Genomic DNA, 539,152 nt, shown 5'->3' on the forward strand with positions numbered 1-539,152 from the left:
TGAAATCCATTAACGATTCACCATGGTAAACCATTTACTATGTTTACCATGGTGAACTATTTAGTGGTAAACCTGTTCACCATGGTAAAATCAAAATTACCATGATGAAAGTTGACTGACAATTAGGTGGATGCAAAAGACAGGCCGTTTCCGCAGTAAAACTGATTTACATAATGAATTGGAAAGCTGCAAAATTTGAACTTACTTCTCAGAACGATAGGACTCATCGCAGGCTTTGAACTGTTCTCCCCCAGTAAGGCTCATGTTAGCCATCGTTGATCGTGGGAAAATGGCGGCGAGAAGATTACTAAGGTATTTTCGCCACTTCTGGCCACTGGCTTTGCGGATGTTCTCTCTCGTTTTATCATTGATGAGATCTGATAAGGACTGGGCATCTGAGAATTCCTGCAAGAAACAAACATCAACAATAACCGAGAATCTAATGCGATATCACAGGGGCCATATCAAAGAGACAAATTAAACCAACTAATTGTCCACAGACCCGGACCCTGTGCTGTTGCTTGCATATAAAAGTATTCAATTGGTCCGATAGAGATGGTGAGGCAATGTCAACATGCCTAATTCCTTAGTCGGCAACCCCTTTTTATACGGAGGAGGAGAAGGACATGAAGGAGAACTCAGGTAGGCCTTCACATGTCACGTCGGCTGCCCAATATGGCTCGAACCAATTAAAATATCACTTTAGAATGCGGCAAGGCACTATAAAGTCGACAGGCAAGCTGAGAGGGTAACCGGAAAAACGCCGACCGACCGACCGACCGACCGACCGACCGACCTACTCGCCGACTCTCACAACCTCACTTACGGCATCCCATTCGCGCCTCATAGCCCGGTAACCGGAAAAACGCCGACCGACCGACCGACCGACCGACCGACCTGCCAACCTACCATCATAGTGCAGTATCCCTTTCGCTTCTCTATAGCACATGTATCTGTGTAGTGCCCAGCGCAATGGACGTGATGGAGTCCGACGTGTCTGACAGCAGCATCTCCAGTCAATTATACCGGGAAAACGAGCCCACGCGGTAAGGAACTGATAACGATAATCTAAAGATATGCTTTGTCTACATGGTCGGTGGATGTAAAAACATGATTTGGGCCTAATCTATGCACTGTAGTTTTTCTACTCGAGTGTCTCGACCGATGCAATGCATGAACTGCAACGCGCAACATGCATTTGTTGTCATTTGACCAGCGCACGTGCGCTTGTTTACAATTTCATTTCACGTGACCTGCTATCGTGGATTGGATAGATCACATTGACTTATGAGACCTGTGACTCAACTACGAAACTCCTTGGGTTGGTAGGTCGGAAGGTTGGTCGGTCAGTCGGTCGGTCGGTCGGTCGGTCGGCGTTTTTCCGGTTACCAGCTGAGAGGTTCAGCAGCGTGAGCAGCTCCTTGATAGGCCATGCCAAGAGTGCCTCTTCAGATAAATCAAGTATCAAAAGCTGTGTAGAGCACTTTTAGACAGACCATGGTCACCTTCATTTGGAAATCGATCATAATAAGTGCTAGCTCTGGCTGACACAGCACCAATACCTGCTGTACTAAGAATGGGTTCTCAATCTCTCCAAAAATAGATCTATGGGCTATTCATATATAGTCACAACACATCTAGATTACTAGACCTTATTTTGCTGTGTGCAAAGAGGCGTATTTGTGGGCGTGTAGAAATATTTGCATATGGTGTAGCCATTATATAGTCTCGATCCGCTACGCTGTACATCGAGCCTATGTGCTACTTCGAAAAAAGCCCAATTCCAGCCCAAACGCATTTAGCTTAAGCCATGATGAAAAACAGGAAAACCCCTCGGTGTAAAAATAGTTTGACGTCACAAGGCTAGCAAACCAATCAGGCCATTGTTTCGTACAAATCATTTTCGCAATAGGCACCTCGCACTTCGTCCCTTTTTGGGACGAACTACTGGTCTACATATGGTGAAGATCACATGCAAAGTCATCAACTGGTCAGAGGGTGACCCAATTAGGATGACACAATCGGCTGCCCAGGTAGTCTAACCGGAGTATGAGCGGACAATCCCTAAATGCTAATACCCGATATCGAAGGTGATTAACGTTACACCGAAACCGTTTTGTAAAGTTAAATAAGCCTACCCTCTTTTCCGTAAGTCGTCCCCCCCCCCCCCCCCCCGAGATAATGAAAATGATACGGTGGCTGGGAAAGGACATCGGAAAAAAAAAATTCTCGGCGGGACGACTTAGTGTTATGTTGGGATCGTCAACAGAATTCGAATGGACTAAGAATATCCTCTTATCATGTTATAAGTTTATTCACTATAATGTCCTAGACAAGAAGCCACATCTGAGGGCAAGAGTCGGATGACCAGCAATAGACGTGACCTATAGAGACGGAGGTCCGCGCACTTCTGATCGCTTGACCCAGTTTATACCTGGAGATCAGCCTCCTTCCACGTGGTCACATGACGGAGGGTCCTAACGCTGAGGCTCCTCATGGAAGGGTCTAAACTATATGTAACATCCCCCTTGTTCAAATTACGAACTTGATTAAGAAAATAATAGTTTAGACTTAAAGCAAGAACAAGTTGTTTTAAAATCTTTGGAAGTGTTTATACATTCCGACAACTTGGGCATTTAAACTTCCAAAGCGTTTATACAGACAATCGGAAACAGGGATACCTTGCTAGTAGGTTACGTAATAAAATTGAAGAGGCTGAACTAATCTCAGCTAAGTTTAACAAAGTCAGAGAGTGCAGTTCCACAGTGGAACATAATTAAACTGGTCATCCGAATACATGAAGATAGTAGACATAAAAGCACAAGAAAGTGAGCACAGCTAGCCTGAAATGAAATGGTTAGTTATGCAGGGCTTAATATCACTACTATAATCCTAAAAGGATTGGCCTTGTTCCAAAAAAAAAATTTGACAACAGTCATTGCCAAAAGATGAGAAATATCTACTAAAAACTTCTCAAAAGTTTGTACAAATTTACCAATAATTGCACAAAGTTAAATTTTAAACATAGTTCTGCATGAGAACAACAACAATAATAATCAAAGAATGCACTATCATATTGTAATGTTTATGCATCAGCGTAACCATAGTGACTGTACACATGTATGGTGGCTATGGCTAATGTACACAATGTACTTTAAGGAATGTCAATATTGACATCACATGACTTTCCTGGAACTGAATCCTGGACACAGCATTGAGTGCATTTTTAGACAGAATATTTGGCACGTAGCCCAAATGATGCAATGAAAAAAATTACTAAAACACTTTAATCCAAAAATGTTACACACATATACTCATAAATCCACAAACACGCTTTATAGTGAGGCGATATGATGCTACGTACTCAAATTACCGTTAAAAATTGGCCATCTATTTTTAATGCAGTAATGATGATATTTTTATTCAGTAGTTGGAGCACACCTGTGTGTACTTTCGATTCTCATCTATGATCGAGCAAAGCTTTGTATACGCACAAGTATCAAGGCATTGACTTGAAAAGTTATGACTCCATTGTTCACTAATAAAACTACTTTTTAGTACTGAACTCTGAATAATGAGCACTGCTCGCACACAATTGTGGAAGAAGAACAACACTATAACCACAAAAGGCAAATTTATACCTCACTAATGACTTCAAAAAGTCTACATGAAAACTAACAAAAACCTGATGGTTTTCTCACCGATATGAATACCTTGAGATTATACACATGCGTGGTTTCACATTGTATCACTTACAAAGAATACAAGTGCTTGATCAAGTTTTGAGGCGATCCAAGACATCTGACTCGATTGTCTGGATCCAGGATGGTTTCAACTACTTGTGGGCAGTTGATATCACACTGCGGATCCCACCAAAACCTGTATGGCTTATCACGCAACGGGACAGACAATAAGAGCTGTATGTTGGCTCCTTTGAACCTAGCCCTTTCAACAGTATACACAGCCTCAGAAGATGGGGCATTTTCTAAGACCTTTAACAATGTTTGTTGTTGCTGATCAGAGAGTTTGCACGGTGCAGCAAAACCATTGTTGTGTTCCAAACATTCCGCATAAGACTCCAAATCCAAAGGATTTGCCTTAGCATAGAATATCATTTCACAATCCGGAGCGGAGGGGAGCTGTTGACCAAGCTCATCAATGAACTTGTACTCAGTAGTACAGTTTGTCGACTTGACTTCAGTGTTTTCACTGGACCTCAAAGCCTGTCGCAATTTCTGCAAATTGCTGATGTTCTCATGATCCGTAGCTTTTAACAATGCTGGTTTTAACCGGTTGAAGTTAAAAACATCCTTCAAAATTCTACCATATAAGTCTGACAAGATGTAGTGGGTGCGATCAAGAACCTGATGAATGACAAAAGGACCTACCCAAGACGCAGTGAATTTCTTTGCGTTGGCAGTCAAGGAGGAGCTGGATGGTTTATGCAGATAAACCAGTTGACCTTGTTCATAAACCTGACACTTATGAAGCTTTTGAGCAACCTTCTGATTCCGAGTTTGTTGTTGATGCTCTTGCAGCTGTAACATTAGCTTAGAGACATTCTGAAATTTGTCTTTCAGATGTTCAACATACTCAGATTGCGAGTGTGACAATCCCAAGACTGGTTTGAAATTTAGTCCGGTAATGTCAGTGGGCTCACGCATGAAGACAAGGTAGAATAGGCAATGACCACCGAGGTAACTAGAGCAGAATGAATTGAACGAATACTGAGCAACACTGTAATAGCGAACCCAATCTTGTCCATATTGGCTGAGATTCACCTTGATCAAATTGGCGACGGACTGAATTTGACGCTCGACATGAAGAGAGCCGTGATTCCAGACTGAAATGATTTTCTGAGAGATGTTAAGAGTTTCACACAACAGAGTAATGATCTTGCCGGTCAATGATGTCGCTGCATCACAGATAATGACTTCGGGAATACCAAAATCACACAGAACACGCTGAATGAGAACTTCCGCTATTGTCGCTGCCTCTAAATTCTTTAGGGGCACACAGACAATAAAACGAGTTGCTGCACAACTTACTACCATCAAGTGACGGTAACCTGATCTGGACGGAACCATTGTTTTGAAATCAAGTGAGATTGTCTCAAATGGACAATATCTCGCAGGAATCCGCTCATGGTATGGTCTGTCCTTGTCGACTTTTCCTTTGAATTGCCGACAATTGCTACATGATTGAATATATGATACAATCCTCTGGTACATTGACGGAAAGTAATATGACTTGCGCAGTGTCAGAAATGTGCGTACACAACCTTGGTGATTGGCGGTAACGGAGTCATGATATCGGCTAATGAGTGGATCAATAAACTTTTCAGGGACAGCGAGTTGAAAACAGTAATTACCATCACTATTTGCTGGGAAGAATAACCGAAACAAGATATTGTTGCATAACAAATACTGTTCAGACCTAAGCATGATGGACCTAGCGGATTTCTTGTCGGCTGGGAGAATGTTGTGAGCAAGATAGTTGAAGATAGGCTAGAAGAATGGTGACGTCTGTTGGGCAATGCGAAACTGCTGACCGTCAAATGGCAAATTGTAATCCCGAATGACCTTACGCTTGATGACTTTTAGCACTTTGTTCAGTTCAGCTTGATTAGGTATGTGGCTTGCAGTCATGTGATCAATCTGTGGTACTAATGGCTCAGGTGTTAGCAAAAATTCTGGTGGACACTGTTTGATGTGTTCTTCCTGAACTTGATCATTCTTGTTTATCACTCTGTCAACCAATCTTGGCTCTGGTACTGTAATATCAGCTGGCTGGGCCTGTTGTTGGACGGCTGGTGGTGGCATCCTTAGTCTCGGGGTCCTGGCAGGACTGGCTTGGCGTCTAGGTGGCCTGGGTGCAGGAACAGGTCTTGGTTGAGGGACGGGCCTGGGAGGCGGTGGCACAGTATTATCGATCCTTTGTTGTTGGACTTGGGGTGGCCTTACAGCTGGACGTCCGTCTTTGAACAATGGTGCAATGGGTAATGCATTTTGTCGCGCAAATGACCTGGTTACGGGTCTTGTAGGAGCACTTACAGTAGGATAGGCACAATCTAGGCAACCAAAATGACAACTGTCTGAACTACAGAATTCAAGATGCTGAGACCTGGGTACATGCCATTCTTGGGCTGGGAATGCAATGGGCATGATGCGATCAAATTGATCATCATCATCCAGTGGTGCTCTTGACAAGAAATCACTGACAACTAGATCTGTGCCTTTTTTATAGGCCAACTCAAATGAATAACTAGAATTGTCAGTTGAGTCTTTGCAGACTCTGGAGTCTCCGCCTCATAAGCACACAGCCATGCATGTTTACAAAAACAAAACAAAAACATCGCACTTTCACTTCAGCGAAGCGATGGTTTATTTGCGAAATACGACTGATCAAGGCAACATAAAGTGTCCAGAAGGGAAGAACACATTCTTGAAACTCAGCTGCTTTAATTCACTGCCGTTTTTTCATATTTCATAGCCCATAAACTCCAAATATTAGGTTTTATAGAAAAATGCTTCGATGGTGTAGACTAGTCCCTGGTCTTTATCCGTTACGTTCCTCCATATGTGCAGCCAATATGTAATACACATAACGCGGGGCACCAGTCATCGTGCCGGTATGGCGAGGTTTATTGGTTAAAGATTTACATGTATTGCGCTATGCATGCCCATAGCACTTTCCCGGCTGTTACCCAGATTGACTTCTTAGTTCATGGACACCCTCGTTTTATCGATGTTTTGCAATGCATTGCCATGTTCATGTACATATGAAGCTTTCACCTGGGGACGAGAGTTTGCTGGAATAATTTCTCGAGGAGAATAATACCCTAATACAAAAGTCTCAGCCGATGGCGGAGACTAATGAGACAATCTCTCAAGAAGCTTTTGTAAGCGTAGTGTGCATGGCTCACTCTTACTCTTCACGATTTGAACGAGACTACTGTGATCAACATATGCTAAGAAGGAATGTGACTGCAAAAGATAACGAAAAGCTGTAACATTGATGTACAGTCCAAATAACTCAAGTTCACTGACTGAATATGCTGCTGCAGCTGGAGGAAGACGCTTTGAATAGTAAGCAATGATACGTTCTTTGCCTTGAACCCTTTGTGCCAAATATGAGCCTGTGGCTATACGCGATGTGTCTGAATACAGAACAAACTGACCTTCCGGTGCTGGGGCACACAGAGGCTTCTTCGTGCTCAGCTTGCCAGCTGAAAGTGGCATTGCGTTTGGTTAACTCATGAAGGGGTTTAACCAATTCTTGGAGGCGTGGCAAATAGAGACTGAGAAATCCAACAGCTCCAATAAACCATTTGACCTGTTTTGGGGTCCGAGGCTGTGGCATGTTACGAATTGCTGAACATTTATCGTTCATAGCCTGCACCTGAACTACGCCTTCAGCATTGATGCTGATTATGTGGCCAAGAAATGTGACTCGTTGTCGAAACAGTTTACACTTTTGTGTAGACAATTTGAGTCCATGCTTTTTCAATGCCAAGAGTATGCTTTCTAAATGCCTTGCATGCTCTGCATTACTTTCACTGAACACCAAGAAATCATCATGAATGGGAATGACAAATGTGTCCGAATCAGGAATCTCAGCAAGGATTGAGTTGCATTTTTCAGCAAAGATACCACTTGATACAGTGAGACCCATTGGTAATCTACGATACATGTAATTGGGAGAGCCAGGATAAGGAAAAATGCCAGTGTAAGATTGAGATTTTTCCGAGAGGGGCAGACTGTGAAAAGCACTTTTGAGATCAATCACTGATAATACTTTACAGTTTGAACGCCCTAAACGAGCTAGAACACTTTGTAGGCTGACAAAATTTTGATTGACAGTTCTACAACGACTATTCAAATACCTGAAATCGCTGACTATCCCCTTGTCAGTTGTACCCTTTTTGCCAATCAGCATGACCGGGCTGCTGTAGGCAGAACAGCCTTTCTTCAAGATATCAAGATTTACCAGCTTATTGAACTCTTTGTCAATTTGCTTGCGATTTTCCTCTGGGATAGGATATGGGCGGACGAAAAATGGACTGTCATCCTTCAATTGGATGTCCACTTCAAAATTGGGGCACGTGCCAATTTCCCCGTAGAGGCTGAATGCCTCTTTGTTCCGTAGAAGTAGCTCATACAAGTGCTGCTTCTCATCCGCACTAAGAGTGCTACCTTGCAGCGAGATTTGCTGCTCAATTATATCCTGGGGTGACAACTTGGAGATAGGATCATCGATATCCAGGTGAGGGTACCTGAGCAGATTTTTATAATGAAGGTCAGATACGCACTGTTCACGTGTGACCCTATTATTCAAGGAGCCACTAGGGACTAAGTGGGTAGCATGAATATGATCTGACAAATCAGTGAACGCAACAGGACGATTATCACTGAAAGTGACATTTTTCTTTGAATTGTTCGTAACCCGGAGAATGGCTGCACTTTTCCTGAGCTTTACCAACATGTATGATGGACAATATTTACTGAATTGCTCAGTAGGCTGCAGCAAAACCTCAGTATGCTTGAGCAACTTAGGAACTTTGCCTTTGACTACAATACTCCTAGTCTGACCTGGTCTCAAAGTCACTATCTGTACAGGGGTGAACTGGATACGCCTGGGTCTGACAGTTAAGGTACTGGTTGAAAAGTCAAGTGTACTATTCAATTCCGACAGGGTCCGAGCACCCAAAAGCAAATCTGGTCCGGTAAGGTTGTCTGCAACAACAGCATGAATGCGGAGCTTATGACCTTGGATAAGAAGCTCAGTATTTATAGCCTTTGTGGCATGCAAGAATTCACCGTTTCCTATGCGAAAATGTATTGGATCAATGTCCATCTTGGGCAATTTTGAAAGATAAGGAGACTTGTTGACAGATTAACCAGAAACTAAAGTGCGTGTTGCACCTGAGTCAACAACAATTACTAATCCCTGCTTATCTGGGAGGTAGCCTTTTACATAATTTTGTGTAGCGAGTTTTAGATCAATTGGCTCTGGGCCCAAGTATTCAGATTCATGGGATGAAGAATGTACAGGATTATTATTTAACCCTTTCGCTGCGGATGTACGCATTTTTGCGACCAAAAAAAATTTCCGATCTGTGCGGATGTACGCAGAACTGCGACTTGGGAGAGACCTGAATCAGACGATGTTTTCAATAGCAAATTAGTACAGTAACTTGTCGCTAGGTGTCCAGCCATGTTGTTTACCGCTAGAACTTCCGATTTCTTGGTGAAAACTTCGGTGTTTTTATTCAAAGTTTAGGCGATATTTTGAGTCCAAAGTTTTGTAAACAAATTTAAATGCCTCAGTCACGTGTTCGACGAACTGCAGAATTAATAATTGATGAAATAGTGAATTCGAGGCGTTAGAAGACGAGTCTGATTAGTGATTATGATTCTGAACATAATGCCGATGTACACAGCGTGCATGGGGATGGAAAGTGTGCATGATTCAGGGTCCGAGGGGGATGATAGTGATAGCCTGGGTCAAGATGAAAAATGGTGTTTTTCTCCTCGTTGATTATTACTAATTAGCGTTATTTAGTTAATTAACATAATTTCAGGTGATTGACAAATGCATAATTTGAAAGTCAATGCTGTCCCCAACAACCTTTTCCAATAGTCCAAAGCTCTATCTCTTCTCCTTCAGGCTGTATATTGGCCTCAAAGTTACCTATGTTAAAATTGGCTTTTACAGTATTTTGGGGGCAGCAAGGAATCAATATTGAAATAATTTTGAGCGGCGCAGCGAAAGGGTTAAAACATTATTACAACTAGGGGGCGACACAATATGGCCTGTTGACCGTCCCCTATCTAAAAATGTGGCTGATAACTAGTATAGTTGGTCGTCTGTTGTTGTCCTTGATTGTTGTTAGCAGAAGGGTCCCAGTAGTTTTGCTGTTGATATGGCTGCTGCTCAGACGGGCTATATGTAGGCTGGTGCTGATAATTGTAGCGTGGTGGACGTGGTCGTTGAAACCTGGTATTTGGGACAACACCGGTGATTATTTGCAATGCATTTTCTATTAAACTTAACAATCTGCCAAAAATAGGAAACCGTATTTTTTTACAAACCGCCACAAGGGGTTAATATCCAAGGTCTGGGACATCCCTCACTGCAATGGCGTATAAGGTTCACCACGAAAATCTAGAGAAAATCCTATTTTTGTAAAACAGTTCTCAGATTCTCACTTTCCAAGCTGCTTGTCTCCAGAAATGAAGCCCTTACTGGTGCTGCCCTCCTGAAAATACCCGGGGGACCATAGAACTGAAATCAATATTTTATGAAAGATTGAATACTACTCTATAATTCAAATCAATATTTATCTTGATTACCTTGGTATTAACCCACGCCATCCCAGGGTCAACTTTTTGTTTTTATTCTTCAATAATTTGACGCCCATACCGATGTAGGTGTCACTGGTGTTGTGCCTAATAGGAAGGGGTTAATAGCGGATGGGTTAAAAGTGGGCATATTCTGAAAGGGTTAGACCTCCCATCCAACAGGCATAGGGAAGAAATTTGATCAAGGCCCTGCATGGCCTATGAGATCAAATTGTCTATTGTACTTACCATTGCAACTTCAAACGGAGTTCACAGGGCGGTCCCTTATATTCAACAGGTGCTGTCTTCAACAAACACAGGGTTAAAGCAATCAATCACTATCAGTCAATGACTCTGAGAGGCCCTCTTCTGAAATACAAGAATGAAATCATTACACATGCAGTTTGTCACATTAATTCATTGCATAACATGGCCACACCCATATATGGGCGGTAACCGCCTAATATTACGTAATCGTACGCAATAGCCGGGGACCCTTTTTCTGCAAATTTTAGTATTTTTGATTTCAAGGATCCTACCCTTCAAGATGCATCAAAAAGTTTAGTAGGCCATCTCAAGATGCAAAACATATCAAGCGTCAAAGATGTTGTCACCCCACAAGGAGTTCATCCAGCAACAGGCAGAAGGTTAAGAGGACAATAGAAATCATTGTTTATTGATGCTTCATGACAGTTTGATGACAGAGAAATGAATTAATTATGTTAGATATTAGTTACAAACAGGTGTCCAGGTGTCAAGATTAAATTTTTTTTAAATCCCCCATCTTTCTCACAGGTTATTGGCCGAAGTTAAGAAGAATCAGTATGTGTTGGGGCTACCAAGCCAGCAGGATGGTGCTCACTAGGCGGCGTCGCTATGACTGTCAAAAACCAGGGATTACTAAACGAAGGGATACATTTTTCAAAAAGGGACACGTTCCGTACAAGTCCAAAGTGGATTTTCGAGCCTCGGACCCTGGGGAGTGGTTACGTCTTCCACTGGATCTTTACAATCAAGTGACTACAAAGGGACCGGGTGGTACAAGGATTGTTCCGGACATTCACAACAGGCCTTCAGGTAGGACCAGACTTTTGAGACCCATTAAGCCGCCATCAGATCAAGATGTACAAAATCATTTCGAACCCTCATCATATAACCCTTCATGTAGCATGACCGATGAGAACTATGTAATCTCTGTAGAAAAAATGATGGACTTAATGAACTCTGTAGCTGTGTCACACAATATGACAGGTTGTGTTCGTCCGGAGTTTCAATATGAAGATAAAGTAAAAAAGGGTCTTTGCGTGACCGTGAGGGTCAAATGCAAAAATTGCAAGTACATTTCTGACAAAAATAAGTTGTATTCAGAGTTGGCATCGGCTAAGGCAGGGGGTAAAAGTGCCATACCCAACATTTCCTTACAGTGCGCACTGTTGGATTCATCAATAGGAAACTTCAAGGGGAGCCAGATCCTGAACACAATAGGTTTGCCGACGCCCTGTCTGAGTAGCATGCAGGAACAAGCAAACCGGGTAGGGAAAAAGATTGTTGAACTCAATGTGGAAGACATGGCCAATATCAGAGGTTCCTTGAGAGAGGTTAATCGACTGAGGGGTCAGGAAGACGTGAATGCATTCACAGCTTCAATGGACGGTCGTTACAACAGCCAACGAATCACCACAAGGGGCAAACTTGGCCAGGCTGCATCCCAGGTTGTAGAAATAGCCACAGAAAATTTAACCGATTCGAAGAAAGTTATTGATGTTGCATTTTTCAATAAGCTATGCTGGAGGGGTGCATACTGCCGTGCACGTGGGTTACCTATTCATTGTGGGAGCGCTCCCTCAAAGTCAAATTCTAAGTCAAGTAAGGCGAGTAGGCCTACCACAAGGAGTTCTGCTAGGGAGTCAAATGAGGGAGCCGAACAGTTTCATAAGAATTGCACTGCAAATTTTCCAGAGGTACTCCCTTTTTCTGAATATGAGTTGGCCAGAACTATCACTGCAAACCTTGCCAAGGAGGGCATTCATCTTGAATATGTCTGCACAGATGGGGACAGTTCTGCTTATCGTGGTGTCAGGGATGCAACAGATATGATTTTTGGGACCCTGTTCAATGTAAAGCCTCAAACAGACTCTATTCATTTAGGCCAGGCAATGTTTCGTGCTGGTTTAAAGACTGATTTCAGTAAGAATTGTTTTCCTGGGAGAACAGCAGATGATCAAAAAACATTTCAAAAACTGTTTATGTTAGATGTAAAGTCACGCTCCAGCAGGGCATTGAAACTACTCAGGAATGATGTGGGTGGGGACGTGGTGAAAATGTCAAAGAAACTGGTACCCTTGGTGCAATGTTTGATCGATTGCTACTCAGGTGATTGCTCCAAATGTAGAAATAACAAATACAACCTGTGCAGCGGTGGAATCACCAATTCTTGGAGGAAGAAATCAGAATACTTTAAGGCCTATGGTAAAAAGTCCCTTGACATTTCATTCAATGAAACTGACAGAAAGCTGCTCCAAATCCTGTTAGAAGTTCGCCTTGGGGAATCTGCATTGGAGTCTTTGAAAACAGGGGTTACAACTAACAAACCTGAAGCCACAAACCGTGGCATTTCAAGCAGCCTACCCAAGAATATTACTTTCTCCAGAAATGCATTGCCAAGGGTACACAGTGCAATCCATCGCGTGAACAATTCATTGGCAAAGAGTACAATGACCAAGCTTGATAAGGGTCTCAATGTACCGCTGAACCCCCAGTCTCATGCTATGAAGAACTTAGGACGGCTCCAGAATAGGAAGGCATACAATGTGGCTTACAAAGAGTCTCCGGAGTTCAAGAAGCAAAACAAACGGCAAAGAATTAAACGCATGGGAGACTTCCTCACAGATAAAAGGGCCAGAAAGGAGGGGGACTACCAAAAGTTCAGCCAGCTACTGATTCCAATACCCGGAGTAGCAGCAGGGTCATCTAAATCACGGGGTCGCGGTATGCCTACACCAACCAACATCACCAAACCAAAAGGCAAGAAAGACAAAAAAATCCACAAGGAGCACCCATACAGTCAGGCGCCATCTAACGAGTCACGGTCCATGTGCAGTCGGAGGGTATGTCGGAGGGGAGGACCGTCGCCGCAGGGACCACACATACTCCAGTGATCCAGTCCAATCAACGTCGTCACAGGGACCAACTGTCAGGAAAAAGGGACCAAAGAAATATCAAACAAAAAAGTAAGTTGGTTTAAAATGTATGCATCAGCCAGGAAGGGGTTAATTCGTTAAAAATTAGCATGGGGTGGGATTAGCTTAATAAGCCTGGGTCTTTTGAACATTTTGTAACACAACAGTAGCATGTGCCTACCTTGACTAGCCCCCATATGCAAATTAAGTATACATGCAGGGTATGATGTGTGCCCAATACACAGTCCTCTGGCCAGGCAACGCTGCCGACTCTTGTTTATGGCACTGGGCTCCAGGGTCAAATGTTCCAAATTCACACACAGCGAATTGTGACAAAGATGTGAGACATCACCCTGGGGGTCAGTGACCCCAGTATTCAAAATGTACATCAACCTGTGTACACGAAACTTATTAGACTTCTTTGCATTTGGCAGTTTGGCACTCATTTCTCCATATATCATACACCCCAGCTTCCGTTTGGCCCCCCCAAGTCCATATCCGGCATTCACGATTCTTACCAACCTGGCTACGGGCCTTTATTCTTTCCTTGTACGTGTGTTTCCAAGCTTCATCGGCCATTTTAGCTACTGTTGTGTCACTGTGGGAGACAAAATTCATGGGTGTACGGTCCAACTGAATGTACCTAATAGGGACAACACCGGTGATTATTTGCAATGCATTTTCTATTAAACTTAAAAATCTGCCAAAAATAGGAAACCGTGTTTTTTTACAAACCGCCACAAGGGGTTAATATCCAAGGTCTGGGACATCCCTCACTGCAATGGCGTATAGGGTTCACCACGAAAATCTAGAGAAAATCCTATTTTTGTAAAACAGTTCTCAGATTCTCACTTTCCAAGCTGCTTGTCTCCAGAAATGAAGCCCTTACTGGTGCTGCCCTCCTGAAAATACCCGGGGGACCATAGAACTGAAATCAATATTTTATGAAAGATTGAATACTACTCTATAATTCAAATCAATATTTATCTTGATTACCTTGGTATTAACCCACGCCATCCCAGGGTCAACTTTTTGTTTTTATTCTTCAATAATTTGACGCCCATACCGATGTAGGTGTCACTGGTGTTGTGCCATTTGCTGCTCGGGCTGCTGGTGGGACGAAGTCAGAGGGGAGCTCTCCTCGGGCGACTTGAGCCTGGAAGCGGTGGCAATAACGCCAGAAATGACCAGTGCGGCCGCAAAAATGGCAGGGGTGGCTTTCACGGGTTCGTGGACGGCTTGGGGATTGCGACCGTTTCCGCTGCTTGTGGGCGTAGTCGTCGCTTCGAGACGGGCGGCTGGATCGTGGGTATGGCGATGTGGGTCTTGGACTGCGTGGTGCGTCTATGTCCTGGCTTTGGAAAGCTGCATGGGCCTGCGGTGGCGAAGCTTTGTCCATCTTCAGGTCGTCCAACTTGGCTAGGATGGCATGGAGGACGTGGTCTGTGGCATTGGTGGCGTGAACTTGGTCCGCTGCTGTTGAGAAATGTACGCGCTGTGGCGTGATATCAAGGAACCGCTGTGCACATTCGGCGATGGCGTTTGAATCGTCGTCTGCATCCATTGCCATGATAACGGCTTTCTGACAATCAGGAGGCAAGGTTTGTAGCAGTTTGTTTTTGATCTGGTTATCATCATACCCAATGCGGAGTGCAGCCAGCCTAATTTTACTTAGGTGCTGTTGTGCAGTCTGGTTTGCGGTGTAAGTAATCGACTCAAACTGCTGTACATTGGCAAAGTGAGAGTGGGTCGGGGAAAACCTACTCAGAAAGAAATTGTGCCTTGAGGTCATGCAAGTCCTCAAATTCTTGGTCCTCGGCCCAAAGGCGAGCATGTTTAGACAGGCGACACTTGAGAAGGCGCACAACATTGTTCATAGCATCGTCATCACCTGGTTCATGCAGGTTATGTGCCTGAAGATAGTCATGGAATGACAGCCACCAAGATGTGGAGAGTTCATGAATACTTCACCATCAAAGTATGGAGGCAATAAATCAGTGGGGCGCAACGCCATTTTGGTTTATGTTGTCAATCTATTATATTATGGGAAAAAGATAATTCTCTATTGGAGGATGGGGTGGTGATACTGTTCAGTTGGCTGGAAGAAAATGCTGAAATGGCGGTGAAAACTTAGTTACATCAGGATGTTGCATGTACTGGAATGGGCGGAAAAGTTAGTTACAATATATTTCAATGGCGAGGGGCGAAGGGGCTGTCTTGGTGAACTGAAACAGGGCAAGAAATTTTATCACAGCATGGTAATCATAAGGCAAATCAACAATCACATGCAAGTCTATTAAGGAACAGTTGAACCATAGTCTCTGCTGGAATGTCACTTGGTGATGTCACAATCACTAACAGTCAGCAAAGTCTTGAATGAAGATTATGATGAAACACAGTCTTGACTAACGGAGGAGACACAGTCTTGGAATCTGGATGAAGATTACGAGGAAACACAGTCTTGGATGATGATCATGAGGAAACAGACGAAGTCTTGGAGAATACTTGGTACTGGCATATCATGGTACGTGTACACATCAGGGTCAGCTGATAGACAGATAGTGACGGCTGTCAAAACAATTTTTACAGTGTCTCGGAAACGGGGATCACAGAGTTGAATCCACGGCGATGAAACACGTTTGCGTATAAATTTGCATGGTAATTAGTTACGGTAGAGCCAATCAGAGGCGGCGCTCACAATCACGTGGTGCTGTGACGTTTTAACAATCCATCGAGCAAGGCGCTCAATATGGCGTCAAGAAATCGGCACGACCAGTTTCTAAAATGATGAGTTCGGGACGGAATTGGTGATATACAACCTGGCGGCCTGTTGAAGTTGAAAATCGGTCCTACAGTAGAGAGTAGTCCGTTATAAGATGTTCCGCTTGAATATATTTGCCATTAGAGGGCATTTTGAAGGATGATGGAATATCCTAAAGTCGGAAGATAGCACATGAGCACGTGTGAGAGGATTCACGAAGTCCCGATCAGAGAAAATTTACGATAAAGCCGGTTCTCCACCATGTCATGTTGGGATCGTCAACAGAATTCGAATGGACTAAGAATATCCTCTTATCATGTTATAAGTTTATTCACTATAATGTCCTAGACAAGAAGCCACATCAGGGCAAGAGTCGGATGACCAGCAATAGACGTGACCTATAGAGACGGAGGTCCGCGCACTTCTGATCGCTTGACCCAGTTTATACGTGGAGATCAGCCTCCTTCCACGTGGTCACATGACGGAGGGTCCTAACGCTGAGGCTCCTCATGGAAGGGTCTAAACTATATATAACATTAGTCAGTCGGGGACGACTTAGTAAGTCGGGGGGACGACTTATTAGAGAGGTTTGGCTGGGACGTTCCGAGATCGGGATCGGGATATGAATTCAGGTCGTACCGTGACACATCTTTGTAATGTGACATGCGTTGTGATCACTATATAAATGGCCATTGTGACCAAGCTGTTGACCCTGTTGCAGATTTCACATAAACAGTTTTTGGCATGACCAGAAAACGTAACCGACATGAATAGGTATGGTTAATTTCACTAGCCAAAGATGTGACGTCATAATTCCCTGCGACAATTCGGCTGTCCCGATCCCGTCTGCCGGTCCACATCATTGATATTCACCTGCTGTGAACCAACGTTATAGTTTTCTTTCTTGTTGATTGAAGTCCCGCGAGAGGGGGTGTCTATAAAACCAAGACCCAAGACCCAAGACCCAAGACCTACAAAACCAAGACCCCCATCTACAAAACCAAGACCTACAAAACCAAGACCCCCATCTACAAAACCAAGACCTACAAAACCAAGACCCCATCTACATCTCTCCTTTTTTCAGCAGGAAGTTGCAATTTATCAATAAAACAGAAGCTCCTATATAAACAAGCTCTTTGATGCTTTGTACTCAGATTCTGTTCAGAACATTTAACACTGGTTAAGCTTTTCCAAGAAAATAAGGATCTCGGGGTAAGGATATAATACAAAAGCTAAAATACCTTAAATAGTCCTCTCGAGGGTATTCGTGATAATACAGCCTAGCTTTCTAAAGGGTTAGGGTGAATGAAAAAAAAAAGAACAATGTAATTACTTCTTGGGCAGGTACTATGGTACTAGGTACTAGTTTTTGGAGTAGGTTTGTTGATGGATCTTGGTTTTGTAGATCTTGGTTTTGTAGGTTGGGGGTCTTGGTTTTGTAGGTCTTGGTTTTGTAGACACCCGTGTGGGTGTCTACAAAACCAAGACCCAAGACCCAAGACCTACAAAACCAAGACCCCCACCTACAAAACCAAGACCCATCAACATCTTGGGTCTTGGGTCTTGGTTTTGTAGACACCCACACATGGTGAGAGAGATGAGGAAGTCACAGCCAGGCCAAATCAGTCCTGGCTGCTCCACCGTGTTGACAACATGATGAGAGTGATGAGACAGTCACAGCCTGGCCGCATCAGTCTTCGCCGCACTGCCTATAGTTATTGATATGGCGAGAGAGATGAGACAGTCACAAGCCAGGCCAAATCAGTCTTGGCTGCTCTGCCAAGTTGTCTACATGGTGAGAGAGATGAGACAGTCACAGCCAGGCCTCGCCCTCGCTTTCATAAGTCGTCCCCCCGACTTAATAAGTCGTCCCCCCGACATAATAAGTCGTCCCCCCCCCCCCGAGATAATAAGTCGTCCCGCCGAGAATTTTTTTTTTCGATGTCCTTTCCCAGCCACCGTAAAATGACGGCAAAATGCAAGAAAAACAATTTCTTGAAATTTCTTTCTTCTTCTTTGTTTTTAGCTCACCTTTCAGGAGAGCTTATACGATACCGTGGCGTCCGTCGTCTGTCGTCGTCTTTTGACAAAAGAGCGGTAATCTTACCCACTCGACCTAGAAGGTTCATACTTGGTGTGTTGGTAAGACTTTCTTTCAAAATGAAAATAAGCGCAATTTGACTGCTTTGTCCGCCAGGTGGCGCTCTTTGAAAACCTGTTTTTGCATTTTGAAGCTAATGATTAAAGCTAGAGCGATGAAAATTTTATGGTGGATGTCACTAATAAGGCTACATCACACATCACACGGGTTTTTTATTCAACCTACTTTTCAAGGTCACAGAGGTCAAGCTCTAAAATTGCACGTTTCTTCGCTACTGGTCATAGACACTTTAGATTTGATATGTAGACACCCATTAGGCATCATTACATGATGACAACGATTTAGGTCAGTGTGACCTACTTTTCAGGTGTAAAGAGGTCATAACATTTTATGTGGTAAAAGCACTCATCATGTCCGAGTCCAATTTTGCCCACCATAACCATACCATATGCACAACTATTGCACGATTTGTCCCCTGACATTTTTCATGATTAGTTGTTCTTCAGGTTCTCCCTTCCATGTCGACAGGTGAGCACTTGCCGTTTTATTTGTTTGTTTATGTCGTCCCCGCCCCCGAGCTAATAAGTCGTCCCGCTGAGAAAAAAAATTATTTTTATGTCCTTTCCCAGCCATCGTAGTATCAATATCGACTCTCAGGAGAAATTTCGTCGTCATCACATCGAAACTGACGGAGGAGTTAGATTACAAACTATTACTCCTCTACGTCCATTATTGGGATGAGCCAAACCAAACGAGTGGTAAATAGCCTTTCCCAAAAATTTCAAAATGTTTAACAACTAATATTCCAATTTCAAGAATTTACAAACTTTGAGCAATATTATGCTTATTATAACTATTTTGTTTGCACTATTTGCGCAAGGCTCAATGATTCGCGGCAGGCGACAATAGTGAAGCGGCTATATGAAACTACACGTTCGCTGTTCCGGCTGATCCCGGCTGATTTTCGACTCACATTTTAGAATAACCGGTCAAACGAACCACTCAGCGCGTAGCCTTGGAGGGTGGCGTAACTAATGACGTAACCATTAGTGACGTAGTCATTAGTGCATACATGTAGTTGGAGAAGTATAATTAGAGGCAATTAGTGCAATATATGAACTTCCTATTCATTTCAAGGAGATATTTTACTAACACACACAGTAATTTTTAGGTTTCACTGAATCGATTTTGTTACAGACGAGAGGTATCCCTTTACCTGGAATAGTTTTTTACCGCGTGTGGAGGCAAAGTCAGTAATGTGCGCCGCTGACTTTGCATGGAAATTGAGGTTGGAGACGATCTACCACGCATGCGCTCATCAGGATTTCGAGGCGACTTTTCCCAACGAAAGCATACTACATTTAAATTTGGCAATTTTGCATGTTTTTCTTTGATATTTTTCTTAAAATGTCAGATGTTAATGTGGAACAGTAAGCGGACAGACCTCTACAATATATTTCGAAGACAAAGACGATAGTGAACCGTTTCCTTTGCCACTGTGTTGAAATACAGTACGAAGTAACGATTGAAATTCTTGCCTGGATTTTTGCGCAAATTTTGGCTGACGTCTTCATTTTGTTTTTTTCTGAGCTGTGACTGTGTGGGGCTGGTGGTGGACTGAACTTGGAAGTGCATTGCACCTGAGAGTGCGGAGTTGACGCTGTTCAGTGCATTTCCCTTTCTTCATTGCACTCGCTACCTTACAGCGCTTATCAAATAACTCTTAACTGGTAAATATATTTATGACAAAATATGAGGCAGATCAGTACTTCTGGAGTGGCCGTGAATGAAGATGGATTTGGCCATCATACTCAAAGGCCAGGGGCCATCCATACACTATGTACGCATCAAACTGGGGATTTGAGCCCCCCCCCCCCCTCCCCCTGTACGCACATTTTGGGCAAAAGGTGTAGCCTACCCATTTTCTCCAAAATTCCTACTCCCCCATCTGTGCGTATATGTACTAAATCATGGGATAGCCCGCTACATAGATCGATAGATCATTCTAACAATCAACATTGATAATAATGATGCACAATATTGTGTCGTCATGAGAAGATTGTGCACAATATTGTGTCGTCATGAGAAGATTGTACACAATATTGTGTCGTCATAAGAAGATTGTGCGTAATATCGCCACTTTTTTAAGGCAATTAACATTGTGATGTAAATGGCGATACAAATTTACAATGCAGAAGTGGCCACATAATAGACCATATGCGAAATAGATTTTGGCCATTTTCAAATGACCCTTTACACTGGCAGCGTAAGTTTACCATGACATAAAAGTCATGTTTCAAATCAAATCATCACCAAGAGCATTCAAAATATCACGAACATTGAAAGGCATGAACAACTTTAAGTAAATTGCTTGAATAAGCTTATATATTTGTACTTTTCTGCCATGGTAAACAAACGTTGCCTGTGAAAAGGGTTGTTTCAAAATGGCCGAAATTTATTTTTGCAGGGTGTATATCGTGCAACATTAGGCCTATATTATAGGCCTACATACATGAGTTTCACGATGCAATCTCTGGGAATGTTGTCTAAGCTACTCTTGGCATGCGCACTCGAACTGGTTAGAAGAATGCGTTTTTTTAACTTATATATATTCGCTTCAAATCTGAGTTTTGCTACAGTTTGAACAAAACTACATTTGGGGATCACTTCTTACAGGTTTTAAGGCCACATGATACATTGACACACATGCAATGCATGCTACATTGGGATTGACTAACTTTTAGTGTTTCAGTTCACTTCCCTACTAAATTCATGTTCACTACCATCAACTCCAACCATACATGTACTTTGACTGATGTGCTCAATTTATCTGCTCTGGTCTGTAGATGACTTGCATGACGTAATGGCGGGCGATGTCTGAAAACGTAGCAGATACGTCGCTTGTGACGTCTGGTGGAATGCAGATGTCACAAGCGGCGCAGCTCTGTTACGTTTTCTGACAATGAGATCGGCCGCCATTCCACGGGATGGCACAAGCAACGTAGCCCTGTTACGTTTTCTGACGTCCATCGTTGCGTCATTCAAATCATATCATCAATATGTAAGTACATCAGCTTTTGCAGGCCAGTACCACATTCCCCTTTTTCAAGTATGATTCATCACAGTCACTTCAACATCATTTCCATTGCCAGAGACAGAGATTCTTTCAGCCAATGTCATTGGCTGCAGCTGGGGCTTCCAACCTGAAAAGATAAAGATGAGCTGAGAAAATGTAATTTGGTTGAGGAAATCAGGTGAAAATAGTTGCAACTGTGTAAACTGCATTGAACCAGTAGGAAATTGGGAAATGCGTAATTTTGGAAACTCATCTGAAATGCATAGCATCCTCTTTAAACTTTGATGTCGAGGTGCATTGCTTCCTTTCAGCGAGTGTGTTATAATGAACACTAAGCTATGATTTAGTAGCTTCAGACCTGGACTTTGCAACAACTTGAAATGAGCTTTTGATTTTTGATTCGCTTTGTAAGTGTCGTAAGTTGTAAGTGTCGGAGGCGGGGACAGAAATAGATTTTTTTTTCTTGGTTTTTTGGTAGGGGGGTCTATACAACACCGCTGTGTCCGTCGTTGTCTGTATCCTGTATCCTGTTTCAAAAACAGTGGCACGTTTCTTAGCAGCTAGAGCTATGAACTTGAAACTTTGTACACAGAACCCCCTAGATCAGGTGATCTCTGACAGTGAATTTCGGTCCGATTCGATTCTGGACTTGGCCAATGGGGGCCAAAACTAAAAAAGGTAAAAAGTGTAAAATCTCGCTTATTAGTGACTTGTTTTCGATGATATTTTTATGGTAGGTTCTTCCAGCAAGGATACATCTTATTCATACCGATTTTGATTTGACCTATATACTATGCATATAGCATGTTTCTTAACCAGCATGAATTCCTAACCTCCAAATATCTATACGGTGAGCACAATGCCCCTGGCCTTTTCATTAGCTCACCTCTGGGGAGCTTATAAATACGACACCGTGGCGTCCGTTAGCGGAGCACGTTTCGTCACCGCTAGGGCTAGATGGCTAAAACTTGGTGTGATGGTAGCTTTGGGCAATATGCCCAGAAGTATTTTTCTTTTTCACGATATGACATACTTTCTGGCCTCCATGCGGCCATCTTGGAAATTGGTTTTTGCCTTTTTGAAACTATTGGTTGTACGTAGAGTGACAACATTTTTATGGTGGGTGTATGTAATAAGGTTAAATGACATATCACCCAGGTTTTTGATTTGACCTACTTTTCAAGGTCACAGAGGTCAAAGTTAACTAAATCACCGATTGGTGGCACGTTTCGTGTCTATTTGAGCTAGAAGGTTCTAAACTTGTGAGGACATATCTCTAGGGACCCTCTCTATTCTACCCCAAAATGTGTCCCGCCGGCCATCTTGAAAATTAAACAAAGTCGGATTCATTGAAACCAAATTTCATATGATTGTATATCTAGTACTCTTATCAATATCCCTAATTCTCAGTCAAATCCCATGATAAATATGGCCGCCAGGCCGCCATCTTGAAAATCCAACGAAGTCCTATTACTCCGAAACTAATGATCGGATGTCAACCAATTTGCATGTGACATGTACAGTCTTCAAAAACCCTGGAATTCAGTCAACTTTATAACCAAAATGCTATACTTAGATGGTACCAGTAATTTTCTTTTGTGCCATTGAGCCAAGAATAATAATATTATTCAGTGGAATCAAAACTGTTGAAACTAGCCAGAAACTGTTCTCCCCATATCCACTGCAAATGACATGCATTACATTACCCGAGGTGAGCACATGGTCCCTGGACCAGTTCATTTTTAAATTACCTTGCTGAATGGTACCTCTAATTAACATATCAAATATATCTGAGTATGTACGACACCCTGATTCATTTTGCCTGTTCTTCGAGGTTATAGGAGAACACCTTACTCAATGATTCCTTTTGGTTAAGTCCCCCTAAATATCTCACTCTAGTATTCTGTCAGACCTACTTGTTAAGTCCACCTAGATACATGTATTTAGGACACCCTGCTCGATCAGACCTCATTGTGAAGTCGAACTATGTATAAAAAAGTTCATGGAAGCAACTATAACAAAGCCATTGCTTGGAATTTGTACAGGATACCTTATCAAATATCATTATTAAACTATTTGTGACTCGACATCGTACAGCTGCACACCAAGTCCGGGCCTAGACATAGAATATGTTGAAAGCTGTACACAACCCCACGCATTTAGTGTACAATTTGCAATAATTTTGCCAAAGAAATGGTGCGTTCTGTAAAAAATTGCAGGTGTACTTCTTGTTGACCATTGATTGATTGAACGTATTGAGCAGATTTAGTATATTTTGGTATTTTTTCTCAATGCAGAATGATGGACAGAGGTGACCAAGATGATCCCAACTTGGAAGCTGAGAAGGAGAATATCCCTGTTGATGATGGGGGGGTAGAAAAGGCAGGTACACTTCTGCCCCAGCACTTTTATACTAAGGTGGGTTGCTGAATATAGTATAGTATATTTGTTTAACAATTTCACTGCCTGTAGCTTCTAATTTTTAGCTACCTCACCTGCCGGTAGGTTTCTTTGTTTTAACATGATTTTGAGTATGGATATTTCTCCACCCTGTAGAAAGAAAGCCTCTGGAGATAGAGCAAAACAATGTATATAAAAGTTGTTCAGTGTTGCCTACTCTTCAAAATGGGACCATAATTTGCCCTAATTTGCATACCGCCATCTTGAATTTATAATGAGGACGAAAATTTTTTGGAAAAAACTATGTAATTGGCAAAACACAATATACACACTCTCATTATCGCTAATTTGTTCATCATTTACATCAAAGTCAGGATCTAAATCATCGTCATCGACGAACTCCTCACCAGAGTCCGAATCGTTCACTATATCCAGCTCATCAAGGACCTCAGACACAGTCAGTTTCTTGGTCATTTTGGCTTCAAATTACTCGACAAACTTCCAAACATCGAAATATAAAACCATCCGCCATGTTTTGCTGAACCATCTATACTACCGCGCCATCTATCAAACTTTACGCTAACCACGCTCAATAACGAAATTTCAATGGTTTTATAGTGTATGGATAATTGTCGCAGAAGTGCGCCTCCGGCAGTATAGGGAATAATATTGATTGTCGCAGAAGTGCTCCTCCGGCAGTGAAAGGGTTAATAAAGTGTCATCTGTTACAAAATTGCAGCCAGCCTATGCTAGGCTTACAAGACACGCTCTGTTATTTACAAAATTGCAGCCAGCCTATGCTAGGCTTACAAGACACGCTCTGTTATTTACATAAGTTTTGCAAATGATCGGGCCGAAAGTTAACTTTATATATTAGCTATATATATAAACTTTCTTCTAGTTCTACCTACAATTTTTTAATGCAGGGATCAAAGTTCACTTTCTTTACCATGTCGCATTGTTTGACCTTTTGTCATCATCGTAGTCGCATTTTGCAAACCCAAGTCGCAAATATTTTCCCTCCATTTCGGTATTTTTGAGCGGTTTTTTTACGCCTTTTTCACTACGGAAAAGACAACCGATCATCATCAAACTCATCATGCACGGTCTATTTTACGCTCCTCGCGATATTGGAATAGTCTTCTATTGACCGATATCGGGGGAACAAGGTTTGAGTGGCGGAAATATCCAGACCAATGAAATGACCAGAAAATAGCAGTCAATGAATTTGCGTTGCATGCTGGACTACTATGAAGGGTATGGGCGCATGAATTATCATTTATCAGCCGTGGCCGCGCTGTCATTTATCTGTCGAATAAAGTGAGATGATGTAAGACAGTGCACTTTCCAAGAAAACCCATTAGGTTACTTCTTAAAGGCCATAACTCAAGGTATTTTGCCATTTCCTGCTGTAAGACGATTTCAAAAGTGCACCTAACAATTTATATAATACAGAAAACCCCATGCAATTTGCTCTATCCATTTTGAAGATATAGCCTTTCAGGTGTTTGACAACTAGATCACCTAATCAGGCTAGCAACTGGCTTGTTAGAGCCAGGCGGCGGGTTCACCAAAGTTGTGATGTAGTTCAGGCTAATGCCCTACTTGGGAGGACACATATAATGCTCTTAAAATTGATATATGAAGTCTGTTTTTCATTGACATTTTCAATGTTCAAGTATGAAAGCATACTTTTGCCCATGTTTATTGTATTCCAAAAAATATTTTAATTAAATATTTTAATTTTTTGGGAAAACCGGTTACATTTATTTTAGAAGTCAAATCTCACATCTAGAAAGTGTTATTTGAGCTTATTCATGAAGTGGGGAAACAGGATCAATGCCAAAAAAAACATAGACCCCACAAATATGTCATCATCAAAAAACAGTTCAAAGTACTGCACTGGATCATCCTTATCGGCAGCATTAGCCTTCAACCCTGGTACAGCAGTAAACTGAAACCTGTCACGACGCTGTCCATTTTCTGCCCAAGGAGGTTGATTTTGAATTACCCGCGCTTGAACTTGGTTGCCACGGCGACCACCTAACACATGCCCGATATTACCATCACTGCCACTGTCAGAGCTTGCATTGTCAGGCATATCATCCCCACTCTGACTTGTTGCATCTAAAATCGGAAGCATTCTGGGCATAAGGTTCATCATCATAGTTAGAAGATACATAATCGGACAATTCATTGTCAGAATCGAGTATCTGTTCCAAAAGATTGTCATCCAGAACACGCCTCCCCATTTTTGGTGCTGCCATTTCCGAGAAATCGCCGACAGTGCTGCCACACCTCAATAAAACTTGAGACTAAACATCGACGAACTTCGGGGAATCCCCATTTACGATCATGGTATTGCATAGAACTGATATGACTACTAGAAAAGAAGGTATAACAGTATGACGAGATATCTCGTCGTACCCAGTAGCAGTGCACACGTGCATGACGAGATATCTCGTCCTGCACAGTTAAGTGGTTAAGAACACACCCAGGACTGACAAATTCTGTCCTTAATAGAAATGTGTCCTGATTAGAGAGGTCAAATTGAATGGAAACGCCCAATTTGGGGCCAAAACTAGTGTCCTTAATAGAGAGGGTGTCCTTCATTGAGAGGTGTCCGCTAAGGAAGGTTCTACTGTACTAGGTTTCAGCAAATTTGCATGCATTATAACTGCACTACTTTATTGTGTGTAAACTGTGCATTTGGATTTTCCTGACATGTTAGCAAATAGGAATGGTGTGGTGTCAGTGTTCCATTTATGGTGCTGAAATCTAAGATCTGTATTGTCCTACTCTTTTAGGATGAACTGTTTGAGATGGCGGAGAACCCTGCGTCAAAGAAGCGCCCCACAGCCCTGTTGAAAGACTTTGATACGTGAGTATTTGTCTTATTGTAAATATCATGTGGATAATGAAAATTGTTTAAATTGAATTCTTGAGGAAGGCTAATATCATACATTGAATGTTTAGGTTACCAGAGAGGAAGAGTAACCCACAACATTTTATGTATTACGATGATGTAAAATGGGAGACCGAATAGTGAGTAGGGCTTTCAATTTGTTTTTGAGTGGAGGGGAGGGGGAGGCGGGGGCTTTGGCTTTAGTAACAAGCACTAAGAGGCATATCAATTACATCGACCCCCCCCTCAGACTGTGACTGTGGAGCTCGTCATAGCCCTGACGCAGCCAGCTTTTCAGTGGGGTGTATGGGGGCCCTCCCCCAGAAAAATTGAATTCGAGGTGCCCTAAGATGAGATTTCCTGGCAATTTAAGTATTTTTTGAAATTTCCGACATAAATAAACAAATATTTGTTCGAGGAAACTTACATGAGACTTTTCTGTTCTTCTTTTCTGTATTTCAAAGTAGCAAATGTCAATACGAGGCCAGTTCTCTTTTAAGAAAAGCATTCATATCAGCAACCTGTAAGAAAAAAATTCATGTCGCAGCCCTTCCTGGCACCTCTTTGGATCACCGTAGGGGAGGCTATACAACACCGCTGTGTCCCTCGTCATTGTTTGTATCCTGTTTCAAAAACAGTGGCGCGTTTCTTAACAGCTAGAGCTATGAACTTGACACTTTGTGGACAGACCCCCCCCTACCCAGGTCAGGTGACCTCCGACAAAAAGGTAAAAAGTGCAAAATCTCGCTTATTAGACCATATCCACAACTCCGTGGATATGGTCTATTGTTTTTACTGAGCCGATCGCCAGGACCCGAGGGATGTGGTTTTCGACACGTATCTCCGAAACTGCCACACGGAACGACCTGAAATTTGGTTAGGTTACGTTTCATAACCTGCTAACGAACAACGTGTACTTTATTTTTGCAGCCGTTGCTTACTTTCTTAGTTTTCGGGTGATTTTTGATGAAAATCGCCGGTTCTGAACCGTTCCGGTAATAGCACTGCCTCCCGCGTTTTTACCGATTAGGCAAGTTGCTCAACGTTGATCTGTCCCGACCTGAACAGGTGGGAGGATACCCGCTACATGGAAGAGCCAACAGACATTTCGTCTGCGCATTCCAGACTGGGTGAGTGTGATTTTTTCGTGATTGTAATCGCCCTCAAATTTGTGTTGAAACACTGCATCAGACAAAATTAACTCATCAGAGGTCAAGAAAAGGATCTTAAGAATATATATTCGCTGTTAGTTTGGGTGATTATAGGGAGCACGTCCATCTTTTGAGGCAAACTTGTCATCCGAAAGTTTCCAGATCCCCGCAATGGCGGATATACATTCATCAAAAAAATTACGAATTCGGGCAAGTTTCATCAAACTGTGCGCCTTAAACACCTAAGAATGTCTCAAAATCACCCAGACTCTACACATGAGATATACCTTCACTGAAAATAATTGCTAAAACCTCGCTTAACGTGTCGCGAGTGCTGAAAGCAACAGTTTTGGAGATCGTTTTTCTGTACATCCTGCTCACTCCTGTAGAAATGTACAGTAAAGCACGTATACACGTGCAGTGTAAATGGACACACGAATGTACACACCTTCTGAAAATATTGTCAGCAAAGGTGATAAGTGTTTGTTCTGAATTATGACAATGAAATTCATAGACTATTAGCAGGTAGTCAGTGTGTGTTGGTCTGAATAATGAATGATAAAACTTCTGGTGAAGTTAAAATATTTCCTCGCTCTGTTTTACAGCCTGACGCAGTGACGGGGATGATCAGCATCTGTTCTGTTCTGCGACCGCATCAGTCACGGATATAGGAGCCTTGACCACGAGGAGCTGATGAGGCAAAGTCGTATAACCGTCTTAACCTTGACATCGGTGCAGTGCTGAATTTGCCGTCCGCAGACAAACCAGTATAATATTCCAGCCGTATTTCGTTCTTTTCACTGTAATACTTTTACTTCAAAAAGACTGAATAAATAAACCTACTGTGGCAGTTAGTTTAAAAAGATATTATTGCATTTTACGTTTTTACTCTTAGTGCTGATCGGTCATACCCCTTGGGCCTGGCCGTAACCTTGCATACTGGTTGTCTCGATGCCGTATGCTATGACCATGTAAATATCTACTGGACTGGTTTGTTGCACCATGTCGAAGGAATTTTATGTAGAGATCAAGACACTTCCCTCACATCACAATCTACACCTCAAAAGAATGGTTGTAAAAATCCTTGCCATGATTCCTATGTTGTGACCATGCATGCATCAATGGCCTGGGATGTTGCAACCTACACTTCAAAGGAATGCGAAGTCTAAATCACATTTATTTTTTGTCCCCAGGTTGTGACTTTCCTAACAGCAATTGCAGACCATATCCCTGGTGATAGTGTTTTGTCATCTTAAAAATGAGCACCAGGACAAAGCACCAAAAACCTGCCACTTACGATCAGATCAGAAGTTACCTACGTGGTGCCAGTACCCACAAGTACATGATTGACACCTAGATCATTTGAAGAAAAAATTGGCAGCAGAACCATGTGTGCATGGAGGGAGGTATTATAATATAAATACTGTGGAGACGCAATGTATTATTGGTCGTCCCAACATTGGGAGCTTTCATCCCCACCAGCCATATCAGATGGCCAACTGGTTTCCCTCACTCGACCAGAAAACTCATCAAAAGATACGAAAGATGTTGAGATTCAGATTACATTTGCTTGTTGTCTGCTGGATTCTGACCATCCATATGCCGAGTTGTTGCAGTCCCAGAACCATCGCTAATTCTAGTATTTATGATGCACCTACTGTCACAACCTAATTCAGCTGGTTATTCAGGGTTATTTGCCTCTGATTTATCTGGTTATATCCTGGTGCAAACCTAATTTCTCAACATGACAAAATACTTTCACCAGGGATATGGTCTGCAATTTGCTGTTAGGCGAATTGCCCAATACTAGTTATTGAGTTGTTTTTGATGATATTTTTATGGTAGGTTCTCCCAGCAAGGATACATCACATATCCTACGGGTTTTTGATTTGACCTAATTTTCAAGGTCACTGAGGTCAATTGGTGTAAATTGGCTGCTTGAGTGTATATGACGTTTCTTAACCGCTAAAGCTATGAACTTGATATTTGGTACACATGACTCCCTATCACATGTCACCTCTGCCACCAAATTTTGACCGATCTGATTCTCAACTTGGCAACCAGGAGGCCAAAACTAAAAAAGGTGAAAAGGGCAATATCTTGCTTATTAGTTTTCGATGATTTTTTTATGGTAGGTACTCCAAGCAAGGATAAATCACATGTTATATCGACTTTGGTTTGACCTATATACTATGTACATGTAGCATGTTTCTCAACCAGGATGAATTCCTAAAAATCAAATATTTATACGTTGTGCACAATGTCCATTGGCCGTTTCATATCAGCTCACATGGGTGAGCTTATGTCATCACTGCTTGTCCGTCGTCTGTTCGTCTGTCGGGCCGTCCGTTGTCCGTCATCAATAGGGTCTCGTTTGACCTACTTTTGAAGGTCACAGAGGTCAAACTCTAAAATTTCAGCGAAGGTAGCACGTTTTGTCATTAATTGTCCTAGACCCTTCAAATTTGAAATGTAGACACCTATTGGGCATCTGTACATATTTACAAAAACTCAGGTCAATGTAAGGTACTTTTCAGGTGTAAATAGGTCAGGTCATAACACTCAATGTCAGTTATATCAAGAAACCTTCACTTTGTGATCTTCAAAGGTGAATTATTGATTGATATGATCAAGATTGACATGGAGCTTTTAACATTTTAACCTTGACCTAGTTTCCAAGGTCAGAAAGGTCAAACTATATAATTCCACTTAAAGTTGATATATTCACTACTATTTCAGTATTTGTCTTGAGATCATTCAAATTTTATATGGATACACCTGATGGGATCTATACAAGTTGACCCAATTTAGGTCAATTGTGACCTAGTTTATCAAGTTGAAGCAAGTCAAACTCTAAAAGTGTCATTGACGTGCCACATTTTTTAGCTCAGCTGACTAAGTCATAATATTAATATTATTATTTATATATTATTAATATTAATATATTTATATTATTATTAATATATATTATTATATATTAATATATTTATATTAAGTCTAATATTAAGATAAAATTCTTGAAAATCTATTTTATTGAGAAAAAGTTCAAAATTTTAACAGGAGAGGGCGCTACCTGCCTTTTAATTATTTCTGCCGATTCAAATTCCCGCCCGATGACGTCAGCCATCAATGAAGTCTCCTATTTGCCAGTTCTCAAAACATGGCAGCACACAACAAAAGCAGTAGCTCCAGGAATAAATCACTGTTCACTTCAGCTTCGTAATCGATTGTACCCCCACTTTATTGTGTTTTGTGTGGTGTTCCTATTCAATCAACGATGTAAGGCCTTATTATGTTGGTTTTAATTGAGAAGGTGCATTATAAGCGGCGTACGAAATACCGAAGCGGAGACAAAATGGCGGCATGTTGTTTACGCCTGGAGCTCAATGACACTCAAGTACCCAATTTTCTGCTTAAAAAGTAGTCTGGTAGGCGATATTATCACTAGTTCGTTTCAGTGGTAGTCATAAGGTCTTTAGGGACTACTACTTTCAGAAATTAGTTCTTGAAAATTTGGCCACATTTCTGTGAAAACGATATCGGAAGTGCATGCTCTGTTCGCGATGACATCGCCGATGTATTTTGAAGTGGAGAATTCCCACAGTATGTGCAGTGAATCGGCATGATTCTGTTCGCCTATTAAGTTTTAGTTCTACGATTCTTTCATGAGTAAAAAGTAGACATTCTAAGCAATACAATAATGTCACTCCCATAAAAATTGATTGGAAATTGAGGGAGCTATGGCATTCTGTTCGGCAACTGGCAGCGCTGAAAAAATACATTGCATACTTTACAATACCAAATGGCACATTTTAAAAAGCGCTCATTGGTAGGGAGTTCAGTGAAAAAAATCATTTTTCTAATTTAAGTTTTTAACTGCACTCACTGGAAAGAGCCTGCTCCAAAAAAGAAAATGCTGCAAACATTTTGAAAATCGGACTACCGGTTCACATTCTATGAAGATTTGCAGATACGGCTTTAGGCCTAATAGACCATGAAGTCAATGGAATAATGAGTAGCCTTTTGTCTCAGGAATGGCACCACTTTTTATGTGAAAAAATGATTTTTTTTCACTGAAAATGCGTTAACTTTTTTATCTAAGGACAGATCACCATAAATCTTGGCCTGGGTACTAAATAGAATATCGGGAACACAACTAAATTGACGGCACCCCAATATTTTGAATATTAATGAGCTCATTTGCATAATAAAATCAACATATACTAATCATATGTATATTTTCTTCACTTTATTCTGCAATATTCACTAGGAAGGACCCAGATATTTGAAAACTTGACAACGGATCATGGAAATACCGCGACTACATTCGAAGATCCTTCAAAATGGCCGCCATCAATATTAAGATAGCCGCCATTAATCCAAGATGGCCACCATTAATTTAAGATGGCCGCCCACTAGTTACACCAAAGTGTGCCTTATTGTGGCTTCAAATTAAAGGGCTGTACCTGGAGACAATTAATTATGGTCCTAACATTCAATAAAAACAACTCCGGATGCAGTGGCGGCCATATTTGAGAATGGCGGCCATCTTGGAAAATCACAAAAACGTGACGACATTGCAGTTGCTGCACCAAAGTGTACCATGTTTGGTATCAAAATAAAGGGCAGTGCCGGTAGATCTTGAATATGGTCTGCACCCTGTTTGTACCCTGTAAGAAAAATGGAACAGAATTAGGGGACACATCATACATACTTTTTGCTTAGAAATTGTTCACACAACGATAGGCCTATCAATTTTAACTTCAGAACATTTTGATTTAATTGATAAGGTAATTAAATTAGGTACCAATGCAACCAACTGGCTTCATCCATATTTCACTGCCAACTAGGAAGTGGTGTCATTGCCTGCACTAACATTGCAGAACAAAGACTCCATGCACCTTCAAAAAAGATCCATTCAAAACTATTATTTTTTCAAGTAAACAAATGCTTAGCACCAATCAGCTGATTCACCTTCAGCGGGAGCACAACTGGTGAAGAGAACGGCTCTAACTGCTAGTGCGCATGCGCAGAAAGAAAACCTTACAGCGTAGAACGTTGTGCACTAATTGAGAGTGGCTTTACCGTTACATGCACGCACCCCCGGCTGATCAGAACACTCGCAGATTCTGTGCAGTATTACGGTCTCGGTGCCATTTATTTCATATTTAACATGTTCATGCATATGATATTGATATGTATGACATCTTTAGCAACATTAACCGTCGGCAGCTCCGTCGGGACTGGCGTAATTTTCATGCTTTGGCAAGGAATTCGTCGAACCGTCAAACCGGCTTTTAAAAACGCCGCCATTTTGAAAACATTCTCGGAATCGGAGGGACATGCTCCAGCAAAATCAGATTCTACATCTGATTTCGATTTATTCATTTAAAGTCATATATCTATTCGGAATCAGCGTATTTTTCTCTGTCTTACCGTATACGCGGATTTTCAGACGGAGCTTCCATTTGGGAGAAATCCACCAACTTCCCTGGGAAAAACAGTTTCTTCTTTGGCTGTCAGATATGTTAATTTTCCGTACCTATGACGTATATATATGGGAATCCCCCGATCTTTTGAGGATGTTTCCATTGCCGTAGCCAATCAAGATCAACTGTTAATATAGCTTTAGCGGTGGGGGATGCCCAAATGAAGATGTAAACAATGGCGCCGTCGAAGAGTTTGTTAACGAAGCTCGCGCACTTTGGATGAAGTTTTTTGACAGAAAGTGGTGAGAATAGGCGTTTAATTCACTATAGAATAATAAAATGAAATATATTTATAACGTTTATTAGCTCACCTCTTAGCAGAGGTGAGCTTATCCCATACCGTGGCGTCCGTCGTCCGTCGTCGTCGTCGTCGTCGTCGTCGTCCGTCGTCCGTCGTCCGTTAGCAGGGCACGTTTCGTAACTGTTAGAGCTATTGAGTTGAAACTTGGTACACATGTACCCTTATGTAATGACACCTTGGAGACCAAGTTTCTGTCCGATTCGTTTCATGGTTTGGCCACCAGGGGGCCAAACGTTAAAAGTGAAAATATGCAATATCTCCCTTAATAGTAGTCAGGAAATTTTGAAAAAAATATGGTAGGTACTTCTAGCAAAGGTGCATCATATATCCTCCGGGTTTTTGATTTGACCTCCTTTTCAAGGTCACAGAGGTCAAATGGTGTAAATTGGCCATTGGGATGTAACGATGGCACGTTTCTAAACTGCAATGACTATTGATACCAAATTTGGTACACATTTACCCCTTAGTCAGGTGATCTCAGGGACCGAAGTTTGGTCCAATATGATTCACCACTTGACCACCAGGTGGCAAAATCCAAAAACCTTAAAAATGTGATTATTCCTTAACTTCTTGCCCGATTGCCACCAATTTGATATCATGGGTACATCTAACCACCATACAGTATATGTCACACAGGTTTTTAATTTGACCTTCTTGTCAAGGTCACAGAGGTCAAATGGCGTAAATTCGCCGTCAGGCCGTAACTATGGCACGTTTCTTAACTGCAATGACTATTGATCACAAATTAAGTACACATGTACCCCTTGGTCAGGTGATCGCAGGTACCGAAGTTTGGTGCGATCTGATTTGCCGTTTGGCCTCCAGGGAGGGGGCCAAATCCGAAATTCTTCAAAATGCCATTATTTCTAGTAATGACTTGCCCGATTGGCACCAATTTTATATCATAGGTACATCTAGTTCTAACAACCATTCAATGTGTCACCCGGGTCTTCTTTGATTTGACCTACTTTTCAAGGTCACATAGGTCGAATGTACTGTAAATTGGCCATTTTGGGGAAATTGTAATTGCTTGGACCTACATCAAACCTAATACTACATGACACAATACCATGCTCTTTATCCATCTTTCCTCCACATGAGGTGAGCACAATGGCCCTGGCCATTTCATTGATATGACAACAATGTGATGAAGATTTTTTATTAGTTAGTGAGTCTTGAAAATTGACATTCCAGGCCAAAATTTTCGGTGTTCGCCGGCGATATTCGCTATCTGATGACGTCATCTGAACTCCCTATCATTGGACAACGTAGGGAATCACCAGAAATGACGTCATCGCTGGTCTAAATAGAAAACTACGGTGGCGCAGTAGAGCACAAGAAAAGGTTTAGCATTAACTTCGTCATGCAAGCTTCAGCAACAAAACGATTTCTCATGAATGATTTATTTGATCATCATCAGCTTGTTTCCCCGGCTTGACTGCAGGATCCCTTACAAAACATTTTAATTCAGTGAAACCATCATGTCAAGGGTTAGGGTTAGGGTTAGGGTTATACTTTCTGTAAGGGATCCTGCAGTAGTGCCGGCTTGACTGCAGGATCCCTTACAAAACATTTTTAGCTCAGCTGACAAAGTCAGCGGAGCTAGTAGAATAGCTGTTCAAATGGTGTCCGTCCTGCAATCCATCCATCCATCCATCCATCCATCCATCTAGGGACCCATCTGTGGACAAAATTGGACATTTCTGACCGGAAAGGCCGAGCCACTTCGTTGACGGTGCTAAATTAGGAGTTGCCCAAGGTGAACTCAGAAACGAAAAATCAGCGCGATCCGACCTGTATTAAGAGAATGAGGTCATTTCGTGTTTAGATTTCTTTCCCTTTTTACCTCGGTCCACAGAGCAAATATTGTTTTCAAATGTGGCTGAATATTTTTAAATATTTTTTCATTTTTTACTTTTAATAGAATTAATATAGTTTTCACCGCCAGTTGGCGCTGCAGGCACATTGACTGAATTTTGGCGATTTCAAATTTGGCGGTGGCTCAACTTTTTGCAAGCAGTGCCGCTGATTGGCCGATCGACAGAAGAGATGCCACCATTTCAAAATGGCGGTAGTCGCTGCTTCAATGAAGGTGAGTGAAATTTCTCATGTTCAATCGGTTGATACTCTTTTATTCAACATGACCATATACCTGAAATTTGTTTAGGTACTGAAAAGAGTCTATATAATTCAGATTTATCAATAGTTTTTTATAGTATTGCGGAAATTTTGTGCACAAATTAGCGAAAGTTGGTGCTCGTCTCATGTCATTTTAGAGCGAGAAATTTGTTTCCGTCGATCTCTACCAGTGAAAAATCGCTTGCATAGCTTCGAATTTTTGTGAAAATAAGTATCTGAACTTGGTTTCAAATAGTCTAGAGAGTTACCTTTGTGGTGATACATATGGTATGTGATAAATATTTGTGGAATTTGTGAAATTCGGGTTTTCAAACGTGCCGATGATGCAAGCGATCTCGCGTGTCGCCTAAATTCAATTCAAAGATCGAAAATAATATCTGAACTTAGTTTCAAATAGCCAACGCAATTATCATTTCGGTGATGTATAATGCATGCATGTAATAATTGATTAATCTGCCTAAAACGCGCAATTAAAACGGCGAAAGATCTTGATAAACACTCTGGTGGCGGTCACACTAAATAACGACCGGTAGGGCCCGGAGTCTGGCGGAGAAAAAAAGGTAGCGCCCGGAGGTTGAATCGGGATTTTTATGCACTTTTAACTGTATATATATGTTGTTAAGATGTATTTCTAACAGTTTTGTAACTTTGATGACCAAGCTTGCACCCAAAGTTGGTGGAATTGATGCTTGTTTATGGACTGCGCTAGCGACCGGAGAATTCGCCGTCGGTCATTTTGGCTACGGTCCCTGAGTAAAAAATAAATAGTCGCTGAGTTGTTGTGGTTGGCAATTTTGCAACAAATCTCGCCATTTACGTTTGTTTTCTCCCTGTCTGGTCATTGGCCGTGACAACAATTATTCTGAAAGTCACATTTTGACATCGTTGAATTCACTGCAGTTTGGTTACGCAGCAATGCTCATGTTTTTAATTTGCAATCCTGTACTGTCTGTACACTGCGCTGTGCATGGCTGTGCTGTAGGCTGTAAAAAAGACAAAAACGATAGCCTAGCCCTATCTGCCTATAGGATAGGCTTAGAGTATAACTCAACAGGCCCTCATGATTCATTTGATGGACACCTTATTTGATAGTACCTCATCATTAAGTCCACTAGATCCTGTTCTGTCACATGTCGTAGACGATAGACAATTTTCAAAATGTAGTACACCACTCGCTCATCTTTAAGCCCAGCTCTCGGCTCACATCATGTGGGCACGGTTGGCTGTTTAGTGTTATGGTTCAGTCTGTGAGACTAATTTAAAGTCACAATAAAGAGGTTACACTTTTATTTTGAATTGGAAAACAGCCCACAGGACTGACTTTTCACTGAGTAATAAGTGTGCCCTTCGAAGGTTAAGTCTCTTTTTGGATTTGCTTCCATAGATCATAGATGCCTTGTTCAGGATATCATCTGACAAATGCCTGATCAAGCACAGACTGCATCCGGTGGTGTACATTTCCCCGTCTATGTGATGTCACCCTTCTTTATTCAGTCCGTGTTAATTTCTCTTCTCTTTTTACAGATTAACTGTTGTTGGTTATTGCAAGAGGAGTCGTTGGCACATTTCAAGTCCAGGAAAGCACTTGCTGTTCCCACATTCAGAGTAAGGTGTGCTTACTCGTTTTACTGCTTTCCATTCCCGGAGAGCGTTATCAAATATCTGCCGCAAGGCAACAAATATATGGCGCAAGGCGCTTCAAATATCTGCCGAAAGGCATCAAATATCTGCCGCACCAATAAAGTTCATTTTGTTAACCAACTCTTTATCTTCTTTTCTTCACATACAAAAAAGACCATCCCAGACATTTGGCTGCATCCACTTCATCAATGTCCTGACAACAGTCGGTTCATTTGACCATTCACCTCACAAAATACACTGTAATAATTATGTACCTTGAGTCAATGTGCATGTTATTAGTTCCACCTACGCTGCATGAAGACAAGGACTCCACTCTTTGACGTCACCACACAACTCCTTGACGTCATCACACACCCCACTACTGCAACGGCAATAGAAATGACTTTACGTCATAATAGCAGGGTGACGTCAACTCAGTACTTCAGCATGCACTGATATAGCAAGAAGGTCTTTCGCACCAGCACTTCTGCGTGCTAGACGTTACAGCTTCACGTTGCCTCATAATAACGGTACCAACACACACTTGGCCCTTGCCTTCAGCTATCCATTTCAGCTGAGCGCCAGGCCCTTGGACCTCTTGTTATTCAGTGAAACCATCATGTCAAGGGTTAGGGTTAGGGTTAGGGTTATACTTTTTGTAAGGGATCCTGCAGTAGTGCCGTTTCCCCTGATAGATAAAAAAATGATTTACAATTTCCATCAAAGTTTTCTATTTTGTATATAGTCACATGTTATTTAACTGGCAAGGAGCCAAGCAGTTTTGAATATTCGCGGGAAAATACTTCGTACTTGTAAACAAGGCTATGACAATGAGTATCCTCATTCATGGCATAAACTTCATGTTTCAGTAAATATTTTCATACGATGATTTCACCCGAATTATGGTCAGGATTGAGGAATGAACAGTGGCATAATTATGTCAACCAAAAACATTGGTACCGTAGTGAACGCAAAAGGATATCAAATACCATGGAGCATGCCATTTTCATGCATAATGAACTGAACACCGGGAAGATATTAATGATATTAACTCAGCTGAGCGCCAGGCCCTTGGACCTCTTGTTCATATCTAAAAGTCAATTTAACCTCCATATGTCATTTCATCTGCAATTTAATGATTCCCAGGTGAGCACAATGTCCCCAGGACATTTAATTAACTCTTAAATTGAAGTAGCTTGATATAAAAGGTGCTAGTTACTTCATTTGTTCATCCCATTCTGTCCCCTGATGATGGAGGGGCGGACTTGACCCTCAATCTTCATCTCTGACTCTGGCCCTACACTACAGTACACCATCCTTGGTCCTCTCATCGATCATGATGAGGACTGGTCATTCATGCTCAACTGTGTTGGAAATGCTAAGTCCAGTGTTGTCATGACCTGGCAAGGCCGGCCGAGTATGCATGTCAATTGTCGTGCATTGATTGTGTGTAGGCGCAGCCTTATAGGCTAAATCATGAAATTGCATGAAACCCTACTGCACGTCCTTGATAACATGGTTATGGCGAATTAACTTGACACACCGACACCCTGGAAACCTTGTTGGCCTTGGCTACGTGTAAAAATATAGGCATACCATTCTCCCAAACGATCAGTGTCCAGTCGCCATCTCTGATCATCCGCATCTTCGGCCATGTCCACTTCGACTGCGCCTTCATCGGCCTCAACTAGCGGCTCAAACATATATGGTCCAAAATGAATAGGTTCTGCTTGTTCTTCACCATCTCCGACGTCACGGGGCTATTAATAGATTCGCAGCTTGGATCGAGTGCGTTTTGCGAGGTACTTACAAAAAAGGCCTAATAAATCATTGTGCGCATTGTTTTTATGCATAAAACTGGTAAGGACGCATTCTAGTGGAACTTATATACAAAAGAAAGTCAATTATAGCTATTTTGTTGGCAAACTGACAGTTCACCTTTAATTCTTCTCATTTGTCCACTTTTGCTTTGGATTATGACATCTAAATCACCCAGTTGTTGTCCTGGCATTAAAACAGCGAATTCACTGCCAGTCGGTAGGTTATATCGTCGTGCATGTTTGGCGGATGGTTTTTTGTCTGCATTCAAAATTAGCTGCACATCTGCATGTGCATTTGAGAAGTCGAGGGCTCCTTTCAGGGACTGCACATAAGGATTGCAAACATGAAGTGCGTCTTGGAGAATGGATAATGTAGTCCGTGTTAGGTGCGGGTTATATCTCAGTTTGTTATCTATCTCATGTTCCGTGTCATGGAAATATATTTGTGCGAACTTTGGGTGGTCATCACCTGTTGGTAATAGGGAGCCAATAAGATGGAATACCTTGCCTTGAATTTTAAATGTTGGGTTGAAACCTGGTAGATAGTGTTCATTGCAGCCGATTGAAGTTAGTGCGAGGGAGTTGTTGTACGATCGTATGTTATTGAGAAAGTGTTCGTTTTCGTATAGTTTCTGAATTTGAGGGGGGGGGGGGGGCATTGGGTATTGGAGTTAAATGGACTTTTCCTTTCTCACAACAGAATCCTGGGCGTTCTTCCTGCCAACGATATGCGTAGCAGTGTGGACACACATTGTTTGCATTATATAATGATGGAAGCGTGTGGGATCTCAGTTGTTTTGGGATGTCATTTTCCTTGAAAAAATCTATATCATTTATTGTCCCTAACCGTCTTTTTAACTGAACAGCTTCTGCAGTGTGACGTTGGGAGTCCTGGACACTTTGTATGAGCGTACATGATCGTGGCTCCTGATGTTGTTGTTTGTGGTACTGTTTCATTCGAACCGGACGGTTCCTGACTGGTCTGTTGATGTCTATTTTTGCTTATTTCTGGTGGTACGGGTTCATTTGAGACGGATGGTTCCTGACTCGTCTTGGCATATGAATGTTCAGTTGTTTGTGGTAAAATGGCTTCGTTGTGAGAGTCCTGGCTGGTCCGTTGCTCTCTGAAAGTGCGTTGGCGAATCCTTTGTGAAGCTCGACGTTCATTTGTTTCCTCAGGAGCCTCGTTTAACCTGCGTCTCTTGACCGACAGTGTCTTGGATGATCTCCTTGAGATGTTGCTCTTACGTTTTGTTCTGGTCATTGTCTTCTAATCAACAGTCCTGGAAAGAGTGCGAAGTTGTTTAAAGGTATCAGTAAAGTGTAGCCTATGGTTTTTTTCTTGAGGGGTGGGGGTTGCAACTGTTAACATCTAAGTAGACTATTTATCTCCGATTGCAACGGATGAAGTGAATGTTAGAATCTACTTGTCAGCTGTTCCTGGTAGTATGATGTAGAGGAACAAACTGCATTTTGACAATGGAGTCCTGTTTGGGGAAATTGACATGTGCTGGACCATCCATTCAATCTGTGCATTCAATCTTCAATCTGCAGGCTTTTAATGTCAGTTATGTTGTTGACATGTAGATGGCAGCACTGTCTTGTATGAGAATTGAAAGCTGCAGGGTGGTGGTAAAACTGGCCCTTCCAATGTTCTCGAGTGTGTGAAAAGAGAACAATGGTAGCCAGGGCGAGTTTAACCACGGGGCAGGTTTACCACACACTGCTGAACATTAGACGGGGCGTTTACTTGAATAGATTGAAAGTAACTCTCAGGATTTGGAATTATTTAATTTTATTTGGAAACGAATCGAATCTCACTTTATACATTGGTAAAAATGACTACTTTGCAAAGTAGTGTCTGTTGAACATATGTCTTACAGGCCTATCTGACAAATCTGTTCTGTAGTAAAGCATTTCAGCAGCATTTTCTTATATGGATACATGTATTATGTTTTAGCCATGATTTATTTTCCTGAGTTTTGTCTTCATAAATATGAGCAGAAGAATGTAATGATGCTTGAAGTGAAAGAACTTTGATATGATGCATGAATTTCTAGTCTTAATTGTTTACAATAGCTAGAGCTTCCTCCTCCGTGATATCATCTTGATTTTCTGGTTGCAAGTTACTTGTGGGAGAGGGCAGCGGTTGATCAGAATTTGTGGCTTCCTCTCTTTCGGTCGTACTGTCACTTTTTTCAGCTGTCTCTTTCTCTGGTGTGGCATCCTGTTCTTCCTGAGCTGCAGGTGCCGCTGGTTCGGCCTTTGACCCTTCTTGAGGTGCAGTGGCAATATCATCAGCTGGGCCTTTCTTCGGGGTTGACGTCATTGAGACATCTAAGCTGCTGTCGAACGACGATTGGGCAAGTGCCTCATCATCCAAGTCTAAGTCTTGGAAGAAGTCAGTTGGTTTCATCTTCTTCTTCAGAGGTTCTTGAGAGAATGCCAATCGTGCTCGTGGGTTGGTGGTGTTGGATGACCTTTGGAAACTTGGGGTGGCAGAAGACGGGTACTTTGTAGCTGGAGACGTACTGGTCTTTTGAGCATTCATTTTTATGGCGTGGTCGAGGCAAAGCGCACTTTTGAGAGTTTCTGCCTTGCTGATGATTGTAGCAATATTAGCATTTAAGCCATGACAGAAGTTTTTAATAGCAGCTTCAGTGAGGACCTGGCCATTGGAGACATTTACCTGGAGGCATGAAAGTTCTGTGGTGACATTTCTTTTGAGGTTGTTTAAGTCTTTCAGGAGACTTTGGGCTTGTCCGTGGGTTGGAATTTTCGACATCTAAAAGGGGAAAAGAGGATGATCAGTACCTGGATTTTAATATAAATGTTAAATTTCTCATTTGTGTGTTGGTACATGGAGCTGTGTGAGTTGTTTTAATTTATGATACAGAAGTAGTTATAGAATGTGTACGAATTTCTTTTTACTTCATTTTCTATTTATTGTTTGAAGTGGTTTTAATCATTCCTGATGACATCAGGTGATGGGAAATGATATTGATATGACATAACATTCTGAAGGTGGGTATATATAGTTACCTCTTGAGGTTGCTGGGATTTGATGATACTATGTTGTCCAACTATCACATGACACAACTGTTGTTTTGTATACTTCCTGTAATGCAAGTATCAATGCGTATCTTTCCCCCCCCCCCCCTCCTCAAGGGTTCGACACCTTTACGACAATATACCCAATGCACTTCACCTAAGCTACGGCAGGTGTTCATTAGACACTTATGGAAAATCGTCAGGTTATCACTTGCTATTATCCAATGATGTGGAAAGATTTCGACACCTAACCACCTTTTCCTAAGATGTTCAACATGCTATCACCTTTTTAGGTCAGAAATCACCAAAGATGTTCGACCACCACAACTCGGCACTGCACTAGCAGCACAGCAGAGATAGGGTCGCAGGGGCTAAAAATCTAGGCCATTATATCGATAACCTCAGGGCTTCAGCGAGTCCTTGGTCTCCAAATCTTACGATGATATGATACAAAGAAAATGAAACACGAATTACCTGCAAAGTATGCCCGAAAGTATGCGAGAACACACGACACACGCGTTCACTACAACAGCATGAAAAGCCAATCTTGACACTAGAGGCGCTGATGTCGTTCCTAAACAACGGCTCTAGCACTGCTAAATTGCCACCATCTTGAAAAGCAGTACCGCGCATGTGGAAATGTAAAGAATCTTTACAATTGCAAAGAGGCTATCGCATCACCACTACGCCCGAGAACACGATGACTGCACTACGCTGCATTGATAGTTTGCAATAAATTCACGTAAAAACACACCAGAACATCTCGGGTTTTATTTACAAAGATCATATTTTGTTATTTATTTATAAAACAAGCCATTTTATGAAAGAAGGTGGCACTTACTAGGCCTGGATAAGACTTTGGAGTTTGAAGTGGTGGTGACGCAGTGTTGAAAACACCTGAATCTCAGGATGCCGATATCCAAGATGGCGGAATTTTACCAATTCCAGTGTCTGAAATTGAATTTTAATTTCGGCACTGTGCGAGTTTGCATGAAAAGCGTGACAGCGTCGAAAAATTGCGTACCACGCATGCGCAAGGGGGAATCCCCAATCCGCAAGATTACGACGATGACCCCGCCGGGTCTTCGCCAAGATTACGGCAAACAAAACACGGCTGATCCAATCTTGTCGTTAAGCTTTCGGCGCAATATCACAACGACCTCGCACTTCATCGCCAAGAATACGACAATTCCAGGAAGAAAATACCTCAAGCTTCGGCAGAGAAACGGCGTCGAATCTTGTCGACCCTTGAGGAGGGGGGGGGGAAAAGATACGCATTGATACTTGCATAAGAGGAGAGGATGAAATGATATTAGATACGACAGAGATGAGAGTGAGCTTAACGATCAGGATTTCGCTAGAGTGTCATCATAATCATTATCACTGATGGTTGAGGCGGCTCCTGTCTGAGTTTACAGTAAAACACATGATGGCTGTTTATAATTTATACCGAGAAGTTGATGTTTATGTCATCGAAACTTGGGATGGCTCTTGGCTGAGTATTATTTGTAGGCTAATAGGAAGTGTTGATCTCATCCTCATCATCCTCATCACTATCGTCGTCGTCGTCGTCGTTGTCGTCGTCCTTCCATGATTGATGATTGGTAAGATGGCGAAATGATTTCTAGGTGGATGTTTGTGTAATATTTTTACCTTGTGCCAACAGCTGGGACCTTTGAGTATTCTGGCTAGTATAGGAGCTGTGGTGGTGTTGTAGGTAATTTAATCTGGAAGGAAAAGGGAGGTGTTAAGTATGACGGGTAGGCCTACACGCAGTGTGAAATATTGTTCATGGTATAATATCGTTCATGGTATAGCCCTGCATTTCATGGCAAAGTCCTGTATCTCCCATTCCTATTATTGATGGTTGAGACGTCTCCTGTCTGAGTTTACAGCACAACACACTGTGAAGTTGATTGAAAGTTGGGACGGCTCTTGGCTGGGTGTACAGTAATATTTGTAGGCTAATAGGAAGTGTTGATCTCTTAGTTTAGTCACAGTCATTTGGGATTATTGGTCTCTATAGCCATGGTCATTGGTTTCTTTAGTCATGTTTATTGAGAATGCCAGCCTCGAAGGAATGCCGGGGCTGTCACATCTGTTGTAGGCCTACCGGAAGTTGATATTGTTGTTGGCTCCTGGCTGAAATGCCGATAAGTAGGCATTCACTAACACAATCTGAAGCGGTTGTGCAGACGGTACAGCTACATCACGACACTATAGGCCTATACGCCTGTTGTACAACCAGGAATCGTTATGAGAGTTTACAGCTCCTAAGAGTTTAGGCCTACAGCTCCTTGTAAGGATAGCTGCTGAGTTTACAGCACTACACTTTGTCTGTTGTACAACCGGGAAGCGTTTGCTGACCTTTCAGGTTAATTTAGGCTATTGCAGTTCAGGTCTGAAGTGTGTACATTTTCGGATCAGGCACTGTGCATATCAATATATCATTTGATGATGACCATTGATGGATGCAGTAGTTCCAGTTGTTTTTCCAGTCGTTTTATGTAACTTTGTATTTTTAATGAGATAAACAACATCAGTGTAACATCAGTGTGGAAATTGAATGATTGATGGGGCTTTTTCTGTTGTTCTAGTGCAAGATATTTACCTTTCTGTTGGATCTTGGCTGCAGTCTTGTTTGTAAACATGGATGATGGGGGTGTATCTGCCTGGTGCTGTCTCCTGCTGACCTAGTGTACATTACATTTTCTTTGTCTGGGTATCGGGCTATTGCATCTTTAGGTTCAGGCCAGGTCAGTTATTTATAGATGATGAAGCTATGCCGTGAAATTTCTGATTAAAGTGGAGAGTATTAAAATGAAATGTATAGCCGAGGTCACTGACTGGTAGGTAAAATTGCCGGTGGCGTGCTTTTAAAGGCTGTTCTCCATGCGAGAACGACGATACCTGGCAACAAACCAAAAGTAGCCTGACCTAGATAACCTCGATAAAACTAAACTTATAGTAGGATATTGTGTGCTATAGGCTTAATTACTCGACACTGTTAACAATGAAATTGAGTATGTTATATAGGCAACATTTACACTGCGGTCCCGATACACTAAGAGCTTAAAGAGCTTTGAATCCTTGAAATAAAATAGGCAACCTTATTCTGGTAGATGATTGATAACTTAATCCCTATCACGAACCCTTCAATGAATAAATATACTACATTTGTCGGAAAACGGCACTTTATACCGCTATCTAGCCGGCCTATCCGAAAACAAAAAAATCTTGTCCGAATTACTTAAGGATATGGTAATGAGGCTGTGACGTAGGCTCCGGAACAAAATCTTGACCCAGTTAAAAACAATGGCGGACACATGCGAATTTGACAGCGATTCATCGTAAAATATCTCAGATTTTTCTTGGGATAGCAACTCAGGATCAGTCATTATCAAAGAAGAAGATTTCGGTGAAGATGAGGAAGGGATTGTTCCTGGGTTCGAAGGGATTGAGCCGTATCGGTTCGAGCCAGAGGCCCCTGAAGATGAGGCGCAAGATCGGGCCGGCGATATCGACAACATGGCCATGGAGTCGGACGATGATGAAGAGATCGACATTGTCGACTGCAGCATTGTTGAAAATTGGTAAGTTATCTCACAGCAGGCATGGACGATGTCCATGAAGGTTTCGAGCTAAATGGGGCTGATTAAAAACCTATCCAAATAATCCGTGCACATTTTCTAGCTGGTCTCGGTCGCCGTGGCGTAGATCAGCTGATCTGCCATTCTGATCAGCTGATCGATGTAAACAGAGAGATGAGCCTGAGGGATGGCGAACAAACTTTCAACATGAATTCAATCATAGAGATTTAACTGGGACCCCATACCACAGAAAACCAGAGTTTTCGGAACAAGCTGGGTTTGGTTATTTGAGCTTATTTAGTAAGGAGCAGTGAGTTTGGCCATATGGAGGGTGTTCTCGACTTGTAGGGTTGTATTTGTGGGTTTGGGGTGGCAATGGTGGATGGTTTTTTCTCCTGTGGTGATCATAGGGCTTTAATGATGTGGAAGCTCTCACACGATACTGCACATGTAAAGTGATTTAAGGTTATATGAGTTGATTAGGAGCTGTTTATACTGACATTCAGTTTTGTTGTAGAGTTTGTAAAAAGGGAAAGTTTTATTTGGACAGTTTGAGGTTTGGAGGTGAGAGGTGAGAGGATGCATTGCTTATGAAGGCAATGCGTCCTCTCACATTGTGCTGCAGATGTTAAATGGATGAAGCGGATACAAGTTGATTGGTTCTGTTTGTACTCACATTCAGATAGAAATGTCGTGGAATATCGGACAGTTGTGGTTGACGAGAAGAAGGATGCATTGATGTGATTTTGTCCCTGCTGCATTTGGGCACTGGAATGTGCTGTATGCACTGACTTCATAATTGCAAGAAGTTTGGTGCATGTCATGTTGTGGAACTTTCTGGCATGAAACATTGCACTTGTGAATGTTTTTGGGTATGATACGGCTGCTTGAAATCGTTGACCAAATCATGAAATGAGCAGAGTGAATGCCGGTCGGGCCTAGGCCCACACTAGTACTACTTACTTGACTTCAAGCTCGGTGTCATTAATTACTTCAAGCCGCCCAAAGAATACACACGCATTCCTAATGGCTTATGTCACTTGAAACATGGCTCTTTCCACAAACTTACCAGTTACAAGGCGCAAACACCGAAAGTACCGGCCGCTGTGGCTGTCATATTTTACCGCACGATGACATGAGCATACACGTGCATACACGAGGTGTACAACGTCATAAAATCGTGTGTAGTGCAACGTCACAAAATTGTGCAATGTCTGCCTCGTCATCGGATCTTGCTAAAAATTATCAGTTCACAATTTCGGACGCGTCATCAGTTTTGATATTCACAGATAAAATCCTTTTTTTCTTCTAAGTCAAATTTCGTCCGCGCTCCTTTTCACCGTAAACTACCTTGAAAATTATTTTGCTAACTATTCCATGCGGTTAAACCGATTGGAGCGGGTTCTATCATAGATAACTGGAGGTCGAAATCCACAACCAGGAATATGACTTATGAAACCATTTGAAGCGGTCCGCAAAAGCCTTCGTCGTGAGGTGGTGCCGCCTGTCGGCGGTTCCGGGACCATTGCGTCAAGGCAACAATATTTTGTTCGTATTGAGCATCCATATGTATTTGTAGGTAACATAGGGGCCTACTGCATGTACAGTATGTATACCCTTACTCATGTAGGCCACGTCTTTGCAGGTGCACATGTAACCACTGCCAAGTGATGCCCAAGAGGGAAAAATGCGTTTGCTGTCAGACGAAGGACCAGTATCTGGCCAAGTGGGAGGGGGAGGTGGCTGAACCGCGGTGCATTACCAAACACGAGGGTTTTGACCCTGTATGCATAAACAAGTTCGTTTTGGAGACAGCTTGGTATCAATATCGCCAACAGTACGGGGGGAAGGCATTCGACGGGCCAGAACATAAGAAAATGCGCCACATTGCCTACAGACAATTGGTACGATGGATTTATGGATTCATTGGGAAGGATATTCGTGTAGTAATCCCATCTTGTGCTGTGTCAAAAATTAGGGCCTTTTACCCACCACCTGAACTCGAGGATGATGCTGAATTCGTTGGATATATGGATGTCGAAGCGACGGAATAAAAGACTGGGGACTAATAAATTCAGATAAAGGAAAGGACTGCAGTCAAGTGAAATTATCATGGAAATAATTTGTTTATTAAAATGTTTCATTTTTTGATGTACACAAGTCTTACTCTTATAACTTTTTCTTCACTTTCTACAATCACATTGAGCTAAGTTCAAGACTGGAGAAATGGTTCAAGACAAGATAACAACTTAATAATATCTGAACATACATATACCAGTACCTACAGTTTACTGTGCCCAGATGAACCCTCCAAATCCCCCCCCCCCCCCCCCCCCAATCCAATTGTAAAGAAAACATGGGTAGCTTGCTCATGGGTTCAAGCGAACACCATCATTACACCATACAGTTGGCACTGGCATCTAAGAACCAAAAAACAGCTATATCCTCTGCATGACATAGTTGCATGCACAAGTTCATTATCATGCTGCCAATAGGGTCCTCTGAAGATGTATGATTGTCAGGTAAGGTTTTAATGCAGTCCGTATCCTTGGTCCTCGATGTTCAATTTGACTTTCCTGAAGTCCTCTCACTTCTCACCTCTCACCGACTTGAATCGAGCATGGGCTTTGTGCTCCTCAACTGCTTTGGCCTTTGATTCAGGTTGCTCATACAGTGAACACAGAAGTGGTGGTTGATAACTGGTTACCTCAAATGTCTCGCCAGTTGTCACGAGACGGACAACGTCCTTTCTCACCCTGCCAGCATAACCTGAAAGAAAAGTGGAAGTTATAGTAACAATCTTCACCCTTCATTCCCGAGTTCTCAAACATCACTGTCCGACGGACAGACAGTTCAAGCCAGTGATTTGTCAGGCACCAACCACAAGTTATTACAATAATAATTCATAACATGACAGACAGCTAACTCCAAGATGTCAGGCACCAAATGAACACTGCCGACACTTTGTCTAATACCAATCAAAACAGGTTAAGGTTTGCAGTATCCCAATTAAAATTTTTGACTCACCATTGCCTTTTTCATCACAGGGACCACAATGTATTGTCCTTCACGGCTTTTTAGGTACCTTATGTTGAAGGCAAGACTTCCATCCCCACTTTTCCTCTGTGGTCTTTAGCTGTTTTCATTAAAATGGAGCGCAGCGAATTCCACCCTGCGAAATACAAAAACATCCAAAATTAATTAAATCATAAATATTGTTAGATTACTTAACCCTAAATTTTGACTCCATCATTTCATACAATATTTCATTTGCAAACATTTTTTGCAACACAATACTGCGGAAAATAAACTCCCTTTAGTACAAGTGGATCCCTACCTGCTCTGCATGCCTTGGTACCCGAAGTGATACATTTTAGGGGCGAACTGGTTGACGGTGCTATGGAAGCCTTCTAGCCCCGAAGTCTGGGCATCGGAACTGAGCTTGGCCACGTACTTGATGACGTCCCTGTTATTGATGATGATCCGGCATACTATATCATATGCCACTGAAGCTGAAACAGAACAAAAGAGATCTTTAGCTATTCATTGAATGATGAATAATTACTGAGAAATGACTTTAAGCCATATCATTTCCAATGTTATGTCATCTTTGATCATAGAAAGTTTCAATTACCTGGGTCAAACCATAGTCTTTTGCCGATACATTGGCACATTGGCTTGTAGATTTACAAATTCGTGGCTCACCAATATGCACTGCGATTTCACTGACCGGTGTGGTGGCCTCTTTTCTTTGAAATTGACTTGGCATCCTGAATTCGTCACTTCAATTACACAGGGAGGTATATCGACAACTCCAACTGGAAAAGACACAAGCACGAATAATGATAACATGAAAAATAATTAAAACTCACCGTTAAAACAAAGCGTTGAACAGTAAGAGTCAGAGTCAAAAATCAGCCACAATAACTGCACAGAATTGGAATAAATCAACTTGCTTGCTTGAGATTTACAAAAGCGAAAGTGCGGTCCTTAAAAAAAAGAACACCTGAAGTACTAACCTATAGCTTGCACAAAATTTATAGATCTTCTAGTCCAACCATCACATTCCTGCGTCTCAGGAATGGCAAAGGAAGTCGATTGGATGGGGTCGTCGCTGTCACTCGTGCCAAGTGGTACAGAATCATCGACATCGTTTTGTTGATGCTCAACAATTGCCTCTTCAACAAGCTGAAAAATAAAATGAAACTGCCATTGGACACCATAGACTTTAAAATGTTTCAAGCCATAAAGTGACAAACTAAGTCTATAAATCAGCTTTATGCTACACGGTTGATTGAAGCAGACCTATGAAATAGAATATAATCGAGGATGGAACCAATTGAGCGTATTGATCCCACTCCAACCCACCCCCTGAACAATCACAACGTTTTGCTAAGTCTCAATTTACATACTTACCCTCTTTCTCTCCCTTTTCCCCTCATAAACGGAATCCCCCCTTGCCCTTGGTTTTCTTTTCCGCGCTGTAGTTGCTTCTGATGCTGCTAGTATTGTTGTTGGTGGTGGTGGTGGCCCACACTCCTCCTTCGAACGTGTCGGGTCCAATATTGTTGGAACTGCATTGTCCTTTTTCTGCCAAACTCTGCAACGCAAATATCATTATCAAGGTAGTATTGGCTTTACTAGGTCTGACCAATCCATTTATCACATCAGTGGACTTGTTTTGACCAGGCAACAACTAGGGCCTACTGCATGCATGTACTATAACTGTGACAACTGACAACTGTGCATGACAAGGGTAAAGTAAATATTCCTATTTTCGGACAAGTGATGCGGTGAGAAATCGCCAACATGGTCTATGTTTACATTTATTTAGACTTGAATCGATGATGACTATAATTATAATGGCTTTGTGATGAAAAAGCACTCCCCTTTCAGCATTTCAACAATGAATGACTATGACCAGCATCCTCCAGTCATTCCCGCCAGCCCTTGTGGAGAATGACAAAATCCGACAATAGGTAGGCCTGGTACTGCCGTCCGGCATCCAGAATAAATAGGCCTAATTATGTCACTCGTAGGCCGCATATTTAGCAAACAATCTTGTTTATCCAATGATTAGGGTATCAAAAACTAACCTTTCTTCACGATATCCACATTCCACGCTTTTATCGGTCACCAGACACGTTTTTTCTTCGTAACAATTTCTCACGAAATGATGCGACCACAGCAATTTTGTTCTTGAGTGAGATGCCGCCGTGAAGTCTCTTCGCTTAAACTGCACAAATCGAATCCACTGGCCTCGAATACTTTAATCAGACGGAAACCGATGGACCTTTATCCCTTTCTCTTTGTCAGCAACGTTACCACAACCACCAGCAACGCAACGATCAGGCATTTCAACTCAAAAAATATTCTCAATCTATCTCATCTGCAGCACGCTTTTGTAATGTTTGTTGTATTGAAATCAATGGCGGATTCCGACCGCGTTCCTGAGGCTACGTCACAAACGAAGATTGCCGAAGGTTTCCGAAGATTACAGGAGGCATTGATTTTTTCTTGCAGACGCTAATTCTGGGATCTCAAAAACACTTATAACTGGCGATGAGGATCTTTATTCAAAAAAGGGTTACATGAAACGTTCTTAGTAAAGTACTAACTTTGCATATATGAAGCAATTTAGTCGAGTCTCATAGCCCTTTAAGAGTCAAAATAGACAGTAAAAAATTTTCTTTGAAAAAAATTCTTCACTCGCCTAAATATTCTGCCACGAATATGTCAATTGTGAGGCTTTCGCAAAATTTTATGCCGCAAATATTTTCTGTTCCACAGTAACAACTTAACGCGGCAAGAGAAGGTGGTCTGGATGCGCAAAACACTGCGACTTGCTCGAGGGGGGGGTTTGCTAACTGATCGGCAAAGCCGCGATCGACAAAAATGCCTTACTTTTCATAGCTCTAAAATCGTTATTCTTCGATCAATTTCAAAATTTAAAAGGACTATTTGTGATAGAGGTATATTTTTTGGCCAATTGTTCTGTTCCCTACAGCGACGCTGCCCTTATACCGTGGCGTCCGTCGTCCGTCGTCGTCGTCGTCGTCGTCGTCGTCGTCGTCCGTCGTCCGTTAGCAGGGCACGTTTCGTAACTGTTAGAGCTATTGAGTTGAAACTTGGTACACATGTACCCTTATGTAATGACACCTGGGAGACCAAGTTTCGGTCCGATTCGTGTCATGGTTTGGCCACCAGGGGGCCAAACGTTAAAAGTGAAAATATGCAATATCTCCCTTAATAGTAGTCGGGAAATTTTGAAAAAAATATGGTAGGTACTTCTAGCAAAGGTGCATCATATATCCTCCAGGTTTTTGATTTGACCTCCTTTTCAAGGTCACAGAGGTCAAATGGTGTAAATTGGCCGTTAGGATGTAACGATGGCACGTTTCTAAACTGCAATGACTATTGATACCAAATTTGGTACACATTTACCCCTTAGTCAGGTGATCTCAGGGACCGAAGTTTGGTCCAATATGATTCACCACTTGACCACCAGGGGGCAAAATCCAAAAACCTTAAAAATGTGATTATTCCTTAACTTCTTGCCCGATTGCCACCAATTTGATATCATGGGTACATCTAACCACCATACAGTATATGTCACACAGGTTTTTAATTTGACCTTCTTGTCAAGGTCACAGAGGTCAGATGGCGTAAATTCGCCGTCGGGCCGTAAACTATGGCACGTTTCTTAACTGCAATGACTATTGATCACAAATTAAGTACACATGTACCCCTTGGTCAGGTGATCTCAGGTACCGAAGTTTGGTGCGATCTGATTTGCCGTTTGGCCTCCAGGGAGGGGGCCAAATCCTAAATTCTTCAAAATGCCATTATTCCTAGTAATGACTTGCCCGATTGGCACCAATTTTATATCATAGGTACATCTAATTCTAACAACCATTCAATGTGTCACCCGGGTCTTCTTTGATTTGACCTACTTTTCAAGGTCACAGAGGTCGAATGTACTGTAAATTGGCCATTTTGGGGAAATTGTAATTGCTTGGACCTACATCAAACCTAACACTACATGACACAAGACCATGCTCTTTATCCATCTTTCCTCCACATGAGGTGAGCACAATGGCCCTGGCCATTTCATTTATAGTGGGGAGGAAATATTCCCGAGATACAGAAAATGAACGGTTCATACCTAGGGTAATCAAGCCAATCCTGATAAAATGGACCCACCAAAACGGCTAAAAGGGGGGTCCTTACGGAAAAATCATCGAGGGCAGAGAAACGTAAGGGCTTTAATGAGTAACTAGGTTTGAATCAGTGCTCATACTTTGTTTCACAATGGCACAGCATCTTTGCCAGTTTTTGGAAATCAGGACTGGTTCAAGGAAGCGATACTAAATTTTGATATCTTGGTGCTTCATCATCAGACAAAAAATTGTATAGAATTTGCTAAAAAAATTATTGTGATTGGGGAATATACTTTTGTTTGTTTCAGAGCTGAGGGGTACTGGGACCCAGAGAAATGGATCAAGTCTTTTGATAACTCCAGGAGTAATTCACCCATGTTTGGTGGCGAATTGAGAAAAAGGCGCTCTGACTTGGAAAGGGATGGGTGCTCGAAGAGATCATCATCAGGTAATTGTTTTTGGCTGAATTGTCTTGACCATTCCGTGCACTGATCTAAACAAAAACAGTGCCTTGTTGCTTTACTATTAACCACTAATGCCTTCGTTGCATCCTCGCTAACCTCACGATGTCGATGGTAGCGTCATGAAGACGTAATTTCCTTGATGTTCGGATCATTAGTGTTAGTTAAAGATTTACCAATAACGCCCACCTATACATTAGTCTTATAAGCTCACCTCTTAGCAGAGGTGAGCTTATCCCATACCGTGGCGTCCGTCCGTCCGTCGTCGTCGTCGTCGTCGTCGTCGACGTCCGTCGTCTGTTAGCAGGGCACGTTTCGTAACTGTTAGAGCTATTGAGTTGAAACTTGGTACACATGTACCCTTATGTAATGACACCTTGGAGACCAAGTTTCGGTCCGATTCGTTTCATGGTTACGCCACCAGGGGGCCAAACATTAAAAGTAAAAATATATGCAATATCTCCCTTAATAGTAGTCGGGAAATTTTGAAAAAAATATGGTAGGTACTTCTAGCAAAGGTGCATCATATATCCTCCGGGTTTTTGATTTGACCTCCTTTTCAAGGTCACAGAGGTCAAAGTTTGCTGATTCACTGAACAGTAGCATGTTTCCTATGTATTTTAGCTAGAAGGTTTTAAACCAGTGTGGACATGTTTCTGGGGATTCTCTATTCCACCCCTAAAATTTCGGCCGTTCGGACATCAAATATGGCCGCCAGGCAGCCATCTTGAAAAATAAACACAGTACTATTACTCCGAAACTAATGATCGGATTGCAAACAAATTTAATCTGGATGTATATCTATGTACTCTCTACTAAATCCTTGATTTTAGCTCACCTGTCAGGTGAGCTAATACGATACCGCGGCGTCTGACGTCCGTCGTCGTCGTCCGTCGTTAACTTTTGACAAAATCGTGGCACGTTTCTTAACCGCTTGAACCAGAAAGTTCATACTTGGTGTGTGGGTACCCCTAGGCAAGACCTTCCTTTAGAATGAAAATCAGCGCAATTTGACTGCTGGTCTGCCATATAGGGGGTGCTCTTTGAAAACCTATTTTTGTCATTTTGAAGCTTATGGTTAAAGCTAGAGCGATGAAAATTTTATGGTGGGTGTATCTAATAAAGGTACATCACATATCACACGGGTTTTTGATTTGACCTTCATTTCAAGGTCACAGAGGTCGAACTCTAAAATTTCTTTGATCATGGCACGTTTTTTTGCTATTGGTCATAGACTCTCTAAATTTGATATGTAGACACCTATTGGGCATCTGTACATGTTGACACAGATTTAGGTCAGTGTGACCTACTATTCAGGTATAAGTAGGTCAAGGTTAAAAAAGCCCATTTTCTTTATTCCAGAAGATTGAAGTTTGAAATGAAGTTTTAGAGGTCGGCCTGATATAGAGGTTTCGATATTAAATAGATTAATTTCTTTTCATATCACTAGGTGGCGGTATTGTGCAAAAATGTCAGTTGGCACATTGCCAGCAGTTTTGAATTTCGCGGTTCGAGGCAATCCGTCGGGGTATCCCAGATGCGCAGTGTTGTACTGCGCCACTAGATCTGCATACTACAAGTATGGAAGACAGCCATTTTATGAATTTGAAGCGGAACGAAGAAGGAATTAAATCACCTTGAATCAATGCTAAAACTTAATCATCCGCTCTTCGGATGAGGTCATATGTGTTGATTACATTCTTGTGATTGGTTTGAGATGATTAGTTTGTCCTCATTGCCGGTTGTTTTAGAAAATTTTGACTGTGATTGGAAGGTAAAATGAGAAACTTGTCACACTGTTCTTCGGCTTGGAATGGGGATAGTCAATGCAGAGCCAGTTGGTACAAGCTGCCTTGCGAATCGGGGTGGCGCAATAATACTGTGAAAGAACAATAAAATGATGAATTGTAGCAGTGTGTGTGAGAAATTATGTGATTTCCATTGCATTTGACGATTCCAAAGTTTTGAGAGTATGGGAAAATGGCCGCTGCCGTCATTGGAGATTAGCGTCAAGCCGGAACCTTTCGTTACAATGTGGGCTTTTAAACACAAGTTAATTGTTTATAATCACCCAGATGCTACTCATTAGGTAAACCTCTACTAAAAACACTTGCTTTAATTTTTGTAAAAATGTCACGAGTGCTTAAAAAGAACCATTTTTGTGATCGTTTTTCGTCGCTGCAGAAATGTACACAGTCAGAGTCAGTCAGTGTGTCAACACAACAACGGTGTTAGTATACACATGAATCCATGATACGTAAACATTTGCCTGTTGGGTTGGAAGGAGTTCACCGTTACCGATCACTGCCCCAAGAAAGGTCATCTGAGCTGGTTGACTAAAGTAGATGATGATAATGATGAAAATGTAGCACAGCTGTCATCAGTGCTTTTATAGTTAGGCCTAAGTAGTATTGTCGGATTCATTAGTAAATGTCACTGACTGCCCTTTTAGGTCGCTGTGCAAAAACTATTGGGCCGATTTCTTCAAAGTTTGGTTTTTCTTGAATCTAATTTCGGGACCCAACACAATTTCCAGGTTAGAGATTTGCAAATTATAAAGAAAAAAATTGTCGACTTTGGAGCCCTTTGGCCATATTTGGGGAATCTAGTGGAGGGCCCGATTTTTTTTGATGGATAGTTCTAAATGAAACTTGGCAGCTTTAAAGATACACACGAAAAAAAATTAACCTGAACATTTTAGCAAAATGCATCCAGAAATAAGCAGTACAGAGGAGAAAATGTCAAAATCAATACACTACGTCAATGTAGGCCTACACACGCAATTCCACAGGTACATCCCATTCATTTGAAATTTCGGCCAATGACAGCAGGTTTTACAAAATGTAAATGCGCTGTTTATTTTCAATAGTCACTGAATAGCTAAGACACATGTAAACCCGTCTTAATTGGCCAGAAAACATCTCTCAGCTTCTCCCACAAATAACGATTCACTTATTCCAACATCAGTAACATGTGCACGCGGAAAACAATACGACTAACTCCACTTTTTCAAGACAAACCACACCATCCCACAACTATTGCATGATTAACCCCTAACAATGACAAGTTCTTCCTCATACTCTCCCTTTTTATATCGACAGGTGGGCACAATGGCCCTGGCCATTTCATTTTTGATATATTTGAAGGCCTACCAATTTAGCATTACAGTATGCAACCATGGCCTTATTGGTGTTACTGGGACGCAGATAATTGTTTGAGTATACCAGTAGTATTACCACATCAACATTTAGAATACCCTAAATGTTGTTTGTTCCACTTTTTCATGAAAGAGTGAGGTGCAAAAGAGAAAAAAGTTTTCGAATTTTGAAAATCGGTCCACAACTTGTCGAGTAATAGGGGAAACAAGTTGGCCGCCGGCCCCTCTCTTATTTTCCTAGAGTGAAATAGTGAGGGCGCAACACGTCATTCAAATTGGCCTATTTAAGGCAAAACAGCTATTTATTTCACTGTCAGACAACTTTGGCCTTGACTGACCAAAAATATTGCTGTTTACCTACCTAGCCTAAAATCTTTGGCCAAATCCAAATTTTTCATCGTCGAAGTCATTCGAGCGCTTTTGAAGCGGCCATCTTGGATTTTCAGACCATGGGAACAACTACACGCCAACTATGGTAAGTAACATCTTGAGGAGCAAATAAGGAGTATCACATTAGTTATGTCCTAATTATGAATTCAGCAAGGTAGTTGAAGGACAAAACAAGGTCATTGGTGGCCATTTTGAATCCAAGATGGCTGACAAAGGAATTTGCGACTACCACGCCATGGTATTTACAATAGGATTCCAAAGTATATGTTGTAAGTTATCAAAATAAAGGTCTTGAAGAGAACAATGCAGTAATGATCATTAATACAGGTTTATTCTTAACAGGAAAACAATATTGTCAAAAACATCATTTTAGAATAGAAGGATATGAAGTGAACAGTTGGACAGCACGGCATCTTTGGCACTATTTGTCTTCTTCTTTTTTGACACCCTTCGCATTACCAGTACCTGAAAATAGATGATGAAATAAATGTCACAGTGTTAAATACATTTATTACTGTGTACTATCTCTAAGGCCTACAAGTAGAAATAACTGAATAACTTTACTAACCGTTCCTTGAAGATCTTGTACGCACTCTCGCACTACATTGCCTGTGGCAGAGAATAGAGATGCCTGCCACTAGTTGGAACCGAAGGAAGCAGGGGTCCGCCAAAAACATAGATCTTCTGGACTTCTTCCTCGTCTTTGGAACCAGCAGGATGATGGTATTGGCCTGGAAGACTGGTTGGATGCAGGAAATCTACCTTGACTAGGTCCTCACTGATAACTTGTGTCACCAGACCTGAAAGATATGAAGATACAAATACATTACATATCGATTTCATAGGGCTCCTCTGCAAACAAGAGAAAGGGACACTGGTTGACTAGTCCAAATTTGTTTTAAAACTTCATTTTAGCATTGTAAGTTTTAGAGGCTTATAATATAGTAGGAATGTCTTACCTGGGTACCAGTCATTATCAAATGCAACAGCAACCCAATTATCTTTGTCTATAACAAGACCATCGGGAAGTGGAGGACCATCATCTTCCTCCTCGCTCTCATTATCAGTTATGTTAGCATCAACCTCTGAGATTTCCGTGACACCTTTGGCTCTATTGGTCTTCTGCTTCCTTTTTGACCCCTTCTTCTCGTCACGTTTACGTTTCTTGGCAAATTCATCCTGTGTGCTATTTTCTTTGCAGGTATTGGCTTCAAACTGACGTGCTGACTTACGAATGTTCTATTCTCCTTTGCGTGCCCTTCTGAAGAGATTTTGCCGTTCAGCAGGCAACTTTCCATCAATCTACTCCTTGAAACGACTACGATTTGACGTAAGGGGAAGCAGGCTGGTGTGGAAATGAAGCGCGGCATTACGTCTTCCAAAGTTTCTTTCGCTAGAAATGTTGTGACATGGTGCTGCTGCCATCAGGCTTTTGGCGTGATCCTCTGCTGGCTTGCTTAGTGGTCCAGTGATGAAATCAGACAACTGCTTTTCACAACAATCTTTCATACTCTCTAGGATCGCCTTGGCACATTTTGAAAAGTAGTCCATGTCTTCTGGTGGTGTCATTGCAGCCTTGAACATCTGGGAATCTCGTTTTCCAGGAAAGTCTGTGAAAATGGGGACATCATCTGGCATGAGGATTGAATCTGGTGCTTCAACCCAGGCACTGATGCGTCGGTACATTGGCTGCACTTACTGATGAAGATCGAGGTAATTGCAATGTCCAGTATGGGCCTGTCCCTTTGTGGTAAATGGCTGCTAGTACTGTGATGATTGCAATAATCCTGTTGTCTTGCAGATCCAAATAGGCAGATTTGACTTTCCTGTTGCTTGATTCGAGTTGAGTAAGGAAGTCGAGCAGATCTTGAAGATGTACCAGGACCTGGCCAGATGTTACAAATAAGCAGTTGAAACGGTTATCCTTGTAGCTGCAAATGACTGACTTTATTCGTTTTGTCCTACAGTATGCCAAGGAGGATACCGCGGTGACGTTATATCACGTGATCACATCCCATATTACTGATCGCCATGGCCAATCAGATTCAGTCTACTGACAGCACCAGCACTGAACACATCTCCACGTCTCACTGTCTGGTGCGCTCCTGTACACAAAAACACCAATAGACATGAAATATTGCAATACCTAGTATGGATTCTTTCTGTTAAAAATAAAATTTACAGAGCAGATTAACTTCCACGAATAAAAAAGACGTTTGGCGTGGCCAAAGTGCGGAAATAATGTCTCCGCTAAAATACACTACGAAATGCACTAGGCAATGCACTACGCGATACACGGTAGAGATGCAGTTGAGTTTGTTATTGTTTTGACTTAGAAGCCCGCCCATATCATGATATATTCATGTATTCATGAAGTATGAACTCCTTTCCCATACAACTCTAAGAACAGTCAATTTCTCCTTAAATCATCATCAAAACCGCGATATCCGCAGGAAGATTTCGTTCTAGTGTCTGAAAATGCATGATCTTACAGGGGCGCTAACTCGACAAATAGAGGGGATCTATGCGAGTTTTAGGTCCTACAGGTCTGAAACTTGTAAAATCTGTAAACATGCCTCCAAATCCCATTATGATAATGAAGAAATTGCCCCATATCTGGGAGACTGTTTTGAAACCATCGCTAATTTTGGAAGATCGGTGCCCGGCTACTCTGTTTTAAAAACCCTATTTTTCCCAATCAAAACAGCACTTTTCATTATTCAAATGACAACTTATTGTCTGAAGACTTATTTCATAGCAGAAAAGTACTAATAACTCTGATTTGATGCGAAAAATCTAACTTTATTTGATGACTTCATTTTCCCTTGGCCGTGGATCGAGTTTGTTTACAATATGCAGCGCCATCTTGGAAAAGCCGTGACGTCACCGCGGTATCCTCCTTGACAGTATGCCAACCATCTGTCATGTTGACCACTTTTTTCATCTTGGACTGGACCAAGAAGACTAGCTATCCATTGAACTGTTCTTTTTCCTGCAACTTCACGACTGTATGGGATCTTGCTCTCCCTCCTAACTTTGAACCGGTAGTCTCACATTCCTTCTGTAAAACATCAAGCTTCTTGACACCATAGGAGTGGAATCCAAGAACAACATGGATCATGCAGTAAAAGGCCTGGACAGTGGTATGCTCCTCGGGGTTGTCAAAGTCTGCCATCAGCTCGTCTTTCCATGCACCGATTTGTTGATTTAAAAGTTTCTCGTTTGCTGCAAGGTCTGTCATCAAATAAGTCAATTTTCTTGACAATTTCAGTAACAACAGTGTGGCTGCATTCTGCTACCTGCATAAGCTCCGATTTAGCTGTGGATGTTATATTGGCAACTGTCTCTGTAGCAACTGGGCGGAACCCAAGCAGACAAATTATTGTTGGCAGAGTAAGAGAGTTGCCTAGGATAGACCGTTTCTGTCTCGACGTGCCATCCTTGTGCAAACCAAATGCTTCCTTTATGAAATCACCATACATCTGTTTCACTAGGTACTGCCCTTCATCTGTGATGTTTAGAACTGTCTGTCGCTGGGGAATTTCTCTCTTCTTTAAGCTATGGTGAAAGATGTGAGTAGAAATATTTGTTGATGACTGGGCCTACTTTGTCAGTTGCCACCTCAAAACGGACAAGTTCCATGATACACTGGCATGTGTCATCTGTAAAGGTACAATTTGACACAAGTGTTGGCACAGTCATGGTTTTCACATCAGCACTATCATCCATCATGGCTGCCTTCTGATTCAACGACACAATCTCAGATTCTAAGTCCTTGATTTTCTGCTTGCGAGTAACATCTGATCAATCCTTAGCTTTCCCTTTCCAATAAGTGAACTTCGACCTTAACTTCAGAACAAGCATTTCAAGATCTTCTAGCCTGGTTTGCAGCAGATCAGACTTGGATTTAAGATCTCTGATTGCCTTGTTTTTTCTATTTTTACGCTCCCTCAAATTCCTAGGCTTGTAAAAACTTCCTCATTCAAGGGTTGTTTCCTGAATGATAGGTATTTCAGCCGTAATTTCTTCAGCTGGCTTAATCTATCTTGAATATCCTGGTCTAAAGTCTCATTATCCCGTTTCCGAGTAGGGCTTGTCCGAGTAGATGTCAGACAATCATCCACGCTAAACACGGTAGCATCTAGTGTGTGCTTGTCATTATCCAAACGTTTCCTCCGGAGTTCATCCCCAGTAGAATGCAATGTATCAATGACTCGAGAAATGTCATCATCACTAACGTCAGGATGAATGCCTACAACGCTACGATACCACTTCGAACAACTATACGGAAAAGGCCTATCATATCTCTGTTGCTTAAGAACTTTCCTGTGAATGTGTAGAATAAGCCCGTTAGTGGCAGCATTGACAAAGGGAACTTCATCGTTTTCCTGGTTGTCCAATGTGATCCCAGCGGCGCTTGCATATTCACCAAGATAGGAGGCCCCTCGTTTACCAGGTCGTTTTTTGCTCATCGTGGAGTGTGACTCTTGGGGTTGGACCATTTATCTCATTGATCATCCTAGAAGAAATGTAGAAAACACTTTAACTCAATTGAGAGTTTAGATCTCATGCGTTGGCCATGTCATAACTGATAGTAATACAGCAGAAAATTCAAGGTGGCATCACAACTTCACGCTTCAAAATGTTTATTTCACCACTAAACGAACTAGGTGTGCATGTTCTGTATGATTTCAAAAATGTACTTACTATGTTTATTTTCCAACCGCAGGACGCATTTTGCAAAATTTGAACCATTATTTATGTCCGGACGATCGTAGCTCGGCATTCCCTGAAGCCATTTTCATTGCGCTTGTGGCGGCATCTTGCAGATTTTTTTTTCTCTAATCGGTTAAGAAGAGCCTATGACGTATCTCATGGAATTCCGTGGTTATTTTTAGTTCCAGTTGAGCAGGGGAGCCCCGAAGACATCGGATTTTTTGTGCGACAATGAAGAATGCCACAAACGCAACGTTGACGGCGCTTTTTGAAAATTGCGTCATTTGCACGGCTCTTTGAGGAGTATCGTCTTTTAATCATGGTTAAACTATGGATTATCGTACAATTTTCTATGACATGTCTTACATCACTGGAAAGGTCTCTTTCTCAGCTTAATAAACATGGAACTCCTTATTTTTTCCCGTGGACTTCAAGATAGTGCAGGTGATTTTAGTGATAGGCATAGATGAAAAGATCGTCACTATCCAATGCATACAGTGTTGGATTGGTGACGTCGCGATAAGACTGAATGCGGGCGCAATGTGGTAATGCTAATACCAGTGCCTCTATGGTTGCTGTGATCAGTTTTGCGGTACATTGTGGACGGGATTGGGTCTATACCTTCGCTATATTTTACTCTACGCAACATTTTAAGATGGTATATTAGATAAAAAGTTTGAATTTTGGCTCACGTTAGGGGTGTCTACATATATACTAGATACTAGTGCTGTGGTGTCGTCCGTCGTCTGTATCCTTTTTTAAACTGTGGCATGTTTCTTAACCGTTAAAGCTATGAATTTAAAACTTTCCACACAGGACCCCGCTGCCTTTCAATTTCCGTCTGATCTGATCTCAACTTGGCCACTCGGGGCCAAAAGTGAAAACGAAAAAAGTGTGATATATATCTCGCTTTCGATAAAATCTTTATGGAAGGTATTCCTAGACATCACATTTCATACAGTTTTTTAGGCTCACGAGGTGAGCCTATGCGATGACGTGGCGTCCGTCGTTGGCGTATGTTGGCGTGGCATGTTTTGTTACTGCTTGAGGTCTGGACTTAAAATTTGGTACACATGTATCTTTGGGCCCTGGGGCGTTTAACACCAAATTTCGTTCCAAAATTATTCTTGGTTTGGCCACCAGGGAGCGTAATGCAAAAACACAAAACATGCAATAGGACCCTTGACTTTGGTCTGATTTTCATGAAATGTGTTTGGTAGATGCTCCTAGGAAGGATACATCCCATATCATACGGGTTTTCGATTCAACCTTCTTTTCAAGGTTACAGAGGTCAAAGTTCACTAAATCACCGCTTGGTGGCACCTTTCGTTTCTATTTGAGCTAGAAGGTTCTAAACTTGTGTGGACATGTATCTAGAGACTCTCTGTTATACCCCAAAAAAATGGCCCGCTTGGACATGAAATATGGCATCTTGACAATTTAACAAAGTCCTATCACTCTGAAACTTATGATTTGAATGCAACCATATTTTATGTGATTGTATATCTATGTACTCTCTACAACATCCCAGATTACCAATATGGCCGCCAGGGGGCCATCTAGGAAAATAAACAAAATCCTATTATTAGTATTACTCTGAAACTAATGATCAGATTGCAACCAAATTTCAGGGGATTATGTTTCTGTGTACTCTCTACAATATCCCAAGTTTTCAGTCAAATCCGTGTACCAATTTGGTTGCCAGGCAGCCATCTTGAAAAATTAAACAAAGTCCTTTTACTCCGAAACTAATGATTGAATTGCAACCAAATTTTATGTGGTTATGTATCTATGTACTCTCAACAATATCTGTATCTGTATCTGTATCAGTCTAATCTAATGACAAATATGGCCGCTAGGCGGCCATACTTTAAACAAAGTCCTATTACTCCTTAACTGTTGGAACAGATGTCTACCAATTTCCATGTGACATGTACAGTCTATCATAACCCTTAATCTAATAAACAATATGGCCACCAGGTGGCCATCTTGAAAATTTGATTAAAATCTGATTATGCCTGAACTAATGATTGGATTTCACCCAATTTTCATGTGACAATATATCCATTTTACTCTCTACGATTATTCCTGAAATTCTGTCAACTTTATAACCGAAATGCTATTCTTCGATGGTACCAGTGTCCGTCGTCCGTCGTCTTTCCCAGGGTGATGTTTTGTATGGAAGTGCCAGGTGAAGAAATTAGCCAGCTCGTTTGTATAAGGACCTATTGGCACTAATGTAGCACCATCATTTGCATAATTTATGCTAATTAGCCACCCCAAGTATGGAAATATTGCGGTGAAAATACCATATTTGAATTGTCTCAAAAAGTTTGTGCCGCATGCAAAATTTCATCCCCATAATAACCAAAAATAGAGTAACTACCACCTTAAATGTGGATTATTAGTCTCCGCCATCGGCTGAGACTTTTGTATTAGGGTATTATTCTCCTCAAGAAATTATTCCAGCAAACTCTCGTCCCCAGGTGAAAGCTTCATATGTACATGAACACGGCAATGCATTGCAAAACAAAGATAAAACGAGGGTGTCCATGAACTAAGAAGTCAATCTGGGTAACAGCCGGGAAAGTGCTATGGGCATGAATAGCGCAATACATGTAAATTTTTAACCAATAAACCTCGCCATACCGGCACGATGACTGGTGCCCCGCGTTATGTGTATTACATATTGGCTGCACATGGAGGAACGTAACGGATAAAGACCAGGGACTAGTCTACACCATCGAAGCATTTTTCTATAAAACCCAAGGTGTATAAAACCTAATATTTGGAGTTTATGGGCTATGAAATAAGAAAAAACGGCAGTGAATTAAAGCAGCTAAGTTTCAAGAATGTGTTCTTCCCTTCTGGACTCTTTATGTTGCCTTGATCAGTCGTATTTCGCACATAAACCATCGCTTCGCTGAAGTGAAAGTGCGATGTTTTTGTTTTGTTTTTGTCAACATGCATGGCTCTGTACATATGAGGCGGAGACTCCAGAGTCTGCAAAGACTCAACTGACAATTCTAGTTTTCTGTCAAAATTGCCAGATTTTGGTGCCATAGGCTTGGTCAGAGAGAATGCTAATTCCCTTTTGTTTACACCACGGCTTTTCTCCAAAACTGTCGTTTTAGTCCTTCTTTAAAAGTTTATGGAGAAGGAACCACTGGACCGATATTGATCAAATTTGTTTTATTTTTCTCCTCATTACCTAGACTTTCAATATATTTTTCTTCTGATCTAATTTGTGCAATTAGCCACAACAAACCATACATATTTTTAAAGGGAATAATGTTTTCTCTTTGTTCATCGTGCATTAAAAAGCATGTTATTCACCTGCCTTGAGTAAAGTCCCTTTTTCTGGTTACCTATGTTAACGAATATTATGTAATAGTCCCTTTATGCAAAATCCCTGAAACACTTCCCCATCATTATCCAGTGTGTACACCCACTGGCAGTGTAACTACAACTAACTTTGTGGTTCACTGTTTGTAGCAACCAGGTCACACACAGTTAACCTTGGGGGTCGCCTGATTTGGGTTTTAACAACTTTCTCTCACATTCTCACGTGCCTCAGCTTGCTCTCGATCCTTAGTGTTGCTTCTGTCTCTAGCTGTTTCACTTTCATGTTTGCAATACTTATTGTGTGGCACGTTTTTGGGATGCCCCCTAAAAACCAAGCCTGAAGAAATCAACATATGACCACAATACAAACGCTTTCTAAAGGAAAAGCAGTCAAGAACTTTCTTGCTTGGCACTCCATAGAATGCCGAAGCAGATCAGGATCACCGGCACAGCCCGAACACGAAAAAACAGCCTTTAAAATGTTACCATATGAGACTACTACAACGATGTTATGTGTAGCAGTTGGGAAATCCCTAACCACTATCGGTCAACTATTGGTAACACACATTCCAATCATGACACTGTCAATCCTTTCATGATCAATCTAACTGATGTAAAACCAATACAATGATCATGGTCGCCATCGTCTTGCCGGCCACACAATCAACTCATCAAGTCGGGAGAAACCCTGAACTGCACAACGCAAAAAATAAATCACTTTTTATGGTTTCGAATGACCATTATGTATAAACGAAGAACTTCAATAGCTCCAAATTACAAAATTACAAACTTTTATATGCAATATGGGCAGCTTTATAAACTTTCACACAGCTCAAAAATGCCGAGGCCATTTGCACCGTCGCTCTCTTCTTCGATTCTATCTGTCACCTCTAGACGGCGCTAAGAAAGCAAGTCACTGGATCATACAGTGTGTTCCTAAAAAACGATGCTTCACAAATTTGGGGGCTTGCCCTAACATCTACATGTACCAAATCATGCTGTTGCTTGACCATTGCCATCGTATGTTCCTGAAGGATTTCCAAATCCTCAGTGGTCGCAGTGCCAATTAGGCCTTTTGAAATTTGCCCAAGTCAGGGTAGCAGCGCTCTTTTGGTCAGAAGCTGTAGGAGAATTTGAGATGTGTTGACTGATTTTCCGTGCCATTCACATACTTGAACAGTGACCTTTGAATACTTGCCAAATGCGCCCTCAAGGTTTGTTTGTGCGTACATTTCAGTAAATCGTTCATATTGATATAACCATTGCAAGTTGTTGATGTCACTGGGATATCATCCTGCTGAGGAATTGTCACCTGGAAGGTGTGATACCAGTGTTGTTGGGCGTTATTGATCTGTCCTGCTTTTACAAAGACCAGACCATATTTACCCTCTTTATAACTTGCGGTTCTATTTGTCCAAGACAACCGGTTGGGCATAATGTAAACCATATCAGCATGACTGGTAATCGGACCGGACCTGAAATTGATAGGCGTGTCTTAATTTGGAGAAGATAAACATCAGTATTTGAGAAAAGTCGTAAAGCAATGAACCTCTGACCAGAGTTATAAAGAATTCTCGTAAAATTCAGTTGGCTGTTGACTGCTGCCCTCTCCCAGATTCACTCACTCACCCACTCACACTCCCCACACATTCCCTCGTGCACCCATTCATAAAACAATCGGCCAATTGATATCCACTCTGATACCTCAAACCTCATATGATACAAAACTCCAATATCAACCATGGACTGTTGTGGTTTAGTACAGATTTTTAACTAGGTTTTCGAAGAAATACCTGGTTATTGAATTACCGAAAGTGCCGGGCGGTCGGGCGGTTGGGCGGTCGGGCGGTCGCTGTTCTCTTGTGACACTGATTACTTTAAAATGACTGGAGATTTTCTGTTGAATCTTTTTTGTATACTGCTGGTAAGTAGACGTTGGTTCCTTTCGAAATCCAACTCGATTTGATTCATGGTTTAGCCACCAGAGGGCGCTTTGTGAAAAAACAAAATCTACCATAAGTCCCTTTGTAAGGGTGGGTTTCTCACCAGATTTTTATGGTAGGCTTTACGGGTGATGGCACACGATATATCACACAATTTTTTTATTTCATCAATTTTTTAGTCTTATAGGTGGCGTGTTATGAAAAACTCGTATTGATTCTCGTCACACTGATTACTTTGAAACGACTGGAGATTTTCTTTTGATTTTCCCTTTTAGCCATTGACACCCTTTAGAACTCCTGAACAGACCAAGTGTGGGTTCCGCAGGATGAGCGGTTTGGCCACTAGGTGGCACAGAGCGAAATTTTCCAAAAACTGTTCCAGAAGCTGATTTCTCCCAATTCTTTAAGTTGGGGATCATGAAACAAATCTGATCATAGAGAGCAAAGCTTTCTCTTTCATTATCAATAAGCGTAGTTCATGAATTTTGCACCAGGTGGTGTTACTAGCGCAATTTAGTGAGCACCCCATCGGGGGTCATTTTAAATTTTGCGCGAGTTATCCCACGTGCAGTCCCACGTGAAGCCAACGTCACGTCTCGGAGTCTGCGCAGTTCAGAAGCAAGGAGACAGTGCCGGAGAACGCTTCATGTCTAGCTATTATACGCAGATACAAGAGGTAAGTTCTCATCGAATTCACAACTTCATGGGCGATTTTGGCTGCCTGTGTTATTGCAGGTATTGATGAAACATTAGGGAAAGCTTGGATTGTTCAATTGATTGAGATTGATTTGAGAAATAGTTTGTCGACGATCGTTGAAAGATGATCCAAAATGCAGCTTGGTCTAACGACGTACGGTAACTCAACTGCGTAGTTGCATTCCGGCTTTTTAGGTGGTCAAAACTTGGGTCCTGAGACTTGTGGAGATCTGCAATTTAAAATCTAGGGGATGGGGGGAGGTGGGGGCGAGATGGGTCTTAAGTTCATGTCTTCTCAGTTCCTAGAAGTGTCAGATTTCATAGAAATCGCGGCTTAAATTGACGCCGCCGATCCAGAGTTGTAGAACGCTTTTCACGGGTCTCGATGAATAATTTATGCGTCATACTTCTTTAAACCAATGAAATAAAAGCCCGCGTAAAAATGTTGTCAATGGGATTCCTTATTTGGTCACGCTACTCATTTATGTAGGAAGACAGTTGCCGGCTTGAACCGAGATCGTATGGTAGGCCTACCCGTTCTTTGTTTTTACTGTTCCGTTAGCACCTATTTTCACGCGAATAAAAGTAAGATATGGATTAAATCTGGACATCATATAAAGGCCATACCAATGACTTTTTTCAATGTTTCTTGTCACAGTCAGTTACAAGGCCATACCAATGATATTTTTGGCTCACCGTAGGGCAGTCTATACGATACTGCAGTGTCCGTCGTCCGTCGTCGTCGTCGTCGTCCGTCGTATCCTAGTTCAAAAACATTGGCACGTTTTTTAACCGCTAGGCCTATGAACTTAAAACTTTGTACACATGACCCCCTAGGTCAGATGACCCGTGACACTAAATTTCTGTCCGATCTGATTCTCTACTTGGCCACCAGGGGGCCAAATGTGGATATCTAAAAAGTGTGATATCTCGCTTATTAGTGACTTGTTTTCGATAAAACTTTTGTGGTAGGTACTCATAGCAAGGATACATCATATATCTTACGGGTTTTTAATTTGATCTACTTTTCAAGGTCGCAGAGGTCAAATGGCGTGAATTGGCCGTTTGAGTGTAACTATGGCACGTTTCTCAACCACCAAAGCTATGAGCTTGAAACTTGGTACATATAACCCCCTATATCAGATAACCTCTGGTGCTGAATTTCAGCCTGATCTGATTCTTGACTTTGCCACCAGGGGGCCAAAACAGAAAAAGTAAGAAATGCAATAGCCTGCTTATTAGCAAATTGTTTTTGATGAAATTTTTATGGCAGGGACCCCTAGCAAGGTTACCTCAGATGTTGCACGATTTTTCGGATGTGACCAATTTTTTAAGGTCGCAGAGGTCAAATGGCGTAAATTTGCCGTTTGAGTGTAACTATGGCACGTTTCTCAACCGCAACAGTTATGAACTTGAAACTTTGAACAAATGACCCCCTAGGTCAGTTGACCTTTTACACTGAATTTTGGTTCGGTCTGATTATTGACTTGGCCACCAGGGGGCACAAACTCAAAACTCAAAAAGTGTGATTTCTCGCTTATTACTGATTTGTTTTTGATAAAAGTTTCATGGTAGGTACTCCCAGCAAGGATACATCACATATCTTACGGGTTTTTGATTTGACCCACCTTTCAAGTTCACAGAGGTCAAAGTTGAAAACTTTACCGTTCTTGGTACGTTTTGTCGTTGTTCAATGTAAAGAGTTTTAATTTTGTGTAATGATGCATCTAAGAAGCCACTATTTGTATGCCAAGTTTCAGCCAGATCGGAATTCAAATATGGCCGAAATTGCATGTTTTGTGGGTTTTTCCTCGTATTGTGGCAATCCAAAGGTCGTGAGTTCTAACCCCGGTCAAGGACAGCCAAAAATATTTTTATTTTTCATCTTTTCCTTTTTTCTTCTCTGAGTTCTATCTTACATTTTCTTCATTTTTTGATTTATTTGGTGCCATAGATTTAATTAGGCGGCCATCTTGGAAATCGTTTTTTGCCGATTGCTGTAGTGTAACGAGTGATGAAATTGTTATGGTCAGGTGGATGTGTCTACATCACATATCACCCTGGTTTGTTATTTGACCTACCTGTCAGGGTCACTGAGGTCAAAGTTAAAAATATATTCACCATTGTCATGGAGTGGCACGTTTCTTCACTATCATTTTCACCTAGACTCTACAAGCTTGGAACCACAAGTCTCGGATTCACCACTTGGCCAGGGCCGGCTCTGAACTGGTCACAGATGCATGTATAAATTATGAGAGGCCTACATACTGTAGCACTTTCTGTAACTGTCTACTAAAAATACTTACGGTGAGCACAATGGCCCCTGGCCGTTTCATTTATTATTTCTTGTCCCAGTCATGTTAGAATCCATGGCCCTTGGGCACAGCAATAGATATTGGTGTTTTAATCTTACCATTGCACATAAGGCCATACCAATGAATGTGTTTTATTGTTTCTTGTCCCAGTCAGTTAGAATCCATTAGTCCTTTGGTCACATCAATGGATATTGGTTTCTTGTCCCTACCATAGCAGATAAGGCCATACCAATGATATTTTTTATTGTTTCTTGTCCCAGTCATGTTAGAATCCATGGCCCTTGGGCACAGCAATAGATATTGGTACACTTTAACTCCTTTCTTTAGATGTATAATCATGCCAAAACTGAAGAAAACATCAAATACTATGAAAGCACACCGTCATGCCATTTATATAGCTGAAAAGAGACAGGTCAGTTCATTCATTTCAAATCATAACTATGACATGACTCATCCTTACAATATTTCATTCTCAACTTCATCTTTAAACACAAAAATGAGATGATGATATAGATGACAGCTTAAAGTCCTTTTTTTCCAACCATCCACTTCCTCAACTCCTCTTCCACCAATAGCACTGTCAACCATTTTTAGCTCACCTCTTAGCAGAGGTGAGCTTATCCCATACCGTGGCGTCCGTCGTCCGTCGTCGTCGTCGTCGTCGTCCGTCGTCCGTTACCAGGGCACGTTTCGTAACTGTTAGAGCTATTAAGTTGAAACTTGGTACACATGTACCCTTATGTAATGACACCTTGGAGACCAAGTTTCGGTTCGATTCGTTTCATGGTTTGGCCACCAGGGGGCCAAACGTTAAAAGTGAAAATATGCAATATCTCCCTTAATAGTAGTCGGGAAATTTTGAAAAAAATATGGTAGGTACTTCTAGCAAAGGTGCATCATATATCCTCCGGGTTTTTGATTTGACCTCCTTTTCAAGGTCACAGAGGTCAAATGGTGTAAATTGGCCGTTAGGATGTAACGATGGCACGTTTCTAAACTGCAATGACTATTGATACCAAATTTGGTACACATTTACCCCTTAGTCAGGTGATCTCAGGGACTGAAGTTTGGTCCAATATGATTCACCACTTGACCACCAGGGGGCAAAATCCAAAAACCTTAAAAATGTGATTATTCCTTAACTTCTTGCCCGATTGCCACCAATTTGATATCATGGGTACATCTAACCACCATACAGTATATGTCACACAGGTTTTTAATTTGACCTTCTTGTCAAGGTCACAGAGGTCAAATGGCGTAAATTCGCCGTCAGGCCGTAACTATGGCACGTTTCTTAACTGCAATGACTATTGATCACAAATTAAGTACACATGTACCCCTTGGTCAGGTGATCTCAGGTACCGTAGTTTGGTGCGATCTGATTTGCCGTTTGGCCTCCAGGGAGGGGGCCAATTCCTAAATTCTTCAAAATGCCATTATTCCTAGTAATGACTTGCCCGATTGGCACCAATTTTATATCATAGGTACATCTAATTCTAACAACCATTCAATGTGTCACCCGGGTCTTCTTTGATTTGACCTACTTTTCATGTCACAGAAGTCGAATGTACTGTAAATTGGCCATTTTGGGGAAATTGTAATTGCTTGGACCTACATCAAACCTAACACTACATGACACAATACAATGCTCTTTAGCCATCTTTCCTCCACATGAGGTGAGCACAATGGCCCTGGCCATTTCATTTCCAAGACAATTCACTATCATCCCTGACCTCGCACACACCTTCATCAAATCCATTGTACAATTTCTTTTTTCTTTCCAGAACTACAAGAAAATTGAATATTTTGTAGGCAACACTGATATCACTGATGATGTCATCATGGCAGCCATGAACCTTATGCATCTTTATGCAAATCGCCTCAAATACGAAGGACATATCGGTTACTATTCTCCAGCAGAGTTGCACTTTCTATCTCAAGGTGAAGATTCAAACAAACGTCCACCACCAATACCAGCAGACAAGGACTCAATATTAATCCATCCTCTAAAAAACCATTGGAGTACATCATACTATCATTCTACGTCTAAAAGAATTTACATCTACGATGTCCTCGGAACATTTGCAACAAACATTCCTCCAGTTATGCCTTGTCTACAACCAGATAAACAATGATAATGTGGAATATGTTGATGTGACGCAACAATCAAGTGACCCTATTTGTGGCATCATGGCCATAGCCTTTGCATTCTCATGTCTACTTGGATTGAACCCGAAAAAAATAACTTATGATATTGGAAATACTAACAGTCGTTCATTCACGGGATGCCACCTCCTGAAACTTCTGTGCTGTGATGACCTAGTGTAGCGAAGGTTCCCTATGGATTTTGGGCTTATCATTGCCACAAATTGTTTTTTTGACATTCCGCTCCACAACTCCGAACTGGTTGAATCACACTCACGAATCTTATGTGGTGTGATGACCTAGTGTAGGGGAGATTCTATATGGCTGCCAGGTCGCCATCTTTGTTATTTCGCATTCTGCCCCATAACTCCAGAACTGAGTGAGTGAAACACCTGAAACTTCTGTGTTGTGATCGCCTAGTGTAGGGGAGTTTTCCTATAGATGTATGACCTGACACCATATCCAATATGGCTGCCAGGCTGCCATCTTTCCTTCAAAACCAGTTAAGTGACGGGCCTGTGGACTCTGGTACCCACGGAGTGGGGGCATACATTACGATTCACTTCGATCACGTTATATCTCGTTTTTCCATGGACTTGTTCCTATTTCTCAGTGGAAATCAGTACAGCAAAGAGATGATAGGCAGTTGAAATACATGTACATGTAATTAGCTAAAGTAGTTACAGGCAGTATAAATTCAGTTGCTGGTGTCAAAGAGTGTAAAGCTTGTGTGTATTAATCCATGGGGCCACAATAAACTGTGATGTGCGGGATTAATTGTTAACGTGTCGAAAAAGTTTTCATAATTCCGATTCATATTCCAATTTTCTTTGGGTTGGACTTTGTCGGTTGACTACAAAACACAAGAAAAGCCATGGTCAACGAACAGTTTGAAATAAAAGATAGAGGAAAAAGCCCATTAAAAATGTATTGGCGAAATAAGCAAAATATTGTGACTCACCAATTTTGGCCCCCTTATGCCCATGTGACCAAGTGTCTAATTCTAGACAATTGATGTTGGTGCTGTTTTTTTCAAGTTTTATGGGTATAATTCACTTTTCCAGATCCAAGGGAACGCCTGAAGGAAGAGAGGGATGGCATTGTTTTGAGTCCTCAGAGAAAGAGTTTCATGACTGGATGTCATGTCAGCCAAGCACAACAGCAGAAAAGAGCAGGCAGCCCTACTGAGCATAGAGACCAAACTGACAGGTTAGGAACTACATCTTATGTGGTGGAGGCAATATTGAAGGCCAAAACTGTTTCGAAATTTACTATCGAAATTGCCATCAAAACAAAGATTTATAGGAAATTGTAAAAGATGTAATGAAAGCTTTTAATCCATTAGTTGGCGATGAAGTATACATGCCATGCAGAGTACTTGTGTTTTGATTGCACTTGTCAGAAAATCACTCACAAACTGAAGAGGATATTGTTCAGAATCCGTAGCGGTCGGTCATTGAGACAAGTCGTTCGAACCTCACCTCTAGGTTGATTCAGCTTTTAGCAGTGCAACCCACTGCATGTGAATTCTGATGCTGATTGCCAATGAGACGTGATGCCATAGCTGCCAACAACTATGGATTGTGTGTAATGTTTTACAGTTTGGACTCCCTGAAAAGGATTAAACAGTCATGCTTACTAAAACTACGAAAAAATCAAAACTGTGAAGAAAGTATACTGCTGGGCGGGACTAAACTATGCTTAGTAATTACCAAGGTGCATGAAGATTTGTACTTTACATATGTCCTGTATTTTTCATGGCTTTTTGTGCGCCTGAATATCTCAAAAATGGTGGCAGTACTTCTTAGCTCACCTCCAGAGATGTGATCCAATGGTTCTCCTGGATTTATCAAGAGAGATTTCGACCCATTTCTAATGGATCTTCTCTGAGTTCAATTTCACTCATTTTTTCTGTTCAGCTTTGGAAACATTTGCGATAAAGAGTCCCAAATTGCGTAGTCCATTGGGATTAAGACCAGGGGTTTTCGGTGGCTACTCATCTTTTTTAATGAAGTGTGTGGTTACCTGTTCCAGATGTGCCGTGGTAGCATGACTTGTGTGGCTTTTATAGGGGAGTCTCTACAAGACCGCAGTGTTCGTCATCCGTCGTCATCCATTGTCTGTATCCTGTTTCAAAAACAGTGGCACGTTTCTTAACTGATAGGACTATAGTATTAGCATGGGAGCTGAGCGTCTTTTATTTTACATGCAAGCTACAAATAATTTGAATGTGTTGAGGAATAGAGTACTCATCGTTGTTAATAAAGTGTGTGGTTACCTTTTTGGCTCACCGTAGGGGAGTCTATACAATACCGCAGTGTCCGTCGTCCGTCGTCGTCTGTCGTCGTCGTCGTCCGTCGTCCGTCGTCGTCCTATCCTGTTTCAAAAACAGTGGCACGTTTCTTAACCGCTAAGCCTATGAACTTGTAACTTTGTACCCAGGACTCCCTTGGACAAATGACCTGTGACACTAAATTTCGGTCCGATCTGATTCTTAATTTGGCCACCAGGGGGCCGAATGTAGATATCTAAAAAGTGTGATATCTCGCTTATTAATGACTTGTTTGGAATGAAATTTTTGTGGTAGGTACTCATAGCAAGGATACATCATATATCATACGGGTTTTTAATTTGACGTACTTTTCAAGGTCACAGAGGTCAAATGGCGTAAATTGGCTGTTTCAGTGTAACTATGACACGTTTTTCAACCTCCACAGCTATGAACTTGAAACTTAGTACATATAATCCCCTATACCAGATAACCTCTGGTGCTGAATTTTGGTCAGATCTGATTCTCAACTTGGCCACCAGGGGGCCGAATGTGGATACCTAAAAAGTGTGATAATTCGCTTATCAATAACTTGTTTTCAATAAAACTTTCGTGGTGGGTACTCATAGCAAGGATACATCATATATCGTACGAATAAATATCGTATGAACTTGAAAGTTGGTACATGTAACCCCCTACATCAGATAATCTCTGACACCGAATTTTGGCCTGATCTGATTCTTGATTTGGCCACCAGGGGGTCAAAACTGAAAAAGTAGGACGTGCAATATCTCGCTTATTAATGACTTTTTTTCGATGAATTTTTTATTGCAGGGACTCTTAGCAATCACACGATATTGATCTTGTTGATGTCATAGACAATTATTGGTTGGATCATAAACTCATATATACTGCCCTGTCTTATTACTTGACATCAATACACATCTAAAAAAAGTCTTAATGCCTGATTGTGTTCACCATATTCACCTCTAAACTAAGCATGATCCTGCCTACTAAAAGATGTATATGGTGAGCACAATGGCCCCTGGCCGTTTTATCCAGATGTACCATGGTGGCATGACTTGTGTGACTTGAAGCGCCAACTTGTTGGCTCACCATAGGGGAGTCTCTATAATACCGCAGTGTCCGTCATCGGTTGTCGTCCATCGTCTGTATCCTGTTTCAAAAACAGTGGCAAGTTTCTTAACTGATAGGACTATTAGTCCGGGAGTTGAGCGACTTTTATTTTGCATGCAAGCTACAAATTATTTGAATGTGTTTAGGGATAGAGTTCTCATCTTTGTCAATAAAGTGTGTGGTGACCTTTTCCAGATGTGCCGCGGTGGCATGACTTGTGTGACTTGAAGCACCAACCTTTTGGCTCACCATGTGTCGAGGGATTGAGTATGGCTACCTGACCATAGAAACCCAATTCTTAAGTTTTTCCAGTGGTGGGGGTTGGAGATGGAGGGGTTCGAATTTTCATCATTGGACCATAAATGGAAGCTCTGTACAGGAGCACAAGCATCAATCTTCACGTAAATCTTGAATGGTTGGATTTAGACCCTATAAACGTATTACCAATTGATGAAAACATGGTGCCTCTGAGTTAGATCAGCATGTTTGAAAAAGCCTCCTTGGCACACCTCGTGAGCCTATTCAATGTCATGGTGTCCGTTGTCGTCCTTGTTGTCGTCCACTGGCGGCGTATGTTAGTGCGTCACGTTTCGTAACTGCTTGAGGTATGGATTTAAAACTAGGTACACATGTACCCTTGGGCCCTGGGGCGATTCACACCAATTTTCGTTCCAAGATTATTCTTGGTTTGGCCACCAGGGCCATAATGTGAAAACATAAAACATGCAATAGGACCCACAATTTTGATCGGATTTTCATGTAATTTTTTTGGTAGGATACATTATATGTCATACAGGTTTTCGATTTGACCTACTTCTGAAGGTCACAGAGGTCAAAGTTCGCTAAATCAACGATAGGTAGCATGTTTTGTTTCTATTTGAGCTAGAAGGTTCTAAACAAGTGTGGACATGTATCTAGGGACCCTCTATTCTACCCAAAGAATTTGACCCGCTCGAACATCATATCTCGAAGAAATACGCGTCTCAGCCCCGAGATTTCAAATGAATCCAATCTTCCAACTTTTGAAAAAGATTGGATGTCAAGATGTATACAAAAATTTAATTATTACTGATTTGCGCCTAACGTTGGCGCTAGGGGTAACCGAATGATTGTGTAATTTGAAATTGAATTCCTGATGACATTACTTCCTGCATGCCTGTCAGCCGTGTTCACACGCCCCCCTGAAAAGCCTTGAAAAAAAGTTGCTCTGCGAATACCCTCAGATTCTATGTTGTTCCTAAAGAAACCCTTGAATATCCTTAAATATTAAGAAACACGATTTTCAAAATAATCTCTTTGGATTTTCCCATTCTACGGTAAAAAATGCCTGACTTTATCTATTTTTATCATTTTGGAAAGTCGCTTGCATGAAATCAGGGAGTGTTGACCCCGTAGCCGTAGTGAGCCATGCTTAAGGCAGATTAAAATTCAATACATAACGATCCACATAAACTTAATTCTGGTCATGTGCAGAGATTGCCCCATAGTAGTTTGGCCTTTATTGGAGATCCTTGCTTCCAATATTGTCCAATCCTTGACCAGCAAGTTGCTGTCTACTTGCACACCATGTGCCTCTTTGCATATATTGGGGATTCCCCGAATGGTAATTTCATCTGGAAAAAGTAAGTACATGGAATGCATGGGCATCATTCCATTTGTCCCATTTGCAAGCATTGTCATTTTTATCATTGGCCTATTTGGCCAATATGTTAAAAGGGAGAGGGGAAAGTATGAAAACCTCTCTGGCCAACTGAAATCCCCATTTCATACACATTTATTTCGTAATCCATCTGATCACACGAGCTAGAACTTTGCCAAAGCATGCGGCTGACAATTCTTTTCCGACTTCAAGATATTATCTACCTAGAGATCATTTTGATATACAGCTCATATTTCTAAAATCGGCAGCTTATTTTACATCATTTTTATTTATTTGTTTCCCAGACAGAAGACTCTTTCAAATGAAATACAGTAGTAGAATTAATTCCTTCTCACTAAGGAGATATTTACTGAGACATCAGGAATATTTGGTAACATTTCCAGACTGCATGGTCAATCCATCGGCGGGCAGAAAATGCATGCTGCATACCGTCTGCTGACTGGGGGTTTTCTCATGAGTCAATAGAATCTAAGGTCTGGAATTAGGGGACCATATCAGCAGTTGCTTTCAGCCAACTTCTGTATTAAAATTAAGATCTGGAATTATGGGACCATCTGAACAGTTGCCATGTGATTTTCACACTAAAAAATAAGAGGCCATTTCAGGTATATGCCAAACGGTAGAACAAAGATTATCTAGGCCGTTGTGCAAACAGGCTTTGCGATACACCACGAGTTGGGGTGTAGGCCTAAATTCCTTTAACTGTGAACCAAGTGCATCCACTGGCACGCTACATGTATGTGTGACTCGCACGGATTTAGCACGTAGGGCCTACATGATGCTAATCAGCTAGGATGTATCTTGTGACCAAGACTGTAGTAATAAACATTTGCCTGAAAACATTTTTTACTTGGCCTAACAACACCTGTTTAGAATGTCAAAGAGGCCGGTATTTTCACTTAACATCAAGAGACAGAGGAGAACTGTCAAGGTGGGTGTTTGATATACAATGGTTTTCTGTTCCCTGGGTTTCTTCATTCTGTTATCTTTAATTATATTTACCCATGTCATTCAGCACTTTTTATCATGAAATGCTGCCTTTGAAACAAACCCAACCTTGCCGGCCAATCAACCAGGCGCACGAGGCACAACAGGCCGATACAATATACATGTTCTGTATTAAGTACGTCATCTGTCATGCACGCCCAAAAAAAATCTTCCTGCAAGATGATTCACAGGTAATTCAAATATAAGAACTACTGATATGGTCCCCTAATTCCAAACCTTAGATTCTATTGACTCATGAGAAAACCCCCAGTCTGCAGACGGTATGCAGCATGCATTCTCTGCCCGCCGGTCAATCCATGATCATTTCCTGCTACAAAGTTGCATTGGGTGACTATTTATAGCCCTGTGAGGCAGGTCAGTTATGTCTAAAAATAGCACAGCATGGCTCTTCCTGTTGTTGAATGCAACCCACTGTGTTGATGTAGTCTCACATTATCAGAAACAGATGCCAGTTGTTTTTCTAGAAATGTTGAAATCTCATTGTCAAAAAACTTCAATTGGGAGCAGACAATTTTCCACACAGCTGCTGCTGTAGGCCCTACCTTGGGGCCAGTGGTTGATGACTTTACCTAGTAAAAGAAAGATTTTTAACTCCCTGCTCTTGGTAAGCTGGTTGTCCTTTGGCTGGCATTTGAAGATGAAGCTGTCTTTCCCAGTGTCCCATTTCAGGCCCAATGTGTGCTGTATGTTACCTGACTCTTTTGCTGCAAAATCAAGGTCCTGGATTGAACGCTCCGACTCTTCAATGTGCTGTAGAAATTCCAAGCTATTGGAGATCATTTATGCAGCCTGAAGCCTCCCCCTTTTAGTATACTGATTACTACACTGGCGAGTTGTACGGCTATTGGTACAGATTCAACAGACTTGTCTTGGTCATCGACATAAACGAGCGAAGGACTGGGTCTACTACTTAAAGGCTGTAATTTTTTGTCCTCGGCACATCTCTGCAGAGCATAGGTCACACAGGTTGGAGAATCAGTGACTACAAAAATATGGACAAGCATCTTGTAGGTGTCTGGCGGTTCTGGCGCATCAACATCCCACTTCCACAGGAATATCCGGGCATCTGAGTCGGGCATCTCCGTCACTCGAACCATATGGAACATCGCCTCCTCGTCTTCACACACTGCTATCTGGTTTGAAGTAAACCTTTGAAGTACTCCAAAGAGACTGTTTAGCAGATCTGGCCCTGTCATTAGGCTCCGATTCAGAGATTTCCCTTGACAGGTCGCATCGAACACCACTCTCATCTTGCCAGGCTTATTTGGATTTATGACGCCATGATGTGGAATGTACCATGTTTTTGGTGAACTCCTTTTAGCCTCGATGACCGACGGCGATGGCGAATCGATATAACCATTCAGCGTATCAAAGTAAAGAGCCTTGAATTCAGAGTCTTTTTTAAGGTGCTTTTCTAAAAGATGGTATCGATGGGCAGCGACATGTTTGTTGACTGGCAGAATGACATTAGAATTGTGATGGCTCTCTTGTCTTCAGCAGAATGTGGATTATCATTGGTACATGAGACGCCAAAGGATTCAGTCAGCCAAAAGCGTTAAACATCTTGATGTAATTGCTAATCTTCACTAGCGATGAAGTTAATATTGGCGACTGCATTTTCTGAATCATGAGTCTCTGACAGCCCCATCGGCATCCACCCAGGCGGAGTCCTCACAGCAATGGGTGCGGTTTCATCTCCTATCTTCGTGTCAATCTGGACGTGCACCAAGGGAACGCGGAACCCGATCAGTAGTTGTACTTCTGAGGCATCTATATCAGTGAGACCTAGTCCATGGATGTGATCCCAAGCTGTCGATATTTGCTGTGGTGGGCATTGAAAAACATCAATATCAACTGTCTATGCATCACAGACATGCAGTTCTCTAGCGGATTCCTCACCAGCAGGCTTCATGCTGAATGACACGGTTTGCAATTTAAATGACGATTCCCCATTTAGGGTTTTGATCGTAAGATCCTTAGGTCTTCCTTTCAAACCGAGATCCCTCGCCAATTACTCCGTATGACAGTTATCTCGCTGTCGGAGTCTAGCATAGCTACGGTAGGGATGCATCTTCCATTTTTTCCGCTTAAGTTAAGCCTAACAAGTTGAAAATATGCGCGTGCCAGACCTTTTCGATTATCCTTGGTGGCAATATTTTCGTAGTTCCTCGCAGTTTCCTTTTTAGCTCAGCTGAGTAAGTCAGCCGAGCTTGTCAAATAAGTTGTTCAGTGGCGTCCGTCTGTCCATCCATCCATCCATCCATCCATCCATCCATCCATCCATCCATCCATCCATCCGTCCATCCGTAAAAACCCATGGTGCACATTTTGTAACCGTAAGACCTAGAGACTTCAATTTTGCATTTCTGGATACTTCTGGTCAAACTCTACTTTCAAAACAAAATTTGTCGCCATTCGACCTACTTCCTGCGAGCGAGAGTGCATGAAGGAAACTGGCCTATATCGGCCTAGGAGCAGCAGAATTAGTCGAAATATGCTCTAATATTGAGATAAAATTCTTGAAAATCTATTTTATTGAGAAAAAGTTCAAAATTTTAACAGGAGAGGGCGCTACCTGCCTTTTAATTATTTCTGCCGATTCAAATTCCCGCCCGATGACGTCAGCCATCAATGAAGTCTCCTATTTGCCAGTTCTCAAAACATGGCAGCTACACAACAATTAAACAAAAGCAGTAGCGCCAGGAATAAATCACTGTTCACTTCAGCTTCGTAATCGATTGTACCCCCACTTTATTGTGTTTTGTGTGGTGTTCCTATTCAATCAACGATGTAAGGCCTTATTATGTTGGTTTTAATTGAGAAGGTGCATTATAAGCGGCCTACGAAATACCGAAGCGGAGACAAAATGGCGGCATGTTGTTTAGGCTTGGAGCTCAATGACACTCAAGTACCCAATTTTCTGCTTAAAAAGTAGTCTGGTAGGCGATATTATCACCAGTTCGTTTCAGTGGTAGTCATAAGGTCTTTAGGGACTACTACTTTCAGAAATTAGTTCTTGAAAATTTGGCCACATTTCTGTGAAAACGATATCAGAAGTGCATGCTCTGTTCGCGATGACATCGCCGATGTATTTTGAAGTGGAGAATTCCCACAGTATGTGCAGTGAATCAGCATGATTCTGTTCGCCTATTAAGTTTTAGTTCTACGATTCTTTCATGAGTAAAAAGCAGACATTCTAAGCAATACAATAATGTCACTCCCATAAAAATTGATGGGAAGTTGAGGGAGCTACGGCATTCTGTTCGGCAACTGGCAGCGCTGAAAAAATACATTGCATACTGTACAATATCAAATGGCACATTTTAAAAAGTGCTCATTGGACAACGTAGGGAATCACCAGAAATGACGTCATCGCTGGTCTAAATAGAAAACTACGGTGGCGCAGTAGAGCACAAGAAAAGGTTTAGCATTAACTTGGTCATGCAAACGATTTCTCATGAATGATTTATTTGATCATCATCAGCTTGTTTCCCCTGATAGATAAAAAAATGATTTACAATTTCCATCAGGCAAGGAGCCAAGCAGTTTTGAATATTTGCGGGAAAATACTTCGTACTTGTAAACGAGGCTATGACAATGAGTATCCTCATTCATGGCATAAACTTCATGTTTCGGTAAATATTTTCATACGATGATTTCACCCGAATTATGGTCAGGATTGAGGAATGAACAGTGGCATAATTATGTCAACCAAAAACATTGGTACCGTAGTGAACGCAAAAAGATATCAAATACCATGGAGCATGCCATTTTCATGCATAATGAACTTAACACTGGGAAGATATTAATGATATTAACTCAGCTGAGCGCCAGGCCCTTGGGCCTCTTGTTATCTGTATGAAGGACAGTGTGGTGTTTTTGTTGACAGCCTGGCTCGCGGCAACGTAGGTTCGTTTGGCATCCTTGTTGTGGGTAGACCTCTGTAACTCTCAAGCTTGACTAAAGCTGCCAGCATATGATCTTCAGGTTGAGTTGACGTTGTCTGCTTGGGAACACAGTCTCCTGTCCACACAACAGTTCATCAATCCATTCATCAATTGGCGGCCGCATCCCCCAATTAGGTGATTCAGGATCCAAAACATAACAGTTTGCATCAGCTTGAGAGTCTTCACCTGGTAACACATGATTCACCAAGCCTGGTGTGACTAAGTGTTGAGTAAATGGCGCAGTTTCAGTTCTACTGACTGGCGATTTGTACGGAATACTTGTTGTTGTAGTACGATGAACTACCTCGGGCTTGTCCTTAAACATTACGCGAGGTTCTGCGGTTGCTCCAAGTGTAGTCCTAGGCTGCTCAGTTTTCTTAGGCCTTAACTCTTGAGGTACTTTGCTTGACTTCAGCCAGTCTTCGATTTCTAATTATTTCTTCCTTCCCTTCTTCACCTCTTCATGTAGTCTTGATGCGTTCACTTCAGCTTTGACGGATGCCTGTTTTTGTTCCACTTTTAAGTCATTTTGTAGTTGATCTGTAGTTGGATACATTGCAGCAGGTTTGTGATCGGACAATATTGATTCTGTTTCTGACAACACACCACAAAAATGTTCCAAAACTCATCAAACAGGAAAAGAGCTAGAAAATGACGTAAATTGGCCGTTTGAGTGTAACTATGGCACGTTTCTTAACTGCTAGAGCTATGTAGTTGAAATTTGGTACACAAGACCACCTATGTCATGTTGCCTCTTGACACTGAATTTTGGTCCGTTCTGTTTCTTGACCTAGCCACCACGCCATCTGTGGAAACCTAAAAAGTGTGATATCTCTCTGAGTACCTCGTTTTTGATAACATTTTTATGGTAGGTTCTCCTAGCAAGGATGCATCACATATCATATGGGTTTTGGACTTGACCTAATTTTCAAGGTCACGAAGGTCAAATGGTGTAAATTGGCTGTTTGAGTGTAACTATGGCACGTTTCTTAACCGCTAAAGTTATGAACTTGAGCAATTTGTTACACATGACACCCTACGTCATGTAACTTCTGATACTGAATTTCGGTCTGATTTGATTCTGGAATTGGCCACCAGGGGGCCAAAACTAAAAAAAGGTAAAAAGTGCAATATCTCGCTTATTAGTGACTTGTTCACAGTTGTTTGGAATGCACATATCTACCATGACAACATATTTCCCTTGCTTGGTCTAATACCCCCTATTCATTGGTTCTACACACACCAACAGCGTCAGCTTACTTATAATAATTATACCTATCAGTATATCTATAAATAGTGCTTGCTTGTAGTCCATACCAATGTGCAGTGTCGAGTTCTGGATATGTATTAAGCATGTAGTGATGTACAAGGGAGTTTGGTCAAGTTAGAAATATACCTTAATTTGGGTTGCTAGGTGAGACATCTTGATTCTGATTAGCTGATTTCAATCAGCTGACCATAGGCAAGTCACGTGCTAGTTCAACAATGAAGTCTCCATCTTGTATGGATCCTGAAATAAATATTTGTGATATCTCTGTTTCACCCGTTTTTTCTCCCAGAAATTTGTTTCATCTTGGAACATGAATGTTAGGTGAGAAGGTTATTTTCTCAGTATTTGGTATGTACTCCAAGCAAGGATACATCACGTATCGCATGACTTTTTCATTTGACCTACTTTTCAAGGTCAAAGAGGTCAAATGATTAATATTGGCCAGTTGAGTGTAACAATGGCACATTTCTTAAGGGCTTAAGCTAAGAGCTTGAATCTTGGTACACATGACCCTCTGATAACTTCTGATGCCGAATCAGTGTAAATTGGCTGTTTGAGTGTAACTATGGCACGTTTCTTAACCGCTAAAGTTATGAACTTGAGCAATTTGTTACACATGACACCCTACGTCATGTAACTTCTGATACTGAATTTCGGTCTGATTTGATTCTGGAATTGGCCACCAGGGGGCCAAAACTAAAAAAAGGTAAAAAGTGCAATATCTCGCTTATTAGTGACTTGTTCACAGTTGTTTGGAATGCACATATCTACCATGACAACATATTTCCCTTGCTTGGTCTAATACCCCCTATTCATTGGTTCTACACACACCAACAGCGTCAGCTTACTTATAATAATTATACCTATCAGTATATCTATAAATAGTGCTTGCTTGTAGTCCATACCAATGTGCAGTGTCGAGTTCTGGATATGTATTAAGCATGTAGTGATGTACAAGGGAGTTTGGTCAAGTTAGAAATATACCTTAATTTTGGTTGCTAGGTGAGACATCTTGATTCTGATTAGCTGATTTCAATCAGCTGACCATAGGCAAGTCACGTGCTAGTTCAACAATGAAGTCTCCATCTTGTATGGATCCTGAAATAAATATTTGTGATATCTCTGTTTCACCCGTTTTTTCTCCCAGAAATTTGTTTCATCTTGGAACATGAATGTTAGGTGAGAAGGTTATTTTCTCAGTATTTGGTATGTACTCCAAGCAAGGATACATCACGTATCGCATGACTTTTTCATTTGACCTACTTTTCAAGGTCAAAGAGGTCAAATGATTAATATTGGCCAGTTGAGTGTAACAATGGCACATTTCTTAAGGGCTTAAGCTAAGAGCTTGAATCTTGGTACACATGACCCTCTGATAACTTCTGATGCCGAATCTCGATCCAATATGATCCTTGAATTGGCCAGCAGGGAGCTAAATCTGAAAAAGTGAGAAGTGTAATGTGTCTTTTATTAGACCATATCCACAACTCCGTGGATATGGTCTATTGTTTTTACTGAGCCGATCGCCAGGACCCGAGGGATGTGGTTTTCGACACGTATCTCCGAAACTGCCGCACGGAACGACCTGAAATGTGGTTCGGTTACGTTTCATAACCTGCTAACGAACAACGTGTACTTTATTTTCGCAGCCGTTGCTTACTTTTTTAGTTTTCGGGTGATTTTTGATGAAAATCGCCGGTTCTGAACCGTTCCGGTAATAGCACTGCCTCCCGCGTTTTTACCGATTAGGCAAGTTGCTCAACGTTGATCTGTCCCGACCTGAACAGGTGGGAGGATACCCGCTACATGGAAGAGCCAACAGACATTTCGTCTACGCTTTCTAGACTGGGTGAGTGTGAATTTTTCGTGATTGTAATCGCCCTCAAATATGTGTTGAAACACTGCATCAGACAAAATTAACTCATCAGAGGTCAAGAAAAGGATCTTAAGAATATATATTCGCTGTTAGTTTGGGTGATTATAGGGAGCACGTCCATCTTTTGAGGCAAACTTGTCATCCAAAAGTTTCCAGATCCCCGCAACGGCGGATATACATTCATCAAAAAAATTACGAATTCGGGCAAGTTTCATCAAACTGTGCGCCTTAAACACCTAAGAATGTCTCAAAATCACCCAGACTCTACACATGAGATATACCTTCACTGAAAATAATTGCTGAAACCTCGCTTAACGTGTCGCGAGTGCTGAAAGCAACAGTTTTGGAGATCGTTTTTCTGTACATCCTGCTCACTCCTGTAGAAATGTACAGTAAAGCACGTATACACGTGCAGTGTAAATGGACACACGAATGTATACACACCTTCTGAAAATATTGTCAGCAAAGGTGATAAGTGTTTGTTCTGAATTATGACAATGAAATTCATAGACTATTAGCAGGTAGTCAGTGTCTGTTGGTCTGAATAATGAATGATAAAACTTCTGGTGAAGTTAAAATATTTCCTCGCTCTGTTTTACAGCCTGACGCAGTGACGGGGATGATCAGCATCTGTTCTGTTCTGCGACCGCATCAGTCACGGATATAGGAGCCTTGACCACGAGGAGATGATGAGGCAAAGTCGTATAACCGTCTTAACCTTGACATCGGTGCAGTGCTGAATTTGCCGTCCGAAGACAAACCAGTATAATATTCCAGCCGTATTTCGTTCTTTTTCACTGTAATACTTTTACTTCAAAAAGACTGAATAAATAAACCTACTGTGGCAGTTCGTTTAAAAAGATATTATTGCATGTTACGTTTTTACTCTTAGTGCTGATCGGTCATACCCCTTGGGCCTGGCTGTAACCTTGCATACTGGTTGTCTCGATGCCGTATGCTATGACCATGTATATATCTACTGGACTGGTTTGTCGCACCATACCGAAGGAATTAATTGAAATATCAAGACTATTCCCTCACAATCTACACTAAAAAAGGATTGTTGCAACTAGTTACCCCTATGTTGTAATCATGCACAAACTGGCCTGACTCGTCACAACCTACACTTCAAAGGAATTCAATGTTTAACTCTCATTTATTGGTCGTCCCAACATTGGGAGCTTTCATCCCCACCAGCCATATCAGATGGCCAACTGGTTTCCCTCACTCGACCAGAAAACTCATCAAAAGATACGAAAGATGTTGAGATTCAGATTACATTTGCTTGTTGTCTGCTGGATTCTGACCATCCATATGCTGAGTTGTTGCAGTCCCAGAACCATCGCTAATTCTAGTATTTATGATGCACCTACTGTCACAACCTAATTCAGCTGGTTATTCAGGGTTATTTGCCTCTGATTTATCTGGTTATATCCTGGTGCAAACCTAATTTCTCAACATGACAAAATACTTTCACCAGGGATATGGTCTGCAATTTGCTGTTAGGCGAATTGCCCAATACTAGTTAGTGACTTGTTTTCAATAGTATTTTCACGGTCATGCTAATTCCCGACCTACCCCGACTTTTCCTGACATTTCCCGACTCGCGGAAAATGCTGCCAAAATATAGTGTATTAATCATCAGAATATTTATATTTGTACTGTTTACATACATATACAGCACGTCTGTTAATTTCAGGACTTTTGAACGATGCTAAGTTGAGCAAATCAACTCCAATAATTAATTTATGCTGGGTTCAGACAAGGCCGTATGCATGTACAGTTTACAAGAAGCGACAACCACAACAAACCAAGATTACCGACCTGCAGAAAAATTGCGGTCGGTTGGGTAGATGTAACTTGCTTTGCTCAACTTAGCATCGTTCAAAAGTCTTGAAATTAACAGACGTGCTGTATATGTATGTAAACAGTACAAATATAAATATTCTGATGATTAATACACTATATTTTGGCAGCATTTTCGCAAGTCGGGAAATGTCGGGAAAAGTCGGGGTAGGTCGGGAATTAGCATGACCCGTATTTTCATGGTAGGTACTCCAGTACTCCGGTACTTTTGATTTGACCTATACTATACTTGTAGCATGTTTCTTAACCAGGATGAATTCCTAACAACCAAATATCTATACGGTGAGCACAGTTACCCCTGGCCTTTTCATTATCTTCATGTGCCTGTAGTTTGGGTCATTATAGAAATCAACAGGTTGTGGATTTACACTCTGTTTGTTACTTGGCACCCCAACAATCCAAGAGAGTTGACAAAGGGATCTTTTTACTGCAAGCTGTACCAATTCATCTCATTTATGAATGAATTCCTGACATTAATCTGACAGCCAGCAGTATGGCGAGCCATTTCATCTTGTTCATTTGCATCAGCAATGCAATCTGATGGCTTCATTTGTTTTCCAGGGAGAGACGAGACGTTCAGCGTCGAATTGGTAGTGGTCGCATTCCTCATGATAGGGATCGGGAACATCACGACTATAGGAATGACAGGTTTGATGAGAGGGATAGGAGATTTGAAAGGAATGATCGCTTTCGCCGTGAAGAGGACAGAGATCGTGACAACCGAGAACGAGACAGTAACAGGGTCAGTATTCAAAAACCATTTAAAGAGAGCAGCAGCAGGCATCTGGTCATCCTGAATTTTAAAAAAGTCACAGAGGATGCTCTTAGGTCAAACATTGACTTCTAAAAGTATTAAGGTCCAAACGATGTTGTTATCCGTAAGTTTTTACTTATCATCCCACCGAAAGAGTTCAGCAGGGATATAGGTTTGCCCTTCGTGCGTGTGTCAGTACGTGCGTGCGTCTGTACATGCGTGCGTCTGTATGTGCGTGCGTCAGTACGTGTGTGCGTCCAAGGGAGACAAGTACGCAGAGATTTTTCGTCGGATTGGTTTAATAAAGCTGCGGTGTGGGTGCTTGGTAGGTGCCAAGCTATTTTCCGGACCATCAAACATCTGGTACAGCCGCTAGGCAGGCATCTTAGATTTTGCATTCCGAACGCTTTAAGTGCTGAATGAGTCATGAAGGGCTTTGAATGTTTTGTAGTATGCTGGGCAGGGGTCGGTGAGGTGCCCTATTGATTTTGTTCTGATTTCATAACCAATTTGTCTGTCAAGCGGCAACCTTGGATTTTGCACCCGATGGGCTTTAACTTGTTGGGGCTAGTGGATTCAGTGACCCTACAAACAGGTGCCCCTGGTGGTCCTCTTTCAGCAAACAAGTTCAAGAGATCTACCATTGTCAGGCTTGCCAACTAGTATTTTTGCATATAATTAGATTTTTCATCGAAAATCAAGGTCAAATATGATAATACGATCTTGGTTCATTAAAATACGACTTTGGTCAAAAGGTGTTGCTTTTTTTCTTTCACCCGGTTTGATTCGCGATGCTGTGTTTTTCCCTATCTGATCTAATCTAACCACTTACTCGAGTTAAAAGAGTAACTAAATTGACTTGCCATTGGTGTGTCATCAATGAACTACACACCTGTTTGAATTTTTAGCTCAGCTGACAAGGTCAGTGTAGCTGGTAATATTACTGAGGGAATGGTGTCTGTCCTTCCTTCCGTGTCACTTTTGGGCATTTCGTAACCGCAAGTCCTAGACACTTCGTTGACGCTGCTAAATTAGGCGTAACCCAAGATGAACTCAGAAACCAAAAATCAGCGTGATCCGACCTACAATAAGCGAATGAGGTCATCGGGAAGTTTAAACTTCATTCCCTTTATACCTTGGTCCACAGAGGAAATATTGTTTTCACATCTGGCCGAATATTTTTTGAAAATTTTTCGTTTTTACTTGTAATGGAATTAGTTTAGTTTTCACCGCCAGTTGGTGCTACAGGCACATTTAACTTAATTTTTGACGATTCAGAAGCCCGGGCTATGACGTATAGTTGCGCAGTTGTATTCTGCGCATGGAATTGGCCAAGGAACTAGGCTATATTTCAGCATACCCACTGTGACCAGTCTAAAGATGGCAGATCGATTTTGCAACACAGTAACAAATTTTCTGCTAGAAAGAAGTCAAGTAGGCGATATTATCACTAGTTCCTTTCAGTGGGTAGTCATAAGGTCTTTAGGGACGACTTTCAGAAATTGGTTCTTGAAAATTTGGCCACAATTCTGTGAAAACGATAATAGAAGTGCACGCTCTGTTCGCGATGTATTTTGAATTGGAGAATTCCCACAGTATGTGCACTGAATCGGCATGATTCTGTTTGCATTTTAGTTTTTAGTACTACGATTCTTACATGAGTAAGAGTAGACATTCCAAGCAACACAAAAATGTTACTCCCATAAAATTAATTCAAAATTGACGGAGCTACGTCATTCTGTTCGGCAATTGGCAGCGCTGATAAAATACATTGCATGCTAATGCATGCCAAATGGCACACTTTAAAAAGCGCTCATTGGACAACGTAGGGAATCACCAGAAATGACGTCATCGCTGGTCTAAATCTATATAATTATACTGGAAGGGGGACGAATGAAGTCACACTTAGAGGTGTTGGATCGCCTTGAAATTTTGCATGAATGATGGTGACACCTTACCCTGATGCAACGTCTTGGTTTTGTTCAAAAATTTACTTCAGCGGAGCAGTAATGAGGGATTTTCAATCGGACACTGTCAATTCTCCTTACCACTCACAGAAGCCAAGCCATTGCTGTTAAGTTATGCAGGGGCTTAATCAATTACCTGCACTCCCTGTGGGGTGAATAACATTACCTTTTGAACAGCTGGCTGTAGGGGGATGATTGGAACAGCACGTATACCTGCTGACCTGAACCCAGGTTAATGTTTTTTTCAATCCACGATTGCAGGTCACCTGATTTTCGAGATTTCGCGGGAAATGAAATTGTAAACAGACGCATGTGTGCAGTTCAAATGTTAACAAAAATGTATTTTTGGTACTTTTGGTTGCTGGACTTGGGTTTTCCCGCAGTTAGGAGCTGGGGTCAAATTGGTGGTCTATTGTTTACGGGTGTTGTTTTAGTCAGAGCTAGCCCTTGATTATGAAGGGATTTTCAAATTAAGGTGACCATGGTCTTTTTATGTGCTCACCACAACTTTCAATACTTGAAGTTGATGTATCTGAAGAGGCGCGCTGAACCTGACATGGCCTTAACAAGGAGCTGCTCACGGTGCTGAACTTCTAAAATCCAAGATCAATCCGTGTGTTGGCATTCTCATATAAAACAGTTAACTCGGCTTATAACTCGACTTACTCGGTTCATGCATGCGCATTTGAAGCCAAGGCAGACCATTGATAGATTGGTTCCCGATCAACTCACTAGGGCGTATGAGACTCCCTGTAGTCCTAGTAGTCCTTATATCAATGTGTTTGGTCGTATGACACTTGTAGCGAGTAGTGTTTTGGGGTTTCTAACGTTAGTGCATTTCTATAGACTATAGTATAGGCCTAGTACATGCCCCTTGACGTCGGACCTCTAGGCTTCGTAAAAATGATATAGTTTCGATTGTCGGATGATCTATATCCGTACATAGTAATTTCTCTGCTCTCGTCGTATCCCCCTCCCCTTTATGCATATGGATACCCATCATCAGGTACCACTGCTTCCTCCACAATTCTGGGGCCCACCAAATTTGCTGGTAGGCAAATTTCTCAGTCTAGTTCTGTTGTTGTTTTTTACGATCACATTTCTAATAGGTAAATAGCTTCCTCTATCACCTGCTGGCCAGGCCAATCATTCAGTGCAATAAATAAATATTACATTAACAATATCTCTTCATTTCGATTTAGTTCTTCAAAAGGCCTGCTCATGAATACCCATCCCTTTATGTACAATCAGGTGACTCTTGATATCAATTGGCTCTCATCAAAATACAGAGACGACAGTTTGTATTCATGAGCAAACCTCTTTTTACAGTCACCTAAGTACCAGCTCGCTCCATTTTAGAAGCCAACTGATGAAATGGAATAGAACACCTCCAACATTCACATCAACTCAGATTCTCATTTGGTAACAATTCAACACAGAGATGGATGGTCCCTTACAAATCGAATAAAATCTTCCCACATTTCTATCCTTGACCTCTTCACTGAACTTTCCCTTTCCATGTGGAGACCATCAAATTTGTTGTCAAGCAAATTTCACAAGTCTAGTTAGTGACTTGTTTTCGATGATTATTTCTATGGTAGGTACTTCAAGCAAGGACACTGGACATATCCTATGGGTTTTTGATTTGACGTCATCTTCAATGTCACAGAGGTGAAATGGTGTAAATTGGCCGCTTGAGTGTAACTATGGCACGTTTCATAGCTGCTAAAGCTATGAAATTGAAATTTGACACACGTGACTCCCTTCGTTATGTCACTTCTGAGATCGAATTTCGTTTCAATCTGATTCTTGACTTGGCCACCAGGGAGTCAGAAGTGGAAACCTAAAAAGTGTGATATCTCTTTGAGTAACTCGTTTTCGATAAATTTTTTATGGTAGGTTCTCCTACCAAGGATACATCACATATCATATGTGTTTTTGATATGATCATTTAACCACTATACAATATATGTGACACAGGTTTTCAATTTTACCTTCTCTTCATGGTCACAGAGGTGAAAAGGTGTAAATTGGCCGTTGGGCTGTAACTATGGCAAGCTTCTTAACCGCACTGACTAGGCCTATTCATCACAAATTGAGTACACATGTACGTTATAGATTGACCTACATCAGACTGAAGGGTTGAACACAGGTACTGCCATTTTGGCTAGACCTCTAAATCCGAAAGCAATTAGAACTCTTTCGAAACCGGATATATCTTGTCTTCGTTTCTTCCAATTGGTCTTTGATAGACCAATTGGAAGAAACGAAGATAGACCAATTGGAAGAAACGAAGACAAGATATCCAAAATGAAAAGTTCCGCTGCAGAGTCATGACTACTCCGCCATTACCATTTATGACGATTACGTTGTTGACCCTTGAATAGATATCCTACCACTTTTATGGCTGCTAAAGGCCTACTATTATGTTCGGCTTTTTAGACTCATCCCAGCGTACAAATCGGGTATTGTCCGGTTTGGGATCTTATTGGTGAGTGGATCCAGTAATTAAAGAACTGGCTCTTGTTTTAGGTTAGGCAGTTTAAGGGCTGAACGAAAGACAATTTTTACGAGAAATTTAATATATTTATTTAGTGACGGGTGGGTGATAATGGTTGATTGATATGCTAATAGTTATCGGCCACAGTTAGTTTGCATTGTTTATTTCAAGAATTCATAGCACTTTAATAAGTGTTCAGAATGTTGAGAATATTTTGGCTGCACTGTCTTTCCACCGTATTTGACTCTGTTTTCTTGGCAATGACAAAAAAAACTGCCTCAACTCTCATTCATAAGACTTTTAGAGTAGTTTCCTGTCAAGTGATATGTAAGCAACTTGGAGATTTGTAATAATCGTAGATTTTTTTTGAATAGGTGACACCCTGCTGGTTGGATTTTAATGGATTTATGAAGTGCCTCATGTAGCCTTAAGATTTTGAAAACAGTTTCTGATTATCAGTTTTGAAAAAAATGGTTAAAGAGGTTGAATAGCGCCTCCAGAAGCAAGCAACAGCGCCACCCGCAGCAGAAATAAGCACTGCTTAGTGACGTCATAGTTTCCATATACGGCATCTCATTTGCATATTTTTACAACCTTATTTACTACGAGTTATAAATATGCCAGTAGCACGTGTATCATGCCGGGCGGCGATGTCAGGTGTTTCCACTATGGGTTACATAATCGGCTACAAAGAGGCCAGTGTTCTAGTAAATGAAGTTAGCAATGATAGCGAAAGAATGTTACGCAGTCAATAGCGATAGTAGTGAGTTGGAGAGAGGAGAAAATGGAAAATGGAGAGAATAGTAGTATGGATTTCGAGTCGCCGGTGGATTCTGGGCCGGTGGAGAGCGAGGCCCCTGATCCGAACAGTACAGAAGAAATGGAGCAGCATATTATCCAAGACTTGTTTGACAACGATGACGACTCAAGATATTTGCCAGAATTGCCGGCAATGAATATGAGTGAAGAGGAGATGGGGCCATTCCAGCCAAGTGATCTAGCTGTCACTCCTCATGGCAAATGTCGGAGCCTGTAGAGACGCTGGACTCGTCAGTACGCCAACGGCATTGCGGTGTTCCCCAAGGGTGGTGCAGACGCCAAGACGTGAGACTAACACCGGCCGGTGACAGCTGTAGCAGATGGAGCCACGCCACTAAAATTTTTCAAGCATCCGAATGGTACCTTACAGATCCACAAGGGGCGCGTTACCGAAAATGTTGCAAAAATCAATAACGTGATCGTAAATATTGTCATATTTTTCAAGATGAGAGTATGTGAATGATACGCAAACGGTAAACCAATGAAAGGCCAGTATCTACTGAACCTTTCAAGTAATTTGGGGGCCTTGAAACTCCTTATATTTATCAATGAAACCTTATTCCCGCCTAAGGTTTTGACCGGGCCGTCCAAAACTCCCCATTTTTTGGCGGGCCCTTCCCTTTAACTATGATAACCCATACGTTTATTCTAACTTGGCATGAACTCACCTCTGTGTAATATTAGGTACCAACAAGCCCAGGTAAACATGGCTGGAAACAATGGCTGTGTCTGAGATACACCAAGCTTGCCTAAATTCGCATCACATTTATTGTCAATAAACTTCAGCCAAAAATAACCATCTTTTGATCATCAAAAAGATCGTTTCATTCTCTTTCTGGTGATACCAACATCATGTTAGTTTGTAAACTGTTTGGTGTTGAAAATAAAGATTAAAAACAACCATTGTTTACTCACTTTCTTAATTACGCACTGCTAATTAGCATCAGAAACTCGGCTGATCACAGCCTGTGCTGGGAAATCCCCCGTTGCGGCAACACCCTTGACCTAAGCGAATATTTACAAATCTCACATTCATCTACAGATCAGCAGCTTTTGATTCGTACCCAATTTGCATATTAGAAAAATTCCAGAACATCTCATAAAATTAAATCGAAGTTGAGCCTTGATTTCGCCATGAATATACTACAAGAATCATAAAAAAAACTCCCCACAAATCTCGTATCGAAGGAAAGTGCAAAAAATAATTCAAAATGAACTTTGTATTGAGAAACTTGAATCAACGGCGACGTAGCGCCCTCGTTTTCAAAAGTAGATCCCCGTAATCCACATTGACTCATCGAACCAAGATGGCTGCTCCCATGTCGCCGATGGCTACGAGACAATACCACCATTGAATATTCATAGGTTGGAGGGTCTAGGCCTGTCAATTAGACGAGTGCATGTTTTTAACTCACAAGTACATGTTTGGAGAGGTATTGAAAAAATATTTGTTGTGGCAAGTCTACAGATATAAAGAAATTGTTTGATGAAAAAATTAATTTTGAATTTTGCTAATTTGGTGTTTTGAGATTTTTCTGCCAGTTGGCTGAAAAGAGTGGAAATTTTAATGTCTGTCTAATTTGTCGATTATCAAAACATTTCCGTGGTCAACTACCAGTTTACTTTTCACTATGTTCTTGCCCGACTGTCCGGAATATCATATCAAAATTTCAGATTCTCAACCCCACGCAGTATTTGATGTGTCGCGGTCAAACATTGACAATTGAACTGCTAAAAGGCTTAAGAAATCAATGGTGGTCTTGACTCTACACACCACTAATAGATTTTAAGCCATTTTTCTTTAGACATAAACTCATATAACTTTTTCCCAATATCTCACTCGAACCTAATATTTGCTGGGCAGAAAGACCACCGCCAGGGCATAAATCCATAGAATTTTGTCCGGTCATGACCATGATATTTTCTGGGTTTGGGGGTCTGAAGATTTTGGGGTCTTTTTTATCTTAATTTCATGCGTCCACCATATTTCACGGCTCAGCGGGTTATTTCTTTTCCGTTATCCATGCCGGTGAACATATGAGCCTCAAAGTTCATCAGAATGTTCGCCAGAAACAATTTGATTCATAATAACGGAGAAACTGCATTCTGATTGCGCAGATAGCACCCCTACTGGACAGTGAGACTACGCATTGATTTTTTCAAGTACTACTTTCCTATGCGATCTACGCTGATTGGTCAATTAGTGATGTGGAGCCAGACTGGCGTTCAGGAGGATGCCAACTTTTTGGAGGCTATTTCGCCACTTTACGTGAGTAAACCTTTTTATTTTAATAAGAAGAATGTTATTGGAAGAATAGGTTGAATAGATATTTCTTATGTCCAGATGTTGAATTCATTTTGATGCCTTTTGAAGATATTTGATGATTTTACCGGCAGTCTCCTATCAGCAATTGAGATTGCTTGGATCCCCCACTTTGCAACAAATTTAATTCATTTCACGGCAAGATCGTCAAACATAAGGCAGATTATGTCAATTTTTGAATAATTATTTTCCATTCAGGCAAGTATCTCCCCATTCAACCCAGTAGTTCGAGAGAAAACCCTTCAAAACTCTGGTCATGTTTGACCTACTTTCAACCCCTTTGAACTAACGAGCAGCTGGGCCAGTGACGGTTCGTCACATGACCAAATTCTTTGCTCTGATTAGTCAATTGGTCTGGTTGTTGGTAAACAGAGCCACGTGCTCTATTCCTCTTGATGAGTTTTAATGGGAATTTCTGTAGTTTAGGAGAAGAACCCTTCAAAACTTCGTTGGCAAAACAAGCCAAAAGACAACAGAGCAAGACTGAATTTGAAATAATACGCTATTTTATCAGAAAGTATCATCAATAACATTACTTATCCTTTGGATAAGTAATGTTAGCATGGTGTGAATTCTTTCAGTTTCATAGCCATCAAGCTCACAATATAGCTTTCTTACTCTTTTCACTTTCTCACTTCAGGTGATGACCAGTTTGATGTGATCAAATGCCATTTTGAAGCCACTGGTCGTGGACAGAGAGTAACACCTCCTGCTGCTGTCAGCTGCAACAACAGACTTCCTCCAGTTCTTCTTACTCCGAAGCACTTGTGGAAAGTCCTGGAACGAGTTAACGGAGGATCTTAGCAAACTGTTACCAACAATACAGCAATCGAAATTGCGCAATCAAGCCGAGATGTGTGTCAAAGCAGCATAGCAAATAGTGACAAAGGGTGGCAATCTTTGTTTCATTTTTGGATACCCCACGGATGTTAGCCTCTCTAGGACCATGCTGTGATACCTTGAGCATTTTTGAGGGTGATCCTTTACTTGATTTAAATAGTGCAATCTCAGAACATGGTGAAAGATTGGTGGAGACGGAAATTGTTCTTACCTATCGATAAGATGTGGACCTTGCTCAATTCTGCAAAAAGAAAAAAATGAATTTTGGTCAATAGCAATTGATAGTGTATTGTTTTGGTGCCAGTACTCGCAGTGAAAGAGACCTCAAAATGAGCCTGAAAGCAATTTTGGATAGATATTCAAAAACTAATGAATCAAATTCAAAGAACAGAGAGTGCAGATAGGAAAAGTGACTATGATCGTTTCAGGGAGAGTTTATCTGAGTTGGTTGTGGTGAATGTATGGGAAACAGTCAATGGCTGATCCTGAACCTGTTGGTGTTACAGTTAATCTACAAGGCACTGACAAGTATTGAAGGCAACATTCAAAGTGATACACCTCAGCGGCCTCCCACTGCCAGTCCAGTTGCCAACATTGAGTCTGACCCTGGGAAAAATTTGGCAGCAATGAACCAGGTACGTGACCTCCGTACACTCAGGGGAAGACCTGAGGACAGCAAAAAGGAAAACTCTAGAGTTGAAGGAACAACTTAGGGTGTGTTTAGAGGAAAGTTTGTCCCTTGCAAATCAGGCTGATCTCTTAAGCAGAGAAATATTGCAAAAAAATGTGGAGTTGAAAGCCTTGCTAAAAGAACATAATAAACTTCAGACTGATGTTTAGGACAATTCCTCTGAACGCCTACAATATTGAAAAATGATAGAAAGGGACGAAAACTTCGAGAACAAGGAAAAACTGTAACTGAAAATGAGAAAATTATAGGGCAACACATGGAAAATGGCTGTCAATTTGTTATATGTTTTTTGAAGGACCAAATAAAGAGGTCGCAAACAGAGTGCAGTACGCATCGTGAAGCGCTATCCGATCTTCACTCAACAAATAGCTGACTTAAGGGTGAAATGAAAACCGAGTGTGATTCCTACCTTGTTGAGATTGAGGATATTTAACACTGCTGGGCTACATCGGAAACTTGTCACAAAATCTGGAAATATACATTGAGATGTTGTCAAATGAACATTCCTGCTGGAAGTTGTGCATCAGCCATTAAATAAATGCAATGCTAGTTGTTTGTTTGACTGTGAAGTTGACTTAAAGGACTTGCCATCCATCTGAAGCATTTGGCGCTTTGCCGACAGAGACCACGTACTAGCCAAATATCACTTGGCAGACTCAATACTACAAAATGAGAGATACAATGTGCGAAATGCATTCAGATGGTAGCAGCAGGGACCACAGAAAGTATCTCGGGAATCAGGTTACCCTGTTGGGGTTGTCCTTAGTTTGGGATATATGATGATGCACACAGAAGATGCCTCTACACTCCTTTATGCTGCCATAGGTATTTTAAGAGAACTTTCAAATGTCTACCAGTTTGAAGCAAATGTAAAGGAAACGGAGGTTACTTTCATAGAGCTGATCCAGAAACTGATTGCCCTAATGTCACACAGAGCTAGTGTCAATAAAGTATACAATCGGGAGTTCGACAAAAAGCGTAAAGAAGTCCTTGGTGATGAAACCGTGCGACTTGATTTCATCTACTGCAATTCTCCTTTTCTGCTGGGACTCCACCATGAGAGTAAGAAGGTATTGAAACAGCTGCTGCAGGAAATTGGAGATGGAAAGCTAGGAAGGGACAAACTGAACCAATTCAAGAATTTTTCTTCCCCTGGGGAGTCAGCCATTTTGAGGTTCATCAGAGCTGCATGCGACGTGTCAGGGCCACGGGGAGATGACAAATCAGGACGCAGAGATGCGTGGGAAGCTTACTGCCACTAGCAGGGTGAGTCATCCCGGATGAAAAGCTACAGAAGCAACAGATTCAACAACTTTTGAAATTTGTTCCGTTCTCAATGGATGCTTCATGTGTTTTGGACTCTGTGATTCCCCAATTTGCCGTTGAAGGTTGAGAGATCATGGCATGCTGTACTCAAACTGTGAAGAAACCAGAACTTTTTTTGAAAACGCTACATAATTTGTTTGCTGGATTCGTGGCTGTATCAGACCGTCAACTTCACGATTTTCTCCCAGGTGGGAGGTCCTATGATGTTTATGACCAAGCCATCCATGAGAAAATGAAACACTGCCAACTCACCGATCTAACTGTGGAACAAAACCTGGGGGACCTTGACTATAGTCTGTTTATGAGACGTCATGTGTCACTCCATTACAGGTGCTTTATCAACATAATGAAGCGAAATCGAACCTTGTCTTCTTGGTTTCTTGAGAAGAGCAAAACAGAACACAGTCACCTTTTGTCACTCTCAGCTAAGAAACCCGCTCCCATTGAGATGCAGAAGTAGAGGTCATTGCTAAGAGGAAGTAGCATCTCGCATCAGTCCAGAGAAAGATTGAAGAGAAAAGGGCCAAAGCAGTCAAACGGAAGGCTGACCTCACTGAGAAGGTGAATAATCATGGTGACATTGCCTCACACCTCAGGATCTCAACAGGACTTTCAAACCAGATAATTTAAAGACCATCACAGTACAGATAGCAGCCCTGAATGCCGAAATACAGTACATCCTCTGTTGAAGTCATTCAAGCTGAACTGTGAAAAGATCAAAAAGAATCCGAAGACTTACCTGGCAACCTTGGCTGGTACCACAGCAGCTGGTGAGTTGACATTCATTCCATGAATAAGTAACCTTCATAAATAATAACAAGAATTCATTCATTCAAAATGCTACACTAATGTTAAAACATTAAAAATTGATCGCCTTATAATCCTTCTTTTTCAGACAACGAAAATGAACCCGCATCTGACTTGTCTAATGTTTTTGGGAATGATTGGGGGTGTAATATTGATTATTATAGGAACCCTTTCATCTTTGCCTACATTTGAATAAGAAACTTAAATGTTTTAATTTTCACTCCCAGGCTCTTCCCGAACTGATGGCAGTGCCAATGCTGATGAAGATGCAGAACCTGAAGCTAATACCAGTAGTAGCCGCATGGACGATGACGAATACTTTTCTTCAGACTACAAAGGCAATGGTAATGATTATGACAGCTCTGCTGGTTCAGATGAGGATCAATTATCTGAAAATGAAGATGAGACTAATAGTGAGTTTGAAAGTAAATCAGAAAACTTACACTCATTCACTCTTCATCGTACCAGTGCAGCAAATAGAAACCAACCTTAAACATGTTCAACTGTCATGACACTGACAGTATGATATGATGATGATGATGACAGTAGCCCATTAGGGTACATCGACAAGCAATTGCTAACTTACAGCAGTATCAGTCTCACAACACACTCACAGATGAATCATGCAACAGATTGCATTTATAGTACATGTGTACACTGAAGGAGTCATGGTATCTTTTAAATTTTCAGACCGTGAACCTGGAACGAAGCAGAAGTGTGTTGACACCACAGTTGATGAGTCAAAGTTTTGATCCTTCAAGTTTACTGTCCAAGGTACCAGGGTCGCAGAGTACTACGAGGATAACCGTCCTTGGAAAGACGGAATGTGCCATCGGAGAGGTTGTGAAGGTTATCTCCCCAGAAAGTGCTGTGGTGAACTTCATGGAGTGTGTACGGAGGAACTTGTACCACTGACCTGGATCTCCATATATAGCCACTGTCGCCAGTAAATTTGTAGTGGATACGAACTTTCTCATGACAACTGCAACCTGCAGAATGTGGAATGTTTCCAATCACAAAGCATTAGCTAAAACATTCTCTGCATATTGAAGAAGTACATTACTGTTTAGTAGTAGTATGCTTACTACATGTACACCCTTGTCGGAAAGTTTGAGGACACCAGTTTTTTACAATTTTCTCAAAAGCTACTGTGCCAACTGGAACCAAAGTTTTATGATATCTGGATCAACTTCTTGGTTATCATTTACAATAGGTTTGGTTTTTATTGTCAATTAGGTAAAAACGTTATGACCGATTTTCCAGAGGCATGGTTTTTTTACTTTTTTGTATGCAGATTTTTCAGCCGTTTTTTTGCAACGTTATCTGGACACTTTAACTAAAAGCAATTTCTAGCAAAAATTGGTAAGTTTGGTCAAAGGTTTTTCGGAAAAAATACAGTTTTTTGCCATTTTCTCAATGATATTTTGCTGGCCATGATGACACCTTTTGACACTGGCCCAATTATCATTACAGTGGTTATTGGTCACAATGATTGATGTGCACTCCAGCCAAATCCTCACCCCATGTCAGATTACCAGACCACATCAAACAATATGATGTGCACTTGGGCCAGGGCCTTAACCCATGTCAGATTACCTGACCACAGACAACAGGCCAAACCAATTGCAGTGCTGTTTCTTTCTTCTGTAAACATTCCTTTTAAGCCATCCACTACAGGAAAGACGTTTTTCTAAAACTAGGCACTTAAAATCACCGAAGCCCAGAAACAAATCATTACTTTTAACTGTTAAGGCATGGATAGGGTTTAGTGACCTAGCTTGTTGCTGAAATACACAGGACATGAGTTCACTTGCGATTGAGTGGATGGCTCAGACTAGCATTTACAGTAGGGGCGTGTGTCATTTTTTTTGTATTCCACATAAATATGTGATGGTCATTGGCTGAGGCCACTTAAAAAGATTAATTTGGTTCTCGTCCCCGCCCGTCCCTGAAATACGACCCGCCTCAAATGTTTTTTTATTTTTCAAAAAAAAATTTTTGCTCTTCAAAAACAAAAATGTTATATTTTATTTCCAAAACAAACACCAAAAAACGCATACATAGGGGATTTATATGTCCGGTACCGCCACCTATAGTATCCCAATGGTTCCTGATAGCTTCTCAGTATACAATCACCTGTTTTGTATCTGCAAATTATTATACATCATTAAAGTTCTTTGATATGAGTACTAAAAGTTTCTATCTTTTGACAATCTTGCCAAGTTCTGAATATTCCACTAAAAAACCCCTCTTCCCTGATTTTTTTTGTTGTGGAAAAGGACGGGAACCAACTTTTTTGTTAGATGGCCTTACTGATACTGCAAAACAAAATAATGTTTCTCCAAGTTGTTCTGTATATGAGACCATTCTGATTTATGTCTCCATGAAGCATAGGGGAGACAACCAGTTAACAGACTTGCAAAAAAATCGCATATGAGAACTCAGAGAACATGTAGCGACCACTTAGGATGCAGTAAGACTGCTGTGTCCACATGGGTAAAGCGACAAGAAACAGATGGCAACACAAGAGTGAGCGAGAGAGCAGGAAGGCCAATATCCACAACTGAGAGGCAAGATCGGACTGGTTCGTCCAGTCCAACAAGACCCCTTTCTCCGCCCAACGTAGCTCCAGGCTGAGCTGCAACAGCATTGGACAAGAATCAGCCGGGGGAAATAAGAGAGTGGCTGCAACAGGCAAACTTGATTGGACGTATTGCTGCCAAGAAGGATGTCCTAACTGATGCCCATAGAAGACAGCGCTTGCAATTTGCCCAAGTAAGATGATTTATACAAAGTGTAATTTCTAAAATTATGCTATAACATTTGTTTCAATTTGACACCAAAATTGTTTTATTAGAGTCATCAAAGATACAGGGTTTGAAATGACTGAAAAAATACAATGAGACGGACTTGGAAATCTGGCATTTCCTCTCCCCTGTGGTTCAAGATGAAATTATCTCCATGTTCTTGCAAACACCGAATTCCCCAAATCAATACATAATCAGTGGCATATTTTCTTTTCAGAATCATCTTAATTGGACAATAGAACAATGGAGGAGAGTAGTTTTTATAGACGAAAATTCATTTGTGGTTAGAAGACATGGTGCTGTCGGCTTCAGGGTAAACACTACAATGCTAACAACATCAAGACATGCCAGCGGAGTGGGAGGATCACAGTATTAATCTAGGGCTGGATGAATGACCGAGGCAACAGAACTCTTCAAAGGATACGGGGACGGTTCAACCAGAGACAGCATCGTGAGATCCTCGACAGATGTCTCCCATGTATGCACCATCACTTCCCAGATGGATTCATTTATCAGCATGATAGGTAGGCCTTATAAAAATCAGCTCTGATGAGTTTGAACAAGCTGCAGGCTAGATGTTCAATTCTCCCAAGGTCAAACACAAAAGCTGAGCTAACCCACTTTTTGATTCCTTTTTGTAATTTGTATGGCAGGAGTAATTTCAGTCAACCAAGCAGGTTATAAAAGTTTCCCATGAGTTTGTGGTTTACCATGCTGTTCTCCCATTCATAGCATATTGGGACAACCTGCATTCTTAACATATATAATAAATGATTTTACTTCCTTACAACATTCATTTTCAGGTCACATGACAGCCAGACCCTGTTAGCGAAAGATGAGCAAAATAGGTGGAATGCCTCTCAGCTGGATGTTTATAATAGGGCAGATAAGCTAATTGATTGCACTCCACGGCCTTCATCCTAGACATCTGCTATTGCACTACAGACACCACCTGCTGTGTTAGGTTTACCTGTCTTACTGGGTTCATTACATGATGTTATATAATGATGTGTCATAGATTGGTCAAGGAACAGTTGCTATATATCTTCAATGATTTTGATGCAGAGAAGCAGTGTATGCTTCTGCATTGGTTTCTATCTGATGTCCATGAAATTTCGTTCAAATATTGTAAGCTGAGGTAGAGATGATGATATTCATGAAGGAGTCTGTCATGAATGAACTGAAAACCTGATAGTGATAGTGGCTTCAAGGTGACCGAGGATGACTATCATAAGGCCAGAGTTTTCACTCCCGTCTACCCTTGGCCTTCTACCGGCTTGTGGTATTCGACTCGATGACTCGACGACGCGATGGCTCGATGACGCGATCGTTGCTATGGATTTTGCTAAAATACGGAATCCCATGATCCTGGTCTCCGGGCTACCGCTGCAACAGCAGAGGTTTTAGCTCGGCCTTTCCCATACCCAGCTACGGTATGTGGAAGGATGTGCCCCCCCCCTCCCAGCCATGGCCACTGAAGATTGGTCCCCGCGATTGATTTTGATATTTAAAGGACTCGCGGAAGTTTCATAGCATGCAAAATGACCGGAGATTTAATTGACAAACAAGCTTCTTTCTAGTGGCCAATGTCAGATGTCATGTGGTAGTCTGTCAACAATCGGAATTTCGCATATGTGCAGTTTTTTAGACTCAGTCACTCAGTCTCTCTTCCGTCCCTTGACATCTGCCCCCCCCCCCCATACATCAGCCCCTCTACATGCTTTCCGAAATTGGTGGCTTGCATTGGAACTAGCCTAACTTTTTCCCCATTGTCCGTCATTAAAGGCATTCAAGTGTGTTGGTCAACCATGACTATCTCCTTTGTCCCTCCACCACAGGCCTAGTTTCCCCTTATGACATCACTATTTCGGACACTCAGCGCCCCATTTCTGGAAAGGTGTATAGGACATTTAATATTGCCGTGCTGAACGGATATCCAGAGCCAACCTTGTCTCCAGGAACTCGCGTGTCATTTTAACATTGTAACTTCTGCTCGTAAAGAACCTGGGTAGGAGGTTGATCTGAACCAGCTATATTTAGGTGTATTCAGCTGTATTGACGGTAAAGATACCAGTGGCTTGCATAGCAACATGGCGCATGGTTTTATCAAAAATGCGAACTTGTAGGAAACGAAAAATGGTCGGATTAGATACGGTGAAAACAGCTGGAAAGGGGTTGGTAATGATCGGTTCTTTTTTATTTTCCTCCACTTATGATTCTATGTATAAATTACAGTCCAAGCAGTGATATTCTTTAAAAAGATTCCAACTTGATCACGTCATCGAGTCATCGCGTCGTCGAGTCATTGAGTCGAATACCACAAGCCCCTTCTACCCACTTTCAACCCTCAGGAGTCACATTTTGCCTTCTTTATTCCTTGATCGTACTTGTAAACGCATGGACTGCACTGCCATATCTATAGGTCATTCACTGCAGATCCTCATAGAAAATCTCCACTGTATTCTGATCATAATTGCGCCACAGTTACACACCATTGCGTCACCAGTGGTTGTGGCCTGATCACTGCCCCAGGGAGGACTATTAGGATTAGCATGGATGAGTATAAATCTGTGTAAACATCAGTCATATGGCACAGTTAGAAAACGGAGGGCCGAGTTGACCACATCTTGACCCCCAAGCTTTTGAGATCGCTAAGTCACTCCACAAACCCTTGGCAGATTTGAAGTAATATTCCTGTTTGTCACTGTTAAAGTTCACCTTGGGATTTCACCCCAGACTGACCATAAAATTCCTAGGCCAAGGTCTGCATGGTCTGTGTGTTAACAGAACAGGTAAAGATGAAACAGCATGCTTCATGCTAAACTGGACATCACATGATGATAGGCAGTATATCCACACCTGATGCATTGGAATTTTTTTAGCTTCAGTTGAAATTGGACGGATAGTTCTGACCTGGCTACAGGGAGTCTGTGTCAGTAAGTAGGCCACGCAATAGCATACATTATATAGGCTGTAGGGATGTGTTCTATTTGTAAGTTAGGTCGAGATAGAGGCAAGGCTGTAATATTGGCTCTAATTTTAGTTTTTAAAGTAACCCGCAAAAACCAAAAATTTTAATCTCGTTCATAATCGCTGCTTAGAGATATTCCCTTTAACAACACCACATTCTAAGCAGTAGCATGACATGACCCCCTAAGAAGAATGGTCCTAAGGGGTAAAAAGTTGTTTCAAAAGTTCAGCCAACATAACCACAAAGCAAACACATAAAAGTTACACCGTTGACCATTACTAAAGTCAATATCTTGTCAGCATATAAATAGGTAACACCTGCTGTGGCAAGCAGTCAGCCAGATATGCCAGAGGCGTTTAGACTATCTGTGATTACACCTCATTACCCTAATACCAAAATCATCGGGCAACTCAAAGAGAAACGCCAAGGCATCAATGCATTTGCCTTTGCAACCTAACGGGATCTGGCTGTAATGACCTATCCACAGGGCAAGAAATATTACAGTGTGCCTGCAAGAGCAGCCCTATTCTGTCATCGACTGGCCTCCCAAGGGCTGTGATATGAACCCGATTGAAAATGCTTGGGGAATAATGTCCAGAATTTTAATTATGAAGAAGTGCTTAATAATGATAATCTGTTGGAACGAATTAGGGAAATATGGAACTCGCTTGGGGTAGAGTATTTGGATGGGTTAGTGCAGTCGATGCCAAGACGGATGCAAGCAGTCGTTGATGCTGAAGGAGGTCGGACCCGCTACTGACTGTTCTGAGTGAATGGAATATTACGTGCTGATCTGGAAGTTGTTTGAGCTGTAGTTTAGGTGATAAAAATAAAAACAGTTGTGTGCTGCATCATTATCTTTTTATCTTATTTTGCTCATCAAAGTCACAGTGCAGTGTTCGCAATGAAATTCCAAGGCCACAGTCATCCATATATAGCCCCACCCTCCCCACACTTTGAAAATAATTTGATCACAATAACAGAGAGAAAAATGCAGAAGCAGAACGAGACGGTAAACACTGGAGTATGTGGGGGTCTATAACCTCCCATACACATTAGAAATTTAAGTTGAACCTAATGTGCACCAGTTGAGTTAGCTTTTAGAATTTGGTGTAGCAACGAAAAATTCTTCAGTATGACAAGAACTCCATCATGTAAAACATTTTTTGAATCGTTCCTACTGCCTTGTCCTGACTTGTTCAGCCTACACACTGTGGTAGGACACTGTTCAGTTACAGTCTGATTCATTCAAGTGGAGAAAGTTCCTGACCAGAGTGTGTATACCATATCAATAGGAGTTACAAAACTCACAGGCAGACGATGCCAGTAAGCAAGTTGGTCTGAGGGGTTATTATGTTGCTGAAAAGTCATGGTAATTGGGAGTATATTTTGGGCAAAAACCTCAAAAAGTGGTGCTTTCCAACAATTTTCTAACAACAAATCTGTGCTTAAAGTTGCTTTGGTTATTGTGTCCAGATGATGTTGCAAAAAAACGGCAGACACAATCTGCAGAGAAAAAAGTTTTAAAAACATGCCTCTGGAAAAAGGGTCATAACGTTTTTACCTAATTTACTATAGAAACCAATCCTATTGTAAATGATACGCAAGAAGTTTATCCGGATATGATAAAACTTTGGTTCCAGTTGGCTCAGTAGTTTTTGAGAAAATTGTAAAAAAGCTGGTGTCCTTAAACTTTCTTGCAAGGGTGTACATGGCCAAACAGACACCAGTTGGTATCACTACTTGTACCCTAGTTCGAAATTAATGGACTTGGATTCTGAAGTTTGGTTAACAAGTCATGACTATCCTGATTGTTTTATTTGTTTGCAATGGACTTCTTGAGAGCAGAAATGATTGCATGGGAAATGACAGTACCAGAGTTTTTTGATGATTCAATGTGTTTTCAGGCTTATTTAGCTTGAAGGTTATGCTTATATGTGATTTGTTGAAAGGGAAGCTATGGGAATAAATTGATGCAGCAAAATCAAATATTTTTTAAAACAAATTCATACCAAGTTACATGACAAACAAATACTCGACAGCAAGGATATGATGAATATTCCTAGATAGTGCAGAAAATTGCATTTAATAAGCAGTTTGCGGGGGTAGCCATGTTTGTTCAAATCTCCCGGGCGAATGACGTCATGGATGCAGTGGGGTTTTTTCATCAAGGCGAGTACTACTCGTTTCCACTAAGTTTCCAGACTTTTTTCTGCCCAGGTACCTTGGCTCAAACACATAGGGAACTAGACCTGCGCGTTCTTCTGCTGATGCACGGTTGTAATAGAAGGATTCATCGCCGGACGTCGATGAAGAACCCGAAGAAATTGAAGAACTGTCATCTGTCATTCCAAGCATTTGCTATTGTTCGAACAGCTGATTGTCACAATGGCTGCATCCATGACGTCATTGGCTCTCCGTTTGGAGGAGAGACCAGATTAAAATACTTGATTGAAATATAAGCAATTAAAATCATCCATGTCACTCATTAATGTTTGTTTATTTATAAAACCAAGAGCCACAGTTGTTTTTAAGAATACGCAGTTTACGTAGATGTTAGGGTTGTAACTGTTGGTCGAATGGGGAATCATTCTCATAGCTTCCCTTTAAAAAATGTGCGGTCAGTGGAAACCAGAGCAACGTCAACTTTCAAATTTTTAGAAATTTCACTACTTTTAAATTTCACCATATCATATGATGACTTTGAAAATTTGGCTGCTGGTGCCTAGTAATATAATATCTTTTCATATTCAGATTCAGAGGGAATACGGGTGCAGGAGATTTTCTGGAAGTAAGTATTCAGGTCTAATTTTGACTCCTGGTCCAGATGACCTTCTGGTCTGTTTATGGGGCCGTTTTCAATTTCCACACCCTGCACCAAAGCAGATTTGACTTTTTTGGCATTATCAGACCAACTGTATCATTCTTGGCATCAAAGATAAGCTACTTTTATACTCCCTGTTGCTTAGTGTACATGAGAATATCCTCTTGACAGTAATAATATATTTTGTTCCCCCCCCCCATTCCAACCTTAAGAGTTGTATCATCCAGCATTAGATGCTGTCACAAGGTTAGTGAAATGATGCCATCCTGATGTTCCTTTGATTATGTTTCTATCCTAACTTCACTGTCTTGTATCATTCCCTCTAGCTCGTCGTCCCAATCGTGCCTCCATTGAAGAAGAGCCCGAGTGGTTCACTGGGGGACCTCACTCGCAGTCGGACACCATCGAACTGCGTGGCTTTGAGGATGAATCTTCCCAGGATGGTGATGATTACCGTGAGGATGATCATGGAGAAACAAACCGTCAGAGTAAGTTTTTGCAGGATATCTGTCGATATCATCATCACTTGCCAGTATCGGCTAAGCCCAGATTATAATGAGTTCATTTAATATATTACATTATTAGGTTTGCGAAATATGTGCCAATCTGCATTGTCAGGCGTCAGGCGTCGGATGTCAGGCATCTGTAAACTTTTCGTTCCCACTTATATTAAGGAGAGCACTTTTAGCAATAACCACGAAACTTTTTTTGTTGGTTGACCTTTACTAAAGGAAGGTTCCTTTGTAAAACGGGCTCGTTCTCATTATGGCCTCCAGGCGGCGTGCTTGAAATTGGTTTGCGTCAATTTCGAGGAGAACTGTTTGTCCGATCAAATTCATTTTTTGTATGTACGTTGGGGGTGACTAGAGGAAGGTTCCTTTCCAAAACAGGCTCATTGTGATTCTCATTATGGCCACCAGGGTGGCGTGCTTGAAATTGGTTTCCGTCAATTTCGAGGAGAACTGTTTGTCCGATGAAATTTATTTTTGTTATGTACGTTGTGGGTGACTAGAGGAAAGTTCCTAACAAAACAGGCTCGTCCAGATTGTCAATATGGCCACCAGGGCAGCGTGCTTGAAATTGGTTTCCGTCAATTTCGAGGAGAACTGTTTGTCCGATCAAATTTATTTTTGTTATGTACGTTGTGGGTGACGAGAGGAAGGTTCCTTTCCAAAACAGGCTCGTCCAGATTGTCAATATGGCCACCAGGGCGGCGTGCTTGAAATCGGTTTCCATCAATTTCGAGGAGAACCGTTCGTCGGATCAAATTCATTTTTAACCAGGTTTTCGAAGAAAATTCTGGCGGTCGGGCGTCCGGGCGTCACACTGATAACTTTAAAACGACTTGAGATTTTCTTTTGAAATTTTTTGGACATGTTGCTTGTAAGAAGACGTTGTTTCCTTTCGATATTCAGCATGGTTTGATTCTTGATTTGGCCACCAGGGGGCAAAAACAGAAAACACAAATAGTGCAATATGTTTATTAATAATGATCCGTTTTCAATAAAAATGTTTATGGTAGGTACTCCTAGCAAGGATACATCACATATCGTACAGGTTTTGATTTGACCTTCTTTTCAAGGTCACAGAGGTCAAATGGCGTAAATTGGTTGTTAGGCTGTAACTATGGCATGTTTCTAAACTGCAATGACTATTGATCTCAAATTTCATATACATGTATCCCTAGGTCAGGTAATCTCAGGGACCGAAGTTCGTTCCAGTCTGATTCACCACTTGGCCACCAGGGGACAAAATCCAAAAACCTTAAAAATGCGATTGTTGCTTATCCACTCACCAGATTGCCACCAATTTGATATCATGGGTACATCTAACCACCATACAGTATATGCCACACAGCTTTTTGATTTGACCTAATATTTTAAGGTCACAGAGGTCAATGTTCGGCAGGGTTACGAACTTGGCACGGTTTGTTGTTACTTCAGCTACCAACTTCATACCTTGCATAAACGTGTACTAGATGAATGCCTTCTAAACTCCCAATTTTCAGGCTGATCGGACATCCAATATGGCCACCAGTCAGTGTGACCCCAAAGTCATCGAAGTGTTCTGTGGGTCACTTACACCGATCCAGAAATTGGTGAAGCTGCTAGGCATAGAAACAAACATTTGTATGCTCCAAATACTGTCATCAATCGACGCTGGACTCCACTATTTCAAGTCAGGCGGCAGTTTCAAGTTGGAAAGTACAAAAATGTTAAGAGTAATGCGCTGACAATTTCCCATCAAACCAGCTGCATCAATCACCATTCACAAATCCCAAGGTGTGTCTCTCACAGAAGTGATCATCTCGTTTGAAGGGAAAATACTCCAAGGTCTACATCTTTTGAACTTTCCCACATCAAAAATCAAAGTTGACGAAAGAGTCAAAAAAGAAATAAAGCTTCTCCGAACAGACAGACAACTCAGCATTGCCACATTCCCTCCAATAACAGATGACACACTGCTGATAGTGTGTCATAATGCACGGTCACTGCATAAACATATCAGAGACTTAAACTCTGATCACAGAATCAAGAGTACAGATGTCCTCATCATTCAGGAAACATGGGCACTTGACACTGATTCAATGGATGAGTACAACATTCCATAATTTTTGCCCCCTCTCCCAGTTTACCACTGTACACAAAAGGATCATCGCCCACACTGTGGGATCTTCATCTACCTAAAGCCACATGTGTCTATCAACCCATCTCACCAATATGTTTCATCAGGTTAAGAAGCCATCCATCTTACAATCACTCATCCCCAACAGAACATAGACCTTGTGACAATTTACTGCCACTCTCCAGGCAGTGTTACCAAAGTCAAGCAAGCAATGGCAAACCTTCCACTCTCAACACCCAACATGATATTATTAGGAGACTTCGACATGGACCACTTAAAATGTGCCAATGTAAACACTCTTCAACAATACCTACATGCAAATTTCAATGCAAAATCAACAGGGTTACAAGAAACAACTGATTATCACTCAGGACTAGATCATATATATACCTCAATGAAAGAATATCAGTCGGGCGTCCTAGAAACATATTGGAGTGACCACAAAATGATATGGTTACAACTCTAAACTGTTACTGATGCCAACCATATATACCAGGTAATTAAACTTCATTTCCTCTCCTTCATTCTAACCCATCAGGTAACTACATATAAATCATTTTTTACACTTCCATATCCCGGGCTGCGCGCATCCCTCTGCCTGCTCTGTTTTCACCAAACCACAGCCGGAGGGACACCCATGGAGTTCACCTCGTGACCAGGCTACCATATTACAAGTCAGATCAAACCACCTTGCTACCATATTGGAAGCCACATTAAACCAAATATTCCCATTCAGGTAGAAATCATCAAGAACGACCAACATATCAAATATGAGCATGCTCGGTTAAGTCTTTCCCGAAATCTAATTTACTAAAAACACTTCTTCATTTTAGCCTCCACCTCACTTTATTCACAATTTCACTTCAAAAACCTGGTTATTTGCCACGCCCGGCGTGCTTCTTGTTGGTATGTACGTTGGGGGTGACTAGAGGAAGGTTCCTTTCGAAAACAGGCTTGTTTCAATTGTCAATATGGCCACCAGGGTGACGTGCTTGAAATCGGTTTCCGTCAATTGCGAGAAACATTTTTCTGATCAAATTCTTTTTATGCCCCGCCAATTCGTAATGCATTGCGGAAGCATTATGTTTTACTGATGTCCGTTCGTCCTGTCCGTGCGTCGGGCCGTCTGTGCATCCATTAGCCGTCTGTAATCTTTTCGTTTCCGCCCATTTTAATGAGAACGCTTTAAGTAATAACAATGTAACTTTTTAATTGGGTAGAAAAAGAAAACGTGTACAGCGGACATTACAGACCAATAACTCTTTCACGATGTCAACTAAACCAGTCAGCTATGACACCAGCTGCCCGGGGTTGTCTGAAAAACACTTCACTTACCTAATACACCAACTCAATGTGCTCACGGGGGCATATGCCATGCCTTCCGTTGCTCTTGTTCAAATTTGATTACCGTAGAATAGAAAATTTTTGTGGCATAAAATTTTCACGATTGTCCAACGATGGAGATGTATTCGCAGCTGAATATTTTCGTGAAATAAGGGAATTCATTTTTGGAAAAAAACAAACCGATCGACCTTAAGGTCACAATTGGATTGGGTTGAGTGTTATTTTCGCGAATGGCTAATGAGAATGAAGTGACTGCATTCTGCCTAGCTAAGATGGCTTAGAATGTGCAGAATCCTTTTAAACATTAGGAACTGGACGCAATTTTGTTGGGAGGAGTTGATGCTTATCAAAACACAACCAGCACTTCAATGGAGAAAGGCAGATCTGCACTCATATGGAAGTATATTGGAAGTTTTACGAAAATCAATAACGCAATTCTAAGAATAAATTTCCCGACATCGAAATTATCCTCAAAACTAAGAAATAAATTGCAATAAATATATAAAACGTACACACATGAATTTTGGCGAAAAACGCCATATTTGTCAATAACGTTCTATAATTTTACAATTTGGCTTTCTCATGGGGAAGGGTGAGCTTATAAATACAACTTTTCTAATTGACGGGTTATTTCCACGACTGCCGTGTACCGAGTAGGGAAAATGACCTTGTGTCCATTTTTGGCTCACCGTAGGGGAGTCTATACAATTCCGCAGTGTCCGTCGTTGATGTCTGTATCCTGTTTCAAGAATTATGGCATGATCTTTGTCCGCTATGGCTATGAATTTGAAACTTTGTACACAGTCCCCCCCCCCCCCCGCCCTGGCCAGGAGTCGACACTGAATTTTGGTCAGATCTGATTCTTGACTTGGCCACCAGGGTGCCAAGAGTGGAAATATAAAAAGTGTGATAAAAATTGGCTGTTGAGTGTAACTATGGCACGTTTCTTAACCGCTAAAGCTAAGAATTTGAAATTTAGTACGCATGACTCCCTACGCCATATAATTACGGTCTGCTCTGATTCTCTCGACTTGGCCACCAGGGGACCAAAACTAGAAAAAAGGTGAAAAGTTCAATATCTCGCTTAATAGTGACTTGCTTTCAATGATATTTTTATTGTTGGTACTCAGAGCAAGGATACATCATATATCCTTTGGGTTTTTGATTTGACCTAAATTTCAATTTGCCATTTGAGTGTAACTGTTGCCCGTTTGTCGTTTCTTACCCGCTAAAACTATGAACTTGAAATTCATTTCACCTGACTCCCTATGTCTTGTCACCCCTCTTGACACCAAATTTCGGTCTGATCTGATTCTTGACTTGGTAACCAGGGGCCAAATATAAAAAAGGTAAAAAGTGCAATATCTTTCTTATCAGTGACTAGTTTTCGATGATATTTTTATTTTAGGTACTCCGAGGAAGGATACATCACATATCTGATGGGGTTTTGATTTGACCTAGTTTTCAAGGTCACAGAGGTCAAATGGTGTTAATTGTCCGTTTGAGTGTAACTATGGTACGTTTCTTAACCGCTAGAGCTATGAACATGAAACTTTGTGCACCGGATCCCCAGGTCATATTACCTTTGACAACGAATTTCAGTCCAAACTGATTCTCGACTTGGCCTCCAGTGACCGTTTTCATGAAGGTACGTAAGTCAAAATGGGGCACCTAAAATGCATCTTGCGTTCAGGTGGGTACTTACTTAAGATAAGTCATATTCATAAACATGTTTAAGTCATGTGGACCACTCAAATTGAATCTTAGATTTGAGACACCTCCGGGGCAGTCATAACTCTAAGTGGACTGGTTCTTTCAGTTCATTTTGAGCATTGCGGTCGTCGGAAATTATTTTATTGGTGTTGGCTTGGCAACATGAAATTGCACACAGGCGTGCAATTCGCAGGGAAAGGTTTTTTTTCATGATCACCTTCATCCACTGGACTTCTAAAACGACTTTATATCAGCGATATCGGTTGGATCAGGAAGGTGCTTGCGACTCTTCGGTTTTACAATTTTTACGCTTGCGGATCATTCCAACAGGTTACTTGTGATACTGTCCACATTCCCTAACCAACCATGAGTCGAGTAACTGCGGAGGTAAGAACCTCACTAATCCAAATTTCCGAAACAAGATGACATTCCTCAATTATATGTTTTTATTGCCAGATTCCTCGATTTCACTATGTTATCGGTGTGGTCGATCGTATGCATACAAGGTATTTGGATTCTAGGACCGTCGTTTCACGGATAGAGATATATGTAAACAGAGGAAGCTGGTATTCTATCAATGTGCAGGTTGTTTTTGATGCACATTTTGGGTTCATCAATGTTGAAGCTAGATGGCCATGTTGCACCCACAACTCCGTTGTGCTCTGATAAAATGCAGCAACAGATATTTTTGAACCATAACATCCTGGGCAACGATGATACAATTGTGTACAGATAATGCTTTATAATTTGCATATTTGAATGCCCACGATCAATGAATAATAAATTAATTTATTGCAGATATGAACAAGAAATATGACACGGGTACCTGATGATTGACCTCCTCTCGACTTTGCGTCCCTTTTCGTACCCTTGATCGACAAATTTCGTTCCCGAATTCTCTCCTGGAGGAGGTCTGGAAGTTCTGGGGGTCCGGTACGGAGCTCCTCCGCGGAGTGCAGCTCAGTCCTCTGTCCCCTTCGATGTCCCTGTTCACGGACGCCTCCCGCTATGGCTGGGGCGCCCATCTGAACGAAGGGGACATGACCACCAAGGGCACCATTAAGGAATTGGTGATTTTCTGCCATTTGACCTAGTTTTCCCTTAACACAAGGCCAAATCAAAAACCTGTATTATATATAATGTATCCTCAATAGATGTACCTGTGATAAAAATTGGAGCCCCCTAGCTCAAAGCATGAGTAACAAACAGCTATTTTAATTTTTGGCTCACCGAGTCTATACAATAGCCCTGTGTCCGTCGTCCGTCTTCGTCGTCATCGTCCGTCGTATCCCGTGGTACGTTTCATAACTGCTAGTGCTTATGAACTTGAAACTTTGTACACATGACCCCCTAGGTCAGAGGTACTCTGACACTGAATTTCGGTCGGTCTGGTTTATTACTTGGCCACCAGGTGGCCAAAACTGAAAACATAAAAAGTGTGATATGTCTCTTATTAATGATCCGTTTACAATAAATTATTTATGGTAGGTACTCCTAGCAAGGATACATCACATATCATATGTGTTTTTGATTTGACCTACTACAAGGTCACAGAGGTCAAATGGCGTAAATTGGCCGTTAGGATGTAACTATGGCACTTTTTTAACCGCAATGACTATTGATCACAAATTAAGTACACATGTTCAGGTGATCTCAGGTACCGATATTTGGTCCGATCTGATTTTCCATTTGGCCTCCAGGGAGGGGGCCAAATCCAAAATTCTTCAAAATTCTTCAAAATGCTATTATTCCTTAATTACTTGCCCGATTGGCACCTATTTTATATCATGGGTACATCGAATTCTAACAAGCATTCAATGTGTCATCCGGGTTTTTTTTGATTTGACCTACTTTTCAAGGCCACAGAGGTCAAATGTACTGTAAATTGGCCATTTTGGGGAAATTGTAATTGTAATAACTACACCAAACCTAATACTACATGACACAATACCATGCTCTTCATCCATCTTTCCTCCACATGAGGTGAGCACAATGGCCCTGGCCATTTCATTTACAAAAAGCCCCCTGGTGGGCAAATTAAGAATCGAAATTGCGTTAAAAATGGAACATGGCCTATATCTTGGGCCCGTATATGCACATATGGAAGATGAATATATTCAGTGATATATGCATCACATATCCTACAGGTTTTTGATTTGACCAGCTTTTCATGGTCACAGAGGGACATATCAACGCAGGCTCGACTCCAGGTAATATAGCTAGCGAAACCTTCCGCAGAAATCCTATATATTTCACTGAAATGCATGTTTTTGTGTTGGCTTAGGGGCCGTTTACAATTATGAAGATTTACAAACCGTACGCGGGGGGGGGGGGGGGTCAATGGCCTGCGTACGCTTTCTAGAGAAACACAAAAATGTCGATTTAATTTCGGTGCAAAATTAATTGATTTGTACCGAAACATGCAGTTGTGAATTGAATACCACTCATTTACCTCATTCCCCGATACCATGTCAGGCCCCATTGTATTATCCGTCCATACATTATCAGCTATTGCGGGCCTAGTCACTAATCGACAGTGCGCATGCGCTAAATAAGCTCTCAACGGACTACTGCAAAATGCGTTAGCCAACTCAGTCAATCAATATTCTCGAGGGGGGGGGGGGCAGGCAAAAATCATTATCTCCCGACTTCTGGCAAGATTCTATATATACATATAAGCACCAGCAGACGAAAAATCAAACAATTTGGAAGAAAATTCGATGTTTCCATCTATAGATCGAAGATTTGTAATGCTTAGCCAAAATTTTGTAGTGTAAATTTGAGAAAATTTGTGTTTTGGGGCTTTTCCAGCTTGGATAGCTTGAAAAGCGCAGTAGTGCGGTCAGTTCCCGACTTATAAGATGGCAGCACTGTTGACTACTGCCAGGAGAAATTTGAGGTTGATTGGAAGAACATTTATAGTGTGCATGGGGGTGTCTTTGTGAGGGAATATCAGCCAGGAGTGAAGTAATTGCTACTCATGCATATTTATTGGAAATGGAGAAATAGAAGCCAACTTCTTCTTCGAATTAAATGATGTTAGTGATATATGTTGCAGTCACTTTCATAACCTTAAATTGGTCATTGCCTCCTTAGAAATGTATTTTGGGTGGGGTTTCCTCAGGCCTTGCCTGCTGCTTCAGTATATGGACTGAGCTCATAACAAAACTTGTGTCAAGCAATATGCAAATTTCATCATTATGCTTTCAGTGCTTCTTGGCCATATAGCCATATATCATTAAAATTAAGTAATATTTATTGGTGCATGGTGGGTCAGTGTCATGGGTATGAGGCAAAGGGGGGGGGGGGGGGCAGCTGCATCCACTTCCTCGAGGAAGTGTGCTGTCCAACACAATCATATCACATCCCTGAGTACCTGTACTTGGAATTACATTTACATCAGAGAACAATCACTGAGCTGTCCTTTACTGAGGATATTGGTATTTCAGGCCTATTTAAAGTTGTTGTTTGTAATCTACAATTCGACCGCGCTTCCTTGGTGCTGATGTCACCATTGTTCAAATCTGATTGGTCGATCTCAGTCACGTGGTATTCGACAGTAGCGCTGTCTGAGGAGTGGTTATTCCCGCAATAGCTGATAATGATATGCATTATACCTCACATCGAGATTTGTTGTGTAGCAAACACTATGCCACTAAAGCTGTTCAGTGGGATTATTTGCATTCATTATGCTCCCGCTAAAGTGGGGGCATTATGTACTTGGGTGGTTTCTTGGCACTGAATTCCAGACTATAACTCAAGAACCCCTTGTTCGGCTGACTTGAAATGTTTAGGGGGTGTAGGCCTAGTGTGTCAAAGGGTCCCCTATTGTTTTTTGGCGCGTTCCAAAATCCAATATGGCCGCCAGCCGCCATCTTAGATTTTCGCATTCCGCTTGTTTACTAGAGAACCAGAGGTCCAACAGTCTTCAAACTTTTGTGGTGTGATGGTCTATGGTAGGGGAGGTTCCCTATCGATTTTGGGCCTGACCCGAAATCAAAGATGGCCACCAGCCACCATCTTAGATTTTCGCATTCGGCTCGTTAACTGGAGAACCGGAGATCCAACAGCCTTCAAACTTTTGTGGCGTAATGGTCTATGGTAGGGGAGGTTCCCTATCGATTTTGGGCCCGACCCGAAATCAAAGATGGCCGCCAGCCACCATCTTAGATTTTGGCATTCCGCTCGTTAACTGGAGAACCAGAGGTCCAACAGTCTTCAAACTTTTGTGGTGTAATGGTCTATGGTAGGGGAGGTTCCCTATCAATTTTGGGCCAGACCTGAAATCAATGATGGCCACCAGGTCCCCGACTTGGTGATTTGTATTCCGCCCCGTAAATTAAGAACCGAGTGAGTGACAGACCTGAAACGTATGTGGTGTTATTACCTAGTGTAGGGGAGGTTCCCTATCCATTTTGGGCCCGATCTGAAATCGAAGATGGCTGCCAGGCCCGACTTGGTTTTTCGCATTCCGACCTGTAACTCAAGAACCAAGTGAGTGACAGACCTGAAACTTATGTGGTGTGATGAGGTTGTGTAGGGGAGGTTCCCTGTCGATTTTGGGCCTGACCCAAAATTCAATATGGCTGCCAGAGGCCAACTCAGATTTTGGTATTCCGATTGTTAACTGAAGAACTAGAGGTTTGACACACTTCAAACTTTTGTGGTGCAGTGGTCATTCAGGGGATGCTCTCTATCAATTTTGGGCGTGTTCCAAAATCCAATATGGCTGCCAGCAGCCAACTTAGATTTTGGTATTCCGATTGTTAACTGAAGAACTAGAGGTTTGACACACTTCAAACTTTTGTGGTGTGAGCGGGGGCATACATTCGCAATTTGCTCCAATTGCGTTATATATTTCTAGTTTGTAAAATGCAGCCAGCAGCGGTGTACAGACCGCCATAAAATGACTATTGTCATTTTCTAAATATCCACACGTTTACCAATGGTAAACATAGTGAATAGGATTAGGACACTTGTCAGAAGGACTTTATATGATAGTTTATCAGTGGCACAATTTTATCTGACCTGGCCATTTATCAAAACAACAACTAACTTGTTTGTATAGCTTGTTCACTTTATTTTTGAATAAAATCTTTGTTGAATAAAATCAATATTTTATTTTGTACATTCTCAATGGAGGGGGGGGGGGGGGTCTCAATAAGTGTACTCACTGTACACTTGTGAAAATGTTGATAATTGTGACCACCCCAAAGTTTAAACTTGGTATTCATTAGTGTGTAGCGGAAGAGATACAAGCCTTGCGGAATATGAATAATTCCCCGACCAAGAGATTAACCTTTTCAGTCCCAGGGGTATACCATGCCCCCGGTATTTTTAACAAAAGTCAGTGGCTTCTCATTCTTGGATGCGGCCATGTTTTTAAGTGCAAATTGATGGATCATTAAGTTGATGACCACTGGAAACACTAGTATATTGGTTTAATTTTCAAAAAAAGGTGGCAGCACCTGTTAAGATAACAAACATACAAGGCATGGTGCGCGGGATGGCATTCCGCCGTGGGCAAATATAGTAGTAACTTATGCGTGATGCTGTCCTGCCTTGGGACTCAATTAATAGGTTAAGGTACTAATTCAGCGTAGTACTGATTCGAGGTTGTGACTGTTAAGCCGCCATGATGACAGATTCTACCGCTCATGTAAGTAGTTCGTAGGACTGGCATAAAATATTTAGTTCTATTGTATTTTTACGTGTTTTCTTGCATTGCAATAATACTCATAAGATATACCTCCACTGAAAATAATTGCTGAAACCTCGATAAACATGTTAGGAGTGCTGAAATTTACCATTTTAAAGATCGTTTTCCGCTCCCTCAATCTCCCCTGCAGAAATGTACTGTACAGCACGAATAGATACACGCCCAGTGTAAATGTACACGAACGCATACAAGGTAACAATCCTGCTAAATCATCATCAAAGGTATTGAATCTATATTCTCAATCATATCAATGAATTTCCTTGATCATTAGCACCTAACTAGTGTCTGTAAGTCTTATATAACTTGGTTAGCAAAATTAAAGTGTTTTCTCAATGTTTTACCAGTACATGATCCACAGCTGCATTTCAGACACAGATGACCAAGAGAGAAGAGATGAATATCACTCATAGAACCAACACTTTGCACCTCGAATGGCTTTTCAACATCAGTGCTCACATGTATGGGCGGTTATTACCGCAAATAAAGACAAACCAAAGCAGACACTTGTGTAGCATTTCAAGGACACGTAGATTGATACTCCTATGTGTGCCACATCAAAGACATCTGGAATGCATGTTTTGTTTTTGTTTGATGAGCCATACACAGCACAGATAAGACATGACCGCAATACCTCTCTGGACCATACACCACGTCAAAGATAACGATGCGAAGTCAACAGACGGCACCACCGTCTTGGGAAAAGTAAAAACGACATCGACAACTTCAGGTTTTTGTTGATATAAGCGACTAGCGGGAAAATGCACATGTGTTGTTATGTCACTATTGCATCAATTCGTAGTAGACTGTCGTATTTTGAGATCCCCTTTCTTTTCAACATCATCAATCATACTAGTATATCATAACCATGGATAGAGATAAGTTAGAAAACTGTGTCAACCTCCTTCAACAAGTTGTTGAAATAATCATGGGGAGAGAGGTGGCGGATAACTCTACGAATAGATGCAATAGTGACATAACAACACATGTGCATTTTCCCGCTAGTCGCTTATATCAACAAAAACCTGAAGTTGTCGATGTCGTTTTTACATTTCCCAAGACGGTGGCGCCGTCTGTTGACTTCGCATCGTTATCTTTGACGTGGTGTATGGTCCAGAGAGGTATTGCGGTCATGTCTTATCTGTGCTGTGTATGACTCATGAAAACAACTGTCTATCCCAGAGAGGTTGCGGTCTAGTTTTATCTATGCTGTATCAAACAAAAACAAAACATGCATTCCAGATGTCTTTGATGTGGCACACATAGGAGTATCAATCTACGTGTCCTTGATATGCTACACAAGTGTCTTTGCTTTGGTTTGTCTTTATTTGCGGTAACCTTGCTCTTACTAGTTGGTTGTCTCTGATGTAAAGACTGCCCCCGACCTAGGCTGGGCCTTGTTCACTGGACTAGTTCGTCACAACCAACGTACGCTTCAAAGGAATTGATGTAAAGCCCTAGACTGTTACTGGTTGTCCCTAGGTTGTGACTATGCATCTGAGCTGCTTGGTCTCAACCTGCACTTTATAAATGATTGATCATCAATTTGATGTAAACTTCAAAGGATTTGATGTAAATGCCCAGACTGCTTAACTGCCTGCCTCAAAGTGGTGATCATGAATGGACTTGACTGCATTGTACTTGACTTGACTGGACTCAAAGGAAATCATATATAAATGGTCCAGACAGCATTTACTGGCTGTCCCTATGTTGTGACTGGACTAGTTTGTCTCTGGCTGAACTTCAACGGATTTGGTGCAATGGTCCTAGTTACTGGTTGTGACCGTTCATCTACTGGGTTGTGACAGTCCATGGTTTACCATCACAACTAGTAAGATTAACCTACTGTTACAACCCTCAATTCGTAATCATGCTCTTTATATGATGAAGTTATATGTACAACTAAATGGACCAAGCGAAGCTCTCTGGCCGTAGGCCTCTAGTCAAAGAGATATTCTGTCTTCTGTTTTCTCTGTTGTGCTGTCACGCATAGAAAATATTTTTCATCCTGGTAGATAGTAAAATATACACCTTGCATGTTTGGTATGAATCTCGCTTTGCTACCTAGAGTGGACCCAGAGCAATTAAACTAGTTTTTTGAAGCTATAAGGCTACCTGCTGCGTTAGATTCATGCGTGATCATTCATAATCTGTATAGTCAATAAGCATTTGGCTTCAAACACTTTGAGGAAAGCATGTGGGGTTGACCTTTTGATATTGGCTGACAGGATCTGCACAGCACGTCAAGGTCATAACATCCTATTTGCGTCATATCACAAGGAACATTCACTGTGTGTGATCTTGGAATGTATGTTGTCAATCGATCTCGTCAAGCAGGTGGACATTGCTTAAAACTACAGTTACGGTATGTAGTTTTACCTCCACTATTCTGGTCTAATCAAGCTGAACATAGTGCATTATTTGTATGTAATTTTGATACATTTAATGTTTTGGTTACTCTTCCTCTTCGTTTTTTACTAGGACATTTATTCCAGTGTTTCCCAGGCCTTAACATAGTGGTTGAAGGATTGAATAGAAGCAGACATTTGCTTCAATTCATTTAATGATTTTCGGCTCACCTTATGACCTATGCGATGATGTGGCGTCCGTTGACATCGTCATCGTCCATCGACGGTGTATGTTAGTGCGCCTGTTTCTTAACCGCTTGAGGTCTGGACTTGGTACACATGTACCCTTGGGCCCTGGGGCGATACACACCAAATTTTGTTCCAAAGTTATTCTTTGTTTGGCCACCAGGTGTCGTAATGCTTAAACATAAAACATGCAATACCACCTGTGATTTTGGTCGGATTTTCATGAAATTGTTTTGGTGGGTACTGAAAGCAAGTATACATCAGATGTCATGCGGGTTTTTGATTTGACCTACTTTTAAAGGCCACAGAGGTCAAAGTTTGCTAAATGAAGGTTCTAATGTTGTGTGGATAAGTATCCATTCTACCCCAAAATTTGGCCCACTCGGACATCAAATATGGCTTCCAGGCGGCTGTCTTGAAAAAATAAAGAAAGTCCTATTTCTCTGAAACTAATGATCAGATTGCATCGAAATTTCATGTGATTGTATATCTATGTAATCTCTATCGCATCCCTGATCCATCAACCAATATGGCCGTAGGCGGCCATCTTGAAAATTAAACAAAGTCCTACTACTCCAAAACTAATGATTGGATTGCAATCAAATTTCATGTGATCATGTATCTATGTACTGTTAACAATATCCCCAATTTTGAGTCTAATCCGATAGCAAGTATGGCGGCAAGGCCGCCATCTTAAAAAATCAACGAAATCTTATTACTTATTACTCTGAAAATAATGATCGGATTGCATCCAAATTTCAGGTGATTATGTATCTATGTACTCTTTACATTGTTACAAATTAACAGCCAAATCTATCAACCAATATGGCCGCCAGGCGGCCATCTTGAAAATGAAACAAAGTCCTATCATTCTGAAACTAATGATCGGATTGCAACCAAACTTCATGTGACTATGCATCTATGTACTCTGATCAATATCCCTAATTTTCAGGCTCATTTCATGAGAAATATGGCCGCCAGGCCGCCATCTTGAAAATCCAATGAAGTGCTATTACTCCTAAACTGTTGAGCAGATTTCTATGTGACATGTACACTCTTCAATAACCCTGAAATTATGTCAACTTTATAACCAAAATGCTATACTTGGATGGTATCAGTAAATTTCTTTTGTGCCATTGAGCCGAGAAGGATAATATTATTCAATGGAATTCAAACTGGCGAAAACAAGTCAAAAATTGTTCTCACTATATCCACTGCAAATGACATGCATTAACATTACCTGAGGTGAACACATGGTCCCTGGACTATTTCATTGGCTAATAATTAAGAGAATAAATCTGCTGGTCATTTGCTTGTCATTTTAATTGTTATTTCAGGAGCGTCATGTGTTCACTTAGAGCAAAGCGACATGCAGGAAGACCAGGAGACACTTCAATCTGCCCCGAGACAACTTTTGCAAAGAGCACACACGATTCAGCAACAACCGCCACCGCTGGCACTCCGGTCATATCCTGCTCACTATCCTGGTCAACAGCAAGCTCAACCCCCTCAGCTGTACCCTCCAGTGATTGTGGAAGCACCGAGTCAACATTCTCCACAAACACAGGAGTTCAATTTTGACGAATTCTTCAACATCGACACTATTCCTGGACTTGATGTGGTAAGTTCAGTGATGTCACCATGTACAGTAGTATATCCTCTTTCACGGACATTTCCCTTTTATGGAGTCCGTACAAAACTTCTCAAACCCATTCTACAATAAAGTGCAACCAATGGACATTGTAATATAGCCAACATAGCAACACAGTTGACGTGTGATCCTCTTTTAAAAAATCTATGACATATGAGGATAAGCCTTCTTTGTAAATCCACTCTTCCAGAACATTTGAAATTCCATATAAAGTATAAACACTGTAAATTTTACAAATAAATTCAATTTTACAGTTCCAAAATATTGTGCACTATATACTGTAGAATGGAAAAATTTCGTGTGTGGATAATTTTTGCGAATTTGGGAGTAGGTCAGGCTCACGAAAATATTCTGCAGCGAAAAAACTCTTGCTTTTAGCATGAAATCCATGTCATTGTTGCCATGTTTCCACAGAGGCATTACAAACAACTTGGCCCAACGAAGGCCGGCGTGTATACCCCACGCAATTAGCACTAGTCATAATTAGACCTAACTTAAACAATTTTTGCTTAATTATTGCGGCATTACTAAAACACGGATTTCTGCGGATTACGGAACCAAGCTCCTGGGAGATATTGCACACACGACCTGATTACTATCGAGTCTCGGGATCTGATCCGGTGTCTTTGTCTCCTCTTAAGGACGATATTCAACTCACCGGGCTGGTACCCCCAAAGTCCTCGTGTCTCCATCCGGCAAGGAAGAACGATGAGGCCCTGGCCAAAGAGGCTCAGGCGGTGTTGACGTACACCGACCTGTCCCTCTGTGCCCTGTCCAGGTCGTTGGCAGCCGATGTGTCAGAGGACTAGCGCATTCTTGTCCTGTCCCTCCAACAGTCTCTGCAGCACGCCAGTGGTCTGGTCGCGAAGCAGACTGGTAACGCGGTGCTTAAGCGCCGGGACCTGCTTATTGAGTGGTTAAGCATGGTCTGTGCCCGGTTTTTGCAGTAGGCATTAAGGACCGCCCCTTTCTTATTCCATGACTCCATCCCGGACACCTTAGGTGCCCAGATGCAGTCGGACTGCCTTACGGAGACTACTTCGGCTCCTTAGGCCGCCCCCCGCCCGCGGTCCTCTTCTTGGTCCGCGGGCAGGTATCATCTTTCTAGTCTGTCCTCCTGCACCTACAGGTGGCGCCCACACAGATGTCGCCCTTCGGGGGCAGGCTGCGCCATTTCGCGGCCTTTTGGGATCAGTGGTGTCAAAAGGACTCCCCCGTGCCGGACATGCTCCGCCACGGTGTCGGCTTTGACTTTTCTCATCCCCCCGACGACGACGACAATCCCATGCCCGGTCGTCCCCCTCCCAGACCCTGCCAGGGCTCTAGCCCTGCACACAGAGGTTCTCTCCCTCCTCCAGAAGGAGGCTGTGAGGGTGGTGAACAATTATTCCTTCCCAGGCTTTCACAGCCACATCTTCTTGGTTCCCAAGAGGTCGGGGAAGTGGAGACTGGTCATCAATCTGACCAGCTTGAACCGGCTCCTTCGGGTGCCCAGCTTCAAGATGGAGACATACAGGTCGGTAGCAGCTGCGGTGCAGCCCAACGATTGGGCAATCTCGCTGGATCTCCAGGACGCAAATTTTCACGTTCCTATCCATCCAGATTTTCAACCCTTCCTTCGGTTTTTTTTCTTCAAGGGAAAGGTCTATCAGTTCCAGGCCCTTCCTTTCGGCCTGGTTTCCGCGCCACTTATTTTCACTACAGTCGTCAAGGCGTTCGCCGCGCCTTTTCACACCATGGGCTTCAAGCTCCATTGCTATCTCGACGACTGGCTGCTTCGTTACCAGGCTCTTTGCCGTCTGGGAAAGCAGGCAAAGTTCCTGCTTCAGACAACCAGGCGAGCAGGGTGGCTCTTAAATTTAGACAAGTCCGAGCTAGATCCATCTCAGGACTATGTCTTTCTGGGTGTGCGCTTTCGCACACGATAGGGGCCTCATGTCCCCTCCGCCGGACTGGATTCTCAAGATCCAATCCCTGGTCAGGGTATTTCGCCGTCAAGACAGCGTCTCAGCTCGACAGTTTCTGTCTCTGCTGGGCCTGCTCAATTTCGCGGCGAACCAGGTCCCTCTCGGCCGCCTGTACATGCGCTCCCTCCAGCTTCTCCTCCTCTCGACTTTGCGTCCCTTTTCGTACCCTCGATCGACAAATTTCGTTCCCGAATTCTCTCCTGGAGGAGGTCTGGAGGTCCGGAACGGAGCTCCTCTGCTGAGTGCAGCTCAGTCCTCTGTCCCCTCGGATGTCCCTGTTCACGGACGCCTTGCTCTATAGCTGGGGCGCCCATCTGAACGAAGGGGACCTGACCACCAAGGGCACGTGGTCAGTGGAGGATTCGCGCCTCTCGATCAATATCTCGAGATGCAGGCTGTCATCCTGGCGGTGAGGGCCTTCACGTCTCGGTTAAGGGGTCACAGGGTTTCTCTTTTCTCAGACAATTCGACAATGGTCGCTTTTATCTGGAGACAAGGGGGACGAGGTCTGACACTTTGTGTCACCTCACTTGCGAGCTCCTCCAGCTCTTTCGTTGCTTGGACATCCCAGGCAAGAGGAACATCCTTGCCGACGTCCTTTGCAGGGCGGATCATCTGGTCCAGACGGAATGGACCCTTCACCGCGAAGTGGTCTCCCGCCAAGCGGGGATGGGGGACGTCCCGGTTGTGGACTTGTTATCGACTCCCCTAAAGAAGAGATTCGCCCTGTATTATTCGCCTCTTCCAGACAAGGAGGCCTTGGGAGTGGACAGCCTGTCGGCCTCCTGGGACGGCTTGAAAGTTTATGTATTCCCGCCGACCCCTCTGTTGCTTCCGGTACTAAACAAAGTGGCCACTTCTCTGGTCAGAGTTTGTCTGATAGCCCCGTGCTGGCCAGACCAGGCTTGGTTCCCGGTCCTGCTGGAGTTCCTGACAGACCACCCCCGCTGTCTGCCGGGATGGGACCGTCTGTTTTATCACGCGATCAGCTGGGTCTGTCATCAAGACCCTTCTTTCTACAGGCTTCAAGCATGGAGACTATCGGGTGGTTCCTCCGAGAGGCTTTTTGGAAGACGTTATCCGTAAAGTCGCTCAGCCTCAGAGAAGGTCTTCCCTTGCTTCATATGACAGCAAGTGGGATGTTTTTCAAAACTGGTGTAGGGAGCACGGAGTTTCTCCGGTCGCTCCCTCTCTTCCCAACTTCCTGGACTTCTTGAATTTCTTATTCAGTCCGGAAGTTTCGGTTCAGGGGGTGAAGTGCTATCGCTCTGCCATTTCGGATGCTTTAAAGTTAACCAATTCCTGACAACGGTCTTGGGATGATGCTGTCTCATCTTTGCTTCGCAATATGTCTCTGGAGCGTCCTCGTTCCATTCAGCGTAACCCCAAATGGGATCTCTCGCTGGTGCTTAGGGCTCTCATGAAGTTCCCGTTTGAGCCTATGCACCAGGCAGATTTTAAACATCTGACTTTTAAGACCGTTTTTTCTCGTGGCTTCGGCCACGGCCCAGAGACGGTCCGAGCTCCATGCCTAGCCTAGATAAATTGGCTTTTAATGAGAGGGGCGCGGTCCTAGAATTTGTCCCAGGTTTTCTTGCAAAGAACCAGGCGCTATACACCTTCAGGCGGCCGGTTTTCATCCCCTCCTTGTCCGCTACGGTCTCTAGGGATCTCCAGTCCAGAACTCTCTGTCGGGTTCGGGCATTGAAGTGCTATGTTGATAAGACGAAGGAACCTGCCGTTCGCCTCGGCAGGAAGCGCCTCTTTGTGTCTTATCGAGAGGGGTTTACTTGGCCTCTGCTACAGTCGCTAGGTGGTTAGTGGCCACCATCCGGCTGGCCTATTCTATTACTCCCGTTTCTCCGGAGCTTCGCTGCCTGGGCGCAATAACGCCTCACGAGGTTCGTGCCATCTCTACTTCTTGGGCCGAGTATAAGGGAGTGGCGCTAAACGAGGTTTTAGATGCGGCTAAGTGGAGTTCCCACATCACCTTCTCCCAGTATTATATGCGCGATTGTTCTGCGTTAACAGATGGTAAGCTGTCTTTTGGTCCAATTATCGCAGCTCAGCACATGGTCCAGGTGTTTCCCTGCCTAGTCCACTCGTCGAATTTCTCTCTCCCAGTTCTTCCTCCCACCTGAGTCTCAGAAGAGCGGGGGGGGGGGGGGACATAGATATTTGTCCGGGCTGTCATGCCCTCGCATACCCCCCGTCCGGGTGTCTTAGGGTTAAGCCGACTCTTGGGGAGTTATTCCGAGGTTCCCTTTTTTGGGTTCCCCTTATTTTGAATCGCAGTGGAAATGTCATTTTATTAGTTCATACCCACCCAGGTCAGACTACCCGCCCTGCCTGTCCCCACAGCAACGGGACTTTCTCTGGCGCTCGAGTAATAAGTACTGAGTAATGGCGGCTTTCACGAGGCAGAGGCTTTATTGGGGCGCCGCCTTGTTGTAGCTACGTGAACTAGCTAATCATTTTTCTATTATGAATAGATTAATTTTTCCTCAGGTGTGTCTGATAAGAGTACACATGCAAAAGTCTGACCTGGGTAGGTATGAACTAATAAAATGACATTTCCACAGGAAATGGAAATTCCAGAGATACACAAACTGAACGTCTGATCCCTCATAATCCCCAGGCAAGCTTGATAAAATGGACCCATCAAATTGGCTACAAAGAGGGGGTTCTTACGGAAGAAATATCCAGGGTAGAAAAACGTACTGGACTGTGTCTGAGGTCCTTGATGAGCTGGATATAGTGAACGATTCGGACTCTGGTGAGGAGTTCGGCGATGATGATGATTTAGATCCTGACTTTGATGTATATGATGGAACAAATTAGCGATAATGAGAGTGTGTATAGTGACACACAGGATATACATAGTTTTTTCAAAAAAATTGTCGTCCTCATTATAAATTCAAGATGGCGGTATGGAAGTTAGGGCAAACTATGGTCCAATTTCGAAGAGTAGGCAACACTGAACAACTTCTATATACATTGTTTTTCTCTATCTCCAGAGGCTTTCTCTCTACAGGGTGGAGAAATATCCATACTCAAAATCATGTTAAAACAAAGAAACCTACCTGCAGGTGAGGTAGCTAAAAATTAGAAGCTACTGGCAGTGAAAGGGTTAACTTCTTGTGAAATTTTGGTCCTGAGATAAATTTTTGTATTGTTTCTCAATTGGCCGTTAGGATGTAACTATGGAACGTTTCTAAACTGCAATGACTATTGATCCCAAATTTGGTACACATGTACCTTCTAGTCAGGTGATCTCAGGGACTGAAGTTCGGTCCAATATGATTCACCACTTGACCACTAGGGGGCAAAATCCAAAAACCTTAAAAATGTGATTATTCCTTAACTTCTTTCCCGATTACCACCAATTTGATATCATAGTTACATCTAACCACCATACAGTATATGTCGCACAGGTTTTTATTTGACCTACTTTTCAAGGTCACAGAGGTCAAATGGCGTAAATAGGCTGTCGGGCCGTAACTATTGCACGTTTCTTAACCGCAATGACTATTGATCAGAAATTAAGTACACATGTACCCCTTGGTCAGGTGATCTCAGGTACCAAAGTTTGGTCCGATCTGATTTGCCTTTTGGCCGCCAGGGAGGGGACAAAATTTAAAATTCTTCAAAATGCTATTATTCCTTAGTTACCTGCCTGATTGACACCAATTTTATCATCTAATACTAACATCTAATTCTAACAACCATTCAATGTGTCACCCGGGTCTTTTTTGATTTGACGTACTTTTCAAGGTCACAGAGGTCGAATGTACTGTAAATTGGCCATTTTGGGAAAATTGTAATTGCTTGGACCTTCATCAAACCTAACACTACATGACACAATACCATGCTCTTCATCCATCTTTCCTCCACATGAGGTGAGCACAATGGCCCTGGCCATTTCATTTCACTGTATTATCTACTGTCTCAAAGTGCTTTACAATCGCAAACTTTATCACCTAGCCTAATCTGAAGCATTTCTCGAGAACCAATGGCAGCCACAATCTAGCGCACACAAGGACTTTTCGACCAGTTGAATGTTAGAAAGGGGCACTGGCTGGGTATCGAACCCCGGACCTCTTGATCACAAGGCCGACGGGCAACCGTTGTGCCACTGAGCTATATTAATTAGGCCTAGCTCATTTAAGAGGTGTGAAATTCACTTTTGTTAAGTGGGTGTTGCACCCATCGATGCTAATTGGCTGGGTATTCACGCAATCTCTTTTATCACATGGATTTCCAGTAGCTGAAAAGTGAGAGTTTTTCACAGTAAAACATTTTTGTGAGCAGGACCTTTACTGGTATAATTGGCGAAAATATTCTGCAGATGAAATTTTTCTGTTCAGCTCTCAATTTTCAAATGGAAGGTTTGATTCAGTTTCGAAATCTCAAGTGATATGCTTTGTAATTTGTCGTATCATTTTTAGAGTGCCATTGCTCCCGAGGATGAAGCCCTGCAACCGATTGGTAGTCGCTTCAGTCGTTGGTTCTGTAGCCAGACTTCTAGTGGTGGTGCAGGAAGTCGCCACAGCAGCAGAAATGCAAGTCGCCGCTCTTCGATAACTGAGGACTTCAACTTCCTTAATGGTGAGTACATATGGCTAGACATTTTCATCAAATCTTTGATACTGACTTATCTCCTTTGTGTCCTGCTTACAAGCTAGATCTACTGCATTTGGAATACCCTAGGCCATCTAAAACTCCCACCAAGAGCTTTCTTTCACCTTCCCATCCACAGGGCCACAGGAGATATCTTAACCTCTTGAATCCCAAAACTTGAAAATCCCTGGATATCAGGGAGGTCATGGGGTTGCGGAATTGGGTCTGACTTTCACGATGTATAGCATCCGCATACAACTGTCAAAGTCCGGTACTGAGGCGCCATCTACCCAGGATTGCTGTAACTGACCCTACTGTACAGCAAACCCGCTAAAACAAGCAATAAACTAGCGTCCCAACTCAAGGGAATAAAAATATCACTGAGACCGACCTGTCGGTCGTTTGGAAAAAAAAACTTAAATTTCAAAATGACCGACCAGTCGGTTGGTCACCGGGATTCAAGAGGTTAAGTTTTTATTTTGAAAATCACGATTACCAGTTCAGAGCCCTCCCTCTTTGACCTATTTTCTGCGCCCTTCGTCTTCACACTCATGGCAAATGTGGTCCTCTCTATCCTGAGGAGACCGAGCATTTTAAGTCCATGCCTACCTGGACAATTGGGGCATCTTGGCTTCCTCTCCAGCTGCACTGATCAAAGCAAGGGACAGAACCCTGAAGCGGATTGAAGAGGAGGGCTTCCTTATAAAGTTTGAGTAGTTGGATCCAGCACTTAGAATTCCTGGAGGTCCAGATAGATCTGAAAGGAGGGATAATCTTTTCCTGCTACCATGAGAATGGGGAACATTGTCTTTCTGATTGTAGTGTTTTTTCAAGAACGTCTAGTCAGATCATTGAAAGGCCTCTGTGTTATCAACCTCGGGACATCATCAATTGGTGTCGCACCAGAGGGATCTTGATCCACATTCCATGCAAGAAAAATGAGATTGCCAACATGTTGAGTTGCAGAGACAAGGTATTTCCCGCTGAGTTGACTCTCTTGCACAGGATGAACTCTTATCTCTTATCTTCCACTATTCATCTCTCCAGTTCCAGGCCCCAGGCTTGGACGAAAGATGCTTTGGCAATATACAGGTCTGGAATCTTTCCCTTAATTTCACTCCTTCCCAGAAAGTTTCAGAAGGCAGCTTCTTCCAGGTGCACCATGATTCTTATTGCCCCCAATTGGCCCTCCAGCCCATGGTTTCCAACTCTGATGGAGATCAAGAGGGAGGGGCCATATATAGTTATGTCTCGCTCCTATTTCCCAAGTCAGCCCCCAACAAATGGCTTCACCTCAACCTAGCTGCATGCAGATTGGCCTTGTCAATGAAGTTTCTCTAACACAATGTTCTTCAGGGTTTCTTAAGCCAAATGGTCTTCTACTCGTAGAAGTTATGACAGTAAGGTAAAAGCTTTTTATTTCTGGATGTAAGACAGGGGGTCCTGTCTTCTCTCTGCATCCTGAGCCCAGTTGGAAGAGATTCTCAATCATCTCTTTGTCTTTGAGCATTCAGCTTCAAGAACCATCATGTCATACAGGAGTGTCATCTCTGCGGTACATGAGTGGTGGGCTGGCGCTCCTGTTGGCATTAACAATATCATCTCTCAGATGATGAAGTCTTTCGTCATTAGATATTCCAAATAGCTGGTAAGTATGACACTCGGAGATAACATTTTCCTGAGAAATGTGTTATCTCAATTTGTTTACCTTGCCCAGAGTCTCTCTATAAATAGTCGGGCCACCAGGGAATGTGCGATTTGACATCAAAGCCACTGCCCATTCGGAAAGACAAGTGTTTGGACAGAGCCCTCGCTGGTCTAGCATTGACCAAAGCCAATTCCGCACAACTGAAACTGAAATTTGCAAAGTGTCTCGAGCTTTGTGGTCAAATGTTAATATGCTTAGATATCATATTTCTCTGTTATCAAAACTTTTCTAATTCATTGTAACTGTTATTTAATGGGATATCCGACAGTTTTGAGCTTGTTTTGCAAACATGCTCAAAGTGGTTTAAGGTATACGGTATACCAACATAATTGTCGGAAACGCCATTTTAAATTTGAATATATTTTATGATATGTACATTAATTTTGAGTCAGCTCTTTAGATACAACAGTCACACGTTTACTATTTATTACAACCCAATAACAGTGAGTGGAGGCTAATTAATTGTGGTTCGATTAGTGTTTTGGTTCAGTATTAAGCAGCTTATCAAAATTTACTGACAAAACTGCCTCGATTGTTCGCTCGTTCACATCAATATAATAGTAGGTTAACAATTGATACTTTTAAGACTGCCCACCTCGTAGTGTGCAGTCTTTCTTGTTTTCACTGCTTTTCTCTTGCTGAACCTTTGGAATTGGCTTGTCTGAAGTTTAACTGTAAAACTATTATGAGTTTTGCGATCAAATTATCAGAATCTGTGGGAAATTACTATGGCAAGAAGACTATTTATTTCTGGCTTCATCTAAAACACATGAACAGTTTTTTTGATGATTTCTTTGCGCTTTTGAGGAGGTATTCTCTGTGACTGATAAAAGATCAGTTAAAAATTATTAGGGCAGTTATTTTAAAGCCAGTTTGGCGTTAGGTATGGGAAAATGTGATAGAAGATTGAGAGGGCAAGAAGGCCATTTGGGGATGACCGACTGCCATGGCAGCTGTGGCAGTGGTTAAATTCATGCCCTGTGATTGCATTAGGATTTTTCAAAGAAATATGTAAATTTGAGGCATGTCTTCATATTTCAATTCTGATTTGATGAACGGTGGTGGAAATTCCCCTCTACAACCAAGGAAATGAAATCCTTGTGCAGGATCAGATGTGCAGTCGCCAATTGATTTATAACCGGTCTATTACAATTCTTGTTTTCTTGCTGGAATTCCATCTAAATTGACCGGTAATAAATATAATTCGATGTTGATGAAATAAATGCTATTGATGCGCATTATTTTGAAATAAGGGTACAATACTGCTTAGATTAAAAAAAAAAAATGCTGTCTTTAATTTCAAGCGCTTGCTGATTTTTCCCCCAGACAGAAAAAAATTACAACAGAAGATCATGGTTTTTATGCCCCTGCCAATGCATCAAGCATTGCGGAGGGATTATGTTTTACCGATGTCCGTCAGGCGTCAGGTGTCAGGCGTCTGTAAACTTTTCGTTTCCACTCATGTTAAGGAGAACGCTTTTAGCGATAACCACGAAACTTTTTTGGGGGGTTGACTTTTACTAGAGAAAGGTTCCTTTCGAAAACAGGTTCATTCCGATTGTCAATATGGCCACCAGGGACGCGTGCTTGAAATTCGTTTCCGTCAATTTTGAGGAGAACCGTTCATCATATCAAAGTCATTTTTGGTATGTACGTTGGGGGTGACCAAAGGAAGGTTCCTTTCGAAAACAGGCTCGTCCCGATTGTCAATATGGCCACCAGGGACGCGTGCTTGAGATTCGTTTCCGTCAATTTCGAGGAGAACCGTTCATCAGATCAAATTCATTTTTGGTATGTACGTTGGGGGTGACTAGAGGAAGGTTCCTTCTGAAAACAGCCTCGTTCCGATTGACGATATGGCCACCAGGGCGTCGTGCTTGAAATCAGTTTCCGTCAATTTCGAGGAGAACCGTTCGTCCGATCAAATTTATTTTTGATATGTACGTTGGGGATGACTGGAGGAAGGTTCCTTTTGAAAACAGGCTCGTTCTGATTGTCAATATGGCCACCAGGGTGGTGTGTTCCGTCGATTTCGAGGAAAACCGTTCGTCCGATCAAATTAATTTTTATACACCCACTCCGGAGGGTATTATGGTATGGCGCTCGGTGTTTGTCTGTCCGTCTGTCGGGCCGTCCGTCTGTCCGTTAAATTTTCATTGTCCACGCGATTACTGAAATTCTACATCATGTATAGTCATCAAACCTGGTTTGCAGGGCACTAGTATAGGCCCTAAGAAGCCTATTGATTTGGAGGTCAAAAGGTCAAAGGTCAAGGTCACCAAGACCTGTTTCCATCTTCCGCTTACCTTTCATTGTCCGCGCGATTACTGAAATTCTATATCATGTGTAGTCACCAAACCTGGTTTGCAGGACACTGGTACAGGCCCCAAAAAGCCTATTGATTTGGGGTCAAAAGGTCAGAGGTCAAGGTCACGAAGACCTGTATCCAGTTTCCGCTTACCTTTCATTGTCGCGCAATTACTGAAATTCTATATCTTGTATAGTCACTGTTTGCGCACCATCGATCCACCAAACCTGCTTTGCAGGTCACTAATATGGGCCCAAAAAGCATCTTCATTAAGTTTCGAGTGTGATAACTCAATTTCTTTTCTTTTCCATGTACTGCAGTGCATTTTCCCGGTACAATTGCAAACACACTTTTCACCCTGACCAACCACCCTTTACTCTTATGGCGGGCGTATGATGTGCTCTCTCGGCGTAGCTCTTGTTGGCTCACCGTAAGGGGAGTCTATACGATAGCGCTGTGTCCGGCGGCGGCGGCGACGTCGTCCGTCGTATCCTGTTTCAGAAACAGTGGCACGTATCTTAACCGCTAGGGCTATGAACTTGAAACTTGATACATATAACCCCCTATATCACATAGCCTCTGGTGCTGAATTTCAGTTTGATCTGATTCTCAACATTGCCACCAGGGGGCCAAAAGTGGAAATCTAAAAAGTGTGATATCTCGCTTATAAATGACTTGTTTTCGATAAAATGGTAGGTACTCTTAGGAAGAATACATCACATATCGTACGGGTTTTCAATTTGACCTACTTTTCAAGGTCACAGAGGTCATATGGTGTAAATTGGCCGTTAGAGTGTAAATTATGGCACGTTTCTTAACCAGTAAAGCTATGAACTTGAAACTTGGTGCATATAACCCCCTAAATCAGATAACCTCTGATGCCGAATTTTGGCCCGATCTGATTCTTTATTCGGCCACCAGGGGGCCATAATGGAAAAAGTAAGAAGTGCAATATCTTGCTTATTTGAGTGAATTGTTTTCGATAAAATTTTTATGGCAGGGACTTCTAGCAAGGATACACCACATGTCCTACGATTTTTGGATTTGACCTCCTTTTCTTGGTCACAGAGGTCAAATGGCGTAAATTGGCCATTAGAGTGTAACTATGGCACGTTTCTTAACTGCTGAAGCTATGGCCCGATCTGATTCTTTATTCGGCCACCAGGGGGCCATAATGGAAAAAGTAAGAGGTGCAATATCTTGCTTATTTGAGTGAATTGTTTTCGATAAAATTTTTATGGCAGGGACTTCTAGCAAGGATACACCACATGTCCTACGATTTTTGGATTTGACCTCCTTTTCTTGGTCACAGAGGTCAAATGGCGTAAATTGGCCATTAGAGTGTAACTATGGCACGTTTCTTAACTGCTGAAGCTATGAACTTGAAAGTTGGTACATGTAACCCCCTTTATCAGATAATCTCTGACACCGAATTTTGGCCTGATCTGATTCTTGATTTGGCCACCAGTGGGTCAAAACAGAAAAAGTAGGACGTGCAATATCTCGCTTATTAATGACTTTTTTTTTCGCTGAAATTTTTATTGCAGGGACTCTTAGCAAGGATACATCATGTGTCTTATGATTTTTGGATTTGATCTTCTTTTTAAGGTCACCGAGATCAAATTGCAAAAATTGGGTGTTAGAGTGTAACTTTGGCAAGTTTTTATGGTGGTTACCCCTAGCAAGGATGCATCCATTAGCCGTCTGTAAACTTTTCGTTTTCCGCTCATTTTAACGAAAACGCTTTGAGTAGTAACAATGTAACTTTTTATGTGGGTAGAAAAAGATAACGTGTACAGCGGGCATTACAGACCAATAACTCTTTCACGATGTCTACTAAACCTAGTCAGCTATGACACCAGCTGCCCGGGGTTGTCTGAAAACACTTCATTTTCGTAATATACCAACTCATTGTGCTCGCCCCCGGGCATATGCCACGCCTTGCATTGCTCTTGTTCTCTTTGATTTTGTTGACACTGGTTGCCTATATGACAGTTGAAGAGGCTTTAGATGAGTTATTCACTAAAGATGATTCTGGGGACGAGGATTGATTTTGTGATTTAGAGGACGAAAGAGAGGAAGACAGTCCTCGTCCTTGAACTTTTGCAGGTGAGGAAAAAAGTGCTCACCTTAATTTTCTCTTGGCTTGCTAAGCGAGCACTTTTTCCCACCATCAAACGCAAAAAAAGTGCCCTGATTATGTCGACAAAAGCGCATGGCAAGCTACTGTGCTCTCCGCCTATCACAATAAACTAACTCACAGGTCTCCAACCATTTTGCATGCGAATAGCCTGTTCTATGAACAGAAAACCACACAAAAATCAATAGTAATTTATGCAGCAGTATTTGGCGAAGTCTTCTTGGTGTTCTTCCAGTAGCCAGGCTTGTAAGGGGGAGGGGGCAACCCCATTCAAGGAGGGATGCAGCACCCAGCAGAGGACGTTATGCAGGCATGGATGTTGGTGACTCTGATAGTTTTTCTGATGCAGCAGAGGTTGATTTTCATTCGGATGTGGAATACATAGCTGACCCCCTCAAAGTGATTCTGAACCTGAGGACTTGTCAATGTCAGATAGGGACAATGGAAGTGACGAGAATGTTGATGATGATCAAGGTCCAGCTAGGGGTGCAGTAGAGGCAGGGGGCAGCGTGGCCGGGGGAGGGGGCAGCGTGGTCAAGGACAGCAAGGGAGAGGCAGGGGACAGCAAAGGAGCGGTCACGGAAGAGAAGAGCAGCTGGCACGAGCCCCTCCACCATAGGCTGGCCTTGACTCAAAGATGATAACAATGAAGCCCCCAATTGGCTTCGTCAATATCAGTGCCCTGACCGTGGCAAACCCGCTATAGATACCACTAACTTCAACCATTAGATTTTAAGATACGTATCTGCCCAATGCACATGTGCAACGGGAGATGAATCTCATGTGTTGACTTGAGGTTACAGATCGACACAGGCTCGGCTCCAGGTTTAGGATGGTATGGACTACGCTCTGCATCGGCATAGACTGAATCACTTGGTATTATCAGGAGCGAAACCTTGCGCAAAATTTGTATTGTTTTATTTTATTTGTATTTTATTTATTAATTTTATGTATTTTGACAAAATGCGTGTTTTCTTGTCGGCTATGTCCAAATTTTGTCTTTATTAATGAGTAATGGTAGAGATATAATGGTAGAGATATATCTTTGGAGAGATAACGGTAGACCGAGGAACGGGGTAATTGCAGATATAAGACGCACAACGAGGGCACGGTACCACCTAGCGGTTAAAAAAGTTAAAAAGGATAGAAAAAGGACCTCGGCTAACAAACTTGGTAGGGCTGTGGGTAATAAAAATGACACTGCTTCCTGGAAGGAAATTCAACAAGTCACCAGGAAGGCAACTGACCTCCCAAATATCATTGATGGGACAACTGGGGGTGAAGAAATAAGTGAACTATTTGCGAATAAGTTTAATGCATTGTATGATTCTGTTTCATACTCTGAAAATGACATGGAAGAACTTAACCGTGACATTAATGAAGGTATTCTACATAAATGTAGGTACGAGCGCTGTCTCACGTGACAATTTGCGCAGGTAGGATTTTAGAACTCTCCTCTTGGCTCCCCCAAGGAGTCCAATCAACAACAACAACAACATCGATATATATACAACAGGATGCCGCAGTCGTTAACACCGTCGTTACTCTGCTGATGCCGCAGCCTTTATTAACACCTTTGTTACTCAATCGTTACTATACATGTACTCCGCAGCCAAACTGAACCGGACAACGCACCTTGCGCCTAAAAGAGACCAAGAAAAAGCTCTGAATATAATGAAACAGAAGCCGTCTTCCAGCCTAACAGCCAAGCCAAGATGAACAGCCTGCCACCTAACCCTTACTCCCTTTTTATTTTTTATTTTTTACTTATTTTAAGGGAGGGGAGGTGGAGCAATACAATGCATGTCCATAGGCGATTGTCACACCTCTCGGCTGCTCTGCAAAGACAACCAAATACAAATTTGCCATTTTTTAGGGCAAAAATGGAAATATGAATTGATTAAACAAGAACATTTGTCCGGAGCAACATAAACTGTAGCAAAAACTTACTAACACTAGTATAGTATTATGGCTATAACAACAAACAAGGCAAATTGTCCAAATGCTATAAACATATCACTGAAGAAACTTGGTTGTGACTACGACGGCTGCTGCGAAAAAACTGGCGCCACTGCACCACTCACCAGCACTGATCATGTGCCACATGCGCCTCCAAGGAAACCGCCCCGCGGAGACAACTATTTTCCGCTCCATGCTGTGCCGCGGGAAACATCAAGTCTCCTCTTGTCTCCCCCAAGGAGGCCAATCAACAAGAAAAAGATCAATTTGATTCCTCAGGATGCCGCAGCCTTTATTAACAGCGCCGTTACTCTGCTGCCCAAGAAGGATTGTATGGTAGCAAAAGTAACACTGAAAATAAACTCACATGCATTTAAATGCCCAAAGACGAAGACAACTCCAAGCGGTGCTCTAGACTCTCCTGAACATACATGTTCTTAGAACTTTCCATCTTCCAATGGCCGTGCCTCTGCATTAACCTGTCTGGCACTCCCGCCCCTGCTGCTGCAGAGGCACCAACGGCCCTGAGTGAGTGCGACCCCAGTTTGGCCCCTGGCTTCATGAAGGGCTTGTCAGCTGGCACCACAGCCTGCCTAACTGCCAAATAACTCAATGCCTTATTGGTGGACACTAACTTTTTAACACCTTTGCTTGCACAGATTTGTCTAAAAATATAAAAATTACCTTGGGAGAGATCGTCTGGATCCAACCTCGCCAACTTGAGATATTTAAGCAACCAACCAACTGGGCAAGCAACCAACCCAGTGCGGGCGATATCAACGTGGTCACCTTGCCTAAACTGGTTCGTTTTGGGCTGTTTTATGATGATTGTCAAAAACTGATTATGTACAAAAACATCCTCAACTTGAAATTTTCTCAATTCGTCCGACCTTAAAAAACCAGCAAAAGCCAGCACCGACATAGCAACAGTGCGTTCTTCAGTAAGATGTACACTATCTGAAAATTTTTCACACATTCTTACCAACGCATCAGCTTGGACAGGTTCTGACGGGTTCCTCTTCTTGGACAGCCTTCTCTTGGCTGCCTCGAATGCATTCTTAACACAAGCTGAATCTGAAGGAACTGACTTAATCCTGGGATTCTTGGCTAGTTTATATTTTAAAAACATAGTTGGACCAAGACACAAGTCTAGAGTGGAAATGGCATGTCTCTACCAATGATAACCAAAGTTTTCTGAAATGGTGAATTTTCTAAATGAGTTCGCTTACGCTATGGAATTATTGGAAAAAATGTCATTAAAGAGTATACGACCCGGCATGGAAAATGCGTCCCGTTCGAGTGAAAATACAATCAGGCATATGTCATTTTCTAACATCATTCAAAAGATCAGTGATTTCTTTGTGGTAAGGTACACCGATTGCTCCAATGCGAGTAGTTTCTGGCGTTGTCAAACGAGGAGAAAAAACAAATTTTTGTGATTTATGATTGTGCCTCAATTGCTTTTCTCAAAAGCGTTTCTTAGCAACTTGTCCGAGACCAGCCAGTTGCAGTCAGTGTAACAGAAAGCATCATCAAACATTATATTTTAATTCTCGTGGACATGGAAGTTTTAACAAGGAGTCACATTTTGCATTTTCAATTCAGGACAACATGGAAGTTCTTTTGTCCACAGCATTAGTGAATGTGCACACTGCTGGTGGTCATTTACCGTGTCGAGCATTGATAGATTCAGGATCGCAAATCAGCTTTGTGACATCTGCTTTTGTGCAATGCGCACATTTGAGAAAGGTCCGGGCAAAATATGACATTCAAATTAGGGGTATTGGTGGCTGTTCTAATATAAATCTAAATCACCCAGTGTGTTGCATTGAGGCCATATGTGGTGGACAGGGTTACAAGTGGAAACTTGCCCCATGATAAGGTGAACATTGGTGATTGGCCCATGCTTCGAGGTTTGACATTGTGATACACCAGGTCCTATTGACATGCTCATTGGTTCTGATTCTTACCGAGCTATTTTTGGCTCACCCCGTGAGCCTATGCGATGACGTGGCGTCTGTCGTCGTCATCGTCCACTGGCGGCGTATGTTAGCACGGTAAGTCTCGTAACCGCTTCAGGTCTCAACTTCAAACTTGGTACACATGTATCCTTGGGCCCTTGGGCAATTCACACCAAATTTCGTTCCAAAATTATTCTTGGTTTCGCCACTAAGGGGCAAAATGCAAAAACAGAAAACATGCAATAGGACTTGTGATTTTGGTCGGATTTTCATGAAATTTTTTTGGAGGTACTCCTAGCAAGGATTCATCATATATCATACTGGTTTTTGATTTGACCTACTTTTCAAGGTCACAGTGGTGAAAGTTTGCTAAATCACCGATCGGTGGCGCGTTTCGTTTCTATTTGAGCTGGAAGGTTCTAAACCAGTGTGGACATGTATCTTGGGACTCTCTATGCTACCCTGAAAATTTGGACCGCTCTGACATCATTTCTTGGAGAAATAAGCAGTTTTTTTATTTCTGTGATCTCGCCCTTGAGACTTCAAATTAATCCAATCTGCCAATTTTTTTAAAAGATTGGATGTCAAGATGATCAGAAAAATTGAATTAGTACTGCTTTGCGCCACACGGTGGTGCTAGTGGCCGCTGAATGATAATTGAATTCCAGCTACCACCAGATGACATCACTTCCTGCGCGCATGTTACGGATGGGATCCCTTGGCATACATGGCTGCCCATTTTGAAGATTTTCCTGGAGAGGACTGCTTTATAAAATCCAGAAAAATCTTCAAGATGCCAATAAAAATATCATTAGCTGATACTATTCAACATGAATTGGAAGTCAATAAAGCTTTCTGGGTAATTATTTTTGTTTGATATATTGTATTTCCTCGAGAAAAATGCTAGAAATCAGCGAATTTTGAACTGAGGATATCAGCACTTTGACAGCTGCTGGCAGGGAAACGACAAACTAACAGGGACAAAGATAGTTCGATTAACCAGGTATGTTTGTTTTCTTTAATATTTAGATCATTGCTTGAACTCTGTTTATTTCTGGCCTGATCAGTTCAGTACATGTAGGTTTTAGATAAGTTTGTTAACTGGTAGTTCACGGCCCGAGTTCACATTGCATTACACATTGTTACATGAGATAGCATGAGTTGGCCACTTGGTTTTGAGGTTGATGTGTTTATTTTCATATATTTTACATGTACTTCATCCATCAACTCCTCTTTTTGGATAAAAGTGTAACTGTAAAATGAAAGGATTTCGGGAATTGATTTCATCATGAGCACATGAGGTTTACTATTTTATCGCTGGTTATGTCCGTCGTCCGTCGTATCCTATTTCAAAAACAGTGGCATGTTTCTTTACCCCTTGGGCTATGAACTTTAAACTTTGTATGCATGACCCCCTAGGTCGGATGACCTTTCACACTGAATTTTGGGGCCCTCATTCGCATCCTGATGGGCTTATATAGTGAAGAGTTGCTGCCCCCCCCCCCCCCCCCCCCCCCCGTCTGGATTCTGTTATGTTTTATGTTGATAGGCTAACTCATATTGCTCCCAAAGTCTCACCAGGTCACGGTAAGTGCTTGGCGATGTTGGATAGTTCATCTTAGGTCTACCCATAAACAAACAGAACAGGTTTTTAGCTCACCTCTTAGCAGAGGTGAGCTTAACCCATACCGTGGCGTCCGTCGTCCGTCGTCGTCGTCGTCGTCGTCGTCGTCGTCCGTCGTCCGTTAGCAGGGCACGTTTCGTAACTGTTAGAGCTATTGAGTTGAAACTTGGTACACATGTACCCTTATGTAATGACACCTGGGAGACCAAGTTTCGGTCCGATTCGTTTCATGGTTTGGCCACCAGGGGGCCAAACGTTAAAAGTGAAAATATGCAATATCTCCCTTAATAGTAGTTGGGAAATTTTGAAAAAAATATGGTAGGTACTTCTAGCAAAGGTGCATCATATATCCTCCGGGTTTTTGATTTGACCTCCTTTTCAAGGTCACAGAGGTCAAATGGTGTAAATTGGCCGTTAGGATGTAACGATGGCACGTTTCTAAACTGCAATGACTATTGATACCAAATTTGGTACACATTTACCCCTTAGTCAGGTGATCTCAGGGATCGAAGTTCGGTCCAATATGATTCACCACTTGACCACCAGGGGGCAAAATCCAAAAACCTTAAAAATGTGATTATTCCTTAACTTCTTGCCCGATTGCCACCAATTTGATATCATGGGTACATCTAACCACCATACAGTATATGTCATACAGGTTTTTAATTTGACCTTCTTGTCAAGGTCACAGAGGTCAAATGGCCTAAATTCGCCGTCAGGCCGTAACTATGGCACGTTTCTTAACTGCAATGACTATTGATCACAAATTAAGTACACATGTACCCCTTGGTCAGGTGATCTCAGGTACCGAAGTTTGGTGCGATCTGATTTGCCGTTTGGCCTCCAGGGAGGGGGCCAAATCCTAAATTCTTCAAAATGCCATTATTCCTAGTTAATGACTTGCCCGATTGGCACCAATTTTATATCATAGGTACATCTAATTCTAACAACCATTCAATGTGTCACCCGGGTCTTCTTTGATTTGACCTACTTTTCAAGGTCACAGAGGTCGAATGTACTGTAAATTGGCCATTTTGGGGAAATTGTAATTGCTTGGACCTACATCAAACCTAACACTACATGACACAAGACCATGCTCTTTATCCATCTTTCCTCCACATGAGGTGAGCACAATGGCCCTGGCCATTTCATTTCAATGTGTGGCATGATGATTGAGCAGAATTTGCTCTGTCTTTGAAATCTCACAAACCAAAATGACAGCTGATCACTCCGACGGTATAAGATCTGGAATTCTGCACAAGTACTCAGAAAATATTGAATGAATTCGGTGAAAGGCAGCTCAGAATCATTGTCAGGGTTATAATTCATTGATCTGAAGCAAAAGAATTCTCAGGGTTGGGGTGAGAACTGTAAAAATTGATGTTGACTCTGTCCGAAAAATGGTCATCGTACTTTTGAAATGTACATGCAGCATCATGCATCCTTGATGTTTACAAATGCACATTCCTAGGATTGTCAATGTGTTGAAAAAATGGTTCTACCCCTAACCAAAACTATTCCTTTTGCCCTAGATTGATCAGTGATAGAGGCCCCTGCACACCAGGCGGAGGAAGCCAATGCTAGCCACAACAAACAGGAATAAACCGGCACAGCAGCAAACAATTGTTGAAAAGGCCGCATGGTCACACACCACATGTTCTTTTGTTAATTGTGCCTATATTGAGGTTTGTTTGGGCCAGCAGTGGCTTCTCCCGCCTGGTGTAAAGGGGTCTATTCAGAGCCAGACTATCAATGTCAAAATCCCCCCCTTCCCAAAGATATTTTGAAAATGTTGAGTTGCCTGACATGAAATAGGAAAATTGACCAAGGAATTCTATGATTAGCGTATTCAGACCTGAACCTTTCGTCACAATGTGCGCTTTAAACACATGTTATCATGTTTTACAGGGATGATCGACAGCTATTGCATTTCAACGTTTCGGTGACCACCTAACAAATGACGGAGAGAGGAGTGGAGCTACTTTCATAGAACCAAACAAACACCTCACACTTCCCATCTAACATCAGCGCTCACTGCGCAGTCATCAGAAGAACCAGTCGATTTTAGTATTTCATTTTTGTTCACTGTAACACTTAACTCAAAATGAAAAGAAATAAACAGTATAAGGCAGTTGGTTTACAAAAAAACCAGTTGGTTTTTTGTCCCTGATGTAAAGCTGACGGCAATTACTGCATTGCTGCTTGGCTTAGACTGGACCATGACCACTGGACTAGTTTGTCACAGCCAACCCATACTAAAAAGGAATTGATGTAAAGGTCCAGATGTTTCTGGTTGTGACCATGCATCTACTGGGCAGGTGTGTCTCAAACTGTCCTTCAAAGGATATGATGTAAAGGTCCATACTGCCTTAACCCAATAGAGCCAGTGCCGCCCTGAACCGCCTTGCTACGAGCCGCCACGTCCGCCCTGAACCGCCATATCGACGATGTCCTTTAAAACCGCTGGAAAACCCCACTTGGGAATCTCCGGCTATGTCATCATATTCATATCATCAAGGGAATGCCCTTAGGTATCCAAATATGGAATAATATATGCGCATTCCTATTCTAGGTTTCGCGGAATCACATGGGGAATCCCCAAATTGCGAGGCGGGCTCCTCCTTCTGTTTTTGTGTAACAACACCGATATTGCATGTATTGATTGAGAGTTCTCTGAAATGGCCAAGAATTTGCGTCGTTTGGAGGAAATACTGAATGAATTTGACGATTCAGGAGATGATTCAGGACCCCTCGATGATGGAGAGTCGGACATCGATGTCCACATCACAGTAGAATCGGTGAGATTTGCATCACAATAATCAGCTGATTTCATTGTTTGCATTACCATGGCGCCAATGTAAACAATAACAGATGCACGTGTGATCGAGGTATGGTTTGGGAGATGTTTTATGCCTCGGGTGTTCATTCAAAGCATCTATCAGCTATGTTTCCTCTTATTTTATTCAGGTCACAAGGTAACACTGACAACAGTTACACATTTATGCAGTTTGAATGTGGCTGAAAAAGAGGATTTTTCATCAAAGGTCAAAAGGTCAAGGTCAAAGGTCACGAAAAAATGACCCCCCCACCAAAATGTTTGAAAATCTTAATTCTTTAGTTCATGACCTTTCATATAAATATAACTTGTAATATATGGTTTTGAAGTCGAACAATACATAAAAATCATTTTAAAAATTCATGTCTGAATTTGTGAAACCCTTAAAAAAATAGGTGGTTATAGATGGAAAGTGCAAAAAAAAAGGTGGCTCTATTGGTTTAAATATTTGCCCCCAGTTTGTGACCATGCATCGCCTGAACTGGTTTTTCACAACCTTCACTTGCAAGGAATTGATACAAAGGTTCAGATTGCATTTACTAGTTGGCCTAGGGTGTGACCATGCATCTAATGGACTGGTTCTTCTCAAGCGAACTTCAACAGTTATGATGTAAAAGTCTAGACTACAGTAACTGGCTGTCTACTGGGTTGCAACTGTTGAGTTACTCTCTGTAACAATCTTCAACTTGTAATCACACTCATTATATGAAGTTATATGTACAATCAGATGGAACGAGGAAAGCTCAACTTTTTTTTAAGTTGGCAAGCGGCCATCTTGGAAACCATTTTTAGCTCTGGTTTGTGACGGAATATTGATATAAACTGCCCCAGGAAGGAAAGCTGCACTACTACACCACTTCCTGTAAGATTACAAAATTGATGTCAATGAGCGAAACTGTTCTCCCCATTTCCAGTGCAAATGACATGCATTAACATTATTACCCGAGTTGAGCACGTGGTCCCTGGACTGTTTCATTCACCTATCACTTTGGTTATGGAAGAGATTTCTGAGAATTCACAAAAAATCACAAAAATCGGCCTTAATCTTGTAATGGCGCCTCTTCCAGTAATATTGCCTGTAATTCGGAGCGTTTTATCTAAAACAATGCTTCTGAGAGCAATACAAGACTTGTGATCAGGGGCTACAACTACCCTGTGGCTTTAGGATAATTGTAGCCCCTGATTGAGTATTATTACAATCTAGGTGTACGACATGATTTTGCTGGTATCAAACGGTATTTTTCGAACACATTAAGTAATGTTCGATGCAATCACTTACCAACAATTTCAACAATATCGTCGCAAATCAGACTGATTTTAAACTGGTGTAAAAACAGAATGTTCTATTCATCACCTCTGTTGTACATTTCACCTTGTGTCAGACAACAGCTTGTGATATTCTGAATTGACTTCAGTCTAGGCGTGTGCCGTTAAAAACTTTAGTTCAAGGGATGGGTCATGTATCAACCCCAATTATAACTGGCATCACTTAGTGGTAATGCAATGTACATGTACTATGAGTACATGTACATGTACCATCTAGTTAATGGTTTTGCTAGAGTTACCACTACCAGCAAATTTGAAAATATTTTATTTTAAAATAATGTTAGCTAAACTAGTATGAAACCTCAAATGTATCATTTTTGGTGTATAAAGGGTTACCATTGCATCTGTTGTATCTGAATCAGATAGATTGATGATCAATTAATATAATTCAGGTATAAGAATAAAGAAATCTAGCAATTTCATGATTCATGACAGGATATATTGAGCTATTTATAGGGGCTACAAATACCCCGAACCAACGGGCTACTAATACCCTTGAGGGTACCTTGGTCAGGAAGTGTCTCTGAAAAATTTAGTTTTAATAATGACATCAAATGCCGCATACAACATTCTCTACACCTAATAATGATCCCCTGAACCAAGTTTCAAATATATTTATTTTAGCAAGATGATATCATCACTCCAAAATCCACAATTAATGGACACAACCGAAGGAGCTCTTCTGTAACCTGCAAAATGCACTCCATATCAATACAGTAGAACCTCTCTATTTAGGACACCCTCTGGACTGACAAGTGCTCTCCTTAATAGAGAGGTGTCCTGATTAGAGAGGCCAAATTGAATGGAAACAACCAATTTGGCCCCATAACTAGTGTCCTTAATAGAGAGGTGTCCGCTAAGGGAGGTTCCACTCTATATCCCATTCTTCATCTTATCACGCACCTCAACTTGGTGTTCGGCTCTGGCATATCGGGTGTAATGTTAAGCACAGTGTTTTTTCTGCTATTCTTCAAAACAGAAATCCTTGGTGGACAGAAGAGTCCTGGTGTACCTTCCCCCAATGATGGCATTCTGGACCCACAGCATATGTTCTCACCTATTCCCACATCCGCAGATAGGAAACAACAGACCATCCTTGACATGTTGCAGCAGTCACGTGTGAATGTACAACCTCTACTAAACTCGGTGGTTAACAATAATAAGGTGGACAATCAGCTGCAGCGCAAGGATATAGGTAAGTTGGCACAGTTCAAACAGGACAGGACAGCTCACCTGTTGGGACCATATATGATAGTGATACGATATTTTATCTCAATTGTTATATCAATTTTGTAGATCAATTCACCGCAAATAGGGAAAAGGCAGCTGAAGCTAGAGTAATGACATTTTGATTGTGGGTGTAGCTATTTATGGCTACATAACTTATCAACCTCGTTTTTGGCTCTCACCTCAGGGGAGTCTATACAACATCGCTGTTCTGTCGTCTGTTGCCGTCGTCATCGTCGTTGTTGTCTGTATCCTGTTTCAAAAACAGTGGCCTGTTTCTTAACCAATTGAGCTATGAACTTGAAACTTTGTACACAGGACCCCTCAGGTCAGGTGACCTCTGACAATGATTTTCGTTCTGATCTGATTCTTGACTTGGCCAACAGTGAGTGTAACTCTGGCACGTTTTTAACCGCTATAGCAATGAACTTGAAATTTGGTACACATGACTCCCTACAAGGCTAGATCATATCGTCACCGTTTTCACCAACCGTCCAATCAACATTTTTTTGATTTTGAATAATCAGCATATTCAAGTTATCACATTTTTGTTGACTCGCCAAACTTAATTGGTAGTATGTTCTAAACGACTTCATGTACAGGTCTAGAAATTTCAGTGAAGAACCATTGACCTACATGATAAGGTTTGGTGGCAAAACCTCGAAATGAAAACTTGTTGATTGGTCACTTCGTGAAAACAGCGACGATATAACCTCTTGACACCGAATTTCGGTGTGATCTGATTCTCGACTTGGCCACAAAGAGGCCAAAACTAAAAAAGGTAAAATGTGCTAGATCTCGCTTATTAGTGTCTTGTTTTCAATGATACTTTTCTTGTAGGTACTCCAAGCAAGGATGCATCACATGTCATCATACCGACTTTGGTTTGACCTATGTACTAGACTTGTAGCATGTTTCTTAACAAGGAAGAATTCCTAACCACCAAATATCTATACGGTGAGCACAATGACCCGTGGCTGTTTCTTTCACTTGACCCACTGTTCATGGTCACTGGGGTCAAATAGCCTAAATTAACCGTTATTGGTTTCTGGAGTATGTCTCCATAACTATTGATGCTGGAATTATATTGTGGTCTTATGGTGCTATTGTGTACTTTTGCACTTTTGCTCATCAGCCCAAAGCACTTGCCTGCAACTTTCAGCTATATCTCATGAGTGATGCACGTAGTCCACTACGCCAACTTTACTATCAAGAGCGCAACAGGGGGCTTTTTGTTAAAAACTAAAAATGGTTGTTTGTTACTCCTGCTTTGAGCTAGGGTGCATCTATTGAGGATACATCATATATAATACAGGGTTTTGATTTGACCCTGTTTTAACTATTTCACTGTCACAGCTATTTTTAATTAATACTGGGGGGTATTTGCAGAGATTTCACTCTTTTCACCAGATTTTCAATAATTTTTAGAAGAAAAACAAGCAGACATTTATTCTTGGAACCTGTTTTTTGCTATGTCTCAGCTTACACTTTCACCTACATATCTGTTGTACTGCTTTTTACCATGGTAGTCATTGAAACAATCACTATTGCAGAGGGGTACTTTTCAGGTTTTGCTTTGATCAGCAGGAAACATGCGGTTTTTCCCGCCATTTTCACTTGATGAAGTCACAAAATGCATGCATAGAATGGCATGGAAGCCTAATACATGAAACCATTCCCTGGTTCAGTACCAAGATGACCTCAGGTGTTATGTCGGAGAACTAACCATTTCTTTCTGGAACGAGTTTGGCAGGAAACGGATGGGAAGTTACGGTCGTTCTAGAACGAGTTTGGCAGGCAAAGAATAAAGGGAAAACTAGGTCAAATGGAGAAAAATTGCCGATTCCTTGTTGGTGTCATTGTCAGCGCTGTAGCGTCTTCCGCTTTTGACAGATTCTTTTAATTTTTCATATATATGTATACTACCCTAAAATCTAGGTCAAGTTCAATTTTGGGTGCGGTGCGATTCTTAGTTTGCCCACTAGGTGGTTTTTTCTAAAAAACTTAAACTGGGCTAGCTCCCATATTTTTTGGGCTATATATCTTTTGAGCTAAGATGCTCATATTTCTATGGTAGGTGCATCTACTAAAGGTACATCATATATAATACAAGGCAGACTTGTCACAGTGACCCTCGGCTTGGAATATTGGTTGGTGCAAATGCAAAGCGCAGTTTGTTGTGTTGAAACTACCCAACAAATATCTGCGTTGGCTTCAATTATAGCTGAAGACCAATAAAATGATCATTTTAAGCAGAGTTTGTCAGAAATTATGAGATATCCATTCCATTTGACGATCCCAAAGTTTCCAGAATCGGGGAAAAAAATGGCGGATTGCCTGAGATCAGCATAGTCAGGCCAGAACCTTTTGTCACAATGTGCGCTGTAAACACATGTTAAGGGTTAATCATAGGTACTGCTGTTTTGTCTAGAACTTAAAATCCTAAAGCAATTAGAGCTTTTTCAAAACATAATGAATGCTCATTTCAAGGGCAAGAGTCTGTTCTTTATTTTCCAGAGGAAAGCCTCCTGGGTTTTAAATTAGCATTCAATTCATTTGGAAAGAGTTTGATTTCTTTAGGATTTTGAGGTCCAGCCGACAGCTTTGACAATCAATTCAATTTTTGACTTGTAGATTTGGGGTGACTAGAGGAAGATTCCTTTCGAAAACGGGCTTGTTCTGATTATCTATATGGCCACCAGGGCGGTGTGTTTGAAATTGGTTTCCGTCAATTTCGAGGAGAACCGTTCGTCCGATCAAATTCATTTTTAGCTCAGCTGACTAAGTCAGCCGAGCCTGTCAAATAAGTTGTTCAGTGGCGTCCGTCTGTCCATCCATCCATCCATCCATCCGTCCGTTAAACCCATGGTGCACATTTTGTAACCGTAAGACCTAGAGACTTCAATTTTGCATTTCTGGGTACTTCTGTTCAAACTCTACTTTCAAAACAAAATTTGTCGCCATTCGACCTACTTCCTGCGAGCGAGAGTGCATGAAGGAAACTGGCCTATATCGGCCTAGGAGCAGCAGAATTAGTCAAAATATGCTCTAATATTAAGATAAAATTCTTGAAAATCTATTTTATTGAGAAAAAGTTCAAAATTTTAACAGGAGAGGGCGCTACCTGCCTTTTAATTATTTCTGCGGATTCAAATTCCCGCCCGATGACGTCAGCCATCAATGAAGTCTCCTATTTGCCAGTTCTCAAAACATGGCAGCTACACAACAAAAGCAGTTGCTCCAGGAATAAATCACTGTTCACTTCAGCTTCGTAATCGATTGTACCCCACTTTATTGTGTTTTGTGTGGTGTTCCTATTCAATCAACGATGTAAGGCCTTATTATGTTGGTTTTAATTGAGAAGGTGCATTATAAGGGGCGTACGAAATACCAAAGCGGAGACAAAATGGCGGCATGTTGTTTACGCCATGTGCAATAATCTTGGAGCTCAATGACACTCAAGTACCCAATTTTCTGCTTAAAAAGTAGTCTGGTGGGCGATATTATCACTAGATCGTTTCAGTGGTAGTCATAAGGTCTTTAGGGACTAAATTCAGAAATTAGTTCTTGAAAATTTGGCCACATTTCTGTGAAAACGATATCGTAAGTGCATGCTCTGTTCGCGATGACATCGCCGATGTATTTTGAAGTATTTTGATTCTGTTCGCCTATTATGTTTTAGTTCTACAATTCTTTCATGCGTAAAAAGTAGACATTCTAAGCAATACAATAATGTCACTCCCATAAAAATTGATTGGAAATTGAGGGAGCTACGGCATTTTGTTCGGCAACTGGCAGCGCTGAAAAAATACATTGCATACTGTACAATACCAAATGGCACATTTTAAAAAGCGCTCATTGGACAACGTAGGGAATCACCAGAAATGACGTCATCGCTGGTCTAAATAGAAAACTACGGTGGCGCAGTAGAGCACAAGAAAAGGTTTAGCATTAACTTCGTCATGCAAGCTTCAGCAACAAAACGATTTCTCATGAATGATGTATTTGATCATCATCAGCTTGTTTCCCCTGATAGATAAAAAAATGATTTACAATTTCCATCAAAGTTTTCTATTTTGTGTATAGTCACATGTTATTTAACTGGCAAGGAGCCAAGCAGTTCAGAATATTCGCCGGAAAATACTTCGTACTTGTAAACGAGGCTATGACAATGAGTATCCTCATTCATGGCATAAACTTCATGTTTCGGTAAATATTTTCATACGATGATTTTACCCGAATTATGGTCAGGATTGAGGAATGAACAGTGGCATAATTATGTCAACCAAAAACATTGGTACCGTAGTGAACGCAAAAGGATATCAAATACCATGGAGCATGCCATTTTCATGCATGCATAATGAACTAAACACCGGGAAGATATTAATGATATTAACTCACCTGAGCGCCAGGCCCTTGGGCCTCTTGTTGGTATGTACGTTAGGGGAGACTAGAAGAGGTTCCTTTCGAAAACCGGCTTGTTCTGATTATCTATATGGCCACCAGGGGGGTGTGTTTGAAATCAGTTTCCGTCAATTTCGAGGAGAACTGTTTGTCTGATTAAATTCTGTTTTGGTATGTACGTTTTGGGTGACTAGAGCGAGGTTCCTTTCCAAAACGGGCTCGTTCCAATTATCAATATTGTCATATCTGACCGATTCTTCTTCTGTGGGCGGGTCTCTACAAGAACCCCTCTAAAACATAGATTAACTTAATAAACGCAAATGTCTGAATATAATAACTTTGTTCACACGAACTGCCTCCTGATGCGATCCTGCATCCACGGCAAACCATTTACAACTCTCCGGCTCGTACTACAAGTGCTACAATTTACAAACAAACCAACGTCACCTGCGCCTCGGCCAATCAGGATGCGAGGAAGCAGATGGCGCGACGTTACAACAAAATATAAACATTGATCCGAGGTGACGAACAGCCGTAAAATATGATTCAGAAAACCGATGTTTAAACTATAAAGACAGGGAAATATAATGAAATGAACACACAGGTTTGATTCTGCATTGCAACACGAATCAAACATGATGCTTAGTTTAGAAAGAGCTTAAGGAGGAAGGTCGTAATCATCAACAAAAGACGGGGCAAAAGGCCAAATTTCGGCGAGAATACACAGTGAAATATTCACGCAGAAACCACGCTACAAGAAAGCTCTGAATCATATATACGAGGAGGTAAATACTTAAACATTATACCAAAACCTAATCAGAGGGTACAAATAAATATCTCCAACAAGTTTCCATTACTATACTTATTTCAAACCGTAGTTAACAGAGAAAATAGAAGTGCGTCTGTACAGTTTACTTACATAAATTATCTCATGGAAGAATCGCTTCCAAATTTCAGCAAACGTCGCCATAACAACAGAAACAACTGGTTTTCCCCAGAATAGGCGTGGTACTCTGGCATTAGAATATGTCCACTAGGGCGGCGTGCTTGAAATCGGTTTCCGTCAATTTCGTGGAGAACCGTTCGTCCGATCAAATTTATTTTTGGTATGTACGTTGGGAGTGACTAGAGGAAGTTTCCTTTCGAAAACCGGCTTGTTCTGATTCTGAATATGGTCACCAGGGCAAGGTGAGTTTTCCCTCTATTTTCTCTTGATTTGCTAGGTACAATTGGCCATGACAACAGTTATTTGAAAAGTCATAGTATAGAATGACTCCCGTATCTTGTTTACATAGGAAGTGTTACCGTTTTTGGCTTCCTGTCTTGTTAAATTTGCTCAGTCAATGAGTCGAAGTGGAAGATCAAAACATACATGAACGCCATGTACATTGTAAACACAAAGCGGTGTTGCAAAAACTTCTTCCCAATCAGCAGAATGAAGTAATCGTAATACTTCACAATTATCTATTACACATTAAAATAAAAATAACTTGAGAATAATTTGAAAACCAGACAAAAATTTTTTATGAGAATAGCCTCTTTGTATTTGTAAACATCATCAACGTAATCAAAATAAACCCGAGTTATGACTTGAACGCTAGATGAACATGTATTTTCAACGAACAATAACACTGCCATTCTCAGTATATGCTGATACGCAAAACCACGAGGGAGCTGCATGAACTTGGCCTACATTATTTATCATACATTACACACCCGATACCGCGACATGATCAAATGCAATGCACTGCAGCATATGTGCAGGGAAGTAAAGTATGCATTGCAAGCCATGTGTCCAAACTCTACCAACTGAACTTTAGTAAATAAGGGTGAACTTTTTCAAATCTAACTTTTGTAAGTTCTTCTATGATTTAGGTCTTGGCCAATATTATTTGATTCCCCCCCGTTCACTGGTTTTTCACAGAAGTTTTGATATTTTTTGTGCATTTATGTTTACCATACCACCAACATGAACAGCGAGCCATATAGGATCCTCTCATGGTTTCGCGTATTAGCACTGACTACTCAACATAATCCGGAATGTTAATAATAAATGTCAACAGGGAGTGGACAGTCTTATGTTATTTTGATGGTGTTTTTTTCAAAGTACTATCTTTCTCATTTTTACAGGATGATGCAGTCTATTATCTTTGAGTCATTCCGGTGGTCTCCACAGGCAAAGTGGTGTTGCTGTGCATGCTGTGGAACTGGTGACAGGAAACCAGTCAACCAGCAGCTGTAAGATTGACAGTATCGGGAAAGAAAACGCTGTATCTTAACTGATCTGTTTTGGTCTTGTTTTACTGGATTATATAAGTTGATTGAATAAAGAAGCCCTGAAATTGAAAATGCATCTCTGAATTTTTATTTATGATAATGATAATAACTAAAGCTTGCCTATTAAACCCAAACTCTTGAGCATGCAACCTTTAATTGAAAGCTCAATGAAATGTAACCCTACATGTAGATGAGAGTGTGTTTGGATGTAATGCTATGAAACATTGGCATTCTTCTTATTACATTGCCATATTTATATTGTCGCCACATCAGCGCCATCCATATGCATGTGTTGGATTGGCCACTGCCTTCACTGGATTGTTGCTTACATGTATAATGGACTGGTCTCCCCTGAAGGACCGTGTACCTAAACCGTCGGTAATGTGTAGAATGGAGTTCTGGAGAGCTGGACCAGTTGATTCCTGTATGGAGTGCTTTCACGACCAGCCATATTGGAGGGTAGGACAATGATTAATCTAGTACCACATTTTCCCCTTGAAATTCGTCCCATATCAAAGCTTCTATACGATGTAGCGGTGAACTATGATGCAACAAAGTTTTTTTTCGCTTTCATCAGAAAATTGTTGCTAAATTCTTCATTTTGAAGATAATTTTAGGTTGCTGCATGTGATTGTTTATTTCAGACAGTTGGTGACCTTTGAGACCTCACCTCAGGGTCAGCAATGCAGTCAGTTAGGGTCTTAATGAATAGGACAATTCCACTCAATTGATGGTTCAATTACAATAATCAGCAGAGGGTTGTTCAAGGGCTGTCTGTTGCAACTGCTTCCCAAACGATGGTCACAAAAAACTTTGAAACCCATTGAATATATATGTCTTTACCGCCTCTGGTAACATGATGTGTTTTTGGGGCTTCAGTCTTCGGGGAGTAACACCGTACACGATGTCCTGCCCAATCGATTCCACTAATCTCTGTACCCTATCTGAGGTGCTGCTAGATTCCCAGCTGAAAAGATTTCTCAAGAAGGCATTTAATGAAGTGGGAATGAATTCAGATGCAGGAGGCCAAGGCATTTTGGTTTCTTGCATTTCGATATCATTTCTAAGCATGAGAGATGCAGTTTTGGCTAGGTTTCATTGTTGCATGTGTTCTCTTTGAAAACACGCAATTCTTCGTTCAACCTGATATTTCCCTGAACAACCTCACCTAGTGAAAGATTATTTGGGTACACCAAGATTTTACCTTCAGTGTTCTCGCCAGGATTTCAATCAAACGGGGCGCAGCTGGCCGGAGGCTAGCTCCTATATGCGCCGCAGGCGCATTTTTGGCCCCCGGAAAAATTTTGAAACCTAGATTATCTGACGTGCAATTTCAGGCCTAATTCTGATGATATAAAACGACATTGCTGCGTTAGTATCGTAGGCAAAACATTTTGCTTCGCGGCAATTTGCGACGTTACGTCGGTCGGCGGGAGGGACGCATGGCGGGGTATCCTCGTAAATACTATAGTATTCAAACCGTTACATGCGCAGGGCTGTTTACTTGTACGTTTCAACCGTATTTTGTGCGTTTTCCGATGTTTGTGCACCGCTGTACGGTCGGGTACACTATATTATACGGAGAGATAAAAAGTTGTGTTTGTACGGGCACTCAACATAAAATAACCACCTGAAGACAGTTTATACGATAAAAAAGTGAAGTTGTACGAATAAAAAGTTCACTGGTTCCAAAAAAAGTCGATTTTTGATCCCCCTTGCCCTCCCCGCTTGCTCCCCAGACCCCGACTGTCAAAGCACATGGTATTTTGTAACCAGATAGCGGCGCCAAATATAGATGCGCAGTAGCCAACTGCGCATCCCCCAGCCCGCGGATGCGCAGTAACCAACTGCGCAAGCCATGTGCTTCTTCAATCATGATGACATGACGATGATCGATGCTTCTATACATGAACAATGTTTACTTTATTAAAAATTTGTAGAGGCCTTCTTCTCATTTGATCCTGTGTACCCTGTGTATCAATTGAAAGAGACTGCTGATGTTACGCCGACAGCTATTATCATCCACCTGCGGCACACCTGCAAGCACTCTTTTGACATAATTAAAAACAGCCGCCCCGCTCTGCCGCTAGCCGATCGTACAGGTGCGCTTTTGTCCACTCCCTTGACCTCGTTGCCAAGGCTACGGGTGATTGTTATTGGCCGACCGTCGTCTGCCGGAACACGTTGATAGTAATGGTATAGTAGGCCCTACTGCTGTACCGGGCAATTGAGATGGCTGGCAGTCGTGTTGCGGTGGGATAATGATTGTTGAGTGACGGCGGAATGTTTATGTAACTATTGGCTTGGATTTAAGCATAGCGGAGGTGAATTGAAAGAGGGCGGCTGCAAATTTAACAGGGCGGGCTAATTTAAGACGGGGCACATTTTCACTGCTCAAATTTAAACGGGGCGCGGCCTGGCGAGAACACTGACCTTTCTGATCAGGAATCATGTGTAGGGTTTCACCAAACTCAGCAACAAGTTTTCTCTGAATATGTTTTTTGGTAGAGCTTTTGACCTCTGTTACACCCAAAGATAACAAAGTATCCGTCAGTTTCTAAGTCAGTTCAGTAAGTCTAACAACATTAGGTGTTTGAAACATATCATTCTTAATCGACCCGAACAGTTCTTCATAACTCCTTTTTTCAGCTCGGGCATAAATTACATCTGGATCAGGTTCTGTTTCGATTGACGTACGATTGCTAATGTCATTTGTTGTATTCTTGGCTGGCCTTGTGAACAAATGATAGCACTGCCAATGATAATGGCCTTCAGCTGCCACTAACTCCCTTGAAAGAATGACCACTATTCGATCATTTTTATTCCACAGAGCTGCTTCTCTGATTGTCCTGTAGGCACGAAGATCTACACATTTGATTAGTTGGTCACTAGTATTTGTACCTTTTATATTGGTCGTCGCGAGAGCAGACCCTTATTGTCAGGTTCTGTCATTATGTTTGTGGCAGCATGTGCCTAGCAACCATGGCTAGCAACGGGCATTTTACACTAAAAAATATCTTTAAAATCATTTTTTTTTAAATTTGGTTACGAGGAATTGTTTGCAGTACATTCAGCCTCTTTGTCACCAATTTTGAGACAAATCGGAGTAAAAGTGTAGACGCTGAATCGATTTGTTTCAGGTCCGTTTAGCTAAATGGCGAGATTGACTATGAATGAAGATAGTTTTAGCCCTAGGATGCTCGGCAGTTGTTGAATTGAAATGCAAATTGCGTTGCCAGTATTTGTCCTATTGTAATAAAACTTAAGTTTTCATTAAAGTTCGTTATCTTGTTCATTAAGTCCTTCGTCTCATGTAAAATGCGAAATGAATAAAATTATTAATTGGGAGCTCAAAATTGATGAGCGTGTATACGTAGCATGCAGGAATGTTGTGCTGGCCAGCGAGCAGTATGGTGAGTTTCTTCACAAAGCTACGTGTCTTTATCGATGATGTATGAAGAAACTACGAAGACCCAATGTAAGCAGTAATCTAATCTGTGATACTCTCAAATTTCAACGAAATCAATCAAGTATTTGCCGAGAAATTAGAAATTACGCACAACTTTACAGGATCGCGTCAGCCATAATAATGACATTAATGTACATGCAAATGAGGACTGTCACTTGCTCGTCAATACCGAGCAGCTAATCACGTGGGCATAATTATGATAATAAGGTACAGCGGTGGAAAAATTCAAATTCAAATTCAAATTCTTTATTACTCTAAAACGCTAAATAGTCTGGTTCTGTGACCTCGATCTCCGGGCTTTTGGCAAGGAGGATACCGCGGTGACGTCACGGCTTTTCCAAGATGGCGCTTCATATTGTAAACAAACTCGATCCACGGCCAAGGGAAAATCAAGTAATCAAAAAAGTTAGATTTTTCGCATCAAATCAGAGTTATTAGTACTTTTCTGCTATGAAATAAGTCTTCAGACAATAAGCTATCATTTGAATAATGAAAAGTGCTGTTTTGATGGGGAAAAATAGGGTTTTTTAAACCAAATAGCCGGCACCGATCTTCCAAAATTAGCGATGGTTTCAAAACAGTCTCCCAGATATGGGGCAATCTCTTCATTATCATAATGGGATTTGGAGGTATGTTTACAGATTTTACAAGTTCGAGACCTGTAATACCTAAAACTCGCATAGATCCCCATAGATCCCCTCTATTTGTCGAGTTAGCCCCCCTGTAAGATCATGCATTTTCGGACACTAGAACGAAATCTTCCTGCGGATATCGCGGTTTCGGTGATGATTTAAGGAGAAATTGACTGTTCTTAGAGTTGTATGGGACAGAAATGAGTTCATACTTCATGAATACATGAATATATTATGATATGGGCGGGCTTCTAAGTCAAAACAATAATGAACTCAACTGCATCTCTACCGTGTATCGCGTAGTGCATTGCCTAGTGTATTTCGTAGTGTATTTTAGCGGAGACATTATTTCCCATTATTTCCGCACTTTGGCCACGCCAAACGTCTTTTTTATTCGTGGAAGTTAATCTGCTCTGTAAATTTTATTCTACACAGGAAGAATCCATACTAGGTATTGCAATATTTCATGTCTATTGGTGTTTTTGTGTACAGGAGCGCACCAGACAGTGAGCCGTGGAGATGTGTTCAGTGCTGGTGCTGTCAGTAGACTGAATCTGATTGGCCATAGCGATCACTAATATGGGTCGGGATCACGTGATGTGACGTCATCGCGGTATCCTCCTTGGGCTTTTGGTAGGGTTTAGGATCGGGTCAGGTAACAACAACCGTCTACAAATAGGCAGAAAAGAGGAGTGTTATTTTTAGATTCAGCCATTGTTGTAATTTCCCGAGCCAATTATCGTTTTATGGTCGAATTGAGCGCTGTATCTGTCCTAGGATTATGCACTAGTATTGAACACATCATTCTACACTGTAGAAATACCGGAATTACTCTTAAAATGCGCGATTACGGTTATTTTATGTTTCAGACAAAGGGGTTTCCCCATATAATGACGTCACTTTTAGCGATATTGTCATTTTCGCAAAAGTACGATTTGGGACGCTAAACCTTGACCGATAGCGTTGGTTTTTGCAGGATAGGTTGTTTATAATATTAAAAAAAATTAGGCATAAGAATTTTTGTGGAAATGGTGGTTTAAGCTATTGTTCTATTTATAGATTTTTGTTATTGCCTGACTACGACAGCGAGAGTGAGGTCAGGAGCCCAGACTATAAAACGCCCACTAGGGGCCAACGGTTACATAAAATAATTACAAAATATACAATATAAAGTTACAGGGTATACAAAATAAGATCACAAATATTTAAAGACAAAAACATAATAATGGAAATCAGGACAATATAGAGTTACGCAGTTTAAAGAACTCGTTGATAATCGCAGCAGAGGGAGGTGAAGGATTTTTCAGAAAAATTGTAGTCAGATCCGACAGAGACAGAAAATGGAGATCACTTCTATTACAACTGCAATGAGTTTTGCTGTTTTGACGCATATTTAGGGCACACCGCAAGGAAGTGAAAAATCATCCTCAACCTCCCCTGACTTGCAAACCTCACACTTTCTTAGACTGCAGTGTCTCCCAGTTTTGATTCTTAGACAATGGGCTTCCAGCATTAATTTTGTGATACAAGCCCTGTGTTTCACTGATTTAATATCATTTAAATATGTTTGAAGTTCAAATGAAAACATAAGATTACTCTACATCGAGTTTTTTATTTGTTGCGATTTCACCAAAAATTTCATGTTGACAAATATCTCTAATCCTTTACTGGGCATTAGAGTATAATATTTTCCAGTTATCCACATTAATATTCATTTGATCAAGCCATAGGTACCCCAACCCGGAGGAATTAAGAACAACATTTCCAAACTTTGGGGACGTTCTGGCATCAACGCGACGACCCATATTCGCCTATAGGCTTGTAATTACTACACTTTAGACAGAAGATACAGATGGGCTTGTACATGGTAGATGCAAATGGGGCAGACGATTCTCTCCTACAGAAGGTCTTTGGTTTACCAGTCGCTTCAGATGAATCCCCCGAATTCTCTTTCCGACTCTCAAGAATTGAATCTAAGTCTCTTTTTTATGAATCGATTTTGACACTGCCTTTGGTAGAATACCTGTGGGACGAGACCTGACACTTCATTTTTGGCCGAGATCCTAAGAATGTCTTGATTGCCCCTTATTTCAGCAGCTTGGACAAGTTAATTCCAGGACTTCCAGTCCTTCGGGGAATTGAGATCTGGGTCGTCATGATCACTGCAATTGAAAATACACTTCCGCAGTTTTTTCTCTGGCAATGTCACCCTGGCCATGGTCGTCAGCTTGCTTATCAGTATCCATCATTTATGATAGGGACCGGCCGATACTCTGGAAAAACATTAGCAGTGATAGTTCAATTTCAAACGACAATGGAAGCTTGTTTTAGATTTAGAGATTAATCATCTAGCCGCAAAGGGCTTGGGTAGGCTACCCATCACCACTAATGAAGGCCTATCATCGTAGACCTATCATCCCCGAATAACATTCATGGCCATCTGAACTGATTGATATCGAAACTGGTCACCCACAACACTCCCCCCCCCCCCTCACTGGCACTGGCTACGGACAGAGTGGGTGAGTATCCAGTGATATGTTGCAATGCAATTCCAATGGGCGAAGGGGAAGCAGGAGTCTCTTTCAGGGGTAGGGAGTGCTGAAGAGAGATCCTTACACACATGGCCAGGAAGATCAAGATTGTATATGATATAGGCCCTAATATTCCACAGCCCGGCCAAGGGCAAACTTGGGAAGAAAATTATAGGGGACAGCATCTGTGACCATGGGGCCCGGGGGGGGGGGGCGGGGTACCTAGGCCTACACCATATCAGCATCACGGCCTAGCTGAGCTCAACGTGTTTTCCTGCTTTATGTTATAAAATTGCATTATTGATACTAACCTTCCTCATAAAGCCATCTCATATTATAATGTGTTACCTGTCAAACATGTCAATGTCGTAGTTCGCTAACAAGTCCTTGTTCTCCCTCGGAACGATAGAAGATCGGAGGTGAACATCAGTAGTAATATATCATACTTCCGATATCAAGGTCACTTTAATAGACGATTCGGGAATTGAGTTGGTACACTAGGCCTCATGGACGGGATTCTGATCCGTTAGCCTAGCTAACGCTCTCCATACTCCCTTTTAACATACATTGCAATATTGCAAATCGCCCAGGCCAACCTGATAAACAATATCATTCGATATTCAAAGTCTACATTATCAAACCTTACACAAGTCAAAATGCAGGTCTCGGTGATATAATGATTAAGGCCTATGATCACTTCTTATCCGAGCTGGGCTCTACAACATCAACATGATGCATGCATGATCAAAGTCGAAATGTCATGAATGTCAAAATGGTTTCTTTTGCTAATGATCTATAAACAAAAGTACCAATTATCTCACTAAGAAATCTGTAGATGGAGCAGTCAACTAATGAGGAACCGGAGCGATTTATCCTCCGTGTGGCGCTGCTATCGATCATACCAAAACTCTCCATTACCAATGCATTATCATGTTATTTCTGAGCCCAAAAACGGTCGCTTATTTTCGACCGATTTCGGCGACCTTTGCATCTTCCTGTTTTAAATCTATTGAGCTATCAGTTTCTTAAAGGGGCACCTGGAGTATAAATAGTGTGGGAGGGGATGATAGCATGCAAATGTCTGCCTGTTACTATCATGAAGAGAGCTCCTGGGCTTTTCACAATGTTTTTAAAAAATTCTTTGTCACTATCAAACACATTTGAATGAATTTGATATCAGACACTTATGAATAACATAGGAACATGATGTATTAAAATCAACCTGAGAAATCGTCTATGTTATGAGATTATGGAACTTTTTTACACAGCACTGTTGAAAAGCCTTGAAGTTGAATTTACCAGCTTGAATCTGATTGGTTATAGCCCTGGTGATGCATTATTTACAAACATTGAGCACATGGCTAATAATCATGAGTGAGCATGCAGGAAAGAACTAGATATGCTAGAGATGATGCATAATAAAGCGTTTCCTACCAAAGTGATTTTGGTCTGTTTTCTGTATCCTTTAGTCCATAAGTATATATCCTTATCCTACTGAATAATATACAGTGACTACTTAGTTAACTGGTGCTTGGTCTAAAATTTTCTAAGTCACTAATAGAGGCCCAGAATGGGATATTGTCGATTTACGACCATGTAGGGCCTATACTAATCACATTTCAATGAAGAAAATGACAGAGTTTTGATTACATGTTCATTTCTTGATCTGGTCTTCTGTGGCCAAATTTATCAATCAATGGTTGGTATGAAAGGCAATTGCAGTTGTGTAATTTCCTAGGCCCTTTACCCTAACAATCATATTGGTCATTCCTGTAGAAAGTTCAAATCATGAGGAACACAATGTTGTTGTTACTGCTGATGCTTTCGCTCTTTGTCATGTGTCAGTCAATGATGGATGCTGGCAATGATGACGATGATGATGATGATGATGCCGATCAGCAGAATGGTGCTGCAGCAGTTGGTCTCCCTCCACGATGTAACAGTTACACTGTTGAAGCCAGGCTGCGACATGCCTTGGATTGCCAAACAGCAATTGAACATGGCCGCATTCTAAATGTCAATGAGTATGCTAGGCGCTATCGACTATCCCCAACAACGCTCAGGAGATGGATACAGAACATCGATGAAATGACGGATCAAGTGGAGGAAAATGCAGAACGCCGGCGAGTCAGAACCGACCATGATGGTTGTTGGCCGGAAGTTGAGAATATCGTGCACCAGCATTTTCAAGAACGGAGGAATAGTGCCCTGCCCGTTTCTCGGTCGGACATTGTTAATGATGCAACGATTGAATTTCAGAACTGGTGGGGCCAACTCCCACACAATGAACTTGAGGACATTGCAGCACGTCGCCCCGAAAGGTCCCAGTTTTCTGCATCAGTGGGTTGGGTTACAAATTTTATGAAACGGAAAAAGATTGTTTTCCGCCGTAAAACGAAAGATTCCACCACTGTACCGGCTGATGCACCACAGAGAGTGAGAGAATTTCAGACTGGCGTTAGGCAAACTGTAGCTGACAACCATGTCCACACGCTCTTGAACTTTAACGAAACGTTTGCTCAGTTGGACTTCCCTCCGATGTATACAGCTGAGACCAGAGGTACAGTAGATGTAAATGTGAAAACATCGCGAGGAAATGCCAAACTCGGGTGCACCGTTGGATTGACAGTTGGCTCCAACGGAGAAAAACCGCCTGCTCATGTTGTTTTCAGGCAGCCGGGCTTCGTGCGTCAGATTAGAGATTTGAACAACATTCCAGATAACGTACGGGTCACATCCTCGAGGTCTGGTTGGGAGAATGGAGAGACACTGCAACATTGGTTGGACAATGTTCTTTTCCCTTACATTGGCGATTTTGACTTTAATGACATCCTTCTGCTTTTGGACAGATTCCGACCGCATCAAGCAGAGGATTTCTGTTACCCAATGGTTGAAGCAGGCATACTGTTAGACAATATTCCTGCTAGGTGTACATCGCTGGCTCAGCCGTTAGATCTCACTATTATGAGGGGATTTAAAGCTATAATGCGAAAGTATTGGAAGTTATGGAAATGTGATGCAACTGAGGCTGACGGAAATTGCCGCAAAATTACATTACAGGATGTACTCGGCATTATAAGTAGAGCATGGAATGATGTAGCTCCTGAGTCTGCGGCTAAGTCATTTCAAGTGGCTGGCTAAACACCTCAACCAGATGGTCATTATCGTGATGATGTTGCAGATGATTTGTTGCTTGGTGAAAACGAATTGTCAGACTCCGATAATGATGATGATAACTTAAATTTTGACGACAACTTGGAATTGTAAAACAGTTGTAGTGCAAAGTAGTGAATAAGTAAATGTTGTTAATGGCATCGGTTATGTAAGTGTTAGTTACTTTACCCCCCAAGTTAAACTTTTGGGCAAAAATCTCACATCCCCTCCCTGATTCAAATGCCACTTTTTTTAGGGTTTACCCTGTAAAAAGCTTGTAACGACATTCATTTTCCATGAAAAGCACTGGCCAGTGATCGTAGTCTTGGATGGACTTTCTGCATGTCGGATTTCAAGCTATTAAAACTTTCTGAGTACTTGATGAAAGTGATCATAGTCAATAGGTATCAATGCCGACATGTGCAGTAGGCTCAAGTTGTCATTATTAGCCCATTCATGCTTCTCAAAAGGAATGTAGGCCCTGCACAACCCATCTGGGCCTAAAATGCATATTATAATGACCTATTATGGACTTAGAAAATTTTAGACCAGCACCAGTTAACTAAGTACTCACTGTATATTCTAATCCTACTGAATAATGTACATTGTATATGATACTAATAATCCAAGTCTATAACTATGTGATGTCACAATCCTACTGAATATTGTTTTGTTTAGATGTATCCATGTCTATGATAGGGTAGTCTACACAATTCTATAATTCTAAAGCATATATATTTGCTAATCCGCATAAGTATTATGATAGATATCCATGGTAACTATGATGGAAACAAGGAGCAAAATCCTAGATCCTCGAAAATTAAAACTGTCACAAATTTGTCAAAGTGCACTGTAAATTTCAAAATCGTCCAAAACACATTCTCAAAAAATAATGTAGTCTATCTATCAGTGCTGCTGAAACCTATTGCCACTTATGGCCCATGTATGGAATCCCTGGCGGATTTGGATAAAGATTTCTCACAGTCTTCAAAACACAATCTGGCATCACTTCACGACATGTCCAAACTATTGATGGGTCATCTGCCATATACTGCTGTTGCATCTGCTGTTTTTTGCCAATATAGAGAGGATGGTTCCAGGATCCCCGGTCCTCCATCATTTTCCAAAATTTTTTGTAAAGTTGTTTCCTGATCACATTATTTCCATTTCTGGGTGCTTGTCCATTTCCCAGCCATCTTTGTGGATGAGTAGTCACACATGGAGAAGAATTGCAATGTTGGCACATATCTGCCCCTGGCACAGGAGCAATAACTGGTTCGGATAGTTCATGGTCCTCCTCCTGTGGTTGTGGTGGGGGTGGATCAACTACACCACCAGGCACAGGCAAAGGTTCCAGCTCATCATTATCTCCTTGAATATTCCCCTCATTCTGTATATCATCTTGAAGTGCTTGATTCTCCTCATTTGGAGGATGGTCTAATTCAACATAGTCCCAATTATAGAAATTAAAAAAAGCATGTATAGCTTCCCTTTGTTCAGTAGTAAGTGCAAGGGAAACAACCTTCACTTCTTCTGCCATGGTGTGATTTACAATCTACTGACTTGAACCTGGAACAGGCCCGCCAAATTCACTATGAATGGGACAGTCCAAGCGTGGGGGGTGCATGGATGTGTGCATCCACCTATCCAGAATCTCATCACGGTAGTCATAAGTTTTTTTCACCAACACTGGCTTCCCCACTTGTCGCCTTGGTGCCTTGGCATCAAACACAAATTTGACGGAGGTATGGTCACGGTTAACATTCGCGTTCCAGTCGATCAAAGCCAGATTTGTCCTCAGTTTGTAGGACCTCTCTCCAAAGACAATCCTTTTGTCGTGAAATTGGAGGAGGGCGTTGTTGAATGATTCTACGTACAGTGTGTCTTTTGATCCAGCATAATTTTGGGGTCTTTTATATATGTCCAATTTGTAGAGATAGTCTTTTAGCAATTTCTCTGCGACTGTGTCCGTAATCAGTTTCTTCGAGGGCTCGTAATGTTCCTCCTGGCATCGCGAATCTTTGCTGCATTTGCTGTGGTTGCCTTGATAATGGTCAATGATATTATCAATCCCAGCTCTCAGTTTCTGTTCATCTGCATTACAGTTTTTGATGCACCAGTACACATGCGTCTTAATCGACGCAGCTTTGTCAGCTAGCTGTTGATGCAATTTTTTCCCCATGTCCTTTTTTGGGCCTTGCGTTATCTTCCTTACACTCTTGGCAATACCCTTCGTGGTATGCCAGATGTCTTCGGCGTTTCGTGTTTCTTTTCTCTCCTCGGTAACAAACTTTGTTATGCTGTTGTTGTGATCATGACTGTGATAACGTACAGGAACTTGTTGGTCATCGAGTACTTTATAAATCTCTTTTACACCGATTAGCTCATGTCTTTGTGTCACAGGATCATCCACCGTCTTCGAAATGGTAGCGATGTGGAGCACCTTGTGGCTCTGGTCGCCAAGGCAAACAACATCACTAAATTCGGCATTCTTGCGCCAGCAGTGGCGAGCATCTGTCGAAATATCAATCGCTTCTACACCATTTGCCATTGAAAGGCTACTTTCCACGAGGATAGCATCTTGTTTTGACTCTTCAGCCTGTTGCTGCACAATCGGACAATAAGTGTCCATAAATCTGTTCAGGGTTTCTGATGATAGCACTCCAATATCAGAGCTTTCCACGAATTTGGTGTATTGCACTGGCAGTAGTCCTGATGTAAAAAAGCCATGGGCTAGCCTCGCATTGACTAGAAACTTGCCACCATTCTCAACATGTGGGGAAGAGGTCCAGTGGAGATTGTGCTGCTCCTTTCCTTGGTATGCTAAGGTCAAACAAGCTGTGTGACCATCCCGTCTGAACTCCTTCGTGTGCAGATTGCCCTTGCAATTTAGGGAATGGGTCTGTACCCTGTCAATCAAGTTCCTGATAGAGGACCCGGTACAGACAAAAAGTGGCTGCTTGATATCTTCTCTTGCACAAAGCTGGTAACTGGGTGTTACTTGAGGCACAGTTGTGCTGGTCATTGCTGGTGATGAAGCGTCATCATTTTCATTGTGAGTCACATTATTTTCCACATAAAAGTCAATCACTTCATTCAGGAATTGATAGTTGGAGACCACTGAACATATCCCTCCACCAAGTTTTGCCTTTATCCTGTCCATTTTGTTAAAAAAGTTCACCTTTTCTTCATCGTTTGCGCAATAAAAATTCAGTCCTCCTTTCACAAGAGCTTTCTTCGTCTCAGTTGCCTCATTTCTCGATCGATTGGTACTTTTTCGTTTCCTCGAATGCTGTTGGCGGTTCTCATCACGGAATCTCTCCAGGCCTAGGTCTACATCCCGGACCCCTTCACTACTAGCAAGAATGTTCATTTCACTTTCCATTGTTGTCATTTCAACTTTTACTGCAGTTTTGAGGGCTTCAGTATAACAGTTATTTAACCTATCTTACCCAGAAATGGTACAGTCCGGCTAATTACCAGTGTCCTGGCACAGCCTGGTGCAACAGAATGAGAATAAATAACTTCAGATAGCAAGTTTATAAGTACCCCCTGGCAACTGATTTCTGTAAATTTGTAATGTGATTTTATTGCTTCTTGTCCAATTTTAAGAAAATTAGATTAAACAAAAACAATGAACTTTTACATTGATGAACAAGGCAAGAAGCTGACAATTTGCTTGACCTTTCTTTGGCTTATGAGTAAGAAAGTCTGGCCACATGTTCAAACTATTTCAAAAGCTGTTGAACTAACTGAACATAACCACACTGCTCAAATGCAAAACCACTCAATAAATACTGTAGCCATGTGGAAATTTGGCGGGAGTGACATCATAAGATAGCATGACAGATACTCATCAGCTGTGAATGGCCAATCAGGTCAGGTTAGATACCACATGCTGTGTTTATAGAACAACCTCCAGATTGTCCACCAGTCACCAGTACCATATGGCCCTTTAAGATAATTTCGCGGAAAATATGCGCGATGCCAGTTATTGGGCACGTTTTCTGTTGTTGAAATCCTGTGCAAAAATGTACGCAATGGTTTCCCGTGATTGACCTCATGCGACGTCAACAGACCAGAAAATGACATCATGGCGTCAGAAGGTACTGGCATTTATCTTAACGCCGGTTCCTCATTGCTTCAATCAATGACTTAAACCACTCACACATGAGACCTGCTCCTCATTCTGATGACCTTTTTGACCTCTGAAGACCTTCACAATGAGATAATTTGCAGTACCTTTCATGTAATGGAATTTTTGAAAAGCAGCAAGATGAGTGGTCATTTGGTTCCTTATTCTCTATACGTATAGAGTTATCGCATTCTTCAATTCCACCGCCCAAATCGTAAGAATTTAAGGCATTTTTAAAGGTACATTTAACAAAGGTACAAAAAGGTACAAAAAACATGCACTCGTCTAATTGATAGGCCTCGACCCTCCAACCTATGAATATTCATTAGTGGTCTTGTCTCAATGAAGGTACATTTCAGGGGTTAACATTTTGAGAATTTTTTCAAACTAATGTACATGACATCCCACAACTCTCCAACAAAGGAAAGTCATATCTGGACATTTTTGGAGAAATGAGAGACATTTCAAAGAGTGGTACACTGTGCCAAAAGCGACGAAAGAGGACAAAATCGACAAAAAGTCATGATTTTGCTGCAAAATCATAAGACCAGCCCTGGCCAGAATAAGCAAGCTATGGAGCTGAAACTTTAGGATGTGATTTAGGAATATCTTTGCTGCTTAGGGCACAACTTTCAGAATCAAGGCCTAAGTAGTTTCAAAGAAATTACAAAATGAATGGCAACACAACAAGACTTGTAAAAATGAAACCGAACTTAGACCGGGGGTAGGTTGAGTCATATTTGGGTCAAATTAAGTTTTTTTCTCATTATTTTAGCTTGTTTTGACCTTAAATCTTCAGCAATACAATATTCTAAATGAATTAGAGTGATTTGAGCACATTCAAATTTTTCACTAAATTGACCCAAAATGTAGTGTAAATGGAGACAAGACCACAATTGATTTTTTAAGCCTTTTAGCAGTTAAATTGTCAATGTTTGACCGCGACGCATCAAAGAATGCGTCAAGTAGTGAAACTGAAATTCGGATATGATATACGGGTTAGTCTTGCGAGTAACTGGTGCGATTTAAATTGGTGATTGACCACGGAAATTTTTTTTAAAATTGACAAGTTTGACACAAGTGGACATTTTTACCCATATCGGCCATTTTCACTCCAAATTTGAACCACCCCCCTATGGCGAGGTTGTCGAAATTCAAAATTATTTTTTTTACCAAACAATTTATTTATATCTGCAGACTTGCCACAGCAAATATTTTTTCAATACCTCTCCAAATATGTACTTGAGAGTAAAAAACATGCACTCGTCTAATTGATAGGCCTCGACCCTCCAACCTATGAATATTCATTAGTGGTCTTGTCTCGGCTGTCTTTTGTAAGAAATGCACCTGGGCAGGGGGCATGGTATACCCCTGGGAATGAAAAGGTTAACTGCTAAAGCTATGAACTTGACATTTGGTACACATGACTCCCTACATCTTGTAACCTCGTACACCGAATTTCGACCTGATGTTGTAATATCTGCAAATCATACCATAGAGTTGGACCTTGACCTAATTTCGAAGGTCATAGAAGTCAAACTCCAATAGCTGCTAGTTTTGTCATTTTCTGTCCTTGACTCTTCAATTCCGATTTGTGCACACTTATTGACATCTCTACATTTTGAAATAAATTGAGGTCAGTGTAACTTACCCTCTGGTGTAAATAGGTCAAGGTCGTAAAATCGTATTGGGCAAAAAACATTTACTGCATGATTTTTGAATGTATGTCATTTTTTAATCAGATCAGGGTTAACATATTAATCGGACCAAGTTAGCACGATTGTTGATGAATTTTGGCTTCAACTGAATTTTCAAGGTTTTTCAGATAAAATTCTGTGTAACCATGACGACAAACATATTCCTGTTATTGACCACAGGTGAGCACATGACCTCTGACCATTTTATTCATAACGGTATTCATCATCGGTGTTATTACAGGTTATTGTGCGCCCCTTAAGGTCAAGACATTGGCAGAATTGGAGGCCAATCTCCAAGATTCGGGCCATGTTGCCAGCCCGAAACCACAGGCACCACCACCACCACCTCAAGTCATGCAGAAACCAGACCTTGACAATGATATGTCTGCATTTAATAAACTGGTAGGAATGATGGTGGCTACGGGCAACCTTCCTGACGGAGTGAAAGAATCGCCTCCTCCGATGAGAACGGGACCTCCACTCCAGCACCCTCCGACAACAATTCTTCCTCCAGACAAAAATGGTGATACTCCAACCCCTACCCAGAATCAGCAGCAGCAACTCAATATTTTCCAGGTATGTTTGACACTTGAGGTTAGCAATTACAAATCCAAACTCGAGCAATGGCGATGGTAGGGCCATCGCAAATCTCCCAGCTTTTGATATGCAGGAACTGGGTGTGTTGTAAAGCCAGACTTTTTTTAGCTACGCTGGCTTTGCAGTGCAGCTTATAGTTTGTCCTAGAGCTGTCCGAAAGTAGTGCCAGCAAAATAGTTACATTTTTATCAGGATTTTTTGCAGCTGGGCCAGGAAATGTGCCAGGATACCAATATTTTGAACTCATGTTTTGATAGGATTATAGATTTTTACAGCAGAAAGACTAAACACACCGTAATTAGTAATTGCTGGATTTTCAGCTGAAAATTGTCGTCTGCTCAAAACTGGCAAAATGGCCTCGATCCTACCTGTCTCTGTAATGTATTGAACGCGCTACAAATAAAGCATTGGCCTAAGGAATTGCAGCCGAGGCTGATAATGTGATTGCTGTTTTGCGAATGTATTGAGTGTGTACGTTCATTTCAAAACATAGTTCTAATCTAAATTTTTCATAACGAGCAGTTGGAAAATGGTATTTCCCTATATTTTGATTCTCAGAGTCAATATGCCTTTGAATAGACGTGTGTAACTTTCTCCCTAATTAGGTTCTGGGCCTATTCATATTCTGTGAAGATTTAAATGAAGGACCTGAATCTATCTATTCAGTATTTAAACGCTGTTTTAAGCTAAACGCCATTGGTGAATTTGGCCCCATTTCTCTAAGCTTGATTCCATCTAGTCTGTCCACATCTCCCTATCTACCATAAACCTACATTCTGGTACATGCATATACTACTTGTTCAATTCTCTTGTCATTCGCCTCCTTCCTTGTTATTCAATTCCGCCCACTTAGCTATTCAGGCCGCCAGGCCTCTAGTTTATTCCTTGTATTGTGGATCCACCGATAATAATATTCTGAAAACCGAAAAAATAAATATATATTTGGCATTTTCGCTGATCCGCCAATGCTAAAAAGATCCATTTTTAAAAAAAAATAATTTTATTCATTATTATTGTCCGCTCTCCGATTAGGACGAACACAATTGCGCACTTTAATTTTATTTTTGTGCACCCTCCGCCATCGCAGAGTTTACATGCCTAGACTCTGTCCCAGTCTTTACCGTACAATCTATTCATAGCGTGTTTGATTAACTTCGCACATGTGCAGAGGAACTGGCATGCGAGTCGACCTTGTGAAATTTCTGGGAACTTCTAAATTACCGTCGTGTGGTGCGGCTCATTATCATAATGCAACTTCGTAAGAGAGGAGCGCCTCTATCGGTGCTGAGACAAACCAGGCTTTTTTGGCAGGAATAATGTGGTGCAAGATGTGGTCATGAATAAGAGTGATTGTGCCATTGCCAATTCCTGTGTTGATGCAAGCGACAGTCAATAACTTTTTTTCTGAGAATTAATATATTTTCTAAAATAAAATTTTCTCATTATTCCTTCCACCGTCTTGTATAAAAGCCATAGTTTCTTTGAAAAATCAAAAAATATTGAAAATTAGTTTTAAAAATGTTTTTTTTCCTTCTTCCTCAGCTATTTCTTCAGAAGGAAATTCCACTAACCAAGGAATAAAAAAGTCTGGCATAGAACTTAAACAATTGGTTGGTTGCGAGGACCACACTAACAGACCACCAGTAACAATTGATACTGCATTGTACAGTCCTACGAGAAAGTAAATGTCTACCATTTAAAAAAAAAATATCACAGAGATAAAATAAGATATTTGAATGAGGTTTTCAGCAGAGTATGGTATATTTAGTTGGTCACTATCTGTTGTATTTGGATGCACCTAATTCCATCCCATGACAAGCATTTCTAAAAGGTCCAAAAATCACTTTTTTTATTTTATTTGCCTTTTCAAAAATTTATAAGAGCCCATGTAATGAACTGTGCTTTATCACCATGATTTTTTTGCACTTGAAATTCCATACAATGTGTTCGATAGTCGTGACAAATGCACATTTTTCCTTTGGACTTTTATGTTATTTTTGAAATCTCTTCCATAACCTTTGATAAAGACCCCCAATCCTTGATGTATGCGCTGACTGACTGCATTCCTGACCATGAGGGGTGTTATCAAAGGTCACTAGCTGTCTGAAAAAAACAATCACCTGCAGCGAGCTAAATTTAATCTTCAAAATGAAAGAATTTAGCAGGAAATTTCTAGAAATGAAAGCAAACAAAACCTTTGTTGCATCATAGTTCACCCCTACATTATGAAAAAGAACGAAAATAAAATGAAATAAAAAAGTTACTTTTTGTACATTTTAAAAATTGCCTGTTACATAATGAGGAGACAGGATTAGCTGGGCCCAAATGCAACAGAAACATGACCAAATAGATATACCATTCTCAGCTGAAAACTGCATTCCATTATCTTATTCTATCTCTGTGATATTTAATAAAAAAACTGTTGACATTTACTTTCTGGTAGGACTGTAAATTCCAATTTGTTAACTCTTTCAGACCTAGGCGATTTTGACGCAACAACTTCCAGATCCTACCCGATTTTCGGGAAAAATCAGGATTTCGAAATTTATTTAAAAAAAACTACTACCCCTATCACTGATTGCTGGGCACCATCAGAAAGGTCTTCATCTATACCTTACAGTGATAAATAGATTATAATTATCAATGAATTGTTTATTTTTCTGAGTCTCTTCAATTTTGCCATTTTTTGTCTTCAATTTTTTTTCTGGAGAATTGGCAGAAGCAAGTTCCATCGCAATAAAAATTATTTCCTTGAAAATTTCTTGAATTAATCCTGATAAACTGATACTAGTGATAAAGAACTAGTATAGAATACAAAGAAAAATGTCCAAAACGATTCAGAATGATATATACAAAAATAGAAAGAACTAAAGGAAAAATTGCTGGAAAAAAATGGCTAGGTCTGTCACGTAATCCTTGCAAATCTGATTGAACACCCACGCCCCCCTGTGGACGCAAACCAAACCAAACATTGTCTGTGATTGATTACTTGAAGCCTAGAAGTCTATTGGTTTGATTGGCAACCTGAAGATGGCGCCCCAATCGCATTTGAGATGGTCAATGATGAACTAGTAACTGGTTTCGACATCACCGTGTATATGCGAGTGCAGGATTTGGGAATTGTTTAGATATCCGTGTATATGTTAGGCCCTATCGACCGATTTGCGCTATTGATTGATCGCGCAGCGCCATCTATGGATCTGGCGTTTGTGCAAAAGTGTCGTTTGACCCTGGTTTCAACTTTCTGCCCTGAACAGACATACAATTGCATACCTGCTAGCATTGGCCACCATTACCGTTGAGTGTGCTGGATTCGCTCCACCGCAATGTATAATGTACAGCGACTTTGGAATATGGTAGCTTATTGTGGCAGAGAGAATTAGGCTGGAGATCTTGCCTTTTGGCACTGTACGAGTTTGCTTGCCCGCTGACGTCATGCACTGATCAAAAATGGATTGGATTGATTTTAGGTAAGTGACAAATTTTATATTTTAAGCCGTTTCAAAAATTAATTATGGTACGAAACTTCACGCATTCATAGAAAAGATTCAGCACAATTAGTTTATATGCCCTGTTAATGACGGGTTCAACCCAATTTGGTAAAAACAACCTTTGAATCAAGTCGACCTTCTTGGTTCACCGTCTGGAGTCTATGCAACACTGCTGTGTCCATCGTCTGTTGTTGTCGTCCGTCGTTGTTGTCCGTAATCTTCGTTTGTATCCTGTTTCAAAAACAGTGGCACGTTGTTTCTTAACCACTAGAGCTATGAACTTAAAACTTTGTACACAGGTTAAGTGACCCCCAGGTTAAGTGACCTCTGCCAATGAATTTCGGTCCGATCTGATTCTTGACTGGGCCTACAGGGGACCAGAAGTGGAAACCTAAAAAGTGTAATATCTCTGTTATGAGTGACTTATTTTCAATAAAATTTTAATGGTAGGTTCTCCTAGTAACATACAGGTTTTGATATGACCTGATTTTCAAGGTCATAGAGGTCAAATGGCTTAAATTGGCCATTTTAATGTTCTTAACCGCTAAAGCTATGTAATTGAAATATGGTACACATGACTCCCTACGTAATGTAACCTCTGACACAGAATTTCGGTCTGATCTGATTCTTGACTTGGCAACAATGGGGCAAAATCAAAAAAGGTACAAAGTGCAATTTCTCGCTTACTAGTGACTTGTTTTTGATGATATTTTTATGGTAGGTGCTCCGAGCAAGGATACGTCAAATGTCCTACGGTTTTTAAGTTGACCTAATTACCAATACCACGGTCACAGAGGTCAAATGGCATTAATTGGCCGTTTGAGTGTAACTATGGCACATTTCTTTACCGCTAATGCTATGAACTTGAAATATGGTACACATGACTCCCTACGTCATCCAATCTGTAACACGGTCCGATCTGATTCTCGATTTGGCCACCAGTAGGCCAAAACTAAAATAGGTAATAAGTGGAATATGTCGCTTATTGGCTCACCGTAGGGGAGTCTATATAATACTGCGGTGTCCGTCGTCCGTCGTCGTCGTCGTTGTATCCTGTGGCACGTTTCTTAACCGCTAGGGCTATGGACTTAAAACTTTGTGCACATTACCCCCTTGGTCAGATGACCTATGACACTGAATTTCGGTCCGGTCTGGTTCTTGACTTGGCCACCAGGGGGCCAAAACTGAAATCATAAAAAGTTTGATATCTGGCGTATTAGTGATTTGTTAATGATAAAATTTCTATGGTAGGTACTCCTAGCAAGGATACATTACACATTATACGGGTTTATGATTTTGACCTACTTTTCAGGGTCACAGAGGTCAAATGGTGTAAATTGGCTGTCTGAGGGTAACTGTGGCACGTTTCTTAACTGCTGGGGCTATGGGTGTGAAAATTTGTGTATACATGACCCCCCTAGGTCAGATGACCATTGACAACAAATTTCGGTCTAATCTGATTCTTGACTTGGCCACTAGAGGGCCAAAATTGAAAACACAAAAAGTGCCATATGTCCTGAACTAATGGCTGTATCATATCCAAATTTTCATCACAGCTACTTCTAATCAGGATACATGACATAATATCCGGGGTTTAGATTTGACATGTTTTTCAAGGTCACAGACCTCAAATGGCGTAACTGTAGCATGTTTCTTGACTGCTAGGGCTATAGGCTTGAAACTGTGTGTGTATGACCCCCTAGGTCAGGTGACCTCTGACACTAAATTTCGGTTTGATCTGATTATCCACCTGGCCACTAGAGGGCCAAAACTGAAAATGTAAAAAGTGTGATAATTCTCTAAATGATGATCCGTGTTCAAATAATTTTTTTGGTGGACATCTTAACGTCTGACTTGTGCCTACACATTCATTGTAGGCCTAGGTTATACTTTTTTTATAACTTGAATGACGAAACTCCCTACCCAAAACATATGTGGGTGTGGGGCGAATAAAAAAAATAAAAAAATCCTAATATGTGTTAATTTGAGCCGAAAATGATGTGACATTGAGATGCTTATATTTTTTAATGATATTTTCATGGTAGATACTCAGAGCAAGGCTACATCATATATCTTACAGCTTTTTGATTTGACCTAATTTTCAAGGTCACAGAGGTCAAATGGTGTGAATTGGCCGTTTTAGTGTGACTATGGCACAGTATACTTATATAAATATTGAAGCGACGATTCAGTGTTTCTGAAGAATTGTACAGCAAACGCAACATTACGAAGGTTGTGTAATTTTGCAGGTTCAATAACAAATTATACCTCTTTTCACAGCTTGTTTTTATAGTCCAAGCTCTTGCTGTCCATTCTTGATGATTCAGCAGTCAATGTGTTTAATTATTTTACAGTTTCACTCACAAATTATTTAGATATCATGCTTTTTATGAGCCAGCAAAGCAGTTTAATTGATGCACAAGCAGATGAAACGATCATCTGCTAAGTCACTGTAACGTGATACCTAAAATTGTCAAAATGACGACAGTATCTGATCTAAAACGATATCAAAGTCTGGCTCTAAAAGAATTTTCACATTGCAGAACTAATGTGAATAAACAAGACAGTGATAAACATTGTTCTGAAGTCATCCGGTGAGGTTGACAATGTAAATAAACAGCACAATTGATGTTCTACTCCAGACTTGAAATGTCGACAAACAATGCGATACACACATGCACACTGTACATATCACAAAGCGTCGATTATCACACTCTTATATTCTCAATTATATCAATGAACCTCCTTGATCATAAGCAATTCCTTTGTAGTTCCTACCTTTACCTTGATCAATAATCATTAGTGCCTGATCAGTTGTTGTTGGTCTTGTATTATAAAACTTGGCTATCAAATTTTGAATGTTTTCTCCTGTTGTTTTACAGGAATTAGCCACAGCTGCATTTGAACGTTTTTGGTGACCACATGACAGATGACCGAGAGGGAGGAGCTCAGCTACACTCATAGTCATAGAACCAAATGAACACCTTGGCTTGCACCTCCCATCCAACCTAAGTGCTCACCCGCGCGGTCATCAGAAGAACCAGTCAATTTAGTCGGGGGGCCAAATGGAATGCCGTGGGAAATTTGGTATGAAATTTGCCGACCGAGCTAGAAACACGAAAAAGATTGTCGGCAATGCAGCAATTACTTTTGACTGCAGTTATGGCCATTACCATGGCAATGAGTTATAAAAAACATCAATTTTTGTAAAGACCGTTTTCTTCCAACTGAGTTATCAGAATTACACTATTTAAGTATTTTAATATTTCATTCTTTTTCACTGTAATACTTGATTTAATAAAGAAAGACTGTATGTGGTAGTTGGTTTACAAAAAATCAGTTATCTGTTAAGCTTTTACTGGCTATCTATGCGGGCTAAGAAAACCGTTCCACTCTGTCCTTGCCTTGCACTTTGAAATTATTGGTTGATGTAAAGCCGATGGTAATTACTGCATGGCTGTCCAGGCTTAGGTTTGTCCATGTTCACTGGACGAGTTTGTCGCAAGCAACGTACACATCAATTGATGTCAAGGCCCTGACTGTTTCTGGTTGTGACCATGCGTCTGCTGGGCTGGTTTGTCTCCATTTGCACTTCAAAGGATTATATGTTGAGGTCGTATTTGCCCCAAGGTTGTGACCACGCATCGACTGGACTGGTTTTTCACAGCCTGTACTTCGAAGGAATTGATACAATGGTCCAGACTACATTTAATACATGATTTAGTTGTCCTAGCTTGTGACCATGCATCTAAATGACTGGTTTGTCTCAAGCTGAACTTCAACAGATCGATGTAAAGGTCCAGACTGCAGTTACTGGTTGTCTTCTGGATCGATAAAATAATTTCAAGTTCGCATATAAATGGCATCAAATTATTTGAAGTAGTTAAAGGCCATATATCAAGGTTTGAAAACATGCTTGATACTCATGAAATATGTTGAGAGTTAAAAAAACAAGATCCCAGACATTAAAAAAAATCTAATAATAAAGTCATTATTTAGTTATTTCAATTTTCAATTTTAAACTATTTGAATTTCCCACCACACACAACTTTAGATTAGTTCCACATGTGGCCGCTAGAGATTTTTTGATGACGTAGATCAGGTCAGTCAGAACAAAGCAAGATGGCTTCCGCATACAGTTCAGAGAGTGAGAGCAGTGAATTTGAGGATGTTTTGGTCGATACAGAAGGATATTTAAACGTTGAGCCGTACATGTTCGAGCCATTGATATCACTAGATCATATAAGAGTGATCATTCGGACGAAAGTGATTAGAATTTGTGGTTAATCAATTTGCATGGCAGACCTGCCGATATAGCAAAGAAGACATTGATAGACGGTTGCAGATGCATAACATGTATGATTTTTGAATAGACTAATGTTGCACAATATTGTTTCGCCTCGTCAGTGTTGTATCGCCAGTTATGTCATGACGCTGAACTACTATTGAAAAGTCACGGTATTATGCACAATCATCTTGACGTGACGATATAATGCCGTGCAACGTTAGATATGCCTAGATGTCAGATGACAATAATCTGTCATTGACAGTGGCTGTCACTGACACTGACCTGTTTCGCTGTCACCTTGCTATGGCTGGAACACAAGAAGACACTATGGGGTATCACAGGCCCCAATAGGGCCTACACATTATGTATAACAACCGACCTCAGCAGCCTCGGGCATTAAATGCAATTGACATGGTTGGAACAGCTGTTTTTAACAAGTGGCATTTAATATTCAGTTGGATGCAGATATCCGGCTTCATGTGATAATCCGTATCGATAAAGTGATCACTGCAAAGTTTGGCCAAAGGCCCAGGCTTCCAACACTCCAAACGTTTGCACTTCTGAATCTACAGCTTCCTCCTCTCTCGTTCAACTGGCTTTGGAAATTCATGAAAATGGGTCCCATCCGTCATTCGATTGTTCTTTGTGCTAGCCTTGACACAATTCGGAGCCACACAATACACCATAGTGAATGAAACACATTACTTCCAGGTGTGCATAATTAATTAAGGCCCTCCTGCTTTTATGATTGCATGACATGTACAGATAACCTGATCTACATCACAACTTTTGCTGAACCCGCCGCCTGGCTCTAACAAGCCAGTTGCTAGCCTGATTAGCTAATCAAGTTGTCAAACACATAATTGGCTATATCTTCAAAATGGATGGAGCTAATTGCATTTGGTTTTCTGTATTGTATAAAGTGTTAGGTACACTTTTGAAATCGTCTTACAGTAGAAAATGGCAAAAAAACTTGATATATGGCCTTTAATATCTAAAACTAAATGGAATATGTAATATGTAAGCTTCATGACCCCCATGTTCATACACATGAATCCACTTTTTGGACAAACTAAATGGAATAATATGGAATATGCAGGCTTCACGACCCCGTGTTCATACACATTGATACGCTTTTTGGACAATAATAGCATAACCTCCCTATTAAAGACACCTCTACATAACGTACAGAAAGACTGAAATACTGTTTCCTATGTTAATTCACTTTTTTCGACTTCATCTGTGTAAATTCAGTTAGTAGCATGGGGTTCTTTTTGATCTAACTCTTCTTCAAGCATTGGAAACTAAGATAAAACTATTGTCATCTAGACGTTTAAATACAAAGTTTAAAAGGGTGTTATCTATTTGTAGCTATTGTAGAGTTGTCTACCAACGTTGCATACCTTACGTTGAGGAGTAAGTAAGTATTCCCTTGTCCCAGTCACTGCAACGTGGAAACCCCATAATACTCAGTCTCGTATCAGTTTCGTGTAATTAGTGTGTAAAAGTTTGTCACAATAATACCCAGTATACTGACAGGAGAGCAGTCCATTGTTAACGTCACTTGATATTTAGGGTGCACAGGTGCACAAATAAGAAAATTGTTCAGATGTGCTGAACCTAGATGATATATATCACTAGTTGGAGGCATTTTACGAATTATTAACCCTTTAGCTCCTACGGGTCTACAAAAAATGTTCCAGCATCTCCCTGAATATTTCCAGGTATTCCTATAGTGTATGGCAAAAGAGATACAAAAAGTTGAAAATGAAGTACTACAAGTGGTATTTATATTTCAGCAGTTTAGTGAAAATTCATCAGAAGGCCCTGTAGTAAACAATGGAATCATAAGAAGTTCCTACCTAATCAAAAAAATCCATAAAGATACCCTATTGTACGATATTCCAAACTAATATTGATCGAAAAACACAACCCATTAGTCTCCTGTACATGAATACATGAATAGGATCAGGAGGCTGACTCGTCGACTCGCTATAGCCCTCTATTACTAGGTAAAATGTAGAGCAACCCACCTAGGTACGAGTTTATTTTGAAGATTACACTCTAAGCAACTTTACAAGTGTTACTTTACTTCTCATTTATCCCATTGAATTGAGGCCTTTGATCATTAAAGGCCTTCTGATATTTTATGGTTTTATGGAAATCCGACCTTTTGCACAAAGTCGGAGAAATCTTGGATAAATCAAGAAAAAGATTAGAGAAACCGTTAATAAGTCGGGAAGAGCCTCCTACTAGTGTATGATGTAGGCATATCGAGGGCAAATTTTAAAAGATTATGCCTCCATGCTTGACATGCGGCTAGTGGTGCTCTTGAAATACTCAAATGATATACTCAATTGTTCAAACTCGCATCACAAGCCAGGCTGCTGTGTTTTGTATACTGCTGCCTGTTAATGTAGACAAACTCAAGTTGCTGTAGTTTTCAGGTAATAGTGATAAAGATTTGCAGTACTCTTTGGTCTTCAGAGGCTTACATCTTCTAACCACTGTGGTTAAGTCGTCAAGTTTTGGTCATTTGGTTCAATCATAAAGTTTTGGTCATAATGCCATCATTTGTATTTTTTTGTTAGGAACTGTTGCTGTCTCAACAACAACATCAGCAACAACAGATCCATCAAAAACAGTTGCAGGAACAACAACAACAGCAGAAAGTACAAGAGCAACAGCAGCAAAAGTTTCAAGAACAGCAGCAACATCAGAAGTTCCAAGAACAACATCAGCAGCAGAGGCTTCAAGAACAAAAAATACAGCAGGCCTTACAGCAACAATTGCAGGTTAAGTTGATGCAGCATCAACAACAACAACAACTGCAACAGCAGAAGGAAAAGATGATGAATCGTACCCCTACTATTGTGACGAAACCTGCCTCGCCACCTTTGATGCAGCTGCTTCCAAACCCTCAGCCACAGCCCACAACCCCAAGGATTGCTTCTCCTAACATTCTCCAGCAGGCTTTGCAGCTGCAGCAGGCATCCACTTCCCGTGCTCCTTCCCCTATTAGTGAGTATCATCATAAAATGTTATTACATGTTGCATGATAGTGTTTGGTGTAACATAAATGACCCTATGTGTCAGTGAGATCAGTAAAGATTTGACTATTGAAAAATAGCTAGTAATTTTGTTTTGTTACAAAATTGTAGATTGATATGTTTTCTTTTAACATTTTGAACGGATACGATACGAGTGAAGGTAATTTTCTAACCCTAAAATGTAAAAGGAAGGTACCCAGGACCTGAATCTTACTAATCAAGTTGTAATTAAATTACTCATTAAATCAGTTATATACTACCAATTAATTACTAAGATAAATATTGCTAAGATTTAAATTACCAGAATCTGATAAGAAAACCTTAGTAATTTTTTTCTTAGTAAGAAATGATCAGAAAAAAATTACTAATTATAATCTTACAAGATCTTACAAAGATCATTATTGTTAAGAAATTAATTGGTAAGAAATTAGGAAGAATGTAGTTGATAATAATTTTCTTAACAAAAACTTGGTAGTTTCTATGTTACTAATTTTTTCATTAAGGAAAATCTTGGTAATAAATTGGTAAGATAAATATTATAAATATGTAGTGTACATTATAATATGACATTATTTAATTATAAAGGCTCTATCCACATGTGTGTGTATATTCATATACAAGGAGTACGGAACTATACTTGTATTTAAGTGTTTTGAGTAAATTCATACCAATAACATTGATTGACAGAAGGCTGCACAAGAGAATAGCTTTATGCTGCAGCCCGGGAATTGCAGTCGGCATGCCAAAATTCGACTTATCTGTGTTTTAAGGTGTTTTTATCACCATACATTACACGTGTGTGTGACAAAACTAATAATTCATGGGAAGAAAATCTTACAAATATCACTTCTGGACAAAAAAGATGAATAATATTGTTAGTTATTTTCAAGTGAAAGTCTTTTCAAAGATAAATAAAAAGAAATAAAATCGCAAAAAAATTATGGGAATCGACCTGGGCAAAATTAGGTGACAGGCCAATAGCGTAACCATTAGTCCATGAAGATTTCTTGTCTGAGAATAGGCAAAGAGGCCCATTATGCATGAGCAATGTGTGGTTTGATCCACCTCAATATGCATGCACATGCTCTTGACTTCAATGAGTTGGCCTGATTCGGAAGATTTAAAACTCTCTGTTAGTATCCTCTTTATTTTATCGGAAATATTAAAAAACAAGTCAAAGATCAAGGATGCTAGTACTTATGTCATTATTTTCCTCTTGATAAGTTTCGTACAAGTGCGGCAATGTTAGGCTAAAGTTAAGCCAAAAACACAGTTAAGTTTTGGAGCAAATAATATAACTTTTCAAATTTCTCTAGATCGAGTCGGTAGTCCTATTTTGCATTGGAGATCATACTTGACTGGTCCTTCTCCCGGGTCCTTCTGACTTACAGTTTTTGTCCACGCTAAGGAGATTTAAAATAGTAGGCCTGCTAGTAATTATCATAGCAAAAGAATATGTCATGAGTCTATTAGGGTCAATTTGCCCCCTTTGTAATGTAAGTTTCACACCTCTGAAAGTTATCATTCGGGGTGGTAACTCAACTGTCTGGGCCAAGATACTGTACATGCCAATTAGGATAAGCTCCATACGACATTCTAAACGAAAACTGGTGTCGATTAGTTTTCCATACAACTAGACCACTCATTGAATACATCGATCGCATGGAAATGAGCACATTTTTCGGGTTCAGGTTAAGGTGTAATAAATATATATGTACATTCAATATAATGCTGAAGGAACTCCTTGGTCATGTTGGTCATGATATGAGGACATGTCAAAAACTCATTACTTCAAATTGGGGACATCGCGTTTGGTAACGGTAGGCCTAATCAGGGTATTATACCTGGTCTAATGATCAATGTCTCACCTCTTATACCTAAACATTGAAATGTTTCAAGATAAACAAGCCAAATAAGTGATCCAAACATGAAATTAGTTACAATTTTAAAAAACTGGTATCTCCAAAGTCTATACATTTAATAGCTTGCATTATCGGCAGGTTATTTATACAATATTGAGGGATGCAAGCATCCCCACACATTGCTCTGAAAGTGGAATGTCCATACCAAGACATTAGGGTTACTCAATGAAAAATATTTATCGATATAAGAAAACAGAACAGGCTTGGGATTATATAACCAATTAAAAATTAAAAAATTATTCATTAAATATTCTTTTGATGCTTTATTTTTGAAACTTTTCAATGTTGAGATACTAACTACAGTAGAACCTCCCTTAGCGGACACCTCTACATTATGGACGCGTCCGGCCAGTCCCAATTTTTTCTAAGTCATTTCTAATAACAGAAACCTCTGTACGGCAGACACCTCTCTACTCCGAATTGCGAACAGGACAATGGTCAATTTTTGGTCCAATTCTCTCCCAATTATTGACAGTAGGCAAAAACAATGGTTTCCTGGGTGCGCTTGGAGAGTCGAGTAGGCCTAACAGATGAGATATTTGCGTAATTACTGTCTTTTAATCGATAAACCACCGGTTCCTAATATTCAGGCCAAACCCACCTTATGATGGTACGTAGTAGAGGATCACAATACACGCATGGTAACAACCAATAGCAGTAGACTGTCAACTTGGAAGGCAGGCCTAGGTTTTAGAGGGGCTGCTGACCTAATAGGGTTGCGTCATTTGTACGGACGAGTGCCGCGGCAGAATAATACGGGGTGTCCCACAAAATACTCCACCGGTTTTTACAGGATGTTTTATTTCAAAATTTGAGTACCTTAAAAAGCGTAAAAAAGGCATATCAAGGCTTGTTTGCTAAGTGTAATGGATGATTGAAAGGAACTTCGAACAACAATGTCTGGTCCATAGTTTGGAATCCGGGAGAATTACCTTAGCATTTTAGTTGGGACAACATGTAGGCCTAAAAGGGCAAAAACTATTGAGTAATCAGTGAGGTTTCAGGCGTATATAAAGTTTGGGTACTGTCGGAAACCTCTTCTTGCCTTGCCTACAACTTGTAGAAATATGGATGAGCCACTGCCTAAAAGAAAGCGTAGTTATTCCGTGTCGGAGAAGCTGCGATACCTGCGATACTTTGAGGTTGCCATTGGAAATGGCACTGTGCGAACGATGACAGAATTTGCCAACCACCACAACATCCCTTTTGAGACATTTCGCAGGTGGAACCGTCATGACCTGGAATTGGAGGAGGAGCAGAACCGGGGCAAAGACCGAAAGGTGAAGCAGAGGGTGATTGGTTACTGGCCTGAGGTCGATGACCAACTAGAAATTTGGTTCCGGGATGTTCGGCGAAGACGTCTACCTGTTGTGATCCAGGATGTCTTGGAGAAGGCCGTGCAACTATTCCAGACCTGGTGGGAAGCCCTCCCAGAAGAGCGCCGACAACTCGCCACAGAGGCAGAACCACTAATGCATGATTTCCATGCATCCAGCGGCTGGGTGGAACTTTTTATGAAGAGGAAGGACATCAGCCTGCGAAAGGTCATGAAGAACACTACCACCATTCCAGAAAACGCTGTTGTCCTGGTTCGAAACTTTCGCGATGAGATAACCAACACCATCGAAAATGTTGGTATACGAATGCGCCTGTTCTTCAACATGGACCAGACTTTCTTCCTTTTTGACCTCCCCCTAATGTACACCCTCAATGAGAAATGTGCCAAAGCTGTTGATGTACGAACCTCCAGGAAGAATGCAAAGCTGGGATGTTCTGTTACACTTTGCGTGGCGGCAAATGGCGATACGATGCGAGCCCACATCACCTTTCCGAGAAGAGGATTTGTTCGCGTGCTTCGAGCTCTGGAAGAGGCCGAGTTGCCCGAAAACGTTGTGGTCACATCGTCCGCCACGGGATGGGTCAGACGGGAGACGAGTCACCATTGGCTTGACGAAATCTTCATCCCATACGTCCATGAGGCCCATGCTGAACATTTCATACTTTTGGTAGATCAGTTCAGAGTACATCGAACGGAGAACTTCAGGAATCGTCTCACTGCAGAAGGGGGCAGACTCAACTTTGTACCGGCCGGATGCACATCTTTGGCACAACCCCTGGATGTGGCTGTCATGAGATCCTTTAATTGTCACGCCAGACAAGCATGGAAGTCATGGAAGACCGAAAACACCAACGAAGCAGGCCAGTGTGATCGAATTTGACTCGGAGATGTTGTCAACGTCGTCAGCCGTGCCTTGGAAGCGATCAGCCCAGAGGTCGTCGAGCATGGATTTGAGAAAGCGTTACGCCCACAGAACATAGACGCAGGTCCACACCCAGTTCCAGATGACGACGATGACGACGAACAGGGGGTAGAATTCCTCAATCTGCCTGATGAGTTTGAGCCTGAGATAGCAGGGCAGTAAGCAATCGGGTCAACAGAGAAAATCGACAACCGGACCAGAATAAAAATCCAAAATAATGAATAAAAAAAAACAGAAATGAGAAATAAAAAATAAAAACAATGAAAAAAGGTAAAAAAAGATGAATAAAGATTGGATGAAAGCCAATCTGAATAAACTTGAATGCATGAAGCATCGCTGTCTTGAAGCGATGCTGGTAGAGCCCCCAAAAGGCCTGTGATGCCCACTCAAACGCGTTTTATGTGAGAAAAGGTTAACGTTGATCTATCAAACAGACCCAAACCGCAAAACCGCACTGAAACCGCAAACTCAGACCGCAAACCACAATAAACGCGAGCGCTTTGCATATCCTATGTGTCTCGTTAGGCCATTCTGTCATTCTACTAGTATTACACCTACTTCATTCAACTTTCGACCAATGAGTGAAATGGTATTGTGCCCTGTGCTCGCGGTAGGCGTATGCATTAATCCTAATGAACCGGTCTTACATCGATGAAAAGACGGTAATCAACATAATTACCCAATGGCATTGTGTTTTTGTATCCTAATTATTGTTTACTCATCTCTTCAACTAATCACACATTGTGTCAATGGACACTCATAAATCCACACGGTTCTGTCAGTGTTGCGGTGAACATGCGTGAGTAGAGAAATTAGAAAAAAATTATCATTAATCAAAGGTGGATGATGGACAGAAATTGTGGTGTTTTTTCACACATTATGACATGTCAAGGAGATTTTGCAATAAAAGGGGCACCTTTTACTCTGGAGATTATTCATTCTCTGAGTTCCAAAGTAGCTCAGGTCATTCAACACAACATCACAAGCAAAGACCGATCAGTTAACAAGTTCGAAGTTTCTACGCTAGATGTCGACTCAGAAAAAACCAAGACCTGCAAGATGGGAACTTCAACTGCACCTATCGGACGATTTGGCATAACCTCTCTATTAAAGACACCTCTCTATTCAGGACACCTGGGCCCAGTCCCATGGGTGTCCGCAATAGAGAGGTTGTACTGTTGTGTATTAATAGTCTTAGTTCCACCTATCCAAAATCCCCGGGTTTTTCGACACCCGTGTCTTCGCCGTTTGTAAGAAAAACCAGACGAGCACTTCCACCTTTAAAATCAGCATAAGATATTGTTAGTCGATCCGCTAACAGGTGCTGCTACAGTTAGTACCTACCTCTCCTGTGTTTTGTAAATAATGGAGGTTAGAAAGTGTGTATCACGCATGCGCCGTAGGGACAGCAATTGGTCCGATAGAGATGATGAGGCAATGTCAATATGCCTCGTTCCTTAGTCAGCAATATGCCCCTTTTTATATGGGGAAGAAGGAGAACTCAGATAGGCCTTCACATGTCGGCTTCCAAATGGCTCGAACCAACTGTACTATCACTACTATAACTATGAAATACGTGCTCCTCCTACATGTAGCAATGTCTCGGGCAAGGCACTTAGTCGACAGGCAAGCTAGAAGTTCAGCACCGTGAGCAGCTCTTTGATAAAGCCATGTCAGGTTCAGCGCGCCTCTTCAGATACATCAAGTATTGAAAGCACATAAAAAGACCATGCTCATCTTAATTTGAAAATCCCTTCATAATCAAGGGCTAGCTCTGACTAAAACAGCACCCATAAACTATAGACCACCAATTTGACCCCAGCTCCTAACTGCGGGAAAACCGAAGTCCAGCAGCCAAAAGTACCAAAATACATTTTTGTTTACATTTGAACTGCACACATGCTTGTTTACAATTTCTTTTTCCACGAAATCTCGAAAATCAGGTGACCTGCAATCGTGGATTGAAAATAACATTAACCTTGGTTCAGCAGGTCGGCAGGTATACCGGCTGTTCCAATCATCCCCCTACAGCCAGCTGTTCAAAAGGTAATGTTATTCACCCCACAGGGAGTGCAGGTAATTGATCAAGCCCCTGCTTAACTTAACAGCAATGGCTTGGCTTCTGTGAGTGGTAAGGAGAATTGACAGTGTCCGATTAAAAATCCCTTATTACTGCTCCGCTGAAGTAAATGTTTGAACAAAACCAAGACGTTGCATCAGGGTAGGGTGTCACCACCATTCATGCAAAATTTCAAGGCGATCCAACGCCTCTAAGTGTGACTTTATTCGTCCCCCTTCCAGTATTATTATATAGATGTCTCAAAAATCAAAACACATATGTCAGTGGGGAAATCCCCTGAAGTTTGATTAACCCCTTCGCTACCGAGGCAAGTGGCATGCCCTGTACCGAGATATTTTACCAGTTTTATGCCTAATAGCAAATGAATACTTAAAAAAATTGTAGCTCCTTTATTATTCATCATAGACTAATAAAACCATACATTTTTGTAAACTGATTACCTTGGCTATTGATTGGTGTTGTTTCCTAGTATCGATTGGGTAAGAGGTGATCAATAATCAATCATGATCAATACTTTTTGATTGATTATGCTAAATTTATTGATTTTCTGATTTGAACAAGTATAAAACTGTAATTAATGAACTTACAACCTATAAATGATATGCAGAACTCGTTGCTAACCTTTGGCTATTGTCTATCACTGATATCGATTGATTACCGATATTGATTGATCAAACATGATATTTTCGACGTTTTTCAACAGTGTTTTTTCAATGAATTAGGATCATTACAAATCATCATTGGCTTTATTTGATGATTGACCTACAGTATACTGTTCACTGATTCATCAGTAATCAATAGCCTATTGGCTATTGATTATCTATCGATTATTGATTGATCAGTGATCGGAATGTGATTGGTTTTTCAAAAAATGTAAATTTTTTCAGGTGAAGTATTCATTCCCCATGTTCACTACTCACAAACTCTTGCGAGTCCTCCAGTATCATAGAAACCGCCGTAGCCAAGTCAACACGCCCACGTTTCGCCATGTTATTCACAATACAATGCGGTATCTGTGGCAGTAATACCGCCAATTTATATGCTTATCGCCTCGTGTGTTGTAACGGCAAACACATGCCAATCTAACCACAGCGCCATCTTAGAACGATGAATGAACCTAAATATAGTCTGCTACAGACACCAGGGACATCAATACACCGTGCAACAGTGTCTAACGTGTACCGGGAGTTCTATACTAAAACGTTGGTAGAGGGATGATATATCGTCCCTACTAGGTATACGGGAGACAAATTATAGGGACGATATATCGTCCCTACTAGGTACGCAAGGGGTTAAAAAACAGTGTGAATATTCATGTGGTTCCCTCTCGGAGCTCAGAATAGTCGAGATGCTTCATTCGCGCGTTTATCTCTTTTGGCGGCCATATTAAGTCAAATTTAAACCATTTGAATTGAATCCATGGACATGAGAAACATTGTTTATATTTGATACGTATGCACTTTAAAGAGGTTGAATAGCGCCTCCAAAAACAAGCAACAGCGCCACCCGTAGCAGAAATAAGAACTGCGTAGTGACGTCATGGTTTCCATATACGGCATCTCATTTACATATTTTTACAACCTTATTTACTACGAGTTATAAATATGCCAGTAGCACGTGGATCATGCCGGGCGGCGCTGTCAGGTGTTTCCACTATGGGTTACATAATCGGCTACAAAGAGGCCAGTGTTCTAGTAAATGAAGTTAGCAATGATAACGAAAGAATGTTAGTGTATGTTACGCAGTCAATAGCGATAGTAGTGAGTTGGAGAGAGGAGAAAATGGAAAATGGAGAGAATAGTAGTATGGATTTCGAGTCCCAAGAAGAAACTTTGCAAAGTTTTCATCAAACTGATAATCATATTCCTTCCTTCTCTGTCTCCAACAATTAAAAGTTGCTGCAGTCAACCTGATGCGTTTATCCGCGAGCGAATCGACGAGACGAGGCAGTTTTCAAGCATCCGAATGGTACCTTACAGATCCGCAAGGGGCGCGTTACCGAAAATGTTGCAAAAATCAATAACGTGATCGTCAATATTGTCATATTTTTCAAAATGAGAGTATGTAAATGATACGCAGACGGTAAACCAATGAAAGGCCAGTATCTATTGAACCTTACAAGTGATTTGGGGGCCTTGAAACTCCTTATATTTATCAATGAAACCTTATTCCCGCCTAAGGTTTTGACCGGGCCGTCCAAAACTCCCCATTTTTTGGCGGGCCATTCCCTTTAACTGTAGTAGCGCTTCGCAGAAAGGCAAATCAATGTCTCCACTCCCTGCGGCTGCGGAGAGCCATCTCAATTACGGGGGATTGAACCAAGAAGCATGACGAGGCCTGAATAAAGTTAGAAAAGGGCCTTGAATATTGTGCCTCTTGAATCTTAAATCACTTCTGTTCATATTGTGATCAACACTATAAATTGAACAGATAATGTTTTATTTAACAAGCCTGACAACTGCAAAAATGCTGTTGGTCCTTTCTTTATAAAACCAGTAAACTTCCACGATTGCCATAGGGTGGACACATTTACCACATGTTTTAAGATGTATATGCAGGGCACGTAGTCGATGATAAGGCAATCACAATTGTATAGTTAGGACTTGATGCATTCAGGATAATTCTTTTTTGGTTAAAAGGTCGGAGAATTTTGATAATGGCTCACCAATACCGACCTACTCTGTAAAGGCCTACTAGCCCCCCCCCCCCCCACCACCCCAACCTACACATGCCGAAGACCTGGGCTATGCACAACCTGGAGCATTGACTGGTTGTGCTCAATGGAGTGAGTTTTTACATTCATGGTGTAATTAAAAAGTCTTGTCTAAGAATGCTCAATGCTAGTCTAAGAGAGACAGGAACTGGTTTCTCATTAAAGTGACAGTACACCTGCCCAATGAAATTCTGTCAGTCAGTTACATGTACAGTATCATACTCTCTTCAAACGCACTCGTGGAGCTGAACTCCTGGTGAACTTCGAATAGAACTTACAAAAGTGATATTATCCCTGTATTCTGGTCGAAACAATTAAGATTAAGGAAGTCTCATCTAAGAATGCTATTATGAGAACGATCGGAACTGGTTTGTCATTAAAGGGACAGTACACCTGCATAATGAAATGCCATCAACAATTAACATATACAGTATAAAACAGCCTTAAAATGCACTCCTGGAGCGGTATTTTGTGAACTTCATACATAACTTATTTTAGGGGTCACGTCCAAAGTCTGCACTCGAATATTTGCTGTGCGAATCAGGGTGAAAATTAGCCTGATCGACTATCGCCACAGTCATTCGCTTCCAAATCAATTGCTGCCTGCTTCGGCGATACCATTATGATCAGGCGAAAATTTAGACTGAATGAAAATCGCAGGCAAAAATCTATCAATAACTGGTCTAATTCGCTCTCGCCAACCATCAGAGCGGAGCGTATATTACATGTGTTGTAGTATGCGAATTCCGAATTCAGCTGATAGCAGAACAAACAAAAACACAAACTGGAATTCCCAGTCAACATGACTCCAGTAATCAAATACATCGCATCTATCCATCAGGAGCTACAGAAATTTGGCACAGAGGTTTGAGGTTGTTAGTATTATGGTATGCATTCCGAAGGATTGTGGCGGAATGTACCGAATCACACAGCTAAATCGTAGTTAGGCTTTTGTTTCCGAGTCTCAGCCAACCAATCAAGATCGTTGTAGTATCTGATCATCCTAAACTGCATCCACCAGCGCCCACCAGGTCTAAAATCGGGTATAAAGCCATCAAAATAAAATTTAGTGGCCATAAATATAATAAGTACACCATTAAAAACAGATTTCCTGAAGATTTCATGACTTTTGGGTGTAAGATAAGGGAGATGTTGTCTAAAATCACAGTGCTCCTTTTGTGTTGGGAAGCCCTATTATTTCCTCCAAGTCCAATCCAACATGGCCGCTGACTGGGTGCTGGACGCCAGTACATCTTAGACAACAACTCGCTAATCTAGCACACAAATATCACGATCAGGAAATGTCCTGCTTATTTCGTATATGACCATTAGATTTTACTTTGATGACTTTAAATATGTTTTTAAGCGTGGTGGATGCTGTTTGTTATGATTTGTTGACATCACGTGACTGCACTTTTCCGCAGATAAAACAAGGCGAAAGTCGTTGCAAAATCATTACCGAATCTCAGAATCTCAGAGAAGCATGCAAGAGCCAACAATTTCGTAAAATCGCTCCATTATGCCTGGAGCAATTGTTGGGGCGAAATAGAAGAATAGGCGCGACTGTGGGCAAATTTCGCATCTGACATATCGGCGATTTCATATAATCGCCACGTATTCGCCGGTCGATTTTCGGAGAGATTTTGTAGGCGAAATACTGTAGGGTGAAATGCTCCGGCGAATATCGCGTGCGGACTTTGGACATGATCCCTTAAGTGATATAATTCCTGTCTTCAAACGCACACATATTCAGTACCACATTTGGTGAACGCCATGCAGAGCTGATTAATGTGAACTTATCCCTGTATTCTGGTTGTGACTTAGTCATCAAAATACTATACTTATAACTGAACACAATGTTATTTTGTTCTGTGTTAAACTGAGCTTCTCTCAGGCTTGTCATGTTATCTCTGTCCCAACACTGACCGAGGGAAGTGTGATAAACTTAAATGCTGGGATACATATATTGTTTTGATTAGAGTCTAATGTGAAATTGCGGAATTCGGTGAAGCGGTAGTGAATGTCCCCCTGAAAAAAGTGTTCGGCCCCATTCTATTCCGAGAGAGATTATGGTTTGTGGCTCACATATCAGAAATTAAAGCGCATCAGAGAATCCCGGACATCCCAGGCACTAAAGGTTGCTTTTCTTTGCAATAATAGGGCTACCGACTCATCAAAACCGACAAAAATGATGTACTATAAACAATATAATAAAGGCCTATGCCCCCTATGCCCGGGCTAACACATGATATAGGCCCTGGCTCACTATACCACGCCTGCAACATTGACTGATTTTCCACTTATTGGCATATAAGGCTTATCTATAGTGAACCCTTGGTGTGATACATCCATGGTGTAATTAGGAAGTCTCTTAAGAATGCTAGTCTGAGAGGGATTGAAACTGGTTTGTCATTAAAGGGAACAGTACACCTCGGTAATTAAATGTTGTCAACAAGTAATTATATACAGTGTACTGTTTTGAAACGCACTCGCGGAGCCACATTTGGTGAGCTTTATACATAACTTATAAAAGTGATTGTTGCCGGTGTTCTGGTCAAAACAATTACGAATTAAGAAGTCTCATCTAAGAATGCTAGTCTGCCGAGGAAAGGAATTGGTAAGGGACAGAACGCCTCCATAATGAAATGCTGTAAACAATTAGCATATATATTAGTATCATACCGTCTTCAAATGCACACTTGTCCAGTGCCGCATTATTTCGGTGAGCGCCATGAAGAAATTATTTAAGTGCACTTTTCCCTGCATTCTGGTTGTGACTTTGTCATCGAAATACTCTATACTTATAAACATGACTAAACACCATGTTATGTCACTCTGTGTAACACAGCAATGTGCAACTCCCCGGCATGACACGTTATCTCTGTCCCTTCACAAACCACGAGATGCATTATAAACTAAAGTTGGGCGCCAATGAATTATTTTGATTAGAGTCTAATGCAAACTAACAGAATCCATTGCAGAGGTAAATAATGTCCCCTTGGAAAATGAGTCCGGCCCTATTCTATTCTCTGATGGATTATGGTTTGTGGTTCGATAGATTCCATGAAAGGTCATAAGCTCAGATATTAAAGAGAAGTGCCCGGGAAAAAATGGGGAGTTTTGCACGGCCCGTTCAAAACCTTAGGCGGGAATAAGGTTTCATTGATAAATATAAGGAGTTTCAAGGCCCCCATATCACTTGTAAGGTTCAATAGATACTGGCCTTTCATTGGTTTACCGTTTGCGTATCATTTACATACTCTCATCTTGAAAAAATATGACAGTATTTACGATCACGTTATTGATTTTTGCGACATTTTCGGTAACGCGCCCCTTGCCGATCTGTAAGGTACCATTCGGATGCTTGAAAAATGCCTCGTCTCGTCGATTCGCTCGCGAATAAATGCATCAGGTTGACTGCAGCAAATATCTTGAGTCGTCATGGCTGTCAAACAAGTCTTGGATAATATGCTGCTCCATTTCTTCTGTACTGTTCGGATCAGGGGCCTCGCTCTCTACCGGCCCAGAATCCACCGGCGACTCGAAATCCAAACTACTATTCTCTCCATTTTCCATTTTCCCCTCTCTCCAACTCACTACTATCGCTATTGACTGCGTAACATACATTAACATTCTTTCGCTATCATTGCTAACTTCATTTACTAGAACACTGGCCTCTTTGTAGCCGATTATGTAACCCATAGTGGAAACACCTGACATCGCCGCCCAGCATGATCTACGTGCTACTGGCATATTTATAACTCGTAGTAAATAAGGTTGTAAAAATATGCAAATGAGATGCCGTATATGGAAACCATGACGTCACTAAGCAGTTCTTATTTCTGCTACGGGTGGCGCTGTTGCTTGCTTCTGGAGGCGCTATTCAACCTCTTTAAAGAATTCCAGACATTTTATCCAAGGACATTTTAGACTTCTTCACGTGGCAGACAAAGGGTACTGGACACAAAGGAATGGCCGCATGGAAACTGCATGTTAAGCAGTTTCCACTAAAGGTTTCTTGATTTAGCAGTTATAGGCCTACTGGCTCATCAAAACCGATCTACTAGAAGGCCTACATAAGACATGAAGACCTAGGCTTTATACACAAACCTAATTATCTATATTGAACAGTTGGCAAGCTCATACATCCATAGTGTAATTAACCCATATGGGGAAACCTACGGAGTACGCCCATAGCCTTTTAAAAAGCTTGAAATGGGCACCTTCTAACTCTCTATGTTATTTGAATCGCCCGCCACAATGGGGAGTCCCCATAATGTCTTCAGTTATCACCGTGCAGCCGTAAAAATGACCAATACACATGTTTTCTTGCCATGGTGTGTTTGATTTTGTCTTTTCGATGTATTTTTGGCAGTTTTTGTAGGGTTTTTGAGGGAGGGATGAGACCAGCTGTGGAGGATGCTACGGAAGCATTAATTATAAAATCCAGTATAGGGAATTGGGTTTAGTTTATGACTTTATTTGATAGTGTATCCAGGGTACTACAGTGCGAGGCATTGTAAAGTTCATGTGTAGCGCTGAGCAGCAGCTCCTTGGACCTCTTACAAATATCATCAATTTCCAGTGGATATTATGCTCGGATATTACCAGGACTTTGCGAAGTGGATTATGAATTCGTTGGGACTATCTAGAATCAACTTGTTCTGAGATGTGGGCCTCACTACTTGTGTTGCCATTACTTCTGGTGGATACCAGTCTCTGGACTACGCCATATTGGTCAGCCATACACAGTCCATACAGTGTATGTGTTGGTACACTAAGGCCTGTGAAAATGTATACAAAGGAGGAATTATATTCGCTAAGGCAACCCGGTTCTGTGGTGTCAGTTTCGATTCCCTGCTGGTCTAAGCTGAGAGACTATAATCTCCTGAGACAATGTCTACTCCAACGGCGGACTAAGCGGACCAGACAAACCAGACGTCATAAACGTGTAGGAAAGCATGTCAATGCTTGTAAGCATTTGACTAAGATCATGAAATGGACTCACTGGAATGCGAGGTCACGTGCAGAAAAGACAACTCAGGTGTGCGAGTCTGTATTGGCAAATGACACTGACATTTTTATGGTCACAGAAACCTGGTTATGTGGAAATGACGCTGACAACATAGCTATTGCCAACTTGACCGGTGAACTGGCAAGCTACAACTTCTTTCATGTGACAAGGACCCACAAGCGTGGTGGGGGTGTTGGTGTGATCCTGAGGGGAGGACTGACCTTTCAGCAACACAAGCTGAGGAAGTTCCGTTACTTCGAATACCAAGATGTGACAGTGACATCCGGTTGTGGGTCAATGAGAATACTCCTGATCTACAGGCCCGATTCATTCCCTGGTAATGTCACAGAGTTCCTAGAGGAATTCTCTTCTCTCCTTGAATCTCTCCCAGCATCGCAATATCTATACATCGCTGGTGATTTTGATGTTCACATGGCAAACCTGAGAATGTGCATGTTGCTGATCTCCTTCAGCTCTTTGACACTTTTGGTTTACAACAGCATGTAAGGGAACCTACTCACGTGAAAGGTCACATCTTGGATCTAGTAGTGACAAGAAAAGGTGTTGATCTAGTGAAAGCGATCTCTGTTGATCTTTCACTTCGATCCGATCACTTTGCGGTCCATGGTTCTGTCAAATCACAAAAACCGCGACCTGAAGCGAAGACTGTGACATTTCGTAAGCTAAGGAACATCGACATTGATTCATTTTGCCATGACCTTAGCAATGGTGGTCTTTCAACTCCTGCTGATGACTTAGATGAGCTTATTGAACAGTACAATAGCTGTGTCTCAGAAATCCTTGATCAGCATGCCCCAATTAAGACTCGGTCAATCAGTGTAAGGCCCAAATGCCCGTGGTTGACTGAGGACATTAAGGCTGAGCGGTGTAGGCAGCGACATGCTGAACGCAGGTTGAGAAAGAATCCCAACGAAATCTACAGACAGCTACTAAGAGATCAGACTCTACTTGTGTCACGGATGATTGATGAATCAAAACTAACTTACAACAAATCCAGGATTGTTGAAGGCACTGACAAAGACCTATTTAAGATAGTAAATGAATTGCTTGGAAAAGGGAGATCCCCCACCTTCCTGAGCACAATGATGCTAAAAAACTGGCGGATGAGTTTGGGTGCTTTTTCAATGAAAAGGTTGGCAGAATTCGTGAGTCGCTCGACCGGAACCGATCTGTCTCGAGCCTGGGTGTCCCGGCCGTTGACAGATCGGACACTCCGTTTCTTAACAGTTTCGAACCAACTTCTGAGAAGAGGGTTAAGAAATTGGTGTTGTCCCTGCCGGCCAAGAGTTGTGAACTTCACCCTCTGCCAACCTGGCTCTTGAAGAAGTGCCTTCCGTCTCTCTTGCCAGCTTTGGTTAAGATCATCAACCTGTCTATGTCCTGTGCTCATGTACCATCCTCCCTGAAACGTGCCATTGTTAGGCCCTTGCTGAAGAAGCCCTCTTTGGACAAAAATGTTCATGCCAACTATCGCCCGGTGTCTAACCTTTCTTTTCTATCAAAACTGGTTGAAAGAATCGTTAACACTCGTATTCAAGCCCACATGTCAGCTAATGGGCTGTACGACCCTAACCAATCTGGGTATAGAAAGAATTACAGCACTGAGACAGTGCTCATGAAAATATCAAATGACATCTTGGTAGCCTTAGATAAGGGTAATGAAGCATTGCTTGTGCTATTGGATCTCTCTGCTGCATTTGACACTGTAGACCATGGCATTCTGCTGGCTAGGCTACAGGAGTGCCTTGGTCTGCAGGGCCAAGTGCTGCAGTGGTTTTCTTCGTATCTCGAAGGGCGTGAGTTCGAAGTGTCTGTCGGAGGTGGCAAATCAAGGAGCTTTGAGTAAGTATGGAGTACCCCAGGGGTCAGTCCTTGGGCCGGTTCTTTTCACCATCTATACCATTCCTTTAAGTGATGTGATGATGTTCCATGAAGTACCCTTCCAACTGTACGCCGATGATAATCAGCTTGTGCACTCCTTTCCAGCTGCGCATCCCATAAGCGGCCCTAAGACAGTTGCAATCACTGAGGAGTGCATAACTGATATAAAAATATGGCTCCACTTCAGCAAGCTCTCTTTGAATGCCCCAAAGACCGACTTTGTGGACATTACTTCATCTCGTAGAACAGGCTCTGTAAATCAAATCACTGTTGATGGTGTTGGCATTTCCAGCTCGGACTCGGTAAAAGATCTCGGAGTCTACTTTGACAATCATATGAGCATGCGTGCACACATAGGATCAGTATGCAGAGTCGCCAATTTCAATTCATACAAAATTGGTTGAATTTGGAGGTTCCTTGATCGTTCAAGCACAGAACGTCTGGTTCACGCCCTTGTGATTTCAAAACTTGACATGAACAATGGACTACTGTATGGACTTCCAAACAACGTCATCGCACCATTTTAGAGGATTCAGAATTCTGCGGCAAGACTGGTGTGCGGGATTAAAAAGCGGGACCACATTACTCCGGTATTACGGTTACTCCACTGGCTCCTTGTCAAGAGTAGGATCATCTTCAAAGTCCTGTTCTTGTGTTTCAAGGCCAGATGTGGTTCCGCTCCTGAATACCTGTCTTGCTGCCTCCCGAACCACTCCAGAGTGCGTCCTACCAGGTTGTCCTGCTTAGGGCTTTTCATTGTCCTTCAAACAAAATCTGGGTATGGTGACAGAAGCTTCTCTGTTGCAGGCCCCAAACTCTGGAACCAACTCCCAGCCCGCATCAGATCAATCACTGATCTGATGCAATTCAAGTCCGGCCTAAAGTCCTGGCTATTTTTCATGTAGGTGTTTCTCTTACGCTTTGAGCAGGTGTTCGCTGTATTCTTGTTGTAAGTTATCCGTTGAAATACAAATCAATTGAAGATTATAACTGAGCACCATGTTCTATTTTATTGTTTTTTCGGCAATAGCCGGTTGACCTTTGGTTGACCTATGAGAAAGGTGAAATCACACCGGCATTGACACATTGTCCGAAATGTTTCCTAAGCGACTTTTTATCATATTTCAACTCAGTTGGATTCTCCCCGAACAGAATTGAAGTTGTGAAGGTATGGCGTAGAGTCCACAATCATGAGAATTCATTTGGCGATCCACGTTCATGACATTCGTTGTCAGGTATTTCTCGGGGCGGTGGCAGTAGCGGGCGATGAGTTTTACGGTTGCAGGGGAAGGCTTCTTAAGTAAAGAGACGTATATGTTAATGGTATCATCTGGTTGTCCTATGTTGGTGATTGTTACACAGTGGCTGTTCCCGATGTTCAGGAACCGTACGAAATCTCCAGTTGGTATATCGAAGCTCATGCTCTGCTCTAGTAGCGTGTCTTGCAACCCTGATACTGTTTGAAATGTCTTTTTCAAAGGTGTGCTTGCAGTCATATGGCGGTCGTTCAACCACGTCTTGGCAGTGTTGATTTCGTCGCATTCTTTCGTGGGTAGGAGCGGTCTGTCTTCGTTCTTTGTGGCGGTCGCTAACTGTTCTCTCTGATTTGAACAGGTAGACAGTGGATGACAGTGGGTGTTGCATGGTATTCCTATCTTCACTGCAGCTTCGTAAGTCTTGTCTAGAGCTCGTTTTCGGATAGGTGCATGACGCGTGACATGTTCAACGGGTTGGGTAGGCAGATCTGTAAGTTCATATTCATTGGCATCAAGGGATGATGGAGTGGCTGGTGTATCTGTGGCATCGGACGATGGACTTGTTGGCACTGAAGGGTTGGCGACATAAGGTGATAGAGTGGCTAGTTCAAAAGGCGTATTGTCGATGGCATCAGAAGGTGGACTTGGCACTGGCAACTCTGTCTTATTCAAACGTGTCTTTGTAACTGGACGGAACAGACGTGGCGCTGGAACAGGAAGCTCTTTGGACACTATCCTTTCCTCGGGTTGTACAACCAGACTGTCTGGTGGGGTCTCTTCGTTGACACTGGCAGTTCTACATCATCTGAAACGAGAAGAAATGATATTTGAGATTTTTAGCCTAGTCAGCCTGGAGCAATATGAATTACCGCGTAATGTGAATTTACTTCTTGAATATTTACTTTCAATGCTCTCTTCATCAATACAATGTACTTTTGCACCAGGGAATACTGCAACAGGGACACTTCTTCCAAAAACCACATGATAGGGCAAATCTTTAATCGTCTCTTGTCTCTCACTGTTCATGGAAAACATTATTCGGGGTAGCCAGGATGCCCACGGTTAGTCAGTCTCATCTTCTCTAACATTTTCGTCTTGTTTCATAGCGGCAATCTTCTTTTCAACGATTCTGTTACCTCTCTCGATGAGACCCTGTGACTGGGTATGCCTTGGTTTTCCATTGACGAAGGTTGTGTCTCCTCCCTATCGTTTGAAAATCGCCTGGATTAGTTGATTAACAAATTCTCTGCCATTATCAGAGTGAAATATCTTGGGAGGCCCGATGTATGCTAAAACTTGATCTTTCATCATCGTCAACACCTCTGCCGCAGTCTTTCTCAAGAGGGGAAAAAGGACATGGAATTTTGAGAAATGGTCTTCAAAATGGCCAATTTAGTTGTATTCACCATCTGGCGAATGTCTCATGTTGATTAGGTCAACTTGTATTCTATCGAGGAAGTCTTTATGGAAAATGGGACGGAGTGACGATCTTGTAATCTGTGGCTGGCTCAGCTGGCACACCGGACAACGTTTACAATACTCTAGGATGAAGCCTCTCGTTATTCCAAAGTAATGCCTCTGAACGTGCTCCATTACTTTTTTGTATCCGCTATGTTTCAGTTCTTCGTCGTGGATTCCATTGACGACTTCATACACCTGACCAGCAAGAACAACTCTCAGGAACCTGGACGCGCAGTCTACTCGTGTCTTGTCTTCATTTGAGGGCACCACCAAAACCTGTTTCATCCCAAGGCCAGGAAGATCCATCACTTGAAATTACCTTTTCTTCACCCAGTGTCTGAAGTGGGCATCCACTTTCATGTTGACATCGAGGAGATGGTGCAGGATTACATCATACTTCTCTTCGGTCAGGACTGGGCTCTTCTTTGACACTGCCTGGACATCTACAATCTCTTGCCTTTTCTTCTTGAACTGTTCGCTTTCCATTTTGCATGTATGTTGTTCTCGCATCAATCATGTTATGGCATTGAAGTGAAAATGTCGGCTTTTATAAGGCCAAGTGAGTAAAGTGAGTAAGTATCACATTAATCAAAGGCCTACCGCTAATTACCTTTTCATTATGTGAATGAGAAGATATCACTTTAATCAAAGGAGCGCCGCTGATTACTGAATACAGCATTCATTATGTGAGTGAGAAGATATCACTTTAATCAAAGGAGCGCCGCTGATCACTGAACACAGCATTCATTATGTGAGTGAGAAGATATCACTTTAATCAAAGGAGTGCCGCTGATCACTGAACACAGCATTCATTATGTGAATGAGAAGCTATCACTTTAATCAAAGGAGCGCTAAAAGATTCTAAAAAGGACCTTGCAACTTGCAGTTATCTTCTTTATTCTTGAAATTACTTTTTTTAGATTTTTTAAAATGCAGCAATTTATATTCATTTCATAAGAGTTGCCACGTGCACACAATCAGAATCTTGACTGGAAAGACCTCACATACAATGTAGAATAGGAAGCATGCCATGCAGTTCCGTCTTGTCTCATTATCCGTAGCGGGTAAAGTTGGGGCCAAAATACTCATGCAATGTCAATACTCATCAGGAGGACCGTTCATCATTTGCGCAGCGCCATCGATAGATGCTTGCGCTATCTATCAATGCCTGCGCTAATTACCTATCCATAGAAAGCACAGCGCTATCACTCGATGGCGCAGGTCCACTGACAGCGCATGATATATACACGGTCATAGGGCTGAAAGAGTTAGGTAGTAACACACAGTATGAATTCAGTAGTTGGTGGGAAAGAGTAAGCTTGTCTTAAAAGCTAATTACTCCATGCTAATTACTCCATCAACTGTGATGTGCAATTATCCAAAAAAAACACTATACTTGGATGCAACTGTGCTCGCCAGTCCGCAGAGCGATAGTTTATAAGTGTATGTAACTATGACATAAAAGTGTTGTATATCAGAAATTATTAGCTTTGAAATTTTTTTTAGTAATTTTCAATTAAGATAATAATTAGTAAGATATATCTTAGTAAGATTATTTTGCCAATAAATTAGCAATTAAAATCTTATAAGAATAATCTTACTAAGATATGAATTGGTAATTTATTACTCAGAAAAAAATTACTAATTTTTTGTTCTAATTTTTTATCTTACAAAGAAATTACCAATTTTTCAAATTACTAAGATTTATCGGACCAATAAATTACTTAGAAATTAATTGCTAAGATTTTTCTGACCAATTTATTATCAATAAATAACTAATTTAAATAGTAATTTAATTGCTAAGATTTAGGTGCTGGGTATGTACATTTACCTTGCAGTATGTTGTGATGCCTGTCTATATACGTGTCCTGTCAATTGAAAATTGATAGTATGCGCATCGCGATACACCAACTTACATAACACTGCTCGCTCTACACTGTTAATAAACTAGGTATAGACGAACCAAGTACTGTTGAATGCTAAGTAAAGATATGTGAATGATTGACATTGGCCTTGAAAAGAAATCTGTCACAAAATGCCTAAAATAAGAGGTGTTTCGCATAGCCCGCTAAATTCTTAGGCAAGAATAAATTTTTAGCCTTTGAGGACACCAGATGGTTGCACAGCAGTCACTTTTTGGCTCACTGTACAGGAGTCTATACAATACTGCTGTGTTGATCGACTGTTGTCGTTGTTGTCTGTATTCTTTTTCAAAAACAGTGGCACGTTTCTTAAAGGGAAGCTATGGGAAAAATTGATGCAGCAAAATCAAATATTTTTTTAACAAATACATACCAAGTTACATGACAAACAAATACTCTACACCAAGGATATGATGAATATTCCTGGATAGTGCAGAAAATTGCATTTAATAAGCAGTTTGCGGGGGCAGCCATGTTTGTTCAAATCTCCTTGGCAAATGACGTCATGGATGCAGTGGGTTTTTTTCATCAAGGCGAGTACTACGCGTTTCCACTAAGTTTCCAGACCTTTTTCTGCCCTGGTACCTTGGCTCAAACGCATAGGAACTAGACCTGCTCGTTCTTCTGCTGATGCACGGTTGTAATCAAAGGATTCATCGCCGGACGTCGATGAAGAACCGAAGAAATCGAAGAACTGTCATCTGTCATTCCAAGCATTTGCCATTGTTCGAACAGCTGATTGTCACAATGGCTGCATCCATGACGTCATTGGCTCTCCGTTTAGAGGAGAGACCAGATTAAAATCCACCAAGATGGCGGCATACTTGATTCAAAAATAAGCAATTAAAATCATCCATTTCACTCATTAATGTTTGTTTATTTATAAAACCAAGAGCCACAGTTGTTTTTAAGAATACGCAGTTTACGTAGATGTTAAGGTTGTAATTGTTGGTCGAATGAGGAATCATTCCCATAGCTTCCCTTTAACTACTTATGCTATGAACTTGAAACTTTGTACACAGAACCCCTCAGGTCAGGTGACCTCGGACACTTGATTTAGGTCTAATCGGATTCTTGACTTGGCCACCAGGGGGCCAAAACTAAAAAAGGTAACAGTGCCATTTTCTCACTTATTAGTGACCTGTTTTTGATGATATTTTTATGGTAGGTACTCCGAGCGAGGATAGATCACATATCGGGTTTTTGATTTAACTTTATTTTCAAGGTCACAAATGACATGAATTGGCTGTTTGAGTGTAACTATGTTTCTTAACACGTTTCTTAACCCCTAATGCTATGAACTTGAAACTTGGTACACATGATCCGCTAGGTCAGATAACCTCGGACACCGAATTTTGGTCCAATATGATTCTCGACTTAGGCACCAGGGAGCCAAAACTGATAAAGGCAAAAAGTGCACTATCTTGTTTAGTAATTATTTTATCTTATCAATCGAGTAGTGTCACAATTTAGCATTACTTAAGATGTATTGTATCAAACAAACTAAGGCTACAACTACATTGTCTGGCCGGATGGTGTCCGTCGGCTACCACCCACAAGCTTTTGACTTTTCGACATTCAGTTATGGGCTGAAATTTTTCTGTCCAGTTTTTCATACATAATTTCTTCACAGTGGATTGAAACTCTTTCTTCTGGAGACAGGCATGACATTTTTACAGATGAATAAATGATACATTAAGTACATGATTTGCTACAAAAACTCCTATGTCTTAGTCTTGTAATACATTGTGTACATTTCAAGAATTGAAGGTCCCTGGTAGCATAACTGGGCACAGAAAAAACGTGACGTAGCCGAAAATCACCACCTGATGTCTGGCGTAGAAAATTTCGGTGGTACGGTATTAGCATAACACCAATTGATAACATTCCTAGAACTGGGTACATTCCTTCCTTCACATTGCTTTGTGACAGAATATCCTTTAATATTGCATGTGCTGTGCCAGTATAAAACATTGAAAAGTGGTTTTCAATTTCATCATCAATCAATTTTGCAGTCTGTTCAAAATTTGAATGATTTTCAACCTGAATCACTTTCACTTTCAGTGTTTGGCCAACAGCCTCCAATGCATCTGAATGCACCTTCTCCAATTCATCCCTCTGGTCAGGCTTCTCCGTCTAAGACGCCTGTTGCTCAACAGAATCTCTCCGTCAATACACTGCAGGTTAACTCCGTAAGTTATCTCATGTTCAGCAATTTGTTTTGTGCACCTGTCTACTCATCTTGACCCTCAATATAGTGACATTGCTAAGCTTCCAGACAACGGGCGTCAATACATTGACTAAAAAAACCCAGCTTGCATATATATGCAATCTATAATTCCAAATGAACTTGATCGGCTCTTACTCACTCATAAACCATTGCTCTACACACATTGGTAACAAATTAGCGTGATGCCATTAACCATCTCTATTGCTCAATCAGCAGTTTGATATATTGGCAAGTGTAGCGTTTTTGTGTCTCATTGAAAAAAACACAGTTAACTTTGGGTTGAAACTTAAATTTTTGGCTCGCTGTTAGGGTAGTCTATACAACAGCCCCATGTCCGTCGTCGTCGTCCGTCGTGTCCTGTGGTACGTTTCTTAACCCCTAGTGCTATGACCTTGAAACTTTGTACACATGATCCCCTAGGTCAGAGGTACTCTGACACTGAATTTCAGTTCGGTCTGGTTCATGACTTGGCCACCAGGGGGCAAAAACTGAAAACATAAAAAGTGTGATATGTCTCGTATTAATGATCCGTTTTCAATAAACATTTTATGGTAGGTACTCCTAGCAAGGATACATCACATATCATGTGGCTTTTTGATTTGACCTACTTTTCAAGGTCACAGGTCAAATCGCGTAAATTGGCCGTTAGGATGTAACTTTGGCACGTTTCTTAACCGCATTGACTATTGATCCCAAATTTGGTACATATGTACCCCTTAGTCAGGTGATCTCAGGGACCGAAGTTCGGTCCAATATGATTCACAACTTGACCACCATTGGGCAAAATCCAAAAACCTTAAAAATGCGATTATTCCTTAACTTCTTGCCCGATTGCCACCAATTTGATATCATGGTTACATCTAACCACTATACAGTATGTGTCACACAGGTTTTTAATTTGACCTACTTTTCAAGGTCATAGAGGTCAAATGGCGTAAATTGGCCGTCAGGCCGTAACTATGGACCGTTTCTTAAACGCAATGACTATTGATCACACATTAAGTACACATGTACCCCTTGGTCAGGTGATCTCAGGTTCCGAAGTTTGATCCGATCTGATTTGTCATTTGGCCTCCAGGGAGGGGGCCAAATCCAAAATTCTTCAAAATTCTTCAAAATGCTATTATTCCTTAATTACTTGCCCGATTGGCACCAATTTTGTATCATAGGTACAATCATGTTCAAAAGTTTATGGACACCAGTTTTTTCTCAATTTTCTCGAAAACCACCGGGCCAAAAATTGCTGGACAACTATCAATAAGTGGAGAAACTTTTTAGGTACAAGATGAGAATAATTTTGCTGACCGGTGTGATGACATAATGATGCTGCAATGCAATTTCCAAGGGCATATTTTTTCAACTTTTTTATTAACAGACTTTTCTCTGTTTTTTTTCCGCCACTAACTATCCACCCTGTCTAATAGACATTCCAGTATGGTCAGTTACAGCCATTACCAATGGAAAGGCCTTTTTTCTTCACTTTTCCACTTGGAATTTCCACCAGTTTTCAATGGTGTCCAAACCCTGATGAAATGGTCCCTCAGTGTTCATGAGCGTTAGGCCATGAATGACACTAATAGTTGACATAATCGAGTAATGCCAGGAAGTAGGTGCTTGTTACATAAATGAGTCGTGTCTTACACTGAGGACTTCATTTCTATTAAATTACTTCTCAATAAGGGAAATGCTTTTATTGACTTCGGGGTCAACATAGTGAAAGAAGCATAGGCCTTCAAATGAAAGCTATTGTTAGGCAATTTCTGGATTAACCTCTTAACCCTTTCGCTGCGCCGCTCAAAATTATTTCAATATTGATTCCTTGCTGCCCCCAAAATACTGTAAAAACCAATTTTAACATAGGTAACTTTGAGGCCAATATACAGCCTGAAGGAGAAGAGATAGAGCTTTGGACTATTGGAAAAGGTTGTTGGGGACAGCATTGACTTTCAAATTATGCATTTGTCAATCACCTGAAATTATGTTAATTAACAAAATAACGCTAATTAGTAATAATCAACGAGGAGAAAAACACCATTTTTCATCTTGACCCAGGCTATCACTATCATCCCCCTCGGACCCTGAATCATGCACACTTTCAATCCCCATGCACGCTGTGTACATCGGCATTATGTTCAGAATCATAATCACTAATCAGACTCGTCTTCTAACGCCTCGAATTCACTATTTCATCAATTATTGATTCTGCAGTTCGTCGAACACGTGACTGAGGCATTTAAATTTGTTTACAAAACTTTGGACTCAAAATATCGCCTAAACTTTGAATAAAAACACCGAAGTTTTCACCAAGAAATCGGAAGTTCTAGCGGTAAACAACATGGCAGGACACCTAGCGACAAGTTACTGTACTAATTTGCTATTGAAAACATCGTCTGATTCAGGTCTGTCCCAAGTCGCAGTTCTGCGTACATCCGCACAGATCGGAAATTTTTTTTGGTCGCAAAAATGCGTACATCCGCAGCGAAAGGGTTAAACATCGTTATTGAGGAAAATGAAAGGATCTAGTTGTGTGCTCATGGGCTGAAAAGAAAAGGGAAGACATGGGATATCTATCTTACAAAGTTATGTTTGATGACCTTTTTGGTGAACTACACGACTATCCAGGAGTAATACTTGTCCCCAAAATGTCCAGAATTTTCAGTTCCTGCTATACAGGGTGTTTAAAGAAATGAAATAAATCCAACAGTTAATTTTGTAATCCACAATGTTCAGAGTATCTGAAGTCTTATCAGATTCTTCGCAGTAAACTACATTCCCAAAGTCACAGAACTCTTAATATCCATGGCCTCTTATGGTTTGTATCTGGTCCAGCCTCCTCTTGCTTCGATAACTGCCTCCATACGCGTTGGCATGGACTCCACAAGATTATTCCAGTATCCTTTATCCTGACAGAGGGCGTTCCAAGTGTCCTGAATCCTGGTCCAAAGTTCATCAGTATTTGCGACACCTTCATATTCAATACTCTAACCATAGCAGCCCAGGCGTTTTCGATATGGTTCATGTCACAACCTTTTGGTGGCCAGTCAATTACTTCGAAGGGTTGAGTAGCGTGGTAGCCCTGGATCATGCGAGCGGTATATATGGGGGATCTGTCGTGCTGAAAGATGAATCCCTCTGAGATATGACGTTGCATATCAGGCAGGTGTGCCTCCAGTACTGATGTTGATTGAATCGCCCATGTATCCGGTGCAGAGAACCATTGCCACGGTAATCCATCCAGCATGAAAGGTTAATGCTGTATCGACCACTTCTTTGGCATTTCTTGTTATTTAGGGAATTGAAACGCTCCCTATTACACGACGACACCAAACTTGACCACATTCTCCGATCTGGAAGACTTTCTCGTCAGTAAAACCAACTTTTCTCCATTGCTCTACGGTCCAGCGCTGATGTGTGTGGGCAAAGTCTAGGCGCTGTTGCTTGTGACCTTCTGTTAAAACATCTTTTTTGGCAGCGATTCCCCCAAATAATCCAGCATCTCTTAGACAGCGCTTTATCGTTGCTCGACTGACAGGTTCTCGGTGTTCCTGCACATCGACTTGGTGATGTTTTGGTAGAAGGAATGGCTCACGGCGTGCTTCCTGAACTATGCAACGATCCTGTGTCCGGTTTGTAACCCTTGGACGCCCAATCCTAGGCCTGACATCAGTGTGTCCCTCTTCCAAATGACGGAGGATCCAATTTTCCACAGCACTTCTACTGCAACCAACCTGATCAGCAATATTTCTATATGAAATCCCTAAGTGACGCAAGGCCAGGATTTGCTGTTTTTGAGCTTGGGTAAGCTCAACGTCATCTCTAACTTTCCCCATCTCTAGTTCAGTGACCACACATTTCTTATGCACTACATGTATTTCAATATTTAGAATGGAATCCGTTCTTATTTTCATAGTTACACAATTAGACAAAGGGCCAATACCTAAGCCTTTCATCTTATCTCCCTATTTGGTCATTGGAACTTCATAACTGAAGATTATGATGATTACATGTGTTTGGATGAAACTGACATCATGTGACAACACACACACTTGTTATTCCATTCAAGTAGCTTTGTGAAGGCAGGCCTATTACACTTGGCTGCCAGTAGAATTAGAACAAGGGACCGTATCATTGGGAATTTTTGTGTAATGCAGAACCTCAGCGCGAAAAGGCACCAAATAGGAGAAAAAAGCTCAATATCATTAGAATGACCAGTGATTTTGAGTTGCAAAGCTGTTTTTATAACAAAATGAATATTATAGCGAAAAAAAGCAGAGAAAAGTCTGTTAATAAAAAAAGTTGAAAAAATATGCCCTTGGAAATTGCATTGCAGCATCATTATGTCATCACACCGGTCAGCAAAATTAGTTTCATCTTGTACCCAAAAAGTTTCTCCACTTATTGATAGTGGTCGGGCAATTTTTGGCCCAGTGGTTTTCGAGAAAATTGGGAAAAAACTGGTGTCCATAAACTTTTGAACATGATTGTACATGTACATCGAATTCTAACAACCATTCAGTGTGTCACCCGGGTCTTTTTTGATCTGACCTACTTTTCAAGGTCTCCCAGGTCAAATGTACTGTAAATTGGCCATTTTGGGGAAATTGTAATTGCTTGGACCTACATCAAACCTTACACTACATGACACAATACCATGCTCTTCATAATCCAGTTCATATTAGCAGTGCAGTGGTCATGAAAAGGTTAGTGTGATAGAAAAACAGGCTCACCGTATGTTGCTTTATATACCGTGTACATATAGTCCACATTGCATACGACGGAATGAGATCAAATTTTGGTAAGGTGTACAGTAAATTGAGGTGCGTGATATATAGAAAAATGGCATGTATTTCTTCAGTGGTTTTCGCAGAGGCTATGGAGGCAATACAACTGAAAGTTCTGTATGCTGTCTGCTAGGCTATTGTCATGAGCACAGTCCTCTATATGCTCATATCCAAGGTGTCCTCTGGTGGCAAGTCGAGATCACTCGAATGACATTAAAAAATCTGGGACCAAGAACTAACAGCAAGGCACAATGTCAAGAAAACATTCCACCCACACCTGGTTATATCAAGGTCATCAAAAGATACAGTGGTGAGAATACATACATTTGGTTCCATCATCAATCAGTATGGCATGATCATAACATCATCACAATACACGTAGAGATACAAGTGCAAAGCACAGGGAGATTGACTAAAAAAACAGCATGGCAAAATAAAGAACTTGAATGGCAGCTTTGTGGGTGTTAAAAGAGTATGAATTTTGTTTTAGTTATTTTGGGAATCTTGGAGTGATACGCAAGTATAAAGCTACAAAATTTTAGGCAAATTCAATATGAACTGGGCCCTTTTTCAGACTAATTCTGTGAGCTAACGCCAGGTATGAAAAGTATTTCCAGGAAAGAAAGCATGCGCGATGTCTCTACCTTTTCGGGAGGAAACTCCAACATTTTTGAAATACCCAGTGTCGGCGTGGCCCCCAAGTGATCCACTGAACAAGTTGCATACCAAATACCCAGGATTTTAAGCTGTATGTTACACATCTGCAACAGAAGGTCGTGGCATCCAATCATCTTCATCCAGAGGAGATGTTTGTGGGGTGGGTCAATCTAACGGAAACCCACACATTGACCATTTTAGCTTCGCTCACAATTTTTAATTAAGGAATTGAACCCGAGGCGGAGGACCTTGGTTGAGTTACCAAGACACTCGAGGGTGGAGCTAAAATACAGTCCAAACCCTCGCCTGTCGGCTCGGGTTTGGACTGTATTTTAGCTCCACCCTCGAGTGTTGGACTGTATTTTAGCTCCACCCTCGAGTGTCTTGGTAACTCAACCAAGGTCCTCCGCCTCGGGTTCAATTTCTATTCTAAAATACCTCAAACTTAAAAAGATAGGCCACGAAAATAACTTGAATATGTGCGAATTTGGCAAATTCCATCCATCGCCGGCCCGGCCGGAGCGCCGGTAGCGCCGTTGTTTACATTATGTAACGGCAACGTTATAGAAAATGAGACATGTACATTTTGTACAGCGCGCATAGGAAGTCCGCATCCGCTCGCTCAAGTGATGCTAAAATCCGCGCAAATGGGCTATTTGGAGCGTTTTTCTCGGCAAATATGTGTAGTGCTCATTAAAAAACTTAGGGTGGTTGATGCTTCCTTGGCTGATTTGTGTTTGAAGCAGTGTTTTGAGAGCCTCAAACTTCTGAAGTGAGCTGAAATTCCATTGACGTGACGTGTGCATGGTTTCCACATTTTAGTGCAACCCGAGGGAACTTTGGTAGAGCATCTTGGTTGCGTGTCCAAAACACTCCGCTCTCAGAACGAGGTTTATGTATTTTCCATTTAAAAGTTGACTTTACGGTACCAAGGTATTTTAGAATTGCCATCGAAGCACATAGTATACTGTCGTTCCTACGTTAAAGGCTTTAGTGCCTGACTATCTCCGGAAATCGTGTGAAATGTTATCTCGACAAGCTGTTCAAGTAGTTGTGGCTGCTGCGCATGTGCACCAGTGGCAAAAGTGCTCGCCGCTTTTGTCGATATCGACTGACGTCGACATTAGCAGGCGAAATAGTGCTCAGTTAATTCAGTGATGTTCACAGTTTTTGATGTCACACTACGCTTGTAAACAATCTGGAATGTTTTATGATACTTCTTTGCCATGATTCTGTCAGTTATTTTGATGGAATTGAGCGAAATGAAAAATATTGAATTGATATCGCATATTTTTTTAAGAAGACAGTCAGGACAGTTTTCTACAAACCACGGTGAGTGTGAATTTTCGTGATAGTAATCGTCCATCAAATAGTGTAAAAACACTGCATCAGACAATTAACCCATCAGAGGCCAAGAAAATGGTGTTAAGAAATTATATTTGTGGTATTAGTTTGGGTGATTATGGGGAGAACATGCATCTTTTGAAGCAAACTTGTCACGGTATAGCAGGTTTTGTGTTTTGAGATTTAGTGAATCCTCGACTTGGAATATTAGTCGGTGCAAAGTGTGGTTGTGTCAAAACCACCCGACATATCTCTCGCGGGGTGAAATTATAGTTGAACAACAAAATGGTGATAATTTTTAGCTGAGTTTGTCAGAATTTATCCCTTGTGATGATCCATAAGTTCGGTGATATCGACAATGGCCGATTGCCATTCAACAAAATAGCGAATTCCGACCAGAACTTTTCATCACAAATGTGCATTCAAAACGCATATGAATGACTCATAATCAACCAGGCTCCGCTCATAGTATATACACTCACTGAAAATAATTGCTGAAACCTCTGTAAACATGTCATGAGTTCTGAAATCCTCCTTTCTAAAGGTCATTTTCATCTCCCTCAATCACCCCTGTAGAAATGTACTGTATAGCCTGTATCAGCAGTGTGTATGACTGGTAAATGTACACACAGTATTCAAACCTGCTAAATCATCATCTTCAAAGGTATTTAATCAATATTCTCAATCATATCAATCAAGTTCCGTGATGATTAGCACCTAAGTAGTGTCTGTTGGTCTTATATAACTTCGTAAGCAAAGTAAAATTTTTTCTCAATGTTTTACAGGTATGATCCACTGCTGCATTTCAGCGTGTTCAATGACCATATCACAGACACAGATGACTGAGAGTGAGAGGAGCTCAGCATCACTCATAGAAATGAACACTTTGCACCTCCAACGACTTTTCAACATCAGTGCTCACTCTTTCATCAGAAGAACTAGTCGACTCAGTATTTCATTCTATTTCTGTCACTGTAATACTTATAACTCAATAAAGAAAATATTATGTCAGTATGTTTCCCTTCTGCTCTATAACTTCTGAACGACAAAATATTTTGGATTGAAATTTGGTGTGCTGATAAAGGGTGGGCCAAAGGTGTGTCGCGTCGAAAAATCAGCCGAGTTTGATTCTCCATTTGGCAAGTGTTAGAACTCGCTTAATATTCGTCTGTTCTTTACCATATTTTTATGGTAGACTAAGCTAACATAGATACACAATATGTCATCCGGATTGTTAGTTTCATCTATTTTTCTGTCCTATAGAAAAATCCTTCCTGAAAATCATGAAAATTCCCTTCCGCTTGGTAACTTCTGAATGACAAAATATTTTGGATTGAAATTTCGTGTGCTGATAGAAAGCAGGTCAAAGGTATGTCGCGCCGAAAAATCGGCCGAGTTTGATTCTTGATTTGAACACCAGGGGGCCAAAACCAAAAAACACATATAAAGTACCTTTACCAATTTTTTATGGTAGACTAAGCCAACAAAGGTACATGATAGATGACACAGGTTTTTAGTTTCATCCATTTTTCTGCCCTGTAGGGGGCACTTCCTGAAAATCATGAAAATTCCCTTCCGCTTTGTAACTTTTGAACGACAAAATATTTTGGATTGAAATTTCGTGTGCTGATAGAGGGTGGGCCAAAGGTGTGTCGCGTCGAAAAATCGGCCGAGTTTCATTCTCAATTTGGCCACCAGGGGTCAAAAACCAAAAACACAAAGTGTTAGAACTCGCTTAATATTTCTCTGATCTTTACGAAATCTTTATAGTAGACTAGACTAACAAAGGTACATGATATATCTCTCGAGTTTTGAGTTTCATACATTTTTCTGCCCCATAGGGGGCACTTCCTGAAAATCATGAAAATTCCCTTCCGCTCTGTAGCTTCTGAACGACAAAATATTTTGGCTTGAAATTTGGTGTGTCACGTTACTGAATCGGCCGAGTTCGATTCTCGACTTGGCTACCAAGGGCCGAAAAACCAGTGCAGTGCAGTGCTGTGTTACCAGTAGCCTTACCACGCTTCATGCTGATTTGATGAGTAAATCATGTGTAGCAGTGTATTCATGTACATACATGACGTGTTGACAAATTTCATTGGTATAACAGCCATTTTTTTCTTTGGTTACCTTTGTTTTTTCTGATTTTATTTCTCTCCAAACTATTTAAATCAGATTCACAATATGCATGTTCTATCTATAGTCGCAGTTGACAAGTTCACGATTTTACTTGATCTGATGCATTGGAGCATCAGACAACCCCGATTTAAATGAAATTTCATAGATGGATTCATACCAGTGACTTGTGAGTCCTTTCAATCCATAGACAGAGTGAGTCTCTTCCAATATCCTGCGCATTGTTAAATACAGTGCCGCCACAAATTCTTGTACTCTATCACATCTGCTGTTTTTGTTCCTTACGTTCAGCTTTAATTACAGATGGCATAGCAACCATCCATTTGGTATGCACACATGCACACCCCCCCCCCCCCCCCCCCCCCCCCATAGACAATTTTATTACAAGAATGTACAGGAGTACACTTTTATAGGCCGAAATTCATACACCCTCTCTGTGCTTGCATACTAAGTGGATGGCCCCATAGTCAGAACATGTCTTAATGTATGATTGTGACCATTTCATGTTTGAACATCCATTGACACAGTCACAGTCTGACACAGTCTCAAGTTAGACTGCTGAGAGAGGTTTTATACAGACTGTATAAAAACTCCCTCCACTGCCACACCATTTACTTTTAAAACAGAGCATGCCTCTTCCACATTTTCAAAATGACCCCCTCCCCCCATGGAAGGAACGCTACCAAGGATTAGATCTTGCAACTCCTCCCCCAAATTTCCTACCTGATGATCGATATCCCTAAAATGGGACACCCAACTGAACCATAAACTTCAGTCAATGACAGCCAACAACACCACACGGATTCAAACTACACATTTTTCAAAAAACACCCAACAGCGACAGGGGACATTCAGTGCTATGCTAGAGGTCGTGTGGTGCCTCGACAAGGTGAGATTACTCCAATGAAATTAAAGAATCTTGGAGCAAGAACTAATGGCGAGGCACAATGTCATTATATATATATTTATCCTCAAGAAAACACCCCACCCACACCTGGTTACATAAAGGTTATCCAAACATACTGTGGTGCGAATAAATACATGTGGTTCCGTCATCAAACAGCATGACACCATCATAACATCATCACATTGCACGTAGAGATACAAGTGCAAGGCACATGGAGATTGGCTCAAAAAAAAGGATGGCAAAATAGAGAACTTGAATGGCAGCTTTGCATAGCCAGGTCTAGAAGTATGTATAGGTTTTGGCAGTTACGGACCGATAAACAACCGGCCAGAAACTGATAGTCACTAGTGTATTGTGCAGTTCGTACCTCAAATCTATTGCCGCGATGACCTATGTTTTGCAGTACACGAACCGAAATAAACTACGTTGTGGACCTAGGTCATTTAGAGTGCTGACCAATGATCATTGAGCCACGCGACCCAACCCGAGGTGTCGATGATACGGACTGACACGAACGGGGAAAAAGGTGAAGGGCCACGTCCTCACCAATTACATGATGCCGGGCGGGTGGGGTAAACATTTATTTAATTCTGAACACAGAGATATTTTGGCCTTCATTGTTTAGGAGTCTGTTGTATCAAATTTCAAAATCTTGCAAATTCATCATTGGAGTCATTGCTATAAATCATTGCAGTGCTTTTGATCTACACACTTGCCGCTGAAACGGAACAGTCTGGTGTCTTGACCAATAGGCTTTCACTGCTGATCATGACGTCAGGAGACAGCTGTCAATTAATGACAGGCCGCATGAAATTCAACTTTCCTTCATTTTTGAAGGAATTACCCATATCTAGTAAAAGAAGTAGTTAAATAGTAAACATTTCACCCAAATTTTATTTGCGGACTCTCTCAAAACAAATATTTGAGATGAAATAGTTTTGTTGACAAAAAAGAAGTGTAAACTTCACGCTGCAACTAACCTATATGCAAATAAACACCTGTATCTTATCAATATGATGTGTACCTCAGAGTAATCAACCTATAGTTTGGTTGCTCAGTGCATATACACTGCACATTTTTTGGGCAGTTCATCTTTGAGTGAAGTGTGTGTTCCGTGGAATGCATCATTGAAAATATGTTGCGTTAGAAGATATCACTCAAATTTTGCTGGAAACAAATGTATCAACATCGATTTGTGTCATGTGTTGTGTCCTCGCATTTCATTTGGACATGTGGCACGGCCTGGACTACCGGTTTGGACAAAAGAATTATTTTAGATCATTTTGGATGGGCTCTTTTGGATAGATACCGACAGGGGATAAGATTGGGGATGATGTTTTAGAAACGGTAAAATAAAGGGCCTTTTTTTAATCCGCCACCCGTCCTTTTCACCAGTAGTTTTCCTGCAAACGTCAGATGTCATTCTGTTGTGCAATGACTGAACCGGGCCTCGGTCAATGCCGGTCATCACAGTCACGACACGATAGAATCCGCCTAGAGTATTGATGTTTAACTGAACCGAACCAGCGATACACGGATTGAAGAAAGTCAATACACGAATAGATAAAATCCGAACTACGAACTGACGATTATTAGGAGAAGGACCGCGGTTCGGTCTGTGATTTGTCAGTTCGTTGTCATGTCGTACTCTAAATACTGGCGGTACGGACCAACCAGGAATTGATTAGAATACGGTACGATGCGGTACATACTTGTGGACTTGGCTCTAAAGAGTATAAATTTTGGTTTAGTAATTTTAGAATCTTGGAGTGATATACGCAAGTATAACACTGCAAGATTTTAGGCACATTTGATACAAACTGGGCCCTTTATTAGACTAATTCTGTGAGCAACCAGCAGTTATGGAAAGTATTTCCAGGAAAAAAGGATGTGCAACATCTCTATCTTTCGAAGGAAACTCTACTTACTTACTTACTTTCCGCAACGTTGCGACCTAGGTCGTAATCAGTGCGATCATTTGACTCCATCTGAATCGGTTGGTTGCAGCACCCGCAGGTCTCCATCCACGTCAACCGCTTCCATCCACCTCTTTCCTTGTCTGACCCTTCATCGTTTCGCACCCGTCATACACAGATCCCATTCCATCAATGCTCTTGGTAGTGTGGTTGGTTCCACTTGGCCAAACCACCTCAATCCAGTGGTTGTCCAGTCCTGGCTCGGATAACTGTTTTCCTGGTCTAGTCGAACCACAGAACCCCAAGGATCCTACTGATGCATTGGGAGTAGAAGGCAAGTCGTCCCTCATCTGCCCGAGTGATTGCCCATGTCTCAATTCCAAACAGTGGGGTTGAGATTACTACCGAGTTGTAGATGCGAACCTTCGTCCGGATGTTGGTGTTGCTCTTCCATATTCTCTGAAGCTGCCCAAAGGCTGCAGAAGCTCTTCCTATCTTGATTCTGATTTCTGTGCCCACCCGATTGTTTGTTGTGACATGCAAGCCTAGTGCTTGAATTTGTCCATCGTCTCCACATCGTCCTCCTCGATTTTGATTCTGGCACCATCTCTCATATTCCGATTGCTTTGGTCTTGATTTTCTTAGACTAAGAATAATTACAGGTCTCACAGCAAGCTGTTCCACTCAAAACTTGTATCAAGAATCAGGTTATACACCTATTGTTGATAGACGTAAACTTCAAAGACTGGTCATATGTTATAAAGTAGTTCATGGGAAACCCCTTCTGTCAGACTTGCTCCCTCAGCGATTTGTTGATAAACGTTAAACCTAAGAAACGAGGATGATTTTGTAGCCTTCCTGTGTCACACTGAAACATCTTGTCAATCTTTAGGGGAGCTTATACAATACCGTGGCGTCCGTTTCAGTCGTCGTCGTCGTCCGTCGTTAACTTTTGACAAAAGAGTGGCACGTTTCTTAACCATTTACCTAGAAGGTTCATACTTGGTGTGTGGGTAACCCTAGGCAAGACCTTCTTTCGAAATGAAAATTAGCGCAATTTGACTGCTTGACTTCCATAAAGGTGGCGCTCTTTGAAAACCTATATAGCTATATCTCATGAATGCTGCTTGCTAGAAATATGAAATTTACCGTGTATGCATCTCATAAGGGTGCTTGAAATATAACCCGGGTTTTTATTTGACCTACTTTTCAATGTCACAGAGGTCTAAGTTCGCTTTCGGCATCACCGTTAGGTAATAGCGGCACGTTTCGTTACTGAGTTGAAATCTTTGTACATATGTACCCCTAGGTAAAATAAACTCGGAGACTAAATTTGGATGTCACTTGATTCATCAATTGGCCACCAGGGGCCCAAAACCCGAAACACAAAAAGTGCTATCTCTCCTGAACTAAAGGCTGCATCATTTTCAAATAGTTATCATAGGTACATCTAGTAAGGATACATGACATAATACCCAGGTTTTAGATTTGACGTCCTTTTCAATGTCACAGAGGTCAACATTAAAAATTTCAACAAACATGGCGTGTTTTCTTACAGTGTGACCCAGATCATTCTAAACTTGTACAAAGATGCCTCTAGGCAAGTCCCACCCAAACGTTCAACTTCAATCCGGATTTGATTACGAATGTGGCCACCAGGAGGCAAAGTTAAAAAATCATGTAAGTATTTTTGTGAAAACTAGAGCTATGATGTTGATCATATGTGGTGTAAAGGTAGCCACATGCATCTCCCTTCCATGTCGACAGGTGAGCACAATGGCCCTGGCCATTTCATTTTTTCCTGCAACTATAATAGGCTGGAAAGGACTGCCTTTGTATGTAAGAAATGCTCCTTCCTTAGGTGTTTTTAGCTCAGCTGACAAAGTCAGCGGAGCTAGTCAAATAGCTATTCGATTGGTGTCCGTCCTTCCATCCAGCCATCTGTAGACAAAGTTGGGCATTTTGTAATCATACAACCGAGGCACTTCAAATCTAGTCTTGCTTATAAACACCGCAGAAAATGTTGCTTACGGAAAAAAATTTTGGCGATTCGACTCAAATTCAGCTCCCCAGGGGGCAAAATGCGTAAATGAAAAAACAATTTTTTGACGCTCTATTCCAGCAGATAAAAGCTTAAAATAAAGTTGAAAAGGTCTTCATGATACAGAAGTTTTGATATAAAATAGATTAGTGTCGGTTTATATCACCAGTTGGCGGTAGTGAGCAAAACTGTTGTTTGACCCCGGATGACCCCGCTTTAAATTTCCCGCCGAGGTTACCTGGAGAACTATCATCAAGAAAATGGCGGCGACCTTTTTATTTCTACCGGAGCGATGATTTGTAAATGACAAATTTTCTTATTTAAAGGATAGCTCCTGGAATAAATCGTTGGCAGCCTTTTTGAACGAAACCAATGGAAATATATTAAATGAGTATTCCTCTTTACCACAAACCTTTTGAAAGTGGAAGAAATATAATAGTTCAGGGAGAAAAATTGATATTAATAGTCCCTATTTTACTGACATGGACAGCGCCATTTTGAGTCAAATTTCCCTCGGTGATGACGCGGTGTGTGCAATGGCAGTGATTGGCTGAAATTCCGAAGCACCGATCGTGCATATTGTGGGCTTGTCACCGCTTTTCGCGCGTGCGCAGTGTGTGAATCCATGTCAATATCCGTTTCTTCGCGATCTCTCTCGCATGTCTCAAGATTTCACGCAATTAAATCATTCTAATTTCGTTTTATTTGGACATTCGCGTAATATATGGATTGCTTGAATGCAAAATGCCTCGGTGCATAGTCCAGTTTGGCCATCAACATCGGGTCCAGCTGCATCTTCAATAGCTTGAGCCATAGTGTCATTGCCGTCAATGACTCAAGCTCCCCCTCTTCATATTCCGGCTCAAACTGGTAGCCCTGTACACCAACATTTCCCCCTACATCCAAATCTTCATAACTCCCGCTGCTCATCGAAGTGTCACTGCTGTCAACGTAGCTTTCATCATCTGAAGCCCCCTTGATAACAATACAATAACACGATCTCAAAATATCAATCGGCTGACTGCTATTGTGACAATACTGACAATGTGAATTGCACACGTGACGTCACGATTCTCCGGTTTTGGAGGAGAGATCGCGAAAAAAGTGAGAAAATGGCGCCCTCCATGAACTCTGTGTTTAGTGGATTTAAAACACCTTTATTGGTACAAACGCAAATTTTTGAGCGATATACAGTCCTATATTGGAATAATAATGATATACGAAATATGCAGGTGCGTTAGTTTTCCCGATTATCGCTATAGCGATTTATTCCAGGAGCTATCCTTTAAGCCTTTACGGAAATGTATTTTGGTACGAAACTTCACACGTTTATAGAAAAGATCAACGAGAATGTGTTCAAATGCCCTCATAACGATGAGTTCAACGGAATTTGGTCAAAACAACCTTCGAATGGAGTCAACTTTCTTTGCGAAATTGAAGCGACGACATTATTATTTATCGTTATTTATGCAGATCTGAGTCCAGCTGATGGGTGATGTTCTGATTTGTGTTCAAACTATTGGAAACTTCGGAAATTAGTTCTATTAATTCTACTATTCTGCAGGAGTATTATTATAGCCATTGATGTTGACAGCTAAAAGCACGAAAACTTTGTTGTTGATCGTCGGGGCGGATTGATATGTGGTTGTGCGTCCATTCAGTTAGTTTGAGAAAAATCATGATCATAAAGATGCGTGTTGTGTTATCATAACCGGAAAATAAGTTGAAGTTATTATTAGTACTACGATTCTTACATGAGTAAAAAGTAGACGTTTTAAGCAACACAATAATGTTACTCCCGTAAAAAAACTGTCAATTCTCCTTACCACAGAAGCCAAGCCATTGCTGTTATAGTGTTAAGTTATGCAGGGGCTTAATCAATTACCTGCACTCCCTGTGGGGTGAATAACATTACCTTTTGAACAGCTGGCTGTAGGGGGATGATTGGAACAGCCGGTATACCTGCTGACCTGCTGAATCCAGGTTAATGTTATTTTCAATCCACGATTGCAGGTCACCTGATTTTCGAGATTTCGCGGGAAATGAAATTGTAAACAAACGCATGTGTGCAGTTCAAATGTAAACAAAAATGTATTTTTGGTACTTTTGGTTGCTGGACTTGGGTTTTCCCGCAGTTAGGAGCTGGGGTCAAATTGGTGGTCAATTGTTTATGGGTGCTGTTTTAGTCAGAGGTAGCCCTTGATTATGAAGGGATTTTCAAATTAAGGTGACCATGGTCTTTTTATGTGCTCACCACAGCTTTCAATACTTGATGTATATGAAGAGGCGTGCGGAACCTGACATGGCCTTTCCAAGGAGCTCCTCACGGTGCTGAACTTCTAGCTTGCCTGTCGACGAAGTGCCTTTTTGGCCGAGACATTGCTACATGTAGGAGGAGCACGCATTTTAAATTTATAGTAGTGATAGTACAGAGTTGGTTCGAGCCATTTGGAAGCCGACATGTGAAGGCCTATCTGGGTTCTCCTTCTTCTCCGTATAAAAAGGGGCATATTGCTGACTAAGGAACAAGGCATATTGACATTGCCTCATCATCTCTATCGGACCAATTGATATACTTTTATATGCACGCATACATCACGCCATTTCAGGGTCCGAGTCTGTGGACAATTGGTTTGATTAATTTGTCTCTTCGATATTGCTCCTTTATTGCATTAGATTTTCATTGAAATTCAATCTATTCAAGATGTAGCCAATTTGAACCTGTCTGCGCCAAGGATAGATCGACTCACTAGGGATTCGCAGAAGAGCACAATCTCATGACCCTTTGTATTGTAAATTCCAACCACCTGCAGGACAGGTCAATTTCTCTCAATAAAATTAATTTTGTTGACTCCTGTAATCTTTACCTTATTAAAAAAAAGACAGTGGTGTTAGTCCCAAACTGGTCATTTCTATTTATTTTGACCTCTGTTAAATCAGGATACCTCTCAATTACAGACAGCATTTTGTATCCTTGTGCTGTACAACCCAGCCTGGACATACCACAGTTGTCCATGGAGAAGTCTCATCCTCTCTGACACTTCTTTTCTGTAAAGCTACCGATACAACATACTGAACTAGGGATATATTCCGTTGCCTCCTGTAATATTTACATACCATGGCTGATTAGTTCAATCATATTTCATCCAGCTGGCAGCTCTGCATTGGAAATTTTAGTGGTATAACGTGTTCTCTTGACCTTCAAACAGTAGTATAAAGCCGATATTTACTACTTTACACCCTCAGTCCTATGTTATCAGGTCATCCAGCTGAGCGCCAGGCCCTTGGGCCTCTTGTTAAGAAATTACTCCAAGACATGTTGTTGACTGCTATTGCTGAGCCACCATCTTCGTTTTATTTCAGCACCACCAGAGAGGGTAGTATTTTTCACTTACTGACGGTTCTAGTGGTTTAAACAATGATTTATATGTTAACCATGTGATTGAAAATCCCAGTTGTCAGTTTTGTCATCAAAATGTTATTGAAGATTCATTGCACTAGTCCTTTGACTGTACTCACTTCATTAACAGCAATATGAATTTTTCCGAGAACTTCGACTGCAATTTTCACCATCCCTTTTACTTACATTGCAAGATTTCCTTTTAGGTAGGGAGACACTGTCTCTATCAGACAATAATTACATCTTCAAAAAAGTACAAAAATTTATTGTAAGCACGTAATGTTTCTCTCGGATATGATTTCTTCTTGGTAATGTAGTCTATTGCTACATCCCGTTTCCACTCTGTTTTTTGTGCCAACATTGAATTTGTAAATTTGAAACTTTAGAGGGCATTGGATGTAAGCATTATTTTGCTTTTTTATACCCCCTTTCCTAAAATGTATCTATAATATTGAAAATATTTTTAAATAAAGATGTATGTATTTAAAAAAAGATGCCTCAATCATATCCTACGGGTTTTTGATTTAATCTTCTTTTCAAGGTCACAGAGCTCAATTGATATAAATAGGTCGCTTGAGTGTAACTATGGCGTATTTCTTAACCACTTATGCTATGAACTTGAAACTTGGTACACATGATCCCCTATGTAACCTCTGACGTTGAAATTCGGTTTGATCTGATACTTAACTTGGCCACCAGGAGGCCAAAACTGAAAAGGTAGAAAGTGCAATATCTCGTTTATTAGTGACTTGTTTTCAATAATATTTAATGGTAGGTATACCAGATACCAGGATGCATAACTTGATACATACCGATTTTGATCTGACCTATATACCATATATGTAGCATGTTTCTTCACCAGGATGAATTCTTAACCACCAAATATCTATACGGTGAGCATAATGCCCCTTGGCCTGTTCATTGTACTTATAGCCAAGTATAAAGTAGACTTTAATCCATACTTGATATAACAGATATTATCCGATATAAAGACAAAATTTACATCTACTATATCAAACTGAAACTTCTGTTTCAACGGAATTCTATATATGCGAGGTATACTGTATATCATATGAGTGGAGTCCAGGTGAATTTACAAATTTCAAGCCCAAGCAAATCACAAGGGTGCTAATGTTTTTGAAAACTGTGCATGCCCCCGGATAATGTGATATTGAGAAGTAGGTCAAGTCTCTCTTAAAGGTGACTCATTTTAGAACAAATTTTATGGTAGGTCCTCCTAGCAAGGATACAACACATATCGTAGGGTTTTTTTTGTTTTGACCTCATTTCAAGGTCAGAGAGATCATATGGCGTAAATTGGCCATTTGAGTGTAACTATGGCATGTTTCTTAACCTCTGACACTGAAATTCCATTCGATATGATTCTCGTCTTAGCCAAAACAGAATAAAAGAAAAAGTGCAATATCTTGCTTAGGGAATCGCGCCCAAAGTCCGCGCGCGAATCGGGGCGAAAATTCGCCTGGTCGAATATTGCCACACTCATTTGCCTATGAATCGCTTCCTGCTTTGGTGATTCTATTATGATCAGGTGAAAAATCCGACTGAATAAAAATCGTAGGCAAAAATCTATCAATAATCGCGCTTAATTCGCTCTCACCAACCATCAGAACAGAGCGAATATTACATGTGTTGTAGTATGGGAATTCCGACATCAGCTCATAGCAGACCAAACAAAAACACGAACTGGAATTCCCTGTCAACCCGACTCCAGTAATCAAATACATCGCATCTATCCAGGAGGAGCTGAACAAATTTGGCACAGAGCATTGAGGTTGTTAGTAGTATGGTATGCATTACGAAGGATTGTGGCGGAAGGTACCAAATCATACAGCTAATCATAGTTAGGGTTATATTTTCGAGTCTCAGCCAACCAATAAAGATCGTTGTAGTATCCGGTCATACTTAACAGCGTCCACCAGCGCCCAACAGCATCGACCAGGTTTAAAGTCAGTTATAAAGTCATCAAAATAATAAAATTTAATGGCCATAAACTTAATATTCGTGTACACCATAAAAACACATTTCCTGAAAATTTCATGACTTTTGGTTGTAAGATGAGGGAGATGTCTAAAATCACAAGGCTCCTGTTGTATTTTGAAGCCCTGTCATTTCCTCCAAGTCAAATCCAACATGGTCGTCGACTGAGTGGTGGAGGCTGGTACATTAAGACAACAGCTCGCTAATCTAGCGCACAAATGTCACGAAACGATCAGGAAATGTCCTATTTATTTCGTTTATGACCATTAGATTTTATTTTGATAGCTTTAAGTATGTTTTTAAACCTGGTGGACGCTGTTTAGTATGACCCGATTTGTTTACGTGACTGCACTTTTCCGCCGATAAAACAAGGCGAAAGCCGCTGCAAAATCGTTCCGAATATTGGACAAGCCTGCAAGAGCCACCAATTTCGTAAAATCGCTCCATTATTGCCTGGAGCGATTTTTGGGGTGAAATCGAAGAATAGGCGCCATTGTGTGCGAATTTCGCATCTGACATACCAGCGATTTCATATTATCGCCTCACATTTCACCGACGAATATCACGTGCAGACTTTGGACGTGATCCCTTATTATGCCCCCGCTAAAGTTGGGGCATTATGTACTTGGGCGGTTTCCGGCCGCCGCTGCGTCCGCCGCATTGAATTCCAGACTATAACTCAAGAACCCCTTGATCGGCTGACTTGAAATTTTTAGGGGGTGTAGGCCTAGTGTGTCAAAGGGTCCCTATTGTTTTTTGGCGCGTTCCAAAATCCAATATGGCCGCCAGCCGCCATCTTAGATTTTCGCATTCCGCTCGTTTACTAGAGAACCAGAGGTCCAACAGTCTTCAAACTTTTGTGGTGTGATGGTCTATGGTAGGGGAGGTTCCCTATCGCTTTTGGGCCCGACCCAAAATCAAAGATGGCCGCCAGCCACCATCTTAGATTTTCGCATTCCGCTCGTTAACTGGAGAACCGGAGGTCCAACAGTCTTCAAACTTTTGTGGCGTAATGGTCTATGGTAGGGGAGGTTCCCTATCGATTTTGGACCCGACCCGAAATCAAAGATGGCCGCCAGCCACCATCTTAGATTTTGGCATTCCGCTCGTTAACTGGAAAACCAGAGGTCCAACAGTCTTCAAACTTTTGTGGTGTAATGGTCTATGGTAGGGGAGGTTCTCTATCGATTTTGGGCCAGACCCGAAATCAAAGATGGCCACCAGGTCCCCGACTTAGGATTTGTATTCCGCCCCGTAAATAAGGAACCGAGTGAGTGACAGACCTGAAACTTATGTGGTGTTATTACCTAGTGTAGGGGAGGTTCCCTATCCATTTTGGGCCCGATCTGAAATCCAAGATGGCTGCCAGGCCCGACTTGGTTTTTCGCATTCCGACCTGTAACTCAAGAACCAAGTGAGTGACAGACCTGAAACTTATGTGGTGTGATGAGGTTGTGTAGGGGAGGTTCCCTGTCGATTTTGGGCCTGACCCAAAATTCAATATGGCTGCCAGCAGCCAACTTAGATTTTGGTATTCCGATTGTTAACTGAAGAACTAGAGGTTTGACACACTTCAAACTTTTGTGGTGCAATGGTCATTCAGGGGATGCTCTCTATCAATTTTGGGCGTGTTCCAAAATCCAATATGGCTGCCAGTAGCCAACTTAGATTTTGGTATTCCGATTGTTAACTGAAGAACTAGAGGTTTGACACACTTCAAACTTTTGTGGTGTGAGCGGGGGCATACATTCGCAATTTGCCCCAATTGCGTTAAATATTTCTAGTAAGTAAATTGCTTTTGACATTATTTTTAAAGCAGGTACTCCATGCAAGGATACACCTCATGTTTTATGAGTTTTTGATTTGCGAAGAGGTCAAATGGCTAAAATTGCCTGTTTGAGTATAACAATGAGACGTTTCTTAACCGCTGAAGCTAACAACTTGAAACTTGGTACACATGACCCTCCAGGTCGGATAACCTCTGAAACCAAATTTCAGTTCAATATGATTCTCGACTTGGTCACGAGGGGGTCCAAACTTGAAAGGTAAAATGTGCCATATCTAATTCATTTAGTGACTTGTTTTCAATAATATTTTTATGGTTTATTGTAGATTTGACCTATATACCATACTTTAAGCATGTTTCATAACCAGCATGAATTGCTAAACACCAAATCTCTATATGGTGAGCACAATGACCCCTAGCCTTTTCATTTCCTTTTTGGTTTTTGGCTCACCAGTATGGTGAGTCTATATAACACCGCAGTGTCCGTTGTCGTCGTCTTGCGTCGTATCCTATTTAAAAAATAGTGGCACGTTTCTTAACCGCTGGGGCTATTACTCAAAACTTTGTATGCTTGACCCCCTAGGTCAGATGACCTTTGACACTGAATTTCGATTGATTCTTGATTTGGCCACCAGGGGTCCAAAACTGAAAACATAAATAGTGTGATATCTCACTTATTAGTGATTTGTTTTTGATGACATTTTTATGGTATGTACTCCTAGCAAGGATATATCACATATCATACGTGTTTTTGATGTACTTTTCAAGGTCCCTTCATAATCAAGGGCTAGCTCTGGCTAACGCAGCATCCATAAACAATGTGCCTATCGGGTCCCTCTGAATATCCCTTCGACTAGAACATTTTCACCCCATCAGGCCCACGGGGTACTTGCTGTACTAAGAATATGTTCTCAATCTCTCCCAAAATAGCTTAGTCTATGGGCTATACATGTATGCTTTAACGGGACAAAGCACAATACATGTAGATCCCTTAACTTGTTCTGTGTAAAGAGCTAGCTAGTAGAAAGTTGCGTATTGGTGGATCAAATGGTCACATGCAAAGCCATCAACTGGTCAGAGGGGTTGTTTCTCTCAGTTAAAAGTGAATAAAGCAACTGAAATTAACATGAAGTTGGAGAATAAATAGCATCGGCAGGTACCTGAACAATTGACCCTGATATTTGTTTTGCATTTGGTTTTATTTCGGTATATTTCCGCGCTGTTGACTCAAAGAAAACACACCCATATGCTTATGAGAACTTCTGTTGACTTTTGACAATCTACCTTAACCCTTTCGCTGCGGATGTACGCATTTTTGCGACCAAAAAAAATTTCCGATCTGTGCGGATGTACGCAGAACTGCGACTTGGGAGAGACCTGAATCAGACGATGTTTTCAATAGCAAATTAGTACAGTAACTTGTCGCTAGGTGTCCTGCCATGTTGTTTACCGCTAGAACTTCCGATTTCTTGGTGAAAACTTCGGTGTTTTTATTCAAAGTTTAGGCGATATTTTGAGTCCAAAGTTTTGTAAACAAATTTAAATGCCTCAGTCACGTGTTCGACGAACTGCAGTATCAATAATTGATGAAATAGTGAATTCGAGGCGTTAGAAGACGAGTCTGATTAGTGATTATGATTCTGAACATAATGCCGATGTACACAGCGTGCATGGGGATTGAAAGTGTGCATGATTCAGGGTCCGAGGGGGATGATAGTGATAGCCTGGGTCAAGATGAAAAATGGTGTTTTTCTCCTCGTTGATTAATACTAATTAGCGTTATTTAGTTAATTAACATAATTTCAGGTGATTGACAAATGCATAATTTGAAAGTCAATGCTGTCCCCAACAACCTTTTCCAATAGTCCAAAGCTCTATCTCTTCTCCTTCAGGCTGTATATTGGCCTCAAAGTTACCTATGTTAAAATTGGCTTTCACAGTATTTTTGGGGCAGCAAGGAATCAATATTGAAATAATTTTGAGCGGCGCAGCGAAAGGGTTAAGATGATGAACATGCCCTCGTATGGAAGCAACAAAAAATTAAAGCCTGCCAAGACATACTCTGTATCAATGATGACTCCCAGGAGAAGTTTTGTTGTCATCCGATCTAAACTGACGGAGGAGTTAGATTACAAACTATTACACCTCTACGTCCATTATAGTAGTGATTGCTGTGAAAGTCTGACTGTATATACTGGTTGCCCCAAGACCCTGCATCAACTGACTGGTTTGTCACAACCTACACATCAAACAAATATACATATATATAAAGGTCCTGACCAAGTTACTGGTTGTCCCCAGCATTCCCACTAGGAAAATAACATAGGCTTACAGAATGCGCACATAACCTTTGCATTGAAGGCGAAAATAATTAATTGCTTTCAGAGAGCCAAGGAAGTGATTTCTTAACATTTCCCGCCGTGTTCATCGCGCTGCAAATGCATCGCTTAGGCCTGTGCTGAGCAACTCTTTGTGGTGCAGGTACGCGATTGGAGATTTGTTAACATGAGTACACCACGTGCTACTGGGAGCGGGATTGTAATCTAGTGATATTGCATACGAACCCAGGGCATGAAGACATGTCGACCCCAGGTTTTTGGCTCACCGTAGGCGAGTCTATATGATAGCTCTGTGTCCGTTTTCGTCGTCGTCGTTGTCCGTTGTATCCTGTGGCACGTTTCTTAACCGCTTGTGCTATGAACCGGAAACTTTGTATACATTATGCTCAAGGTCATATGTACCCTAACACTGAATTTCCCTCTGGTCTGATTCTTGACTTTGCCACCAGGGGGCTAAAACCGAAAAGTTAAAATGTGCAATATCTCATTTATTACTGATTTGTTTTTGACAAAAATTTTATGGTGGGTACCCCTAGCAAGGATACATCACATATCATACGGGTTTTTGATATGACCTACTTTTCAAGGTCACATAGGTCAAACTCTAAAATTTCACCGATAGTGGCACGTTTTGTCATTATTCGTCTTATAGTCTTTAAAATTTGGTATGTAGACACCTGTTACATAGCTCTACATGTTGACAAAAAATCAGGTCAATGTGGCGTACTTTTCAAGGTCACAGAGGTCAAATGGTGTGAATTGGCCGTTTGTGTGTAAATATGGTATGTTTCTTAACCACTAAAGCTATGAACTTGAAATTTGGTACACATGACATGTAACCTCGGACACGGAATTTCGATCTGATCTGTTACTCAACTTTGCCACCAGGAGGCCCAAACTAAAATAGGTAAAATGTGCAATATCTCGTTTATTAGTGACTTGTTTTTGATGATATTCTTATGGTACTTACTCCAAGCAACAATACATCACATGTCATACCGACTTTGGTTTGACCTATATACTATGCATGTACAATGTTTCTTAACCTGGATGAATTCCAAAGCACCAAATATCTATACGGTAAGCACAATGGCCCCTGGCCGTTTCATTCAAAAGTGGATTCATTGTGTGATGGGTTGCGGTAGTCATGAAACAAACATCTTGACCCACTAAGGGTTAATGTCGACTACATCGCATGCTAATTCTCATCTGGCATCTACACCTACACACTAAAAACTAAGTGGTTGAAATCAACTATAATATATGGTCATATTGAGCTATATCCAGTAGTTCGATTAGGGACAACAATCCAGTAGTTAATATAACCATAACCACATGGTTGACATGTCAACTTTATCTCAATAGTTAATCTTCGCCAATTGTATTGCTGCCTTTGCAACGATATAATTGGGATTTTAACTATTGCTCTTGTTGCTGTTTCAACATATCAAGTGATTGTTTTAACTAAGTGGTATTTTTCACAGTTCAACAAATTTATTGATTGTTTCAACCATATTGTATTGATGAAGTTTCCGCTGGTCCAATTGTTGTTTCAACTGTATGAAATGGTCTTTGGTCTAACCACATTATTGGTTGTTTTAGGGCCTCGCTAACGGGGCGCACGGGATTGCACAATATTTTGACAGAGTTGAGGGTGGATCATGGGCAAAGGCTTTGTCTGATGGCCCTTTCATTAAGGCCCGTGGTTCGAATGGCTCATGTTTCAAAGTTAGAAGCAGCGATCAGCAATTCAATGGTGCCATTATCATCATCATGGTCTGAACCATTGAATTGAATAAGATAATGAAGTGTTTTGGAAAGCCTCCATCCAAGCCAATTTGACTAAAAAGATTGCTGTCTAATGAATTTTTGGGGAATTTACTCTAGCACAAGGGCTACAAATTGGACACAAAATAGATAATTATGGATTATCTACCTGCAAACTCTCGTGCCTTTGTCTGTAAGGTCTTGCTGCTATAGTACACTCCCTTTTATCACGACCTGCAGTCACTGCATCAATTATGAAGATGAGTATAGCAAGCGACCCTGATAGCCAGATATCAAACTTGGAAACTTGGATCTATAGATTGTTTGCCCCTGACGAGCCTAATCCATGCTTGTCAGTGGTAGAAAGCAATTTTAAATTCATGTTTGTCGAATATTTGGACATGAGAGTTAGGAACAACACTTCTGCTGAGGATTATGGATGGCTGAGAAGAGCGTTTACTAGTGCATTATTATACTTAAATAAAGCATACCCGGAGAAGAGCTCGAGATTGTCATAATGAAGTGGAGCTTTATCCATGCTTACTACTGCTATTAAAACAACATCATAAAACCATGGCCTGCTTAGGCATGGATTTGCCCAAGCCTCATTGAACAAGTTGACACAGGGCTTGATGGTGTGAATTGGCATTGTTTGGTTATACTAACACTCGTCCAAAGAGTCAACTTTACACCAGGGTAAAATTTTTCTTTTCCCTTCGGGTAAAAAAGACTTTCCATCCTGTGTCTTCCTACTCGCTCTCTAAACCAAGTGAAAAGGTCTTTTGTAAGGATGTGTGCACTTGAATTGGAAATTTTCTAAATTGCGAAAATACTTTCCAAACATAAATTCAACCTTGTCACAACCTTCGAATTTGTTATCACATTCATTATATGAAGTTATATGTACAACTAGATGGACCAGGTGAAGCTCCTTGATAAAAACGCCTCTAGTCTTTTTGATACTGGTGTAACCTCGCCTGCTTTTATTTTTTTCAGGGTTCTAGGTCACCAGTTCTTGCACGTGTTCCATCACCACAAGAGTTAGTTTACCACACTCAGGCAATCATGCAGAATGCATTGATAAAGAAGCAGCTTGAAGACCAGAAGGAGCGCTTCATGAAGAAACAGCAGCAGGATATTCGGGCCAAGTCTCCTAATCCTGTCCCCATGACTATCAGTAGTGGTAATGTAAGCGTTTCAGTGCCAGTTCCCACCATGTCCATAGCAGCAATTCCTACAGTAACTGAAATGACCCAGATGCAGATGCAGACAAGCATAAGCCAGATGCACATGCAGACAAGTGTTTCAACACCAGTGTCAGCTAAGCCACCACCTACTGTCTTCACGCCCACATCAGTTATTATCAAGATGGCGTCAGACAAAGCAGGAAAGGATAGAGAAACTTCTGAATCCACCGGTAAACACATTTTTTAATGACAATTTTTCAGTTTCACTGACCAACAATCAATCTTGTCCCTCAGACTCATTTTGGAGGTTCCTGCCAAGTTAACATTCATCTAGAATTTGAGTTAATTAGCAAGTTTTCTCGAAAGAGGGAAAGGGTTATCTATCAACTTTTTACAGCCAAACAAGCCAATTAAATGATAGTTATATATTGCTTGGGAAATCCTTTTTGTTGGATGCACCAGTCCTCAGTGTTGTCCAGTAGTGTTTAGGGAAAAATGCAAAATAATGCAGTTGCTTTTGCATAATCTCTTTTGGCTCTTTTCCATTGTTATGCAAAATTCACCTTTTTGGCCTGACAGTCTTTACCATGGCGCAGTGTTGGTTCTCCGTCTGTCTGTCTGTAGTTGCAGTGATATTTTTATTTTAGCAGCACGTTTTTCAACTGCCAAAGCTTTTTAGCTCACCTCTGGGGACCTTATACGATACCGTAGCGTCCATTGTCGTCCGTTAGCGTAGCACATTTCGTCACGGCTAGGGCTTGATGGCTAAAACTTGGTGTGATGGTAGCTTTGGGCAATATGCTCAGACCTGTTTTTCTTTTTCGCAATATGCCCTACTTTCTGGCCTCCAGGCGGCCAACTTGAAAATGGTTGTACGTAGAGTGACAAAATTTTTATGGTGGGTGTATCTAATATGGTTAAATGACATATCACCCGGGTTTTTGATTTGACCTACTTTTCAAGGTCATAGAGGTCAAAGTTCACTTAATCACCGATAGTAGTACGTTTCGTTTTTATCTAAGCTAGAATGTTCTGAACTTGTGGGAACATATATCAAGGGACCCTTTATTCTACCCAAAAAATACGTCTCGCTCGGACTTCAAATATGGCCGCCTGGCGGTCATCTTGAAAAGTAAACGGATTGAAAAGTCGGATTGCACCCAAATTTCATGTGATTGTATATCTATGTACCTTCTACAACATCCCTGATTTTCTAAGCGGCTATCTTGAAAATTAAACTAAGTCCTATTACTCCGAAACTAATAATTTGATTGCAACCAAACTTCATGTGATTATGTATCTATCTACTCTTATTGATATCCCAAATTTTAAGTCAAATCTGAAGACAAATATGGCCGCCAGGCCACCATCTTGAAAATCCAACTAAGTCCTATTACTCCTAAACCGTTCAACAGATGTAAACCAATTTCCATGTGACATGAACACTCTCCAATAACCCTGAAATTCAGTCAACTTTATAACCAAAATGCTATACTTAGATGGTACCGGTAATTTGCTTTTGTGCCATTGAGCCGAGAAGAATAATATTATTCAATGGAATCAAAACAGCTGAAACTAGCCAGAAACTGTTCTCCCATATCCACTGCAAATGACATGCATTACCCGTGGTGAGCACATGGTCCCTGGACCATTTCATTTAGATTAAATTACTGGCATTTCTTCGTTAAAGCCTTTAGTACCAGACTACTTCTTAAAATCATGTGAAATTTCATCTCATCAACAAGCTCAATGAAGCAGTTGTGGTTGCTGCGCATGTGCACTAGTGGCAAAAGTGCACCAGCCGCTTTTGTTAATATCGAGTGACGTCGACATGAGCGGGTGAAACAGTGCTCAGTTAGTTCAGTAATATTTCAGTTTTTGATGTCACATTACGATTGTTAACGATCTTCAGTGTTTTATGACACTTCTTAGCCATGATTTTGTCAGTAATTTGATTGAGTTAGTGTAATAGAAAATGTTAAATTGATATCACGTATTTATTCGAAGAAGACTGTCACGCCAGTTTTCTACAAACCACGGTGAGTGTGAATTTTCGTGATAGTAATCGCCCTCAAAATCGTGTTAAAACACTGCATCAGTCAAAATCAACTCATCAGAGGCCAAGAAAATGATATTAAGATAAATTGGTGGTATTAGTAATGGTGATTATTGGGAGAATGTGCATCTTTTGAAGCAAACTTGTCGTGGTGTCGCAGGTTTTGTGTTTCGAGATTTAGCAAATCCTCGACTTGAAATATTGTTGCCTGGCCTTGATTCTCTGATGTTCTTTTATAAGCATTTGTCAATGTAAAGTATTACCACGATTCATGCACGTTTTCATACGTGTGGACAACTATTTGTAAGACATAATCATAGGCATAATCGAACTCTTATATCATGTACATAGGCCTACCCGATTTGATTTGTATGTGTTTTGGCGTTGCTAGCCAGCTGTTGGTTGTGCAAGGTTTCTCAGTTCAGGAATAGCCACCAACAGAGGAACCCCTATTTTGATGAGCTCCGTCTCAAAATATTAAAAGTATCATCTGCACATCATCAAGTGTTCAAGTCATTTTCATCTTCAGACTACGAGGCTTCATCACAATTGAATCGTTTCCCACACGAAGTCCACCTCAGTTCTTCTACCGGGCTGAGGGAGGGCAAGGACTCACCAGCTGAGTAGCCAGTCGAAAACGTTACAATATTCATCAGGCCTTAGTGTGGTTGTATTAAAACCACCCCACGTATCTCTAGCTGGGGTTAATTATAAAGTCTATTTCCGAAGAGAGTGTGGCGGCAAACCATCCACAAAGGCAGTAGCTATCGCATTGGAATGCAGTGTTATGCTTATCACCACATGTGTCCTACTATGCTATCAAGTGGCTAAACCCCATTCTGATTTTACCAGTGAGTCAACCTTGATGATTCAAACAAAATGAAGCAATCTTCAGATCCCAGAAGCCTGTACCGGTCGGTACCATTAATTCATTCCGATTCAATCTAAGTTTACCTACATGTTGCTACACATCCTACATCATTGTAAGCACTTTGAAAGCTCAAACCATGCTATAAATACTCTGACCGAGACAGGAAATTCCCAGTAAACTGTGAGGTCCGCTGTTTCCAAGCAAAACAATACCCTGTTCTGAATTTTAGAGTAAAATGTTCATATGAATGCCTTATATCCACTTATCATCTACACATAAATGTATGCAAGCAATCAAAATGCTATATTCCAAAAAGTTTAGAACAGGCCATAGCTACCTGAAACTCCAAGGAGAGGCTGGGGATGCCCCAGATATTTATGGCTGACTTGATAAGTTAAGTGGCTGCTCAGCAGGGGTCTGTTTGATGTAGCCGCCACACTCTCTTCGGAAATAGACTATAGTTGAACAACAGAATAATGATAATTTTTAGTAGAGTTTGTCAGAATTTATGCAATATCCATCCCACATGATGATCCGAAAGTTCCGAGAAAGCAGCAATGGTGGATTGCCATTCAACAGAATAGTGAATTCAGGCAAGAACCATTCATCACAATGTGCGTTCAAAACACATATGAATGACTCAAAATCACCCAGGCTCTGCACATGGGATATACTTTCACTGAAAATAATTGCTGAATTCTCTGTAAACTTGTCATGAGTATTGAAATCAACCACTTTAAAGATCGTTTTCATCTCCCTCAATCACCCCTGGAGAAATGTACTGTGTAGCAAGTATCGGCAGTGTGTATGGCTGGTAAATGTACACACGAATACAAACCTGCTAAATTATCATCAAAGGTATTGAATCTATATTCTCAATAATATCAATGAACTTCCTTGATCATGAGCACCTAGTTAGTGTCTGTTGGTCTTATATAACTTGGTAAGCAAAATTAAAGTGTTTTCTCAATGTTTTACAGGTATGATCCACAGCTGCATTTCAATGTTTTTCGTTGACCACATCATAGAATCAGATGACCGAGAGAGAGGACGAACTGCGCATCACTCATAGAACTGAACACTTTGCACCTCCAATGGCTTTTCAACATCAGTGCTCACTCGGTCATGAGAAGAACTAGTCGATTCTAGTATTTCATTCTATTTCTGTCACTGTAATACTTACAACTCTATAAAGAAAACATTATGTGGCAGTTGATTTTAAAAAAAATCAGCGTATCTGTTGAGTTTTTACTCGCCATCAATGCGGGCTATCAGTCATACCCTTTGTACTTGGTCCTGACCTAGCATTTACTGGTTGTCCCCGATGTAACGGTTGCCCCCGGCCTACGCTGGAACATGTTCACTGGACTAGTTTGTCACAACCAACGTACACTTCCAAGCAATTGTTAAAAAGGCCCAGACTATTACTGGTCCCTAGGTTGTGACTATGCATCTGAGCTGCTTGGTCTCAACCTGCACTTTATAAAGGATTGATGTAGACTTCAAAGGATTTGATGTAAATGCCCAGACTGCCTTTACTGCTTGCCTCAAGGTGGTGACCATGCATCAACTGGACTTGTTTCCTGCTGAATTTCAACGGATTAGGTGTAAAGGTCCAGACTGCAAATACTGGTTTGGACCATGCATCTACTGGGTTGTGACAGTCCACGGATCACCATCGCAACTAGTAAGATTAACCTACTGTTAAAACCTTCAAATCGTAGTCGCGCTCTTTATATGAATTCTTACAACCAGATTGACCAAGCGAAGTTCTCTGGCCGTAGGCCTCTATAGGGTGGCCCAGAATTATTTTCCTTTGGATAATAGTATGCTATTGTGTATCCATTGTGTGAGGGAAAATAATTCTGGGCCACCCTGTAGTTCGATTATTTTTTGTCTGAAATATGCACAACAACCATGGCAATCAATATCATGAATTTTTTGGATCACTAAAATAATGGTAATTGCTCCATTTGAGGTTTTGTTTGAAAAATAACCTTGAAGTAGAGTCAAGGAATATGTTAAGTGTGAGTCCACACTTAACATATTCACAACCAGGCAATATCTGCAAAAAGTGATAAAGTGGGGGGTCAACAGTTCTGGCTCAAATTCCTACCATGGACTGGTCTTGGGGTAGGATGAAGGCAGGCAAAGCCATTCGGCGAAAAATCACACTGGCCAGGAATGGGGGGTATTAACTCATCCTATTTTTTTCTATGCATTAACCATTAGAAAAAATGCACAGTTTTGATGAAAATGACAAAAAGTTTTTATTTAAAAAAAAACTTTCTGGACAAAGAAGTCCACTTTGCTTGGTATCATTGGAAAGGGGACATCATGGACAATTTTTGAACATTTTTGTTTTATCATAGATTTCACCCCCTTTTGCGGAAGAGCACACGTTTTGGGTACGTTATCGTGAAAAAGTTAAAAGATAGCATATTTCCACGGGGTATACCTCACCCTTTGCAGAGTGTTGGGCAACGCCACTTCTACAGGAGATCAATATGGGACCCTATTTTCAGTTACAGAAATAAAATTTTTGGCCGCTTTTAAGATGAGTTTGTGATTGCATGTATATTGCGAGGTGTTTGCTGCTTTTTGTATTTTGCACTGCATTCCATGATGGATTTGGAAGATGCCCTCTGGTCTCTTCTGGTTTATTCTTGTCAAAATAATCCTCCTAACATCTGGGAAGAATATACATAAGCAGCAACAGGTGCTCAGGACTACTGGTGATTGCGTACCAGGGCACCCCCACCCCATACCGCAGGCACAAAGTCACTTCCACCAGACGCCCACAAAAAGATTCCAGGATGGTGTTCGAGAAGTGGAGAGTTATTTTGCCTGTTAGTTCTGGTAAGCATCTAGCTCTGATTATGAATGGCTCATCAGCTCATTAGCTATCTCTTATATACCGGTACTATACTTGCACTTGGGCTACTAATAAAGGCCTGTGTCGTGAAGGGCCTTCTAAAATAATTTATTTTCTCGAGGACACCTGGAGAATCGATCGCTCGTGTCATATGTGCCTCTGAGGTTGAGTCCCAGCGAGGGTCAACAAATTTGTCGCCTCCAACCAGACAACAAACCTCTTGATATCATGATATTGCCTTTCCTACAATGTAGGCTATGCACCCATGGTGATGACTACACTCGATCACCTCATGTTCATTCATTCTAATATTTATTGCAGCTATTTGTAAAGACTGCGACAAAGAACAGCACAGGCCTCATCCCTCTTCAAATATCTCAACGGAACAGAAGGTAAGCAAGTGGCTGAAGGAGCTCCTGACCCGGCTTGCTATGTTCCTGTATAAATGAGTATAAATGTTTTCCTTGAATAAAAGGAGAGTGATTTTGTCAAAAAAATGCCTTCTTCAATTTTCATTAATTTCAAGGTCACAATGTAAAAGTTCAAGCATTGAAAATCTGCATTGTAACCAGTGATATTCATGTCATGGGCTGGACATGCCAATAGGAAATTCTTGCAATGGAGATGATTGGACGAGACGCCATGTTTACTCTACATACAGTGACGTACATTTATGTTGAAAGATTGTTGTCCATACTCTTTGCTTTAGTTCACAATTGCTTTTTCAGCCTGGCACTTCCTCCGCCTATGATGAGGCTCTACCATGTTCTAGTACAGAGGAAAGTATAGTGGGTACAGTGATTGTGGTTATCGACCTTGAGGTGAGCTTGGTGTAGCCCTGAAAATGGATGTGACCGATTTTTCAAAGCACAAGAGGACCTGACAGAACATTTGGCCTAGTGTGACACTCAAGGAAACCGTGATGGACAAGGTAAAGCGGAAATGGGCTGGGCGAGTTGGTGCCATAGCCAAAGTTGGACAACCCTCCGGATCTGTTGTAGTACGGAGCAAGACAGATGCAGATTCAGAACAATCTTTGCTTTTTGCAGGCTGGGCTCTTCGAGGACAGAATACCTCAAGACGGTTTTCTGCAGAAGTGCGAAGATATTTGTATGCGGAATTTATGAAAGGTGTAACTGGGTTTAAAGAAAATCCAACTAACGTTGCAAAGCGCCTGAAGATGATGTTTCCCAAAGATCAGTGGCTGACTTCAACACAGGTCATGTCCTACTTCAGTCGCCTCTCTGCAAAACAAAAGCAGGGACAGCTTTCAGAAGTTTCGGGCCACTCCGAGGAAGATGAGGCACAAGAGGATGCCCAAAAAGAGGTACACCAGGAGACAGTCAAGCGCTACAGTCTTCGTAGAAAGGTTATGACAGAAGTAGGGATACTAGTATAACCAACTTCACCTATGAACTCATTGGTTTTGATGACTTCGTTTGGAACCATTTTATCATGATTGGATTGCAGACAGCTAGTCTTCAGTCAAGTCTTTTCGTTCCATCTAGCGTTATCACTCCATTCAGCTGCGTAGCTTATGGGTTGATCGCCATGCCCCTGCATTTAGCGTGAATCTCTCAATCTTGTTGCAGCTTGCCATACCCTTGACTAAAGTGATCATGGGTGCACTAATCAGCATAGTATCCTCTTGAGTGTACAATAATAATGTGCATTGTATTCAGAAAGCATTTCGAGTCAACAATAGTAATGTACGATACCGGTACCATAAGAGGATCATGACTACTGCCCCTCACAGTGGTTAGAATAGCCTAGCTGGTGGTTTATTGTTGATGAACAGTGAAGCCTGCTGTGAAAATCCATAGCCCAAATTCCACTTATTTTGGTTTTAAATTTGAAAATTGAGAATGTGAGTATGAAGGGCGTGCATGTATCGATGAATGACCAGTATCTCTTGGTGGACAGTGGCTGAGGAAGTTTCAGTATAATGCTGGTTCTTTGCACTGGCAGGTGCCTACCCGAGTAACCCTCAGAAGTCAAGACTATCAGGAATGTCAGTTACGAATCTGTGCAATTTTCAGACATGTTCCCGATTTTGCCCAGCAGTATTAATACCATTGACAGTACTTTACGTGTTTCAGAATTTCTGAATAGTGAGCCAGTCTTTGTTGGCATGGTTAATGCTGTTGTGAGTGCTGGTCTGATTCAAAGTGGTTATTCCATTTTTTGTTTCCATGGTCTCTGCAGGTGGTGACATACCACATCCATGTATATGCCCATGTACACATCATGTAAAGAGTATTATTTCTCGATGCAGCGATATCTTTTTTGTAATTAGTCTATGATAACATATTTTCATATTAAAAGAAAATAATCTTATACATCACGTTGTTCATCCATCTCTGTCAATAAGGCTGGAAGTAGGCCATGATTTGTATTGAAATGAAGAAATGATGCTGAAACTAACGAATATAAAACGAGAAGCCGATGGCCACGCTACCTCAGGTTAGGCTTAGGGGGCCTTACCTATTCCTTCAAACAGTTCTTCATTGTACCTTGTATTACATGGGTACCTAGCCCTGTGATTGGACATAACGGATATTTTTGCCGATGCAATGACTGTTCAGCTCCATGTCTTTCACCACCCTGATGACACCAAAGGTACTTCTGGTAGCATGTACATGTTGTGATGGATCATCTAGTACAGTAGAAGCAACATTCAGCTAAATAATCCTTTCTAGTTTGGTTTAGAATATAAAGCTATACTTCCGAGCTGGAGCATGTGCATGGATTAACCCCAGCAGTAAAATGGGCACAATCTGAAAGAAAGGCTGTGTTCTGCCATATGAAGTGGGGATGGGGCTGAAGTTCATTTTATCATTTTCCTCTACCTCTAACCAGGACCAGGTAGTACAGTATATTATAATGTTTATAATACTACATTCAATCATCTGTGCCATTCACCACTGTCGTGTCTATTTTGCCCTTTTGGAACTGAAGTTTCTTTTTTTCTGTCCTCGAGCATACTTGACATTTTTTACCTGATCTTTTTGATGAATGAATGGAATTTGAGGGGGAGGGGGTCAGACCCCAACACTGGGTGACCTAGTCTTCTTGGCCTCAAAATACTGTTGAGATGGTCCCTAAGCTTATATCTCCCGCAGGGATATCGGTGATACATGTATAATCAATTTCTGTAGAAAATCATACTAGTTCAAATCATTCCCAATAGGTGGCGACAGCCCAAAATGATCAAATTTGGCCGAACTTTCAAGCTTTGGCATTCCTAGCTGAACAGAGCGGACAAAGTTTTTATTCTTGATTTTAAATCTTGACATCATAAAGAATCCGACAGGCAAAGAACCATTGCCCAACGCCCTGCAAAGGGTGAGATATCCGGGCTGAAAGTTCACCATGTTTCATTGACCCCTTTTAGATAGGGGTAGGGGTAGGCCTAGTACAACAACATCGAAGGTCATTTGGCTATGCTTTTTTGTATTTGGGTAGCTCTTGTAATGCATTCACTCATAACAACAGGTCAATCCAATATTCTATCTATTTCCTGTGCATGGTCACTCATTATCCCCACTTAAGATCTCTATCAAAAAAGGTCAAAATCACCCCCAAATCAGCTCCGACCCATATCTCAGCCCCTGTTGGAGGGATCGGTGAAATATTTGGCACGATTTCATATCTCACCTAAGGGGCTCCACCCACCAAATATCAATGAAATCTGTGAAATTGCTTTATCACCCACTGCCTGGTGCTATCGTGGACTTGCACTTAATTAGGTCACGTGACGTAATTTGCATCAATTGGTACTTTTTTTAGAAATTGAAGTTAAGCTAATGGGTTATTAGTTACAACAAATTGTTTGTCTTAACCCCCATCTGGTTATGGAGCACCAGAAAAAAAGCTCCTAAAATCTCTTAATTTTGCTTAGTAAAGGACTGGCATGTACTTGCTGTAACAAAAGGGTTAAAGTCGTACTTCCACCTATCAAATCCTCGTGTCTTTTGCGCTTACACCTATGAATTGCCGTGTCTAAATACACTTGTGTGTCAAATCCCCGTGTCTATTAGCCCCATCGAGCTCGATGGGGCTAATCGGGTGCTAATTTAGACCCGTGTTCAACATGGGTTTTTTGATAGGTGGAATCTGAATAGACACGGGAATTGCAAGTTCTAAGATCCAGCGACAGATGGTGCGGTGTAGTTGCCTCGGTATTGCGCCCCCTCCAATGGGAAAAAAACACAGGAGAGCTCCCTACTTACAGCGCACCTGTCGCCGGGGCTATTCACCATTATCTAACACCACTGATAGGTGTAAGTGCGCCCCGGGTTTTTCGACACACGGCGAAGACACGGGTCTTGAAAAAACACGGGGTTTTATGATAGGTGGAACTACGACTCATATCCCCTTCAAGAGGGATAACCATAGCCACATGAAGGGAAAAACTCTATTTAGAAGCCTGATCAGACTGAACATGTTCTTTTAAATTGTGTACAACCTCGCCCTAGTCTATTTTAAGAGCTTACTGCCTCCAACTACTACTTGGAATTTACTAAATGAATCAATACCGAACTCCTCTACTCTTCTGGTTTTGAAACCTACCCTATTTCCCAACCGTGATGTCTTCAAGTCATCACTTTCTGAATGTTTCAACTGTATCTCATGACCCGAGAACCTCTACCTAAAGTGAATGCGCAATAATTGATGTGGCTTAGCTGTTGACCTTTTCGTAACTGGATTTCCAAGTCGCCAATTTTTTAAAATTGAACTTTGAATTCAGTTGAATTTGCCAAACACCACCTTATGACATGTGAACAGATGATTAACAGACAATGTAATGCCATGATGACTGAAATTGAACAGGTCGCAGGACTTACAATCAATCAATAAGTTCAAACCTGCTCATGTGTGAAATGGATGGAGTGACCCCCCCAACCACCACCACCACCACCACCACCACCACCACCACTTGCCCAATTGCCACCAATTTTATATCATGATTACAGTATAAAATGCCAAGTGGGTTTTGATTTGACGCACTTTTCAAGGTCAAGGAGGTAGAATGGCATAACATTTCTATTTGGCTATATTCTATTAGCATGTTTAATTAACCAGCTTGAATTGTCTACCGAATTATCCAGTGAGCAGAATGGACCCTGGCAATTTTATTCTACTGATAATAACGGTCTTTCATCATCTTCTCGTGACTAAATTTTCCTTTGAAATATTTTCAGATTCTCCAATGCAACGATTTAGTGAACAAATGGCAAGTCCATCACGACGCTCAAACCAGATGGGTGGCCAGACCGGTAGTCCCCAACATTCTGTTAAGCAGGCAAGGCCACTGTTTGGCCAAGGTGCTGTAGCAGCTACTGCACCCCAGACTCCTACAACTACTTGTCCTTTAACTCCAAACTTGCAACAATCTCATAGCCATGGAAGACCTATTGTAAAAGGTAAGCCGAGTTAGATTTTATGGTTCCTTCCCCAGTTGTTTGCAGGGAAATGACCACCTACCATGAGTGCAGGTTGCCCTCAATGGTTGCAGGTCAAATCATTTTTCCGTCTCTGGTCGTCCTGCTAAGTCATTAATAGAACGGGAAACTTAGCATTAACTCTTTTAGTAAAAAAGAAAATAGAAATACTGGAGGTGTCATGAGTTCTCGGGGCAAACTTAGAGGCTTCCCCACAGTGATTTTTCTTTTATTATGCAAACTGATTATGTTACCAAAAAAACTAACCCCACAAGCACAATCTCAACACCTATCATCCTTGAAAGTTGCGGTGCTCTCCACCAAGCGGTTACGGAGAAGTTGCCTGGAAAAATGTTTACCCCTCAGCCCATAAAGGCTAGAGGCGTATCGTCAAGGTCTTAATGTGCCATTGTGCCTTTTGGCAGTTTTGGCGATTATCAAACTACGCTCGGCCCCAGGGGTGCTTCCTGTGAGAAATTTTGTTTGGATTATGCTAGCTAAGATCATGCAATTTTTACTGAGGACACTGCTCAAATGATACCCCAGTTTTATATTTGACCTACTTTCAAGGTCATATGGGTCAAATTAGGTAGTTCAAACCAGTCTTTAAAATGATGCGACGCACAAGTCCAGCGTCGGGAAAGCATTCAGAAAACTCATCAGTGTTTAAGAATTGTCAATGCTCAGCAATGCGCATACAAATATAATGAAATAAATGTCATCAAACCAGTCATAAAACACCTTTCAGAATTATACCAGTTTTGTCTTAATCAATGCCCATTCCAATTTTCTTGAGCGAGCTGAATTTGTTAATATCGCTTGCGTTGAGCCTCAACGTCGCAACACGACCTGTGTTGGCCGTCAATGTACCAGTTGCAGTACATCAATTTCGCCTGGGAATCATTTTCTATGACCAAACAGAGGAGACTACACCCTTCATTATGGCACTTGTCCCATTCAAAATAAAAGCCACACAATGGTGATCCTATCTAAATTGTCAAAGTTTGCACCATTTTGCCCCAAAAAGTGCAGAATATCACACTATAAAATAATAACAGTGAGAAAATACATAACCTAAACATCTTGAAGACACCCCTGATCAACATTTTGATAGCGATTTAGCCTAGTGCATTGAGCAATGAAAATGCAAAATCTTTAGATATCCACTGCAAATGACATATATTACATTACCCGATTTGAGCACGTGGTCCCTAGACCATTTCATTTTACTCTACTTAGCGTGGACAAAAACTGTAAGTCAGAAGGACCCGGGAAAAGGACCAGTCAAGTGCCATCTCTAATGGCAAAATAGGACTAATGAATCGATCAGGCCAACTCACTGAAGTCAAGAGCAAGTGGATGGATATTGAGGTGGATCAAACCACACATTGCTGATGCATAATAGGCCTTTTGGCCTATTCTCAGAGAAGAAATTTTCTTGGACTTATGGTTACGCTATTGGCCTGTCACCTATAGGGCCCAGGTTCGATACCCATAATGGAACTTCTTAAAAATGTTCTTCATAACTTTTTTGCGATTATATATCTTTTTATTTATCTTTGAAAAGACTTTCACTGAATATAACTGACCATACCATTCATCTTTCTTGTCCAGAAGTGATATTTGTAAGATCTTTCTCCCATATTTTATTAGTTTGTCACACACACGTTTAATGTGTGGTGATAAAAAAACCCTTAAAACTCAGATTAGTGGAATTTTGGCATGCCGACTGCGATACCCGGGCTGCAGTATAATGCTATTCTCTTGTGCAGCCTTCTGTCAATCAATGTTATTGGTATGAATTTACTCAAAACTCTTTGATACAAATATAGTTCCGTACTCCTAGTATATAAGTATACACACATATGTAGATAATAGAGCCTTTATAATTAAATAATGTACACTTCATAGCTATGATATTTATCTTACCAATTTATTTCCAAGATTTTTCTTGATGAAAAATTAGTAACATAGAAATTACCAATTTCTTGTTAAGAAAATTATTATCAGTTATATTCTTGCTAATTTCTTACCAATATTAATCTTTGTAAGATCTTGTAAGATTTCTAATAGTAATTTATTTCTTAGTAATTTTTTTCTGATAATTTCTTACTAAGAAAAAAATTACTAAGATTTTTCTGATTAGATTCTTGTAATTTAAATCTTAGCAATTTTTATCTGAGGAATTAATTGGTAATATATAACTAATTTAATTAGTAAGATTCAGGTCCCTGGAAGGCTGCTTATATCTCAAAAGCCCTGGCGGAAAGTTTTCGTCATCCAGACTCGAGTTGAGTCAAATCATGAAACGACCGTCAGCTCCCCCCCCCGCCGCCCGGTGAACACTACCTTGCATTACCCTGGGCACTTCCAACCGTCTACCTACCACCTGCCCATGCCTCTTGCCACTTTAGATCTGGACATACCCAAAGTGTCTCCAGGCTGATTATCATCTTCGCATCAAGTGTTGGGGCGTGAAAATGTACTGGCGCGTGTGACTGGACTATCAAATATACCCGGTAAGCTACGCCCAGACTCTCCCCTTCTCCCAATACTCAAACCAAATTAATTAATTAGTCTGCCAACCTTGATTACCGGCACCAACGTGTAAAGCCCGTTACACACGAGGGATTTCTCACCAACTTAGTTGGAATTTTAATTCATAACAGGAATCGGCCAACTCAAATCTTTCGTGTGTTTGCAACGCAGACCAGGTAACTGATACTTTGCCCGATTGGTTGGAGTTGCTGGCTGCACTACCGACTTGTTCTATTTCTCGACGACATCTTTTGTTTATATAAGGATTTTTTGTTTATATAAGGAGTGTGGGGTAGAAATTTCCCCGTGTGATTCAGTCAACAACATAGTTGGGCCATATTTTGACTCTTTATCTTTATAGAGGCCTATAGGCGCCAAGGCTGTACCTTCTCATAATCCACGGTTTTGCCCAAAACCTCCTATTTTCCCATCGATTTCTCCTTTTCCTCTTTTCACTGATACTTTTTATAATAATAATAGATAAAATCTTCTTTTTCTTCCTCTCATTGTACACAACAAAATCATTGGCAGCCATGTTTCTAGATCTAAGATTTCCCCGCCAGAAATAATAGATATTTTCACTCAGCCTTGACCAAGGTTTTGACCTAAAAATAGTGCAGGACCTAAATATTGCTGCGATTATGTCTTTCGTGGGAGTGGGTGAACGACTCTCAACTTCAAATCACCTGTGCACCTGTTCTTAATTTTAAAACCAACTAAGTTGGTGAGAAATCCCTCTTGTGTAGCCGGCTTAAGTGAAAGTCTTCCAGCCACCTGTCCCAACTCGGGGCCAACGGCGGCGTCGAATGGTGACCGCCATGTTGGAAATTTTTGGTCACAGATTTTACCAACAAACTTAGGGTTGAAAATACTCGATGATACTTGTGTTTCGAGTTCTCACGTTGCGTAGTTGCGTTCTTTAGTTCTTCCTCCCCATTTATGTCTATATGTAGACACAGATAGAGACCGTGAAGATGGAGCAATTAAAGGAAAACGGGAGACGATGTCTCCAATGACATACTAGTTCATTCGTCCATGATGTTACTGTATTTTAGCTACAATAGATCACATGAATATTAGGAATGTAGTAAAGTAGAAACAGTACGGAACATCACCACTTTAGGAAGATTTAATGTTTGTAAAATAGCACCACATTTGCGAGCACCAAAGGCGGTATGGGAATTAAATATCGAGAAAGAAAATCAGCACTGCACAGGGTAAGAAATACTGACCGTGAAGGGTTCTATCTAAAGAGTTAAAACACATCAAAATGATCAATTCCCCCATTTAGCAAAACCGAACATACTTTGAGATACAGGCCTACAGCATACACACACCAATTTATACCATGCACAGATCAGGCAATTGTAAATGAAATAGGTATGCTGTTAAATGTAACAAGATGCTTTGTTTATACTGAGAGCGGACTGAAGTTGGACCTCTAGGTCAGCTGCATTTGGTTAATTGTCATGATTTATCACCCCCTGGTGGCCTAATGAATATCCGCATATGCCGGCAAATACTTTCATAAACAAGACCCAGAAGAGGTTTTCCCCCACAATCTTGGGAAATCTTTTCACTGGGCATTAAACTGAAAGTGTGATATCTCTCTTATAAGTGACTCATTTTCAATAGCATTTTTAAGGTAGGATCTCCAAGCAATCCTACAGGTTTTTGATACGACCTAATTTTGAAGGTCACAGTGTTCAAGTGGCATCAATTGGCTGTTTGTGAGTAACTATGGCATGCTTCTTAACCGCTAAAGCCAATAACTCGAAAGTTGGTACATATGACTCCCTACGTCATATAACCTCTGACATGGAATTTCGGTCCGACCTGTTTCTCGTCTTGGCCACCAGGGGGCCAAACTAAAAAAGGTAAGAAGAACAATATCTCGCTTCCATGGGCTGAGTAGGCCCACCTTGCAACCCCCCCTAAAACTGATGAAAATGCATGCAAGTTGTAGTATTTGATCTATATTTTCATATTTTTTATGTTGCCATGGAAAATGTAGGGACTCAATGCCACTCTTTGGGTGTTTTTGTGGGCGTGGCTCCTTTTTTTTCTGCGGCCAGTCTTGGGCTAGGAGAAATCTAAATTGACTTTCCTCTTGACTGGTTTATCATAGGAAAGTGTATGACCCATCAAAATGTTTGTCTTGAGCTACTCTAGACTTCAAAATAATCAATATGCAAATTAACTGAATATGTAGGTCAACAGAGGTCAAAAGGTCACGAAATTTAGGGAATGCCTAAAATCTGGAAGCCGGGCCTGCAAATGTTCCCCGAGGTTCTGAAATTTGGAACAATTGAGCTAGGAGCCTATAATATCATTAACTGACATTCCTTCACATATTTAATTCACCAATGTTCAATTATTTTCAAAACTGATGCCGCTGTGATTAACGCAAATGGATCGAATTTCGTCAATGTAAAAAAAATTTTGATTTAAATCTGTGGTAAAGGAATAGGTGATTATGAGTTATGTATGCCACAACAAAATCAACAATTAGGTACCATTCAATGAATGCTTCATTTTACATTTCAAACAATCAACATTTTAAATGATTCACCTAAATTATCTCTTGAATTATGCAAATTAGGCAAATACAAAGGGTCAAAATGGTCAAGTCATGGAAGTAGCATGTACTAGGAGTGGTGTGTGTACATGCCATTTACATATTTGTACACCATAATCAAGGAGTCAAATGGACATTTTCACAGATACATCCAGATACGGGAATACCAACTGAAGATGCAATATGTAGGATTAACCCCCTGATGTCGGTGACAAACCATGGCCAATGCAAATGATGCATATTACAGATACGGGTACCAAGTTCTTAGTCAAAGTCACTGCTGTCGCTATTCTCTGCTGTCTCATTCTCTTTGGTCTTCTCAAGTATGTCTGCCATACTTGCTGGCAGTGCAGTTCCTTTGAACCAACACGGTTCCAGTCGGCCGTCATCAATCGTCCAACCATGATCCTCCGCTGGATGTGGGATTTCCGGCTTTGGAATGTGACCTCTTTTCCAGATTGCTACTTGATAATTTACTCTCTTAATATGCTCCTGAAGACACACTCTTGGGGGTGGCAAGGAGGAGAGGTCTATGTTCTTCTTTGAATCCAATGCTCCACCACACTTTGACTGCAGCATTTCGTATCAGAGACAGTCCACCTCCTTGGTCTTTGTACTCGTACTGTACATTGTGCAGGTGAATTCTTCAAGAGTGAGGAAGAGGTCATTGGTAACCTCCCAAGACTCTCCAAGGCATTTGAAGACTTCCTGATACTTTGGTTTTTTCTGTCAAGTCCTCAGAGGTTTCACCTTGCCGATTCCTTTGAAGGCACTTGTGGTATCGCATCTACTGAAGGCATGGAGGCCAAGCAAAGCAGCACAGTATACTGGGGTGAACTCCTTCGACATCTCCATAACATCAATCAGTCGCCTCCTATTCCCTGTGCCAGTATCAAACAGGAGTTGAACCTTCATGTTCGGGGCATAGTAGAGCAGAATGAAGAAGATATCTGTGTCTGGACTTCGAACACGCACGAAGCTGTATCCTTCTTCTTGGGCATAGGATGAGTACAGAATTACTCGTGTGTCCGTCTCCTCTTGTGTTGAGTCCAGAGATGGGATTTCAGATGCCAATATCCTCCCACTGACAGCTTCGAGTTGGTAGGCCTTGCCCTTGCAAACCAGAACCAGGTTCTTCTCGTCAAACTTGGGCAGATTTTCATGGGCACACCAAACTTTCAGGAGTAATTCAGTGAGTTGGATCTTGTTCTCATCATTGCTGAGGAACTCCTTCCAGTTCTCTGGTCTTCGTGTTTTCTCACCATGAACAAGACGTTTCTCTCCACAGCCACGCGTTGATCTCTCCAATGACTTTATCAAGTCTGGCAGGTAACTGACAGTGCTGAAAATCACGTTTGTCTTGGCTGAAGCTGCAATGGATAGCATGTTCTGACAGATCTGTTTGAAAGTCCTTGGCAGCTCCTTCATTGAGTGGAATATGGCATTCCCATCTTCAATGTGCATGGTCTGTTCATCAGGAGGGACAGAAGCATCCTCTGTGTCTTTCACAAGACTGTGAAAGCCGTTGCTCTTGTCCGTCTTGAGAAGATGCCCATCTGGTGTCCCAATTGATGACGGCACAGGCATGAGTGGATATCGGAGGAGTTCGTGCAAGTCCAGTTTGTAGGCTTGGGACTTGACCAACAATTTGAATGCCACATTCCCCTGCTGTTTGTACTCGCTGGTTTTGTTGTTTGTTGTTTTCACAATTGCCGTCTTGCCAATGTCTGCAAATGTCTTCAGTTTCTGTCTGGTAAGTGGGGCAAAGAAGTCCTGATTCTTTTTCAACCTGTCATTTATGAACACATCTTTGGCACGTTTCCCTTTTTCCTCAGCAGTCTCGATGTCCTCGGCAATGTGGGGCGGCACAGATGCACCAGAGAGGAGGCAGACCAGTCCATCTTCTTCAATGTCAAATGAGTTGAGGAAACTCTCCACTGCATCAATGATTTTCTTGGTGGCCTTCTCGCTTTTCTGAACTTGGGATGGTCTGGTATCACGGTGCCTGCTATCTCTGCTTGTCTCTCCTCCCATATTCACCATCTGGAGCATCACCTCGAGGTACCTCGATCTTTCATGAGCCGTTTTTGCCCAACGTTTGTATGCCTCATAGTTGCCTAGTAGTCCAGACGTCCCAGCTCCTCTTCCCCCTGCCCCAGCGTGGGACTTGGCGTGCTTCATAAAGGTTTCCTCAATAGTCTTATCAACTGCGCATTGATTCCCTGGGGTGTAAGATCTGGCAACGCTGATGGCCCCAAGTTTCAGCAGTTCGGTGGCACCTGGATGCGTCTCCTCAATGTTTGCCAAATAAACAGAGAAGAATGTCAGGTATCGAGCGTAGTTTTGGCCATCAAAACTAAGAACAGATTTGCCATCAGGTTCAAACATGCTCCGTACAAATAGAAGTCATTTGTCTTTACTGCCATGAGGAGGGATAGCACAAGCCAGATGTGATCCATGTAAGATAGCCAAAATGCTGCAGTCTTCCCAAGGGTTCCTGATCTGACCTGAAGACGGAATTCAATGTAATCACTCATGTACGTCTGGAATGCTGCATCCCCTAAGGCTTCATCCAAGTTTTCCTTGTCTCTGGAACTAACGAGCTCAGACAATTTTGACATCGATTCTTCTGGTAGTTTCTGGTTCAATTCACCCTCCAGCTGTTGAAACTTGAGAAGGAGCATTCTTTCTAAGGCCTCAGCAATGCTCTTATGGCAGTGCATCGCCCTGCTGTAGTTCTTCCCAGAGATCACTCCTTTGAGGGAGCCACTTGACATCAGTCCTGACTCGAGCAAGATTTCGGAGAATCCTGAACCATCCATCTTCTTGCCAACCATCTTCAAGTAGGCACACACTGCGTGGAAGGAACCTATCATCACGATGTGGTCTTTGTATGTGTCGGGGCTTTTCCAAAGTATAGGGTATGCCTTCATGCATACACCCAAGCCAAAGGTTGTGATTGCATATCTCTGGCCGACTTCATCACTGCTTTGACATCCTTAGGCACTCCTGCACTGTGCTGTTGTCTGTAATGAGTTGGTTTATCACAGGATTGTAGTCTATGCTAGTCAGGTTGGTGGGAGGGATCCCAGTTTCGGAGATGAAACCACCCCATCCTGGGACACACTGACTTGTTGCACTACTCAGCATTCTGATAATGCACCAGGCAAAGTTCATCGCCTCTGATTTCGTCAAGGCACCCTCACTTTCAGGAACAGATAGATGTTTTATTGTCATCTGCGGGCTGTTCCTCTGACTGATGAAACAAGGAGGGAGACTGTCTGGTTCATGACCTTTTGACCTCTGTTGTCCTACATATTGCGTTAATTTGCATATTGATTATCGTGGAGTCTAGAGTGGCTCAAGACAAACATTTTGATGGGTCATACACTTTCCTATGATAAACCAGTCAAGAGTAATGTCAATTTAGATTTCCCCTACCCCAAGACTGGCCGCAGAAAAAAAAAGGAACCACGCCCACAAGAACACCCCAAGAGTGGTATTGAGTCTCTACATTTTCCATGGCAACATAAAACATATGAAAATATAGATCAAATACTACAACTTGCATGCATTTTCATCAGTTTTAGGGGGGGGGGGGTTGCAAGGTGGGCCTACTCAGCCCATGGACTATTATAAGTGACTTGTTTTCGATGATATTTTTATGGTAGCAAGAATGCATCACATATTCTATGGGTTTTTGATTTGAACTTATTTTCAAGGTCACAGAGGTCAAATAGCGTAAATTGCCTGTTTGAGTGTACCTATAGCACGTTTCTTAACCGCTAAAGCTGTGAACTTGAAATTTGATTTGAGATATTTCAGCATTGTTTTGCCTTTTTATGCCTCACTCTCCTGATATGTATCAATAACATCAAAATTTTTCTGAATAAAGATATATAAGGTAAAATGGGGTATTTGTAACCTCGGTCTAATTGTAGCCCCTGGCAATGTTTTTGATTCATATATTCCGGTAACGATGGAATTATTCAGCCAATGCAAGCATGGATATGAAAGAGGTGACTCTTGATTATCACAACATAAATAGTTTTTGGATTATGCAATATGCTTTGTAAGAGCATTGTCTATAAGAAGTAAACAAATCAGACATATGCACAAAAAAAGTTGAGGTCGAACTTTTTGCAGGCATAAATTTTCCATACTTGCAGAGTATTGATATATTTGAAAGTTGGTTCAGGTGGCTATCAGTATCGAGTATCGAGTATCAGTATCGAGTGTAAAGAATGTTGTATGTGGCGTTTGATGTAATCATCAAACTTAAATTTTTTAGAGACGCTTTTCTCACCAAGGTTCCCTCAGGGTATTTGTAGCTCGTTGGTTCGGGGTATTTGTAGCCACCATAAAAAGCTCAATATATCCTGCAATAAATCAAGAAGATGCTTGGTTTCTTTGTTCTTATACCTGAAATATATCATTTCATCATAAAAATATCCGATTTAGACACAATGTTAACCCTTTACATACCAACAATGATACATTTGAGGTTTCATATTAGTTTATCTAAATTTATTTCATAATAATTTTAATATTTTCAAAGCTACTGGTGTCTCTAGTTAAAGTTACACCATTGACAAGATAGCAGCATTTCTTATGGTACATTGCATTACCATTAAGTGATGCCAGCTAGGAGTTGATACATGACCCATACCTAAAACTACTGTTGTTAATGGACCGTCATTTAATTCAGAATATCACAAGATGTTGTCTAACACAGGGTGTTATGTACCAATAAGGAGATAAATAGAACTGTGTGTTTTTACACCAGTTTAATATCAGTCTGATTTGTGACGATATTGTTTGAATTGTTCGTCAGTGATTGCGTTGAACATCCCTTAATGTGTTCAATAAATACTGTTTGACACCAGCGAAATCACATCGTCAGCCTAGATTGGAATAATATGGAAAGTTTTATTACCAATAAAGACCATAAACTTGTGAAAAAAATGTTCTCATACATAAAATACATGCAATTTTAAACTTTAGTCCAAATTTGTAGGCTAAAAAATTTTGAAGAAGTGCCACTACAAGATGCAGGCCAGTTTTAGTGAATCTGCCTGGAAATCTCTTGCGTAACCAAATTCAGAGGTGAAAAAGGGGCTACAATTACTCCATTTTACCTTATATATAAAAAACTTGAAAACTTAAAAAAGTAAAAATTGCAATATCTTACTTATTAGTGACTTGTTTTTTCGATGATATTTTTATGGTAGATACTCCAAGCAATGATACATCACATACCTTTCAGGTTTTTTATTTTACCTCCTAAGTCACAGCATTTGCAATATGCATTTGGAATTCTTGAGATGCACGCTAGACTGTCGGTCCGTTATTAGTTACGAAGTTGGCTGTCCTAGAGAGTTCCACCATAGAGCCCCAGGGCTCTGTGGTCAGGGTGGTGTCCTTTGGCCAGTGTTCCTCTCTATTCTTCATTGTTCTTTCGCATTCACACTGAGGAGATTTCCGTAAGCTTTTTTTTTAAAGGTGTTTTCTAAGTGGGCAGTGCCCTGTTCATAGACGGTAGATCGTCACCTGCTGCTTCCTGTCTAGCTTGGTGATGTTGTCAGTCTGGGGGTTGTAACCATTGTTTTCCTTTCTCTATATCTTGGTTAGCTTGTTCTTCAGCAGAGCCTTTGATACTTTGTAAGAGGTATTGATTTGCTTTTGCTGCTGATTGCGGCCCTCTTTGGCCAGGGTGTCAGCTCATTTGTTTCCAGGTATGCCTACATGTGTGGAGATCCATTGGAGTATTATCTGGTTTGTTTGAAGCAGGATGCTCAGATCTTGTTGTAGTTCTCTTGCAAGTGCACCTGGTTTCCAACTAGTAAGGCCCTGAAGTGCTGATAGAAAGTCAGTGAGAAATATGATCTGTCCTTCCTCTTTGATTGGCATGTAACATGTGGTGATGGGCGGCAGTGGCGAGGGCTTGAAGATCAGCCCACAGAGATCAATAAAATTGTCATATATTTTCCGTTTGAGTGTAACTATGGCACGTTTCTTAACCACTTAAGCTATGGGCTTGAAACTTGGTACACACGTTCTCCTATGTCTGATAAACTCCGACGCCGAAATTCAGTTTAATCTGATTCTTGACTTGGCCAGCAGGGAGCCAAAACTGAAAATGTAAATAGTGCAATATCTCGTTTATCAGTGACTTGTTTCCAATAATATTTTTATGATAGGTACTCCAAGCAAGGATACATCACATGTCATACCGATTTTGATTTGACCTATATGCTATACATGTAGTATATTTCTTAACCAGCATGAATGCCTAACCACCAAATATCTATACAGTGAGCACAATGGCCCCTGACCTTTTCATTCCATATCAACCATTCCCTCAGACCAACTTCAAAATCCAAGCAGAGAGATCACTGGTGTTAGCCACATCTAGTCTTCAAATTGTGAGTGAAAAGGGTAGCCATGTTTTTGGGAATGTTTTTGTTATCGTTTCTTCTTGATGCCTGTTGCAGCTTTGCTTGTAACTTTATCCAATTCCTTATTGCAGGCATCATGAATTCCCAAACACGGCCGCCGTCACATTCTAGTCAATCTGACATGCAAGGCCAACGTCCGATCACAGGCAGCCAATTATCACTTGACCAAAAGGATCAAAACCCTATGGACCAGTGTCCCAAGTCACCACTGAGTAGTCGCAGTGTAACACAGAACACAACCGTCCCAAATTATTCAAATCCATATAATGTTGCAGTGGCTGGTCGAGTACCCTTGCCCCATAGTTCTGACATGCGAACGGGCCTTGGTGTTCCGCCTGCCAATCCCCTAATGGTACAACAGATGATGCAAGCACAGATGAGCTCTAACCCAGCTGCAAGGGGTAGGTTGTTGCAGGATGCTCTGTTTATCTTCTTATCAGTGTTGATTATTTGAGCAATAGACATAAATTTTTCTAGCGTCATTGAGGCAATGGAATCATCTCAAATCGGGCAAAGGCAGAACAGTGCAATCTTGCATATTTTGTTAATCATGTCTTGTATTCAATGTCGATGCAACAATAAACGTTTTTGCCAATTTATCAAAATGAGAAATTTGTGAAACTTTGAAAAATATTGATGTGTAAAATAATACCCATGTTTTAGGAATAATATTGTCCGGATTTCACCTGGCAAACTCGGATGCTTCCCCACAGTGTTTTCAAATGCAAATTTGTTACATGATGGAAAAAAATCAAACCCCACATGCACAAATCCAACATATCACCTATCATCCCTGAAACTTGCAGTGCTCTCCACCAAGCCGTTACAGAAGAGTTGTCCAGAAACAATTATTTGTCATTTAATAATTTCCTGGATAAAAGTGCTCATTATATCATGAATAATGCAAAATATCAAACTTTTGCCCGGACCTAGAGTTGTTGTAAATCATCTGATAAACCTTCTATTCCCTGAAAATTGCCTGACGATAGCTCTGATAATAAGCAAACTAAATAGGTTAAAACAGTGGAGCTTAAGTTATATAACTAAAAAAAACAACCTCACATTGCACTCCTTCAACATATCACCTATCATTCCTGAAAGTTGTTGTGCTCTCCACAGAACAGTTACAGAGGAGTTGTTCAGAGACGATATTTGTCATTTGATAACTGTCCCCCGGAGCTTGTGTAGGGGGACATGGAATTAGTACGTGGCACCAGCTTTGGGCTTGTTTCAACCCTGTAGCTTCTAAACGACACAAGCAATCCAATTAAAAAAATAGTGGAAGGAGTGAAGGACATCTGAAGATAAGTCCCGCCAAAAATAATTTCGGTCCAATTCCTGGTCTGACCAGTAGGGGGCAAAATGTCATGCCGGACGCACGTTTTCCCTTCTGCCCTGTAACTTCTCAACAACAAAATATTTTGGTGTGAAATTTAGTGTATTAATAGAGGGCAGGCCAATGGTGTGTCGCGTCAAAAAATTGGCCGAGTTTGATTCCCAACTTGGCCACCAGGGGGCAATAACGCAAAATTTGTTGGAACTCGCTTGATATTTTTCCGATTTTTACCAACTTCTCACCGATATCAATTTTTCACATGAAATTTGGTGTGCTGATAGAGGGAGAGCCAAAGTTGTGTCGCGTTGAAGAATTGGTCGAGTTTTATTCTCAACTTGGCCACCAGGGTAAAACAAAAAATACGATATGTGTTAGAACTTGCTTAATAGTTGTCTGATTGTTACCAAATCTTTCTGGTGAGCTAATCTCGCAAGGTTCATAATATCAATTTCTACCTTAAACACAAACACATATCTACCAAGTTCAAAAACATAAAAAAACTTTTACTTGATTTTGACAAAAGACCCTCAACACTAGTTCAAAATGGAACTGAACAGGTCTTTAACCACTTAATGCTGCAATAACCAGTTTTTCCCTTATGGCTCTGCCGGAATGAATTGCAAGAAAACATCATTTTTCGTCTCTACAGGGGCCATCGATCAAGTTCTGCCAGCTGGTGTGTTTGTGAAGAATTAAGCCTCCTCAGTTAAAGTTTACGCTTGGGATTCCCCTCGATTGTTTGAATTGAGGTTTTAGTACTGGATTTTACATAATCGGGAGTGCGAATTATTTCCATGCCCACAGTAAATATTCAGTCATCTGGTTGGAACGAAGTGTGTTTAACTCACTTCATTCAAAAGTTTGCCCGACATACTTGGGGATTAATTATGGTAGATCTTTGAGAAAGGTAGATCATGAGTGATGAGATGCAACAAATATCTAGTAGTCCTGTCGGAAGTTTCTTAGTGTCGTATTATAAATTTTCAGTTATGGCGATTTGGACCATATTGGGAAAAACTTTGCGAAGGCAGCTTACTGATTTTCCTAAAAGATGCATGGCATCACATTCTAGTGTCATCAACCGCCTCTGATTGGGAGATTGTGAAGTGACATGAGTAACGTCATAGCGCTGCGACAGTGGTGTGGCCAGCTGACTGATTCGCGGCCTAAGCAGAAAAAAAAGTCGCATCATTTACATTTTGCAACATGAGCAAAAAAATATTTGTGCAATCCAGCAATATCAATGCTTATTCTGCAGTAAACTCCCCAACTCATTTGCAAATTTCTCCTCTACACAGTCAGCCAGCCATGGAGCAATCGCAGCACGAAATAAAGCATTTCTCTTACCACTTTTACAGTGTCGGCGCCTAGCGGGAAATGGCGTCATGAAAAATCTTAATTTTTGAGTCCCGCCAAAAGTATCATTTTTACGCAGGAAATGATATAGGCATGTGACGTAAACAAACAGGGCTGTATAAAAGTGATATCGAGGAACATTTCACTTTTTATTTTTCACGAAAACTTGTCTTAAATTCATCGATTAATTCGTAATCTAGCGCGAGGTACATTTTCCCAGTATCGCCAAGTACGCTTCAAATCTCTTTTCCCTTTAGAATCCTTTGGTAATGTCAGCAATTGAGTTTTTCGACGTCCAAAGATAAAAGCTAAATGAATCCAATGTCAACATTTTGAGTTGGACATGCGGGTAGATTTCTAGTACGAGCCCGCAGAAGATGCCGTTTATTCGGTTCATTTCATCAGTTTCAACATAGTTTCAGCCGTCACGTGATCAAACATTGGCGGCATGTTCAAGCTGAAGTTTGTGTTGATTATGTGTGAATTGGGGTATCTGAACAGAAATAGGAGGAAACACGGAAAATATGGAGTCCAGAGACTGCTGATACTCTCATACTGTATGGTGCACATCATCATGGTATGGAAAAAATGGTGATTTGACATTCACACAAATTTAAATTTACTTGAACCATAGTTCTAAAAACAATATTTTAGAAATATAAAGCATGTTTTTAGCTCACCTCTTAGCAGAGGTGAGCTTATCCCATACCGTGGCGTCCGTCGTCCGTCGTCGTCGTCGTCGTCGTCGTCCGTCGTCGTCCGTCGTCCGTTAGCAGGGCACGTTTCGTAACTGTTAGAGCTATTGAGTTGAAACTTGGTACACATGTACCCTTATGTAATGACACCTTGGAGACCAAGTTTCGGTCCGATTCGTTTCATGGTTTGGCCACCAGGGGGCCAAACGTTAAAAGTGAAAATATGCAATATCTCCCTTAATAGTAGTTGGGAAATTTTGAAAAAAATATGGTAGGTACTTCTAGCAAAGGTGCATCATATATCCTCCGGGTTTTTGATTTGACCTCCTTTTCAAGGTCACAGAGGTCAAATGGTGTAAATTGGCCGTTAGGATGTAACGATGGCGTTTCTAAACTGCAATGACTATTGATACCAAATTGGGTACACATTTACCCCTTAGTCAGGTGATCTCAGGGACCGAAGTTTGGTCCAATATGATTCACCACTTGACCACCAGGGGGCAAAATCCAAAAACCTTAAAAATGTGATTATTCCTTAACTTCTTGCCCGATTGCCGCCAATTTGATATCATGGGTACATCTAACCACCATACAGTATATGTCCCACAGGTTTTTTAATTTGACCTTTTTGTCAAGGTCACAGAGGTCAAATGGCGTAAATTCGCCGTCAGGCCGTAACTATGGCACATTTCTTAACTGCAATGACTATTGATCACAAATTAAGTACACATGTACCCCTTGGTCAGGTGATCTCAGATACCGAAGTTTGGTGCGATCTGATTTGCCGTTTGGCCTCCAGGGAGGGGGCCAAATCCTAAATTCTTCAAAATGCCATTATTCCTAGTAATGACTTGCCCGATTGGCACCAATTTTATATCATAGGTACATCTAATTCTAACAACCATTCAATGTGTCACCCGGGTCTTCTTTGATTTGACCTACTTTTCAAGGTCACAGAGGTCGAATGTACTGTAAATTGGCCATTTTGGGGAAATTGTAATTGCTTGGACCTACATCAAACCTAACACTACATGACACAATACCATGCTCTTTATCCATCTTTCCTCCACATGAGGTGAGCACAATGGCCCTGGCCATTTATTCTTCTTAGTTTGCCTCTAGTCTAGGCCTGTAGCTGTCTCAGTGTCGAGTCGAGTCAACATACATGTAACCAATGCTCATATAACAAATGGTTAATTATGCTGTTAATTTGTTCAGTCAGCTGCATGAAATGAATGATATAGATAGACAAGAGCATCAATTCTAAGGGAAACTATAGGCAGGAGCCAGCTTAAATATGAACAAGAACTGTGACGGACCCGGGGGCAATTACACTGGGTTTGGCACTATCAAAGGACCCGACAGAACACTATCCTTTTTCAACCTTTCTTTATTCATGTCCGTGGAATCTGAAATGATACAATAATTTCCACACTAAAATACAATCAACCTTCATAACAGTATAGGAGTAGAGCCAAACTGGCTTCTTGAAAGACAAAACCTCCAAGCCATCAGGTGCTGCCATCTACGAGCATTGCACTAAACTATACACAGAAAGCTAGAAAAGGCCTGCAAAACCACGGGCCGCTACAGTGCAAATTCTCCCCCAACAAGAGAATCCCAGGCACCTGACAGGCTTGTAGGCCTACATAACTAAATAGTGTACATAGTAACATACATAATTAAGACTTCTCTGAACCCTTACAAATTATATTTAGGCCACAAAACCCAGTGGCGAAGTCAACAAACCAAAGACTAGAAAGGTAAACAACGCCATGTTGGTCGAGGAACCCCTCATCAAAGTGGCCCTTCTACAGTATTTGGGCCGATACAGCATCTCCACAGGCCTTACAGTTGCAGACTGGACTTTCATCCTTCTAAACAATGTAGTCTTAGGCATATAATTACCTCTTTGATATCCCGTGCTTTATCCAAATTACCAAGACAGATCCGGCAATCGCCCCGGTTCCATCTGTATCAATATATGAGTGCCTATTGCGCAGACTCAAACAAAAGGCTAACAATGGCGGTAAAATTGGGTGGCGCCAAATTCAAACACTCTTAAAGGAAGTCTCAAGCCTACTGGCTGTCACAAGAACCGAGGTCCCTAACTTGACTGTCTCTGAGTACGAGTCGCATAATGTCTACTAATTTGATCCCCCTGCTTCTACCAACTGTCTCTCGTAAAAACTAATGTGAGGGATAGGCCCCTTTATCTGGCCCTCCAGTTGCAAGCTACACCTACATTCTGCGTAAGTATGACATAATGAACAGAGTACTGCGACAGAATCTTGCACACCACTGTGCCCTTTCTAAACATTTATCTGATCTGATGACAGAGAGAAGAGAAAAAAAGTGGTTTTAACTTTCTTCCTCCCAGATTTCCTTCTCAGGAGACCAGAGACTGAACAGCCATTTTTATGTAACAAAAGGTTGTGACACTGTCATCAGACTATCCTCTTGGGAGACTTAATAATAATAATAATAATAATAAATGTCATTTGTATCGCGCCTTTCCGCGGTTAAACCAGGCTCTAAGCGCCCCTCTCCACTTGTCGAAAAGTAGCGTTTTTAACTGACTCTTGAACTGTTCAATGGTTGTCTCTGCCCTGAGGTCTGGTGGCAGTTTATTCCATAGGCACGGCCCGCAGCTGGAAAAACAGCGTTCACCGTACCTAGTTTTTGTCCTTCTTGCTTCTAGCAGATTTAACCCAGAGGATGCTCTGGTGATCCTTCTTTGGGGGGTCGCAGTTAAAAGTTCTTTTAGGTACACAGGACCTAATCCTTTTACTGACTTATAGACTGTGAGTAGAAACTTATACTCAATTCGCGACCTGATGGGAAGCCAGTGTAAGTCTATAAGAACAGGTGTAATGTGGTCGAATTTCCTTGTTCGAGTGACAAGCCTCGCTGCGGAGTTTTGAACACGCTGTAAGGGTGCGAGTGTATTTTCGGGTAGGCCATAAAGGAGCCCGTTAATGGTATCCAACCGTAACGTCACAAACGCATGGACTAGCCTCGCGGTGCTTGTTTGATCGAGAAATTTCCTGATTCGGCCAATTTTGTAAAGGCTCCTGTAGACCACTTTGCATGTTAGCTTAATGTGCGTCTGCATATTCATGTTTTTGTCAAGCAACGCGCCTAGGTCTTTCACACACTCAGAACATTCAATCCATATGCCATCATATTGTGATTCCCAAAATTGAACCACACCTCCTGGTAGAAACAAAGTTTGTTAAGTCCGTTTTGGGCGCATTGAGAGCAAGCTTGTTCTCGGTCAACCAGGTTTGGATGTTGCCTATGCAATCCTCTGTTTTGGATACCATTGCTGTGCACTGAGCTTTGTCACCGCAGCGAACAGATCAACTGATTATCATCGGCATAAAGCTGGTAAGGGACATTTGCATAGCGCATGACGTCCCCGAGCGGGAGTGTGTAGATTGTGAAAAGAACAGGGCCAACACTGAACCCTGTGGAACTCCGTACTTGACTAAAACCTTCACGGACTGGCGTCCTCAATCACACATGACAAAGTCCTGTCTTGTAAATAGGATTTGAACCACTTAAATGCAGCGTTGGTAAGGCCGATCCTATTGCGGATTCTCTCCAGTAGCAGGGAGTGGTCCACGGTGTCGAAGGCTGCGGAAAAATCCAGAAGGACGAGAAAATTTCTTTCCCGATGTCGAGTGCTGAGAGAATACTGTCAGTGACTTTTAGGAGTACAGTCTCAGTGCTATGTCCTTGGCGGTAGGCGGATTGATTAACATCATACAGGTAGTTTGCTGTCATGTGATCCCACAGACGCAAGGCGATGACTCTCTCCACCAGTTTTGACAAATAAGTCAAGTTTGAAACGGGCCTGTAATTGACCATCACATTGTAGTCCAGGGATGGTTTTTAGCTCACCTCTTAGCAGAGGTGAGCTTATCCCATACCGTGGCGTCCGTCGTCCGTCGTCCGTCGTCGTCCGTCGTCCGTTAGCAGGGCACGTTTCGTAACTGTTAGAGCTATTGAGTTGACACTTGGTACACATGTACCCTTATGGAATGACACCTTGGAGACCAAGTTTCGGTCCAATTCGTTTCATGGTTTGGCCACCAGGGGGCCAAACGTTAAAAGTGAAAATATGCAATATCTCCCTTAATAGTAGTCGGGAAATTTTGAAAAAAATATGGTAGGTACTTCTAGCAAAGGTGCATCATATATCCTCCGGGTTTTTGATTTGACCTCCTTTTTAAGGTCACAGAGGTCAAAGTTTGCTGATTCACTGAACAGTAGCATGTTTCCTATCTATTTTAGCTAGAAGGTTTTAAACCAGTGTGGATATGTATCTGGGGATTCTCTATTCCACCCCTAAAATTTCGGCCGTTCGGACATCAAATATGGCTGCCAGGCAGCCATCTTGAAAAATAAACACAGTACTATTACTCCGAAACTAATGATCGGATTGCAACCAAATTTGATCTGGATGTATATCTATGTACTCTCTACTAAATCCTTGATTTTTTATCAAATGTGATAGCCAATATGGGTGCCAGGCGGGCATCTTGAAAAATTCTTAGTTTGGCCACCCGGGGGCCAAATTTAATGTCCAAAGTTAAAATGTTTGATTGCTCATTTAATAGTGGTGTGATTTTCATAACATTTTTATGGTAGGTACTCCTAGCAAGGATACATCACATATCATACGGGTTTTTGATTTGACCTACTTTTCAAGGTCACAGAGGTCAAATGGTGTAAATTGGCTGTTAAGATGTAACGATGGCACGTTTCTAAACTGCAATGACTATTGATCCCAAATTTATTACACATTTACCCCTTAGTCAGGTGATCTCAGGGACTGAAGTTTGGTCCAATATGATTCGCCACTTGACCACCAGGGGGCAAAATCCAAAAACCTTAAAAATGTGATTATTCCTTAACTTCTTGCCCGATTGCTGCCAATTTGATATCATGGGTACATCTAACCGCCATACAGTATATGTCACACAGGTTTTTAATTTGACCTTCTTGTCAAGGTCACAGAGGTCAAATGGCGTAAATTGGCCGTCAGGCCGTAACTATGGCACGTTTCTTAACTGCAATGACTATTGATCACAAATTAAGTACACATGTACCCCTTGGTCAGGTGATCTCAGGTACTGAAGTTTGGTGCGATCTGACTTGCCGTTTGGCCTCCAGGGAGGGGGCCAAATCCTAAATTCTTCAAAATGCCAGTATTCTTAGTAATTACTTGCCCGATTGGCACCAATTTTATATCATAGGTACATCTAATTCTAACAACCGTTCAATGTGTCACCTGGGTCTTCTTTGATTTGACCTACTTTTCAAGGTCACAGAGGTCGAATGTACTGTAAATTGGCCATTTTGGGGAAATTGTAATTGCTTGGACCTACATCAAACCTAACACTACATTACACAATACCATGATCTTTATCCATCTTTCCTCCACATGAGGTGAGCACAATGGCCCTGGCCATTTCATTTCAGTAGCGGTTTGACGAAGGCAAATTTCAGCGATGCTGGAAAATGACCTTCATGAAGAGACCTATTGATAATTGTAACAAGCACAGGTGAGAGCGAGTCAATGCATTTCTTGAGCAACGAGATAGGGATAGGGTCCAAAGCACACCCTTTGGACGGAAGAGACATCACAAGTTAACAACTAATTTACTGTATATGACCTCCACATTTTGTAATATTAGGTAGTCACATGTTGCTTCTGGACCTAGTTCATCTAGTATAGGACATCTGGCGTGTCTTATGACCATTTCTGTAGAAAAAGCTGCTGGTAGGTTGAAATTGTCTTCACTGAGAAAGCAAATGGTCAAAGTGTCATGAATTCATGGAAATTCAAATTTAGCCGCTCCTGTCGTTTGAATTAAAGCAGTAGTGTGGACTGACCCTACACTATAGCCCTGCTCTTCAGAATAGAATTCCATGTGTTAACACTGCAAGTTGGCTCTGAATAGCTGATTGAGCCAACAATTGTCTCGTGTCTCCAACATACCAGTGAGGGAGACCAATAAAAGATTTGGCCATGGTCACATATAGTCAACCATAGAACGGTCTTTATCAGCAGGACTCCAAACTTGTTCAATCAAGGAGATGAGACTATTTCGTTAATGGTAGTTTCTCCAGGAAATAGACACAACCTTGGGACTGTCTCCACCACTTTTTTGTCGATACTCTGTGTCAGGCTTGCCGCACCACTACAGGTTTTCTTGTGGGTAAACCGTCTTACAGTAACAGCAATACAATGAATAAGAATATTTCGATTTATTGCGATGCCAATGAATTTATGTCATGGTCCCTGGCCCTGCAGGTAAACTCTAGTTAGTAACCAATGAAAAAGGGAGACATTCAAATACCCTCAAGGTATTTTGCTCATCATGTATCCACACTATTACTGTGACTGTGTGTAGGTACTTTGCACAGCAATCAAGTCTACACTTGATACACTGTGCATTACACATGTTACATGCATACATACACAGCAAACCCAGAAATGAAAATCAGCGGAAAAGACAGCTTACAAAAACACCGAATTCACAGTCAAAGAGTTTATATATTCGTATGAATGATATATCACATAATAAATTGACTAATTTAGCGCGTAATGAGTCACTTCGACAGTTGAAATAAGATATAGCAGTGATTTCTTTGGGCCCGTTATAATCTTTCGTTTCGGTCAATTTGTTTACGTCACCATTTTCTCAAAATTTGGTCAAATTTTGTCATCAACCCCGTCTTAGAAGAACCAGCGAAAATTAAACACACTCTTTCTTTACCAATTTTTGGTTCGACAAATAAGCTAAGGTCATTCTTAATCTGTGTGACACGGCTTTGAGCAGTGGTTTGCAGGAAAAAATAGAAACCAAGCACTTTCCGAACCGTGTCAAATGTTCTCAAAATTGCCGCGTGACAATATGTTAATGAGCAAAAAATGACGTCATCGTGGTTAGAAAATTTGCCCGAGAACGGCGCGTGGTCGACTGACTGTACAAAAAGGAAATTGTCAAAAAGCTGGATTTGATACATGAATAATAATGTAGGTTTGTAGTTAAATGCCTGTCTTCCAGGATAGGAAATAATCTATGGCCCCTTTCACCTCATTCTCATGCTGAGTGGTATTGTAGTAATGGTGTATACTGGGTTAGGAATCATTTCTTGTGCCGTGGTTGAAGATTATGTAAAATATGCTTATGCTAAATAGGATTATGCTTTTTCCAGTAACCCCAGAATTTAGCAACCCATCCCAACATATCGAATTTCTGCATGAAATTCCCGCAAAAATCTATATCCCGATTTGGTATTGAAATGCGAAGTGTGGGCCACGTGCGTTTATATACATCCCGTGACCTGCAATAGTGAATTGAATATAACATTTGCGAAGATATAATCTTGAGACTGGCGTAGGTGGGCGTCGGGCTTCTTTCATTATAAGCCGAACAAGTCGCTGACCTCTCCCCAGACAGAGGATTGAAAAAATGGTACCCTCAACTCCTGAAGAAAGGAAGAGATTAAGAAGAAAATTTACCAACTTGACTCCAAGTAGGAGGCCTTCATGGACCAGAGCGGATTTTTGGGCGGAAATGGCCAGCCAAACGTAAATGGGCCCATAGAAGTGATATACAACCTGATATCCGCTCAGAAGTTCCTGGGTCGTTTAAATGCTCGCTGTGACTGCAGAAATGAAAAGCAGTGTGCCTCTATTCTACTCACTCTTTAAGGGGGACATGTATCGAAATTTTTTTTTTTTAAACCAGGATGGATTTGAATGCACTTGCAAGGTGTATTTATTGGTCATCCCTGATTCCAGAAATACCGCCAAATCTAGCCTACCCCCCACTGTTGGTAGGATACAGTGGCCATCTTGAATTTTTACCACCGGAACTATGCCGCATACCGTTTTTTTCAAAGGCCCTAAATCTCCCCCAGAAAAGTTCCAAATGATAGTTAAATCATTACCTTACAAAGTATGGTGGTTTTCAATTTGTTGACGCCTTTAGCCAATGAGGTTGCTTCTTCTAATTGGCCGCTGTCCACATGTTCCTTCGGAGGTGTTCAGGAGCCAATTAATTCACTCGGAATATGCCGAACAATGTATAATTTGGGTAATTTTGTGATAAGACACCAAAATCACCTCATGGTTTTTTAGGGGATACCCCGAATGGCTTCAAATTTAGCACGGGATTCTAAAAGTAGAGATTGAGGGCTTTCTGGTGATGTGCAGAGAACCACCAGTTTGCACTGTCATGGGCCATATTTTGCTTGCCGGAAAGGTAAACAAAACATGGATTTCGGCATCAAGTCTTGGAAAATGAACAAAACTATTCTGCTTCTCAATATAAGACGAATATTTTCAGTTATCTTTTTATTGGGCATGACAAAATTGATGACATAGATCGTAAATATGGCAAAATGTCACTTTTGATATCAAACCTGAAAATTTTCAAAGTGCCGGACCCGTGTCCCCCCTTAAATTCCTGGCAGAGATCGGGATGAATATTAATTTTAAGTGCCATAGTTCGAGGTGCATGCTTAATTGAATAACTCACGACTTGTGACATAAGGCTATGTGAGATGAATTGTGAAGGTGTTGAAAAGTTTTGGAATTAGATTTTAGCGGCACTGCTGCAAAGGAGGTCATTTGGCACTCTCCAGCCCCTTACGTGAATGGAAGGACCAATCAAAATCAGCAGAAAAATGTAAACAGCGGTGGCCGCTGTCTTGGTCACATGACCATTAAAATGGCAACAAATCTAGGAAATAAGGAAAAGCGTTATTGTCAATTTGTCACCAAGCTTTGCCTCGAACTAGGTTTACATGAGCTTGAGTTAATCGTTTCAAATACACTCAGGAATATACCAAGGTAAACCTGGTGCCCGTTTCAACTGCTACAATCCGTCTGAAGGCTCTGGATTTCACCAGGGGTTTGAAATATTGAGAGACAGAATATATTCAAAACCACTGGTGCCAGGATGTATAAGGCCCTGCGGCATGCGACTTCTTTTTGCTGTGTGGTTCACATCTGTCAGTCGTATTCATTTCCGGAGCACATCTACGTAACCCTTGATACTAGTATTTTTTTCTTTTGATGGTATGAAGGGCTTATTGAGCCATTGTGCACCTTGGCAGTAGTAATGATTTTTTACTTGCATTTGGCCGAGTCGAACACTTCGAGCTGAAATGATGAACTTATTACAGTTGAAACTTCACATGAGGCAACATATTCCCAATACAGTAGAACCTCCCCTTGCGGAAACTTCTGCCAGGCGGACACCATTGCATTAAGGACATGTTCGTTCAGTCACATTTTTTTTCTCAGTCATTTGCTTCAACCAAAACCTCTGTAGGGCGGAGACCTCTCTACTCTGAATTGCGGACACGGCCATGGTGACTTTTTGGTCCAATTACCTCGCAATTACGGACAGTAAACGCAAACAATGGCTTCCTGTGTTCACTTAGGTAGTCGATTAGACCTAACAGGTGTGAAGTTTGCGTAATTGATGAACATAATTAGACAGTAAGTTCAGTTAATTACATGGTGCAGTGAATTTAATGTCCGTTGCTCTCCTAATTAAAACCGAATGTATTGTTTAATTATCTTCACTGTGTATCACATTGCCAAGCTGTATATTGTAACATTAATTGCAGTCCATTGAGTTGTGCTTGTGCTCTAATTACAAAGAATAAAGCTTGATGTGTGGTTGCTCAATCAAATGCTTCTATACAACTATAAGGATGTACGCTGTCTATGTAGTATGTAGCGTGCGAACACAACGTGCATATATCAATGTTGGCAAATTAATATTACCTCCACTAGAAATGCGAATAAAGTAATTTCAGGTTCGCATATAAATGGTATCAAATTATTTAAGGTAGTTTATATTTACAATTAAATGGAATATGTAATATGTAGGCTTCATGACCCCAGTGTTCATACACATAAATCCACTTTTTGGACAAACTAAATGGAATATGAAATATGCTGGCTTCACGACCCGTGTTCATACACATGAATATCCTTTTTGGACAATAATGGCATAACTTCTCTATTAAGGACACCTCTACATTACGGACACCAACACCTAGTCCCATGGGTGTCTGCATAAAGAGGTTGTGCTGTACTTGATTTGACCCATTTTTCAAGGTCACAGCGATCAAGTAGCATAAATTGGCTGGAAGTGGTTCCGAAGCATATCTCCATATAGTTGATGCTGGGCATTTCATGTCTTAGTGGTATAAAGAGGTATTATAGTGCTATAATTGTGCATTTTGATGGGCAGTTTCAATTACTTTTCAACTTATGCAGCACTCTATCAGGGCGCATTAAGAAAAAGCTTTTGACTGTATCTCATAAATTCAATGATTCTAGGCGTTTTATCTATGAGAATCTTATAGTGTCATTGTGCCTTTTAGCAGTTTTGATAATTTTCTATTTTTTCGATGGCTCTAGCAATTCTCTGAACAACCACTGTATATATCTCGTGAACATTGCCAGCAAAATCAAAATTTTTTTGCTGTATTCTCTTCTAATGAGACTGCATGCTACCAGGTTTTTTATTTTTAGCTTGCCTCCAGAGAGGTGTGCGTTTCTTTTTGTACAGCATCCATTATCCATCGCTGTCATCCTTGTCCATTAGCAAGGCATGGTTTGTAACTGCTGGAGATGTCAACTTGAAACTTAGGACATATGTTCACTTGGGAGACCAAATATCGGTCCAATTCGATTCCTAATTTTGCCACCAGATGGCTAAAATCGAAAACACTTGCTATATCTCGGCCCTAACTAAGGGCTGGATCATAAACAATATCTTAACAAAGATACATGTTACGACAATATATTTCATATCATGCAGGTTTTTGATTTGACCTACTTCGTAGCGTAAATCAGCCGATAGTTGCTCATTTGGTAACAACTAGAGCTATCGACTTGAAATTTGATACTTATGTAGCCATACATCCTGGGGAAATCAGGGGTTAATGATCGCTTCCCGGCCCTGCACACAAACCCCTCAGACATTTGCCCTCATTTGGTGAAGTAGCCAGCGCAGAAGTAAGTGTGCCCAATCAGAGCGTCGCTTACATTTTAGTCTAGGAATTTCAAAAACGATATCCAAACTCACATTCATTCTCCAGCCCAGTGAATAGTAGTGATAGTAGTCCTACACTATTCTTAAATGTTATCACTGCTTTTGAGAATGACTCGCATTCGATCATGCCGACAACGAGAGAGCAGTGTTTCCTTCGCAGTGCGCGCTGCAACCTTGATTCTGATCTGAGTGTGGTTTTCATTCATTCAAATCATATATCTACGGTACTCGAACTGAGGTTGATAGTTTAATCTCGGTACTGACTTAAAGGTGATGTATGCTTTTACTTCACCAATTGAGGGCGAATGTCTCAGGGGTTTGTGTGCAGGGCCGGAGAAGCAAACATTGACCCCTGATTTCCTCGGGATGTTAGCCATATGTTATAAAAGCATGCAGCTTTAATTTCGGACCTGTTCGTTTCCTGGTTTGCCCACCAATTTAGCTATAATTGAAAACACTGAAACACTGAACTGGGGTTTTTAACTCCTAGTGCATATGTTCCCCTATGTAATGGCACCTGGGAGACTAAAGTTCAGTCCGGTTCGATTTTTTTGGGCCACAAGGTAGATAAAACTGAAAACACATGAAGTGCTGCATCCTGCTAACTGAGAGTTCAATCATCACCAAATTTCAATGAAAGGTACATGTTCTGACAATACATGACATGTGAAACAGGTTTTTCGATTTGACCTACTTTTCAAGGTCACAGAGCTCAAAACAGCATAGATAGGTCAAAGGTGGCATATTTCGTAAACACTGGAGATGTTGTCTTGAAACTAAGTACATAGTGATTTTTGCTTCAATTGGCCACATTGGTTGGTCTGTTTGAAAAACCACATCTGGCTATATATAACAAGAATGCTGCTAGCTAAAATCATGTCATCCTTACTGTGGAAAATTTTGAGCTACATCAGTAACACCAGAGTTTTTGATTTGATCTTCTTCTCAGGGTCACCAAAAGTCATATAAAAAGTGCCCAGTACTGGTTCTGGAGCATGCCTCTATAACTATTTATGCTCAAATGTTCAATGTTGGGTTTTACAATGGCCTGTTAGTGTTATGGTTATTTCGTTCATCAACCAAATAAGTTGTGCTTTCTCACTAAATACTTTCAGCTGTATCTCATGAATGCTGTTCATCGTCCACTAACCCCAGCATCATCTCACCGTAATTGAACGTCAATGGGCTGAGGGGTTATACTGGCTCGCAATGCTACTTTTGTCACCATGGTAAATGCCAGCAGAAGCCTTGGATAACTAAGTCAACTCAAAGACAATGTTGTTTGCTGAATTGTCACTGTTCGGATGCCACAATGTGCGAATGTTATCAAATCTTTTTTTTGTTACCAGTATCTGCCATGAACCAAATGAACCAGATCAACCAGTTTAACCAATTGGCAGCCCTGCAGGCCCAGGCTCGTGGCGTTGACCCCAGACTACAAGTGCGAGGTGTCTACACTGGTATGGTGGCCCAGGGGATGCAGGGAGGACGCGGTTTGGTTCCTAGCAACATGTCTACTCTAGGTGTGCCTCAGGCTGCATTGAGTCGGTCATTATCTCCACAGCCACCGTTTCCTCCTCCTATGTTAGCACAAGCAAAGATGGGTGAGTTGATTGTCAGGTAACACAGAATGTTGATTGTCAGGTAACATTTCCCAGATTTGATGCCTCAATCGCTGTAACTCCCCCCCCCCCCCCCCATTGAGGCATTGAATACTTTATTACCACTTCAGATATCCTAATGTGCCAGGGATCGACATTTTCCACCCAAGGTGGTGCATTCATTCATCAGGAATTCACCACCTTACAGCCAGGTCATCAAGTATGTATGTGGTTTTGCACCTTACGGCTGGATAGGAACCTAGCCGAAACCATTAATCACTTCGTGTATTGCACTGTTCGTACCTCAAATCTATAGCTGCAATGACCTAGGTTTTGCAGCACACCAACCGAAATAAACAACGTTACGGACCTAGGTCATTGAGAGTACTGACCGACGACCATTGACTGATCTCGCGACACGATACGAACCAACACACACCGGGAAAAAGATGACGGCCGCGTCACCAGTGACGCGATGGCGGGTGGGTGGGGCGAACATTTACTTCATTCAGAACACAGGGATATTTTGGCCTACACTGTTCCTACATGAGTAGCAGCATTTAACAACCCAGAAGATAATAATCCAAAGCTCCCAGCAACATTAAATCCAACGCGCAATTCCTGTGCTAGCTAACTCGCAAACTAAACCCGCCAACTACCTACCAATGGTGGCCTAAGAAAAAAATTTAGAATCTGCATCTGCTTTCCCGACGCTATTCTCCACGCTCACTTTTGCTTTCACCAGGAGTCGGGTCGACCACCTGTGTCCCATTTTAATTAGAATCCGCCTGTTTTAGAATGGAGTCTGTCGTATCAAATTTCAACATCTTGCGAACAGATCAAGGGACTCGTCACTATAAATCATGTACGCCAATTTATCCATGTTAAAAGTTTCTCGATCCCGGCACTTTTGATCTGCAGACTTCTTGGATAACTTTTCGGCTGTCCGCTGCTTTGACCAATCAGCTTTTACTGGTGATCATGACGTTAGAGACTGAAGAGCTGATCACTATAGTTGGAATTTATCAATATGCAATTTAACACCTGTTTCTTGTCACGACAGGCATGAGAGTTTTCCAGTTGTGGCCAAAAATCCAGCTGTTTGGCGGGCCGTTAGGGGAGTCTATACGATAGCCCTTTGTCCGTCGTCGTCGTCGTCGTCCGTATCCTGTGTGGCATGTTTCTTAACCGCTTGTGTTATGAACTTGAAACTTTGTACACATGACCTCCTAGGTCAGAGGTACTCTGACACTGAATTTCAATGTGGTCTGGTTCATGACTTGGCCACCAGGGGGCCAAAACTGAAAACATAAAAAGTGTGATATGTCTCCTATTAATGATCCGTTTTCAATAACACTTTTATGGTAGGTACTCCTAGAAAGGATACATCACATATCATACGGGTTTTTGATTTGACGTGCTTTTCAAGGTCACAGAGGTCAAATGGCGTAAATTGGCCGTTACGATGTAACTATGGCACGTTTCTAAACTGCAATGATTATTGATCCAAAATTTGGTACACATGTACCCCTTAGTCAGGTGATCTCAGGGACCGAAGTTCGGTCCAATATGATTCACCACTTGACCACCAGGGGGCAAAATCCAAAAACCTTAAAAATGTGATTATTCCTTAACTTCTGGCCTGATTGCCACCAATTTGATATCATGGGTACATATAACCACCATACAGTATATGTCACACAGGTTTTAAATTTGACCTACTTTTCAAGGTCACAGAGGTCAAATGGCGTAAATTGGCTGTCAGGCCGTAACTATGGCATGTTTCTTAACCGCAATGACTATTGATCACAAATTAAGTACAGATGTACCCATTGGTCAGGTGATCTCAGGTACTGAAGTTTGGTTCAATCTGATTTGCTGTTTGGCCTCCAGGGAGGGGGCCAAATCGAAAATTTTTAAAAATGCTATTACTCCTTAATTACTTGCCCGAGGTACATCTAATTCTAACAACCAATCAATGTGTCACCCAGGTCTTTTTTGATTTGACCTACTGTTCAAGGTCACAGAGGTCAAATGTACTGTAAATTGGCCATTTTGGGTAAATTGTAGTTGGTTGGACCTACATCAAACCTAACACTACATGACACAATACCATACTCTTCATCCATCTTTCCTCCACATGAGGTGAGCACAATGGCCCTGGCCATTTCATCTTTTGTATTAAATAGTTGGGTCCTGAGATTCGTTCAAATCCGGGATGGGGTTGGGTCAATGTCTAGACCATCCCCGACATCGATCTCAAGCCTGCCAAGTCTCCATTCCCCGCCGACCATCTACCACAGCGCCGGAGTCGCAACATGCTCAGAAAAATGCACAGAGCCCGTAATCCCGCTTATTGAGTTTATTGGTCATTTATTTACTCGCTTGAGTCACTTGAGTTCATGACTGAATACTGAGCGTACTATGACAATATTTGGCAGAGCAGAATTGCTTGGGCAAATTCTGTCGGGCTACGACTTATCTGTGCATACGCACTGTACGGAATTTGCGCAAAGAGCGATGGCACAACATGTGTCTTATCTTTTGATATTCAAAGTGCTGGTTAATTTTGACGATCGTCAAAGATAAAGAACAAGTTTTGCTGGTCTTGGCTGGAGGAAGACATTGAGTGCCATTTCCAAAGGAAAACTTTGTGAGGGAAAGTTGGCGACAGTCCACTTTTTGAAGTATTTTGAAATCTTTAACCTGTAAAAAAGCCGATATATTCATTGAGACGGAATGCTAAATCTCCCCTTAGATGCCCGTAAATTGCACCTCCGGGCATCTAATTTTCAAAACTTTATGGGAGTGGGCCTTGATTTGTGTTGTGTCCTCACATTTTGTTTGGACGGGTGGCGAGGCCGGAACTACGAGGTTGGTTGGACTAGAGGATTATTTTTTATCATTTTGGATGGGCTGTTTTGGATGGATACCAGCAGGGGGATTAGATTGGGGATTATCTTTTTAAACGGTAAGATAAAAGGGCCTTTTTTGGCTCACTGTTGGGGAGTCTTTACAACACCGCTGTGTCCGGCGTCCGTCCTTGTCGTCTGTGTCCTATTTCAAAAACAGTGGCACATTTCTTAACCGCTAGATCTATGAACTTGAAACTTTGTATACAGGACCCCCAGGTCACCGAATTTCGGTATGATCTGATTCTCCACTTGGCCACCAGGGGGCCAAAAGCTAAAAAAGTGCAATATCTCGATTAGTGACTTTGTTTTCGATGACATTTTATGATAGGTTCTCTGAGCAAGGATACATTACATGTCCTACTTTTTTTTTTGATTTGACCTAATTATGCCTCCGCTAAAGTGGGGGCATTATGTACTTGGGTGGTTTCCGGCCGCCGCCGCCGCGTCCACGTCCGCCGCACTGAATTCCAGACTATAACTCAAGAACCCCTTGCTCGGCTGACTTGAAATTTTTAGGGGGTGTAGGCCTAGTGTGTCAAAGGGTCCCTGTTGTTTTTTGGCGCGTTCCAAAATCCAATATGGCCGCCAGCCACCATCTTAGATTTTCGCATTCCGCTCGTTAACTGGAGAACCGGAGGTCCAACAGTCAAACTTTTCTGGCGTGATGGTCTATGGTAGGGGAGGTTCCCTATCGATTTTGGGCCCGACCCGAAATCAAAGATGGCCGCCAGCCACCATCTTAGATTTTGGCATTCCGCTCGTTAACTGGAGAACCAGAGGTCCAACAGTCTTCAAACTTTTGTTGTGTAATGGTCTATGGTAGGGGAGGTTCCCTATCGATTTTGGGCCAGACCCGAAATCAAAGATGGCCACCAGGTCCCCGACTTGGTGATTTGTATTCCGCCCCGTAAATTAAGAACCGAGTGAATGACAGACCTGAAACTTATGTGGTGTTATTACCTAGTGTAGGGGAGGTTCCCTATCCATTTTGGGCCCGATCTGAAATCCAAGATGGCTGCCAGGCCCGACTTGGTGATTTGTATTCCGCCCCCTAAATTAAGAACCGAGTGAATGACAGACCTGAAACTTATGTGGTGTTATTACCTAGTGTAGGGGAGGTTCCCTATCCATTTTGGGCCCGATCTGAAATCCAAGATGGCTGCCAGGCCCGACTTGGTTTTTCGCATTCTGATCTGTAACTCAAGAACCAAGTGAGTGACTGACCTGAAACTTATGTGGTGTGATGAGGTTGTGTAGGGGAGGTTCCCTGTCGATTTTGGGCCTGACCCTCGAGGTGTGCTTATAGCCACAATTTCATATTTATAGGCTAAATAACGCGCGCAATGAACATATTAACACACCGAACACACCAGAGCGGGGGCATACATTTGCAATTTACCCCAATTGCGTTATATATTTCTAGTTTTCATGGTCACAGAGGTTAAATGGTGTTATATGGCCGTTTGAGTGTAACTATGGCACATTTCTTAACCGCTAAAGCTATGAACTTGAAATTTGGTACACATGACTCCCTTTCACATGTTACCTCTGACACCGAATTTGATTTGATCTGATTCTCGACTTGACCGCCAGGAGGCCAAAACTAAAAGATGTAAAAAGTGTAATATCTCGCATATAAGTAACTAATTTTTGGTGATTTTTTATGGTAGGTGCTCGAAGCAAGGATACATCACATGTCATACCGACTTTGGTTTGATCTATATACTATACCTGTAGCATGTTTCTTAGCCAGGATGAATTCATAACCACCAAATATCTATACGGTGAGCACAATGGCCCCTGACCATTTCATTTAATCAGCCACCCGTAATTTTCACCTGTAGTTTTCCTGCGAACGTCATCTGTCATTCTGTTGCGTGATGACGCGACTGGGCTCGGTCATCACAGTCACGAGACAATAGAAACCGGTGAGACGATTGATTAATAAACCAAACTTAACTGGTGATGCATGGACAGAAGAAAATCAATACATGAACTGATAAAATCTGAACTACAACACAACGATTATTAGGATACAAAACCACGGTTCGGTCTGTCAGTCCGTCTGCGAGTCGTACTCTAAACAATAGCATTAGCAGAAACAATAGCAGAAACCAAGTACAATAGGGTACGATGCCATACATACTTGTGGACCAGGTGGATTGCACTTGTTTTTGACCGTCTACATGACTGAGAAGTCATGACATCGCCATATGAATAAAAAAAAGATGAAGAATTAAAGCAGACTGATGGAAAAAGAGTCACCTGGTCCAGCGAGTCTTTTGAAAAAATCAATATTGAAAAATTTGGAAGTGAATTAGAATCACAGCTAGCTTTATATGACCTGGACCAAATGTAAAATCCAAAGCAAAACCATTGGCAGGCCGATAAAAAATACATTTCCATGTGTTCCAAATCACTCTGAAACCAAACTCTGTGGTCATTTTTAGCTCAAATGGATGAGCTTATGACATCATTTCTTGTCTGCTGTCCGTGTTTCAGTAGTCGTGGCACATTTGCTCACTGTTTTGTCTAGAAAGTTAAAAGTTGTATATTTCTTATGAAAACATGACTTGACGTACAAAAATCATTGCAATTTGACCAACTTTCATTGCTCTAGGCGGCATCTTGAAAAAACTATATTTTTGTCCATATCTCATTAATGCTGATAACCAGAGTCATGAAATTCCTAAGTGGGATTCTTCTGATGAAATGATAATACTAATGATAATAATATTGAGTTCTTATAATGCACTTTTCCAAGTTTCCCTTTGCAAAGCACTTGTGGGATATCATATTATTACATGATAGATATAACCCAGGTTTATGAGTTCATTTTCAAGGTTCACAGAAGTCAAACTTTAAAATTTCTCCAAAGGTGGTACTCTTCGTCATTATTTTGACTAGACTCCTTAAATTTGATATGTAGATAGCTATTAGCAATTCCTATTGCCAAAATTTAGGTCAGGGTGATATACAATTTAGGTGTGATTAGGTCAAGGTCAAAGTATGAAATGTGGGTCATATATCGAGAAACCTACACTGTGTGGTCTTCAAATTAATGTCATCAACTTATCTGAACACGCTGAATGTAATTCTTGAAACTTTTAGACTGTGACCGACTTTTTAAGGTCAGGGACAAGTTTCAGCCAACGGGTTGCTTAGGTGCCAGGGTCTGCTCATTGAGAGGCTGAGCAGTGTCCTAGCCCAGTTTCTGTGGGGAGCTTTATGGACTGCTCCACTGAGCTTCTGTTCTATGACTCGCTGCCGGGCACTCCGGGTGCCCAGACCGCCTTTTGGAAATTGCTCCGGTTCCTAAGGCCGCCCCCTGCCCGCCGTCCTTTTCTTCCTTTTCTTGGTCCACAGACCATTTCGTCAGGCCGTGTCTCAACACCCCCGGAGTTCGGCGGCCCTTGTGGGTCCTCCTCCCCGCGTAACTCCTCCTCTTATTCCTGTGGGCAGGTAGAGTCTGAGGCTGCCTCTAAGAGCCACCACTCCTCCGGTGGATTCACACAGCCGAAGCGGCCCTCTCCGTCTGGAAAGGACTGCAGGGGCAAGTGTAAGTGACTTTTCAGTCCTTCCTCCAGGGCCATCAAGTGGAGTCCCCTGGGCTCCTGGGGCAGGCTGCGCCATTTTGCAGCTTTTTGGGGCATTGGTGCTTCCCATCGTTTCCGCTTGGACTTTTCCCATCCAAACCCAATGACGTGGGCTCCCACTCCTGTTATTCCTCCTGTGAACCCTGCCAGGGCGCTCGGAGGTCAGCTCCCTCCTTCAGAAGGAGGCTATCATGGTGGTGGACAACAATTCCTCCCCGAGCTTTCACAGTGACGTCTTCTTGATCCCAAAGAAGTGGCAGAAGTGAAGATTGGTCATAGACCTTTCCAGCTTGAACTGGTTCAAGATGAAGACAACCAGGTCAGTGGCAACGACGGTGCAGCCCAACAATCGTGCAGTCTCGATGGACCTCCAGGATGCGCACTTTCACATCCCTGTTCACCCAGACTTTCAGCCATTCTTTTGCTTTTGTTTCAAAGGATGGGTTAATCACTTCCAGGCCTTGTGTCCCCGCCGCTTATTTTGCAACCGTCGTCAAGGCGTTCGCTGTGCCTTTTCACGCCATGGGCTTCAAGCTCGATTGCTATCTCAACGAGATTACTTCATTGCCAGTCTCGTCACCGTCTCCGCGGACAGGCCAAGAACTTGCTCGAGACAGCCAGACAAGCGGGTTGGATTATCCACCTAGAAAAGTCTGAGCTTGAACTGTCTCAGGACTATGTCGTGGTGGTGGTGGTGCGCTTTCGCACACAAGAGGCCTCACGCTCCTCCTCAGAACCAGATTCTCAAGATCCAGTCTCTGATCAGGACTTTCCGTTGTCGTGACAGTGCCACAGCCCGACAGTTCCTGTCACTGCTGGACCTGCTCAACTCGTTGGCGGATCAGGTTCCTTTCGGCTACCTGTACAGCCCTACCAGAAAGTAAATGCCCACGGTTTTTTTAGTTCAGCTGACAAAGTCAGCAAAGCTGGCAATATTGCTAAGGGAATGGTGTCTGTCCTTCCTTCCATCCGTGTCACTTTTGAGCATTTTGTAACCGAGGCACTTTGTTGAAGCTGCTAAATTAGGAGTAGCCTAAGGGGAACTCAGAAACCAGCGCGATCCGACCTACATTCGGCGAATGAGGTCATCGGGAAGTTTAAACTTCTTTCCTTTACACCTCGGTCCACAGAGGAAATATTGTTCTCAAATCTGGCCGAATATTTTTTAATCATTTTTCATTTTTACTTGTAATGGAATTAGTTTAGTTTTCACCGCCAGTTGGCGCTACAGGCACATTCAACTGATTTTTTGACGATTCAAAAGCCCGGGTTATGACGTATAGTTGCGCAGTTGTATTCTGCGCATTGAATTGGCCAAGGAACCAGGCTATATTTCAGCATACCCACTGTGACCAGTCTGAAGATGGAAGATTGATTTTGTAACCAATTTTCTGCTAAAAAGTAGTTAAGTAGGCGATATTATCACTAGTTCCTTTCAGTGGGTAGTCATAAGGTCTTAAGGGAATACTTTCAGAAATTAGTTCTTGAAAATTTGGCCACAATTCTATGAAAACTATGTCGGAAGTGCACGCTCTGTTCGCGATGTATTTTGAAGTTGAGAATTCCCACAGTATGTGCAGTGAATTGGCATGATTCTGTTTGCATATTGGTTTTTAGTACTACAATTCTTACATGAGTAAAAGGAGACATTCCAATCAACACAATAATGTTACTCCCATAAAAATTGATTCAAAATTGACGGAGCTACGGCATTCTGTTCGGCAATTGGCAGCGCTGATAAAATACATTGCATGCTAATGCATGCCAAATGGCACACTTTAAAAAGCGCTCATTGGACAACGTATATGGAATCACCAGAAATGACGTCATCGCAGGTCTAAATCTTCTATTATAATAATACTGGAAGGGGGACGAATAAAGTCACACTTGGAGGCGTTGGATCGCCTTGAAATTTTGCATGAATGGTGGTGACACCTTTCCCTGGTGCAACGTCTTGGTTTTTTGTTCAAAAATTTACTTCAGCGGAGCAGTTATGAGGGATTTTTATTTGGACACTGTCAATTCTCCTTACCACTCACAGAAGCCAAGCCATTGATGTTAAGTTATGCAGGGGCTTAATCAATTACCTGCACTCCCTGTGGGGTGAATAACATTACCTTTTGAACAGCTGGCTGTAAGGGGATGATTGGAACAGCCGGTACACCTGCTGACTTGCTGAACCGAGGTTAATGTTATTTTCAATCCATGATTGCAGGTCACCTGATTTTCGAGATTTCGCGGGAAATGAAATTGTAAACAAACGCATGTGTGCAGTTCAAATGTAAACAAAAATGTATTTTTGGTACTTTTGGTTGCTGAACTTGGGTTTTCCCGCAGTTACAAGCTGGGGTCAAATTGGTGGTCTATTGTTTATGAGTGCTGTTTTAGTCAGAGCTAGCCCTTGATTATGAACGGATTTTCAAATTAAGGTGACCATGGTCTTTTTATGTGCTCACCACAGCTTTCAATACTTGATGTATCTGAAGAGGCGCGCTGAACCTGACATGGCTTTATCAAGGAGCTGCTCACGGTGCTGAACTTCTGGCTTGCCTGTCGACTAAGTGCCTTGCCCGAGACATTGCTACATGTAGGAGGAGCACGCATTTTAAAGTTATAGTAGTGATAGTACAGTTGGTTCGAGCCATTTGGAAGCCGACATGTGAAGGCCTATCTGGGTTCTCCTTCTTCTCTGTATGAAAAGGGGCATATTGCTGACTAAGGAACGAGGCATATTGACATTGCCTCATCATCTCTATCGGACCAATTGATATACTTTTATATGCACGCATACATCACGCCATTGCAGGGTCCGAGTCTGTGGACAATTGGTTTGATTAATTTGTCTCTTCGATATTGCTCCTTTATTGCATTAGATTTTCATCGCAATTCAATCTATTCAAGAAATAGCCAATTTGAAGCTGTCTGCACCAGAGATGGATCGGTTCCCGATCGAATCACTAGGGATAGGCAGTAGAGCACAATGCTAGTAAAAAATTGATTGGTTCCTGATCGACTCACTAGGGATACGGAGTAGAGCACAATGTCATGAAAAACGACCCTTTGTATTGTAAATTCCAGTCACCTGCAGGACAGGTCAATTTCTCTCAATAAAATTAATTTTTTTGACTCCTGTAATCACTACCTTATTAAAAAAAAAAGACAGTGGTGTTAGTCCCAAACCAGTCATTTATATTTATTTTGACCTGTGTTAAATCAGGATACCTCTCAATTACAGACAGCATTTTGTATCCTTGTGCTGTACAACCCAGCCTGGACATACTACAGTTGTCCATGGAGAAGTCACATCCTCTCTGACACTTCTTGTGTGTAAAGCTACCGATACAACATACTGAACCTGTAATATTTACATACCATGGATGATTAGTTAAATCATATTTCATCCAGCTGGCAGCTCTGCATTGGAAATTTTAGTGGTATAATGTGTTCTCTTGACCTTCAAACAGTAGTATAAAGCCGATATTTACTACTTTACACCCTCAGTCCGGTGTTATTAGGTCATCCAGCTGAGCGCCAGGCCCTCGGGGCCTCTTGTTTAAATATCACAAAGATAGAATTCGATAATTGAATAATTGGCTATTTTCAGCAGTGAATGGCATATTTAGTTGGTCATGGTTCTGTTGTATTTGGGCCAAGCTAATCCTGTCTCTTCAGTATGTAGCAGGCAATTTTTAAAATATCCAAAAACTAACTTTTTTCTTTTCGTTTTTTTCACAATGTGACTATGAATGACTTGTGACTATGAATTTCCACTCAACTCCTCATGACGCCAACATGCTCTCAAGGTCTTGTGTATCTACATTGGCCCAGAGGCTGCTCTTCCTCTTTGTGAACATCTCTGTTATGAGGAGTTTGGCTTAGCGTTGTCAGACCAAATTGTGTGACACATCCCTCGGCGATTGATCATCCGAACAAAGGCTTGGAGAAACTCATCTGTGGTCTTATGATATGTCAGCTCTAAGTGGACCGTCCTCTTTGTGGCGCAAGTGAACAAGCATATGCATGCTTTCTCTGGTTTAGTCTGTCCTCGCATTTTAATGATAAAAATAGCATCGCAAAGCGAGCATAAACCCTCAGCCTATTAAGGTTGAAGGTGAGATAATGGTGAAGTTGGCTTAGTGGAGTGGCTAGTTTGCATATGGAAATTAAATTTGTAAAAAACTTATTTTGAGGATGTGAGTGTGGCGGCCATATTGAATGTTGAATCGCGCTGATTATCGAAAGGAACCTTCCCCTTACAAAACTGCATTAGGCCTACACTCACTAAAAATTGATTCCATCCTCCAAGCCGTTCTCGAAATTGACGGAAACCAATTTCAAGCACGTTGCCCTGTTGACCATATTGAGAATCAGAACGAGCCGGTTTTCGAAGGGAACCTTCCTCTAGTCACCCCCGACGTACAGTCCTTCAAAAAAGTAAATGGACACACAAAAATCAAATTTTCTTGAAAACGGCTGGTGGTAAATCGATTCGGTTTGCTGCATTTGATAGGACATTTAGTTGTGCATCATGGTATCTACCACATAAAAATTAGCCATTTTATCTAATACCGACTTTTATTGATTTACAAAAGGCCCCAAAATCAACTTTTTCGTTTCCGATTTTTTTCGTACTTTTTCTTGATAGGATGAATCACCATGATGAAAAACCCACGTCCCCATTAAGGTGATGAAAATATCTTGTGTTAATTGGTGGGAAAACAGCATTTTATGTCAAAATTTTGCACCTTGTTTATTGACTTTGGAATTACTTTGGAGAAACCCCCTGGTGATCTTCACCACCAAGCCTATTGAATTCGAACATGCTAGTGTATTGAACCCGGTCACACGCTACAAAATTTTGAATTCAGTTTTTGTGAATAGGCCCGATGAGCATGTTGAATGTCAGCAATTTCAATATAAATGGGATGTTGGGTTAATAAGTTGCAGATTCAAGTGAAAACTGTGGAATTTCTTAGATATTCACTCATAACTCAACAGAAGCTTCCAGTCAATATAAAATTTGCCCCCAAAAAATGCGTGATAAAAAAGTTGATTTTGGGACCTTTCATAAATCGAAAAAATTGACTTATAGGTAAAATAGCAAATTTCCAAGTGGTAGATATCATGATGCACAACTAAATGCCCTATCAAATGCAGCAAACCGCATCGATTTATCACCAGCCGTTTTCAAGAAAATTTGATTTTTGTGTGTCCATTTACTTTTTTGAAGGACTGTACATACCAAAAATGAATTTGATCAGACGAACGGTTCTCCTCGAAATTGACAGAAACCGATTTCAAGCACGCCGCCTTAGTGGCCATATTGATAATCGGAACGAGCCAATTTCCAAAAGGAAGCTCACCCTAGTCACCCTCAACGTACATACTAAAAATGAATTTAATCTGACGAACGGCTCTCCTCGAAATTGATGGAAACCGAATTCAAGCACGACGCCCTGGTGATCATATTGAGATTCAGAACGAGCTGGTTTTCGAAAGGAACCTTCCTCTAGTCACCCTAAACGTACATACCAAAAATGAATTTGATCGAACGAACGGTTCTCCTCGAAATTGATGAAAACTAATTTCAAACACGCCGCCCTGGTGGCCAAATTGATAATCGGAACAAGCCCGTTTTCAAAAGGAACCTTCCGCTAGTCACCCCCAATGTACATACGAAAAATTGAATTGATTGTCAAAGCCATTCTCCTTGAAATTGACGGAAACCGATTTCAAGCACGCCGCCCTAGTGGCCATATTGATAATCGAAACGAGCCCCTTTTCAAAAGGAACCTCGCTCTAGTCACCCTCAACGTACATACCAAAAATGAATTTAATCGGACAAATGGTTTACTTGAAATTGACGGAAACCGATCCCACCCTGGTGACCATATTTAGAATCAGAACGAGCCGGTTTTCGAAAGGAACCTTCCTCTAGTCACCCCCAATGTACATACAAAAAATGAATTTGACGGAAACCAATTTCAAACAGGCCACCCTGGTGGCCATATTGATAATCAGAACAAGCCCGTTTTCAAAAGGAACCTTCCTCTAGTCACCCCCATGTACATACCAAAAATTGAATTGATTGTCAAAGCCGTTCTCCTTGAAATCGACGGAAACCAAGTAGCAGACGCCCGCCCGCCCGGACGGACGGATGGACGATCTCCTCAATAGCTAATGCTTCAATCTTGACAACTCCAATATTGACAACAACTCTTCTCAGGCACTTGGTCTCGGTAGTTTGCCCTTTTAAGGTTGCGATGCTTAACATCTCACAAGGTCCCTTCAAGACAAGGGAATCAGCTATTCGCTTCCAGATGTATGACCTCTGACTGCCAGGATCCAATAGCAGTCGCAATTTAAACTTCGTCCCGCTATCTACTGTCGACATTGTAGTCTGCGCTGTTTGTACTAAGACTTGTGTTGCTTGGGCTGGACTAGACTTCACCAGTAATCTGGTCACCTTTTTTTTCTTCTCTTCTGCCCTGTGACTGATGTATAGCAAGCGATGATGCTTCTTTCCACAGCCCTCTATTGAACAGCTTGCTGACCGTCAGCTCCCCACTGAGTGACTGGGGTTTGTTGATGCAAAGACATTCGGATTTTGCCAGATCTCATCTATCTTCTACACTTTTCATCGGAATGTCTCGACAGCTGCTGTTGTCGTGATCTTGCTGGCTGATGACACAGAACTTCTACCTTTTTAAGCTCCAGTTGCTTCCAGCTAGGCTGACGCTGTGAAGTGGCTTGGCCTTGAGTCCTGCTTCCTCACATCCTAAGTGAAACTCTTCTTTGCAGTGAAAATGGAAAATCCTTTCTCGGGATCTTTCTTGTTTCCATTTCTATCTCGAGCCTCCTTGCATAAGACCTGCAGATGCAAAAACTTGAACAGCAACTCGACGGGTATTTCCACCTCCTCAACATCCTCCAAGTACAACTCCCACTTTTCACACAATTCTGGATACATCTTCATTTCTAGTAGTCGTATGATCAACATCTGCACATGCTGGTCTTCAGGGTTGAATCTTAGAGCCTCTAAAGCTCAGATCCGATTCTGCAATGTATGCTGAAGATCTCTAAGAGTGGCAGCAGTCATGTTGCCCTTGATGTCCAAACCAACGATTGACTTGACTAGTGACGAGACAATCATGTGCTTCTGGCCAAACTTATCCTAGATGGCATTCACTGCATGCCAATAGCTCCCAAAAGTGATTTCAAATCCCTTGATGCATTTCAATGCTAATCCCTTCCAAGTACTTCATAAGTAGACAAATTTCTGAACATCTGACAAGTCTCCATTAGCATGTACTGCACATTGTTACTGGTCCCAGTTTGGTGTAAACTCCAACAAGTTACCACTGAGGGATGGCAGGTTCAGCTTTGGTGGACGGATTGCATTGGACTAACTATCACCGTGACCATGATGACTGGAATCACTATGAGAATCAACAGAAGACATGTCCTTGGCTGAAGTGTACTCTATTATGTATGCAGCTGCTTGGTCTGAAATCCGATGCAGGTCTTTCCTCTGTCTTCCTTTGTTGTCACATTCTTCTTCAACATCCTCTGCTTGGAGCAAATCCATAATCATGTTATGCATTTACATGTAGTCCTCTTTCACTTCAGCAAGCTCCTTTACCCGAGCTTCGACTTTTCTTAGAGTTTCCTGGCTCTGATGTAAGTGCTAAAATATCATCTTTGATCTCTTGTTCCAAGTCCATCACTTCACATACAGTCTGCAACTTGAATGGTGAGGGTGGAACTCCATCTTGACGGCGACGACATCGACCCATGATGTAGCTATGACACTCAACACTAGACTCAAATAAATCAACTTGAAGCGACAAACTAATGTTATCACTAGTAGCGAGGAATTCTTACTATGTAAGCTTGATACTAGATGACAGTAAACTAGGCGCAGAGTCACTAATTTGGCATTTGACACTACTGTCACTATTTGACGTTAATCTAAACAACTTTGATGTATATACTTCTCTACACAATACGAACACTGAACACAAATGTCACTCGCCATACTCAATATTCAACGCAAATGTCACTCTAGAAACTCCATGTTGAACGCCAAATTCACTCTAGAAGCGCTATGTTGAAGGCAAATGTCACTCGCGATACTCTATGTTGAACGCAGCTGTCACCCTAGGATAGAAACTGTGACTGTCACTCAAAATACTTGATGTTTGACACACTAATTTGACACATCAAAATGACGTCTTCAATCTGACAGGTTCACTAGAATGTCAATTACTATAAATGCCAATGGCTGGTTGCATCTCAATTCAAGTTCACTTGAATTCACATTGAAACCCATGAGCTAGGACTTTCCAAAGCATACCCAACTGCAACAAGTTACTGCAATTTTGGTCCACAACTGTGTGGATACTGAAAATAGAGCCACCAGGTAAATCCAGTTTTCAAAGAATGGTATTCAGTATGGAAGTCCGAACTTATGCAGGTACTCATAAATTTACCAATACCACTCTTGTGTTAACACTGCAATAATGAAAGTCAAAATGACACACTCAAAATACTATTAGGCCTACTGTTACAGGTATGGCTGACTTCTGTCAGCACTCGATCAGTATCACTTCTCTCATCGGTAGACTGTTGGATAATGTACCACTGTGTCCAGCTATGGCTGCATGGTTAGCTCGCCTTCTCAATTGCTCTCTGGAACCATGCAGTGACAAAACTATACCTGTATGTACTGTACTGTACACACACACACACAAAGTATGAACTATAGAACACAATGACATCAAAATACTATAAAATCTGAGGGACTGAATTAACGCTAATTTTAAACAAACAAAACATATCTGCATTTATTTACGAAAACAAAATTTGAAAACCGTAACATGAGTAAACCGCAATAGATGTCTATGCTTGCAACTCCATGGTCAGTAAGCGGTACCGCTGTTCGTAAACAAAAGTGTCCACTTTGAATCCGCTTCACTCGACGATACAGGACGTTCCTCGATGTTGCTCCTCACACAAATGTTCCAAAACCCAGAGTAAATGGGCATATTCCTGCAAATCATAACTTCATCCACACATAGACAGTCATTATTCGTTTCAACTATGAGTTTTCGTCGCCCGCTCTAGTCTCGTGGTCGTCGCTAGTAAGAGAATATTCCTTGAAAGCGTTATTATCAGCTACATCCTGTGACATCACCAATGCTTATACTTGGCGTGAATTTTGACTTTGTGTCCGTAGCGTGTAATTGTCTCTTGGGACTAAACAACGACCTTTTAGAGAAAAGAAGGCATTCGAAAATGCTTTCACTACACACAGAATTTCATTTTCTTTCATATCCGTATTGTTTTAAGCAAGTTGTGAGCAAAATAGGCCAGAGGAGCATTTTTGGAGTTATGTGCCATTCTGCTTGACAAAGGTAGCAAAATCAGAAACTCATATTTGTTCATTTCAGGAAATGGGCCCCTCTCACCTATTCCAAGTTATCCAAAATCAGCAAGCCCTAATCCTGGTGCTGATTTATCGAAATGGTTTCAGATGGATATGTTAAAACAACACTTACCTGCCATGCCACCAATTCCTGGGCAAGGACCAAACGTTTTGACAGTGGATGAATTGGAGCGTCGCCAACAGGTGCTGACTAACTGAAAGAGCCGATCTCAAGATAAAAGGTTCTCTTGAAACTGAGCTGAGATCCAGGATACTTTGCATATTATGACAGTATCGTCAGCAGTTTACAAACAGATGATCCAAAGTGGTCAGGTGCTGTATACATAATAGTTGAGGGTAGGAACTAGTATCACTGCTACTACTCTTGGATGTGTGACTGACAAGTGCTGGTGTGATTGATTGTAAAAAGGGTAATATTGCCAATAAATTTCAGTGTTTAGTGTGGACAGGCCAAGGAAATATTTGGACTTTAGAAAACTAATTGTAAATACATGTACTTGGACTGTAAGAGTATGTACAGGTAATTGAGATTTTCTTTCCTAATAACTTTATTCCGTAGGAAAGTTGCTCCGCAAAACAAGAAATTTCGGGTCATGATTTGGCAATGTGTGTGACATGCTTCAAACTTTTGGATCTTTGTGTTACGCCAATAGTCTGCGTCAGTTGCAGTCATTTTCTGTTTGACTGATCTTTTGTATTAGGAAAAATACTGTAGACCTTCTAGGTTTTTTCTAATGTTCTTCTCTGAACATTTCTACTGATAAAGTCTTTGGGGTACAATTTTTTTTTCATTTTCACAAAAATGATCCTATTTATACTTAGGGGATGTCACCTTATGGGGTGTCACCACTGATGTCATCTAAAAAATGTCCAGAAAAATTATTCTGAGTCAGAAACTCTTTTTCATGCATTAACTGATATATAAGAATATACTTTACAGGATTAAAAAGCCACTTTTATGAAATACCCTTTTTGGCTCACCGTAGGGAGTCTATAATACCGCTGTGTCCGTTGTCATCTGTATCCTGTTTCAGAAACAGTGCATGTTTCTTAACCACGAGAGGTCACCTCGCTAGAGGTCAGGTAAACCCTGACACTGAATTATGCTCCAATCTGATTCTTGACTTGGCCACCAGGGGGGCCAGAAGTGGAAATCTAAGAAGTGTGATATCTCTCTTATATGTGCCTCGTTTTCGATAACATTTTAATTGTAGTTTCTCCTAGCAAGGATACATCACATATCATGCAGTTTTTTGATTTGACCTAATTTTCAAGGTCTCAGCGGTAAAATGGTGTAAATTGGCGTTTGAAACCTATGACACGTTTCTTAACCGCTAAAGCTATGAACTTGAAATTTGGTACACGACTCCCTACGTCATGTCACCTCTGTCACCGAAATTCAGTCCAATCTGAACTTCGGTCCGGTCTGATTCTTGACTTGGCTACCAGAAGGCCAAATTTATAAAAGGTAAGAAGTGCACTATCTGGCTAATTAGTGAATTTGTTTTTGATGATATTTTCATGGTAGGTACTGCGAGGAAGGATCCATCACATATCCTACGGGATACTGACTCTCTTTTGACCTATATACTATACTCATGTAGCATGTTTCTTAACCAGCATGAACTCCTAACCACCAAATATTTATACAGTGAGCACAATGGCCCCTGGCTGTTTCATTTAAAATTGATTACTCAAAGCCAGCTCCAATTGCCCCAAGCCCCTTTTACAGACTTCACCCTGGCACCCTTGTGGAGGCTCATACCATCTTTTGGCAAAACTCAAACTCAACGTTCTCATCCGATAAGCTTGTGATTGCGAAGTTCCTGTGATGTTAACATAAAAACACCTCAACAAAGAGAAGTTCCCCCCTAAGTCATTGGTCATTTTCTGTGGTATCCCGAGCAATGTAATTGAAATTTTCGGATATCTTCACTATGTTCTTTAGCTTAATTGCTGAAAAGGACAGGGTCATGCCTGTTTTAACGTTTTAGGTTTGCGAGCAGCGAAATATTGTCTTGAGATTGCCAATGATTGCCAGGAAAAAAGTTAATGAAAGGGGTTTTTGTCTCTTTTAAAACCAGCCCCTTTTTAGCCAGTGAAGCTTTAGGATTGAGTACAAGCTTGCTGGCAGACGACGCAATAGATCAAAATGCAAGAGCACTCTATATTCTGCCGTGAGTAATGATTAGTTGCATTTAAAAGTAATGTTATTTGCTTTTATTTAGAGAAAAATAACCCGATTCCAACAGACCTTTTCGGTACTTCCGGTAAGAGGCTTCCCAGACTTATAATTTGCATATTCCTAATGGACCTGCACATTTTACACCATTTTCCTGATAAAGTTATATTGGGTTGGAGGTATTTTCGTGGGGAAATTTCCGGGGAATACAAATTTTGTTGACCAGTGCAGCTGAAAATAATATTCTGCTTTGTTGAAGTTGATTTTCAGCATATTTTAAGTTTAGTACAAAATTTATTCAGCTGTGCGACATGTCAAGGCGCAATGCTATTGAATATCATACCTCAAGTAAAAATCTGTGAATCTCATTGGCTCGAACCTGTCACGTTGCAGGTTTTATTTTCGTGCAATGTCTAGGACAGTGGCCATCTTGTTTCTTGATTCAATTTGTGGCGGTGAATGACAGATATTTATCAGATATATTCGAACCCTTCAGGGGATTTACAGAGCATGCTTGCAGCTTTTTTTGTAGGATAAAACAATGAGATTTTGATGCACTCTTGAAATAAAAGGGATCAGGTTGTCATCATATTATAGTGAATACCTCGATTTGCGAGAATGACCACAAAGTTATGTACATTTTGTTCCTGTACATTTAAACCTTCATATTTACCTGGATTTTTAAAGGTTTTCTTCATGCATTCCTTTGACATAATTGAGAATGCCAATGGTGCTTAGCCTGAATTTCATGACTAAGTCTTATAATACATCATTGAACAGAACGTTTGTGGATCAATGGCCCCAACACCTGCCCAACAACATGACATCCATTGTCTCAGTGTGGTCTTAAATGAAAGCATCAAGTGGGAAAACATGCACCCGTGGCAACCAATATCTGCTAGGGAGCTTATACAATACCGTGGCGTCCATTGTCTGTCGTCGTTATCGTCGTCTGTAAGCGGAGCACGTTTTGTCACCACTAGGGGTAGATGGCTAAAACTTGTTGTGATGGTGGCTTTGGGCAATATGCCCAGACTTTTTTTGCGATATGACGTACTTTCTGGTCTCCAGGCAGCCATCTGGGAAATTGGTTTTTTGCCTTTTTGAAGCTAGTGGTTGTGCGTAGAGTGACGAAATTTTGTGGTGGTTGTTTCTAATAAGGTTAAATGACATATCACCCGGGTATTTGATTTGACCTAATTTTCAAGGTCACAGAGGTCAAAGTTCACTGAATCACAGATAGGTGGCACATTTCGTTTCTATTTGAGCTAGAAGGTTCTAAACTTGTGAGGATATGTTTCTAGGGACCTTCTATTTTACCCAACAAATTTGTCTCACTCGAACTTCAAATATGGCTGCCAGGCCATCTTGAAAATTAAGCAAAGTCAGATTGCAACCAAATTTCATGTGATTGTATATCTATGTACTCTCTACAACATCCTTGATTTTCAGTAAAATTCATCAACCAATATGGCCACCACACGGCCATCTTGGAAATTTAACAAGTCCTAATACTCCGAAACTAATTATCGGATTGCAACCAAACTTCATGTGCTCTTATCAATTTCCCTAATTTTCAGTCTTATTCCATTACAAATATGGCAACCAGTCCGCCATCTTGAAAATCTAACAAAGTCCTATTACTCCTAAACTGTTGAACAGATGTCAACCAATTTGCATGTGATATGTACAATCTCTTCAATAACCTTGAAATTCAGTCAACCTTATAACCAAAATGCTATACTTAGATGGTACCGGTAATATTCTTTTGTGCCATCGACCAGAAGAACAATATTATTCAATAGAATCAAAACTGGTGAAACTAGCCAGAAACTGTTCTCCCCATATCCACTGTAAATGACATGCATTACATTACCCGAGGTGAGCACATGGTCCCTGGACCATTTAATTCAAAAGGTATTTTCACTTTTTGATCGAGTTCAAGAAGAAATATTTGGAAAAATTGTTTTCCCTCCTCAAAGAACTTTTCCCGGAAAATTCTTAAATCTTGACTTTACCGATCGAAACCATATTGAAAACGAATTACTAAAAAATATTTTGGTATGATATAAAAAAAGGTTTGCCTTCGTGTCGGACGATATATTGAATATCGCCCTCATCTCCGTGTGCTTGTCAAAACTCCCCTCCCCTATGTATGTACAACAAGTTACCAGGCTGTCAGGCCTCTAGTTAATTTGATTGAGGTTCATTCATGCGTAACAATTGGTGAACCCCTGTCATTTTATCAATTTAGCCTCTGACCATAGTGGTGATATCCAGAATTTTACATTGCATTGCTGTGGATACCTCAATAAATAATGACCAATCATTTAGCGGGAACTTACTTTTGTTGATGTTTGTACCTAATCTTGATAGTTGTTATTAACAATATTAGTGTTATTTATAAACAACTGTGCTGATATTGTTATTTTTGGCTCACCGTAGGAGAGTCTATATGATACCGCAGTGTCAGTCGCCTGTCGTGTCTGTATCTTGTTTCAAAAACAGTGGCGTGTTAGTTGACCACTAGAGCTATGAAGTTGAAGCTTTGTACACAATACCCCCCAGGTCAGGTGACCCCTGAACTGAATTTTGATCCGATCAATTTCTTGACTTGGCCAGCAGGGGGCTAAAAGTGGAAATCTAGGAAGTGTGATATCTCTCTTGTAAGTGACTTGTTTTCGATAGAGTTTTTATGGTAGGTTCTCCTAGCAAGGATACAATACATATCCGGCTTTTAATTTGACCTAATTTTCAAGGTCACAGAGGTCAAATGGCATAAATTAGCCATATGAGTGTAACTATGGCATGTTTCTTATCCGCTAAAGTTATGAACTTGAAATTAAGTACACAGGACTCCCTATGTCATGTAACTAGCAATACCAAATAGCATCATTTCACATGTTAAAATCCCGACGTCATTGCACTAGGTAGCAGAGTTTTCATGCCTCACTGTAGAAAAAAACCTCACTGTAAAACATCTTCAATTATACAACTACAAATCTTACATGAATAAAATCCTTCATATCATATTCATCATTCCCAAGTGTTTTTTTTCTGAAAATACGTCAACTACGGCCTTAGGCGGCGAGTTGGTTTTCTGGAGCAAAACGTGGAAGTCGACTGCGTCACGCCATTGGGAAATCGCGAACGGGCTTGGTACATAGCTGAAGAAATAATTTCCGCCTGTTAAGTTTTTGGTACATCATGATGAAATTTTTAGACAAATCACAGATTGGCCAGTGATTCAGCTCGGCGCTTGCTCATTTTGAAACGGAGATACGGCCAAATCGTATCTAAAGTATTTAAAAAAAATTAAATATGAACACCACATGACGATAATCGCTAAAATTCTGCATCCAAATATATTTCTCTCGACCTGCGGCATCGAGATTTTGAGCCGCGGACACATGATGACAGTTGTCAAAAATCCAAATTTGGTCGATCGCTCGAAACGTGAAAATTATGATAATCACCTGTGATGACGTGTCATGATTGACAGCACGTAGTAGCCACATGACTTGACTTGCTACCAAGGACATGCTCTCATTGGAGGATAATGACATCATCCATATAATGTTATCTGTGCAATCTCACTTGCCAGCATTTGCAAATCAAATAAGCATGTTTTGGTGCATTTTGATAGATGTGATCAGCCCAAAACCCATCATCAAATAATGTATTTAGGGAAATTTATGAGTGCTCACCGTAAACACAAGGATTTCCCTGGCTTTTTAAACGGGCCAGGGCCTCTGATCTCACCTCGGATTAAGATAGTTACAGGCCTTTCGCCTTTGTACTTTTAATTGTTTTCAAATGGTCCTAGGCCTGTGGTCTCACCTGGGATTAAGATTGTTACAGGCCTTTTAACTTAATTTGTTTTGAAATGGTCTAGGACCTGTGGTCTCACCTGGGTTTAAGATGGTTAGAGGCCTTTGAACTTACTTTGTTTTCAAATGGTCCAGGGTCTGTGCTCTCACCTTGGATTAAGTTACAGGCTTGTTTTCAAATGGTCAAGGGTATGTGGTCTCACCTTGGATTAAGATAGTTGCAGGCCTTTGAACTTACTTTGATTTCAAATGGTCCAGGGCCTGTGATCTCACCCTCTTTGTTGCAAGAAATAGGCTCACACCTTATCTATACATATTCTATGTCGGACACTAATGTCGTAGTTATTGCAATGAAACACTTTCTTCTAATCACCTTTGTGATGGTGATATAAAAACCTACGCTGTGATACCAAACTTGCCTATGTTTTGATAAATTCTAGTTCTGACATGTCACTTTGGATAGCGTTCCATAATCCGAGATTGCCACTGTTTCCAAGATGGCCGCTACTTGCATTTTTAGCTCACCTCACTGAGAGGTGTCGGCGTCGGCGTCGGCGTCCGTTAGCAGGGCACGTTTCGTAACTACTGCAGCTATTGACTTGAAACTTGGTACACATGTTTCCCCATGTTATGACACCTGGGTGACCAAATTTCAGTTGGGTCTGATTCCTGATTTGGCCACCAGGTGGCTAAAACCGTAAACACGAAAAGTGCTATATCTCCTTAATGCATGGCTGGATTATTGCCAAATCTAATAAAGAAGCATAACATATTATGCAGGTTTTTGATTTTACCTATTTTTCAAGGTCGCATAAGTCAAATAGCGTATATTGGCCGATATTGGCACATTTTGCAACTAATGAAGCTTTTGACTTAAATTACTTGTTACAATTGTACCTTCTAGTGAAATACCCTTGGGCACCAAATTTCGGTCCGGTTTGATATTTGTTTGGCAACTAGATGGCTAAAACCCAAAACAGCCCAGTGACTATAAATGCACTGATCAGGACGACCATGCCATTTGGTGTCATTCTGATACACTAGAATGCAAAATAACATGTCTGCTTTCAGTGAACCAAAGTATCCAAAGCGGCGTACCATCATATGCATGCTCGATGCCTTTAAGGAATGGGAATAACTTGCTCGGCTCGAGACATCCACATGATGTACGCCCCAAAGCAGCTGCCTCTTGGGTGGGTGGGCGGGTTAAAAACAAAAGAGAGACCACCACTCTGACCCCTACTAGCCAGTTTATGCAAATTAACATGTAATCCGAAACAACGCCGCCCCCGACTTATGCCCTTCCACCTCGTCCATTTCCAAAACCAACTGAGGGAATAGGGCAATCCCATGTCCTCTGACGTCACACCGCTTAGGATACCAAAGTATCCAAAGCGGCGTACCATCATATGCATGCTCGATGCCTTTAAGGAATGGGAATAACTTGCTCTCTCTCACCTCATCCCGTGACCTCTCCTATCATCAGGTAGGAGGCGAATCCGAGCAATGATGTATTGAGATCTCCAACCCTTATCCCAAACTCAATACATCATGCCCCCCCCTCGAGGAGGGCCCCCTTAACAAATACTAAAAAAAAAACAACAGTCAAGTTATCAAATTATAACACTCTTTATTCTGCCTTATCTGCACATCTAACTGTTATGATTACATTATACACTATTTACACTTAGCCTAACTGAGCAAACATTTTACTATACCAATCTGATACCCTGGGCCCAACTACTACCCAATTTGTTTGCGGTATTTTCCCTCCCTTGAACCTTCACCTCTGTCTCAATACAGCCCTACTCGAGGGACGGTTCAGGAAGTTCAGACTCCTCGATATAGCCCTCCTCAACTTTTTTCCAATCCTCTACACTAGTTCTCGCCATGATTGATGCCATCTTCGCTGCTTGGTCTAGCTTACCACTTCTGGCATAATGTTTTGCCGAAGACTCGCCTGTCCAACCAATGTGTTGCATCATGGCTTCCAAACTACGAGGCGAGGTGTCCGTCTGTACAGACAGCAAACCAATTGAGATAGCATACCCACTCCTCATGCTATGAGGGGTTTCGCCCTCATCTATTCCCAAAATACGCAAATAATGCTTAAGTCTCTGATAAGTTGCCTCGTAGGAAAGAGAACGATCAAGCACCCGTTGGCCGGACATTGGTCTAAACAGAAACCCCTGCTTTAAGTTGACATTCATAGAGGTGGCTACCTGGAGGTACCTCTTCAATCCCAAGATCGGGCAAACCATGGGCTCCTTGCAAGTAAATATAGTAAATATATTCGGATTATCCACGCGGTGGGTTTTTCCCCACGTATGCTTAATCACGTAACCCGAACCTCCCGGTAGCTCCCGTATTTCCTGGGTTAACATTATCCCAGCATCGTGTGCTCTATCCCCGCCGAAAAACATAAACTTGAATAAAGCCTGGTCCCTAGCAAGAATAAATCTCGAGGCTAGGTTGACCTCCTGGCGGGTCAACTGCCTGTCCATATACATAGAAATTAAGACTAATTTTGACATGAACAATGGTTTTGCCTGTGTTACCATGACATGGCCTTTACTTTGTTCCTCCCGGATCTGCTTTAAATAAGTCGAAACTTGATCCGAGATGACCGGATTTCCCTTACCGCCAGACGACCACCTGTCTGGTCTTCCTAACTCTACAAAAATAGCCTTCAGATGAGATATTCTCGATTTTACCGTACCGTAAGCGAGTCTTCTCGGACAATTACAAGTCGGCGACTTGCTGCCAATAGCCGTACATTGAGTGACATGAATCGCCGTCTTTCCTTCCTCATCGGCCCACGCCAAGTATAAGCAAATGTCATATGGGGAACAGGTAACTACGTCCTTACCCAGATGCTTCAGGAATATCTCCAAACTCTTCTGAACCTTGGACTTTTTTGTCTGATACCTCGATGAGCCGAAACTTTCCATCAAAAAATCCACATGACTTCTCAAACCTAGATGTCCACCGATGCCTGACTTTTTGCGTCACCAGGTCTCTAAATAGCCAAATTAGAAAGAGAGAAAAAGAAAAAAAAACATAAAATTTTTCGTCCACCCAGCCCTCACAACCAGCTACAGCGACCCCAACCTAATGGCACACATTATACCACTAAATGCCGCTTTCAGCCAAGCCACACAACCTGACTCTGGTCCCTCCGTTACTGTAAACTCGGTCCTGAGCCAGACATTCCTAATAGAGAATTTTTTAAATCTATTTATTCATTGATCGATAATGATTGGCTTCAGGTATGTCAAAATTCCTTCCCTATGCCCTGAATTCTATTTGTGATATAAAGGTCAGAAATTTGACCTCCGAATCACTTCCGAATTATGCTACTTTACCTTTTGTCCCTGAGTGTCTGGCTCAAGGCCGTGTCACCGTACCTACTTTTGATTCACTTTTCCCAGGTCAGTCGATTATTTGGTAATCAGACCTTACCCCGTATTATCTACAGGAATGTACAATAAATTGGTCACGACATAATCGTCCGATTGGTTCATAAGCATCGGCACTAAGCCACGTGCTCTACGGAAATGTATCCCTGTAGAAAGACAATAATAGGGGCAAAACATGCATATTTGCCCCTACCTTAGAGAAGTGAATATAGAGTATCTCGTCAGCTGAGAGCATTGCTCCCCAAGGTTATGTTATTTTTACTCTACTCCAATACAAGCCTAGCAACCACCAGGGGACACCTCAGGGGCGAGCGCACATACCCTTGTTTTGACGGAAGATCAACTACATCATATTCGTTTTTGGCACCAAGTTGAAAAGTAACGTTAGCCGATGCCATCACAACCGGCCACCAGGGAGGTAGAGGCGACAACTTTGGTATCACCAAAGTAATTCTAAGTGGCCTTGGGTTCTCCTGTAATAGAAAACTCAGAACCGCTCCCACTAAGCAAAATGGCAGAAAACAATAATAATTCTCTGAATCAGACAAGGTTTTGGTGAACACATTCACCCCAGCTGAGTTTGGCAGGGGACATGGGGTGAAGTGTGGAAGTGCCCGTCCATTCCCATCTCTCATTGCATTCGAATCTAAAGCCATCATATCCATAGTATGTGGCCCGAATGAATCTTCCAGTTTTGACCACGCCGCTTCTGCCAGCTTGGCATCACTTAGGGACAATTTACGGGAGGGTGCGTCTGCCGGGTTATCACCAGATGGCACATAGAAAAGCTTCAAATCGCAATTATATCGCGCAACAAACTGAAATATGGATTTCAGCAATCTCACCAGGTCAGTATCTCTCGCCCCCTGATTTTCCCATGATTTTACAACGGCTTGATTATCCACTGCCACGTCTACTCTCCTGTCCAGAATCAACTCCGGAATCGTCTGGAGGCTCTTTAGCAAGGCCTCAGCCTCCTTAAGATGGATGGGCCTATCATCACCGTGCTGCCACATGTCATGAATCATCTGCCCGTCCGAAAAAGCAGCTCCCCAAGCGTATCCACTCGCATCCGTCGAGAACTGAAAATCAACATGACGCTCCCCCCTCCAATTCGCCCAGTTTGTATGGTCATCCAAGAACCGCCAAAACATTATCTCCTCCCTCACGTCTCCAACAACCTCAATATCTTTGTTGGCTTTCCCGGCTCGACTAATCGCGCAAGCCATTGCTCTGATGTACAGGCTAGCAACTGGGACGCATAACTTGAAAGACACGCATTTTCCCATTAGTTTTTGCAGAGTTTTCACTGGCACCGTATCCTCCCCCAGAATGTTTTCCCTCAATTCAATGAATTTTTGTTTCTTGGCCTCTGGAATTTGAAATTGTCTTAAATCAGAATGGACAATCAAACCAAGGTTTGTAAGAGCACATGTAGGGACCCAAATGCTCTTGAGTAACTCGAACGTGAACCCAAGCAGTGTAAGCGTGGCTGCATTACAATATATGGCCATTCCCGTTTGCTGTAATTTTTAGCCTCTAACGAACTTCGCCGGCCCCAAAAACCTGTCGTCTATGTATTGTGTTGTTACCACTCCTTTTAACCTCAAAAATGCTGTAGCTTGCATACCCACGGACTGATAGACAAAAGGAGATTTGGACCATCCAAATGGCAAGCACTTGTATTGCATATACCATCCACCGAATTGAATGCCCAAATATTTCCTTGACCTCTCAGTCAAAAATACACCCAAATAGGCGGATTTCTCATCTGAAGCAGCCATCAAATCTCCTTTGTCTATCAGTGTGGGTATCAACGAGGAACCCTCCAAGGAAAACGGTATATGCTTCATGAATAAATTCAAAAATCTTTCATCATGGCACAGACGATTTTTTCTTCCCCCGGTCACCATTAACAGTGGCATCACCAAATGAGGAGGGGCAACCTCCCCAACTCGTCCCAGGAGCTCTAGCGACCCATTTGCCAAACCCTCCTCCAGCTGTCGCGCTATTTCCTCGCCATGTGGTGCACAGTTGTTGTGGTTTTCGAATATCGCAGGTGGTGGGATTTTCGCCTCATACCGGACACCGTTGAATGTCCCCTTAAACGGCTGAATGAAATTGTAAATATCTACCTTATTCTCAACCCAATCTCCCACCATCTGCGATGACTCATTGTCCACCAACTTCAACAATACTTTCCAGTTGTCCACTTCTTCGTGCAACTGTCCTGCTACAAAGTGTTTTTGATCTCTCAATTGTAAATTTTTTAGGAGATCTTCCCAGTTATTCCCCAATTTCTGCCAATCCTTCGTAAGAAACTCAGGGTCTGGATGATGAGCGGAGGGGAACGGCCTGCCCGTGCAGTCGACAAACTCCGGCAACCTTATTTCTGACGTTGCCTTGACCGGATTGAATCCCGCATTTTTTTCCCATTCTTGGATACCACTTGACTGAAATGCCGAAATAAACCGTCATTATTTTTCCAACAAAGCGACGTTGAAATAAGACTGCAAGGGCAGCCCTCCCCCTCCCGCTCCCACCGGGCATCAGTGTCCCAGCGAAAACTAGAAGAGAAGACCTAACCCACTGATATTTTCGTCCTGTCCAGAAATTCAACTAATACCTACACGTATCTAAACGGAAACAACAAACTCTTCACTTTCCTTTAACCTATTTTATTGCCTAATTACTTTTCCTTCAGCTTCTTACTTTTACAATACTGATATTTTTTATATACTAACCGATCCGCTTCCCAACAATCTTAAACCCGCATCACACTTTTCTCATCTTAACATTCACCAAATTTTTCTTTTCCTTCTTATTTCAAACCAATAATTACTCGGCCTTTGTTAGTTGAGGGGCGTTGGCCGTATTCTGAGGACATGCCCTAATGAGATGCTCTGACGAATTACACAAATAACAATTTCTTGCGGCGTAGCCAACTCTAGGACCGGATCTGAAATTTCGTCTCCCCCTAAACCCTCTACGATACGGGACATTCGCGTAAGTCTGATTAGTGAAACCCCCCTGTTCCATCTTCTTCTCCTTCTCCTTTTCTTTTTCTTTTTCTTCTTTCTTCTTTGCTTTACGCCAGGTATCCACCGCCGCCTGCGCCTTCCTAGCTTGTTCCCTCCCCACTAACCTGGTGATCAAGGTATGTAGAGAACCAGACTTATCGTTCTCCCGGCACATTTTCAGCGCCAACTTGTAGGAATCTGCTTCCTCGTGATCCACTCTGGACGCAGTATCATATAGGTGTTCCATTGCCGCTAACAATACACCGTTGTCAGTGCTAGATCGTAACGCTAGGGTCCTCACCTGCTTTAACGCCGCTTCTACCGAGCCCTCCTCTTGTTCCTGGTTTAACTTCTTCATAGACTTTTCCAGTTCATCCACTCGAGAGCTTTCGCGGGTTGTACTGGTTTTCTCACCGGTTGCACCCTGCCAAATAATTAAAACAAATTAACTGACGAGCCATAAAGATTTTCTAATTCTTTCCCGTTCTTATTAGTCCAACAACCAAACCAATCTTTTTTTTTTTTTTTTTTTTTTTTTTTTTTTTTTTTTCATTGATCTCATTAACTCTCCTACTCCCTCTGCCATAACCCGCTATGACAATTAATAATGTAGGCCCGGCCCTTTGTCTTCGATGACCGTGACTTTAATCATCTTCCCTCGGAAGGTCGACCTCGTGATAACACATGGTGCGCAACTGCTAGCTGATACCGTCGAGTAAAGTTTTTTCAATAAATAAATAAATTTTCCTCACCCTCTTGACTCCTTTTGCTTGTTGCGCACTTGTTCCTTTTTGCTCAGCCTGAGACGTAGTATCTTGCTCGGCTGGCTGCACCGTACTAGTAGTCGCGGACAACACCTGGCCTGGCTGTGCCATACTGTTTGCCTGTAACACTGCGCAATGCAGCATATGTCTTCGGTTCTCTACCGAATCATCCGCGTCTATCAGATCGAGAAGAGCCTGCAAATAACACGTGATATATTAATTTTTATTACCCGCTAAGGTCTAGGCCTACCCTTCGAGAAACCAACCAAACATATTTCCCTTCCTTTGGTCTACCTATCCAACGCCTCATTATTACCCCTAAACTTCATATTCAAATGACCTCCATCATCGCATGTATGTCGGCATAACTTTTTTATCTCTCTTTTAGTCTCCGCAGTTCCTGGCCGCTTTTACAGCAGTGGCAGCTACATTTATACCGTAACGTTACAGGGGTGGGTGACGTATCCGCCTCTTTTATGTTAAACCCCCTTCGTTCTCTCCACCGCATTTTCTCTCGGCGCCGCCTCTACCCGAGCCTGTCAATGACCCATACTTAGGAATTTTCATTATTAATATTTCTTTACCGAATGCTACCCTGAACCTTATCTACCTGGTCTCGGCCCTACTCTGAATTTTTCTTAGCCTCAGACAGATATTTCTCCGTCTGGCGAATTTATTCTCACCAACAAGTCCAGTTATAAACAAACCCGCACTAATTCTAACCGGTCATGCCTTTCGATTTTTCTCATTTTTACCCAGTTTTTTAAAGGGCGTCTACATGTATATATAGGCCTGAGCTAGGCCGGCAATATAACCAATTACTCGATTAATTTTTCCGATAGGGGTCTTCTATCTTACGGCACATGCTTGTGGAAATTTTGAGAGAAATGTGACCCAGTCTTTTTACTACCGCGGTTGTAGCCTTATACCTCTAACTCCACTACTGACCATCGACCTAGCCTCCGCTCACACTGGACACTGAACAATATCAAATAAATTGTTTTATTACTCACCGACGCCTCATGTCCCGTCAGTCCTTTTGACTCTCTGTTCAGGTCTTCTTTCGAATATGAATGAAGCAAATGCTTCTTCGACACGCTCGCTAGTGACTCTTGTGCTTGTAGAGTGTCCACTTGCAAATTTTTAAATCTCAAAATCACTGGCAGCACATCTGCTCCTCTCAGGGAGTGGCCCTCCTTGAGCCATACAATTGGTGATGACATGTTTGAACCTGTGCTTCTGACGATTCAGATTCAACTGTCCCCAAAGCTCGCCAAAAACTCCCTATACCACATTCATTCGATCCCCGATTCGATCACGTGCTCCGCGTCATCCCGTCCGAGGGCTACTATGAACTCCCAAACCCCCTCAATTTCACCTGATCATAAAAGAATTTTTGTTTTTCAACACTTTTCTGCTGACTAATCCCTTCCTTGGGCGCCACCCTCTTCGTTTTTCAGTGCATTCACTAATAGAGTCTTCGCCGGCGTAACCAAACTCTAAGTCCCCTCAATACCAAGCATGATTACCGTCGTCATACTTTCTCATGTGCATCGAACTACGACATCCCGACTTGAGTAATGTAAACCTACTAAATCATCCATACAACTTGCCCATTTTGTTACGCCCTTTTGTTTTATTTTTCTATGCATACATACTGGTCCTGTCACCTATTTACACTATTTAACGCACTTCACTATTCGGTCTATTGAAAATACCTATATACTGACTGGACCCAACTTAGATTGACTTTTCCGTCCCTCTTTTCCCAACCATGATTTTCCATCGGCCCTCTCTTGGCTCAATCTTCTTCCCACTTGGGCTCTCTAATAAGCTAAATCAGTCTGCCGCTTTGCCATTTCCTTTTTCGCAATTTTTTACACTCGTTCATCTAGTCTCACTTAGCTTACTGCGTGCCCTAGGGCCTATCCTGTCCACCAAGATTGCCCCCCAGCAAAAATTTCTCCACATCGGTCATCTAGGCGAACCTAGCCTACCGTCTTGCCCTAGGGCCTATCCTGTCCAACAGGATTATCCCCGGTATTTATTTCTCACCTTCGGTCATCTAGGCGAACCTAGCCTACCGTCTTGCCCTAAGGTCTATCCTGTCCAACAGGAAACCCCCCCCCCCGCATCCACTTCTCACCCTCGGTCATCTAGGCGAACCTAGCCTACCGTCTTGCCCTAGGGCCTATCCTGTCCAACAGGATTACCCCCCGGCATCCATTTCTCACCCTCGGTCATCTAGGCGAACCTAGCCTACCGTCTTGCCCTAGGGCCTATCCTGTCCAACAGGATTACCCCCCGGCACACACTCCAAAAACGAGTATACTTGGCCTGAACAATCCACACGGTTGAACACGGAGCTTTCAGACCGCGTGTCCGCCCTGATCGGATTTCCAAAACCAACTGAGGGAATAGGGCAATCCCATGTCCTCTGACGTCACACCGCTTAGGATACTGGGGAAATCGCAGAAATTTCTGTGTTTTTCAACATTCTTGAAGCTGGATATTGTTGTGATCTCAAGTCATGGCCGTAGAAGTAATAAATGACTTTAAAATCTCCTTCCACACTCTAGTGTAGTGATTGATTTCTAGGTTGAAGAGGTGAAAATAGGTGCCGATGATTGACATAACCTAAGAAGTAATGTGTAATGCATGATATGGTAGGTATAGTGTATTGCCTATTGGCTGATCTTAGTAGTGGTGAAGTAATACTCGATGTAGATACATGTTTCCAGGCGTACTTTAACTTGTTTTAGGCGTACTTTAACTTTTTTCTTACAGTCCAACTTTTTGTGATCAGCGACTTCATAATGGTAAAAAGTTGATTTTATAATGGAAACAATAGATGATGTTGTCTCATTCTAGCTAAACATAAAGGGGTTACTGGTGACAGCGAGGTTGCTGGATGGAGTGGATGTCGACTCTATATTGAAAAATTAATCCACATCACAATTGTGACAAAGTCGCGCATGTGACAGAGTGAATTGGCACAAAAAATATAAAGACTACCCCTGCTCAGCCAATCACTTGGTAATAACTGCTCTCACCTATCAACCAAAAATCTACTAAAAAATGTTTTCCACAATGCAAGATCAGTCAGTGGAAATTTCAAAGATCTGAAACTTGACACAAACACCAACGCCACCTCTATTATTGCATTTGCAGAATCCAGATTAAAAGCGTCTGATCCAGACATTACCTACTCATTACCAAATTACCAACTGCTCCGTAATGACCAAACAACTACAAATGAGCTCAGAACGCCACCTGGCCTGATGATGTACATCAATACAAGTTTGAACCGTGGAAATTCCTTCGAAGCACTTTCGGTTTGCATTCATCCCCCAAATCATCACACAGTCATCCATGTCATTGCAATTCATACAATGCCATCATCTTCATTCCAGAATCTTGTGTATGGTCTACCAGACTGCCTTTCATCTTATGAACCGAATGAACAATACATTGTTATGTGCGATTTTAACATGAAATCAATAGTACAATGCAAAGTTGGAAACATTCATGTTTCAAGCATATCATTTCAGACAAAACATGTCCAAAAACACCACCAACTATCAGTCTAAATTGGATCTCATATTCACCAAGCCCACTCCATCCGCCACAATTGACTTGGTTGATATAATAGACAATTACTGGTCAGATAATAAAATAGTCTATTCCACTTTGTCATAGTAGTCTTAGATGCTCGCCCAGCTATTTATGCACTGAGTGACCCCTGATGACGTCAGCATCCCTGAGCGTGCACTATGACGCAATCCTAATCCTTTGAGTCAATGTGGTGATGTCATCAATGACCTCACGACTTTGAGGCACGTCTAGGCATGATTTGATTAGCGCTATTGTTTAACCCTTTCGATACGGATCGTGCTGTGCGGCTCGACGACAAATGTTCCCTGATGAATGGATCGTGCCACGCAGCACGACACACGCCACTCATACATTAACTTCGTTTCATTGATCGTCGGGCCGATTCCGCATTTTATAAGTACCCGTTCGGGAATCCCCGGTTTCTGGGGAATACCCTTTCTATTCGGGGCATTTTGATACCGGCTGTGGTTTTCTCGCAGTATTTGGTTGAAAAGTTGGATTTTTTCGCTATGTTTTGAAACAAAAGTGAACTATAGGGCGGCATATGACACTTATCTAGCTCAGAAGCAAAATTACAATATCATTGACTAAAGAATAAGCAAGGAAAGCTAGTTTGTAAGGGAGGACACATTTATTTTCCATCAGAATAGTTACTTGCAAAGAAGAAACCTTTTTTTCGCATTTTCGAAAAAAGTTACCCCTTAGGGATACCCCCTCTAATATGTTCAAGTGGCCAAATTTCAGGTTTTTTTTATTTTTTCTTTGCACTTGCAGGTAATTGTTCTTAGTTGATTTTTATGTGTATCTTGCTTTGTTACAAGGTTTTTCTTTCAGTGATGCAATGAAAAACCCAAGTACATGTTTGAATGCAAACTGTACTTCTTTTGCGCAAATTTGGAGGGTCATGTGACCCCCCCCCAATTTTTTTTGCCAGGGGGTAATGTAAAAACAAACAGCAGATTTAGAAAGTTCAGATGAAATCCTAAAAAAAGTTCTCTGGTTGTTTAGGGTTTGCATCACTGCTTCTCCTCTAAAATTGCATTTGAAATTTTCATGTCCTGGGTCATTGAATATCTGAAAATTAATTCAGTGCAGTAATGTTCACTAATTTAAAAACATTCAGTATCGAAAGGGTTAAAGATAGGCTCATTGTTTAACCGAGTGACATGATGATGATGAATGCATTATGATGCAAGGGGGCTATGCGGTATTATCTAAGATGTTTGCTGCGTAATGTTGTCTGGAATTTGCAAACACCTGTAACGTGCACCGTGGATGAGTTTGGGCAAGTAAATGAAATAGTGTAAAACTGCATGTGCGTATCTTTATAACATAAGTTGTGTTACTTGGTATCATTTGAAGATGAAAACTCTATGGAGTCGGTCAATCCAATACGGGTCGTTAACATAAAAAAGTTGGGATTCATGAATCTTAGTCGTTAGTTGCAAATAAGTGACAAGCATATATACATTGGACGCGATCTGAAGAAGTATGGGTTTTTAATTAGCAAACCCGTGGAATACAAATGGGGTAATCCTTATACTCGGCTGAACTACACAAGGGAGGAGAGCTTACAGAAATTTGAGATATACGCACGGGATAATTTGTTGGACCATCTACACGAACTTAGTGGCAAAGTACTGGCGTGTTTTTGTGACCCCCTGCCGTGTCATGGACATGTTTTGATCAGGTTATATAATGGGAAGTACTCTAGTTAGACATGGGAATATCAAAAATATTAGGCTTCACCATGAATATAAAATCAAAAGATAAGTGTAGGAGTTACTGTTACCGTGGGCGTGTTGGGTTTGATCATCCTCCTCGCCACTGGATTAACCATTCGAAAGAAAGGCGGACAACATTTTTTGCCACCTCTGCGCCTTCCAGCCTCATTGAATCATACGGCGATCGATAACCCTGAGTGTCGCGGTGGCACAGTAATACAGATCAACGTTCGTTTTTAAAATCATCATCTGCAACGGGACTGAAGATGGGTTGAAACAACAGACCTTAAATCTACGTAGAATACGTTATGATGCTACCTCCTCAATCAAGGGCATAGTGCTTTCATTTGACGAATGGCAGGACTTGGAGCTGCTAGGTAAGCAATATCTATGATCATGCACCAACTTGTTTCAGTGTTGCAATATGGCGGCTATTGTCATTTAAACAACGCCATGACATCATCGCTATTTGTAACCGACCAAGTTTGATGACGTCAGCAGTTCTTCAACTTGTTCAGGCCTGCACAGAGTGTGGTAGATAAACTGCCTTGATCAATCACCCAGCACTCTTAGCATCAACCTCATGCGAAGCAGATATCCCGACATTGTGTACGCCGTGGTAAGTCCATTTACTTTAACTCGGGCCGCACTTAATTTAACCTGTCGTGTTTAAATGTTTGAAATTCAACCAGCATGCAATTTCTTAGGATATTCCCCAATCTATATTTTGCAGCTACCAATCATGACCTTCATCAATTTTTCCGTCACTGGTAAATATTGAGCTATTATCAAGAGAGATGGTAAATGGATTGGCCTCACTGAAGAGGGTCTGGAGGGGCTGCGGCAATTTGCTGAAGGAGGGATGAAGTGGGACCTCGATGATACAACGAAAGTTCTGAAATCTACCTCCGTAGATGTTGGGTCACTGCAACTGGGAAAGTTTCACCCACGGATGTCAGCATACTGATGACTAAATCTACTTGGGCTTACATATTGGATCGAATCTTGGACTATTTCAAAGATCCTGCAGCCTACAAAAAACGTGTTTCTGATGCGGCGCTCACGCCAGCTCTCCATGATGTTGAAGGAATGGAACTGATGCGCAAGCATTTAGGTAGGGATCGCCATGCTTTACATTCCCTGATCAATGGGCAGAAATATTTCCACTTCCGGTATATGCTTGACGGCAAATTTGTAAAGGGTATAAGCCTGAACTGTCAGCAGTGGTATAAACTAACGGTGTTTGATGAGAGTGTCGAGAACACTTTCAGTTTAAATGAGGACTTATCAAGCACCTTGGGGGTGGGAAATATCTGACGGTCAACATGTATTACTCGTCGCGTCTCATTCATGATGAGAACAACAACCAGCCATCTTCATTACCGCTGCCTACCAAAGAAGGTGTGAAGGTGTAACACTGACTGATGTAGAATGGGCTGTGTTATCTGAGTGGTTCTCCATTCCACTCCGTGTGGATGGTTGGAAGCCCTGTTACGAGTGCGATGATCATTCAAATCAACGGGGGGCGCTTAAAGGCAAAGCACAATTTGAACTTGGGTACCAGATAGAGTCAGAGAAGCCAAAACAATCTAGGCTAGGCCTACCTATCAATCATGACATGGCCTAACATGCACCATCTGTACAATTTTACATTGGTCCTTACATTGATAACATTATAATGATACTAGGCCTAGGCCTACTCATCGGGTCCAGCAAAACATTCACCCTTACATTTCGTGATACAGTATAATACTCGTACTGACTTAACTAGGCACTATCATTTTTTTACTTCACAATCACAGGTGCGAGTGTGGAAAGGTGTGCATCAATTCACCCATACCAGAGGAAAATGCCTGCTGTTCTGAAAAGATTCCCATCCTCAACAAGATGGAGGAGTACAATGCTGATCATGGTGGTGACATCAAATGCATAACGATGCATCCGGGATTCAGGTCCAACTGCTTAGATGTATGGGTTCTCCAAGCAGCCTACAGGAGGTACCAAAAGAAGCATACGGTGGCCATAGATGGGGAGATTAATACGAATGTGTAAGTTCTTACATACCAGTATGAATAATCAAACATGTACCGTACTTCTTTTGTAAGTAGTGCTAGCCTGCCGGTGTCATATAAGGCCAGTACATCATGCAATTGTCTGGTAAAAAGAAAGAGTAATGAACTGAAATTGCAGGTAATTATGCAATGAATATATTTATTTACTGGAAGATTAATCTATTGACAGAAAGATGAAGTTTACAAATAGAATACTGTTCAAGGTGAGGCTAAAACTAATTATCTTTCAGAAAGTACAGATACATTGCATTTCGGCAATTGATTGCTTGGTGCTGGGGTTTCATGGGAAAAGACAATCGAGTGCCACTGCCAGCCTGCGCTTTAGGGGTGATCCGGAAGACATTTCCGCCAGAAGGAGAACTTGTGGGATTCAAATACCCGACTCTTAAGAAAAAGAAAGACCGTTGGTGAATCTGAAAGTTCATTTGTTGTTGAAACGACGGAACGTTGTCTGATACTTTTCAACAGCAGTGGCCTTGGCTGGATGCTTGTATCTAGCGCACAGTGTTTCATGAGAGTTCTTCTTCTCAGGCTGGATGTTGTTGAGGCATATCCGTTGAACTTCATGCAGTAATCTCTGGACATATCCTGTGAATAGAATATTCAGGAGTGTATTGGTTCTTACTGTGATAAACTCATTGTTATTTGAAAACATGATAAATTGATTTTTTAAATTGTCACAAGTTTGTTACTTGCTATTTCATTTTGGCCTTACCATATGTGCTAGCTGTCTTGATGGGACGAACAGAGTGACCCCCCTTCTTTTTGACTTTTGGAAACACGACTGCCCATCTTTCTTCACCTGTGCGTGTTACCGCTTGATCTTTGTTCCCATTCTCATTGTAATGTAGTCCTGCTAGGTACAACCTGAAAGTAATTTTTAGTGAATTAAGTACAGATTGCTGCATAAAAAAACTCCACTCTTGTTTTAATACACTTTCTCACCATACGACCATTGGGGAGGAAAGGGACTTTGAAATAAAACCTACCTGCTTGTCATTCCTTCATGATGGAAATGAAGCTGCTTTGGGGCGAAGTGGTTTATGACACTGTTGAAAGCCTCGAGCCCTGACGTCTGTTTTCCACAGGAGAGCTTTCCGATGTCATTTACAAATCGGGCTGCTGTTATCACCTTGGTTACTTTAGTAAACACTTTGGTTCCTGGAATTTAAAGGTGATATTGTCAATAATGATAATTGTCTTCAAATCTGCTATAGAACATGTCTTCAAACTAGGACTATTGTAAGGACAATTCCTCGGTTATTATTATTCAAATGTTGTCTGAATAAGTTAATTAAATAAGGTTTCTCTTCTCTTGGGACAAAGGGTCAAGAGATTGTAAAAGATGGAACACAGTGCTCACCTGCTTCAAACCACTTCTTGTTTCTCCTTGCATTTTTTCTAATTCTATTGTGAGCACATTTCGGGAATAATTCACCATGGCCTGTATGGACGTTGTGGACGTGGTTGTCCAAAGACAACCACTTTGCTTTGAGAATTGTGCTCTCCCCCTCTGGTGTTTTTGATGCAATGAAGTACACATGATTGATCATTGACTTGCACCACTCCGCTGCCAGTTCACAATCTTTTTCTTTTGAATTCTTGAGGATTTTATTCTTAAGATCTGGAAATATAAGAAAATGAAAACACATTTGATTAATACAATAAAATCAATACTTCATTTCATTTGTAAACTGGAAGAGTAAGGGTCATGCAGGAAATTATTTGGGACACGCCTGTATTGTATCTGTGTCAACTTACTCTTGGCCAGGTGCCAAACGTCAAAGAAGTGCTTGATTTCAGGAAGGTTCTCGCGCAGCCATTTGGCAATCATAACGTGGCGATCTGTAATGATGCTGTGCATAACAACTCCGTCTTCCAGCAGAACTTTGGAACATCCGATTAGGCCCTCTTTTTCATGTGAACTGATGATTTCACTTCAGTAGACTAGAATGAAATATAATGAGGTTAGTTATTTGTTGTTACTTACCGCTGCTACTTATGGTATAAAAGTAATGTACTGTATTGAATGGAAATGTATTGATTCAAGTAATGCAATACTGACCTGCACAAGTTCGATGATCAGGATTTTCTTAGTCTCCAGGACCATTAGTGTATAGCATCCATACTTGGCTGAATGACCTGGCGTATCAGAACGACCATCACCTCCAACCACCAAGGGATAATCGGCTTCCTTCACAGCATCCAGGATTTCTCTTTGCTCCTGTCTCCATACATCTTGAACAGTTGGCCAGAGGAACCGCGACTGATGCAAGAAGAAAGTGTTCCTATGGATTGACTGGCAACTAAGGATTTTCATCACCTGTAGGACTTTGGATGGGATTACTACAGCAAAAAGAATGGCGCTTGAGAGAAGAACATTCCCTGCTGGGATCCTAGTATACATTGGTTGACTGTTCCAAGTTCTGTAATATTATAGAAATATATTCAAAAAAAATAAGACATGTAATAACTCCAGATAGGTTTTTGACTACGATGGCTAATGACCAGGGGTAGAGTAACAAAAAAATATGAGGTTGGTTGTATTAGACTTGCCTTTCAAATGCACAATGCTTGTTCACACATCTCTGGGAGACAGCTATGAAGGTTCCAATCTTCTTTATGTTACGAGTGGACTCCGAACTGCACAGAGGGCATATGGCAAACAGATTCATGAGGCAGGAATGGAAGACAAGATATTTCTTCTCTGCTATTGGATCTTTTCTGAAATCGTAAAGAAAAACATCAAAACTAGAAAATCTCATTCATGCAGTATCTATAGGTCATCAAGGTAACATCCATGCATTTTAAGAAGGTGAATAAACTAACCCTATCTCGTCGGCGTCATCAGAAAAGGTTGTTTCATCCTCACTGTCACAACTATCTGGTACATAGTCTGAATCATCAGTGTCAATAACTTCATCATCTTCACTATCAGATCCTTCAGACGAGATGTCACTGTCAGTATCCATGTCCTCCACTTGGCATTCTTCTTTGACCGAAGTTGGTACGGGTGGCAGGCCGAGACTGACGGGAGGGACAGAGGAGGAACATGGTGGCAGGGGGTCAGTTTGAGTACCTGCAATTGATAAATGGACATGCATGACAAATTGACATAAGTAATGGGTAGGCCTACAATATTTCATGAGCAGGGCATTATTAATCGTGCTGAAATGGCATTTATTGTGTTTTAAACTCACCGATTGTGACTGAGGTAGGTCCGATCTGGACCCTTACAGAACGGTGGTATTTCCGGACATCAGCCTGAACTCTCACATCAGCAGTAGTTGGTAGGTCTATCGGTGTCACCTCAGCCTCGGGTGTGTCTGGCAGAATATCTGCTGCCGCTGCGAACGCATCGTCAAGCTGGTCCTGAAATAGTGTGGGGACCTACATGAATATTTATCGTGGTTGTATGGCCAGGGAAATATATATTGTAGGCCTATAAGTGTAAGTATGCAGAGCCTGTAGCTCTATCACCCTGTTCAACCCTCCCTGGGTATTGGTAATCAGTCAAACAATGCTTCATGCTTCATGCTTCGTGGCTTGTGCATGTGCTTAGCCAAAAATCATCATTTTTAGCTCACCTCTTAGCAGAGGTGAGCTTATCCCATACCGTGGCGTCCATCGTCCGTCGTCGTCGTCGTCGTCGTCGTCGTCGTCGTCCGTTAGCAGGGCACGTTTCGTAACTGTTAGAGCTATTGAGTTGAAACTTGGTACACATGTACCCTTATGTAATGACACCTTGGAGACCAAGTTTCGGTTCGATTCGTTTCATGGTTTGGCCACCAGGGTGGGGGCCAAACATTAAAAGTGAAAATATGCAATATCTCCCTTAATAGTTGTCGGGAAATTTTGAAAAAAATATGGTAGGTACTTCTAGCAAAGGTGCATCATATATCCTCCGGGTTTTTGATTTGACCTCCTTTTCAAGGTCACAGAGGTAAAGTTTGCTGATTCACTGAACAGTAGCATGTTTCCTATCTATTTTAGCTAGAAGGTTTTAAACCAGTGTGGACATGTATCTGGGGATTCTCTATTCCACCCCTAAAATTTCGGCCGTTCGGACATCAAATATGGCCGCCAGGCAGCCATCTTGAAAAATAAACACAGTACTATTACTCCGAAACTAATGATCGGATTGCAACCAAATTTGATATGGATGTATATCTATGTACTCTCTACTAAATCCTTGATTTTTAGCTCACCTGTCAGGTGAGCTAATACGATACCGCGGCGTCTGGCATCCGTCGTCGTCGTCGTCCGTCGTTAACTTTTGACAAAATCGTGGCACGTTTCTTAACCGCTTGACCCAGAAAGTTCATACTTGGTGTGTGGGTACCCCTAGGCAAGACCTTCCTTCAGAATGAAAATCAGCGCAATTTGACTGCTGGTCTGCCATATAGGGGGAGCTCTTTGAAAACCTATTTTTGTCATTTTGAAGCTTATGGTTAAAGCTAGAGCGATGAAAATTTTATGGTGGGTTTATCTAATAAAGGTTCATCACATATCACACAGGTTTTTGATTTGACCTTCATTTCAAGGTCACAGAGGTCGAACTCTAAAATTTCTTTGATCATGGCACGTTTTTTTGCTATTGGTCATAGACTCTCTAAATTTGATATGTAGACACCTATTGGGCATCTCTACATGTTGACACAGATTTAGGTCAGTGTGACCTACTATTAAGGTATAAGTAGGTCAAGGTTAAAAAAGCCCATTTTCTTTATTCCAGCAGATTGAAGTTTGAAATGAAGTTTTAGAGGTTGGCCTGATATAGAGGTTTCGATATTAAATAGATTAATTTCGTTTCATATCACTAGGTGGCGGTATTGTGCAAAAATGTCAGTTGGCACATTGCCAGCAGTTTTGAATTTCGCGGTTCGAGGCAATCCGTCGGGGTATCCCAGATGCGCAGTGTTGTACTGCGCCACTAGATCTGCATACTACAAGTATGAAAGACAGCCACTTTTAACCAGGTTTTCGAAGAAATACCTGGTTATTAAATTACTGAAAGTGCCGGGCGGTCGGGCGGTCGCTGTTCTCTTGTGACACTGATTACCTCAAAACGACTGGAGATTTTCTGTTGAATCTTTTTTTGTATACTGCTGGTAAGTAGACGTTGGTTCCTTTCGAAATCCAACTCGATTTGATTCATGGTTTAGCCACCAGAGGGCGCTTTGTGAAAAAACAAAATCTACCATAAGTCCCTTTGTAAGGGTGGGTTTCTCACCAGATTTTTATGGTAGGCTTTACAGGTGATGGCACACGATATATCACACGATTTTTTTATTTCATCAATTTTTTAGTCCTATAGGTGGCGTGTTATGAAAAACTCGTATTGATTCTCGTCACACTGATAACTTTGAAAGGACTGGAGATTTTCTTTTGATTTTCCCTTTTAGCCATTGACACCCTTTAGAACTCCTGAACAGACCAAGTGTGGGTTCCGCAGGATGAGCGGTTTGGCCACTAGGTGGCACAGAGCGAAATTTTCCAAAAACTGTTCCAGAAGCTGATTTCTCCCAATTCTTTAAGTTGGGGATCATGAAACAAATCTGATCATAGAGAGCAAAGCTTTCTCTTTCATTATCAATAAGCGTAGTTCATGAATTTTGCACCAGGTGGTGTTACTAGCGCAATTTAGTGAGCACCCCATCGGGGGGCATTTTAAATTTTGCGCGAGTTATCCCACGTGCAGTCCCACGTGAAGCCAACGTCACGTCTCGGAGTCTGCGCAGTTCAGAAGCAAGGAGACAGTGCCGGAGAACGCTTCGTGTCTAGCTATTATACGCAGATACAAGAGGTAAGTTCTCATCGAAATCACAACTTCATGGGCGATTTTGGCTGCCTGTGTTATTGCAGGTATTGATGAAACATTAGGGAAGGCTTGGATTGTTCAATTGATTGAGATTGATTTGAGAAATAGTTTGTCGACGATCGTTGAAAGATGATCCAAAATGCAGCTTGGTCTAACGACGTACAGTAACTCAACTGCGTAGTTGCATTCCGGCTTTTTAGGTGGTCAAAACTTGGGTCCTGAGACTTGTGCAGATCTGCAATTTAAAATCTAGGGGGTGGGGGGAGGTGGGGGCGAGATGGGTCTTAAGTTCATGTCTTCTCAGTTCCCAGAAGTGTCAGATTTCATAGAAATCGCGGCTTAAATTGACGCCGCCGATCCAGAGTTGTAGAACGCTTTTCACGGGTCTCGATGAATAATTTATGCGTCATACTTCTTTAAACCAATGAAATAAAAGCCCGCGTAAAAATGTTGTCAATGGGATTCCTTATTTGGTCACGCTACTCATTTATGTAGGAAGACAGTTGCCGGCTTGAACCGAGATCGTATGGTAGGCCTACCCGTTCTTTGTTTTTACTGTTCCGTTAGCACCTATTTTCACACGAATAAAAGTAAGATATGGATTAAATCTGGACATCATATAAAGGCCATACCAATGACTTTTTTCAATGTTTCTTGTCACAGTCAGTTACAAGGCCATACCAATGATAGGTCACTCTGCATCACTCTAGCCCACCGCCAAAGGATCCTGTTGTGGAAGAACCTGGAACTTCCACTCATGCTACACATCAACCAGGGACAACTGAAAAGGCACAGCCAATCAACGATGACCTTGAGCAACAAGACACTGCAGGAAAAAAACAGGATGAACTGCTCCCGAAATGTAGCAGCACCCCCAAAAAGAGGAAGTTGTAAAATTAGTCAACTTCTACCTCCGTAACTTTCATGTAATGCAATAACATGTACATGCATGTTATAAAGCATTTTCTCTCTTCTCTTCAATTTATTTTGAAGTTGCCTAATATCAAAGAATACCAAACCATTATATGTTCATGGCCATGTCATATGAACCAATTTATCACATACAATATCGGTAACGTCCTATCTTCATTGCAGTGTGATGCCTGCATTGTGCAGTTCTATTTAAAACAGCAAAAAAATCAATCATTCATTCTTTTCAGAAACTAGTCTGCTCTGTCTTCATTGTCTTCATCTGTTCTCTAATCACATATTCTGTCCTAATTATGTAAGCTTCATAGCAGTGTGCTGTCTTGTATCATAATTGTTGCTGTGCATTTCATTTCAAAACTGTAAAGAAACCAATTTTCCAGTGTTCTCAGAAGCAACTGTGCTCTGTCTTCATGATTTTCATCTGTCTCTAATCGACATATTGTAAGCTTCATTCCATCCTGCTGTTTTGTATTGTAATTGTTCAATTCTGTTCAAAACTGCAAAGGAAGACACCAATAATTCATTTTTCTTAGAACCTAGTGTACTCTGACTTCATCATTATCATCTGTTCTGTAAGGCCATACCATATTAATTAATTCGTTAACAGATTTCCCGCATGCCAAAATTCCCAAAAGTAGATAATTCTGTTCATCCACATAATAGTTCCATATGATGGGCCCATTTTATTTCTATTTTTATTTCCCCCTCACCCGTTCATGAGGAAGCCAAAACAATATGTTAACTAAGCAATTAATTTGATATGGCCTAATTAGCATATTCATTCCTAATCCTGTCATCTTCATTGCAATGTTCTCTCTTTTATTGTAATTGTGCAGTACTGTTCAAAACTGCAAAGGACCAATTATTTAGTGTGTTCTGTCTTCATCATTGTCATCAGTTTTCTAATCAACATATCTTCCCTTATCATGTAATTGTCAACTCATAACTCTTAGTCAGTATATTGTCATTTAGATGGCATTAACCAGATTTTGTGTTGTTGACAGTCTGCTTGACATATGATACCCGTGCTAGCAAAATGAGTCACAATGAGGAACTTTCAAAAATTGAGTTAATGTTATTTTCATATTCTCCTTAAAAATACCTTTCAAATGATACATAGTTGGTTGAATTCTGACAAAAATTGACTGAGCTATGCTATTTTGAAGTCGCCGAGACTGAGAAAGTCAGTTTTGAGAAAAATGAAGTTGAAAGTAGCCTTCAGTTCCAAAACAGTACTCCATAGCAACCATGCCTTAAAACTCCATGTTTGATCGCCAAATTTGACACACATCAACTCAAGACACATATCTACTGGAAAAATATACCATTGACTATATTAACATCTCTTATGTACATGAAATACATCATTAATTTATCGGTCTTTTTTTGCTTGCCGGTCAGTTTGGACACCTCTGATGGGGTAGGGGTACCCCTTGAACAACATCATACACCAGTCTTTTTCACAGTTCTTTCATCCTGTGTTATGAAGATGATGACTAGGGGAAATTTCATTAAAAGATGATCTAAAAAAATTCAGAAAAAAAGTAGGTGGCGCCACCTATAGGTGCCAGACTGACTTGCGGACCAGATACACACCAGTTATCCATAGAACTAAACATTCAACATAGCATCATTCATCCCATTAAATTTACAGACAGGGCTCTTAATTGCATCATCCTTATAACCTTTACCAGAAGCAGTTGGGGTCCCCCCAAAAAAGTACCCCCCCCCCCCGAAAAAAGAATTTCCAAATTTTTTTCCAGAACTTGGGTGACATTACTGTATACTAGTACTGCAAGTTACAAACAATGTTAACAGATCATTTCACCATCAGTGTGTGTTTAAGCATTGTAAACAGAAGAGTCAACGTCCACGACGGCCACGTTTAGCTGGTGGGGCAGTGTCATTGCCATTGACAGTATTGCCACGTACACGTCCACGTCCTCGACCACGTGTGGCTGCAGGTACAGCGGCTCATGATCGGAATCGATTCCATCATCGTTATCCTGTGCGTTGGTCCTCGGTTTGGCGACAGTTGGCTTTGGGCAAGTAATGTCCTGTGTTTCATCACTGCAGATTTCCCGGATCTTCTCGAAAAGATACCATTGTCGGGCAGGTGGCAACCCAGGCGGCTTTGACACTGTTGGCATTTCGGCAGACGGAAGTGTTGCAACATTCTTCAGGAGGCAGAACTCCACCTCATCTGAGTCATGAAACTCCTTGCAGAAGACAACTCCTGGTCGTGTATGGCAAAATCTGAAAATATAAATGGAGAAACCCTTTGAATGTCAGGAAAATTATTGTAGGCCTACATTATTCATGGAAAGGACAAGGAACAGAATGTGAGAGTTCCAGTTTAACACTACAAAGAATGTTTTGGCATTATGGCATCAGAACGAAATTACAGTGCCTACCACAAAACTGTCCTGTCCATGTTGTATTCCACAGTTTTGACTACCAAAAATATAGTTGATTGGAAGTCAAAACAATAAAAAGGCATACCTGAAGTGATGATATTTCTTGATACCATTGACAGCCTTGCAAGTTTCTTGGAGCTTTTGGTTCCAGTTGTATTGCTGGACAATGTTGTCTTCTCCAGCCATCGTTGGTTGGGCCAAGTTCACATCTGTGACTGTGCTAGCCTTCACCACATCCACCAACTCAGCCACTGAACAGACCCGACTCTTTCGAAACTTCTGTTTGATCAGAAGCACCAGTCTGGGGAGAACTTGGTATGGCCTGTGATAAGGAAGTTTAAAGTGATCGTTTTGTGCAGTCCAAGCATCACCCTCCATGCCAGGTACCACAGGACAAACTTGTTTTTATTTTGCCCTGTACAATTGTCACAGTGCATGTCGGCATGCTCCTCCCCTATGCCGAAACATTTGAAGAAGTAATGTAGGTAACTAATCACTGCCGATGAGCCTTTCGTTCCACTGGAAGCTTCATCAATGAGGTAGTTCACCTGCTGTGGAACACCCTCACAGCAGATGCCAAATAAACCACATTTTCTCGGGGTCAAGAAATACACAGGCCCTGGCTGTAAATGGTCACTTGGTAGATGCACCTGCTGCGCGAAGTCGAAGGAAAGTGCATGTGAATATCTCTTGAACAAGGCGGATTTGGTCCCAGGCGAATTTGGTCCTCGGGCATGTTGCCATGTATGGTATCTTTTGCAGCCGCAACCATCTCACGATACACGGAGCGTTCGAGGTCAACGATCCGAAGATGCTCCTCCTGTTTCCTGAGCTTTGCTGTTTTTACGGCATCGGGGAGATTGGCACTGCGGTACACCTGATAATTGTTCTTTTGGCATACCCAGCACAGGTCAAGTCATTGGCTTTGCCTGGACGATGAATGGAAGTAGGGAATTCCAGAGTCTGCGGAAAGTGGTGATTTTCACGGCACGATAACCTGAAAAAAATAAAAAGGTAATTTTAGTTCGAGATGTTGGTACATCATGATAACAAAGTAACTCTGAAGGATTTTAAGATATTGAAGTGCAGCCATTGCATCATCAACATTTTCCACTGTGCTGTTTATTCATTATTAGTATAATTTGACATCAATGCCACAATCTCCATCGCTGATTCTGCTTATTCGATTTCAACATACCTGCATCATTCATTGTCGGAACACAGATGCCTTGGTGGTGCTAGAAGGCAGAAGCTTCATCTTGAAGTCCTTGTACCCAGGAATTCGACCCGGCAGGATTATGGCATGGTCCTCGGCGTAGTTGGAAATGAACTTCACAGTCCTCTGTATATCATCATGGGTCAGGAAACAGGCCATCTTTCTCTTCCCTCCACTCTTTTTCACCTTAGGAGTGAGGTCGTTCACCTTGTACCACTTACTGCAGTCAGTCAGACGATTCTGGGAAATGCTGAAAATAAAAGTGTAAAATTAAATAATAAAAATAAATGTCACAAGTTTATATAGTGCTCCTCAGTTTGACTGTTAAAGCGCTAGCTCCCATAATGTTCACAAAAGAGAAATGTTTTCAGTGCCTTCTTGAAATTTAAAACTGAAGCAGACGGGCTGCTGCGTTCTGCACTCTCTGTAACGGTGCGAAACAATGTTGTAGATTTTATTTACCTTGATGATATAAAATTCATTTAGGCCCTATGCGTTAGAAAGCCCAGTAAGAAGAGTAGAATGATAACTTACAAGTGCACAAATTTAAAGGCATCTCGACAGATTCTAGTCCCTTCGACGGAGTATGATCCACTGGAAAGGCTGCGATCTTTCCTTGCTTTTTGCTTGAGGCCCTTAGTTTTTTCTGAACGATTGAGATTGGCACTGACTTTAGCAATGATCACGAGGTTCTTTTCATAATCAGTCATCTCTTGCATATTCAAACGCAAGCTATGCACAAGATTAGTGTCCAGTCTTCTCATACAGTGTCCCTTTCTGGATGCAGCACAGTCACAATTGAAATTCTCGATCTTCCGCATTTCGATTGCTTCATTCGGGTTGAACATCATGTCAGCAGCGCGATCCATGGCAGCATCAGCATCATCATGCACGTAAGGTCCCTGTTCCTCAGTATCTGATTCATCAGAGTCATAACCAGCAGCAAGAGGGGCAGGCCCAGCACCATTTTCAACTCTGTGCGCAGCATGTACATCACCATGTACATCATCAAGTACATTCTCAGCATGTAAATAAACCTCCCCAACAACATTGTTATTATCATCGAAACTTTCACCTAAACCACCTGGGTCATCATTATCAAGAATGTCAAGAAGTGTAGAAGCCTCCTCAGTGTCACTTTCATCGTTTTCAGAGTCACCATCGCTACTTACAGCATCCTGGCCACCAAAGAAATCGCCTATGAGTTCTGCAAATTGTTCCTGACCAACTGCTCCAGCAAGATTCGCCGATTCCAGCTCATTCAGTGCATTAGCAACACACTGAGCACTCCCACTGTGCCCTTTATCCATTCTACAAAATTTATCAGTCACTTACATCCACTAAATACCGAGTCAAATGCTCAAAAATGCGACGTTTCTTCCTAAAATAACCCTTGTTTACTCCTCAAATTATCAAAACTGGGGGCTGCCATCTTCCCACAATGCACTGCTCAAGCTGTCTCGACCAATCAGCGATCGCCTTTCATAGGTTGGATAGCAACAAGCTGGTTTTGTTTACGCCTGCAGTGGTTCGCAAGCTTTGCTCTGATTGGTTCAGGATGACGTAAAATGGAATTCCAATGCCATATTTGGAAACTAGGGTGATTCCCGATTCTAGTGATACCAAATATGGCGCAATGCGATTTCTGGCTTGTCAGGGAGAAATCAGTAGAAAATGGCAATTTCTGAAGAAAACCTTAGCTAAAACAAAGACTTCTGCAAACATACCCCTCAAAAAACTTCATAATTAAGGTGATTACAATGTTTTTTTTCGCTATTTTGATCTTTGGGATCGTTGATGGTGTGTTTATGAACTCATTTTTGCAGAAACCTCAACTTCGTCAAAATCCACATGTTACAATGTATTGGTGCTATATCTCATAATTAGCATATGCGCATTCCGACTCATTTTGCTAGCACGGGTCACATATTTGTTCTTCTGAAAATCACATGCTTCACGCTCTGTAATCATAATACATTCAATAAAAAAAGGCAGAAAAGAATTTAAAGCTTGTTTCTTTACAGATAATCGGCCTTTCCATGACTATCAAAGAAATCACCATATAGAAATTAAACTACCACAGCTGACCAAACAAAGGTAAACTATGTTAAAGAAATTTGATTTGCAAACTTCTAATATCTGTCACTGATATCCTATTGTTCACTATACAAAGCTTTCTCATTTTCAAAAATTGCCCAGCAACCAACATATACATGTACTTACACTTTAACTCCTTTCTTTAGATATATAATCATGCCAAAACTGAAGAAAACATCAAATACTATGAAAGCACAACGTCATGCCATTTATATAGCTGAAAAGAGACAGGTCAGTTCATTCATTGCAAATCATAACTATGACATGACTCATCCTTACAATATTTCATTCTCAACTTTATCTTTAAACACAAAAATGAGATGATGATATAGATGACAGCTTAAAGTCCTTTTTTTCCAACCATCCACTTCCTCAACTCCTCTTCCACCAATAGCACTGTCAACCATTTTTTCCAAGACAATTCACTATCATCCCTGACCTCGCACACACCTTCATCAAATCCATTGTACAATTTCTTTTTTCTTTCCAGAAGTACAAGAAAGTTGAATATTTTGTAGGCAACACTGATATCACTGATGATGTCATCATGGCAGCCATGAACATTATGCATCTTTATGCAAATCGCCTCAAATACGAAGGACATATCGGTTACTACTCTCCAGCAGAGTTGCACTTTCTATCTCAAAGTGAAGATTCAAACAAACGTCCACCACCAATACCAGCAAACAAGGACTCAATATTAATCCATCCTCTAAAAAACCATTGGAGTACATCATTCTACGTCTAAAAGAATTTACATCTACGATTCTTTAATGTCCTCGGAACATTTGCAACAAACATTCCTCCAGTTATGCCTTGTCTACAACCAGATAAAAATGATAATGTGGAATATGTTGATGTGACGCAACAATCAAGTGACCCTATTTGTGGCATCATGGCCATAGTCTTTGCATTCTCATGTCTACTTGGATTGAACCCACAAAAAATAACTTATGATACTGGAAATGCTCGCTCACACTTAAAACATTGTCTGCATTATCAGGTAGTTCTGTCTTTCCCAACAATACAACCACCTATACAAGGCCTTCACAAATCACAAAGTTGTACTAGACAAAATGTTCTTCCTCCAGAAAAAAAACAAATGCACATGCCACACCAATCCACAACCACAGAAAGTGAGGTACACAGGCAAAACAAAAATGAACATGCCATAATCAGCAAAACAATCGGATCCAAAGAGAACACAATGCAAAATAAAAGTCAACTCAAAAGAAGACAAGAAGATTATGTCAAAGAGAAAGAAACACAATCAAGTACAAACAGTAAGAGGAAAACGACAGCTACCCCCAAATCAAGATCCATAGAGAACAAAAAAATACGAAATGCAAGTCCATCAAGAAAAAGAGAAAATTCGGACATCAAAGAAAGAAAAAATGAATCCGCCAGAAAAACCAAAGCAAAAAGGAGAGCTACCCCCGAATCAAGGTCCATAGAAAACAAAATACGAAATGCAAGTCGGTCAAGGCGAAGAGAAAACTTGCTCATCAAAGAAAAAGAAAATGAGTCCGCCAGAAAAACCAAAGCGAAAAGGAGAGCTACCCCCGAATCAAGGTCCATAGAGGACAAAATGCGAAATGCAAGTCGATCAAAACGAAAGTAAAAATTCCCACATCAAAGAAATAGAAAATGAATTCGCCAGAAAAACCTAAGCGAAAAGGAGAGGTACCCCCGAATCAAGGTCCATAGAGAACAAAATACGAAATACAAGTCGATCAAGAAGAAGACAAAATTTGGACATCAAAGAAAAAGAAAATGAATCTGCCAGAAAAACCAAAGCGAAAAGAAGAGCTAGCCCCACATCGAGGTCCATAGAGAACAAAATACGAAATACAAGTCGATCAAGAAGAAGACAAAATTTGGACATCAAAGAAAAAGAAAATGAATCTGCCAGAAAAACCAAAGCGAAAAGAAGAGCCAGCCCCACATCGAGGTCCATAGAGAACAAAATACGAAGTGCAAGTCGATAAAGAAGAAGACAAAATTTGGACATCAAAGAAAAAGAAAATCAATCTGCCAAAAAACCAAAGCCAAAAGAAGAGCTAGCCCAGAATCAAGGACAATAGAGAACAAAAAACGAAATGCAAGTCAATTTAAAAGGAGACTCACATTTTTTATATACGAAACAATGAAAATGAACGCAGAAAACATAATCGTGCTAAATACTCTGACCCTAACAAACAAAAACGTCATCAGCGTCGAATGCAGGCAAGAAAAAATCAAACTCTAGAAAGCAGAATCAAGGTTTTTAAAGACTTACTGAAACGAGGAGATGATTTCGTTTGCACCAGTTGCCATCAAACATTTTATCAACACAGTGTCTATGTGCTGAATAAGGAATATTTTCACAAGAAAGAAGTACCACGAGATTTACTAAATCCGACTGATGTCATATCTGTGTTGCCACGCAGGTTTGACAATTCTGCAACAGTCCACTTAAAGTTCAAACGTCGTTTAGCATACAAGTCGACCATCATTCATGAAACAATTCGACCTAAAATAGTCTATGATCTCACGAAACACTTCGTAGAAAACAGTGAACTTTACAAACAAGAAGGCATTTCTCTTGATGAAACATACTCATCAAATGTAAATGAGGTCAATTTCATAGACGAAAATGATACTACATGTGAAGTGTCCTCAAATCCACCATCAGCAAGAGTAGACGATACCTCCAACGATGGTCCATCACATGTAACATCAGACATGCAGAAAACAGCCACCAGTAAACGCACCAACATGCCTCTGCCAATTAATACAAATGACAACTCGCCATCCATTGAATCAGACAAAACTCTCCAACACTCTGAACAATCACAACTTGGTCATACTGAATCTATTGATTCTCAACAATCAACCACAGATAATGATACATCCGACAGCGATAGTGACACTGATGACAACAATAATAAACCATGGTCCGAACAAACAGACGAAGAAAGATTTTCCAGTGGAAATAAGGACACTACTTCAAAATATCGATTTTTCGGATGACGGACGCCATGCATTACAAATTGCTTCTGGAGAAAAAAATCACCCAGTGAGCCTTTACCTTGATTCATACGCAGAAGAAAAATCATTTCCAATTTTATTTGCTGGAATTAAACGTTCAGATGATAAAGAAAGACATGTACCCGTAAAATACAGTACCATCTGCAAAGTTGAACTGAGAAATGTGGATAGAAGATTTGCCCAGTCTGTACCGAACATCTTTTTCAAGCTAAAAAAACTACAAACTCTCCAAGTTCGAGATGCAGCATCAACTGTCCTCAGAAAAACAGACCGAAACACACTCACAGCTGGCCAGATAAAGACTGCAAATGACATTCAGAGCATTTTAGATCATGATGAAGGTTACACTCTCTTAAAAACAGTGCGCTCTTCACCTCCATACTATCAAGCCAAGCAGAAAGAACTCTTTGCAATGTTACGCCAGCTAGGTCTCCCAACCTTCTTTGCAACATTCTCAGCAGCTGAAACCAAATGGACTGATCTACTTCAGTTACTGGCTCGTAAAACCAACAACCAAGAAGTCTCACTTCAAAATATAAACGAAATGAATTAGATGCAACGCTGTCACCTAATACAGAAAGATCCAACAACCTGTGCCAGGCATTTCCACTACAGGACACAGCTGTTTCTCAACAACGTACTGAAGACTCCTGTTTCACCCATTGGCCATGTTGAAGATTACTACATTCGAGTGGAGTATCAGCAGCTTGGGTCACCCCACTTGCATTGCCTATTTTGGATCGGAGGAGCACCAGTTTTCAACTGTGCCTCTGAAGAAGATATCATCAAATTCATAGATTCCTACATTTCCTGCTCATCTGATGTTGCTGAAGAGTTCATACAGTTTATAAAACTCCAGATGCACGGGCACACCCCAACATGCAAACGAAAAGGAAAACGGCTTTGTCGCTTTGGATTTCCAATCCCCCCCATGCCAAAAACTGTCATCCTTGATCCTCTGGATTCAGACATGCCAAAAAAAGACCTCAAACAGGCCAAGGAGAATTATCACCGCATCAAAACCATACTCAACTCACTACCTGATGATGAGGACTGTACATTTGAAGAATTTCTCTCTAAGTGCAATCTTGATTATGAACAATACATAATCGCCATTCGCTCATCTCTCAAAAGGAAACAAGTCTTCCTGAAACGTCGTGTAAAAGACAGGCGAGTCAATGCCTACAACATAGGTCTGTTGACAATATGGCAAGCAAACACTGATCTACAGTTTGTGTTGGATCCATATGCTGTCTGCATCTACATTGCTAGTTACATAATGAAATCTCAAAGAGGCATGAGTCAACTACTCCAACAAGCTGCCAAAGAGGCAAAACATGGGAATCTGTCCATCCGTGACAAACTCAGGAACATATCAAACAAGTTCCTGAATCACTGTGAAGTCTCTGCACAAGAAGCAATCTACCTCCTTCTTCAACTCCCACTGACGCAGAGTTCAAGAGATGTCATTTTTATCAACACGTCACCTCCTGATAGAAGAACTCGAATCTTGAAACCCATGAGTCAGATTCAAAATCTACCAGACAGTTCCACTGACATCACTTATGCTGGGCTCCTCGAGAGATATAGTGACCGTCCACCAAGTTTGGAAGACCTCACCCTTGCCGACTTCACTGCCTACTTTGATAAGCAACGAAAAACAACTCGTACAACAAAGGAAGTCGAAGAATCCATTGATGTCACTGATAATAACATTGAAACCATTTCAGCAGGAACAAAGATCCCTCTCTCAAATGGAGACACCCTTGTTAAAAGAACCTTCCCCAAAGTCCTACGATATGTTCGCTATAATGTCAACACCGACACTGAGTTACACTTCAGGGAACTTCTCATGCTCTTTCTGCCATGGAGGAATGAGGCCTCACTTATGGGAGACTTCAGTTCCTATGAAGCCAGAGTGAAAGAAAACATTCATTCCATTATGAAAATCAGGAAGCGGTATGAGATCAATGCAGAACATTTATATGAAGAAGCCATGCTACAAGTGAATGAAGAATTGGTGATGGAAAGCCTCAATGAAATAGCACCTAGTACACGACATGATGAAGAAGAGCCAGATGAACAACAGACTCTCCCAACAGTGCTTCATCCACCAAATGAAAACTTGTCCACCTTCAGTGAATGGTCAGATGGATCTCAACTGAGTTCTAACATTGTGATTCAAAATCGCCTCTCAGACGTAGAGTACCTGAACTTACTAAGAGCACTAAATCCAGAACAAAAGGATTTCCTGCACCACATACTAAACTGTACAAAGGTTTCTCCACAACCTTTTTACATCTTCTTGTCAGGTGGAGCTGGAGTTGGTAAAAGCCACCTGTTGAAGGCAACCTACCAAGCACTCAGTCGCTACTTTGACACTCTTCCTGGTGAAAACCCTGATGAAAAGAAAGTTTTCATTGCAGCACCAACTGGGAAAGCAGCTTTCCAAGTTAATGGCTCAACACTTCATTCTCTACTACATATCCCTGCAAACCATGGACTTGAGTCATGCAACACCTTAGATCAGAGTACTCACAACAGTCTACGGTGCTTATTCACTAAACTTCAGGTACTAATAATTGACGAAATTTCGATGGTCGGAAGAATGATGTTCAATCTGATCGACTGCCGCCTACGTCAAATCTTTGGAAGTCAACAACCATTTGCAGGAATAAGCCTTCTGTTAGTTGGTGATCTGTATCAACTACAGCCCGTCCTAGATCAGTGGATATTTCTACAAACCAACAAACTCTATGGGCAGCTGCAAACAAATCACTGGCAAAACCTCATCCAGCTCTGCGAACTTAAAACAATCATGCAACAAAAAGAAGATGCTGACTATGCACAAACTAAAATCGTCTTTGAGAAAATCTCCATACAAAGAGTGATTTGTCACTTATCTCAAAAAGAATAGTCACCTCAGAACAAAAACACATCCATGAGGTCATTCACCTTTACAGTTCTAATGCCCTTGTTGATCAACACAACAACTTGGCTCTTTCTCGTATCACTGAAACATTTTCAACAGAATCTCAAGCTGTGGACTACACAATCGGTGATGTGTCACAAAAGGTCAATGAGAAAATCATTGATATTGCCAAGGAATATCCACCACAAAAAACTCAGAATCTCCAGACAAATCTACCTCTCAAAGTTTCAGCAAAGTACATGATCATACAGAATGTTGATACTGAAGACGGTTTGACCAACGGTGCCACATGTGCACTTGAGTACATAACCACAAATCAGGATAAACCTCAAATTGTGTGGCTCACTTTCCCTGACCCAAACATGGGTAAAGCTGCCAGGCAAGAAAATCAACATTTGTATGCTTCAGATACTAACATCAATCGAAGCTGGACTCCAATATTTCAAGTCACTCAACAGTTTCAAGTTGCCACCCTCCTGGCAGTCTTACCAAAGTCAAGGAAACAATGGCAAACATTCCACACTCAACATCCAATATGACACTATTAGGAGACTTCAACATAGACCACTTAAAAAATACTAATATAAAGCCTCTTCAACAGTACCTACATACAAACTTCAATGCAAAATCCACAGGCTTGCAAGAAACAACTGATCACCACTCTGGACTAGATCATATTTATACTTCAATAAAAGAATTTCAGTCAGGAGTCCTGGAAACATATTGGAGTGACCACAAAATGGTATGGCTACAAATCTAAACTGTTACTAATGCCAACCACGTACATGTACACTACATACTTGACTTAGAATAGCAAATGTTTATTCCTCATGTCCATGCAGTGACCAGATTATTACTCATCTGGCAAATAACGAACTGACTAATACAAGGACTAACAGTCGTTCATTCACGGGATGCCACCTCCAAGCACTAATCACCACTGTTTCCATAAACATAAAGATGTCCACCCCCTCGGATTTATACTGAAATCTTCACTGGCTGAAATCAGCATCAAGGTACAACAATTCATCACTAGTTAGTTCAGGTATATACTAGTACTCTCAAGAGAGTCTTGCTACTTATTCAGCCATACATATGCAATGGAGACTACAGCCATCTTCATCATGCACCATTTACTTACAGTAAGGTACTTGCTGTTACACTTCAGTTCAGTTCATTCTCAATGTTTTCAGACTCGGTGAATAATTGAGAAATGACACACATTCTAATATACTAGTACACAAAATGCATCAATGATTAAATACAGATGCTTGTAGTCTTCATCACATATCTATGCCTGTATAACTTCAGTTATGCTAACTCCATGAAGGTACTGTAATTTCTAAATAAAAACTTCTCATATACAACTTTGAAATTAACTTCTTCTTCTTGACTGCATCAAAATCATTCCCACAACCATTTTCAACCTGAACACTTCTTACTTCATATTGCACATCTTTTCAACTCTCCCTGTGCGTGACAGCACAATAGAATTTGAAATAAGTGAAGGAAAGACAGGTGTCTTACAAAATATATATTAAATCCACATATGGATGACAGTGCAAATGCACGGGGTGTGCACAGAGAGATTGAATGCACTATGCACATGTATGTATTTGGGAAGGGGTTGGCAATGTTGCTATAAATATACCTTTTTGGAAAGTGAAACCTTTTATATTACAATGAAAATGGAGCAGGGGATTTAGGGTTTAAAATGTAGCTATTTGTTATTTTGTACACAAAATGGTTTCACTTATAATTTAGATTATTATTGTAGAATTTGGTGAAATAGAAAAATTATGTCTTGGAAAGATGGTGCCCAGATTGCATCTGCTCATGCCCAGTGACATGTGCAGAAGCAACTTCCTGGAGGTGTTGTGGCCAAAGCACTAGATGGCAGGACCAAACTTGTGGAGAGTTTTGAGGAGGGAAATATGAATTTTGAGTCAGCAACATCGCCACCCCCCTGACAGAGTCAAAACATATGTACAACAACATTCCATAACTAGTGGAACGTTTCGAAACGGACGTGTGACGAAATTTAAACGTGACGTCTTGGCGGGTGCCACGCAGCGAATCAATATGCGCACCAAAGCAAATCAAGCATTTGCAGCTTGGCAGTTTAGCTTGAACTGAACTAGCACTGACAATATCTAAGACTGACTTCCAAATCCTCCTCAAATCAGCAGTGGATGACAAGACTGGTATGTGACACCGAAAGCAAATATTGTACACAATATGTGTAGCTAGAGCAATTTTGGAGTCATACAATGCTGATGTAAAGAAGACGGAATCAACCAAAGACATTTAGAATGTCTGTCCTTGGAAAAGGCGATAGACACATGATGAATATCCCAACTTGAATAAGTGATAAGGAATATTCCAATGCCAAGATAATAGAATGTCCATCCTTGAAAAGGCGAATTTAGACAATTCAAATTTCAGACCTCCGACATTATCAGCCAATGACGTAAGAAGGAGCGATAGAGTCCAAACCGATCACTTGAAACTGACCAGCACTGACAATCCGAAGTCTGAACATCACAGAATCCATAGAGGACAATAGATGTATTTTAAACTAATTTTAGGTGGAATAAGTTGCTAGCAACAAGTAGTAATAATTACTTTTTTACCGGTAAATTAAACGAAAAGTGTCCATCTTAGGAAAGATTGTTAGTTCAGACATCAGAAATCAGTGCATAGTAATTTCAGACCATGAAAAGGCTTCAAACTTGGCATTGTTCAGTCAGTACTTTGCAGTGCATTGTCTTTGCAGTGCATTGTCTTTCACACAAATTTCTGGTCCGGAATCGACACCAGCGAATCATAAACACAGGCAGAAAAACAGAAATGGCAACAGCTGAGACAAACAGTGCAATATTAGTATAGGTAGACACATTTTGTACCCATTAACAGGCACAACTTGAAAAGAAAAGAATGGCGGAATGAGCAAGCCTATGAGATTTGACAATCGGCACCTGAATACGAATGAGTAAGGAACACACTGTCCCTTGAGTTGATTTTTGGTGGCAGCGCTATAGCATACCCCACAGAACAGGCCAACAATTGTCAAATCTAACACATGAAGGCCAAAGCCATTGAATTTAGCAAGTAGAGATTAACCCTGTGTGTCTCAGTACCATAACTGCAAACTGCAAGACAAACCACAGATCTCGGCGCAACACATCCTCGAAACGTCTCGAATCCAAAGATTAGAATATGGTCCAGAATAGGAATTGAAACTGTTGTGTAGAGGTTACTAGCACTTCATACACAACTGTTTCAATTCGTTCACAGAATCAGCCATCTAGAGCAGTGTGTCACTGAGAAAGAGGAATTTTACTTGGGATATCCAAGCAAATAATATATATATATCCATTAACAAATGGATACAGAAATTTAAGTAAATACCCAAATTATATATTTTGAATTAAACAGATTTCTCAGTGGCATCCAACTCTAGACAACTAATTTTATCTCACAGATCCTGACAAAGTACTCAGTCTGAAATGTTTTCCTCAAGTAGCGCAATCCTCGCAACTGGGCGCACGTAGGTTGCTTTTGGTGTCTTGACCATCACCGAACGGACTCTTCCATCGTTGCCAGGGTAGGTCTCGACGACTCTCGCCATCTCCCATGATCCTCGGAGTAGGTTGTTCTCACGGACAATCACCAAGTCGCCTTCAGCCAGGTTTTGTTCCTCCTTTAACCATTTCCTTCGTACTGTCAGCGTTGGTAGATACTCGCGAAGCCATCTCTTGCAAACGTGATCAGCAATGACCTGCACACGACGCCACCGTCTCCGACTGTTGATTTCTGATGGTGAGACGACATCTGGAGGTGAAACGACAACGGCCCGGCCGATCAGGAAATGGTTGGGTGTCAACGCCGTATAGTCTGCTTGATCATCGCTATTATGTGTAAGCGGTCGGCTATTGATGACTGACTCAACCTCCACGAGTACTGTACGTAGGACGGAGTCTGTGGCGTTCTGCTTCGGAAGGACGGAGTTCATGGCTCTCTTCACGGACTTGACCAAGCTTTCCCATGCTCCACCCATGTGCGGGCTAGCTGGTGGATTTAAGTGCCATTCCACACACAGGGGAGACAGGAACTCTCGGATTTTCGGCTGACTCAGGCTATGTAGACATTCTTTGAGTTCGTTGCTAGCCCCTCGGAAATTAGTGCCATTATCGCTGTGGATGCTTCTCGGTTGACCTCGGCGACCAATAAATCTTCTTAGACAGAGCAAGAAATCGTCTGTCTCCAGGGTATCGGCTAGTTCTAGATGTACAGCTCTGGTGCTTAAGCAGGTAAATAAGCACCCCCATCGCTTGACTGTGGATCTTCGTACTTTGGCATACAAAGGTCCGAAATAGTCCAGACCAGTGTGATGGAAGACTCCGGAAGATGCTGACATACGGAACTCCGGAAGATCTGCCATTCTTGGGACGACCGGCTTGGCACGACGTATTCGGCATAGCAGACAGTTGTGGATAGTGATTTTTGCATTGGATCTTCCTCGGACCGGCCAGTACCTCTCTCTCATAGCTGCAACAAGGTGTTCCCGACCGCAGTGGATGTTTCTTCGATGCACGTCGTCGAAGAGTAGTGACGTGACCACATGATCAGAGGGCAGGATCAACGGGTGTTTCGTCTCGTCGGGTATGTCGGCTTTTTCCAAACGACCGCCAACTCGAAGACAGTTTGTAGCTTCATCAAGGAATGGAAGTAACGGCGAAATCTTGCTTTTCCTTTTTAGCCTTCCATACTCTCGCAATTCGTCCATCTCTTCACGAAAACATTCTTGCTGAGCTGCGCGTATCCAATCAAGTTCTGCATCCCAATATTCCGCGGCAGTGATACTCTCAGAGCGGCATGACTCCACCCTAGGTCGAAGAATCGGGCTTGCAAAGTTTTTTACCGCACGCTTCAACCAGGCAGTACGTCTAACCAGTCTCACCCATCTACTATCTGTTGTATTGATCATGCCTGTTACATCAACGATCATTGGCGTCTCTCCTTTCTGCCCGATGTTGAAGATGGTAGACTTTACTGTTGTAGATTCTGTTTTCCTGATCTCATCGTCGTCCTGTGATTCGTCTGCTTCTCCTTTGAGTTGTGGCCAATTTTTCTCTTCAAGTTGCAGGAAGAACGGTCCATCTGACCATTGTGCATCTCGACAAAGAGCATCAGCCTTGACACCTCTGGAACAGCAATCAGCTGGATTGAGCTTGCTGGGTATGTACCGCCATTGAGTTGATTTCGTTGTCTCCAGTATCTCGCAGACTCTGTTGGCTACGAACGACTTGAATCGCTTTGTCTCGTTACTGATATAGCGGATGACAGTTGTGGAGTCGGTCCAATACCATACTGCGGAGAGATTCAAGTGTAATTCTCTGGAGAGTGTGTTCCCAAGTCGACTGGCCATGACAGCACCTTGTAGCTCTAATCTCGGTATTGAGAATGATGGCTTGATAGGTGCCAAACTGGTTTTTGCCGCAAGTAGAGAGCACTCAATCTGGCTGTCGTCGGGCTCATAGCGTACAAATGCTACAGCTGCAAATCCTAATTCTGACGCGTCGGAGAAGATATGAAGTTGGATATCTGATGCCTCAGGTGTTAGGTACGGATGCCATCTCTGTAGTCTAAACTTAGACAGACCAGTGAGTTCATCTAGCCATGTCCTCCATTTCTCTTCAAATTGTAGATTCAGCGGGGTATCCCAGTCCAGTCCTGCTCTCCATAATTCTTGGACAAATAGCTTGGCCAGGAAGACAAATGGTGCAAGGAAACCGCAGGGATCAAATATTTGGCTGAAGACGCTGATGACTCCTCTCTTTGTCATTACGACGTTCCTTGGCTGAATATCAAAGAAGAAGTAATCATCGTCGATCTTCCACTTGAGTCCGAGCGGTCGGTGGGTATTCACCTCTGTGAAACTGAGCTCCTTGATGGTACGTTCAGATTCCTCAATGCTTTCGAGAAACTCTAGGCTATTGGACAACCATTTGCAGATTCTGAAGCCTCCCTCAGCACATATGTTGGTGACCTCCTGTGCTAGACCAATCGCAGCTTGGACTCCATGTATCGATTTTGCCAGGTCATCAACATAGAAGGATTTGAGAACGGTTTCTGCAGCTTCTTGACTATATTTGTGGATATTGTCCATGGCACATCGCTTCAGTGCATAATTGGCGCATGTCGGACTGTCCTTCGCCCCAAAAATGTGAACTCCCCTGGAAAATGTGTCTCCTTTCCATAGAAATCGAAGAGCGTCTGCATCATGACTCGGTACTCGTACTTGATGGAACATTGCCTCTATATCTGCTGATATGGCTACTTTGTAGACTCTGAATCGTTGCAATACGCCAAATAAACTATTAAGTAGGTCTGGACCAGTCATCAGAGTGTCATTGAGCGATATTCCCTGGCAGGTGGCAGCAGCGTCGAAAACCACACGGATTTTCCCAGGCTTATTGACGTTTGTCACCCCGTGGTGGGGGATGTACCATGTCTTTGGTGAGCGATGTACGGCCTCCTCCTCTGACAGCTTCCTCGCAAAACCTTTACTGACATAGCCCTCGAGTGTTTCTGTGTAGAGACACTTGACATCTTCATCTCGATTCAGTTTTTTCTCCAAAAGATAGTGTCTTTTACTCGCGATAGACTTATTGTCAGGCAGCGGAGATTCCGAGTCGCGCCAGAGCATGCCAATCTCGTAGTGACCATTTACCAATCGAGTTGTTTCCTCCAGTATCTGTATCGCCTTTCTGTCTTCAATTGAGAGTGAAGACTCCTCAGCATGTCGGACTCCAAATGATTCTGACCGCCAGAAACGTTCAATCTCTTCCTTTAGTTCAGCGTCCTTGGCGTTGATGATATTGACATTGGCAGATGATGACGTGGCTTGATCGGAGGTTCCAAGCAGAGTCCAACCAAGTGGGGTCTTGACCGCGATAGGCTGTGTATCCTCTCCTATCCGAGTGTCAAACTGAAGATGTGCTCTAGCAACGTTGATACCGATGAGTAGCTTTACTTCGCTTGAGTCGATGTCTGACAAACCAAGACCGTTGAGGTGTTCCCAATCTGCAGATACTCGTTGTGATGGACACTGGAAGTGACTGTCTCCAACAACCCATGCTTCTTCTACTCGGATGCTATTCCCATCAGGATCGTTGACTGGTTTCAGCTGCATCCTGACGGTTTGACTCATCTCTGTCGTTTCCGCATTGAGTGTCTTTACAGTAAGCTGCTTGGACTTCCCCTTCAAACCAAGGTCCTTGGCCAATGACTTGTCGATGATGGTGATCTCACTGGCTGAATCCAAGAACGCTACGGTTGGTATCCATCGACCGTTGTTTCCCAAGGCATAGACCCTCGCCAGCTGGAAGAATGTACAAGGTCTACTCCCGCATCCAGCATTCATTGATCCATTCCGTGCTGTAACCTTTTCATGAAGTAGAGTATGGTGGGCCTGACCACATCCCGGCTCCCGGCAAGTGAAGTTTGACGGACATTTTTCGGCTCCATGGTTCGGTCGCAAACAGTTCTGACACAGCTTGGCTTCTGCGGTGAATTTGTTTCTCTCTTCTGAATTCTTGTTGAGAAAACGAAAGCATCGATATAACGCATGAGACTCTTTGCAAAGCGAACATGCTGGTAACTGCTTCGACGTAGTTTCTTTCTGGTCTTTCTTTAAGGACGGCGCTTCTTTCTTGAAAAATGGCGTTTCCTTCTTCGGCTTAGCTTTGGTCCCAGTCGACGTGATCTTAGTGTTGAAAGAGACTGCGTCCACATCCTTGGTTGACTTTCCCTTCGGTGCGCTCTTCACAGCATACGGGTTATACTCAGCCTCCACGCATTCGGCTAACCAATCCCTCAAGTCCCGTAGTGATGGTTCTCTAGACTGCGATATACGTGAGACATGCTTGTTCCAGCCTCGGGTACGATCAACAGGAAGCCGCCTAGCAACGCGTATCAGCAGATCTGTTCCCTGCATGTCGGTCACGTAGCCAAGTTGTGTTAGTGTGATGACGCAATCACGTATATTTACGTAGAAACTTCGCAAAGCTGTAGAGTTGTACGACTGTAAAGTTGGACCCTTCGTGATCTGGTTCAAGTAGGCGCGCGCAACATAATTTCGATGACCAAATGTTCTCTTCAATTCCTTCAGCGCATCGGCATAACAGCGCCCACTATAGCCAATTCCCTTTATCATCGCTTTTGCATCTCCAGCTACGTGTGATTGCAGAAGGTCCATACGGCGAGCGTCGTTGAGTCCTGGTTTTACATGGACCTGCGTGTAAAATTGTTCGACAAATTTTGGCCATATGAGTGGGGATCCATCAAAGACTGGGATTTGTGTTGATGGTAAACCCCTATCGCTCTCGAGCTTGACCAGCGTCTCCAACATCTGCTCCTCGGGTCTCAATTTGGAGGAAGTGCCCTGGTGCAACATCGTTTCCTGCCCCGGAATCAACTCATCTATCCAGGCGTCGATAGTGGCTGGCGGTTTCCATAGCTTGGGCCTAAAATCCACTGGCAGAGCGTCTGGATTCAAACGGAACGGGCTACGAGTTGTGACTACTGGAATAGCAGCGGCTTGATGTTGTAAGGCTGGCGCTGCAGCAACTGACGTCTTGGCAACCTTCCTGTCATCATCTGTTGTCAGGACCTCGATCTTTGGTTGGAGTTGTTGGGCGTCTGGCTTTTTCACACGAGTATGGGGACCCTTGGAGGGAGACGACAACCAGGCTTGGACATGCTCATGCTTGGATTTCGACTGGTGGACCTCCGCACGGAGCTTCGACAGGCCATCGTTACCAAAATGGAGTTTCTTCTTGCAATCATCCTGTATATCGTCAACATCCCCATCAGCTTGCTCCTCTGAAAACGAGCTCTCGGTGATTGTCTTTGATTGCGGCAACGCGATCTGGGCTACTAATTTCTGCAATATTTGATCAGCCTGCTCCGACCTGCCGCACATCCATGAATCAGCTAGGTCAATGTCGTCTGGTTCGGTCAACGCCGACTTAAAATAGTCATTTGTTTCTATCAGGTTCAGTAACAAGGCTGAGACGGATTCGTGAGAATCTCTGAGAGTGGCTCGGGATCTGTTGTCAACGATTGCCTTCTGCGCCTTGTTGCACGCCTTGGTTAGCAGACTCACATTGGACGTCCTGACCTTTTTAATTCCCAGCACCGCAGCATGCTCAGGCATGACGGATGGCGGAGCGGCGCCGAGAATGAGAATGCAATCTGGGACCGGGGTTTTGTAAATAATTTAGAAATTGGAAATACTAGGATAAACACGTGACATTTTGTGTACTTAATTGTGCGTGACAGCACAATAGAATTTGAAATAAGTGAAGGAAAGACAGGTGTCTTACAAAATATATATTAAATCCACATATGGATGACAGTGCAAATGCACAGGGTGTGCACAGAGAGATTGAATGCACTATGCACATGTATGTATTTGGGAAGGGGTTGGCAATGTTGCTATAAATATACCTTTTTGGAAAGTGAAACCTTTTATATTACAATGAAAATGGAGCAGGGGATTTAGGGTTTAAATGTAGCTATTTGTTATTCTGTACACAAAATGGTTTCACTTATAATTTAGATTATTATTGTAGAATTTGGTGAAATAGAAAAATTATGTCTTGGAAAGATGGTGCCCAGATTGCATCTGCTCATGCCCAGTGACATGTGCAGAAGCAACTTCCTGGAGGTGTTGTGGCCAAAGCACTAGATGGCAGGACCAAACTTGTGGAGAGTTTTGAGGAGGGAAATATGAATTTTGAGTCAGCAACACTCCCAACCCTTCCTATTCCATATTGCAAACTAAACAAACATATAATTTTCGAAAACCTGGTTATTTGCCACGCCCAGCGTGCATCTTGTATGAATTTGAAGCGAGACGAAGAAGGAATTAAATCACCTTGAGTCAACGCTAAAACTTAATCATCCGCTCTTCGGATGAGGTCGTATGTGTTGATTACATTGTTGTGATTGGTTTGAGATTATTAGTTTGTCCTCATTGCCGGTTGTTTTAGAAAATTTTGACTGTGATTGGAAGGTAAAATGAAAAACTTGTCACACTGTTCTTCGGCTTGTATTGGGGATAGTCAATGTAGAGCCAGTTGGTACAAGCTGCCTTGCGAATCGGGGTGGCGTAATAATACTGTGAAAGAACAATAAAATGATGAATTGTAGCAGTGTGTGTCAGAAATTATGTGATTTCCATTGCACGATCCCAAAGTTTCGAGAGTATGGCAAAATGGCAGCTGCCGTCATTGGAGATTAGCGTCAAGCCGGAACCTTTCGTTACAATGTGGGTTAATGGTTTATAATCACCCAGACGCTACTCATTTGGTAAACCTCCACTCAAAACACTTGCTTTAGTTTTTGTAAACATGTCACGAGTGCTTAAAAAGAACCATTTTTGTGATCGTTTTTCGTCGCTGTAGAAATGTACACAGTCAGAGTCAGTCAGTGTGTCAACACAAGGTGTTAGTATACACATGAATCCATGATACACGGAGACACGAATGTAAACATTTGCCTGTTGGGTCGGAAGGAGTTCACCGTTACCGATCACTGCCCCAATAGAGGTCACCTGATTTTCGAGATTTCGCGGGAAATTGTAAACAAACGGATTTGTGCAGTTCAAATGTAAACAGAAATGTATTTTTGGTACTTTTGGTTGCTGGACTTGGGTTTTCCCACACTTAGGAGCTGGGGTCATATTGGCGGTCTATTCTTTATGGGTGCTGTTTTAGTCAGAGGTAGCCCTTGATTATGAAGGGATTTTCAAATATGAAAACGACCCTTCGTATTGTAAATTCCAATCACCTGCAGGACAGGTCAATTTCTCAATAAAATTAATTTTGTTGACTCCTGTAATCTCTACCTTATCAAAAAAAAAGACAGTGGTGTTAGTCCCAAACTGGTCATTTCTATTTATTTTGACCTCTGTTAAATCAGGATACCTCTCAATTACAGACAGCATTTTGTATCCTTGTGCTGTATAACCCAGCCTGGACATACCACAGTTGTCCATGGAGAAGTCTCATCCTCTCTGACACTTCTTTTCTGTAAAGCTACCGATACAACATACTGAACTAGGGATATCTTCCGTTGCCTCCTGTAATATTTATATACCATGGCTGATTAGTTCAATCATATTTCATCCAGCTGGCAGCTCTGCATTGGAAATCTTAGTGGTATAACGTGTTCTCTTGACCTTCAAACAGTAGTGTAAAGCTGATATTTACTACTTTACACCCTCAGTCCTATGTTATTAGGTGATCCAGCTGAGCGCCAGGCCCTTTGGCCTCTTGTTAAAGTAGCCCGCAAAAACCAGAAATTTAAATCTCGTTTATAATCGCTGCTACGAGATATTCCCTTTAACAACACAGCATTCTAAGCAGCAGCATGTCATGACCCCCTAAGGAGAATGGTCCTGAGGGGTTAAAAGTCGTTTCAAAAGTTCAGCCAACATAACCACAAAGCAAACACATAAAAGTTACACCGTTGACCATTACTAAAGTCAACATCTTGTCAGCATATAAATAGGTAACACCTGCTGTGGCAAGCAGTCAGCCAGATATGCAAGAGGCGATTAGACTATCTGTGATTACACCTGATTACCCTAATACCAACATCATCGGGCAACTCAAAGAGAAACGCGAACCTCAAGGCATCAATGCATTTGCCTTTGCAGCCTGAGGTTCGCTTTTTGACATTCACTAACGGGATCTGGCTGTAATGTTGGGTAGTTCCCCCAAGAAAACATTATCCGTTACCAGCCTGTATATTTATTACTTTAACATCAGTCTTGGTCAGGTGATATTTGGCGTTGGCTTTTTCAAAGGCTCTATTATGTGCCAGCTGTATGGTGGGTGCCACATGAACCCTTTTTACCTAAAGTGCTGCCTCAATAATATTAATCTTGTAGGAGGGATCTTCATCGCCTGACATTAGGGAAATGCATCACTTTGCTGTATAAATTTCAACTTTAGATCGTTATTATTCAAAAGCAACTTCTGCAAACCCGAAGTAAAATGCTAGAGTTACTTCCCTTAATGCTCTTGTAACGTTTGACTAAACCACTGTTAGGAGCATCGGCCCAAGGGTCATTAACGTCAAATTTCCCGCCCTCATCCTTTATCCACAACGCCTGCCAGAGGTGTGTACATTTGGCCTCGGCGCCGTAGCTTAGTAAGGTCTCTAAATAACCCTGGTAAGGATATGTATTGCTACTCGGACTGATCAGGCTGTCGTTGAAGGTGACGTCAGCCTGTTAAAAACAGGCTATGCAGTAAAAGATTAACGGGGGCGACCCTTGACCCAGCCACCTGATTACCATCGGCATCTACAGTCTCTTCAGTTAAATTCGTACCGTCCTTTTTTATCACACGCAACTTGATGAATAACTGCGTATAACGAGGTACAGATAGTTGTCAGGTTCACCCTTCAGCACAAACTCTATTGGACCCCCATCCGTTAGTGTATTCAGAGGCCTGAATTCTACCCACTGGGTTAAATCTACGGCAATTTGCGTGGGTGGTAATTGAAAAATATCAAGTTCACTTTTGGTGGATGGTGCCTAGTTCTCATGAACTAAAGCCTTTGTTTAATAATTCTCCTTCAGCAGCGCTTTTAGCAAATTTTCGAGTTCCTGTCCCAGTTCTTGGCTTCTTCCTTTTAGCCCTAATGGCTCTTGCTTTTATTGTATTTCTGGTTAGCCCCGCCAAAGCCTCACCGGCATTGGCCATCAGCGCTTGTTTTGGATTTTTCTTTTTCACTATGATATCATTTACAGTTCTCAAACCAACACTTGCTAATTCGGGTAGTACTTTCTTGCCAACCGATTTAAAAATTGGAACAGCTGATCGAAACAACCCTTTTAAAATATCGCCCACTCCACCGCCATGCTGCATAGTTGTACCGGCATAGAAGGGTACATTACCGCCCGCCTGGCTAGTGTAGTAATCGCAGCAGCAACCTACACCTGGCCTGTAATTTGCCCTCATTTTTGCATAAAATGGAGTACAACCACTGTTCTACCGCGTATTGCACCAATTCGCCATTATCACGCCTTATATCTATTTGTATATTATCAAATTGTTTACGTACGACAGGGAGATAGTTAGGGTTTTTGTAAATGTTTACAGTATTCTCATCATGCTTCTTACTAAAATCTACAACTCGAATTAGGGGCACCATGATATCGCCGACGTTACAATATCAGAGTAAACATAAAGGGTATGGAACCCCGCATCGATATCTGCTCTATAGTCACCTTCTGATCACATTCAAATATCTGGTCCGCTTTAAACCCCATGCAGTTGGCTAAATCACCCTTTAGTGTTATTCTAATGTTTGGATGATTATGATCAGTTTAACATAACCGGTTACCCTATCATACTCAAAATAGAGGGCTCGATCAATCTCATCAACATATCTTGAAAATTCTATATTCTCACCACAATAACTAACAGTCGACTTATTCAATGACTTCACCACATCTCCAATATTTTTGTACTTTCCCGACATGATCTGCCACAGCTGTTTCAGCTAGAATAGAAACGCAAGTTTAATCAGACAGCACCAGACGCCGCTTTTTAGGGAGGTGCTGGCATGAAGGTGTTAATTGCTACCCCAATAAACAACCCAGTTCCTCACCCCAACCGCTTAAGGATTACATAAAAGGCCTGAATCCACCCATGTATGCCCCTTAATTGTGTTAGTAGTAATTAAGATTGCATTCGTTTATTAGAACCAACTTGACCCGAACCAAGCTTTGTGTATTATATTCCGGCTGCCACCTTGGATAGGCTTGGGCCTGCACTGTGTGGTATATAAAAGATGACTTTGATGGAGTTTTTCTGTGAAAATATTGATGATTGTTTGCACCTCTATTATGTTTCAGCCCAGATACCAATTCTTCTGTAAAAAGCATTTTAATATTCTGCATATAACATAGCTTTGTATGGCTGTGATTAGATTAGGTTTGCACTCAGACAAAGACAAATAAAAGGCATTTTAAAAGGGCCTACTTCGTTATTCGTTGTGAAGAATGGTCGTCATTTGAAAATGCCATGCCCATTACTTATGTTGTGGTATGAAAGATTGGTGCCCTGTTGTACTCAAATGAGACAAATACTAGTTGCAAAGAACAGGTCTTAACCTATAGTATATATAGGCAGGACAAATGTGTCCTATTGTAGACCTACCAAGATGAGACAGTTAGTTGCAAAAATCGACAGGTCACAACCTATGATATCATAGGCAGGACAACGGGTGTCTCATCCAGCTTGGGGTCTTGTAATTCCGGGAGTGAAGTTTAGACAACAGTCACCAAGGACATGTCACAACCTTTATTATCATAGGCAAGGGATGTAGTTGTCTCATCCAGCTTGAGGCCTGGTTATTCCGAGAGATGAGACAACAGTCACAGAGGACATTATATGTTACAACCTTTATTATCATAGGCAAGGGATGTAGTTGTCTCATCCCGCTTGAGGCCTTGTTATTAAGAGAGATGAGACAACAGTCACAGAGGACATTATGTCACAACCTATCTTTTATATCTAGGGGATGTAGGTGTCTCATCCAGCTTGGGGTCTTGTTATTCCGAGAGATGAGACAACAGTCACAGAGGACAACATATCAAGGCAGTACCAGTACACAAAAATCAAAAGTCATGATTTCAATGTACACAACATTATCATTATTAATTATTCACAATATACATTTAATTTACATTCAATAGACTCATACATTCAAAAAATAATAATACAAAGTTCACATCTTCATATTCCTTGCTATAGAAGTTTCAACTTTAACTTTCTTTTAATAAAAGTGACAGACAAATGAAGGTGCGCACTGTTCCTGTATAGTCCTCAATTTGGAAATGATGTTCATCAACTTGACTAAGAACGGTTCCAAGATAAACGTTTGAGTCCAATCTGAACAAACACGTGTCGCCGACATTGAATATACGTTTTCCTGATTTGTCAGTGGATTTCTTGGACTTCTTGCGTTTACGACCGAAATATCGCTTATGACCGCCTGCACCAACTTTCGAATCCAACCGAGCTTTTTTCTGAGAAGGGAAGTCACCATCATCATTCCTAGTCAGGTCCATTGAAGACGACTTTACCTGGAATTGTAAAGGCGAGTGTAAACATAATGGCAGTGGCTTAATGGGGGGGGGGGGGGGGGGGGGGTAACTGGGGGTGGCTCTCCAACAGACACAGCTTCTATTCTAATTCAATTCTGACACTGACCAGTGTTGAATCTAGAGAAAGAAAGGAAGTATCCTACAGATGTCCACTTTTATTTCAATGTAGATTCAAATAATATTTAATTGCAATCAAAATAGCCTCGGAACTTACCATCAATCCAAAATCAGAGTAGTAATCACGCCTGTCTATAATGTCGGTTGCATTTCTGGTGACACATCTTGGAGGCTGAACCTGAAATAAAGAGTAATTTATTAGAATAGAATACATGCATACAAAGCCTACGGGAATACAGTATAATGATTTCAATCATCTGTTTGTGAATACATAGATGAAGGGAAACATCGCTTAACTTACCACTTATCTTGTTCACTGCCGGATCAATGATGTCGACGTACTGGGCCTACATACATGTAGCCTCTCGAATCAACTAAAGCATCACATCAGCCGGATTAAGTCGAGAAGTTATCTGCAGTACACACCATGCAACCAGCTGAAATTAAAGAAAAAGGCATTTTAGTAACTGAAGGAATGTTTACCAGTCAAAAAAGGCACTGTTTTGGCATCACCCTGTACAAAAATACCACAACAAACTGGAATGTGGGTCAATGGGCGAGTTCATTTTGCTAACAGGTGGATAATATACCAAGAACTTTTCTATATTTGGCGAATTCTTAAGACTATATTTATCAATTACATCTGTAAAGATATTTTCAACATAAACTATGGTATATGCTAACTCATGGCTTGTTCATAAGCACGATCATGACTTATTATTGTACTATTACCCATGCTGTACCCCTTTCACCAAAATAGTCCCGACCATCGAACTTCAAAACTCAACTATTTTTAGACATTTGTTTTTCAAATGCATTTTCTGCATGAATATACAGCAAACTAACATAAAATAGATATATATTTTAAAAGTAAAGATTTAAATGAATACTGGAAGTAACTCGTTTTGCTAAATAACGATCAAGGGAATTCGATGTTGTCCGATGAACTTGGCACCCCATCTCAATCTCCGTCTGCAAGTCGGCCATTTTGAATTTGAGCAGATCAAAGTTTGAGAAATTTCAGAATAAACGCACGATTCTGTACGAAACTGAAATGAGTTATGCAAAACAGCCGGGGTATTTATGATATATGATATTGTGCCTACCTGGATATCTAGTCTTGAAGAATTCCGAAATCTGTAACTTGTCGAAAAATCGATAAAAAGCATGGAAATTGCCACTGTTTCGTTAATTTTGGTCCAAATTTCATGAAAAAGCATGGAAATCGCCACTGTTTCATTAATTTTGGTCCAAATTTCATGAAATTTTCAAGCCGGGTGAATGGTCATGTGACACAACTTATGAGCCAATGAAAACCGTCGTATCTAATTCGAGCACGTGTACAGAAGCGCGCTGATGTTTGAACGATGCCAATGCATTAACCCTTTGGCTGAATGGGTATTGCGATAATGTGTGAGATGTGTATTGGCGACAATGTTTACATAGCGGTTAACAGGCTTTTCGCATGGACCAATCGTTGGGCAGCAGGCTAGTAGGCAGAATGGTTTATTTCGATGTCATGTTTAGGCTTAGCTGAAACAGCTGTGCTGCCCAACCACTGCAATGTCCTTGCCCGTATGATAGAGTTTTATCTCAAACCCATTATTGTCTGAAATATTGTCAATATCTCCCACAAAATGAATTTTTTATACAGTTTTTTGACCCAGCTATCGAACTTTGATTGATAACCATGCCACCTCACAAGATACTCTTTGTCAAGGCCCCTGCCCCTTGTTTTTATAACTTTTTCAACCTCCCATAGCACAGGCTTAGTAACCGTTTGCATCTCTTCTTGGTAAAAAATTCCCTGTAAAATTTCACCCTCGGCATCTTTTAAATTGTGTATATTTGCTACCCCAATCGTTTTCTACATCTACAAATAGTGAATATTTCGTCAGTATAACTAGGGTAGAACCCCTTGTCGAACAAATGTTTGACTTTACTCACACGCACATTTTCGCCAATGCTAAACTTGTACTGTATATTAATGGTATTGGATTTTTGTCGCTGCCTTATGATTTCTGCATTGTTGTATGTTACATCGGCAGGGGCCATCTGAATACATCGATGTTTGGCATGGTTATAACTCGAAAAGACCTTTGTTGAAAAAACCTTGATGTTGACATGTCAGCCAAATCCATTTGGAATTGCTCATCTATCTGGATTACTTCTACCCTGCATCTTGGAAAGTGTTTCCTAGCCTGCTTATGTCCAGTATAGGGCTGTTGTTTTTTAAGCCACTGCTTTACATTTGATTGAGTTAAACCAAGATGTTTCACCGCATTGTAAAGTTTTTGTACATTCTCGAATCCAGCAGGATGGGATGCGTCATAATGAATGTTTTTCAAAGCCGCCTCCATCAGCTTTAAAATGATTTGCAATATCTAAACACTGGACAATTGCATATTCAATAGGATGGGTAAAAATGAATTTTCTGCATCTTTTATATCTTTTACACCGCTGATAATAACTTTACCACTTTGGAAAATTGCAAAGTTCATAATATTATTCAATTTCACAATGCGGCCGGGAATATTTCTTGTTCATATGACAGGCGGTCTTGTAAAGCACAGAAATCAAGTAAATAAATTCTACACCCAAAGCTATATGTGAGGGTCATGGTTTGCAAATTCACGTGGCTGAGTTGAACCCCACACTCCAATTTCGGAAGCATTCTGGCCCACTGACGCACGGATTGCCTGGCCAATGATTCAGACCGAGCCCCGCAACAAGCTATATTACCAGTTCTAAATAACAGACAGGATGAGCAAATCTTCCTATATTTCAATATCGCCCCACTGAATACATGGGGATTATATACAACTAGCATGGTACCCGTCGGTGACGGGTTTGCGCGTGCCAGCAGTTTACCTGTGTGGTGCCGATGTAGCATTTCTTGCTATTGAAGTACCTCTGGATAAACTATGTTCATTGTCTTTGTTCCGTTTGCGTGATAGTATAGGGCAGACGATTGGCCAACGCTGGAGTATGCTACATAAAGCTGTCCGTGGGATAAGCATGGTGTGGATAACGATAGTCCAACGACTTTTAGTGTCTGTCCTTGGGCTTTATTCACTGTCATAGCCAAGGAGAGTGTCACGGGAAATTGGAGTCGCCTGAACTGAAATGGACAGTCACTTTGAATGAGCGGTATCCGGGGGGATTAAGACTGTTGATCCTGCATATTCACCGATGGCAATGGTAGCTTCGATGATGATGCTTAGTAGCCTTGAAGCGATGAGGCGTGTTCCGTTGCACAATCTTGGGGCATCGTGGTTGTGGAGGAGCATTATTTGGCAGCCAACTTTCAATTTGAGGTCATGTGGGGGCATGCCACTTGGTTGGAGTGAATTGAGGAATTCGACTGGATAGTGAACGGTTTGATCGATGTCGGGTACAGTGTCTGTGGATGTGTACAGCTTCTCTTCTGTGGGAAGAAGTTGAAGGAGGGTGTTGTTTAGGTGTCTGACGGCATCATTTCTTTGGGCTAAAATCGCTCTTTCGGACAACCAATTACGACTGGTGTAGTTGGTGGCGATGTTTGGGAACACAGCAAGCATCAGTTCTATTGGACTATTCTGGTTGAAACTCAAACAGGGAGAGTACAGGTACCAACTGGCGCCACCAGATGGCAGCGTACGATGTGTTGGAATCCCTTGAACTATAAATAGATTTGCAAGCCAGGAAGGGAATTCCCTTGCAAAAGGCAACTTTCTGGTGATTTCATTGCAACGGAATATAGAAAACAAGCTTCCCATTCATAATATCGATGTTCCAGAGGCAAAGTATATGCTGTAGAGTTCGAGACAACAGAGAGTAGGCCAGACAAACTATGACAACTCTCCTTTATATAGGTATCTAGATGTTTGACAGTGTATGCCAGGGTTGTTAAATTCAATTCACAGTGTAATTTTTTTGCAGTTAGAACAACGTTCACTGTTTGAAGCATGATGAAATAATGATAGAACATTTAAGTGTGTGTACATGAGTAGACCATGCAGTGGGTGATAAGGTGGGGGTCAACGGTTTTTGATGAAATTTGGTGTGTAGGTCTCTCCTATGGAGAGATAAAAGCATGTAAAATATTAGTCAAAAATATTCACTAATTACTGAGTTAATTGCTTAAGTTCAATTTTGACGGATTACGATCTTTTTTAAATAGAAATAAAGGGGTTAATTTGAACTGCTGTCAAGCAAAAACCACAAACCCTACATAATTGCCCTTTGGGGTATTGTTGAAGTATGATTCGCCCTTGCTCTCAAAGTAAGTGCAAGTTGATAAACCTTGTGGTATGGGAGCAATAGGCCTTGGTAGAACCCCTACCCCATAGGCCCTTTTTTGACATAGGTGAAAAGAAACACTCCTAGCTAAATTGCCACAGGGAGCTGGGTGTTATGGCATGCCTAATTTTGTAGCATATATCTTATTATCTGAAATAAAAAATAAAATCTTTGGGCGCCATCTCAGGGAAAGCGTAAGAATGGGTCAAAAAGATGGATTTTCGTCATATTTTACAGCATCTTACTGGTGCTGCCATCTATCAGAAAAGAGTTGAACTGAGCACTTATACTGCCACAAACTATCCCAAGGCAATTCATTGCTTGGGACACACGTTTGCAAGTGCCAGAAGCTCAGAGTTTGAGCTTGGTTCATCTGAATTAGAAGACACAAGTAAACACCAAAATGAAATTGGGGGAGATTGTGAGAAGTGCCTCCATACATTTTTGGCAAAAAACAATGCAACCTCAAAAAAGTGCAAAGTCCATTTTTAATGTACCGGGTACCCACCAACATGAAGACAAGTCAATTGAACAGGGAATTATGAATACTATATCGGATCAACCTGCAGGACCCAAAATAAAATATGAAATTGACATTCTATTTAAAAGTCACTGCTGGAACTGGGAGAAGTTGAGTAGCGCCCTGATCAAAGTTGCCAAATTGCATGGAAATGACCCATCAGGACGTAGTATAGTCATCTTTATAGAGGGTAACCTGCTAACGGAGGTGTCCACTATAAAGTAAGGTTCCACTGTACATGTAGATAAACATTGTACACAGCTTTATACTGTGTGGACAATATTTAGCAGGTTGACGCACATCCTTTTCACAATACCCGGTAGACTCATTCACGTTGTTGCAAGCTCAACAACATCAACACTGTATATTTCTGGGTAGGAACTCTGAATCCAGAAACCAGCAAGCTTGATGACCCTGAGCTGAACATGGAAAGAATTAAGACCAGACTTAGGAGTAATTATAATGTCAATTATCATCAAATTTATTACAACACAACAAAAGTTGTCACATACAGGCACAAGCCTCTGGCTTTATCAGAGACAACATAACAGAAATATCACCTTAAACACATGTTTAAAAGAGAAGATGAATAATGTAGCTCTTGAGTAGGCTACATCCTACAGTTATAAAATGATGCAACATGTAATACGATGTGCGCAGTCTGAAGTACTCTTTAGAAGATTCAAAGGGTACTTTCCTGGAATCACACAAGAACTACATGTACTCCTACAATTAGCAATGTTATTGCTTGGCTTGAGCACTGGTAATACAACTATCCAGATTGTTGGTTAAAACAAAAGTCAGGTAGGAATAACAGGATAGCTTCTCCATATCTGAGATCAATATGAAAAGAGGATCTCAAATATCCTAAAGGCCCAGTCGGAAGAACTGAATTTGAATTTCTTCATTGATTTTTCACTGGGCTCACTGCAGTCATATAAGTGCCTTTCTAGGAGGAATGTTTCAAATCATAATGTGATTTAAACCGTCCGAAGTTAGTTTCAAAAAGAAAACAGAAGTTCTCCCTAATTGTAAAGGTTCATGTTTTCAGTACTGAAATGTAGAAATTAAAGGCTTACGCCGTTTAGTAACTTTGGTGGTTATTCAAAGAAAATGGCATACGCCACAGCCGTAACAGCACCAGAGCGAACTTTACATTTTCGGCAGATTACTGATAATTGAAACATTGGACACTCCTTGTATAAAATAGTCTCCTATTACCAACACGATAGATTCATGGCCTAAATCAACACGCAGCAATCGGTAAGCGCTGATATACACAACAACTGTATACAGATAGTGCGCCAGTATGGTTGCATGTATCATGCATTACGACCGACTATTGGTGTCACCTTGCAAAGGAATAGGAACTAGATTTAACTGGACCAACAGTAATTAGATGTGAACGAACAGCCTACCCCTTTAAAGAACCAGCAAGTAAAAAAATAACATCAACCCAGTTTTGGTGATGTCTGTTTTAAAGACACGGGTGGCAGCACATGTTTGTACGCGATTTCTTCGGATAAAATGCTCTTTTTTGTGGAATATAGGTTCATTTTCTCCAAAATTCATTGTGCCTCTGAGAAGCAAAGAATCACGGTATTCACCGGCTGGAGTAAGCCACATTGTGTTCCTCGGCGGACATGGCCAACCCCGCAATTAGGATCGGACGAGAGATCAAGTCAATTTGCAGGTCGCAGTTTTTTTACTTGGAGTCCTGCTTCTTTCATCACTTTGATGCGGAGACTCCTGTGATTTAGAACTTCTCGAACAGCTACTTCCTGCTCTTCATCATCTGCTGCCTCCTTCTCTAGGGGATGCCCACACTTCTGCTTAGCAGAAAGCCTACTGAAATAGGAAGCAATTTGTTGAGCAGTCAACCAATGTTCCTTGCTAAATAGAGACTTTAGCTTTCTTGCCACATCAGCAGGATTTTCTTTCATAGCAGTTGTCAAACCTTTCATAAATTCCTTCTGAAGAAATGAATGAATCTCCTTGCTGAACCTGCGAGAAGACTTCTGGAGACGATATGCCCAACCAGGGGGCACTGAAGACTCTTGAGGTAGTAATGCGACAAGTTTAGTTTGGGCAAGCTCACCAGACGAAGTTCCTGGCAAGGCAACGTCACAAAACTTTCCAGCTCACTTTCTTTTGATTTCGTCCATCTTGGTATCCGGTAGAAGCCTGAGGTCATGTTTGCCAATAGCTGTGTGGGTAGTGAGTTCTTCTTCTGTGGCAAATACTTGCACACATCCAATTTCATGGCATGGAATTTCAAGCTGGCAAGGCCTTTGGCCACGGATGGCACCAGTACCCATCCTTGGTTCTGTGTACGCCATTACTGCCACACCAGATGTACCCTGTGGTACAGCTTTGCTCAGCAAGGAAGAAATTGAATGCCTGGAGCCACCCCCGGTGTTGTACGCTTTCGAAACACAAACAATGTCTTCCTCCATATACTCGAAATTTGTAAAGGCTGTAACACCTGGCCATTTCACAGTTTTCTTGTCCTCAACAGCAGTAGCATTCAGGGTTACTTCAGCTACATAACAACCACGGACACCACAATAACTCCCCAGGGCTTTTACCATGTCAGCTGCAGTAGCCACGTCATGTCCTTCATTGATATCGCGCTGGATGTGACACTTCATGGGTGCTATTTTTCTATCGCATATGGTCTTTCCGGCTTGGGCTTCAGAGAAATCATAGCGTTTTATGTTTAGACCACTTGATCTTGACAAAGATGGAAGAGCCAACAACAAAGATGCATTATGATAGCATCCAGCATTGTCTGAGAGAAGGAAGATTGTTGAAACATCTGGTAGGTCAACCTTGACTCTGCCCAACGTAGCATCAATGATGGAGTAAACACTAAACCAATCCTGTCGGCACTGCTCCACCACATGGACATAGCAGTGGATCTGAAACACAGATTGAAAAAAGAAAATAAGTATAAAACAAGCAATCAAACTAAACGAATATCACATGGGTTACCATTTCTCATTGACTTCATTGAACAATATCTTACAAGCCAAGAAACTGGAGGAATGTAAACCATGACTTCCTCTAGCCTGTCAACTCCTGGAGATACAGACTTGCAGACTCAGATCCCAAGGGACAATGGTTTCTGATCACCTTTCCAAAAAGTTAGAAAACTGACCTAAAATTCCTCTGTGCAATAAATGACTGCAAATATCAACCTAAGTAAGCAGGTTAACAAACTATTTCTGTAGGATATAGAAGATTGAGACTGTTGGCAAGTATTGCACTTTATCTACATACCTGGAATTCATTGTTCTGGTCTTTCGAAACAACAGCAGTGACATGCCAGGATATTCCTTTCTTGCCGAACCAATCCTGTTGTGATTCTCGAAATTTACTTGGCAGGAACTTCATAGGCCATTCCATTGTTGCCAAAGCCTGGTTTTGCGTTAGTCTCTCAAGGATGTCAGTCTTTCCATACTCCTGGTTCTTCGCCCGAAGCATGTGTGCCTTCATTTGGAAGATCCTATCCTTAGCAAGTTCATAATCATACCCAATTTCTTCCTTTTGCTTGGCGTACCTGATAATAAAAACTACAATGTAGTTGGCCATTGATATAAATCTATGGTTATGAACACACTACCTGGCTACTGCAATTATATCAGGCTCTTGTAGTGTGTTGAGATTCCTTATGTACACATGAAACTTTGTATCAGGAATGCCTACGAATCTCATCACACCCTCCCGCTTTAGTATGAATCATTTATATTTAAAATACAATACAACCCATGGAGCTAGCGAGTACATTCAATGCAACATTCCACTGTGAGGTGCACATTTGACTCATGGAAGTGGAAAAAGCTTCAAATGCAGAAGCTTCCCATATGAATTAACTCACCTGTATTCCACACTTGGGTCTTCCAAAGCAAGGTTAATTGTCTCCATTAGATCTCTTAGATCATCACATCGTTCACAGCACACGTTGTGTGGGTGATTGCACCTCACAGTATCCATCAGCTAGGGCATAAGTGATGCAGTGGTCAGGACATGGATCGGACAGGTTGATATGAAGCTTGAAGTCTGATTTTAGATATAACTTGGCTGCACGCACTCTAGACCTCAATTCATTCACAGTTGCAGGTGGATAACCTGAGAATGAAAAGTGCATCCATATAGATCATGATCATTTCATTCAAGTGATAAAATATTACTGTAGAATAAGATATTACAGTTGTCGAATTTTTCAATATGGGTCACCACAATCCGATTTTTGTTTACTCTCTTGGCAGCTGTATTTTGCAGCTCATCACTTGGTCAACTAAGGAGGAGGGTGCCAATCAATAGACAATACTAAGGGGCACATACATGTACATCAATTTGAAGTGAAAAGCCCAACATCATTTTGTATAGGAAAGGAAACTCGCCTAGGTATATAATTTAAACTTGCCTAGGTCGAATAATAAGATGGAGGTCTCAGAGAACAGGCAATAGATACGCATTGACTGAGTGATTTTCTATTTGTCTGATTTTGAAACCTGATTGATACCCACCACACTGCAAGTGTCTCCAACACAGACAGTAATAGTTCAAAGGCCTCAGATCCTTCTGCCGCAATGTTGTCCAGGCCTGCCAAAGATTTTTGTTTGGATGCAGCACACACCTGAAACATGAGATTAGAAAAATATTTACTACCAGTAGTTGAAATACTTTTTACAGACAGCATGTAGTTGCCTAATATAAGGCAATATATGCTGTTTTATTAGAGGATTACCATGATGATAATTCAGTGCTGGTATCTGTGATTGCCAGGAAAAGAGATGTGTGTGTCTCACACTGAAGCCTGAATCTGTCATCGAGAATGAAGATGATTTAAAAAACAAAACAAATTTATGCTGCAGCAAAACAGGTTTTGATAAGAAAGTTGATGCAGCTTAGGTATAAAGTCTACATCAAAAAACTGATTTAGATGTAGCTTATGTTTCAGGGATATTGTAATGCTGAAAATCAACTCAAAAATCAAAAAGATGACTTTCATACTTGAATGATAGAAAAGAGGCTGCTCCTTTTTAGAGGCTCGAAATTTGATTCTTCACAGAAGGCCAGATACAAACTAATCGTTTGTGAAGCAATCACTGTTCTCACGATGTTGGGAATGTCTATTTTTTCCCCATGACTCAGCTTCATGGTTTTGGTTCCATAGGCAACATATTGGACAAATTGTGGTATCGATATGAAGTCTAAGAAATGGTCAACCTTGACATCATCCAAGCGGGATTTAGTTATTGGCTGTAAGTCGATGGGCTTGGCCTGACCAATTTCTCGTGCATGCTTACGTGCCTGATCAGTTCGGTAAACAGTTAGACCAGGTATTATTTCCTGAAATACAAGAATACAAGTAGAATAAATTAGGGATATTGAAATAATTCTGGCAGTGTCAGTTGGGAGGGGCAGATAAATCAGCAGTTTTGCCAGAAGCATGAATCTTTGTCATGCCCCAACCACTGCAGTGCATACTGATTGTCTTCACGACACTTGTTTTTACATAACTGAGTAAAACAATCAACCTAAAACATGTGTAGCATCCCAAAAACATGCTGTTGTTCACTTGGCTGCAGTTCATTTGGCAAAGGGCAGGTCCCACTTTCAACAACAACTTACTAGTAACTGTTCTTTTGTCCTATTCGTTGCTAAAATCGAAAGTATCTGCCGTTTTGTGTACCATGATGTTGCCTCGTTGTAACACTCAACAATAGTTGATGCTAAGGTATCGTCAGGTAGTACAGTTGCCTTCTGAACACGACACATCAGTTCGTCTGCTTGGCCTGGTGCGATGCACCGAAGAGCCAAGCCTATGGCTTCCTTAGCTTTCCTCTTGTAGTACTGTACCGTACTCTCAGACGACTCTTCCAATTTGCAGTGGAGCTGTCCATCAACAGGAGCACAACTTCCCTGCTGCAAAAACCGGTTGACCATCGCAAGATCAGAGTACCCTGGAGCTGGTGTTGGTGCCCAGGACATATCAACGTCAAGCTCTTCTTGGCTTGATGGCGATTCCCCATTACTAGACTCAGCAACTTGGAGAAACTGGCCACCCTGAAACAAAAAATGCTGTCTTAACAAATTTTCACATTGTATGAGGGGAACAATGTTTAGTTTTAGAGTGTGACGAGCAAAATCATACTTACTGCCTTTTCTCGCTCGTCAATGCACCAAGCAGAGTGATTGGTGATAAGATACACGATTGTACAAAATGTACGGAACAGCTTTCACGCCTTTTAACTTTTGACAAAGCCTTTCAAAGTTTGATAGAGCATATGAAAAATTCTATTTCAATTGCCTCCTTGTACATGCTGTATATGCAAGACAAAGTGAAAGTAATGATTAGACCAGTGCTGGTGGATAAGAGTGATGTTTATGTTATTTTACCTTGATAATGCTTTCAGCACTTGAATCATCATCTCCTGTCTCTTGGATATTCTCTGGCATGGGAGACTCACACTGCAAAAAGTATTTTCTGCTGTAGCAACATATGGATTGACAGTAAGCATGGCAAGGTAACTGTTCATGTCTCAATATCAGATAATGCCTGCTGGCCCCAGCACTTGTAGTAATAACAGGTCTCTTGTGTATGAGCACTGAAGATTGTATTTCTATTTACTTAGAGTAAAGGTTCAGGAGACTTGGTCATATGTACCAGTAGCACATGTTCCATTATAAAAATATTTTCGGTCTGACTGCACAATGCCAATGGTAAACTCACCTCATTCTCCGAGTCCGTTGGAGGTAGAACCGTAGAAGGAAGAATTGATGAGAACTGTAGCATTGAAGGACCAGGCTGAAAAGATAAGAAGAGAAATGTAGGCAGGGTGGCTGAGAAAAGATACATGTATGGTATCTGTTTCAGTAGTATTTGACTGATCTGGCCAAAGATTTGAATATTGTTGGCACTTTGTAAGGAATTAGCAAGGCTTGAAATTGGACCAGGAAATGACCTACCGGTAGGCCCTAACCACAGTTCTTTTTATTGGCATGTTCCAAAGTTTCCATGATGAGTGGCATTGTTTGTGAATAACGCTTGCATTGAGGCATATTACAGAACTTCAAAGATATTCTGTGGCTGTGTCGGCACTCACTGTTACACACAAATCCTGCTGAGTGGCATGTCGATGACAATTATGTGAATCAAATTATAATGATGAAACCTGATATGTTTCCCTCCGACCTACCTGTTGCTCATCAGTGACTGTCACCTGACTTGAAGGCATATTTTTTCTCACCAATAGATCCCTGTGATGTGCATCACATGTTTTACAAATGCCTGGAATCAACAGTAGAATTTACAAAATGCTCCTAGTCCTATACTGTGAGAGTGTGTGCATACGACGTTGGGGAAAACAGGAAGGAGAATCACATTATGGGTGTTTGAAAGCAGACGTTTGACTCAGTTTAGAATGAACAGTCTCCAATGACACAACATCTTCAGGGCAACTTTTAGCAAAAACATGTGAATGATAAAAGTTGCAGGTAACACCAGTCGATCCGTGGGAGAAAGCTGTTGAAGGCAACAACCAACCAGCAGTAAACAAAAAGCCGCATTGTGAACACCTTGTAAGATAGCTGTGTATGTGTTGTTTTGATGTTTATTTAGCTTTTTGTTTTTGATTCTGAAAGGCCACCTCAGGCATTGACTGGTCCTGGTGCAAGGATCCTATAGGCATATGATGTACGTATGCATTACACAGTGTGATGATACTATGTCAATAATGTCACAAGACTTACTTGATCCCACAGGTACAAGGACATTCCATTCCTGATAAATTTCCTCCGATATTCTCTTCCCTATGCCTCGGTCCCAAAAGCTGTGTTCTCACTAGCGTTTTAATACGAATTGAATACGAATTAAAACCTGAATTCGTATTAACTGTTCAGACTGAAATAGTTTTGGAATGATGCCAGATCGGTTTATCGAAAACGGTTCCAGCACCGTATTGAATTCGCATTAGAATTCGGATCGCCCGATACGCATTCAGTCTGAACAACTCAATGCGCATTAACAAGGCTGCCCTCCTGTGCGCATGCGCATTATGTTATTTCCGTTCTAGCACATGGAGAAAGCATGATCTGTCATTTCATTGTCAATAGTGCATGTAGTGTCAGATTTCTTCCGTTTGTCAGCTTTTTTCTCTCCAATGGCGAATAGAGGGGCTGTGTGGGCTCATGCCGAGGTGGATGAGCTAATCTCCATTTGGCTTGAGGAGGATATTGAGGCCCAACTCGGCGTAGTTCATCGAAACCTCCCCATATACCAACGAGTGGCTGAACTACTGAATCTTCAGGGGTACGATCGCACTGCAGAGCAGTGTCGTACTAAAATGAAAGCTCTGAGAACTGATTATTACAGAGAGAAGAAGATAAATGGCAAGTCAGGGCACACGCGTTTGTTGAATAGGGTTTATGACATGATGGACCAAATTTTGGGGAACAGGCCCATCACAGACCCTGCGCGTGTTATCGACACTGCTGCCATGGCTGCTGGAACCGGTAGGCACACCCCTGTGCCTAGGCGAAGGATTGATGTGGGCGCCGGCAACGCTCCCCCACCTGTGACTAGGCGATGGATGGATGAGAGCGATGAAGATAGCATCGACTTAGGCGAACTTGACCAAGACGACGGTGCCATCACTGACCCGGGCGAGGAGAATGATGCACTGGATGGGATACGCCCTTTGACTTTAACTCCACCCCCGCCGACACCCAAGATTAACACGCCGAACACTAGGCCAAAAGAAAATCGTAAGTAAAGTGTTGATCTGAAGCTTGTCATCTTGTCATAGACATACTAACCTTTGGACCCCATGGACGGTGGGATCCCTGTACCGGTACCGCTGTGTTAGATTATTGAATTCGAAGTTAAATTCAGTTAAATTCTAATTCATGTACAAGAAATTACATGTAATGACACTTTGGTAGGCTACATGTTACTAGTGACAGTAGGATTTTTTACATACACTGATCAGTGCTGTAGGCCTACTATCAAAACTACCAACTTTAGAGCAGAACCAATTTACATATTGCTAGTGCCAGGATCAGCAGTTTTATTGTCTACATCCCGGTCTTTACAGGCCCAGGAAAGACCAGAGTCACTGTCAAACAGACCGAAGCAGGGGAAGACAAGCGGAACAAAGCCAAACCAGGGGTACCGGTAGTGAAGAGAGACGATGATAAGATTGAGAAGAAGACCATCCTCAATGGTAAATGTTTTAAACAAAATTAATTGAATACACACTGTGATGAAAGGTTTGCCTTCTCTCCTGAAAATAAGCCAAGACATTAAAAAAAGAAGAATTTCTTCAGCCAATTCTTAAGTAGGATGTCAATCAAATCTTGAGAATAACTGACCCACCCAGAAATGTATTATCAGAATGCTGACTGAACTAACAGGTAGCCCCCCCCCCAGCCTTTTTGCTATGAATTGTTAGCCGAATTCAGCATTTTGCAGTGATCTAAATTGCATCAAGCTAAACCATGTTAAAATTCTACAGATTTTCAGCCGCCCAAGACCAAACGGAAGCGGAAGTCAGATGACACAACCATGATTGATGCCATAAGCAACGTAGTCCAGAAGACTGATGATCGCTTTTATGAGCATCAAGATCGTCAAATGGAAAGACAAATTGCCATGGAGAGGGAGATGCGGGCCAACAAATTTAAGCAACAGATGGAGATGATGAGGCTGATGATGAGCAGTTTCTCACAACCGGTCATGCCTGGCTATGGCACAGGTACATCCTTATACCATCCAATTGTCACTCCGAGGCTGAAAATCATGGGCTATTGATATTAAGGTGCATGGTTGATTTGAAATATACATGTAGTGAGGATGAAATTTCCTTGGTTGCCCTCATGCATCTGCAACAAAGCTCATTTATATTGTACAACACTTTTGTTTCAGGTCCAACAGCTGGTCCAGCAATGCCAATTCGACCTGTCCCTCTGTCACCCCCAAACATGCAGCCACAGATGCCAAATTTGTTGGGACAGCCACCTCAGCGACCACTATTACCGATGCAACCCCTTGTTGCAGAAAACGAGGAACGCAGAGGCTTGTTCGAAACACTCAGGTCCAGCTTTGATGTGCTGAATAATAATGAGTGAAAGTCAAGTCAGGTCAAACTCTAGCCATTTTGGGAGGGCATGCCAGAATTTGGTGCAATTCTTGACTAGTCTTCAAAATTATGACATTCCAGTGATCCCCACCACTGTTGTGTATTGTTGGTCAAGCGGGGGGGGGGGGGGGGCAATATGTAGATTTAAAGTTGTAGTTCCATAATTAGAAAACAAACTAAATTGAATTTCACAATATTTTTGTACTTAATTCATACGCTTATGAATCACTGCTGATCATTAAAATGTTATGTAATAAAAATGCATCTTGTGTCAATGATGTGCATCAATGTTTCTGTTATGACCATGTCACTGTTCTATAGTCAATGATTGAAGTAACGCATGAGATCATTTCGGACATTATTTGCATGTACTGCAAGCACATTGGCGTTAGGGGGATGGACTACTTGCTGAACCATCCTGAGTGGATCTTCACCCTCTTTCTGCCTGACTTCATCACGCCACTGTCGTCGATATGGCTCCTTGTGCACTTGACAAATGTTGTGCAAAATACAACATGCAACTACAACATTGTGGATAGTTTCCAACGTGTACTCGTTCTTCTTCAGCAGACATCTCCATCTTCCTTTTAGCCTCCCAAATGTATTTTCAATGGTCATCCTTGCCCGACTCAGTCTATAATTTAGTCGGTTCTGCTGAGCATTTAACCGTCCTCTGTTCCCAAAAGGCTTCATTATCCAAGGCAACAAGGGATACGCTGGGTCACCAATTACGAAAAGTGGGATATTTTCACCTCCTAGTAGTCTAGGCCGGTCAGGTAACAAATTACCACTGGAACCAAGTTCGTACAGTGTTGAATTGGCTAGTATTCGTGTGTCATGTGCACGCCCAGCAAACCCAAAGAAGATGTCTGTGAAACACTACTTGTAGTCACAAGTTCCTTGCAACACTATAGAATGGAATTGCTTCCTGTTGTAGTAGTCAGCTGGATGTTCTGTTGGCGCTTTTATAGGTACATGCATCCCACTGAGGAACACCCCAAACATCCTCATAGCCATTCACTACTTCCGTCAACCTGTCCCCTGAGGGAAATTTTAAGTAACTGGCAAGAAGAACCTCACATATGGCCTGGCAAGTGTCGTGGACAATCGTGCAAATGGTGGATCGGCCAAGCCCAAACAACTGGTTCAAAGTCCTGAATTCCCCTGGGGTAGCGAGTTTCCACAGTGTCAATGCAACCCTGTCCTCCACTGGCACAGCCATTCGCATCCGTATATCCTGTCGTTGAATGTAAGGACAAAGTCGGTCACATACGTACACGAAAGTTGCACGGGACATTCGCAAGTTTTCAATCCAATCCTCATCTAGCCACATATTCCCACGAAAAACCCTGTCTGACCAGGTTCTGGATCTTTCTTTTGTCCACATGCGTCGCACCTGCAATAAAAAGGAACACCAGTTTACAAAAATGTTTAAGTAGGGCTCTCCTGCATGCACAAGCTGAAAACTTCTCGATAGCATAGGGCCTGGTATTGGTATGTATTGTATGTACTGTAGACATACCCTACTATATATGCTATAGCAGGCCTACTACAGGCATGATAAATAGCTGCAAAAACCATGACTAGTAGACCCTGAAGTCAGCCTTTACGACCTTTTTTCGGGAAATGTTGGGGGATTCCACAGTTGAGTCCTCTATTCTCGAAGTGTGATGTTGTAGACCACGCGCAAAACATACCTGAGGCTGATGGGCATTCTGAAGTCTCAAAGCGAAAGCATCCAAAATCATTAACAGTAGATTTCTCCTTCCCCTCAGGCGTCTTTCTTCTAGCTGACGGGCTCGGAAGGCCCGTAAACGTGTCATCCGGCGCAATCGATTCAGGCCTATCCTTCTCCTCATGTTTGCAGCAGCAGCTATCATAAAATGTCTCTGCCGGCGTTGCTGTTCCTCATCTTGTTGGACATGTTGGACATCCATCTCCATGTTGCTGTTGTAGCAGCGACATTTGCGCATCCTGATCAGGAGAGTTGATTCGTTCTCCTAATTGCCTCATTTGTATCTGTGGACCGGGCAGATAGTTTTTTCGTCCAAGACGCCACTTGACAAATCAAAAAATCCCGCACGTAAGGCAATCAGATCCGATTCACATTCTACATCATTCAATGGCATATTCAAACTTTTCAAATGGGCTTTAACATTCTTTCTGCATTTTTTTAAGGTGCATTTTTTTAGGTTAACTACACTCAAATCATGTTTATATTTTCTCACAAGACCACACTGCATATGTGGAGCAATGTTTGAAAATCCACACTTCAGCAGGACTGGCTGGCCCATTTCTGAACTTTCCGGCACCTCCATGATGATGAGGTCCAATACCAATCTCAAGTCTGCCTACATTTTCAAGGGTCGTATGTCTGGATGAACTAGCGTGGCTTTCAAAATTCCTGGCTATTCAGTAAGAGAGTGAAACAGAACTAAGAGGATCTGTCAGATGAGACTAAAACCGTGGGCATGGCTCAACATGTCATGTGGTTGATGAAAGTCATGCCAGGAATAGGAAACTGTAACCAAATGTTGTTGTGACGTAGATACCAATTCCGACAGAACCGCACCTTACTCGAGGGGGGGGGTACAATGTACACCAGGGGGTTCTACCGGCGGCACTCTTTGGAGCAGTAAGGCCCCACATTCACCAGCCTTCCAATACAGTACAAAAACCTCTTTATTTAATAGGAAGCTCCCTAAAAACTGCATTTTAACAGTGAAAGACAATTTGAACTGTAGGTCAAATATTAGGTGTAAAAGGGTCAAAACAGTACGCAATTAGAGGAAAGTGGAAGGGGCGCCCAAAGATTTTATTTTTTTAAAATTGAGAACCACATTTTAGCTTTGCTATTTGAAAAGGATAACGCTCCAGTCCCTGTGGCGATAATATAGAGCATACATTTAGGTCAATGGGGGCAATGTTCCTTTAAGAGGTATCACATCTTTAATGTACGTATGATTTTGTACAATATTTTACCATGAAAAAATTCCCAATGCCTTCTAGTCTCACTTACGAATAAGGAACATTGGCATCATTTGTTCATTAAGTCATGAAAAATCACTCAATTTGACCGATTTTATAGGAAAATTGTCCAGTATTTTGATTGAAAATGGCCTTTAAATTGTTTTATTTTTAATTAGTAAACGGTGGCATTTTTTCGCCGAACGGTTTTGTCAGTCTGAATCTTATCCCATGGCCAATCTCTGAAAAATAATTCAGCAAGAAACTCCGACCCCCCATCTTATCACTTTTTACAGATTTTGCATGGTCTATTTGTGGACTCACACTTAAGATAGCGATACAACCATATATACGCAATGAAAGTTGCTAACATCTTCATGATGTAGACGTTTATTTACACTATATAGATATTCCACGATCGATTTCGGTTTGCTCGAACCCTCATCAGGCGGTATACAAGACTGAATGAGAACCATAGACTGGTGACGTACATACTATTATACATTATGCAATGCTTGAGTAATTATAAGTGAGCTAAATTTAGAATAGTTGTAGAAAATATGACAACCCTTGAGTTGACAATTGGGTGTTTAGAATTGGCTTTTTGATTTTGATGTGTATTGCCTCTTTGATGGAACATTGAAAATCATTTCTAAACAAGAAGTTTGACACTGAGTCGGATATGCCCCAGCCCATAAAGGAAAGTATGGAAACAATTGAAGAGTTCAGGCGCAAAAACCGACAAACGCCATTCCCACCGAAAATAAACCATGACTACCACATGAGAGTTGAAGGTGCTGCCATTACGATAATCAAAACCGTTTTCCCGCAAAAGCAGACACATCCCCCGTATAACGCGCAAAAATTCTCTGTTTGTCGTCAAAAGCCGACAAGTCACATGCGCCGTTCTTCACAGAGACCGACAAATCCATTCAGCCAATCAGCGCGTCAGAATTCACGACGTAATCAAGATGGCAGCACCCATGAATTCTCTCAAATCGATGTAAAATTTCCTGTTTATTTCTCGAAAAATCAGCATAAATAATGGAGAACTTTGATGATATTGATGAGCCAGTGATTCTTTCACCTACTGGGCGTAAGAAAAGAGTCAATCCAGGAAGTTCTGCTCGCGCAGTTTCGAAAAGATTGCGAAATAGCAGCGGCGGAAAAATTCCATCGATTTCGTGTGTACACAATGCACGTGGTTTCTGTATGGCGAGTTCGTTATCCGGTGAGGCCCTTAAATGTGCACAAGATCAGCTCTATTCGACCCCTGACAAGGTAAAACAGGATGCTACCCTACTCTCCTACATGGACATTAAGAAATGTGCGAGGAGGCGACCAAAAGTAGCGGATGTAGCCAAGAGAAATGCAAGAGACATTAGTGTGAAGTATTGCACTTTGGATGAAAACAAAAACCGTGTCCCAGTGTGTAAGGCTTCCTTCATGAGCATTTTTGGTGAGTAGCTGCACATTAGTAGTGACTAAATCTTGAATTTCAGCCAAGATGAAGCTCCAGACCCTTCCTTTAGGTGTCTTCCATGATTAGAATCAACAATACAATGCTGTTAGGCCTATATTGAAACGGTGATATGGGCTGTCATAACGTCGTGGATTTTGCTTCTGTTGAGGCGATGCGACAATACTTTACGACGTAGTAGCTTCCTGGAGTCTTTGCTATTTTAATTCTGATCTTTGTTGATGTTGTTTTTCATTCTATCATTTCAGGTATCAAGAAGGATCGACTGGCGAATATTGCCAAGTACTGGTTGGAAAACGGTGTTGCAAGGCCTGAAAACCGCGGAGGGGTGCGGAATGCGGAACGAAATCTTGCGAGAAAGACTGCCATCCACGATCACATCAAGATGTTCACGTGTCGTGCGAGCCATTATGCACGGCGTGGGGCTCCAGGGCGAAAGTATCTGCCAAGCGATCTCAGTGTCAAGAAGATGCACCAGCTTTTCACGGCCCAAAACCATGACCAGGTTTCATACGCATTGTACTACAGCGTCTTTGTCTATGACTTCAACCTAGGATTTGGTCATCCGGCAGTCGACATCTGCAGTGCTTGCCTGAAGTTTCGCTTTAAACTGAAGGACCAGTCAATCTCGGATGAGGAAAAACGTGAAACATCAATGATGTTTATGCTCCACAGGCGTCGAACAAGGAGGTTTTATGACAATTTGAACAATGTTCAGGATTCGTTTACAATGTGTTTCGACATTATGGAGAACCTCGTGTTGCCGAAGTCTCCAATTGGACAAACTTTTTACTCGCGCTAGCTCTACTTGTATGTCTTTGGTGTCGTTCATCACCGCGGCCGTGGTCAACCTCAGGGAAAGGATGACATTCATCTATTTGTGTGGCTCGAAAGTCAAAATCGTAAGGACAGCAACATGGTGGCTTCAGCGCTGAATCACTACCTTGTTTCTGTTGTTGGGGATGATCTGAAAAACCACCAGCACCTGCGCTTGTTTTCTGATTCCTGTTACGGCCAAAACAAGAACATTAATGTTCTGTCTATGCTCTGTGCCACGAGGAATCAGAAGTTCCCACAGCTAAACATAGAGTACACGTTCCCTGTCAGAGGTCACAGTTTCCTGCCAGCAGATCGTGCCTTCGGACGCATCGAGCAGGATATCAGGAAACACGACCAGATACTAATGCCAGACGAATACGTCGAGATTTTGTCTAACCATGGGCATGTCCATATCTATGGAAATGACTGGAAGTGTCGGGATTACAAATATGCTGCTGCTGATCACTGCAAGTCACAGCGCTCCTTCAAGATCAGCGAGGCGAAGATGTTGCGAATTGATTTCGACAAGGTTGGATTCAAGCAGGTGTACGGTGGGGAGTATTGCGACCATGCCATACTCAAGAGGGGCAAGAAGTGGGAACATTTCAGGGCAGCTGAAAGAGAATGGTCAACTGTGTGAAGCCTGCTAAAAAGGATGACGTCCTCAAGCTTCTTGGTGAGATTGGCGCAAAAAATGATGTCCGCAAATATTATGAGGATGCTCTGGAGGAAGTTGGTCAACATAACATTGGCAGGCAGGATCTTCAAGACAGTGAGGAGGAGGACTAATCTTTAGTGTTGAACTGGCTCATTTTCCTTCAGGAAACTGACAATGAACACTGCCCAATCTTGGCAAGAAGAACCTTGTCTGTGAGATTTCCATCCCTGACCAAATGAAACCCAACCTTTTAAAAGTAAAAGTAAAAGTCTCATATAGATAGTGTGAAACGAATATAGGAAGTTTTATCAAAACAGTAAAAAAATGAGGTTTATTGCGTCTTGGATTGACAGCTCTAGACTGATTTTATAGTAAGATTTTATTGAATGGGAAACCAGCTGTATGTTTTTTTATCAGCCCCAAGGCTTTTGTAGTTCACTTTTAATACTCACCAATCATTATTGAAGAAGAAAGGTCACAATTCTCTTCTTTTGAACCTAATATAACATAATATGGATTTGTCTGTTTTTGTGAAAAAGGTAATTTTGGGGATTTGTCTGTTTTTGCGACCAAACACAATCTAAAGCATGTTTTATCACGAAAAATAAATAAATAAGATTTTTGGGAATTCTGTCTCCTATTATATTATTTGTATCAGTTCAGTATCACCCCATATGAATTTGATATGTTTCACCAGGAAGGCACAAAAAAAAAATCTGTTTTACACAAAAGAGCTAAAATGGATTTGTCTGTTTCTGCATCTGAACTCTTCAATTTCTGCAATACCCTACATTGGTCAGGCTTCAGTCACCTTTGGTAGCAAACTGCAAAAGCTGTTCAAGGCCAAATTCTTCATAGATATCAAGATAGTATACACATCATTTAAGGTCAAGAACTATTTCTCTCTGAAAAGCCGTACTCCCCTGCCCCTGGTCGCAAATGTTGTTTACCAATTTCAATGTTCGCGTGATGCGAACCTAACCTATATAGGTAAAACAAAGCGACATTTGACCACCAGGGTCAGTGAACATGGCAAATCAGGAGCACCTTCTGCCATTAGGGAACACCTGGATGCCTGTAGGTCGTGCGAATCCAACTTCTCGATTGAGAATTTCAAAGTTGTAGATACTGCAAGAAATGAGTTTCAATGTTCCATCAAAGAGGCAATACATATCAAAATCAAAAAGCCAATTCTAAACACCCAATTGTCAACTTAAGGGTTGTGATATTTTCTACAACTATTCTAAATTTAGCTCACTTATAATTACTCAAGCATTGCATAATGTATAATAGTATGTACGTCACCAGTCTATGGTTCTCATTCAGTCTTGTATACCGCCTGATGAGGGTTCGAGCGAACCGAAATCGATCGTGGAATATGTATATAGTGTAAATAAACGTCTACATCATGAAGATGTTAGCAACTTTCATTGCGTATATATGGTTGTATCGCTATCTGGACTCCCTCCCCAAGTCACACTTAAGACACGGTAGTTAAAATTACAACTGGTCAATAGCGATAAGGTAGTGTATTACAATTCCCAACCATCCTGAGCTTGTTGTAGACAAGCCCATAGTGCTTTGTTTGTGTAACAGATGCTAAAGTGGCATTTTTTTCCTCACAATCTTGTTAGGGTATGTATTAGCCACCAAGTCTGTTGAATTTGTTTTGACCATATCAGCCATTGTACGGAAATTTATTATTTCCGATGCTGCATAGTTAAGGGTAAACCCTTTGACTTTGCAGGTTACCTTACCCTTTTTTGCTCACCGTAGGGGAGTCTATACAATACCGCAGTGTCCGTCGTCCGTCGTCCGTCGTCGTCTGTCGTCCGTCGTCGTCGTATCCTGTTTCAAAAACAGTGGCACGTTTCTTAACCGCTAGGCCTATGAACTTGTAACTTTGTACACCGGATTCCCTTGGTCAGATGATCTGTGACACTAAATTTCGGTCCGCTCTGATTTTTGATTTGGCCACCAGGGGGCCGAATGCAGATATCTAAAAAGTGTGATATCTCGCTTATTAATGACTTGTTTGGAATGAAATTTTTGTGGTAGGTACTCATAGCAAGGATACATCATATATCTTACGGGTTTTTAATTTGACCTACTTTTCAAGGTCACAGGGGTCAAATGGCGTAAATTGGCTGTTTCAGTGTAACTATGGCACGTTTCTTAACCACTAAAGCTATGAACTTGAAACTTAGTACATATAACCCCCTATATCACATAGCCTCTGGTACTGAATTTCAGTTTGATCTGATCCTCGACTTTGCCACCAGGGGGCCAAAAGTGGAAATCTAAAAAGTGTGATATCTCGCTTATAAGTGACTTGTTTTCGATAAAGTTTTTATGTTAGGTACTCTTAGGAAGAATACATCACAGGTCTTACGAGTTTTCAATTTGACCTACTTTTCAGGGTCACAGAGGTCAGATGGCGTAAATTGGCCGTTAGAGTGTAAACTATGGCACGTTTCTTAACCAGTAAAGCTATGAACTTGAAACTTGGTGCATATAACCCCCTACATCAGATAACCTTTGATGCCGAATTTTGGCCTGATCTGATTTTTTATTCCGCCACCAGGGGGCCATAATGGAAAAAGGAAGAAGTGCAATATCTTGCTCATTTGAGTGAATTGTTTTTATGGCAGGGACTTCTAGCAAGGATACACCACATATCCTACGATTTTTGGATTTGACCTCCTTTTCTAGGTCACAGAGGTCAAATGGCGTAAATTGGCCATTAGAGTGTAACTATGGCACGTTTCTTAACTGCTGAAGCTATGAACTTGAAAGTTGGTACATGTAACCCCCTACATCAGATAATCTCTGACATCGAATTTTGGCCTGATCTGATTCTTGATTTGGCCACCAGGGGGTCAAAACTGAAAAAGTAGGACGTGCAATATCTCGCATATTAATGACTTTTTTTCGATGATTTTTTATTGCAGGGACTCTTGGCAATCACACGATATTGATTTTGTTGATGTCATAGACAATTATTGGTTGGATCATAAACTTATATATACTGCCCTGTCTTATTACTTGACATCAATACACATCTAAAAAAGTCTTCATGCCTGATTGTGTTCACCATATTCACCTCTAAATTAAGCATGATCCTGCCTACTAAAAGATGTATACGGTGAGCACAATGGCCCCTGGCCGTTTCATTACCCCTCAGCCCAAATGGGCTAGAGGGGTATTGTCGTTACGTGCGCCGTCTGTCCGGGCGGGCGGGCGTCTGCTACTTGGTTTCCGTTGATTTCTAGGAGAACGGCTTTGACAATCAATTCAATTTTTGGTATGTACATTGGGGGTGACTAGAGGAAGGTTCCTTTCGAAAACGGGCTTGTTCCGATTATCAATATGGCCACCAGGGCGGCATTTGAAATTGGTTTCCGTCAATTTCGAGGAGAACCGTTTGTACGATCAAATTCATTTTTGGTATGTACATTGGCGGTGACTAGAGGAAGGTTCCTTTCGAAAACCGGCTTGTTCCGATTATCAATGTGGCCACCAGGGCGGCGTGTTTGAAATTGGTTTCCGTCACTTTCGAGGAGAACCATTCGTCCGATCAAATTCATTTTTTGTATGTACGTTGGGGGTGACTAGAGGAAGGTTCCTTTCGAAAACATATTTGTTCTGATTCTCAATTTGGTCACCAGGGCGTCGTGCTTGAAATCAGTTTCCGTCCATTTCAAGGAGAACTGTTCGTCCGATTAAGTTCATTTTTAGTATGTACGTTGAGGGTGAGTAGAGGGAGGTTCGTTTCGAAAACGGGCTTGTTCCGATTATCTATATGGCCACTAGGGCGGCGTGCTTGAAATTGGTTTCCGTCAATTTCGAGGAGAACAGTTTGTCCGATCAAATTCATTTTTGGTATGTAAGTTGGGGGTGACTAGAGGAAGGTTCCTTTCGAAAATGGCTCGTTCTGATTCTCAATATGGTCACCACGGCAACGTGCTTGAAATCAGTGTCCGTCAATTTCGAGGAGAACGGCTTGGAGAATGGAATCAATTTTTACACCTCGGCCAAAATGGGCTAGATGGGTATTGTCATTCCATGCCCCGTCCGTCCGGGCGGGCGGACGGGTGTCTGCTACTTGGTTTCCGTCGATTTCTAGGAGAACGGCTTTGACAATCAATTCAATTTTTGGTATGTACATTGGGGGTGACTAGAGGAAGGTTCCTTTCAAAATCAGGCTTGTTCCGATTATCAATATGGCTACTAGGGCGGCTTGCTTCAAATCGGTTTTCGTCAATTTCGAGGAGAACCGTTCGTCCGATTAAATTCATTTTTGGTATGTACGTTGGGGGTGACTAGAGAAAGGTTCCTTTTGAAAACGGGCTTGTTCCGATTATCAATATGGCCACTAGGGCGTCTTGCTTGATATCGGTTTCCGTCAATTTCGAGGAGAACCGTTCGTCCGATTAAATTCATTTTTGGTATGTACGTTGGGGGTGACTAGAGGAAGGTTCCTTTTGAAAACGGGCTCGTTCTGATTCTCAAAATGGCCACCAGGGCAACGTGCTTGAAATCGGTTTACATCAACTTCGAGGAGAACGGCTTGGAGGATGGATTCAATTTTTAGTGGGTGTAGGCCTAATGCAGTTTTGTAAGGGGAAGGTTCCTTTCGAAAATCAGCGCGATTCGCAATTCAATATGGCCGCCACGCTCACATCCTCAAAATAGGTTTCCACAATTTTAATTTCCATATGCAAACTAGCCACTCCACTAAGCCAACTTCACCATTACTCACCTTCAACCTTAATAGGCTGAGGGGTTATGCTCGCTTTGCGATGCTATTTTTGGTTTTGAAAGCAGAATTTTTGGGTCCTCCTTAACCTTAATAGACAGGGGTTATGCTCGCTTTGCGATGCTATTTTTGGTTTTGAAAGCATCATTTTTGGGTCCTCCACTGACAAATGTAGCGATGGTATCACCATCCAATTCATCAGTGAGATCTCCCAGATACCAACCACATTTAGGATTCCACTCGTCCTCTGAATGAACATATATACAACTGTCTGTATCATAGTACAGAACCCTTTCCCCTAATGGCTGCAAGGTGCTGAGCAATTTCAATCTTGCATGCGCAGTTGCATGCGAACATAGTGGCAGGCTCAGTGATATACAAGGTCTGCCCTAATCGGGCCAATCGGAAGCCTGTTGCTTTAGCTTCAAAAAAGTATTAATATATTCCCTGAACAGAGTGGTGGAAGTGTTTTTGAAGTGACAGACCTCATGCACAGCCATCACGACATAGCCCATTTCCACGGCCTTCTGTAATTCCACCGATACCCAGGTGCCGTGTAAAGCACGCTCCGAATTTGAATGTGTGCAATTGGTCTGCTGTAGGGTATCGACGCAGGTGCTGCACAGTGGAAATAGCAGTTTGCCATAACTCCTGTGCGGCAAGACCTGAATAAATAGTTTACGCGGCGGAAGGACGGTGCATTATTCAGCCTTTCATATTTTTTTACATTGGTGCTCAAATTATCTGTGAGTATTTTTGGGTGCCCAGTAGGATACTTACAATACTTATTCACCCAGGGGTACAAAGAACAGACATCAAATATTTTATAAATTTCATCCGGACCCGCCTCATAGTACAGACAGGAAGCTTTTGTGCGGCCACCATAAAACGCATTGCGTGGGTCCAGATGGTCTACAATGGCGAGCTTGGAAATATAATCAGTCATCTGAGGTGATGCTTTCAGTAGTTTTTGAAAGTCACACTCCCATATTGTCTCCAGGAGGAAACCTCTTCTGATGAACTCTTGCTCGCGATCAAAGGTTTTCATTTTTAGCTCGTGCATCGTCATGTCCACAAGGGGTGAGCGCATTTGGCGAAGCTTAAAACATTTATCACAACCGTGGAAAACGCAACCGTAAAATTCATACACGGTGTTACCTGCAAAACCTTATGATTACCAATTGACTTCTCACCACCATTCCTAGCATGCTGAATCGCAATGCCCCGGATGGCCATCTTTGTGTGCCTCATACCACCTGAGGAACACCTCCCTATCTTTTTCCTGCATTCCTTCAGGATCGTAATACTCGACCACCGGGTACTCCTTTTTTTTGATTTGACCTTATTTTCAAGGTCACAGAGGTCAAATGGTGTGAATTGGCCGATTGTGTGTAACTATGACACGTTTCTTAACCACTAAAGCTATGAACTTTAAACTTGGTACACATGACCCCCTAGGTCAGATGACCTGTGACACTGATTTTCAGTCCAGTCTGATACTTAATTTGGCCACCAGGGGGCCAAAACAAAAAATTTGAATAGTGCCATATCTCGCTTATTACTGATTAGTTTTTGGTAAAAGTTTTATGGTAGATACTCTTAGCAAGGATAAATCACATATGTGGTGGTTTTTGCTTCGACGTACTTGTCAAGATCACCGAGGTCAAATGGCGTAAATTGGCCATTTGAGGGTAACTGTGGCACGTTTGTTAACCCCTAAGGCTATGAACTTGAGACTTTGTACAAAGGACCCCCTAGGTCAGCTGGCCTCTGACCCTGAATTTCAGTCCGGTCTGATTCTCAACTTGGCCACCAGGGGGCTAAAAGTGAAAAGCTAGAAATTGTGATATCTCGCTCATTAGTGATTCATTTTCAATAACATTTTTGTGGTAGGTTCTCCTAGCAAGGATACATCACATATTATATGAGTTTTTGATTTGACCTGCTTTTCAAGGTCACAGAGGTCAAATGGCGTGAATTGCACGTTTCTTAACCACTGGAGCTATGAACTTGAAATTTGGTACACGTGACTCCCTACGTCAATGGCTCCCTACGTCATGTAACCTCGGACACCGAATTTCGATCTGATCTAGTACTCAACTTTGCCACCAGGAGGCCAAAACTAAAATAGGTGAAAAGTGCAATACAGTGGAACCGTGGTTGGTGACCACCCCGGTAACGCGACCACCCAGCTAACGCGACCACGATTATCCGGTCCCAAATGGTTTCCTCTCTAATTACCATTAAGAGACCCCCGCTGAGACGACCACCCCGGTACCCCGACCGCGACCACTTGCTTGGCCGGTCCCAAACTGAAAATAAACCCCGCTAACCCGACCACCAGGCCTAATTGCCGTAATCGGTCGCGACCGCGGCATAGTAATTAGCACCTCGCTGCCAAGCTTTGTTGAGACGGGGACAATGGCCATGGGAATACATATGAAAACAAAAAATACAATGTGATTTTGCAGGTATGATCAATTGTATAAGTGTAAATGAATAAATAAACTTTCCTTTTCTAACGTTTTCATGGTTTGTTTTCATTACTGAGCCAGTTCAGTACCAGACATGCGCACTCAGCAGCAGCAAAATCATGTGATTTGCGTGATTTGCATATAAACTTATAATAAACGGCGGGTAGTTTGAAGACCACACTTATGACAATAACAAGCTTGCGAGATGTTTGAATGTTTTATGATATGGAGAACTTGGTTGATTTACTACAGTATCATTTTATATTTCTTTAAATATTTTGACTGTAAATAGATTTGATTAAAACTGTAGCATTATTCAACTCATCATACGACAAGTTTACTTCAATCAAACAGTCGGGTACATGGAGGATGATTCACCAAATTGCCCGCAAATGCGTCACGTCGGGCAGATAATGAAACTTTGTGGATAAAATGAGTTACAAAATTACCTTTTCTAACTCATTCTGAGAATGTTACATGTAATTTTATCGACGAACTGTTCTTGCGAGGCATGATAACAAAACTTTGGAGCGTGCATCATCTCAATCAGGCAGCGTTGCTATGGTAGTACAGCATATACACACCATGCAGTCGGCAATTTTGGCGGGAAAAATAATCATGTATTTCGTCTGGGGATTCCCAACCTCGCTAACACGACCACCCCGGTAACACGACCACTCCGACCACGGTCCCATGAGTGGTCGTGTTACCGGGGTTCCACTGTAGTTAAAAAAAGGTCAGCTCCCCCAACTTCTTCCATGACAAAATTGTCCGCAATGTATCAAACTATTTGAAGGCATCACCTTAGTCACAGAAGAAGGAAAATGGGCAAGAAAAGAAGGCATAGGCCGAATCTGAACCAGTTGAAGAACATAAGATTCTAAAAAAATTCTAAAAAAATTGTGTACTTTTTTACCTATTTATGCCATTTTGTGTACCTTTATTTCCAGTACCTTTTTTTCCGGTACCTTTATTTCCAGTACTTTTATTTCCTGTACTTTTATTTCCTGTACCTTTATTTCCGTACCTTTTTTTCCTGTACCTTTTTTTCCTGTACCTTTATTACCGTATACCGCCTAGACTAGTAAGCCTACCGGTATAATACCTGGTTTTACCTGTAATATTCCTATGTGCAGTGACATGCCTAGCACCGGCTATAACCCGCGGACACAGAAGACATTATTCATCTTCTCATCCTCGATCAATTGCTGGCTAAAAAGGCCTAGGCTTTTAGGCCTAGATGTATAATAATATACTCTGTCTGCGGGTTTAAGCCGGTTGCGGGTCGCCTGCACTTAATACTGAAATAACATTCATTTTGAGGAAAGGGGGCCATTATCAAAGGCCCCTTGTTTTCAGGTATAAAGCGTATGCATTAGGCTGTCTAGACTGCTCGACTAAAGCAGCGTCTCAATAGTCCCCACAGAAACAGGATGGGGTGTACATTTCAGAGAGAGACGAAACACGCATATCTCCCGGGCATAAGCTTGTCCCTGGTAGATCGGGATGGCCTTACAAGGACAAGGAGAATCCTCGAGACGTCTCGCATGGACATGGCCTGGCGGCTACTAAAGCTGGTCTACTATTAGGTTAAGGAAATCCTTCCTAATGTGCCTGATTGACTTCGCAGTACAAAAATCCATCCTGGTTTGAGATGGCATGCAATAGACCTATCAAGGGTGCCCCAACCAAACAGAGAATACTTCTAGAAGATGTACCTGGTCGATATTACAGTTACAGGGATAGTCTGCTCTGAGGGGCAGGCCTGGTAGAACTGGATGACATTGCATGCAATAGACCTATCAAGAGTGCCCCCACCTAAAGGAGAATCCTTCTAGAAGATGTCCCTGGTCGATATTACAGTTACAGGAATAGTCTCCTCTGAGGGGGCAGGCCTGGTAGAACCCACACCATGGATGACATGGCATGCAGTAGACGTGGGCCTATCAAGGGCGGAGTGCCCCAACCAAAGGAGAATCCTTCTAGAAGATGTCCCTGGTCGATATTACAGTTACAGGAATAGTCTCCTCTGAGGGGGCAGGCCTGGTAGAACCCACACCGTGGATGACATGGCATGCAGTAGACGTAGGCCTATCAAGGGCGGAGTGCCCCAACCAAAGGAGAATCCTTCTAGAAGATGTCCCTGTTCGACATTACAGTTGCATAGATAGTCTCCTCTGAGGGGGCAGGCCTGGTAGAACCCACACCGTGGATGACATGGCATGCAGTAGACGTAGGCCTATCAAGGGCGGAGTGCCCCAACCAAAGGAGAATCCTTCTAGAAGATGTCCCTGTTCGACATTACAGTTGCATAGATAGTCTCCTCTGAGGGGGCAGGCCTGGTAGAACCCACACCGTGGATGACATGGCATGCAGTAGACGTAGGCCTATCAAGGGCGGAGTGCCCCAACCAAAGGAGAATCCTTCTAGAAGATGTCCCTGTTCAACATTACAGTTGCATAGATAGTCTCCTCTGAGGGGGTAGGCCTGGTAGAACCTATCCTGGTTGAGATGGCATGCAGTAGACCTATCAAGAGCAGTGCCTCATCCCAAGAGAGAATCCAGACAGAAAGGAAGAACGGATGACAATGACCTAATATGTCCATAACATCTCTGAAGCAAGGCCTATTACTTAAAATGACTTTGCCAGGCCAATATATTTGTACTACATGCACATGTACATTGTATCTTTTATCCAGGCTTCAGAATTATGACTGAAGTCTAGCTTGTGTCTGCATGCGATTTGATATCATATTTACGAAATTCGGTTGATTTGTCGTGAAACCGGTAGCGCATTTTAGAGACCCCACTGCGGTCTTAGGCTAACTAATCATCAAAAGAAACCAAGGTGATCATTGATAAAATTATTCCAACCACAGGTAGCATCGTTATCGAACAAACCGTCCCGGGTATACCACAATCTCCACTCAACCCTACCCGGGTGACCCGGTATAACGCAACCTCCTAACAACATATCACGGACCAGCCCGGTATAATGCAAACTTCATCCAAACCCCACCCGGGCCGCTACTTAGCGCCCCAGTACAACGCAATCTCCCGACAACCTATCACGGAGCGGCCCGGTATAACGCCAACACCATCCAACCCTTCCCGGGCCGCTACGTAGCGCCCCGGGACAATGCTATCTCCAAACAGTCTGTCCCAGGCCGCTACGTAGCGCCCCGGGACAAAGCTATCTCCAAACAATCTTTCCCGGGGCGCTACGTAGCGACCCGGGTCACTATCTAGGCCTATTTTACTGCTGGGGTAATTAGCGCTATCTATCAATGTGCACCGGGCCAAGAAATTCTTTGTGATTACGACTATTGTCATGGAGTTTTATCTTATTTTGTACCGGGAGTCGACCTTATGGACTGTAAGAGCCGTGGTGATGAACTTTTGTTCCACTTTGACCGTGGGTCGCAGATCATTTGATAGGGGCAGTACCGGTATTGGTGTTGGTAGACATATGCCGAACCCCAGAAATAATAAATCCCAATCCATTTAATAGACTGTTACTATTGGTAAAATAAATGAAAGTAAAAATCAATGCAACTCAAGAAAGCCCTTCTTCAGGGAATCACCAGTTTTGGCTATAATACTAGTAAATGTATGTTAAAACGAAATTGCAGTTAAAGTGATGCACACAGTGTGCAAATTATACATAGTAAGAAACATAAGGATAGGGGCAATGCTTCTATTGTCATTTCCAACTTGTGGAACAAAGCCCCTTTGAAGATGATGACCAGTGGCCACGAGTTAACGAAATTACAGTTGCAAATGGCTGTTTCCCTTTAAGAAATGCAAGGATACAATGTATGCCCCAAAAATTAGTTTTAAACATGCATCTAACTTGAAAAAAAGTTTGCAAATGGGAGTTCCCCATTAAATGCCAAGTGATTCCAACTTGTGGAATGAAGCCCCTTTGAGCATGATGACCAGTGGCCATGAGTTAACGAAATTACAGTTGCACATGGGTGTTCCCCTTTAAGAAATGCAAGGATACAATGTATGACCCAAAAATTAGTTTTAAACATACATCTTGAAAAAAAGTTTGCAAATGGGAGTTCCCCATTAAATGCCAAGTGACACAAGAATGTAAGAACATAAAATAGGGGTAATGTTCCAATCGACATATCCAACTTGTGGAAAAAGCCGGCTTAGAGCATGATGGTCAGTGGCCATGAGGTTGCGAATGGCTGTTCCCCTTTGAGAAATGCAAGGATACAATGTATGACCCAAAAATTAGTTTTGAACGTACATCTTGAAAAAAAGTTTGCAAATGGGAGTTCCCCATTAAATGCCAAGTGACACAAGAATGTAAGAACATAAGATAGGGGTAATGTTCCCATTGTCATATCCAACTTGTGGAAAAAGCCGGCTCAGAGCATGTTGACCGGTGGCCATGAGTTTATACATAAGCAATAACATTGTTGGCATTGTCGACTCGTATATTCAACAAGAGTGGGAGAGCCTCTTATATGTCATCAAAGGTCTCCAGTTGAACGCCATGCGAGATGTTGGCGTGGTTCACCAACGAGGCCAGGTCCGTATCAAACTCGTCAGAATCACTCATCAGAGAGTAGTGTAATGATGTCATTGAATTCGTTGTCACAAATCGCTATGATATTGGCTTTGATGACCCGCTGCGGTGGTTCTGATTGCTGAAGTGGAAATGTAGGGTTATTGAATTGGATTACCTGTTGTAAAGGTAATATATGTGGCACAAAGTTTAGGGCACAAGGTTTTTCAACATCTGAAGAAGTCATATTTTGGGGTGTTACATGTTGTAGACAGTTCCGAGGTACTCAAGCATGGTCTTAGTGTGAAAAAGCCAACTTGACATGATTATTGGAGTGGTATTTTGTGAAGCAGTGTTTTTGCCACCCTTTTCTTCCTGGGATGTTTGGAGAAATAATGGCATCACCTAAATTACCATTCAATGTGCTTTCTGCAGATATCTTAACTTAGTTGATATGCAAAGTTTACATCATTTAGTGCTGGTGTAAATCTTCATTTGATTAGTGCTTTCAACAAACTGAAGGTGGTTGGCACTTACCCTGATTGAACTTGAGTCGGTGGTGTTGAGGGACGGTGAATTTTGGAATGTTGACACATACATGTTGGTTATTTCAACATAATCGCCAGGTGCGATGTTGGCAGCAGCGACCTCTCGCCAGAGGGAACAATGAACCTGTCCTGTAGCATCCTTGAGTTCGATGTCTTTAATTGGTATCTTATCTGGCGACTTTGGTGTCACTATCTCTCGAATAGCGTTTGCCTGCAAGTAAGACACAATATGATGTAGGTTGAGTGCAATACAGTGATGATTGAGTAGTTTTTGCTGTGTTGAAAATTAAAAGCATCATTCATTATTCTATTCCATTTTTAGCTCACCTCTTAGCAGAGGTGAGCTTATCCCATACCGTGGCGTCCGTCGTCCGTCGTCGTCGTCGTCGTCGTCCGTCGTCGTCGTCCGTCGTCCGTTAGCAGGGCACGTTTCGTAACTGTTAGAGCTATTGAGTTAAAACTTGGTACACATGTACCCTTATGTAATGACACCTTGGAGACCAAGTTTCGGTCTGATGCGTTTCATGGTTTGGCCACCAGGGGGCCAAGCGTTAAAAGTGAAAATATGCAATATCTCCCTTAATAGTAGTTGGGAAATTTTGAAAAAATGGTAGGTACTTCTAGCAAAGGTGCATCATATATCCTCCGGGTTTTTGATTTGACCTCCTTTTCAAGGTCACAGAGGTCAAAGTTTGCTGATTCACTGAACAGTAGCATGTTTCCTATCTATTTTAGCTAGAAGGTTTTAAACCAGTGTGGACATGTATCTGGGGATTCTCTATTCCACCCCTAAAATTTCGGCCGTTCGGACATCAAATATGGCCGCCAGGCAGCCATCTTGAAAAATAAACACAGTACTATTACTCCGAAACTAATGATCGGATTGCAACCAAATTTGATCTGTGGATGTATTTCTATGTACTCTCTACTAAATCCTTGATTTGTTATCAAATGTGATAGCCAATATGGGTGCCAGGCGGGTATCTTGAAAAATTCTTAGTTTGGCCACCCGGGGGCCAAATTTAATGTCCAAAGTTAAAATGTTTGATTGCTCGTTTAATAGTGGTCTGATTTTCATAACATTTTTATGGTAGGTACTCCTAGCAAGGATACATTTCATAAATGTGGGTTTTTGATTTGACCTACTTCTCAAGGTCACAGAGGTCAAAGTTTTCCTATGGCACCGCCATTTTACAATGACGACACGTTTTGTCACTGCTTTAGCTACAGATCCCTAACTTGGTACGAATGTACCCCTATACTCTTAGACTAAACTGCAGTCTTTTTCCAATTCTCAGTTTGGCCAGCAGGGCCCCAAATGTTAATAGTGGACTCTCCCCTAAGGGTGCCTTGAAATGCTGCTAAGTGGGATGTCATAGTCTAAGCCTAGGCAAATGCAGGATTAATTAACCTCTACAGAGCCCTAGGAATTTCAGATGATGGTTGTTTCTTGTACTAGACACAAGCAAACAACATAATTATCCTATTCCTAAGCATTTCCATAATGGGTCATCTGTAAACCAAAGGACTTTTTTTAAAAAGGTGTGTTAATGCTGATGACTTGTTGCATGGAATTGCTTATTTGTTCTTTTGGTAGGCATGCCTTGCATGTTTTGCTGCTTCAAGCTTTTTTTCTGCTGCTGTTTTAACGATTACTGGTCAGATCACAAAATTGTCTACTCTGCTTTATCATACCTGTAGTCACCTCAATTAAATTCAACTTACGCATTATTTTATCTCTCATGTAATTTCATTGTAAAACATTACTTCATTTCTTTCTTACATTTAAAACCATGCTAATGCTTCATCCATCTTACCTTCACAAGAGGTGAGCACAATGGCCCTGGCCATTTCATTCAGATTTTAGGAGGATTGTTATTCGACTTGGAAGTGTATAGTAGTGTGGTCAATTTGGTTAATTGAAACTAGTGTGATCATGTTGTTGGCTGAATGGGTTCACCAGGGAGGCAAGTGTGCTCATGTCAAGTTTACCGAAGGAATTCACGAAATAGATGAAATATTATGTGACATACCTGGATGACTTTGCCGCTAATTGAGACTTTGCTTTTGGATGGCGAGGCCCTGGCCGTTGCGATGTTTATGAGTGGCTGTTCTGGAGGATTGATAAGTTCAAGGCCATCTTGTTTTATCTGCTGAGGCAGGTTGACATGTTTGGTTTTGAAGAACTTGGTTGCGTTGTTTGAAGTGAGATGAGTTCCTTTGGATGCATAGTTCTTAATGAGGAGTGTTTGATCAGTCTGGAATTTTACTGCATGTTCGACTGAGTAAATGTTGATCTTCGTAGCCATAGTTTGGTCTCCAACTGCAGCACTCCACATACAGACTGTCTTTCCATCTTTGTCAGTGAACGTTTTCTTTGAACTGACTGCGATGACCGTCACTTTGATTGGCTCCTGTATATTGCGCTGAGAGGTTTTCAGAACTTTGGTTAAAGTCATGATGACTGATGTTTGATTGCGTTCTGAAAATAGAAAGGAGATAAGATTATGGATAATGAGAGTTAAGATTATGGATAATGGGATGACGTAAGTGGCATTGAATAGTTTGGTTTTGTTAGGCATTGAGCTGTAGGAAGTTTGGGTTGCATGCCGTTTGTGGCATGGCAATACATCACGTTACAAACATGGCTTATGTTTGAGCAGGCATGTTTGAGCAATGTTGAAGGTGTCTATATTAGGCAATATACTGGGTCATGGTAGCTGTAATATGTTGACAATACGCCATTGGGTGTGATTTGCTGGTGGACTTCACCATTGATTGAGGGGGCATGCTTAACATAGATATGGTCAATGAGGGTACCACCAGTTGTTGTAGGCTGTGATATCAGTTGACGATACTGGTGATTGGCAAATTGGTTGTTAATTGGAATTCCTGGTTTCAAGAGGTCTTCGTTAAAGTTGCCATTAATGATAATTTGTTTGTATTCTTGTTGATTGATGTTATGGAGCAAAGTGTTTAGTGATGGTGAAAACTGTGCAATAGTTTGAGACAGGGGGCGATAAATGACGACCACCAGGACCTGCCGATTTGGGACTTCAATTGCCAAGTATTCCATATTGTCAGTGTGGAGGTTAATGGTGTTGTGGGGAACTGTGTCACGTACATAAATGGCAACGCCACCTCCTTTTTGGCAATGGAAAGGTGAGGAATTTAGGTATGATGCACTGCGACTTCGATGCAGGAAAGTGAAATTTGTTCTTTTCAAGTTGATACTTGGAGTTGTTGGTAGCCAAGTTTCGGTCAAGCATAATATATCACATGACATATCTTGGTTGTTCTGGAGATCTGGGAAGTGCGTTGAAAGTCCTTGGATATTGTGATGTATGATTTTGAGTAAGTGCTCTTTGGTGTTTGATATGTGGCCAGTATTGTCTTCTTCGAGGAGAGGCATTTTGTCTAAGTTGATTGATACATCCTTTTGGCAGTACAAAGCAAGTATAAACCTTGTAGTGAGGTGACACGACTGAGAGCAACGTATGCTTGGCCTGGTGCAAAAATTTTCTGAAGGGAAATGACAGCCTCAGTTAGGGTCATGCCTTGGGTTTTGTGGACGGTACAGGCCCAAGCAAGAGAGAGAGGGTATTGAGTGTGTGTGGTGTTGGTGCCAAGTACGTTAGTTTGGATTGGCTCAATGAAGACAGAAGTGAGTAAATGTGGTTGTTTGTACTTTGATGTGTACATAGCCTGTATGCCAATATTCGAGTTGTTGAATTTAACAGCTATAGCTCTTGGTAGTTGTGTGTCATGCCCAGTGTTTTGGATTATGGCTGTTATAGTACCTCTTGCTCCATTTACTAGTCCGTCCATGACATCTATATTACGCGTGAGCATGATTTGTGCACCGACTCCTATGTCAATTTGTGTTGGTAAATTGCAAGATGCCTGTTTTGCTACAGAGTTTGTTTTCCTACTTGAACTTGTAGCAGTACCAGTGTGCATGGTATCTTGTGCAATTAATTGTATGACTGGGGAGTGTAGTTGTTGCAATCTGCGCTGGTTGTGTTCGTTGACTTCTTTATTTGTTGGGAAGATGTGCAAAGCATTTTTTGGATAGAGTGGGTTGTCTTTTGCAATAATTCTGCTTTGGAGTATTTGTTCATCTTGTGGCAGAAGTGGTTCTGTGATAGTTCTTTTCCGGATTCTATTGAGCAAGTGTGCAAATTGGCCTTCTTCTTTTTGCTGCATGATTTGTGACAATTCGACATGTGTGAAAATGCCTGACCACTTGTTGTGAAGTTCTTCTGGAGGCAAATTGCAAAGTAATTTGTAATGAACTGGGGGTAGCTGATAGAAATCGCTGAATGCCGGAAATGTGACCCCACCAAACAACAAGTCAACACCTTTGATCTGAGCCAATCTGCCATGGATGTAGTTAAGCAAGGTGTTATTAATCATTGACACTTCATCAAGGATGAAGATACGGATGTCACACCACTTACACCGCAATGTGTTCAATTTGTCCTCAGTGAGCGGAACATAAGGCAATTTGAGTGAAGCGGAATATTAAAGGCACTGTGAACAGTGCGGCCAGATATGTTGAAGGCGGCAGGACCAGTGGATGCAGTGATGAGGACAGTAGCATTTGATGGATTGTTGGCAAGAGTTTGGAGCAATTTCTCCGATTCATATTTGATGGCTTTAATTAGGTGGCTTTTTCCTGTTCCACCTGGGCCAGAAATCATAAGGTGAAGTGGGGGTGGGGATAATTGTCCATTGCGGATGGAGAGGCACCATTTGCGAACAGTGTTGAAGAGCATGGATTGTTGTTGATTGAGGCTTTGAAGTACTTGTTTAGCTTCAGCCTCTGAAATTCCATTGGGTGAATTATCAAATTCAAGAGTTGATTTTGCTTGCAAATCATCTATGCCATGAACTGGATGGGGATTTTGTGCCAAGTCAGGTATGGGGACATCAGAGTCATCCAATTCATTCATGGAGTCAGAGGGAACATGTGGATGAGGAATGTTAAGACGTTCTTCTTCTACTGTGGGAGCTATTTGTGCCCATGCATCTTCGAGGATAGGTGAATTTTGGAAGTGTTCCCATGCAGCATCTAATGGTGCACTGTTTGCCTCAAACTGGCTCCTGTTGAATTCGACAATGTTGCGCACATATTGCAAGTTGGAGTCGTCGGATAAGGCAACAGCACCTTGTTCATAAAATTGCGGACTACTTTCAAATGGGGGAGGAAGCAATTGTTTCTTGTGTGTGAATGGAAGGTACAGAGTCAGAAGATTGCAGTAGAATTTCTCCGGGAATTCAGTTTTGGAGAATTTGGGGGACCTGATAATGGCTGGGGAGCTTTTTGTCCTTTTTTGAATGAAGCCCATCCTGTTTTTCAGTGCTATAGTTTTGTTCTTTTGGTCCTCTGTTGCGTTTATTTGTGTTTTTATATCATCTGTATCAATTTGACCTGGAGTTGTTGGTTGTTCGTCTTTGCGTGTAGCATTCTGGGAATACACAATTCTGTAGTGGGAAGCAAAAACTACAAGGCACATGGTTACAAATTCAGGAGTATCTGGTCGTGCTTTGTAGCGATCTATGATGGACTTCATCCAGATGTCATCAGTGTTTTGGTTTTGTTTTGACTGAATCACTGCCAGTGGCAAACTCATTCGCGTTGAATTTGGGTCAGTGGGGATGAATAATGTTTGCCGTGAGGACTGTTTCAGTTTCATTCCTGAAACCCTGTAAACAGCTTCCTGAGCACTAACCTCGCGATTAGTGAGATACACTCTGCCAAGTTGTTTCATAACTTGAATGGCGTCAGCTTTGTCATCAGATTGATGTATTTCCTCCTGAGCATGCTTGAGAAGTTCGCCCATTTCATGTTCTCCTTTTGATATGTAGCTCAAAATGTACATAACACACGTGTATGGATTGAGGATGAATTGGATGTCCATATTTGCATTCCATGCACGTAGGAGTTGGGGGTTATAGTTGTTCACCCAGGCATCTTTTGGTTGCCGTTTCAGAATTATGTTGTCTCTTTGGGACATAATGACCAAGCTTGCTTCATACTGTTGTAGAGTCAAACCAGCTATGTCAAGTACTTGTTGTACCGTTGTGCTTACAGATGACTCATCATTGGGAAGAGTAGCAATAGCTGTCCACAATTTCTGCAGGTTGGCCTTTGCTGTTGCTTTAGACATTTTTTCAGTGTGGACATTTTTTGATGTGTCCGAGGACACATTTGGTTGACAGTCAGAATCAGATGATTGGTCATTAAGGTTGTTTGCATTTGTTATCTGTGCATCAGGATCAGTTTCATCTCTAGACATTGCTAGTCTGATGATCATTGTTTGAAGAGCTGGGCTTTTTGGGAAATTGTATCTACATATTTTACCACCCTTCTTGCATGACAGGCCATGGCCTTTGTTATGAGACTGAACTTGTTTCACAATATTATACAACTCAGGATTGTCAATTGGATCTGGTAGTTCAGCCGATATGTAGCGGTCAATGAAAGCATATATTTCATCATCGCTGTTGTGGTCAATATTAGGGGCATCCTGTATCTAGAATAAGCAATGGATATGAGGAGAGCCTCTCGCTTGAAACTCAGTCCTATAGAAGTAATCAGTTATCTTCCCAATAGGAGCCGAATCATCAAATAGAAGTTTGCCAAATAGCATTTGAACTCTGTAGTTATACATTCTTGAAGCCATTACTGGATTCTCCCTCAATAATTTTGTTTTGTCCTTGTAAGTTAGTTGGTCAACAGGGATGTACTTGCTATTGTTGCCTACTTGTAGTGCTGCAAGTACTTCAGGCCAGCGCATGTCAGCAGCAGAAAAGGTGACGAACCAAGTGGGGACTCCTATTTGTCTGATCATTGCAAACAGATCCTTGAGTGTTTTTTCCCAAAATGGTGGCGTTCCTCTAATAGGTTGTAGGAAGTGATAGCCTAAATCTGACATCAGCAGTTTCTTAATGCTTTGTGAGTCAGTCATCATACTGGCCTTTATTTTTTGGCCCTGACCTGTTGACGGAGCACCTTTTCTGACAGCAATTGATATGCTTGATTGAACTTGGTTCAATTCACTCATATACTGAGCAAAGAAGATATAATTTGTGTCGCTTGAGAACCGATTGTCAGCATTGAAGAGGCGTGCATTGAAATAACGATTTAGGCTAAGCCGAACTGACCTATCAATGTTGTAGTGAAAGTTTCCTTTGGGGAATTGCTGGGGAAATGACTTCGCCTCAATATTAGGTGTTTTCAATATTGATACAGGATGGCTGCTTTCTGCTGGTGCCAAACATACAGTTACATTGGTGTGATCCAAAACATGTTGGCCAATATTTACTGGCTGGAGGCATGTATCTTGAGGCAAGAATGAAGAAGGGTTATCATATGAATCAGCAGTTGAATCATGTTGGTTTGATGTATATATTGCATCGTCCAACTGCCCAGCTGAGTTATGAACATTTGTCATGTTGGTGTCAAGTGACACACCATCACTGGAAAGTTGTGCTTGATGACATGTTTGCAGAGGCTGACTGGTTGAACCATATTGAAGAACAGAAGTTGGCACTTGAGATGACGAATTCATGGTTACTTTCTGTTTGTCCTCTACAAGAGAACTGTTGTGGCGCTGTGTTGACTGGGGTGGTTGTTGGTGAAGTGTGGCATTATCACTGGTTGTGTGCGAAACTGGGCAGTTTTTCATACTGCAGTTGGAAGTGTCATTGCCAGCAATCAAATCAATATTAGCTGCAACATTGTCTTCTTGCCAGGAGTTATTAATATTCACATTTTTGTAGAGCTCATTGTTTGTAATGAGATACTGCAGGGCCTTTTCAAGTTTTTGGGGATGAACAAGTGAATGTGACACGTGGCCTTTGTACTGTAATTTACGTTTTAATTTGACTTTGACAAAAGCAGACTCGTCAATTCCCCTCGCCAATGTTGTGATGGTAGTTGATATATTGGATGGTACTGATACAACTGGGCCATGAACACCGTTTTGGCCACCCTTTGGCAATGGCACAATTTTTGCAAATGGTATATGCAGTGCAAGAAGTTGTTTCTCAAGGAAATTGATATTTTGTAATTCTGGAGGTATGTCGTCTAATTGCAGGTCATTAGCTGCAGCCACATGTGGCATGTGACCCCTTTGCAAATATTGATGGCATGAATGACAAATCCATTCATGTTTGCGTGAATCAGGAAATTGGCATTGGTTTTGGCATAGGTCATTAGAAGAACACTGATGGTGATATTTCCCTGTCAAATACTTGGCAGCATTTTCTGCTTTGAGTGCATTTGTAGTGTATTTGGAACGATTCACTTAAACAACTTGGTTTTGAAACAGCAGGCGATGGCAAACGGTACATATGTATTCAGGGGGCAATTTAATTGCATTGCGCAACTTATTGATTGCTTGTTGAGTTTAATCTGTGTGTGCAAGATGTTTAGTGCTGGTGTTTGACAGGGGAATTGAGCAGCATAGCGACTGTTTATGTGGATTTACTGTAAGTTGAGTATTGGTATTATGTGTCGTTCCAAGGCATTCAGTTGACAAGTAATGATCTGTTTTCTTCACATGGTCCATTAATGTAGGCTTAGAGCCATAGCGTTGTCTCTTTGGCCTTTGGGACTTGGGACAATTTTGTGGTTGAAGCCGGCGCTTTGAGGTTTGTGTATGGACTGCTGCTTGTGGTGAAGTGACATTGGCTTGTTCCTTAACAACACAGGCATGACATGATCCAAGGCATTCAGTTGAAAAGTAATGATCTCTTTTATTGGCATGGTCCATACATGTATGCCTGGAGTCGTAGCATTGTCTCTTTGGCCTTTGGGACTTGGGAAAATTCTGCGGTTGAAGGCGGCGTTTTGAGGCTTGTTTACATGTATAGACTGTTGCTTGTGGTGAAGTGACATTGGCTTGTTCCTTAACAACACATGTATGACATGAAGGTCTTTTGAGAGCAGGCAATTCTTTGTTTCTCGTGTCCACATTGGCGTTTTTGGCAGATGTTTTGGTATGAAGCCGTTCATTTTGATATTGGAAATATTTACCAAGGCTAGGTGACGCAAACTTAGGAATTGGCTTGAAAATTTGAAGTGGTGCAATGTCAAACTGAGTTTGCTGATTTGCAGCATGATTGTATAATATCTGAATATGATTTGCCACACTTTCCACATTTTTGAAACTTAGTAGTACAGCAGTACCATTCTCATCAACGACACCTTTTGAATTGCGGCTATGTGAATCAAATATATAGAATGAATTCGCATGACACCAAATTGCTATTGTATATCCCGAAGTTGTCATTAAACATGCTTTATATTTTATGCCAAGCGATTGTTGCAAGGCTGATAATAGTGATGGTGTATTATTGGGAGTATTCAAGTTATCGCAATTGGGATTAAGTGGTAGAAGACCATAGACCTTTGGATGAAAACATGCCTATACAGTTTTCTGAATTGTTGGTATAACAAAGCTTGAAGGCAATTCAGTTGTTTCCATATAGTCTTGAGCATGAGGGGTGTTCCTATACATGTGGTCACCCCAGTGGAGTATGTTATCCAAATCAGATGTGTCCCAATGTGTAGGGGCCTTTGTTGCATGAAACAAAAGTGCTACATATGCTATAGCAGTACACTGCTTACCTGCCGATACTGCTGGAAAATGTGGCGAACCCTGATGGAATGAAGCTTTGGTGCAAAGTGTCATGGGGTAATGCAAAGGTTGAATGCTATTGCTAGGTTTCGACACGTTAACTGGCAATTTAGCAAAGGGGAATGGTTTCAGAGGTAATTCTGAATCAGAGGATTTGTTGAATGCAATTGTACGGGATTTCTCCTTGGCGTTCCTGCGGACTTTGCCTAGTGATTTTAGTGAACGAGGCATGATTACAGTAAATAAATAAATGAGCAAACTACTCAACTAGACACTTGATGAGGTGTATATAATAGAAGAGTGTTTTTATGTTTTTGTTTAGCGAAAGCAGAGATAAAAATTATATGGACTTTGTAAATTGCAAGTTGGCCTCAGAGGATATAGACCAATAGAGAGGTAGGTAGGAATTGGGTTTGGCTATCAGCACAAAAAATTGTAGGCGGGAAAGTGCGGCAATAGATTTTGGATGTGGTGGTATACTTGTTGTGGAAATATGTGGATGTGGTGGTATACTTGTGGAAATATGTGGAAGTGAATGAGATGACGAGTGGAAATATTTAGGCAGAATGCAGTAGGAATGGAAATAAGCAGAAGTCGATGTGTGGAGATGAAAACTGGATGCAGTCAGACAAAGTGGCAGATATTTAAATCAATAAATGACTACCCTATCCATAGCATTAAACAAAGGCTACATGTACAGTCATATAGCCGTAGGCCTACAAGTACAACATCTGATTCTGAACATGTAAAAACGGCCAAGTCATGAAGTAAGTACTGAAAATGCAAGGCTACGCCTACGGGGATGCATTCAACCACACATTCACTTTTATTAACAGCAAAAAGTTAAGTGCTGTTGATTCAAAGGACTGAGTGAAATGAAAGCAATTTCCAGATCTTAATTTATATCATGCATGTGTGTGGTCATCTCAGGACACATTCTACTCAAGCACATGAGCGCATGTGGCTGTGGTCGTACGTCGATATGTAGCGTCCCGTAGTTAGTCTATAGACTATAGGCCTAAAGGCTTCCTTACGCTTTAAATATATCGAAATAATCAATTTATTCAGCGGTGAAACCTGTACATGATATATTGGCAGACAGTGATGAAGTTACCTGACTATAGGATAACGTGAATATTGCCGAAATGGATAAAAAAACAGGGAATTTTACCTTTATTCTTAGAACCGAGTTTACTACGACCGCACATCAAGCTGTCTTGAGTGGAAAGAAAGTTTCGAAGCTTGTGGACGGATGACTTCGCTCGGATTGGGTAGTCTTCCGCTGCCAGGGGTTAGAATTCGATACAGCACACAGTATCGGCAACAGGGCGTGATATGAAAACAAATCGTGTTTACTGCAGTGGTGCAATAATTTATTCGGCTAAGCATGACAACATGACAAATATCAGCATTAAGCGCATTAGAACTATTTCTTATAAACGTAATGATACAAATCTTAGAAAGCACTGTTATTCGGCTCTTTCCGAGAGTTTCTGAATGGGTTAGTTCAATACACGCACCTGGAATTGGCAATTGGCAATTGGCAATGTGCCAAGGGAAGTTGCATGCATCATCATCTGATCATGGAGGTATTATAATACTGTGTAGACTCTATTTAGCCGGTCTGAATCTGAAGCCTTTTGTACAGGCGCCCTTCAACCGGCTTAATAGCGTCTCCACAGTATTTATATTATAATACCTCCCTCCATGCACACATGGCTCTGCTGCCAATTTTTTCTTCAAATGATCTAGGTGTCAATCATGCACTTGTGGGTACTGGCACCACGTAGGTAACTTCTGATCTGATCTTAAGTGGCAGGTTTTTGGTGCTTTGTCCTGGTGCTCATTTTTAGCTCACCTCTTAGCAGAGGTGAGCTTATCCCATACCGTGGCGTCCGTCGTCCGTCGTCGTCGTCGTCGTCGTCGTCGTCGTCGTCGTCGGCGTCGTCGTCGTCGTCGTCGTCGTCCGTCGTCCGTTAGCAGGGCACGTTTCGTAACTGTTAGAGCTATTGAGTTGAAACTTGGTACACATGTACCCTTATGTAATGACACCTGGGAGACCAAGTTTCGGTCCGATTCGTTTCATGGTTTGGCCACCAGGGGGCCAAACGTTAAAATTGAAAATATGCAATATCTCCCTCAATAGTAGTCGGGAAATTTTGAAAAAAATATGGTAGGTACTTCTAGCAAAGGTGCATCATATATCCTCCGGGTTTTTGATTTGACCTCCTTTTCAAGGTCACAGAGGTCAAATGGTGTAAATTGGCCGTTAGGATGTAACGATGGCACGTTTCTAAACTGCAATGACTATTGATACCAAATTTGGTACACATTTACCCCTTAGTCAGCTGATCTCAGGGACCGAAGTTTGGTCCAATATGATTCACCACTTGACCACCAGGGGGCAAAATCCAAAAACCTTAAAAATGTGATTATTCCTTAACTTCTTGCCCGATTGCCACCAATTTGATATCATGGGTACATCTAACCACCATACAGTATATGTCACACAGGTTTTTAATTTGACCTTCTTGTCAAGGTCACAGAGGTCAAATGGCGTAAATTCGCCGTCAGGCCGTAACAATGGCACGTTTCTTAACTGCAATGACTATTGATCACAAATTAAGTACACATGTACCCCTTGGTCAGGTGATCTCAGGTACCGAAGTTTGGTGCGATCTGATTTGCCGTTTGGCCTCCAGGGAGGGGGCCAAATCCTAAATTCTTCAAAATGCCATTATTCCTAGTAATGACTTGCCCGATTGGCACCAATTTTATATCATAGGTACATCTAATTCTAACAACCATTCAATGTGTCACCCGGGTCTTCTTTGATTTGACCTACTTTTCAAGGTCACAGAGGTCGAATGTACTGTAAATTGGCCATTTTGGGGAAATTGTAATTGCTTGGACCTACATCAAACCTAACACTACATGACACAAGACCATGCTCTTTATCCATCTTTCCTCCACATGAGGTGAGCACAATGGCCCTGGCCATTTCATTAAGAAGACAAAACACTATCACCAGGGATATGGTCTGCAATTGCTGTTAGGAAAGTCACAACCTGGGGACAAAAAATAAATGTGATTTAGACTTTGCATTCCTTTGAAGTGTAGGTTGCGACATCCCAGGCCATTGATGCATGCATGGTCACAACATAGGGGCAACCGGGAATCATGGCAAGGATTTTTATAACCATTCTTTTGAGGTGTAGATTGTGATGCGAGGGAAGTGTCTTGATCTCTACATAAAATTCCTTCGACATGGTGCAACGAACCAGACCAGTAGATATATACATGGTCATAGCATACGGCATCGAGACAACCAGTATGCAAGGTTACGGCCAGGCCCAAGGGGTATGACCGATCAGCACTAATAGTAAAAACGTAACATGCAATAATATCTTTTTAAACTAACTGCCACAGTAGGTTTATTTATTCAGTCTTTTTGAAGTAAAAGTATTACAGTGAAAAAGAACGTAATACGGCTGGAATATTATAATGGTTTGTCTTCGGACGGCAAATTCAGCACTGCACCGATGTCAAGGTTAAGACGGTTATACGACTTTGCCTCATCAGCTCCTCGTGGTCAAGGCTCCTATATCCGTGACTGATGCGGTCGCAGAACAGAACAGATGCTGATCATCCCCGTCAGGCTGTAAAACAGAGCGAGGAAATATTTTAACTTCACCAGAAGTTTTATCATTCATTATTCAGACCAACAGACACTGACTACCTGCTAATAGTCTATGAATTTCATTGTCATAATTCAGAACAAACACTTATCACCTTTGCTGACAATATTTTCAGAAGGTGTGTATACATTCGTGTGTTCATTTACACTGCACGTGTATACGTGCTTTACTGTACATTTCTACAGGAGTGAGCAGGATGTACAGAAAAACGATCTCCAAAACTGTTGCTTTCAGCACTGGCGACACGTTAAGCGAGGTTTCAGCAATTATTTTCAGTGAAGGTATATCTCATGTGTAGAGTCTGGGTGATTTTGAGACATTCTTAGGTGTTTAAGGCGCACAGTTTGATGAAACTTGCCCGAATTCGTAATTTTTTTTATGAATGTATATCCGCCATTGCGGGGATCTGGAAACTTTTGGATGACAAGTTTGCCTCAAAAGATGGACGTGCTCCCTATAATCACCCAAACTAACAGCGAATATATATTCTTAAGATCCTTTTCTTGACCTCTGATGAGTTAATTTTGTCTGATGCAGTGTTTCAACACAAATTTGAGGGCGATTACAACCACGAAAAATTCACACTCACCCAGTCTAGAATGCGTAGACGAAATGTCTGTTGGCTCTTCCATGTAGCGGGTATCCTCCCACCTGTTCAGGTCGGGACAGATCAACGTTGAGCAACTTGCCTAATCGGTAAAAACGCGGGAGGCAGTGCTATTACCGGAACGGTTCAGAACCGGCGATTTTCATCAAAAATCACCCGAAAACTAAAAAAGTAAGCAACAGCTGCAAAAATAAAGTACACGTTGTTCGTTAGCAGGTTATGAAACGTAACCGAACCAAATTTCAGGTCGTTCCATGCGGCAGTTTCGGAGATACGTGTCGAAAACCACATCCCTCGGGTCCTGGCGATCGGCTCAGTAAAAACAAGAGACCATATCCACGGAGTTGTGGATATGGTCTAAATATTACATCAGTTGTCTCAACTCTAAGTACAAGAAACATGTGCTTCTTCGGTGGAAGATACAGATTACAGGCTAGGCATAGTAGGCCCAGTCCACAGGTCCAGTCAATCTGCCATAGTCCCCAGGCCCATGCCATGAAAAAATTCAAAAGTAATGTTTTCGACGAGTATCGTTGGTTGTTACCATTTTGACCAGAATTGACAATGCCACTGAAATTTCTTTTAATTAAGACAATAATAAGAGTATCTGGTACCGGTACCTTTGAACTGTTCTGCAGCCGGATAATCTTCTGATCAGCATTCGGAATGACTGGATTTGTTACCATGATGTAACTGTTCGGGACGATCAGATTTTCATTCGGAAGACTCGCCGGCCAGAACATCGTGAACGTCGCATCTTCTTGGTGGACTACCACGTCACAAAACCACTGCTGCTGCTGCTGCTGCTTTTGCGATGACGCACCAGTACCTCCGCCCCGTTGAATTTGTTGGTTGAGTATCTTGAGTTTCCGCACGTTCGCCATGTTCAAAGACCCGCAACAAAATACTAGTGAAACAAAAAAAAAACCTCCGCAAATCAGCTCTCGGCGCATTTTACATTGTCTGGTTTCAAGAGATTCGCCACAGCTTTTATACTGCGCAATTTCACGACGAACAAGCCGTCAAGGAATATCATTCGCTAAAACAAATCACCTGATCTTGAACTGCCAAAATATTTCAATAAAATGATTTCTCATTGATCCAAAATTTTGGCTCTGTGCAAAATTAATTTCACCGGTGTGCCAACTTAATTTTGGCTGCGTGCCAACTTTTGCATCATTTCCTTATGAGGCAATGTTTACAGATCACCTACCGATTGCCCTTATGGACCTCATAGTTTCGTCCAAGATCCTGAGATATTGTTCAAAATATTTCAATTTTGAAAACCTATGATAATATTTCCAACTTGCCAAGCGTTTCTATCCATTTTTTAACTTTCCTTCGACTACAATTGCACCAGAAAAGGGTAGTCTGTACTTTTCAGAAAGTTGGAATTCTGGAAAGTTTGAATACTTCGGAATCTATCGAATTGTACAATAAAGTTTATTTCAAATGAATTTTCGAACATTCTTTACATCACAAAGAATAAAGAGAATGGTCAAACATAAATTCCGTGATCGTAGCTGGCATGGCTACTTTTAGTGTCTCATAGAATCGAAATCCAACATTCCCCCTTTGGTCCACCCGCAACATTGCGAAGTTCCCTTCTTATGTTCTTTAAGAAACCAATGCTACCCGTACTATTGTGATTTACAAGACTCCCAGATAAGACACCACCATTCTGACAACACAAGTGTGGACATGATGGACAAGAAAACTGCTAGGGCCTACTGCCGTAATAGAGAATTTTTCAATTGATTCCCAGTGTTCATAACGCATTTATCGTTCCATCATGCATTTTACATTGCTGTAACGTGACGTGACGCGACGTTTTCGTAAACGTTGGTCCCAATCAAGTGCATGGATATATAGGCCTAGCCTAAATGCACTCCCACTCTTTTTGCATCATGTGCATGTTTCATGCTCTTCACAGGCAGACTATCATCATCACCAAGGCTTTTGCATCTTACCAAGATTTATAGGCTTATTACTGCCTGGCCATGTTCAAAGGTATAAATCCATGGTTTCATGCTTTTATTATTATAGATTCATGCACTTGATTGGGAACAACGTTTACATGACGTAGTGTTGGCTGTCGTCACGTCACCATGCATTTCACGTTACAGTAATGTAAAATGCATGGTGACGTGGCGACGGCCAACACTACGTCATGTAAACGTTGTTCCCAATCAAGTGCATGAATCTATAGTAATAAAACCATGAGGTTCAAGACACAGGCAGGGAGGACCAAAGTCTTTGAACTCATCATGAAATTTTTGCATTTTGCGCTTGCCAAAGATGTTCAGAAATCTTCAAATCACACTTATTTTGAGATATATTATGAAATTAATGAAACCTATAAAACCATCCTAACACTCCCACATTTCATTGTACATCCATTTTGTAATGGACCACTGTTCACTGGTGAATAAGTGTATTTTCAAATAAAGACCACACCATGAAAATTATCAGTAACTGCACATCCCAATTAGTTCAGTCAACTGTTACAATTTTACTCCTCTTCTTTTCTAGCACTGACAAGATCGCTGTTTCCTTCTATAAAAGGTTTCCCAATCCTCATAAGTGACCTGTTCCACACTATTACATATTAGCATTTAGTACCAGTAAAGCACTTTTATACCACCATGAAATAGATGAAAGTCAATTTGTCGGTCATAAGTGGCCACCAGTTGATCAACGTACTGTCTATTCCATTCACCAATTTCTTTAAATTCCTGAACAATGTGTACACATGTACATTTCAACCATCAATGTAAAAAGTCAAGACCATCTCTCCAGCCTTATGAATGGCAGGTTCCAAGGTCAGTTGCTGGTCAGATCTCTACTTACTGAACCTTAACAATCTACTGCCTTGAAATGTCCGAAGCAATTTACTAGCTCACTCTAAGCTTTTGACAAAAATAACTCTTGATAAGCAAGGACACTTCAAACAGTACATTGTGTACTCAAAAGCATTATGCAAACACTACATGAATGTCTCAATGACCATAACAAAATTTAAAGTACACTTTTTTTTCAGGGTTTTGTGGACATTCTCCTGTATCAAAAGACTAACGTTGAAATAACTTAATACCGTCTACAGACGTAAAAACACAACTTCATAATCATCCTATGAAGAACTTGATACAGTCGAAGGATGTTAACATCGTCAAAAGACGCTCACAACTAGAACTTAGTAACGTCAAAAGACGTTTACAATTCTACAACTCAGTAACGTCAAACGACGTTTACAGAACAATACATCGTTTACGGACGGAAAAAGAACTTCATATACAACAATTTCTCATTCTATAACCAACTCTCCCACTCAATTAAACAAATAGCTAAGATCACTCACAATCGGCATCCGATAATACATTGTCATTCAGAGAATTTCCCACAATTCTTTTTACCTATCTCTGTACACTAACACTTCCTGTGTAAAATAAATTACTTGATCATCATATTCAAATCATTATTTTACTTATACCTTAGTATTTCCACATTTACTTGTCTTTGGCAAACAGAACTCTTAAGCAATTTTAGTTATCATACATTGCTCAAAGTTCCTCCTCATTGTAAGATGATTCTATAGAGCAATGCCGTGCAGCTGTTGGTCATTTTTATTTCAAAGCATCATCTTACAGTGCTAGTAACAATCATCTTAATGAAATACAAGGATTGTATCCTCATATAGAAAAGTTACAAGACAATGCATACAGAGCATCATTACAAAATACATGGGATTATTACTCATCATACTGTATACTGAAAGTGTCCCTTCTTCATGAACTGCATAAATGGTTCAGCACTAATATACAGAAACAGTGCAATGACATAGAATCCAACCCTGGACCAGTCAATCCACAAATATCCAAAGTTGTCCAAGGCCATTTTCATCAAGCTAATCTCAACCTATTCTCCTCAGAATCAGCTGGGAAACAATGCACTGCAAATGCTGCTACTTCTGTAATGTATTCCATGATCCTTTCACCTTCACATTGGATTCCATCAGACCTGAATGACATATTAAGAAATGGTGACATGTTATATAAAAGTATACAAATTCACACATATCTTGCTGTTGATGAAATACCAATATTTATCCAGTCTTTTCATCACAATTTCAAATTGAAACGTTTTGGACCATCACAAAATGTTATTTTGAACCAACAAAATGTTCAGTTCCCTAATATATCCCTTGAACATGCTTTTGATAACTTGTCAACTTGTACTAGAGCAATCCTCATTATTGCAGGAGAAACAATTGCAGTGATACATGATGAAAACTCTTACTACATTTTTGATTCACACAGTAGAGACAGATATGGAAATCATGTACCTGATGGAACATCAGTTTTATTAAAATTTGATAACCAGCTCCAGCTTAACATCTACATTATCAGATTAGCTGAATATCTTCATCAAAACATCTTCGAAATAACTTTCTTTAAGATCAGTATCCTTACAGAAAAAGCTTTCTCCATAGCAGTCAAGAGACAAAATCGTCAGCCTCCTGCCAGTATCCATACCACAAATGAACAAAAAAGGATAATCAATGAAAATGAAAAACATATAATGTCAAAACTGGCAACAGCCCCTACTCTAACTGAAAATGAAGTCAAAGAAAATCAGATAAAGACACAAGCAAAGCCTTGCAAATCTAATTTGGATGATTCCAAAATATTCTAAGACCAGCAATGAATGACCACCAATTAAATGACCACACAATTACTAATGACAAGCACACCACTGAACCAACAAAAAGAACACAACAATAATTTGAACATCTTTCACAATATTGTGCTGATCAACAACAGAAGTTAAAACAAAGAAATAGTATATGAAACAATATATGCGTAAAAAACGAGAAAATCAAGAATATAAAGCAAAAGAACTGAAAACTAAACAGACCCTTCGTAGTAATCGAAATTATAAGACTAAAGAAAAAGAACAAGAAACACAGAGAAGACAACACATTCGTATTGATCCAGTAAATAAGGCAAAAGAATTAAAAAGAAAACAACAGACACGTGCCAATCCACAATACAAAGCGAAAGAATTGCAAAACAAGCAACGTGTTCGATCTGATCCAGAATATAAAGCCAAAGAACTGCAAAAGAAGCAAACTGTTCGATCCAATCCAGAATATAAGGCGAAAGAACTACAGAGCAAACAAAGTGTTCGATCCAATCAAGAATATAAAGCCAAAGAACTACAAAGCAAGCAATGTGTTCGACCCAATCAAGAATATAAAGCCAAAGAACTACAAAGCAAGCAATGTGTTCGATCCAATCAAGAATATAAAGCCAAAGAATTGCAAAACGAGCAACATGTTCGATCTGATCCAGAATATAAAGCCAAAGAACTGCAAAAGAAGCAAACTGTTCAATCCAATCCAGAATATAAGGCGAAAGAACTGCAGAGCAAACAAAGTGTTCGATCCAATCAAGAATATAAAGCCAAAGAACTACAAAGCAAACAATGTGTTCGATCCAATCAAGAATATAAAGCCAAAGAACTACAAAGTAAGCAATGTGTTCGATCCAATCAAGAATATAAAGCCAAAGAACTACAAAGCAAGCAATGTGTTCGATCCAATCAAGAATATAAAGCCAAAGAACTACAAAGCAAACAATGTGTTCGATCCAATCAAGAATATAAAGCCAAAGAACTACAAAGGAAGCAATGTGTTTGATCCAATCAAGAATATAAAGCCAAAGAACTACAAAGTAAGCAATGTGTTCGATCCAATCAAGAATATAAAGCCAGAGAACTGCAGAGCAAACAAAGGTTCGTATTCTAGAAGAATCCTAAAAGCGTAAGGTGGCCCTAAAACGGCCCTTTTAGTGACACCTTCACCATTTTCTATTCTAGAAGCATCCTAAAATACCGCCAAAGGTATACCTGAAAATCCTCTCCTAATGCAAAGGTTGACCCATTTCTAGAAGGTTTTTTAGGATAAGGAATTCCTAACTTTGGGCTCATCTCCACCTTAAATCGTTAGGATACCCTTGGGGTATCCTAAAAGTGTTCCTTACAGGCTGATTTCTGTCACTTGTGCACAGACAGCCGAGAAGATGGGTGACTTTCTTCAAAGAATTGCTGCGTTAAATCGTGTGCGGGCTGTTTATCAACCCAGGATAGACCAAAGAGTGGTGGTGAGGCAACCGCGTGGACAGTACCGGGACGATATTCATGAACTAAATGACGAAAATTTCCGAAAACGGTACCGGTTCACTAAAGCAGGATTCAATTATGTGCTGAACATCATCGCCGATGAAATCCCCCCTGCTCAGAATAATCAAGGACACCCGATTCCGCCGGTTATTCAGCTACAAGTGGCCCTACGTTTCTACGCCACGGGAACATTTCAGATCGTTTGTGGTGACCTTAACAATGTTTCGCAACCAGCAGCGAGTCGGATAGTTGCCAAAGTATCCCTAGCCATTGCTAGAAAAGCGAGGAATTACATCCGAATCCCGAATGACAATGATGCCATAATGATGCATCACAAGTTCTTCGAAAAAAACAGCTTTCCACGTGTCTTGGGGTGCATTGATGGAACACATGTACCCATCCAGGCTCCAAGTGTGGCGAACAGAGAAATCTACAGATGCCGTAAAGGTTTCATGTCTCTGAACGTGCAGGGAATAGCCGATGCAGACATGAAGTTCATTAACATTGTAGCAAGGTGGCCTGGCTCCACGCACGATTCGCGTATTTTGGATAACAGTATGGTTTGTGCCCGTTTTGAAAATGATGAATTTAACGGTCTGTTACTTGGAGATTCCGGATACCCTTGCAGGTCATTTCTCATGACTCCTTTCCGAAATCCACATGGTCACGCAGAAACCAGTTACAACACTGCACAGAAACGCACCCGTAGTGTTGTGGAACGCATGTTTGGAGTTTGGAAACGCCGCTTTCCATGCCTACGAACAGGCGTTCGTGTTAAACTGGACACAGCTATGTTGATCATCACTGCAACAGCCGTGTTGCACAACATTGCAGTCGACCTCGCCGAACCCGACTTCGACAGAGATGCTCCGGAGCCAATTGATGAAGAACTCGCTATTGAAGGGAATGATTTGCTGGGAAATGCTGTGAGGCAAGCAATCGTCCAGCAGTATTTTCAATAATACTAAGGTGGCAAATACTACGAAACATGTGGAAGCTAATCAGTCCCCTGTTCGTATTTCTCGAACATGGTGATAGGCTTTGCACAGGTTCCTCTGTCACCCTGGTAACCTGGATCAATATAGTAGCATCCCTTTCGTGATGATCCCCAAGACAATTGCCTCCAGACAATTCCCCCTCGAGGACAATTCCACTTATGTTTCCGACCTGGTGGGGGGGTTGTCCTAGGAATCGACCAAGGGACTGGTTAGCTTTATTGAAATAACGAACACAAGACTTGATTTTATGCCTGTTTCGATTTGGGTGCATCTCTTGACAATTTACTCCAACTGTGCAAGTACACGGGAAATCGAAATCGTACTTGAGTCATCTCCATCACGTGAGTTTCTTTGCCGTTTGATGAGATCTGTCAGCAACGTTTCCTGCAGTTTCCAAACCTTCATGCGCTGTTCGTGTTCAGCAATGCGGCGTTCCTCTTCAGTTTCTTGCATGAATATTTGCTGCTTGTAACGTTTGACCTGTAGCTCATGCTCTATCTGCTGCATGTTCATCACTGACTGATAGGCAGATGCACTGCACGGTGGCTCATCAGGGGTAGATTTACGCTTGGTTACTTTGGCTGCAGAATCTGACTCACGAATTAGGATTGGTTGGATCGAAGGAGTAGCAGGATCACTTGAAGTTTCAAGATACTGGGAGTTCGGCAGTTCCGCGGAGGTTGACGGCCTATGAGCTTCATCGAAAAACGAAGCGTCGCTGGGGGATTGCGATGAGCCAACAGCTGCAGTTGGTTTCACTCCATGGCGATTCACTGGAAAAAATGTCAAGGCCAATATTATACTGAAAGCATGGAAATGTTATTGATATCAACCCTCATATTTCTGAATTTACTTCAGGCCAACCAAATTTGTTTTTATACATTTGCACTGGTTTCAATGTAAACCAGTTAACAACAAGACTGAAAGGAATGAAAATCCCCTGGATTGTAAGTCGTCTTTACAATAACCAGGCATTGTGGAAAGTTTGGGTTGGATTGAGTGACGTGGCCACAATCCTAAAATAGAAATTCAATTGGACATCAAGAAGCCGGACTTGTATTCCCTGGACATTTATTTCTTTACATCGGCGTATGGTAATTTGTTGATGTGAAAGCAGCTCCATTAAATAAAATAATTAGGATATATTTGGCTTCATTTAATTCTCTGAGGATAGCCGAACCTTCACTCGTGCATGTAACATAAGCCCAGGGCTAGGCTGTTCATAAAATATGCGAGGGGAGGATGCGGTGTGCATTGATGGTGCATGTAGCACTACCAACCTGGGACATGATACCCTGCATCATCGTCAACATCATTGTCTAAAGGCTCTATGACGTCGCTACATATCAATGCTACTGTGTGGGCTGAATCATCGGCTTTGTCCTCTTCTTCCATCACTCCACCACCTGTGCGATGCCTGGCTTTCTTTTCCTTGGAAACGTCTTTTTTGGCCTTAGCCTTCATATTGTCCCACATTTTTTTTATGGCCTTCATATCCAAGTTGGAAACATTTTTCTGGCTGTTGTACCGTTTCAAAATTGTATCCCATGCAGTTTCCTTCTGTCTCCACAGTTTAGAACTGTTTTCCCTCTGTTCAATTATTCCCTTCTCGCTTTCAACCAACTGCAACAGAAGTTGCCTCTCGACATCGGTCGAATTTCTTCGTTTCTTCCCTGCTTTTTTATGTTCATCCATCATAGAGTGCAGCAATGTACTGTACCTCTGGAACAACCACGAATTCACACTGTTAAACTGCCACTCAGGCCTATTATCAGTCAACGTGTCCTGCCTGACCTCTGCTCGCAGTGCGTGGCAGGCTATTGTTCAACGCCCGGCAACATGGTTAGGAACACCTTCAGGTCCACCTGAAGGAAAGTGTACTTTCCTAAAGGAACTCCTCAGGCGAAGTCGTTCCTTTAGGTTCACCTTACGAAAGGAAAAGGATTAGGAAACTTTCAGAATTGGCCACAAGAAAAGTTCACCTTACGATAGGTTAACCTTAGCAAAGTGGACCTTTGGAAAGGTTCACCTAACCCTATATTTCAGGAGTCTTCTAGAATACGGTTCGATCCAATCAAAAATATAAAGCCAAAGAACTACAAAGCAAACAATGTGTTCGATCCAATTAAGAATATAAAGCCAAAGAACTACAAAGCAAGCAACATCTTCGATCCAATCCAGAATATAAAGCAAAGGAACTACAAAGCAAGCAACATCTTCGATCCAATCCAGAATATAAAGCCAAAGAACTACAAAGGAAACAAAAGTTTCGATCCAATCCAGAATATAAAGCCAAGGAACTACAAAGGAAACAAAAGTTTCGATCCAATCCAGAGTATAACGCCAAGGAACTGCAAAGCAAACAGACTGTTCGATCCAATCCAGAATATAATGCAAAAGAACTGCACAGGAAACAAGAAGTACGATCACATTTACATTACAAGACTATAGAAAAGAAAACACAACCATCAAACAAACGAAACCTTCGTACTGATCTTAAATATAAAGCCAGATAACTTACTCATAAACAACAAGCTCGATCTAAGCCACAAAGACAAGTTCAAGAAAAAATGAACAAACAGAAAAGTCGTAATAATCCACACGTACACACTATTGAACAAAATAAAGATGTCTCGAGAAAAAGGAATCTAAGGTCTGATACTGAATTTCAACAAATTGAAAGAGACAGAAAAAAGTTGAAACGGACAACGAACAGCAACTATAAAGATCACCAAAAACTACTAAGTAAAGTACAGAAGCAAAGATCAAGAACTGATAATGATTACAAATCTAATCTAAAGAAAAAGCCCTAAAACAGAAAAAGTAACTATGGTTCCAACATTGATCACTGCATTAATAAGTTTCATCAAAAAATAAAGACTGGACCTATTTATGTTTGTTCTTGTTGCCATCAAATGTGGTTTAAAGATTCAGTCATAGATGTGAAAAACATACATGCATCACTTCAACAACAAGATCTGTTCATGCAGTGCCTCACAGGATATACATCAGTTCAGAACAAAGAATGGATCTGTAGAACATGCAAACAATCAATAAGCAAAGGAAAAGTCCCAAAGTTATCTATAGAAAATAACACTGGGTTCAAAATAAAAGAAAAACCAGAGGATCTGAACTTGCATCAGTTGGAAGAAAGACTTGTGGCATTACGCATCCCATTCATGCAAATGAGAGAACTCCCTGTTGGTGGACAAAAAATGGTTCGAGGAAATGTAGTTAATGTTCCCATTGATGTCTCGAAGACAATTATGTCTCTACCAAGGAACTTATCCGACATTGACACTGTACCAGTAAAACTAAAAAGAAGACTACAGTACAAAACAAATGAATTCATTGAAAACATCAGACCCACAAAAGTACTTAATGCTGTGAAGTGGTTAAAAGATAATAGCCCGTTTTACAAGGATGTCAACATCACTGACAATATGATATGGACACAATCTCTTCAAAAAGAACAGTCTCGAGACATGTTTCAATTTGTTGAGCAAAACAACACTGCACCTGTACCAAGCACATCACAACAATCCCTAACCCAAAGAAATATTGCTACAGATAGTAACAATGCAAAATACAAGACCTATAACGATCCTAACAACTGCAACAATGATTCAGCTGGTGATCTTTATAGCAATGCCAGTGACGATAATGATAGTAACTTTAATGAAGTCAATGAAACTGAAAGAACATCTGGAAATATGGACACCATGCTTGATTCTGTAGATACTCCTGAACCTATTGAATACATATTTGCGCCTGGTGAAGGACAAAAACCTTTGAATTTTTTCCATGACAGTAATGCTGAATACCTCTCATTTCCTACAATATTCTGTGGACAAGGCAGATCTGACAATAAGCTAACAGTTCATTATAGTGATATTTGTAAATATGAATTGAGAAGTGTAGATCGCAGAGTAGCCCAAAATATTCCAAACATTTTCTTCAAACTCAAAAGACTCCAAATTAAACAAATATCGGATAAAGTAAAACTAGCCATCCATCGTTGCAAATCAAAAGGAGTTACTTACACAGCTAAACAAATGTTAGACAATAAAGTACGAAATGAAGTGGTTCGCCTCGATGAGGGCTATTACATTTTTAGGACAATTCGAAATTCTCCTCCATATCTTGAAAATAAAAAGAAAGAAGTCTTTGCAATGATTCGCCAACTAGGCATACCAACACTGTTCATGTCTTTATCAGCTGCTGATACCAGATGGACTCCACTTTTAAAGACACTCAGCATTATGATTGACAAGGTTGAGTACTCTGATGAGGAAATTGAACAATTCAACTGGCAAACTAGAACCAGGCTACTCAGTACAGATCCTGTGACTTCTGCCAGATATTTTGATCATCGATTTCAACAATTCATGAAAATTGTTTTGAAAGGACCATATAATCCATTGGGTGTAAACACTGATAGTTTCTACCGAGTTGAATTTCAACAAAGAGGCAGTCCTCATGTGCATATGGCCCTTTGGATAAAAGATGTTCCCAAGTATGCATCCTCTTCCGAAGAAGAAGTTGTTCAATTCATTGACTCCATAATCATACATACATACATACAAATAGCATTTATATAGCGCAAAATCCAATTAGAAAAATTGCTCAGCTGCGCTTAACAAAAACACTGTTCAAATAGTTTGGTTTTTAATCTTCTTTTGAACTCGCTGACGGTGGAGCTGTTGCGGGTGTTAGTGTCCAGCGAGTTCCATAATTTGCTGGCATAAACTGTAAAGCTTCTGCCACCAAATGTCTCAAGGCGATACCTGGGAGTCACCAACAACTCTTGGTTATCCGATCTCAGGGATCGCCCTGGGACATACGATGGCAGGATGTCCGAGATATATGATGGAGCCATGTTGTTTTTGGCTTTGAACACCATGAGTAAAACCTTGAAATCGATACGATATGGTATCGGAAGCCAGTGGAGAGTTCTCAATACGGGTGTTATGTGCTCACGTAGTGGAGTCCTTGTAATTATTCTTGCTGCACGGCTCTGCACTAGTTGTAATTTGTGCAGGAGTTGCTCATTAACCCCAGCTAACAGACTATTTCTGTAGTCCAAACGAGACATCACCAGTGAGTGCACTAGCTCTTTCGTTGCTGCAGTTGTAAGGAGCTTGCGAGCGCGACCAATATTGCGCAAGTGGTAAGTTGCAGATTTGACGATGTAGTTTATGTGTGATGCCATAGAAAGAGTTTGATCAAAATACACTCCGAGGTTCCGCACAGGGCCACTGGACGGAGTGACCTGGACGCCAGCGACTACAAGTGATTTAACGTTCAGTGAATCGATTACTCTCTGTGAGCCAAAGAGTTCGATCTCTGTTTTAGAAGGATTTCCTTTGAGCTTGTTAACAGTAAGCCAGTCATGAATATCAACGAGACAGATCTCGAGGTCGATGATCCTTGAAGCGGCCTGAGTGACAGGAAGTGCTACATACAACTGATTGTCATCCGCGTATCCGTGCCTAGGGGTGCCAAAACCATCGATAAGGGGACCAAGTGGCAGGATGTAGACCAGGAAAAGGATGGGGCCTAATACTGACCCCTGTGGTACGCCATAATTGAGTGTTTGAGGCGCTGATCTCTTTCCGCTGATACACACATGTTGCGTCCTCCCCGCCAGATATGAACGAAACCACTTTAGCGGGATACCGTCGATACCAAGGAGATTTTGTAGACGCGAGAGGAGAACTTCGTGGTCGACCGTGTCGAACGCGGCACTGAGATCTAGTAACACTAATACAGCTGCACCATGTTTATCAACCATGTTGCGAATATCGTTCTGGACCCTCAGTAATGCCGATTCAGTACTATGCTTAGCCTTGTAGGCTGATTGGAAGGCATCGTGAAGGTTGTGAGTGTCCATGTACGTATTCAACCGGGCTGCAATAACACGTTCAAGTACCTTCGACAAAAAGGATAAGTTGCTAACTGGTCGATAGTTTTGTAAGATTTCAGGATCGAGTGACGGCTTTTTTAGTAGGGGTGACACTAGAGCAATTTTCATCTGCTCGGGCACGTCACCACTTTTCATCGAAGAATTGACAATGTCCCTTATCACCTCTACAACCTCGGGGAGCGTTGCTTTAATCATCCAGGTAGGAAGTGGATCCAACGGGCATGATTTCGTGGGCGATTTCTTCATAACACTGGAGAGTTCATCACAGGTGACAGGCTCAAAAACGGTAAACAAATGGTTCTTGGTGGCGAGTACTGCATTATCCACAACATCCTTGTCGACGGTAGGTAACCCCGAGCGGATTTTCTTCACTTTGTCATGAAAGAAGTTGGCAAACTTGTCAGCCAGTTCCCTTTGGTCCGAGTGCTGTGGAAGTTTTACTTCACGACTAGTGTGGAGAATGTTCTGAAAGAGTTTTTGCCTCTCTCTCAGGTTACCGTCCGCCTCTTCAATCCGCCTGTTGAAGTAAGCGGATTTAGTGGAGTCGATCAACATGTTGAAGGTGTTACGTGCCTGCTGGTATATTTCCTTGTGTACAGTAAGCCCACTTTTTCTCCATAGTTTTTCAGCCTTCCTTTTCTTGGTCTTGGCTCCATGAACCTCAGGCGAGAACCATGGTTGCGATGGCCGGACAGTGACAGTCTTGGCTTTTTCCGGAGCGTGTTGGTCAAGGAGATCCCTTAGTCCAGTGTGGAACGCTGAGCACAGAGAGTCCAGGTCGGAGTCAGCTGCGGGCCACTCCATTTCGGAAATGTCCTTTGTCAGTGAATTCAGATCAATGTCCCGAAGTTTTCGCGTCATCACAGTGACACGCTTTGGGGATGGCTTTGGATGGGACACATTGACTACGACTAAGTTGTGATCTGAAATCATGTCCCCTTGCACCAGACTAGAAATGATGTCACTGTCACTGCGAGTTATCGCTACATCCAAGGTGTGAAGTGAACGATGAGTTGGAAAATCGATGTGTTGCACCAAGTCAAATGAATCGAGGAGTTCAAGAAAGCGTCGAGGCGCCGACTCACTTGGGACATCGAGATGAAAGTTGATATCCCCAGTTATGAGAAGATCACCATGACTCGTGGCAAAGCTCTGGAGAGTAGGAGTAAACTCCTCGAAGAATAACGGAATTGATAGTTTGTTCTTCGTTGATGGCGGTGGTCGGTACACGACAACTACTCTGAGACACTTGGCTCCTAGGGAAAACACTATTTCACAGGTTTCAAAACTAGTGGCACTCTGGGTCGAAGAGGAAGATGACACAACCATGTTGGACTTGTAGAGTACAGCGACTCCACCCCAGCCTTTGTTTCCTCTGCGGGGAACACTGAAGAGTTTATACCCTGATATGGCCAGGGCTTTGAGGAAATACTCATCTTTGGCCTTGGAAGTTACCCAGGTCTCAGTAAAAGTAAAAATGTCAATGTCAAATTCAATGATAATGTCATGAATCTAGTCCACTTTATTTCTGATGGATTGGGCATTCAAAATGCCAACAGTGAGTCCTGATTTTGATCGGTTTCTCTTAATCCTCCCGGCTTTCATTCGAACACCAGCTCTCTTTCCCCTATGGGTTCGTTTCGTTGGTCTTGGAAGAATAACTCTCTTTGTTGCAAAGTCCAATGTTGTTATCCAGGATTGATCGGAAATGTGATTCCTGTTGGACATACTCCACAGATAATCCCTTGAGTAGGTGGTTATATGCATGTCTGAAACTGGTGTGTACAATCCATATGCATTAGCACTGCTATACAAATGTGTGTACATACATGTACACAGCAATGGCACCAGGGCCCACAGGAGAGTTGAAAAAGTTTTGGCCATCCGTGTATAATTCCAATGAAGTCCCACTCGATAGCAAAAGTGTTCAAAGTGCTCCATGGGCATTCATAAGAAGATTGAAACTGATGAAAAGGAAATCCAACACTATATGATTCGAAAAACAGTGATTTTGTTGGGAGCTGTTTTGGCAGGCAGCTACAAGCGCACACACCACATTCCAGTGTGTCTGCAAATGTTAAGGAATCTGATATGCCATTCCTCGCCCTGCAATATCACAAACATTCAAGGACATGCAGAAAAGGTAAATGCCCAATATGCAGATTTGGTTTCCCAATGCCACCAATGAAAAAAACAAGAGTTTTGGAACCACTAGATCCAGATACCAATGAACAACTGTTGAAAACATACAAGGAAAATTTCACAAAAATACAAAAAACTTTAAATGCAATGGGAGATTGCAAAGACATTGTTTGGACATTTGATGACTTTCTTCAAGAACTAGACATGTCGGAAGATGAATATATCAAGAATATTCAGTCGTCATTGAAATCCCCAAAAATATTCCTTAAAAGAGAACCGTCTGAAATTCGCATCAACCCATACATGAAACATTTACTAAGCGCTTGGCAAGCTAACCATGACATTCAATTTATTCTTGATGGATATGCTGTAGCTGTAAGTCTCAAAAAGGGATGTCTAATCTTCTTGATACTGCAGCTAAAGAAGCAAAAACTGACAAAATGGAATTGCAACAAGCAGTGCGTCACATGGGAAATAAATTCCTGAATGCTGTTGAAACAGGAGCACAAGAAGCAGCTTATCTTGTTCTACAAACACCACTAACACGCTGTTCAAGAGATGTTGTTTTCATAAACACAAATACACCTGAAGAACGCCCTTTCATATTGAAAGACCAGACAAGATTGGAAAAACTCCCACCCTCATCAACAAATATACAAACACAAAGTATGATATCTTACTATGCCTTCAGACCAGTTTGCCTCAAACAATACTGCCTGGCTGATTATGTTTCCTGCTTTACCATTAAATACCCAAAATCAGAAAACATTCCACAACCATTTCAAGACAATTTAGAAGATGACCCATCATCTGACACTGACCATGATCCAAGTCCAATGAATGATCAAGATAATAATGATGATGACCACGATTTCACAGTACAACCATTCTATATCACAAAGAGTGAAATTAAAATCACAAAGAGAGCAAATCCAAAAGTTATCAGATATGTCAATTTCAACAAAGACCATGATTCTGAAGCATACTACAGAGAACGAATTTTACTTTTTCACCCATGGATAAGATCTGAAAATAACCTTCTCGGACAATTCAAAACCCATGAGCAACACTACAAGTATCTAAAAACAGTTACAAATATCGAAGTATAAAGAAGACAATACGAACAATTCAATGAAGAACTGCAAGAAGCTACTGCCGAAGCTGAAAATGGAACTCTCATTGAACAGGATGAAGTTGATAATACTATTCAAAGTACTGAATGTTTATTTTTTTATCTTGATCATTCTGACTCTCAAAAGAAATATGACATTGCTCAAGACCTAGGGATAACTGTAAGGCCTACAGATCAACAAGTTGAACTCATTAACAAAAGATTGCCCAATGAACAATACAAACACTTGCTAAGAACTCTAAATCACAAACAGCTAGAGATATTCACACATGTCATACAAACAATGAAAACAAATCATGAACAACTCAACATGTTCATTACAGGAGGAGCTGGAGTAGGAAAATCTCAAGTAGTAGAAGCCTTGTATCAATTTCTACTGAGACATTTATGTTCTGAAGAAGGACAAAATCCAGAAGATGTCAGAATACAAATTGTAGCACCCAGTGGATTTGCAGCATACATTGTCCAAGGTTCAACAGTACACTCTGCATTTGCTGTCCAATACAAAAAGAATTACCGAACGGAATACAAACCCCTCACAACTGAGAAACGTAATACACTTCGCACAAACTACCGACATTTGAAAGTTCTCATCATTGACGAAATCTCTATGGTTGGCTGTGATATGTTTCTCTTCATCCACCAGAGATTACAAGAAATATTAGGTGTTCAAAAACCATTTGGAGGGGTTCATGTGATCACCATAGGAGATATGTATCAGCTCCAACCATGTTTCGACAATTATGTATTTGAAAATCCAAATGCACCAAATGCATTCTTGCAAAATCATTTGTGGCGAGACAACTTTACTGTATATGAACTTGATGAAATGATGAGACAGCAAGGACATGATCAATTTGCCAGCATCCTTAATAGACTACGAACAGGACAACAAACAAATGATGATATGTCAGTTCTAAAAACTCGTTCAATTTCAGTGAATGATCCAAATTACCCAAACAATGTACCCCATATTTTCTTGACCAATAAATTAGTAAATGAACATAACAACAAAATGTTCCAAGAAGCAACCACTACAAAAGCCATCATACACGCACATGATGTCATTATAACTGATTGCCCTGAAAAACAGAAGCAAATCATATCAAACAGTCTACAAACAGTCGACATGTACAATGATTCCGCAAATCTCCAGTGAACTCTAAATATTGCCATCTCTCTCACATACTCCACTACAATAAACACAGATATAGATGATGGTCTAGTCAATGGTACGTCTTGTATTGTCAAGCTAATGCAATATTATGATAACCTACAAAATCCATCCATAATTTGGGTACAATTCGAAGAAACAAACATTTGACAAAAGCGACGGACATCTAATCGAGCACTATAATCAACAGAAATCCAACCATCTTGGACACCTATATTTGCTGTAAAACGCCAATTTCCATGGGGAAAACATCATACAGTCTTGAGAACACAATTTCCCTTAAAACAAAGCAATGCAAGAACTGTTCACTCATCACAAGGCGGAACATTCAAACAACTAGTCATCAACATGAACCCTATGCTTAAAGGTCATATATCAAGGTTTGAAAACATGCTTGATACTCATGAAATATGTTGAGGGTTAAAAAAACAAGATCCCAGACATTAAAAAAATTCTAATAATAAAGTCATTATTTAGTTATTTCAATTTTCAATTTTAAACTATTTGAATTTCCCACCACACACAACTTTAGATTAGTTCCACATGTGGCCGCTAGGGATTTTTTGATGACGTAGGTCAGGTCAGTCAGAACAAAGCAAGATGGCTTCCGCATACAGTTCAGAGAGTGAGAGCAGTGAATTTGAGGATGTTTTGGTCGATACAGAAGGATATTTAAACGTTGAGCCATACATGTTCGAGCCATTAATATCACTAGATCATAATGAGAGTGATCATTCGGACGAAAGTGATGAGGAAGTGGAGGATGAACGCCCTGAACGTGCAGGCAACAGAAAATGGCAAGTTTTGTTTACATTCTCACTCTGTTCTCTATGCACACAGCACTACATCATGACATGCATCCACTACTACTATACACAATTGGACTTTATCTGATGCTCTGGCACTTCTTGGATGGCTTTGTATTGGTTCAATGGTTGTATGTATTTGAACAGTCTCTGAAGGACATTTGCCATCTGCCATGTCATGGACTCGGCCTCATCATCACTGAGACTGAGGGAAGCCAAGGAGGGCAACTGGCAACTGGTCTAGTGTTAATCATCATTTTTTGTAAATATGTAAACGTTTATCACTTCAGGTGTGACTGTGGAAACTGCACAGCTCAAATCACTGGAACAGAGTCGATGTGCTGCAGTGACTATTCCCCAGTTCTGGCCAAGAAGGAAAGTTATGAGCCAGATGGAGTTGCCTGCATAACTCTGCATCCCGGATTCGCAAGCAACTGCCTTGACCGATATGTCCTGGAAAGTGCCATGTATGAATTTATCCAAGATCAAGGGCCAATAGGAAATGATCAGCCAATGCACAAGTAAGTTGAAATAAGTAAAATAACAGAAACTTGTACATGTACACTTCCTATTTATTTACAAAACAGAAACAACTGCCTTCAGCACAAAGGATTCATGACCATACTACATTGTATGCATTATGTTTCATCTGAACTCAAATTTTCTCTCAAACTGTCTTTTCAGGTTATGGAGATACCTTGCATACCGCAGATTTGTGCGCTGGTGCTGGCAACGTTTGGGCAAAAAGCAAAGACTTCCTCTTCCAGTCTGTGCTCGTGACAAGATTCGCTCTACCTGGCCCTCAGAGGAGTACACTGGCTTTCGTTATCCAAAGAGTTGAGCGTCCGATTAAATCGAGTCTTCCGGCTATCCACGACCTCAAGTTTGGTTTGACGTTTCGTGTATTTCGTACAGACTGGCTTGGGTGTAGACTTGATGCGATCTTCTCTATTGGCCAATGCAGTGCTGTACGAGGGCATTTTCTCTCGAAGTCTCAATACCTCATTCAGTAGAAGTTGGATGTATTCTGAAAAGGAACGAATATTTTGATTTTTTTTTAACAATAAATATTTTGTATTTATAGGATGTCCTGTTTGTTTTTGGTGACACAAGATCATCTCCATGAAATACCTCTGGAAATGGAAATGGTGTTCACAGTCAAGTGGAACCTCTCTAAAGGGACCATCTCAAATTTGACTGATGCCAAAATAGAAGAACAGTGTTAGTCTCTCTGTGCACACTGAGCACCTAGAAAACTCCCCCCAGACAAACACTGTTCCTCTTTTTTTGCATCAGTAAATTTTGAGATGGTCCCTAAGGACACCCATGGGACTGACAAGTGCTCTCCTTAATAGAGTACACTCCCACCGCAGTGGTATGTCCCGCCCCTGGTTTCATATACCGTGCCAACCACTGCTAGGCGAGAGTCTTTATCAGCGGCTAGGAAGACGACTGCAACAACACTACTTTGGCACTCTGCCAAGCAATCGGATGTTGTCACCCTTTCTATATATGGCCATTTTCAAGGAGCATCCTCAACCTACATGTATGATATAGAAGTACTTTTTAGCTCACCTCTTAGCAGAGGTGAGCTTATCCCATACCGTGGTGAATGTCGTCCGTCGTCCGTTAGCAGGGCACGTTTCATAACTGTTAGAGCTATTGAGTTGAAACTTAGTACACATGTACCCTTATGTAATGACACCTTGGAGACCAAGTTTCGGTCCGATTCGTTTCATGGTTTGGCCACCAGGGGGCCAAACGTTAAAAATGAAAATATGCAATATCTCCCTTAATAGTAGTCGGGAAATTTTGAAAAAAATATGGTAGGTACTTCTAGCAAAGGTGCATCATATATCCTCCGGGTTTTTTGATTTGACCTCCTTTTCAAGGTCACAGAGGTCAAATGTTGTAAATTGGCCGTTTTTTTTATTTGACCTCCTTTTCAAGGTCACAGAGGTCAAATGGTGTAAATTGGCCGTTAGGATGTAACGATGGCACGTTTCTAAACTGCAATGACTATTGATACCAAATTTGGTACACATTTACCCCTTAGTCAGGTGATCTCAGGGACCGAAGTTTGGTCCAATATGATTCACCACTTGACCACCAGGGGGCAAAATCCAAAAAACCTTAAAAATGTGATTATTCCTTAACTTCTTGCCCGATTGCCACCAATTTGATATCATGGGTACATCTAACCACCATACAGTATATGTCACACAGGTTTTTAATTTGACCTTCTTGTCAAGGTCACAGAGGTCAAATGGCGTAAATTCGCCGTCAGGCCGTAACTATGGCACGTTTCTTAACTGCAATGACTATTGATCACAAATTAAGTACACATGTACCCCTTGGTCAGGTTATCTCAGGTACCGAAGTTTGGTGCGATCTGATTTGCCGTTTGGCCTCCAGGGAGGGGGCCAAATCCTAAATTCTTCAAAATGCCTTTATTCCTAGTAATGACTTGCCCGATTGGCACTAATTTTATATCATAGGTACATCTAATTCTAACAACCATTCAATGTGTCACCCGGGTCGTCTTTGATTTGACCTACTTTTCAAGGTCACAGAGGTCGAATGTACTGTAAATTGGCCATTTTGGGGAAATTGTAATTGTTTGGACCTACATCAAACCTAACACTACATGACACAATACCATGCTCTTTATCCATCTTTCCTCCACATGAGGTGAGCACAATGGCCCTGGCCATTTCATTTGAAAAGGTTCCTACCATAAGTCACTGGTACTTTCACTTCCCTTGCCACAGGTTCACCCTTCTTTGCCTTCGGATAGGAGACTGACCATCGCTTAGTCCCATCTTTGTTCGCTGCTTGGGCACGTTTGGAATTCTCGTTGAAGTGCAATGCAGCTAGGAAGAGCCTGGAACAAATCGCAAAACCATAGTTAAAATACATGTAGGTTGTCAGCTATTGCAATGCATTATTAAGTTCAATCCCATAGATCCGGCCAATAGTCCCTCTTTTAACTGCAGTTTTTACTTCTTTAATTTTAGATTAGAATTTAAAACAAGACTCGTCAGGGTCTTGATTGTGATACCTAGCACTGAGTTCCACTCTGTTTCAAAGAATAGATGAAAAAGAACTTGCCTTGCTTTCATTCCTTCATATCCGAAATGTAGAGACTTGGGAGCAAAGTGGCAGCATATGTTGTGATAGGACTCCAGCGAGGAAGACATTGATAGATGGTTGCAGATGTATAACATGTATGATTTTTGAACAGACTAATGTTGCACAATATTGTTTCGCCTCGTCTGTGTTGTATCGCCAGTTATGTCATGACGCTGAACTACTATTGAAAAGTGACGGTATTATGCACAATCATCTTGACGTGACGATATTATGCCGTGCAACGTTAGATAGGCCTAGATGTCAGATGACAATAATCTGTCATTGACAGTGGCTGTCACTGACACTGACCTGTGTCGCTGTCACCTCGCTGTCACCTTGCTATGGCTGGAACACAAGAAGACACTATGCGGTATCACAGGCCCCAATAGGGCCTACACATTATGTATAACAACCGACCTCAGCAGCCTCGGGCATTAAATGCAATTGACATGGTTGTGTAGCCACTGTACAGTGGATGACATGTGCCATTTGGGTAGTATGAGTGTTGTGTGCATCAGCAGTGTATAAATCATGAAATAGTGTTCAACTCACTTCTTGATGTTTACGTTTTTTGGCTAACGAACGTTCCTTTGGAGGCTGTCGATGTAAGTGGGGTTGGTCAAATCGAATACAGATGGAACAGCTGTTTTTAACAAGTGGCATTTAATATTCAGTTGGATGCAGATATCCGGCTTCATGTGATAATCCGTATCGATAAAGTGATCACACTGCAAAGTTTGGCCGAAGGCCCAGGCTTCCAACACTCCAAACGTTTGCACTTCCGAATCCACAGCTTCCTCCTCTCTCGTTCAACTGGCTTTGGAAATTCATGAAAATGGGTCCCATCCGTCATTCGATTGTTCTTTGTGCTAGCCTTGACACAATTCGGAGCCACACAATACACCATAGTGAATGAAACACATTACTTCCAGGTGTGCATAACTAATTAAGGCCCTCCTGCTTTTATGATTGCATGACATGTACAGATGACCTGATCTACATCACAACTTTTGCTGAACCCGCCGCCTGGCTCTAACAAGCCAGTTGCTAGCCTGATCAGGTAATCAAGTTGTCAAACACATAATTGGCTATATCTTCAAAATGGATGGAGCTAATTGCATTTGGTTTTCTGTATTGTATAAAGTGTTAGGTACACTTTTGAAATCGTCTTACAGCAGAAAATGGCAAAAAACCTTGATATATGACCATTAAAAGTACACCGCCAGGTCTTAAACAACATGCACATTATGTAGCATTGAGTCGTGTCCGCTCCATGAATGATTTATACATTATTGATCTGAATGAAAAAGACATTTCACAGTCATCAAAAGTAACAAAGTACATGAGATTAATGAAACAGACACAGAAGCTACAATTGTCTTACACACCAGTGTACCATGGCAAACAGTTCACCATTGCCTTTAACAATGCACAATCAGTCCTTCAGCATTTTGATAAGTTGAAATATAATGAAATCATCACAGCAGCCTCTCTCATACACTTGCAAATTCTCAGCTAACAAAAAAAGATCCTTCCAACGCATACAGTTTACCCAATTTTCAATTGCTGCGAAATGATCAGCCAACAACAGACAACCACATAAGACCCCCACATGGACTTATGTTATACATAAAAGATGATTTCACTATTTTCGAAAAACGATCTGATCGAACTGACCACTTTGAGATAATGATGGTGTCGTTCTGCCCGCCACACTGTTCACAAACATTTCATGTCCTTATCATTAATGTTTACCAAAATTGCTCATGGCCAACACTCACCAACGAATTACATACATACCTTTTGCCATACAGATAAATGGCCAACTTCTTCCTCATTGGTAATTTCAGTAACATTGACAACCCCATTCTTGTTCACAACCCAGACAAAGATGACAAATGCCTAAAGATGATAATGCACAACAAATACACAGAAGACATAGAAACTTTCATGTCACAGACATTTAATTTCAAACAATTCATCATAGAACAAACTACTAAAACACAACCACCATTATCCAAAAAAGAATGTCCACATACAGAGTTAGACATGGTCTTCACTGATCAATCAAATTCTCAAAACATTAACTCATGCTCTGTCATTCCCCAAAGCTGGTCCCATCATCAAATAATACAAATTGCCCTGTCCTATCAACCTAACAATCAAGTCAAATACTCTCAACTCGGCTCTATAAGACCAGGCCGGTAAATACCACCCACTACCAAGTTTCATGGTTATTCATTCGCAGCCAGGGGTATTAGGCCTATAGAAATCCTTGTCAGACCTTATCGGTTGAGAGAACTGGCGTTGTGCTTTTGCATGGGTAATGTTATGATTGGCAAGTAGGCCTGTCACCGACTTCATGGTTTGGCTTTCATGAAATCAACATGCATTAAGAAGCTCAATGAGTGGATTGTGACCATTCATCGCTACATGATCACCTTTCTGTGTCCTGGGATGTGCTGACCTCAGGGTTTGACTTGTTTAGACAGGGTGTTGCAAAATGAATGTTTGATGGTATTCTTTTCAGAAAGGTTTGTTTCGTTAAAAATTGAGCTAACAGATAACAATGACTTGGTATAACTTTATGATATGCTTTATTCTATTCAAAATTCATACATGTAGTAATGTACGTTGGTCTGTTGCAATTACTCCTGCACAAGTTCGTTTTCAACGTCTACAAAGTCAAGTCCATCCTCTTCCTCCGCCTCCTCGTCGTTATCATCGCCCATTGGTGCTGCAGGCCCGTTCTCAATATCCCGTGGTCGGAATGACGCTTCAAATCCGCTTAGAATTACGCAGGGTTCCACGGCTTCCCAGGCATAGCTAACAATGTTCACCACATCCAGTGTTTGCACTGGTAGACACGCACCATCGTCATCTGTGTGTTCTATTTTCCACATCTTCCATTGCGTTTTGGCGTTACTCTTGAAGGATTTCATGACTGCAACGTCAAGTGGTTGTACGAGTGACGTGCAGCCAGCTGGGATTAAGTCAATGATACCTCCCATCTCAGTGGTGCGCAATCCAAAGTATTCGGTTCTGTGCACCCGATATCTGTCGACCAGAAGCAAAAAAAGATCGCAGTGTTCAGCATCAATATGAGGCTGAAATACCTCATCTAACCAGTGTCCAATCGTCTCTTCTTTCACCCATCCAGTTTGGGAGGATGAAACTTTAACATTTGCAGGGATGTTCTGGTTCTCCAGTTCAGCAATCTTCCGAATGAATCCTCGGCGAGGGAATGTCACATGAGCTGGCATCTTGCCCCCACTGGCAGAGATGCAAAGTGAAACCGTGCAGCCTAACTTTGTGTTTGACCTGGACGTCCTGACATCAACAGACCGGGCACCTTTGGTGTTACATGTATAAAGAGGGCGACAGTCAAAAAGAAAGAATGTTTCATCCATATTGAACACGAAACGAAATTCAATACCCATCCTTTCAATGGTGTCTGTGGCTTCATTCCGAAACATTTCGACTCGAGCCGCAGCATCAGCGGAAAGAGTTGTGGTGTTCTTATTAGCCTTTCGAATGAAATGTTCTTTCTCTTCATGAAGTCATTAACCCATCCAGATGAGGCTCGGAAATCATGAAGAATAGGCTTTGAATGGACAATTTCATTTTGTCTCTCTTCGGTCAGATCGCCCCACCAGGCTACATACAAATCCAACGCTTTCTCCTGAATGTCCTGCACAGCAACAGGGAGGCGTTTCTCCCTCTGGTCCAAAACCCATTCATGGACTTGTTCCTCAACTTCTGTCCAGGTTCCGATATTCCTTGCTCTTTTCTTCCGTGCATTGCCGTTGTTTGGTCGCTGAGCAAGTTCCAATTCCTCTAAATTCCATTTACGGAATGTCTCTTCAGGGATCCTGTAGTGTTCCGCAAATTCCCGTCGGTCGGCTACTGTACCATTATCTAATGCAGTGTAGAAATTACGAAGATACGCAATTTTCTCCTTGATACTGTAACTCCTGCGCCTTTTCGGCAAAGGTGCAGCAATACCGACTTCCTCGTCATTTGCATCCATGTTGTACTATGTCTATCTCCTAATTCATGCATTATGACTACCATTAATAAGGGGGAATAAAAAGACCCAGTGAGGATTTATTGTATTGCAGCAAAATCAAAATTCATAGTCAACAGTATGACCTAACCACATACAGGTAGGTGCAATTAACACGAAACTTAACAAACACAACAAAGAGCTAGGCCTGATGACACACCAATGGCGACTCACAGTCATGACTGCTCATTACAGGCCTATGCTGTCTCTGACCTGTCATTGGTTCTTCTTCATACAATATCCCAATGAATATTGATATGTAATGGGCGGGCAAGAGGTGTCTGGCCTGGTCTTATAGAGCCGAGTTGAGAGTATGTCTACCACAATACAAGATCAGTCCATGCAAATTTCGATGATCTAAGACTAGACCCAAACATCAATGCTGCATCTATTGTTGCACTCGCAGAATCAAAGCTCAAACCCTCTGATCCTGACACTCATTATTCTATCCCTAACTTCCAGCTAATACGCAATGACCAAAAAATAGCCAATTGTATGCAAAGACCCCCACATGGCTTGATTATGTATGTCAAAAATGATATCAAAATATTGGAAAAAGAATCCATCAGCACTTTTGACTTTGAATCCATATCACTCTGCATACAGCCCCCTCGTCACCATACAGTACTTCATGTCATCGCAATATATGCATCACCAAATTGCACTTTCCAAAATCTTGTCTATAAATTACAAGAATGTCTATTATCCTATGAACCAAATGAAGAATACATTGTAATAGGAGATTTCAATATGAAATCCATTAGTGGAACTGAAAACTACAATGCTAAGTTAGAAACATACATGTTCCAAGCATACAATCTACGACAATACATGACCAACAACACCACTGATTACAATTCCAAACTAGATCTAGTCTTCAGCAATGACATCCCATCAAACAACATTGACTTTGTTGGTGTATTAGACAATTATTGGTCTGATCATAAAATAATCTATAGTGCCCTGTCATATTTGTAATCATACACCGACCAAACCCCAACTCTCACCATACTACTCCAAATTGGACTAATACCCCTCCACAATAAAGTCAATCGTCTCACAGTCCATTTTCCCTGCCATAACCACATTCATCCTGATCTTCAACACAACAAGTGCTCAGCACCAACGACCAAGCTTACCTTGAACAGACCCAGACCTTCCAGTACAATTGCCACCTGTTCTTCAGAAAATCACAACACCACATCCTTTCATCATAAATGTGTACCTTTTATTCTCTCAAAAATGAATACAAACTGCTACCTAGTTACTTTGTACATCATATTCTATACTGTGCATTCCTTGCTTCAATAAGGAACTGGTGATAACGATAAATGCCAACGGCAGCGCCACAATCAATCATACCTTCTGACGTCATGACATCATTTTCTGGTCTGTTGACGTCGCATGAGGTCAATCGCGCGAAACCATTGCATACATTTTTGCACAAGATTTCAACAACACAAAACGTGCCCAATAACTGGCATCGCGCATATTTTCCGCAAAATTATCTTACAAAATTGATAGCTCAGTAGATTTAAAGCAGGAACATGCAAACGTCGCCGAAATCAGTCGAAAATAAGCAATTATTTCTGGGCTCAGAAATAATGTGATAATGCATTGGAAATGGAAAGTTTTGATATGATCAATTGCAGCGCCACGTGGCAGATTACTCACGCCAGTCCCTCATTGTCCTTGTATTATATTTTTCAACATTTCTCTCCAATCACAAGGCGAGGATAAATACTCCTTTCAAAATAGCGTAATCACGCACAATTCCACAGGTACATCCCATTCATCTCAAATTTCAGCCAATGACAATGTACCGCTAACCCTAACCAAAACATTTAGCAATGCGGGCTATTGTTACACGGACTATCAGCCCTAGGACTACTATCCCTTGCACACCCCCACCAATATCATGAAAGGTTATTCCAGATGAAAGATGATAGATGATGAAAAACCCTACCCCATTTTTAAAAACATGCTGACAAAAACTTTAAATCATAATATATCATTATCAGCCTAACAACATGTAGACACCCATTCCCGCCCACGATCATCCCAACATATCAGATCAAATATTCAACTAGAAATATATAACGCAATTGGGGCAAATTGCGAATGTATGCCCCCGCTCTGGTGTGTTCGGTGTGTTAATATGTTCATTGCGCGCGTTATTTAGCCTATAAATATGAAATTGTGGCTATAAGCGCACCTCGAATATAAGCGCAGTGAGCTTATAAGCGCATAAATACGATAATATCTTCTCTGTGGCTGTTTATGAAATTTTGTGGAGGCTCTCAAATAACATCCACAATAATATGGCTGTTGACTGGGCTAGTTGGTCTGACAATAGACATGCACAATATGAACAGCAGAGGTTGGTTTTCCCATTTACTCACTACAGAGGTGAAGCGTGGTCTATACTATTTTCGCCGTTGTCATCTCCTTGATCTTTTAAGTTTTTGCCGTTTCCAAGGCGATTGCCTGCTAGCAATTTACACGGAAGATCAGTGGGCAAGCTGTTGACCCTGTTACTGGAACAGCATCAATTATGCAATCGCCTGGAATCAGTGACAGAATATCTGGTACTCAGGAAGTTAAAGACTAGTCACTGCCGGGTAGCTAGTGCAATCTGCTAGAATCAGTCACAGAATATCCATTGCTTACATGCTAATGAATAACAACTGTCAGGCTATTGTCATGTTGGGATCGTCAACAGAATTCGAATGGACTAAGAATATCCTCTTATCATGTTATAAGTTTATTCACTATAATGTCCTAGACAAGAAGCCACATCAGGGCAAGAGTCGGATGACCAGCAATAGACGTGACCTATAGAGACGGAGGTCCGCGCACTTCTGATCGCTTGACCCAGTTTATACCTGGAGATCAGCCTCCTTCCACGTGGTCACATGACGGAGGGTCCTAACGCTGAGGCTCCTCATGGAAGGGTCTAAACTATATATAACATCCCCCTTGTTCAAATTACGAACTTGATTAAGATAATAATAGTTTAGACTTAAAGCAAGAACAAGTTGTTTTAAAATCTTTGGAAGTGTTTATACATTCCGACAACTGGGGCATTTAAACTTCCAAAGCGTTTATACAGACAATCGGAAACAGGGATACCTTGCTAGTAGGTTACGTAATAAAATTGAAGAGGCTGAACTAATCTCAGCTAAGTTTAACAAAGTCAGAGAGTGCAGTTCCACAGTGGAACATAATTAAACTGGTCATCCGAATACATGAAGATAGTAGACATAAAAGCACAAGAAAGTGAGCACAGCTAGCCTGAAATGAAATGGTTAGTTATGCAGGGCTTAATATCACTACTATAATCCTAAAAGGATTGGCCTTGTTCCAAAAAAAAAATTGACAACAGTCATTGCCAAAAGATGAGAAATATCTACTAAAAACTTCTCAAAAGTTTGTACAAATTTACCAATAATTGCACAAAGTTAAATTTTAAACATAGTTCTGCATGAGAACAACAACAATAATAATCAAAGAATGCACTATCATATTGTAATGTTTATGCATCAGCGTAACCATAGTGACTGTACAGATGTATGGTGGCTATGGCTAATGTACACAATGTACTTTAAGGAATGTCAATATTGACATCACATGACTTTCCTGGAACTGAATCCTGGACACAGCATTGAGTGCATTTTTAGACAGAATATTTGGCACGTAGCCCAAATGATGCGATGAAAAAAATTACTAAAACACTTTAATCCAAAAATGTTACACACATATACTCATAAATCCACAAACACGCATTATAGTGAGGCGATATGATGCTACGTACTCAAATTACCATTAAAAATTGGCCATCTATTTTTAATACAGTAATGATGATATTTTTATTCAGTAGTTGGAGCACACCTGTGTGTACTTTCGATTCTCATCTATGATCGAGCAAAGCTTTGTATACGCACAAGTATCAAGGCATTGACTTGAAAAGTTATGACTCCATTGTTCACAAATAAAACTACTTTTTAGTACTGAACTCTGAATAATGAGCACTGCTCGCACACAATTGTGGAAGAAGAACAACCATATAACCACAAAAGGCAAATTTATACCTCACTAATGACTTCAAAAAGTCTACATGAAAACTAACAAAATGTTTTCTCACCGATATGAATACCTTGAGATTATACACATGCGTGGTTTCACATTGTATCACTTACAAAGAATACAAGTGCTTGATCAAGTTTTGAGGCGATCCAGGACATCTGACTCGATTGTCTGGATCCAGGATGGTTTCAACTACTTGTGGGCAGTTGATATCACACTGCGGATCCCACCAAAACCTGTATGGCTTATCACGCAACGGGACAGACAATTAGAGCTGTATGTTGGCTACTTTGAACCTAGCCCTTTCAACAGTATACACAGCCTCAGAAGATGGGGCATTTTCTAAGACCTTTAACAATGTTTGTTGTTGCTGATCAGAGAGTTTGCACGGTGCAGCAAAACCATTGTTGTGTTCCAAACATTCCGCATAAGACTCCAAATCCAAAGGATTTGCCTTAGCATAGAATATCATTTCACAATCCGGAGCGGAGGGGAGCTGTTGACCAAGCTCATCAATGAACTTGTACTCAGTAGTACAGTTTGTCGACTTGACTTCAGTGTTTTCACTGGACCTCAAAGCCTGTCGCAATTTCTGCAAATTGCTGATGTTCTCATGATTCGTAGCTTTTAAGAATGCTGGTTTTAACCGGTTGAAGTTAAAAACATCCTTCAAAATTCTACCATCTAAGTCTGACAAGATGTAGTGGGTGCGATCAAGAACCTGATGAATGACAAAAGGACCTACCCAAGACGCAGTGAATTTCTTTGGGAGGAGGAGCTGGATGGTTTATGCAGATAAACCAGTTGACCTTGTTCATAAACCTGACACTTATGAAGCTTTTGAGCAACCTTCTGATTCCGAGTTTGTTGTTGATGCTCTTGCAGCTGTAACATTAGCTTAGAGACATTCTGAAATTTGTCTTTCAGATGTTCAACATACTCAGATTGCGAGTGTGACAATCCCAAGACTGGTTTGAAATTTAGTCCGGTAATGTCAGTGGGCTCACGCAAGAAGACAAGGTAGAATAGGCAATGACCACCGAGGTAACTAGAGCAGAATGAATTGAACGAATACTGAGCAACACTGTAATAGCGAACCCAATCTTGTCCATATTGGCTGAGATTCACCTTGATCAAATTGGCGACGGACTGAATTTGACGCTCGACATGAAGAGAGCCGTGATTCCGGACTGAAATGATTTTCTGAGAGATGTTAAGAGTTTCACACAACAGAGTAATGATCTTGCCGTCAATGATGTCGCTGCATCACAGATAATGACTTCGGGAATACCAAAATCACACAGAACACGCTGAATGAGAACTTCCGCTATTGTCGCTGCCTCTAAATTCTTTAGGGGCACACAGACAATAAAACGAGTTGCTGCACAACTTACTACCATCAAGTGACGGTAACCTGATCTGGACGGAACCATTGTTTTGAAATCAAGTGAGATTGTCTCAAATGGACAATATCTCGCAGGAATCCGCTCATGGTATGGTCTGTCCTTGTCGACTTTTCCTTTGAATTGCTGACAATTGCTACATGATTGAATATATGATACAATCCTCTGGTACATTGACGGAAAGTAATATGACTTGCGCAGTGTCAGAAATGTGCGTACACAACCTTGGTGATTGGCGGTAACGGAGTCATGATATCGGCTAATGAATGGATCAATAAACTTTTCAGGGACAGCGAGTTGAAAACAGTAATTACCATCACTATTTGCTGGGAAGAATAACCGAAACAAGATATTGTTGCATAACAAATACTGTTCAGACCTAAGCATGATGGACCTAGCGGATTTCTTGTCGGCTGGGAGAATGTTGTGAGCAAGATAGTCGAAGATAGGTTTGAAGAATGGTGACGTCTGTTGGGCAATGCGAAACTGCTGACCGTCAAATGGCAAATTGTAATCCCGAATGACCTTACGCTTGATGACTTTTAGCACTTTGTTCAGTTCAGCTTGATTAGGTATGTGGCTTGCAGTCATGTGATCAATCTGTGGTACTAATGGCTCAGGTGTTAGCAAAAATTCTGGTGGACACTGTTTGATGTGTTCTTCCTGAACTTGATCATTCTTGTTTATCACTCTGTCAACCAATCTTGGCTCTGGTACTGTAATATCAGCTGGCTGGGCCTGTTGTTGGACGGCTGGTGGTGGCATCCTTAGTCTCGGGGTCCTGGCAGGACTGGCTTGGCGTCTAGGTGGCCTGGGTGCAGGAACAGGTCTTGGTTGAGGGACGGGCCTGGGAGGCGGTGGCACAGGATTATCGATCCTTTGTTGTTGGACTTGGGGTGGCCTTACAGCTGGACGTCCGTCTTTGAACAATGGTGCAATGGGTAATGCATTTTGTCGCGCAAATGACCTGGTTACGGGTCTTGTAGGAGCACTTACAGTAGGATAGGCACAATCTAGGCAACCAAAATGACAACTGTCTGAACTACAGAATTCAAGATGCTGAGACCTGGGTACATGCCATTCTTGGGCTGGGAATGCAATGGGCATGATGCGATCAAATTGGTCATCATCATCCAGTGGTGCTCTTGACAAGAAATCACTGACAACTAGATCTGTGCCTTTTTTATAGGCCAACTCAAATGAATAATGAGACAATCTCTCAAGAAGCTTTTGTAAGCGTAGTGTGCATGGCTCACTCTTACTCTTCACGATTTGAACGAGACTACTGTGATCAACATATGTTAAGAAGGAATGTGACTGCAAAAGATAACGAAAAGCTGTAACATTGATGTACAGTCCAAATAACTCAAGTTCACTGACTGAATATGCTGCTGCAGCTGGAGGAAGACGCTTTGAATAGTAAGCAATGGTACGTTCTTTGCCTTGAACCCTTTGTGCCAAATATGAGCCTGTGGCTATACGCGATGTGACTGAATACAGAACAAACTGACCTTCCGGTGCTGGGGCACACAGAACTGGGGGTGAGGTAAGAAGCTCCTTGACCTTCTGGAAGGCTTCTTCTTGCTCAGCTTGCCAGCTGAAAGTGGCATTGCGTTTGGTTAACTCATGAAGGGGTTTAACCAATTCTTGGAGGCGTGGCAAATAGAGACTGAGAAATCCAACAGCTCCAATAAACCGTTTGACCTGTTTTGGGGTCCGAGGCTGTGGCATGTTACGAATTGCTGAACATTTATCGTTCATAGCCTGCACCTGAACTACACCTTCAGCATTGATGCTGATTATGTGGCCAACAAATGTGACTCGTTGTCGAAACAGTTTACACTTTTGTGTAGACAATTTGAGTCCATGCTTTTTCAATGCCAAGAGTATGCTTTCTAAATGCCTTGCATGCTCTGCATTACTTTCACTGAACACCAAGAAATCATCATGAATGGGAATGACAAATGTGTCCGAATCAGGAATCTCAGCAAGGATTGAGTTGCATTTTTCAGCAAAGATACCACTTGATACAGTGAGACCCATTGGTAATCTACGATACATGTAATTGGGAGAGCCAGGATAAGGAAAAATGCCAGTGTAAGATTGAGATTTTTCCGAGAGGGGCAGACTGTGAAAAGCACTTTTGAGATCAATCACTGATAATACTTTACAGTTTGAACGCCCTAAACGAGCTAGAACACTTTGTAGGCTGACAAAATTTTGATTGACAGTTCTACAATGACTATTCAAATACCTGAAATCACTGACTATCCTCTTGTCAGTTGTACCCTTTTTGCCAATCAGCATGACCGGGCTGCTGTAGGCAGAACAGCCTTTCTTCAAGATACCAAGATTTACCAGCTTATTGAACTCTTTGTCAATTTGCTTGCGATTTTCCTCTGGGATAGGATATGGGCGGACGAAAAATGGACTGTCATCCTTCAATTGGAAGTCCACTTCAAAATTGGGGCACGTGCCAATTTCCCCGTAGAGGCTGAATGCCTCTTTGTTCCGTAGAAGTAGCTCATACAAGTGCTGCTTCTCATCCGCACTAAGAGTGCTACCTTGCAGCGAGATTTGCTGCTCAATTATATCCTGGGGTGACAACTTGGAGATAGGATCATCAATATCCAGGTGAGGGTACCTGAGCAGATTTTTATAATGAAGGTCAGATACGCACTGTTCACGTGTGACCCTATTATTCAAGGAGCCACTAGGGACTAAGTGGGTAGCATGAATATGATCTGACAAATCAGTGAACGCAACAGGACGATTATCACGGAAAGTGACATTTTTCTTTGAATTGTTCGTAACCCGGAGAATGGCTGCACTTTTCCTGAGCTTTACCAACATGTATGATGGACAATATTTACTGAATTGCTCAGTAGGCTGCAGCAAAACCTCAGTATGCTTGAGCAACTTAGGAACTTTGCCTTTGACTACAATACTCCTAGTCTGACCTGGTCTCAAAGTCACTGTCTGTACAGGGGTGAACTGGATACGCCTGGGTCTGACAGTTAAGGTACTGGTTGAAAAGTCAAGTGTACTATTCAATTCCGACAGGGTCCGAGCACCCAAAAGCAAATCTGGTCCGGTAAGGTTGTCTGCAACAACAGCATGAATGCGGAGCTTATGACCTTGGATAAGAAGCTCAATATTTATAGCCTTTGTGGCATGCAAGAATTCACCGTTTCCTATGCGAAAATGTATTGGATCAATGTCCATCTTGGGCAATTTTGAAAGATAAGCAGACTTTTTGACAGATGAACCAGAAACTAAAGTGCGTGTTGCACCTGAGTCAACAACAATTACTAATCCCTGCTTATCTGGGAGATAGCCTTTTACATAATTTTGTGTAGTGAGTTTTAGATCAATTCGCTCTGGGCCCAAGTATTCAGATTCATGGATGAAGAATGTACAGGATTATTATTTAAAACATTGTTACAACTAGGGGGCGACACAATATGGCCTGTTGACCGTCCCCTATCTAAAAATGTGGCTGATAACTAGTATAGTTGGTCGTCTGTTGTTGTCCTTGATTGTTGTTAGCAGAAGGGTCCCAGTAGTTTTGCTGTTGATATGGCTGCTGCTCAGACGGGCTATATGTAGGCTGGTGCTGATAATTGTAGCGTGGTGGACTTGGTCGTTGAAACCTGGTATTTGCTGCTCGGGCTGCTGGTGGGACGAAGTCAGAGGGGAGCTCTTCTCGGGCGACTTGAGCCTGGAAGCGGTGGCAATAACGCCAGAAATGACCAGTGCGGCCGCAAAAATGGCAGGGGTGGCTTTCACGGGTTCGTGGACGGCTTGGGGATTGCGACCGTTTTCGCTGCTTGTGGGCGTAGTCGTCGCTTCGAGACGGGCGGCTGGATCGCGGGTATGGCGATGTGGGTCTTGGACTGCGTGGTGCATCTATGTCCTGGCTTTGGAAAGCTGCATGGGCCTGCGGTGGCGAAGCTTTGTCCATCTTCAGGTCGTCCAACTTGGCTAGGATGGCATGGAGGACGTGGTCTGTGGCATTGGTGGCGTGAACTTGGTCCGCTGCTGTTGAGAAATGTACGCGCTGTGGCGTGATATCAAGGAACTGCTGCGCACATTCGGCGATGGCATTTGAATCGTCGTCAGCATCCATTGCCATAATAACGGCTTTCTGACAATCAGGAGGCAAGGTTTGTAGCAGTTTGTTTTTGATCTGGTTATCATCATACCCAATGCGGAGTGCAGCCAGCCTAATTTTACTTAGGTGCTGTTGTGCAGTCTGGTTTGCGGTGTTAGTAATCGACTCAAACTGCTGTACATTGGCAAAGTGGGAGTGGGTCGGGGAAAACCTACTCAGAAATTGTGCCTTGAGGTCATGCAAGTCCTCAAATTCTTGGTCCTCGGCCCAAAGGCGAGCATGTTTAGACAGGCGACACTTGAGAAGGCGCACAACATTGTTCATAGCATCGTCATCACCTGGTTCATGCAGGTTATGTGCCTGGAGATAGTCATGGAATGACAGCCACCAAGATGTGGAGAGTTCATGACTTAATACCTCACCATCAAAGTATGGAGGCAATAAATCAGTGGGGCGCAACGCCATTTTGGTTTATGTTGTCAATCTATTATATTATGGGAAAAAGATAATTCTCTATTGGAGGATGGGGTGGTGATACTGTTCAGTTGGCTGGAAGAAAATGCTGAAATGGCGGTGAAAAGTTAGTTTCATCAGGATGTTGCATGTACTGGAATGGGCGGAAAAGTTAGTTACAATACATTTCAATGGCGAGGGGCGAAGGGGCTGTCTTGGTGAACTGAAACAGGGCAAGAAATTTTATCACAGCATGGTAATCATAAGGCAAATCAACAATCACATGTAAGTCTATTAAGGAACAGTTGAACCATAGTCTCTGCTGGAATGTCACTTGGTGATGTCACAATCACTAACAGTCGGCAAAGTCTTGAATGAAGATTATGATGAAACACACAGTCTTGACTAACGGAGGAGACACAGTCTTGGAATCTGGATGAAGATTACGAGGAAACACAGTCTTGGATGATGATCATGAGGAAACAGACGAAGTCTTGGAGAATACTTGGTACTGGCATATCATGGTACGTGTACACATCAGGGTCAGCTGATAGACAGATAGTGATGGCTGTCAAAACAATTTTTACAGTGTCTCGGAAACGGGGATCACAGAGTTGAATCCACGGCGATGAAACACGTTTGCGTATAGATTTGCATGGTAATTAGTTACGGTAGAGCCAATCAGAGGCGGCGCTCACAATCACGTGGTGCTGTGACGTTTTAACAATCCATTGAGCAAGGCGCTCAATATGGCGTCAAGAAATCGGCACGACCAGTTTCTAAAATGATGAGTTCGGGACGGAATTGGTGATATACAACCAGGCGGCCTGTTGAAGTTGAAAATCGGTCCTACAGTAGAGAGTAGTCCGTTATAAGATGTTCCGCTTGAATATATTTGCCATTAGAGGGCATTTTGAAGGATGATGGAATATCCTAAAGTAGGAAGATAGCACATGAGCACGTGTGAGAGGATTCACGAAGTCCCGATCAGAGAAAATTTACGATAAAGCCGGTTCTCCACCATGTCATGTTGGGATCGTCAACAGAATTCGAATGGACTAAGAATATCCTCTTATCATGTTATAAGTTTATTCACTATAATGTCCTAGACAAGAAGCCACATCAGGGCAAGAGTCGGATGACCAGCAATAGACGTGACCTATAGAGACGGAAGTCCGCGCACTTCTGATCGCTTGACCCAGTTTATACCTGGAGATCAGCCTCCTTCCACTTGGTCACATGACGGAGGGTCCTAACGCTGAGGCTCCTCATGGAAGGGTCTAAACTATATATAACACTATTTATCCCTTCTCCTAGTGTCAGTCACAGAATATCCAATGCTCGGATATCAATGAATAGGAATTGCCTAGCTATTTATCTCATCTCCTGATGTCTGTCACAGAATATCCAATGCTCGGATATCAATGAATAGCAACTGCGTGGCTATTGATCTCATCTCCTGATGTCAGTCACAGAATATCCAATACTCGGATATCAATGATTAGCAACTGCCTGGCTATTTATCTCATCTCCTGATGTCTGTCACAGAATATCCAATACTCGGATATCAATGATAAGCAACTGCCTGGCTATTTATCTCATCTCCTGATGTCTGTCACAGAATATCCAATACTCGGATATCAATGAATAGCAACTCTATGGCTATTTATGCCAATCTCCTGGAATCGGGCAATGAATATTCACTGTCAAACTATTTATGTCATATCCTGGAATCTGTCAAAGAATGCCCTTGGCTGGGATATTCATGAACTCCATTGGCACTAGTAAATGAATGTGTAGTACACTGGATCGTGGTAGCTGTAGTAAGTTGTACAGACCCCTGCACCAATTTGATGTGGAGGATGCTTGACATAAATGTGGTCCAACAGTGTGCGATTGAGAGTTGTGGGATCTTCGATGACATGTTGAAATAAACTCAGAGAATGTCCAGGTTCTTGAGTGTTCTTTTGGAGTAAGTTGAAGTTGAAATCTCCCCGTGCATTGTTGGTGGAAGGCTGTCAATGATGCGGTGAACAGATTCCAGGAGAACTGATTTCTTCGCGTTTGGCTTGTTGTATATGACAACAATAATGACAGGTGGTGCGGTTATTCTTACTGCCAGGCAATCTAGTGAAGTCTGAGGTGTGGGAAGAATATGGAACTGAAGGTCTCTTTTGATGTAGAGTGCAACACCTCCATGTGGTCTGTCTGAGCGTTGAATTGGATGGTATCCTTCAAGTGTTAGATCTGTTGAAGAAGTTGATGGTAGCAGCTGTGTTTCAGAGAGGCCAATGACTTGTGCTTTGTGAGTTTCAGGGTTGAATTTGAGGTCGCTTATATGATGTCGGAGTGACTGGATGTTGTGAAAGAGAACAGTGAAGAAGATGACATTGTCAATGAACATAAGTGGGGAAATGGAGTTCGGAATTTCTAGGTGAGGCATCTTGGCTAGAGCTTGATGTACCCGGGCACTGGCATAAATGTGCTTTGGCTCATAGTTCAGTATGTGCAGACCTTGTAGCGATGTGCATCTGCTCAGAGCAACATACGCCATGCCTTCCTTGAATATTTTGTCTAGGCTGACAACTATTTGTGGAACTGTCATTCCTTGCACCTTGTGGATAGTTGATGCCCATGCAAGCTTCAAAGGATATTGTGTCCTTGTTTCATTGCGATTGATGATTTCAGTATGGGGATGTATTACAACACATTTCCGATCTAGGCTTGGTGGTGGCGGTTGTTGCATTCTTCTATTCGCACCCACTGATACATTATCAAACAGTACAAATATTGTATCTGGCTGTCCAAAGGTTTGTTGTCCAAGAGAGATGTGGGCTACTACGCCAAATGCACCGTTGACGAGTCCGTCACTTACATCAATATTGGTGGTCAGGATGACTCACGCATTTTTGGAGTCAGAGAAATTGTCTGGTCGTTGGAGATTTTTGTTATTTGTGTAGGGTTCCTTTCTGCGCACAGTGTTTCCTTGAGGTAATTTCAAGAGATCAGCCGCAGTAATAGAAATTATTTTCTCTCCTCTTTCAACAGTATTTGGTGGTTGTAATGATCGACTTGCTTGTTGAGGGGATACACATGCAGAACATTGTTATACAATAAGTCATCTTCTTCTTCTGTTACGAGACGTGAATTGAGCATTTCTATTTCACGTGGTGCAATTGGCTGTGTTGGGAGCCTCTCTCGCAAGCGGTTCAGCATTTCAGCAAAGGGCTTGTCATCTTGCTGTCTCATGATTTCGTTCAGTTCAAAGATGTGGAATGGTGACCAAAGGTCTGCCAGGGAGCCTTCTTTGAATATTTCAGTACTTGTGAATGGAGGAATCTGGAACATATCCCCTACTAAGAGGACTGATATGTTGCCAAAGTGAGTATTTTTGTCCTGGATGCGCTTGATCTGATCCAATCTACAACTTAGGTAGTGAAAGACATTTTTACTGATCATTGAAACCTCATCCACAATCAGTAGTTCAAGGTGTTCTAGTTTCTTGCGGAGTGGTGTAAGAGTAGTATCCTTCAGGGGTGTATACTTGTTAGATACTTTGTTGATGAAGAAAGCTGAATGAATTGTCTGGCCTTTGACATTAAAGGCTGCAGTCCCTGTGCTGGCAACAACGAGAACAGTGATGGCATCTGGATTTTCAGTATGAAGGGAGCTGAGAAGTTTGGTGGACTCATAAGTAATGGCTTTTACTAAGTGTGACTTCCCAACACCGGCTCCTCCTGTGACGAAAATATGAAACGGAGGTGGATTTTCATTTGCACGTTTTGCAACAGTCCACCTGCGCAAAAACTTGAAGAGGTCTCTCTGCTTATCATTCATGGACTGCATTGCATGAAGTGCCTCTTCAGTAGTGATGCGGGTTTTCCGGTGTTCCACTGCTTCTGGAGTACCTGTTTTCTTCTGCTGCAGTTGTTGTGGTACGCTGGCGTTCAAGGTCTCAAGGTAAACTATGTCATCTGCAATATCTGTATAGGATTCTTCATCATATGTCGGTGTGGCTTCAGCATCTTGTAGGCGTATTTCTTCACTGGAAGGAGCAAGTTCAGCCCAATTGTCTAGTTCCTGAATGCCATTTTGCAGGATATCCTCCCATGCATCGTCCATGTCAGGTGTAGATGAATTGAATAGTTGTTGGTTTGTTGCTACTACTCTGGATATTGGTATGATATCATTGGTATGAGTTGTATAGTTTCCACCATCATAGAAGTCTTCCTATGTGACAAATTCTGCTGGTTTCACCTCTTTTGAGTAATGTGGGATGAAAAGGCGCAACTTGTTTTCAAAATGCCTCTCTGGTTCTTTTTGCTGTGATATTTTGGCAAACACAGCGCTGCGAACCTAGGCTGTAAACTGGAATACGCGTAGTTCCATAGTTCACCGCACCTGCAGTCAGCGCTACGGCCGTTCGGCGTTACTAAGGGCAACACGAAGATTCAACACGAAGTCGGGCCGAAGTTCGGGACGTTACGTCATCAGATCGAGAAGAGAAACAATGTTTAGACAGGCATAGCGTCACAACGTCACGTTCTTGTCCTACATGTCCTGTGCTACGCAATGTATTTTTATCGAATGTACTGTGAACTGAGTTGTAGCAAAATACATGGGAGAGGGCATGATGAACTATATCAGAGAATGTTATGAATGAGAAAAACAATAGTATACATGAGAAGAATCAAACAACACATAGATGAAAATAAATTATGTATTTATTAACAAAATAAATATTACAATAAAATACATTGGAACCCATTCTATATCATCATGGCAAACATGTGGAACCAGGGCCTGTTGAATAAGTCTCTTCTGAGTTCTTTTTAAAAAGTTCAAATCAAATTTTACTAGCACCATCTCAACTAAGAATATTCAAGAAAACGCTAGATTCACCCTTTTCTGTCAGGAGACAGAAACTTTGCTGCAAACACAGCTGCAGAAATTTGACCCTGCCCATTATGGCCGGGCTGATGGGCGTCGCCATGAGGTCATTCAGGTAAGCCTGCCAGTACCAGCAATTTATTCCAGTTGTTGTCCCAGTGCTATGTGGACCACCAGAGTCTTGCTTGGTGATAACCAGGTTGATGCGGTGTCACAACACAGCACGTCACAATCACCAGCAGGCTATTCATGGTTGTGACGTCCTCGCCAGTGACACTTCAACCCCTGTGGAGGACACTGCATGGAGAGCAGCAAGATGATACAACAATGGAGACATCACAATCGCCTGCATGGAGGGCAGCAGGATGTTACAACAATGGAGACATCACAATCACCTGTGCACTCACCTACACAGGTGATTGTGACAAAGGAAGACCATTGATATGACATGATGTCCCTGGTTGTGACGGGCTGTTAATGGATGTGATATCATATTCTGAGTTCCCCACAGGCAATTGCGCCCCGCAGAGGACCAGGGAATGTCTCAACCATGGAGACAGCACATCACAATCATCTGCATGGTTGTTTCATATGTTGCCCTAGGTTGTGACAGACCTTCCTTAGTTGTGACACCATCGCGTGTTCTTCAGATGGCCCCTTTGACTAGGTGTCACCTGCTTGATGGTCGAATGGGACGCCCCTTAGGTGGCATATTGGACAAGGGGTCCTTGGATCATACTATCATAGGCCTATCTCTGTCATATTAGCAAAGGCTGATATACAAATGAAACTCTTGCGTTGATGATGGATCGAAGTCCCATGGACATTATTGTCTCTAAACCTTTGCACATGTCTCTCAGGAGTAGTACATCATTGATCTATTTCAAATTTACTTTCAGGTTTATCCATTGGTGAAAGACGAGCTCAAGTACCTCCGCAAGGCAATACTCAGAAAGGTGTCCTTACGTGGGAGGAGGAGGGTGCACACTGCCAGAGACACCCCTAGAGCAGTTTTTGATGCCTTGGACAGGCTCATTTTCTCCAACAGCCACAGGACCACCAAGAAAGAAACCAGGGCCACAGTTACCATCACTATTACCAGCCAGGAGAAGGTCATGTCCATTTTCAATGCTTGGGCCTGTGAGGAGAAGGATGCCCCCGAGAGACTGTCTCTGCTCAGGAAAGAATTCAAGGACGGCTGCAAGGCAGAGGTGGAAATCGATGAGGACCATCCGTTCATCATTGTCTACAAAAAGAACTTCGATAGACTATTCTGCACTTGCACGTGGGTGGTTACCAACAAACATGGAATCCCACAATAAAAATATCTGAAATAAGAAAACAAACCTTGTTACCTTATTCATTGATATCCAGTATATCGGTAGTTGGACAGATATTCTCATTCAAAACGTAACGTGAATTCTAGCTTATCAGGCAGTACAATCTTTAACTCCACCCCTGCCATGGAGGAAGCCAGGAGATGTATCACAGTCAAGGTATGTGACATGGTGTCTGCATGGTTGAGACATAATGTTGTCCATGGTTGTTACATGCTGTCCATCGCTCGGACAGGCGACACAATAACCAGACAGGTTGTCCATGATCAGGACATGCGTATCACAAGTGTCATTAAATGTTCCAGCCATTGACTAGCAAGCAATATGCCTGATCTGGGGGTGGGGGGGGGGGGGGCTGTATTTCTTACTTATGAATAATGATAATGTGAGGAAACAAAATTGAATTGATGTAAACGTTATATTTGGGTATTCACATTTCACATTTCTTACACATTTAGCTTAACATTCACTCTTCACTTGTAGGCTGAATCTTGATCGCAGCACTATCCGGTATCTCATTGATGGGCTCCTACCCAATAACACAGTAAAATGTAGGTCAACATAGACAACTGTTACTGTCTCTAACTGAAACCTTCATGTACCTGCATTAAAACAAATCTTGGAGATCAAGCCGGTAAATATAATGCCCTGACATTGAAACTGTCTGTGTGAAAGGCCGCCTTATTGATCCCCTTTGAAAATGATAGATGCTTCACCATGGTGTTACTCACCCCAAAGTAATACTAGTAGATTTATGCAGATATGGAGGCATTCAAGGAACACAGTCGTACACCACCTGCCTTTTCCAGTGATGTGGTGAGAGTGATAGCCTTCATCAGTTCAAATCTGTCTTGTTAACACCAAGATGAGGGTCAATCATCACTTTCAAGAAGGATTCGCCAAGGCACCTGACACAGATATCACATACTGGACATGCATGCACCCTCAGGCAGATGTCAACTGTCGGAGTTATAGCTACATATTAATTCATTTACACAATAAACAATTGAGAATGGACGGACCCTCAGACAGGTGTCAACTATCAATGTCAACTATCAAGATAAATGTCTGAGTAATAACTACATATCATTTCATTTACAAAATAGACATTTGAAGAATGGACGGACAATGTCACTGGACATGCTGGAAGTGACAAGACAATGAATGATATGAATAAAGACGAGCAAATACTTTTTTCTAAAACTCTGCATACATTTACACTAGGCCTTTCTGTACAAAATTGAAGTAAAAGCATTCGCTAGTCTTTATTCATATCGCCCAATGTCACTGGAAGTGCTGCATCTTATTTCATTTAACAAAGCGAAGAAAACTATTCTACTCATCAGCAGAATTGGACAAGAAAGCATGCAACATATACAAGGTTAGATTGAAGTCCAACACTCATGCCACTGAAGACGGAAATTATTAAGTACTGTAATGCAGGGTGTCTCAAAAACTCTTACATCCCCCTCCCCCCTTGAAGGTTATTTTCCAGTCGCTAAGGTAAAGGCGAAACATAAGGTGTGATTTCCGCCACAACCGCATTCCCTAATGCTCCTCACTTCATGTTGAACTATTGCACTGCCAGGCCCACAAATGCATTGCTATTGACTTAAATAACAAGAACCTTGCAAACGTTTTTGGGAAAGCTTGTAGCTGAGTACCATCCTCCGTGGCATCATTGTCCAGTGCTCATGCTACCACTGGCCAATGAAGCAATATTATAAAAGTGCATGCCAGATAGATTATAGACGCATACCTGTTGAATTCACCATGATCTGAAACATCAATTTTAAAACAGATCAGGAATGCAATGCAGACTCTAAAACCTGGTACATTGAGTGTCCTGTTGTTCACTAGACATTGTCATCAATACTATATAATATCAGCACTTGAAATTTAAACATATTTAATGGCTATTGAATGAACCGACACATTGCAATACACATTAAAACTACTTGCTCTGAAACATCTTTCTCAATTCATGACTAATTTTCCTTTCGCGGCAACTTCGTGCAATCATCTTGGTAACAGGGTGGTTGCAGTAAATACATTCATCCTCATTCTTCTTCAAACCACACCTACACGATTCGGCCGAAATTGGGTTAACATGATACTTGCTATTATCACGTTTTTTTGTCATTTCTTTGGCCTCACCCTGCAGATCATTTTCTCGAACCCAGTATAGCTGCACATATTCGTGCCTAAACACGCATTTCCACCTATTTTGGGGAGTTGAAAACTTTGAATATAGTGCAACCTGCTTGTGCTTTGCCTCTCTGCCCTGCATTGTATTGATACCTAAACCAACACCAAATTTCCAGTATATCAACTTGGCATGGTATGGGACAATATATCCAATATGCCAGGTGGTGAGCGAAGGTTTCGTAAAGAACAGTGCATGGGTGGCGTGGTATAGCTCACACACATCTTTCAGTTGCTCAAGTTCTGCTTGACTGAACTTGATTTTTGACCAAAGGGCAATTGCTTCCCTGAGCAAGGTCCATGCATAGTGAATGAGTAGCTGGCGGAATTTCAAGTGAGTTGTATTACTGGTCTCATCTAAGACTTTTGTGAGATTGGGGAACCCTACACAAAATTTCATCGAGTCCTCACCAGTGAAGCGAATTGTGTAGTCTTTGAGTCCACCAGCAGACGTCCTGGCTTCTCTCAGCCATTTACCTGCTTTCATTGTTTCTCTCAGGCAGTGCAGATACTTACCCAAGGGACAAGCTATGAATTCCTCATCATTGAAGGGCTTTTTGAGCACTTTGTCATCGGTTCTCTTCAAGCCCTCAAAGAGAACAATCTTATTCAGCTGCTGACAGGCATTATTTTTCAAATGCAGTGGCTCCACAAACACTTTCTCACAATACTTACCCAGAATGGGTCTATGTTCTTGTCGAGAATGCATGCCTTTGATAGCGTCTAGTATCTTGGCCCTGTTCGTCACGTTCTTCTTCAGACTTATTACTTTATTAGCATGTTCTAACCTCTGAAGATAACCCCATGGTTTCCATGTGCTCTTCTCGTCTGTACCAAAGGATGCATTGAGGGTACCAAGCTCATCCTTATGCACATTGCCAAATGTGGAGGGGTATGTGGCAGCATTTGACAACTCCCCACATGCTATCACAGCCCATTTGCAATCAGCTGGGACTAGCTCAAGTCTAAATCTGACAGCCACTGACCCAATAGTAAACTCCTTCTTCTCAATTTCTTCTAACTCAGCTATGATCCTTTCGAGTTGGGATATGAACACTGGATCGTCTTCAGTAACATCTGCCCCAAACAGCAGAAAGTTATGATCACAACTACCGACCTTTCCAAGTACATTTAACTCTTTCAGTGCCCAGGATTTGGGCATTTTTGGGCATTGTCACTACCCAAAATCTCACAAAAATAATTGAGATACACTCATCAAAATTCTTCAAAACCTTTGTCTTTACCTCCTGTTTCAATAAAACAGCAGTAATAAGTAGGGGCATACTAGGATTTTGTTCTAAATTTTTTTGAGGGAGTGGTATTTTTGGCCGATTTTCACCATTTTTCACCTAAAATGAGGGGTGGCAAACCCCACCCCACCCTCTCAGTCGAAAAAATTATTCAATTTGGACGCCCCAGGCCAGAGAAACCATATGAACCACATTTGAGTAGCTGGGGACATCTGGTGTCGTCTGGAGGAACTAAAATACCTTAATATTTAGGACGTACATGTACGTCCTTGGGCACTGAAAGAGTTAAGAAAGAAAGTGGGAGGGATGTTTGGGTTTTGAACTTACCCGACGGGGCGCCGTCTGCACCTATCGCAATACAAAATTCTCCCCGAGGCTTATTGAACCAACTCAGACCGATTCCACCATCTTTGGATAGCACTTCATCGATGCGTAGGTACAAACCGGCTAGTTTCAGCAAAGTAGCCTCAACATTTCTATAACAACCACTGATCCCTTCGACAGATGTGGACGCAAGACTTTCCTCAATCTTGTCAATTTCTTCCTTCATTTCCTTATAAGTGAGTAACTCAGGTTTGGCAACACCTTTGTCAGCCAGCCTAATAGCACTGTACTTCCTGCTGCTGATCAAGCCACCTTTGTACAACACTTTCACACTTCTTACTATATTGGAGTGTGTGCGTCTATTGTGAATCACTTGCCTTTTCATCACCTTACCTTGGCTAACTACCTTTCTGCATTTCTTACTATTCTTAACATACACCTTCAGTTCAGCAGGACTAGTCAATTGTACCAGAGAGTGCCACATACCATCTTTAACATTTTGCACATCACCACCATGCACCGATTTTAAAGCCGTAACAGTTTTTTTAACGCGACTGCTAGCTGTCTTCGGATCCAATAGGGTAGTGTCAGTGTCATTTGGAATAACTCGAGTTGGAACTGTCACTTTCACTTCAGGGCCCCTCCTGTTTCCTTTCTGGTCTACTTGCATCAGTTGATTGGCTGGATCAAGCGCTACTTGTGTTGTAGTTTCAGTTGTTGCAGTTCTTACATCGCACTGTAGTCTTTCTCTCCATTCAATCTGAAGTTTATAACTAATGTAAGTAAACATATGTATGAGCAGCTGAAGATCACCAAGCAGGAAAGAGGGCAAATTTAAATACTACTAGTGCCAGTGTAATGTGAAGCTCTGTTAACAACTGACTGGGCATGAGACAGGAGGAAGCATCTGACATCATTTCTACTCACATCTGCATTCAGTTCTCTCACACGATCTTCTTTCTCTAAAATAGTATTCTCCAGCTGCACAACTTGCTTTTGGACCACTTTCATTGCACTGGAGTGAGCCATGTCAAGCCTGGCCTCTTTCTGGGCGCGCATGTACTGCCCTACATTCCAACTGCTATGTTTTCCCTGGGGCAAAATCAAGTAAAGGTTATCTCAAAACATTGCAATCTTGACTCATTGCAAACCATAGTTAAAAGATATTCACATGCACTGATTCAGTACCGGTAGGTTGTTGGTTACCACCAAGGTTAAAGACCTGCACCGCAGTTGGCATTATGTTATGTCAAGAGAATTGAGACAAACATCAAAGCCACTGTTGGAAAGAATTCATTGGCCAAGCACAGTAATATATCATGGTGTCGTGTTTCCAGTTTGACACCTCTCAATACGTATCAATAACTCTGAAAAAGGCAGTGCCTTATCAGTGTTGATTGTATCTTATCCACATTATATATGTTACAGTAAGTATTGCTGATTACCTCTTGCGTTTTCTTCTTCTTGTTCTTCAGTTTTTCAAATTCTTTGCAATAAAAGTCGAACACAATGTTGCTGTCCATACGGATCTGGCTGCCTTCATCCCTGTTGAATTTAGTGCAGTTGTCTCGAACAAGTAGCATGTCAGCATTGAATTCATCGAGATTATTGTACTGGTTGCCCTGAAAACGTTGGGAAGATGAAAAGACAGGCACTAAACAAGAATCTACTTAGTTCATCAACAGAAGACACGGGATCTGGAGGAGGGGGAAAATTCATGAGTGATTTGCATGTTAACTGAATAAACAAACGTATACATGTAGTGACAAAGATCTCATTTACATTTAGTTTCTCCTGGATAGTTGTAAAATCCATTGGCTGATCAATTTCTTCACAATACCCCGGCACATCATCAGGATTTACTGAAATGAGACAAATTCATGTATTGTACTGTGATCAGAATAGACATCAATTCTCATCAACATGGCAAACTCTTATACGTGTATTTCATTGCTTCAACTTCGAATAGGTAGGCCTACATCACATGAACTGATTGGAGTTACTGGTACTATAAGTAGTAATCAGTTTTACCTGGAAACCTAAACCAGCCAGAGGGGTTTCGGCCATCTCTAGCCACTCTGTTTCGTCCTCCCTGGTAGTGGAAAATCTTGCGAAGGAGTTCAGTGCACTCCCCAACCTTCCCTTTGTCCATCGCCTGCGAGACTGCCATTACTGTGTTAGTGCCTGAAATAGAGACATGTATCATTATTAAAAAACCTCAACCATTTCTGTAGAGTATTGTAGGTAGCGTTTCTAGATGTCATGGAAGTGTGAGGCTAGCCTGCAAAAATGGACATGGATTTATGAATGCATGGTTTGCACGACCAAAGCCATAGCCTCGGCCAGAGCGTCCGGGGGGGGGGGGGGGATTTGTGATATCGGTTACAGCCGTGTGACCCCCCCTTGACCCCGCCTCCTGTTGGAGGGGGCCGGGTGCGAAAATTGTCGGAAACTGTTCCTTTACTATGCCTATCGGGTACGCTAAAAAGAACAACAGGCAGGGACAGGGTTACAAAATAGGCTTATGGCATGGTCACCATGCCATAAGCCTACGAGAGTGTGGAACCGTGTGTAAAACGTAGAGAGGTCAACCCTCTGTGCGCACTGCTGCCATCCTGCGGCAAATTACGGAACTGATGAGGTATGATGCGACAAGATCATCAGAAGTGCTGCGCTGTGAAATGTGATCACAGCATGTTTGTCTTCAGCACATTTCTTAATGTAACCCAATCCGTGATTAAATTGGATATTTCTTCTGTTTGAATCTGTAATGTGTTCTTCAGCTGTTTCATCGTCTGAGGATTGTTTGTTTGTTTCTGTCTTCTTAGTGTACACCACTTTGTATTCAGATGCAAAGACAGCAAGGCACATGTCTTTGAAGTCTGAACTGTTGGGGCGAGCGAGGTATCTGTCACAGATTGATGTAGCCCAGATTTGTTGATCATCTTTGTCTTTGTGCTGTATCACATGGATTGGTAGCGACAATTTGCTGCTGTGACTGTCAGTTGGGACCCAGACTGACTCTCTTGAGCAACCATGTAGATGGAAACCTCCTACTCGCCATATGGGTTCCATCATACTGACATCTCTGTGTGTTATATACAGCTTCCCAAGCTGTTTCAGTTCTTGTACAGCATCTAGGTTGCCTTCCCGAGCGTCTTTTTGTGCTGTTTTTAACAGTTGGCCTTCTTCTGCTTCTTTTTTGCTTTATGTAAGACAATATGTATCTAATACACTGATACGCACTGGTGACCAGCTGCATATCGATATTAGCATTCCATGCCAAGAGGAGATGTTCATTGTATGGGTTTACCCACATGCATGACGGGTCTCTCTTCAGGACAACCGAGGTTTGTTTTGCTAGGCGACACATGCTTTCTTCTTGGTCTTCTTGTGTGATACGAGCTTTCTTCAGAAGATCTTCTGTGGACATGCTTTCATCAAAGTCTTCGTTGTTGATGACTGCATAGAACCTTCCTAGTTTGTCTTCCGCCTCTTTTTTCCACATGGCAAGATTTCCTTCTTCTGGGCATGGTTTAGGTCTGCAGATAAATGTCCTCATAGATGAGGGTTTGGGGAAGTTGAAGCGGCATCGTTTTCCTCCCTTGCGGCATGTTGCTGTGTGGTTTCGACTGTGCATCTGAACATCGACTATTTCCTTTAATTCTGGATCACTGGGTATGCAACAAGTGATATATTTGTCAACGAAGGCCACAACATCCTCATCTGGGTGAACGTCAATCTGTGGAGCATCCTTGATCCAGAATAAAGCATGTATGTGAGGCCATCCTGAAAATAGAATGATTTACATTATTGGCATTCGAGGTTACTACTATTAGTTTATGGAAGATGAAATGGCCAGGGCCATTGTGCTCACCTCATGTGGAGGAAAGATGGATAAAGAGCATGGTATTGTGTCATGTAGTGTTAGGTTTGATGTAGGTCTAAGCAATTACAATTTCCCCAAAATGGCCAATTTACAGTACATTCGACCTCTGTGACCTTGAAAAGTAGGTCAAATCAAAGAAGACCCGGGTGACACATTGAATGGTTGTTAGAATTAGATGTACCTATGATATAAAATTGGTGCCAATCGGGCAAGTCATTACTAGGAATAATGGCATTTTGAAGAATTTAGGATTTGGCCCCCTCCCTGGAGGCCAAACGGCAAATCAGATCCCACCAAACTTCAGTACCTGAGATCACCTGACCAAGGGGTACATGTGTACTTAATTTGTGATCAATAGTCATTGCAGTTAAGAAACGTGCCATAGTTACGGCCTGACGGCGAATTTATGCCATTTGACCATTGTGACCTTGACAAGAAGGTCAAATTAAAAACCTGTGTGACATATACTGTATGGTGGTTAGATGTACCCATGATATCAAATTGGTGGCAATCGGGCAAGAAATTAAGGAATAAACACATTTTTAAGGTTTTTGGATTTTGCCCCCTGGTGGTCAAGTGGTGAATCATATTGGACCAAACTTTGGTCTCTGAGATCACCTGACTAAGGGGTAAATGTGTACCAAATTTGGTATCAATAGTCATTGCAGTTTAGAAACGTGCCATCGTTACATCCTAACGGCCAATTTACACCATTTGACCTCTGTGACCTTGAAAAGGAGGTCAAATCAAAAACCCGGAGGATATATGATGCACCTTTGCTAGAAGTACCTACCATATTTTTTTCAAAATTTCCCGACTACTATTAAGGGAGATATTGCATATTTTCACTTTTAACGTTTGGCCCCCTGGTGGCCAAACCATGAAACGAATCGGACCGAAACTTGGTCTCCAAGGTGTCATTACATAAGGGTACATGTGTACCAAGTTTCAACTCAATAGCTCTAACAGTTACGAAACGTGCCCTGCTAACGGACGACGGACGACGACGACGACGACGACGACGACGACGACGACGACGACGACGACGACGACGACGGACGACGGACGCCACGGTATGGGATAAGCTCACCTCTGCTAAGAGGTGAGCTAAAAATGATACATGTATACACCGATATAAATTTGAATGATGTTAAGTCATTTTTGTATCTGGAGTTATATATTTTTAGTTACCTCTTTGTTGGAACTCTATCCGATAATAGAAGTCTACTAATTCACCAATTGGGTTTGCAGGTGACTTTATCAGGTCATTTAACAGATGATGGGTTCTCTGATCAAACATAGAAGCTGCTGTCACAGGGTTGCTATTGATGACTTTACAGTGTTCTTCCCATGTGAGGTTATCTGGCACTGGTTTTCCTTCCTGTTCTAGAATTGCTTCAGTAATTTCTGTCCATCTCTGATCTGCTGCAGAAAAGCTGTTGAACCACGTTGGTATGCCGCGTTGTGCAACCATAGCAAAGAGATGTTTGGTTTGCTTCTCCCAGTCTGCTGCAGTTCCTCTGACACTTTTCATAAATTTATATCCTTCATTGTTGTTTATGAAATTTCTGATGTTCTGAGCCTCTGTGAGCATACCAGCAGTGTACTGTTGTCCCTTCGAGTTTGTTGGTGATGCTTTCCTAAGCGATATCTTTGCAGATTGAAGTATTTCCCGAAATTCTTTTACATATTGAAGCTAGAATATGTAAGGTGCATTCCTTGCATAGCGACTATCAGTTGAAAACAGGCGACTTCTGACATACTGTGCTGTGTCCTTTTCATTGAAAGTGTTTTTGCCATTTGGAAATAGTGTAGGGAAACACTCTGCCTCTTTGTTGAAGACTGAAGTTGGTGTTGAATTTTCCCCTGGGGCAAAACAGTATATGTCATTTTCATAATGATCTGCTATATGCTGTGCAATATCAATAGGTTCCGTACAGGAGTACATCGGTGCAGAAGTGTTGACAACTTCTTCAGTTACTGTACCGCTGTCTGTCTTCTTCTTTGTAGTGGTTTCATCTTGTTCATGACCAGAGTTGTTTTCTGAAAAAAATAATAATGGGAGTGGTTTAATTTAAAGGAGTTGAATGATTGGGGAGTTCACATGCTGCAATTGAAAATTGGCTTTTGAAGTTGAATATTTGGGGCAGATAACTCACCACTGTCAGATAGCCTTTCTGTTTCTTCACCTGGACAATCTTCTTCACTGATGTCATCAGTTGCGTCTTTTTTTTTGTTGCCGTCATCACTTACACAATTTTCTTCATGAACAGAGTTTTCTTCTGAAAAAATAATAATGGGAGTGGTTTAATTTAAAGGAGTTGAATGATTGGGGAGTTGACATGCTGCAATTGAAAATTAGCTTTTGAAGTTGAATATTTGGGGCAGATATCTCACCAATGTCAGATATGTTAGAAGGCCTTTCTGTTTCATCACCTGGACAATCCTCTTCACTGATGTCATCAGTTGCGTGTTCTTTTTCATTGCTGTCATCACTCAGATGATCTTCTTCTGTGTTCTTATCATGTGGACAACTGTTGTCATCAATATTGATATCTGAAATATAATAAGAATATAAATAGGTATTTATACTTTCTATTGATTTGCTAAAAAATTTAGGATTTGCTAAACAAATTACCGGTAGGTAGCGAAGAAGAGAAGTGATACATACCTTTATATGTTGGATGGACAGCTTTGAGGTGATTGAGGACATTTTTCAAATTCGTAGGGTTAACTTTCTGGTAAAGGTGATGTCCCTTGTAAGTTAACTTTCTTTTCAACTTGACGTTGATCAGTCTTGTATCGTCTATTGGTCTTGGAAGGTTTTTGGCTGTTTCTTGTACATTGTACACAGATCACAGGTCCATGGATCATGTTCTGCTTGGTCTTGTGTAATGAAACAATCTTCATGAAAGGTATGACTGGGCTTATCATCTGTTCTTCTAGTGTGTTGAGTTCTTTTAAACCTGGAGGCATTGGCTCTGATAACAGGCAGTTATTGTATGCCATTGGTGGGGTATTGCCTTTTAGCAAGTGTCTGTTACAGGGGTTGCATACATATTGGATACCTTCAGCCGATGGATTGTTGTATTCTTCAGCTTTTTCCTTATTCTTCTTGTACTTGTCAATTTTGAATGGGATGACCTGTTTTTTAAATCGGAAACATTTGCAAACCACACAAGCAAAAACAGGTTTTTCTGTGCACAGTGTTTTGAAATTATCCACTGCATATTGTAGTCTTCGCATGTTTTCCTTATGTTTTTGCTTTTTCAGTTTTGCTGAGGCTTGTTGCTTTTCTTGTCGTTGAAGGTTCTTTGCATAGTACTCTTTGTCTTGGTTTACTCTCTTACTTCTAACTTCAGGCTGTGATCTTTGCCGTGATTCTCTTTCCTTTCTTGCCTTTTTCACTTCAGGCTGAGATCTCTGTCGTGATTCTCTTTCCTTTCTTGCCTTTTTCACTTCGGGCTGTGATGTTTGCCGTGATTCTCTTTCCTTTCTTGCCTTTTTCACTTCAGGCTGAGATGTCTGTCTGGTTCTTTGATGCTTTCTTGCTTCTCTGACTTCAGGCTGTGATCTTTGCCGTGATTCTCTTTCCTTTCTTGCCTTTTTCACTTCAGGCTGAGATCTCTGTCGTGATTCTCTTTCCTTTCTTGCCTTTTTCACTTTGGGCTGTGATGTTTGCCGTGATTCTCTTTCCTTTCTTGCCTTTTTCACTTCAGGCTGAGATTTCTGTCTGGTTCTTTGATGCTTTCTTGCTTCTCTGACTTCAGGCTGTGATCTTTGCCGTGATTCTCTTTCCTTTCTTGCCTTTTTCACTTTGGGCTGTGATGTTTGCCGTGATTTTCTTTCCTTTCTTGCCTTTTTCACTTCAGGCTGAGATGTCTGTCTGGTTCTTTGATGCTTTCTTGCTTCTCTGACTTCAGGCTGTGATCTTTGCCATGATTCTCTTTCCTTTCTTGCCTTTTTCACTTCGGGCTGTGATCTTTGCCGTGATTCTCTTTCCTTGCTTGCCTTTTTCACTTCAGGCTGAGATGTCTGTCTGGTTCTTTGATGCTTTCTTGCTTCTCTGACTTCAGGCTGTGATCTTTGCCGTGATTCTCTTTCCTTTCTTGCCTTTTTCACTTCGGGCTGTGATCTTTGCCGTGATTCTCTTTCCTTGCTTGCCTTTTTCACTTCAGGCTGAGATGTCTGTCTGGTTCTTTGATGCTTTCTTGCTTCTCTGACTTCAGGCTGTGATCTTTGCCGTGATTCTCTTTCCTTTCTTGCCTTTTTCACTTCGGGCTGAGATGTCTGTCTGGTTCTTAGATGCTTTCTTGCTTCTCTGACTTCGGGCTGTGATCTTTGTCGTGATTCTCTTTGCTTTCTTGCCATTTTCACTTGTGGCTGTTATCTTTGTTGTGATTCTCCTTCTTTCCGTGCCTGTTTTTTTTCAACTAGTTTTCTCTTGACCACAGCAGCTGTTGGTTTGGTGGATGCTGTAGTGTTTCCCATTTGAAATGAAAAGTAACGTGACAGGTGGACACTGGTGGCTTTGGCAATTGTTGGAAACAGTGATAATGACTCCGATGTTAAGCAGTGGTACAAATGTTTTCTTAATTCACTTTGCTGAAGAATGAAATCCTGAGGGTCATGACCTTGAAGCAGAAGTAGAACATTTGCAGCAGCAAAAGCCCCACAATCTGTTGTTACACCTTGCAATTGTGACACTTTATATGTTATGGAATTGCAAAGTAGTGTATCAGATAGTGTCTGTAAAACAAACTGCAGTCGTTCATATAACAGTTTTAATTGTGGCAGAACTTGTTGAACATGTTGTTTATTTGGTAGAGAGTCATATATATATATCTTGTTATCTTTTTGCTGAGAAACAAGATAATGTCCATTGGTATGGTGAATCTGTACTGCAGGGGTATGTGGAGGAATCACCAAGTTCTTTAAATTGGGAACAGGAGATTGTACTACTTGGCATAGGACTGATGGCGGAATGAGTCCTGCTAGAACTGAAAATTTGTCTAAAGCCTGTACTGAAATTTCACCACTGAGGACGTCCTTGCACTGAAGTCCGTAAAAAGCATATTCATGAATAATGTTTTACCGTTGCTCATTTTCGTCTGAGTTGTGACCATGCTGACTCTTCTCTGATGTAATCACTTTCTCTTCCTCATCTGCATGTATTTCTGAATTGGAAGGAATTGAACTGCAGGCAATTTCCTGGAAGAGAATAGAAGCTTGAGTATTTTGTTGAACAGAGTGTAGGAGTTGAATATTTTTATTGTCATTTTCTGTAGTTGTTTTGCATGTTTCACAGGAAATTGTTTGAATGGTATTGGTAATTTTGGTCTTTCTAAGTTGATGTTCTGTTAATTTTGATTTTTATGACTTTTTCTTGTGTGAGGCATCCTCAATGATTACTTATTAGTCCCCTTTCCAATTAACTTTTTCAATATAATTTTTTCCTTACAGGCATATATGGTGTGTCCTGTGACTTGCATTTTGTGGTTGAAGTTGATTTCACTTCTTGCTTGGCTGTCTTTGCAACAGCCTTCGATGGAGTGTCCTGTGACTTGTGTTTGGTGGAGGGAGTTTTCTGGAACAGAATAGAAGCTTGAGTATTTTATCATGTTATAAAAATGTTCAACATAATTGTTTTGCTGTTGGTGTTATTTATGAAAGTGGTGAAAATATTTGTAAAAAAGCACTTTGCTGTTTAAAGATAAACTGCAGTATACTTACCAATTTTTTATTTGTCTTTCTAAATCGATCTTGTATCAATTTTCTTTTGTAAGACTTTTTCTTTGTGTGAGGCATCTTTAATGATTACTGAAAAGAAAAACTTATTAGTCCCCTTTTGAATTATTTTTTTTATTGATTGAAGCTAGCGATACAAATAAAACATGATATTCAAAGTAGATTGTTCTTGAAAACTTTTGCTATAATTGATACTGGTCAAGAAAGCTTGAAGGAGAACCCTTCTAATATGAAAACAACTGAGTATCTCAGCACAAATAAGTTCCATTCAGTTTAATTTGTGCCATTTACTTGCACTGATAAACTGGGTATTTTTCCTTGAATAATTCAAGAAAAATCTACTTTTTTAGAATGCGTTACATATTCACAGGAATAACACGAGTGTTAATTCTAATTCTAAATAAATTGCAGAAATACTGAAACCCTGAAAATATTTGCAGATGGTTATTTTCACAGATTGGCGAAAAATCAATGAAAGACTTATATTTTGCGCTGATAAATTTTGTTGACAAGATCTTCCTATTCAGTTACCACCAATGAAAGATTACATTTTGCGCTTTTTAATTTGCAGAATGTTGCCACCCGCAAAATCAGCGAAATTAAACAGTCCGCGAAAATTTCCAGGGTTACAGTATGTAAAATGAAACAAAATAACACATACTGGATATTTTCCCTTTAATATACACTGGGTTCTGAATTGTATTGGTCAATTACAAACGAAACGTGATACTCGACGTATTTCTTTCAATAAATCAAGAAAAATCAACTTTTGTGGGATGCGTTACATCTTCACTGGAATGACACCGGTTTTATCCTAAATAAATTGCAGAAATATGTAAAATGAAACAAAATAACACATATTGGATTTTTTCCCTTAATATACACTGGGTTCTGAATTGTTACAAACGAAACGTGATACTCGACGTATTTTTTTCAATAAATCAAGAAAAATCAACTTTTGTGGGATGCGTTACATCTTCACAGGAATTACACAGGTTTTATTCTAAATAAATTGTAAAATAGCTAAAATGAAAAAAGACCACATACTGGATATTGTCTCTTCAATATACACTGGTTTTGAATTGTATTGATCAATTAGAAATGAAGCATGATAGTCAAAACTCAGATTAAAACCTTTCTTATATGAAAACAACTGAATATCTCAGCACAAATAAGGAAGTTTCATGCTGTTAAATCAGAGCGCTTTACTACTGGGGCTCATACATTGGGTATTTTCTCTGAATAAATGAAGAAAAATCTACTTAAGAGGAATGTATTACACATTCACAGGAATTAAATAAACTGCCAAAATATGTAAAATGAAAAAGAATCACATATACTGGACATTGACCCTTACAGTGGGTCTGGAGTCTTATTGCTCAATACACTTCAATATCGGGTCTGTGAAGTTAGCTCCCAGTTCCCAGTTCCCAGTTCCCAGTTCCCAGTTCGTTATTCGTACCCATTTTGAAACATGGTGTGTTTGGGTACGAAATGGGCTAAGCATTTCCCAGTTCCCAATTCAAATTTCTTTCAAATATTAACCCTCCACAGTCCGATAACTCAACTTGGTGGTTTTAACCCTTTCCTACCAAGCTCTCGATTCAACTATCAGTGACTTTAACCCTTTTTTACTCCATTTCCCGGTTCAAAACACCAGCTCCTTATTCGTCTTAACTCGTTTTAACCCTTTATAACTCCATTTCCCGATTCATTTACAGTCACTTTAAAGGTCATATATCAAGGTTTTTTGCCATTTTCTGCTGTAAGACGATTTCAAAAGTGTACCTAACACTTTATACAATACAGAAAACCAAATGCAATTAGCTCCATCCATTTTGAAGATATAGCCAATTATGTGTTTGACAACTTGATTACCTGATCAGGCTGGCAACTGGCTTGTTAGAGCCAGGCGGCGGGTTCAGCAAAAGTTGTGATGTAGATCAGGTCATCTGTACATGTCATGCAATCATAAAAGCAGGAGGGCCTTAATTAATTATGCACACCTGGAAGTAATGTGTTTCATTCACTATGGTGTATTGTGTGAAGATGATGATGATCATTTTGATGTGGGGATTGATGCTGCATTCCCTGAGGCTTCCACAGAAGTTGAACCAGACAGACGGCAACCTGCAGTTGTTGAAAAGGTGATATTTATTTTCATCTTTTCATCTACCATGTCTGTAGACTGGTTTATCTGTTAAAAGTTTATAATAGAATCCATGAAACAAAAATCAGGCTTATTGAATGTTTCATTGTTTTGTGTGGTAAAGAAACCATATACAAATATGGCCTACATCAGTACAGTGTTTCAGGAGTTATGGATTGCATTGTTGATACACCTAAAGAAACCATGAAACAATGCCAGACATTGAAACCCTGTAACAATATTGTTCAGGAATATTTATTTAGCATGGCTTTATCAACTAAAAATCAAATAAACATTATTTTTAAAAATATGTGAATTGTGATGTGATGTATTCTGATTTTGAATCTTATATCTTGTTTTGAAACTGTCGCTTTAGGAAATGCTAACCACGGGAACACAATGCCCGATTGTAATCAAGTTTATCAATGGCTCGAACATGTATGGCTCAACGTTTAAATATCCTTCTGTATCGACCAAAACATCCTCAAATTCACCGCTCTCACTCTCTGAACTGTATGCGGAAGCCATCTTGCTTTGTTCTGACTGACCTGACCTACGTCATCAAAAAATCCCTAGCGGCCACATGTGGAACTAATCTAAAGTTGTGTGTGGTGGGAAATTCAAATAGTTTCAAATTGAAAATTGAAATAACTAAATAATGACTTTATTATTAGAATTTTTTTAATGTCTGGGATCTTGTTTTTTTAACCCTCAACATATTTCATGAGTATCAAGCATGTTTTCAAACCTTGATATATGACCTTTAACCCTTTCTGACTCCATTTCATTCATTTGCAAGTCTCTTTAACCCTTTCTGACTCCATTTCCCAGTTCAAAGTGCCGTGGATCGAGTTTGTTTACAATATGCAGCGCCATCTTGGAAAAGCCGTGACGTCACCGCGGTATCGTCCTTGATTTGCAAGTCACTTTAACCATGGAGGTATTATTAATAATACATCCATGCTTTAACCCTTTTTTACTCCATTTCCCGGTTCAAAATGCCAGCTCCTTATTCGTCTTAGCTCATTTTAACCCTATATAACTCCATTTCCCTATTCAAATACTGGCTCCCGATTCAGCTACAAGTCACTTTAACCCTTTCTGACTCCATTTCATTCATTTGCAAGTCTCTTTAACCCTTTCTGACTTCATTTCCCAGTTCAAAATGCCAGTTCCTTATTCGTCTTAACTCATTTTAACCCTGCTCAGCTAAGTCTGTAGTTTCTCGTACAATCAGGGGATAGGCGGATGACCACAGTTGCTATATTTACTATGGCCACTACGAAGGTGGCACTATTTTGAGACGGGTATCCCTGGTTTATCTTGTATTATTGTGTACTAGCTGTCGCCGCCAGCTAATTATGTATGTAACCATGCTTGTTTATACCACTTGCAGCTTGCCGCTAAGCTCCTCCCTCTTGCAGTCAATGAGACGACTTAATTACCATTCCTGATTTTAATCCCTTTCTCTGAACCAATCAGAGTTATTGCATTCATCCTGTACGTATTTGTAACCCGTATATGATATGTTTGTGGATAATAAAAGCAGATTCAATTTAGTCTTAGAATAATCAAGTTGTTTAAAGAGTTGTTTCTCACGAACCTGTTGTACAAATTGTTGTACAAATTGTTGTACAAATTGTTGTACAAATTGTTGTACAAATTGTTGTACAAATTGTTGTACAAATTCATTCTGAATCGGGAGCCAGCATTTGAATAGGGAAATGGACTTATAGAGGGTTAAAATGAGTTAAGACAAATAAGGAACTGGCATTTTGAACTGGGAAATGGAGTCAGAAAGGGATAAAGAGACTTGCAAATGAATGAAATGGAGTCAGAAAGGGTTAAAGAGACTTGTAGCTGAATCGGGAGCCAGCATTTGAATAGGGAAATGGACTTATAGAGGGTTAAAATGAGTTAAGACGAATAAGGAACTGGCATTTTGAACTGGGAAATGGAGTCAGAAAGGGTTAAAGTGACTAATAGCTGAATTGGGAGCCAGTATTTGAATAGGGAAATGGAGTTATATAGGGTTAAAATGAGCTAAGACGAATAAGGAGCTGGCATTTTGAACCGGGAAATGGAGTAAAAAAGGGTTAAAGTGACTTGCAAATCAAGGACGATACCGCGGTGACGTCACGGCTTTTCCAAGATGGCGCTGCATATTGTAAACAAACTCGATCCACGGCACTTTGAACTGGGAAATGGAGTCAGAAAGGGTTAAAGTCACTGATAGTTGAATCGAGAGCTTGGTAGGAAAGGGTTAAAACCACCAAGTTGAGTTATCGGACTGTGGAGGGTTAATATTTGAAAGAAATTTGAATTGGGAACTGGGAAATGCTTAGCCCATTTCGAACCCAAACACACCATGTTTCAAAATGGGTACGAATAACGAACTGGGAACTGGGAACTGGGAACTGGGAGCTAACTTCACAGACCCTTCAATATCTGAGTCCAGTTAGCTCAATACACATCACTATCATGAGTTTCTGAGTCCGGTTCACTGTCATCAGTTTCTGAGTTCAGTTCACTGTCATCAGTTTCTGACTTCAGGAAACGTAATCTCTTCCTTTCAGGCGATGGGGTGTCTGCTGACTTGCGTTTGGTGGTTGAAGATAATTTCACTGATTGTTTGGCAGTATTGCTTCAATGTAAAGGCTTAGCTGGGATGGCCTTCGAGTTAGGTTTGGTGGTGGTAAATGATGCTATTGGTTGCTTGGTCGTTTGGGGTGATTTGACAATCTTCGCCATAGGCTTAGCTGGGGTGGCCTTCGAGTTAGGTTTGGTAGTGGTAGTGGATGCTATTGGTTGCTTGGTTGTTTGGGGTGATTTCACAATCTTGGTAACAGCCTTTAGTGGGGTGTTCTGTGAAGTGGAGGCATTTTCCTGGAAGAGAATAGAAACTTGAGTATTATCACGTCACCAAAAATGTTCAACAGCATGGATTGATTTAGAAGTATAATATTTTTAATGTCTTTTTCTATAGTTGTCTTGCATGTTTCAGATAAAATTGTTTTGTTCTTGTTATTATTTTTGAAAATGTTGGAAGGATTTATAAAGAAAGCATTTTGCAGTTTAAAATAAGCTGCAGTATACGTTCAGATTTGCTATTGGCCTTCCTAAGTTGATCTGATTTCACAATCTTCGCCACAGGCTTAGCTGGGGTGGCCTTTGAGTTAGGATTGGTGGTGGTAGTGGATGCTATTGGTTGCTTGGTCGTTTGGGGTGATTTGACAATCTTCGCCATAGGCTTAGCTGGGGTGGCCTTCGAGTTAGGTTTGGTAGTGGTAGTGGATGCTATTAGTTGCTTGGTCGTTTGGGGTGATTTCACAATCTTCGTCACAGGCTTAGCTGGGGTGTCCTGTGACTTGCATTTGGTTGTTGAAGAGGATTGAACTGGCTTCTTTGAGATATTTGCCATGACATATTGTCATCATAATATCAGTTAGGCATTATGTGTAATAAATATATAACATAAACCTGAGAATGTAGGTATAAACTGATCCCTTCCTTTCCCAGAATTGTGATGATTATGTCATACACAGAATTTTACATACAATGCCTCAATGATATTAGATTGAGTATGTAAGTTACTCTTACAGGCGCTTTCACAGAGGAAGAAAATATGTTCGAAAACTTCACCTAAAACAAGCAGAAAGTAAAAGACATCTACTGGAAAGGGAATTCTTGAAAGCCATGCCATAGCATGCATGGGAGTACAAAACATGGAGAATGACAAATCCTATCAAAACCGACTGAAAAAAAGTGAAAGATGAGAAAAATTGAAGGTGCTTGTGAAGGGAAATGGGCTGCAGGTAGATTCCTTGGTTTGAAATGTGTACATTGGACAAGCAAATAGTACACAAGTGATGTACAAATCACAACCATCAAATACAATAAATGAGGATGTAAGTAATGCAATGTTTGATTGGTTTGTAAGTCATTCAAATTCCTTTGACTTTTGTCAAAAACCTGGCTTCAAAGGGTTTCATCGAAGATGATAAGATTGGTGACATGCTCAAATTTAAATTGTGGTTATGGTGCACAAGCACAGTAGTGGCAATGATATCACAAGTATGTCAGTCATTTTATGACTTTGTGTGGTGAGAAGCAAGAATATGTTTTGTGTACGTACTATAGACTACTGAAATTATATGTTCATTTTTATTCTTGCTCAGTAATTGTGCAGAAAATACAGTTTACTTCTTAGTGTATCAGGAGTATGAAAAGCATGCAAGGAGGTTTTAATGGTATGGGGAGTTTTGTGTGTATGGTGAAATGATGTTTACTAGTTATGATAGATGTAGAAATGCATGTGTAAGGGTAATTGATTAAAACACACACTAACACCTAATGAAGAAATACAAAGGTAGAGAATGTACACTATAAAGACAGTGTGGAGAATGTGTAAACTACGGAAGAGAAAAATGAGAGGAGAAATCTGAAGTTTACTACACCGACACCAGTTATAAAGCAAGTAAGCATGGATGCAAGGACCGACGATATGCAGCATGCTGGAGACATCTATGGAAAAAAAAGAATCATCCTACCATTCATTGTTTGATGTCAACCTCTGAAACAATAAATGTGAATATTATTGACATGTGGTGGCTTAGCCATGCAAAAGGAATCGGAACAAAATTACATATCTAAGAGGCTTCCAATTCAACCCCCCCCCCCCCATCAATGAGAATTATAAATAAATCTACATTTTATGGTATTAAAGAAAGGTGGTACAAGAGCAAGTTATTTATTCCTTGTGCATGTTACCGGTGCAACGGCGAGGACGTGCCAACCCAGCACCATGTTAGTCTTTTCAAAGTGAAATTTCAATTCTGCTTTTCACATTTGGAAGGAAATGCATAGAAAATATCATGCTGAAATCCTACATAATGTTTCCTCTTATATTCTTTGTCTCCGGTGTCCCCAGTTGGAGGTATGTTTGAAGAGAATTGAACTTCAATCATTTCAATGCACATCAATACTACATATTTAAAGTCCATCGTTCAAATGGTTCAAGATCAATATAACCCAAAAGTAGGCCTATAGGTAGAAAATAAGAAAATATACTTACGAATTTTGGTAAAGTGATGTCCTCTTCAAAAATGCAAAAGATGGTTCGAAAAAATGCGAGAAAGGAAATTTCGATGGAACGCAAATATAAAATTGTGATGGAATGAGGAAACTAACTATTTTACTGGACAAATTGGAATAGATCATTAGATAGGCCTAATCAGGCTTGGCTAGTTTCTATTTAGTTACATCATCTAATTCGTTATATTATTTAAGAGCCTACTGTAGCTGATATTTCTGCTGTTCACCTACACACCATGTACAACAATGTTTGAAGAGGATTGAACGTCAATCGTTTTAATGGACAAGTTTCAATGCTTTATTTCAAGGCCATCTTTCAAATGGTTGAAGGTCACAGGAGCATATAAAAGCATAGAGGAAAAATGTACTTACGAAGTTTGGTGAAGTTATTGTGAAGTTCAGTGAAGTGATATCACATCGTTTTCAACAATGCAAAACCACAGAAGCTCCCTCACTCAAATCGAAAAATCAAGATGGCGACCTGGGGCCATATTGGATATCAGACACGGTCCAAAAATTATACAGCACCTCCCTTACCATGCTTACCTGAGGCGATCATACCACAGAAATACTAACTCCCTCACACACTCTGGCGATTTAGGTCAGCATGATAGAAATCCAAGATGCCAACTAACGGCCATTTTGGAGTTCAAACTGACCCCCAAAATCAGTAGGGAACCTCCCCCACCATAGGCCATTACACCACAAAATGTTGAAGTCTGTAGGACATCTGGTTCTTCCATAAATGAGCGGAATGCAAAAATCTAAGATGGCGGCTGGAGGCCATTTTGGATTCTGGAATGCGCCCAAAATCGATAGAGAAACTCCCCTATACTGAAGACCATTACACCACAAAAGTTTGAAGTGTGTCAAACCTCTAGTTCTTCAGGTAACAATCGGAATACCAAAATCTAAGTTGGCTGCTGGCAGCCATATTGGATTTTGGAACACGCCCAAAATTGATAGAGAGCATCCCCTGAATGACCATTGCATCACAAAAGTTTGAAGTGTGTCAAACCTCTAGTTCTTCAGTTAACAATCGGAATACCAAAATCTAAGTTGGCTGCTGGCAGCCATATTGAATTTTGGGTCAGGCCCAAAATCGACAGGGAACCTCCCCTACACAACCTCATCACACCACATAAGTTTCAGGTCTGTCACTCACTTGGTTCTTGAGTTACAGGTCGGAATGCGAAAAACCAAGTCGGGCCTGGCAGCCATCTTGGATTTCAGATCGGGCCCAAAATGGATAGGGAACCTCCCCTACACTAGGTAATAACACCACATAAGTTTCAGGTCTGTCACTCACTCGGTTCTTAATTTACGGGGCGGAATACAAATCACCAAGTCGGGGACCTGGTGGCCATCTTTGATTTCGGGTCTGGCCCAAAATCGATAGGGAACCTCCCCTACCATAGACCATTACACCACAAAAGTTTGAAGACTGTTGGACCTCTGGTTCTCCAGTTAACGAGCGGAATGCCAAAATCTAAGATGGTGGCTGGCGGCCATCTTTGATTTCGGGTCGGGCCCAAAATCGATAGGGAACCTCCCCTACCATAGACCATCACACCACAAAAGTTTGAAGACTGTTGGACCTCTGGTTCTCTAGTAAACGAGCGGAATGCAAAAATCTAAGATGGCGGCTGGCGGCCATATTGGATTTTGGAACGCGCCAAAAAACAATAGGGACCCTTTGACACACTAGGCCTACACCCCCTAAAAATTTCAAGTCAGCCGAGCAAGGGGTTCTTGAGTTATAATCTGGAATTCAGTGCGGCGGACGCGGCGGCGGCCGGAAACCACCCAAGTACATAATGCCCCCACTTTAGCGGGGGTATAATTATGGTTCAAAATGCACACTGTTTCACCTTTCAGTTCTTCCACACATGCAATTTCGATTATTACAAGCAAGCATATGAACATTTCGATCATGCACCATTTGCACCTATCCCAGAGGTAATGAAATCGCCAAACAGTAACAAAGGTAAGAAACAGTCATAAAAATGGTACAACTATGGTTGCATAACATGAACAGCCCAAAAATATTACCAAGGAAAACATTCACATACACATGAATGAGCAGCCAATAAAACATTACAAATTAAACACATAATGTGTCATTCATTAATCGAGACCACTACACATCTGCCTCTGATTTCAACTTCTTTCAGATATACCCAACAGTGGAACATGCTGATTGGAAGCGAAAAGAAGTGACCATAAGAGATGACGACAACCACCAGGTGAAATTGAAATTATGGAATGACCACATCAACCAGATTCATACAGGACACATTGAAAAAAAGATCAAAGTGGAAAATGTCGAAGTGAACATATATCAGGATTATGCACCAACACTGACCACAACAGTAGAAACACTGGTCACAGAAGTAAGTATTCCCATCAAATCATTCACAACCAAATGTATACCATACAACTAGAAAAAGGATGCATATCCACCAGTGTTTCCCATACTTCAATAATGTTATCATGTTATATTACAGGTTCACCAAAACAGAAGAGAGAATGTTACAATTATTGGAATTGGCGACACAAATATTCTGACAGAAGACAATGACGAAATCACAGAGTACGACATAGCCCCGGGAACCGCAATACCAGCCCTTGACATACCGGCAAAGTGCAAGATCACCCTCAGGGACAATGCCATCACTGGCTTCAAAATCATGTGAACAAAGAACCATGTTACACCAGCCACTTCATCAAATTTTCTGTACTAATTTTCAGGCAAGTATCTGAATGAATTCAATAAAAAAAATCAAGATATTATCCATTAACAGTAAGATAATTGATAGAGTGACAGTAAGAACGTTGAAACTTTTCAATTCCATTGTCAAATTGTTGACATATCGGCATTTCAATAATCCCAAAAGGGGAATTGCGCAATCACTCTTTGAAGCACATTGAGAATGTCGTGACAGCGGAAATATAGCGCTAGTTGATTTGAAGGACGTCGTACGCAACGCAATCGACACAACAGGCAAGCCAAATGTTCCTCCAACGAATACGTCCAAGCTGATTGCAATGCGTTGGATGTCCTTCAAATCAACTAGCACATCACTTCTGCTGTCACGACATTCATGACGTGCTTCAGAGAGTAATTGCACAATATGAATGAATGAATGAATGAATTCTACACTTATAGGGCGCCTTTCCGTGGTAGCACCACGCTCAAAGCGCCACCTCCCCGAAGAATTGATTAAAAAGCAAAGTTTTTAATTGTTTTTTGAACATTGTCTCTGGCTGGGACCTCAGTTCAAGTGAAAGTTTATTCCAGAGGTACGGGCCGCACCTTGAAAAGCTGCGGTCACCGTACCTCGATCTGGTCCGCTTGACCTGAAGGGTCTTGAAAGTGGCTGACCTAGTGCGACCTTCTGTTTCCAGGAGGAGATCATTGAGGTACTCCGGTCCGACACCATTTAGTGACTTGTGGATCACACACAGAACTTTGAATTCAATCATGGCTTTGATGGGAAGCCAGTGTAGCTCCTTGAGTAAGGGCGTTACATGGTCAAATTTCTTTGCGCGACATATCAGCCTTGCTGCCATATTTTGCACCCGTTGCAACGGTGCAAGAGTCGTATCAGGCAGACCGTATAGAATTCCATTGTTGGAATCAAGCCTTGATGTAATGAAGGCTTGGACCAGCCTTTCAGCACTGCGTTTGTCCAAGAATTTCCTAATGCGGCCGATCTTATAAAGACTGGCGACGGCGGCTTTGCAAGTCATTTTTACCTGCATGCGCATGCTCATGTCCCCTTCCAACCATGCCCCCAAATCCTTAACACACTTGGAACACTGAATCCAGACACCGTCAATGTTGATCCCCGGTATAGAGCCCGATCCCCTGGCGCTGACAAAGTTAGCCATGTCGGTCTTTGGCGCATTAAGGGCAAGCATGTTTTTTGAAAGCCACGTTTTAATATTCCTAACAAGCCTATCGGCGTCTGATTCACAATGTGGTTTGTGAGGAGTGTCATAGTCGTCAACAGTGTAGCTTACGTATTTCGAAGACCAGTGGAATTGGCGGCGTCAAATTATTAGTGAAATTTATAATTTACAGATTACAAATTACAAATCGTTTATTGAAACCGTGAAAAAAGTTACATTTTACATAAGATCATGAAAGTACAATGACCATAAGCATGATGAACTAAATAACTGGTGTGACATTGTTGTGGATTTGGTGGTGTGCAGCTGGAGGAGTGGACAATGTCACAACCAGGGTTCCTACATTATATACAGTGGAACCTCCGTTAGTAGACACCTCTCTATTAAAGACAACCTTTCCAATAAGGACACTAGTTTTGGTCCCAAATTGGTTGTTTCCATTCAATTTTGACTTCTCTAATCAGTCTTTGGGTGTTCCGAATGCTTGACACATTTCGAACATGTTTTGGTTGGAAACAACCCTACAGTCTTACACTTATGGCTGAATGAATGACAGTGCATTTTCGTGTAAGCTCGGTGACGAAATGCTGCGACACTATTCGTCACCAACATGCTTGATGGGTGGTGCCATCAGCACAAAGGACGATGAATTAAATAACTGATGTGACATTGTCGCTGCATTTGCAGGTGTCCACATCGAGGAGTAGATGATGTCACTACATGTACCAGGGTTTGTACTTTCATATACAGTGGACCTACTTTTTGTGGACACCTTTCTATTGAGGACAACCTCTTTAATAAGGACAGTAGTTTTTGGTTCCAAATTGGTTGTTTCCATTCAACTCGACTTCTCAGTTTAGGACACCTCTCTGTTAAAACAGCACTTTTCAGTCCCTGGGGCATTTCTGGAAATTTCATGCTATAGAGCAATTGGTTCAGCTAATGCCCGCCATACACGATCCCATTTTATAGTATAGCAAATGCTATACCATTTTTCGTCCAATTTAATTGGATGCAAATATTTGCTACCCCGCCGTACACCATCCTATTTATTTCATAGCAAATATTACCTAACATCAAAAATGGGATCGTGTATGGCGGGGTTATAATTTAATGTAGGATTGACCTTTTATTGGCTAGTAACATCAAATGATTTTAATGTCAAGTGTCATGTCTTGTTCAGTGTATTGTTCTTATGGCCTATATAGGCCCTCGCACTTCTAGCTTTGCCATTCGTGACAACAGAATGCCACCAGTACTATCAAAACTGGTTTCGGCAGCTTCTGCAGCCGTTGTACTGTTGGCCGTGGGAGTTTCTTGCCGCAAGAAGAAACGGACGACGAGGAGGAGGCGAAGATACTGGACGAGAAAATGGATATTGCGGAGGCCATTAAAAGGGGCATATAGCCTTTTAATGGACGAGTTGCGTCTTGAGGACCCTGCCTCATACAGAAACTACCTGAGAATGGATGAGCAGACCTTTAATGAACTGTTGGTAAAGATGTCCCCACTGATTACCAAAGCGGATACCAACATGAGGGAAGCCATTTCCCCTGGCGAGAGATTGGCATTAACCCTCCGGTTTCTCGCAACAGGTGAAACATATCAGAGTATTGAGTATTCTACCAGAGTCAGTGCAACCACTATCGGAAGATTCGTGCCTGAGGTGTGCAGACATTTATATGAATGCCTAAAAGAAGACTACCTGAAGGTAAAAATGAAGAAAAAAACATTGTTTCTTAATGAAGATTTAATTCAATAGATTGATCTTGTATTTCAGCATGAAAATGTTACATCATTAGATGTGGTTATAATCGTAGGGCTCTGATACTTGACTACAATTGACGCCTTCATAACATTGGTCAGTAACATGTTGAGTCTGAGAATATGGTCTAAACAATCTTGATTGTGGTTGTTGCATCCCAGATATGCCTACATTTGTTTCTGTACCAGGATGTGATGCTGATAGGCCTACTTCATAATTTCTGGTGGTAGCATACCCATCAATTTTACTGGTTTTACTCATCAAGTCGTGGTCTTGACCATCAAACAGGGCTATAGTAATCTTTCGCTTTACACTTTGCAAAACATGAGGTGACTTAATTGCCCTTAGTTCACTAGCAACAAATGTACCAAATGTTGCGCATGGATCGTCAACTGGTGTTGTTAAAGCAGCATCCTTAAGTTCAGTTAGAACGTTGGTAGCCTTTCGAATCATGGCATTTTATTCAGATATTCCCCCCTTCTTTTGCTTCTTTCCACGGCTCGGGGGAATGAGGCCTAGGGACGTCTTGGTTTGAGGTGCACTCGTAGAAGCTTCATCCATATCATCAACTATGCTTTCATCGTCAGACACACCAGTACGCTCGCCCTTAAAGAGAAAAATTAAACAATGAAATACAATGTTCCTCAACAATACCTATATTCTTCTTTTCCAGCTACCTTCAACGGAAGAAGAATGGCTGGTGATCGCAAAAGGGTTTGAAACACGATGGAACTTTCCACATTGTCTTGGGGCCCTTGACGGGAAACATGTTGTCTTCCGTTCACCACTTAACCAGGGATCATACTTTTACAAATACAAGGGTACACACAGTCTTGTTCTGTTTGCTCTTGTTGATTCAGACTACAAATTCCTAATGGTGGATGCGGGAACCAACGGTCGTGTGGGAGATGGTGGAGTCTTTCGGAAAAGTGACCTCAACTCGGCGATGAAAGATGGAACCATAAATTTCCCTCCGCACGAACGTTTAACAGGTGGTCAAATGGCAGTCCCCTATTTCATTGTGGGCGATGACGCGTTCCCATTGCAAAAAGACCTAATGAAACCGTACCCATTCCGTGTTATGGATATTTCCAAAAGGACTTTAAATTATCGACTGAGCAGGGCTAGACGTGTTGTTGAAAACGCCTTTGGAATTCTAGCTAATAGATTCAGAGTGTTCTTAGCACCAATTCTGTTGTCTACAGAAAAGGTTGAAATTCTCATTCTGGCTGCATGCGCCCTTCACAATTTTCTACGTGTTAAAAAAACAAATTCATTCTATCATCCTGGATCGCTCGACCGGGAAGATACTGCACGTGGTACTGTATGCCAAGGTCATTGGAGGAATGTGAAGAAGTCCAAAGATGCATATGTGGACGTGTCTGTGCAAGGTGGAAACAGAACGACCTATACAGCACAGAATATCAGGGATGAGTTGCGTCGATACGTCAACAGTGATGACGGACGCGTACCTTGGCAGAATAAGTTCATTTAAATGATTACTCCGAGCCGCATTCTATAAAGGTAGCTTGCAGGTTGTGTATGTTTTAGTAGGTTTTATGATTCTTGTAGCATAAAACAGGTGTTCCTAAAAAACTGATTAATGTAAACCTTTGGTCATTTCGGGCCTGAAATCTGTAAAATCAGTACTTGTTCAAAATTGGTAAAATGTATGCAAGCTCCCCTAAATAAGAACCGAATAGAAAAATTACCTCGTAAGTGGTTTCTTCATTATCATCTACCATGTCTACGTTCTTGCGGGATTTCGCCATTGAACTTGTGCTTGTTCGTGGTTGAACGTGGTCTTTCAAGAAATGTAGTTTTTTAAACCACCAAACAGTTGGAGTGTACTGGTCATCTGTCCCAGCGCCCGACTTCTTTTTACTTTTCATTTTCTCAAGCTCTTGCGAATAGCTGCTCCGAAGGCCATTAATTTTTTTCTTTACGCCATCCACGGTGCAATCGGAACGATGATTCTGGAGCTGTTCCACAATTTCCTGGTAGGCCAACTCCTTCTTTATCCTGTTATGATAATTCGGATCCTTTACATCATAAAGTTCACCCCGGAGCCGATATTCCTCAATGAGGATGTCGACGTCGACCTGATTCCATGTAGTTATTGGCCTACGTGCTGCCATAACTGGGCTTGGTGTAGTAATGTGAGCCTTGCTCATGAACGCATCCAGATATAAAGGGTTTCGTTACATCACGGAGGTATTATTAATAATACCTCCATGGTTAATAAGGCTGGTTCATACTTCATAGCGATGCGTCGCACGGTCGCACGGGTCGCATTGATCGTTTGCCTGGTCGCCCTGATCGCTGTGAAATCGGACATGAGTAGATGACATCATCCGCAACGCACGTAGTACAATTACGTGCACATCGCGCTATCTAGCCTTGATTTATTTCGAGCAATGAACCACGCGGACAGCCCGGCGCAGGCCAAACCTACAAATTCACGTATGAAGTAGACCCGATAGACACGCGATGCTCGTAGCGCCAAAAGCATGCAGGGTTAATTGTACAATAATAATGCTATCCCGACATACACCGTATGATTTTATTGTATAGCATTTAATTGTACAAGAAAAATAGGACAAAACGTATTCGTGTATTTCTTGCTATACTAAAAAATTTCGGCAAAGTTTCCCGACATACACGGTCCAATAAAATGGTATAGCATTTGCTATACTATAAAATGGGATCGTGTATGGCGGGCATAAGTGACAAGAACAGTACTATAAGACGGTTTTAAAAAGTTGAAAATTATTTATTTAAATGACATATGAATGGTTCAGCAGTAATTGGCAGTGTGCATTATGTAATGAAATATGATTTACATAATATAACATTTTTGTGACAAATAGTACAGATGATGGATAAATCGATACAGTGGATAGCTGTTAGAATATGCAATACATGCAATAGCATTTGTTAGACCATATCCACAACTCCGTGGATATGGTCTATTGTTTTTACTGAGCCGATCGGCAGGACCCGAGGGATGTGGTTTTCGACACATATCTCCGAAACTGCCGCACGGAACGACCTGAAATTTGGTTAGGTTACGTTTCATAACCTGCTAACGAACAGCGTGTACTTTATTTTTGCAGTCGTTGATTACTTTTTTAGTTTTCGGGTGATTTTTGATGAAAATCGCCGGTTCTGAACCGTTCCGGTAATAGCACTGCCTCCCGCGTTTTTACCGATTAGGCAAGTTGCTCAACGTTGATCTGTCCCCGACCTGAACAGGTGGGAGGATACCCGCTACATGGAAGAGCCAACAGACATTTCGTCTACGCATTCTAGACTGGGTGAGTGTGATTTTTTCGTGATTGTAATCGCCCTCAAATTTGTGTTGAAACACTGCATCAGACAAAATTAACTCATCAGAGGTCATGAAAAGGATCTTAAGAATATATATTCGCTGTTAGTTTGGGTGATTATAGGGAGCACGTCCATCTTTTGAGGCAAACTTGTCATCCGAAAGTTTCCAGATCCCCGCAATGGCGGATATACATTCATCAAAAAAATTACGAATTCGGGCAAGTTTCATCAAACTGTGCGCCTTAAACACCTAAGAATGTCTCAAAATCACCCAGACTCTACACATGAGATATACCTTCACTGAAAATAATTGCTAAAACCTCGCTTAACGTGTCGCGAGTGCTGAAAGCAACAGTTTTGGAGATCGTTTTTCTGTACATCCTGCTCACTCCTGTAGAAATGTACAGTAAAGCACGTATACACGTGCAGTGTAAATGGACACACGAATGGACACACCTTCTGAAAATATTGTCAGCAAAGGTGATAAGTGTATGTTCTGAATTATGACAATGAAATTCATAGACTATTAGCAGGTAGTCAGTGTCTGTTGGTCTGAATAATGAATGATAAAACTTCTGGTGAAGTTAAAATATTTCCTCGCTCTGTTTTACAGCCTGACGCAGTGACGGGGATGATCAGCATCTGTTCTGTTCTGCGACCGCATCAGTCACGGATATAGGAGCCTTGACCACGAGGAGCTGATGAGGCAAAGTCGTATAACCGTCTTAACCTTGACATCGGTGCAGTGCTGAATTTGCCGTCCGAAGACAAACCAGTATAATATTCCAGCCGTATTTCGTTCTTTTCACTGTAATTCTTTTACATCAAAAAGACTGAATAAATAAACCTGCTATGGCAGTTAGTTTAAAAAGATATTATTGCATTTTACGTTTTTACTCTTAGTGCTGATCGGTCATACCCCTTGGGCCTGGCCGTAACCTTGCATACTGGTTGTCTCGATGCCGTATGCTATGACCATGTATATATCTACTGGACTGGTTTGTTGCACCATGTCGAAGGAATTTTATGTAGAGATCAAGACACTTCCCTCACATCACAATCTACACCTCAAAAGAATGGTTGTAAAAATCCTTGCCATGATTCCCGGTTGCCCCTATGTTGTGACCATGCATGCATCAATGGCCTGGGATGTTGCAACCTACACTTCAAAGGAATGCGAAGTCTAAATCACATTTTTTGTCCCCAGGTTGTGACTTTCCTAACAGCAATTGCAGACCATATCCCTGGTGATAGTGTTTTGTCATCTTAAAAATGAGCACCAGGACAAAGCACCAAAAACCTGCCACTTAAGATCAGATCAGAAGTTACCTACGTGGTGCCAGTACCCACAAGTGCATGATTGACACCTAGATCATTTGAAGAAAAAATTGGCAGCAGAACCATGTGTGCATGGAGGGAGGTATTATAATATAAATACTGTGGAGACGCAATGTATTATTGGTCGTCCCAACATTGGGAGCTTTCATCCCCACCAGCCATATCAGATGGCCAACTGGTTTCCCTCACTCGACCAAAAAACTCATCAAAAGATACGAAAGATGTTGAGATTCAGATTACATTTGCTTGTTGTCTGCTGGATTCTGACCATCCATATGCTGAGTTGTTGCAGTCCCAGAACCATCGCTAATTCTAGTATTTATGATGCACCTACTGTCACAACCTAATTGAGCTGGTTATTCAGGGTTATTTGCCTCTGATTTATCTGGTTATATCCTGGTGCAAACCTAATTTCTCAACATGACAAAATACTTTCACCAGGGATATGGTCTGCAATTTGCTGTTAGGCGAATTGCCCAATACTAGTTTTTATTGAGATTTTGCGAGAACCAAGTGGTATTTTGACAAGATAATAGAAAGCCAATAACACTACAAGAACATGACTTCAATACATTGACATTGTAGTACTTGGTATACTAAAAATATTCAAAGATGGGTATCTTGAGTTAAAGTACAAGATGTATGAATGAAGGAGGCAATCGGGTAAGAAATGGTGTCGCTAATGAAAGATTAGAACAGTCCGTCTCAACCTGCCAAGCTCAGAGCGACATGCGCCTGGTTTTGCTGTGACGGGTCACATATACAAAGTTTACATAAAACAAGATTTGTATGTTTATTTAGGAGGAGTACAAAAGTTGTATATAAAATGCCGACTTCTTAATGATTTATAGGACACAAAATTTGACATGACACCATTTTATAAAATATGAATAATCTATAATGAGAATAGTTTTGTAGCACCAATGATTTGAAAATACTGAATTTATTTATTGCATGAATAGAACACAAAAAAAAGGATGATTACATGATTGTCACATGCGTGAAATATATTGTCATGGATGGGCATTGGGAACAAAAAGAATTGCTGTTATCAGCTGCCTTGGTAGCGATTGCTTTAGCTGATTTTCAGAAACTGACAGGAATGAGAATGTTGATATAGTGTTGAAAAAATATTTTTATAACATTCATTGCATTCAAATAACACTAAGAAGTAGACGAGTACTAATTTCGCACACTTGAAAATATATGGACATTGACTGTCACTGGTAGTGGTAGTAGAGTAATTACATGCCATCAGCAGCACTAATTCAGACAGTTTTCGCTGTGCTTCAGTAACTGACTGGAATGACTAAGTTTGATTGTGCTGAAATGATACATAATAATGTACATTGCATAAACAAAATGATTACAAGATTTGTACTGTCTTGAAATATATGGACAGGGACAGTCACTGGAAGTTTGACATGCCATCAGTTGCACTGCTCCCGACAGTTTTCACTGTGCTTCAGTAACTGACTGGAATGACTAAGTTTGATTGTTCTGTATTTGCCTCCATTTGGATTTTGTGAACAAAAGTTACTAACCTTGTGTAATTGAAGTGTCGAATTCGCCTTGGTCGAAATGATAATACAGTAAATAAATCTATTGAATGTTGCTGAAAAGAAAACATTTACTACGTTAGAAGCCATGTACATGATAACACCACCACCACCATTATCAATATCATCACAAGTCAACTGGGGAATATGTGTGATATTTGTTCAAAACTTGCGTATATGGTATTTGCAGGTCTATTGTATTGTAACATATTTTTCACTTTCAAAATTAACTTTTTTACTAGAAATTATGAATCAATACTAACCGTAAGAAGCGTATGAAATTACAGAAGGCCTTCGTCGAAAAATGTAATGTACTTGTACTCATTCGTGTCATTAAACCTGAAAGCAGCACAGCATAACAGTGAAATTACCGTGATATCAATGGATGTCAAACTAACGTAGTGACGTAAATTTGAATTCGAAGTGCACAATTTCACAATTAAGGTTTTGAACACATTGAGAACTGAAAAACTTCATACAAATGCTTTCACACCAATGATATGATTGTGGCGCTCCTGATGAGGTATCGCCCTCTGCTAAGCAGCTTTGGTTGTAACTAGGGTAAATGTTTTTTTCAAGTGATATGAGCGATGCAATACCTTAGTTACCACCAGCGCCACGTAGCAGTCAATGAAGTTGTGCTGGTACCCCATTAACGTCATGCTTCAAATTTGAAGAAATTAATATTACCTTCATCAAGTACGTAATATTACACCAGGCCTTTGTCGAAAATGTAGATCTCGAAGTCCAATGTGACAATATGGTCTACTATGTATGAGGGGGAGAACGGGTATTTTCGGGACACTGGACTGGGATGGGCCGAAAATAACTGTCGGGATTCGGGATAGACACCCTTATTTTAGCGGGATTCGAGACAAGCCGTGTTTTGCGTCACGATTCGGCTAAAATTGCGTATTGGGAAACGGGATAAGCCTTTTTTCCTAACGGGACGTCGAGACAGTTCCCCCCCCCCCCCCTTCCCCGTTCCCACCCTCAAGACATGTAGCATTGTTTGTAGGCCTATTGTAATTGTTACTCACAATCTATTTTTTTGTAATTGATACTGGTAGTATCAATGTGAAATATGCCACACGTTGGGAGCATGCAAGGCCTAGTACAATACACCATCATCACAATCAAATATTTCAATAATACACTGTCAACGAGAGTGAATGTTCAACCATCAATCACGTGCATTGTAGTGTACATCCCCCATCCCATGACGGCTTGCGCCCCGCTGGTGAAACTGACCTGAGTTGTCGCAACACCGTCACTGCGAAAAGAGGAAGAAGCAGGTCCGCATTTATCGAAATATTGCTAAATATAGGCCTAATTGTCAAAATGTCGACCAAATTACCAATTAAATCACAATAAACTTATCAAATGTTCACTCATGCCTTTGGGTGAAAAATGCTGATTTTTCAATCATTCTCAATTTTACAAATCACCAATCAAAATAGATGAGATTTGACCACTGGTATAATTCCGCCATCTTGGATATCGGCATCGTCACCACCACTTCAAATTCTAAAGTCTTATTCAGGCCTAATATGTGTCACCTGCTGTGATAAAATGGCTTGTTTTATCAATAAATAACAAAATATGATCTTTGTAAATAAAATCGGAGATCTTCTGGTGTGTTTTTATGTGAATTTATTACGAACTATCAATGCAGCGCAGGGCAGCCATCGTGTTCTCATGCGTAGTGGCGATGCGATAGCCATCCGCGGCACTGCTTTTCAAGATGGTGGCAATTGCCCAGTGCTAGAGGCGTTGTAAGGAAAATTGAGAGCAGGCCCCTAATGAATGAACTCTCAACGATATCGATATATTTTCGTAATTCCAGCACAACTGTTCAACAATGAACGTCCACCGACAATCCCACTTAACGAATATTAATATCAATTCATATCATGTATCTTAAAACGCTTTTATTTCATTTTAAAAAGAGTTATCGAGTGAACGATGACCTCCTACCGTACCCTCGAAATAAACAGCCAAAATGACCACAAAAACACCTTTTTAGAAATGAAATGGCCAGGGCCATTGTGCTCACCTCATGTGGAGGAAAGATGGATAAAGAGCATGGTCTTGTGTCATGTAGTGTTAGGTTTGATGTAGGTCCAAGCAATTACAATTTCCCCAAAATGGCCAATTTCAGTACATTCGACCTCTGTGACCTTGAAAAGTAGGTCAAATCAAAGAAGACCCGGGTGACACATTGAATGGTTGTTAGAATTAGATGTACCTATGATATAAAATTGGTGCCAATCGGGCAAGTCATTACTAGGAATAATGGCATTTTGAAGAATTTAGGATTTGGCCCCCTCCCGTGCCAATTTACGCCATTTGACCTCTGTGACCTTGACAAGAAGGTCGAATTAAAAACCTGTGTGACATATACTGTATGGTGGTTAGATGTACCCATGATATCAAATTGGTGGCAATCGGGCAAGAAGTTAAGGAATAATCACATTTTTAAGGTTTTTGGATTTTGCCCCCTGGTGGTCAAGTGGTGAATCATATTGGACCAAACTTCGGTCCCTGAGATCACCTGACTAAGGGGTAAATGTGTACCAAATTTGGTATCAATAGTCATTGCAGTTTAGAAACGTGCCATCATTACATCCTAACGGCTAATTTACACCATTTGACCTCTGTGACCTTGAAAAGGAGGTCAAATCAAAAACCCGGAGGATATATGATGCACCTTTGCTAGAAGTACCTACCATATTTTTTTCAAAATTTCCCGACTACTATTAAGGGAGATATTGCATATTTTCACTTTTAACGTTTGGCCCCCTGGTGGCCAAACCATGAAACGAATCGGACCGAAACTTGGTCTCCCAGGTGTCATTACATAAGGGTACATGTGTACCAAGTTTCAACTCAATAGCTCTAACAGTTACGAAACGTGCCCTGCTAACGGACGACGGACGACGACGACGACGACGACGACGACGACGACGACGACGGACGACGGACGCCACGGTATGGGATAAGCTCACCTCTGCTAAGAGGTGAGCTAAAAAACAGCGATTTTTACGAAATAAATGTCATCAGAGACGAAACTAGACACTAATTTAGCTAGGTATGCACAGTAATAGTACCTGAAGTGATCGATTTCAAGGAGAAAATACACTGAAAACAACTTTTCAGGAACAGAAATAAGATCACATTCAATAAATAACAAAATATGATCTTTGTAAATAAAATCGGAGATCTTCTGGTGTGTTTTTATGTGAATTTATTACGAACTATCAATGCAGCGCAGGGCAGCCATCGTGTTCTCATGCGTAGTGGCGATGCGATAGCCATCCGCGGCACTGCTTTTCAAGATGGTGGCAATTGCCCAGTGCTAGAGGCGTTGTAAGGAAAATTGAGAGCAGGCCCCTAATGAATGAACTCTCAACGATATCGATATATTTTCGTAATTCCAGCACAACTGTTCAACAATGAACGTCCACCGACAATCCCACTTAACGAATATTAATATCAATTCATATCATGTATCTTAAAACGCTTTTATTTCATTTTAAAAAGAGTTATCGAGTGAACGATGACCTCCTACCGTACCCTCGAAATAAACAGCCAAAATGACCACAAAAACACCTTTTTAGAAAAAAACAGCGATTTTTACGAAATAAATGTCATCAGAGACGAAACTAGACACTAATTTAGCTAGGTATGCACAGTAATAGTACCTGAAGTGATCGATTTCAAGGAGAAAATACACTGAAAACAACTTTTCAGGAACAGAAATAAGATCACATTCAATAAATAACAAAATATGATCTTTGTAAATAAAATCGGAGATCTTCTGGTGTGTTTTTATGTGAATTTATTACGAACTATCAATGCAGCGCAGGGCAGCCATCGTGTTCTCATGCGTAGTGGCGATGCGATAGCCATCCGCGGCACTGCTTTTCAAGATGGTGGCAATTGCCCAGTGCTAGAGGCGTTGTAAGGAAAATTGAGAGCAGGCCCCTAATGAATGAACTCTCAACGATATCGATATATTTTCGTAATTCCAGCACAACTGTTCAACAATGAACGTCCACCGACAATCCCACTTAACGAATATTAATATCAATTCATATCATGTATCTTAAAACGCTTTTATTTCATTTTAAAAAGAGTTATCGAGTGAACGATGACCTCCTACCGTACCCTCGAAATAAACAGCCAAAATGACCACAAAAACACCTTTTTAGAAAAAAACAGCGATTTTTACGAAATAAATGTCATCAGAGACGAAACTAGACACTAATTTAGCTAGGTATGCACAGTAATAGTACCTGAAGTGATCGATTTCAAGGAGAAAATACACTGAAAACAACTTTTCAGGAACAGAAATAAGATCACATTGTGAATAATACCATCCTCCATGCTTGTAACCAACGCTGTACATTGGGACTCGTCACCACGGCGAGCCGACTTCAACAGCTGATTGTCATCAGCAAACAGCTGACACGGAATACTGCACCTGTGCATCACGTCGCCTAGAGGAATTGTGTAGATTGTAAATAGGACCGGGCCGAGAACTGAACCTTGTGGAACGCCAAATTCCAATGAAACACGATCAGAAAAAACACCACAGATTGTCACCGAGAGCTGTCTGTCCTCAAGGTAGGATTTAAACCAATCGAATGCAGATTCAGTCAATCCAATCCTATTTCGTAGTCGATCCAAAAGTAGGGTGTGGTCAACCGTATCAAATGCGGCTGAGAGATCAAGAAGTACTAAAAGCACTTCATCTCCAACATCCAGGGATGTAAGGATCTCATCCGTAACTTTAAGAAGGACCGTTTCCGTACTATGTCCCTGTCTATAAGCGGACTGATTAGGATCAAATAACTGGTTCGATGACATATGATCCCTGAGACGTACCGCGATGATCCTTTCGATAAGCTTGGACAGGTATGTCATGTTTGAGACCGGTCTATAATTGCCGAGCTCATCCTTATCCAGCGATGGTTTTTTCAGTAACGGTTTCACAAGGGCAAATTTTAGCGCAGTGGGAAGATGGCCTTGCTGAAGAGATTTATTGATAATTGCAACAAGCACCGGCAGAAGAGAACCTATGCAGTCCTTCAATAGGGTTGTGGGAATAGGATCCTGCGTACAACTCTTGGACGGGAGCGACAGGACAAGCTTCCTAACCTCATCTTCAGTGGTAGGTGTGAAGCTGTCAAGGATTGGAATATCCCCGTTCCCCTGGTCATCCAGAAGTTGGTCTCCTTCGGACTCCGCATTACGTAAATCCAATCTCTCCCGAATCCCGGAGATCTTATTCATGAAGAAACTACAAAAGTTATCCGCTAGTTCCTTAGGATCCTTGTGATCTGGCAGTGGTAGTGAAGGCACTTTACCAAGGAGTTCATTGACCGTGGAAAACAAGTTCTTGCTGCTACCAGTCTCTATCCTCGACCTATGGTACTGCAATTTTGCACTGTCTATTAGATCACAGACCACTTGACTTTGAGCACGAAAGAGTTGCCGATTTATCTCTGTACGTTCTTTTCTCCATCTACGCTCCAGCTTACGTCTAGCTAACCGGGATTGGCGAATCTCATCCGAAAACCATGGAATATTGGGTTTCACAATCACCGAACGCGTGATCTCGGGTGCATGTTTATTGAGAATATCCCTGAGAACAGAGTCATATTGGTCAACTAATGCATCCAAGTCATCGTGGGGATTCAAGACCAAACTAGAGTTCTCTATATCTGCGCGGAACGCTTCACTGTTTATGTCCTTTATCTTCCTTGACGTGACCGATTTCCGGAGTTGAGGTGGTTTCGCAATCCGAAGGCCACCATGAACCGCGAAGTGGTCCGGTGGCAGTGATGGATCCACCAGTAGATCCTGAATGAATCCACTAGCAGCACTGCGGGTGATAACAAGGTCGAGAATGTGCCCCTTAATGTGCGTTGGCTCCTTGACATGTTGAGTGAGGTTAAATGAGTCCAGAAGTTGCTCAAAATTCCGCACATGCGTGTCATCCTTGAATGAATTCATTGACGCATCTTGGATAAGGATCCGGTCTGTAGATGACAATACCCCATTAGGGATTATTGAAGTGCCGCTATCTCAACAATTAGACGATGGAATTGCAAAATTTCAACGTTCTTACTGTCACTCTATCAATTATCATACTGATAATGGATAATATCATTATATTTATTTAATTCAATTCACTCAGATACTTGACTACCACGGATCTCCAGATACCGCATATTACAACACGTTCAATTATTGGGTCCACGGCTGTCATAATTACCATACTGCTAAATTTCATTTATAACCATTATGCCATAAATATTCATATATCGATCAGTGATTCACAAGTGATTATCTTATATAATTGTTATCAACCGTTTCAAATTCTAATCACCTGCAGGACAGGACAATCATTTACGAATAAAGTTTATTTTCATAACCCTCTCTTAATCTTCATTCTTCACCATCAAAAACCACCATCCAAAACATTTGGCAGCATCCATTTCATCATCAGGACCATTCCCCAAGTTAAGCGCCAGTCCCCACCACACAAAACACACTTGCAATAAATTTCCCCTCTTCATTTGGCCATATTGGCCTGTATGTTGACAAAAAATTAGGTCGAGGGCGTGTCCCTTTCAAGGTCACAGAGGTCAAACTCCAAAATTTGCTTTTCAAGGTCAGAGCGGTCAAATGAAATAAATTGCCTATTAGTGTTGGGTATGTGCAAACATGGTAAACTAAGCATGTTACTGTCTACTAAAGATTATACGGTGAGCACAATGGCCCTTGGCCGTTTCATTTTACAACGATTACTCCCCATGTAACTACGATCTAGGATGGACAGGCTGTGTATTATGAATAGGAATAGTCACCTAGGGACCGTTGCGTAGAATACTTTTTTGGCGAAATATTGCGCAAAGTCCAGTAAGCCTCGGAACAGCGTTATGAAATCGGGAAGTATGCAGCCGAAAACACCAATAAGGGGACAGTCAAGTTAGCGTCAACGAAGTTTGAACTTACATTAAACGAATCAACCATACGTGGTTTCAAGGATGCGTATCTGAAGGAACTAAACCGCAAAGGTTCAAAAATGGCTGATGAAAAGAAACTTGAACATGGAAATCGTGGAAGGCCCTTGTTCTTAGGACAAATGGACCCACAAGTGAAGGATTACATCAGAAAACTCAGGCAAGCTGTTGGAATTGTCAACAGGTCAATCATTTTGGTAGCTGCGAAAGGAATTGTGATGCACGCAAAACCTACTCTTTTAAAGGAATTCCGCAGTCAAGTTGAGTTAGGACGTACATTGGCTGAAAGTCTCATGAAAAGAATGGGTCTGGTGAAAAGGAAAGGTGACAAGGCAGCAAGAAAGGTGCCTGAAAATTTTGATGAACTGAAGCGCGAGTTCCTTGATAGGATCAGCATTACATGCGCGGAAAATACAATCCCTCCTTGCTTCGTTATAAACTGGGACCAAACTGGTTCTAAGCTGGTACCAGCAAGCCAGTGGACCATGGCTGAAAAGGGGTTCGCGCCAAGTGCCAGTGATCGGCCAGGAGGATGAACGAGAAATCACAGTGTTACTTTCTATCGCAGGTGATGGAGAATTGTTACCGCCTCATGTGATCTACGCGGGAACCACAAATAGGTGCCACCCAGCCATTCAGTTTCCTCCCGGATTGGACATATGACACACAGCTAATCACTGGAGCAACGAAAGTAGCATGCTGCACTTCATTGATGAGATCATTATTCCCTACGCGTCGGGCATAAGAAAGAACATGCCATTAGGCCAAGAACAGGCAGCCCTCGTAATCTGTGACGTTTTCGCTGCACACAGAACAGAGATGGTGAGGAAAGCACTTGTCAATGAAGAGAACAACATCAAATTGATTTACGTTCCTGCGTCCTGCACTGGTGAATTGCAACCATTGGATGTTTCAGTGAATGACCCCTTCAAGAAACTCTTGAAGGCCGAATTTTCTGACTGGTATGCCTCCCTGTTTAAAGATGGTCTTGATGAAGGGCGTGAAGTGGACTCAATCGAAGTTGATTTGCGCCTGAGAACTTTAAAGCCTAGCCATGCTAGGTGGCTCATCAAAGACACAACGGAAATAAAGAAAGACAGATACACTATCATGAGAGGATTTCAGCAAACAGGCATTGCCGCTAGCTTCTTTACCTAAGCAGCTAAATCAACCACTAACACTGAAGAAAAGAGGAGAAGAGCATGCTGGAATGAACAAACAACTACCAAAAGATCGCGAAAAGAGATAAAAAACTGAAGTGTAAGTAAGACACGGTAGCAAGTTACACATGTAGATACTTACCTGTATCAAATATACAGTAGAACTTTCTTAAAGGGGGACTTTCGGCAGGAGTTAGGGCGTCAAATTGGAGGTCTCCGTGTACAAATAGCCTACAATATGCACATTAAGGAACTTGGTCTGGTTTGACTTCGTTTTAAAAAGCATAAACAACAGTGCTGATGAATTATAAGATAGTAGAAACACCTACTGGTGACTTTCTGTAACTTTAATCTGGCCCACATGGCTCCTGCCAATCGGCTCCCTTTGACGGACACCTCTGTAATCAGAACACCGTCTCTATTAAGGACAGTGGTTTTGGTCCAGAATAGGAAAGTTTCTGTTCATGTTGACCTCTGTAGGCCCCTAATGACATCTGAAATCAGGGGCACCTCTCTACTTGCCCATCCCAAGGGTGTCCTTAACAGAGAGCTTCTAGTCTATACTTAGTATACATTCACGACACCGGGTCAAACAGAGACAATTACAACAAGATTTTTTTCTGGTTTTAAAAGGCAGACGATATTCCTTCCCCCCCCCCCCCCCCCTGCAGCCTAGTTCCCCTTTAAATCAGTATTTAACCTGGCCGTATAAAACCCTCCAAATTCAGTTCTCCAATATCGACTACCCATGTTTATGAGGAGTCCCTGAGAATACGATTACTTCACTCAAAAAAAACCCCAGAAGACATTCCCTTTAAAAATGGCCAGGGCCATTGTGCTCACCTCATGTGGAGGAAAGATGGATAAAGAGCATGGTCTTGTGTCATGTAGTGTTAGGTTTGATGTAGGTCCAAGCAATTACAATTTCCCCAAAATGGCCAATTTACAGTACATTCGACCTCTGTGACCTTGAAAAGTAGGTCAAATCAAAGAAGACCCGGGTGACACATTGAATGGTTGTTAGAATTAGATGTACCTATGATATAAAATTGGTGCCAATCGGGCAAGTCATTACTAGGAATAATGGCGTTTTGAAGAATTTAGGATTTGGCCCCCTCCCTGGAGGCCAAACGGCAAATCAGATCGCACCAAACTTCGGTACCTGAGATCACCTGACCAAGGGGTACATGTGTACTTAATTTGTGATCAATAGTCATTGCAGTTAAGAAACGTGCCATAGTTACGGCCTGACGGCGAATTTACGCCATTTGACCTCTGTGACCTTGACAAGAAGGTCAAATTAAAAACCTGTGTGACATATACTGTATGGTGGTTAGATGTACCCATGATATCAAATTGGTGGCAATCGGGCAAGAAGTTAAGGAATAATCACATTTTTAAGGTTTTTGGATTTTGCCACCTGGTGGTCAAGTGGTGAATCATATTGGACCAAACTTCGGTCCCTGAGATCAGCTGACTAAGGGGTAAATGTGTTAAAATTTGGTATCAATAGTCATTGCAGTTTAGAAACGTGCCATCGTTACATCCTAATGGCCAATTTACACCATTTGACCTCTGTGACCTTGAAAAGGAGGTCAAATCAAAAACCCGGAGGATATATGATGCACCTTTGCTAGAAGTACCTACCATATTTTTTTCAAAATTTCCCGACTACTATTAAGGGAGATATTGCATATTTTCACTTTTAACGTTGGCCCCCTGGTGGCCAAACCATGAAACGAATCGGACCGAAACTTGGTCTCCCAGGTGTCATTACATAAGGGTACATGTGTACCAAGTTTCAACTCAATAGCTCTAACAGTTACGAAACGTGCCCTGCTAACGGACGACGGACGACGACGACGACGACGACGACGACGACGACGACGACGGACGACGGACGACGGACGCCACGGTATGGGATAAGCTCACCTCTGCTAAGAGGTGAGCCAAAAAACATGCACTAATCGTAAATTGCGGCCAAGTCCAAAAGATAAACAAACGCACGTGTTTGAAACCTATTAGTAATAGTTATAAATGCCTTCGGTCATTTCAGTACAAAGCTGAAGAATTCCGAAATCATTTCCAATATGGCGGCGGCGTTTTGGAAAAGCTGCCTGAGACAATACCACTATTGAATATTCATAGGTTGGAGGGTCTAGGCCTAACAATTATGTGTGTATGTTTTTAACTCTCAAGTACATATTTGGAGAGGTATTGAAAAAATATTTGCTGTGGCAAGTCTACAGATATAAAGAAATTATTAGATGAAAAAATCAATTTCGAATTTTGCTAATTTGGCAATAGGGGTAATAGTGTGTTTTGAGATTTTTCTGCCAGTTGGCTGAAAAGAGTGGAAATATCAATGTCTGTCTAATTTGTCGATTATCAAAAAATTTCAAAGGTCAACTACCAGTTTACTTTTCACCATTTACTTGCCCGACTGTCCGGAATATCATATCACAATTTCCGATTCACAACCCCACGCAGTATTTGATGCGTCGCAGTCAAACATTGACAATTGAACTGCTAAAAGGCTTAAAAAATCAATGGTGGTCTTGCCTCGCCCTGTGCAAAAATCCACCACTTCTTGCCCCCTGGTGGCCAAGTAAAGAATCTGATCAGACCAAATTCGTTTTCAGAGGTCACCAAACATGGGGGTCCTATCCTGTATACGAAGTTTCGAGTTCATAGCTCTAGCGGTTAAGAAACGTGCCACTGTATTTGAAACAGGATACAGACAACGACGACGACGACGACGGACACAGTTGTGTTGTATAGACTCCCCTACGATGAGCTTAAAAACTGTAAATAATATTGAATTAACCCAGAAGTATTAAGGTAGCAGGAAGGGTTGGGCGTTTGTGGTTTCTGAGTCTGAGGGGGTTGGTGTCTGTTGACTGTGCTTTAAGAGAGACTAGGCATGCCGCCAGTCTCTCTTAAAGCACAGTCAACAGGCATTTGGTCTCAGTATTTGGGTTTTGATTGCCATGACTACCCCTGTAAAAGTCAGAGGAGGAGAAGTTTGGAATGATGAAAGCATTGAAGAAGAAGAAATGTTATTATTGAGGAAAGCAAAATTTATTATGAGACGAGAAGGCAGTGTCCTGACTTGATTATTTTGAAAATGGCAGTCTGAACACATTAAAAGGTGGAACATGGCATTTTATCGACTTTGAAGTGTTCCGCAGTTAAAGGGAGACTATAGGCAGCAGCTAGGTAGGCAAGATAAAGTCATACAAATTTGCCAATAGGGGTCAGTCATATCTCTAGGCATGGCGCCAGTCTCTCTTAAAGCACAGTCAAGAGGCATTTGGTCTTAGTATTTGGGTAAGTACAGAATCAAGGCAGCTCAGAGAGCAATGATTGAACGATGCTGTGGACAAGTCCAAGGATACAGCATCAGTCACGACCAACTTCTCATCAGAAAGCGTCACCACCAGCATATTCAATGTTCAGTTCCAACCTGTACCAGTCCAATGCACGCCTGTCATGGTCAGCAGTGGTCAGCTTAGCGCGATATGGAACATTCTTCCGAAACTCAAGCGAGGGAAGTCTGCTCATTAGCCTATCTCGCGCACTGCTCCTTCTTGTCAAACATCGTAGTGAAATCGTGGTACAGTGGGGCGTCCTCGAGGATTGCAGCTGGTCGGACAGACGTGAGGTGGAATGTGGGCGGCTGCACTTCTTCGTTGATGTGCGATGGCAGATAGCACAGTTGTTGCGTTGCACGACAGCTGAAAGTGAATGTGATATCATAGAACTGAGGCGTTTGCAATGAGACTATAGGTGAAGTAGAAGCAAGGAGTGAAATGGGCCATCTTCCAGTGACTAATATACAGAGTAAGGGCACTGGGTGTTGTTAGATTCAGCATTGAATGTATTCCTCGTACAAGCGTGAATAGTGTGGACATACAGTGAGAGGTGAGAGACCCCTATTGACTACTTCGTGTAACTTTATCTTGGATATTATATTAGTATTGAACTTCTAGCCATGGAATATGAAGAAATTGAAGTTGTAGGCATGGAATATGAAAAATTATTCAACGGTGAAAGACATTATTCCATGAGGCTTTGCCGTGATCGCAAAGGACGCGACGCGATTGGTTCACATGCTAATGAGGTATGATAATGATAATTACCTCTATAATGCTACTTAGATAGCGACTGTGTTGTTGATTGCAACAGTGGTCTATGTCAATGTGTGCCTGTAATGTCAATGAAGTATGATGAGGTGATGACGATAGTGCAATTATTAAATATTGGCAAGAGATCATACTGCAACATAGGTCTTGTTTTTGACAGATGACTGTGCGACATTCCCATTGGGTCTTGTTAGAGTCAGCGCTGCATGTATTCCTTGTACAAGCTTGAATAGTTGTGACGACTTTGAGGGGTGAGAGACCCCTATCGGCTACTTCGGCTAACTTTATCTTGCCTACCTAGCTGCTAGCAATAGTGCCCCTTTATCAAGACTGAAACCCACTGTGCGGGGCTAAGAAATTACCTTTATAATCCTAGTTGGATAACCACTAGATGATTTGAAGAGTGCTCTGTGGATGTGTGCCTGTAATGTCAATGAAAGTATGATGAGGTGATGACGATAGTGGAATGACGAAATACTGGAAAGAGATCTATTCCTAGAAGAACATATGTCCTGTTTTGACTAGGTGGCGCATTTTAGAATCAGCAGTGAGCACTGTGTGTAACATGGTGGAGGCAGCGGAGATAATAACTGTGTCGAAAGTATTGTTATAGGGCCTTCCCTAGGCCCATGGGGTTAAATTTACAATCCATGATTGAAAAGACGTAGTTTGATCGCATTCAACTATAAATCCATTGAACAGTTGTGTTCCTTTAGTCAACCGATGACCTTTTGTTGGGCCATGATCGGGGATTGTAAACTGTAAATGTATTATGGACTGGGAGACGGGGGAAACACAAGTGAAATAGACCAAAACAAGTGATTTTGGGGCTTTGGTTTAGACGCATGCCCCACATGCGCCATGCGGGATTATACGGTTCATGTGAACTTGTTGACATCTACATGATCTAGTGCTGTTATTGGTCATGGTACATGGTAGGCCTAATCATCATGGCTATATGTTTCAGGAAAAGCTCGGAGTAAAATGAACTGCCGATGAATAATGATGTTGTTCATGTTTACCATGTTTACCATGTTTACTAGTACATAGCCATAGGGTATGCACTGGCCAGTGCACTTTCTGCACGTCGTCATGGTCATGTACGTGATACCTTGCATATTTTGTTTTTTGAATGCGCATGCTTTTTGGGCAAAATCACTTGTACCAACACTAATGAATAATGTCTTCTTATCCCTATGACTCCATACACAGTGAGGGCATTGTCCCATTCCCATCAAATGGTAACTTATTGTACCGTATCAGGGTGGAAGTTGGGGAGCAGATACCTACTGTTGCACGCCTGTCATAATCAGCAGTGATGAGCTTAGCGCGATATGGAACATTCTTCAGAAACTCAAGCGAGGGAAGTCTGCTCATTAGCATATCTCGCGCACTGCTCCTTCTTGTCAAACATCGTAGTGAAATCGTAATGGAAAACGTCTGGCTTTGCGCCAGACGTTGAGACTAATAAGTGAAGAACTAATAGGTAAAGAACTTCTACTTGCGCGAGACTGCTCTGATAAAATTATCATTGCAGAGACTACGGTGACGTACACATATATTTTTTACAATCAAAAATGCCCTCAAAAGACGACATGGAATGATTATTTTATTGATATTTCCTACTATATACCTTCCAATTATCACTTTATACAAATAGATCGGCGTTAGGTCGCATGCTTTTCTTTCCTGGTGACACTATAAAGCAAAATAGTTGCAACCCCGTAAATGCGCTATAAGTCCAATAATAAGTGACGGTGACCCGTTATAAATGTTTCGCCAGCTTCGCTTTTTTGCCGCTACGCGGCGCGTTGGGCCCTTGCGTCGAGCACTATTTCGCCTGCTCATGTTGACGATAGTCGATATTGACAAAAGCGGCGGGAACTTTTTGCCACTAGTGCACATGCGCAGCAACCACAACTCCGTTGAGCAGCTTGTCGAGAAAAAATTTCATGCGATTTCCAGGAGTAGTCCGACACTGAAGGGTTTAACGTAGAAACGACAGTATACCATGAGATTCGCTGGCAATTCAAAATTGCAAGTGAAGCTAAAAACATAACATATGGATGATATAGTACCTATTAGATGGTTTGGCACAAAGAAATAACGATATACTGAGGGTTTGCATTATGGACGTTTAAGCATCTAATAGACATCATACACCACACACCATCACAAATATAAAAGAATTATTTGAAAACATAACATCTGGACGATAGAGTAGCTGTTAGATGGTTTGGCACAAGGAAAGAAAGAAATACTGAGGATTTGCATTATGGACGTTCTTGCATCTATTAGATATGCTTGCATCACAAATATAAAAGAATGATTTGAAAACATATGCACGATATAAAAGAATCATATGAAATACATAAAAAATGTGTAACGATTACATGCAGTCACACAGTGACCACACAGATCATGCAACCGTAATACATCTTGAGACGGACCCCCATGTTGTCATCATACACCACACACCACGCGCAGGGGGATTGACGTTCACTCCGGCCACGACAAACTGCTCAGCCGCTCCGCTAGTGATATCATTGCTATCAAATGGCCGCATCACTTGGAAATATTTTTTACATTTAAACGGCTACCCCGTTCGTTACTACGTGTGGTCCAGCTAGTTCAGTATTAAAAATAGAAATCTACTAATACACAATGCCGTAGTGCAGTAATTGTGAATACAAATTTGTGTAATCTTGGTATCTATATAATAATACTGGAAGGGGGACGAATAAAGTCACACTTAGAGGCGTTGGATTGCCTTGAAATTTTGCATGAACTGTGGTGACACCTTACCCTGATGCAACGTCTTGGTTTTGTTCAAAAATATACTTCAGCGGAGCAGTAATGAGGGATTTTTAATCGGACACTGTCAATTCTCCTTACCACTTACAGAAGCCAAGCCATTGCTGTTAAATTATGCAGGGGCTTAATCAATTATCTGCACTCCCTCTGGGGTGAATAACATTACCTTTTGAACAGCTGGCTGTAGGGGGATGATTGGAACAGCCGGTATACCTGCTGACCTGCTGAACCCAGGTTAATGTTATTTTCAATCCACGATTTCGCGGGAAATGAAATTGTAAACAAACGCATGTGTGCAGTTCAAATGTAAACAAAAATGTATTTTTGGTACTTTGGTTGCTGGACTTGGGTTTTCCCGCAGTTAGGAGCTGGGGTCAAATTGATGGTCTATTGTTTATGGGTGCTGTTTTAGTTAGAGCTAGCCCTTGATTATGAAGGAATTTTCCAATGAAGGTGACCATGGTCTGTTTATGTGCTCACCACAGCTTTCAATACTTGATGTATCTGAAGAGGCACTCTGAACTTGGCATGGCCTTATCAAGGAGCTGCTCACGATGCTGAACTTCTAGCTTGCCTTTCGACTAAGTGCCTTGCCCGAGACATTTGGAAGCCGACATGTGAAGGCCTATCTGAGTTCTCCTTCTTCTCCGTATAAAAAGGGGCATATTGCTGACTGAGGAACGAGGCATATTGACATTGCCTCATCATCTCTATCGGACCAATTGATACACTTTTTATGCACACATACAGCATGCCACAGCTAGGTCCGAGTCTGTGGACAAATGGTTGGTTTAATTTGCCTCTTCAATATTGCTCCTTTGATATTGCATTAGATTTTCATTGCAATTCAATCTAATCAAGATATAGCCCATTTGAACCTGCCTGCGCCACGGGTATAATGCTAGTTCATAATAATTGTATATCAGTCTACACAATGTTGAAATTTATATTTGTTCGTATTTTCGCAATTTTTTAATTCAACTACAAATCCAAAATTTTTAACGAATGGCGTAGGCCTTTAACTCAATGGTTATTTTTGCAATATTTTCATTTTACACATTTTAAAATATTATACTAGTTTAAAGAACACGAAGTAAGTGTGAACAAAATAGTTAAAAGATCATGGTTTTTGGTATTTTTTACACATACTATTTAGCACCAGGAGACAAGTAGTCCGTAGTAAACCGACCATAAGCCAATCAGATCACATGGACATTCCACGGAGCGGTGCTCTTTTGTTGATAGCTCATTATTTATGCAAATCTATGTGAGAAAGTTGACTTGTCTAAAGCATCAAAACTCCAGAATGTCAAAGTAAGTAAGTCATATAACTGAATAGATAAACGCCTACCAACCTGAAACTCTTCCTAATACCATTAGATTGATGATTTATGCCCTATTATCGAAGACTTGCGAAGACTTGCGAAGACTTGCGAAGCAGGCCCCGCGGACCAGTACGGTACTTCGGCCATTTGGAGGCAGAGTACTAATTATGATGCGAGGAGAGTGCCGTCGCAAGTGTTTAGGTTTGGCTTGGTACAGCCAGGACCATCGCAGATTGAGTTCGTTCAAAACCTGGCAATGGCAAATGGCAATGGAATCGGCAGTGATAATGACAAGGTAAGCGTGACTCAACCACTCTCTTGGTTACATTACAGAGAGTGGCCATGGAACTGGGATGTGCATAAAACGAAGACCCAAAGACCGAAGATAGAAGACTTCTGAAAAAGTTAAAAAAAGAAGACCCATAGTGGTAAAAAAGGAAGACCCTGGGAAAAAAATCAGTGAAGGCATTGAGTTAATACATTCTAATTTCAGCTACACGTTCTACCTATCACTCTTAAACTTTACTGAAAAAAGAATCGCCAGCAAGAGAGCATTCAAGATTTTACAGGGCGAAAACAAAAAAGTCCATAGGCAAATGTACACAAACATTTTCTATATACAGGAAATTTTGGTAGCAAATGCGTCCAGGACTTTGGAGGGGGACAGAGGCCATTTGTTCGATAAAGTAGACTTGCTTTTTTCTTATTTCCCCCAATATTATCCAAACTAGGAAACTTTTTCAGAGGTATAAAACGAAGACCCATAGTGGTAAAAAAGGAATACCCTGAGAAAAAATCAATGAAGGCATTGAGATATTTTGAGATAATTTCAGCTACACGTTCTACAGCTACACATCTGACATGACCCAGGGCTCTCACTGTGTATATTAGTCACCTGAAGTTTGCCCAATCAGCCCCTTGGCCCTGCCTATAGTCCCCCTTTAAAAATCAGTAAGGAGTTTTTTGGCACCAATGCGATATCGTTTCATAAAAATATTCAGGTGTAGCATGATCAGGTGATCTGTTTTAGCCAATGACATTTGCGGACAGCCTCTTTGGCAGGCTTTTCGACACTATAAACCGTGGTGAAATGTTTCAGGAAGGAGATCAGACAGATTTTTTGAAGGTGAAAGTGCTACTGCCAGTACATCCAATGTTTGGAAAATCAAACGCTTGAAGGATTGCAGGAAACGGGGCGGGAGTGGGGACATTTCAGCAGACCAGCAAGAGTGGCTATGAGATGTTGCAGACGGGTCCGAAAGCCAACCAAACGTTTTATTCTAGAAAGGGATTGTGAAGAATTCCCACTTACTTGTACGCAATGGATATTTCATTGTCACCAACACTGTCAAAGTTCAGGGGCAGGATCTTCTGAGACTTCAACCACGGTAAAAGTTCAAGCTTTTTACATACGATATTGGCGTAGGTATTCTTGACGAATAGGCGAAACTGCCCCCTTTGCAGTTCCTGATTTATCCCTGTATATCATCCTCGATAATCCAGGGTCAGTCGTATCCTCCTCCCCTCGCACACTTGGTCGATAGTGCCGTATTTGTACATATAATTGTACTAGTATTTCTAGATTAGTTATTGACTTCTGTCTTCAGGTTTATCCAACAGAACCCTTTGATACTGAGCTGGTGGAAGAGGGATTTTATCATGCTCTGCGACGGTCTATGTAGCCAGAAGCATTACAACCACCGAAGAGAGGGCGTATAAGCATTAGTGGAACTGTTCAGTCTGTAAGTAATTTTTCTATTGACTTTTGGATGACATTGATGTGCAGTGATTGAAGACCTGGAACATCCTTACAAGGACAGTTCAGACTGTGTTTACTGTATAAATGTGATTTTGCTTTTTTCTCAAAACAATAGAAAGTGACATAGGTTGGTCTGGCTCTGACCCCTTCAATTTGGTTTCACAGGACACATGTTCATGTATGTTGTTTTTTTTTCATGATGTAGGTGTTCCCCAGGAAAGTTGGGAAGAATTGGTCAAGGCGTGATGTTACCATTTCTGATGTGACAGGATCTGTCATTTGTAAGCTATGGAATACCTATGATTCGTTGGTGGGTTGAAATTCGTTGGTGGATGAAAGCAACCAAAATAGTAAAGTGAAACTGAGCAACTTAGTTGTTAACCAGTGGGGTACAGAGACTTCGCTCAAGAATACCGAGGAGACTGAACTAGACGTAAGTGAATGAATAGGCCTACTGTTGTCTCATACATGTTAATGTAACTCGCAATGATCAAAGCCATCCCTACGCATTTGTCTCTGCTGAAACTTAAATTTTCTTTTATATTTCAGGATCTACCCAACATAGAGGACATGGTCAACGTCACAGTCCTTGCTATTCCTGGAAACGAATTGTTTGTAATCAAAGGCGGCAATGACAACGCCGAGGAGGTAACAGTCGGGGACGATGTAATTGTTCCAGATCTTGATTCCAGTGCAGGCGATAGTCAGCTTTGAAGGAAAGATGATCAATCACAAGATTCCATTAGTAGGCCAATGTGATGGGATTATCACAGTGATGTCCTGTGCATTATCACTCTCACCTTTGATGTTGGTGGTGGATACTGGTAATCATCCTGATTTGATGCATGCCTACCAATGAAGATTATTGTAATTCTGAAGTTCAGTTGGAACTTCAGTTGGTGACGGATACTAGTAATCATCCTGAGTTAATGTAGGCCTACCAGTGAAGATTATTGTAATTCTGAAGTTCAGTTGGAATTCCATGTATAATCACTTCATTATAATTCAGTAATCGTAGTGTGGTTGGTCACAACAGTTGAATTGTGGACTGATTACATGTACAGCTGTGGGATTATTAATATTGTACTCCATCCACCGATGATGAAGAAATGTATCGTACTGGTACAGTTTGTACTTTTCCTTTTAAAATAAAAGTTTCAAATCTCATCTGTTTGGTTCTTCTGTTTTGATATTGAAGTCAATAGGAAGGAATAATCATTTTGCTGTGAAAACCTTGTGCATTTCTCCACATGAATAAGTGAACTGCAGTGAAGAAGGTTTTTGCATCAAATTTCATGGAAGATTGACCTCAAGCTGCATGCCTAGTACAATACTTGGCTAGATTCAACTAGAAGTAACAAGCCCCTGGTTGATGCATCCTGACATATCGGGGGTTTAAGCTCAATTCCTAGTGGCATTCCCCGCAACCAACCCTCATCGACAACCAGTGTCGGAGGGTAGACTGTTACTTCGCATCACTCTTGTTTCTATCGATGCCAAAGAAGCTCTACACAGTTAGCTTGGTCTGTCACACTCCGACTGCATCAAAGAAGAGTTGAGAAGCATTTATTAGTATGATCCACTGTGATTTCATCAAAACGCATTGCTTTCTGATCTATTAAGGACTGACAGCGACACAGAATTGCAATTAATGATATCATACAGAAGAAATAAGCTACAATAATAACAAAAGAAGGCCAAGGGGTATTGGAGAAAGAAGAACTTATTCCAACACTCAAAGTATTAAAACAAGGGGAAGAAATATTCAAAGTTTTACAGCAGTTTTGGGAAGACTTTCAAAAAAGCCATTTCAAGGACTTCAGTGCAAACAATATATCCTTTTCCCATGGAGTAAGGTGACTTGCTTTCTGGTGGCATGAGATGGATTCAAGTCCCAGTGGGAACAAATTTTGGAACTGAATGGGAACTTGATTTGGCAAAAAGGTCAAAGATAGAGACCAAATTGTACATTTCAATGCTAAAACATTAATATTGATTTTTTGCTAATGTTAAAAGACGGAATGGAATTCAGTTGTTCTGTAACTGATATTTCCAATAATTTCGTAGATGTTTATGCTTCTTGCAATTCCCTGCTAGGAAAATGAGGATCAGCAAAAAGAAGAGCATGTGTTTTGAAAAGTGGGCAATACTACTCTTCATTTCACAATTCAATGCCGACGTCTCCTTTTTTTAAAACCTACCCTCTCAGGGCAAAGCCTGCAGCTTAGGCCAAACAAAGTTAATGTTATGTTTTTGGTTTACGGCCGCATCAATTCCAACACCCGCGCGTCGATATCTTTTAATTTTCCCATTCATTAGCCAAGTAGACAATATCGCGCCACGGTGCGTTTATTTGAACTACCCTATTATACGCATGACTCATCGTTGGAATTTCCCTCAGGCGTGCATTGATTTGTATACATTGTTCAGCATTGTTCGGCCACACACTTCAACTAGTGTGAGTAGGGACACGCCACGCAAGCATTTAATTGTATCGATAGAACAATGTCATGGCAGCTAACTTCTGTTGCCATATTGTTTGGTCCCAAAATTCTCCACCCATTCGGTGTTGTGGATATCGCCAAATCAGCTTACTAAAAGTAATAAAAATTATCACAGAAAAAAAACAAACCTGCGTGACCGCATCCATTTTCAGTTGACCATAAAACCAGAAACATAACTTTGACCTTCTTTGGCCTTAAGGTCGGTGGGACTAAATTGTGTAAGTGGCTCACCAAATGTATGCCTTGGTACAAAATGTAGGGCTACAAAGCTCAATGTTCAAGATGGCCACTCGCCCAATATATAATTTGGTTTCCACCACTGCACTATATAACAAGAGGCCCAAGGGCCTGGCGCTCAGCTGGATGACCTAATAACATAGGACTGAGGGTGTAGAGTAGTAAATATCCGCTTTATACTACTGTTTGAAGGTCAAGAGAACACGTTATACCACTAAAATTTCCAATGCAGAGCTGCCAGCTGGATGAAATATGATTGAACTAATCAGTCATGGTATGTAAATCGGAAGATATCCCTATTTCAATATGTTGTATCGGTAGCTTTACAGAAAAGAAGTGTCAGAGAGGATGAGACTTCTCCATGGACAATTGTGGTATGTCCAGGCTGGGTTGTACAGCACAAGGATACAAAATGCTGTCTGTAATTGAGAGGTATCCTGATTTAACAGAGGTCCACATAAATAGAAATGACCAGTTTAGGACTAACACCACTGTCTTTTTTTTGATAAGGTAGAGAATACAGGAGTCAACAAAATTAATTTTATTGAGAGAAATTGACCTGTCCTGCAGGTGATTGGAATTTACAATACAAAGGGTCGTTTTTCATGACATTGTGCTCAACTGCATATCCCTAGTGAGTCGATCGGGAACCAATCTATCCTTGGCGCAGACAGGTTCAAATTGGCTATATCTTGAATCAATATTATTGTAAAGTACGAATACTTATGGTGGGGTCATGGGCATGCACTTACTCAACTCCAAGATATAAACTTAGAGAATAGGCTTTATTCTACGGGCGAACTAGCGTACAGGTCTCACTACACGGTAGATGCTGGAGAGAGAGAGAGATCGCTCCGCCTGCCTACTATGGGGCGCCTCGACAGCCATAATATGGCCCCGTCACATACGTCCCCCTTTTTAAGAGATGTGTCCCACATCGATACAAATTCGGCTCCATCACCGTCCAATACGAGAGAGCAGCTCAAAATCACCTGCTGGCCAAGCAGGGAGAGCAATTTACAAAAACACCATCACATGTCTAAGGTTTCAGTAACCCACATGGAGGATTAAACAAAGTAGTACCCAAGGTACTGTACTCGAAGGATGCAGGGGTAAGCTACAGGTGCCCTAATGTAGACTGTGTTACGGTGAGCACTTCCCTCACTCCTCTCTCATTTACCTCACATAGTGCATTTAATCAGCAGTATTAACGACTAGTCCAATGGACCGGATACACTCCTCAGTCCAGTATGTTGTACTTACACTAGCCAACCGTACCCTTAATTTTCAACATATTATTTCCTATAAAATCTAATTCCAATAAATGCACAAAATTATAACTAGAAATTAAGCAACCTATTTTAACTCTGCATAGTCCAGCAAATCCAACGAATAAAAAATACTCATAGGTATCAACTCAGTCCATTGTCATACCACTAAATCATCAATGAATGTCTTCCTCATTTCCTCCTGTCTACCTGATAGTTTGTCACAAATTTCCCCATTTCTGCCCAAATTCTCAAAACACTAAAACTTCTAGTAGGCCACCTGCACTACCCGCCAAGGTCAATGAGGTGTGTAAAGTCATTAATAGCTCAATCACAGCATTGTCCATTAGCGCATTAAAACACACAGGCTCATTTAGACTCGGTCCGAAAGCGCAAAACACCACCTTAAACTGGTTCCAAGTCACAACACATTGAAACAATCATTGATTCACAATCCTTCATGAATATGCACTGAACCCGAAATTTTGACTACACATCCTTCTTTAATATTGTCAGTATGTCCATTAAAGGGTTGAAACATTCCGTACATAGTCATGAAGATATACCGGTGCTCGCACTCCTCGTCCGCTCCTGGTCGTGGTAGGATCCGGTGCTGCCTCTATTTCCATATCTCCTTCCTGTGCCATTTGGTCAGCCTCTGGCCGACCAGCATCCTGTGGGGGTGGTACGTTTGCCGCTGGTATATTAGGAGGGGGTTCGCCCTCATCACGCTCGTCTAGAACTGGCAGCTGGTCCGCTGCATCGTGGTAATTGTCTTCATCTGGGGGTTCAAACTCAGCCTCTCCGCCCTGGTCCGAGTTGCTATCTGCAAGCTCTTCCTGCGGATCATCTTCAGATGCTTGATCCGGTGGCTGGGCCGCGGGTAGGTCATCAGCTACCTCAGCATCGTGGTTTTCGTCTATGTCTTCTGCTAGTATTGGAGGTGGCCGGTCAGCAGGTAAACCCATGTCAACACCTGGCTCACCCTCCTCTGGTGCATTTTGCTCTTCTACTGCTACAACCGCTGGTTCCGTGGGAGGACCAGGATCGGGGGCGACAGGTAACCCCATGCCACCGCCAAACCCTCCTCCAACTGGGCCAATTGGAAATGCCCCTATTGGGGAAAACATTCTCTGTGGAGCTTGAACAGTAGGAGGATTTACCTCTGCTACATCTTCATGATTCTTATCGGTCAGTGGCCGTGGTATCCTTGGTGCCGCATATGGCTTCAGCCGATTGTGATGAACCACTAACCGTTGGCGTTTGGAGGCATCCTCACTTTGTATACGATAAGTAACCCCTGGCAAGCCAGCTGTTGTCTGCATCCGTTTGACAATAATGTACGGACCAATCCATGGCAAAGCCAGTTTCCGGTGCCTGTCTTTGGATACCGTTGTGTGAAGCCATACCTTGTCACCCACTTGGTATGGGTGATGCCTTGCCCATTTGTCATAGACATTTTTCTGTCGCTCCTGACTGATGGTAGCTGTCTTTTGCGCCTCCTGAAAGGCTTCTTGAAGTTCCTGGAATACAGCCTTGGAATAGCGGCTAGCTGAGCTCCAGTAGTCCTTGGTCGGGCAGCCATAGACCACATCTACCGGCAAACGAGGTTCTCTCCCATGGTTCAGATAGAAAGGGGACAGTCCAGTGGTCTCATGTACACTCGAGTTGTAGGCGAGTTGCACTGGTCCCAGGTGTAGGTCCCAATCTGTTCCAAGCTGTACCGTAACCTTAGCTATTGAATTCTTCAGTGTTTCGTTGAACCTTTCAATCATACCATTACCTTCTGGGTGGTATGGCGACGTTCTGGATTTCTGGATGCCGAGCATGGTGCATAGTTCCTGGACTATTTCAGCTTCAAACTGTCGTCCCTGGTCTGAATGGAATGCCTCTGGCATGCCATGTTCGCATACATAGCGTCTGAATATGATATCAGCCACTGTCTTGGCTGTTTGATCTTTCATGGGATACAGATTCACATATTTGGTGAAGTGATCCCCAATTACCAAGCAGTACCGGTTACCCCTGGGACTGACAGGCAATTCTGTGATATCTGTAGCGACCAGCTCAAGGGGAGCATGCGATGTTATGCTCAGTAGTGGAGCCTTCATCCGTGGGCAGGGCTTCCCGCATGCCACACACTGGGCACAAGTTCTACAGAACTCAGCGACATCTGATGTCATTCCTGGCCAATAAAATCGGTTCTTCATTTTGCCCAATGTCTTCCGCCGTCCCAAGTGGGCAGAAGTAACTCCTGTGTGGGTTTCTTCCAAAATCTGTGGACGAAGTCCTGGCGGGACAATCTGTTGAAACACAGGCGTTGCCTTCCTGGGTGGAATCCATGTCCTCACCAACGTATCATCACAAATTTGCAGATCTTCGAACATACGCCAATAGGTGATCACATCACGTCCAGCATCCTTGACGGCTTCCCAGCATGGTTTATCCCTATCTGTTACCCACTGGCGAATCCGTGAAATTGTAGGGTCTCGTTCCTGCTGTGATGCGATGGGAGCCAAGGGTTGGCCCTGGTCGTTACAGGGCATAAGTGATATTGCTCGTACGCCATCGCCATTATCTTTGCACAAGATTGGGGATGGTTTCTCTTTCCGCTTGCCCCTCTTCCTAGGCTTACGTGAGGCCTCTGTGCATGCAGTGGTTTCTTTTGCAGAACTGGTAATCCCTAATTCTGATGTCTTGGGTTTCTGTTTTGCAGTCAGGGTTTCTGATGCAGAACTGGTAACCCCTAATTCTAGCATCACGTCTTCTCGTTTCTCATCCTCAGGATCCCCATTGACGGTACTATCATCGGGGGGGTGAGGCAAAGAGTGCTCCCACTATATCGTCCAGTGTCTCTTTCTCTGGTGATTGAGGCCGGCGGCTCATACCATCAGCGTTTCCATTTTTTACTCCCGGACGATACTGAACCTCCACGTCTCCCCACGTGCTCAACTCATTCATCCATCGGGTCCTTTTCTGGGTAACATCTGCATCCCAGCGAAGTTTATTTCTCTGCAGCAATGGCTTGTGATCCGTGACTATTGTAAAACGTGAACCGTAAAGGTAAATGTTGGTTTTTCGGAGACCCCAGACAATTGCCCACAACTCCTTGTCATATGTACACCAATTTCTCTCAGTCCCACTGAGAGATTTGCTATGATATGCGATTGCTCGCTCTTCCCCATCTTGTTTTTGGCTTAAGACACAGCCTATCGCAAAATCCGACGCATCAGTATACAAAATAAATGGTTCACCCCATCTTGGGAATCCTAAGATTGGCGGTGACATCAGCTTAGACTTCAGAACCTCAAAACTTTCCTGACAGGCCTCGTCCCAGAGGAAAGGAGCATTCTTCTCGGTCAGCTGGATTAATGGTTTCGCTATCTTAGCGAAGTCCTGGACGAAACGTCGGTAGTAGGATGCCAGCCCTATAAAACTCTGGACCTGCTTAACAGTTTTGGGTGTCGGCCAGTTCTGCACCTTCTCTACATTGCTTGGGTCCGGCCTTATGCCATCACGGCTCACATGGTGTCCCAAGAATATGATCTTGTCTCGGCACAAGTGACACTTGCTGGGTTGGAGCTTCAGTCCAGCCTTCTGTAGACGCTGGAAAACTTCTTCGAGGACCTCCAGGTGTTCGTCAAAGGTGGTCGTGAAGATAGCCAGGTCATCAAGATAGGTCAGCATGACTTTCCAGCTCATCCCAGCAAAAGCTAACTCCATCAGTCTCTGGAATAGTGGTGGAGCATTACAAAGGCCAAAAGGTAACCGTTTGAAACGATAAAGATTCGTCCCTATGGAGAAGGCCGTCTTGTCTCGATGATCTCTGTTGACGGGAACTTGCCAATATCCGCTAGTGAGGTCAAGGTTACTGAAGAATGCAGCACCCGACATGGATGCCAGCGAGTCGTCAATACGCGGAAGTGGGTGAGCATCCTTCCGTGTCACAGCATTCAGCTTTCTGTAGTCTACACAAAATCGGAAAGCTCCTGATTTTTTCTTCACGAGGACCACAGGAGAGGACCAAGGGCCAGAGCAGGGCTCAACAACCCCATCCTTCAGCATGTCGTTTACCTGTTCCTCCAACTCGTCCCGCAAGTGGAAAGGAACTCGGCGAGGTGCTTGTTTAATAGGATGAGCATCTCCCGTATCAATATGGTGCTCCGCTAGGTCCGTGAAACCTCTATCATTCGGCGTCTTGCTGAACACTTTATTGTATCTCTTTAAAAGGGACTTCAAACGTGACATCTCTCCCTTTTTCAATTTGGAGCCTGACAGATCGACGGAGGGAACCCCTTCACTGTCGACTGCCTGCTCTTCTCCATTCTCATCAACTTGGTACTACTCCATGAGTTCATATGCCTGTCGCACAGTATTGGATTGGTAACCAGCCGGGCAATGGAATTCTCCAAGACATGTCCCTTTGGCTATCTCCAACGGTTCAGGCTCAGGGTTCATAATACGGACTGGAATCAGCGCATTCTCCGCAGTAGCCGCTATTCGTGACACTACACGCTACCCGGAAATAGAGGCGATGGCGGCTGACCTAGGTATCAACGGCCCTCTCTCCTCTGCTGAGTACAACTGATACACATCCTCACGCATCAGGGAAATATCAGCCCCAGTATCAAACAAAACTGGAATTTCCTGATCCCTGATGGCCATGAGGGCCCTTGGAACAATTCTTTGAGTCTTTTTCTTATGCCGGGCTGCTGACCGACCCTCATCAGCAGCACATGCTAGTTTTCCGACTGCCGGGGACCCCAGCAGTCGGCACTCTTGTGCCCATACTTCCCACAATTATAGCAATTGCCATCAAACCTGCTGTAAAACTGGCCCGGTTGTTCATTGGCAGGGTAACTCCTCTGCTGGGACCCAGTTTCTCCAGTCAGTGAGATGGGCTGGCGCTGTGCACGCCGATCATGGGACCCTGTCCTCTGTCGCTCTTCCCACTGGCCTTGACCATGTCCCCCATTATCCAGAGAGTTGGTAGGACGTTGACCCCGATTCTCATAGCCGGCCTGGCATTGACCACGGTGACCCCTGAGGCCACGCCCTCGGCCCCGGCCACCTGCCTGAATCTTCATCATCTGCTCCATTTGTGCCGTAAGTTTCCTCACGTCATCTCGCAGCATGCTGAGCTCATCCCCACATTCGGATGTGGCCCCAGGAGAGGGTACCCCTTCTTCCTGGTGGTCACGTACTCGGCGCACAGCCACAGATGGTTCCTGGGAAGGGATGGTTATCTTCCGTACCTGTAAATACTGCTCAGCCAACTGAACAGCAGTACGGATTGTCTCGGGGTTGTGAGTTAATAGATGCAGCGGTAATTCTGCGTTGCCTACTCCCCTCATGAACTGTTCCTTGGCCATGGTGTTGCGGTGCTCCTCAGGAAAATCCGCGAATGCGGACGAAGCCTTCCTAAGGACGCGCAGTTCAAATGCCGAAATCATCTCATTCTCGGCACGGCTCATCGTCATGAGCTCTTGTCGTCGCAAGAGTGCATGATCTTGGGGGTCAAGGCGTTCCCTCAATGCCTGTTTGGCCAGTGCATAATCAGCCTTGGTGGCGGCTGGGAGGCTATCGTGCGTCATAAAAGCTCGCCCAGTCAAATATAGGGGAAGCACCGCATGCCGCCTCGGCACGGCCGCCGCCGCGTCATCTGCTGCAGCGGGCACAAAAAGCTCAAAACATTTGAACCACAGGGTAAAATCCTCTGATGGTTCACCACTGAACTCCTTTAATTTGGGGTGTGCCGCTGCCATTTTAACTCATCAAAGAACGAAACAGCTTAATGTCTAATATTTTCCTCTTCATACAATAATATAGAATGTGGACATGGAACTACGATTACAGGTAAACCCTTGCTAATCGCAGTTTGTAGCCTGCTTCCCGCTTCAGGTACTTGGGCCGCATACTGATTGGGTGGTAAACCCTACACAAACAGCTGCAATACACCCCATTTTGTACCACCAGGAATAGGATAAATAAATGCAGAGTTGGCTTCCCATAGATCTAGTGAACTGACCGGTTCGTGACACACTCACTACTCAGCGAACTCAAATTACCGGGCCTATTTCGTAGCATAACTAGGAAAACTCCTTAGCAAAGCTTTTATACCGAGCCCATGATTAAACAACTTGGTAAACCCTAAGTCATTCGGCAAAATGGGCCGCATGTGCAGGTAAACATTAATGCACATGCGCAGAGCGCCCCGTACGAACAAAACAATGCACGCCGTCGAATTCGGGCATCTGAAAAATAGCAATTTCTCGCCGAAAGTTCGATGCAGCCCCACGTTATGGGTGCCACTGTAAAGTACGAATACTTATGGTGGGGTCATGGGCATGCACTTACTCAACTCCAAGATATGAACTTAGAGAATAGGCTTTATTCTACGGGCGAACTAGCGTACAGGTCTCACTACACGGTAGATGCTGGAGAGAGAGAGAGATCGCTCCGCCTGCCTACTATGGGGCGCCTCGACAGCCATAATATGGCCCCGTCACATTATAATGGTTGCACTTAGCGTTGAACGCCTTAATAAGCCTGGTTTTACCTCTACTGTCATCCATTATCAACTGACATGATGTAGTTTTACACAAGGGAGGTTAATAGGTATGTTTGAGTACTTTGAATAAAGTCATTGCGACAATATCATGCATTTTGTAGTCCAGTTTTCATGATCACATCATGTACAGCAGTTGGTAGGGTAGGCATTTTTTCCTGCACCTTGGAGGCATAGTCACGTGACATAGTTATAAAAATAGATACACACGTGGCACTGTTTATCTGTCACATTTTTCGCGGGAGTTCAAAATGGCGGAAGAGCCTGTCATTCAGCCTCAGTGACAGGCCTATTGGGATCATGATATTTCTTTATATAATGGTCTTATTCAAGTTCATGAGTATTCTAAAGATAAAGATCGAATGAAGGAGGTCATACGGTCGTATGAAATTGCCAATGCATGCAAGTTCAGTGTGTGGCACGAAGCACTAGACCATTATTTCGGCCAACATACAAGTCAGAAAGGTATGTAGTATAGACCATGTACATGATGTACATGCCTGTGGTCCTGTGTGACATCTGTATGTATGATGACTACTTACTGCAGTGTAGGGAGGCTGGCTATGACAATTGTCATGATGATGTGCATGTTACAGCCAGATTGGTAGGCTACATGTAGGCCTAGCGGAGAAAAAATCTCATGTTTAGGCTATATAGCTAGGCTAGGCCTAGGGCAGGCCTAGGCTACATACTTTTTAGCTCACCTGTCAGGTGAGCTTATACGATACCGCGGCGTCTGGCGTCCGTCGTCGTCGTCGTCCGTCGTTAACTTTTGACAAAATCGTGGCACGTTTCTTAACCGCTTGACCCAGAAAGTTCATATTTGATGTGTGGGTACCCCTAGGCAAGACCTTCCTTCAGAATGAAAATCAGCATAATTTGACTGCTGGTCTGCCATATAGGGAGCGCTCTTTGAAAACCTATTTTTGTCATTTTGAAGCTTATGGTTAAAGCTAGAGCGATGAAAATTTTGTTGTGGGTGTATCTAATAAAGGCACATCACATATCACACGGGTTTTTGATTTGACCTTCATTTCAAGGTCACAGAGGTCGAACTCTAAAATTTCTTTGATCATGGCACGTTTTTTTGCTATTGGTCATAGACTCTAAATTTGATATGTAGACACCTATTGGGCATCTGTACATGTTGACACAGATTTAGGTCAGTGTGACCTACTATTCAGGTATAAGTAGGTCAAGGTTAAAAAAGCCCATTTTCTTTATACCAGCAGATTGAAGTTCGAAATGAAGTTTTAGAGGTCGGCCTGATATAGAGGTTTCGATATTAAATAGATTAATTTCGTTTCATATCACTAGGTGGCGGTATTGTGCAAAAATGTCAGTTGGCACATTGCCAGCAGTTTTGAATTTCGTGGTTCGAGGCAATCCGTCGGGGTATCCCAGATGCGCAGTGTTGTACTGCGCCACTAGATCTGCATACTACAAGTATGGAAGACAGCCATTTTATGAATTTGAAGCGAGACGAAGAAGGAATTAAATACCTTGAATCAATGCTAAAACTTAATCATCCGCTCTTCGGATGAGGTCGTATGTGTTGATTACATTCTTGTGATTGGTTTGAGATTATTAGTTTGTCCTCATTGCCGATTGTTTTAGAAAATTTTGACTGTGATTGGAAGGTAAAATGAGAAACTTGTCACACTGTTCTTCGGTTTGGAATGGGGATAGTCAATGCAGAGCCAGTTGGTACAAGCTGCCTTGCGAATCGGGGTGGCGTAATAATACTGTGAAAGAACAATAAAATGAAGAATTGTTTCAGTGTGTGTCAGAAATTATGTGGTTTCCATTGCATTTGACAATCCCAAAGTTTCGAGAGTATGGCAAAATGGCGGCTGCCGGAGATTAGCGTCATTGGAGATTAGCGTCAAGCCGGAACCTTTCGTTACAATGTGGGCTTTTAAACACAAGTTAATGGTTTATAATCACCCAGACACTACTCATTAGGTACACCTCTATTAAAACACTTGCTTTAATTTTTGTAAACATGTCACGAGTGCTTAAAAAGAACCATTTTTGTGATCGTTTTTCGTCGCTGTAGAAATGTACACAGTCAGAGTCAGTCAGTGTGTCAACACCACAACGGTGTTAGTATACACATGAATCCATGATACACGGAGACACGAATGTAAACATTTGCCTGTTGGGTCGGAAGGAGTTCACCGTTACCGATCACTGCCCCAAGAAAGGTCATCTGAGCTGGTTGACTAAAGTAGATTATGATAATGATGAAAGTGAAGCGTAGCTGTCATCAGTGCTTTTATAGTTAGGCCAGTATAGTCGGATTCAGTAAATGTCACTGACACTGCCCTTTTGGGTCGCTGTGCAAAAACTATTGGGCTGATTTCTTCAAAGTTTGGTTTTTCTTGAATCTAATTTCGGGACCCAACACAATTTCCAGGTTAGAGATTTGCAAATTATAAAGAAAAAAATTGTCAACTTTGGAACCCTTTGGCCATTTTGGGGGAATCTGGAGGGCGCGATTTTTTTGATGGATAGTTCTAAATGAAACTTGGTAGCTTTAAAGATACACACGAAAAAAAATTAACCTGAACATTTCAGCAAAATGCATCGAGAAATAAGCAGTACAGAGGAGAAAATGTCAAAATCAATACACTAAGTCACACTACGTCAATCAGAATGTACACCAATACATACAAAAAAAATTATTTCGTAACCATGGTTACTGAAATATGAAAATCCTCTTGGGTCCCGAAATTAGATTCAAGAAAAACCAAACTTTGAAGAAATCGGCCCAGTAGTTTTTGCGCAGCGGCCCAAAAGGGCAGTGACATTTACTTATGAATCCGATTATAGGGCTGTCTTGTAACTATGTTTTTTCATATGTTATACTATACCCTACTCTATATCAGTATAACAGTGATGGCATGCATGCATGGTCGGGACATGATGGCTGACTGCTTGATTTCAACATTATCAGTGACCACATGACAATCAGAGACCACCTGGGGAGAAGGGCTGAGCTACACTCAATTCAGAATCAAACAAAAACCTTGCATCTCCCAAAATGGCGGATGCCGTCATTGGGTTGAGATTAGAGTCAAGCCAGAACCTTTCGTTACACTATGCGCTTTTAAACTCATTTTGATGGGTTATATTGACGTAGACACTACTCATCGGGTAAATATTCATTAAAAATAGTTGCTTTAACTTTTGTAAATGTGTCGCGAGTGCTCAAACAACCATTTTTGTCAGTGATTTCCATGCTCCGTTCACCCGCTGTATAAATGTACAGAACTAACGTTGTAGCAAATGCATGCGGGAGACACATCCACTGATATGACTGAGTGTGTAGTACGTGAATCCAAAGTCCAAAAGTAAATAAGTTAACACACGATGTCAACTGGTAATATGATAATATGATTGCTAACGGTGATCCAAGCTATTTGAATGTAATATTCATACGTAAACTCGTGATTGTAAGCAAATCTTTTGTAATAGATTAGGCCCCACAACCCAATTTTCACTTCGAGTACATGGAGTAGGCCTATGCACATGCATGCCATGTATGCCATTACAGGGGCCTACATGCATGGACCTATAGGCCTATGCACATGCATGCCATGTATGCCATTACAGGGGCCTACATGCATGGACATTTTCGCTATCTGCTAATAGGACCAGGAGTATGAGTTGACTAAATTGATGATCTTTCTCTTCTTATAGTTAAACTAGTCTTATATTTACTACCCAAGCCTTGGACAGGGCAGGCTTTATTGTTGACGTGGCGAATTGGTGTGTTCATTGTGCCTGCTGAATGAAAAAAACATTCAGGGAGTGTCTTGACACTAATGACAGCTGTAAGTGTTGGACCCGATATTGTCATAACGTCTCGATGATGTCATGGTGTCCTGACCTATACTTAATCCTTAATCCCTCTTACTCATAGAATATATATTGTAGGTTGGCATTTTGTGTTTTGCACTTTACCTTTTGCAGCTCATGATAAGCCGAGGCTGATATTTCCCGAGGTAGACCTAACTTAGTTGTGATGTTTTGAGTGACATTAATTTGACAGTCATGACAGTGTATCTTGTGTGCTAAAGCATACAAAATGATGTCAAAACATGGTACCACTACAAGAATGAGAACCCAACTTTGGTGGAGAATTTGGTCATTTCTCCAGAGGCTGCTGGTAGTGCTATTGCTAATGCTAAGTGCGTAATCTAAAGAACCTTTTCTTGGCAATGGTATGATTTACTGATGCAACCAGAGAAGAAATCAGAAGAATGGAGAAAGATTGAGCAAATTATTCTGTAAACATTGTTCTGATCTGAATTAAAAGCATTGATGTGTAGTTTGTACCTGGTTATCTTCTACCTTAATACCTTGCCTGGCCTCTCATCATTTAATAACGTTAGTAGCAAATCAGAATGTCTTGTACTATAAAACTTAATGAAAAAATTAATGTTAATATGTTTTCTCATCATCTTTTACAGAAATGTTCCATTTCAACATTTTTGGTGACTTCATCACAGATGACCTGGATAGAGGAGCTGAGCTAGCCTCGATTTGGAATGAACAGTGTCCCTCAAACATGAAAGCTTAGGTTCGCAGTGATGCGAAGATCTACTTGATTCCACAGTGCATCACATATAAAGATGGACTTATCACTCTCCTTGAATAATTTCTGGTTTCGTGTGTGCATAGCTTTTGGGGAATAAGTTTCTGTCAGATTCACAAGAGGAGCTCTCCAAAATGAATAGCAGTACATTAGCTCCCTTCACATTCTTTAGCAGTGCTGTCCAAAATGAGCTTGTAGATTGCCACTTCTGTCTGCTGTCATAATCCTGTTCAGTCACCCTGAGCATGCAAAGTGTCAAGCTTGGTGATGGTCAATATTGTCATGACTGTAATGTAGTACATGTGTCTTTGTTCTTGCGATGTAATTAATAGGTAGAGCACAAGGCACTAACCCACCTACCCACTCTGCATGTCTGTCCTATCCTGTCCTCATCTATGTTGTACAATGTATGTGTGTGTCTTTAATAGCTAGTTTCACCTTCATTTCTCATGTTTCACCTGATATGAATCTCCTATCACCTGCCAGTCATCTAGCTGGTATTACAATGGTAATGTATAGCCAGTTCCATTAGCAATTAGTCAAGTGACCATGAGATCTGTGTCAGTATTGTCACATTAACTAAATGTGCCTAATCATGTGAATAAATCATATCAATTTTGGCCGAGCTAAAATGCTGTGAGATAGGACAGGATAGATTGCAAAATGAGTAGCCCAGTCCCAAGTCTGGGACAGGAAGGGTCAGGCTGTAAAGCCTTTCCCTTTCTGAAGTGTGAGGGGTGCCTGGCCTTTTTAACATTTCAGGTATGGTTTTCAAATACCTAAAATGATGGAAGCTGAGGACATTACAAAATTTACATTTTACAGGCTTACTTGAAATCCCTCAAATACAAGTCACGCACTCATTTATTTTCGTTAGCTTTTATTATCAAAAATTGAAGAGAATTATTTAATCATATCATGCTACGTATCAATCATTGTACATGTCCAATGGTTAAGGCATAGGCCTAAGTCTCAGAAAAATTTTAGAGAAAGTTCAAGACAAACATTCAATCAATTGAATCTGTGTTTCTTTCAGTTTTACCTCACTTGGATGCTACATACATGTATATCATGTCGATTTTGACAAGGATTAGTATTTGAATTCTTCATGACATTTCTGTTTAAATTGATTTCATCTTTAAAAGGCATACACCATTCGTTAAAATGTTTGATATTGAAAATTTGCAATTGTTGTAGAAATATGTACTAAATTATAAATCCAACGTTACGGCATTCTGTATGAGTGGATTTCTATTTAATCGGACCACAATTAAATCAAACGGCCTGCCCCTTAAATAGTGCTAACTTACATTTAAAACTAAGTTATGTTGGGAAACGTAACTTTGAAGAATTTAGCCCAGTAGTTTTTGCAGTCATCAAAATGACAGTGACATGTACTTTTGAAAGAACCTAGGCTGATTTGTCTTGAACTACACTTCAAATGACTCGTCAAGACTGCATGTACTGCTTGCTCAAAAGGTTGGCATTTGTGTACTTGCCTCGTTTGTGTTAACTTGTACTGCGAAGGATTCGCCTTGCCCAATGATTGTTCATCTGTCAGCAAAAAAAATTTTTTATTACATGTACTATTGTGGGATATCAAAAAGCTTGGCTGTGCATCACCCTAGTCAGGAATGTCTATGACAAAGAGTCAAAAATAAACAATTCAATTAGTGATAAAAATAGTAGGTGAACTTGGTCCATTCAAGATCAACTCTCAGGTTCATGAAAATCTTCCTCAGTTTCTGTGAATCCAAACAAACTGTATTTGATGTCAAGCTCTAGAATGCTTTTACTGCTTGCTGCATGGTCGTGATCATGCATTGACTGGACTGGTTTTTCACAACCAAAGCTTCACAGTAAATGATATGAAGTTCCAGATAACATTTGTTAACTGGAGTTCTTGGCTGGTGACCATTCATAAAAGTAATGGACTGGTTTGATTTTAAGCTCAACTTCACATATTTGATATAAATTTCCAGACTGCAGTCACTTGTTCTCTTCTGGGTTGTCACTGTTGCACGAACCATCACAGTTTATAAGGTTGACTTTCTAGTGTTATTAATTTTCAACTTTTGATCACACTCATTATATGAAGTTATGTGCACAGTCAGATGTATCTTACAAAGCTCCTCCATTTCAGTTTTTAAACTTCGCACATGGCCATCATGGTTGGGGGACGTTCAGTGTTCTGCTAATTGTCTCATCTTTCGTTGTATCTCTTGTCTGTCTCTCTGTTCAGTGTTTTTTTCTGTCTATCTTTGTAGATATCGGCATCAAGTCTTATTTCTACCAGAGTGTTGTGTCACAGGCTTTTGAAGTTTAAATCATAAAAAGCACCAATTCAATAGGCCTACTGACAATGCCAATGCTCACTATATAGAAGAAAGTACATTGTCAGTAGGCCTAGACAGTTTTTAAACTTCAGAAGCCCTTGGTTGTGTCACCTGAACTGATGTGTCTTTAGGCCACTTCTTGCTGTCTTTTGCTAACACAATTATAAGAAGTCCAGCCATTGTCTTTATAGTAGATCATAACCTTTTAGTCTTGGATTTCAGATATTGCAACTTTATGTCAGTATTATAAATACCCTGGCTTTATTTTGCATAATAACCCTATAATCAAATGGTTATGATCGAACTTAAACGAAAACCTTTTATTCGCAGAATGAAATTGATAACAAATGATAATAACAAAGTATAATGTGGTTCACAGGATCCTATTTCAGAGCTAAGGCAGGATATTGTCAATAGTGGTTCACAGCAGAAACTGTATTTTGTGAAATACTCTTCGGTCTTGTATACTCCTTTTTTGTCTTCAATTTTGTTGGACAAATAATGATCAAGCAAGTAGTAGTCTAAGTTGTCCCTACAAGTACTAGGGTTTTAGTTGTGGATCTTGGTGCAAGTGTAATGAAGTTGGTATAAATTGCGATACCGTGAACTACAGGCTCTGGCGTGTCACTGATGAAAGAAAACTCTATAAAACTATGCTTTTTTGGACAGGGATTTAATTACCCTATCCAATCAGGTGGACAGAGAAATGGACAAATCAAAAAAATCTGACATGAAATAATGGACAAGATTTATAGACAAAAATAACTTGGCATAGAGACTTGCTTTTTCAGAGTTTATTAAGGAGGGTATGGGAAATGTTGTAGGGAGTTTTAGAAATATAGAGGGGGGTGAGGGGGGGGTTACCAACAAAGATTTTCACATGCACTCAAAAACTAGTTGATTTATCTCATCTAAGGTTCAAAGAAATGTATACTTTATGAGGGGTTAGAGTATAATGTCAAACTCGACGTTCCGACCTGGGCCAAACTTGACAGTTTTGGCCATCTACTGGACAACTAAAAATTATGCTGTAATGCATTACAGCTCCTCCCCCCCCCCCCCCCCCCCCACAAAAAGTGCTCCCCTCCCAAAAAGAAAAAAATCTTATGGCTAGATATCAACTAAAGTCCTGGTGAATATGTTTATCTGTAGACGATTTTTAGAAAAATGAATGAAAAAATTTAATGTTCTTACTGAAGTAAATTCCAACCATTGCTTTTCCACAAAAAGCGTAGACCTAATAATAATTAGAGATCAAATGCATGTTTTAGGAAATGATTGTTTTTTAAAAAGTCAACTGTTCTAGTCAAGTTTTCTGTACACTAACTGGTTTTGAAATGGGACATTTAAGACTTAGATTTGAAATGATACATTTACAATTTACATTTGCTAATTATTGTAGTTATCATCACATTAGATGGTTTGTTGTACGGTGACCCTGCCGCTTAAGAGTTTACAGTTTATCTTTATTAGTGCTAGTTTTGTAATGATAAAAAAGCTCAGTATTCTGTAACATGTCCTTCTTCTGGTATTTTGTTGTGTCTTTGATAGTTGTTGGACAATGTTATTCTCTTGTATTCTATGTACACTTATGTAAGAATACATTTGTCTTTATTGTTGTTGAAACTGCGTGTTATTTTTGTTGTTTTGTTCCAGCTTGCCATGCATAGGCCGAAATCTGTGTATGACTGTATATTTGTCCAAACTACTTCAGATGACCTTGGATTCTGGAAGTGGAATGTTGGAAAAAGTAATGTCTGAGAGCTGTTCATAATTGGCGCCTTGTATCTTGTTGTCCCTACTGCGGCTGCGCAGTAATAATAAAGTTGTTACATGATGGCTGACTTGCGAGTTCGGTCGAGTCTGTTCACGGTCCATCTAAAACCGATTTATCCGGCACTCAAAGGCGTCCCTGCCGAGTTCTAGCCCTCCGGATAATACATTGGCGACGAGTACGACCAGGTGAGAACCTAAGATGACAGACAATCTTGAAATAAGCGCTGTCAAGGCGTTTGATATGAGCGGTGATCCAAACACGCTGGGTACAAAATGGCTAAAATGGCACCGTGGATTTCAATACTACGTAGATGCGAAGGCGATTACAGCCGATGCCCGCAAGTGTTCGTTGCTTCTCCACTGTGCGGGGGAGGCAGTCCAAGATCTTTTTGAGACCCTTACAGACCCTGGCCCAGCCGTGACGGTGGATGCTGACGGCCGTGCTGTAGCTGATCGGGCTACCAACTATGAGAAGGCATTACGTACACTAAATGCACACTTCGTACACAAGGTTAACGAACCATACGAAAGACATGTGTTTCGGGCTATGCAGCAGGAAGCAGACGAAACTGTGGATCAATTCGTGGCAAGGCTGCGTAGACAGGCACAGTTTTGTAACTTTACTAACGGTGATGCGGATATTCAGGATCAGGTTATCGATAAATGTAAGTCATCCAAACTTCGTAGGAAACTCCTAGAAAAAGTTGATCTGACTCTAAAGCAAGCACAGGACTTGGCCAGAGCTCTAGAAGCGGTCGATTACCAAATGAAGTCAATGGACCTAGGCACTAGTGAAAAAGCTGACTCAGGTGCAAGCTCTAGTGCTGACTCTGTAAATCGTGTTTCACACTCGTCCAAGAGGGGGAGTGCCAGTGGCGGCAAGCCCAAGCATGATTACAGAGGGCCCAAAGGTGGTCCAAAAGGGCAGAAGAAAGGCAAATGTTATCATTGTGGCAACGAAGGTCACTTTGGTAAAGATGATTGTTGTCCTGCTAAAAATGTAGAATGTCGCAAATGTGAAAAGATGGGACATTTCGCCAAGGTTTGCAGAACAAAGCAAGGCCACAAGAAGCAGTATCACGTGACTGAGTCCAAACGGGATTCAGCTGACGAGGAGCTGTATTTGATATATTCGGCGAGAGATTCAAGTTCAGAAATTCAGGTCGATGTTGGTGTGTCAGGCAAAAATGTGCAATTCACCGTCGACACTGCCGCATCAGTGTCAGTCATTCCGCATGAGTTATATCAGGAAAAATTCAAGGATGTGTTGCCATTGTCTCCAACCAATGTGAAATTGAAAAGCTATTCCGGTGATGAAATTCCAGTCATGGGCGAATTTAAGGTCGAGGTTTGCTACAATGGGCAAACGGCTTCGCTCCCTCTGTACGTCACCAAAGGCAAAAGAGTAGCATTGTTTGGGCGCAATTGGCTTAGTGTGATCAAGCTAGATTGGCATCGTTTGTTCAGTGTGATGTCACTCACAAGTGATCCTGAAATTCAGAAAGTGTAAGATAAGTACCCTCATGTGTTCTCAAATGAGATGGGTACCATCCGTGGCTACAAGGCCGATATTCGCTTGAAAGAATCATGTAGTCCAGTGTTCAAGAAAGCTAGGCCTGTTCCATATGCTCTAAGGGAGAAAGTAGGCCTAGAGTTAGATAGATTAGAGAAAGCGGGTGTGTTGGAAAAATGTACCACAAGTGAATGGGCATCACCCATTGTTGTTGTACCTAAAAGTGATGGACAGATTAGGGTCTGCGGAGACTATAAAGTGACAATAAATCCGCTGATAGAGGATAATGCGTATCCATTTCCAACCTCAGAGGACTTGTTTGCAACGCTAGCCGGTAGTGAGGTATTCTCAAAGATTGACCTCAGCCATGCATACCAACAGTTGGAATTGACGGAGAATTCGAGGGAACTCTGTACTATAAATACGCATCAGGGATTATATAGATACAGAAAACTACCATTCGGGATTAAATCAGCGCCCTCTATATTCCAATCCGTGATGGATAGAATCCTAGGAAACCAGAAGGGTGTGGCAAGCATTCTCGATGACATTCTCATTGGGACCAAGATTCCCGAGCACGTGGATAGCCTGGACACAGTGCTAAAGCAGTTGGCAGATCACAATGTGGTTGCCAAAAGACCTTAATGCAAATTCAAAGTTCCAGAAGTGTCCTACTTTGGACATATGATAAACGCTGAAGGTCGCGCATGCATGAAAGACAAGGTTGATGCAATTCTGAATGCGAGAAAACCGGAGAATGTATCCGACCTGCGTACATTTCTAGGGATCGTGGGGTATTATGGGTCGTTCATACCCAATATGTCGACCAAGTTCGCCCCGCTATACAGGTTGTTGCGCAATGATACTCCCTGGCAGTGGTCTCATGAGTGTGATGAGGCGCTGCAAAGTGTTAAAGACAAACTGACTGGTGATCGTATCTTGGTTCATTACGACCCTGCTAAGCCTCTCATCTTAGCTACCGATGCTTCGCCCACAGGAGTTGGAGCTTTGATTTCGCACTGCATGGAAGATGGATCCGAGAGACCGATAGCTTTTGCGTCGCGATCATTGACCGATAGCGAGCGTAATTATGCGCAAATTGAAAAAGAGGGACTTGGAATCATTTATGGAGTTAAAAAATTCCATAAATATTTGTATGGCAGAAAATTCGAGTTGATTACAGATCATGAGCCGTTGACTACCATATTTGGACCAAAGACTGGGGTACCGACCCTAGCTGCGCTCAGGTTGCAGAGATGGGCTCTGATACTAATGGCCTATGACTATACCATACATTACCGTCGATCAAAGGATCATGCAAATGCTGATATGTTGTCGCGCTTCCCAGTAGATGACTGTCAAACTGCTACTGAGTTGAAAATCAACTATTTCAGTATGGTTGATGAACTACCAGTTTCTGCGGAGGACATTAGTGAGCAAACTAGGAAAGATCCGATCTTGTCACGTGTGTATCACTATGTCATGCATGGATGGCCAGACCAAGGGAAAGATCCGGACATAGTCAAGTATTGGAAACGTCGAGATGAACTTTCCGCGGACCAAGGCTGTCAGCTATGGGGAATTTGCGTGGTGATTCCGCCTAAGTTCCGTAGTCGCTTGTTAAAGGAGCTACATCATGAACATTTTGGGATGGTTCGCATGAAAGCGATGGCAAGAAGTTATCTGTTATCTATGGTATCCTGGTATCGATGTGGATATCGAAGCGCTGGTTAAATCCTGTGACGCGTGTCTTGCTTTCCAAAACAACCCAAGACCAGTACCATTGATTCCATGGCCATACCCAACCAAGTTTTGGGAACGTGTGCATATTGACTTTGGATACCTTGAACAGTTGAACTATTTGCTGCTAGTTGATGCTCATAGCAAATGGGTTGAGATTGAACTGATGTATCAGAACACCACTGCTGAGAAAACCGTTGATGTCTTACGCAGTTGGTTCGCGCGCTTCGGTCTACCAATAGAATGCGTTTCTGATAACGGCCCTCAATTCATATCGCAGGTGTTCGAAGATTTCTGTAGCAGAAATGGGATTTAGCTCACACTCTCACCCCCATACCACCCTCAGACAAACGGGGCTGCTGAGAACATTGTCAAGGAAGCAAAGAAGGCTTTCAAGAAACATTACTATGCAGAAAGGAAGGGTTCAGAACCCAAATTGTCGGCAAAGCAACGCGTCGATGATTTTCTTCTTACATACCGCAGTACACCGCATTGTACAACGGGTCAGTCGCCCGCTGACCTAGTTCTGAAACGTGGACTTAGAACCCGTTTTTCTATCCTCAGACCAGACTTGAACAAGTCTGTTACTCAGAAGCAACAGGAGATGGCGGACATTCATGATCAACGTGGAGTGAAAATGCGTACATTCAGTCAAAACGAGGTCGTGCGCGTTAAGAATACGAGGGGAGGAGGAAATGTGAAATGGCTCCCTGGTAAAGTGGTGAAAGTGCTTGGACCACAGTCATATGTCGTTCGCGTTGGATCTCGCAACCGCTATGTTCATGTTGATCATTTGCAGAAAAGTGGCGAAACTGAACCTGCAAGGTTAGTGTCTGAAGGACCGCCGCCCGCTCCTATTGTGGAAGTTGTGTCACTCGATCCTGTGGACACTCCTACTCCGGGTTCTTCTGTTGGTAGTGCATTGGCACCGGTATCTAACCCCAATGGGTTAAACGAGCGTTCTGAGGTTGGTGGAACTTCTCCAAGATACCCAAGACGAGCAAACCGGAAAGGACCAGACAGACTGATTGAAAGTCATGGGTGAGAGTAGTGACACTCACTAACAGTTGATGGGTTAGTTATGATCATGTGTGTTTTCAGAGTTTGTTGATAATCACTGTGTAAGTTGGGACATTGGGCATCTTACAGTTCTGATTGTGTGTTGTTTTTTCCTAGTGTTCATTACAGGATTCATCACAGGATTTACTACTTGTGATTTACTATTTTTGTGATTATCATTGCATTGTACTATCTTGGTAAAATCAAGCTATTTGAGCTACAGGGGTTTTGATCTCCTAGGTGATTATGTTGGTAACAGTTTTGAAACTGAGGATCATAGCCTCTGTTAGTAGTCATGTGTTGTATGTGTTTTACCCAGGTATATTTAGGGTATTTGGTTTTGATACGTTTATAAAGAACACTGTACTAAGTTCCAGGTACAAGGTAAATTCAAGAGACTTTAGAGATATCATTGAGTACGGTAATTTGAGACAACGATGTGAGCATTGGTTGGACTGATGTATGCTTGTAGTAGGTCTTTAGGAGGGAGGAATGTAGTGTACTGAGAGCTGTTCATAATTGGCGCCTTGTATCTTGTTGTCCCTACTGCGGCTGCGCAGTAATAATAAAGTTGTTACATGATGGCTGACTTGCGAGTTCGGTCGAGTCTGTTCACGGTCCATCTAAAACCGATTAATCCGGCACTCAAAGGCGTCCCTGCCGAGTTCTAGCCCTCCGGATAATACAATGTCTACTTCAGGCCTTTAGGTCTCTGTCATTATTCAGAACTAACAATGGTTTACTAAATCCAACTATTGTTAGATTACTGGTACCATACAAAATAGTCTTAAATCATAGAGGTATGTACTAGTATCTCAAAGATAACTTCCTAGGTTAAATGACCTTAAATGGATCTCAAGAAATCAAGGGTCACAGGTGTTTGTTCAAGTTGTTCACAGTTTCTTCTTTTGGATGTTCCTTGTGTTGTGACATGTCTCTGTTCTACGTTGTCAAACAATGGCCACTTCAGTTCGATCATAGCAGTGACATTACTGTGCCAGGTGCAATTCCATAGAAATTGGACTGCTCTTGTCTCCACGATTTTGATGATGTTGTGCTTCATGTTATGCAGGTCCTAGACTGAACTACTGTCTTCAAGCTTGGATGTTACAATGACCTGTACACTTACACTGCATCATTTTACTGTAGCAGGAAAATTTAAAGCCCTTGCAATGAATCCAAGTGCTGTACTTTCTTTAGAACATGCGTGGACATGGTGGATCCTGGTCCAATGAATTTGGCCAAGCGATACCGAAGTAAAAGGTGGGATTAACCTCCTTTTAAATGAACTAAGTGTCAATTTCGTACGAACTTCTATTTGGTCTTGGTCCAGTTACATGTATATACTGTACATGTACAGGAGTATGAATGTCTACCATCTTCGACAATGTCACAACCAAGACAGAACAGACTGTTGCCTCTTCAAAGACTTCCAACATCCTCAACTGAACAAAGATTCTAAAAGTTGAATGAGTAAACAAAAAGACGAGAAACACAGAACTTTGTTTCAACCTTTATAAAAGTATATTCACACTGAAGTGTTTTTAAATGCACAAAAATGATACAAAGTTCAGTCAGGACTGTGCAAATACTAGTATCTCCTCTGATGTTCTACACTGTCCATCAAAGTTCACACTGGTTTCTGCGACTCAATAAGGAACAACATTATCGTGTCTAAAGTTAGTGCTCCCAAACTATTCTACAATTGCTATCAGCTAATGTCAGACTTACATTGTCCCTTGACCACCAACAGTACAACAAACTGATTGAAATTACTTGTCCAGCTAACAAAGTCTTGACTTTTGGTTACAGAAGGTAGATACACAATCTTGTTTCAACAAATGACACTAAAGCAGTCATAAAAACAACCAGTAGACAGGTCACCACATTAGACCTAATGAAATGCAGCAATAATGCCACAGTATAGCTCAAAGACCACGTTTGGAATTACAACATCTGCTTTCCATACAGACTTACCATCTAACTGAGCAATGTGACTGCCAGGCTTGATCAACAACAGTTAGCGACTAATTGAACAAGGACTTAGAACATGAACATTGTCACCTGATGACCAACAGTACAGCAAACAAAACTGATTGAAATTACTTGTCCAGCTTGGTTACATTCAATTAACAAAGTCTTGAATTTGGATTACAGAAGATAGATTCACAATCTTGATTCAAACAAATGACCCTAATATACTAAAGTAGTCATAAAAACAATCAGTGGACAGGTCACCACAAAGGACCTAGTGAAATGCTGATATGATACCATTGTTGATATCGACAGTTGCTACAGCTGAAAAATTGAAGTCCGGAATATCAACGTCCAAACCCACATTCACTTCCTCAGCATCGTCACTGCCAGGCTTCACCAACAACAGTTGCTGACCATGTTGAGCAAGAACCTCAACCAGAACGTTCTGCTCTGTGTTCGAAACTGCCTGAAAATTGGAAGACAATGTTTAGCGAAGTACATGTACATTTATGAGCAATGCTACATGAAAAGTAATTTCCAAGACCATTTTTTAACTTTGGATAAAAAAACCACCTTCCATGAATTAGCGGTAAATCATTACAAATTATTCATTAAAAACCTCTAAAGAGACCATACAACTTTACTGGACGAAAACTCTACATCACTTTGGCCAGTGACCGTCTGAATTGAACTTCATTACTTTCGAATTGCCATTGATCATGTTTGGTATTGCTTCATTCACTGAAGACAAAGTTACTCTACTGGAACTCTTGGAATTAACTCAAATAAATTATCATTCACAAGTTTGAAATGAATGACATATCTCTTACTTTTGTGACAAGTGCTTGATTTATATCATGACAAACATTACAAACTTGCCTGCAATTCAGTTTCCTGAGTTGTTTTTAATGAGGTGTCTTGACCCCACTTGTCGACCTCGAGATTATTCAGGCGAACTTCTCCACTTCGGTTACTTTCATCCAGCAAGGTGTCGAACGTATTCCACAACTTGCAAACCACACTCCCTGTCTGATCAGCAATGGTGACATCACGCCTGGACCAGTTGATTCCGACTTTCCGAGGCGATACCTGAATAGTAAATAAACTTATTATAAAGTACATACCTATAACATCAAAGTTCATGCTTCTGCTTTTCATGCATGTTATTGTTTTAGTGCACAAACAAAATTCTAGTTCTAGTTCCCCTTTCCTGACCTGTTGATGAACCTGCACTTTCATAAAGACATGAACTGTAGATGACGTGGTGTTGCCAAAGACATGCAACCTACTTGCCATACCTGTATTCTATTTCAGATGCAGATTTTCTGCTAAGCCACCCATTTACTGGTATACTAGTCCCCAGGCCCATGCCATGAGAAAATTCAAAAGTAATGTTTTCGACGAGTATCGTTGGTTGTTACTATTTTGACCAGAATTGACAATGCCACTGAAATTTCTTTTAATTAAGACAATAATAAGAGTAACTGGTACCGGTACCTTTGAACTGTTCTGCAGCCGGATAATCTTCTGATCAGCATTCGGAATGACTGGATTTGTTACCATGATGTAACTGTTCGGGACGATCAGATTTTCATTTGGAAGACTCGCCGGCCAGAACATCGTGAACGTCGCATCTTCTTGGTGGACTACCACGTCACAAAACCACTGCTGCTGCTGCTGCTGCTGCTGCTTTTGCTTTAGCTTTTGCGATGACGCACCAGTACCTCCGCCCCTTTGAATTCGTTGGTTGAGTATCTCGAGTTACCGCACGTTCGCCATGTTCAAAGACCCGCAATAAAATACTAGTAAAACCAAAAATAAACCTCCGCAAATCAGCTCTCGGCGCATTTTACATTGTCTGATTTCAAGAGATTCGCCACAGCTTTTATACTGCGCAATTTCACGATGAACAAGCCGTCAAGGAATGTCATTCGCTAAAACAAATCACCTAATCTTGAACTGCCAAAATATTTCAATAAAACGATTTCTCATTGATCCAAAATTTTGGCTCTGTGCCAAATTGATTTCACCGGTGCGCCAACTTAATTTTGGCTGCGTGCCAACCTTTGCATCATTTCCTTATAAGGCAATGTTTACAGATCACCTACCGATTGCCCTTATGGACCTCATAGTTTCGTCCAAGATCCTGAGATATTGTTCAAAATATTTCAATTTTAAAAAAACCTAGCTCACCTCAAATCATTTTGTATGTCCTGAATGGACATTCAATGATAATATTTCCAACTTGCCAAGCGTTTCTATCCATTTTTTAACTTTCCTTCGACTACAATCGCACCAGAAAAGGGTAGTCTGTACTTTCCAGAAAGTTGGAATTCTGGAAAGTTTGAATACTTCGGAATCTTTCGAATTGTCCAATAAAGTGTATTTCAAATGGATTTTCGAACATTCTTTACATCACAAAGAATAAAGAGAATGGTCAAACATAAATTCCGTGATCGTAGCTGGCATGGCTACTTTTAGTGTCTCATAGAATCGAAATCCAACATTCCACCTTTGGTCCACCCGCAACATTGCGAAGTTCCCTTCTTATGTTCTTTAAGAAACCAATGCTACCCATACTATTGTGATTTACAAGACTCCCAGATAAGACACCACCATTCTGACAACACAAGTGTGGACATGATGGACAAGAAAACTGCTAGGGCCTACTGCCGTAATAGAGAATTTTTCAATAGATTCCCATTGTTCATAACGCATTTATCATTCCATCTGCATATCACTAAACTTTCCATGCAACTTTCCACCTGTCATCAACTTTCCACCTGTCATCAACTTTCCACCTGTCATCAACTTTCCACCTTTCCAACTTTCCAGAAAGTACAGACTACTCCAGAAATGTTGATGGCTTTGCAGCAAAATACCTTTTCTGTGCTAAACTTCATTAAATGCATTACAGACAAAGTTATGTCATGAATGACGCAACGTCATGCACAAAGCAAATCTCATTGTTGACAACAACATTTGGTTAAAGGCCTGTCTACACTGGTAACATTTTCCGATATAAGTCACACAAAACAAGTGATACAAGTGGATACAGGAGTATGTTTCCAAAAATGTTCATAGTGTACACAGAGTCTATTTTTTTCCCGACACAAGTTGCAACATTTGTGTGCACTTGTTGCAATTAAATTGAAATGCAATTACTTAACAACATGTTTCCAAATGTTTCCAACCAAACAGAAATCAGCTTCAAGTCAGCTGATCTAGCTGTGCTCATGAGATTGGACAAGATACCAGCCACCATGGACTAGCTCGAAATTGAACAGGTAGGTTTTATTGGGAAAGTTGTCTCTGTTTATCCGATATCAAATTAAAAGTTAAAGGGGTAGGCCGTTCGATTTAATCGTGGTCCGATTAAATAGAAATCCACTAAAACAAAGTGCCGTAGTGCAGTTATTATGCGTACGAATTTGTGGAACTTGGTATCTATGGTGTTTGTATATCGGTCTACACAACGGTAATGTTGAATTTTTAATTAAGTTCGTATTTCCGCAATTGAAAATTTTCAATATCAGACATTTTAACGAACGGCGTATGCCTTTAACATGGGCAATAATCTGAAGGAGACTAATCAAGGTTTATTAGAAACGTTCTCTCTGTTCATCGGACATGAAATTAAAAGTTAACATGCACAAGAATGTAAAGAACACAGTGATATGCCTCATGTCCTTCTCTCAACGTTATTCATGGCCCCAAGTCAATGGTCTTGTCCACAGCCTATTTCTTTCGTGCCCTCCTATCCAAAATCACTGTAAAAATTACAGCTATAGCTCCCACAAAAAAAATCTTTTCCTTTTTGTTGGAGCTATTTTTCTTCAAGAATGCTTCCCCACTCATGTTCTGGACACATCTATAGATTCATGCACTTGATTGGGAACAACATTTACATGACGTAGTGTTGGCCGTCGTCACGACACCATGCATTTTACATTACTGTAACGTGACGAGACGCGACGTTTTCGTAAACGTTGGTCCCAATCAAGTGCATGGATCTATAGCAACAAGCTAACTATACCAAAATGTATCCAAACTTATTTAAATTCGTTTAGGGGGAGGGGGAGGGGTCAACAAAAATCAGTGAGACATTTCGTTTTTTCCCAAAAAGGCTTCACTCTCAAGATCCCCAGACATCAGTCTATTGCGTTTCTTCCCCTGTCCCAAGATGTAGCAGGATACCCCTCCCAATGAAGAAGGTAAAGTCCGCCTCCAAACTGCATCGATGCGACATGTAGGCCTAATCATCAGCAGATGCTCAAGATCTTGGTCTTCCCCAGTCCAGGATGTGACACGACACCCTTCCCAAATGAAGACCTTCAACGACCCGTCCACAATGACACATTTGTTTTCAAGTATGAAAATGAAGGCCATGGAAGGTGAACCCAAAAATTGATAGTTTTTACTTTCTCAGGGAGGGTGAGGGTTGGAGGAGAAACAAAATTTTTCAGTTTCTCTTCGCTTCACTTTAATTTTGCTACGGCCCCTTTATAAGCACATTACAGCCGGACGGCCGACCAGGAACTTGACCACCCGCATAAAAAAAAAAAAATGATCAATCACTCATTACATGCATGACGAACATGAATATCTCGTCTGTCAATGATATTTTCTTGACTTGATATTTGAAGACTTACCCTTACGCTTCCGTGTACTAGTATTCCGATAACGACAAAAGCGTCGGTCAAAAGCAAGGTAAGCAATGACCCATAGTTTTATTACGTACTAACTACTAGTGCCACTAGCAAGCAATGCCAATGCCGCGGCATGGCAATGGTACCCAACCAACATATCACATTGAATACTTTACTGAAGTGAATAGGCCTACATGAATAATCATGAATGACATGATAATTTAGGCCTTAGCCTAACATTCACAATTGGTTTTGAACTCTTACCTCATGAGCTACCAACACATGATGACAATGAATGATATGCAAAGCAAGTCAAGTGCAGAAGTCATTAGGACTATGCCCAGCCTACACATCGTTCTTTGTACACTACTATAGATTCATGCACTTGATTGGGAACAACGTTTACATGACGTAGTGTTGGCCGTCGTCACGTCACCATGCATTTTACATTACTGTAACGTGACGTGACGCGACGTTTTCGTAAACGTTGGTCCCAATCAAGTGCATGGATCTATAGGCCTAGCCTAAATGCACTCCCACTCTTTTTGCATCATGTGCATGTTTCATGCTCTTCACAGGCAGACTATCATCATCACCAAGGCTTTTGCATCTTACCAAGATTTATAGGCTTATTACTGCCTGGCCATGTTCAAAGGTATAGATCTATGGTTTCATGGTTTTATTCCTATAGATTCATGCACTTGATTGGGAACAACGTTTACATGACGTAGTGTTGGCTGTCGTCACGTCACCATTCATTTCACGTTACAGTAATGTAAAATACATGGTGACCTGACGACGGCCAACACTACGTCATGTAAACGTTGTTCCCAATCAAGTGCATGAATCTATAGTAATAAAACCATGAAGTTCAAGATACAGGCAGGGAGGACCAAGGGCGACCAACCCAGCACCACCTATTTTGTAAAAGTCTTTGAACTCATGAAATTTTTGCATTTTGCGCTTGCCCAAGATGTTCAGAAATCTTCAAATCACACTTATTTTGAGATATATTATGAAATTAATGAAACCTATAAAACCATCCTAACACTCCCACATTTCATTGTACATCCATTTTGTAATGGACCACTGTTCACTGGTGAATTAGTGTATTTTCAAATAAAGACCACACCATGAAAATTATCAGTAACTGCACATCCCAATTAGTTCAGTCAACTGTTACAATTTTACTCCTCTTCTTTTCTAGTACTGACAATATCGCTGTTTCCTTCTATAAAAGGTTTCCCAATCCTCAAAAGTGACCTGTTCCACACTAAGGTCAGTTTAAATTCATAACAAAAAGAAACATATCATTTTACCATCATTACATATTTGTCAATTTGTCGGTCATAAGTGGCCACCAGTTGATCAACGTACTGTCTATTCCATTCACCAATTTCTTTAAATTCCTGAACAATGTGTACACATGTACATTTCAACCATCAATGTAAAAAGTCAAGACCATCTCTCCAGCCTTATGAATGGCAGGTTCCAAGGTCAGTTGCTGGTCAGATCTCTACTTACTGAACCTTAACAATCTACTGCCTTGAAATGTCCGAAGCAATTTACTAGCTCACTCTAAGCTTTTGACAAAAATAACTCTTGATAAGCAAGGACACTTCAAACAGTACATTGGGTGATTTCAAAGTCAGTTTTTAGATTTAGTTTTAAAACTAAATGGAACACTAAAACCCTTGATTAAACCAGCATTGAAATGAAGTGGGTTTTAGTTTCATCCTATTTCAAAGTCGGTGTTTGTTGGATTTAGCATTATGTCCGGTTTTAGCTTAAAACTAAGGGATGGTTTTAGTGTCAAAAACTAACACCGGGACTAAAACTAAAACTCTCAACAACACCAGAAATGAAATCAGTTCTGGTGTTAGTTTTGACACTCAGTTTTAGCATTATCCTATTTCAAATTAAGTTTTAGTTTCACACTGAAACCAATTGGAACACCAAGGTCTGATCTTAATCCCAGCTCGGTGTTATATTTGGAAGATTTGTAGTGCATTTTGTAGTACCAATAAAACTAACACCTTAGGCATTAACACCGAGTGGATTTCAAAGTTGGTGTTGGTGTTAAGAAAAAAAAATCATGTTGTTCGTACCATTTCAAGAAGTAGTTGCTGGTATTTTGAACGCTGATGGGAATGATGATGGACGTGAAAGAAGACGACAACTTTATATAGATCGGAAGCGGTTACAATAGTGAAACAACAGTAACAACGACAACAACATGCATGTTTGTTTTTTCCAAGGTTTTATCTCTGTCCATCTTGGTGTTAGTTTTACCTGCAGAATAAAACCTCTTCTTAGTTTCAGCCCAGGTTTTAGGTGTTTAGATAAAACCAGTGTTGGTGTTAAACTAAAACCTCGAATTGGTCTTATCCAGACATAGGTTTTTAGGGGTAGAAATTTAGAATAAAACTGACACTAACACCCAACACTAAAACCAAAACCAACTTTGAAATCACCCATTGTGTACTCAAAAGCATTATGCAAACACTACATGCATGTCTCAATGACCATAACAAAATTTAAAGTACACTTTTTTTTTCAGGGTTTTGTGGACATACTCCTGTATCAAAAGACTAACGTTAAAATAACTTAATACCGTCTACAGACGTAAAAACACAACTTCATAAACATCCTATGAAGAACTTGATGCAGTCAAAGGACGTTAACATCTAAAACTTAATACCGTCAAAAGACGCTCACAACTAGAACTTAGTAACGTCAAAAGACGTTTACAATTCTACAACTCAGTAGCGTCAAACGACGTTTACAGAACAATACATCGTTTACGGACGGAAAAAGAACTTCATATACAACAATTTCTCATTGTATTACCAACTCTCCCACTCAATTAAACAAATAGGCAAAACCACTCACAACTAGAACTCAGTAACATCAAAAGACGTTTACAATTCTACAACTCAGTAGTATCAAACGACATTTACAGAACAGTACATCGTTTACGGACGGAAAAAGAACTTCATATACAACAATTTCTCATTGTATTACCAAGTCTACCACTCAATTTAACAAATAGCTAAGACCACTCACAATCAGCATCTGATAATACATTGTCATTCAGAGAATTTCCCACAATTCTTTTTACCTATCTCTGTACACTAACACTTCCTGTGTAAAATAAAGTACTTGATCATCATATTCAAATCATTAGTTTACTTATACCTTAATATTTCCTCATTTACTTGTCTTTGGCAAACAGAACTCTTAAGCAATATTGCTCAAAGTTCCTCCTCATTGTAATAAGATTTCTATAGAGCAATACCGTGCAGCTGTTGGTCATTTTTATTTCAAAGCATCATCTTAAAGTGCTAGTCACAATCATCTTAATGATCAATGTGGCTGCACAAAACCTCATGCACCTCTCAAAACACTTGCTCATACAGAACAAGACATTGATTGTCACGAAACATACAATATATGGTTTGATGAAACTCAAATACAAGGATTGTATCCTCATATAGAAAAGTTACAAGACAATGCATACAGAGCATCATTACAAAATTCATCGGATTATTACTCATCATACTGTATACTGGAAGTGTCCCTTCTTCATGAACTGCATAAATGGTTCAGCACTAATATACAGAAACAGTGCAATGACATAGAATCCAACCCTGGACCAGTCAATCCACAAATATCCAAAGTTGTCCAAGGCCATTTTCATCAAGCTAATCTCAACCTATTCTCCTCAGAATCAGCTGGGAAACAATGCACTGCAAATGCTGCTACTTCTTTAATGTATTCCATGATCCTTTCACCTTCACATTGGATTCCATCAGACCTGAATGGTAACCGGAAAAACGCCGACCGACCGACTGACCGACTGACCTGCCAACCTACCGTCATATGCAGTATCCCTTTCGCTTCTCTATAGCACATGTATCTGTGTAGTGCCCAGCGCAATGGACGTGATGGAGTCCGACGTGTCTGACAGCAGCATCTCCAGTCAATTATACCGGGAAAACGAGCCCACGCGGTAAGGAACTGATAACGATACTCTAAAGATATGCTTTGTCTACATGGTCGGTGGATATAAAAAAAATGGCCAGGGCCATTGTGCTCACCTCATGTGGAGGAAAGATGGATAAAGAGCATGGTATTGTGTCATGTAGTGTTAGGTTTGATGTAGGTCCAAGCAATTACAATTTCCCCAAAATGGCCCATTTACAGTACATTCGACCTATGTGACCTTGAAAAGCAGGTCAAATCAAAGAAGACCCGGGTGACACATTGAATGGTTGTTAGAATTAGATGTACCTATGATATAAAATTGGTGCCAATCGGGCAAGTCATTACTAGAAATAATGGCATTTTGAAGAATTTAGGATTTGGCCCCCTCCCTGGAGGCCAAACGGCAAATCAGATCGCACCAAACTTCGGTACCTGAGATCACCTGACCAAGGGGTACATGTGTACTTAATTTGTGATCAATAGTCATTGCAGTTAAGAAACGTGCCATAGTTACGGCCTGACGGCGAATTTACGCCATTTGACCTCTGTGACCTTGACAAGAAGGTCAAATTAAAAACCTGTGTGACATATACTGTATGGTGGTTAGATGTACCCATGATATCAAATTGGTGGCAATCGGGCAAGAAGTTAAGGAATAATCACATTTTTAAGGTTTTTGGATTTTGCCACCTGGTGGTCAAGTGGTGAATCATATTGGACCAAACTTCGGTCCCTGAGATCACCTGACTAAGGGGTAAATGTGTACCAAATTTGGTATCAATAGTCATTGCAGTTTAGAAACGTGCCATCGTTACATCCTAATGGCCAATTTACACCATTTGACCTCTGTGACCTTGAAAAGGAGGTCAAATCAAAAACCCGGAGGATATATGATGCACCTTTGCTAGAAGTACCTACCATATTTTTTTCAAAATTTCCCGACTACTATTAAGGGAGATATTGCATATTTTCACTTTTAACGTTTGGCCCCCTGGTGGCCAAACCATGAAACGAATCGGACCGAAACTTGGTCTCCAAGGTGTCATTACATAAGGGTACATGTGTACCAAGTTTCAACTCAATAGCTCTAACAGTTACGAAACGTGCCCTGCTAACGGACGATGGACGACGACGGACGACGACGACGACGACGACGACGACGACGACGGACGACGGACGCCACGGTATGGGATAAGCTCACCTCTGCTAAGAGGTGAGCTAAAAACATGATTTGGGCCTAGTATATGCACTGTAGTTTTTCTACTCGAGTGTCTCGACCGATGCAATGCATGAACTGCAACGCGCAACATGCATTTGTTGTCATTTGACCAGCTTACGTGCGCTTGTTTACAATTTCATTTCATATGACCTGCTATCGTGTATTGGATATATCACATTGACTTATGAGTAGGTTGGCAGGTCAGTCGGTCGGTCGGTCGGTCGGTCGGCGTTTTTCCGGTTACCGACCTGAATGACATATTAAGAAATGGTGACATGTTATATAAAAGTATACAAATTCACACATATCTTGCTGTTGATGAAATACCAATATTTATCCAGTCTTTTCATCACAATTTCAAATTGAAACGTTTTGGACCATCATAAAATGTTATTTTGAACCAACAAAATGTTCAGTTCCCTAATATATCCCTTGAACATGCTTTTGATAACTTGTCAACTTGTACTAGAGCAATCCTCATTATTGCAGGAGGAACAATTGCAGTGATACATGATGAAAACTACATTTTTGATTCACACAGTAGAGACAGATATGGAAATCATGTACCTGATGGAACATCAGTTTTATTAAAATTTGATAACCAGCTCCAGCTTAAAATCTACATTATCAGATTAGCTGAATATCTTCATCAAAACATCTTCGAAATAACTTTCTTTAAGATCAGTATCCTTACAGAAAAAGCTTTCTCCATAGCAGTCAAGAGACAAAATCGTCACACATTCGTATTGATCCAGTAAATAAGGCAAAAGAATTAAAAAGAAAACAACAGACACGTGCCAATCCACAATACAAAGCGAAAGAATTGCAGAACAAGCAACATGTTTGATCTGATCCAGAATATAAAGCCAAAGAACTGCAAAAGAAGCAAACTGTTCGATCCAATCCAGAATATAAGGCGAAAGAACTGCAGAGCAAACAAAGTGTTCGATCCAATCAAGAATATAAAGCCAAAGAACTACAAAGCAAACAATGTGTTCGATCAAATCAAGAATATAAAGCCAAAGAACTACAAAGCAAGCAATGTGTTCGATCCAATCAAGAATACAAAGCCAAAGAACTACAAAGCAAGCAATGTGTTCGATCCAATCAAGAATATAAAGCCAAAGAACTGCAGAGCAAACAAAGTGTTCGATCCAATCAAGAATGTAAAGCCAAAGAACTACAAAGCAAGCAACATCTTCGATCCAATCGAGAATATAAAGCCAAGGAACTACAAAGCAAGCAACATCTTCGATCCAATCCAGAATATAAAGCCAAGGAACTACAAAGGAAACAAAAGTTTCGATCCAATCCAGAATATAAAGCCAAGGAACTACAAAGGAAACAAAAGTTTCGATCCAATCCAGAGTATAACGCCAAGGAACTGCAAAGCAAACAGACTGTTCGATCCAATCCAGAATATAATGCAAAAGAACTGCACAGGAAACAAGAAGTACGATCACATTTACATTACAAGACTATAGAAAAGAAAACACAAACATCAAACAAACAAAACCTTCGTACTGATCTTAAATATAAAGCCAGAGAACTTACTCATAAACAACAAGCTTGATCTAAGCCACAAAGACAAGTTCAATAAAAAATGCACAAACAGAAAAGTCGTAATAATCCACATGTACACACTATTGAACAAAATAAAGATGTCTCGAGAAAAAGGAAACTAAGGTCTGATACTGAATTTCAACAAATTGAAAGAGACAGAAAAAATTTGAAACGGACAACGAACAGCAACTATAAAGATCACCAAAAACTACTAAGTAAAGTACAGAGGCAAAGATCAAGAACTGATAATGATTACAAATCTAAAGAAAAAGCCCTAAAACAGAAAAGTAACTATGGTTCCAACATCACTGCATTAATAAGTTTCATCAAAAAATAAAGACTGGACCTATTTATGTTTGTTCTTGTTGCCATCAAATGTGGTTTAAAGATTCAGTCATAGATGTGAAAAACATACATGCATCACTTCAACAACAAGATCTGTTCATGCAGTGCCTCACAGGATATACATCAGTTCAGAACAAAGAATGGATCTGTAGAACATGCAAACAATCAATAAGCAAAGGAAAAGTCCCAAAGTTATCTATAGAAAATAACACTGGGTTCAAAATAAAAGAAAAACCAGAGGAACTGAACTTGCATCAGTTGGAAGAAAGACTTGTGGCATTACGCATCCCATTCATGCAAATGAGATAACTCCCTGTTGGTGGACAAAAAATGGTTCGAGGAAATGTAGTTAATGTTCCCATTGATGTCTCGAAGACAATTATGTCTCTACCAAGGAACTTATCCGACACTGACACTGTACCAGTAAAACTAAAAAGAAGACTACAGTACAAAACAAATGAATTCATTAAAAACATCAGACCCACAAAAGTACTTAATGCTGTGAAGTGGTTAAAAGATAATAGCCCGTTTTACAAGGATGTCAACATCACTGACAATATGATATGGACACAATCTCTTCAAAAAGAACAGTCTCGAGACATGTTTCAATTTGTTGAGCAAAACAACACTGCACCTGTACCAAGCACATCACAACAATCCCTAACCCAAAGAAATATTGCTACAGATAGTAACAATGCAAAATACAAGACCTATAACGATCCTAACAACTGCAACAATGATTCAGCTGGTGATCTTGATAGCAATGCCAGTGACGATAATGATAGTAGCTTTAGTGAAGTCGATGAAACTGAAAGAACATCTGGAAATATGGACACCATGCTTGATTCTGTCGATACTCCTGAACCTATTGAATACATATTTGCTCCTGGTGAAGGACAAAAACCTTTGAATTTATTCCATGACAGTAATGCTGAATACCTCTCATTTCCTACAATATTCTGTGGACAAGGCAGATCTGACAAAAAGCTAACAGTTCATTATAGTGATATTTGTAAATATGAATTGAGAAGTGTAGATCGCAGAGTAGCCTAAAATATTCCAAACATTTTCTTCAAACTCAAAAAACTCCAAATTAAACAAATATCAGATAAAGTAAAACTAGCCATCCGTCGTTGCAAATCAAAAGGAGTTACTTACACAGCTAAACAAATGTTACACAATAAAGTACGAAATGAAGTGGTTCGCCTCGATGAGGGCTATTACATTTTCAGGACAATTCGAAATTCTCCTCCATATCTTGAAAATAATGAAATGGCCAGGACCATTGTGCTCACCTCATGTGGAGGAAAGATGGATAAAGAGCATTGTATTGTGTCATGTAGTGTTAGGTTTGATGTAGGTCCAAGCAATTACAATTTCCCCAAAATGGCCAATTTACAGTACATTCGACCTCTGTGACCTTGAAAAGTAGGTCAAATCAAAGAAGACCCGGGTGACACATTGAATGGTTGTTAGAATTAGATGTACCTATGATATAAAATTGGTGCCAATCGGGCAAGTCATTACTAGGAATAATGGCATTTTGAAGAATTTAGGATTTGGCCCCCTCCCTGGAGGCCAAACGGCAAATCAGATCGCACCAAACTTCGGTACCTGAGATCACCTGACCAAGGGGTACATGTGTACTTAATTTGTGATCAATAGTCATTGCAGTTAAGAAACGTGCCATAGTTACGGCCTGACAGCGAATTTACGCCATTTGACCTCTGTGACCTTGACAAGAAGGTCAAATTAAAAACCTGTGTGACATATACTGTATGGTGGTTAGATGTACCCATGATATCAAATTGGTGGCAATCGGGCAAGAAGTTAAGGAATAATCACATTTTTAAGGTTTTTGGATTTTGCCCCCTGGTGGTCAAGTGGTGAATCATATTGGACCAAACTTCAGTCCCTGAGATCACCTGACTAAGGCACCTATTCCATAGAGCTTTACCCTATACTATACTATACGCGAACAATAGTTTCATGGTCATGCACCCTTTGTGAAGCCATTGTTCGCGTATAGTGTAGTATACCGTATACCTCTATGGGGAAGGTGCCTTTGGGGTAAATGTGTACCAAATTTGGTATCAATAGTCATTGCAGTTTAGAAACGTGCCATCGTTACATCCTAACGGCCAATTTACACCATTTGACCTCTGTGACCTTGAAAAAGAGGTCAAATCAAAAACCCGGAGGATATATGATGCACCTTTGCTAGAAGTACCTACCATATTTTTTTCAAAATTTCCCGACTACTATTAAGGGAGATATTGCATATTTTCACTTTTAACGTTTGGCCCCCTGGTGGCCAAACCATGAAACGAATCGGACCGAAACTTGGTCTCCAAGGTGTCATTACATAAGGGTACATGTGTACCAAGTTTCAACTCAATAGCTCTAACAGTTACGAAACGTGCCCTGCTAACGGACGACGGACGACGACGACGACGACGACGACGACGACGACGGACGACGGACGCCACGGTATGGGATAAGCTCACCTCTGCTAAGAGGTGAGCTAAAAAGAAAGAAGTCTTTGCAATGATTCGCCAACTAGGCATACCAACACTGTTCATGTCTTTATCAGCTGCTGATACCAGATGGACTTCACTTTTAAAGACACTCGGCATTATGATTGACAAGGTTGAGTACTCTGATAAGGAAATTGAACAATTCAACTGGCAAACTAGAACCAGGCTACTCAGTTCAGATCCTGTGACTTCTGCCAGATATTTTGATCATCGATTTCAACAATTCATGAAAATTGTTTTGAAAGGACCATATAATCCATTGGGTGTAAACACTGATAGTTTCTACCGAGTTGAATTTCAACAAAGAGGCAGTCCTCATGTGCATATGGCCCTTTGGATAAAAGATGCTCCCAAGTATGCATCCTCTTCCGAAGAAGAAGTTGTTCAATTCACTGACTCCATAATCAGTGCAGCTGCAAATGTAAATGAATCTGATATGCCATTCCTCGCCCTGCAATATCACAAACATTCAAGGACATGCAGAAAAGGTAAATGCCCAATATGCAGATTTGGTTTCCCAATGCCTCCAATGAAAAAAACAAGAGTTTTGGAACCACTAGATCCAGATACCAATGAACAACTGTTGAAAACATACAAGGAAAATTTCACAAAAAATACCAAAAACTTTAAATGCAATGGGAGATGGCAAAGACATTGGGTGATATGAATAAAGACTAGCAAATGCTTTTATCTAAATCTCCATGTACATTTACACTAGGCCTTTCTGTACAAAACCGGAGTAAAAGCATTTGCTAGTTTTTATTCATATCACCCATTGTTTGGACATTTGATGACTTTCTTCAAGAACTAGACATGTCGAAAGATGAATATATCAAGAATATTCAGTCGTCATTGAAATCCCCAAAAATATTCCTTAAAAGAGAACCGTCTGAAATTCGCATCAACCCATACATGAAACATTTACTAAGCGCTTGGCAAGCTTACCATGACATTCAATTTATTCTTGATGGATATGCTGTAGCTGTCTACATGTTTGCTTATACATGTAAGTCTCAAAAAGGGATGTCTAATCTTCTTGATACTGCCGCTAAAGAAGCAAAAACTGACAAAATGGATTTGCAACAAGCAGTGCGTCACATGGGAAATAAATTCCTGAATGCTGTTGAAACAGGAGCACAAGAAGCAGCTTATCTTGTTCTACAAACACCACTAACACGCTGTTCAAGAGATGTTGTTTTCATAAACACAAATACACCTGAAGAACGCCCTTTCATATTGAAAGACCAGACAAGATTGGAAAACTCCCACCCTCATCAACAAATATACAAACACAAAGTATGATATCTTACTATGCCTACAGACCAGTTTGCCTCAAACAATACTGCCTGGCTGATTATGTTTCCTGCTTTACCATTAAATACCCAAAATCAGAAAACATTCCACAACCATTTCAAGACAATTTAGAAGATGACCCATCATTTGACACTGACCATGATCCAAGTCCAATGAATGATCAAGATAATAATGATGATGACCACGATTTCACAGTACAACCATTCTATATCACAAAGAGTGAAATTGAAATCACAAAGAGAGCAAATCCAAAAGTTATCAGATATGTCAATTTCAACAAAGACCATGATTCTGAAGCATACTACAGAGAACGAATTTTACTTTTTCACCCATGGATAAGATCTGAAAATAACCTTCTCGGACAATTCGAAACCCATGAGCAACACTACAAGTATCTAAAAACAGTTACAAATATCGAAGTATAAAGAAGACAATACGAACAATTCAATGAAGAACTGCAAGAAGCTACTGCCGAAGCTGAAAATGGAACTCTCATTGAACAGGATGAAGTTGATAACACTATTCAAAGTACTGAATGTTTATTTTTTTATCCTGATCGTGCTGACTCTCAAAAGAAATATGACATTGCTCAAGACCTAGGGATAACTGTAAGGCCTACAGATCAACAAGTTGAACTCATTAACAAAAGATTGCCCAATGAACAATACAAACACTTGCTAAGAACTCTAAATCACAAACAGCGAGAGATATTCACACATGTCATACAAACAATGAAAACAACTCATGAACAACTCAACATGTTCATTACAGGAGGAGCTGGAGTAGGAAAATCTCAAGTAGTAAAAGCCTTGTATCAATTTCTACTGAGACATTTATGTTCTGAAGAAGAACAAAATCCAGAAGATGTCAGAATACAAATTGTAGCACCCAGTGGATTTGCAGCATACATTGTCCAAGGTTCAACAGTACACTCTGCATTTGCTGTCCCATACAAAAAGAATTACCGAACAGAATACAAACCCCTCACAACTGAGAAACGTAATACACTTCGCACAAAGTACCGACATTTGAAAGTTCTCATCATTGACGAAATCTCTATGGTTGGCTGTGATATGTTTCTCTTCATCCACCAGAGATTACAAGAAATATTAGGTGTTCAAAAACCATTTGAAGGGGTTCATGTGATCACCATAGGAGATATGTATCAGCTCCAACCATGTTTCGACAATTATTTATTTGAAAATGCAAATGCACCAAATGCATTCTTGCAAAATCATTTGTGGCGAGACAACTTTACTGTATATGAACTTGATGAAATGATGAGACAGCAAGGACATGATCAATTTGCCAGCATCCTTAATAGACTACGAACAGGACAACAAACAAATGATGATATGTCAGTTCTAAAAACTCGTTCAATTTCAGTGAATGATCCAAATTACCCAAACATTGTACCCCATATTTTCTTGACCAATAAATTAGTAAATGAACATAACAAAATGTTCCAAGAAGCAACCTCTACAAAAGCCATCATACACGCACATGATGTCATTATAACTGATTGCCCTGAAGAACAGAAGCAAATCATATCAAACAGTCTACACACAGTCAACATGTACAATGACTCCGCAAATCTCCAGAGAACTCTAAATATTGCCATCTCTCTCACATACTCCACTACAATAAACACAGATATAGATGATGGTCTAGTCAATGGTACGTCTTGTATTGTCAAGCTAATACAATATTATGATAACCTACAAAATCCATCCATAATTTGGGTACAATTCGAAGAAACAAACATTGGACAAAAGCGACGGACATCTAATCGAGCACTATATTCAACAGAAATCCAACCATCTTGGACACCTATATTTGCTGTAAAACGCCAATTTCCATGGGGAAAACATCATACAGTCTTGAGAACACAATTTCCCTTAAAACAAAGCAATGCAAGAACTGTTCACTCATCACAAGGCGGAACATTCAAACAACTAGTCATCAACATGAACCCTATGCTTAAAAGTACACCGCCAGGTCTTAAACAACATGCACATTATGTAGCATTGAGTCGTGTCCGCTCCATGAATGATTTATACATTATTGATCTGAATGAAAAAGACATTTCACAGTCATCAAAAGTAACAAAGTACATGAGATTAATGAAACAGACACAGAAGCTACAATTGTCTTACACACCAGTGTACCATGGCAAACAGTTCACCATTGCCTTTAACAATGCACAATCAGTCCTTCAGCATTTCGATAAGTTGAAATATAATGAAATCATCACAGCAGCCTCTCTCATAGCACTTGCAAATTCTCAGCTAACAAAAAAAGATCCTTCCAACGCATACAGTTTCCCCAAATTTCAACTGCTGCGAAATGATCAGCCAACAACAGACAACCACATAAGACCCCCACATGGACTTATGTTATACATAAAAGATGATTTCACTATTTTCGAAAAACGATCTGATCGAACTGACCACTTTGAGATAATGATGGTGTCGTTCTGCCCACCACACTGTTCACAAACATTATATGTCCTTATCATTAATGTTTACCAAAATTGCTCATGGCCAACACTCACCAACGAATTACATACATGCCTTTTGCCATACAGACAAATGGCCAACTTCTTCCTCATTGGTAATTTCAGTAACATTGACAACCCCATTCTCGTTCACAACCCAGACAAAGATGACAAACGCCTAAAGATGATAATGCACAACAAATACACAGAAGACATAGAAACTTTCATGTCACAGACATTTAATTTCAAACAATTCATCATAGAACAAACTACTAAAACACAACCACCATTATCCAAAAAAGAATGTCCACATACAGAGTTAGACATGGGGTGATATGAATAAAGACTAGCAAATGCTTTTATCTAAATCTCCATGTACATTTACACTAGGCCTTTCTGTACAAAACCGGAGTAAAAGCATTTGCTAGTCTTTATTCATATCACCCATGGTCTTAATCAATCAAATTCTCAAAACATTAACTCATGCTCTGTCATTCCCCAAAGCTGGTCCCATCATCAAATAATACAAATTGCCCTGTCCTATCAACCTAACAATCAAGTTAAATATGTCTACCACAATACAAGATCAGTCCATGCAAATTTCGATGATCTAAGACTAGACCCAAACATCAATGCTGCATCTATTGTTGCACTCGCAGAATCAAAGCTCAAACCCTCTGACCCTGACATTCATTATTCTATCCCTAACTTTCAGCTAAAACGCAATGACCAAACAATAGCCAATAGTATGCAAAGACCCCCACATGGCTTGATAATGTATGTCAAAAATGATATCAAAATATTGGAAAAAGAATCCATCAGCACTTTTGACTTTGAATCCATATCGCTCTGCATACAGCCCCCTCGTCACCATACAGTACTTCATGTCATTGAATATATGCATCACCAAATTGCACTTTCCAAAATCTTGTCTATAAATTACAAGAATGTCTATTATCCTATGAACCAAATGAAGAATACATTGTAATAGGAGATTTCAATATGAAATCCATTAGTGGAACTGAAAACTACAATGCTAAGTTAGAAACATACATGTTCCAAGCATACAATCTACGACAATACATGACCAACAACACCACTGATTACAATTCCAAACTAGATCTAGTCTTCAGCAATGACATCCCATCAAACAACATTGACTTTGTTGGTGTATTAGACAATTATTGGTCTGATCATAAAATAATCTATAGTGCCCTGTCATATTTGTAGTCATACACCGACCAAACCCCAACTCTCACCATACAACTCCAAATTGGACTACCCCTCCACAATAAAGTCAATCGTCTCACAGTCCATTTTCCCTGCCATAACCACATTCATCCTGATCTTCAACACAACAAGTGCTCAGCACCAACGACCAAGCTTACCTTGAACAGACCCAGACCTTCCAGTACAATTGCCACCTGTTCTTCAGAAAATCACAACACCACATCCTTTCATCATGAATGTGTACCTTTTATTCTCTCAAAAATGAATACAAACTGCTACCTAGTTACTTAGTACATCATATTCAATACTGTGCATTCCTTGCTTCAATAAGGAACTGGTGATAACGATAAATGCCAACGGCCGCGCCACAATCAATCGTTCCTTCTGACGTCATGACATCATTTTCTGGTCTGTTGACGTCGCATGAGGTCAATCGCGCGAAACCATTGCATACATTTTTGCACAAGATTTCAACAACACAAATCGTGCCCAATAACTGGCATCGTGCATATTTTCCGCAAAATTATCTTACAAAATTGATAGCTCAGTAGATTTAAAGCAGGAACATGCAAACGTCGCCGAAATCAGTCGAAAATAAGCAATCATTTCTGGGCTCAGAAATAATGTGATAATGCATTGGAAATGGAAAGTTTTGATATGATCAATTGCAGCGCCACGTGGCAGATTACTCACGCCAGTCCCTCATTGTCCTTGTATCATATTTTTCAACATTTCTCTCCAATCACAGGCGAGGATAAATAATCCTTTCAAAATAGCGTAATCACGCACAATTCCACAGGTACATCCCATTCATCTCAAATTTCAGCCAATGACAGCAGATTTTACAAAATGTAAATGCACTGTTCATTTTCAATAGTCACTGAATAGCTAAGACACATGTAAACCTGTTTTAATTCGCCAGAAAACATCTCTCAGCTTCTCCCACAAATAACGATTCACTTATTCCAACGTCAGTAACATGTGCATGCGGAAAACAATACGACTAACTCCACTTTTTCAAGACAAACCACACCATCCCACAACTATTGCATGATCAACCCCTAACAATGACAACTTCTTCCTCAAACTCTCCCTTTCATATCGACAGGTGAGCACAATGGCCCTTGCCATTTCATTTATATCACTTCTCTTCCACATTATGCCTACTGGCAACTTGTAGCCTATGATGACGTCCTGTTCAACTAATTGAAAGGGTCAGTTTTGCAATTATTTGTCCATCCAGAACAGAATTGATCATCACATCGCCACTCGCATCACCAGCCCCCCCCCCCCCCCCCCGCGTATTATACTCGAAGGGCTGTACAAAGCCCTGTAACAAGAGGCCCAAGGGCCTGGCGCTCAGCTGGATGACCTAATAACATAGGACTGAGGGTATAAAGCAGTAAATATCGGCTTTATACTACTGTTTGAAGGTCAAGAGAACACGTTATACCACTAAAATTTCCAATGCAGAGCTGCCAGGTGGATGAAATATGATTGAACTAATCAGCCATGGTATGTAAATATTACAGGAGGCAACGGAAGATATCCCTAGTTCAGCATGTTGTATCAGTAGCTTTACAGAAAAAAAGTGTCAGAGAGGATGAGACTTCTCCATGGACAACTGTGGTATGTCCAGGCTGGGTTGTAGAGCACAAGGATACAAAATGCTGTCTGTAATTGAGAGGTATCATGATTTAACAGAGGTCAAAATAAATAGAAATTACCAGTTTGGGACTAGCACCACTTTCTTTTTTTTTTAATAAGGTAGAGATTACAGGAGTCAACAAAATTAATTTTATTGAGAGAAATTGACCTGTCCTGCAGGTGATTGGAATTTACAATACAAAGGGTCGTTTTTCATGACATTGTGCTCTACTGCGTATTCCTAGTCATAGTGAGTTGATCTGGAACCAATCTATCCTTGGCGCAGACAGGTTCAAATTGGCTATATCTTGAATAGATCGAATTGCGATGAAAATCTAATGCAATAAAGGAGCAATATCGAAGAGACAAATTAATCAAACCAATTGTCCACAGACTCGAACCCTGCAATGGCCTGATGTATGCGTGCATATAAAAGTATATCAATTGGTCCCATAGAGATGATGAGGCAATGTCAATATGCCTTGTTCCTTAGTCAGCAATATGCCCCTTTTTATACGGAGAAGAAGGAGAACCCAGATAGGCCTTCACATGTCGGTTTCCAAATGGCTCGAACCAACTGTACTATCACTACTATAACTTTAAAATGCGTGCTCCTCCTAGTCCTACATGAAGCAATGTCTCAGCCAAAAAGGCAAAGTTAGCAGCTCCTTGGTAAGGCCATGTCAGGTTCCGCGCGCCTCTTCAGATACATCAAGTATTGAAAGCTGTGGTGAGCTGAGCACATAAAAGACTATGGTCACCTTAATTTGAAAATCCCTTCATAATCAAGGGCTACCTCTGACTAAAACAGCACAATAGACCACCAATTTGATCCAGCTCCTAACTGCGGGAAAACCCAAGTCCAGCAACCAAAAGTACCAAAAATACATTTTTGTTTACATTTGAACTGCACACATGCGTTTGTTTACAATTTCATTTCCCGCGAAATCTCGAAAATCAGGTGACCTGCAATCGTGGATTGAAAATAACATTAACCTCGGTTCAGCAGGTCAGCAGGTATACTGGCTGTTCCAATCATCCCCCTACAGCCAGCCGTTCAAAAGGTAATGTTATTCACCCCACATGGAGTGAAAGTAATTGATTAAGCCCCTGCATAACTTAACAGCAATGGCTTGGCTTCTGTGAGTGGTAAGGAGAATTGACAGTTTTTTTATGGGAGTAACATTATTGTGTTGCTTAAAACGTCTACTTTTTACTCATGTAAGAATCGTAGTACTAATAATAACTTCAACTTATTTTCCAGTTATGATAACACAACACGCATCTTCATGATCATGATCTTTCTCAAACTAACTGAATGACCTAATCGCCTTGGACGCACAACCTAACCACATATCAATCCGCCCCGACGATCGACACATCCATTCGATTCGATAACCCTCGATAAAGTTTGATAAATAAACTAGAACTGAGATTTCACAGGAGCACCTGTGAATTCATGACTCCAGGGTTGTTTTGAGGGCGATATTGTAAGAGTTGGTCTTGAGTATGGGGACGTGAAGGTCCGTGTGAGGCACCTGGGGAGAGAAGACTAGTTGATAGCCTGGTACCACTGGCCACCGTCAGACGACGCTGTATTGACGGGACGGACGTCAATACAGCGTCCCGTCAATACAGCGTCGTCTGACGGTGGCCAGTGGTACCAGGCTAACTAGTTGAACGATGTGATCATGGAGGTATAAATAATTATTTATACCGCCATGATGGGATCTGACACGGACACTACTATTGATCTCATTATATGAATACCATTTAATTACAAATGAAACGGCCAGGGGCCATTGTGCTCACCGTATACATCATTTAGTAGGCAGGATCATGCTTAGTTTAGAGGTGAATATGGTGAACACAATCAGGCATGAAGACTTTTTTTAGATGTGTATTGATGTCAAGTAATAAGACAGGGCAGTATATCTAAGTTTATGATCCAACCAATAATTGTCTATGACATCAATAAGATCAATATCGTGTGATTGCTAAGAGTCCCTGCAATAAAAAATTCATCGAAAAAAAGTCATTAATAAGCGAGATATTGCACGTCCTACTTTTTCAGTTTTGACCCCCTGGTGGCCAAATCAAGAATCATATCAGGCCAAAATTCGGTGTCAGAGATTATCTGATGTAGGGGGTTACATGTACCAACTTTCAAGTTCATAGCTTTAGCAGTTAAGAAACGTGCCATAGTTACACTCGAACGGTCAATTTACGCCATTTGACCTCTGTGACCTAGAAAAGGAGGTCAAATCCAAAAATCATAGGAAATGTGATGTATCCTTGCTAGGAGTCCCTGCCATAAAATTTTATCGAAAACAATTCACTCAAATAAGCAAGATATTGCACTTCTTCCTTTTTCCGTTATGGCCCCCTGGTGGCCGGATAAAGAATCAGATCAGGCCAAAATTCGACATCAGACGTTATCTGATGTAGGGGGTTATATGCACCAACTTTCAAGTTCATAGCTTTACTGGTTAAGAAACGTGCCATAGTTTACACTCTAACAGCCAATTTACGCCATATGACTTCTGTGACCTTGAAAAGTTGGTCAAATTGAAAACCCGTATAACATGTGATGTATTCTTCCTAACAGTACCTACCATAAGAATTTTATTGAAAACAAGTCACTTATAAGCGAGATATCACACTTTTTAGATTTCCACTTTTGGCCCCCTGGTGGCAAAGTTAGGAATCAGATCGAACCAAAATTCAGCACCAGAGGCTATGTGATATAGGGGGTTATATGTACCAAGTTTCAAGTTCATAGCTTTAGTTTTTAAGAAACGTGCCATAGTTTACACTCTAATGGCCAATTTACGCCATATGACCTCTGCGACCTTGAAAACAAGGTCAAATTAAAAACCCGTATAATATAAAATGTATATTTGCTATGAGTACCTACAACAAAAGTTTTATCGAAAACAAGTCACTAATAAGCGAGATATCACACTTTTTAGATATCGACATTTGGCCCCTGGTGGCCAAACAGAGAAATCAGATCGGACCGAAAATCAGTGTCAGAGGTCAGCTGACCTAGGGCATTCTGTGTACAAAGTTTCAAGTTCATAGCCCTAGCAGTTAAGAAACGTGCCACTGTTAGGATACGACGACGACGACGACGACGACGACGACAACGACGACGACGACGACGGACACGGACACAGCGCTATCATATAGACTCCCCTTACGGTGAGCCAAAAAGTGAAAACAGATCATATCATATTCCTTGGCATAAATTAAAATAGGAGTGCGGGAACAAGGTTTTTTAGCAGGAGGAAAGCGCCGTCGTATTCCGATTTGGCTGGTTAGTGGTGAAATCTGCTTTTAATTTTGCAAATTAACATATTCGTTTTCAAGTTCTAACGTTGTCTGTAAAGATGCTTTGCCAATGCGTCTGGCAAGAGACATTGCCAGGAAAACGTGACGTCATTTTGGCCATTCTTCTTACCGCACGCCCTCTCTCTCCGTAAAAGTTCCTGACATGGTGTGAAGTGGGAGGGCGCACAATGGGAACCACACTGCCGCGATGTTAATAGTTTCTATTTATAGAATTCAGCGGCAGAGATTTTAGTCACGGAAAAAGTGGATTAACTCGGCTAATCTCAATGGATTTTACCCAGGAATGTTTTCAAGGCGAGAGAAACATCTGATTTAAGTACTGCGCTTATTAGATTTCATGTTCAGGCCGAAGATTGGCCTAAAACGTGGACGAAAAGAGTGCATTATCGAGTGTTGGAGAGGTCACGTGATTGGACGAGAAACCTGAACAAAGTTTTCGTGCTTTTAGCTGTCAACATCAATGGCTATAATATACTCCTGCAGAATAGTAGAACTAATAGAACTAATTTCCGAAGATTCCAATAGTTTGAACACAAATCAGAACATCAACCCATCAGCTGCACTCAGATCTGCATAAATTACGATAAATAATGAGGTCGTCGCTTCAATTTCGCAAAGAAAGTTGACTCCATTCGAAGGTTGTTTTGACCAAATTCTGTTGAACTCATCGTTATTAGGGCATTTGAACACATTCTCGTTGATCTTTTCTATAAACGTGTGAAGTTTCGTACCAAAATACGTTTCCGTAAAGGCTTAAAAAAGAAAATTCGTCACTTACAAAATCATCGCTCCGGTAGAAATAAAAATGTCACCGCCATTTTCTTGACGATAGTACTCCAGGCCAGGTAACCTCGGCGGGAAATTTAAAGCGGGGTCATCCGGGGTCAAACAACAGTTTTGCTCACTACCGCCAACTGGTGATATAAATCGACACTAATCTATTTTATATGAAAACTTCTATATCATGAAGACCTCTTCAAGTTTATTTCAAGCTTTTATCTGCAGGAATAGAGCGGCAAAAAATGGTTTATTCAATTACGCATTTTGCCACCTGGGGAGCTGAATGTGAGTCGAATCGCACATTTTCTTTTCTGTAAGCATCCTTTCCTGCGCTGTTAACATACAAAACCATATTTGAAGTGCCGCAGTTCTATGGTTACAAAATGCCCAACATGGCTGGATGGAAGGACGGACACCAATCGAATAGCTATTTGACTAGCTCCGCTGACTTTGTCAGCTGAGCTAATAATAGTGTGGGCTGAGAACTGCCCCCCCCCCCTCCTCCCCGAGACCTCATGTTTTCCATGCAGATTTGGAAAAAGAGGGGTGTACCCCCCCCCCCCCCCTCATCATGGCCCTGGACCAATGGACCATGATATACGGACCATAATATACAATCCAAAACATTCATTTTGTTACATTCATTATGGTTTACCCTGTACTAAATGTTTCTGAACTGTCATTGCGCTAAGCACGTGTTTTTGTTGCCGGAAGACTTATCATCGATGCTCATTCGTCGAGCCTTATTTGGAAGAACCAATGAAAATTGAGAATGACGTCATGAATATAAATCAGTATGAATATTAATCGACTATGCCTCTAAGGTGCAGGAAAAAAATGTCTTCCAGTTGGTACTGGCAGTAGTTGTTTGTTGTTGTTGTTAGAAGTATAAGTAAGTAGAGGATTCCAGTAAGGACGCATCATAGTTTACTGTTAGCAACAACAACAACACTGGATACATTTTACACAGAAAAACAGTGGAAATTTTATGACTCTGAGTAACATATCATCTATCAATATCAATATACCACTGTCCCCATTGACGTACATATAGATAACGCCCGGAGATTTTACTCACAAACCAGCACCCCATTTACACCAAACCCACAACATACAGCACCCACACAATCCGATTTTTAAACCTCGAACAGCCCGCGCCACGGGTATATGCTAGTAGATTGAATTGCGATGAAAATCTAATGCAATAAAGGAGCAATATCGAAGAGACAAATTAATCAAACCAATTGTCCACAGACTCGGACCCTGAAATGGCGTGATGTATGCGTGCATATAAAAGTATATCAATTGGTCCGATAGAGATGATGAGGCAATGTCAATATGCCTCATTCCTTAGTCAGCAATATGCCCCTTTTATACGGAGAAGAAGGAGAATCTAGATAGGCCTTCACATGTCGGCTTTCAAATGGCTCGAACCAACTGTACTATCACTACTATAAATTTAAAATGCGTGCTCCTCCTACATGTAGCAATGTCTCCGCCAAAAAGGCACTTAGTCGACAGGCAAGCTAGAAGTTCAGCACCGTGAGCAGCTCCTTGGTAAGGCCATGTCAGGTTCCGCGCACCTCTTCAGATACATCAAGTATTGAAAGCTGTGGTGAGCACATAAAAAGACCATGGTCACCTTAATTTGAAAATCCCTTCATAATCAGGGGCTACCTCTGACTAAAACAGCACCCATAAACAATAGACCACCAATTTGACCCCAGCTCCTAACTGCGGGAAAACCCAAGTCTAGCAACCAAAAGTACCAAAATACATTTTTGTTTACATTTGAACTGCACACATGCGTTTGTTTACAATTTCATTTCCCGTGAAATCTCGAAAATCAGGTGACCTGCAATCGTGGATTGAAAATAACATTAATCTGGGTTCAGCAGGTCAGCAGGTATACCGGCTTTTCCAATCATCCCCCTACAGCCAGCTGTTCAAAAGGTAATGTTATTCACCCCACAGGGAGTGCAGGTAATTGATTAAGCCCTTGCATGACTTAACAGCAATGGCTTGGCTTCTGTGAGTGGTAAGGAGAATTGACAGTTTTTTTATGGGAGTAACATTAATGTGTTGCTTAAAACGTCTACTTTTTACTCATGTAAGAATCGTAGTACTAATAATAACTTCAACTTATTTTCCGGTTATGATAACACAACACGCATCTTCATGATCATGATCTCATGATCGACACATCCATTGGATTCGATAACACTCGATACAGTTTGATAAATAAACAAAGTTTTCTTGCTTTTAGCTGTCAACATCAATGGCTATTATACAGTCCTGCAGAATAGTAGAACTAATAGAACTAATTTCCGAAGTTTCCAATAGTTTGAACACAAATCAGAACATCACCCATCAGCTGGACTCAGATCTGCATAAATTACGATAAATAATGAGGTCGTCGCTTCAATTTCGCAAAGAAAGTTGACTCCATTCGAAGGTTGTTTTGACCAAATTCCGTTGAACTCATCGTTATGAGGGCATTTGAACACATTCTCGTTGATCTTTTCTATAAACGTGTGAAGTTTCGTACCAAAAAACATTTCCGTAAAAGCTTAAATAAGAAAATTTGTCACTTACAAAATCATCGCTCCGGTAGAAAGAAAAAGGTCACCGCCATTTTCTTGATGATAGTATTCCAGGTAACCTCGGCGGGAAATTTAAAGCGGAATCATCCGGGGTCAAACAACAGTTTTGCTCACTACCGCCAACTGGTGATATAAATCGACACTAATCTATTTTATATCAAAACTTCTGTATCATGAAGACCTTTTCAACTTTATTTCAAGCTTTTATCTGCTGGAATAGAGCGTCAAAAAATTGTTTTTTCATTTACGCATTTTGCCCCCTGGGAAGGTGAATTTGAGTCGAATCGCCCAAAATTTTTTTCCGTAACCAACATTTTCTGCGGTGTTTATAAGCAAGACTAGATTTGAAGTGCCTCGGTTGTATGATCACAAAATGCCCAACTTGTCTACAGATGGCTAGATGGAAGGATGGATGGAAGGATGGAAGAACAGACACCAATCGAACAGCTTTTTGACTAGCTTCGCTGACTTTGTCAGCTGAGCTAAAAACTGCTTCATAACCAGGATCCCCAAGGTCATCAAAATTCATTACTCAATACTGCTTTACATGTAGCAGCTGTTTCACATGTTTTCTAGCCCTGAAACTGCATGCCATTTCATGATTCAGCCCCCCCCCCCTCCGTTCAGAAAGGGTGAAAGGGATGTGATTTCCTGGAGACTTTATAACAGCCTAGGAGAAAAAAGTCGAGTCAGAGTGGCTGTCAGCAATAAACAAGGCTGAGGCCTGGACTCAAGAGGTTGCCTGAGCTGTACATCACATAACAAGAAGCTGCAAATTATGTCTACACTTATGTCTGAATAATATATCATGTCTTTGTCGTTAGTATTGACATTGCAACTTTTAGGCGTGCTCTTTTCAATCTCTTGAGTTTCGTCCCCATTTCTTGTTATTGGGCCCATGCAGTCTTTATGGGACTCGTCAGCAGACCAAAAGACCACGAACTTGAGCCAACAAGTAACACAAAATAACTAAAAATAGCATCGCAAAGCGAGCATAACCCCTCAGCCTATTAAGGTTGAAGGTGAGATAATGGTGAAGTTGGCTTAGTGGAGTGGCTAGTTTGCATATGGAAATTAAAATTGTGGAAACCTATTTTGAGGATGTGAGCGTGGCGGCCATATTGAATTTCGAATCGCGCTGATTTTGGAAAGGAACCTTCCCCTTACAAAACTACATTAGGCCTACACCCACTAAAAATTGATTCCATCCTCCAAGCCGTTCTCCTCGAAATTGACGGAAACCGATTTCAAGCACGTTGCCCTGGTGACCATATTGAGAATCAGAACGAGCCGGTTTTCGAAAGGAAACTTCCTCTAGTTACCCCCAACGTACATACCAAAAATGAATTTAATCGGACGAACGGTTCTCCTCGAAATTGACGGTAACCGATTTCAAGCACGCCGCCCTGGTGACCATATTGAGAATCAGAACAATCCGGTTTTCGAAAGGAAACTTCCTAGTGCAAAGACTATTCTTCAGTCAATACACCTTCAGTTGATTTCAAACCCACAGTCAGGCCTGGAACATGAAGGAATGCTAAACTTCTTGGCATTCCTGACATGTCAAATATACCACTGACCCTATGATTGTTAGTAGATTTCAACAGAGCATGCAGCAAATGCAAGAGTGAATTGTGTCAGTGGCTTTCCAAATGTATGCCTGAGTAGAAGGACAAAGCTCAATGTTCAAGATGACCACCTAGCACCCATATTGGAAGTGTGATTGGGCTCTGGTTAGGTGACACAGTAAAGGGTACTACCAGGAGAATCCTCAAGAGGTGAGCCAAAAACCAGTCCAGTCAATGCATTGTCACAACCTTGGGGCAAATAGTTAAGGTAGTATGGACCTTTACATTAAATCCTTTGAAAAACAGTTTGAGATACACATGCCCAGTAGATGCATGGTCACAACCAGAAACATCTGGACCTTTACATCAATTCCTTTGAAGTGTAGGTTGGTTGTGACAAACTAGTCCAGTGAACATGGTCCAGCCTAAGCCAAACAGCCATGCAGTAATTGCCGTCAGCTTTACATCAGGGACAACCACACAATGAATAAAAGAACATGTGGTGGCAAAAGGAATGGTTTTTTGTTATGGGTAGAACCCTTTTTTCAACACAATGGGCCATATGAATAAAAACTAGCATTTCCTTTGAAGCAAATCTTTCTAGTAGAGGCAGTATTTGCTAAAAGTAGAAGACTATGCTTGTTTTCGTATGAATAACGTGGACCTTTCACTGCAGATGCTTTGCTAAAAATGAAATGGCCAGGGCCATTGTGCTCACCTCATGTGGAGGAAAGATGGATAAAGAGCATGGTATTGTGTCATGTAGTGTTAGGTTTGATGTAGGTCCAAGCAAATACAATTTCCCCAAAATGGCCAATTTACAGTACATTCGACCTCTGTGACCTTGAAAAGTAGATCAAATCAAAGAAGACCCGGGTGACACATTGAATGGTTGTTAGAATTAGATGTACCTATGATATAAAATTGGTGCCAATCGGGCAAGTCATTACTAGGAATAATGGCATTTTGAAGAATTTAGGATTTGGCCCCCTCCCTGGAGGCCAAACGGCAAATCAGATCGCACCAAACTTCGGTACCTGAGATCACCTGACCAAGGGGTACATGTGTACTTAATTTGTGATCAATAGTCATTGCAGTTAAGAAACGTGCCATAGTTACGGCCTGACGGCGAATTTACGCAATTTGACCTCTGTGACCTTGACAAGAAGGTCAAATTAAAAACCTGTGTGGCATATACTGTATGGTGGTTAGATGTACCCATGATATCAAATTGGTGGCAATTGGGCAAGAAGTTAAGGAATAATCACATTTTTAAGGTTTTTGGATTTTGCCCCCTGGTGGTCAAGTGGTGAATCATATTGGACCAAACTTCGGTCCCTGAGATCACCTGACTAAGGGGTAAATGTGTACCAAATTTGGTATCAATAGTCATTGCAGTTTAGAAACGTGCCATTGTTACATCCTAACGGCCAATTTACACCATTTGACCTCTGTGACCTTGAAAAGGAGGTCAAATCAAAAACCCGGAGGATATATGATGCACCTTTGCGAGAAGTACCTACCATATTTTTTTCAAAATTTCCCGACTACTATAAAGGGAGATATTGCATATTTTCACTTTTAACGTTTGGCCCCCTGGTGGCCAAACCATGAAACGAATCGGTCCGAAACTTGGTCTCCAAGGTGTCATTACATAAGGGTACATGTGTACCAAGTTTCAACTCAATAGCTCTAACAGTTACGAAACGTGCCCTGCTAACGGACGACGGACGACGACGACGACGACGACGACGGACGACGGACGCCACGGTATGGGATAAGCTCACCTCTGCTAAGAGGTGAGCTAATCATCTAGCAAATGCTTGAAGGTCAGTCCCGATGTAACATTTCTTATGAACGGTAGGTGCTGGTAATCTATTTCATCTTGTGGTTTTGGTATTGTTAGAAGGGGGTAAAGCATCCTGAACTTCAGGGCTTTTCACTTGACACCTATAAATGATCAAGTTTTTTGAGTTATGTGTGTGGGAGAGGAGCACACGACTGACCCTGGTATTCAAGGATAGGGTGTTAATAGGACTCCTGATGAAAGGATATCGGCGAAATTGCTAAGTGACCTGTCCTCGTTGACACACTCTCTCGCGTCATCATCATCCGACTCATCTGTCATCTAACTGGAGAAGTCCTGCACGCAGCCGAATAATAAGTTGCCACGTTGTACATCATAGAGCCTCTACTGCTAAGGGAGAACCCCTTTGCAATTGTTTTTGAATGATTTCTTTGATAGAAAAAATTGTCCTCCACATCGTCAGACCGAAACCTGAGTTCTCGCAGATTATGAAGAAACACTTTTAACATTTGGTCTTTCGTGCTCAAAGCCCCATTTCGAGTGTCCTCCGAATTAATCGTAAAATGCTATGACCTCCGCTACTCGTGGCCTCATAAAATCGATGCAGTGAATGATATGTATCTACACGACATGTCTTTCATGGCAATTACAATTTTCGTGACCATAACGCATAAAATTAAAATCAGCCACTCGTTAGATGACAAACCTCTTACTTCTGTTTTCTAGCCACCTCATGAGCAACCTTGAAAAAACAAAGCATTTCCTATCAAGTAACAAGAGCCCAAGGGCCTGGCGCTCAGCTGAGTAAGCAGATACAATTCATAGTTTAGCAGTTTGACTGATACTTTTAGATAGATTTGGCAATACCAACTTGAAATGGGGGGTTAGTGGATTTAGCAAAGTGTTTGGGATGCCCTGTATGTGAAGAAGTAAGATAAAGAGGTGCTTAAGAAAATTAACTTTATTGTTAAAAGATTGACCTGACCTGCAGGTGATTGGAATTTAACAAAGGCTGATTGCAATCATGGAGTAAATTATATAAGAATCACTGATTTGGCAAAGATTATTACCAGACGTCAAGATGGAAAGTGATTGTACAGTGTTGGCTGTAGCACCTGGTGACTCCAAGAGGAACATGTGAGACAGCTGGCGTGTTGCCAAATCCGGACCTACTTTCCGTCAATGCTGAATACGTCGATGAGAGCTCTCGAACTATCATTCCATGCAAAAAATGGCAATGACAACACCACTAATAACTTCAAATTATTTTCCGGTTACGATAACACAACACGCATCTTCATGATCATGATCTTTCTCAAACTAACTGAATGACCTAATCGCCTTGGACGCACAACCACATCTCAATCCGCCCCGACGATCGACACATCCATTCGATTTGATAACACTCGATACAGTTTGATAAATAAACAAAGTTTTCGTGCTTTTAGCTGTCAACATCAATGGCTATAATATACTCCTGCAGAATATAGAACTAATTTCCGAAGTTTCCAATAGTTTGAACACAACTCAGAACATCACCAATCAGCAAGGAGGATACCGCGGTGACGTCATATCACGTGATCACATCCCATATTAGTGATCGCTATGGCCAATCAGATTCAGTCTACTGACAGCACCAGCACTGAACGCATCTCAACGTCCCACTGTCTGGTGCGCTCCTGTACACAAAAACACCAATAGACATGAAATATTGCAATACCTAGTATGGATTCTTCCTGTGTAAAATAAAATTTACAGAGCAGATTAACTTCCACGAATAAAAAAGACGTTTGGCGTGGTCAAAGTGCGGAAATAATGTCTCCGCTAAAATACACTACGAAATACACTAGGCAATGCACTACGCGATACACGGTAGAGATGCAGTTGAGTTTGTTATTGTTTTTGACTTAGAAGCCCGCCCATATCATAATATATTCATGTATTCATGAAGTATGAACTCATTTCTGTCCATACAACTCTAAGAACAGTCAATTTCTCCTTTGATCATCACCGAAACCGCGATATCCGCAGGAAGATTTCGTTCTGGTGTCCGAAAATGCATGATCTTACAGGGGCGCTAACTCGACAAATAGAGGGGATCTATGGGGATCTATGGAGTTTTAGGTCCTACAGGTCTCGAACTTGTAAAATCTGTAAACATGCCTCCAAATCCCATTATGATAATGAAGAGATTGCCCCATATCTGGGAGACTGTTTTGAAACCATCGCTAGGCCTAATTTTGGAAGATCAGTGCCCGGATATTTGGTTTAAAAAACCCTATTTTTCCCCATCAAAACAGCACTTTTCATTATTCAAATGATAACTTATTGTCTGAAGACTTATTTCATAGCAGAAAAGTACTAATAACTCTGATTTAATGCGAAAAATCTAACTTTGTTTGATGACTTGATTTTCCCTTGGCCGTGGATCGAGTTTGTTTACAATATGCAGCGCCATCTTGGAAAAGCCGTGACGTCACCGCGGTATCCTCCTTGACCAATCAGCTGGACTCAGATCTGCATAAATTACGATAAATAATGAGGTCGTCGCTTCAATTTCGCAAAGAAAGTTGACTACATTCGAAGGTTGTTTTGACCAAATTCCGTTGAACTCATCGTTATGAGGGCATTTGAACACATTCTCGTTGTGTGAAGTTTCGTACCAAAATACATTTCCGTAAAGGCTTAAATAAGAAAATTTTTCACTTACAAAATCATCGCTCCGGTAGAAATAAAAAGGTCACCGCCATTTTCTTGATGATAGTACTCCAGGTAACCTCGACCGCGGAGTGGAGGGTCGAGCCGCCTCGTCAATTTACCCCCAGACGAGCCGTTCATACAGTGAATGCACTGGCAATACCAGCAGTCCGGTATTCCCTGGTTCGAGGTTTTCATATCAGTTCGCGGCGGGAAATTTAAAGCGGAATCATCCGGGGTCAAACAACAGTTTTGCTCACTACCGCCAACTGGTGATATAAATCGACACTAATCTATTTTATATCAAAACTTCTGTATCATGAAGACCTTTTCAACTTTATTTCAAGCTTTTATCTGCTGGAATAGAGCGTCAAAAATTTTTTTTTTCATTTACGCATTTTGCCCCCTGGGGAGCTGAATTTGAGTCGAATCGCCCAAATTTTTTTCTGTAAGCAACATTTTCTGCGGTGTTTATAAGCAAGACCAGATTTGAAGTGCCTCGGTTGTATGATTACAAAATGCCCAACTTTGTCCACGGATGGATGGATGGATGGATGGATGGATGGATGGATGGATGGATGGACGGACACCACTCGAATAGCTATTTGAATAGCTCAGCTGACTTTGTCAGCTGAGCTAAAAAGCATATGCTATGCTCTATTCATATGAAGACAAGCATTTCCACCCTTTTGAAGCAAATTCTAGATGCTAAACAGCTTCGCTTTGACTTGTAGCAAAGACTTAAATTTCCAAGCATTTGCTACGGTTTTATTC

The 539,152-nt window shown here is 41.4% G+C and overlaps 8 protein-coding genes and 2 long non-coding RNA genes across 11 annotated transcripts; 3 read left to right on the forward strand and 7 right to left on the reverse strand.

The window, feature by feature from the left end:
* Window positions 1–10,198: 10,198 nt before the first annotated feature.
* LOC135483678 (uncharacterized) lies at window positions 10,199–14,500 on the reverse strand. Its single transcript, XR_010446356.1, has 3 exons — window positions 14,258–14,500; window positions 10,593–10,712; window positions 10,199–10,287 (listed from the first exon to the last, which is right to left on the reverse strand). It is a non-coding gene; the product is annotated as an uncharacterized LOC135483678 (long non-coding RNA).
* Window positions 14,501–19,710: 5,210 nt separating this feature from the next.
* LOC135482658 (eukaryotic translation initiation factor 4E transporter-like) lies at window positions 19,711–290,059 on the forward strand. Of its 2 annotated transcripts, XM_064762908.1 has the most exons (19): window positions 19,711–20,114; window positions 23,758–23,878; window positions 26,668–26,741; window positions 53,395–53,534; window positions 73,319–73,463; window positions 87,849–88,029; window positions 107,847–107,883; window positions 108,243–108,404; window positions 123,246–123,529; window positions 129,975–130,134; window positions 146,988–147,203; window positions 169,775–170,109; window positions 180,501–180,930; window positions 203,555–203,682; window positions 229,789–230,209; window positions 240,986–241,207; window positions 252,871–253,200; window positions 268,635–268,889; window positions 284,850–290,059. In XM_064762908.1, the coding sequence occupies exons 2-19, from the start codon at window positions 23,759–23,761 to the stop codon at window positions 285,041–285,043; spliced, it is 3,834 nt and encodes a 1,277-aa protein (XP_064618978.1). In that variant the 5' UTR covers window positions 19,711–20,114; window position 23,758; the 3' UTR covers window positions 285,044–290,059. The 2 variants fall into 2 exon arrangements, with proteins under 2 accessions (XP_064618978.1, XP_064618979.1); XM_064762909.1 differs by lacking the exon at window positions 252,871–253,200.
* Window positions 290,060–327,413: 37,354 nt separating this feature from the next.
* Window positions 327,414–333,137, reverse strand: LOC135482879 (uncharacterized). The gene has a single exon (XM_064763353.1). The coding sequence runs from the start codon at window positions 333,135–333,137 to the stop codon at window positions 327,414–327,416; it is 5,724 nt and encodes a 1,907-aa protein (XP_064619423.1).
* A 71,282-nt stretch (window positions 333,138–404,419) lies between these two features.
* Window positions 404,420–405,862, forward strand: LOC135483679 (uncharacterized). Its single transcript, XM_064764676.1, has 3 exons — window positions 404,420–404,707; window positions 405,007–405,237; window positions 405,401–405,862. The coding sequence occupies exons 1-3, from the start codon at window positions 404,511–404,513 to the stop codon at window positions 405,555–405,557; spliced, it is 585 nt and encodes a 194-aa protein (XP_064620746.1). The 5' UTR covers window positions 404,420–404,510; the 3' UTR covers window positions 405,558–405,862.
* A 22,244-nt stretch (window positions 405,863–428,106) lies between these two features.
* On the reverse strand, window positions 428,107–441,041 carry LOC135482884 (uncharacterized). The gene is made up of 8 exons (XM_064763362.1): window positions 440,961–441,041; window positions 434,008–434,160; window positions 433,759–433,838; window positions 433,422–433,598; window positions 432,904–433,068; window positions 432,463–432,736; window positions 429,957–429,975; window positions 428,107–428,188 (listed from the first exon to the last, which is right to left on the reverse strand). Exons 1-8 carry the CDS (start codon window positions 440,989–440,991, stop codon window positions 428,107–428,109), a joined length of 981 nt encoding a protein of 326 aa, XP_064619432.1. The 5' UTR covers window positions 440,992–441,041.
* Window positions 441,042–446,408: 5,367 nt separating this feature from the next.
* LOC135482885 (mucin-5AC-like) lies at window positions 446,409–447,183 on the reverse strand. The gene is made up of 2 exons (XM_064763363.1): window positions 446,902–447,183; window positions 446,409–446,648 (listed from the first exon to the last, which is right to left on the reverse strand). The coding sequence occupies exons 1-2, from the start codon at window positions 447,181–447,183 to the stop codon at window positions 446,409–446,411; spliced, it is 522 nt and encodes a 173-aa protein (XP_064619433.1).
* Window positions 447,184–459,695: 12,512 nt separating this feature from the next.
* On the reverse strand, window positions 459,696–461,511 carry LOC135483680 (uncharacterized). Its single transcript, XR_010446357.1, has 4 exons — window positions 461,454–461,511; window positions 461,027–461,102; window positions 460,749–460,819; window positions 459,696–460,528 (listed from the first exon to the last, which is right to left on the reverse strand). It is a non-coding gene; the product is annotated as an uncharacterized LOC135483680 (long non-coding RNA).
* Window positions 461,512–483,533: 22,022 nt separating this feature from the next.
* Window positions 483,534–485,768, reverse strand: LOC135482887 (uncharacterized). Its single transcript, XM_064763364.1, has one exon. The coding sequence runs from the start codon at window positions 485,766–485,768 to the stop codon at window positions 483,534–483,536; it is 2,235 nt and encodes a 744-aa protein (XP_064619434.1).
* Window positions 485,769–499,832: 14,064 nt separating this feature from the next.
* Window positions 499,833–500,450, forward strand: LOC135482889 (uncharacterized protein K02A2.6-like). Its single transcript, XM_064763367.1, has one exon. The coding sequence runs from the start codon at window positions 499,833–499,835 to the stop codon at window positions 500,448–500,450; it is 618 nt and encodes a 205-aa protein (XP_064619437.1).
* A 3,655-nt stretch (window positions 500,451–504,105) lies between these two features.
* LOC135482660 (uncharacterized) lies at window positions 504,106–509,941 on the reverse strand. Its single transcript, XM_064762910.1, has 3 exons — window positions 506,079–509,941; window positions 505,457–505,670; window positions 504,106–505,043 (listed from the first exon to the last, which is right to left on the reverse strand). The coding sequence occupies exons 1-3, from the start codon at window positions 506,199–506,201 to the stop codon at window positions 504,853–504,855; spliced, it is 528 nt and encodes a 175-aa protein (XP_064618980.1). The 5' UTR covers window positions 506,202–509,941; the 3' UTR covers window positions 504,106–504,852.
* Between the last annotated feature and the right edge of the window lie 29,211 nt (window positions 509,942–539,152).

This window comes from Lineus longissimus, chromosome 2 (assembly GCF_910592395.1).
Source record: "Lineus longissimus chromosome 2, tnLinLong1.2, whole genome shotgun sequence".
Classification (NCBI taxonomy): Eukaryota; Metazoa; Nemertea; class Pilidiophora; order Heteronemertea; family Lineidae; genus Lineus; species Lineus longissimus.

Excerpts from the sequence above, each read along its gene's own strand:
- LOC135482658 (XM_064762908.1), top strand. The coding sequence starts at position 23,759 with ATGATGGACAGAGGTGACCAAGATGATCCCAACTTGGAAGCTGAGAAG. Across the intron at positions 23,879-26,667 it reads CCCAGCACTTTTATACTAAG|GATGAACTGTTTGAGATGGC; the intron begins GTGGGTTGCTGA and ends CTACTCTTTTAG. Across the intron at positions 53,535-73,318 it reads CTCGAAGAGATCATCATCAG|ATCCAAGGGAACGCCTGAAG; the intron begins GTAATTGTTTTT and ends TCACTTTTCCAG.
- LOC135482879 (XM_064763353.1), bottom strand. The coding sequence starts at position 333,137 with ATGCCTGAGCATGCTGCGGTGCTGGGAATTAAAAAGGTCAGGACGTCC.
- LOC135483679 (XM_064764676.1), top strand. The coding sequence starts at position 404,511 with ATGGCTTCCGCATACAGTTCAGAGAGTGAGAGCAGTGAATTTGAGGAT. Across the intron at positions 404,708-405,006 it reads CGTGCAGGCAACAGAAAATG|GTGTGACTGTGGAAACTGCA; the intron begins GCAAGTTTTGTT and ends TTATCACTTCAG. Across the intron at positions 405,238-405,400 it reads AATGATCAGCCAATGCACAA|GTTATGGAGATACCTTGCAT; the intron begins GTAAGTTGAAAT and ends CTGTCTTTTCAG.
- LOC135482884 (XM_064763362.1), bottom strand. The coding sequence starts at position 440,991 with ATGGTCACAACTCAGACGAAAATGAGCAACG. Across the intron at positions 434,161-440,960 it reads TCAGACGAAAATGAGCAACG|GCACTAACACAGTAATGGCA; the intron begins GTAAAACATTAT and ends TCTCTATTTCAG. Across the intron at positions 432,737-432,903 it reads TGAGAGAACTGAATGCAGAT|ATTGAATGGAGAGAAAGACT; the intron begins GTGAGTAGAAAT and ends TATAAACTTCAG.
- LOC135482885 (XM_064763363.1), bottom strand. The coding sequence starts at position 447,183 with ATGGCAAATATCTCAAAGAAGCCAGTTCAATCCTCTTCAACAACCAAA. Across the intron at positions 446,649-446,901 it reads CTAAGCCTGTGGCGAAGATT|GAAAATGCCTCCACTTCACA; the intron begins GTGAAATCAGAT and ends ATTCTCTTCCAG.
- LOC135482887 (XM_064763364.1), bottom strand. The coding sequence starts at position 485,768 with ATGCTAGAATTAGGGGTTACCAGTTCTGCATCAGAAACCCTGACTGCA.
- LOC135482889 (XM_064763367.1), top strand. The coding sequence starts at position 499,833 with ATGGGTACCATCCGTGGCTACAAGGCCGATATTCGCTTGAAAGAATCA.
- LOC135482660 (XM_064762910.1), bottom strand. The coding sequence starts at position 506,201 with ATGTTCTGGCCGGCGAGTCTTCCAAATGAAAATCTGATCGTCCCGAAC. Across the intron at positions 505,671-506,078 it reads GGCTGCAGAACAGTTCAAAG|GTATCGCCTCGGAAAGTCGG; the intron begins GTACCGGTACCA and ends TTTACTATTCAG. Across the intron at positions 505,044-505,456 it reads GGAAACTGAATTGCAGGCAA|TTTCGAACACAGAGCAGAAC; the intron begins GTTTGTAATGTT and ends ATTTTCAGGCAG.